Raw genomic sequence first — 576,716 nt, 5'->3', positions numbered from 1 at the left:
AAAATATTTGTAAAGTCCTTTAATTTTTTCTGTTTCTTTTTAGAGAAGATGGTCTGGTCTAAGCCCGCCCAAGGATGGTTTGATTTATGCTTTCAGACGTGGGACACCTTAGAAGGAGAATCAAGCCCGTGGAATCCCTTTGTTGTATTGATGCTGCTTTGAATCTCTGCTGTCACCATTGGCAGAGAGACACCCCCAGGAGGAACAGGTCCGTAAAGGCAGGCGGCACCTTGTCAGGTATTGTCATCACCATCATTGTCATTAGTAGAAACAGGGGGCAAGAGTTGGAAGTGACTCTCCCAGCCATTTGGCAGGATCCCTGTTGTTTGTAGACTCGTGGGAGCAACAGCCTGGGGAGCACAGACTAAGTGATGCTATTGGAAATGTAATATGTGCTGTTGGGGGGAAAGTGCATTTAAATAGAAATAACTATTACCTTACTGTCTTTTTAAAAGCTCGTCCCTCATCCCTTGGGAAAAATCCTTCTCAGGCCACACTGTCTGCACATTTGCAGTAGTTATGGCTCCACACCGGTCTGTGATGACAATGGTGTCACCTCTTTCTTACTTCTCTGGCAACTTCTGATGGGCCTGTCAGGTCTCTAAAGCAAATTCCTTCTGGAATGTCTTTGGACAGTGGCAGTAACAGACCCAGAGCGATGGAGGCTGTTGGGATTCTCCATGTAAGGAGAGTATATTGGGTACATTTTGAAGCAATAATAGACATTTTAAAAGTAGATTCCTCTCCAACTGGAAAGGTTTGGTTGTTTCTCTCTGCTTTTATGCTAGTACAATATACAGTCATTGGTGGAGAAACCAAGATGGCGGCATAGGTAAACACCGGAGATTGCCGCCTCGCACAACCACTTCAAAAATACAACTAAAAGATGGAACGGACATCATCCAGAACCACAAGAAGGCTGGCTGAGGGGAAATTCTACAGCTAGAAGGAAAGAGAAAAGCATACCGAGACTTAGAGGAGGCGCAGTGCAGAAAATACAAAGGTGCGGAGGTGCATGTGGAGCGGGCTGGCAGCGGAGGGCGCAGTTGTCTGTTTCAAGCCGGAGGGAGTCTCAGGCTCTGAGCTCCAGTTCCGGGCGAGTCTCTGGGGACCCAGACACAAACGGGAGAAGCAGGACTGTCTGGCATTGGTCAGAACTCGAGGGCAGCTTTCTCTCTGAGGTTTGCAGCAGTTGCTGGGACTATGAGAGGCAGAGCCTCTGGGGATGGGACTGAGAGCAGCCATAACTGCTTGCTCTGCCCACCCTGTTGATCCCCTGGGACCCACCCTGCCCAAGCCTTGCACAGAGGCATTTGCGGGATAGCCTTAGGCAAAGGCTAGATTAGCACCTCCCTAGAGGACAGAAGTTCTCCCACTGCAGACACAAACTGATTCTCACAGCCAGTTGTCCTGGAGGTCAAATCCCCCCCAGTGTTACCTACAACAATCAAGGCTTAACTACAACAAGACTGTGCACGAAGACCACAAGGGGGTGCACCAAGAAAGCATAAAAAATGCGGAGACAAAGAAACAGGACACAAATGACAGAAACGGAGGATATAGAGTTCAAAACCACACTTTTAAGGTCTCTCAAGAACTGTCTAGAAGCCTCCGATAAATTTAGTAAGGCCCTCGAAAAGACTGGTGAGACCACCGATAAATTTAGTAAGGTCCTCAAAAAGACTGGTGAGACTGCCGATAAATTTAGTAAGGCCCTCGAAAAGACTGGTGAGACTGCCAATAAATATAGTGAGATCCTCAAGAAATCTAATGAGACCCTCGATGTTGTGATAAAGAACCAACTAGAAATTAAGCATACACTGACTGAAATAAAGAATATTATACAGGCTCCCAACAGCAGACCAGAGGAGCGCAAGAATCAAGTCAAAGATTTGAAATGCAAAGAAGCAAAAAACACCCAACCAAAAAAGCAAAATGAAAAAAGAATCCGAAAATACGAAGATAGTGTAAGGAGCCTCTGGGACAGCTTCAAGCGTACCAACATCAGAATTATAGGGGTGCCAGAAGATGAGAGAGAGCAAGATATTGAAAACCTATTTGAAGAAACAATGACAGAAAACTTCCCCTATCTGGTGAAAGAAATAGACTTACAACACCAGGAAGTGCAGAGAACCCCAAACAAAAGGAATCCAAAGAGGACCACACCAAGACACATCATAATTAAAATGCCAAGAGCAAAAGACAAAGAGAGAATCTTAAAAGCAGCAAGAGAAAGAAACTCAGTTACCTACAAGGGAGTACCCATATGACTGCCAGCTGACTTCTCAACAGAAACTTTGCAGGCCAGAAGGGAATGGCAAGAAATATTCAAAGTGATGAATACCAAGAACCTACAACCAAGATTACTTTATCCAGCAAAGCTATCATTCAGAATTGAAGGTCAGATAAAGAGCTTCACAGATAAGGAAAAGCTAAAGGAGTTCACCACCACCAAACCAGTATTATATGAAATGCTGAAAGGTATCTTTTAAGAAGAGGAAGAAGAATAAAAAGGTAAAGATACAAATTATGAACAACAAATATGCATCTATCAACAAGTGAATCTAAGAATCAAGTGAATAAATAATCTGATGAACAGAATGAACTGTTGATTATAATAGAATCAGGGACATAGAAAGAGAATGGACTGACTATTCTTGGGGGGGGAGAAGGGGTGTGGGAGATGCGGGAAGAGACTGGACAAAAATCGTGCACCTATGGATGAGGACGGTGGGGAGTGAGGGCGGAGGGTGGGGTGGGAAATGGGAGGAGGGAGTTATGGGGGGAAAAGAGGAACAAATTTAATAATCTGAACAATAAAGATTTAACTAAAAAATAAAAATAAAAAAAAATAAAGTCATTGGTTAGTTCTTGGGGCCATGCAGTCTGTAGTAATGAGACATGAAAATTTTCACCTGCTTCTGAAATTCCTGGAGGGCTCAGATTGCTTAAATGTGTACCTTCTGTAGAATCAGTCATCCTGGGTCTTGTTCACATGGGCTGCTCAGACCTTTTGTTTTACTGGGGGAAAGGTTCCAACAAAGGGGAAGATGGGCACATCGCAGTGAAGTTGGGGATGATGTAGGGAAGGTGCTTGCCTATCAGTCTAGCCTGGGGAACAAAAATCATCAGCTGGGGGCAGGGGGAGGCAGGGCCACTGCCAGCACAAAAAATCCTGAAGGCTTAATTGGTTATGCTCCTAGACAAAGAATTCTCTCTCTCTCTCTCTCTCTCTCTCTCTCTCTCTCTCTCTCTCTCTCTCTCTCTCTCTCTCTCTCTCTCACACACACACACACACACACACACACACACACACACACTCACACACACACACACACACATACACACTCAATGGACTACAGCTGGGAACACTGAGTTAGGCAGATGCTGGACTGAATGTGCAAACATGGAGTGGAAACTCTGGGCAGTGGCTGTAATCCCAGCCCTGCTGAAGACAAATGGGACCTTTTTAATGGTGGATGGAGGGAGGTGGAACCTTGGAAGGGAAACTCCTTAATGTTGCCGCATCAATAAGCTTTCCATGATTCCTCATCCTCCCATGGGGGTCTCAGGAAATTCTTATTTCTGTGGCACCTCAAGAGGCCCTCTTCTACCAGCAACAGGTAGGGACTCAGAGGACTCCCCACTGATAACACTTTCAGCACCAAGTTTGTGGTCTTTGTTACAGCAGCCCCTGGAAACCAATACAACGTTTACCATTTCCTCGACAGCAACCCTGCTTCAGAGCCTCGTCGTCTCTTGCTTGGATTACAACTAGTCTCCCTGCTTCTGGCCTTGCCCCACTCCCTGAGGTCTTATCTCAACACTGCAGCCAGAGGGACCCTTTAAAAATATAAGCTGCCGAAACCGGTTTGGCTCAGTGGATAGAGCGTCGGCTTGTGGACTGAAGGGTCCCAGGTTCGATTCCGGTCAAGGGCATGTACCTGGGTTGCGGGCACATCCCCAGTGGTGGGTGTGCAGGAGGCAGCTGATGGATGTTGCTCTCTCATCGATGTTTCTAACTCTCTATCTCTCTCTCCCTTCCTCTCTGTAAAAAATCAATAAAATATAAAAAATAAAAAAATATAAGCCAAATCACATTACTTCTTTTCCAAAAATGTACAGGTGCTTCCCATCTCATATAGAGTAATACCCACCATTCTCAGACTCCAGAGCAGGGGTGGGCAAACTTTTTGACCCGAGGGCCACAATGGGTTCTTAAACTGGACCGGAGGGCCGGAACAAAAGCATAGATGGAGTGTTTGTGTGAACTAATATAAATTCAAAGTAAACATCATTACATAAAAGGGTACGGTCTTTTTTTTCAATAGTTTTATTCATTTCAAACGGGCCGGATCCGGCCCGCGGGCCGTAGTTTGCCCACGGCTGCTCTAGAGCCTACTTCATTTGGCACCTTTTTACTTGTCTGACTTTACCTCCAACATGCCACTGTAGTAACAGTAGCTTCCTTGATGTTCCTTGAGCATACTAGCTACGTCCTGTCTCAGGACCTTGCACTTCCTATTCCATCTCCTTGCATTGCTCTCCCCTCCCTCCCATAGCCACATGGCTTATTCCTTCACCTGATAGATAGCCACATGGCTTATTGCTTCACCTGAGAGATGAGACCTTCTTTGACACTTTTCAAAATACCAACCCTCCAACCTCAGTCACTCGTATGTCCTAGTTGTCTGTCGCCCAGGGCAGGCCTTTAGCTGTAATCTTACTTCCCAGTCCTAACTTAGGTAGGGCTGCAAAAGCCCCGAAGTAAGGAAACAAAGAATTTAGAAATATATATAAGGAGTAATCTCGCCCTATAAGTTGTTCAGGCTTTGGATCTTCGAATCCCCTGAGCCAGCAGCGCTGCTTTAAATAAAGGGTTTTTCCTGAATCTCCGGGTACTCGCTGTGTATTTTCCAGTTGCCTGGTAAATTCTGCACTGCTTCCTACTTCCTCCATGGTGCACATTAACTTCTGACATATATTTTCTTGCTTGGCTGTTCAATTGTCTATCCTCCCTGTTAGGACAGGAATAGCTGAGGTTTTTTTTCACTGTTGTGGTCTCCAGTGGTTAGAAAGGGCTATGGCACATAATGGATGCTGAAGAATATTTGCTGAAGAATAAATGAACCCAGCATCCCAAGTTAGTTTTATATGTACAAACACTTTACCCCATTAAAAGGTCATGCACTGAATTGTAATAAGCAATCGCTGAACTCATTCCTTGATTTCATTCATATTCTCTGGAGACAGGATGCTTCCCCTTTTCCAAATGTCACTCTGGTGAGCCACTGAACCAGATGTTGGCTTCAGTTGTGATGGAAGTAATGGGATTCTCGCACATTCCAGGAAGGGAGGCCTTCTCTCCATCTCCGGGTTTCCATGCCCCTACTTTAAAATGGAAGGAAGGGATCCAGTGGGAACTTGGTATTCCTTTAAAGGGCATTTCCTATCTAACAGTCTTTGACCCCAGCTGTGGGTTTAATAAGCTACATCCGTCTCATTCATCCCCCAGCTCTGTGGTCCCTCTCTTCTAATTCTTCCTCTCCCCAGTCACTTCCTGTCACAGCAACCACTTCAGAATTAAACTCCAATTCTAAAACAAATGAAGCAAGGCAGGAAGGCGGAAATGAATCACAGGCATATGGGAACAGTTTTGTTTGAAAGCATGATCAGCAGTCTTTGCAAACAAGCTGTGGCCATATGTAGGGGGAGGGTGCGGGGGAGTGTTTAAAATATAAGTGATAAACTGTGATAAATGTCTGAATTATAAAGAGAAAGCTCGCCCTGGCCGGTTTGGCTCACTGGATAGAGCGTCGGCCTGTGGACTCAGGGGTCCCGGGTTCGATTCCGGTCAAAGGCATGTACCTTGGTTGCGGGCACATTCCCAGTGGGGAGTGTGCAGGAGGCAGCTGATCGATGTTCCTCTCTCATCAGTGTTTCTAACTCTCTATCCCTCTCCCTTCCTCTCTGTAAAAAATCAATAAAATATATATATAAAAAAGAGAGAGAAAGCTCACTAATGATTGGCTTGGCTATAAGAAGTGATACCTTGAAGCTGTCACTAAAGAGAAAAGATATTGCTGTATCTTCTTTTTTTAAATCAAAAGATCCCTCAGGGGTACCCTGTGGTGAATTAAAATTCTTTTCATTTTTTTAAGAAACCTGGTTTAAGAGAGGAAGGGAGAGGGAGAGAGAGAGAAACATTAATGATGAGAGAATCATTGATCTCCTGCCTCCTGCATACCCCCTATTGAGGATTGAGCAGGCAACTTGGGCAAGTGCCCTGACCAGGAATTGAACCATGACTTCCTGGTTCATAGGTCAGTGTTCAACCACTGAGCCACACTGGTTGGGCTGAATTAAAATTCTTGCTATGTATCAGCAAAGAAACTACGGACAGTTGGTTGAGACTTGTTTCTTGGCTAAAACCTAGGTCACTTGAATTCAAATGTATTGGTATAACCAATAGAAATTTATTCTTAGAAACAGATCTATTGCCTCTAAGTTCCCATCCCTAAGGAAAAAAGGAAAGGCGCGTGCCCGTGTGTGTGTGTGTGTGTGTGTGTGTGTGTGTGTGTGTGTGTGTCTTTCATTGACTGACCCACTTAATTCTATTAATTTAGTTCTGACCAAGCACCAAGCACAGTGCTAAGCACTGGGTGTTCGATGGTGAGCAAAAATCCTGCATATTAGGTGGTAAGCAAAAATCATTACAGTTCCTCCCTCATGGACAGTACAGTCCAAGGGGAACATAGTAATTAAATAATCGTGCAAACAAATGAAAAATAACAGCTGTGGTTTGTGCTACCAAGGAGAGCAGCAGTCTGTGATTCTGTGATGGGTGGATGCCTGACCTAGTCTGGGGAATCAGGAAGGGCTTCCCTGAGGTGATGATTGACTTGCAGCTGGGAGAGTAGTCATTTAAGAGGGGACACGGGGGTGCACAGACAGTTCAGGGCTGAAGGGGTGATGTGTGCAAGGGCCCCAGGGCAGGCAGGGTTGCAATATATTCAATACAAAAGAAGAGAATGAAGGGCAGTGCCTCTGGAGCTTGGTGGTGAGAAGTCAAGAGACAGGAAAGAGAGGTAGTAAGGGGCATGACCACGCAGTGCCTTATCAATTATGCGAAGGGTTTTAGTTTTACTGTCAAGAAGAAGCGTTGGAAGGGGGGATGGACAGTTAATCAAGAGCATGTTCCCCCTAGGCTTTCTCCTCTACCCCTCCGTTCAGGGTCACAGAAAACGTGCTGGAGGGAGGTACACGTGGTAACAATTGGTTCAGGGGAATCGATCTCTCATTTGACCAATGAGTGATTATTACGTGGCCAGCACTGTTCTAGGTCCAAGGGAATAGAAGATGAACCAGAACGTTACTGATCTCCCCTCCTAAGGTTTACAGTCTAGGTAAGAGGCAACATGCATTGTAGTCACATGAATAAATAATTAATTGCCATTGACATAAAGCAACAAAAGAAAAGTATAGCAATAACCGTGGGTGGGAGTGGGTGGGGAAGCCTCAAGGAAGGTTTCCACTGAAGGCAAAGCTGACTAAATATTATTGGGAGGGTTATTGGAAGGCCACTGGGAGCTTCCATTAGGTTCCTGTTTTCTACCCCCACCCCTTACTTTATTCGGTGACCTTGACTCATGCTTTCTTCCTCTGTATATAAACAGCAGTGAGTGGTAGCAAGGTCCAGTGTTCTCTGGCAGAAACACAAAAGCCCCCTTGTTCGGAGTGGCATGGCTGTGAGGCATATGTGGTGATAAATGAAACAGTGAACTACCACATCACTGGGCAGCTCTGATGTTGTTCTGTGTCTTTCTAATCCCCCATGAGGGTAGCAGTATTGATATTTCTAAATTAACACCCTTTTCCTTACTAAACCAATTACTTCCAACATGTTACAGTTCATCACCCCAAACCAGTTTGTTTGTTTTTCCAATCAGTTGAAGACAGAAAACCCATAAGCCGTTTATCAGTGTGTGATGCTGTTGGCTTCTCAGTGCCGCCACCAATTTGGGTTCTCATCCTTCTTCGTACTCTTAGTCCAATCTCTTCATAAACTAATGTGTTTACATAAAAACAAACAGCAATTCTCATTTGTGTATGTCGTGTAGAAACCGGCCAGATCATAGTTCCCAGAAACCTTGGGTGTGGTTGGTGGTTCCTGAAGATAAAGCCTCATGTTGTTGTTTCTCTGAATTGACCTAGCCCTTTTCCGAAAACACTCCAACCAGGTGCCTACTGTATTTCCACAAAGGGCTATTGTGTGGCTTTGAGTTCTAGCTGAATCACTCAATAGTACATTTAATGTACTTGATCATTCTGATTGAATCCCACCTCAATCACTTAACATTATATATCTTGAACAAGTCACTTAAGTTCTCCAAGTTTCCCTCGTTTTCGTCAGTAAAGGATAATTATATCTGCTCTGCCCTTTTGGTCTGGTGTGAAAGCAAATGAGAAAATATTTGTGAGCATACTTTGTAAACTCTAAATCAGTATTAATGTGTAGGACGCCATTATTACTACCAGGTATTCAGGGTAGAATCGCATTATTGACTTGTTCCTCACCCCTCCCTGTAACTATGCCATTTGCCATGTGACTTTGCAAGTCTTCTTTGAAGGAGGGAGGGTATATTCTCCTGTCTCTTGATTCTAGTTTGCATTTATTACTTGCTCTGGCCAGTAGACTGCAAAGCGGCAGTGTGTAGTTCTGAGCCTAGGAGCCTGGTGTGGTTCTGGTCCCAGGAAGAGGATGAGGGCACGGGGAGCAGAACCACTGTAGTCTAGCTGCCCCAGCTGAGCCCAGCCTAGACCTGCCGACTCCCAGCTGACTTCCAGATACATGGGTAAGTCCAGCCCAGGCGAGCAGAACACCCAGCCAAACCATATGGACCAAATAAGCATGTATTGTTATATGGCACTGGGGTGTTGCTGTACTTTGTTATGAGCATTTGTATAGCAATAGTTGACTGCTACATCATCCACCTATCCAGCCATTGGTTCATTAAGAATATGGCATCTTCCAGGGACAAAGACAATAGATGCCAGTTTTGAATGGACTTTTCTTTCTCTCCCGAACTCCCCTATGCTCTTCCTTCCCTGGCCTAATTTTCAAAAGTAAATGGCTCAAGGTTTGCAAATATGAAATTCTCTGTCTAGCACCCCAAGTTATCTGAATAAAAGGCTTGCTGGAGTCTAACAAATAATATTTTAGTGAAGATGTTTAGTTTTAACTGATATGTAGGCAAGGAGGCTGTTATGATCACATGCTTTCTTCATGGTTGAATTTATAGACTAGACTGATCTATAAATGTATGCAAAAGGCAGAAACCAAGTAAGTATTTTCACTAAGAGCCTTAGTGTCACCCAGCTTTGGGAGTCTTTTAGGACAATTCTAAGATAACAATTTCATGTAACAAACACAGATTAAATATATACTACATGTAAGGCATAGGACAGTGATGGCGAACCTTTTGAGCTCAGCGTGTCAGCATTTGAAAAACCCTAACTTAACTTTGGTGCCGTGTCACATATAGAAATTTTTTGATATTTGCAACCATAGTAAAACAGAGACTTATATTTTTGATATTTATTTAATATATCTAAATGCCATTTAACAAAGAAAAATCAACCAGAAAAATGAGTTCACATTTCACCTCTGACACGCGTGTCATAGGTTCGCCATCACTGGCATAGGATAAGGTCCTGGGGAAATAGAAATGAGCAAGGCGTAGTAGCTCCCTCTTAATATTCTAACAAGGGAAATGAAATGCAAACTACTCAAAATACTATGTTCATCAAATTGTAACACACATTTTCTTTTTACTTTTTTACATGTTGAAATGAAGATGGTATGCCATAATTTATTTGGTAGTGTTTTTTCTTCCTCTGTGGTATATAGAATAATGAGGCAGATTATAATTAATAGCATTTTAGAGCCAAGAAAATACACAAGTAAGAACAGTTATACTCCATGCCATAGGATCAAAAAGCAAGGAGAGATTACTTCTCTCTGATAACATAGGGGAAGAAGCTTTTATATAAGTTGTCAAAAACATGAAGGATTTCAATATGAAAGAGTGAGCTAAAATAAAGACAGCAGTGGGTCAATTGGTTCCTAAGCTTTCTATCACCAAGGGGCACTTTTATGATCTATCCCCTCCCCCATCCCATGTTGTTTTCAAAAAGATTTGTATCATTATAAATAAATTTGCATTTACCAAGACTTACTTTCCTTCTCAATTTGATGGGAAAAGCTGTGCATTACTGGTATTCAGAACTAATAATCAAGCAAGATAATCAGTATTCTTATATTGAGTTAGCATTTTTGGCCCAAAACCAAGCAGCTTAAAGTTTTAGTTGGCCTAGGAAGTTTTTATTCCAGTTAACTGTTTAATTTCTATGAACAATTTTTTGAAACAGTGACAAGAACTAATCCTAGGTGGGAACATTATTCTGCATAGAAGGTCATTGTAAAAAAATGCATGGGACCCACAGGTTGTGATCTGAATATTGTCTGCCTAGTGCTTCAAGCAAATGAGGGGAGATGAGGGGAGATGAGACAGGAATTAGGAGAGGATCAGCTCATGGAGAGTCTTAAATGTCATACTTAGGAATGTAGACTTTCACTGTAACCATCACTGAAGAAATCATTAGATTGAATAGAGAAGGACTAATAGTATGAATTTTGTTACCAAAAAAGGGGGTGGGGGGAGAAAATAACTCATATATATCACAGGCAAAAGAAGGAAAACCTGGCTAAATTTCCACCAAAAGAACAGACAAGCCACAGCTTGTGTGCTCACCCAGGTGGTAGAATAGCCGCCAACAAGCCAAGTTTGGAAAGAACACGTAAGCTTCACCATCAATTCTACACTTCTTATATAAAGGTTCCAGGCAAGGTGCTGTGTAATAGCAAGAGCTTGACTTCTGGAGTCAAACCACCCAGGTACATGTTCTGGCTCTACTGCAAATTACTGAAGACTTGACCTTCAACTATTATATTTATAAATGGGGGAAATAATATTATCAATATTAGAAAGTATGACATAACTTTTGCAAGTTGTCTCGCTCATAGTTAGCAGTGCTTATTAGTTTCTTTTAGATTTGCTTGGAAATCCAAACATCAAGAGACTTTATGGTCGTGTACAAGAATAGATTCAGTTTTTCCTCTTCTCATCATCTTGTAAGATGCCAAACTGGCTGGTAATCAGACCTTAAAGAGAAAACACGTGCTCTGACACCAGCCTCATCTTGGCAATGGTCTGTGTTTGGCTTGACAGTAAGTAGGAGGTGACAGGTGAACCTGGTGGGGAGATTCCAGGAGGATGATTTTCCTGGAGGACTTTAACTGGAAGCTCACGTATGGCTAGTAATTATCATTGTTGTAAATCCATGAGAGTAGGGATAGAGGAAATGCCCTGCAATAGAAAGTCCTAGGATTCCTGCACAGGGCTGAAAGTGGGAAGTGGAAGCATGAGTTGTGGCTGCCTTCACCACCACTGTTCCACGTGTTTCTTTGGCAATTCCTTTTCATCAGCCATATCTGTCTGACATTGGCACTCCAGAAAATATTTTCGCCATGAATGTGCTTAAATATATGTTGAAGAGTAATGACAAAACCTCATCTTTGTTATGTATTTTTTCTTAATCTTTATTGTTGTCCCCTGTTTTCCTCCATTGACCCCTTCTAGCCCATTCCTGCCCCAGGCCTTCACCACCCTATTGTCTGTGTCCATGGGTTGTGCATATATGCATATAAGTTCTTTGGTTGATCTCTTCCCACCCACCCTCCCCTGCCTTCCCTCTGAGATGTATTTTTGAGGAGTTCAAAGTGCTTTCACATTTAAAATGTCATGTTTTCCACAATGACCTTCTGAAAAAAGTAGGCTATTGTTGTCCCCCTTTTCTGAATGAGAAACTTGAAATGCCAAATGGCTCAGGGAGCTTTCCTAATGCTCACAGTTGCTGAGTGGAGAGGACCCCTAGCTTTTTATTTTATTGTTGACAGTATTACAGAGTCTCCCACTTTCTCCCTTTTTGTCCCCCTCTACCTACCCCAGCCTCACCCCAGGCCTTCCCCCAAGCTATTGTCTGTGTCCATGGGTTATACATATATGCATATATGTTCTTTGGTTAATCTCTTCCTATACGTCCCCTCACTCCCCAACCCTCCTCCTCGACTAAGGTGTATTATTCTGTTCCATGTATCCATAGCTCTGGACCTATTTTGTTCATCAGTTTATTTTGTTCTTTAGATTCTACGTAGATCACATGGTATTTGTCTTTCTCTAGCTAGCTTATTTCTCTTAGCATAATAGTCTCCAGGAAGGACCCCTATCTTTTTACTTAAATTTAAGTCTACTCTGTCCTTGTCTCTGTATGAAGATTTGTAATTATTTTCCCAGTGGACATAGTCACCATCCCCATTTTGGAGAATTTTTTCCCCTCGAGTTATAGCCTCTTACTCCACAGTTTTATAACAGACCTTGATGCTTCTGGGGTCACAAAGGACTAACACTTGCTGTTTCCCATCCTGCATAAATTTTGGTGGTGGTTATGGAAAATTGGCAGCATATCTTTCTTCATCTGGAATGATGCAAAGCTTCCAGAAGATGGAAACTTGAACTTGTCGAGATGAGAGCTGAATTATTGAGCACCTGGTCAGGGTCAGATCTCATTTTTTTTCACACCTTTGTCTGTTCACCTTCTAATCTTTATGACCAGGATGCCAGCTGTAGCAATCAAGTCCCTTCCTTTTTCTTCCCAGGGGCTATCAAATATAATAAAACCCACGGTCCTTCGCAAGAAACAAAACTCCTCTCTGGTTCAGAGCATTTCACATTCCTTCCATGTTATTCAGCAACTCATGGTCATTTTGAGGCATAGAACACCTCCCCCTTTTTCCTTCTCATTTTAAACAGGAAATCACCTCTCAGAAACCCTTGGGTGAAGCAAAACAATGTAATGAAATCATGTGTAGAACATCTCATGAAAGTTACAATAGCTTTTTCCAAAATCCTCAATGTTTTCATCTCTTTACTAGTCATTTTATTTATATGTTAACAGCATTTTATTAGTAATTCATGTCAATGATTAGTTGAATCGCCTCTAATGTTTCAAAGGACTGTTCTCGTTACCTCAACCGTTAACAAACCATCTCAAAATTCAGTGGCTTAAAAAACATTTCATTTGGTTTTGATTTTGCAAGTTGGGCAGGCAGCAGGAAAGGTCATTTGGGTTGTCCCACTCATCTCTCCTGGAAGCTCCCAGGCAGCTGCCATGGTCTGGAGGCTTGACTAGGGTAAGAACGTGCAGATGGTTTCTGCACGGGGTTAAATATTATCTCCCAAACTCACATTTACCCAGAACCTCAGAATGTGGTGTTATTTGGAAAAGGGTCTTTGCAGATGTAATTAGTTAAGATGAGGTCATGCTAGAGTAGAGGGGGCCCTAATCCAAAATTACTGGTGTCCTTGGGAGAAAAGAAGGGGACAAGTAGACACACACAGGGGGATCCCGTGTGACAACAGACACAGACGGGCGTGATGTGGCTGTGAGCCAGGAGAACAGCGAGGTTTTCTGGAAACCACGAGAAGCTGGAAGAAGCAAGGAATAGATGCTCCCTCAGAAGCTCCAGAAGACTCCAGCCCTGCCAACACACTTGACTTTGGACTTGTAGCCTCCAGAGCTGGAATCTGACCAAGATTCATTCTCTCTCTCTCTCTCCCTCTTCCCATGTAGTCTCTCCATTTGAGTAGCTGGGCCTCTTTTTCTGGAGGCTCAAGGTTTCGAGACAGTAACAGCGGAAGCTACCAGACATCTATGGGTTAAGCCCAGAGCTATCACTAGTTGAATCCCACTGTATTCTGTAGGTTAAGGCAAATTACAGGGCCAGCTCAGATTCAGGGGGAGAAATGGACTCCACACACAGGTTGGGAGCATTTGTTGATGTCTAACTTTGGAGTCAGCCTACAACAAGGACTGTGGCTACCTGAGTTTCAATGCATATTTTATTGTATTATAGACTTATTCGTGCAAGTCACCGTCTAGACTTAGCAAGACTTCTTTCACTGATGATCCTCTGAATGTTCAAGTCATGTCTTTGAATGTCAGCCAGCCTAAGCATCCCGTTGGCCTCTCCTAGCTGGGTGAACTGAGGTCCAGGGGTTGCCCATGCTGAGGTCCTGGATCTAGGGTTCCAGCATGGGAGCAGGTACCATTGTCATGGAAAAGGAGTTGTGCATTCTTTGTGTCTGAAATGATTGTTTCTGTGAGATCGGTTCTGACCATTGTATATACCACTCTCCAAACTAGAGTTATAGGATGATGGTGCCTCTCTGTGGAACATTATAATTATTGACACAATCAAGGCAATGCATATGATAAAGTGAAATGAGGAAAGAAATGGCTATAACAATGAAAATCAACAGCTGAAATTTGAAAGTTTTAGAGGCCACAAGTATTGAACTTGAGTTGCTTTGATTCTAATCCCCATTCTTCCACTATAACCTACACAGGATTTCTTGTTTGTTTAGGGTTACTTTATTTATGGGAACATTAGAATTGATGTTATACTTCTACACAGGATTTCTCGGAGCACTAAAATGTGGTAGAATTTGAAAAATGGGTAAAAAAGGAATATATAACTTGGTGTTATTAAGAAATGGAATGATGTTGCAAGGTAATGCAGTAGATATCTCTCAGGCAACTTATACCTTTTTCTTTAAAAAAATGTATTAGTGCCCTGGCCAGTGTGATCAGTTGGTTGAGTGTTGTCCTGTGCACTGAAAGGTTGCCAGTTCAATTCCTTGTCAGGGCACATGCCTGGGTTGTGGGTTCAATCCCTGGTAAGGGGCATGCAGAAGGCAGCCAATCGATGTTTTGCTCTCACATTTATGTTTTTCTCTCTCTCCCTCTCCCTTCCTCTCTTTCTAAAAATCAATAAAATGTTTTTTTTAAGTACTAGTAATATCTGACACATACAAAAAATATTGTATATGTAAATAATGAAGCATAATAATAGAAACTCCTGTGAACCCACCACTTAAGAACTGAAACATTGACAACATCATTGCATCAACCTGCTTCTCCTTCTCTAACCAGATCTCTATCTGATCTTCGTTAACTAGTACAACTCTGAATGTTGTGTTCATCTTTCCCTTGCTTGTTGGGCAAATAATTCTTCAGATTTTAATCAAAAAAGGGAACTCTAGCTTAGCTCCTAGTTAACTTGAAAGCAAGCTTCTGATTAATTGTTAGCCTATTAATTCACCTGCTTTTTGTGGATCCTATGGAAGAATGGCAGTGACACATGTGACAAGCAGTGGTTCTCAACCTTCCTAATGCCGCGACCCTTTAATACAGTTCCTCATGTTGTGGTGACCCCCAACCATAAAATTATTTTCCTTGCTACTTCATAACTGTAATTTTGCTACTGTTATGAATGGTAATGTAAATATCTGATATGCAGGATGTATTTAGGCGACCCCTGTGAAAGGGTCATTCGACCCCCAAAGGGGTCGCAACCCACAGGTTAAGAACTGCTGCTCTAGAAGCATTCATGATTGCATGAGTGTCCCAGGTTTGTGTGAAGGTGCCTCCAACCTAACCAGAGACACTGCTTTCCTTCTTCTGGTCTCCCAGGCATTGTGGGTCCAAAGACTTCCGCTCTTAAGTTGCTCCTTTTTATCCCCTTCTTCGCGGGTGTCTGGTCAGTGGCACTGTCTCCAATCTGTGGCTTCTGGGAGACTGGAGAATCCAAGTATTTAAGGACAGAAACCGTGGCAATCATGGAGTTAGAAGTGTTAATTAATTTGCATAACCCATTTCCCAAGCAAAGAGCAGGAGCGTGGAAAGGCTTTTTTAGGGAAATGCAAAATCTCAAAGGTAAGAGTCCACTTGGGACATATTTACTGTTGAATTACTTCAGGGGCGTAAAATCATGCTAATTTCATTATGATCACTTTTGTGGCAGACAAATACATATTTTTTTCCACTTGGAGAGTTTTTAATTTCATTTCCCTTTTATCAAAGTACAATTAAATGCACATGTTCTCTTTTCCTTCTTGCACATGGGTTTTTTTGTTGTTGTGCGGAAGATTTAATAATAAAGTGTGCCATTACCTCCAGGCCAATTTCTTAGAGTAAGGCACTTCGAACAGTTCTCTTTCCTTCTTCTGGTAGCTACTTGAACACCTTTAAATACTATGCTACTTCTTGACTTATCAAAATCATTGTTTATTCATTTATCCCTTTTGAATTTTGATATTATTATTTCATGGCCACAACTGCATGCTCTCTGACCTCATATCCCATTACTCTCCTCTACTGAGGGACAGACCTGTTCCTCAAACGCACCTGGCTTATCCTGCCTCAGTTTCCTTGCCGTTCCCACTTCCTGGAATGCATTCCTCTGGGTCTGCACACATCACACTCCCTCCAGTCATGGCTTACCAGTCATCTCAATAAGATCCAGCTTCTGGGATTTAAATCCAGGCAGTCTAGCTACAAAGCACCCACTCTTAATGTATATTCAACCTCAAGTCAAGGTTGATAACATAACTTTTTTTCTGTAATTATATTAAAATCTTCCACAAGTGGATTTTTAAAGTTGAAAAACCAGTCATCTATTCTTATGCCATGTACTAGGATGATTGTCCCTTTGGGCTTGTTCAAGGTCATGACTTCTTTGAGGAGGCTCTTTCCTTAAAGTCCAAATTTGCCTGTTTCCCTTTCTGGTCCTGGAGCCTGGCGAGGCTATAGTCAGTCAGAGCTGGTCTTTCTCCACTGTGCTGCTGGTTGTCCTGCTCCTGCTCTCTTCGCTGTCACGGTGTTATTCCTTCACTGCCATTCCTTGGGATCTTAGGGGTAGTGGGTGGAAGGGGCAGAGCAAGGGAGGGAGAGCAAATACCTGTGCCCAGTGCTCCATCTTGAACTGGAAGCCCTAACAGTATTTTTTTTTTTGAATTTTTCTTTTAAAATGAGATTCTAGAAAAATAAAGAGAAAGGAAAAGAAGTAGTACTTTTTGAGCAGCTTGCCATGTGCCCGACACTGTACGAAGTACTTCTCACATATCAGCTAAATGATCTCTCTTGGTCCCCATCATGTGTGGGTACATTGATTTCCACTTTGCAGATGAGGAAACTGAAGGTTACCTAGGAGATTAAGAAACTTGCTCAAGATCACACCCTGAAAGGCTAAAGGGCTGATGATGGAATAAGGGGGATTTCAGATGCTTGAAATCTTTTCTTTATACCACCCTACCACATATAGGACATTTACTGCCCTCTCACGAGGGGGTTCAGGACAGAAGACATAGGATAAACACAGTTTGGGGACATTTAGACATAGGACTCCTTGAGGAGAGGTCTTGGGCTTTGCTTGGAGCCTCCTGGAGTCCCCATCAGCTGGTCCGGATGCGGGAGTCTGCACCATTTCACTGTGTACTATCTTGAAAGGCTATCTAGCTTTTATTTTTGAGGGGTAGAAAACAGTAAATGATAATAGGATATACTTTAAAAGTGATGAAAATCGGTGAGATACACTCATGTACTTTCAAACCCCAATGCTTTCTGAAATAATTTCATAAAATGATTAATTTCTAGGCCTCTATAAGAAGCCCAAGTTTAACTACCAATACACATATGGTTTAGAGTTCATTGGATTAGATTATTGTTCAAATTTACACAATATAGAGTAAAAACGCTTTAGGGAACAGAGCACCTAAAAATAAGGCCAGTCTCCGTTATTTTTAACGATATTCTGAAAGTGCCTGAATGCAGCTTTGAAGAAGCTTGGGTGATGGGGAAGCATTTCCCAAACGGCCTGGCTCGTTCTCTCCAGCAGGGCCAGTCAGGATGGACAAGGTCTCGCCTAAGATAGAACTGGAACTATAGTTGCAAACCTGGTAGATTTCATAAACCCTTCAGGCCACTACAGGATTATATTTTTTAGCAAACACATTAACTTCCAATCCATGTGTTATGGGGAAAATGAATTGCCTCTGTGCTGTCTTTGGAAATTCAAATTAAGTCCTTTTTCAAAGGAAGAAGAAGTTGCATAAATTCTAAGGTTGACTACTTCCTGATAAGCTGTTTCCAAGCAGATGAGTTCATTAAAATTACTACGGGAAGACTTCTGGAAGGCTGTCAGCTCTTCCTTGTTTTCGTCTAAATGAACTCCTAATATAAAAATATTCCTGGTTTAGACTTTAACAGTCCCCAGCTTACCAATAGATTGAGTTCCCCAAATTGGATTCTAATCCAGTTGTTTGAAAATAAGAATACATGTTTGCAGTGGGACAAGGTTGTAAATGATGGTTAGAGTCCCAGGCCAGCACACAAAACTCTACTTAATTCCCAGTGTTTTAAAAAGAATATTATAGCCTGGCCAGCATGGTTCAGTGGTTGGGAGTCAACCTATGAACCAGGAGGTCACAGTTCAATTCCTGGTCAGGGCACAGGCCTGAGTTGCAGGATCCATTTCCAGTGTAGGGTGTGCAGGAGGCAACCAATCAATGATTCTCTCTCATCACTAATGTTTCTATCTTTCTCTCCCTCTCACTTCCTCTCTGAAATCGATAAAAATATGTTTAAAGAAAAAAAACAATACTATAGACCTGTTTTTTTCAAGTTGAAAATTACAACCAATTAGTGGGCCATAGAAGCAACTTAGTGAGTGACCATCTTTTTATTTATTTATTTTTTAATGTTTTGGTATTGATTTCAGAGAGGAAGGCAGATGGAGAGAGGGAGAAACATCAATGATGAGAGAGAATCATTGATTGGCTTCCTCCTGCACACACCACACTGGGGATGGAACCTGCAACCCAGGCATGCACCCCTAACTTGGAAACCAACCGTGACCTCCTGGTTCATAGGTTGATGTTCAACCACTGAGCCATGCCAGCTAAGTGGTAACCAGCTTTTTAAAATAATGAAATGGAATTGAACGGAAGAGAAATATATCAAAATGCATTGCATGAGGGATGGGGAGGTACTGTTTAATAGAACTTCTGTTTCAGATATGCGTGCATGTGTGTACTGGGTAATGATGCAAATGTATTTCTTTTTTTAAGTTAAATTTATTGGGGTGACACTGGTTAATAAAATCATATAGGTTTCAAATGTACAATTCTATGATACATCACCTGTAGATTGCATTGTGTGTTTTTCACCCAAAGTCTAAATTTCCTTCTATTTTTCAGGCCCTTTACCATTTTTTTTATTTTCCTAAATTTCTCCAAAATGTTACTTATAAAAATACCTTTTAAAATCAATACATTGCGTTGGCTGGTGTGGCTCAGTTGGTTGGGCATCTTCCTGTGCACCAAAGGGTTGCCGATTCCATTCCCAGTCAGGGCACATGCCTGGGTTGCAGCTGAGTCCCTGGTAGGGGGCATGCAGGAGGCAGCCAATCAATGGTATGCTCTCACATAGGTGTTTCTCTCTTCCTCTCTCTTTACACATCAATAAAAAATAAAACCAATACAGCAAACAAAAGCCAAAACAAAGTCCTGCTATCATTTTTTTTTTTTTAGTGGAACAATTACAAGTCCCTTTCTCTGGCCCAGGATATGTACCTCTGAACTTCCTTCTCTTCCCACAAATGCTGGGCCAGAGACATAATGGCCATAATTAATATGCAAATACTGCTGGTCAGCCCTCCAATGGCAGCTGTCCCAGCTGAAAAGCCCTTTCTAGCCCCATTAAATTATTTAGCTCCTTTCCTTCTCACAATGTGTAGCTTACATTTGCTTTTCCAAAAATCCTCATGAAAACACTCTCAGTCCTAGATAACAAGAAGTCAACACAATCATTTTGGCAAGTTCTATAGGCCCACTTTTCAAATACTCCTGATGAAAAGAATGTCCTTCAGTTGAATAAATGTCACACATCATTACTTTAAGAACCCAGGTATCAAATCAAAGAGCAATCCATTCATTTTAAATCAGTCTTCTCAAATGTTAGCATGCATCAAATCTCCTGGAGAAATCGCTACAACAGCTTTGACTGGGCTCCATCCCCTAGTATTTCTGATTCAGTCAGTTTGGGGTGGGGACTGAGAATATACATTTTTAACAGGTTCCAGGTGACCCTGCTGCTGGTGTGGTAGGCATTGGAACTCACTTTGAAAATCACTGTTTCAAATCTTGCTGGCCTTCAGCCACTTTAGTGTGGTCTAGATATCTTTTTTAATGATCTCTTTTATTTTATCCTTGTAGAATTTAAAATGCTGATTTTAGGCTTAAGAACCAGTGGATTCTGCTGTTTGCTACTTATGCTCTGTCCCATGAAAACGTGTAACACTGTGCATATGGAATCCTTCTATCACTTGCCTCCTTCCCCCTGGGTGTTGAGAGAAGAGCTCATAAGATTTTAATGTCAGATTGTTGAGATACAGAGTACCAATGAAACTGTCAGATTGCTATTGTATCTTTTTAGTATCAAAAATTGCTATTGTATCATGTTTTCATTGTCAAAGATTGCTACTGTACCTTTTCTCAGTGTCAAAATTGCTACCGTATCTGTTTTCTGATCTGCAATAGAGAATTTGAGCTGCTTATTTGGACATGTGCCAGAGATCATTTTTAAATTATACAGAAATCACTCACACACAAAATGAAAAAGAACAACACTGCTCAGGGTTGGAATAGGGGTTCTAGGATGTTATATTGTAATTAACACCTGGAGTGTATATAAGGAAGGGTGGGGGGCATAGAATTTTTCAAAGGGGAGCACAAAGAGAGAAACAGCCCAAATTTCCACCAACAGATGAATGGGTAAACAGTGTGGTATATACAAACAATGGAATATTACTCAGCTATAAAAAGAAGTAAAATAGTGATACATGCTACTACATGGACAAAACTCAAAAATCATTATGATAAGTGAAAGAAGCCAGACAGAGAATGGAATCACTATTTTATGATTCCACTTACACAAAATATCCAGAATAGATAAAGCTGTAGATGCAGAACGAAGATTGGTGGTTGCCAGGGCCTAGAGAGTGACTGCTTACTGGGTATGGATTTACTCTAGAGCAGTGGTCGGCAAACCGCGGCTCGCGAGCCATATGCGGCTCTTTGGCCCCTTGAGTGTGGCTCTTGCACAAAATACCACGTGCGGGCACACACATACAGTGCAATTGAAACTTCGTGGCCCGTGCACAGAAGTCGGTTTTCGGTCTGGGAGAGTCTATTTTGAAGAAGTGGTTCAGAAGTGGGGGGTGTTGGCCGGTCGGGTGACGGGGGACTCAGGCAGGCAGGCTGCGGGATATGCAGCGCGGGGGGAGGCGCGTCCGATTCATGCACGAGTTGAGTGAGCCAGTCAGTCCGCAGTCTCATGTGCAGTGGTTAGTGCTAGTAGCGTCCGCAAATCGCACACGGGTGACAAAAGTACCTACTCGAAGCATAAAGTTACCTGTATTTTTCCAACCAGCTGCAAATCCTACAGGTATTTTTGTCATCAATTTAAGAATTGTAATTATTTTGTGTTGGTGGCTTTATTATTATAAAATGAAAGATTTTTTTAGGTGCCCTGTTTGACATGGCTACAAAGAAGAAGCAAAGAAAAACGAAAGATGAAAACTGGGAATTTAAAGTTGAATGGACCGAGACTTTCGCGTTTATTCAAAACTTAAATGGCCTTCCGATCTGTCTTATTTGTCAGGAAAAATTGGCGCATAACAAGAAATCAAATTTGGAGAGACACTTTACAACTAAACACGTGTCATTTAGTACTAAATATCCTGTCAGTGATGCAAGGAAGAAAGCAGTTGAGGAACTTCAGAAGAGTCAAGAAAAATCAAGTTCTGTATTTAATTACTGGATGCAATCTTCCAACAATGTTAATATTGCAAGTTTTGTGGTTAGTCAAGAGATTGCTAAGAGAGGAAAACCATATACAGACAGCGAGTACATAAAAAGTTGTTTTATAAACATGCATCCGAAGAGCTATTTCGGGATTTTAAGAACAAAGCAGATATTCTAAAAAAAATTAAAGAGTTACCATTGTCTGCTAAAACAGTGAAAGATAGAACAGCCAAAATGCCTTCGAATATAACCAACCAGCAAGTCGAAGATCTTAAATTGGTTACAGCTTTATCAATAGTAGTTGACGAGTCTTGTGACATAAATGATACAGCGCAAGTTTCACTTTTTGTACGATTTATTTCATCTACAGGTCCTAAAGAAGAACTTTTAGGATTATTGCCACTCAAGGTCAAACACGTGGAGAGGATATAGCAAATGCTGTAATGAGTGCATTGAAAAACATCCTATTCCACTCGATAAAATTGTCTCAATTTCAACAGACGGGTCGAAAAGCATGACCGGTGTAAGAAACGGGTTTGTTGCTATTTTGAAAGAAAAAATTAATCACGCGATACTTACCATTGCATCATTCATCAAGAAGCACTTTGTGCGCAGACATTTCCAGAAGAAATTTGCAAAGTTATGGAATTGGTGATTAAGATTATCAACTCCATTATAGCTAAAGCTCTTAATCGCCAATTTAAAGAATTTTTAGTTGAAATGGAGAGTGAGTACGCAGATCTTCTGCTGCATAACAAGGTACGTTGGTTATCAAGAGGAAACGTTTTGAAACGTTTCGCTTCCTTATTAACAGAAATTAAAGCATTTCTCCTTGAGAAGGGTGTTCACTATCCAGAACTAAGGAACGATCAGTGGATCCAAAAATTTTATTTCCTGGTAGACGTTACATCTCATCTAAATCAGCTTAATCGTAAACTCCAGGGGAAAGGAAATAGTTTTTTCGATGTTAGAAGTTATTTCATTCAAAAACAAATTATCTCTTTTTGCTCCAAGATTTTGAAAGAGAAACTTTGATTCACTTTCCAAGCCTGTTGAAACATCGCCAAGAAAATAATTCTGATATTGACATTTGCTATTTCAAAACAACACTTTTAAATATGAGGGAAGCTTTTCTCAACAGGTTTCAGGAATTCAGAAACAGCAAAGCAATGTTAGCCTTTGTTAAAAAACCTCCCAATGCTACTGTAACAGAATTAAATTTTTCTCCCTTTAGTATTGACATTGGCAACTTTGAAATGCAATTGCTGGATTTAAAAAACGAAGAACTGTGGAACTCGAAATTTGAACGTCTTTGTGCTGATTATAGAAATATTGGAGAAAAGCAAATGTGAACTTAGTTCATAGCACAAGTGGTCTGCTTTGAAAGACCTGGAGAAGGAAGATATGTTGATTTTTAACACCTGGAATAATATTCCTGACTCATATAATCAACTGAAAAAACTAGCGTTTGCTGTTCTTTCCTTGTTCAGGTCTACATATTTATGCGAACAATCATTTTCAAGCATGAACCTTATCAAGAGTAAACTGAGAAGTCATCTTATTGATGAGAACCTGGAATCGTGCCTAAAATTAAAAACAACAACATACAAACCTGACTTACCCAAACTTTCCAAGGAGATGCAAAGCCATTGTTCACATTAGTGTTTGTCAGTCATTGTCATGATTTAATTTTATGGATATTGTAAGGTAAATTGTAAGGAATTTAATTTTATCAATAAATAATATCATTATTAAGTATGGTATCAAGTTTTATTCAACGTACCTATAGTTTAAGACTTAAAACTTTAAGTAAAGTTTATTAAGTTAATTTTAGGGAATGTTGTGGAGTGAAAGAAGATGTAGTGTCGAGGATTGAGAAAGGTATGTGGAGATGGTTTGGACATATAGAGAGGATGAACGAAAGGAGATAGACGAAGCAAGTATACAAGACGAGTGTGGATGGGAGATTTGGAAGGGGTCGATCTCAGCGAACGTACCTCAATCAGATTGAGGACGTTTTTAGCAAAGGCCAGCTTAGGAGTACCCTAATTACCCTAATAACAATGTACCTACCTATATAGTTTAAGTTTTAAAAATTTGGCTCTCAAAAGAAATTTCAATCGTTGTACTGCTGATATTTGGCTCTGTTGACTAATGAGTTTGCCGACCACTGCTCTAGGCACACATTTTTGGGTTCCCATGGAGTGTTGCCATTTTCCCAGGGGCTAAGCCAGAGGTGGATTTGAGGGACAGCAAACAAGAACAATACACTAATAAGGGTAACAATCACAGTTACTTTATTATCTCCAATTAAAATTTCGTGTTCTATGAAAGCAATTCATTCTCACAGAAAAAATGTCAAAAATTTGTGTTTTTTTGTAAAAACAAAACTGAAATCTCCTATAATCTCTCAACTACTGTTAACATTTTGATATATTTTTTCTTTTTATTATTGTTTTTAAATATATTTTTATTGATTTCAGAGAGGAAGAGAGAGAGAGGGAGGGAGAGAGAGAGAGAGAGAGAGAGAGAGAGAGAGAGATTGAAACATTAATGATGAGAGAGAATCATTTGATCGGCTGCCTCCTGCACAACCCCTACTGGGGATCGAGCCTGAAACCTGGGCATGTGCCCTGACCAGGAACCGTGACCTCCTGGTTCATAGGTCGATGCTCAACCACTGAGCCACACCAGCTGGGTTTTATCTTCTTTCTTTCTTTTTTTAATCATATTACATGCATTTTTATATCCTGCTTTGTTCACATAACATTGTATGGTAAATAATTCCCCATTAATTTTATTCTTTACAACATAATTATAAGTCATTTCATAAACTTTCATTATACAGTTGCTCTATGATTTAGTGGGTATTGTTGGACATTCAAAATTTCCCCCATCTTTTGGGTATTATATTATTACAACTCTAAGCAAATACTTGCCTTACTGAGAGACACCTCTGGTCTCCTTTCTTACATTCCCCCATTTCCTCACCATGAACCTGCAGAGAAGGCATAATCAGGGTTTTAGAAATGAAGGAACTGGAATTCAAAGAGGATATCCACTTCTGAAAAATGGCCTTGGGGTTATATTGTTTTGGTTTTCTTTCTTTACTCTTTCTAGAAAAAAAGCATAGGTAGTGGCATAACCTATTTACCTCTCTCCTCAGCTATTTGCACCTGGCGGTAGTTCAATAGCTGGGCCTCTGACATCATGATTGCCATCTGGTGGCAGCTAACTGACTTAGCCAATTTCTAGGGGATTCACACTTTATAATCTCAGGGAGGTCTTGGGTTGAGGGAAGGCAGGTCGACCTGGAGTGACTGATGCTTTGAATACAGACTCTTATCCAAGTCAGCAAAGATAGAATGACATAGTCTGAGTTCTAGCTCTTAGGAAGCAGAAAATTGAGTACAAATGCCTTGTCCAAAGGGAGGGAAGACTCCAGCTGGAAGACATTGTCAAAGGTCAGGAGACAGGCTGAGTCTAAATAGAGCAGAAGTTGGAAGTAAAGAGGGCGGGGCTGTCCTAGCCGGTTTTGCTCAGTGGAGAGCATCAGCCTGCGGATCAAAGAGTCTCAAGTTTTATTCTGGTCAAGGGCACGTACCTCAGTTGCAGGCTCCTCCCCAGCCCAGGCCCTGGTCAGGGCTCATGCAGGAGGCAACCAATCAATGCATTTCTTTCACATCGATATTTCTCTCTCTAAAAATCAATGGAAAAATATCCTCAGGTGAGGATTAAAAAGAAAAAAAGAGAGAGAGAGCCAAGCTCTGGTGATTGTAAAGAATGTCCCCATAGGTTCTGAGCACAGGTGTGTCTGGTTAAAAGCACAGCATCTTCTTAAATGAATGCCTGGAGGGACAACTTAATTTTAGTGAAAAGAAAACTGCACGAATCACTTGGCAATAAGGAAACCAAGGCTTGGCGAAGTTACACTCTCATCCACCCATTACTCAGTGTTAATAATACTGTATTGCTCCGGCTAGGAGGGCTTGGGCTCCGGCTAGGGGGGCTCGGGCTCGGGGGGCTAGGGTTAGGGCGGCTAGGGCTAGGGTTTAGGGCTTAGGGCTTAGGGCTTAGGGCTTAGGGCTAGGGCTAGAAAAACACTTTCATCCTAACAGAATGTAAATGTGTTTTGCAGTAAGATGCATGAAACTTTCAAATATAGTATTATTAACTATAGTCACCATCTTATAGATGCTGTAGAAAATTATTATTTTTCTAAATATATTTTATTGATTTTTTACAGAGAGGAAGAGAGAGGGATAGAGAGTTAGAAACATCGATGAGCAAGAAACATCGATCAGCTGCCTCCTGCACACCCCCTACTGGGGATGTGCCTGCAACCAAGGTACATGCTCTTGACCAGAATCAAACCTGGGACCCTTCAGTCCACAGGCCGACACTCTATCCACTGAGCCAAACTGGTTAGGGCTAGAAAATTATTTTTAACAGAGGTGCCATGCTACCTTATTTTGTACCTTATCACAATTTACAAATCACTGATACCCCCACCATGTAAGTTGTTTCCCTAAATTATAAAATGTTTGGGAATTTAGATCTGATTTTTATAAATGTATGAAATGATAATAATTTAACCTTGCTGGAAACTTGAAAAGTGAAAATCTAAATAAAACTCATCTTTTAAAATTTATTGAAAAATGAATGATAAATCCATCAAAGCCCACATTTCCTAGAAAGAAGTGAAGTACCTGCCCTTTTACTCACGGAATAGGATTATAGATTAAGATAAGGGTCATTGACCAGCAATGATCCCAAAATTAATTCTTGGAAAAGGGTCATTGACCAACAATGATCCCAAAATTAATTCTGGGAAAACTATCTCAAATACTCCTCAACATGTTGCAAGTCATCTATATAAGCATATAGTGGAAGAAGTTTCATTTTTCAGCAATTCAAATAATTCTGTGGGCTGGCTGCCCATGGTCACAGTTGTAATCATGATCAGGACACAGACGTGAGATGCTGGCTCAGTCATCAGTAGGGTGCTTTTAAGCCCACCCATTATTTCCACTCTTCATTGATGTTTCTATCTCTTTCACCCTCTTCCTTCTCCTCTCCAAAACCAATAAAAAAGAAATTTATAAAAATAAAAATTAAATCAAAAAATATAGTATCTAAACCATCATAACTAAATTTTTCTAGGTACCATAGTAACTTCTCAGTTCTCTTTCCCCAAACCCAGTCTGCAATGGTGAGAAAAATCGCCTAGAATCTGGAGATTATATGTTAGTAGCAAAGATGAATGCATTCACAGAGAAATAAAATAATCATAACAGCTCAAATAAGGAAGAGGAATCTGCTGTGTACAACTGAAGAAGAAAACAAAGAGCTGATCACTGAACCTGAGATTCCTTTCTTATTTTATATTCTATGATGGCTTACTTCCCATATTTATTTTTGTAAATATGTTTTCTTATTAATTTCAGGGAGAGGAAGAAAGAGAGAGAAAAAAAATATAGACATATCAATGATGAGAGAGAATCATTGGCCAGCTGCTTCTTATAAGCCCTCTACTGGGAATCAAACCTTAATGCCAGGCATGTGCCCTGACCTGGAATCAAACCTTGACCTCTTGGTTCATGGGTCAACACTCAACCACTGAGTCACAGCAGCTGGGCTAGTTATTATCTTTATTGTTTAGGAAGGAATGAGATTGCAGGGTTATAGGATTTTAAAATTCTTTGTGACATAATCACAAATCCAGGAAACAGTAGTGTCAGTGATTGTTGGACTAGTCCCTGTAAGGGACAGCATCATGTAAAAGCACTACAGGGGACAGACTCTCACAGAATTATTTGAATTTTGCTGAAAAATGAAACTTCTTTATCCATATGATGACATGTAACATGTTGAGAAATGTTTGAGATAATTTTCCCAGAATTAATTTTGGGATCACTTGCTAGTCAATGGCCCTTACATTAATTTACAATCCTATACATTGAGTAAGTGGGCATGTACTTCACCTCTTTCTAGTGTATGTGGTTTTGATGGATTTATTATTTGCTTTTCAATAATTTTTAAAAAGAGATTTATTTTTCCTGGCCAGCATTGCTCAATGGTTGAACATTGACCTATGAAGCAAGAGATGAGAGTTCAATTACTGGTCAGGCAGATGCCAGGGGTTGCTAGCTGGATCCCCATTGTGGGCCTTGCAGGAGGCAGTTAATCAATGACTCTCTCATCATTGACGTTTCCTTCTCTCTCTCTCTCCCTCTCCATTCATCTCTGAAATAAATAAAAATATATTTAAAAAATTTTTCTATAGCATCTATAAGAGGCTGACTATAGTTAATACTGTATTGCATATTTGAAAGTTTCAAGTATCTTACTTCAAACACATTTACATTCTGTTAAGGTGTATGCCCTCAAACATTTTCCTTTCTTCCTTCCTTTCTTCCTTCCTTCCTTCCTTTCTTCCTTCCTTCCTTCCTTCCTTCCTTCCTTCCTTCCTTCCTTCCTTCCTTCCTTCCTTCCTTCCTTCCTTCCTTCCTCTCTTTCTGTCTTTCCTTCTTTCTTTCTTTCTTTCTTTCTTTCTTTCTTTCTTTCTTTCTTTCTTTCTTTCTTTCTTTCTTTCTTTCTTTCTTTCTTTCTTTCTTTCTTTCTTTCTTTCTTTCTCTCTTTCTCTAACATCAGTGATGGGAAAGAATCATTGATTGGCTACCTCTTGCATGGTCCCTGCTGGAGATCAAGCTGGAAACCCTGGCATGTGCCCTTGGCCAGAATGGAACCAGGAACCGTTCAATCCCCAGGCCAACACTCTATCCACTCAGCCAAACCAGCAAGGGTCCCAAATGTTGCTTTCTATACATTGTAAACCTACCCAGCCCTATGTAGAAATTAATTAGCCATGCCACTTCCTTTTATAATTTATTATTAATATTATTTTTTAAAATAATTCTTTACTGTTGAAAGTATTACATATGTCTCCTTTTCCCACCATTGACACCTTCTAGCTTGCCCCCACTACGCTCCCCAGGCCTTCAACATCCTATTGTCCATGTCCATGGGTTATGCAAATATGCATATAAATTCTTTAATCTCTTCCCACCTACCCTCCCTCCCCTGCCAATCCCAGCAAGTGGATGGGATCATATAAAAGCCACATCTCTCCAGAGGCCACTTCTCCAGGGTAGACTGACCACATTTGGAGCTGCCAGAACTTAGAGGTGAGATCACTCCTAGTAGACTCTGTGGCATATGGATTTAGAATAAATATTTTCATGCCCACAAATGCTTTCAATTTACCTATTGGAGTGCTTGGATCTTCTCTAAGTAGACCTGTAGATTTCCTTGTTAATTGAAATGACATCAATATTTAAATTATCTGTGATTAGAGCAATTGTAATATATTTCTTATAATAAGATATTTGATTTTTTTTTAATTTTAATACCACATTGCTACTAGACTTTTTAGGCCTAAAAAGAGATTCCACTATTTTTTGTTCAATTATAGGGGGCAGTCTCTCACAAAATTATTTGATTTTTTGCTGAAAATGAAACTTCTTCCTCTATTTGCTTACATTGATATCCACCTTTTTCCCTTCATTGACTCTTCCTAGCCTACCCCTCTACCCTCCTCAGGCCTTCAGCACCCTATATTCTGTGTCCATGGGTTATGCATATATGCGTACAAGTTCTTTAATATCTTCCCACCCACCCCGTGACTTCTGAAGATATGAAGCCTATCACATGCTTTGTTAAGTTGTGATAGGTTTCAACAAAATACAGGAAGCATGGCACCTCTGTTAAAAATGATTTCCTACAGCATCTATAAGATGGCAACTGTAATTAATGAAAAGGTATTGCATATTGGAAGGTTTCATGCATCTTACCACAAAACACATTTACATTCTGTTACGGGGTTCCCAGGTCTAGCAGTGACTCAGCCTGATCCATCACTGCATGTCCCCCCTTGTAGGCAGACCTCGGGGGAATGACCTCCTCGTGCCCCCTAAGAAGTTACAGCTTTAGGAGCAGGCTGCCAGGCAGGATAGATTTCCTTGCTTGAGAAAAGAGAGCAAAGCTATCTGGCTTGTGGACTCTTCTCTTTCAGGCACTGCATGTCTCATTGGTGATGACTCTGAGACTCAAGTCCCAAAGTCTCCGTCTGTATGTTCTGCTCCCTGTAAGATACCCAGGGGTTTGCATTCCCTGAGGTGGAGTAGATGGAGGAAATGATTCTCAATCGTTTTAGAAATGGAATAATATCTGAGGAGAATGGGAAAGTCAGCATTTTATATAATTTAAATTTAGAAAAAGAAGTAAGGCAACATTTTTTTTATATCCCTAGGAAGGTAGACTAAAATGTATGCCCCATTATGTCAGAATGGGAGTATGGTGGTGAAATATCTTGGATTGAAAGCTCCAATCTTTATAATGGTTGTGTGACTAACCTTTGGCCTCAAATACCACTGATGTCATTGTTCACAGGACTGAATTGACGCAGATGCAAAAGCCTCAGCCAGTGAATCCTGAGCTCACCTCGCGGTGCTTCACTGGACTCCTAGACATGCTGAACAGGTTCAGAGGTAAGAGCCTGCCCTTTGGCATCAGGCCTCAATTTCTTTGGTGGTTTTTAGGTTCTTCTTCTATTTTAATTTTCTTTTTTTCTGGCATGAATGCAGTCTGTGACTTCCCAAATTTAGTATCTTCTCCCCCTGTGTAGTCATATCACAATGATCAAGACTGAACTTTGCAACTTATTATTGAAAATACCAAGCAAGATACCTATTTTTAATCACATTTAGTATATATAGAGGAAGAGAAGAGCAATGAGGTTGACCATGTAGTCACAAGGAGATAGAATATTTAGTTCTCAGAGTAGCCATCAATATTGTATGTTTATTCAGTTACCCCACTCTTGAATGTTTAACTCTGACATTGATGGCTTTAAATCTGCTGTATATTGCAAGTGCATTTATCATGCATTGCACTAACAATATTTATTATTTATAAACTCAGGAAGTGCAACAAAGGACTGAAAATGTCATCAACAGAATAATTTTAATGCTGTTAGATCAATGTCAAAACCACTGACAAGAGAAGGATCTGTGACCATGTCAAAACCACTGACAAGAGAAGGATCTGTGACCATGGTCCAAACATATTAGGCTCATCCTAGGCATCAGAGCTAGGTCCTGAGGGCTGATATGGATGATTTTAGATTGAATGCAGGGTCTGATTAGATAATGTAGAGCCAAAGCATTAACTTCAGAAACTTCTAGTTTATGTGTAATGTGTATTCCCATCAAATATTTTGATTTCTAGAAATGTAACAGGTGCAGCTTATATTCCAATAAGTACCCACATAATAGCAAAGTGCTGTCTATTTATGAAATAGTACCAAGAATAATCAACACAAGATGAGACTTCTAAAGGCAAGGAGAGGTTTTAGGTGTGTCCTGAAACAAACTACCCAGAGGTTGACATTAAATCTTTGCTTCACAGTCACACTGTTCGTGATACATGTAGAGGTTTTGTTTTCGTTTTCTGTATAATTTGAAGGACTTTTGTGGGTATAGAGGTAATGATGACTTTTCTTTTTGTAGGGGGGCCAGTCTGCACTCTCTTTGCTGTCTTGATTTTGTGCTTCCTTGCAGGAGGGGTAAATGAAGAGACTCTGCTCCTCAGGCCATAGGAATTTCATTCATTGACCTCTCTCTGCAGTGGATAATGTTCTGAGTCAGGAAGCCATTATTGCCTGCATGAGCCTTTCTGAGGATGTGAGGAGTGTGCTGTTTAAAGCTGACCATCACAGCATGTCCAGGGAGCCCCAGAGAGTGCAGACTTTTGCAACTTGGAACCTCCACTGTTGCCCCTCCTTGGCAAAGGGGCAAAGGGCATAAAAGGGGCAAAGGGGCGGTTGCACAGCATTGTGAGTGTACTAAACATCACTGAATTGTTCACTTTTAAATGTATTGAGGTGAAAGTCATATAATATAAAATTTTCACCTCAATAAATTTTAAAAATTGAAGAGGGAAATTCATAAAAATTTCCAGCTTTGTTTCTCTTAGGTTTTTATATGCTTCCTGTCTGCCTTTCTCATTACTTGTATCCTAAGAAAGTTTACATTTAATTTAGATACTAAGCAAGGAGGGGTGCTGGATTGACCTCCCAATCTCGTGTTGTATCACCTTCATAAACTCGCCCTAATAACCGTGGGAGGAATAAAGTTACTCTATGAGTCAGTGATAAAACTGGGAGTGGATCCCAAGAGGCACTACCTTTTAGTCTCTTCTAAATTCCGTTGCTATCTCTACATGTCCCTGAAACTCCTGACATAATTGAAGATGACTTATCAATGATGTCCTCCAATCAACCAGGAGAGAGAGCCAGTAGAGTCTTGAACATAGCTTACAGAGTACCATGTCCTCTGGAGGCTGTGGCATTCAGAGTCAATTTGCCCTTGGCAAAGTAGTGAGGAAACATAAAATTGTTTGGGCTGCCCTTAACTCCTTTCTATATCCTATAATCTCTCTGGGGTTCTTCCCTTTAACCTGGGGACACCTAGAGAGAGCTTCTGCTCCTTCGTCCCCTTATTCTTTCATCTACACTCATTTTTAGTAGAGGGATTGATGTCCTTTCTTCCCTGAGAGTGAATTTTACCTAAGTATCTCTGACCAATACTGTGGGAAATATCTCCATTCTAATTCTAATATCTCCATTCTAACCCAGGGTTGCTGGCTGTTCTCAGGCTCTGCATGGATTGTAGATCACTGTCAAGTTTGTTTGACATCCAGGCGGCACAGAGAAGTAGTGAAATACTACTGTCAGGGCAGCCTAGCAAGTCAACTGACTCTCTACAGAATGAATTGCAGAAAATTATAAGTAAATAACAGTGATTAGGAGGCTAGCTTTAGCTTTGCCCAGAGGCCAATTGCTGGGTTTCTGTACCTAAAAAAATTTAAAAAGAACAGTAGACTCAATGGTCCCATTTGGGCTAGATCCTTTTTAACTAAAAATAGTTTCCCCTCAGGGAGTTTATGAGTCATTTCTATATTCTCCTCCTCACACCACATAGCATCCACCTATAATAATATGCTCCCACCTTACCCCTGCTCATTGAGGCCACAAAGATGGGGCATTAAACTATAATCAGAAAGACAGTATCTCTGTGTTTACAAATATTCTAGTTTTAGCCCCTCACTTTATGGGCTCAGCCTTTTTTGCAACTTCAAAGCTGTTAATTATTATCCATTTTCAAGGAAGCATACCCATTTCTAATTTGTTTGTTATTACCGTGTACCTCTTTCTAGGAACACAGGTGTGTCAGTGTCAGATGGTGCATTAGTGAGTGTTGTGGACTGCTGATCAACCAAGATGTCCCTGGAGCTTTGCCACCTGTCAGTGCCTCTTGGGGACTCCAGCTGGCTTTGAACACCGTCCATTCCTATCTGTTAGGTCACCACCATCCACCCAAGAACAAGAAGTTGGAGAAAAAATTATTTAGGTCTGCATCTCATTCCTAATTTTCATGTGTGTTAAAGGCAGACTAATAAAATCTACAGGAAATATTGGCAAAGTAGTTGTACAAAGAGGCCTTTTCAGGGTTCTCATTCTTTCAACAGAACTTATAAACACTTTTCTGTATCTTTTCCTAACATTCTTGTTTGCTGGGTTTTTACTGAATATTTGGCACTAATATTTAGAAATCCTCTTAGGGGGTGGGAACTACATTTTCCCCCCCTTATTTTTAATATTTATTTTTCCATCTGGAGTTCAATCATTTGAGGGAAGTCCCTTGGTCTTTGTTTGGGAAAATTACTTTTGGGGTGGATGCCAAAGCTCTGGGTAACTTTGAAGTCCAGACAACACCAACTAGGTCATAGGCCCTTGGCTGCTATTTGTCAAGTGTCAGTTACATTCAGCGCATGGGGCAGGCCCAGAAAGTCTTGGGAATTAGCTTGTTCCCAGTGAGTAAATTAACTCAACGATACTGCACAGATTGATTAACTCAACAATACTGCTTTTGATTATACTGGATGGGCATTTGTAAAGATGCTTTTCAAATTTCAAAATAGCATGGGCTAAGGAGGTGACGTCATTATGTTAAAAGCTTATTTTATTTTACTTATTTATTTATTTTAATTTAAACTCTTTATTGTTTAAAGTATTACATGAGTCTCCTTTTTCCCCCATTGACCTCTCCCCGGCCGCTCCCACCCCCCAGCACATGCCATCACCCCTTTACTGTCTGTGTCCATTGGTTTTGCTCATATGCATGCATACAAGTCCTTCAGTTGATCTCTTACCCCGTCACCCCCCACCTTCCCTCATAGGTTGGACAGTCTGTTCGATGCTTCTATGTCTCTGGTTCTATTTTTGTTCATCAGTTTATGTTGTTCATTATATTCCACAAATGAGTGAGATCATGTGATATTTATCTTTCTCTGACTGGCTTATTTCGCTTAGCATAATGCTCTCCAGTTTCATCCATGCTGTTGCAAATGGTAAGAATTCCTTTTTTACAGCAGCGTAATATTCCATTGTGTAGATGTACCACAGTTTTCTAATCCACCCATCTGCTGTTGGGCACTTAGGCTGTTTTCAAATCTTAGCTATTGTAAATGGTGCTGCTATGAACATAGGGGTGCATATATCCTTTCTGGTTGGTGTTTCTGATTTCTTGGGATATATTCCTAGAAGTGGGATCACTGGGTCAAATGGAAGTTCCATTTTTAATTTTTTGAGGAAACGCCATACTGTTTTCCACAGTGGCTACACCAGTCTGCATTCCCACCAGCAGTGCAAGAGGGTTCCTTTTTCTCTGCTTTATTGCCAGCACTTGTCGTTTGTTAATTTGTTGATGATAGCCAGTCTGACAGGTGTGAGATGGTACCACATTGTTTTGATTTGCATCTCTCAAATGATTAGTGACTTTGAGCATGTTTTCATATGTCTCTTGGCTTTCTGTATGTCCTCTTTCAAAAAGTGTCCATTTAGGTCCTTTGCCCATTTTTTTGATTGGATTGTTTATCTTCCTTTTGTTAAGTTGTATGAGTTCCCTGTAAATTTTGGAGATTAAACCATTATAGGAGATAACATTGGCAAATACGTATGTTCTCCCATGCAGTGGGCTTTCTTGTTGTTTTGTTGATGGTTTCTTTTGCTGTGCAGAAGCTTTTTATTTTGATGTAGTCCCATTTGTTTATTTTCTCCTTAGTTTCCATTGCCCTAGGAGCTGTATCAGTAAAGATATTGCTACAACTAATGTTTGCTATTTTACTGCCTATGGCTTCTTCTAAGATTTTTATGGTTTCCCATCTTACGTTTAAGTCCTTTATCCATTTTGAGTTTATTTTTGTGTATGGTGTAAGTTGGTGCTCTAGTTTCATTTTTTTGCATGTATCTGTCCAATTTTCCCAACACCATTTATTGAAGAGACTGTCTTGATTCCATTGTATGCTCTTCCCTCCTTTGTCAAATATTAATTGAGCATAATGGCTTGGGTTGATTTCTGGGTTCTTTGTTCTGTTCCATTGGTCTATATGTCTGTTCTTGTGTCAGTACAAGGCAGTTTTGAGAACAGTGGCTTTGCAATTTATTTTTCAGTTTCAATTGACATGTAATATTATTTTAGTTTCAGGTATACAACAGAGTGATTAGCATTTATATCTTACAAGGAGATCACCCTGATTGAGTCTAGCCTAGTCCCAACCTGACACCAACTAATGATGCTCTGTGTGTCCTGTTGAGGCCAACCCCGGAGAAGTTGACGGCAGTGCTGTTCTGGGGAAGAGCCGTAGAATGGTCAGTGTGGATGATAGATACGGAGAATTCACTAACCTGGTCACCCCTTCACTATCTAAGCAATACAGACGCTTTTCACCATGTTGTGCTGGTGTTTTCTCGTTCATTTGGACATGGGCCGAGGTAACCCCTCCCATAAAGAACTTGAAAGGACACAGACTTGCATCATTTTTAGCTGTTTGGAAAAGTGGCTCGAAAAATCTGAGCACTTGAAGATTTCAGACTGTTGGCAATAAGAGGATCTTCTGTTTCCAGGAACACTGGCAGGCTTCAGGTCGTTTTGTTCTACTGAGTTATAACAGATACCAGCAATATTTCTAAGAGTGTTTCCTAAAGTGGGGTCTGAGACTGTGTGTGTGTGTGTGTGTGTGTAAGAGAGAGAGAGAGAGAGAGAGAGAGAGAGAGAGAGAGAGAGAGAGAGAGAGAGAGATGACTGCCCAGGAAGAAAATCTTAGAGGCAATGGACATGACTTTCAGAGCATCGAAGACTGCAGTGAGAGACTTAGGTGGGCATTGGTTGAGAAGTCAGAAAAGCTTGTAGGCACAAAGAACAGCATGAACAAGGAGAAGTTAAGGAATATTGTCTAAGATACAGAGAAGGAAACAGTCTTACTAAAACCAATAGGGGCTTCAGACAACCTGCTGGGTGGAGAAGAGTTTCCTACAAAGAGAGGTTGAAGAATGTCACTTCCCAGAAGTAAGACCATTGGCTCAGCGTGGAAAGGTGCTTCTAAGCCTGTGGCCTTGTACCATGGTACCTTGCAGCCCCTCTCCTCCTGCCCCACCAATGTCAAGAGCACGTCCAAGAAGTCCGTGCAGCAAAAGGTGCAGCCTGCACTCAGCAAACACCGTGTAGCTTTCCTTTTGTCCAGCTGAATCAAAAGGAAGCCCTGAGAAACTTAGAGAGGCTGATTACGTTGGGCCACATTCATGATAGGCTTAAGGAATGAAAACATAAAGGCTAAACAAAGTGAAAAGATCCAGGGATGTGTTAGGGAAGCAAGAGAGGGAGAGGCTCAATACGAGATGATACTTGCCATCAAAATACTAGTAACAGGTGATGATGAAAATACTTGCCTCATCCCTGATTTAAAAAAAAAAGACTCTGGACAAGATGATATTGTCTTTGGTATTATATTGTGTAACGGCTGTATGAATATCATTGTGATCCTTCCATAGGGACTTAAGGACTATATAGAATTAACATCACATAAAGGTGTGTTTACGAATGCCTGATTTCAAAAGCAATCTTGCAACAGGCCTTGTTTCCTGTGGCCATCCTCACCACGGACAATGACCGTGAAGAATATGAGTGGTTATTTGGTACAGATTGGCATGGCTGTGGTAGTGGGGGACTAAATAATGGATAAACTTGGGAATTGTATAGATCCTATGATTTCAAGAGTACATGAAGTGAAGATTTTTGAGAGGAGAAATCATTTAGAGGAGATTATGTACCAGACGTGGTCTGCTCTAAATGGTGGCTCTTTTAGCCTAAAATCTCTTTCCCTGATGTGCCTTAAATGTACTGGTTCATTGATGAGGGATTGTTTGGGATTAGATGTGTCTTTTTTTGGGGGGGGGGGGAGAGAAAGATGGCACAAGCTATTAGTCATTCACATGTTAGTGTGAATTAGTCCATGAAGCTTGCTTTCCCCCCCCTATTATAGCCGGTATTGGTTGTACTGAGCAATAGACTGATGATCTGAAAGCAAGTGAAGAGGAATTGGGTGGCTGTGGAGCCTGGAGCACTTTGAAGGAATGAGACAAGCCTGGGTAGGATTCTGAAGTAGGAACCAGAGTGCAGCTTGAGACCCTGGAGACTAAGAATCTAGGGAGAATGCCAAAAAAGGAGGACAGGCCCAAGAAACTTCTCCAGGCCATAATGTAGTTGGAATATAGAAATAATAGCATAGGTCTGAGGATGGGCTTCCTAAGGTCTGTACCTTAGAACATGCTAGGATAAGAAAGTTCACTTCAGGTAAACTAGATTTAGTGGTTTCCTTGCTGCAGGACTTCTCTAAACCTCCAGTATGCTAATAAGCATTATGAATATCCAAAAATATATGGTGTCTGACAAGTTTACTTCAGCTAACATTTGAAGAGTGTCTCATGGGACTAGTGTTCAATAGGAAACACTTTAGCGGAATAAACTTATTGTTTATTCAAAACAACATCAATAATCTGGTTGTGTTTTCACCCCTGAACCTCAACTGAAAATAAAGGTGTTAAGTTGGGCCATGTGTATTTTTCTAATTCTAGAATCCACAGCCCATGATAAATGAGAGCAGATACCATCCGAATGAAGAGGATTGGGCAGTGGAAGGTTGTAGAAATAGCAACAAAGGCAAATTCAGTCATTATGAAATCTTTTCAAAGCCAATCTTACTCTAAAACAGGAAACATCCATTCTTCCTCTACTCTTCGCATGCTACTCGGGTCCCTCCCCTGACCCAGAGCTCAGAGTGCTCCATGCTCCAGTTACTAATTTCGCCCCCCACCCAAGATGCTCAGACCTGCCCAGCATGCTTCAGTTACATCCTGCCAATTTTATCTCCTAACTGGCCCTCAGATAGGTCCCTTCCCTCCACTCCACCAGATTCCCCAAGTCTTGAACCTATCTTCTGTCAGCCCTCTACTTGGCTTTCCTGTGCCTTCTTCATCCCCATTCTAGTCCATTCTCCACACTGCAGTCCGTTTGAAACCCAAATCTAATTACATCACCACTACCCAGCACCCCACTCCACTGCCCCCAATTTTATGTCCTCTCACTTTACTTACAGCATGGTCAAAACTCTTTATTGAGGGTTGAAAGGCCCTGTGTAGTCTGCTCCTCACCCACCTCTCCTGCCTCATCTCACCCTTGCTGTCCTTACTCTTGTTAACGTAAAACAACCATTGAAACCTGTAAAGAATTTTTGTGAGTTTATTTGAGCCAAACTGTCGACATATGCCGGGAAGCAGAACCTCAATGAATTGAGATAGTGCTCTGGAGAATGGCAGGGTTACAACCGTATTTATACATGAAATTCATTGGTGACAGATTTAAGGAGGTGGGATTAAGCGAAGCAGTGAAACCTCTGTGATAGGATAAAAAGTAAAATGATGGACACATACTTAGGTGGGTGCAGGATCAATCAACATGATAATGAAGGAATTTGTAGTATCTGCCCTGGCGCCCAGAACATTTGGTTATGCCCCAGGGGTTCCAGAAAAAGGGAAGTTACAAGTTACCCAGACACTTCAAAGTTATGTTATCTTAGAGGCAAAAAGGCAAATGTGCTCAGTAAGGATCAAAGTTGATCTTGTCAGTGAAGATACTGGCCTAGGACATAACTGCCCACCATAACTGCTTTTAGTCAAAGTTTAATTTCAGACCATCCTTTGTGGTTATTTTAGGTCTCTGAGTCTGCTAGGCTGCCATGCAGGCCTCCCCTGAGGTTGTCAGGTCAGCGTGTGGCCCCTTTCGTCCACACTCTGTTCTCCAACCACACTGGCTTCCTTCAGTCCCTCAGACTCTCTGCTGCCACCTGCCACAGGGCCTTGGCACATGCTGCCCTCTTTGACTTGGCCATCTTCAGCTCTCAGCTCCAGTCTCATTTTCTCAGGGGATGCTTTTCTGATCTCCCTGACTGGGTCACATCCTCTTGGCACCATGTACCTTTTTGCTTACTACAGTTGCATTTTATATTTATGTCTGTGACTGTGATTAATGTCTGTCTTCCACATTTGACTAACTAGTCATATGGTCCATTAAGACATGCAATCTTTGCCCATCCTTGCATCCCAAGTGCTTACCCTTGTGTCTGCATATGGATGCCCTGGAGCTGAGGAGCCAATCTGAGAAGGCTAAGCAGACTGATAGTCTGCAGCTTGATTCTGAAGGGGCGAGCAAGGACACCTCATACCTCTTCAGAACCTGGGAGGTGAAGAGACACTGCCTCCCAGGTGGGGAGGAGGCGAGAAGACTTCAGAGCGGCTCTCACCAGCCTCCCAGGGGCCCCACAAAGCATTGGGCCAACCCAGGTGAGCTGTGGATGGAATCTCACCTTGGGGCCCTCAGGGATATGTGCAAGGTCATTGTTTCTGTACAATATGTTGACAGTAGAGGGCAAATATTTCTAGGTGGTATGAGTGAAGATCATCTTGGCCAGTTAAGCCATTTGACCTGTAGGCAGGTTATTTCTAACCAAGACCTCTCTCCTGGTATCAATTGCCCAAAACCCTGCCTGCATTTAATTCCTCTAAGCACTTAGAGTCTCTAAAAGAATGTTTATTTGTCTTTCTGCCCCATAATGGTTCTCATGACATGGCTGTGGGCCAGCACTGTCTAATTGTAAGAATAACAATTGGGAATCCAGGGCTGGTAGTGATTTGGAGGTGGACAGTGGGGATGCAGTCTGCATTCCAACAACTGCTTTAAAATGAACTTTTCAAAGGTGGAGAATTGTTTAAGAGGCAGCCTCAGGGAAGTTGGATGGAGCCCAGCTTCTGCTGAGACTGGGGAGAATGTGCAGCCTCGAAGACTCTTGGGTCCAACAATGACAATCCTGCCTGTCCCCTGCCTCTGGCTGAGGAGTGGAGACTGGCTGAATCTCCTTGGAAGAGATGAGGAAAATTCCTGGGGGCTGGGAGAGTGCAAATTGAGTTCTCTTACAGGGAACTGACTTCTCCCAGGTGATAAGCATCCCACGCTCTGATTTTAACGAGCTTGAGGGCTGGTGCTTCTTAGTAATGAGCAGACTTTAAAGGAAATGAAACCGACTCATGAGTTTTAGTTCATTTGTTGTAAAGCAGAAAGCACCCCGATTAGCCACCGGAATAGCGGCAGGTAATGTCTTGGAACCAACTGACAAGTTAAAAAAAGGATCTGGGAATCAGACTAGCTCTCCAGCCTGCTTTTGAGATGATAGAATTTCTGTCTCTCTCTCCACACAACAGTGTGTGAGCCCTTCTTGGATAGAGAAAGAGGTGCCTGGCTGTTGGAGGCATTGCCCTCTCCAGGCGGAGTGGAGTCAGCTCCTCCTTCCTCAGAGGGGCGAGTTCCTGTTTAAAGCCACTGAAGATGTTGTCATTTTCCCACCCGGCAGCCTTTGTGGAACCCTGCCGTGAGAGGATGTTTGGGGGGAACTCAGCAGGCTCTCTCTAGTTGAAATACATATTCATGTGTGTCCAAGCAAACACCCCATGTCTATCATAATTAACCACAGACAGCAGGGACAGTCAGTGTCACGAGTCCTCATGCTTTCTTGGGTTAATGTAAGAAGAATTGGCTTGTGGCATTGAAGGAGAACTAATACACAGAGCCTTCGAGGGCCTGGCTGAATTTAATGGAACCTCCGTCTTTGGAATGTCAGAGATAGAACCGATCACTGTGGAACTAGTCAAGCTGAACCACTGCAGGCGGCTTCTCTCGGGGGAACGTTAACCAACATGCAGGAAGCCTGGACCTCTGGAAAGGCCACCATCCTTCTGGCATCCATGGATCCCTGGTGAGTGACATTCCAATGATGCTTCGGGGTGGCTGACAGGGAAATATTGGAGATGAAGTTATAGTATTTGATAAAACTTAAGAAATGATGACATGAATTGGAAATTCAAGCCCAAGGTTCTAAAATGTTTTTTCGGCCATGCATTTGCTAAGTGACCTTGCCTTCCGTTTTTGTCACCTACGAAATGGGAATATAATCCTGCTCTGACTTTCAAAGGTGCGATAAGGACTAACAAACTAAAATCTCAATCATGTTTGCAAATATAAAAGCCCGAGAGAAATAAAGATTCGTTTGCTTGACCCTGCATAGACTGTGACCAGAATTAACATGGGTAGAAAGCCATTGTACTTAAGTGGATAAAAATGAGTAGCATTTCCTTCCCGTTAGGATTTTAATTCAAACCTGGGGCTTTAGGAGAGAAAACCCCTGACCGAGCATAGACAAGGACAGTTTTTTGGAGAGGAAAAGATCATCTTGAGACTCATGCCCAGTGCCAGCACTCTGAAGGCACACCCCAGGTTTCGGAGACTATGGCCTGGTCTCGGGGAGTGCAGAGGCCGCATTATTTTGCTGCTGGTCTGTAATCCGGGGCGAAAACAAAACACACGATTATTTTCCTCAGAGGCGTTGCAGGGGATCTTGCCAATAGAAGGGAACTTATGGAAAAAATCTTTCTGCTCCCTCTTAGTGTATTTTTTAAAACATATTTTTTGAATTGATTTCAGAGAGGAAGGGGAAGGAGAGGTTGAAACATCAATGATGACAGAGATCATTGATCAGTTACCTCCTGTGGGGATCGAGCCCGCAACCCAGGCATGTGCCCTATCAGGAAATTGAACTGCCACCTCCTGGTTCATAGATCAACGCTCAACCTCTGAGCCACACTGGTGGGGCACTCTGCTCGCTTTTAAAAATGTCACTGCACCAGAGTGAAAATCATAATGGGGCTTCTCCTGCAATATAGCTTTGCTTCTAAGTTTGGCAAAGGACATCTTCAAATTTATCTCTTTTCTGCTTAAGCATCCCAATCCCAATGCCTAATGGGCTGATAGCATCCTCGTATGTTATTTATGCATAAATGGAAACTCAATCACTGAGAACACAAATCTAATCGGAGCCCATGAGTCACTGCCCTGGGGCGGCGGGATTGATGGGGGAAGCACCAGGGATGTGAGCTGAGGTCTGATTCCTCCTAAGAATCAGACTCAGCCCTAGGGTTTTGCATTCCTATTCTGCTTCAGGTCCCATCATGCTCCGTGACTCATGACTGGGGCACCAATTAGCACATGGATATTATGATTAATGACGGAAAATGCTTTGAATAAAACAGACAGCAATGTGGGTGGGCTACTCTCCAGGAGCCCTGCTGCAGAGTCAGAAACAGTGAGTGGCCTGCAGGTCAGACTGCGCCAGGCTGGGCATTTATTTCTAAACTAGAGGCCCGGTGCACAAAAATTTGTGCACTGGCGGGGGAGGGGGGTGTCCCTCAGCCCCACTTGTGCCCTCTCACAGCCTGGGATCCCTCGGGAGATAACAACCTGCTGGCTTAGGCCCACTCCTGGGTGGCAGAGGGCAAGCCCAATCCCTAGGAGCCTGCCCTGCAGCCCCTGGTCGGGCTCAGAGCAGGGCCGATTGGGGAGTTGGGGTGCCGCCCCCTGTCATGCACAGAGCAGGGCGGATAGGGAGGTTGCAATACCACCCTCTGTCACGCTCAGGGTAGGGCCGATTGGGGGGTTGGGGCGCCGCCCCCTGTCACACTCAAGGCAGGGTCAATGGGGAGGTTGCGGCGCCACCCCCTGTCACGCACAGAGCAGGGCCAATCGGGGTTGTGGTGCCACCCCTGTCACATACAGAGCCGGCCGATCAGGGGGTTGGAGCGCTGCCCCCTGTCACGCACAGAGCAGGGCCCATCAGGGGGGTTGGGGCTCTGCACCCTGTCACACACAGAGCAAGGCCAATCAGGGGTTTGGGGAGCTCTCCCCTGTCATGCACAGAGCAGGGCCGATCAGGGGGTTGTGATGCCACCCTCAGTCATACTCAGGGTAGGGCCAATTGGAGGGTTGGGGCACCGCCCCCTGTCACACTCAAGGCATGGTCGATGGGGAGGTTGGGGCGCCGCTCCGTCACCCACAGAGCAGGGCTGATCAGGGGGTTGGGGCACTCCCCCCTGTCACACTCAGGGCAGGGCCGATGGGGAGGTTGCGGCTCCACCCTGTCACACACAGAGCAGGGCCCATTGGGGGGTTGGGGGGCCGCACCCTGTTACACACAGAGCAGGGCCGATCAGGGGGTTGGGGAGCTCCCCCCTATCAGGCACAGAGCAGGGCCGATCAGGGGGTTGGGGCGCCTTCCCCTGTCACAAACAGAGCAGGGCACATAGAAAGGTTGTGGCCCCGCCCCCTGTCACACACAGAGCCGCAGGGCGATCAGGGGGTTTGGGCGCTGCCCCCTGTCACGCTGCTCCAGGGACCAGGAGGCCTCATGGCTCCGCTGATCCTGGTGCTGGGAGGCATATAGGATAGAGGCCTGGTGCACGGGTGGGGGCCGGCTGGTTTGCCCTGAAGAGTGTCCTGGATCAGGGTGGGGGTCCCGCTTGGATGCCTGGCCAGCCTGGATGAGGTGATGATGGCTGTTTGCATCTGGTCACACCCCCTTCAGGGTGGGGGTCCCCACTGGGGTGCCTGGCCAGTCTGGGTGAGGGGCTGAGGGCCGTTTTCAGGCTGGCGGGTGACTGAAGCTCCCAACCGTTCCTTTTTTCCTTTTATTTTTTTATTCTTGGATATATGGCTGTCACTGGAGCTGAGAGCCAGCTTTAGCTGTGAGACCTCGCTGCTGAAAGCAGGTTTCTGGCTTTGTTTACTTTCTGTATTTGAAACTTTGTTGCGACTCCAGCTCTGAGATCCCAGCTGACTGAAAACAGGTTTCTGGGGTTTTGTTTAGCTACTATATTTGTAACAATGTTTCTTAGCAGCTCAGAGCCCAGCAGTGGCAGGCGGGGAACGTTGGTTTCCTCCATCGCTGAAGCAAGCATGCCTTCTGTTCATGTCAGTAGCCTGGCTGCCAGCCGCCATCTTGGCTGGCAGTTAATTTGCCTATCGCCCTGATTAGCCAATGGGAAGGGTAGCGGACATACGGCTAATTACCATATTTCTCTTTTATTAGTTAGGATGGAAATGGTGAGAGGGACAGGGGTGCAAGGAGATGCCAAACAACACCCTTCAACTTGACGGCAACCACCCTGCAATGTATTAGTATTTGTCACAAGGAGAAAAAATACTGTTGGGCTAGGCGAGCATATGGAGAAGGTGCACCTTGGCTGTATCCCAGCATTTCTATACCGTAGAGGGCAAATATGGGCCATGTGAACAGTAGGACAGCCACCCTCCTGTGAGGGGCAATAAGTGACATTAGGCCATATTGGGCTGTTCAGTGAGGGGAGGGGCAGGAAATGGGGTCCCACGTTCATCCTTAGCAGTAGAGTGTGGTCTTCTTAGCCCCAACTTTAGAGCTCATGTGTGTAGCCAATGGGTTTTAAAAACTTTAAAAAGTTGAATCATACATTATATAGTGTCTCAAACCATTAAGGCTGCTATAACAAAATACTACAGACTGGGTAGCTTGTAAACAACAGAAATTTATGGCTAGCAATTCTGGAGGCTGGGAAGTTTAAGGTCAAGGCAGGAGCATGGTTGTTTTCTGGTACAGGCTCTCTGAGTTCATAGCCATCCCCTTCTCGATGTGTCCTCGCAGGGTAAAAGGGCAAGGGATCTCCGTGGAGTCTTTTTTATAAGCGCACTAATCCCCTTCAGGAGAGCCCCACCCGCAGGACCTACTCACCTCTCAAACGCCCCACCTCCTGATACCATCATTATCTGGGGTTAGGATTTCAACCTATGAATTTGGAGGGAGCACAACATTCAGACCATAGCATGCAGTAAAGTTACATACAGTAAAACTTGAATTTTTGCAAATACATATGCCCGTGTAAACAACCATGTCTTTTTAAAAAAACATATATTTATTGATTTCAGAGAGGGAGAGGGAAAGATAGAAACATCAATGATGAGAGCGAATCATTGATCAGCGCCTCCTACACGCCCCCCACTGAGGATTGAACCTGCGACCGGGGCAAGTGCCCTGACGGGGAATTGAACTGTAACCTCCTGGTTCATAGGTTGACGCTCAATTACTGAGCCACACCAGCTGGGCTAAACAACTATTTCTTTTACCCCAGGACTCCTGGTCAATGGTGCCTCTCAGAGGCAACCACTCCCTGATTTCTGTCACCATACATTCATTTTGTCTGTTCTTGAACTTCCTATGAATGGAATCTTAACCATATACATTGTGTGTCTGCCTTTTTCACTCAACATTACGTATTTTAGAGTCATCCTTGTTGGAGGCATTGCTTGGTAGCCATTTGAAAGACAAGCTTTCCCCTACCTTTGGTACTTATTTCACTTTTATTGAGGTTGCTGTTAAGTGTCAAGAGGACGCTTGTCATTATAAGTAAATTCTGTAAACTAGAAAAGAAGTTCTGTGTACAAATTTCTGACAGTGGGGTGCGGGGGACACAGCAGTCCCGTGACACGCCAGCAACGAAGCAAACGCTTCACATTGCCTGCTTTTTACTGGGTGTGCTGCTCTGCTTCCCGCTGCGCTGTAAACATTTCCTCCCGCCCTGCGGAGGTGGCCTTTTGTTCCCAAAGAGTCACAGAGCTGCTATTGGCTAAATCACAGGGTGGTTAAGGCTGTGATTGAAATTTAGGAGGCAGCGTTCAATGTCACCTTTGATGGGCTAAAATTGCACCCAGGTAGGCTGGCCTCCTCTGAGACAGACAGCACACAGAGGCTCATTTTGGGATTGTGTGCTCACAGGGTCTGGCCGCAGCTGACTGATGCTATTGAAGTTTAAGGACCCCTCTGAGAGGGATGTTTGGCTCCACAGAGCAGTGTTCTCTGGGAGACTGTGACCTGGTGACCTCATGCAATTGAATCTCTCATTTCATAGAGAATCTGAAGCTGCCCGCCATGGAGCTGACCAAGAATAGCAGCGCGGTTTTCCCTTTTCTGCTTTAGCACAGGTTTCCTGAGCAGAACTGGGACAAGATCTTATGGAATGCCATGGGATGAAGGCTGCACAGGGCGGAGTTTACAGATGCCGCTCAATGAGACACGTGGCGACCCTAAGCAAAGTGCACCAAGAGTCCCCTTGCATTTGGGAACACACTCACAGATCTGCTTTTGGATAGACCTTCGCTGCAAACCACCTACCTAATAGCAAATTAGCCCTCAACTGAGGTGACCCATGTGCTGTCTTTGCAGCCTTCCTTCAGCCTGTGGCTCTGGTGCCTCTGGGAGGGGAGGAGGCAGCAGCCGGGCAGCCCCTCCTCCTGATCACATGGCCATGCACCCTCATGAACAAATGCTCTGAACCACAGAGGAGCCTCAGCCATGGGAGTGCCTAGAGCGTGGCGATTTTCTTCGAGTTTTTGATAAACCAACAGCAAAAGCATTTAGAAAAAAGAAATGAGCCTGGCCTGTGGGACTCAGTGGTTGAGCATCAACCTATGAATCAGGAGATCATTGATTGTCACTCAGGGCATATGCCCGGGTTGTAGACTCAATCCTCAGTAGGGATCATGCAGGAGGCAGCTGATCAATGATTCTCTCTAATCATTGATGTGTCTATCTTCTCTTCTTTTCTCTCTAAAATCAATACAAATATCCCAACATAATGAAAAAAAAAAAAAAGATAGCATACAAGTCACCTCAGTTGAGGGCTAATTAGTTATTAGGTAGGTGATTTGTAGGGAAGGTCTATGCAAAGAGGTGAAGGGATTCAGACTCCAAAAGGACTGACCCTCCAAGCAAAGAACCAAATAAAGGAAGAAAACCACAGGATTACAAGTCAGTCAAATTCACATTCTTTTTGCTCATGGTGAAGACTCGTTTTTTCACATGCTCATCATAGCCACATTGGGACCATCATATCCATATTGTCATTTTGAAGGTCAGGCAGAAGATTATACAGGGGTGGGCAAAGGTAGGTTTACAGTTGTAAGTACCCAAAACGCCGAATTTATTCTTATATTATTATTTATTCTTGTATTACACATTTTCCATATGAATAACTCTAAACCTACTTTTGCCCACCCCTGTATTTGTTTAGGGAGTTCAGGTTTGTAGGAATTGCTCAAGCTTTTATTATTTTGTGGACCAGACACAGACAGAGTGACCCTGTTGTTTTTGGTTTATCTCAGGGTGCAAATTCTCTTTCTTTTTCTGACTGTGGTCTTTCATACCCTTAATCACGATGGAGGGAGAGCAAAGTAGCAGTTTTGCTTCTGGAGTCTCTCCTTTGTCCAAGTTCCTGCCCCTCAGGTGCAGATTCAGACACTCAAGGTGCTCAGTGATTTTCTGACTCAGTATCATTAAAATGATGTTTTATTTGATGAGTTTTATTTTCATAGCAGTAAGACATGGTTAATATGCATAGATGCTTTTGTAGATTCAAAGAAAAAAACCCAGAACAACATGATATTAAGGCTTAAGAGTTACTTCTATCTGGAGACCTTATAAAGCCCCTAGGGGTATAAATTTTATGTCTTCTTAGTATTTTATTTTCCTTGTCAGCTTGTCCATTGAGGTCATGAACTAAGAATGATCACATTCACTTCTACCAGGCTTTTCCCTCAGTACCTTTAACTTTTGGGTCTAAGTATTGTTCTGGGTTCTCCAAAGAAACAGAACCAATAGGAGCATCAACCAATAGGAGCTGGATACAAAGATAGATAGATAGATAGATAGATAGATAGATAGATAGATAAATAGATAGATATTAGATAGATAGATAGAGTATAAGTAAGTGATAGATTAGCTAGTTAGTTAGATGATAGATTAGATAGGTAGGTAATAGATGAAATTGATAATGGATAGATGATAGCTTAAATAGATAAGTAATAAATAGAAGACAGAGAGAGAGGGAGGGAGAGAGATGAAGGTGATAGATAGATGATAGATAATAAGGAATTAGATCACATGATTATGGAGGCTGGTAAGCTCCATGATCTGCAAGATGGAGATCAGAGAAAACTAATGATTTTGGAGTCTGAAGTTCTGAGAACCAGGAGCACTAATGCCTGAGGGCAGAAGGCTGACGTCCCAGCTCAGTCAGACAGGGAAAGGGAAAACCCAGGCCTTGGCGGATTGGAGGAGGCCCACCCACGTGGGGGAGAGCTGTCGGCTGTACTCAGTCCAGTCTCATCTGGAAACGCCCTCAGAGACACCAAGAAATAGTGTTTACCAAAGATCTGGGCACCCTAGGACTCAGACATAATACTGACCATCACAGTGTATCAGGGTCTCATCTTTCCCGGGGGCGGGGGGTGGGGGCGGGGGGGGGGGGTGGGGGGGCCTTGTTTGTCAATGTCCCAGGCCTCATGTGAGGCTGGAGTTCCACAGCCACAGAGCAGGTTGAGACCTGTTCGGGAGAAGACACTGAAGGCCTTGTTCCCCATGTGAAGGCGTAGTCCTTGGACTGTCTTACCTAATTAGATGAGATCTCTGGCGTGATCCTGGTATAGGTTTGATTAGACTTATCTAATTGTATTCTGGTTGGAGAAAGAACACATTTTTTTTTTTTTTTTTAAGAACACATTCGATGAACCTATGTAAATAATACCATGGTTACAGGGAGTGGAGGAGCTTAGAAAAGGCATTTTAAATAATATTTACCATTGTTGACATTGTTTTATTTTATAGAATCATTATTCTTAAGTTCTCCCTCATGGTTTATTAATTTACTATCTACCCGTAAGTTCTTTCACAGGAATTCCCCCACCCCCGAAGCTGAGGGTTCAGTTGGAACAATGTATCATTGAAAGTGCGTTTCATACCAGTGTAACAAGTGTGACCTGTTAAATTGAAGGTCAGAGCTGAATTAAGAAAAGTTTTCCTCACCTGTGCCCATAAAATAGAACACTAGCCACAATTAAATCAGTTCATTCCATTCATTTAGCTCTAGGGAATTCAGTTATGTTTTGTTGATCTCAAGCTAAACAGTTTATTTCCATGATGTTGTTTACTTTTGGAGAGGAAAGTCCTGGGAATCCTGATTCTCGGTCACTTGCGGGTCTCACAGAATGTGGTGAAGGTGTCATCTTACAGCAGGAAGGTGTGCTCCTGAGTCTAGTCCTCACGGTTTCACTGCTCTCTGCTTCAGTTCTTTGCTGAATTCTTTGTATTTTTTTTTTTCTAGAGGACTTAATTTCTCATCTATTCTTGTAGCAGGGACCTTTAGGTTGGTGTACAGAAAATGCTTGTGGACAAGATTCAAGGGCTTATTTATTTATTGTAATAACCAACGATACCAGAATGCAGACAACTAGAACCCTCTCTTGAGGGACAACAAGCAATCAATTTATAAGGATTTTGTCATTGCTTATCTTAAAGGTAAGATCAACAGTGAGGGCTTTGTCAGATCTCTAGGGTCTTTAATTTACCCCATAAAATGTTTTCTGATCATTATCAATTGGCAAGAGTATTTATATGGAGCCTGTCTGGTGTGGCTCAGTGGATTGAGCATCATCCTGTGCACCAACAGGTTACTAGTTCGATTCCTGATCAGGGCACATGCCCATGTTGTGGGATAGATCTCCATTAGGGGGCATGCAGTGAACATCTGGGATACCCAATGGATGTCTGGGAAATTCCACAGATAATGTAGGTATTGTAAATATCCCTATAGTTTTGGAATTTAGATTTTAGGCTTTGAATTTGAGAAAGGGAATATCAAAAAGAGTTATCAGAGGGGACATGATATGAGCATTAGCCATAGATGCCTGAAGATAAGAAGTGGTTTCAGGTAATATTTAAAGGAAACACAGCAATATATAAGAATTATTATTTGAAACTCTTTTTTTGTTGTTTAATCTGAAAATTTTATTTTTCAGTTGAAAAGAGAAAGGAAACACTGAATTGGAATAAATAAGGAAATACGGCCACCTGCTTTTTTAAAATATATGTTTTTATTGACTTTAGAGAGAGAGAGGAATGGAAAGGGAGAGAGAGAAATATTGATGAGAGAGAAAAACATCGACCAGTTACCTCCTGTACACCCCCTACTGGGGATCAAGTCTGCACCTGAAAATTGAACCAGTGACCTCTCGGTGCATGGGACGATGCTCAACAAAACTGAGCCACAACCAATAGCCAGGGCATTTTTTTATTCATACTTTTTTGGTGCACAACCTCCATATTTTAAAACTAAAGGCGTTTGTTAAAATTGATTAAAGGTGAAGAGAATAGCCGAAAAACATATATGCATAGCCCATGGACACAGACAACAATATGGAGAAGGGAGAACAGGGTCTGGGTGGAGGGGGACAAATGGGAGCAAAATGGAGGACATCTGTAGTAATGTCAACAATAAAAATAAAAAAATAAAAAATTATATATATATATATATATATATGTATATATATATATATATATATATATGAAAAGTGTGACTAAAACAACGAGTTACAGAGCATTTTAGTAAGAAAGGGAACCAATGATTTCTGGACAAGCAATACCTTTTGCCCAGCCAGTGTGACTCAATTGGTTGAGCATCATCCCATGCACTAGGAGGTCACCCATTGGATTCCTGATTAGGGCACAGGCCTGGATTGTGGGCTCAATCCCCAATAGGGTGTGTGCAGGAAGCTGATCAGTATTTCTCGTTCATCAATGTTTCTATCTCTCCCTCTCCCTCTCTCTCTCTGAAATCAATAAAAACATATATTTTTTAAAAATAATGCCTTTTAAGTCTTCCCTTTTTTTTCTTTTTTTGTTAAGAACATTCTATATATTCAAGGATCAGTTTATTACTTTAAAGAAAGAGACCCAATTTCTTACTTTACCCTTTTTTATTATAATCTATGTAGCAATTCGTAGTAAAGGGAGCACAAACTTCTTTTCACCTTATGAATAAATAAAAAATCAATTATCACTGAGCCAACCTTGCAGAAATGTTTAACATATTTCTTTGCTCATTTCAAGTTCACTATAAGCTCAGGCTCTTAACTTTACTTTTTCTTTCTATATTTGTATACCCTCAAATTGTCTTTTATCACCTTCTTTCATTTTCTGGCACAACCAGACACTTTTTATTGAAAACAAAACAAATAAAGTGCATCTGTCATCTTGCATACATAGCTCTCTACGATCAAATACACCTTTTAAATAATTTTTAAAGTAGTACATTTGTACATCTATTCTAACCTGCTAAATGATGGCAAGAATATATAGTAAAACTAATGTTTTCAGCTGTACAAGGTATATACTAATCAATTTACTATTAGTTTGAAGTCTTAAAGTTAATTGATGGGGATGTAAATTGGTACAAACACTATGGAAAACAATTTGATTATTCCTGAGAAAGTTAAATATAGAATTACTGTATGACCTGGGTCTATACTCAAAAAACTGAAAACAAGTACTCCAACAACTACTTGTACAAGAATGTTTATAGCAGCACCATTCACAGTGGCCAGGTGAAAACACCCAAATGTTCATCACAGATGAATGGACAAACAAAATGTGATCAATCTGTGTAATGGAATACTATTCAGCTGTAGAAATGAGTGGAAGACTGATATACTACAATGTATTAACCTCAGTAACCTTGCATAGTATATGATTCCATTTATATGAAATGTCCAGAACAGGTAAGTCCATAGATACAGAAAGCAGACTGTGGTTGCCTGGGCCTAGGGAAAGGGATGACTAGGGAGTGACTGCTTAATGGGTAGGTGCAAGGTCTTTTGGGTGATGAAAACTCCATCTAGTTCTGGAGCTAGGTAGAATTGATGGTTGCCAACATTGCAAATGTCCTAAATGCCACTGACTTATGCACTTCAAATTGACTAATTTAATGTTACATGAATTTCACTTTAATTTTTTAAAATGGGAACTTCCTATAGATATAGGATTTCACATGTATATATGATATGTAGAGTTATAAACAGTTAACAAGAGGAAACCCTTTTATTTATTTATTTATTTATTTTTGTTAATCCTCACCTGAGGATATTTTTCCACTGATTTTTTTTTTTTTTAAGGGAGGTTAGTGGAAGGGAGCAGAGAAACATTGATGTGAGAGAGACACATCGATTGATTGTCTCACACATACGCCCCAACCAGGACTGGGGATCGAGCCTGCAATGGAGGTATGTGCCCTTGACTTGATGGAATCGAACCCAGGACCCTTCAATCTACGGGCTGACACTCTATCCACTGAGCAAAACTAGCTAGGGCAAGAGTAAAACCTTTTAAAGGACATTAGTTATATATTTTTTACTTGAACAAATAGTTTTACATTCTTATAATAACAAAATCTTTTTTAATTTATTAAAAAACTTTCTTGATTCAAAAAGCTTTAACTTTGTAATGTAACTTTGTAATGTAATTTGTTCATTTTTTAAAATCTAACTAAACTAGTTATCCAAAGAGTGCACACAAAATGAAAGATATTTATAAGCAATTAATTTATGAAAGTTTTTTAGAAGGGAGGAAAAAATAAAAGGTGAGAGAAGATGGAGTAGCCATAGATACAGAATGTGACAAATAAACTACTTAATGATCTTCCTTTTGTAAGGATAGAAAAAGAAAAAACAATTCTCCCACAAAAAAGAACTAGCAGCTTCAGTTTTATAACCTCAGTTAGAGAGAAAAAATAAACAGAACACAGAAGCTCACAGGCCCAGCCACTGTAAGTCTCAAAAGACTGCTTGCCTTTCCTGTAGGCACAGGAAATTTTCCAGAGTGTTGGGATCTCATGGAAGGAGAGGTATTCTTGGCTGGTGACTCGTCCCAAGCCTCGTACCCACTCTGAGAGGCTCTTTGGGCCCCCGTTAATCTTCACCTGGGGACCAAGAACATTGGTTCATGTTAAGTCAGGTGCATCCTTGCCCAGGGCCCGATGGCACTGCTTTCTATAGCAAATCTTGTGGCCAGCTCGAACATTTCTAAAACACATCTCATTTTATAGGGTGTTTGTACTAACATTTCAACAACAGAAGAGCTCAGAATCCCCAGGTCAAACAAACAAACAAGGCAGGGAAGCCAGCTTCTCTATTACTTGGCATCTCACCGAGATCAGAAACCTAGATCCCCTTCTTTTCCATCATTCATGGGGAGTAAATTACTGCCTGTGCTCAAAACAGACTAGAACCAGACTTCATCCAGAAACGCACATAGAAACAGCCAGAAAACTCTAGTCGGGAAGAGAAAAAAAGGGCAGTGGTAGTAAAGCCCTATTGTTGCATGAGATTCATCTGGAAACCAAAACCCGGCATGTTTGGTTCACACAGCACCTGAGGTAGGTGTGTTCTCAGGTACAGTGGTTCCATCAGCCTGGCAGGTGAGGCATCTTCCTCAGATCAATCTCACTGCAGCCCCCAGAGCTGCAAAAAGGGTCAGCGACTGCCCTAGCTGGTTTGGTTCAGTGGATAGAGTGTAGGCCTACTGACTGAAGGGTCCCGGGTTCAATTCCAGTCAAGGCCACATGCCTGGGTTGTGGGCTCAGTCCCCAGTGGGGGGTGTGCAGGAGGCAGACAATCCATGACTCTCTCTCATCACTGATGTTCCTATCTCTCTCTTCCTCTCTGAAATCAATAAAAATATATCTTTAAAAAATAAAAGGCCCAGAGGCAAGAACACTGGGGAAAAACTACACACATCTTTTTTTTTTTTTCACTTTTAAAGTGCAAGGTTATCAGACTTCAAAAGGATTAACATGCCAAATAAAAACACAACAGGCATTGAGTGGAAAAATACTTAACAAGATTATTACATTTATAATATTGGTTTATGTTTATATTATACTTATAATTATTATGTGATTTATTTTAGTTTTTATTAGTCTATTCGTGATGAGAAAAATAGTTTTCACATGATCATCATATTCTCAAAGTTTATATTACACCTATAGACACCACTATTATAAAAACCAAAGATAAATCACCCCTCCTTTTTTTTTTTTTAAGAGAATTAAGGTTTATAGGACATGTTCAAGTTTTTGTTATCTTGGGGGCCATAACTAGGCAGGGTACCTTTGTAATTTTTGGTTTATCTCAAGGGGCTTTATCTCACTATGCTATGTCATGTGCAGGAAAAAGTGTCAGTGTTGTGGATATGATGAGACACGATGTTTCCTGGAGACTTGGGTTTCCTATCACCCCTGTTATTGACCAAATACTCATGTTGCAACTCTAACCCCCATTACTTCCGATATCACCATCTGTGGAGGAAGGGCTTGTAAAAGGGCAATTCACTTAAGATGAGGCCATTAGGTTGGGCCCTAATCCCATGTGACTAGTGGAAATTTGGACGCACAGAGAGATACCAGGGATGCTCACATGGAAGAATGATGTGAGGACACAGAGAGAAGACAGCTGCTGCAAGCCTAGGAGAGTGGTCTCAGCAGACACCAACCCCGCCAGAACCTTGACCTTGGACTTCCAGCCTCCACAACTGTGAGAAAATACGTTTGTCTGTGGTACTTTGTTCTGACAGACCAATCTGACTATTGCTAACTCCCTGAGAGCCCAAAATGAGGCAGGGTGGCAGCCAGCTGTGGGGACTTGCAGCTGGTTCTCAATCCTGTTAGGACAGTGCTTCTCAATCCTGGCTGTATCTTAAGGATTCCCAGGAAGTTTTTTTTTGTGTTTTTTTTTTAAGTGCAGTCATCAGGCTTCACTTCTAGAGAATCTGACTTAATTCTCCTGGGCGGGCTTGGACTTTGGGCGGGGTGGGGGGTGGTTATTTAAGCTCCCCACGTGATGCCGAGATGCAGGCAGGGTGAGAAACCATGTCCACAATCCCAAGTTTTGCAGAGGTGCTTTAACTTCCCTGAAGGTAGTCCACCCAAGCCTCTAGTTGTGGAGTGTGCTTTTTAAGCCGCATCAACATATTTCTGAGTCCTGCTGGAAAAACAGGAAACCCAGCTTGTGTTCCAATTTGTAAACCTAAAGTAGGGCACCCTAAGGGCAGTAGAGAGAGTCTGATCGTGGGAGCTGGGAAAAGTAGTTTGGCTACACATATCTGAACTAGGAAGAAGTCATTTAAAAAAAAAAATCTACCAATCATCATTTCTCGATCTTTGAAATGAATGTATACCCTTCTGTAGGACCTTAATATTTGGTCACTGAGATCAACGAACATACTTTGATTATGTGTGTGTGTGTTCCGTGCTGTTGAGTCAGCTCTGACTCCTGGTGACCCTGTGAATGAGCGATGGCCATGATGTCTAGTCCCCAGCAGCCTGCTCAGCTCCTATACCGTAGGCTGATGATGCTATGGCCTCTTTTATGGAGTCAGTCCATCTCAGATCTTCTTCCTCTTTTCCTGCTGCCTTCTACTTTCCAAACAGTATTATCTTTTCTCAAGAACCCAGCCTTCTCTGATATTCTCCTCTGTATCATGCTTCTATGAAGCCCGATGTCTTATTTCTGGAAGGGGGCATGGAGATGAAGGGGCCTTGGGAAAGCCTTAGAGCAGTATTTCTGAGTATGTCCAATGAGAAAACTGTTCATTGACAACAAGAAATCTGTATTTAGCTAACTCTGGGAACTACTGCATACCGTATCTTCTCCTCATGATTCATAACTCACATTAACATTTCAAGGGATCCATGAAATTCTCCATTAATTAAATCAGCAGTTTCCAGACTTCAGTGACCAGGAATTTCCCTCTCCTTTTTCTTTTTCCTCCAGATAACTGCCATCATCCTCCTTCAGAACTAGTGGTCCATGAGTACACTTTGGGTAACGCTAAATCATAGAATTTTATCTCCATTTTGGGGGTGGGGTTGAGGTAGAGATAAGCTTCTGGGGAAATAAATACCTCATGTTAAGGCATTTTTTGAAGTTCCCAAGCTTGATTTAGGGGGTATGGCCTGGGCTGAGGCCAAGGCGCCTCCCCTGGAACTTTGTGCAATGCCGGCATTGTGGTGTATGCACCATGGCCCTGTGATGTGTTTATGCCCATCTCTGCCCCTAGACTGTGAGGTATTGAAGGTTGTGACTGGCATGTGGTAGGTAATAAATGTTTGTTGAATGAATGAATAAATGAATCATGTTTCTGCTGTGATGAGGTTTTTGTAGCTGTGGCATACCCCCTCCACCATCCTTGTTTTGGCTATTTTTTTGTACTGAAAATTAATATATCTCACTTGCCCTAATGGATTATTATATAGCATGAAATCTGGTTGAGGAGGAGTTATTCTTGACTGGTGACGAGCCTTAAGCCTTGTCTCCCAGTGAATCTGAGGGGGAAGGGTAGGTAGGCCTTGCTCTTTCTTGGATCCCAATCTTCAGTTGGATCCTGAGAAAATTGGCTCATTGTAAATTAGTTAAATGCTTGCACAGGGCCTGGTGGCACTTCCTTCTATGTCCAATCTTGTTGCCAACTTAAAATATTTCCAAAACATGTCTCTCCTCATTTTATAGGATGTTTGTACTAACATATCAACAAGCAGGACATTTTCAATGTATTACTGAAATTACTTTTATCTTCCACATTGTTTCAGAGACAAATGGTTTGCAAGATTATAAATCTCATGAAACAGTAATGTCAAGACGACAGCAATCTTATGCAAAATTCATAAGTACTGTCTAGAAGAAGATAGCCAAGGACTCCGATGAGATTAGTAGTGTTGTCATCCCTGCAGGTGATTATTATTAAACCATCATCTCAAACCATTTGACATTTACCCAAATAATTAATTGCTGTGAGTTACTGTGCATTTATTGAGAGCTAAGCTCTGCATAGAGGATAAAATAATAGACACAATAATTCCTGCCTTGGAGAGTTTCCAATCTAGTTAACCAAACTAGTGAGATACAAGCAATAAACATATGCAAAAGCAACTTGCTACTAAGTGATTGAGGCTTAAAGATACATTTGTGCTTAAGGCGTGTGAACCAAAGAATGGGTCAGGAGTGGGGTTTAGTCTGGAAAGATGGAACAGATGCATTTCAAAGGATAAATGCAGGAACAGGAGCACTAACAGGTAAGAGAGGTAAACCTCTAAAAGGTATAGGGACTGAACTCATACAGAAATAATAGATTTATTAAGTGAATTATTTGGAATAGTACTTGTAACATCAAATAAAGAAAAATATGTCACTTTTCAAAGATTCACTCATGCTTTCATTTTGAAATGGGAATGTGACAGGTGCTGAGGGGCTTATGACTGTGACACCTGGTGCTGTCATAGTTGTCGTCAGGTGAGGAATGAAGACAGCCTAGCTGGAAGGATTAAAAATATTTAAGATCATAGCTCTGTCCGATGATGAAAGGAGAAGGAGAACACTGGCTCTTAAATAGTGATTGGAAGCCCAAACCTGCTTTTCTTTCTGAAATCCACACAGCAAATGTTTTTCTCCAGGCCCAGGATTTCATGCACCAGAACTAGGAAACAGTTGAAAGCCTATAACAAGGAAATTGAATCTGAGAACTCCCTAACCCTTTCAAGCCGTTGATAACTTCCTAAATTTAGTCTGTACACGGTGCAATTCTTGTAGGAGAGAGCAGCACTCCCTCTGCCCCGTGGTGGCTTGAGGGCATTTACAGTCCATGTGTGCAGGTGGAAATTTGATGTCTGAGTAAAGAAAACTAGCAGTAGCAAACACCTACTATTTAGGGGAGAGGGCAAGAAGAACTGAGGGTGGGGGTGGGGAGTTGTTTTCCTTGTTGTATATTCTGTTCCATGAAGGGACAATTCAGGGAGGGTTTGTGCACTCTGAATATTGGCTTTCCCAAACAGTTTAACATATCCTGTAATGCGAAAACAAATTCCAAGCATCCTCAGTAAAGAATGTTGGATTCAGAAAAAGAATTGCCTGTGCTGTTTGATGGTGGTTGTTGGGAGGACATTGGAGAGAACAGATTACTGGTATTTGTAGTGTTTTGTTTTTTTCCCCTTTGAGGATGATCTCTGGAGTCACAGATGACAGGACGAAGTGATGTGTAAAGACTCATATTAGTGTCCAGACTAGTCAATCCTTTGTCAAGGCCCTGGTTAATTGGGCCCACCGTAATCTCTCTTTGAACTTCCTCGGTGCTGGCAAATCTTCCTCCTTTGATGACTATTGTAAGGATTAATGGGGATCATATTCTAAAGCACTTTGTGCAATTCCAAGCCCTGAATATAAGTGGGAGACATTGTGGTTTTTTGTTTTGACAATTATTAATATTAGATGTGATTTTTGCAAGCAATCTAACGTAATTTAGAGAGAAGTCTAATGGATAAGGAAGGGGGTCAAACCAGCACCTGGCATTTGGAGTCCAAAATGCAGGCGAAAGTGGTGTGATTGTTTCATGTGGTGCATGCTCGGAGAGTGCAAGGGCGTATTTCACTGAAAGCTACTGGAAAAGAGAAAACTTCAAAAATATCTCGAAAGTAAGCTTCTGGTGTACTTTCTGCAGGGTGTATGAAGGGGAATTTTTTTAGAATTCAGGGAGGCTGTGCTGCTGGGGAGAGTTGGAGGCCAGGGGTGGGGTATAACCCAGAGAAACCAAGTAACAGGATGCCAGCAGGAGGCCTCAGGGCCGGGGCTGCTGTTGCCACAGGTACAAGGGTCCCACTTGCTCCTGGCTTGTGCCCTGGGGTCAGAGGAAGAACTGACCTTGTGGATGCGCAGATGGGGGACAGCCTCCAGGGGTAGCGTCTCTTGACTTTGAAGGACAGGGAGTTTGGGTGGTCAGACACACCTGGGGGTGGATTTTGGCTCTGCCATGTATTAGCAATTGGACACGTTATTTAGCCATTCTGAATTGACATATCTTTTCTAAAAAAGGGGGGTGAGCATTTAACATACTCTTTAAAGGAGTTTCTGATTTTTATTACAAAATTTTTCAAGTACTTAACAATTAAACAAAACAGTATACATAAAACCCCTGCGTTGTTCACAACCCTGCTTCAACACCTATTACTTTAAACCAATCTTATCTTTTTTCCTACTTTTACACATCACTCTCCACTCTAGATTATTGCAAATTAAATGACAGAATAAAAAGACATGCTCAAGCAATAGCCAGTTTGGCTCAGTGAATAGACCATCAGGCCAAGGACTGAAGAGTCCCAAGTTTTATCCTGGCCACTTGGTTGCAGGTTTGATCCTGGTCAGTGTGTGCTGGAAGCAACCAATCGGTGTCTCTCTCACATTGATGTTTCTCTCTCTGTCTCTCCCCCTTCCTTCTACTCTCTCTAAAAATCAATGGAAAAATATCCCCGGGTGAGGATTAACACACACACACAAAAGGCATGCTCATTACACAAGACTTTCAAAGGCCTATTACATCCCCAAGATGTCATTCTTTGCCTTCTGTATTTGCTATAAATTGATAATGAAATTTGGAGCCTTGATTGCATTCAAATTCTATTTTGTAACTTCTATCACAACATAATATCCAATTATCTCTCCTTTTGTTATGCTAGCAGCCACTGATGATCAATGGCTAGTCGCATTATTTAATTAGGGATTCTAATTCTACCATTCCTTCTTTATTTATTAGCTTGATAGTTTTTTCTATACAGAGAAATATCTCCTCATCAACTATTTGGAAACCCAGATTTAGATTGTATAGGAAAGGTAGAGTAAATCTTGATTCTTTCCCTTTATTTACCAGTTTTCAAAACTAATAAGTTGGTGATAGTGTGGATGAAAGGGGCCACACCCTAATCTGACAAGCTCAGGGGAGGCCTGCATGGCAGTCCTGCAAATTCAAAGACCTAAAGTAACCACAAAGGATGGTCTGAAATTAAAACTTTAACTAAAAGCAGTTACGGTGGGTAGTCATGCCCTAGACCAGTATCTTCCCTTACAAGGTCAATCTTCACCTTAACTGAGCCTATTGCCTTTTTGCATCTATGATAACATATCGTTGAAATGTCAGGGTAACTTGTAACTTCCCTTTTTCTGGACCCCTCAGGGCACAACCAAATGGTATCAGGGCCAGGACAGATCCCACAAATTACTTCATTGTTATTGTTTCATGTTAATTGTTGACTGTTAACTATTCTGTACCCATCTAAGTAAAAGAAGTATGTGTCTATCATTTTACTCATTATCCAATCCCAGAGATTCCCCCCCCCTCCCCGCCTTGCTTTCTCCCACCTCTCTATCACCAATGCATTTCATGTAACCCACCTATGTCTCCTCCTTTGACTGTAATGTATAAATATAGGTGAGAAACTGCCATTCTCTGGAGCATTATCCCAATCCATTGAGATTCTGCTTCCCTGCAATTGTCGACAGTTTGGCTCAAATAAACTCATAAAAATTCTTTAGAGAAAACAAGATGGCGGCATAGGTAAACACCAGAAATTGCTGCCTCCCACAACAAATTAAAAAATACAACTAATAGACAAAACAGACATCATCCAGAACTACAGGAAGGCTGGCTGAGTGGAAATTCTACAACTAGGAGGAAAGAGAAAAGCACACTGAGACTCAGAGGAGCTGTGGAGGTGGAGTGCAGAGGTATGGATGCGCACGCAGCAAGGGCTGGCGACTGATGACGCAGCTGTCTTTTTGAATTGGGAGGGAGTCACAAGCCCCGGACTGCTCTGAACTCCGGTTCCAGGAAGTCTCTGGGGACCCAGACTCGTGTGGGGAGAGACTGGACGGTCTGGCAGCAGGCAGAACTCGGACCTCGAGGGCGGCTTTCTCTCGGAGGTGCTTGCAGCAATTACTGGGACACTGAGATGCGGGGCCCCTTAGGGCAGGGCTGAGGATCAGCCATAGCTGCTTGCTCTGCCCTGTTGATCCCCTGAGACCCTGCCCACCCAAGCTGCGGCAGAGGCTTTTGCATATGAATGCCCTGGCCCTTTGTAATCTGAAAATTACCTAACAAACTGCAGCTGGGCCAGACAGACCCAGAACTTCCAAGAGAAGGCCCAAGGCCCCACAGCAGCTTGCATTGCTTCACAGCTGGGCCTCATTTGGGCACCTCCAAACCCCAAACAAGGAAGGGGAATCTGCAGATCTCTTCATAGCTCCTGCTGGGTAGCCTCAGGCAGAGGCTAAATTAGCACCTCCTTAGATCCAAGAGCCAGTGTACCCAGTGGTCAGAGTGGGACCATCCAGATTACAACTCCTCAGATCCATAAGGGACACTCTCAGGGGGCAGACTCAGTGAGCACAAAAGCCCCACTGAAGCAAGTCTGGCCCCATAAGGGTGTCTTCAGCACAGAAGTTCTCCCACTGTAGACACAGCTGATTCTCACAGCCAATTGGCCTGGAGGTCAATTCCTCCCAGTGATACCTACAACAATCAAGGCTTAACTACAACAAGACTGTGCACAAAGCTCACAAAGGGGTGCACCAAGAGTGTCCACCTCAGGTAATTGGGGAGGCTGAGCCACTGGGCCCTATAGGACACCTAGCACACAAAGCCACTCTACCAACACAGGGAAGCATAAAAAATGTGGAGACAAAGAAACAGGACACAAATGACAGAAATGGAGAAAAGCAAACTACTGGATATAGAGTTCAAAACCACACTTTTAAGGCTTTTCAAGAACTTTCTAGAAACCGCCAATAAATTTAGTAAGACCCTCAAAAAGTCTGGTGAGACTGCTGATAAATGTAGTGAGACCCTCAAGAAATCTAGTGAGACCCTCGAGGTTATGAAAAAGGACCAACTAGAAATTAAGCATACACTGACTGAAATAAAGGGTATTATGCAGAGTTCCAACAGCAGACTAGAGGGTCACAAGAATCAAGTCAAAGATTTGAAATAAGAAGAAGCAAAAGACACCCAATCAGAAAAGCAAAATGAAAAAAGAATCCAAAAATACAAAGATAGCGTAAGAGCCTCTGGGACAGCTTCAAGCGCACCAACATCTGAATTACAGGGGTGCCAGAAGAAGAGAGAGAGCAAGATATTGAAAACCTATTTGAAGAAATAATGACAGAAAACTTCCCCTACCTGGTGAAAGAAATAGACTTACAACTCCAGGAAGTGCAGAGAACCCCAAACAAAAGGAATCCAAAGAGGACCACACCAAGACACATCATAATTAAAATGCCAAGAGCAAAAGACAAAGAGAGAATCTTAAAAGCAGCAAGAGAAAGACAGTCAGTTACCTACAAGGGAGTACCCATACGACTGTCAGCTGATTTCTCAACAGAAACTTTGCAGGCCAGAAGGGAGTGGCAAGAAATATTCAAAGCGATGAATGCCAAGAACCTACAACCAACATTACTTTATCCAGCAAAGCTATCATTCAGAATAGAAGGTCAGATAAAGAACTTCACAGATAAGGAAAAGCTAAAGGAGTTCATCACCACCAAACCAGTATTATATGAAATACTGAAAGGTATCCTTTAAGAAGAGGAAGAAGAAGAAAAAGGTAAAGATACAAATTATGAACAACAAATACGCATCGATCAACAAGTGAATCTAAAAATCAAGTGAATAAATAATCTGATGAACAGAATAAACTGGTGATTATAATAGAATCAGGGGCATAGAAAGGGAGTAGACTGACTATTCTTGGAGGGGAAAGGGGTGTGGGGGATACGGGAAGAGACTGGACAATAATCGTGCACCTATGGATGCAGACAGTGGCGGGATGGGGGGTGGGGGTGAGGGCGGAGGCGGGGGTGGGAACTGGGTGGAGGGGAGCTATGGAGTGAAAAAAGAGGAACAAATTTAATAATCTGAACAATAAAGATTTAATTTTAAAAAAAATTCTTTATAGGTTTGAATGTTTTCATGCTAACAATAGCATCCTCTGAAAGTGACCAGTGAGTTTGTTTCATAGATTTAAACACATTTCATTGGTTTCAATTCATTGTTGTTATTTTTAAAATTTATTTTCATTGTTGACACTATTACAGATGTCCCCCTTTTCCCCTCTTTTTTTGCCCCCTCCTCCCAGCCCGTGCCCCGCCCCCCCCCCCCCCGCCACTCCCTCCTCTGGCCTTCACCACACTGTTGTCTGTGTCCATGGGCTATGCATATATGTTCATTGGCTAATCTCTTCAACTTCTTTTATTCAGTCCCTCCCACCCCCTCTTCTCTGACATCCCTCAGTCTGTTTCAATGTTCCATGCCTCTGGTTCTATTTTGTTGGTCAGTTTATTTTGCTCATTGGATTCTACATATAAGTGAGATCATATGGTATTTGTCTTTCTCTGACTGGCTTACTTCACTCAGTATACTAATCTCCAGGTCCATCCATGCTGTCACAAAGGGTAAGAGTAGTAATCTATTGTGTAAATGTCTCACAGCTTTTTCTTGCTGAAATTGCCCCATTTTGGCCACTGGGAACTTATTCAAGTTGGCCCTTGACTTATTTTGATAGAAAACCAGTGGTTGACGTGTCTTTTTGGACGGAAGAGTTCCAGGCTTATGTTATTTATACATTTCCTGCCCCAGACCTGGAATCAACCGGATCTCCAAGAATCCCTGTTCCTTTTAGAGACTATAATGTCATTGCTTTTCACTGCTCATTGCTTCTGAGTCTTATCAATGGAGAGAAGAAGGAAATACTCATATAAATAATTGGTTGACATGTTAATTCTTTTTTAAATATTGGTTTCCCTTCTCATTTTTTCTTCTTTACTTAGGTATACTCCCTTTCCATTGGATTATTGAGTTCATACTGATACTTCCAACTCAAATTCAGGTACTAAGGTTTTTTCTCTAACTTTTCCAATAATGCATCTGCATCACATTTTTCTATGCTGAAAATATGGTTCCCAACTCAAACCATCATATTTACTCATTTGCTTTACCTCAAAATACATAGATGACAGTCTCAGAATAACAGTTGCCACACTACCATCAACAATGTAACTGAAAACAGTTTCTTTTTTTAAAGAAAATATGTTTTTATTGCTTTTTAGGGAGAAGGATAGAAAAATAGAAACATCAATGAGAGAGAAACATTATCAATTGGCTGCCTCCTGCACGCCCCCCCCCCTGCACCCCCCCTCCCCCCCGTTGGGGATTGAGCCTGAAATCTGGGCATGTGCCCTGCCTGGAATTGAACTGTGACCTCTTGGTTCATGGGTTGACACTCAACCAATGAGCCACACCAGGTGGGCAAACAGTTTCATTTTTTAATAGTTCTTTTTGTCCTTAATTATATTTCACTAAAGGTTGCTCATTTAAATTCTATGCTTTAGAGCAGTGGTCAGCAAACCGCGGCTCACGAGCCATATGCGGCTCTTTGGCCCCTTGAGTGTGGCTCTTGCACAAAATACCACATGCGGGCGCACACATACAGTGCGATTGAAACTTTGTGGCCCATGCGCAGAAGTCGGTTTTTGGCCTGGGCGAGTCTATTTTGAAGAAGTGGCGTTAGAAGAATGGGGGGTGTCTGTTGGTCAGGCGACGGGAGACTCCGCGCAGGTGGCCTCAGGATACGCAGCGCAGGGGAGGCGCACGCGATTCATGCAGGAGTTGAGTGAGCCAGTCAGTCCGCAGTCTCATTGTGCAGTGGTTAGTGCTAGTCGCATCCGAAAATCGCGCGCGGGTGACAAAAGTACCTACTCGAAGCATAAAGTTACCTGTATTTTTCCAACCAGCTGCAAATCCTACAGGTATTTTTGTCATCAATTTAAGAATTGTAATTATTTTGTGTTGGTGGCTTTATTATTATGAAATGAAACATTTTTAGCAAAGGCCAGTTTAGGAGTACCCTAATTAAGTTAATAACAATGTACCTACCTATATAGTTTAAGTTTAAAAAATTTGGCTCAAAAGAAATTTCAATCACTGTACTGTTGATATTTGGCTCTGTTGACTAATGAGTTTGCTGACCACTGCTTTAGAGTCATTGGAATAATCCCTGTCGGTGTGGTTATGCTATATAGTTCAGTTCTCCACTAGCCCATTCACATGCGTCATTTTGGTTTAGCTCCTTAAGGATTTATAAAATTTAAATTTGCTTTATAGTCAAGGTATACCCCGAGAAAGCTAGCTTTTATCAGTCTTCTTCATCCTGTTCCCCTTGCTTTCATTGTTTCAGTTTTTGGCTTATCTTTTCTTCTTCTCTTTTTCCCTTTAAGTATAAGCAAATTTTAAAACTATAAGGAAATACTGTCCCCCGCCTCCCAAATATAAAGGTACATACTATCATATACATACTTTTATTCACCTTGCTTTTGTCACTTAATATGTATGCTGCAGATCACTAAATAGGAATATTTTAAATATTAAATAAAATACAAGTCCATAGACTCTTATCCACAATTCCCAAATTCTCAGAGTTCTGAAAACCCGTAATTTTATTATAAGCTTACAGCACACCTATTTGGGGGGAAAAATCAGATCTGAACACATATAAACTTATTTATTATCTTTATTTTTATATTTATGTACATTTATATTTGATACATTTTTGATGCTGGAATATTTAATATAGTTGAGTCTGGGTCCAGCCTGATAGAGGGGTTAAATAATAGATCTCCTGTACACTGAATTACCTTTCTGAAACCTGAAAATATGAACTCTGAAATGTATCTGGCTCCAAGGATTTCAAATAAGGCATTCTGAACCTATAATATAATAAATCACTTGTTAGTAACTTTTAGTCCTTTTCCTTCTCCCAACACCTGTTTTTGGATTTTTAAAAAATGATTCTGACTGGAATGCTGAGCCTCCCATTTTAGAACAACCAGGTAAACCATGCGGTTCTCTCAGTGTGAACTGAATGGGACCCAGAAACCCATGGGTTTTCTTTCCACAGGTCAAGACTGGGTGGGGTTCTACGACTTCATAGGTAAATCAGGAGCAAAAGATTTCTGGTGAGAGGCTTACAAGACTTAGGTTAGTATTTTGAAATTTTGAGTATAACTATGAAGCAGACATGTTTTTAAAATATATATTTTTTATTGATTTCAGAGAGGAAGGGAGAGGGAGAGAGGGAGATAGAAACATCAGTAATGAGAGAGAATCATTGATCAGCTGCCTCCTGCACGCCCCACACTGGGGATCAAGCCCACAACCCAGGCATATGCCCTGACCGGGAATCAGTCTGTGACCTCCCGGTTCATAGGTTGATGCTCAAGTGCTGAGCTACACTGGAGGCCACAGCCAGCCAGGGCAGGCGGGAAGCTTGGCTTCCTCCATCGCTGGGACAACCAAGCGTCCTGCTTGCTCCAGCTCCGTGGCTGCTGCCGGCTGCCTTCTTGGTTGGGTTAATTTGCATATAGTCACTCTGATTGGTTGGGCATGGCTTGTGGACATGGCTTGTGAGTGTAGCAGAGGTACGGTCAATTTGCATGTTTCCCTTTTATTAGATAAGATGAATATGCTGAATTTGGGGTTGAAAGTCCCTCTCTTCCTCTCTTATTTTTCTCTTCCTCCCTCCCCCTATTTTTCCTTCTTTTTATTAAAAGAAATACTCCTAGGGCCAAACTATCATGCTAGTACCTGAGCTCATACAAGAGTGTATATGACAGGGCCTCATAGCTCGGGCCGTGACATGTCTTGGGTAGACTACTGAGTTGTATACCCTCATGGAACTATAAGGCTCCAGTTTACTCTATCTGTGGGTCTTTGAAGAAATCAGTTAAGAGTGGGATATGACATAATCATAAAAAAGCTGGGAGAACTCATCCCTTCCAGGAATCCTGTTTAGTGTTCCCTATTATCAAGAGACCTTGAGTCATTGTGTCACATGCCAGGAACATCTTGCTTCTAACTGTTTATTGAAAATAGGAATTATCTCAGTTAAAAAAAAATACCATGTATAAATACCAGGATTCCATACACATATATTGAGTGCCTACAGTGTACAAGACTTTCTAGTACTCATTTCTCAAAAAAGCAATTTGGAATAACTTCAGGATTGGCACAAGATTCTGAATCATCTTGGACCTAACGCATAATCACAGAACAATGGAAGAGATTGGAATAAACCCTTGAAATGCACCAATTTTTTTTGCCATTATTATTTTTTAAAATTTAAATTCTTTACTGTTTAAAGTATTACATATGTCTCCTTTTTCCCCCATTGACCTCTCCCCAGCCGTTCCCACCCTCCCCGCCCCAGCACTTGCCCTCATCCCCCTACTGTCTGTGTCCATGGATTATGCTTATATTGAAATGCACCAATTTGACTTGGCCTACAGAATCTCCATTTCAGGTGTAAATTGGGATGGCAAGAAAGACGCTCAGATGAGCACCCAAATGGAAGAGGCTCAAACTGGGCACTGATATATTGGTTCCTGGACTCTTGGGCAGCTGAGTGTCCAGGATCTGAAGTGAAAAATCAACACCTGAGATGCTCATGAACTCCCTGACTCACCCTGAGAATTTTTATTACCAGGTAAAACATGTTTTCTTTTTTTTTGAAGGATGATTTCAACATAATAACTTTGATGAGCCACACTCTAATTGACTTGGAAGTTCCAAATCATGCCAACAATATTTTTTAAGAACATGAGCATATATATTTATACCCACAACCCGCATTCTGTTTCACTCTCTAGTTCTGACAGAACTGTAGGAAAAAATATCCTTGATTCTATCCTAGTGTCAGTATGAATTGCTTTCTTTATTCACTCATAATTTGACGACAGCAAGGTATCCTTTCCCTACCATCAGCCTTTCCTCACTCATAGATGTTTGAACGGATATAAGAATAATAAGTTCTGGCAAGCAATAACTTGCAACAGCAGCTGTTTGGTGAAAAAAGAAAACAAGGTGAATTCAATCCACCGCAAGGAGAAGCCTAGGGGCTGCTGTCAGAGACGTGGTATCAAGGACAAAAGGCCAGCTCTTTCCCCCACTAATTCACTGTTTTATTACCTCCCACAGCAGTCTGGAAGGCACAGGCCACCCTTGCCTTATGTGGAAATACTTCTAAGCTGAAACTCTAATTGGCCAGAGTCAATGGAGTTGGCTGGGCTGTTCCTTACTATTTTGTTCACAAGGCACCAAAGACAGGGAAGTATTTTTTTTTTTTTAATGGGCCAAAACCAAATATTGCTGTTATAAGATCACTAGAGGCCTGGTGCACAAAATTCATGCACAGGTAGGGTCCCTAGACCTGGCTGGTAATCAGGGCTGATCTGTGGGGTGACTAGTGGGGCGATTGGGGCCCCCACTTGCACCCGCCTTGGCCTTGTGCCACCTGCTCACCTGTTCCACCATCCCGTCGCGGTCCTACTCTCGTCAGGGCCAGCAGCACCTCCATTGCTGCCCACTGCCAGCGCTGCATCGCCAATGCCTGCCATGTTCTGTGCCGCCCCCTGGTGGTCAGTGCACGTCTAACTCCCGGTCGGTCAAACTCCCGCCTGTGGGGACATTTTGCATATTAGCCTTTTATTATATAAGATTTTGGAAAGGGTCTAGGAAGAGAAATATAAAAAAGATAATCAATGAAACAAACCAAAATAAGGACTCACCCTGCGGCCCCTGGCTCTGCCCCATTCTCGTTAAGTAATGTGCTCTGTAGCTCTTAAGGTGAGGTGGCCGGGCATCTATTGATGGGATTTAAGTCCTGGTAGTGCAACTATTGGCAGTTTTAGCTTTTACATGGCTGAGGTTGGGGAGCGGGCGGGGGTGAGATAGGTAAAAACTTGCAATTCAAGAAATGGTATTGGAAAGTTATTGATAAATGATTTACAATTTCATTAAGAACTAGAGGAAAATGACGATTTCATGACAATGAACCAAAAAAAGAATTCTGCCAGTTTCAGGCAAAAAGCTGATAATTTTTGATTATCTAACAAGACTAATTGGCCATGCATGCATTCTCTATGTATTAGTTATCTATTACTGTGCTGGGAGACAAATTACCCCCAAACATAGAAAACACAGATGTGTATGATCTCACCTGGTTTCTGAGGGTCAGGAATTCAGCAGTGGCTTTGCTGGTGCTCTGGCTCAGGGTCTCTCATGAGGTTGCCATCAAGAAGTTAACCAGTATCCTGGTTGGTGTGGCTCAGTTGGCTGGGCATTGTGTGTGTGTGTGTGTGTCTCTCTCTCTCCCTCCCCCTTCCTATTTCTCTAAAATCAATTAAAAACATATTTAAAAATATTTACTATTGGTCCGTTATTGAAAACATCTGCCACCCTCTAGTCCAGAGGTAATCTTTGGGCCGGACAAAATTAGTCTCTGAAACGTGGATATGTATAGGGGGGCAAACCTTTTTCTACATAAAACAAAGTTCATTTTATAATAGAAGAATATTTAAAATAAAAAAACCCTCACTTTTTTCTTGCTCTGAGAGTTGTGAAGCTTCTCTATATTTAGGTCAGGCTTCTCTATATTTAGTGATGGCTGCAGAAGAGGGGAGTGACCAGGTTTAAAATTAAGGCTGTAATGTTAATTGGCAGCAAGTATTAGCTTCAGTGGGAAAGCCTCTATTAGCCTCTTTATTTAAACAGCAGTTAAGAGAGAAAAGGCTCACTCTTATCCCCCAGGGCTGGGTCTGTCAAATGCAGGACTAGTTTATGGAGGAGGGCTTCTTCCTCCCAGACCACACTCCCAAGCTGCTCCTTTCTGAACTACATGTTCTGTGTGCCTTTGTGGTAAACATTAGACCTCAGCTGCACCCATTTACCCCCCAGCATCATCAGCCAGCCCTGCCACTGGGACTGTGTGTGTGCACGTCTGTGCATGTGTACCTGGGCGCGATGGACACACACACACACACACACACACACACACACACACACACACACACAGTGCTTTGGCCGTATGAACCTCACAGCCCTCTGCATACTCAAACTTTCATTCCTCCTTTCTCTGCTTTTGCTGATTCCTCACCTTGTGTGACTGTTGAAACCACTCATTTGCCCCTAAAATCTAGCCGTGAAGAACATGAAACCAAATTCAGTTTCTCTTGGCTGGCACACATTTGGGAAATGTGCTGGTCTGTTTCAGGTTCATGTTTTCGAGCTTTCGCTCCCTTGCCTTTGGGTGAGTGAAGAGAAATTCACAGGGTCCAATGAGTGGTCTGTTGCCTGGAGTCTCCTGAGCTACATTTTAAATACAAAGAGGAAAGTCCTAAATTCACTAAACAGCTGGAGTCTGCAAACCACAGGGAAGGTTTCTGACTTTTTCAGACAAGGACTGAAGCTTTTCAACTTCTACCACAACTTCCCAGTAAGCCCTGTCTGTGCAAAGCTAGTGTTTTGTCCCCTGAGTGGCCACGGAAGGCCTCAAGGCAGTGACTGTGTATGAAGTCATGTAGCATATGTTTATTCTAAGAAAGAATGAGTGAACCTGGACACATGGACATAGAGGGATGCTTGGTAGGAGGGTGAACTATTATAGTTGGAGTAGGGGCCCAGTGCATGAATTCATGCACCTTGAAAGGAACTGTGGGCCACAAGGCTGCAGTGGGCACAGAGGCGGATCTCAGTCCATCCTCTGCACCTCCACCCAGCCCCTCCCGCCGTGGCACCCAGTCCCATCTGCCAGCAGCCTGCTACCGCTGCTGCCGGAGTGATTGATGCCTGCGCCTTCAGCTGGTGCTAGCAGCGGCTGCTGCCCTGATTGCTCCTCAGGAGCAGGGGGAGGTGGAGAAGCCTTCAGGGGAGATCAGGGCCAGCAGCCACCACTCACAGGCACTGACGGCGCTGAGTGATCAGGACAGGCACCAGGCGCTGGCAGCGGGTGCAAGCAGGGCTGGCACTGGCAGTGGGTACACGTGGGGCTGTCGCTGACAGCAGGTGTGAGTGGCGGCTCTGGCGCCAGCAGCAGACGTGAGCGGGGCCGGCTCTGGCAGCAGGTGTGAGCATCCGGTGGGACCATGGCGGTGTGTGGGAGTAAAAGATTTTCAGTAACCACCAGAGGCTCACCCCGATAACAGCCACTGGTGCCCCACATTGGTCTGGTGCCCGCTCACCTGCTCCACCATCCCGCCGTGGCTGATGACCGCCATGTTCAGCGCTCTGCTGCCTGCTGCCAATGCCCGCCATGTTCCGCGCACACCCCCTAGTGATCAGTGCACGTCATAGCGACCGGTTGTCTGGTTGTTCTGCTGTTTGGTCTATTTGCATATTAGGGTTTTATATATATAGATTGCTATCTGACATTTTAGTGGCATATTAAATTTCTCTTAGCTTCTTTGTAGTGGTTGCGTCTCTATGATCCAGTGTGGGGCTGCTGTGTTGCTCAGCCTGTTTACTTTTAGTACACAGGCCAACCCGCCACACACCATGGTGGTGCAAAAGCATGGGTCTCGAGGTACGCACTCCCAGATTTGACTCCCAGCTTCAGCATTGACTAGTTTATTGACTGTAAGGAAGTTTCTCAAAGTTCTCCAAATCTCTTTCCTTATCTTTCAAATGGGGAGGATAATGCATCATTGTGTTGTTAGGATTCAATGATGTCCGGTGTGCCACTGAAAAGTGGCAACCCAGGTACATGCCCATGACCAGGCTAAAAATGGGCCCGGAGACTCACGAAAACCTAAAATAAAGGACAAAATTCTTTAGTCTAGCAAGTACTCCATAAAGGAGACTATTTGTTTCATACTTATGAAGCAATTGAACATATTTCATAGCCTAGAAGAACCCTTGGGGTCCCCCTAAGGCTTTCTTGTTAAATAACTTTTAAATCCCAATGGTACTGGAGTCTTAGAAGTTGTATTTTTTGTTATGAATGATGTCATTACTTAGGAAATAAATATCCAAACCACATCCTTTTTCAGGTTTATATTGAATACACTACAAAGGTTTATATTTTTCTGTGTATGCGGAAAATGTATGCCTTAATGTATACTTGCTAAAGTGATTATGTAAATTTTGGAAAATAAGCAAATATTTGCTGCATAAATATTTCTAATATCTATACTCTATATTACATGTACTAGGAACTATATTTTACCTTTCTATTAGATTTTGAAATTATGGCTTCAGAATAATAATGATAATTATAGTCAAAATAGCACTGTATAATTTTATTATTTAAAAAATATTTTTATTGATTTCAGATAGGAAGGGAAAGGGAGAAAGAGAGAGAAACATCAATGATGAGAGAGAATCATTGACTGGCTGCCTCCTGCACGCCCCCTACTGGGAATCGAGCCCATAACCGGGCATGTACCCTTGACTGGAATCAAACCCAGGACCCTTCAGTCTGCAGGCCGACGCTCTATCCACTGAGCCAAACTAGTCAGGGCAGCACTGTATAATTTTAATTGAGAATAATAAAATGCTCTGGAACTTGATAGTGAATATGAATCTCACACAACTGTACAATTAATTTCTTAATTTATTAGGAAAGGGTTGGCAAAGGTAAAATTCACCCTGGGACCTATTCATGTAACATTGGTTATGAATTAGTGGCATCTGAATTAACTGTGGGGAGCCAGCACGGCCATGGCATACTCATGCCAGCTCAGCCCGGTTCAGTGACCCTGAGTGGGGGCGATGAGGGACAGCGTCCCACCGAGACCCAGCTTTCATTCTCCTGTCTGTCTTTCTAAGCCTTTCATCGCCCCCACTCAGGGCCACTGAACCAGGCTGAGCTGGCATAAGTATGCCATGGCCATGCCGCCTCCCACAATTAACAAAGTTTTTTTTTTTTAATGAAACTTTACTTTTAAAAAAGATTTTTCCAATTAAATAGCATTTTTTGTGGGTGGTTGCATCCATGATGTCTTGAATACCTGAAAGTGCCCATTCATGAGAGCTAAAGATGTCACCCTGAAGGTTATTGTCTCAGAGGCAGCTCTTAAAAAAATCCTCACCTAAGGATATGCTTTTATTAATTTTAGAGAGAGAGGAAGCAAAAAGGAGAGAGAGAAAGAGAGAGAAAGAGAGAGAGAGAGAGAGAGAGAGAGACATCAATGTGAAAGAGAAACTGATCCATTACCTCCTGCATGCCCCAAATGGGGATCAAACCAAAAACTTGGGTATGTGCCCTGACTGGGAATTGAACCCTCAACCTTTTGGTGTATGGGATGACACTCCAACCAATGGGGCCACACCAGCCAGGGCTTAGAGGCATCAGTTTTGAAGACACGCCTGATTCATTATTTGTGATCAAGACAGGTTATTTTAATCCTGAGCTGTAGTTTGTTCCACAGCCATCCGCTCTCTCATGATGGCTGGGAGGCAGCATGGTACAGGGGAAAGAACTCCAGAGTCAGACATGAATTCAAATAACATTTCCACTGCTTACTAACACGTGACCTTAACTTATCTAAGCCTCAGGTTCCACATCTGTAAAATGGGTCCTACTTCATAGGATAGTTAGCGGGATTGTGCTGGGTAAAGCAGGGACCGTGCTCTTCAATGTGCCATGTAAATGTCAGCCAGTGGTATGAACTCACTCTAGGTCTTCCTCTCCTAAGCCCGGTAATGTCCAACATCCACAAGTGGCTTAGAGGAAATGTTTATGGGACAAAATTGAAATCACTGCTATCTGTATCTTGTGAAAAAGAATTGGGCCTCATTTGATTTTACTGTGGGACAGTTGGTTTGGATTAGAGGATCTCATAGAGCCCTTTTAGGTTGGTTGCTAGATGAGCCTACGTAGTATAATCAGAAATAGATATTTGGTCTTTGTCCCAAATCAGGGAGTTCAGGGATCTTCCAAGTTGGTGAACATATCCATGTGCCAGAAGGATGGTGCATCCAACTCCACAAGGACAAAGGCTCCTGCATTGGGGGCCCTTCTGGACTTGCCCCGTGTAGCTTTTCATCTGGCTGTTCACTCGTACCCTTTAAAATAAACTCTGATAAAACAAAACAAAACAAAACAAAAAACTCTGATAGTAAGTAAACAGTTTCCCGAGTGCTGTGAGTTGTTCTAGCAAATTATGGAACCTGAAAGGGGGTGGGGTGTGGGAACCCTGAAATCTCTAGTCAAGTGACAGAGAAGTGACAGCAGCCTGGGCATCCCATTTGCGACTGGCATTTGAAGTGAAAAATCTTGCAGGACTGAGCCCTTACAACCACTCAATCTGATGCTAACTCCCGGTAGTTATTGTAGAATCAAACTGAATTGTTGGACACCCAGTTGGTGCCAGAGAATCTGAGAGCTTACAATGACCATTTCTGCTGAGCTTTGTAACCACCCCATCCATGTCTCTTGTTTCTAAACCGGTCACTAGAAGGGTGGCAGGAAGGAAGTTTCTCAGAGCTGTGTGCATTTCTTCCCAGCATCTCCACAGGGTGTGCGCAGTGACACTGAGAGGGAGGGTCGCCTCTCTCTTCTCCATGCTGTTATCAGATGGGCATTTTAGAGTGAGAAACTGATGGCCTAAATGAGCAGCTATAGGGCCAATAGTCAAGAAAATAGGGAAGTTAGTCACCAGGGTCAAGGTCATCCTTGAACTGCAAAAGGGGAAGCTGTGTGTATGACCTGCCACAGGTACCATTCTTACTAGGACAGCCTTATAGATATGTTCAAAACATGCCTGGTCCAGACTGAAAATATCCCTCCTGCTCCCCAGGGTTTTCTCATTCACGGCGAACCCTTTCCGGAAGTGGGTAGAGTACAATAAATATAAATCACTGTGTCTCATCTTCTTCATCTTGCTATGTCACTAGGATGAATCTCATTAAGGAGCTTCCGTGCCCTCAGAAATCATGTCTATGACGGTGGCTCATATTTTCAATTTTGAAAAGCTTTTTCACAAACCATTTTCTTTCACTTCTGAGTCCATGAAGCAAAATTAATTTCCTTGCCTCCTTTCTGTGATGTCAGCTCAGCTCTGTTGAGTTGGAAGCTAGAGGACATGTGTTATAACGCTCCATGAGAACTAAAAATGTTTTCCAGGTTGTAAATTGCTTGTTGTTTATTTAATTTTGTCTTTCACGAATTATATATTCAGCATTTGCCTCCAGGGTCTTTTATACATTAACAATTCAAAAACCATTGACCTATAATCATATTAATACTCTCATTTTATCTCCAGTTTAACTACAGTAGAATCCTCTTACATGAGTTGGGCAGAAGCCTTGTGAATAGATAATCTCACCTCTAAAATGCAAGGGCTTTATGGAGTGAGTAGGGATTGTAAATTTAAATTGTGGGCCATTTTATTATTGTAGATTCTGTCATTACCAGTTATAAAGCATTGCAAATTTTATTAGTTAATCTCTCTAGCCATCTCCCGATCAGTTTTATTGTGTTTTTTATTTTGTCAGGATTACTGATCTGTCCAACAGGTGAAAATGAAAGCAGTTCCCAGTGAAAGAAGCTGTCTTCAGTTTCCTCCAGGTGGGCAGTGAGACCTGGGCATCTCAGTGATTCAAAATCGAGGCCATTTCTACAACAACCTGGGGGTGGGGGGTTAGATTATTCCACAAAGCATCTTGTCCTTACAAAAAGTAGTGTCAGCTTGGGACATTTTGGTGGCTTGGCTGAAATTAATTTCTCCAGCTAAATTTCATCCTGAATCATTGAGGTTAGTTCCTTGTCCTATTCCTGAGTAGAAAACCAAGTGTTTAAAATAACAATGATGCTAAATGTCTGCCAGGTTTTGATGATCCAGACAAGTCCTGATGTCCTGTTAATGATATCTTGATCTAAATTTCATTATTCTGTTTTATTGGGGGTTATATTATATCACAAAGGGAGACAAAGTCTAAAGCTGTAGCTAGCTATATTTGGCTATTCAGTTAAACTTCTGTGTGGCTGTTTATTTTATTTGATTTTTGCACAATTATTTGGAATGCCCTGTAGTTAAGCCAACTGGGTCATTACAACAGTGAACACAATCAACTATGTAGCATTTACTTTGGACATGTTAGGACAAATGAGGTGATGTTTTAGGACCGTGTAACCAGTTTAGTGAATGGGATGATCTCAATGGATACAAACAGGACATGGCGTGACTTATTTTTCCCTTTGCAGCTCTGTCAGATCTCTGTCCCCTGACCCGTGATGGCACCACGAGTATGTGACTCCCTTTCAAGAGTTAAAATGTCTCCTCTAGTCTAAATCAAAAGTTTTCCCATTCAAGCCAGAGCTTCTTTCTTCCCTACCCCTGCCTCACCCTAGGTAGGAGACAGCCCAAAAGGGCTAGTTCCTTCACTCTTCTTCCTGCTTTCCTTGCCCTTTCCCTCCCGTTCCCCAGCCATGATCCAGTCTTGGTGGTGTTTCCCAATTCTGCCCATGAGTGGAAGGAAGCTGTCATTCTGACACCTGATAAATTTATCTAATTACTCTTTCCTATTTCTAATCTTTCTTAAATAAGCTAGAGGTGGACTACAGGGATTCCCTTTGTGCCCCCAACCCCCCCCCCCTATTATTCTCAGCATTATGGCTGTACTCACAGCATGTGACAACAAGAAATGTCCCTTTGCCCAGCCAGCATGATTCAGTGGTTGAGTGTCAACCCATGACCCAGAAGGTCATAGTCCAATTCCTGGTCAGGGCACATGCCTGGGTTGTGGGCTTGATCCTCAGTAGGGGTCATGCAGTAGGCAGCCAAATCAATGATTCTCTCTCATGATTGATGTTTCTATCTCTCTCTCCTTCTCCCTTCCTCTCTCTGAAATCAATAAAAGCACTAAACACTTTTTTACATATATTACAGCACACAGGTAGATTCCTGGGTAGCAGTTTCACGTCACATGATCAGTGTTCATCAGAGATCAACACAATTCTTAGAGATTCTTTCATTTATTAGGAAAGAAGTGACTATAGAGAGTGAATGGAGAAAGAATAGCTAACGTTGACCTTTGAATGCTATTGTTATGGTCGGGGGAGAAGCCTTCATCCCCATCAGTGGCTGGTGGGAGTAGGCTTCTTGTGATATCCAGAGAAAAGGAATCTTCTAAAACTTGCATGGGAGCACAAGGTATTATAAAGTTTTATTTTCGTGGAATTATACCCCTGAATTTCCAAGCTCCCATTTCCCTTTGTTTCACAAGGACTAAGATCAGAGCCAGTGTCCAGAGTTTTTGTTCCATATTGGAGCAGTGTCCAGTCCAGCATCAGGCTAGCTTAGCTTGTCCCCTGCTGCAGTTCATCAATCCATTGTGTGTGGGGTCCACATGGCTACATGGCCATGGAAGGAACATAGGCAGGAGCAAAGCCAAAGGAACCAGAAAGCTAAGAGAGCCACGAGCCAAAAGAGTGAAATCTTTTGTTTGGGGGATTATGTGCCCCCAAATTTTCACAGGCTGTAGTGGCCCTGCCCATTCTTGCCAATGATCTCTATTCCCAGGTTTGACTGACAGGCACCTTCCCTAGTCACCTCAACTTCACTGCACATGCATGTACCTCCTCTTCCCCAAGTGACCTGCAGGGAATGGGCCAGTGGTTCTCTGGAGAGTGTGAAATTGTAGCTTCATGGTGAAGCTGCCCAAATGGCCATGCTTATGTCTGGCCTCCCTTTTGTTCCTTTCCTATCCTATCTAATAAAAGAGAAACATGGTAATTGGTGTATGACCGCTACCCTTCCCATTGGCTAATCAGGACAATATGCAAATTAACTGCCAGCCAAGATGGCAGCCGGCAGCCAGGCAGCTTGAAACTAACATGAGGCTTGCTTGCTTCAGTGACGGAGGACTCCAACGTTCCCCGCCTGCCACTGCAGGCCTCTGAGCTGCAACTCTAAGCAACTATGTAACAAATATAGAAGCTAAACAAAACCCCAGAAACCTGCTTTAGTCCACCGGGCTTCAGCCAGCAGGATCACAACATTGTAAACAAAGGCCAGAAACCTACTTTCAGCAGCAGAGGCCTAAGAGCTGGAGCCAAGCCTCAAAGCTAAAGCTGACCCAGAATAAAAAGAAAAAAAAAAAGAAAAAAAGGAGCGGTTGGGAGCTTCAGTCACCCCCAGCCTGAAAACAGCCCTCAGCCCCTCACCCAGACTGGCCAGGCACCCCAGTGGGGACCCCCACCCTGAAGGGTGTGTGACCAGCTGCAAACAGCCATCATCCCCTCACCCAGGCTGGCCAGGCACCCCAGTGGGGACCCCTACCCTGAAGGATGTGTGACCAGCTGCAAACAGCCATCATCCCCTCACCCAGGCTGGCCAAGCACCCCAGTGGGGACCCCCACCCTGATCCAGGACACTCTTCAGGGCAAACCAGCCGGCCCCCACCAGTGCACCAGGCCTCTACCCTATATAGTAAAAGGGTAATATGCCTCCCAGCACCGGGATCAGCGTGACAGGGGGCAGCGCCCAAACCCCCTGATTGGCCCTGCTCTGTGCGTCACAGGGTACGGAGCTCCAACCCACCTGATGGGCCCTGCTCTGTGAGTGACAGGGGGCAGTGCCCCAACCCCCTGATTGGCTCTGCTTTGTGTGTGACAGGGGGTGGCGCTGCAACCTCTCCATCGACCCTGCGTTGAGTGTGACAGGAGACGGTGCCCCAACCCCCCAATCGGCCCTACCCTGAGAGTGACTGAGGGTGGCATCACAACCTCCTGATCGCCCTGCTCTGTGCATGACAGGGGGCGGCGCCCCAACTCCCCAATCGGCCCTGCTCTGAGCCCCACCAGGGGCTGCACCGAGGGATTGGGCCTGCCCTCTGCCACCCAGGAGCAGACCTAAGCCAGCAGGTCATTATCTCCCAAGGGGTCCCAGACTGCGAGAGGGCACAGGCCGGGCTGAAGGACCCCCCTCTTCCCTGAGTGCACAAATTTTTGTGCACCGGGCCTCTAGTCTTACCTAATAATAGACAAACATGTAAATTGACTGTCCCTCTGCTATGCTCACCAGCCAATCAGGAGAGTATGCAAATTAACCCAACAAAGATGGTGGTTAATTTGCATACATAGGCGTGAAGTGGCGGAGTGAAAACAGAAGTCTCTGGGCTGGAGCGAAGGCCTGGGTCCCGGGTGCCGGAGGAAAACCAGTGCCGGTAGCCAGGGGAAGGGAAGGCCTATTGCACGAATCTCTTTGTGCAACAGGCCTCTAGTTATTAATAACTAGCTAATTATAATGGTATCACTAGTATTTTACACTTTAGGGCCTAGAAGATCTGAGTGTCTTCTTAGGTTATCTCCCTGTGCACATGATAAGGTGACATTGGTGTTCACATTGACAAGGGTTTTCTCATTGGTCAGAGACAGAATCAGGGCCATCTGTCTCCTCTTGGTACCACATTGGTACCCCCTCTTGGGTAGTGGGTGGTCTGAAGATGGAGAGGCGTTTTGAGCTTGATGTTCAGAACTCAATACTTCTCTACTTTAATTTGTTTATGTTTTCATTTAACTACATTGTTAGCATTAAATCAATGTGGATGATTTTTGAAGAATATAATCTAGAAAATTCAATTATTTAGTGCCTGGAGCATTTTTCAAAGATTAAAATGCTGCCTAAAAACGTGTAAGCCTTTATTATTAAAATTAAATAAATGTTTCCTTTATGCAATTAAATTGCATTGTCAACATGGTTTGTATAACTCTTCAAAACACATTTTGTGTTAATTTTATTTCCACTTTTCCTAATTCCCCCAGGCAGAGTTAGAAACCGCTTTCCTCTGTTGCTTCCATAGCTTTTTCTATACACCTCTGTTTTAAGTAGATTCAATTCAATTTGATTTGATTTAGTTTGAAATAACATTTATTAAGGATAAACTATGTACTAGTTACTGTGGTAGGATCCAAGGAACAAAAAGTTGAGTTATACCTTCCTTCCAATATCTAGAGTGCGTGCAAATGTGTGTGTGTGTGTGTGTGTGTGTGTGTGTGTGTGTGTGTGTGTGAACTTTAATGTGCTGAGGAAAGAACATCAGCCTAGAAAAAAGTCTTATGAAAGTTTATTAGAGCCAAAATGATGACAATGGTCAGAAAACAAAATCTCAATGGATTGAATAAAACGCTCCAGGGAATGGCAGTTTTGTAGCTTATTTTATACATTAGAATCAAAGCAAGGGATGAAATTTACCTTTGCCTGCAGACTCAGGATGTGACTACCCACCAGGACCTGCTTAAAGTTAGGAATTTTGATGTTCAAACCACCCTGTGTGATTACTTTGGTTTCTGAAAAGAAGGAGAGAAATACCTTCCTGTTTACTTCTTATCTATAAACATGTTTCACAGCCTATTCAAACTCAGAAGCAAAAATGCGTTTTAAACCATTTTTGTGAGGCAGCAAGTTTGATAGAATATGAAGTTAACTGAGTGTAAAGGACAAATAAAATAAATAAATGGTGAAGATAGGGGCAAAAGAAGGTGGAAGAGAAGCAATACAAAATTAATGGAGTAATTTCCATTTTTACATGCTCTGGAACAAATTAGGGAGGATGTGACATTTTATTCTTTGGGAATTTGAAAGACTATTAGTAAAATTATTACATTCTGGAGACATTTCTGGGGAAGTATTTTTTAAATTGTTTTTTTCAGCTTATTTTTATTATTTTAGATATAGTAAATTTTATATTTCTGTTCCAATTTTGGAAATTTACATTTTTCAGAAAATCACCAGAGTTTGAAATTTATTAGCATAGAGTTAAACATGGTATGATAATTGCATATTCAAGCCTATGCTAATCTATTTAAATTCCCCTCCATATTGAATTTTTCAGCCATGGCCTATTTTGCTTATTCTCTCTCAAATTTGCTGACCATAGTTTAGTCCTTGGACCTCTTTCTTTCTTTTTAAAAAAACATTTCATCGATTTTTTTTTCTTAGAGAGAAAAGGAGAGAGAGAGAGAGAGAGAGAGAGAGAGAGAGAGAGAAACATTAATGCCTCTTGCACTCTCCCTACTGCAATACAGACCAGTGCCTTGACAGGGAATCAAACCAGCGATTCTGGGTACATGGGACCATGCTCAACCAGAGCCTCTTTTCTTTCTTTTCTTTTTTTAAAATATATTTTATTGATTTTGTACAGAAAGGAAGGGAGAGGAATAGAGAGTTAGAAATATCAATGAGAGAGAAACATCGATCAGCTGCCTCCTGCATACCCCCTACTGGGGATGTGCCCGCAACAAAGATACATGCCCTTGACCGGAATCGAGCCTGGGACCTTTCAGTCTGCAGGCCAACGCTCTATCCACTGAGCCAAACCGGTTACGGCCTCTTTTCTTTCTTTATGGAGTTTCTTGGTGATCTCATTCACATTTAGGATTTTAACCAATGTCTACCTGGATTGCTTTAAAATCTAACCCAGACATAATGTCAGTGATCCAGGCTCACATCTGCAATTGCTTGCTGGTCTTTTCCACCTGGATATGTTACCAGCATCTCAGATACTTCTGGCTCCTATATTCACCTTCCCCTCCAGCATTCTCCTAACTGACTACCTCAAATCTCAAGGATGATACTGCTACCACTGTCATCATTGTAAACAAATTCCACAGGACTCTCCAGAGGAATTAAAGAGAGTTTTATTCTGATACGATTTGCAAATCAGAGAATATAGCCCTCAGCATGAACTGAAGATATGCTCAGAGATAGGAAGAATAAGGCAAGAGTCTTAAAAGTGAGAGTTAAAGGAAAGGGTTGCTAGGGAAACAGACCATGAACTTAGATCTTCATTTTCTGACTGAACTTTCAAGGGTCAGCTGACTCAGGTTGAGGTCAGCAAGGGGGGCTGTGAGATAAGAATGATGTGTAGTTTGGTGGACTCGTGGTCAGCAGGGATATGGTCAACAGTTGGAGTCAATCTATTGTAGGCAGCAGGAACGGCACCAGGTGTCTGACCAGTGGGTTCAGACCAAACCAAGTTTCAGCAACCTTGGTGCTTGGGTTCTGGCTAGGAAAGGATTCAAAATCCAGATCCAAACTGTAAGAGAACCTTTATTGGGTCAACTACAGAGGTAGAAAAAGTAATTCTTAGAAGAAATGGGCATGGGAAACAAGTTACAGAGGTAAAGGAAGAGCCCTTGGAGTTTGGGAGTGAGGAAGCTAACGATAATGTGCGGGGGGAGGAGAGAAGGAGTGGGGGAGAAGGCACTGGCATGCTCCCTGGAGGGAGAGCTTACTGGGCCATCTCTCCTAAGGGTTTTAAGGGTGGAGATTTAGGGGAGGTCCCAGGGGAAGATCTCAATAGACCAGTGGTCGGCAAACTGTGGCTCGCGAGCCATATGTGGCTCTTTGGCCCCTTGAGTGTGGCTCTTCCACAAAATACCACGTGTGGGCGTGCACGTACAGTGCTATTGAAACTTCGTGGCCCATGCGCAGAAATCGGTTTTCGGCCTGGGAGAGTCTATTTTGAAGAAGTACTGTTGGTATTTGGCTCTGTTGACTAATGAGTTTGCCGACCACTGCAATAGACTATTCAGCAGTTTTCCAGGTGTGTCCTTTCATGGTTGTGGCCTCCACGATTGATTTACCGGCACTAGGGCAGCTGGTCCTGATGTCAGCTGTGGCTGGTTTTGTTGCTGTGGGCCTGGAGCTGAAACACAACTGAGGCCTAGATGTTATCTCTAGGGAGGAAAGTTTAGGGGGCCAAACTGCATGACCTGCTGGGGAAAAGTCACCCTGGGGGTGAGGTCCCACCCTACAATTGATTGTCCACTGCTAGGCACCTGGGGCTTTCCACCTTGATGACCTTCTGTACCTGGCTCATGGTCCTTGCTCGTCTTTCTTACTGCCTACAGCAAATCAATGTGATCAGCAAGTGAGTGGAATGGTCACAGGTAGGGTCTAATGCTTCAGTTTCCCTTGGAACCTGCAAAATACATTAGTAAAACAGTTTTGTGGTGAAGCTGAAGCAGACATTGCAGAGTATGCAGTTCGTCAAGTAGACAGAATCAGAGTTTAAACGGCAAAATGGTCTTCCTTGTCACCCGAGCAGGGTCAGAGACGGAATTGCAGAAGGATCTAGCTATTTGGTCACAAAATGATGATATTAGAATCCTCACCATCCAGGTTGTTTTCCCATGGACCACTTCTCTGGGGATAGTTGTGGGAATCCAAAGGAAAACTCTCCTGAAATGTTTCCAAGGACAAATTTTATGGCACTGAAAGGAAGTCCAGGGGACAATCCAGAGGAAGCAGTGGCCATGTCTCTACTTTATAGTTAGCCCCTCCCCCCACATTTGTCATATATTCACTTGCTACCAATCAATGATGACTGTTACAGATCACAAGGTGCAATTTTCTTTTGGTTGTAACTCTGAGTGTAGCTGTTGCAGGTGTGAAGCATCCATTGGAGACTGGTGAGATGAGGTTGTTGAAGTTACCTCCTCAGGCTAAAAACTTTGTCATCACACTGGTATTTTTCTGCAATTACTTGTCAAGTCTCATCAATTATGTTTCCCATTATCTCCAGTTTTTAGCCAAATTCCCTCCAACCCCCAATTGGCCTGGTTGGTGATGTTTTCCAGAGGTTCTTCAAACTGGCTGCCAATTAGAGTCTCTGCAGAGCTTTTAAAAACTCCCTTGCAAAAAAAAAGAAAAAAGAAAAATGACAAAGCCCTTGCTGGTTTTGCTCAGTGGATAGAACATTGGCCTGTGGACTAAAGAATCCCAGGTTCGATTCTAGTTAAGGGCACATGTCCGGGTTGTGGGCTTGATCCCTAGTAGGGGCCACGCAGGAGGCAGCCAATCAATGATTCTCTCCCATCACTGATGTTTCTATCTCTGTCTCCCTCTCCCTTCCTTTCTGAAATCAATAAACAAACAAAAAAACTCCCTTGCTCGGGCCTCACTCAAGACCAATTAAATCAGAATCTCTGGGGTAGAGCCTACACATCTTATTGTTTAAAAGTTCATCCTGCAATTCTAATGTGTAACCATGGTGTCCATTGGGATCTGCTGCTGACCTGGTTTTTAATTGTTCTGACCTGGGAAATCATTCACATTTTGTGAGAATCAATTTCCAGTTCTCTAGAATGTGATAACACTTGCCAGCAGGATTATTGAAGGAGCAAAGGAAACAGCAGTGTGAAAAGGCTTGGTATCAGTACGGAACCAGGCACTATTGTTACGATGATCACACTCTCACCAGTCTACTCCACTTCCAGTCACCTTCTGGGCACATGGGTAATGGCTTTCCAGCTGCTCTCCTCACTTCTACCATCTCTACCCTTCAACTCACCCTCCAAGCCAGGACCAGAACAGCTTTTTAAATTCACACTTTTGCTTAAAAACCACCCTGCTTTTTCATTTCGAAACAAAGTTCACCACTCTAGACAACCTCAGACAGAAACTCAAACTACTTTTCTAACTTACTTTCTATTTCCCAAGTAGAGCCAGCCAACCAGTGAATGTTTGAGTTCCTGTCATATCCTAGCATAGGCCTAGTGCTATGGGGAGATGCATGGACATGTGACCTGTGGAGTCACACAGGGCCCCACCCTCTAAAGGGTCCAATGCTTCCATTAATGCTCTTGCCACCGTCTTAACATTTTTTTAATATATATTTTATTGATTTTTTTACAGAGAGGAAGAGAGAGGGATAGAGAGTTAGAAACATTGATGAGAGAGAAGCATCGATCAGCTGCCTCCTGCACATCCCCCACTGGGGGTGTGCCCGCAACCAAGGTACATGCCCTTGACCGGAATCGAACCTGGGACCCTTCAGTCCCCAGGCCTATGCTCTATCCAGTGAGCCAAACCAGCCAGGCCGTCTTAACATTTTTAATGACTTGTGAGCCATAGGGTCAGGCTTGGAAGCCACTTGCTGAACTTGAGCTCTCATAGAAGAGACTTCGGAGCAATTGAGATGGTTTTAAGTCAAATCAAGCAGAACTGCCTTGATTTTGTGGTGCATGGGAAGAATCTTGGTCTAGGATTTAGGGGAAATGCTTTGGGTTCAGCAGACCTGGGTCAAGTTCCTGTTCTCTGTTTGCTGGTTATGTCACGTTGGGCAAGGTGCTTACATTTTCTAGGCATCAGTTTCCTTAGTTTCCTTGTCTATGAAGTCTATGAAGAGGGGGTGATCATACTACTTCCAATTCTTGCCAGGATGAATGGAAATACAGTAGGTAATGGTCAGCTACCCTATCTGGTACATGGGCTCAATAACCATTCACTAACCAAAATTATTGTTATTTACTGATTTTAGACTTAATTTCTCTCCTCAAGTCCCTTGCCTTGTGGCAGAACAATTTGTATTATTTAAAATAATCTAAGATGTGAACATGCCAAACAGCTGTGGACACTCTGAAGGGGGAGATACGTGCTTTACTCCACTCCCCCTCCCAGCACACTCCACCCACTAGGAAGGGAGGGAAGTACTAGCAGAGGAAAGACATTGAAGCAAGAAGAGGAAGACAGGAACTGGAGAACAGTTTATTAGGCTCTGTTTGCCCTGTGCTGACCTCTTCAAGGGTCTGACCTCTGGGTGATGCCAGAGGATGCCATTTCTCCTCCTGACCACTAGAGGATGCCCTAACTTGATCCTCTGGATCCAGAAGGGACAGCAACAGAGGTTGGTTCCAATGATTGTGGCTGGTCCTGGCTGAGAGCAGAGACATTGGGGTGAGGGGGCTGGGTGAAGCCAGGTACAGGGATGCCAGTATTGAGATCCTGGAGGAACTGGAGCCAGGTTCTGGGACCCAGTGGGGCAAAACATTGGATTTAGACTTGGGTCTTGAAAAACAGTGGTGGAACTTCCTCCTGCTTTTATTCCTCAAATCTGCACCATTTCATTAATTGGCATTTGGTTTAGTGGCCAAGTAAGGGGAGGAGCTAAGTGGATGCCAGGCTCCTGACAGCTGATGGAAAGGAAAAATAGGGAGAACAGGAGGAATGACATGGATGAACAGAAGGTGAGGTGTACCTGGTGGGAAGGAGAATAGGACAGATGATAGAAGTGAGGGACCCAAGGGTAAGAGGAGCTATACCTTCCAATCCTTCCCTGGCTGATCAAATGGAGTCACTCCAGCCCTTTAGGCAGTGAGAACAGCATCTCACACTAATTGTGCAGGAATGGAGTTCAGTGTATTAGACTTCCCTCTGCTATCCTTAAAGCAAAGACACTAGCAACTTACTGGTGGGTGTACCCAAATGGTACAAATGTGATGAGAAAACACCAGATACCTGCTGTTAAGGAGGGTGTTAAGAGGCTGGTGGCATCATAGTCTAAGTTGACCTTCAGCCAGGACATATTTTGTTCATGGTCATCATCCAAACTGACTTGTGGATGTCTAGCCTACAGCCTGTTAAACATGTTGACTGTCACTCCTGAGTATGGTCACATAATTCCAACCAGCTGTTTTGGATGCCTGTTATAGAAATCAAAGGTGAGGTTAAAGTAAAAAAGAGATGTCTTTGTTCAGCCCATCACTACTGTAGAAAAGCAATCTGAATATAGCTCCTGCGAAATCCTTTGGGGTTTCCACAACACTTCAGTATTTTGTTCTGACGAGGCTTTGTTGTCCTTAGATAGTACCAATGTGTCATGTTTGGCACCCCTCTCATGCATCAGAGTAATTAGTCCATTGGAATTGGCTTAAGTAGGGCCCCAACATAAAAACCAGTTTTGAAATGTGTACTACGCTATACTTAGCAGTCATTATTAGTAAAATATCGTAGACTATTTGTGCTTGAAGACTTTCTTTTAGATTTTTAAAAAGACTATATATACTTTCAGGTGACAAATATACCATAAGAGAAAAATACATTTTCAAATTGAGTAAGAAAAATTCACTCTTCTTCCCATGTTTCTCTTCTTTACTTTCACACAAAACACTTCCCTTCTGAGACTTCTGGTCACCAAATGTGTGGATTTTTTTCTCCCACAAGTGATTCTCTGCAACACCAGTTGGGTGTCTGATAATTTAACTCGTTTACTTGGACATAGTGGCAGATCCCACAGGTTCAGGGCTCAGTCCTACAAGACTATTCCCCACCAGGAGTTGTCAAGCACAAGCCCAGGTTGTCACCTGGAGGTTTGTAAATTGGAGGTTCCCAGGGCATCCTCCTCAGGTTTGATTAATTTGCTCACAGAACTCAAGAACAGCGTTTACTAACTGCTTTCTGCATGGAGCTGCCATGTGCTCTCTGAATGCAACACTCTCTTCCCACCTCCATGTGTTCACTGAACCCCATAGTTTTGGGATTTTTATGGAGGCTTCATCCTGTAGGCATGCTCAATCATTATTTACTCCACTCTAGCCCTTCTTCCCTCTCTGGAGAATGGGGGTGGGGCTGAAAATCCCAAGCTGCTAACCAAGAGTCATCCCGTTAGAACCACAAAAAGACACTCCTATCACCCAGGAAATTCCAAGGGACTTAGGAGCTAAGTGGCAGAAACCAAAATATACTTTTCTAAAACAAACTTTTCTATTTCATGCAAATCAATTGGTTAAACATCTATTAGGAAGGTTGATAATGTATTTGGTTAAATATGCCCCTTTGTCTGATCATTGATGGCAACATGAAAATGGTCCAAAAATTAAATAGCAACAACAAAAGTGTCCTCAACATGGGTGCCTGCTTCAATGTTTTTAAACAACTTTGTTGAGGTATAATTTATGTATCATAAAACCCACTTGTTTTAAATGTGCAGCTATCACTATAATTCAGTTTCAAGATTCAATTTTAATCTGTAAACCTCAACCATATTAAACGGAAAACTCACTGTCATTATTGGGCTGGATTAAGATCTTTAGGGTAGAAAACACAGAGCAGGATTTGTTTCTCTGTCCTGATTCTTCACCCTCCCTTCTTCTTTCTCTCCTTTTCTTGGTTCTCTCCCTCCCACTTAGTGTGTTAGGTACAATTGAGAGGATAATTCCTGCCCCAATCAGGAAGACAGTTAGGAAAAGTGATGAAAGAGATCAACACATTTTTTTGTGGAAGGGTCATCATGGATTGAAGGGTTGTACTGAGTGTTATGGGTCACCTTTATCTCACCCTCACCCAGATCCTGGAAGATTTAAGGACTCGGCTCAATAAACATTTATCGCGTACTTGTGCTCCATGCTGCAATACAGAGATAAGAACTCAGCCCTGTCCTGATTTAAGCAGCTTTAATTCAACCTCGGGAGACTAAGCATCAATCAATGCTATTGGTCTGACTGACCTTGTGACCCATTTCCAGCATCTCAATCTTTGCCATTGGGGAACTACAGGCATACTCCATTTTATTGCATTTGGTTTTATTGTGCTTCACAGATGTTGCTTTTTTTTTTTACAAATTGAAGGCAAGATCCTCCACCAAACAGAGATGACCACTCACTTCATTGTGATGGTCTGGAACCGAACCCACAATACCTCCGAGGTCTGCCAGGAAGTCTTCCCTATTGACTGACAGGGCTTGTTCCCACTTCCTTCAGCTCTCTGTTCCAAAGGCACCTCCTTGACCATGGAGCTAAAATTTCAACCTGCATCCAGCTGGTATGACTCAGTGGTTGAGCATCAACCTGTGAACCAGGAGGTCACAGTTCGATTCCCAGTCAGGACAAATGTCCGGACTGGACTATGTGAACTTTAAGGGTCAGCCAGAAAGCATCTGTGGTGACACGGAACCAGGCAGTTTCTGTTAATGTTAACGTGATCTCCAGTGTGGGCGTGCAGGAGGTAGCCGATCAATGATTCTCTCTCATTGATGTTTCTATCTCTCTTTCCCTCTCCCTTCCTATCTATATAATAAAATTTCAACCCTCTTCCAATGGAAACATCATCACCCCCTTCTCTGCTTGATTTTTCTCCCCTCCCCCTTTTCACTCTCCAATACAATTTATTTTACTGATTTATTATGTTGTGTATATGTTGTGAATTCTCTGCTTCCTCCATTAGACTGTAAGTTCTGTGAGGGTAGGGATTTGAATCTATTTTCTTCTGTGTCCTAACCCTGGTTCCTGATACATAGTCCAAACTCCAGGAATATTTGTTAAGTGAATTACTGAACGTCTTCTCCTTATCTTGTTCCTCAGTGTGGGGACCCCACCCTGACAATGTACTTTATCAAGACCTGGGATGATGCCTTGATCCTATCTCACCCAGGCATAGACAGTGCCTCAGTCTGGAATGGGATTCTGAAGCTTTGAGCTTGCAGCTCTGAACACTGCTTGGCCCAGCCGCCTTGCTCTTGGAACTGTCTCACTTATGAATCTGTTTCCACAACATGTTGTTGCTTGTTCCTCCCCTGCCTCAAACTGTTGCTGCCTGGCCCAGCGCTGCCCCCCCCCCCCCCCCAACTAGTCTTAAGAACTGGCTTATCCCAGTCTGCCCCAGTTAATTAACCTTCTCTGTGTGACAGCTTACAAGACTGGACAGAAGGCAGAACACCCATGAAGCTATGTGAATTAAAACACCAGCCAGTGGGAATGAATGACCAAGGGAGGATGGAAGCATTTACCCCACACCATGCGGAATGCTTGAATTCTCCCAGAGAATTGCTTTGAAAGCAGCTGAAGAAAAAGTTTAAACATTTTGAAATCATTACTGATCCCTGAAATTAGTTGCTTAAAAGTAGTCTTTAAAGTCACTCTTGTATAATCATAATATGTCTGGGCTACATTTTCCTAGTAAAATCTTGAGTGGTTATAACTCACAGTCCTATTCCAAGCTTCTGGCCAACATCAGTTTTCAATACTCTCACTAGTTTCTCATTGAAATTTTTTTTTTCTGCCCTAAAGTTGAGGCCAAAAACACTCTTGAAGTCTTCTACTCCAAGATACACTAAGGCTTTTAAAACACACATATAACTTTCACTCCTTCCAAGTATATAGTAGAAGCTAACTTTAGGGAGCAAAAGCACAGGGATGAGCCTGTGAAGCTGTAACTGAGATCCTGGAGAGGACTGACAGTCCTTAGGCTTTATCTGTCTCTGGGTGACTGATTTCTCCATGTGCTTGGTGATACCATATTTGGAAGTACTACTAGCAGGTTTTATTTGTGGGACAAGACAAGGATGGTTGAGTTGAGTGCATTAGGACTTTTAGGAGCTCACATAGAGCCCCCTTTGGTTAACTGGGTTTCCTTTTCGACATCTTGGCAGAAGCACTTCCAGGAGCCATGGGGAGAGGTTAGGATGGTGGTTCTTTCGCGTGGACACGACGGGAGGATATAAAGCCGGCTCTGTTGGATGACTACGGGGCCACTCAGCTGAACCTGGTGCTGCTGGAAGGCTTAACTCTCCCCATCATAGAATAGAGTTCTGGGTTTTCATTCCGCAAAGAAACCCTTTAAAAGGCACCAGACTGCATGGACACTGTCCTCTACCGGCGAACTCCCTCCTCCATTCTCCTATTTTGCAGTTAACACCAGAAGCAAGAGACCATTGCTTTAGATTTTTTTGTTGTTGTTGGAGGTGGGGAGGGGAGGGGGGAGAACTAGACATTCTAAGCACGTCCCTGCGGTAGGAGTTCGGTTTTAAGGTGATTAGGGTGGGCCCAAGGCCCAGTGGTTAGCGCGGCCACAGGTTCCTCAAACTTGCGCCTCCTCGCTCCTCTTACCCCATCCAAGGGAGCCAGGTGGTGGGGATGCATCCAGGTCTTCTGTCCACGAAAGCAGGGCCCGCCCGGGCTGGACTATGTGAACTTTAAGGGTCAGCCAGGTGACAGGGAACCAGGCAGTTTCGGTTAACGTGAGGATCGCAACTCCTCCCTCGCTCGTCCCCGGTCCGGAGCTGCAGACTGCTTCCCGCCGGCCTGGCGGGCCACCAGCTCCCTCCCGCCCGCCCTTCCGTCGGCTGAGCTCGGCCTCCTTTCACACCTGCTTCCAACTTAGGTCCCACATTCACGCGTGGAAAAGACCACGTCGAGGTCCCCGCTGAGGCTGGGCCCATGGGGGCAAGGCCGAGGGAGGGCACGGGGGAGAGCGGGCAGCTCCTCACCCCGGAGGTGGTTTGCGATTCCAGACAGACAGACAGACTGACGGACGTCCCGGACGAGTAGGGGGGAGGGGTTGGCGGAGGCGGAGCCGCCGGGGAGGGCGGTACCGCGGGGAGCCGGCTCGGCCTCCCGCCCCCACCCGCTCGGTGCGTTTGTTGGGCGGTGACACGAAAGCGCCCGCTCGCAGCCCAGCGCCAGGCGGCGGAGTCCGGCCGCGAGCGCGGAGGGCGGCCGGGCAGGTGGGGCGCTTCCCCGCGGGCGGGGCGCGGAGCTGGGGCTGCAGACGCCGACGCCGCGCTCCCTGCGCTCGCCGGGCTCCCGCGCCGCGCGTCTGGCCGAGCGGGTGGCGGGCGCTCCGGGACCACCCGGCAATGCTGCCTCCGCCGCCGCCTCTGTAGGGAGCGCCAGAGCCCGCCGCCGAGAGAGGTCGGTGAGTTTCGGTTTGTTCCTCTGCTCTGTCTCTCCTGGGTCGGGGGCGGCGCGCGGGGCGCGCGGGGATGTCAGCGTCCCCAAGGCTGCCTCGCCCGGAGCGGGAAGCGGGAAAGGGGAGCCGCCGCCTGGTGCATGGAGGGGTACCTTCTGGCCTGTGGATGGAGGTGGCTGGGAGCGAAGGGCACGGTGGGGAGGCCCCGGGACGCGGGAGGGGGTCCCTGGAGTTGCGTTTGTTGGGAGCGCTGGCGGAGTTGGGCTGTGGACTGGGGTTGGGGAGGGGAATGGCGCTGTCGGCGGCTCCGCGGAGTCCTCGGATGCCCCCTGGAGCTCCGGTCCGAAGGAGCTGTCTCCCGCCCGCGCCGCGCGCGTCCCAGCTGCGCCCCCACCTCGCACACACTCGAGTAGGTCCCCTCGCGAGCCCCTTGGTGAGCGGCTTCCCCACCCGCAGAAGTTGCCCTTGCGCGCCCCCTGCGGCCCCACGGCCCCTCCCGGGAGGACGGGGCGCAGTGGCGGGCCAGATGTGGGGGGTCTTTTGTGCCGACCCACGCGCCCGGGGCGCTTGCTCCTGGAAGGGCAGCGACAGGACAAAGCAGGCTGGACTCGTGGGACTCCGCCAGAGAAGCGGCGCCCCCCGATCCCGCCTAGGGTGGGGGTGGGTGGGGGGAGCGTGGCATGGTTTTGGGAAGAGTAGAGAAATCGGCCACAGTGAGGGACTTGATGAGGTGGCAGACGGCGTGAAGGAAAGGAGGATGCTCGCGAATGCAGCGCTGGCGTGTCTGTCTGGGCGGGTGATTGGGCGCCCCGCATTCCCATGTAACCGGCGTTACCTAGTAGATTTTGCTAGTGTGTATTCGCCCCAAGATGTTATCCTCCGCTTTCTCGTATTTCGTTCTTGAGGGATTACAGTTGCTAGCAGAAGCCCTACCACCAGAGGAGAACTTGGGGGCGGGGGAGACTGCAGATGAATGGGGGGGGGGGGAGGGAGGTGGTTATTTATCCTGTAGAGACAATTAGAAGCGTTCCGCCCCCTCGCCGCCCGCCAGCCCTCCACACCTCCGCCGCCGCCCCCCACCGCCTCAGTGCACCCCTCCGCCGCTGGCCCGGAGGAAGCTTGGATTTCTTTCTCTGCTGCGCGTATCTAACCCCTACTGCATGTATTTCACCGCAGGCTGAACAAAGCTCAGACTCAATTGTGCTTCCTGCTTGTCAGCCTCTTGCCTCCCAAACGCGTACCATTTCCACTTGATGTCATCAGACAGAAGGGGGTGAAAGAGACTCGGTGACAGATTCAGGTAACCCCCCTCTCCCCCCAATAATCTGGGTAGCCGCCTGGGTGTCCCCGGGTCATTTGGGCCAACAGTGCTTTGCTCGGGGCCGTTGGGGTGGTTTCTGCATCACACCGTTCCATTCCTACCCGTGAGGAGGATGAGTGGGGGCTGCTGGAAAGAAATCGCCAATGACTTCAAACCTTCCTTTTGAAGAAGTCATTGAGGGCAGGCAGGGTGCGTTTGGGGTTGTGTAAATTACACCTGGTTTCTTTGGATGAGAATTTTGATATAATCAATACATAGTTGTATCTGAATGTGGGGTTTGGATATATGCTGGCTTTCTTATCTGTAGTAATATATTTTGGCTTCAGTGGGACATAGTGTTTGCTGAGAAGGTATCATCCTAAGGCTGATTACAGGTTGGACTGGTGCTCAGTTAGAGCACCAGTCAAATGTAGTGACTTTCTTATGAAATGACGTTTCTCCTCCATCCCTTCCTTGTAACAGTGTTTGCAACATCACCCTGCCAGCTGTAAGTTACTGGGCGGTGGAAGGGAAGGCTGTTGGGGGAGCAGAAAGAACAGAAAACAGAGCTTCAGTTAAGTTTCCATTTATAAAGCTGTGAACCATTAGGCTCTCAGTCTGCATTTTATCTTTAGGTTGTTGGTTCTTTTCCAAAAACTCTGGCCTGCTCTTTTCTTTCCAAGGATAGTCCTGTTTTGACGGCAACCTAACCAGATCTGGGGTTATCTTGAAAAAGCGCAATGAAAACGTAACCTTCAGACACAGGACACCTTGGCATTGGCGTTTTCTCCTAGAGGGCAGAGTCCCGGCAACCTGCACAAGTAGCAGGGGATAAGAACGGTTATGGACATGGACTCGGGGTTTGTCTTGTGGGAAGGAGGGGTTGCTGAGGACCAAAGGCTACTGGTTATTGGTGTTCTTGCTCTGCAGCAGTGGCAGCAGCACAGTATCTGTGGCAGATTCTCTCTTCACCATCCCCCCCCCACCCCCAAACCCTTAAAAAAATAAAATAGCTTGAAAGGTTTGTCCTTCACCTCCAGGGTAGTTTTGTCTTGAAAGGTGACTTTAAAAAATATAGTGACACTGGCATTTATCCTTCTACTGTAAGCATGCAGGAATCACTGGGAGAAGTAGGTGAGTTACCCAGTCCCAGCTGAAACAAAGGCCAAGGCGTTAGAAAGATCAGATGTGTAATGCTGTTAGGATAGAGGTATTTTGACAGTCTTTATGTCAGCAATAATGCAGGGTGTGTGCTGTGTTCCTGCAAGAAGAAAAACCACGTGATGGTGGTAATAGGGAATGTAACAATGCAATAGAAACAAAGGGTGTGGTGTTTTGTTTTTTTTTTAAATAGAAAAAATAAATACCTCACACACACAATTCCGTATGAGAAAACAGCTACCTGCACATGTAAATGCACATCCAGGAACAAAGATGAACATTGTACAGTGTTAGGTTTCACTGTGGCTTTAAATTGTGTGCAGTAATAAATCTTAATAAAGTGTCATATTGCTGTTCAATTTTTATTTTATTTTTACTTTTTTAGGTGGAGGCTCCCCGCCCCAGATGTCTGCAGTAGTGTGTTTAGCTTTAGGTAGGGGCAGCCCTAGAGGTTATTAGACCAACCTTTGCCTCCAGAGCTCTTTCTTCAGCATTCATTTAATTCACTCAGCAGATGTTTATCAAGCATCTAATAGATAAAGGGCCTTGTGATAAGGGCCAAGGAATGGGGGTGTGGTGTGGTGACATAAAAATGAGCCACCTTCAGGGAGCTTACAGGGTAATAGAGAAATGATGACCTGATTCTTGTTAAGTTCAATGGTAGCTAGTGAGAAAGAGTAAGAGGAGCGGGACTGCTGAGGAGGGGGCATTTGACCATTCAGCCTTTACTTGAATGCCTCTTTCATTGAGGTGCTCACTACTTTGTAAGTGACTGGGCCTGTTGTTAGAAGGTGACCTTTTCTTCATAGCCTTTAAACTCTTCAGCTGAATCTCACAAATGGTTAGATTTCACTGCTGTTGAAAAGTCATTCTGTTTTCATTCCTTACTCTTTCAGGGTTTGAATGTGTCCATCCTGTCGGCACCCTCCGCATTTCAAGGTTTTATTCAGTCCCTGCTGCACTTGAATTTTGAAACAAGGTCTGCTTTTCTGAATGATCTGATTAGAAAACAGAAAGGGGGGGCGGGGCGTTGCAGGTTCCTCTCTTTTTAAAATGGTAATGTATCAGCAAGATAGATTAGGTTATTCTGTAATAACAAATAACCTCCAAATCTCAGTGGCTGAGTACTGAGTCTGGTTTCTTTCGTATGGTGTGTATCCAGTGTGGTCAGCAGGTAGGTCCTGCTCATTGTAGTCACTCAGGGACCCAAATCAATGGAGGTGTGATCTCGGGTGTGCTTGCAAGATCCCCGCAGCACTGGAAAGGAAGCTAGAGGATCTTGTTTTCATGACATGATCTGACCCAGAAGTGACTTACATTGCCTCTGCCAGGACTAGTGCTGTGACCCCATTTAGCCACAATTCAATATTTCTTGTACTGAAAAGGGAGAACGGGATGTAGGGAGCAGCATGAATAGCTTCCACAAGTGATGTGGCCTAGACAAGTTTATAAAGTGTATCCCTACTGGGCCCAGCTTAGTGCTTTGTAGGTACTGGGCATTGCACAAGAATCGAATGAATGAATGAATGAATGAATGTATCTTAATCTAGTTCTGCCCCAATCTAATATGACTGTACACTGGTCATCAAGTGAAAAAATTATAATTTTCTCTCTTTCTGCATAGTTAGTTATTCTGAAGTGTGAAGCCAGGAGATATTTCCAAGGCTGGTTGATTCTAGGAGGTTTGGTGCTTGGCATTATGTAACCAAGAGGTGTTACCTACAGACTTTCCCTCCCTCACCATCTGCCACTTGTCTAAGGCTTCCTGAGTTTGTTTGGAACAGCTCAGGGTAGAAAAAGTGGCAAAGGGCCGAGCATCAACCACGGGGTGGCCTCATCCAGCAAAGACTAGGGCAACAGATGGGACCTAGAACAGGCAAGGGTGAGTGTAGGGTAGCCTTATCATACTCTTGTCACTTTGATGTTTAGAAAGAGCAATTTGGATGAGAGCTTTTTTGGTCACAGGACCAATAGGACACTCAAGAGTTCTGGTGTGTGGGTATTTCCATCAGCAACCAGGGTGACTATGATGGTAAGTTTTAAGGCCTTCCTTGCTGCACTCCCTACAAACAGTTGGGTGAAACAGGCATTGCACAGAGCTCTGGATCAAGCAGTTGGTGGCTTGTAGAGAGATTTGGCTGTGGGAAGTGCGGGTCACTCAAATATCTTGGTTCATGTTGTGATAAATACATGCATGGATTAGAATTTTTAGGATTTGATGAGTACTTTTAGCAAAAGCATGGAATTGAACAGAATAGTATTGCTTCTGACTCAATCAGCTCATTGAAGTCATCTCGTAAAGACAGTTCTCCACAGATGGGTGACAGTCTGAGCTGACCGTGAGCCCTCAAGTCACAGTGACTAGAGGACATGAGTGTTGGCCTGAGAACACAGAGGCTGCCCCCTGGCCCAGTGTCCCTTGAGTAACTAAAGGTTGCACCCAAAAAGCTTCTGAAGTGGGGGATGAGCAGCCAAGAAACCAAGTAGGGGAACCAGATATAGCCTTGACCTCCAAGAACCAGTGCGGGGTTGGGCTGAGAGCGAGGACAGACTGAGAGGGAAAATTAAGCCCTGAGGGACTAATCTTGGAATATATTTGGGAAGCTCCAAAACACATTTCTGTATTTTGTTTGGCCTCTGACTTCCCACCACTTTAATTTCCTAACAAAACGGGCCAGGTAGACACTTGTGGAGTGAATATGGTTCCTGGCGCTGCCCGGGGCAAGGTCACAGAGCCTGAAGGGAGGAAGGCCTCGGTTTTCCTGCTCCTTCCCTCATGGCTTCTGGAGCTGCACTGGGTATTTATTCCAGGGGTCGGCCTCAATGATAGAAGTCACAATTTGGATAAAATAAGCACTTGTTTTAAAGGATTTTCTACTTCTGCTTGACTTGGTCATTGTCAGATTTAAAGAGGAAGGCCTCAAGTTATGTGTATGCAACTTGCATTTTCTTTGAGTGCTTCTCAGCCTGGGATTTCCTGGCCTGACCCTGTATGGCTGCTTGAGGCTTGTGGATCTGGGGGGTGGGAATGGGGGTGGTGGAGGGGGCATGGGAGGAGGCTGCCTGTGCTGTGCTGGGAGTGGAGGGGATGAGTGGGAAAAGACTCCTTATTCACCAATTGATTTGTTAATTCCTGCATAGATTAAACTCATTGCAAGTGATAAAAGTTATTCCTGCATAGATTAAACTCGTTCCTGCATAGATTAAACTCATTCCTGCATGATAAAAGGGATGTCAGACCTTCATGCAAAAAAGGGATCAAAATGACTAGGCCAGATGTGGGGCAAATGCAGATGTGCCACCTTGGGACAAAGTCGGGCAAAGTCCTCAGAATAAAGTGGAATCACAGACGCCCTATTCTGTGCTCTTTTCTCTTTCTGCTCTTCACTACTTTCTGCTCCTCCCATCTTACTCCTACCTACCAGGAAATGTGACTTTTCTGGCTTAGTTCCCATTTATAAATTCAAATAATCACACTGGATGCACTCTTCACTGGACTTCTGTATGAATTGTGGGGATTTTGGTAAAAGCTTTGACAGACACTGTGGAAGTAGGGAGCATTGTTATTATATTGATATTCTGTTTATGAATGGGTTAACTGTCCCTCCCTAGTGACAGTCCCCACCTTTCCCTTAATTTCCACCCCCACTGCCCCATCCTGACTGAGAATCTTGTTTCTCTCTGGGCTATTACAGTGGGTACCCTCACCTCCTGGCTTCCCACTACCAATTCATATTACAAATACCCTTACAATGGTGTGCTGTTCTAATTGTTTGTTCCCTTGTGTAATAGCCTTCAGTGGCTTATGGTTTTTGTTGTTGTTTGTTGGTTGTGGGAAGGGGGAGAAGCTCATATTCTTTTCTTAAAAGCTATTTCAACCTTGACTTGCTCTGCCTGATTTTAAACCACCCCATTAGCTTGGATGGTTAACCCACTGTTTCTCAAAAACACATTGCATAGCCTCTTTCTTAATTTTGGAACATTTTGTGGCCTACGGAGTCCTTTGTCTATACCCCATCTTTAAAGGTCGATTCCGCTCTTAACTCCTGTGAAAAAGTTAACTCTATCACTTCAGAACGTACCAGTCCTTCACTCCAAAGTTCTTTGGCAAAGTTGCCTCCATCTTTCATTTCATTCAACATTCACTCATTCATTTTACAGAGGGCACTTATATATTGTCTTGTATCATCACCTAAGATTGATGTGTCTTTTTGTTTCTGTTTAATTGCAAAGAACAGAAACCCACTCAAGCTAAAGGGAGCGGTATTGAAAAAATGTCTCAGGATGTCTTTTCTCATCAGGCCACACATCACCAGAGCAAGGACTCTTCCAGTCATTGCTGAGTGGGAGAAGAGGTGAGGGCTACACATCCCTCTTTGATCTGGTAGATGTAGAGACCAGGTCCAGCAGGATCTCAGTTCCTTTGCAAAATCCTTAAAGATAAAGACTTGATGAGGTTTGACCCTACTTGTACCTCCCCCCATGTTCGTACAAAGTAAGGGCTCAGTAAGTAATCATTCACAATACAAAAATGATTTTGACCTACCGTGATAAAGGAATTATAGATACTTTTGGTCTGTAGATTTAAAGGAACTTTTAAGAGAGACTTATTTTTAAGAGCTTTGCCTACTTGTATTAATAATGATTAAAAATTGAATCGAATTAGAGCTGCCAGGCTACAGCCTGCATACCGATGGTTGGGAGGAGAATGGTTTCTATGAGGCTCATCGTGCTAACAAAATGAATTGTTATTGACAGTCAGTTTTTCAACTTCAATTAGCCGGCTTCTTCTAAAGCAACAACAGAACAAAAACACTCTCTTGGTGACATAAAGCAAGCAGTATTAGAACTTTGCACCCCACCTGGTCACCCCACAATCTCAAGGAGCAGACTGTGCTGTTAGGGTTTGACTCCAGTGGGTATCAGTTGCCTACAACTGGCTAACATATCTTCCTAATTAACTTGTGACCATAAGTGCCTTTGTGACAGACATCTGGTTTACCTCACTTCTTTGGAATATCACCCACCTGATAGAAGATCTTTTTTTTTTTTAAATATATTTTTATTGATTTCAGAGAGGAAGGGAGAGAGAGAGAGAAAAACAGCAATGATGAGAGAGAATCACTGATCCATTGCCTCCTGCATGCCCCCTACTGGGGTTCGAGATGGCAACCCGGGCTTGTGCCTTTGACTGGGAATCAAACCTGGGACCCTTCAGTCTGCAGGCCAGGTTGCTGTATCCACCGAGACAAACCTGCCAGTACTAGAAGATCTTCTTTAACACTTGGAATGCTTGATCATTATGGATAGTATTATTATGAAAGAGGGAATGTGCTCTATTGCTTGGAGAAAATGGCCAGGAATACATTAACATTAAAATGTTCTCAGCTTGACAAATAGTGAATGGAGCTAAGATAAATGTCCCCAAACAAAGTATTTAGTGTGACATTCTTTTGCAGTTGTATTGCTCTGGGGTAGGTTTGCAAATTGCTTCTTTTCAGGTTAATATGAGATTAAAAGTGGTTGGAGAGCACTGGATAGAGCTCTGTACTTTGTTGAGAGAATTTGCCCCTCTGTTGCCTGAGACATAAGGATTACTGTCATTTCATGTGGTACCAGCTAACTCAATCATGCAGGTAGAAAGCCATTTTTAACTGTGGTAAGTATCCGTCGATCCATTACTGCTCCACACGGATGCTTCAAAATACATCTATTCACCTGTGGGGGTGGATAAAATAGCATTGGAAACACTGAACATCAGTGACTTAGGTATACAATTGTTTTTATTAAATTTACTTAAATATTGAGTGCTTACTCTTTGCCAGGCATAATTCTGCACAATTCTAACTAAAATACCTGACTTGCTGTAACTTAACATGTGAACTTAACTCATAATTAATTTGATTTTCTGCTTTTTAGGCAATGGCAAAGGTAAAAGTGCAGAGAATAAAAGAAATGAATCTGATATTTTCCTCTCTCAATTCTTGATTCCCTTGCCATATATGCCCACATTACTTGATTCGAATTCAGTTGAGTACTTAAAAATATGCTGATTTTTACAGAAAGGAAGGGAGAGAGAGAGAGAGAGAGAGAGAGAGAGAGAGAGAGAGAGAGAGAGATATTTTTTGTCTTATTTATTTATGCATTCATTAGTTGATTCTTGTATGTGCCCTGACTGAGGATTGAACCTGCAGGGGATTAAACCTGAAACCTTGGTGTATGGGACGATGCTCTAACCCAGTGGTTCTCTACCTGTGGGTTGTGACCCCTTTGGCGGTCAAACGACCCTTTCACAGGGGTCGCCTAAAACCATCCTGCATATCAGATATTCACATTACGATTCATAACAGTAGCAACATTACAGTTATGAAGTAGCAACAAAAATAATGTTATGGTTGGGTCACAACGTGAGGAACTGTATTTAAAGGGCCAGAAGGTTGAGAACCACTGCAACCGAAGTGCCAGGCCAGGGTTTCTGAAAATATTTTCAAGTGAGAGGAGTTTGGGTTCAAATGTGAGCTCTGCCACAATGACCTTGAGTGAATATGTGCCGGGAGCCGGTCCATCCTTGCTGTTTCAAGGGACCTGGCGTATATGGCATACTGTTCTTAATATGTTTGCTCACCTTCTTGGCACTATGTGTTTTAACCAAGGTCACCTCTCTGAGAAAGGTTGTTTCCCCAGGTAGGGATTTTCCCCTGAAGTTAGGGAGGGAATAAAACCCCTTAACTAAGTGCCAGGCGGGTAATTAATCACTTTAACTATGAACAGTCATGCTTAAGCTACATAATCTTTACTCCCTGGAATGGAGATAAAACGCCCTAACCTTTGGAATAGAGATTGAGAGGATTGGAATCAACTGGTATAAATACAGATGTAACAAGACACCAGGACACAGAACCTAGACACAGAACCTACACAGAACCTAGAGACAGAAGGACTTCGCTGGAGAGAACATGGCAAAAGATCCTGGACAGAAACTGGAGACAGAACCTAGAGACAGAACCTAGCGAGAGAACATGGCAAAAGATCCTGGACAGAAACTGGCCACAGAACCTAGCGAGAGAACCTGGCTGAAGAACCTAGAGACAGAACCTGGCTACAGAACCTGGATAGAACATGGCAAGAGAACCTGACTAGAACATGGCTACAGAACCTGGCTGGAGAACCTAGCGAGGGGACATGGCTACAGAACCTGGCTGGAGAACCTGGAGAACCTGGAGAACCTGGCTGGAGAACCTAGCAAGAGAACATGGACACAGAACCTGGCTGGAGATCCTGACCAGAACTTCGCTGGAGATCCTGAACAGAACTTGGCTGGAGATCCTGGCTAGAGATCCTGGCTAGGCTGCTGATCAACTGAACGCTGCCTCTGTGTCATTCCTTCTTCGCCGACTCCGTCCACACCTTTGGGGACCCCTGGACCTGCTGGGGTTGGACCCCAGCAAATATGGTCTGACTGAACCTGTGTTTCTTCATCTGTAAAATGGGAGACAATCAACCTCGTTGAGTTATTTAAGAGTGAGGTCATTCATATAAAGCATTGCCTTATACATCACAAGTGCTACATAAATGGAAATGTGATTGAAGTCCATTTTATTCAGCGTCTACCATCCAGTCATTGTGCTGGAAATCTCAGGATGAACAGTCTTGGTCCGGAAGAAGCTCTTAAACTAGCCATGGAGATAAATAACCACATCCAAAAAACTACAGCCTTTGGCATTTATGAGGAATTTCTTTTGTGTCATTGTCATGAGAGCCTTTGTAAAGCTTTGTTTAAATGGCCCAGAGTTGAAAATGATAGGCCATCTCAGGAGGAAGCCAGAGAGAGCTGGTTCTGAGACAGCCCACAGCCAAAGGACACCACCTTTTTTCTCCTGTGGCTTCACTCCTCCCCAGCAAAACAAAGACCTCCTGCAAGGGACCTCCCTTTCCTAGGGTCTGGACTCAGTTTGTACAGGACTAAGAGGATATCTGGGTAGAGAGACTTTACATTTTATTTTATTTTATTTTATTTTATTTTATTTTATTTTATTTTATTTTATTTTATTTTATTTATTTTAAAGTACTTGGACATTTTAATGAACTCCCCTCCATGTAACTTCAAGCTACCAGGACACAGGCCCCACCAACACTCTTAATCTTCTCCTCAGCTCTTCTGCTGAAGAACTTGACCTTCACAATGACAGGCTGCTTTGGGAGCTTTCCCTTCCCCAGAACTTTGTAGGAGCCCGATCGCACCACATCAATGATGGGAGCAACTCCAGTCTTGCTTTTGGCAACATTCACCCGTGTCTGCTCACTGACCAGGGTCCACAGTTTATCAAGGTTGACAGTTGGGCAGAAGCTCTGGTTCCTCTTCAAGTGGTAATGCCTCATACCAACTTTCCCAAAGTAACCTGGGTGATACTTGTCGAAGTTGATCCTGTGATGATTCAGGCCGCCAGCATTACCTCGGCGCCCCCTCCCAGGTGCTTCCTGTGCTTGCGGATGCGGCCGTGGCCGTGGCTCACATGGCCCCAAAGTTTTCGGGTCTCCCTCAGTCTGGATGGCATGTCGGTGGCCGAGTTGCAAGAGCGAGACTTTACATTTTAAAACCAGAACAATCCCAGAAGACCCAGGGTAGTTTGCTCACTATACTTAGGGGTCTTGTCCTTGTCCTGTGGTTGCTCGGAATCCTGAGTCAGGCTTTGTGGATGTTATACATCGTTAGACATAACAGCCACCCTCTGAGAAGGGGCAGGAGAGAATGGGCAGGATAGACAGGTGGAGGCAGTGTGGCTTTGTCAGTTCCCTAATTTATGAATCTGCTTTTTGGAATGGGATTATTATTATTTTAAGGAAGATAGCTGTTTAATAAAGGTAAGAGAGCTAGACAATACAAGTTAAATGTAAAGTTAATGGGATCTTTAAGAAATTACACTTCAACAGTTGTGCTTGGTAGGGTTGTGTAGCACAGGACTTGGTACACTGCAGGCACTTGTTGAAGGAATGGTGTGATCAATTCTTCAGAAATAACTTGGAGAGCGGGGTTTTAGTTCCGCCTGGGTTGCTGCTTGTAGGATTTCAGTCTGGGCCCTTTGGTAGCTAATTTGAAAATGCATGAACCTAGATCTGCTCTGGGTTCCTCGGTGCACTGATGTCTGGAGTGTATTTATGTGTGAGCCTCTGCTCTTCTTGACTATTTTTTTTCTTCTTCTTGGTGGAACCACAGGATGCTAGCAGACAAGATGCCTTTTCCTTTTGCAGCTAGGATGCTTCTGGAATGTGCCTATGTTATGAACATGAGCATAGTTTGGACTGTGATGGGGGTGCTTGTGAGCACAGTGCCCAGAGCTTTCCTCCCAGAGAGACGGGAGAGACTTCTTAGTGAGTCTGTTCATGCCATGAGGGGCTGGGAAGGGAACCAGGCCTGTGCCGTATTACTGAGTGGAGATGTCTGAAGCCCTGACTCCAATTTGCTGGTATTCCTTCTCTCTGAATCTCTAACTCATGAAATTGATGGTGTGTGGGTTGTTTTGAACTAATGACAATTTTAGCTTCAGGCTCAAAAAGACTTCTGCCCTCCCCTTTTACTACCTAGAACACTTGAATTAGGACCTTGGCCATAGTAAGAGATTATTTTTTGACCCACCTGTGTGGCAGGCAACTTTTATTTACTAAACATCTGCTCTGATCATCCTGCTATGAGCTTTTGAAGCCCCCCCAAAGTGCATGACCTCATCCCTAGCTCAGGATGTCTCACAGACCTTTCTGCCTCTTTCTGCCTCTGAACTTCTCATGGGTCGGGGGTGGGGGAGTGTCTCTGACTTTCTGTTTTTGGTTATTTCCTCTTGCTAATCTTGTCTCATGTCTATTTGATTATTAGACCATCCAGAAGAACCTGGAGGGCAGGGAAAAGTTTATTCCACCCTCTCAATGGCAACAGATAAAACCCTTAGATAAGCCACCATTTTTCCAGTTTTAGCTGATGTCTCAAACAATAACCCTATGTGTTGTTTCTTCTTTGGAAGTGTAACTGGTTATCCGGAGGTGTTAGGTTGGTGTGGGCTGGACCTGCAGCCTATTGCCAGCAACAGTCATGAGCTGGCTGGTCGCCAGTTCTGTGAATCCCATCCGCAGAGCACCTGAAGGCAATCGCTAGACATCTACGTCACCCCTTCCGTCAGATTTCCCTGTAATCGTTATGTCTGCCAAGATATATTCATTTATGTTCCCAATAAGCCAGAGTTCTTCATGGTCTATTACTTCGTCTAAGAAAAAGGGGAATCTTTTAGGCAAACAGAATTTATTTAATAAATTACCTTTATTTCTGTACACAAAATGAAAAACATCAATTCAAAGAATTAGTGTTTCTTTGCAGTCAGTAGTTCACTTATTTTTTCCAACATTGGAATCAGGTGTATCAGAAATTAATCCTTCACACACCTTGAATTTATGACAAAATAACATAGAAAGCATTTGAGAATTGCATCCCTTGGTGGTCATACTTCCCAATAAGAAGCTCATTTACAGAAAAATGTCTTCACTAAGAAGTTAAAAAGAACATGTCGGGTTTTACCCCAGACTTATTTCCCCTTATTTGTGGAACCTGTAGATGCAGCAAACCCTCTCTTTAACATGCTCCTTAGAATAACTTTTAGAATTCCTTGTAAATTAGAAGGGCTGTAACAATCAGTTGTGAAGTCTAAGTAGGATTCAGCCTGGTTCTAGTTGCCTCAGCTTTCATCTAATTCCTTACCTCTGACTTATTGCAAAGGGCAGGACCATTAGATTCTGTTACTGCTTTTGGTACAGGTGAATGGGGTTTCACTTAGACTAAAATCTTAGAAATAAATGACTGGTGGACTGCAATCTGGAATTCTTGTCCCACCATAGGAGGAAGCGATTCTGAACATGCTGGCTCCCCTCTTGGTTCTGCAGTCCACTTCCCTCATTTTAACTTCTCCTTTGAGATTCTGACTTGTAAAGAAACAAATTTCTTCCTTTTATGAGGCTTTTTAGTAGTAGGTGACTGGTGTGTTCAATATAATCTATAGTACTTAACAGCTCAATACACTTTGTTTTCCCAAAGCTGATCACAGTTAAAATAAGACAAGTAGAGAGAGAGAGAGAGAGAGAGAGAGAGAGAGAGAGAGAGAGAGAGAGAACAGTTTGAGGGAGGAAGAGTAAGTAAGGAGACTAAGAAGGGTAAATATTTGTGTAGGAATATGGCAATTTTAAAATTCAATTTTAGCTTCAAAAATCAAGAAAAACTGTTATTTTACACTGTGTTGTTGGCTCTGGAATTAAACACATCTTGCCCAAAGCAAATTGCAATTGTTCTTAATGTTCTACAAAATGACATGGAAGTTGATCAGATATTTTCTTTCCCAAACTATGTTAGATTCCACAATTTATAATAATTTTGGGGTTGGGGGACCTAACTGTAGTACAAGGATAATAGTATTTAGATATTATATGCTTTAAGTATAGTGCTAAGTACTTTAAGCCTGTTATCTGGGAGGTAGCTGAGCCTAGAAACTTAGGTGAGTTTATGCCAGAGCCGGGATATGCCAGAGTCCAGACAGTCCATGCTCTTAACCTCATCTTGGGACCCACATTCACCACTGGGATTAAGAATTGGAAGAGGTGAAAACTTAAACAGGTTCAATGTAACATAATTTAAGAGGTTTGACTTCTAAACTGTCCTGTCTTTGGGAAGATGGATGGTTTTGGTGAACCACCAAATCGATTTGATGTGATTTTGAGGCCATGTTGTTTGAAAGAGTTGGTGATGGAATATTTTTGGGGGAATTTGCAGTGAGATTTCTGGTTATTACCTGAGGTTTGCCCTGTGCTAACAAGTGTCTGCAAAGTATGGTGGTGTGAAATGTTTCTGGAGGGACCACTCTACAGAATGTAGGTGTGAGAGATTCGATCAGCTGCTAGGAGCTGAAAACATTTGTGAATACAGCATTAAAACATGTTTCAACAAAAATCCCCTCCTATCCCAGTTACTATTTTCTCCCATATCAGAAAGTGGAATAAATCATATCCTTTCATATTGTCTTTGCTTTGTTCATGCAGTTCCCTTTCCCTGGGTCACACCCTCACAATACCCCCTCCACCCCAAACACACACACACACACACACACACACATACACACACACACACACACCCAAATCACAACCCCCACAACATCTTCATGGAAGTTGTAACTATATTCATCAAGATTTCCCTCTCATTTCACTTGCCCTATGGGTTCTCCCCCAACCCTCTCAGACAGAATTAACTTTCCTTCCATTTGTTCTTTTTAATCCCACTTACGCCTGTGTATGATAATTCTAAATATGGTTGCGCCCCTGCTCCATTGTGAATTCTTTGTCCTTAGGGACCTTGTTTTGTTTAGGAGTTTGGATGAATGAACAGAAGCAAATGAATAAACAAACTATTGATAATGTGGATTTGTTGGGATTAATTTGAGTGTATGTTAGTGGAAAATAGTGGTAGACCTGAGCATTGTTGTGCGATTGTGGCAACTGGCTAGATCAGGGGTGGGCAAACTTTTTGACTCAAGGGCCACAATGGGTTCTTAAACTGGACCGGAGGGCCGGAACAAAAGCATGGATGGAGTGTTTGTGTGAACTAATATAAATTCAAAGTAAACATCCTATCTAATAAAAGAGAAAAATGGTAATTGGCGTACGACGATACCCTTTTCATTGGCTAATCAGGGCTATATGCAAATTAACTGCCAACTAAGATTGGCAGTTAGCTGCCAACTAAGATTAGCAGTTAACTGCCAACAAGATGGTGGTTAATTTGCATATGTAGGCACAATGCAGGGAGGCGAAAGGGAAAGCAGGAAGAAGCCCCCTGCCAAGGACAATCAGGCGACTTTGCCACCCTGGCCAGTGATAGCAGGAAGTAGGGGTGGAGCCAGCGATGGGAGCTGGGCACGGTCGAAGCTGGCAGTCCTGGGGTGGAGCCTGCAACCATGGGGAGCTGGGGGTCCTCTGCCGGAGGCCTCAGGCCTGGTCAAGGGGCCGATCCGGTGATTGGTGATCGGAGGGTGATGAGGGTCAACTCCTCTGGCCGAGGCATCAGGCCTGGGCGGGGGGCTGAGCCGGGGATTGGGGGGATATGATGGTCCCCTTGCCCAGGCCTGAAGCCTGGGTCAGAGGCGTCAGGCTTGGGCGGGGGGTGGAGCAAGCCATCAGAGGGAGATGGGGGTCCCCTGCCCAGGCATGATTCCTGGGCCAGAGGCCTCAGGCCTGGGCGGGGGCCAGAGCCAGTGATAAGGGGGAGATGGGGGTCCCCTGTCCAAGCCTGACACCTCTGGCGGAGGCGTCAGGCCTGGGCAAGGGGCCGATCAGGCGATTGGAGGGTGATGGGGGTCTACGCCTCTGGCCGAGGCATCAGGCCTGGGCTGGGGGCAGAACCAGTGATGGGGGGAAATGAGGGTCCCCTGCGCAGGCCTGACGCCTCTGTCAGAGGCGTCAGGCCTGGGCAAGGGGCCAATCCTGCGATTGGAGGGTGATGGGGGTCAACGCCTGAGGGCTCCCAGTATGTGAGAGGGGGCAGGCTGGGCTGAGGGACACTCCCCCCCCCCCACACACCCAGTGCACGAATTTCGTGCACCGGGCCCCTAGTCATTATATAAAAGGGTACGGTCTTTTTTTTTTTTAGTTTTATTCATTTCAAACGGGCCGGATCCGGCCCGTGGGCCGTAGTTTGCCCACGGCTGGGCTAGATGCTTACCAAATTTCAACATTATTGACATCTGGGGCCAGATAATTTTTTTGTTGTAGGGAAACTGTCCTGCCCACTGTGGGATAGAGCATCCCTGGACTTACTCTACCCACCAGATGCAAGCAAAGATGTCTCTAGACATTGCCAAATGTCCCCAGGAGTCAAAATGACCCCTAGTTGACAACCACTGTACAGACTATTTTCTGCATCTAGATGGGCCACAGGACTGATTCTGACTGACAGGATAGGATGTATGTAAAGATGAGAGGCAGTTAGGAATGGGGTGCCTTTTGCACACTTGCTCTCTTTCTGGTCTGCTGGCCACTGCAGGGGTGAATGCTGAAGTCCTAGGGTATGATGGAGCCACAATGTGGAAGGAACCTGGGTCCTGAATGACAGTGTGGAGCAGAGCCTCCCTTACAAAGCTGCTCTGGAATGCAGTGTTAAGAAGAGATTAAGGCAAACCATTATTGCCTTACTCCAATAAGATTTTGGGGTGTTTATTTTGGCAGTCAGTCTATCTTGCCTAACCTCTCACACTTGGAATGAAGATACCTTGCTGAAGCAGCCATGTTTGTATTCCAACTAGTGATTCCAACCTTGGAAAAAGAGACAGATTATTTGTTTGCTCTTGTGTAGCATCAGTCTTATTACCGTAATTCTTATAATTTCTATTTTTATCAGAAAATGAGATGATGATACATGTGAATTTGTTATTCTTCCACTCTAATCATTATGACATATCAGTAATGAACTATAAGTAATTTTAGTAAAAACTAGTAAAGCATCTAGTGTCCTAGAAGTTTTCATTTTACTATGTATGAATATGTACCTGCAATGCAAGTTCAGGTTGAGATATTTGTGGCAATTTATGTCTGTGTTCTAAAAATTTTGAGGGAAAATGACAGATGTTGGTACCCTCTAGTTACAGCTGTTTCCCACACCGCTAATAAATCACTGTATGATGTGATGGCCTTTGAAACGGACTCATACATGCTTAGTGTTACTGAATGCTGTGGATTAGTGTCCTTTAAAAAGCTCAACTTACAACCTTGCTTATCAGACTCAATTCAGTGCATAGTTCTAGATTTCTTTTGCAGCAATTAATTGCATTTGTGGTGTGTCTAGGCAGAGCCACTGACCAAAATGGGTAAGTCAATGGGCTTCATTTGGCACCCATCTGGATGACAACAGTGGGGTTGTTTATGGCAAACAATGGCTGTTTGTGGGCCAGCCCGCAGTGGCTAAAAGCTTTGTGTTTGATTCAGTGGTCTTGCAGCCTGCTCTGTTTTCACAGCATTCAATCAATTGTACAAAGAGCCACCCCTAGTGAATCCCATCCTACCTGTCAGTCAAAGGATCCTTGTCAGGGAATAGAGCAAATCTGACTTGACGATTGTAAGATGGTGAAGTCTCTCTAGTAAAAATCTGGCTAGGCATCTGAGCTGTCAAATATCTGGTTCCTGTTTTTTTTTTTTTTCTCCCCATAGAAAACATTTTCACAATGATAATAAGACTAACGAACACGCATGGCACTAATTGTGTGCCAGGCTCTAAGTCAGCGGTTCCCATCCTGTGGGTCGCGACCCCTTTGGCGGTCAAACAACCCTTTCACAGGGGTCGCCTAAGACCATCCTGCATATCAGATATTTACATTACGATTCATAACAGTAGCAACATTACAGTATGAAGTAGCAATGAAAATAATTTTATGGTTGGGTCACAACATGAGGAACTGTATTTAAAGGGCCAGAAGGTTGAGAACCACTGCCTAAGTGTTTTGCATATAGTATGTACATAATTCTCACAGTCTTATTAATATCTCTACTTTAATTTATTTATAAGAAATTGAAGCACAGGGAGACTAACTGACTTACCCAAGGTCACAAAGAGAGTGTCAGAGCTGAGATTAGAACCCAGAGTTTGAATGGCTTCAGAGTTTATGCTAGAAGCCACGGTGGTATGCTACCTCAGATTTGTCCTTCTGTTAAGGAGACTCCCTTTCTCTGAGATGTCCTGTATTTTGATGACTTTAAGTAGCTAATATCTGTATATGATGATTAAACAAAGTTATTAATATTATTACATGGGCTTATTTCTTTTGCATGGGTCGAACATAATTTTCCAAAGTAGCTAGCTATCAGCTGATACTCCTATGTCTTCCATAACTCTTGGCATAATGCCTCCTCATAAGAAAGTGCTAACTGCCCTAACTGGTTTGGCTCAGTGGATAGAGCATTGGCCTGCGGACTGAAGGGTCTCAGGTTCGATTCTGGTCAAGGGCATGTACCTTGGTTGCGAGCACATCCCCAGTAGTGGGTGTGCAGGAGGCAGCTGATCGATGTTTCTCTCTCATCGATGTTTCTAACTCTCTATCCCTCTCCCTTCCTTTCTGTAAAAAAATCAATTAAAAAAAAAAAGACCATTCTTTAAAAAAAAAAGTGCTAACTTACTTAGAACATTGGTTTGGTTATTTTCATACAGAGATGCTCCTTTAGAAGGTTACCCCTGTAGGAGTAGGAATACAGGTACACAAGGAACTCAAATGCCAGGTGGATCTGGATGAAGTGCTATTGGAGTTTAGAGAGGGAAAGATTACTCCTTGCTCGAGGTTTCAGAATGGCTGGATAGAAGAGGTAGCATTTGATGATGTCCTTGAAGGAAAGGCAGTAATCTGGACATGTGGGCAAGTGGAGTGGCGTTCCTGCAGTACCAAGGTGGTAGGGGTGGTGGATCATGTCTTCTGGACAACAAATAATGCAGTATGACTGGGCCATAGAGCTGTGAGCCAGACTAATAAGAAAAAGATGAGAAATGTTGGTGGGAACAGGGGTTTTGGATTTGTTTGGCAGGAAGCCATTGGTGGTTTGGGGGATGGGAAGGATGTGGGTATGAAGCTGTATATTCTGAAACTTAATTTGGCAGCAGGCGATATGGAGCAGGAAAGGACAAAGGTGGGGAGACCAGCCCAGGTCCGGAGAAGATACGGTGAAGACCTGGACCCCAGGGGAGGGTGACAGGAATGGAAAGGATGTGTGAATAAAAGACACATTTTAGAGAAAAAATTAGCAGAATTTTAGAGACTGATTAAATGAGAGGTGGGAGGTAAACAGGTTTTCAAGTCTGAAGTACTGGATGGATAATGGTAACACATATAAAATTTCATCGAAAAGGCCAGATTTCAGAGAAATCAAAAGTTCAGTTTGGAAATGGCATTTAGTAGATGGATCAGAGCTGTACCTTTAAGAGTAATCCCATCCAGATGGTCATTATGAGTCTGAGGTTGAACCACATTGCCAAGTCGGGGAGAGAGCCTCTAGGGAGCTGGCTGTGGAAGGACATAGGCCTAAAGAAAAAAGTCTAATTTCTGGAGCAGAGGACACGCGTTTATTGAAAACTAGGAGTGATATGTGACTTCATGTTCTGGTGTGGCTTAGTGTATATTTATTATCCCCAACTTAGTTATGATTTTTCCTAGATTTAAAATATTTAAAATGTTTTGCAGACCATGCGTGAAGAATGTTCCATTCCGAACTTTGCCTGGGATATTGGGAATCTGGTTGGAAGACCCTCTGCTCATCTGGTCTGTCTGCTAACTCAGCCCCAGCTGTGCTGCAGGCAAGCCTGCCTTCCCCTTCTTGCCTCCTTTAGGATACTTGCCTTCTCCTTCTTCCTCTGTCCTTCTGTTCAAATCCTAACTGTTAATACCCTACTCACATTTTATCTGAATTGCAGCTGATAATGACCTAGGCTACTTCCTACATCTCACAGATCTTAGTGTATGTCCTGAGGATGGCCAGCTGCTGACCTGTGGTAGATGTGTGTCCTTTGATGGCTGTGCCTGCCTATACATCTTTTTTTTTAAAATATATTTTTATTGATTTCAGAGAGGAAGGGAGAGGGGGAGAGAGAGAAACATCAATGATGAGAGAGAATAATTGATCAGCTGCCTCCTGCACACCCCGTAACTTGGGCACATGCCCCTGGCTGGAATTGAACCTGGGACCTTTCAGTCTGCAGGCTGACACTCTATCCACTGAGCCAAACTAGCTAGGGCCTCTATGCATCTTTGCATTCCAGGTACCTGATTTATATATATATATTTTTTACCAGTAAATGTTATCATGAATTGTTATATCTCTAACTAGTTCTTTTTAAAAAAATATTATTGCATTTTATTCAGAATGTTGAGATATACCTTTTAAATTCTTTAAAAAAAAAATCTTTATCGTTGAAAGTATTACATAGGTCCTTAGTTTCCCTTCATTAATCTCTTCCAGCCCGTTCCCATCTTCCCCTGCACCCAGGCCCTCACCACCTCATTGTCCATGCTCACGGGTTGTGCACATATGCATACAAGTGCATTGGTTGATCTCTTCCCATTCACCCTCTCCTTTCTTCCTTCTGAGGTCCAGTCTGTTCATGCTTCTATGACTGTAACTAGTTCTTAATCTCTGTAGAGACTACAGTGATCTTCCACTTTTTTAATATTCCCCCACACTATTTGGGCTATGGTATCTTCATGCTACTGGTTGGTTAAGGACTATATCAGTGATGGCGAACCTATGACACGCGTGTCAGAGGTGACACGCGAACTCATTTTTTTGGTTGATTTTTCTTTGTTAAATGGCATTTAAATATATAAAATAAATATCAAAAATAGAAGTCTTTGTTTTACTATGGTTGCAAATATCAAAAAATTTCTATATGTGACACGGCACCAGAGTTAAGTTAGGGTTTTTCAAAATGCTGACACGCCGAGCTCAAAAGGTTCGCCATCACTGGTCTAGATCATCAGGAACTTTTCTTTTCTCTTGGGGAAGCCCAACATCTTGGCAGTGGATTCTTGTACCTTCAGTGAGTTAGAAGTATGATATATTGGTTACCACCATTGGCTTAGCTTATATTTGTCTACTATTCAAAAGACATATTGGCTTTCTTGATTGAGTCTTCTCTTCAGTCAGTTAATGCTCTGAGACAGTGGCAGCAAGGGGATTGGATTAGGGCAAATTACCCTGAGTTTTGCCTTTGGTTTTATGTAAGATGTTGGGGGTAGGTTTGCAGGAACCAAAATATACTCAGAGACCAAATGGGTAACACGGTGGTAGAAGCCAAAAATTAGTTTTAATATTCTAAAATTAATCAGACAAAATTCACGTAATACAGTACGTGGGATGGTTGTGAACCAACAGAATGAAACTGCTTATTAAGGTAGATTTGGAAAATACTTGGAAGTGCAATGGCTCTAATTTTCCTTTCATCAGATTTGTTTACTAATACGATCTCATTTCTGTCAGTCTCAAAAAGCCTCTAGTAATTAGTACCAATTAGTTAGAATCTGATACCAAGCAGGCTGGCCTGTTCCATTTTCTCAGAGAACAAATCCACTTTCTTTGGGTTTTGGAGAAAGAACTCTTATGCCTTCAGAGAATGTGTGGACTGATGTTCATAAATGACTTTTAAATATATATATATTAAAAGTCATTTATGAACATCAGTTCATAATATATATATATATTTCAGAGAGGAAGGGAGAGGGAAAGAGAGATAGAAATATAAATGATGAGAGGGAATCACTGATCGGCTGCCTTCTGCATTCCCCCTGCTGGGGATCGAGCCCACCCAAGGCATGTCCCCTTGACCAGAATAGAACCCTGAACCTTTCAGTCCGCAGGCTGACGTTCTATCCACTGTACCAAAGCGGCTAGGGCCATAAGTGACTTTTGAATAATCGAGTTTAATACATTGTCAGAAAAAGAAGCAAATGGTACTGAAAGCCCCACCGCTGTAAGGGAGAAGTAAAGAGAGAGAAACATCAATGATGAGAGAGAATCATTGATCGGTTGCCTTCTGCATGCCCCACCCTAGGGATCAAGCCCGCAACCCAGGCATGTGCCATGACCAGGAATTGAACCGTGACCTCCTGATTCATAGGTTAATGCTCAACCGCTGATCCACGCCTGAGTAAAATTTTAAATATTGAATATCTTTGAATTGAGTTTATAAGTTGAAGAGATAATTGCTGATATGGACTTGGCAGTAACTAAATCCAGAGCATTTGTGAAGCTCTAAGTTACCCGATTTAATTCTCAGAATAATTTAAGACTAAGTTCTGTTTTTGTCCCCAGTTTTTGGATGAGCAAACTGAGGCACAGATAAGTTTAGGAGCTTGCTCAGTTATGCTGCCAAGGGCAAACCCCATAGAAATCCCAATCTGATCAATGGTAGCACTGGTATGTCAGTCCATTACAGCGGATTTTCTTTTTCTCTTCTTTTTTTTTATCCTCACCCAAGGATGTATTTATTAATTTTTAGAGAGAGGAACGGGGGGTGGTGGTGGTGGTGGTAGGAGAAACATTGATGTGAGAGAGAAATATCAATCTGTTGCCTCCAATACACACTGTAACAGAAGATCGAGCCTACAACCTAGGTATGTACCCTGAATGGGAATCAAATCCTTGCACTGCAGACAGCTAAGCCACTCAGCTGAGCCCGCTGAGCTACAGTGGGTTTTCAGACTTTGCAGAAGTAGTTACTGTAGCAGGAGAAGAGGGAGAAAAGGGAAAAGAAGAGGAGGAGGAGGAGGAGGAGGAGGAGGAGGAAGAAGAGGAGGAGGGGGAGGAGGAGGAGGAGGGAGGGAGGAATCAGAAACAAAATATACTAACAATAAATGAGGGGGAGGAGGAGGAGGAGGAGCTATCAGAAACAAAATATACTAGCAATAAATGTCTCCAGTCATTAATTTCTGGATATAAAGATGAACATGATATTAAAAATGAAATAATAAAAATATTAGCATTTTAATTTCATTCTCTCTGTGCTATATTCATGGTAGAGTTGTGAGTAATCATCTTTTTGTGGCTGTGTTGTTTCCACACCAAAATTTCATCTGGAAATTGTAGTGCAACAAATAGCTGCTGAAATCATGATGGCAGTGATTATGTCCATGACATAATTGTGCAAGTGCAGAATGATGAGGTTATTCTGAGGGAAGTTGCTTTAGTAGAATGGCGAATGCTTTTCAAATGTAGGACAAGCCAGAAAGGAAGAAGGCCTAATTATGGGTTTGTAATATATAATGGAAATGGATGAGTTTTCAGGACTGTTTTAAAGATTAAAAATTAGACAGCTCAGAGTTCATTCAGAGTTTTTAACCAAACCATTAGTGATATTTTCAGCTCTGGTAGTAAGTGTTCTGTTTTTTGTTTTTTGTTTTTGTTTGTTTGTTTTTAAATATATTTTATTGATTTTTCACAGAGAGGAAGGGAGAGAGATAGAGAGTCAGAAACATCGATGAGAGAGAAACATCGATCAGCCGCCTCCTGCACATCTCCCGTGGGGATGTGCCCGCAACCCAGGTACATGCCCTTGACCGGAATCGAACCTGGGACCTTTCAGTCCGCAGGCCGACGCTCTATCCACTGAGCCAAATCGGTTTCGGCCTGTTTTTTGTTTTTAATTATGTTTTTATTGATTTTTAGAGAGGAAGGGAGAGGGATAGAGAGATAGAAACATTGATTAGAAAGGAACATCATTGATTGGCTGCCTGCTGCACGCCTCCCACCAGGGATGGATCCCACAACCTGGGCATGTGCTCTGACTAGGAATCGAACTGGTGACCTCTTGGTTTCTGGGTGGACACTGAACCGCTGAGCCACACTGGCCGGGGCAACTGGTAGTATAAGCTTTTAAAAAACATTGTTAATCTTTAGCCTGTTCTGTGAAGTCTCCATTTCCAGTGTTGGGAGTGACTCACATCACCAGGTTTGCTGCCTTCTCCACTTCAGGGTCCCTCTCTGGAGTCTTCTTCTCAAGAGGTTTTAGCTTTTGCCATGAACATATCTAGGTATTGGGGGCTTACCTTGTCCCAAGTAAATTGTTTCCATTTTAAAGTTGGGAAAACCTTGAGACTGAATCTGAGGTAGTATTCTACAGTTCACAGGTGGGTAGAACATGCCAGGCTGCTCACCCCGGTCATGCTCGGCAATCAGTCTATGCCCACCTGAGCTCTTCCTTCTGGCAGTACGTTAGCAGCACACCACAGGACACCAGTGTGACCTCACCCTGGGGGCCTGCAGTATCCATGGCTTCACCATTAGAGATTCATTCCTTGTGGGGTGAAAACAGCAGGAATTGTGGTCACTTGGTAGGCTGAGGGCTATGTCCTTACTCTGTGACTTTTATTTAATATCAGCCTTCTGATTGTGAGTAAATGACCTCATTTAAGATGAGACCAGCAATACCTATCTTGGGAGGTCACAGTGAAGGTTAATAATGGTCACGGTTGTGTGTGGAGCCCTTGCAAGGTGTCAGGTGCTTTTTAAAATATTATGTATATCTTAGTTCATTAAATTCTAGAAGGCTAGCGAATCATTTGAGTCCGGTATGTACCAGCCCCATTGGGGTGCAAGTGCAGAAAGAGCGGGAGTAAAAAAAGCAGAGCACAGGTTGTACCATTACTAGGCACTGCTGAGACTTGGGGAAGGATGGTGGCAGGGACTCCAGAGGTGGTAGGAGGAGTAAGGTCAGCATCAGAAACAGAGCAGGAGGTGTGGACACGGGAAGACACGGGCATTCACTGTCATCTGGACCGTTTGTCTGGGATGGGCCAGGCCCTCACCTGGCTTCATTTTTCCTATTTTGGATTGAAGAAGTGAGGTCTATAAACACAGTGGTAGGAAAATAGGACATCGATCCTTTTTCTTTCTTGGTTAACCTTAAAGATCTCTTTCTTCCGACATCCTTAAAAGGCAGAGAGAGAAAAGTGATATCCTGAAGCAAAACCTAAGTGGAGTGGGGCTTGGGTCGTATTCGGCCAAGACACAAACACGAGACTGGACCTTGGACCCATGGAGTCAGCAGGGATTTGAAGTCTTTTCTCAAGGGGAGCAAGCCAGCTGTGAAGGACCAAGGGGTCGGGGACAGACCTGGGCACCTGAAAGGAAGGTGTGGTCTCCACCCTTTCTTGCTTGGGTAAAAGGAAACCAGAGCAGACGAGAGCATTTGTTCAAAAAAAGCTATGTGGGAGGCAAGGAGATGATGTGTATGATATGAAGTCGTTTTCTTTTTTTAATTTTAAAAATTTATTTTACTTTATTTTTTAATCCTCACCCAAGGACATATTTATATTGATTTGAGAGAGAGAGAGAGAGAGAGAGAGAGAGAGAGAGAGAAACATTGATGTGAGAGAGAAACATTGATTGGTTGCCTCCCATAGGTTCCCCGATCAGGGATTGAACCCACAATCTAGGTATGTGCCCTAACTGGGAATCAAACCCACAACCCTTTGGTGCAGGGTATGATGCTTCAAACAACTGAGCCACCTGGTCAGAGCTATTTATTGATTTTTAGAGAGAAAGAGTAAGAGAGTGAGAGAGGGAGAGAAACATTGATTTGTTGTTCCACTTCTAAATGCATTCATGACCAGCGATTGAACCTGCACACAACTTGTGTGTTTAGGGACGATGCTCTAACCAACTGAGCTATCTGGCCAGGGCAACATGAAGAATTTTTTTTTAATGTTGTGCTTATGTATATTTGCAAGAATAAATCTCACCCTCTGAGCAGTAAAACCTATTTCTCTTTGGAGTGCCTGTCATGTCTGCAATGAAATTTGGCCCCGATGGCTTCCTCTGTGCTTTTTACTCCCCACCCCCACCCCTGTCTCTAGAATTCTGACAGCAGGGGATTAGTGTTGAATATGTGTCCAGTAAAATAATATTCTTATATTTTCAAATTATTTCTTTCTAAGAGAGGGTGAGCGAGGTTTGGGAGAAATGGATGGATATGATTGACAAGGTATATGGTGTTGCCTAGTCTGAGTCAACCCTTCCTGTGTTGAATTCGGAATGAACAAGCTCAGCGTATAAGTCTATATCAGAAATTACAAATGTGCACAGTGAATACTAATTTAACTGTTACTCTCATGGTTTCCTGCCGACATCTGCTTACACAAGCTTTCTAATTTTTTGCTTTTGTATTGTTGCTTGTATAGTTAGCAGTGGATAGAAATTTTCCATTTCCATGGATTTTACTAGTTAGAACTTTGTGATAATTGAAATGGTTAAGAGTGGGGTTTACTTTAGCTGGTCCCACTGACAAAGAAATGGAGAACCTAGGGTAGGCATTGGACAAACAATATTACCTGTAAGACCTTAGAATGTTCAAAAAAGCTTTCCAAAATCCTCAGGTGTTTATGACAAAGACCTTTGTTCGTAAAAATGATAAATACTTATCTTAAAGAGGGAACCCTAAGAACCTTAAGGATAAGCAATTTCTTATCAGTTCACTTTTAAGTCATGCGTGAAGAATCCTGGATGTTATTGACCTTTTTATGAGGTTGCCTTGGTAATGCCTACTCCTGACTTTCCTGCATACTTTTCTGCTCTGCATTTTTCCTCCACGTAACTACAAAGCAGAGTACTGATTTATGCTTTTTATTCCTTTGCAGTTGCTTCTAAAGCTGGGACTGTTCTCCTGACCTGACATGGCCTTTCAGGGTCCTGCGGGTCTGCTGAGGGTGACCGGCTGGACTTCCCTCCATCCTGGGGTCTCTCAGCTGACACTGAGCAGGTGTGGCTGTTTTTGAGACATTGAATAAACAGAGGAAAAAAATAAATATTGGAAAATATTTTTCAGTGCTTTTTTTCTGGGAGGAACACCCTTAAACATAACAGACATGTGTTGTAAGCCTTCAGCAACTCTTGAAGGCCAACCTCTCTTGTCAGCAGCTTGTTCTGAATGCCTGTGCTGGCTACAGGGGAAAGCATTGGGGACGGATAGGAAAACTCGCTCCATTCCTTACCATGAGCCTCCTTGGACCTTGTGTGAGAAGCAGGCGCCAGGGCATCCAGACGGCCCCCTGGGGCTCATTAAATTCTAAGAAGGTGAGCAAAATGCAGTTGATATGTTATTTTAGCTAGCATATTAGTTTCAGGTGAAATTTACATAACCGTGAAGTGGTTTTTTTTTGGTGCATTTTGTGTCTTTTTAGAGCACCGTGGGTTTCCCCAGAGAATTCAGATGCCCTGGGCATTTGTAACTGTTTTATGGGATGTAGAAGCATTATTTTACATTTTTAATGATTACTGCGAGTTACAGTTGTTCTCTTTGCTTTTTGTGCTGCATTGCTGTTGGTATCAGGATTTATTTGATGCCAGGTTCACAGTCAGGAATGGATTCCTGGATGGTTAAAAAAAAAAGTCTTCTTTCAGATATCTCTTTGCTCCCTCCTGCTGCCAGGAAACGCAGATAAAAAGCAGTGTGAGTCCTGGGTTCGGTTTGTCATCTCTTTGCCTTTGTAATGCATGGGTAATCTTGAGTTCACACGCTTGCTTCCTAAGCCCATTAGCTAGCCAACAGATATCTGGGTGTTCTCCCCATCAGTGGGTGTGACATTTGGATGCTTGGTGGGGAAAAAATTAGCCTGACAGGCAGAGCTTTTAAAAAGTGCACACAAACCCTTCCTATCCCTGACTCAGTTTGGGATGAGCCCTGCAGTCCGTTGTTGGTTTGGTTTTTGCTTGTTTAACTGCTGACTTGCCAGAGCACACTCATTAGTTCCGAAGGTGATGGCCATCTGACCATGGACCTTTAAGTCATGGGGACACAGAGGCAGCCAGAGCTGTTGACTTGCAGGCTTGAGGGGACACATGTCTGCATCCCAGTGTCAGTAGAACGTGGGGAACGGTACTTCAGGAGCATCTAGGTGGGAGAAGGGACACCAGGGGTTGGGCGGTGGGGGGAGAGGGCAGGGTGTTGGGGAACATCACAAAGCATCTCAAAGCCCTCCAGGAGGAAAAGAGGAAACGGCCAGATGGGGTGTGGATGGAGAAGAGGGTGTGGGTTAGATGAGGCTGGAAAGATAACCAAATCACCAAAAGACCCATAGACCCTGGTGGGCATGTGGGCCCTACCCCCTTAGCTTCCAATTGGCCTGGCATCCCCAGGTAGGTCAAGGTGTGGGCAACTGGGCAGGAAGTGTGAATGATAGTCTTAGCTCTGCCAGTTACTTTGTAATATGTGCAAGTATTTTGAACATCTTTGTTGCTAGTTCTTGATCTGCAATATGGGGACAATGGGGCCACCTTCCTTGAGTTGTCCCAAGGATAAAGGAGTCACCATATGTAAAGCCCTGGCATGGAGTAGTCCTCCTGAAGGCTGGCGGGGATCCAACTTGTCATTTAGGAGTTTCCAGGGTGGTAGGAGTGAAGGAGAGATTGGAGATGAGGGAACTGGTTTGCAGGGCTTTTGTGGTCTGGCCAGCAGTTACCAGCAAGGTATAACCTTTGGGACACTAGTCTGCTGAGCTCTGGGAGCACCCCTGCCTGCTTTCCCACTAGTCTAGGGTTGTTGTAGGAATAGATCTAAGAAAAATGTTAGGGGGCAGAATAGCCAGGGCTGGGTGCATTATATTAGCTTGTCTTGGATGACAGGGTTACTCCAGTTCCCACTTGTTCTAACAGAGAGATGGGGAGTTGGTTGGCTAGCCTGCCTTGTAATCCTATAGAATAAAAGGCTAATATGCAAATGGTCCTCTCTATTGGGAGTTCAACCAGGGGGCGGGGCCGGCCCATCAACCACCGACGGGCCCCTCCTGGCTGGCTCAGCCCGATTAGCCCTGATCAGGTCCAGCTGGCAGACCCCACCCATGCACGAATTCGTGAACTGGGCCTCTACTCTAAAATAAAATGGCCATTTTTAGACTTTCACACAGTTTTCTTTGGGGAGATGTGGACAGATATCATGGGATATTTGCCTTCAATTTAAAATGAGTTTCCTTCTAAATCTATTAGACTGTGAGTTTAAACACTAATGTTGAAAAAAGTCTTTTCTGAGGCACAAAAGCCTTTGCACTTTATGTTCCATTTTGAGGCAAGAGAGACTCTAAATTCCACAAGTACTCTTAAGTTCTAAATTCCTAGCAGGGGATTAGCGAGGCCTTGGGTTTAGTCAGTCTGCAAAACAATTCAGGAAAGTATAAAAAGGCAATGGGGGGAAATCATGTTGCCTTTCTGTGCTGCCAAGCAGGTTTGTCACATGGATTAGTCATTTAGATAGGGACAGCCATGAATCACTGCTCAGAGTTTCCCATTTAATTTTATCCCGGAAGCAATTTCCTTTCACATTTTCAAGCTGTAGTTATCATTAATGAATTTAACATTATGAAATCTAGAGAACTACTAATTCATTTTGAAGAAAGTAGGCATTTAAAACTGAAAAAGAAACCTTACATTTTTTTCAGTGGTGTTCAATATTTTCAAACTGACAAACGTGGAACATCTTTTTGAGAGTGTCATTGCCCAAGGTGGTTAGTGGTAGGTATCGGGGGTCAATGTGCCTGGTGTCTTGGTTGCAGGTTTGGGGGCAAGAAAAGTGAAGTCAAGATTTCTCAGTGACCAGGGACTGGATATTTTCCAGAAGGGAAATATGGAAATTTGTGTAACAGGCAGCTGATTAGAATCAGAGCTTCCCACCCAAATTTATTTTTTTCTTTTTCGTTAGTCCCCACCCAAGGATATTTTTCCATTGATTTTGAGAGAGAGAGAGAGAGAGAGAGAGAGAGAGAAAGAGAGAAAGAGAGAGAGAGAAACATTGATGTGAGATACACACATCAATTGGCTGTTTCCTGCACGCACCCCAACCAGGGCTGGGGATTGAACCTGCAACCCAGATATGTGCCCTTGACCAAGAATTGAACTCATGACCCTTCCATGTGTGGACTGATGCTCTAACTACTGAGAAACCCTAGCCAGGGTACAAACTACTTTTTAACCATACTTTATTTTTCTTAATTATTAGTGCACTAGAGGCCCAGTGCATGAAATTCGTGCACTGGAGGGGGGGGGTGTCCCTCAGCCTAGCCTGCACCCTCTCCAATCTGGGACATCCCTCTCACAATCCAGGACTGCTGGCTCTCAACTGCTTGCCTGCCTGCCTGCCTGCCTGATTGCCCCTAACTGCTTCTGCCTGCCAGCCTGATCATCCCCTAACCACTCCCCTGCCAGCTTGATCACCCCCAACTACCCTCCCCTGCCGGCCTGGTTGCCACAAATGCCCTCCCCTGCTGGCCCAGTCGCCCCTAACTGCCCTCCCCTGTAGGCTGGGTCACCCCTAACTGCCCTCCCCTGCTGGCCTGGTCACCCCCAACTGCCCTCCCTTGCTAGTCTGGTCGCCCCCAACTGCCCTCTCCTGCTGGCCTGATCGCCCACAACTGCCCTCCCTGCCGGCCATCTTGTGGTGGCCATCTTGTGACCACATGGGGCCGGCCATCTTGTGTGAGGATGTGATGGTCAATTTGCTTATTACCTCTTTATTATATAGGATAATAATTATCCTAAAACATAATGGCTTTACCCCACCCCCCTCCACTGCACCTTTTTAAAAAGCCTTTTGCTTTGTTAACTGAAGTTCTTTTCAGGATGGTCATCTCATCTGGGGGCAGCTTCTGATCTCCTCTGAGCCTCAGTTTCCCCTGTGTGTAGAGTGGGGATAATAATAACTGCCCTTCTCCCCGCCATCCAAATGGTTGTGATGATTGGGTGAGATCATGGGCATGAAGACACCTGGCTAGTCCCTTTCTACAAGCATGGGAGTCAGAGAGGAAGGGAGAGGGTCAGGCTGGATGGAGGAGGCAGGACTTTATATGTAGACAGGAAGAAAAATCAATCCCCCTGCATGTCCCCATTCCTTCCCCAACTTAAAACCTGAATTAAATAGTTTCTTAGGGAAAGAACGTTTCCTCTGAGGGACTCAGGGTCTTGTCTTTCTCCCTGCAGTCCAACCAGGCAGGTGGTCATGTGTGGAAGTCATTCCTGAGCACAGACCTGTATTTTCTCTTTCCTATTTGGTGCTTTTTCTAAATCAAGAGGTCATTATGGTTACCTGGTTGTTCATTTCCCCCTTGTATAAATTTCCTAGGGCTGCCTAACAAAGCACCACAAAGCATGTGGCTGCAAAGCACAGAAATGTGTGATAGTTCTGGGGGATAGATCCTGGTGTCAGCAGGGCCTCGATCCCACTGAAACCTGTAGGGAGCAGTCTTCCCTGTCTCTTCTAGCTTCTGGTGTCACCGAGACCCTTAGCTCATAGATGCAGCCCTCCGATCTCCGCCTCTCATCCCATGGCCTTCTCTCCTTCTGCATCTCTTCTCTTAAGCACATGAGTCATGTTGGATTAAGTACCCGCCCCCCCACCCCCCACCCCCAGTCCAGTATGACCTCATCTTAACTAATTACATGTGCAACAACCCTATTTCCCCACAAGGGGTATTGGAGTTAGGACTTAAAGTGCCTGTTTGGGAGACACCATTCAACCTAGAACAACTCCCTACCCCACGCCAGGTGTTTGGAATCCATCCACACCTCAGCTTCTAGTCCATCTTCAGAGGCAGCATATCTCACCCAAGATGGGATGCAGACCCCTGGCTGTTTCCAGAACCGGCAGCCGTGACATCATGCTTCTAATGACTGTGGAGCCCCTGGGAACACGGACTGAGAGAGTTACCTAGCATTTCGGAAGCGACTCAGAGTTTGAATTAGCACCGAAACAGCCCTCCTGCTCTGCTGCCGATTTCACTTCAGTCAACTAAGCTCGAAACCCAGCAGCTTAGATGGTGCCTCTGGGAAGCACAGAAGTCCTTCCAGTTTTATTGGAAACAATTGGTTTTATCAGAAGTACTGAGGTGGGAATTTGAGCAAATGCTACTGTCCCATTTTGTGAGGTCGTGCGAGTCTGCGGTGGCTTCTGAATGGTGCAGGCAGGTGACTGGGCTGCCAGGAGCCCCAGCACTCATCTGTAATACAGGGTGAGGCCAAGGGGCATTAGATGGGCCCACGTTGGGGAGAAAGTGCCTCCTCTGCCCTCAACACTCAGTGATTGGCATCACCTGAGGGTGCATAAGAAACCCAGACTTTTTCCAAATGGAGTTCACTCAGGAAGAAGGAAGCCAGGAGACACTGAGTTTAGCCCTGGTTTTGCACCAGTCTTACCGACTGCACAGAAGCACATTTCTTCTTCTTCTTTTTTTTTGTTTTGTTTGGGTTTTTTTGGTTAATCCTCATCTGATTTTTAGTGTAGAGAGAGTAGAAGGGAGGGGGAGAGACAGAAAGAGAGAAAAACACCAATGTGAGAGAGGCACATTGATGGGTTGCCTCCAGCACATGGTTGGGACCGAGCCTATAACCCAGGAAACTGCCCTTGACTAGAATTGAACCCAGGACCCCTCAGTCACAGGTGGACACTCAGTCCACTGAGCCAAACGGGCTAGGGCAGCACATTTCTTCTTAAAAGGGACCCCAGATTCCTCATCTTGGTGAAAGTGGTGAAATTTGCTGCATCATGATGTTTGCAGGGCAATGAATAGGTTGCTGTGTGCAAGCCGCTGGCAGACCTCAAGTAAACGGGGCGAGGGTGAGGACAGGCACTCGTCAGCTCTCTCCATGAAGGAATAGTAACATTTAACACACAGGCTTGGACAGAGACTTTGAGGTCAGAGCAAGGTCTGACATGCATATGCTTTGTTGAGGAGCTGCTGGTCTCAGGGCCTGGACCACCTGGGAGGAGCACCAGGTGGGAGCCCTGGGTGGACTTCACCTGCAGATAAAGTGGAGGAGCTGCAGGAGGGTGGAGGCCTGAATGACCCTTCCGACTGACAGGTTGCCATAGGATGTTGAAGGAGACAGAATTGGTGAATATTTCCAGAGGTGGCAGTGTCTCGGGGACAGGTTCCTGGTTCCAGGGTGCAGGGTTGTAGGGATGGCAGGTCCAGGTGGCTTGGGGGAGAATGAAAGGGGCAGCCAGGAGTCTGTTGAGCTTCAGACCTGGAAGGTTAAGGAGGACTTGGATGGGGTCCCAGAGGGTTGCACCCAAACTGCCTAGATGCCCCCGTTAAGGGTAGGGCCGGACCTAGAAACGGGAGTGAGGGTGGGGTGGGGAGGAATTCCAGTTGAAAAAAACGAGGCTGGGCGCCTGACTCCAGGTTGGGACACACCATGTCTGGGACAGAGCAATTGTCCTGCTTCATTTACTTCATACATGTAGTAGCAGAGAAGGTCCCAAAATAAAATATACCCACCACTTCAGCACCGACTGGAATTGTTTTTGCTGCTGCTGCTGCTGTTTGAGTTACCTGATTATTTATAATCCCTGGGCAAATGCATTATTTTGGAAAACACTGTTGAATGTAGGTGTTTATATATGCCCATGACAAACTTACTTTAAATGACTATTGATTTACAGGGCTGAGGCTGATATGTGTTCTGTGATAGGGTACCGTCCAAAATAGAATGAACAAAGGCCTACAGTTAGAGCCTTGATTGCTGGTCAGGGCCTGGAAGATACGGAGGCAGAGTGTGGGATTATTTGCTACTTTTGTGCCCCTGTAGGATTAGAAGGGGACCATGAACCACAAGGCGTGGTCATAGGAAAGAAGTGACAGTAGTTGAGGGAACTGCAGTAATAACAGACCGGGAGGGGCATTCTCTTGCCTGTTGCTGCTGCTCATAGAGAAACCTCCGTTTATGTGGCTGTTGAAAATTTCCTTAATTTTGCCAGGATTCAGATCTAGTCTTCTGAGTCCCTCAGCGTTCAAAGGCAAGGCTCAGCCAAAAGATATGACAGCTTTTGATATAAAAACCATTTGTTTCACCATGAAATTAACACCACGTGGACACTGTTTGAGGCACTGAAATGAGGAATTTGGTGATTTGGGTTTAAGTCTCCGTTTTCTCATCTGCAAACGAGAAAAATGTTTACACTTTCTCCCTCAGACAGTGTTGGGTAACATCCTAATTTCATTCCATGCTTGTGGTCGACTGCTGGTGAACCAGAAAAATGTTTACACTTTCTCCCTCAGACAGTGTTTGAAAACTGATGTATCATACAACTGATAAGTAGGAATTATCAGCACAGAGCTAAAAAGCCAGATTCTCTTTTACGCCTGTTCCTCTGCTTCTATTTTAATTATATACTTTCCTGAGTTTTGATTGAAAAATTCTGGGTTTTACTTATTTTACTACTTAATTAATTTAAAATGTTACCCGGAGTAATAGGACTATAATCTAGACGAGGGCTGTTTGAAGAGCAGGGATTGTGCAGAAGGATGTTTGTAAATAATGTTTAGGTGACACTATTGTGATAATTATGGCTTTTTGAAGATGAGTTTTATAGCAAGTCCTCAATTTTCCTGTCACTTTTTTCTGGGCTCCCACTTAAGCAAGCACATTTGTTTCACGGAACTAGCTGTTCAGGGATCTGAATCCCCAGAGAGCTCAGCAGCTCTGTGAATCCGATGTTCATTTTAGGTGGCTAATTTTGCAGACCCCAGGAGGACAGAGGCTGCTCTGTTGCCTCCCTTCCCCAGGCCTAATAAGGACAGGAGGAAGGTGTAGCGCGTCCCCTAGACACTGTTTCCGGCTCCGTCCCCGGGCCACAGTGACTTGAGTGCTGAACCCTCGGTGGCCAGAAGGGCCCTACCGGTGGTGCTCTGGGGAATCTGCACCCCAAGGATGACCCCACATCACCCATCCCTTCTGTGCTTGTACTTGAGGCTCCGAGTGCTGGAGGTGGCATGTGGCAGAGCAGTATAAGTACCTTCAGGTGTCATTGAAACAAACTTTTGGGACCCCCAGGCTTTGTGGCTTTCCCAGGAGAGGGACCCATTGTATATTTCACCATGTCCTTCTCCAGCTCGTGTGTGTTCTCCAGCTTTTAGTTGTTAAGAGTCTGAAACATCAGCTTCATTGTCTTCACTTGACTCACTATTGGAATCTAATTTCAGGTAGAAGTCAGCCAGTTTCATTTTGTTAGTGGATCTTTGGGAAATATCTAGATTTAGAACTGGAGGAGCCCTTGGAGGTCATTTGTCCATTCTGATGAGAACTCTTGAGACCCAGAGAACTTGAGGGACTGGTCCAGATTCTGCAATGAGTTAACAACAGAGCCAGGACAAGAACTCGGGGCCCTGGATGTAGGGAAATACCAAGGGGTCACATTGAAGTATGGAGTAAGGAATACTTAGCAGGTGTACTCTCTTGTAATTCAGCCAGGTTATTTCTGAGGCTATGGTATTACCACCATAATGAGTCACATGGAGTAGAACATCCTAATTTCATTCGATGCTTGTGGTCGACTGCTGGTCAACCAGAATTCCCTTACGATGCTATTCTTGTTGAAAACCTTTACCATATGCATTGGTTTGTTTTTCTGAATTAGTGACCAAAGCTGACTTTTAGATATCAGGGAATCTTGCTGCCCCTTAGAATCATTACAAATATTGGTTATAATCATATACAGTTATAGCTTCAGAGCATGAATTCGACATGGACATGAGCCACAGAATATATTACAGCACTGCCTCTTATCTTATTTCAAGTATTATGTTCTTGTTCAAATTCTTCCATTCTTTAAAAGCCATATTTGCTGTTAGTTTACAGTTCTGGGGACAGTCGATGAGTTGTTGGTATACCAGTTGCCTTCTGATGTGGCATTGATTTTTGTTATTGTTGTTCCTTCCCCATCATTTTCACATCAGATTGAACACAGACTCAGGCAAGGCAGCTTGGCAGTGAGATTTGTGTGGCTGTTTACTTTCCCTGTTGGTAAAGTGGCTGTGATTCAGCACCAGGATCTCCTCTCCCTGATGGACTAGTGCAGTGGTCGGCAAACTCATTAGTCAACAGAGCCAAATATCAACAGTACAATGATCGAAATTTCTTTTGAGAGCCAAATTTTTTAAACTTAAACTATATAGGTAGGTACATTGTTATTAACTTAATTAGGGTACTCCTAAGGCTTAGGAAGAGCCACACTCAAGGGACCAAAGAGCCGCATGTGGCTCGCGAGCCGCAGTTTGCCGACCACGGGCGCTAGTAGAGCAGGGAGATGTGAAACTCCAAGTCATCAATGGAAGTGTGACCCTCACATTAGAATATCCTTCATGTAGAAAGCCTTCCCCACTACTTCCCGATTATTCCAGCTAAAATATACCACTTTGGAGAAGAGCACTAGAGACTCCATTTACCACCGTCTAGAGTTCCCTCAGTGGAGAAGAGAGAAAGGAACCATGGAAAATCACCAAGAGATGGTTTCCTATGGAATCCTGAATAGGCTGTTTCCAATCTGGAGGGTATGGGCATCAGCTGTGATAAATTTTCCTGGATACAGTTACTGTGTGTGTGTCTTAGCAAGTTCAGTTGCTGTTGCTCTCTTAAAACTGAGAGCTTGCTTCCCCCCCCCCCCCCCGTGTACTTTCTTGTGTGATGAATCTCAGACACTTGTGGCATCATGGTCTGTGGCTTGCTGGTTCTTCAGAGCCGTAGGGAGGGATCTGTTTTGAAACAGATTTACCTGTGGTGCATGGAACTGGATGTTGACATTGGCATGTATTTGCTGAGGATCAGAGATAACAATTGGGGCTGAAAACACTTCTTTTTTTAACTGGTGAATTTTATTTTTCCATTGTGATTAAGTGACCTGCTCTAGGTCACACGATTATTAAATAACAGAACTATGACAGAAACCAAGAAACCCGGAGAAAGAGAATGTTGTGCATTCCACAACTTCCTTTCCCTTTCCAGCTTTCCCAAACTTGGATTGTCTTTGTGCTTTCTTCTTTGCTTGCAACTTATGCCCCAGCAGGGTCCATGCTAAACTGATCTGAGTTCCTTTGAGCCCTCATCACCCTGTGGGCAGATGGAAATCCAGAGCTCACCTGAGTGTGATTTGACTTTCATGAAAGAAATGAGCAGCAGGTGCAATTTGCTAGTTTAGAAACCCACTTCCAATGACATAAAAGAAGATAGTCTCTGTAAGAGCTGTCAGTTGGAAATTCAATTGTGTATTTTGGTGCAGTTGTCCAAGCCCAAGATGGAGAGATGAGAGACTTTGTTTATAGTTCCAGTGCCACCAACCAACCAACTGTGGGCTTTTGTTTTCATTCCACAGATGTATACTTTTTCTTTTTAAGATTTTAAATTGACTTTTAGAAAGAGGAGAGAGAGAAACAGATTCCTCTCTTCAGATTCCCCAGAAGGAACCAGCCATGCCCACACTTCGACTTTAGCCCAAGGAGACTAATTTTCAACATCTGGACTCTAGAACTATAAGAATAAATTCATGTGTTAAGCCACTGAGCTTGTGATAATTTGTTAAAGCAGCCAATAGGAAACTAATCCACTTACCTACCTCGTAGTTCTTGGAATGCTTAAATGTGACTGTGTTTAAGTATTTATATATGTTTTTATTTTTATGAATATCAAAGTGCTACCTAGATGTTAGTACTTCTAAAATGAATTTTTATATTCATCTGGATTTCCAGGTTAAAGTGGCCAAGATATGCTAGGAAGACCAGGAGAACAGTAAGCAGGACTTTTTAATTATGCAGGAAACAGATTGTATCTGGGAATTTATGAAATAATTATTAATTGTGCAATTGTGGATGATCATTACTACCTGTGATTTGCTTGTTAGTGAGCAGGCAGGTCTGTGCCTTACTTTCTGTACCTGTGGATCTCAACATTGGATGCTCATTAGAGTCACCAGGAGAGCTTTTAAAAGTCCAGTGTCCAGGCTGCACCCCAGGACAGGTATATCAGAATCTCTGCAGGTGGAATCCGAGCATTGATAATTTTTAAGCTCTCCAGGTGACTACAGTGTGTTGTGTCTGCTAATAAGATTTTAAATCCAGCCTCTTTGAAGTCTGATGGCCTAGAATTTCCTTTGAGTCTTTAGGGAAGTGCTCTGCCAAAGACTGTCATATCTTCCAGTGTTATGAACATATCAGTTTATGAGCTGTGGTGTGTTTCCGCCAAGAAACACAAAAGTATTAGCCAGTAATCCTGAGATGTTCAGCACACAGATTGGTGTGCCCTGGTGGCAAACACAGTTTCAATAAGCAAACACTTTTCCTCTTATATTGCCCAAAGGTTTCTAAAAGCAATTGTAAGGGGAGGAGAAAAGAAAGACGTTGAGGCTTTCTCTTCAAATGGCTGAGTGTCTTGAGATTTGATAAATATTGTTTTTACATATGGCATATGTCCTTATGTCTCTAGTCTGTAGGAGAAAGTAATCATTTTGACTTTGGAACCACTGTTGAAAATCTTCACTGTTGTTTTTGGGCGCTTTGAGCTACAATGGGCCGCTGAGGGTATCTAGGCCCCCAGCACCCTGGCCTTTGACATCACAAGGAAAATATTGTAGATAAAATTGTTTTTATACGTCACAAATTGAAGATGTTGCTGTTGTATTTTCAGTGGGAATTCTGGGTTGAAGTTAGAAAACTGATGAAAAGACTGTAGCATAAGCTTATTATATTTATGTATAAAAACAGATGGGGGGGGGGGTTCCTTATTTTCTAGGGTTCTTAGTGACCAAGTAGAGGCACTGACTCTAGTACCTCTAGATGGTATGTGCTTTCTTACTGGTCATTTAATCAATGCTTGGCTTTCTTAAGGTGCCCTAGGTGAATTTGGGTGTCCTGACAGTAGGGCAGTACATGAGTGTAAATATATCTCTGAAACTTACTCTCTGGGGGACACTTGGGAAACTGTTTACCCTCCTGTAAACTTAGCAGTTTCCACATCTGTAAAGTGGAGAACAACATACTTCCTCATAAGACTGTTGTACATATTAGCTAAGGCATCCTGATCTTCTGCTTCCTAACCCCTGACTGGGTAAATGTTTTTCCTCTTTCTCCTTCCTTCTTCCTTCCCTTTCTTCAATAAATATTAATAGAACACTTATTACTCATAGGAACTGCACTATGGCCATAGGTTTTATGCAAGTAGACACCCTTGTCAATAACTTGAATGGTTTAAACATTTGATTTAAAATATTGATACCATGTGGTGAAGGGGAGGGTTTGGGTGAGTAAAGCCTGTCTGTTTCTGATAGACCTGAAATGTAAAACCTCAGTTGGTTTATGGGCACCAACCAGAGTAAGCTCATGCTGTTTCTATAACTATGGATATCAGTAGCTGGTCTCAGGGACCAGGCAGAGGAAGGTGGTTGGCCTGTTGCTGATGCACTGAGAGGTCCCCTGTGAGTGGACATGGATCTCTGATCTGTGTGGCCATGCCAGTCATCTGTCAAAGCAAACACGGGGATTGGGCATATGCCTGGCGCTTTGCCAGCTGTTGGGGGTGCATGGTCTCCCAGACCTCCCAGTGGGAGGGTGGGGTACTTACAGTACGAATGCTGGGTAGGAGCTGCAGGAAGCTTTCAATAGATTCCTGAGCTCAAAGAAGCACTTTTGGTATTTTATGGTTCGTCAAGTTATTTATTTTTTAACCTATATTTTTGGGTACCATTCACAGACAGGTTTACTTTGCTTTCATGAATTTATGCCTTTTTCATAGAAAATGGACCAATATGAAAGGCCCATTTTCCAAGATTTCCTTTGGTATGAATTTCTTGTGTTCTAATCAAGTCTATGTAGCTTGGTCATGCTTTTCACTAACTTGGGTTTTATTAGTGATTAGAGCTATTAAGTTTGGTGGTGATTATAATTGCCATTTATGTTGTTTTCAACTCCACTTTTCAAGACTGAAAAAATATAATTACTTTAAGGAGCTAGGATGATTCTAGAGAATGCTCAAAGAAATTTTGTGCTTTTACCGTTCTACTTAGAACCACATAGGAAAAATAATGAGAATCATCATGGTGACAATGATTGCATTCTGTTTTCCAGTGTTAATTCTATGTGTGACAATATCCTGGGAGCTTTACACACATGTTCTCATTTTATCACCCAGCAAAAGGATGAGGGGCATGCTATCTTAGTTTTCACATTTTACAGATGAGGGGCATGAAGGCACAACAAGGTTGGATAACTTGTCCACGTTCAAAGGGCTCTGTGTGGAGCCAGCACGGCCATGGCATACTCAGCCTCAGGGCGCCTTATGTGCCATGCCAGCTCAGCCTGGTTCAGTGACCCTGAGTGGGGGGTGAAAGGATTGAGAAGAGACAGACAAGAGAATGAAAGCTGGGTCTCGGTGGGACGCTGCTCCCTGATGAGGAGACAGCACCAGCGCCCACAAGCTGTGTCTTTATTTTATAGCAGATGCCACGAGGCAAAGTAGGGGCGTGATCAAGTTGTTTACAGCATTCTCATGAGTTCCAACCTCATTTAACTACATGCACCTGAACTCTACCATAAGGTACATGGGGCTACGTTTTCGGACCATAGGTTCAAGCTTACAACCACAGCCGTTGGCTATGATTGTGCTGGGAGGGCCCTGCCCTTCCAGCTGGGAGTTTGCACGTGGCAATGAGAGGACCCTGTCCTTTCATTACTCTGAGGCTTGAGCCTGGCCAAAACACTATAGCCGCACCCCCCAGGGCTCATTAGTGGAAGGTCTACCATTTGATTCCAAATGTGTCTGACTCAGATGTGCTTTCCACACTGCTGTATTTCTGCCTTAGGAGAGAATAGCCTCTAAAAGAGGTGGGAAGATCTATTAGCTCATTCACTCCAGTATGTCCCTGACAGGTGTGGATGAGTATTTATCTAGGAGATACGGACACTGAGATGCAGAGAAATTGAAAAGTGTGTCAGGCCATAAAGTAAACTCAATCCAGAAGCTGGGTGCTCCTCAAACTCATTCCACAAAGACCCAACCTACATACTTGCACAATCTACATCAATTCAAATGAAGTGGTGAAGGAGAGATCCGTTTTGTTTTGGGTAATACATAACCAGAGGTTATGGATCAAATTCTGAACTTCTTTTTAAAATATACTTTAGAAAACTGCACAGGCTTCGGCAGTGGTCACTTTGGCAGGTTACTTCAACTCAGCAACGAATACTTACTTTGTTTGGCTGTTGGGGGGAGTATATGCTCATGACACCTGGAGCTTTGTAGGAATTTGCTATCAATTGCTCAGTGACTAGTCTCTTATTATACATTTTAAAATAACTTCAGAGGAGAGAGCAGAGTTCTCAAAACTGATCATGGGTCTAGGGAAATTCCTCAGGGTCAACTCCAAGATATCAGAAATGGAGATTATCTAAAAAGGAAACTCTGGCCATACCACATAGCAGTTGCAGCTTAGTTTTTGTGTGTTGAATACTGGAGACCAGTTGCTTAGGACAAAGGAGTTAATACTTAGATTATGAGCTGTTAACAACACTAATGACTTCCGGATACAGACTTGGCTTCTAAATCCTAGAGGGTCAACAGGTAACAGTGAGCAAATGGGGAAGTTCACTGGCTCCTATCCAAAATCCCTTCCCATGCTTTTCCCTGGATTGGTCAAGAGTTCAGGATCTCCGTTGGCTAACAAGAGTGTGCTGAACACTCTCCACTCGTCTTTCCAGATCATTCTCCCAACTTCCCAGACTTTTTTGGGGCTGCGTTATGCTGGCTCCCTTGCTCTCTGGCTTCAGGTTGGGTCTGGCCACTGGCAGAAGATGGAGAAACAAGATAAGAGGTAGGTTGGCGCACTCCTTCCCTTCCCTACAATCCTGCTCCCTCCCTGCTGGAGCCCCATTTCCTTTCCTGTCTATTAGCTCCTGCTGGGTGGCCATCTTCTGTGGTCCATGCTGATGAGTTTTTAATGATTCTGGTGACAGCTCCTTTCCCTTGTTCTTTAGCCCTGAAGTTGGGAGGAGTCTTGACAGGACACTGAACCCTGCACAGACCTGTATACACTCCCTTTCTTAGCCTATCTCAAACTCCCCTTAGGAAAATGTAGCTGTGTCCCACTTAGGCCATGCACAGACTTTATGAAAAAGTGAAGCATATGGGTGTTGCTTGCTCTTCTGTTAATAACTTCCAGATTTATCTGGGGGGAAATGATGGTAGGGGAGACTACTAGTATATATGACATATAATCTCTTTTAGTATATTGAATGGTTCATCCATGGTGTAATTATTAATGGTCAGAAAAATTGTGGAAGCACTATGTGCTGCATAAATATTGGGAAATAGAGAATTTTAACTGGAGTGGTGGGATATGATGGGGAGGGGGTGGAGGATAGGGCAGTAAGAGCTTGTTTTTCCTGCTGCTTCATAGGCTTTTGTTGGCTGGTGTGATGGAAGCCCAGAAGCAGTGTTGCAATTGAGTGGCTACCATGTGCCAGGCACAGTTCTAGATGCTGGGGATGCATCATCAATTCAGACACATCGGAGCTCTTGTTCTGGGGACTTAGGGGTGACTCGAAGCAAAATGAAATGGTTGACTTACATAAGGTATTAGCAGATGGTATGTGTCTTGATAACAATAATCAAAGAAAGGGGAGAGGGGATGCTGGGAGGCATTGCAATTTGTAGAAAGGCAGATGTTTGAGCACAGACTTGTAGGAGGTGAATAGGAAAGACACATCAATGTCTGAGAGAAGAGATGAGCAAGCCTGGAGCGGAGGGAGCAAGGGAGTGAGCAGGAAGAGGGAACCCTGGGGTACGGGGCCCTGTGGGCCACTGTGAGAACTTTGGTTACTTCCTGAGAAACCTGTGTCTACTGTAGGTTTAAGGATCCTATAGACTTCTGTTGTCACACATCACTCTGGCTGCAGTACCGAGAGCAGACTGTAGGGGGACAAGGGAGGGATTTGGAGCCACCAGGATATTGTCATTTCCCATGATAGGTGTAGTGGCCTGGACCAGGGTGTGGGGCAGTGCCAGACAAAAAAGTGGTCAGATTCCAGACATTTTTAAAAAGATGAAGCTAACGGGGTAGGTGGACTATGGTGTGACAGACTGAGGATTCATGGGTGATGCTGAGGGCTTTGGCCTCAGCTCCTGGGAGTTGCCAGTAACCGAGCTGGGAGGACTGTGGGAAGAACAGGCTGTGGGGTGGTTTGGAGGAAGACCAGGAATTCCATGTTAAGTTTGACATGTCCACCAGCCGTGAACTCAAATGTGTGACTATTGCCTATGTTTGTACAATAGTTTTAAGTTTCCAGTTTTAACACCTTGGTGGCTGGCTTTCTCTGAGTCGTGTTTTAAGAAAATGTTTACACCATGGCTGTGTGATTTTGAGAGCAAGCCTCAAGGCAGAATAGTCAATGCCTATATTTTCCATTGACGCAAAACCATCTTTGCATAGTTAACAGATTCACCGACACTGTGGGAATTTATTCAGGGCCAAGAGACTTTGGCACCATTTTACCAGCTCTGACTATAACGACACCAAATCTTTTGGAGGGCGAGCTGCCTTTTGGGGTATTGTGCAATGAGGGTTTCACGTCAACCACAACAGCGGACCTCATGCACATGGAAATAGCACATCTAGCAAAGCCCTGATTCACTGTGTGTTAAAGCATTGCTGTCCTATTAGGTAGCTTTTTGCTTTTCAATGTTATTCTGGTATGTTTTTCTTGTGCTTTCTCACCACTTTTTCTTTTCTTTCTGAAAGTTCTGTTTTCTTGTTGACAATGCCACAGTTGCTCCCAAAGTGAATTTAGACTGTTCGTAGGGAAAAGAGAATACCAGTGTTTTATTTGGCAGCGATTACATGTTGGTTATTGAGCTGGATACCTTACTAGCTACCCATTTAATTCTCAAAACAGTATTGTGACATAGGCGGGATTGTTCTTGCTTAACATATGAGGAAACTGAAACTCACTGAGGTTAAGTTCCAGCCTGGATTAGTGAATTTTCAAGGACTATGGTGTCCGCCCTTGCCTACGTGAAGTTATCTTTTCAGGCATTTTAGTGCTTCTAGGTGTTGATGCATTGCTTTGTCTGCCTTTTCTCCTGTTGAAGAAGAGGGGAGCATTGCTAATATGTGTCTGCTTAAAGATTCTTTCATAAATGTTTCGATGAGTTTACCAGAATGTGTGGTGCACACCTGCTGTGTGCTCAGTGCTGGTAGGTGGCAGGAAGTTCTGGAGCTTAAACTCCAGCAAACATCAAATAGGAATTACATGGGAAATGATGTGAGGATAAGGGAGGAGCAGGTGTTTTGCAAGCGTGCATCGGTCTGTTTGGGATCACCATTCACCCCATCTTAGTCTCTAAGCCAAAGACTTGTCCAGCCAAGGAGATGAGGAAGAAGCCCCTAGCAGCAGGAACAGCACAAAGAAGGGCCCGAGGTCAGGCTGAGGTTGGTTTAGAAGTGAGTACTCCGGTGCCGTAGGCAGCAGAAGGCTAAGTGGGCCGAGGGTGGATAAAGTCGTCTACTCTTTGGTACTAAATGACAATCATAGAAAGTGTTCCCCTCTATACATCCAGTACCCATCTGGCCCCATACATATTTATTGTAATATTATTGACTATATTCCCTACACTGAATTTTACATTCCCGTGACTATTTTGTAACTACCAATTTGTACTTATTAATCTTTCAAACCTGTTGTAATGGAAGAAACCTTTTTGACTATAAAGTTCAAACATCAGCACCTAAATAGAGGAAAGGTTGATGCTTTCTAGCACAAAAGCTCCCAGGTGGCCCAGTTGGCTTGAGCAGCGGCCTGAATGGTATGCATGGTGTGCCCAGCTGGCATGAGCCGGCGTGTGGGCTTGGCGAGAGGTCTGGCACTCTGAGCATCTTCATTGTTTAACCGGGTTTAATCTGCGATCCCTGGCATTTCCCTGCTTACGCAGCACAGCCAACACTGTCACCTCTACAGTGAATAAGAAAATCATCTTAACCCAGCCTTCTGCTAGGATACAAACCCTACAGTGTCACCAACATTTTCCTGCCCTCGGGTCCACTTATAGCCCCCAGGAGGGACAGAGGGAATAAAATGAATGAAATGAACTCTTTGTTACTTGCCCTACATAAATTGTACATCACTAGGGTGAGGAGGTGAATAAATGCCTTTTTGCAAGGTCATTGTAGATATCTAAATGTCATCAGAGCCTTTAAAAACTAGGGTGAAGTGCATTTTGCACATTCCCTTAGGAAATCAAGTTTCATTGCATCTTATTGCCCTCATTGAAGTTCCGGGTTTTAAGCACATATGATCTACAGCCCCGTGTTCTCATTACTTTTATTCTCTCATAACCTGCAGAGTTACTGGGTAGGTGAAAGATGAATCATTTGTCAGACTATTTGTGCTCATGATTTAGAGAAAGAGGCCTACCTTCTAGGTAAAAAATGCTGATGTGAATATCCTACAGTCCCGAACACGGCTCAGACACAAACAACAATGACAAATACATAAAAAACACAAGAGCCAGTGTATCTTGTTCCATCAGACACCAGATGGAGCGATGACTGTCCTTTGTCGTGGTGAAGGATGGCAGTAGGGAATTGTTTTTATGATTTCCAGCACCCTGTTACTCATGGCCCTTTTCCCACTAGTTGTATGAGATTTTATAGAAGGCGTGTGCTTCTGAATTTGACGTTGGCTTCCCTACAAAATACGCGTCATTTATGTTTTGTAGCGTTTTACACTTGTGCTTTTTAGACACCTAGGTACTACTGCAAGTTTTAAAACAACAGCCAACACTCCTGAAGAAAGTTAATATCTAATTGGGTGGGGGGGGGGGGGGCGCTTGTCTTACACCATTAAAAATGGCTGAAAACACACCATCAGCCTAAGTCGTTTCTATCTGGAGCTGGCTTTTCTGTTAGAATGTGCATGAGTTGGAAAGAAAATCGTTTCCGCAATCACTTGGAAACAGTTGTCAAGGTGCCTTGCTGGTGAGGGCCATTCTGAAATTCTTCCCACAGAGCAGGTGAACAGGCACCTGGCCAGGTCTGACCTTTAAAGTTCAGGACAGTTGGGAGGAAATCTGTGCAAACCACATCCATTCTGTGGAGTCAGATGATTGTGGTTGAAGCGAGTTGCCAGAATGGGTCAGGGAAACAGGAAGTGACTGTGTGAAGCTCACCCAGAAAGGTGCCTGATAGTCAAGCACTTGACCTCTTACATGAAGGAAAGGACAGGGCAAAGATGAGCCTGGTGCCCATTCTAATTCTTGAGAAAACAAGTCTCCAGGGAAACAAAGCCCTTCTGACTGTTGGCCTAAGGCTGCCAGCTGCCAGGCTTGTTGAAGAAATGACAGTGGCCTCCAGAAGCACAACAGCAGCTTGGAACATGAGAGTGTGTTCTGTGTTCATGTCTGGTGGGTGGTCAGCTGTCAATCAATAGCACTGTGCTGTGAGTTAGAAAACAGGCCACAGGGTCTTTCAGGAAATGTTCACAATGCGGAATTATTCTGACCCTCATTGTGTCCACTGGAAAATGGAACAATGGCTTTTTCATAACAAATTGTTCAGTAGGAAAAAATGTAGTAATGGGAATTTCTGGTTAAGTGTATAACGAAGTGAATATGATAAATGTGCAGTAAAAATAAATGTGAACCCTTAGAGAAAATCAGCATGGGGTTTAGTTTTGTGATTTGCTATTCGGTATCTTGTTCTGGCTTTGAAGTAATGTGTACTAGTATAGTCATGGGCTCAAGTCCAGGCCATGTTTTGTTTTTGTAAATAAAGTTTTATTGGAACACAGGCACATCCACTCATTTGTGCATTGGATATGGCTGAGTTGAATAGTTGTCACAGATACTATATGGCCCACAAAGCCTAAAATATTATGTTGTACAGAAAAAAATGTGTTGACCTCTGTTCTAGAACTTGGCCACTCAAGGCAGCATTGGTCAGTCGTTGGCACATTGCGGCGGAGAAGCAGTGGGCTGGGGTAAAGGTTCTTCTCCTGGGGCGTCAGTGATGGGACTTGATGAAGTTACAGGTACAATTCTCTATATTTTTCTGTGCCTCTTCCCTCTCAGAGATAGAGGGGTCTGTACCCTACCACTTTCTCAGAGTGGTTTGAAACCCCCCAAAGTTAAGAATCATTAGGCTAGAAAAGGGATGGTTAGAAAGACCTCACTACTCTACACCAAAAAATGTCAGACCCAGCTTATACTCATTTATTTATTTACCAGAGGCCCAGTGCACAAAATCATGCACGTGTAGGGTCCTTAGCAGCTGCCGGCTGGGGGTGCCTCCCTTCCCCTGGCCGCCTGGTCAAACCCCAGGTCGAGGGGACAATTTGCATATTAGGCTTTTCTTAAATAAAGAATACCAGATTTGTAGCACAGGACAGCTGTGGGATATGCCATTTCATAACTATTATTAATGGACAAGGAACTATTTCATGAATATTGGTTCCTTGAGCCCGAATAGCTAGTGTCATATAACAGTGTGGTATGCTTCCCCCACCTTGGAAAATGAAAGCTCTATGGTCCAAAATTATAGGTCTTTGTAATGACTTTTGATGGGGACCCACTAGAAATCACTGCTCATGAACCTGACAATGTTATTAAACATCCATCCTGTATGGAACCCTGTAGGACTTTCTGACAAGTAGAAGGTGGAATATAGTATGGTCTGAGGCTGACTTCTGTCTACCTTTCCCATGAATGGCTGTTCCACATACACTGTGGGACTTCCATATCCTGTACGAGGCTCCTATAGTAGGTAGTAGGAATTGGAAGATTGATATGTCATCTCTAGGTTACCCAGATGGACACATGCCCCTGAGGATGGAAGCTGGGCAGATCAGTAAAGAAGAGGGGAATAACCAAACTGTGGTGTCAGAGGTAGAGAAAGGAAAGAAGCTCAGAAAAGCAGGACTAGCTGAGGGGCACTGACCTTGGGACCAAAATGTCACCCCACAAACTTAAAAAGGCCCAGGTCACTGCTATAGGACCTAAAACATTTTGTCCCTTGGAAATTAATGGAGGGTAAGATGCCTCCATTATTAAGGGTGTAAATCCTTTTTGGTGCTCTTTTTCAGTGTTTATGTGAGGGAGGTGTTCTCCTTTGGGACAAAGAGGTTCCCAGGGTGGTGGGTTCTGGGAACTGGGGAGGAGCTATATGCAGGGCAGGGCTGACTCGGGGACTTGGAAAGTCTGCCTATGAAGCCAAGACATCAGAAGCAAACACACAGAGATATGTCCAGGAAAGAGACCAAGGATGACACATTGGATGGAACCAGGAGCTGCCAGACCAGAACATGAGACTTTGTAAGAGGAGCAGGAAGAGCTATGAGCAGCTGGACAGGACCCCTGCTTTGAGGGCACAGCTCCTTGGGGCTGTGGGTTATGAAGAAAAGACAGACCAGTCCAGGTTGCAGGATCCTAGGATCTTTTGCTGAAGCTAAGCCTTATCTGTGACACGGGAACAAGACTTTGTATGTCTCCAGTGAGCTCTGAAGTTTTATGTATTTCCTAGCTGTGTCCTCTGACAGGGCCCGAGAGTAGTGATCCCCCATGGCCACGAGCGTACTCACTTATAACCCAGATCTTCATTTCCAAATGCCATTCTGCACCAAACTTTTTTTTCTATAAAGGAAGTGCTAAAGGAATGATGTGCACGTTTCAAAAAGACACAAGAGCCAGCTCAAAGGAGCTCCCAGTAAGTAAATGTGGAGCATTTTCAGCATCAAAATAAAGATAGGATCATAACTCATTGAATAATATGAAATCAATGAGCCCATACTAATATGAATAAAATAAGGAAATGAGGATATTTTACCTCTCATAGACTGTCAAATAATAAATGTAGAAAAAAGGATAGAGTTAAAAATCATCATTTGGCAATCATCTTCTTATAATTAATTCAGGCAAGACATTTTAAAGCATGCTAAAAAGTGGATCAAAAAGTTTGATAAGGAACAAGATATTTACATATCTTCAGAGTATTCCTCCACAAAATACTTGTTAAATATAAAAGGGGGTGCCATTATAGTGGAGAAACTCAGGAGACACAAGTGATCAAATTAATATAACCACTTGCTAGGATGGAATGAGAAAATTATATTACATCCTATAATGTCTACTTTATCCCCATGGGGAAAAATGTCTACCCTGAATCTATTTATGAGAAAATATCAGAGAAACTCAAATTGAGAGACAGTCTACAAAATAACTTCCAGTAAGCTTCAAAACTGACAAGGTTATAAGGGAAGACCAAGGAATTATTCCAAGGTCAAGGGAAGACCAAGGAATTATTTCAGATTGAAGAAGAATAAAGAAACGTGACAAATGAATGCAACATGTGACCCTGGATTTTATCCCTTTGCATTGTTAGGACATTTGGTGAAATTTGAACTGTGGGGTCTATGGTAGTGTACCAGTGTTAATGTCCTGATTTGAATGATTCTATTGCAGTTATCTAGGGAATACTTAGAACAGACAGGAGTAATGAGATCTCAGGTCTGCAACTTAACTACCAAATGGTTCAGGGACCGGGGAGGGGTGGGGGCGGGGGGGGGAAGCTATTTATTTTTTGCAACATGGTGATATCCTATGAGTAATTCTTATTTTTATTGAAGCTGTAGAAGACCACAGCAAAGGTCAGCTCTGATTGCAGATGGGGGAGGAAGGTTGAGAATGAATTGGAAGTTTATGTTTATTGACTGATCCCGTCATGGGGAGGGCTTCACCATCATAACCTCATCTTAATGATCTCTTAACCCCATCTCCAGATACCATCACTTTGTGGGTTAGGGCTTCAACATACGGATTTGGGGGCACACATAACACCATCAGTCCATAGCACCATCATTCTTTTCTTTGATCAAATGTTACCAAATTTGGCCAGTGCAGTTCAAGCAACTTCAAGCTGACTCCTGGGCCATTTAACATGTCCCCATCATTCTCACTTGATGGTACTATAGAACGATTTGGGGACTCATTTGTGTTTTCCCTGCCCCAGACCTGGAATCAGCCATTTCCAAAGAGTACAGGTTCATATTAGTGAGAAATGGTGTCCAAGGTCTAGGAACTAAGTGTGCTCATTATTGCTGGACTGTCATTGTTCCTAGGCCTTTTTAGTGGGCAAAGCTTAGAAATATATGTCTCTTATTATAATCACTTTTATAATCTGATAGTTACAATTTAAATTCAACACAATAAGTCCCTTCTCACCTTCATTCCAGTATTTTTATTTTCCTTCTCCCACAGCAGGAAATCTTGTTTCCCAATAACATCAGTTTATTTGTTGTAGCATATCTATAATAACAAAAGCATAATATGCTAATTAGACCAGACATCTGAACAACCTTCCAGACAAAGCCAGGGGCTGAGGCAAGCCACTGCAGCTGTGAGGGCGAGCCCCTTGCACAAATTTCGTGCATCGGGCCTCTAGTAGTATATACAAAATAGTTTTAGAATTACTACTACATTAGCAACAGTATCAACAACAAACCAAGTAAGTTAAAGTTCAAGATTGCTTGGAAGCTTTTGATACTATTGCTGTTAAAGAATGTAATAAATGTAGTGTTTATGTTCAAACGTTACATGAATGTGGTTATGTTGTCAGCTTGAATTCGGTTCACTTGTTTCTGTATATATTTGATTTAAGGGTTTGATTTTGTTCATCTTTTTTTGATTTAGTTGCTTTCTTTGGATATGTAAATTGTTTGCATGACTCAAAAGCCATAAAGTCTACAAGGTCTACTGAGAGAGGTCTGACTCCCATGCCCTTCCTCACTCTTCCCACCCACCCTCTTATTGGTGACCATTTACATTAATTGGTTTGTCCTCTGTATTTATTTTTGTAAAAATAAGTAAGTATATATTCTTACTTTCCTCCTTTCCTTCACTTGGCTTTTTTCTTCACTTGACCATAACAACCTGTTGTCATTCCAAAGCAGTTCATAGACATCTTCATTCTTTTGTGCCACCTCTTCCTAACTACTCCATCGTGTGGATAGAGCAGTAAGAGAAGACCTCTTGGAGTGGGATTGTACATTTGGGCTGAAATTTTCCAGGTCAAAAAAGGGAAGGACAGAATTTTAAGCTAAGGGAATGATGTGTGTGCAAAGGCTTAGAGGTGAGAAAGGCATGTTGTGTTGCTTTTAGAGATGTTCAAAGAACTCAGAGTGGCCGGAGTGTGGGATTTAAGCCAGGAGATGACAATAAAAAGGTTGGACAAGTAACCAGAGGCTACATCATTTGCAGTGCCTGGTGCATAGTAGGTGCTCAGTAAATCATTGAATGATAGTGGATGGTTGATTGTGGAACAGAGCAGTTTTGCAGTAGTGGTTTGTTAACCACACCCACAATAAAAGGAGTTCATGTTCCAAGTGTATTTGATATTTTATCTCATAATAAAACTGATTTTTTTAATGCAAATGGCAGTCAGATTATGAAAGTAGCCATAATCGAGAAGGGTCACCTGATGATGTATTGCTCCATTCTGGATTGATGGACAGGAAGGAAAAGTTCTTCAAATTGTTGTCATGATGCTCCTGTCTTTTTGTCTGCTTATTATAATCCAGCTCTGGGATAGAGCCCAGGAGTGTTTCCCTTCAGCTAAAGAAAAACAAACAGATGAGAAGACAGACACCCCATGTTCAGTGATGTCAGCTCTACAATCACTTCCTCAGGAAATTGTGTTTGTGTTTATCTGTGGTTCTGTGGTCTCATTGATATTCCATTAGAGGGAAACACAGCAATTAAAGCTTGAAGAACAGGCATAGCATAGTGGAGCACTGGGAATCATTGTACACTTAAATTTCTTTGAGGCTTTGCTACCTCTTCTCTCCTTTTAAAGTAGGTTAAATTTGACCTTGCTTTAAGTTACTCAGTAATAAGAGTATTAGAGAATTATTTTCTGAAATGGACTGGCTATCTCAATAAACCAATTTAATCTTCTTTGACCTACATCAGTTAGTGCTTTGTGAAAAATCTATTTTCATTTAAATCTGTATTTGTTCTTTTTTACTCCTATTCTTGCTATGTCTCTATGAAAAGTGCTAGAATATGCACAGAGCAAGGGAATGGCTATTTTCTCTGCTGGTAAACATTAGTGAATTTTATTTTTTAAAAATTTTATTTATTTGAGAGCGAGGGAGACACCAATTTATTGTTTCACCTATTTTGAATTTATTGGTTGATTCTTGTCTGTGTCTTGACCCAAGATTGAACCTGCAACCTTGGCATATCAAGGCAACACTCTAACCAACTGAGCTACCCGGCCAGAGACAACATCAGTGAATTTTATAGAAATATAGAATCAGGAGTGGATGGCACAGTGACCTGAGATGCTTCACCATTTCTTCTGGTTTGATAAAATTTTTGAATTAGTATAGATTTGCTTTGTTGTTATAGGTACTCACAAAATGAGAACAGACCCACAAAAGCTCAGCAATGTCAGCAATAGCAAATTTCTGTTTGGTAGCTGAAAACACATTCTTCCTATCAGGCAAGACCTAGCACAGGCGGGTTCAATCTTGGGCATGGTTTCTAAAATCCTAGCAATTTTATTTGCTAGCTTAAAAGACTCTGTTTTAATTTATTTTCTACTTACAAAATACATGCTTGCTAAGTCAGACTGTTTTAAATTCAAAGGCAGCCCGGATAGTATGGCTTTGTGGTTGAGCATCGACCTATGAACCAGAAGGTCACAGTTTGATTTCTGGTTAGGGAGCATGCAGGAGGCAGTCGATCAATGGTTTTCTCTCATCATTGATGTTTCTATCTCTCTCTCCCTCTCCCTTCCTCTCTATAATCAATAAAAATGTATTAAATAACAAAGAAAAAAATCAAAGGCAGCATTTGGGTAATTTATTCTCTTTAGAAATTTTGTGACTATTCTAAGAAAGATAAATTAATGAGATTTTTCCCCAAGGGTGAAATGAAAGCTGGAATGTAATAAGTTACTGGTAGATAAAACAGGCTTTCTTTAATATGGTTAGTGCATGGCTATTTGGGAAATATTTTTGCCTTACTGAATTGGGATACTAGTTTCTATCTCTACCAAGTAAGAATTATCAATTACTTTATTTAGCTAAAACTACTAGCTTAGGACAAATAAACATTCTGTACTATAATGGTAGATATTTGTATGTTTTAAGTAATGTGTGTATACATGTGTACTTAGCACAAAATTAAATAGCTATACAAAAATTAAATATTCATATATTGTAAATAGCAATACAGAATTTTCTTCTTATTCAGATAAAAAATACCTTAGAATGACTTTACCACAACCAAAAGAATAACCTTTATCATGGGTGGAAATTACCCTTAAGTGTTGATTATTATTGATTAATTCTGATGTTTAAGTGACTCTCAATTGTTTAAAAATATGACTTAAATATTTTACTTCCCCTATAATTAAATATATTTAATATTATGAAGAATAATTACAATAACTCCATAACAAAGCCAGGTTAAGTCTTAGGAATTGTCTGTTTCTTTTAGTTAAAAAAATGGATTGGATGTTATGTGGCCTACATATATAAATATGCTTATAGGTCATGGCACATATATCCCCACAGTGCTATATTTAGAATATGTGTTTATATTCTAAAAGGTTACATAACTAAATAAAATGTTTTGGGAGTAAATTGTTTTTTATTTGATGATGAGACCTTTAAGCTTCAACATGCAACAAGAAAACTTATTTTTTATAGAAGACATTTACATATAAAGTTCTTTAATAAAATGAATCATTGCTCTCTATCAGACATAAAGATTGTATTTTTATAGTGTTTTTTGCTCCAAGGGAACTTGGTGGGAATAGGGGTAAGCATTGTGTTCCTAAATTGCTCACTTTTTTTCTCTTACAGCTTAATATTTGTGTATAGTCTTGGATATAAAAATTTTGATCAGCCCTGGCCAGTGTTGCTCAGTTGGTTGGAGCATCATCCTATACACCAAAAGGTGGCGGGTTCAATTCCTGGTCAGGGCACATACCCAGGTTTTGGATTTGATCCTGGTTGGGGCGTGTTCTGGGAGGCAATTGATCAATGTTTGATATCTCTCTCTTCTCTCTCTCTCTCTCTCTCTCTCTCTCTCTCTCTCTCTCTCTCTCTCTCTCTCTCTCTCAACATCAATAAAGCCCAGCTGTCCTGGCTCAGTGGTTGAGAGTCGAACTATGAGCCAGGAGTCACAGTTCTATTCCTGGTCAGGGGACATGCCCAGGTTGTGGGCTCAATCCCTAGTGGGGGCGTGCAGGAGGCAGCCAATCCATGATTCTCTCTCATCATTGATGTTTCTATCTCTCTCTCCCTCTCCCTTCCTCTCTGAAATCAATAAAAATATATTAAAAAAACAAACATATCCTAGGGTGAGGATTAATAAAATATTTGGATCATTCATAACCTCACCTTTCAGTTTTGGGCTCCTTGGACTGAACATTCTTGTTCTTGAGGTGATAAGAGAGTGAGTGGCAGGCTTGCACTTTTATCCAGGTGTCATTGAATGAAAGTGCCCACTATGTGCTGCTATCTACCCTGCACACAGCTTCAGTAATCTGTAAAGACATGTCAGTTTTTAGAGGAGGAAGGAACTCACAGTGAATTAGGAACAAAGGGAAAGAGGGTGAATCTAGCATTTCCCCACATTGATTCTGTGACGTCAGCCAGTGTCTAGAGAGGGATTTACAAGGTAAGAAATGGCTGTGGGCCTGGAGATAGTGTCATTTGACAATAGGATGATCTAATAAATGGCTCTAGCACGGCTCCACAGAACCTCTTACAAGTCTCACTGTAACTTCATAGATGTGAAGAATTTGAACACTTAAAATTCTGTAAACATTTGTGCCTCAGTCTCTTCCCCTCCCCTGTTTTTTCTAGAAGGCCTATTGATTAAAGTATCTACTTCTTTGTTGTGTAATAACTGATTGGTGAAATATAACTTCATGTAAATAAAATTATGTGGTAAAGCTAGTTTCCCAATAGTTATTTAAATTTCACATGTAAGTCAGGACTTCCGGAGATAGTGTCAAGGTTGGGAGTGTTTGGCCAGCTGTGATCTTCAGACCCCTCGCGGAGTTGCATCAGAGCAGCGCTCCTCACACATGCTACCTCTGTCCAGCTGCCTGAACTAGAAATCCAGAGATCTAGTCCTCATTCCTCCTTTGCCTTCACCTCCCTTCCATCCCCAATGCTTCATTCCAGCCTTGCCCATCCCCCCTTTCAGTCAAACCCCTTGCCAGTTGTTCTCTGTTTTGCTGCCAGAAGAGCTTTTAAAAATAATGCACAATGGGTCCTGGCTGGTGGCTCAGTTGGTTGGAGCATTGTCCTGTACACCAGAAGGACTCCGGTTCTATCTCTGGTCAGGGCACATATCTAGGTTGTGGGTTTGATCCCCAGTTGGGGCCTGTAAAGGGGGGGGGGGGCAACCGATTGATGTTTCTCTCTCAGATCAATGTTTCTCTTTCTCTTTTTTTTTAAATTAAATCTTTATTGTTCAGATTATTACAGTTGTTCCTCTTTTTTCCCCCCATAGCTCCCCTCCACCTGGTTCCCCCCTACCCTCCGCCCTCACCCCCCCCCACTGTCCTCATCCATAGGTATGTGATTATTTTCCAGTCTCTTCCCTCACCCCCACACCCCTTTTTCCCCGAGAATTGTCAGTCCACTCCCTTTCTATGCCCCTGATTCTATTATATTCACCAGTTTATTCTGTTCATCAGATTATTTATTCACTTGATTTTTAGATTCACTTGTTCATAGATATGTATGTGTTGTTCATAATTTTTATCTTTACCTTTTTCTTCTTCCTCCTCTTAAAGGATACCTTTCAGCATTTCATATAATACTGGTTTGGTGGTGATGAACTCCTTTAGCTTTTTCTTATCTGTGAAACTATCTGACCTTCAATTCTGAATGATAGCTTTGCTGGGTAAAGTAATCTTGGTTGTAGGTTCTTGGTATTCATCACTTTGAATATTTCTTGCCACTCCCTTCTGGCCTGCATAGTTTCTATTGAGAAATCAGCTGACAATCTTATGGGTACTCCCTTGTAGGTAACTTTTTCTCTTGCTGCTTTTAAGATTCTCTCTTTGTCTTTTGCTCTTGGCATTTTAATTATGATGTGTCTTGGTGTGGTCCTCTTTGGATTCCTTTTATTTGGGGTTCTCTGCACTTCCTGGACTTGTAAGTCTATTTCTTTTACCAGGTAGGGGAAGTTTTCTGTCATTATTTCTTCAACTAGGTTTTCAATATCTTGCTCTTTCTCTTCTTCTGGCACCCTCATAATTCGGATGTTGGTACGCTTGAAGTTGTCCCAGAGGCTCCTTACGCTATCTTCATATTTTTGGATTCTTTTTTCTTTTTGCTTTTCTGGTTGGGTGTTTTTTGCTTCTTCATATTTCAAATGTTTGACTTGATTCTTGCGATCCTCTAGTCTGCTGTTGGATCTCTGTATAATATTCTTTATTTCTGTCAGTGTATGCTTAATTTCTAGTTGGTTCTTTTTCATATCGTCAAGGGTCTCACTAGATTTATTGAGGGTCTCACTAAATTTATCGGCGGTTTCTAGAAAATTCTTGAAAAACCTTATAACCACAGTTTTGAACTCTATATCCAGTAGTTTGGTTTTCTCCATTTCTGTCATCTGTGACCTGTTTCTTTGTCTCCACATTTTTTATGCTTCCCTGTGTTGGTAGAGTGGCTTTGTGTGCTAGGTGTCCTATAGGGCCCAGTGGCTCAGCCTCCCCAATTACCTGAGGTGGACACTCTTGATGCACCCCTTTGTGGGCTTTGTGCACAGTCTTGTTGTAGTTAAGCCTTGATTGTTGTAGGTATCACTGGGAGGAATTGACCTCCAGGCCAATTGGCTGTGAGAATCATCTGTGTCTACGGTGGGAGAATTTCTGTGCTGGAGACACCCTTCTGGGGCAAGACTTGCTTCAGTGAGGCTTTGGTGCTCACTGAGTCTGCCCCCTGAGTGTGTCCCTTATGGATCTGAGGAGTTGTAATCTGGATGGTCCCACTCTGACCACTGGGTACACTGGCTCTTGGATCTCTAAGGAGGTGCTAATCTAGCCTCTGCCTGAGGCTACCCAGCAGGAGCTATAGAGAGATCGGCAGATTCCTCTTCTTTGTTTGGGGTTTGGAGGTGCCCAAATGAGGCCCAGCTGTGAAGCAGTGCAAGCTGCTGTGGGCCCTTGGGTCTTCTTTTGGAAGTTCTGGGTCTCTCTGACCCAGCTGCAGTTTGTTAGGTAATTTTAGATTGCAAAGGGCCAGGCCATTCATATGCAAAAGCCTCTGCACACAGCTTGGGTGGTGTGGGGTCTCAGAGAATCAACAGGGCAGAGCAAGCAGCTATGGCTGATCCTCAGCCCTGCCCTAAGAGGCCCCGGGTCTCAGTGTTCTGAGGTAATTACTGCAAGCATCTCTGAGAGAAAGCCGCCCTTGAGTTCTGCCTGCTGCCAGACAGTCCAGTTTCTCCCTGTATGAGTCTGGGTCCCCAGAGACTCGCCCAGAAATGGAGTTCAGAGCAGTCAGGAGCTTGTGACTCCCTCCCAATTGAAAAAGACAACGTGTCCTCAGTTGCCAGCCCTTTCCGCATGCGCCTCCATACCTCTGCACTTTACTTCCGCACCTCCTCTGAGTTTCAGTATACTTTTCTCTTTCCTTCCAGTTGTAGAATTTCCACTCAGCCAGCCTTCCTGTGGTTCTGGATGATGTCTGTTTTGTCTTTTAGTTGTATTTTTGAAGTGGTTGTGGGAGGCAGCAATTTCAGGTGTTTACCTATGCCGTCATCTTGGTTTTGGTCAATGTTTCTCTTTCTCCTTTCCTCTCTAAAATCAATAAAAACATATTCTTGGGTCTGGCTTAAAAAAATTATGCACAATGAGAATATTACTCAGATATAAAAAAGGATGACATTCTGATCCATTCTTCAACATGGATGAATCCTGAAAACATATTTAGCGACTGGGCCAGACATGAAAGAACAATTATTACCTGATCCCACTGATAGGAGGTACCCAGACTAGGCAAGTTCATAGAAACAGAAAGCAGGATGTAGGCTTGGGGGAGGAGGGAAGTGGGGACTTAAGTGTTTAATGGGCCCAGAGTTTCTGTTGGGAAGATGAAAAAGTTCTGGAAATAGTGATGATGTTTACAACAGGATGAATGTACTTACTGCCACTGAAATGTACATTTTCATATGGTTAAAATTATGTTTAAAATGATATTGACAATGCAGGTATGATTGACAGGTCCTACTCCTTACAGTGTTCAGTCTAAAACATGCCCAGTGGGGCTCTGGCCGGTTTGGCTCAGTGGATAGAGCGTGGGCCTGCGGACTGAAGGGTCCCAGGTTCAATTCCGGTCAAGGGCGTGTGCCTTGGTTGCGGGCACATCCCCTATGGGGATGTGCAGGAGGCAGCTGATCGATGTTTCTCTCCCATCCATGTTTCTGACTCTCTGTCCCTCTCCCTTCCTCTTTGTGAAAGATCAATAAAATATATTAAAAATAAAATAAAATAAAATAAAATAAAACATTCCCAGTGGGAAGGAGAGGGGCCCCTCTTCTATTCCTTGGTTTCCCACCAGATAAGAAGTAGTGCTTCTGCCCTCTCCTGGGGCCTCATTGCTCAGTACCCTCGCTGAGGATGGAAGGGGGAGGGAAAGGACCCTGTTTTGCATCCTTCCTCCTCCCCAAACCCCCTCCTGTCCTTTCCCTCTCCCTCCCAGGCCTCTCTGTCCTCTTGGGGTCAGGTTTTGCTCTCTGCCCCTGTGGCCACCTAGTGACCTGGCCTGTCAGGGACAGCTGCTCTGTTCATTAGGACCAGAAGGTGGAGGAAGTGCCATTTCAGATTTGGGGCCCTGCTGTTCCCTCCAGTATTGCTTTGGAACAAGGCCCGAGGCCATGTTTTACCCTCCACCTGTTTCTTCACCTGCTTCTTCCCTGGACTCGGATTGTGGAAGGAAGGAGGACTGTCTGCTTCATTGGTTGATGAGTCAGAACGGCTCCAACCCCACCGCCTTGCGAGGCATGCAGACTGGCCTTCTCTTTCCTACCTCACCCATCGTACCAGGAACAGCGAGGTACTGTTCCGGGTGCTGCACATATGTTAATGCACTTTACTCTGAACAGCCTATGAGGCAGGTGCTTTTGCTATCACTCGAATGATATTTGAGTCACTTGCTGGAGATTCCAGGCTCTGGTCCCCACTCCTACTCACACTCACTCACTCTGCCTCGTCTAGGCCTCTGTTCTTTTGCACATGCGTGTCTTCAGTTTTTGGCAGGACTGTCTTTGCAGGGGAAGGGCCCCATCATTTTCTGAGATTCCCCCAAACCTAGAATAGTGTCTTGTACTCAATACGTATTTGAATGAATGCATTCGTAGTGGGATTTGTTATACTAGTGTTTTCTCTGGGAAATATGAAGGTGAAGTTGAATACCTTATTTCTGAAATCACAGTCCTAGGCCATGGGACAGTATGCTCTGAATATTACCATTTCCCCCTAAACCAAAACCCATAGGTAGTGTTTTAAATACACAAACAAATTTAAAGATGGAAAGTAGATGGGCGGAGGGATCAATTGGGGTCGGCAAAATGGACCAATGAGGCACTAGGGGACCTTTTGTGGTGATGGAAATGGCTTGATCCGTATAGTGGTTGCACAGCTATGTACATTTGTCAAAACTCATTGAACTGTGCGTTTACAATACATGCATTATATTGTTGATGAATTTTATCTCAAAGTTGACTTAAACAGAAGCAAGAGGGGAAATCTTTGGGATTTATTATTTGTTTAGAAAGACGGATTAATGACTGGTGGCATTTGGTTGCAGCACTGTTCAATATTTTTGTCCTCTTTTTCTTTACCTCTTACCTTGCCTAAATGGAAAATCAACCCTCATTGAGTTACTGCAGCTGGGAGGGAGAAAAAACTGAAGTAATGAGCAGACTGACAGCTGACTCCCCACAGCGTGTAATTTCAGTACCAATGCCTGTAGGAAATCTTTGTAACTTCAGTTGGAGGCTCAGCTCCTGCGATGAATCATGGATATTGAGGGGAGGGAGGGAGATTGCAGCAATAAACACTCTGCTCAAAGAGAACGATCTTATGAATGGCTTTTGAATAGACTTATTTAAGGAAATATCTATAAAACCTACCAGGTTTTTAATGTACCATTCTTTTCAAGTGTTTAATATAGAATGTTCTCTGGGTAATTTGAAGAAGTCATAAGAAAAAAAAAATGTTCAGAGGCACTTTGAAGGGATGCTCCCTGTGTGGGGGGGAATTTACCCAGTGTCCCTTCTGGATGAAGGTGAGCCACCAGAAGGTGCTGGCTGCCTTGTAGAGTGGAGATGAACCTGCCAAATCTAAATTTGTTCAGCTGCTTTGTGGCCTGCCATAACTATGCACATGGACGCAGGAGTGGTATCCAAAGTTCAGAGGATCATCAGGTTTCTGAAGTTCCATCCAACAGAGGGTTGCCTTTAATCTGGGGCTGTCATAATGAATTCTAGAGTCAGTGCTCATTGAAGAAATAGATCTATATTTCTTTTCCTTTATTTTCTTTTTGTTAATCCTCATTCAAAGATATTTTTTCATTGATTTTTAGAGAGAGTGGAAGGGAGAGGGAGAGACAGAGAGAGGAAAACATCAATGTGAGAACTATACATCGATTGATTGCCTCCCGCATGTGCCCCAACCAGGGCCAGGGATGGAACCTGCAACCAAGGTATGTGCCTTTAACCAGAAATGAACCTGGGACCCTTCAGTCTGCAGGCCAACACTCTATCCACTGAGCCAAACCAGCTAGGGCTAGATTTGTATTTCTAAGTGTGAAGGAAAGTTTGCAACTCTGTCTATATTTCTTACTAATGGTCTTAGTACTTGCTGTTGGTGGGACCGGCAAATGATGGCATGTTAATGTGCTTCGTCAGCTCTTTTTGCTCCAGTTATCTGGAAGTGGTCACCGGAAAAGACATTGCATCTGTAAAGCTGATATTTCCTATCGTTTCCTCTAAATAACTATGAAAATGTTTTGCTTCTGTAGCTTGACAGGAAATTCAGGTGAGATGATTCATGTTAGAGCAACTCGTTAATTGGAGGATTTGTGTCTCCAGAGTAATATACTGAATTTAGGGGATTAAAGGCAGGGCTGATGAGAAATTACATAGTTCTGGGATCAGCAAATGATGGCCTGTTGGCCAAATCCAGCTGCGGCCTGTTTTTGTAAACAGTTTTATTGGAATGTAGCCCTGCCTGATCTTTGACATGTTGTCTGTTATCTAGGACTGCTTGCACAGTTTGATGGCAAAGAGTATCTGCGAAGCCTACGAGCCTAAAATTCTTATTGCTTGCCCCTTTACAGAAAAGTTGTGGATCCCTGACATAGGTAAAATGTAACAGGAAAACATTTAAAAGCAAATTGCCTTAAGGTTTCAGTTTGCGCTAGAATCTGTGGTGGGGACTGCACATGTGTGGTTTGTATTATGAAAATTCAATATTTACATTGGAAGTTTGGGCCTTCGGAGAGCAGGGCAGGGCCGGGGAGAATAGCAGCAGAGAGAGTCCTGCTCCCCAAGGAGCTGGCCTACTGGGAGAGTCTCATAACTTCAGGCTCCCAAACCCTTCCAGCCAACAATGACTTCATGTGTAGCCCCCCCGTTGGGCTGTCTTAAGACTGCCTTGAGCTACCATCTTGAGGCTTAGGGCTCCATTGCTGCCCAAGTTGGTGCCGATATAGGTCAGATGTGATGCTTAATCAAATAAAGAAAATGTGGGTGTCCTTTCTTGCTCTCCAGTGTCTCTGCAGTGGAAGCAACAATGAGTTTCTTGGGTTCCAATACCCTTTCTGGCTCTAACAGGTAATGACTGTGCTTTGCTTAGTGGTTCTATGCCCTCTGGCTCTAACAGGTAATGACTATGCTTTGCTTAGTGGTTCTAAGCCCTTTGCAGGGTCAATTGAAAATATTTGATCACTTGACGAAGAGTCTCCCTCAGTGCTCTGTCTGCCTTTCCTCCTTCCCGATGGTTCTCTTTGCATGATCTTCCTTCAGGTTGCACATCCAGGCTCCTTGTGGTCAGATATTTGTTTGCCATCATGTCCCTGGTGCCTTGAGCAATGCTCTGCACATGGTGGGGTCCCAGTAGATATTGGTTTTCCTCCCACATCGTATTTTGCCCTAGTAGATGCCCAACCATTGGGAAGACGTAGCATTTTTATTTATTTTCTATTTTATTTTTTTTTTTTGGCTTTACTTCTGTGCCTGACTCGTCAGTTCCTTCAGCTCTGCTCAGAATTCGAAGAGTTGGGGCAATTGATCATTTTCCCTTTGTTCTGCCTGTTGGTCTGTCTGATGGTATCTTTTATCATCCCTTCTCTTCAGGGAGCCAGGGGATCCCCTGACAGTCTTTTATATCTCTTCCCTGCTTTCATGACTGTCCACAACTTTTTATTCGCTGTCACTGGGTGACCGGAGCAAGTGAAGGTGAAGCAGTGTGTCTGATTAATGCCCGTGTTAACCTTGGCCTCCGTAGAAGCTGGGCAGCCACACAGGCTTCTTTTCAAGGGAGAGTTGGGACCACCTTCACCTAGTAGCAAGTTTAGGTAATAGACATATCTTACTTGATCTGAGAAGGTTGTTGATTAGACATAAAATAGTTATTCTTTTGATTGTTGCTACCATCAAAGTTGTGGCTGTTTTTGTTAGGGTGTTAGTGCTAATTAGACTCATTCATTAAACCAAAAGCATAAGGAAGAAGCTTCTAGCGTAAGTTGCCTCCCATTTATTTAGATGCTCAATAGCTCATGTCAATATGCATTTTGAGATCATTAACAGAGATTACTTATAAATTATCTGTCAGGCATAATTAGTATAGAACAATCAGCCTGACAGCTCTTGTCTTGCTGTCAGAAACCCAGGAGTGTGTTTAGCAGTTACTTAGGTCATAGATTATTTTTACTAGATGATACTCTCGGGATCACCTAGTCCAGTGCCCTCACAGATGAGGACACGGTGGTGCACAGAGAGGTGATTTGTTTAAGGTAACCTATACACCTAAAGGTGGAAATAGAGCTAAAATCCTCACCTCCTGTTCCCTAATAGTAATAATTACCTGATAGATATTAAAACAAACCAACAAAAAACCAGTGGTTATCTTCACTCATAACAATACTGAAAGTTATCTTTAATTCCTTAAAATGTCTTCATTCCAATATTCTTTGATTTGTAAATACACATCACTATACTGTGGATGACTCATTCATTCATCCTTTTTCCTGACTCGACTCAATGAAATACTCCTGAGTAAATACATTTCTGGAGACTGTGGTTTTGTTTAAGCTGCCTGGTTAGCTGTATTTTTGCAGCAGCAGAATCAGCACATGCAGATAGGCAGGTATGGCACCTACGCTGTGGTCAGGCCCATCAGGCCAGTGGATGTCCCACTTGGCCAATCCTTTAGTAGCAAGTCCCCCTGACTTTGGCATCCTGACCCATCTGCTGCTCTCTGTCTGTTTCACCATTGATCTCTCTGTCCCACTTGGGCCAGTCTGCCTCCAGCACTGTCACCATCCCCTATGGTCATTCAAGACTTTTAGGACAATTTTCACTTTCTGGATTCTCTGCACCATCAAATACAGCCAGCCAGGATGCTCATAGGAGAAAACAGTGCAAATATTAGAGACTGGCCAAAGGAATTCTCATTTGAGATGTGTCAGAATTTGCTGCCTTCCCCATTAACACAAAGTAGTTACACCAATTGTGCTCTAAATGGATTAGGCAGTTGTGCCCTGAACGGATTGCTCTGTGCTACCAGAGGACCAAAAGTCAGTGACATCTATCCTACCAAGCCATGCCCTTTCTTGCCACTAACCCAAGTGTGTACTAATGTCTAATATAACTAAGTGGTCTCGCCAGCTGAAATACCAAGTTAAATGGAATTGTAATTATTTTGTCTAATCCCATTTCAAATATTTACATTTTCTCGAAGAATGAAGGAAATGGCTGCATCAGAAAGACATGCTGTTTCAACAGTATAAGAAAAATAGTAGAGTGTCTAGTTTCATATCTGACTGATATTTTTCTCAACACAACCATTGAATTTAAGGTCCTCATTTAGATCATCAAATGGAACAATTCAAGGTCAGACAGACATAATCAATATCAGTTCTTGCAACAGTTCTGAGGCTCCATAATTAATGCCATGTTGCAAACCTAAATCAGGATGTATGAAGAGTCTTTGAAAGAGTATAATAGTGAAAGATTATAAGAGTAGAACTCTCTGGATTATTTATTTCATTGGCTCCCACCCCCCCCCTCCCCTCATGCCTGGACTTCTAAAAGCAATAGAGTTTATAAAAATTCAGTGTTGGAGACCTTTGTGATTTTACCAGTCACTCAAGTCATATTCACACCTTTTATAAAGATGCTTAAAATAACAGAGTTTGTTGTTGTTGTTGTTGTTGTTTTTTAAAGAAGAAATTTTAGCCCTGGCTGATGTGGCTCAGTTAGTTGGGTGTCATCCTGTGCACCAAAAGGTTGCTGGCTTATTCCTGGTCGGGGCACATACCCAGGTTAGGGACTCAGTTCCTGATAGGGGGCATCCAGGATGCAGCTGATCTGTGTTTCATTCTCACATTCATGTTTCTATCTAAAAATCAATTAAAAATATTTAAAAGAATTTTTATTTTGTGAAAATATGTAATGTTATAAAGTGCCAGATATCTATTGCCCCAAACAGTAGCAGCAATACAGACATTTTGATGGTTTCCCCCCCAAATCACTCCTCCCCCATGTAAATACATCTCCATTCGTTTTTTAAAGTATTTTAAAACCAAGGCATGTATTAATATTGAGTTCAACGATTAGTCAAAGCCTGTTATCTGCATATGGTACAATTGATAATTATATATGAAACTAAGTACTGTTTTATGAAGCTATAAGTTCTATCCTGTAAGCCATAATTATTTTGAGAATGCCCTCCCTTTTGGTGGTCTGTTTTTCTCTTTGCTCTTTACTTTAGGATCTTTCAAAATAAATTGTGGTGACATTTAAAAATTGTTCCAATATATTTCAGTGTATATTTGTTCTTATACATTCTAGCAAAGTATTCTTTCCTTTTAAATTTAATGAGTATTTGGGCATCCCATCTTGCCAAACACAGGCTTCTAAAGCGGTCACTGGTGTGTGCTTGTGTCTTTGACTATGAACTTGGAGTTTTCTTTTCTAGCTAATGTGGCCCTTGTTTCCATTCTCTTTCTTCTATATTGACTCACATCTTTTGAGTTTATGATGAAAGGGAGGAAGAATGAGTCATCATTAGCTTCGGTCTATAGTCTCATAAATGTTCTTCTCTTTACCTAACTAATCATCATCATTACTGGTTATGCTCCAGAAAGTAAACTGGAATGCAGTACCAGCTGGCTTAATAGAGATCAAATCCGTGAATAATCAGAGAGGCTGCTGTCAAAGTGGCTTGAGTGGTTGAGCACGGAGCTGTGTCACCGTTCTGCTTTTGTGTTCAGCCTGTATGGTAAGGGTTAGAGCTTACTTGGATGGAGTTGGAAATTTGAGGAGTATAATCTAATTTGAAGGAAGCTTAACAGCAATTAAGTGAACATTACTCGAAACATAAATTCATGAGTAAAATTGCATGTTGGTTTTGTTGGGGGTGGAAAAAGGTGTGGCAGGTCTTGGGGCAGGGCCAAGGGGAACGCTCATTCCTCCCAATCTGTTTGAAAGGGCAGTTCTTTGAGAGCCCGAAGTGCCTCTCTCTGGGCAGGTCACACACAGCGTAGCAGGGACAGTCGGGACTGGCGCTGAGTCCTTCACTGCCTGGCAGTATGTGGACTCTGAACTCACTTGACCTTCAGCCACAACTCCATCCTCCCTGCCTGGCCAGTGAGGAAGCGGCCCCATCAAAGTACATGCCCTTGACATATGCCTGGCTATGCTCATCTCTTCCCTCCCTGTAGGACCTGCTGTCCCTGCCTGCGCCTGTGGGAGGGTGCTTGCAGGTTTTGTGAGAACTTTGTTTCTTTAACAGGTATCTGTATCACAAACCTCAATATAAGAGCTAAAACTAGAAAACCCTTAGAGATGGGATCTTTCAGTTACTCTTGTTAGGAAAAAAAATCCCCTAGTCAGTGTCACGCCTGCTATATAAAATAATCCTGTGGTTGCTCACCTCCTTTCCTTTGCTTGGGCTGATTCTGACCTGAAAAGGACCTGTCCTCTGATTTTACATGTCCAAATCCTCTCCATAATCCACACTAGTCCCTGAGCCGTCCTGATTCCCCCAGGTCCTGTAGGTCACACATCACTTTGTGTTTATAACTGCCGAGTCCTTTCAGGCTGGGAGCTTCTTATGGGCAGTGACAAGGTCTTAGCTATAAGGAACAAAAACAGATACCATCATGCTTGAAACATGGTAGATATTCAATGAAAATTTGAATGAATAAATGAAAGGAAGAGAAAAATATATACAGTCATTCTTACCTAACTTTAAATTGCTTAAGTGTTGGATTTGGGGCTGATTCTTCTTCATATCCTACAGTAGCTGGATTTGTGCTGATAGATACTCTTTTTTTAAATTTTTTTTTCAGTTTTTTTGTGACAAATTGATTGACAAATACAACTCTAAGATATTTAAAGTGTACAGTGTGGTGATTTGGTAAATGTATACATTGTGAAAGGATTCCCCCCATCTAGCTGATTAACATATATGTCACCTAACATGTTTATATTCTTTGTTTTTCCTTTTGGTGAGAACATTAAAGTTCTACTTTTAGTGGATTTTAATTATTCAATAAATATTTCTTGAATCAGTGGATGGATAAATAGTTTATTATGATATGAACTTTCTGAATGCTATATTGCTATATTTTACTTTTAATAATGTAATGTAGGGGCTCTTACTACAGCTAAAATATTTTTAAAATATGTTGCTCTCTTGATTGTCACTGGTAATTTTTTTTTTAATCCTCACCTGAGGAAACATTTCTACTGATTTTGAGAGAGAGAGAGAGAGAGAGAGATTGCCTCCCATACATGCCCCGACCAGGGATCGAACCCACCACAGTTTGGTGTACAGGATGATGCTCTAACCAACTGAGCCACCCAGCCAGGGCATCATTGTTAATTTTTATCAGTGATTATTTTTTACTTTAAACTTCTTCTTAATTTTGACTTTAACACGTGGCATCTTGTGCATTCTTAATTTCACAGAGGAAGTTAGAAAAAGAAGGTTCACCCTAGCTGGGTTGGCTCAGTGGATAGAGCGTCGGCCTGCGGACTGAAAGGTCCCAGGTTCGATTCCGGTCAAGGGCACATGCCTGGGTTGCAGGCTCGATCCCCAGTAGGGGATGTGCCGGAGGCGGCTGATCACTGATTCTCTTTCATCATTGATATTTCTATCTCTCTCTTCCTCTCCCTTCTTCTCTAAAATCAATAAAAATATATTTAAAAAAAAAAAAGAAAAGAAAAAGAAAGTTCGCTTTTTAAGAAAAACATGGAAGAGCTTTTCTATGTCGTTAGCTCCTGCCTCTGTGTGCGGGTGGGCTTCCAGGACTAGCAATTATTTCTACAGTAGTGGTTGAGTAGTTCGTTTCAGAATCATGGCTCCATCCAGAGACACATTGGAATGCTTTCATTAGGAAATGGAATTGGGCAGCCTTTATCGCCTCCACTGGAGCACTAAGGGGTTCCTCCAGCCCCAGTTAAGTGGTACCCAGTTACTCTGCTTCTGGTGCACACCAGGAGGCTAACACTGTGCTCCTGTTTTTATGGCGAAAGCTGCCTGCCAGTCTTCTGACAACCTTTCACTATATAACATTTGATTAGGATCAGTTCATTAATAGTCTTTGCTTGTGGTCATCTTACTTGGTCAAGCCTACGTAGGCGCGAAATGAATAGAACTGCCTGAAAAATCCTCATGGTCCTATGTGCCTTTGTGACCCCGCTGCCTGAAGCTTCATTGCTGCTGGTGGTTTCGGTTGTGGTGTCTTCTACTTTGTGTCTTGTTTTGTTTTTGTCTCTTTTGAAACCAATTGACAAGAATTACCTTGGTTCAAAGGACTTGGTGGAAATGATAACAGATGCCTGTGTGTGTGTGTTCTTGGCATCATTCCAATGACCTATGAGAGAGGAACAGGCCTAACCCATATAAAGGGGCAAGTTAGTTACACAAAGTACTTAGGTTGTAAAGTTGCCTGCATTTGGCAATGAGTACCTACAAGAGGAGGAGAGTCAGTGAAAGAAGGTCAGAAGATTGAAGGAAAGAAATTTACTTTCAGAAAATTCTGCAAACTAATTGGAAGCAAGAGAGTTTCTCTGATGTATTAGAAGAATAATCCAGTTCCACTGAAATATACAAAACAAACAGTCGCCCCCTTTTATGAAATATGGGGGCACTGTGTACCCATCTATCCCAGAGGCATCTGTGCCTTTAGAAATGAGCAAAGTGTGTGCCATGACAAGCCGTCTGTGATAAGCCATTCACCGGCCACTGGACATTACAGGAATCCTACGGTCTCACAGGTGGGGCAGTTTTAAGCGTTTGACCTAGTGTCAAGACTTTTGAGCAGTGGTGTAAATCCATCAGATATGCTGCCGTCTCAGCTTGTTTGAAGTAACTAACTTTGTCTGCATTTTTTTGTCTCCTTCAGAAATGAATACACCTGAGCATGCTTGATGCCTGTGAGCTCCCCCATCACCTCACGACGTTGGGAAGCCTCCGAGAAGGCAGGTGCTGGAGCAGTGGCCTCTGAGGGCAAGCTTCTTCCCTGTGGCCTTGACCTTCCTGTACCCAGTGCACGATGGAGACGCTCTCCCAAGATTCCTTGCTGGAATGTCAGATCTGTTTCAATTATTACAGTCCCCGGCGAAGGCCCAAGTTGCTGGATTGCAAACACACCTGCTGCTCGGTGTGCCTTCAGCAGATGAGGACGAGCCAGAAGGACGTGAGGTGCCCGTGGTGCCGAGGCATCACCAAGCTGCCTCCGGGCTTCTCCGTGTCACAGCTCCCCGACGACCCCGAGGTCCTCGCCGTTATCGCCATCCCGCACGCCTCCGAGCACACCCCGGTCTTCATCAAACTTCCCAGCAACGGGTGCTACATGCTGCCCCTTCCCATCTCCAAGGAGCGCGCGCTGCTGCCCGGAAACATGGGCTGCCGCCTGCTGCCCGGGAGCCAGCAGAAGCCAGTCACTGTGGTGACCATCCCTGCGGAGCAGCAGCCTCTGCAAGGCGGGGCTCCCCCGGAGGCAGCGGAGGAGGAGCCAGACCGGCGGGGCGTGGTGAAAAGCTCCACTTGGTCGGGGGTGTGCACTGTGATCTTGGTGGCCTGCGTCCTGGTCTTCCTGCTGGGCATCGTGCTTCACAACATGTCTTGCATTTCCAAGCGCTTCACTGTGATATCCTGTGGCTGAAGCGGGCTGCGGGGTCGTGACTGGTGGGTGCCAACTCGGGGTGGAGCAGGCGTTGATGATGGGACTTGGGTGAGAAGATGGGGGCGACGCTGATCATTTGGTGCCAAGCGCTGGCCTCCGGGCTGCCAGTTGATTAACCCAAGACAGACACGGAGGGGCAGAATGTGAGGTCTCAACAAAGATGCCAGACGGGTCGCTCTGAGCATTGATGGCGCAGCTTCGAAGACGATTGCATGCATCCTCATAGTCATTTATAAAATGGACTGTAACCTACGATTTTCCAAAGTCACGTGATGAGATAGACATATTCTACTTAGATGTTGCCCTGTGCAAGTGCATACGATGTGATCTTCTCTACATGTGGTAGATTAAAACCAAGATGCTATGTGTACAAGTAGAACCCAACCTGAGAATGAATCCATGACCAATTCAGTGACGACACGCAGTGCTGTTTTCTTTTCTTTTACAACCGAAACCCAGTCTTCACTTAGTTGCTAAGGCTTTTTATACTTTTTGAATGGCGCCCGAATTAAACTAAGTTAAGCGGACCGTCGTTTTTTTGAAGAAACTATTTGAACAAGTGTTTCCAATGTATTGTGTTTTGTTTGTCGTGTTCCTTCATTTTTCTTCCCTTGTAATTAGAGCTCGATATGTGTTTATTAAATGGAAAGCTCAACAGGGGAGCAATAAACTGAGTAATGATGAGAAATGCCTAATCCCACAGGAAAACTATATGCCAATTTTTCTCAAGCCATCTCACAAAATAAGAATTTTAAATGTAAATATTGTGTATTTATATGAGTGTGTGTAATTCGGTTTACCTCGGGTTTTGAATCTTTACAGAAGAATCTTGGTAGTAAGACTCAATAGGCATGAATGAGTGCAGGGTCTGAAACGGTGCCACCTACCTCCTGGGCACTGGGACCCACTCAGTGAGGAGTCACACACTCGTCACCTCCAACACCTGCTCTTCTTTTGTGCAGTCGAGTTGTGAGGCACAAATGGAGAGTAACAGAACCTTCTGTCTTTTCTCCCAGTCTGGGAATATTGTAATAGTGTTCTTAACCGATGATAAACCTGGACTGGCATTTTAATAGACAGTCCACAGTTATTTTTTGAAAGAGATTATTGTTCCACGAGAGTTGAACCATTCCGAATTCCAGTTTCCTTTTGTTGTATAAGTAAGAATATCCCTTATATCTGGAAATGTGTTTTTATTGAGAAAAGTGGTGAGGTAAACCTAGAACTCACATTCTCAATTTAAATGGAGCAGTTCATCCTAAATTCTTAAGTGGGTAATGGTCTGTAGATGCTCACAAAGAAAGATTTGCTAGATGAAATGACGAATTCCTATGCTGGGTGTGTGTGTGTGTGTGTGTGTGTGTGTGTGTGTGTGTGTGTGTAAATAGCTGTGAGCTTTACAGCCCTAATTTCCTTTATGACATTCCTGAAGAAAGTGGTATGTGACAAGGACTCCTCTCATAAATATCTGTGTTTATGTTCCATTGAATCCATGAAAATAGGGGAGAGGAAGATAAGCAGTGACTGGCTCCAAAAAGCAAGCTGGAAATAACCCTCTAAGATGGAGACAATTTAATTTACTTCTATGCTAGCTATGACCTTTGAGCAGCACAAAATATGCACATTAAAGTGATGGGAATTAGGAGAGATAAAATGACAATATAATGACTAGAATCCAGAGCCAACACTGTTCATTGGTGTGAGGATTCAATAAAAAAAAATATGAACTCAGGCTTTTCAAATCTTTCAAATCTTTCATAAGACCTTTAGGAAATGTATTTGAAAGCTCAAATTAGATATTAGGTTAAAATGCCATTTTATTGTGTAAGCTATTGGGCATTATACAAAAATCTAGGATTTATTTGGTATTAATAATTTAGGTATCATATTAGCTGAATGCTATCCTCTGTTATGTAACATAATATACTGTTGGGTTAATGTCAATTTCTCCAACTGAACCAGGCTGCTGTAATGCACATCTGACCCAATTTCTGTTCCTTTTGGGGGAAAAAAATAACACCAAAAACACAGAAATGTTGCATTGAGAACACTACGTTTCAAATGGACTTTACCCTTGCAATTTTAAGCCATGCCATATTCCAAATAATTTTGTAAATGATATCTACATATGTTTATGTACAGTAAGAAATGACCGGCCGTGTAGTGTAGTATTTGATAGACTTCTATGTGTTAAGTAGGTTATATACAGACACTAAAGTATGTGATAGTACAGCGCCCTGTGTTTCTTAGTGTAAAAATATTGAGTCAAGTTACCATTCACGTAACTTTTATTTAAAAACAATCCGATGCTAGAGCTGCAATTAAGCAGTGCGAAGTTAATCAGCTCCGTGATAGAACCTTGACTTTACAACCTAGGATAACAATAACAACCAAAAAGCAGAATTTTCTATGTGAGTCTTACTGACATAAAAAACACTGTTTGAATGAATTCTGCCTACAGTTACTTGTGCACCTGTTTGTTGGGTGTACGTGTGTGTGTGTGTGTGTGTGTGTGTGTGTGTGTGTGTGTGTGTGATGTCTTAGCCTGCCAGATAGAATTTTTATGGACTTGATGTTTTAATGGTATTTGGCATCCCATTGCTCTGGCCTCTTCTGGCATTAACCCATGACACTAACAACTCGTCGACCCCATGTGACCAAAGTCCAGTGGCACAATCGGCCAGCATTGACAGTTGCATATCAATGAAAAAGTCACAACTGAAAGCACAGAAAGTTAGAGTTGAAAGCAACCTCCAGTGGCTTCATTTGTAGCTGAGTCCATTGAGGCCCACAGACTGATAGAGCTGCTTGAAATTCTGCAGCAAAAGGGAGACAAGAACTTCGTACTTCTTCCTAGGCCTGTCATGGGCTCTGCATGATCTTCAGGGTGGATGAGTACCCTTTACTAACTCAACTCTTGCTTTAAAGTGTGTGTGTGTGTGGTGTGTGTGTGTGTGTGTGTGTAGCTTTCTATACTGGTATTCATTTTAGTTAGCATCTACCTCTCTGGGAAATGAAAGGAAGGTTGATTTAGAGGATGAGTTACAGAAGTTTAAAAGAAACCATGTCATTTGAATTTTTAAAATTGCAAGCCATTGGTTTCCCTCCATCCTTCCCTTCTGTGTAAAGGACAAGTGTTGTGTAAATAGTAAACTATAAGAAGCATGAATTTTCACCTTTATTAATGATCTTGACCTAAGCAAGAGAATGCTTAATATGTTAAGTAGAGCCAAGTAGGCTATCAAAAAGCATTGTCTTTGGAACATTTTTTTGTACAATAACCTGGGGCATAAGTTGTGATGGAAAGGCAAATCATTTCTTAGTTCCAGTCATACTTTATGATCAGAAAGCTTTAAGGTATTTTCTTTAAACATATAATTAAGTTTAATCTTGCTCACGACTGAATAGTGGATCCCTTGAAGGTTAAACCATTGAGGATGCAGCCCTTGGGATCTTCTAGGTTGGCACTGCTCAGTAGAACTTTCTGTGATGATGGAAATATTATGTAGCCTATGCAGTCCAATACAGTAGTTGCTAGCCACATTAGCTATAGGCAGTTGAAATGGGGTTAGTTTCCTGAGTTACTGGATTTTGTGTTTTAGTATTTAATTTTAAGTTATTTAAGTTTAGTAGCTCATGTGGTTAGTGGCTAACACATTGGATAGCACAATTCTGGATGGTTGTACAATGATATCTAGCATCAAAGTGTTAGGAGTAACAGAGTAAGGCTAAGACAGTTCGTGGTTTAGTAGTAACATGCAGTTGACTAAAAACAAACCTTTCTGGATTTAAAAAGTATATGATCGCAAGTATGATAGTAAAAATTCATTGATTGCCCTTTGGGGTTATTAGATACTTTGGGTCAGAGCATGATCAGTGAAGCTGAGAGTGCTTTATGAAGCCCCTTTTCTGGGATCATTTGCTGCATGTGAATTTATTGTCCAAAAATAGTAGTTGCACAGTAGCTGTGAAACATTCGACTTTCGACTTGCAAGTTTTGCATGACCTGTAACTGTGAAAATGTGTTTAGGGTCTTATGGCCAAAAAGTAAATGTTACTGTGGGGGAAAAAAAAGCCTAATGAAATCTCTCTTCACTTCCAGCATCTTACACAGACTTCACTGCTGCATTAGTAAGGTGTGAGGTGTAAGAGCAAGCATGTTTCACAGTGTTCATAAAGAGTGTTTTTGTTTGCCCTTGAAGTCTTCCAGTTTGTTATTGTATGTGGTGTGGGCATATGTGGGCATCATTTTTCATTTGCCAGACTAAAACATAGGTACTATTTTTAGAGTCAGATTTGACATTGTTTTAGTCTTGCATTTTATTTTCATTATCATGGAAAGAATAGAAGATTTGCAGCCTGGCACAAAGACACTTTTTTTTTTTTTTAACATTCAAAACATTACCCATGGAAGTTACTAAAATTGCTTTTTAAGTGAGTAAGTGGAAGCAGAAAATTCAGTTTGATGATATATATATATATATATATATATATATATATATATATATATATATATCCATAGAAAGATCAGATGCTTCCTGATAGTACAGTATTCCACTCTAGATTTTTATTTTAAAAGTTCCCATTGCTTTATTTGAAAACCCATGCTGTGTCAAAATTGGTTAGTCTGTTTTTAATTGTTTTTAGAATATAATGTAAACCAAATGCATTTGCTTCTAATTAGCAGAATTGAATCGGGACCCCCTTGACTGCCCCTCCTCCCCCCGAAAGAACTCATCAATGGGCATTGACCATTCTTTTTTAGCTTGTTTATGAAAATTACTAAAAATTATTTTTTGCCAAAATGATAGCTTTTTGTTAGACTTACAAGGAAGTTAGAGGTGCAGAAGTTGTTGGAGGAGTGATATGCAAAAGATCTGAATTTCTTCTCTGAGAAAAATGCTGCTGCTAATCCATCAGCATTTTGTTTCCACACAAGACGAGTCATCAGTCAATTGCTCTGTCATCCTTGACCTAGAAGAAAGGAGGAGTTCCTTCCCATTTCCATCATTCTCAGTAAAATATCACCCACAGAATAATCCTTACCAAAACAGACTCCAAAGAAGAGTGAGATAGTCAAGATAATTTGGTAACTGTTTTGAAAATAGTAGTTTACTTCAAAAGTGATGATGATTAGTTGCTGAATTTTGTTCAACATGAAACACTTCTTAAAAATAAGTGGATATTTAAGCCATTGATTTTTCTGACAATTGATTCACATATAAATATAGATATATATGTAGATACACAATTTAACAGTAATACGAGTTAAAAATCAAGTAAAAATGTTGTTTGTCATGTTTCCAATTTGTGGGTTATACAATGTTGAATTTAGATGTCAATATCTTAATAAATTGTATTGACTGCATACGTTATGTCAAACTATCCACTATTGTGAATGTCTATATAATCAAAATCTTGAGACTTTTCAAATCTAGGAAGGGGTGGTTTCTGCATACATTTTATTGGAAATTTGAAGACCATAAGCAGGTGGGGAATTTAATTTCTGTCTTCCAAAAATACTTCTTGTTTGGTTTTGCTCAAGTGGTCTTGGGTAGAGCACCGTTTTTCCTGAACTCTTAGAATGTGGCTCTGATTTTTCTGCACAGGTTTCCTTGCCCAGTTGAGCCAATGACCTTTATTTATTTTTTTATTTTTTCAGGATTCACTGCCTGGGATATCCCACTATGTATATCTCACTTATGGTGTAGTGGTGCTTGAAAACACTCATCTCATTAGCTAGACTTTATTATTCTAGTCTAAGGTTTTTGATACTATTCATATTATGATCTTTTTAGGGACAATCAGTAATATTTGTGGTAAAGTACTGAGGGGTCTCTTGAAGTTTGCAACAGCATGTATTATATTTGTTTTCTGGGAGTGTTTTCTATAGCTGTTCCTGTTCTACAGCACCACTCTGAACTCATCACTGTGGGATGTAGGGCTAGCAGCCCACATGAAAGTCTCTATGACCTCCCTGGGGTGTGAGCTATTGAGCTGTTCTAACAAGAGTTTCCCAAAGATATGCTCAATTTTTAATTTGCTTTTTGAGAATCCAGAAGTGGAAGGTTTGATATGATGGTGGTGAGGGAGCCTAAACTGTAAGAGGAAGGAAATAGATGAGATAAATGCCCCTTAGAGGGGAAGGAGTTAACATGTCATCTCTGTTTAAATAGTGGGAGGGTGCATTAGCTGGTATTTTACACTTGCTTCAGATAATTCCTATTCAGGTTTTCCTAGCTGAGGGATAACCCAACTATGAAGTAGTTCCTGTGTGGGAGAGATGGAGATGTGGCCTTGGGTCTAGAGCAAAAGGTGGACAGATCTGTCTAGCACAGTGGTCGGCAAACTGCAGCCCCTTGAGTGTGGCTCTTCCACAAAATACCACGTGCGGGCGCGCACGTACAGTGTGATTGAAACTTTGTGGCCACACTCAAGGGGCCAAAGAGCCTCATGTGGCTCACGAGCCGCAGTTTGCCGACCACTGGTCTAGCATAAAAGGGAAGGAAATCTGTAGTGGGATTATAGCTCCAAAACAAATTGTATAGGAGCTGGAGGTTAGTCGCAGTGGATTTCAGCTGGAAGAAACTCACCAATTGGAAATAGTGGCCAAGCACAATTGGTCATTCCAGTGTGATCTCCCAAATTCAATTCAGGATGTTTAAATTGAATACAGGGATTGTCAGCATACTGGGCAACTTCAGAGCCTGCTCTAGAGTTGGTTGCTGAGTCATAGACAAACACTAATCACATCTTAGCCATGGAATGCAATGACTGTACCTATGGATGTATCCTGACTTGAATAGGTTAATACTATTGGAAAGACTCTTGAGAATATTTGGTTTCTATCTGGTTGTTGTCATTTATTATATTTTTTCTTCCACCACTTGTTCCTGTTTGCCCCACTTGACAGTTGCAGGTGGGAGGCTGGTGTCAGCAATGGGTGGTTGTGAGCTCCCAACATAAGCCATGCAGCTGCTCCACGGGGTTCCTGCCATTACGGCTCCACTGGTGGGTTCCCAGGATAACTAATACTCCAGTCAAATGGCTAGATTAATGCTTCGTAGGGGCTGTTCACTCAAGTCCTTGACATGTTTCATTTAAAATTATGTGGATTATTTTAGGAGCTTTTCTTTTAAAGGGCTGAATCGCCCTACAGATAAATGAGCTGCTGGGCTGTGTAGAAAATATTGTCCAAATGTTGCCAAATATTGACTTCATAAGGGGGCTATCAAGCTGCTGTTTATAAATCTGAATGTCTTGGAAGCATTCTTGCTTGCTCTCTCTGTTGTAGATGGTGTCTTAGCAAGTCCTGCGTTTTTCCAATGAACCCAATTTTAATATATGGTATTTTTGTATGCCAAACTGGTGTCTTGTCCTTTGTATATGTGGTAATGTTGATTTTATGACTACTGTTAAAACACATTTGCTATGATTAAAATTCATAAAATGATTTCAAATTGACTCATGTGTTGGTTTTTCTCCCCTGCCCCTCACAGAGATTTAAAAATATGGCTGGAATTTTCATCATCAGCTATTCTTAGATTTTAATAGATTATGGTGATAAAGCAACAAGGAGCTCTCCAGCCAAGGATTTTAAGTGGAGGTGACCTTCAAGTAGCTTCTCTGAGAAGCCAAAGAATGCATTTATAACGAGTATGCCCAGGCATGTTTTTGCGTGTGTGTGTGTGTGTGTGTGTGTGTGTGTGTGTGTGTGACTTCTGGTGGCCCTTACCTTTATCTTCCATTTTTAGGAATGATACTATGTGTGTATGGCCCCAAGTGGACCATCTCATACTGAGTGGAGAACAATTTTATGCATGTGAGGTGAGAGGCAGTGTGCCCTGCCTGGGCTCTGAATCTGGAAAGGTATTCTTTTTTTTTTTTTTAATATATTTTATTGGTTTTTTACAGAGAGGAAGGGAGAGAGATAGAGAGTTCGAAACATCGATGAGAAACATCGATCAGCTGCCTCCTGCACATCTCCTACTGGGGATATGCCCGCAACCCAGATACATGCCCTTGACCGGAATCGAACCTGGGACCTTTCAGTCCGCAGGCCGACGCTCTATCCACTGAGCCAAACCAGTTTCAGCTGGAAAGGTATTCTTCAATAAATGTTTTCATCACTGGGACAGTGTGTTTTAGAAAGCCGTTTTTGCTGAAAGCATCCTGTCTTTCAATGACTCTGGATCATGTCAAAGAATTTCAATTTAGCAGGTGGCCTACTCCTAGTTAAGGAGTTATCAATGAGCAAATATGCACAGATGCTAGGGTAAGCATGCTTTGGCTCTGGCAAGTTAAAAAATAGTCCCCACAATTTAAAAAGTGAGAGGCCTTAACTAGTTTGGCTCAGTGGATAGAGTATTGGCGGAATGAAAGGTCCCAGGTTCGATTCCAGTCAAGGCCATGTACCTTGGTTGCGAGCACATCCCGGTAGGATGTGTGCAGGAAGCAGCTGATCGATGTTTCTCTCTCATCGATGTTTCTAACTCTCTATCCCTCTCTCTTCCTCTCTGTAAAAATCAATAAAATATATTTTTTCAAAAAGTGAGAGGTTACTGTGATTCAATACCCATTTCTTATACCAAAAATGAAGCTTTGGATAGGGAGCCCAGATTTTTTTGAAAGTATGAAAATTTGTTTAGCATATTTTAGAAGTTCTGGCATAGATTTCCCTGGTCCCAAGTACAGGAGCCAGGTGGGGGGTGGGATAGGAACCGGGGAGGGATACTTTTTAAAAATATATATTTTATTGATTTTTTTACAGAGAGGAGGGGAGAGGGATAGAGAGTTAGAAACATTGATCAGCTGCCTCCTACACACTCCCTACTGGGGATGTGCCTGCAACCAAGGTACATGCCCTTAACCAGAATCGAACCTGGGACCCTTCAGTCCGCAGGCTGATGCTCTATCCACTGAGCCAAACCAGTAGGGTGGGGAGGGCTACTCTTATTAGAGAGCTGCTTGCTCATGCTTGAGGTTTCCTATCAGCTAGTGATGCATTAGCTTCTCCATGTCTTGGGTCTTCCATGCCAGGACTGGATTGGAGGAGACTTCTCTGTAGACTTGAGAGGGAGTCACGAAAGAACCCTGCATGTACATCTTGTCTGGTGGTAATCCACCTTGGCAACTTCAGATGACACTATTTGGATGGCACAGGCTTTCTGCCCCTGGGGGTAAGGCTGGAAGGAGAGGGTGAGCCTGTGTCAGCTCCAAGATCTTTGCTATTCTGGCCCCTCCCTGCAAAGTGAGTAGCTGAGGGTCCAGAAGGGATGTTGAAAGGTGCACAGAGAGAAAGTGGAGTCAGGTGTCCACTGGATGTCATTCTCACCTTCAATCCTTACATACACACCCCCTCCAAATACTTGGCCAAATGTTCTGAAATGAAAGCCTGTCTATCTGCCAATGCATTATTTTTCTTACTGCTTTTGTTTCCGGTGATCATTCATGTAAGAGAAACCCATTTTCAGTGTACACTCTGAAGTGTAGCACCAGGGCTGGGTAAATGGCACCTGGGGAACCAGAGGAGAAACCGATGCTAGAATTAGACTGAGCCTCTGCTTTTCTTTTTATAGGTTTGAAAACTTTTGCACGATTTTACTTGAACCCCCAAAATGGTAACAGCTGTAATTGGAATCGGTCTCTCCTATTCCACGTACTTACTGCCCCTGTGTTCCCCATCTCTTCACACTATTAGGCTAGGTAAATAATTTTTTATTATTATTTGCAAGAGTGAATGAATATACACAAGCATACACACACACACACACACACACACATACATGAACATTTCATGGACTCTTGGCACAGATTTTTTTTTTTATAGGTTGAAAGAGTGAAGATCATTAGAGAGAGATCAGCGTAGAGAAAAGTACTCGGATTTCCCTACAAAGAAAGGATAATTGATATACACTAATGAGGAAAATTAGGGAGAAGGAAGTTCCCTTCAATCATTTGGAGTTCCCACTGATCGCCAGGCACTCGGGCTGCTGAGACAAACAGGAAGCTGGAAGTGTCCCCTGTTCCTGTGGGCCTCACAGTCTTGTAGGGGAGACAGGCATTACGAAATAAATGATGTGCGCATCCAGTGCAGAGAGAGGCACACGGTGTGTGAATGCATTTAACAGGGAAAAGGGCTGCCCGGCGGGGTCGGGTGGGGGTGCAGTCAGAAAAGGCTTTCTGGAGGAAGTGGCTTCTAGGATAAGACCCGAAGCGTAAACTGGGACCAGTGAGGGCCCTTTGAAGAAACACATTTCAGAAGGGACAATAAGAGACAAAGGAGGCCTCGGCCTTTTAGGAGACAGAGCCGGCCTTTCTTGGGCTTCAACCACTCGTGCATTGCCTTGTGCCCTGTTACGTGGCGGTGGATGACATTTCAGTATGACTCTCCAGTCCCCAGGAATGTTCACAGAGGAGCATTGTACAAAAGCACAGTGTGGGGTCCGTTACACCGGAACATATTTTCATCAGGCATCACTACGTGTGAACCGGCTCCACCATGGGCATTATGCAAGCTCATTGTGCTTGCATAACACGGGGTTGTTTTCCTCTGCCTATGCCCTGTGCAGAGAAAAAGGCACGTGGAATCTTTTGTTCCAATATTTATTAGTTTCTGAATCAGGTGGACTTAGAATCTGATGTGCGGACAAAGGATACACCTCAGCCTCTGTCTAAGGTAAAGTCTTGAGAAAAGCATTTCCCAAGCTATATTTTGAGATATTAGTAGGGGTTGTATGAACAATGTTTTGTGGTTAAATAAACTGGGAAAATACTCAGTTCACGTAGTGTTTTAAATTGCAGAACTTTTCAGAGCTTTAACACAAGTATTCGTTCTAGAGAAACAGAACCAATAGGATGTGTGTGTGTGTAATCTCTTCCCCCATATATGTATGCATAAGATCTAATATAGAGTGTATTTCTATATATTTTTATCATATATACAAATATAACATAGTATATATCTATAGCTATGTATGTATGTATGTGTATGTGTATATATATATGTATATATATATGTGTGTCTCTATATATCTATCTAGCTGTCTGTCTACCATTTACATGGAGATTTAAATTAAGGAATTGGCTCACATAATTGTAGAGGCTGGTAAACAAAATCTTCAAAGTAGGCCACTAGGCTGCAGACCCAGAGAAGAGTCGATGTTGCAGTTTGATTCCAAGACAGCCTGCAGGCAGAATTCCCTCTTCCTCAGGAGGTCAGTCTTCAGGATCTTCAGCTGCTTGAATAGGCCCATGCACATTATGGAGAACACTCTACTTAATTCAAAGTCTACTGATTTAAATGTTAATCTCATGTAAAACATACCTTCACAGCAACATCCAGACTAGTGTTTGATCAAATATCTAGGTATTGTGGTTTATCCCAGTTGACACATACAATTAACTATTACAATATGCTAAAGGTCCTTGCAAACCTCTAAAAGGGAAACACAATATATATTGCTTTCTTCTGACTTATCTGAGTGAAAACTCCATTATTTGTAGAACACCTATTAACATCTGGTAGAACACAGTTTGGGGAATATTGACCTTGAGTAATGATTCACATTTTTAACTTATCCCAGATAATCAAAATCTGGGGGGAAATGCATTAAGTGCTTATAGTCTCTCTCTCTCTCTCTCTCTCTCTCTCTCTCTCTCTCTCTCTCTCTCCATACACACACACACACACACACACACACACACACACACACACACACACACACACATATATGTATATATATAAAGCCAAAGTGACCATTTGACCTTCCAACCTATAGCTATGATGCACAATGACCACTAGGGGGCAGACGCTCAATGCAGGAGCTGCTAAACTGCGGTGACTTGGTAGCTGCGGTTCTCGGGTGATGCACCTGGAACCAGAGAGGAGGGAGCCCTATTCTGGGGTGTGTCACCTGAGAATCACCCACTCACAATCCGGGACCCCTCAGGGGATGTCAGAGAGCTGGTTTCAGCCTGATCCCCACAGGGCAGGCTGAGGGACCCTACCGGTGCACGGATCCGTGCACTGGGCCTCTAGTGTGTATAATAAGATTAAATCATTAGTTCATATGTTTGCTTTTTTATTTTAAAACAATATCATGCAAATGTAAAATAACAATACTTGTGTTAGATTTACCTTGATGGTAGATTGTAAGTAATTTGCATGCTAAAATTCCATGCACTGCACACATTGCTAGTAAAATGTTCTCACATTAGCAAAATTATAGGGGGATATATGTATACATCTGCTTTAGTAATAAGGGTGTGGATGATTCATACTTGAGCACAGTACATACATACTAGAGTAGTTTTGGAAAATTATAGCCTAAAAATTCTTAACTATTCATTAGTACGTACTGTGGGGTTAAAAACAACCCAGAAGAAACTAAATTGATAATAATGAGGAAAACTAACAATAATTTGCTATTAAGAAGCAAGAAGAGCAGCAATTAAAAACCCTGATCATTGCAAGCAATGCTCTGTGGCAGATGATCAAAACTGTCTGACATAATTTGAGCTTGCTATAGCAACAAAGTCTAACCTATTCCAGTGTTCTCTCCTCTACCAGACTATCCATTATATAGACTTAGTGTAAAAAAAAATATTATTCAAGGCTTCAAAGCAGTACTAATAATGAATCTGTGTCCCTCCCCTAAATTATAGGAGCTCAACTATTTGCATACACATATGTGCAATAAGAGTTATGTGTAAAATACTGAATTAGTAAAATATGGAATTGGAGACATGCCTGAACTCTGTAAACTCCAAGAAAGCATTCATGCTTTTATTGAAATTTTAAAAATATATTTTTATTGATTTTAGAGAGGAAGGGAGAGGGAGAGAGAGATAGAAACATCAATGATGAGAGAGAATCATTGATTGGCTGTCCCCTGCACACCCCCTACTGGGGATTGAGCTTGCAACCTGGCATGTGCCCTGACCAGGACTCGAACCGTGACCTCCTGGTTCATAGGTAAATGCTCAACCACCAAGCCACGCCTGCCAGGCCATGATTTTAAGCTCTAAAATTTTTCAAGTATACTCAACTATCTGTGCTTCTATGAATCTCCATCAGTTTTGTGTATTTTTAAACATGAGTTCCCACTACACAGTTAAGTTCCCCATTAAATTACATTTCACTATCCCCACCATTTAGGACAATGCACATCTCTTTCCTAGCTTCATGTGGGGCAACCAAGAAATGGTCTCAATTTCATCCTCATCCTCCAATCACCAGGAAGGGTAACATTCATTCCAAAGTAAAATGTTTGTACCTCCTGAAGCTTCAACCCAGCTCTCCTAGCTTTTTCCCAGAAAGATATTTTGAGGTTTTTGTTTTATAGAGACCTCTATTAATTTCAGAATGACTTCAGTTTATATAATTCTGGCAAATGGGGTTTTGCTTTAAAAAAAAAGATAAACTGCATATGTAAATTTTGAAGATACAGAATTAGTGAATGTGGGATTAAATGGGGAAAGACTTCCTATAAGAGATTTCAAACTAGGGACCCCTGATGGGGGAAATCCTGTTGATCCTGCCTGGGATCTGTTCCGGTGAGGCTGGGACCTATCTGTGCTTTGCACTCACCAATGCACCCCCAGCACCCAGTGGAATGATTGACGCTCCGTAAAGATTTGCTGAGTGAATGAGTGCCTTGTCTGCTGAGGTAACTCAGTAGCATCAGGCTTTGGAGGCACTGACAGTTTTGGAATACCTGGGAGGTTGGGGCTCTCTTCTTTGCAGATCTCATCACTGTCTGCCCTTAGATTCTTGCTATTGCTGTGGGGAATCGTTTGCGCTCTCCTTCCTGTCCATCAAACCCAGTTTAATGAGCTCTTCCTGTTCAGCTGTCTTCCTGCAAGAAGTCATTTCCTCTTCCTCAAAATGTTCATGCTCCAGGCTCGCTGGCTTGGCAACTTCACTTGTGAATCAGAATTCACTGATGAGTCTACACCGACCCTCTCACTTTGACCACCTACAGATGTTGTGTACTCTCCATAGTCTGTTCATTTAAAAACATGACCACGCTCTATGTTGTTGTATTTTATTGTGGTATGTGGTGTATGTTTAGGAGAGCGGTGACAGGGCCTGGATTAGGGTGAGGCAAGTGAGGCACCTAGGAGGTGCTCACTCTCTGAGAGGCTCACTCACCTCGCCCCAGTCCCAGTTCTGGGAATAGGAAGGGCTGGTAAGTGTGAGTGGGAGCGTGTGAGTGTGTGTGTGTGTGTGTGTGTGTGTGTGTGTGTGTGTGTGTGTGTGTTAGTCTTGACCATGACTGGACTGAAGGAAAGATCCAGACATACACTATTGGTTTTCCCAACAGTTGCTAAGGAAGTCTTCCACACACAGTGGGTGCTCAGGAATCACTGGCTCTCCCCAAGTAGAAAATTATCCAAATTATGAGGTCACGCTTCATCTTCCCAGTTGTAAGATCTAGAAAAGAGTAATGTGCATTAGGCCAGCTTGAATACATAAACTTATACAGGGGTAGATGGCAAACGTCTGCTTTAAATATACTCTACCTTAATTGTGCAATGCATTTTAAATATTAGGTAATATTTTTCTCTTCTCCCTTTAAAAAACAATTTTATCAGGTGGCCCTTAGAAGAACCTAAAATTAGCAGTTTCTTCATATTATAATGGGGATGATAATAATAGTACATGGTTTATAGGGTTGTTGTGAGGATTAAAGCAGTTAATGCAAAGAAAGGGCTTAGAACAATGCCTGGTATATTGTGGGGTCTCAACCAAGGGTAACTACATGTATACCTGTGTGTGTGTGTGTGTGTGTGTGTGTGTGTGTATTTGTGCTCATGTGTCTAACCAAAGTAGAACCTTGTTATTCAAAATATATGAACTTCATATTAGGAAAGACAGTAAAGATGTGAAAATCTGGGCTACTTCCCTCTTTCTGTCTTTCTGAGGGTAATTGTGTGAGGTGCAACCTTAACTTTTCTTGGGGTATACACAGTAATTGTCTAGTAACCATCACTGACTCTACTTTTGAAAAGACATGAATTCAAATGTCAGTGGACGGTTCTGGAAATATAAGGTGAATTGAGGCTACAGAAAAAGGCAGTTGAAAGACAATGCCTCAAAAATAGCAATGACCATGAAAATATGATTCCCTTTATTTCTTGAAAATTTTTATGCTTTTTGAATGATTTTTCTTCTTTCTTTTTGCTTTTTTTTTTTTTTAAAAAAAACACACCAAAGAGCCCATTTCTTATTTCATTAGTCTCCACTTTGCTCTTCAAGACTGAGTGACTTTAGGTACGTCTAATTCAACTGGATTTATTTGAGAACTTCAAGCACTAATTTATTTATTCCATTTATTTTTACAGCATGCCCATTACCCAGGGATTCTGGGCACATATAAATGACCTGCTAGGCAAACGAGGACTGGTGATGGATGGATAGTGAGCAATCAGTCTAAAAACATTCGTCAAAAAGAACTCTTGCCTTCCAGAAATGCTTCTTTAAGCAGCTGATCTTCCAGTTTTCTTGGATCCTGACATTTTGGGTTCACTCTGCTTGCCTTTTTATTTGATATTTACAACAAGAGAAGTCCCTGGCGAGGGTGGAGCAGATAGAGAGGAGCCCCATGCAGGGCAGGGGGGACCCAGAAGTGAGGGGTACCCCCCAACCATCTGCAAAGGACTGGGTTTTGTCCCCTGGAGGTCTAGTTTATGATTCACGAAAGAGAAGGCTTTGTGGTAGATTATTCTGCGTGTCCTTGAAAGGTCTCTAATAGTTTCAACCTCCATTCAAGGGAAAGGAAACATGCTAATCTCCACTAACAGGAGGGAGCTAACCAGAGAGGAACAAACCTGAGGAACCAAACTGACTATGTTCTGAAGGTCTCCACTCAGGAGAAAAGCCCTAACAACGAAACGATGGAAGAGGAACCAGAATGTCATCCCTGTTCCTCCTTTGAAGTCCTACCTCTGCTGAGGAAACCTGTTAGGACACCACACTGTCCCTGTCATTTGCTTTGACCTGGTCACCTCGCCTCTTCGGATGTCCGTTTTCTTACCTGACAAAGTGAGGAAGTTGGCCTGCAGGAGAACTTTCAAAGAATGTTCCCTGGGAGCCCAGGGGCCACCAGTGGAGGAAGGGGGGATGCTGAGGGAGGCTGTGGCCACCTCAATTAGTTGGCATATATTTGTCTGGTCAAAGGAGTTCTACCGGGAGAAGTCAACTTGAAAGTCACTCTTCATGGTGATTTCTAAGGGTCTCTCCAGTTCTCTACTTTTCTCCAGCCAGCCTTTTCCGGCTAATATGCTGACTCCCATTTGGGTCTAAACTGGAGGTTTTGGCAACCTCCCCCACAGGGGGTCAGGACAATTGCCAACACAACCTTCCTCAAGGCCATTCTCCTACCAGGTCATTGAGGGGGTGTACCTGGAGCCACTGATCACTTTCACAAAGTTCGATGGGATAAAGTAGGGGTTTTTAGAAAAGCAGCATCTAAACAATGTGGCTTTGCCTGGGCCACTCAGCCCAAAGTGCTCTCTAAGTGGGAATTATTATTACAGCAGGATTCATCTCTTTGTGCAGCAATTAGCACGCAAACCCGGCCACTAACTACAGTGGCCGAATCAGCTCGATTGAGCACTGAAGGGAGCATAGGAAATGTTGTAGGTCTGGGAGGCACAAGTAAATGACAGCTGAGCAAGAGGTGGGAGATAGGACTTTGCCTTTTTGAAGGCCCTCGTGTTTGGGACATAGGCGAATGGAGACGCCAGACAAAATTAGTGTGAATGAATGGGCAGAACAGAGCTCACCTCCTGGTACCCACAGATGGCAGGGGAGCCTAAAAGCAATTAAGCCTAACTGGGTCACCAACTGCTTTTTGGTTTTCCTCTGTGGTCAGGACAGGTACTTATGCCTCTTGGCCTTTCCATGTAACGCAAAGTTTTTACAGATCCTACCCCGGAAACTGGAGGAAGGCGTCCTGTCAGCCATTCCATGAATCCTCGTTATTCACTGTGCCCGAGCTGGGTGCGGGGATAAGTGGGTTCGCTGCTTACTTAGAAAACAAACCAGAAATAGTCCTGCATTCCTTCCCGTTTGCTGGGCCATTTGTGTCTAGATCAATGACTAAGAATTCTATAGTTTGCTAAACGTTTTGGCTTTCTTTGAAATTTTCCATTTCCCTGATGGATAGCCCATTACCAAGCAGATTTCATTTCCTGGGGATGCATAAGTAGAGAAATTGTTTTTAGCTATGATGTCATGGGGTGAGGGTGGAGAGTACATCTGGACCAGAGTAAGATTTGGATCTAAGCTCAGGCTTTTCAGCTTGTTATCTGTGTAACCTTGGGGAAGACGAGTTCAGCTCTCTGAACCTCACTTTCTTCATCTGTGAAATGGGGATGATAGAACTTATTCCTCTGATCTTGCATAGTTACTCTGGGGATCAAGCAAGATAATAAAGCTTTTGAAAATGCTTCAGAAAACTTAAAATATGCATTAATGAAATGCTCCCATTAACAGTGGATGCTCATTAAACACCTGCTAAATGAAGGACTATAAAGACTGTAAGAGATAATTAAAGAAAAACTGCACTTGTTTCTTTTTTTTTCTACATGATTTTGGCCACTGACCTGGTTTAGATGCTCAGCAGGAGAATCCAATGGACTGTTGGTTCATGTCCCTGCCCTTTGCTCTCTCTCTTCTCCCTGCTTTTCACCCTCTTTATTTATGTGAGTGTGTTTTTTCAGAAACTACGGACCAGAAAGGTTCAATAACATTCCTAGAGCCATACAAGAAGTTAATGGTGGTGCCAGGGTTCAAGTGCAGACTGTTGGAAAACCGTAGATCGGAATAAATCAGGTTCTTTTCCCTTTAAGAGAATCAAAGCTCTGAATGATGTATAATAAGTGGTTTTTATGCTAAAAGCATTACTCTCTTTGTATGTTTTAACCACTAAAGTAGGGAAAGGGGTGAAGGAACACAGGGAAAGGAATAAAATAAAAATGGAATATTCGCTACTACATGGACCTTGAAAACACTATGCTTAAAACATAGGCAGACACAGGAAGACAGATACTGTATGATTCCACATGCATGAGGGATCTAGAAGAGGCGAGTTCAAAGAGACAGGGGTCCGTGGGGACTGGGAAGAGGGAAGAATGGGGAGTTGCTGTTTAATGGGTACGTGGTTCCTATTGGGGATGATGAAAAGATTTGGGAATGGATAGTGGTGACGCAATGCACAGCATTGTGAATGTACCAAAGGCCGTAAGAGGGTTAAAATGCTAAATGTTATGTATATTTTACCACAGGAAAAAAAAATAGATAAAAAGTGAGTGGGGAGGAATGCAATAGCGGTTTTATAATCATGGACAACAGCTTCCTCCTGAGGCTGCCCGAGAGGCTTGAAGCGTGATTGAGGGCTCTGCCATTTGCTCTCAGCAAATAGTTTAATTAATCACAGCCAATCCCCCATCAGCAGCTCTCACCAGCACGGAGCAGCTCAGGACAATTACTGTTGACACAGCGAAATTATGTGCAAGGGGGCGGGGAGGAGGGAGGATAGCTGAGATTTCTTCTTCAAAATCAAGGAATTATGCAGTCAATGCACTATATCTAATATCAATTTAGCCAAGGTTAAATATATTCTGCATACAGTCCAACTCCCAGAGTCATTGGAAATGCAAAGGCTCCATGAGAGAGAAGAGAGAACGTTTCTCAAGTTGCCCACCTCATTGACCTGCATCAGCGTTGCAAAGCCCCGGTTCAGTTCAGCCAGAAACTGACCCACAACGGTGTTTATGTGAGTTGCCAATATTTAAAAAATCTGGCTCTTTCTTACAAATATCTGGAGTTGTAACTTTTCTTGAAAATCAGAAGGTCCAGTAGCACAGGTCCCACCCTCCTACGCAGCAGAGGAGTCATGGCTGCCATGAAGACTGGGCACGTGGAATGAATGCTTCCATCCTGCACAAGGCTCACGCACTCATGCTCTCTGCGTGGCCCTGTGCACATTTGTGCTCTCATCTCTGGTATAAGTCCTCCCCTCCCTTTATCTCACCTCCTCAGTAGCACTTAGCCCAGTCCCCAGTCCCCTCCCACAGCAGCTCTCCATTCCTGTAGCACACAGTGTGTGTACTGCACTCATGGCCCTTATTATGTATTATCTTTCATAAGGTAACATAGACATGACAAAATGTTCCAGATTACAAAAACAGTAAGCATAGACTGTAACTTTAGATGATGGTTAGTGTTGAGTCATATAAGGCCCAGTGAAGCGATACAGCATGACTGGGGTTTAGATAAGGTGCTCAGGAAAGTCCATGCTGAACGTGACTTTGAATTATACAATTCTTTTTTCAAGTAGAAATACAGGCAGGACTGTGAGTAGTGGTACTGGGTGGGATTCCTACAGATTCTACCCTCTGAGGATTTTACAGTGGAGAAAGGAGATGGAAGCGATTTGGACTACAATAAAGTTGAAATGTGATTTTTTAAGAAATAGGAGTTAATATTTCCTGTCAGCTACATGCCAGGCTCTGTGCTCAGTAAGCACTTTCCTTGATTTAACTTATCCAGCCACTGGTTACCTCATTTTTCAAAAAGACAAATAAACATGAGCCATGACTCAGAGAAGATAAGTAATTTGTCCAAGGTAACACAGCTAGGAAGCAGCAGGGCTGGGACTCAAAGCCAGTTCTCTGTCTCCAAAGTTGTGCTCTTGAACCTTGTGTCCTGTTGACCTCTCTAAATGTGATAGTTATTCCCACAGTGGTGTAACTGAAAGGCGAGAATCTACTTGGTGGGGGGGTTGGGTGGGGGAGAGGGTGGACCAAAAAAGGCTTCTTGAAGGAAGTGGCATTTGACCTGAGCCTAGACAAATTACTGGAATTCAAGGGGATGGAATTTGAGGAGGTTCTAATATAAAAACGTGTGGCGTTAAAAGGACACAGGGCATGTAAAGAGAGGACAAAAAAATTGGGTTTGGCAAGAATTGGTGGATAGAAAGAATGGGAATGAGTTTACTAAGAAAATTTGAGGTCAGATCACAGAAGATCTTAAATACCAGGCAAAGGAGTTCGAACTTTGTTGAATAAAGCAATTGTAGCTATTGAAACTTTAGAGCAGAAAAGTAGAATGAGGAAAGGCTCTGTCTTAAAAATGAATAAACAGACCAACTGTGTGAAAAGATTGGGGATTGCCTGGTCAGGGAGGTCAATTAAAACCTTGAAAAGGACAGTGTAAGTGGGATGAAAAAGCATGAAGTGAGCAGTCATGTTAGGAGTAGAATGAGTAGCACTTTAATGAATAGGAGGGTCAGGGCATACAGAAGTGAGAATAAAAGATAACCCAACCTGGTGAACAGTCTAGGTAATTCTTTATTTTCTATTAATTTACACTTTGTTTCTGCTTCCAAGACTTATCTTTGATCCCAGACAAGAGTCAAAAAGGGAATTTTACTGCAAACACTTTTTTTTCTTTTGTGATATTCAGTGAATGCAAATGGGACAAAGCTACTTAAATTATGAGCTGTAAAGCTTCAAGTCTCTTCTCCCAATGAAAATCTCGTTAGCCTGCCATTTGAACAGTAGCACATTCAAATCTAGCTTTGTTTGGCCTCTATAGTTTGATCCCTTCAAAGTGATAGTTTTTCAGGAGTGTGGCAGGAAGCCTGAAATTTCAATTAGATAAGCCAGAGGTTTACCTGTTGGAGGAGAGAAGGTATTATCGTCCTGTTGCTAGGTGATGGATCTCTACAGCAATAGTTCAGTCTTAAAGGATCAGAGCTCTTTTTAAATTCTTTTTCTTTTGAAAGCAAACAACAATTTAAAACTAACCCCACCGCCCCACTCTGGTTTTATAAAGAGTAAAGCAACCTACCGGCCATAAATCCACCGAACCTTCTGCTCTCCAAACCAGAGAACCCCGATCTATATGGGTGACCAGCCTTTACCGTATTGTAGGGCATGTAAGAATAATGATCCCCAAGATTAATGCTAGGAGCCTTTCTCTCTACTCTGTATGCTTCATTGAATCACTATTTTATGACATATATACTATTTTTCTTCCCTTTAATGGATGGCATGATAGTTAATTTTGTGGGTCAATTTGACTTGGCTATGGTGCCCAGTTGTTTGGTCAAACACTAGTCTAGATGTTACTGTGAAAGTATTTTTTAGATGTAATTAACATCTACATCAGTAACTGAGTAAAGCAGCTTGCTCTCCATAATTTGGGTGGGCCTCATCCAATCAGTTAAGAGCAAAGACTGAGGTCCCCTCCCAAAGAAGAAGAAATTACCCTCAAGAGCACAATGTAAAAATCCTGCCTGGCCTTGCAGTCCTGTGGGGCTCAGACTCAACAGGGCAACAACAATTTTTATCAGAATTTCCACCTGCTGGCCTGTCCTACAGATGTCATACTCGCCAGCTGCCACCACTGACTGGATTATTTTCTTCAAATCAATCTCTTTCACTCTCTCATATATCTATCAAGTAGGTTTACAGTTGTGAGTATGCAAAACACAGCGTTTATTCTTATATCACTATTTATTAATTATTGTATTATAACTATAAACCTAACTTTGCCCACCCTGTGTGTGTGTGCGCACACACGCGTGCCCATATCCATATCTATATCTATATTTATACCTATTGGTTCTGTTTCTCATTGTAGGTTACACAGGTAATAGGTAATAAGTGGTGGAAGAGGACCTGAGAGAAAGCTGTTCTCCTAACCACTAGACCAGTGATGGCGAACCTTTTGAGCTCGGCGTGTCAGCATTTTGAAAAACCCTAACTTAACTCTGGTGCCGTGTCACATATAGAAATTTTTTGATATTTGCAACCATAGTAAAACAAAGACTTATATTTTTGATATTTATTTTATATATTTAAATGCCATTTAACAAAGAAAAATCAACAAAAAAAATGAGTTCGCGTGTCACCTCTGACACGCGTGTCATAAGTTCGCCATCACTGCACTAGACGTTATTACCTCCTGCATAAGGATAGTGAATTACTTATGGTAATTATATTCAAACTCAATATACAAAGACAAGACAAAACAAAATTTTAAAAATAAATTTTACCAAATTCTAAATAAGGAGATGTGGATGATAGAAGGGACCTTCTGGCTTTTTCCTACTAATTACACTTCCTCTCATCTCCAAGGGGATAGCTCCATTCTGAGTCTGCTCAGGAGACAATATAGTCTCTCTTTCCTGAGCCATTTTTTGACCCAGTCCATGAATTTCAAGTCTTCAATCTCCTACCAATGGTTCTGACAATAATTCAATCATGGTTTTTGGACTAAAAAAGAGGAACATAGTTTGGATTTGAGTGCTGGGAAATAGTATTTACAGCAGTATGCAATAGAGATCTTCTACATAGACCTTCCCTAGACATAAACTTTTTGGTTAGGTACCCATCTCTCTTTCAGAACTCTCATCCTCCAAAATTAGGCAGATCCATTTCTGTCTCATCACTTTTGTGATACCTGCCAGCATGAGTAGTAGAAAGACAAGCTTCTTTCTCTGCTCTTAAAGATGTGGGGGTTTGGTCCTATGGAGACAAGGGTATATATGAAATGTATGAGGCCATTTAAGATAAGAAAGCATGGCCCCCCAGCAGTGGAGGTTAGTGCAGTCCAGGGATGGGTGAAGTGTGCACCCTGAGTCCCCAGAACTGCATGAAGGGTGGTGATGCAACAAGGAGCCATCATCCCTGGGCTGCATTCACTGGGAACAATTAGAGCTGAGGTGTAGTATGTGGGGCCTAGGACCAAAGGGGGAATTTCTTGTATAAAATAGCACTTTATAAGAGATTCATCACCTAAAAACCTATACCCAGAAATGGCAAGTAGGGATAAATTGTTTACACAAATGGCCCCAATAATTTCCTTCTCTGCCTTTCACCAGTACCCTCCCACACTGACTCGGCATAGCCACGTGAGATGCTGTGAGTGGTGCACAATCTCAGACTAGTTGAGATTTGGGACTTGCTCTCTCTTTCTGATATCTGAAACCCTGACACCCACACAAAGAAGTTCAGGCTAGCCTACTATCCAGGCCATCCCAGGCTAGCCTAGGATGAGAGGCCACAAGGAGAAGAGATGAGCCATCCCAGCTGGAGGACTCCAGACCAACCAGTCTGCCAGCCACCAGACTTGGGAGTGAGGCCTTCTCATCAGTTGACCATGGCACATGAGACTGCCCGACAGAGATCAGCTGAGCCATTCCACAAGGAACTCCCAGCTGACCACAGAATTGTGAGCTTAATAAAATGGTGGCTGTTTTAAGCTACTTCATTTTAGGGAAGTTTATTATGCAGCGTAAACTAACTTATACATATCAGTGCCCTTCAATAAATAATTCTAACAAGATTCTAAATATGCCTATCAACTTAAATAGGCCCATAAGCTATTAACCTTATGAATGAACTTAAACTCATTGCTTTTCTATACTTTATATGATTAATGACTTATACTTCAACAATCCAATTGTTACAATACACCAATATCAAAGCATATTAACTTCCTCTAAAGTCAAACTAAGAATGTTCCATAGTGAATTTCAGTGTTTTTTTGTTGTATCTTGATGTCAGTGTAATGGAAGGACAAACTGATGTCAATAGCAATAATGTATAGACTTTACATAATATTTCACATTTCAAAAGATGTCCAACTGTTTTTAATTGGACAATTTCAATAGTATTTGGATAAATGGAAAGTATACATACAAATATGTACTGACCTCAAAAGAAAGGAATTTCAAAGTGATAGGCAAACAAGCACTTATTGAGATTAATAAGAAGAGCTATTAGGGGATTATTAATTCAGGTAGAAGCCCAAAGAATGTTCCAAATAGGAGACACAGGCCATGGGCATTTATGAGAAGGGGAAGGGGAACAATTACACCCATAGAAGGAAGGCATTTCTGTTGGTGCAGATAACATAACATAATAATGTCAACTCTAAACAATGTTTTTACTAATCAGTCCAGTAGTCATAATAACTGCCTTCTTATCATCTTTACAAACAGTTCTTTGGGAAACAAGGTCACGTAGGCCCAGTCAAAGGTTATTTTGCCCTGTGCTTGACAGTCCAAGATGTGAGGTATAAGACATGTAAGGCAGTTCCTCTGACATGCAGCTCCCACTCCGTTTCGAAGCAGCTCTGCTCATGTTATTGTTTACATGTGCCACCGGAACATGAACTCTGTAAGAGCTGCTCTACTGCCTGTTGGATAAATTGTTTAGGCACAGCATCTAGAACCTGAAATCTATGTAGTAAGTGCTCAATAAATATTTGTTGTAAATGAATGAATGAACGACTATGGACTCAAAAGACTTGGTTAAGTGTGTAGCTCCCCTTTGGGTATTGTAAAACATTTCTTTGTATTCTCTATTCTCTATAAGTGGATTGCTGCCTTCACTCTTCTTAATTATCGTTCCAGCATGACTACTAATGTTAAAAATATTCAAATAACTCCTTTTTAGAACTAATATGTTAAATGTCCTTAAGATCTGCAAGTCACCTACCATTTCAAAGAGTTCTAGATTGCCCGGGTTTCTATTATCTCTATTTATACTCCTTTTAATCCAACAAGGAAGAGAACCCTCCAAGACCTGTAATAACTGATAAGGCCATTTGTTACACAATCTGAAGGCACCAACCACGATAGTGATTAGTCATCTTTGTTTGAATGAATGCCAGTCACATTCTCAACTTTGGGCTGTTACGTTAGGGAAAAATACTGAGAAAACCTGGAAGAGTTTGGGGCTGTGGTTTGATCAGAAATTAATTTTTTAAAGGCTGTTGAATTCCAGCTGTAATGATTGCTGCCTACACATTTGAATCACTCAAGCCATTAAAAAAAATATATATATATATGTATATATATATATATATATATTTAAAAAATATATATATATTTAAAAATATATATATATTCTATATGGCATATGGGCCTGGGTATAGGGGGACTCTATGGACTCTGCTCAGTTTTTCTGTAAACCTAAAACTACTCTAAAACATGAAGTCTATTAATTAAAAGCAAGCAAGGAAGATGGACATACAGAAGGTACACACACACACACACACACACACACACACATGCAGATGCACAAATATTGTTGTTCTGATGCCTGGTCCCCAGACAAAATGCATCAGAAATTCCTGAGGCTGAGGCTGAGGCTGAGGCCTGGGCATCTGGATTTTTTAAAGCTCCCCAGAGGCTTCTAATGTGCAACCAGTTAGTGAAGGATTGCTTTGGTGCTGCCATTTTTCTGGCCAGTGGAAGTAGCTTCGTGATGGCAAATGGGTAAAGAAGCTTGGTTTTGCTTTAAAATGTCTATTAGATGCTGAGTGGAAATGATGTATAGAGGTGTTACGGGTCCAGAATTGAGCTCATGCCTGGAAACAGGGAAGCACTATTAAGCAATGTATTTATCACTGTTGTGCTCATACACCAATTGCCTAAGAAAGCACTGTTGAAATCAGCAATCTTATTTTATTCGAGCCTCGGCTGCCTGTCTGTGCAAGATAATGGTTTGAATTTAGCAACAATGAGCACAATGGATTCAAGGAGACAGCCTCCACCCCCCATATGTTTATAGTGAGATAGTCTGGGGGTTGTCTCAGGGTCCTAATTACAGGAATAACCGAGCATCTTTCACAACAAGCTGCAGGCAGAATCCTAATTAATGAGCTCAGTTCTTCTGGAGCAAGGAGTCCGCCTACTGCGCAAGAGGGACGCGTATCCATCAAGCCCGAGTGAGACGGGTTCTATTAATGCCATTTGATGCCTTTGACCAGAGGCTTACCAAGCCCTTTATAAACACTAACTCTCACTGCACGCTTGGGAAAGTTACTGATAACATGCTGACTGTCGAGTGTAAGCAAGCGAGCCTTTGCCTTGGTTCACCCTGGGAGATCTGCCTCATCAGCAGCTGGCTGAGGCCCTGGGATCCCTCAGGCTCTCCTCACAGCCCAGACTGCAGGAGGCCCGGGGAAGGAACAAGCAGTGGTTGGTAGACAAGAGAAGAGAAAACGTGGAAAGTGGTATTTCTGGTCCAAGTTCTGACTCACACTGGGACCTGAGGCAAATCGCAGATTTCAGCACCTCCATTGAGAAATAAGGGTGATGCCTCTTCCCAGTTTAAAAAATGTTCAAGATGCATGCTCCCTCTCTTTTAGGGCCTTCTTCAAGCCCTGGACTGTGGTCCCCCACCTCACCCCTGCAATACAGTATCCCAGTAAAGAGTAAATGAATTAGCCAGGCCTGAGTTCAAGTTCTAGCTGTGTGACCTTACACTAATTACTCAACGTCCCTGGGCTGCAGTCTCCCCATGCTCCAAATGCACCCAAGTAGTTAGGACTGTTGTGAAAATTAAAGGGGTATTAGGATCCTCATTAGGATTTTGCTTGTACTTTTACACACTTCGTGAACTGCCTCAGACAGTGTCAGGGATACAGTTTCCACGATATGTGACTATTTTTACTGTTAGGGTTGCCCCTGTCCCTTAGTGTAAGACTGGAGTTAGGAGACCATTGTGCAATCCAGCCAAGATGGCATGGGGCCTCGTTGGGAGACGAGGGTGACTCAGAGCCATTTAAGATACAGCCTGTTGGTTAGGCTGCCACTTAACTCTGCGGTGGAGGTTTTGGAGGCCGCCCTTTTGGCTCCTGTTTTGGTCCCACGCAGGGGTACCCCATTGTTTTCATTTCCTAAGGCTGCTGTAACAAAGGGCCACGAAGTGGGTGGCTTCAAACAGCAGAAATGCATTTGCTCACAGTGCTGGAGGCCAGAAGCCTGAACTGAAGGCTTCCTCTGAGGTTTTCAGGAGGAATGTTCCACGTTTCCCTCCCAGCTTCTGACAGCTGTGGCCATCCTTGGTGTTCCCTGACCTGCAGACACATTGTTCCATTCTCTGCCTTCCCCCGACATTCTTCCCTGTGTCTGTGTGTCCAAATGTCTTTTCATTAGGACACCCATCATCAGATCAGGACCCACTCTCCTCCAGTATGACATCATCTTAACTTGATTACATCTGCAAAGGCCTATTTTGAAATAAGGTCCCTTTAATAGGTACCAGGGGCTAGGACTCCAACATATCTCTGTGGGGACACAATTCAACCTACAATGCCCTTTATGAGGTTTCAGTCACAGCAAAGACAATTCAGTAGCCAACTGTATTGTTTCATTTTCATGAATTTTATTGCCATCACCCTGCTATATGACATCTTTGCTCCGAGTAGTCTGGGAAGGAGGGTCTTGGAGGGTCAGATGATGCAACTTCCTACTTTTAGTGAGTGAGCCAAGTGTTTGATCTTCAAAGGGGCTCTGAAAATCTGGGTGAGCTTCCAATAGGCTTTGGAGGAGGAGACAGGGGGCTCCCTCAATCAGGCCTTCCCAGCAACTCCAGCTGACTGCCTGCTTGCTACTTATCAGGGCTCTAGGGCATTAAAACTGATACCTTATCATCTGGCAACAGATGTTGTCTCCTAGGCTTCTGAAAGCAACTTATCACATTGGCCAATATTAATATTAAATACACATTTTTACAAAAAATACAATTCAAATGTTTCAAAAGCAGACTTTGAAGAGTATACTCAATGGCAGGTTACTATATCATCCTAAAATAGTTATTACCAACGAATGTCAGTCATCTGAATACTCAAATCCTTTTTCCTAATACACAGATCACACCACCATTAAACCATTTCCTTTAGCTCTAGCTCAGCTGGTTACAGCATCATCCTGAAATGCCAAGGTTGTGGGTTCAATCCCTCTCAGGGCACATACAAAAATCAATCAAAGAATGCTTAAATAAGTGGAACAACAAATCTATCTATCTACCTATCTATCTCAAATAAATAAAAACATTTAAAAAATAAAAAATAAATAAAAACATGTCCTTTGACACACTGTTAATCTTATCAGTGGCCTCTCAGGTGAACAGAGCATCATAAAGTTTCTCCGCAGAGACACTGGCCTACCTGAGGATTTTCCGGTTTCCCTGGATAGGTAAATCGACCTGATTATAACTGATGGGAAATGGGCATGAGAGAGAAGGAGAAAAGACAATGTGAACTTTCCAGTTGGGGTATTTAATGGTAATCCTGCCACTTTAACAAAGGGCATATTGGAGGAGGAGCCGGTATAAGTGTGTAGGGCAGTGGTTCTCAATCTTGGCTGCACATTAGAATCACCTGGGAATCTTTTTAAAATCCTGATTTCTGGGCCTCATCCTCTGGAAATTCTGTTTCTTTGTTACTAATGTGGCCCCACCCCATAACAAAGAAACAGAATTTCCGGAGGATGAGGCCCAGAAATCAGGATTTTAAAAAGATTCCCAGGTGATTCTAATGTGCAGCCAAGGTTGAGAACCACTGGTGTAGGGGAAGGGCCAAACGAGTTCACATGTGAACAGTTGTAGGTAGTTTCACAGTAAACGTTTTTTCCACAAGCAAATTTGCCTCAGGCCTTTTCACTGCATAACTGACTGGCTGTAAAAGATAAAAGAACAGAAAATAAAAGAGGGATATTGTAAATTTTTGGTTTTGAAGTATGTGAGGGATGACTGTGCTCACCGAAGAGATTTGCAAATTTCTACGTGATCATTTTCTAGCATAGTGTGCAATCTGGCTTCACACCAGTCTACTCCTTACTGTATAGGCCACTACGAGGACTAAGATTTGCATAACATAAAAAGGGAAGTAATGCAAGAACTTTGTCCACAGAGAAATGAAACCACACTGACAAACTACATTAAGTCTGTCAAATGTAAACCGAATTGGCATCCATCTTTTACGGCAAAATGACCTGACGGCCAATTAGTGATACAGCCCAGGTGTTTGCGGCAAAGGTGTTTCCGTTAAACCTGCAGACGTTAGTTTGAGCGAGTTGGGTTTGAAGTGTTTGTGGGACACCCAAGTGGAGATGTCCACAAGGCCAGTGACTGCGGGTGGAGGGTTCCCTGGTGAGATCTCTACCGTGGACATTGACTTCGGCATCGTGTATGTGTGCTGGTGACTGCGGCCAGAATCAAAGCCTTATGGATACAATCACTCAGAAAGTGTGCAGAGTGAGAGTAATAGAGAAGCTAGGATGGAACTACCTCCCCCCTGCCCCTTCCCTGGCACTAATCCATATGGGAGGAGTGGCCATGAAGAAACCTGAAGGGGAGAGTGAGGGGCCTGAGACCAGCTGTAGCAGACAAGCCGGGAGTCCCAGAGTCCAATGTGACAAACGAGAGATAGAAACAATTTAAAGGAGGAGGAGGATGTCAACGGGATAAACTGCTGCTCCGTGGTCCATCCAGGTAAGGACTAAAAAGTATGCCTTGAATTTTAGGGAAGGGAGCCTCAGACTATTTATACTTCGCATTGTACAGGTTAATTCTTACTTCCCTGTGGGGAAGAACCCTCTGATCTATGGGTTGATTATAAAGTCTGTGAAAGCAGGTCATATATCTCTTAATACTGTCCTTGCATTTTCTGCTATACCTAGGAGAGCAGAGAGGGTGAGGTTGATGTGGACAAATGTCTCCTTGAGAAATGTGAAAAAGGTTGGCTCAGTCTAAACAGGAAAGTAATAGGCAAAAAGTTGAGGCTGGAAAGGATTATCAGGTCCCAACTCAGCCCAGAACAGCGAAGAAACTTGCTTAAGAGCATACAATTATTTAATGGCAGAGCTTGGGACTTGAAATTAGAACTCCCAACTTTTGGACCAGTGCTTTTCCCTAATACCATATGGATGAATGTTTTACTGGCGATATCAGCAATTTCAGGCTGAACTTGTTTCCCCTTGAAGTGGAAATTCACAGCTCTGATTGCTCTTTGTGTCCTGTTACTCTCCAGTCAGGAGAGCAACTTCAATTTTGGCTTATTGTCATGTACACCTTCTTTCAGAGATTGAGAAGCAGGGTTTTGAAAGTGATCCTAGAAGTCCTCCAGGTCCTTCTTGAATACTTCCATCACTGAGCAGCTCATGGTCTCAACAAAGTAGATAAAACTTCTTGGCTACCTTATTGATAATGTTAACTTAGCTCTCAATTAGGCTTAAATGAGAAAGTCTGATAAGACTTATTGTAGGAATGTGGTGAGCAACAATAATCAGATTAAGTGGTAACTAGATGGTCAGAATGGATTTTATTCATGTTGTGATGATGACCAGTGGCCAATATTATTGGATTAAGGTTATCACTCTCAGAGGCCAGGTTGCTTCTCAAGGAGCATATAGATCTTCCATAACCACCTACTCATGGAGATGCTGCTTGTTAAGAGCTTGAACGCTGACTAAGAAAACATGGGTAACCATAACAAGTAACTATGGTTGTTCAGTGATTTGTTAACATTAAATGGTGACAGAAATCTTTGCTGGGATTATGGCTAAATCAAAGATGCAAAAGACTTTTGGAGGTATTGAATGCTAAGTCAATGTTTGACTTAATTCTTTTGAGCAAATGATGATTCTCCTTATTTTCATATCTTAGTAGCCTCCTTTTCCATGATAACTCATGTTTTACATTTTCTAACATGCTGAATCTCGACTGTATCTTCTCTACGTTAACATAGATCCACACCTGAGTCATTATTATTCCTTTTCTAAAGTTGCTTTGTAAGTTGTATAATTAACCAAAAATGTTTCCCCCCATGAAAAAAAATTGCCAATGTTGCTATTCCCTAGGAGACAGACAGCCTGCTATAAAATAACGAATTCAGCATTTTTTTTGTTAGTGGGATGAGATAATTTTATATCACTGTTAATAATGTATAATCTTTCTTTAAAGGCTTCACTTCCAATTCCCTCTTCTCTACCAAATTATCATAAAATCTTAGTTTTCCCATGGAAAATTATAAAAATTCTGCTGTTGTTTACACTGTCTCTCAAATTATAGCACACAGGCCACATGTTCTAATTCCCTTACCCATAAAGTAATCGCTACATTTATAGGTAGATCATAATTCATTTCTAGAAATTGTCATAAAGTGACTGTCATAAAGCAAGCTATATTTTCCCAGGAGAGCCATATTATAATTGGGGGGTTAACTTCTGATAAAAAATGCAGTATAAAATAAATAATGGGTATGCGAAATATGTGCCATAAAGTCAAATATCCAAACTATTAACCTTTTCAATTAATTCAAATAGTAGCGTCTATAAATTGATCATAAATGCACTGTGCATATTATATAACAAGCTTCCAATGGGCCATAAAGTACAAAAATAGCACATAAAAATTATAAGTGGCCAAATCAAAGACGTGACCAAAATTAGAAGCAGAAATTCATTTTAAATCATAAATGAACAATATTTCGGTGTGTTTTATTAGATGGTGGAAAGAAGTTTCTCTGGGGGAATGATTGTACTACAAAACCCCTAAGATCATTTCAGAGAGTGAGTCCCGGGTCGTGTGAATAGTGCTATTAGCTTTTTTCAAAGCCTTATGGAGACAGTAACATTTGATAAAAGCCAGGACCCAGCCATAGAGTGTCTAATTAGAGGTCCCATGCATAAGGCTGAGACTGAGCGTGCTATGTCCCAAGGGTAATGATGAATTGGAGATAAACCCACACTCGGGGTTAAAGGGCGGGGTTGGGGAACTATAAAGAAACTATAAGGAAAAGTGAATCAATCAAAACAAATCTTTCTTGAGAATTCAAAATTATAAGCTTATCTTTATAAATATTCGTTGTCAAAATTACAATACATGGTGATTCCTCAAACCTTAAGGCAGGAGGATATGAAAGGGGCTTCAGGATGAATTGGTGCTGCAGGAATATGGCAAAAGAAATAGAAATCCTCTCTGGAAGAAACCATCTTCAACACAGGCCTCAAAGAATTCTCAAAGATAAAGTTTTATATAATATGAAAATCAGTCAAGATTTACAAACCAGTCAAAAATTACAAAATAACAAGTAAATAGAGCACAATAAATGCAAGCTAGCAGGAATAACAGGTAGTACAATTAGCCCGGCTAGTGTGGCTCAGTGGTTGAGTGTTGACCTCTGAACTAGGAGGTCAGGGTTTGATTCTTGATCAGGGAATATGCTAAAGTTGCTTAGTAAGTTACATAATTAATCAAAATTTTTCTTTTTTTAAAATATATTTTTATTGATTTTAGAGAGGAAGGAAGAAGGAGAGGAAGAGAGAGAGAGAGAGAGAGAGAGAGAGAGAGAGAGAGAGAGAGAGAGAAACATCAATGATAGAGAATCATTGATCGGATTGATAGGCTGTCTCCTGCACACCCCAACTGGGGATTGAGCCCACAACCCAGGCATGTGCACTGACCAGGAATTGAACTGTGATCTCCTTGTTCATAGCCTTAGGTCAATGCTCAACCACTGAGCCACTGCGGCTCAGGCCCCAAATTTTTCAATCTCGATTCTCAGTAGGGGGCATGCAGGAGGAAGCTGATCAATGATTCTCATCATTGATGTTTCTATCTCTCTCCCTCTCCCTTCTTCTCTCTTTAAAAATCAATAAAATATATTTTTTAAAAAACAAAACAAAACAGATAGTATAAGCAGATATAAAAGTATATAAGATGTTAGAATGGTCAGATACAGAAAATAAATATGCTGAATGTTTAAAGAAATAACAGAATAGACTGAAAATATGCACAAAGAATAAGAACCTTAAAATAAAAAAGAACCAATAGAACTTTTTAAAAAATATATATATTTTATTGATTTTTTACAGAGAGGAAGGGAGAGAGATAGAGAGTTAGAAACATCGATGAGAGAGAAACATCAATCAGCTGCCTCCTGCACATCCCCTACTGGGGATGTGCCCACAACCCAGGTACATGCCCTTGACCAGAATCGAACCTGGGACCTTTCAGTCCGCAGGCCAACGCTCTATCCACTGAGCCAAACCGGTTTCGGCCAATAGAACTTTAGAAATTAAAGTCCTCAAAATTAAAAACATAAAGTTTCATAGCAGCGTAAACACAACTGAAGAGGGAATTATGAACTGGAAGACAGATTAGAAGAAATGATCTAGAATGCAGCAGAGAGAAATAAAGAGACTGAAAATATTTTAAAAGAAGTTAAGATGCGTGGAAGCTAAAGTAAGAAGTTCTAACATATATCTCATCCGAGTTCCAGAAAGGGGTGTGTGTGTGAAAAAAAAAAAAAAAAGGGTGGACAGAGGAAATACATAAAAAGATAATACCTGAAAATCTTCCATGGCAGCTTGCTTTTCAGAGAGGGGGAAAGAGGGGCAGCCCAAGGTGGAAGCCACAGTCTTTTTGTAACCTAGTTGCAAAAGTGACAACCTTTCAGTTTTGCAGTAGTCTACCATTAGAAGCAAGTCATCAAGTTCAGTCCATTACATGAAGGTGTGACTATGAGGAGGTGGGGAACAGTGAAGGCCATCTTAGAGGCTGCCTTCATTACTCATCAATGGTATGCAAATTAACACCATTCTACATCTGTTAGAATAGCTAAAATAAGAAGACAATACCAATGTTGACAAAAATGTGGGGCAACTGGAATTACTGGTGGGAATATAAGATGGTATTAACATTTATTAACATAAAGCAAAGCAAAGAAACAAGCACAAACAACAAAAATAAAATAAAGTAACTGGCAAGGCCAGCAATATACAGAAAGGCCTTGACTGATAAGAGCTCCAGCTACCATTTATGTATTCATCTGTTGGCATTTAACACATCATTTTATTAAATTCTTTCAGTTATCCTTTGGGATATATCTTATTATCCTACTAGAGGCCCAGTGCATGAGATTCATGCAATCAGGGCAGGGTGGGGTTCCTCAGCCTGGGTTGTGCCCTCTCGCAGTCCAGGAACCCTGAGGGGGATGTCCAACTGATGGCTTAGGCCCGTACCCCGCAGGCAGTCGGACATCCTTAGAGCTGCCGCAGAGGTGGAAGAGGCTCCCACCACCACCTCTGTGCTTGCCAGCCGTGAGCCGGGCTTCTGGGCTTCTGGCTGAGTCCCACACTGATCACCAGGGGGCAGTTCCTGCATTGAGCATTTGCCCCCTGGTGGTCAGTGCGCATCATAGCGGCCAGTAGTTCTGCTGTTTGGTCAATTTGCATATTACCCTTTCTTTTATATAGGATTTTATAGAAAATGAATATTGACTCTTAGAGAGGTTAAGTAACATGGTCGAGATAAGTTGTAAGCAGTGCAATGGGAATTCATCATTTCTTGTTTCACACTTGTGTTCCAAAATGGTATTAACAGCTGGATCAGGTGGTGAAATTGAGATAAGGCTCTGCTGTAGGCTGGGCCTCTTTTCAACCAACAGGAAGCCAGTCATAGACAGTCCCTGGAGCCACCAAAGAGGGCACATTCCCAAGGGAGAGAGAAAACAGGGTTAAGGAAAATAGAGGCCATTTTCAGTCCAAAAAGATTTGTGCAGCCCCAACAAGAGGAGAACCCGAATAGAATAGAGCAGGAGGCGTGAGGAAGGGGACATGCAAAAAGGGGTCCTGTGAGACTTCCAAGCTGAGTAATATTGGTGAGTAATGCTGTTAACATGGCGGAGGAGGCGGAACCAGTCCCCAGCAAAACCCCGCTGACGCTGCAAAGGACGGGAGCCTGCCTGCTGTCCTGAGAGGCTGCTCTCTGCAGATAAGGCTGTTAGTCAGTGTGGTCTCCCCCCACCCCCCCGCCCCCCTTTCCGGTGAGGGCAGTTAACATTACTCATTTAGAAGAAAGCCTCTCCTCAGAATTTCATCTTTCAGTAGGAGCTGGGATAAAAGCAGTTTAGCAGAGGGGACTTGGGGCATAAGAACTCAGCAAGAAGCAGAGATTTCTGATGAGGCGTGTTTGCTAGAAACTTTGCAGATGTTTTTTGGGGGGGCAAGCCTTATTCTGTATGGTGGGCAGAAGTCTGCGTTTTCCACTTCTCTGCCCTTCTGTAGCCCATTTTGCTCCCAATAACCACCTCTTCTAAATTGGCTTTGCCCTGAGGAGTTGGAGGTGCAACATTTCACAAAATCATGGCCTTAACACACTTAGGTTTTAAAATGAGACTTGTGAAATATTCAGTGTCAGTGACGTCTCCCAAGCTGCCAGTCAGCTACATTATCCAGGTGGTAAAACCTCAGCTTTCATGGTTAGCCAAATTCCCGGGACCTCATATCCACTGTCTCCTGAAATGTCCTTAAAAATGAAACAGCCACTCAACCCCCCAAAGCCGAGTTGGCAGCTCGGTGGCATGCTCAGTTTTTCCAACTCTAAGTCTCACTCTCCAAGTTCTGCTTACTTGTGAAAACCCACTGAAAACTCAGTTCCCCTGCAATTGGTTCCCCAGCAGAGAACATTGCTTCACTTGACTTCTTCACACCATGTAATCGAACTTTCTGGATGAGAAGTCGCACCTCAGACATTTAGCCCTGGTGTTCACAGTCAATAAATGGATAAATTAAAGAGCTCCCTGACAGCTGTGGTTTCTGAGAATAAGAATCAAGTTGCCTCAGTCATCTAACTTTCCATCCTCTCCCTTTTAAGGTTGAGGTGAATTTGGTGAGTGGATCATTTTTATTTTTTTTTCTATTAGAATTTATAAATTTGTAACTAAAAAGTTAATAACCCAGAATGATTCCATCATAGTAGCAATTTCCATACTTAGAGAAATTAGAATCCAACTGAAATAGGGTGGTTTCTCATGCTCAGATCTTCTTTGTTGTTATTTATTTATTTATTTTGGGGTAAAATATAAGGTAACAAAATTTACCATTTCAGTTTTTTTAAAGTGTATAATTTTGGGGCATCATATATTTACAGTGGTTTGCAACCATCACCAGTATCTATTTCCAGAACGTTTTTATCATTCCAAACAGAAACTCTATAGCCATTAAGCAATAACTCCCCCCTTCCCCCTCCTTTCAGTCCCTGGTAACCAGTATTCTACTTTCTGTCTCTATGAATTTGACTGTTCTACATACCACATATAGGTGGAATAATATTTACCCTTTTGTGTCTGGCTTATTTCACTGACCATAATATCTTTAAGGTTCATTTATGTTGTAGCATGTGTCAGGATTTCATTTCTTTTTATGATGAATAATATTCCAGTGTACATATATATTACATTTTGTTTATCCATTCATCTATTGATGGACATTTGGTGTTTTTTCTACTCTCTGCTTTGTGCTCTTGTGAATAATGCTGCTGTGAACATTGGTATTCACAGGTCATCTATTTGAGTTTAAGCTGTCAAGTCTTTTTAGGTGTGAAAGTGCTGGATCATATGGTGATTCTATGTTTAATCTTTTGAGGAACCAGCCCCAAATTTTAAAAGGATTTTAAAGGATTGGGAAGGACCCATTAGGTTTTTTTTTTAAAAGATCATACTCATTAAGAAGGTTTGGTTACCATATATTTTGTTTTACATGTACTTCTTCCTACCTCAAAATGCATCTTAAGACCTTCTAGAGAGCAGAAAGTTTACTTAATTCATTTTCGGATTCCAACTGACTAGCAGTGCCTGATAGATGATCGACATTAAAAAAATATACTAGATGTTTATACATCAAATTTGAAAATGAGACTATTTCAGAGTCAAAGCAAAAGAATAGATGGCAAGTAACTTCATGTTCTGAAGTGAGATGCTGGATTGCCTTTGTAGGACTTGCAAATGAGGTTTCTATGGGCCTGTGTAAAAAGGGATTGGGGATGAAGATGGTAGGATAAATCCTTTGTTAAGGTGTTAATGTGCTATGGCATTTCCCTTCACTGAGGTGGCACTATAGGGAGAATGCTGGGCTTCTGCTGATAACAATGCAGAGGTACCCTTTAGACTAAATATAGGCCACTCTGAGGGCAGCTCACCCAAGATGGCATCTACCAGGAAGGAGCTGGAGGTGCTCTTATGAATGCAAAAGCTGATTGGAATGTCCTAGGAAGATAGTTGGAGGGGAGCCTTTGCCTTTTCAGTCAAGAGACATGCAGGTGGGTATTTTGTAAGAGGTGCCCATGAGAGGAAGTGAGCAAGAGACTCACCCATATACACAGAACACTTGAGCAGACCTTGACAGTGGCAGCCAAGTAAGCTTTTCCAGGGCTCCTCTTTCTCCCTAATCCCTTGGCTCCAAGTCCCACCTTCAAGCTACAGCCCTGAAGGATTCAGACATGTAGGCTGCCCAGGTAGGGTAGAGGAAGGGAAAGGCAGGGGAACTGGTAAGAGTCAATGGGGCCAGCCCTCCTCCCTGTTGGTTCCCAGCCAGGAGCAAAGCTAATTTGTGCAGGCAGGAATTTTCAATGAAGTTCATAGTTTTATTATTACACATGAGAGGAATTTTAGCTACTGAATGGAGGCTGTCCTTGGTTCTAAAAGTGACCAGAGAGTTTTTTCTAATCAGTGGATGCCTGACACAGATATGGGAGCTAGCCAGGAATTTATTCAAGAGGGTGCAGGGCAGAAATAGCTCAAACACTGAAGGGAAGCAATAGAGTTGTGTTCTGCTTACATCCTATTGAGTTACTCTTTTTCAAGGCTTAATTTAAAGTGCAATAAAATAAGTTTTTGTTTTAAGGAAATTATCTATCATAAGTTTACTTGGGCTAACAAAAATGTTAACTTTATTTGCTTCCAATTATTACTTAGTTGACTGAGTGTGAAAACACTGCATATTTTATTAAAGTAAGAATACTTTCGGCTATCTATCATTCAGTACCTATTTTAGTAATAGTATTCGCTTTCCTTGTGGGAAATTATTTCTCCCCCATTTAATATAGCTTTGTGAGACTGTTACTCAAGATGGTTGGTGAGATTGTTACTCAAGGTGTCCTGTCTTGCCTTAGCTCAGGGATGGCATCATGGCCCAAGTTATCCTGGAATTTAAATTTTGAGCAGAATGAGAAAAAGACTGAGAATACTTTGTGGCTATAGTTTCCAGAGGCAGCACCCCAATAAGATTGTAAGTAGTTATCTAAGCTCTAAGACCTCCTTCTCTCCCCCAGATCTAAGTTCCTAGACTTAGCTCTCCCGTATCTGATCTACTAGGTACCTTGCCAACACATTGCCCTAATCACAGTTTCCATTTCTTATAACCAAAGGAACCTGATTTGTTCTGATGGGAGGTTGGTATATATTTATTTATGTCATTGGTTAATACAAACAACAAAATAAATTTTTGTTTATATACGCAATTTGGTTGGGAGATACTTTCAAAATGGAAATTGATGGGTATAGCTGCTATAAATGGTAAGTGGGATTGTGGCAGGCACTGGAGAAATAAGACTGATGTGTCCCTGGTCCCATGAGGCTTATAGTGTAATGGGGCATGCACAGTCATAATTAGCACTTATTTTGTTGAATATTAATTGACTATGGTTAGAAAACAAACAGGTGCTATGGGAACACATAGAAAGGTAGGGAGGGCTTTCTGGATAAGAAGTAGAAGTCACTGGGCAGGGTGGAGAGGGGCTGATAATAGTGGTTATGATGGGCAAGAAGTAATTTTCTGGTAGAGAGAAAGGTAGCCAAACTGTGGTAGACCAAAAAGTGCCCACTGCCTTCAAAGACTTGAAGGAAGACCTCTGTTGCTTGGCTTTGGAAACTCGTAAGCCAAGAGACTGACTGTTGACATTGGGTAAGAGGATGGCAGATGGATAATGCCTTACCTCGGAGAATGAATCTCTCTGTGGAACTAAGCACATGTATCATCTCTTCAGACCTGGTGCAGGGGATTTTAGAAGCCTGGGCAAGCTAGTGAGAACCTGTCTCTCTATATAAAACTCTAATATGCAAATAGACTGAACGGTGGAACAACCGAATAACCCATCGCTATGACATGGGCTGACCACCAGGGGGAGACGCTCATGGAGCATGGTGGGCATTGGCCATGGCAGGATGGTAGAGCAGGTGAGTGGGGGTGCCAGACCAAGGTGGGGCACCGGTCTCTGTCATCCCGGTGAGCCTCTGGTTGTTACTGAAAATTCTTTGCTCCCATGTGCCATGGTCCCACTGAGCACTTGCACCTGCTGCCAGTGCCAGAGCTGCTGCTCGCACCTGCTGCTGGCACTGATCCCGATCATTCGGTGCAGTCAGTGGGTGTGAGGGGCAGCTGCCGTCCTTGATTGCCCCTGAGGGCTTCTCCACCTCCCCCTGCTCCTCAGGGACAATCAGGGCAGCAGCTGCTACTCACACCCACTGACAGTGATGTTTCACTCTTACCTGCTGCTGGCGCCAGCCCCAATCACTCCACACCATCAGTAGGTGCAAGCAGGGCCAGTACCATCAGCATGTGGGAGCGGGACTGCTGGCAGAGAGAAGACTAGGGGCTGTGGTGGGAGGGGCCGGGCGGGGCATGGAGGATGGGCTGAGACCCACCCGGGTGCCCACCATAGCCTCATGGCCCACAGTTCCTTTCAAGGTGCATGAATTCTTGCACTGGGCCCCTAGTAAGAACATATTCCTTTGTGAGCTGGGCTGGAGGGAATACTTCAAAGACCTGTATTCACTGACTTTTTAACCTACACTTAAAAGTGGTTTTGCCAGATTGAATATAATCAGAAGCAGAAACCAGTACAATTATCCCCGGAGTAATAGATTCAGCCCTTTTGTTTCAATTCAGTAAGTTTGAAGAAGAGCAGAATAATAATCAGTTTGAGGAGATGATGCATGTGCATAGTTGCACAGATAAAAAATGGCAGATCTGGGACCCTAGGTCACTATCTGGTTATTCTACTCACTGTCCTGCCCAGTGAGGGAAGAACACATAAAAGGAAGGAACAAATGACATCATGCTTCCCAAACTTCTCGCCTCTACAGATTCCCTTGGAAAATCCAAGAGTTGAAAAACTCAAAGTGGGGAACACTGAACAAGGTGTGTCTTACAAATATTGAGGCTCTACAGTTTATCTTAGGGATGCCGCGTAGAACTAATAAAATGGAAGATCTGAATGTTTTGAGGCAAACTGACCAGTTTCCACAAACACTTGTTGAGTGCTGCCGTGTGACCAGCACTGTAGTTCCTTTAATTCTCTTAGACAAATTACTTACTGTATGATGATATGAATTGTCCTTAAGTAAAAGACATATATTATTGTCAGCCTGCATTATCATGCATGTCATAAGCTAATGATTAATAACATGGCATAAACCTCTATTGTACCATTAGAAGAACTCAAGAGGAGGAAAAATAAATTTTTATTGGACAGGGGTTCGATGGGCCTCATTTTATTTAATTTTCTCTACAACCTTGAAAAGTATACATTAATGGCCCATTCTACAGAGATAGAAACTGATAAACCGAGGCAAGGTTAGAACTCACCTACAGTTGTATAACCAATAAAAGCAGGGCTGGATTAGGAGCCCGTGTCTCTGGTCTCCAGTGCCCATTATTTCCCGCTGTACCACGCTGTGGCTTAGTGCTTCCCACAGAAGCATTCTCCCACCATCTCATCAGACCCTTACTGTGCTTCCCCAGTGCTTCTAAACAGACCGGTGATGTCATTTAAACAAGAGATGAGCATATAGATTAGAGAGGCCTCTTTTGTATATTTCTTTTATTTGTCTGTCCTAGATGAAACTGGCCAGATTTTGGTCTGAATTATCACAGGAGAGACAGGCTTTTTGTGTGCCCATGAGTCTTTTGCTCCGTTGAATCACACTCTGTGACCCTAAAAAGTCAGAGTTGACAATAATCATTTGCTGTAATTGAAGAAGAAAGACTAATACTTGCTGAGTGATAACTATGGTGCTGTATGGGTATTTAGGTGATATATCCTCCACTGCAATGATCCCTATTTTTTAACACTTCTGGGCCACCCTTCTTCCTACTCATCTCAAGTGTGTTACAGATTCTGACAGCTGTCAGCCCCATAGCAGTAGGATGTTGCTAGAATATAGCACATATCCAATAGTTGTTTTTTCTTTTTAATTGAGTGCCTGAGTGCCACAAACTATGATAGTGACTTCCTTGGACACTTAAGCTTCACTGAATTCCCAGGCAGTTATTATTATCCTTATTTTCAGGTGAGAGAATGAAGTTCAAGAAGATGAAAAAACTTCTTTACTTTCCCACAGTTAGCAAATGGCGCATTTGAGTTTCCCAGGCACTCCCCAGATTCCACTCACTGCTCTTCCTAAGAAGGGGTGAAAGAATGCATCCAGATCTAGAAAGTCCAAAGGAATTGGTTATCAATGGGCGATTCCTGAAAAGATGGTTGCTATCGACTGAATGTGTCTCCCCAAAATGTATATATTGAAATCCTCGTATTTGGAGGTTGGGCCTTTGGGGGTGATTAGGTCGGGAGGGTAGAGCTTTCATGAATGGGATTAATGCCCTTATATAGGAGACCCCAGACAGCTCTTTCACTCTTTTGTTCATGTGAGGACACAGTGAGAAGATGTACATCTGCAGACCAGGAAGCAGGCTCTCACCAGACACTCAATGTGCTTGCTGGTTCCTTGGTCTTGGATTTCAGCCACTCAGTCTATGGTGTTTTTGTTATAGCAGCTAAAATGAACTAAGACGTGATAAATATTAGTTGAACATAAACATAATTTTCTGTTATTTTTGGCCCAGCCCCAAGCAGACCTCTGAGTCCCATTTCCAAAGGGACTGGTCACCTTTTTATGTCCCTGGACTGCTGCCTAGCCTCCACCCCTCCCAGAGTCCTCTCCTCCCATATGTTAGATGACCCTTTGTATTCTCAGAAGAGGTGCTCCTGTGGAGACTTTGGGGTTGTCATCCTTGGTGTTTTAGTAAGAAGACGCAGAAGGAATAATGCCACATATAAATAGGCTTGAGTTTTGTTCATAGCTTTGCCTAAGATTTAAGTGTAATGCCCAGAGCTTTAAGCAACATGAAAACCATCTTTGGATTCCTGGGCATTTTCACTGATAGCATTCGAGAAATCCACCTGGCTTGTAATGGGTTTGTGAGTGGCAGTGAAACAGAACTGGGGAGTGTGGTGGAGGAGTCAGCAACAAGCACAGCTTTTTATTTTCCCCTGCAAGTGCTAAGCTGCGGGGTCTTGTTTTCTTAAGAAACACAGAGTTCAGGCCATGGATCTTAATAAGAGAATTAAGTAGTTTTGGTCACATAATCTTCATGCTCTATTTTATCTAAACCTTGAGCATATTTTACAGAAAAGCCAGAACCCGCAACTGTATTTACTGAGCAGATTCCATGGCCAGACGTTCATACCAGGAGTCAGTGGAGAACACCAATTTCTTTTCTCCTGTCGGGAAGAGGAAAGAAAGACTTAGAAAATGGCCTGCCAGCAGAAACGCACTTTGGTTACTTATAACCAAAAGATAGGTTTTTGCCATTCTTTATGCCTGAGTTCTGGAAGCAGCCAATCTCTGCGTACCAGAGGTCCCATAGCCCAGGGTAGCTGATCAGGTAAGTTGCCTCAGTGTCTTCAGTTGTCACTGTCATACAGCTGCTGTTTCTGGCATGCTTTTTTCTTGCACTCATTCTTATCAGAAGGATTCATGACATAATTCGTGGAAAGTTCTTAAAGCTTCTCCAGAGAAATATCCCATTTAAATGAATTAGAATATAGTCTAAGACTTAAAATGGTCCAGATCTTTTCAATTTCTAGGTTGCTTCTCCCTGAAATGGGGTTCCTTTAAGAGCTATATAAATTCTTTCATAGTGCAGAGATGCTGTCAGGATACTTAATAAAACAGGAAATGCATCCATTTACTCAGTCAGTCACTTAGTCAACAAACATTTCTTGAACACTCATTATATGCCAGAAATTATTTTAGCCATGGGTGCTATAAAGAGTTCTAAGGTGATTCCTGAGATCAAAAATTGTCCCGTGGTAGAGTGTTTTGGTGTGAAGTGTTGCATTCTTCTCAAACATCATGGGGAAGTTGATTTCATCATTAGCTCCATTTTACTGATAAAGAAACTGAAGCTCAGGGAAGTCAAATGCTGTGCCTGAGGACTTATATGTAAAACCTACCCTCCAAATTTCATTCTATTTCCAATAGATTATGCTGTATTCTCACTTTATATGAACTGTAGTTACTGTGTTTTACTCAAAATAGACCAACCAAAGTCAATACACAGACCAGACCCTTGGCATTTGAAGATTTAACTTTCTTGGCATTGACTATTTGCTTGACTATTCTTGGGTACCATTAATGAATGACCTGGAAGAGCCATGACTTAGGGAATTAAATTGCTGAGACATGATCTGAATCTCTTATCTTAGAGACTGGGGTGTGGGGACGGCCTCTCACATTCAGAGTAGCTTACCAAGCATCTGCATCTCAATGTGACTCTGTTTCTTTATGTATTTTACATGGAAATGCTACAGTGGCCTGCCAGTTATCAAAGTACTCATGGAGATTGGAACTTCAAGAGAAAGTCTCAGGAATTGTCCATCATAAATGTCAATATATTAAAAATTGCTAATATGGGAATGAACAGCTTCAGTTTGAGGCTTTGGAGATGGAATGAGGCAGAGGGCTTTGGTTGGGTCTTTTTTGGTGGGAACTTGAGCAGTCATGCCCCATCGTTCAAAACCTTTAAAGAGATTCCTCAGGGCCCTGCAGGCTTCCACATTTCCCAGTAGGTATTTCTTCCTTACTCAGAAAAGGTTAGCTGGAGTATACCTCGTGTCTGAGTTCATTCAGGCTACTTTAACAAAATATCATGGACTGGGTGGCTTATAAACAATAGAAATTTATTTTTCACAATTCTGAAAGCTGGAAGTCCAAGATCAAGGTGCCAATGCGATTATGTTCTGGTGATTTCTTTCTGAGAGCCTTCTACCTAATTCATAGCTGGCACCTTGTCGCTATGTCCTCACATTGTGGAAGGGTCCAGAGATCTCTCTCTGGAGCCTTTTTTTTATAAGGGCACTAATCTTATTCATGAGGGCACCATCCTTGCTTCATAACCTAGGTACCTCCAAAAGCTCCTACCACTTAACCACCACCATTTTTGGGTTGGGATTTCAACATATGAATTTTTGGGGGGAGGCGGGGGATCACAAATATTGAAACAGCATGTGGGTATTGCAGGGAATAGTTGTATGTAGCCTTGGAGATTGTACTGTTCTATCTACCATGAGATTAGTAGAATGAGTAGGCGTTTTTCAGAACTGCTGCATATACATACACTTTGTGCTCCTTATCTCCGATGGGAGCCTAACCCAGAGCAGTCCTTGACCCAAAAGCTTCATTAAACATTCCATGTTCATAAAATGCCCATTTGGAAGAATTTTTATGTGAATGAAGCACTCCAATTAATGGATTTCAAAATATATTTAAAATTTGAAATATGTATTAGTAAAATAAAACTCTATTTGTTAAAGGCTATTTTAAAAGAGTAGAAAAAAGGATGAATGGGGTTTGCAGCATCAGAATCACAAAGCAGAATTTAAGATAGTGGATTTAGAGCAGAGCCACAATCTATAATAATAAAAGTGTAATATGCTAATTAGACTAGACAGCCGAACGACCTTCCGGACATTCTTCTCGATGACCTTCCAGACAAAGCCTGGGCTGCGAGGGCCAAGGCAAGCCGCCGCCACAGTGGGGGCTGAGCCCCTTGCATGAATTTCATACATTGGGCCTCTAGTAGCTTAATAACCAACACAATTATTTCCAAAGCCGATTCCAATGAGTGGAACTCATGGCCCTACAATATGACAGCACCATATGTTCTGCTACAGGACTAGTTTTTTGGGGGAAAAAATTTCATTTTTTACCATTAATCACTTGAAACATCAAGTTAAGATTCTGTGAAAATATCCTTATTGACCACATGCTAATTTTCTTGTAATTATGGAGTTTTATTTAACCAAATATTTACATTTGATCTTTCTTGGTTGCAAATAAAGATAGTTTATTTATCTCAAAACTGCTTGCTTTGCCATTTATTCCTATTATGTAAGCATTTGAGAATGTTTTTTCAGAGGTCAAGAGCAAATCTGTTATATCCTGGAATGAATTGGAGGCTGAATAACTTCTGTTCAGCTCTTTCTTTGTCCAAGAGAAGAAAAACCAGAGTTGACCTAGACAAGATGAAATTAAGAAGAAATAAAACAAAACACACCTTAGTTTTGTATGGAACTGGCCTCATCCTCAACACATCATAGAGCTTCAAAGCTAGGCCTCAGTGTTATCAAACATTCTTTAAGAGCAAAGAAAAATGCTGCATCTGAAAATGTAAACATCTAAATACTAATCAAAGCTTTACTGCAATCCTGCAGAAATGCATAATGAGATTTATGCTATCAGTCACTGTAATTTAGACCACTATAATGTGATTCTGGCTTAATGTGTACTTCTCAATAACTTGGGGCCTGGAGCAGGTATTATCCTCTTCAAAAAACAACTTGAATGTTGGAGAGGATGTGGAGAAAAGGGAACCCGTATACATTGTTGGTAGGATTGTAAATTGGTGAAGCCACTATGGAAAAGAGTATGGAGGTTTCTCCAAATACTAAGAATAGAGCATCCATATGATCCAGTTACTCCACTTCTGGATATTTATCCAAAGAATATGAAAACACTAGTTTGAAAAGATATAGGCAACTCTATGTTCATTGCAGCATTATTTACAACTAGAGGTTTGGTGCACGAAATTCATGCACTTGAGGGTTGGAGGGTCCCTCAGCCTTGCATGTGCTCTCTCGCAGTCTGGGACCTCTTGGGGGATGTCTGACTGATGGCTTAGGCCCGCTCCCTGCAGGCCTAAGCCATCAGTTGGACATTCTTAGCACTGCTGCTGAGGCAGGAGAGGCTCCTGCCACTGCCACTGCACTCACCAGCTGTGAGCCCAGCTTCTGGCTGAGTGGCATTCCCCCTATGAGAGCACAGTGACCACCATTAAGCGTCTGCCCCCTGGTGGTCAGTGCGTGTCATAGCGACTGGTCGTTCTGCCATTCAGTATATTAGCCTTTTATTATATAGGATAGCCAGAATATGGAAACAACTTATGTGTCCATTGACCAATGAATGGATGAAGAAGACGCAGTGTATATAGAATGGAATACTACTCAGCCATAAAAATGATGACAGTATGCCATTTGCTGTAACATGAATGGAACTTGAGCACATTATGCTAAGTGAAATAAATCAGAAGGAAAAAAGACAAAAATTATATGATTTCACTTGTATATGGAATATAAAACAAAGAAACAAACAAAACAAAAACAAACTATTAAATATGGACTGGTGGTTACCAGAGGGGAAGGGTGGAGGGAAGGCAAAATGGGTAAGGGTGTCAAATACATGATGACAGATGGAAACTACACTTTTGGTGGTGAGTATGCTAGTATACAGATGTTGAATTATTAAGTTGTATACCTGAAACTTACATGATGTTATAAACCAATGTTATCCCCTTCCTCCCCCCCCCCCAAAGAAAACAATAACAAAAGACAATCAAGTTTTCCCATGCAGCCCTCGTTGGGCTAGCATGAGTAGGGCTGCATTGGAATTGAGGCAGATAAGGGGCTGAGTTCCTTTCTTCTCTAACCCCACCCATTGTTCAAAGGAATGATATTTCCAACTGCAGGTGGTCTTAAAGAGTGGCAATTTAGTACAAAATCATCTAATCTGGGAAGGCAAATTGTTTGAACTTGAGAGTTTTACTCTGATTCCAGTAGAAAGATCTCTGGTAACAGAAAATTAGTTAAGTGTCAGTTCTCGGTAACAGAATGTATTTACTGCCATTTCTTTCGAGATAATAAAATACCACTTAAATTACCCTCTCTTCCTGGAAAATCTGAGCAGAAAGCAAACTCTGAGATTCCTATCATTCTGCAGAGCCTGAAACCATATCTAGTAATCACTTCAAGTCTCAGTGGGGAGGAACCGCAGGTAGGGAGCTATTTGGGATTTATAGTGCCACTTACTTCTACAAGCAAAACCAGAGTCATAAAATGCAAGAGGAAAGAGTTCTTGAGCCCCCCCCTCCCCCAGGGTAAGTAAGGGAATACACTTTGAATTCTGATTTTTGTTATCCTAGACAAAACAGTACACTTTAGCCCATTCATTGCTGGAAGACCGAGCTTCCGCCTTTCTCTGAGGCTGTTTTTCAACTCTCTGCCTCTTTGTCGCCACTGAGCTCAGACAGGTCCGGTGTTTGCTCTCCCTGACTCAGTTTCCTCACCTCTGAAGTGGACCTAATCATATCTGCCAGGTTCTTCTAGCATCCATGTAGGAGGCAGTAATAAGAGGTGTCATCTCCGGGCTCTGAAGTTCTGTAACAACGGCCAAGAATCACTGATGACAGAGAAATCAAAAGCGAAATGTAACATTTTCTCCACTTTTTCATGCTAAAATCTGTCCAGGTTATACCCTGTTTCTGTTTCTATGTTATTAGTCTCCCTCTCTTCTTCAGGACATTTCACCTGGGGGAGCAAAGGCGGGTGGTGACAGGGAGACAGCATGGACATTGAGCCAGTAATATCTGAGCTTTTCTAGGTGAACTTGGCCGTGACTCAGCAAGGCAGCCAGAGAAACCTCACTGGCTTACACCTATCAGAGAAGCGGCCAGTCTGAGGCAGTGGGAAGTTTCCAATGCGAGGCTCTTTGCAAACGATTCTAAATGGAAAAAGATCTCTGTTCCCTTGCCTCTCTCCCATCCTTTCCCCCCTTAACTGGCAAAGAAGAGCCCTCCTCCTGGTCCTGGAGTCCTTCCTCTTTCTCTTCCTTTTGCTCCTTTTCTTCCTACCAAACACACTCTCTTCCTAACATAAAAATAATCATTCAATGAAACTTGTTACCCCTTCAAGATGACTGTCCTGCTGTCCTTCCCCTCACACCACACAAAGGCAAGGCACGTCGGGAAAAGCACAGGCTGGAGTTGGGTTCAAATCTTCACTTTCTCTTTAGCTGTGTGTGTCTGCGGAAGTGGTTCACCCTCCCTGCCCTCAGCTAAAACAGAAACAAAAAAATAATGATGATGCCCTAGCTGGTTTGGCTCAGTGGTTGGAGTGTTGGCCTGCGGACTGAAGGGTCTAGGTTTGATTCCAGTCAAGGACATGTACCTGGGTTGCAAGCTCGATCCCTGGCCCTGGCCGGCCCTCCTGTGGGAGGCAACTAATCAATGTGTCTCTTTCACATTGATGTTTCTCACTAATCAACACTAATAAAAGAGAAAAATGGTAATTGGCATACGAGCTACCCTTTTCATTGGCTAATCAGGGCTATATGCAAATTAACTGCCAACTAAGATTGGCAATTAACTGCCAACAAGATGGCGGTTAATTTGCATATGTAGGCACAATGCAGGGAGGCGAAAGGGAAAGCAGGAAGAAGCCCCCTGCCACTGACAGTGATCGGAAACCCAGGGGGGAGCTAAGAGCTGGGGGGCAGGGCAAAGGCGGCCCTGGGGCCGCCTTTGCCCTGCCCCCCAGCCATGATTGAAGAATCAGGCGCCTTTGCCGCCCTGGCCAGTGAGAGCAGGAAGTAGGGGTGGAGCCAGCGATGGGAGCTGGGCACGGTCGAAGCTGGCAGTCCCAGGAGCTAGGGGTCCCTTGCCTGGGCCTAAAGCGAAGCCCACGATCGTGGGGCCGCTGCAGCTGCGGGTCCCCGCTGCCCGGGCCGGACGCCTCAGCCAGAGGCATCAGGCCTGGGCAAGGGGCCGATCCTGCGATTGGAGGGTGATGGGGGTCAACGCCTGAGGGCTCCCAGTATGTGAGAGGGAGCAGGCTGGGCTGAGGGACACCCCCCCCCCCCCACACCCAGTGCACGAATTTCGTGCACCGGGCCCCTAGTAAATAAATAAATGGAACAATATATCCTCAGGTGAGGATTAACGAAACAAACAAATAGTGATGATAATGCCTGTAGAAGTTATGAGGCTGAAATGACAGCATGAATTTAAGGGCCCAGCGTAAGACCAAGGTTTCCTCCTTCCATGAATACATTAGCTGGAAAAGTGGTTGGAACCTGCCACCTCCCCTCCCCGACTCTCACCTTGCTTGTCAGGCTCTGGAGGGACTTTCATTTTTGCTGACCTTGTGCCATGTAAGAAGGGTAAACAGCACCTCTGCCTAGAAATCCCGCCTGTGCCTGTTTCCATGACACAGTGCTGTCTGGGGGCAGTGTACATAGCAGCTCACAGAATTCCCTCTCATGTTGAAGTTGAGCATCAAAATGTGTGACCTGTGCTCTGCTTCCCATGCAGGAAACTGCTTCCTCAGAGCCCCTGCAGCCTAGGGTTTGATCCCTAGAATTCGGGAAAACCTTAGTTGGGGTGGGGACCTCACTAAGTAGCTTTTATTTCAATGCACTCAATTTCAGAAGTAAGCCTGGGCCTCATCCTTGCAGCCCCAGGAGCCACAGATTTGGGGAAGTTGTGCCTGCTATTTGGAGTGGGTTAACACAAGGTCAGCAAAGTGTATCTAACATCCCCTGCTCCCCCTCGTTCGCTTGTTTGGAGCCTGTTACTCCCATCGAGTCCCACTTCTGAGGCGCGAGGATGGGGGCAGTCACAGCAGCAGGCAGCAGCACAGCCTGGTAAGAGCTGGTCCTCCTGTCTCAGCCAGGAGCCCACTCCACTACCCCTTCGGCCTGCCGACCATTTGTCTGTAGACAAGATGCCAAACTCTGTGTGTTTTATGTAAACAGAGGTGTTTGTGGGGAGACAGGTGAGACAAGAGAATGCGAGCCAGAAATAAATCAAAGGAGCTGGAGACAGGCTGGCTGGGGCAGGAACCTGATGGATGGAAGGCATGAGTGGAGTTAACTGCTCAGTAGCCGCCAGGCCAGGAGGGAACTGAGGAGTTTGTGTGCACACGGAGACCGAGGGTGGGAGCTGGAGTACCAGACAGAATCCTTGCAGCCAGAAGACTCACAAGCTGACCAGAGGAAGGGAGGGCAGTCTGGGGCACCAGCTCCTCGTCTGGAATTGGAGGAGAGAGCAGAGGGAACATTGCAGGAAAAAACAGAGTCACAACCTTGAGGCCTGGCAGAGACTAAGTGAACTCCTTCCTTTCTAAGCAAGAAAGCTGCCGTCCAGGGAGGGGAAATAACATGGCAACAGGCCATGAGTCAGTGGACAGGAGTCACTGCATGCCTGCAGCCCTCGCTTAGTTACCCAGACATGTGGGTTAAGTGTCCCCTAAGAAGATGTGTCCAAGTCCTAACCTTTGGTACCTTTGAATGTGACCTTGTTTGAAACCAGGGTCTCTGTGGATGTTATCAAGTTAAAATGAGGTTATACCGGCGTAGGGTGGGCCTTTAACCCCATATGACTGGTGTCATTGTAAGAAGAGGACACAAGGCCAGACATAGAGACAGGGGAGCCAGGATCTGAAGATGGAGGCAGAGATGAGAGTGAGGCATTTACAAGGCAAGGACGCCACAGATTGCCAGCCGCCACCAGAAGCTGGCAGAGAAGCAAGGAACAGACCCTCCCTCCCTCAGGGCCTTCCAGAAGGAATCAACCTTGCTGCCACCTTGATTGGAAACATCTGGCCTGCAGAACTGTGAGACAGTGATTGCTGTTATTTTAAGCCACCCAGCGTGTGGCGCTCTGTTATGGCAGCCCTAGAAAGTGACACCAGGCTACGGAAACCGTGCACTTGGGGAGTGTAGAGCTTCCTTATAAATGTAGCAGAGCACACCCGGCCACCTTTGATGGCTTTCCGTAGAATCTGGATGCACCTTCTACAGGTTCTAAGTTAACTGTGAGGCCCCAGCCATTGTGGAGAAGTGGCAGGGGACCTGGGAAGCAGGACAGAGAGCCAGGGCCAGGCCGAGTGCTGTATTCATCTCCCTTCATGTGTCCTGTCCCTGGGTTAACAGGCTTCTTGCCCAATGCTGCTCCTGGTCTGTCTTGGTTCTTATAAGGGCTTCTGCCCTATGACCTTGGTAGACTGCAGGGTATCATGTCAGTTTCCCAAGGATCTCCTTCCCCTTCCTCCCACCCTCTCTGAGAGCCCTGTCACTCTCAGATCCCACTCAGCCTAGTTCCTCACTACCATCCACACACCCTCAATCTACCCCTTTGGACCCATCTGGAAGGGGTTCAGCAAGGATTTGTCATAAATGTGTGATCCTGTCACTCACCAATGGGACCTCTAGTTCCCTGAGCCTCCACACCGTGCTTGCTACCACAGGGCCCCTCCTAGAGGAGGTAGAATGGGGGGGAGGGCAGGAAGGGTAGAGGGGACACTCCTTGATGTCATCATAAGAAAATACAAAATAACCAAATAACTGGTGTGAGGAGGAACAGGCTGAGGCTTCAGGAAGACGCCCCTAAGCCCCTTAGGGACCAGCAGCTCTCTGTGGAGAAGGGTTGGGGGTTACCAGAACCTCGAACCTAGGTGATCCTTTTCTTTTTCGGGCCTTCCCAATCTCGGGCCCCCTCAGTTCCCACCTCTGTTAATGGGTTACTCTATTCCTGTTACTCAGGCCCCATTTGATCAAGGCCTTTAAGCAGTGCGTCTCCACGTCTGTGGGCCCTTCACTCAGGTTTCAGAGGCTCGCTCCAGCGGTTCCACTTCAGGAGGCCTGGGATGTGGCGGGGATGTTTGTGTTTTAACCAGCATCCCAGCTGTTTTTGCTGTGCGTGGTCTGCAGATGTTAGACAACGTTGTCCTGCAGATGCTCTAAAAGCTTCCAGTGTCTGGGATACTGGGGACAGTGGCAGTGGTGGAAGGGGCTATTTTGACAGCTATAGTTCTCTGCTTCCTTTCAATGGGGACTTCATCCCACAGAGCTGGGTATTGCCCCAGAGCCTGTGGGCCCTGGAAACTTCCCAGAGGTATCTGGACAGAGACACTCCTGGCCATGATTGTAAAACTCTGCAACTGGAAGAGGGAGGGCTCTGAAACTGGGGGAGAGGCGCTATAACTGGGGAGGGGTGCTATTACTGGGGAAGGGTGCCATAACTGGGGCAGGGTGCTATAACTGGGGAGGGGTGCTATAAATGGGGGATGCTGTAACTGGGGGAGGGTGCTATAACTGGGGAGGGGTGCTATAAATGCGGGAAGGGTGCTATAACTGGGGGAGGGTGCTATAACTGGGGGAGGGGTGCTGTAACGGGGGAAGGTGCTGTAAATGGGGGATGGTGCTGTAACTGAGGAGAAGCGCTGTAACTGGGGGAGAGGTGCTGTAACTGGGGGAGGGTGCTGTAACCAGACAGGTGTGGCCTGGCAGGAAGTTCTCTGCAGGGAGACGGGGAAAGAGGGAGGAAGAGAGAGTTAACGAAGGACAGAGGGTCAGGGGGCTCCGTAGGCTGCACCCCTGCTGGCCAGCCAACCACAGCTCGCTGGCCACTGCTCTGAGCAGCTGCCTTTGCATCTGTGGGAGGACACACCCATCAGCTTTCTATGTAGAAAGCTTGCACCTACCGTAGAGAGGGAGAAAAAGGACAAGTGTTGTAGTCCATCTGGGCTACTATAACAAAAATACATGCCATAGACAGTGGTTTGAGCAACAGACATTTATTTCTCACAGTGTGGAGGCTGGACGGTCCATGATCAAAGCGCTGGTAGATTTGTTGTCTGTGAGAGCCCACTTCCTGGTTCATAGACAGCAGTCTTCTCACTGTGTCCTCACGTGGTGGAAGGTGAGGGGGCTCTCTGGATGTCTTATAAGGGCACGAATTCCATTTATGAGGGCTCCACCTTCATGACCTCATTACCTCCCAAAGGCCCCACCTCCTAATACCATCACACTGGGGATTAGATTTCAATATTTGAATTTTGGCAGGGACACAAACATTCATTGTCTAGCACCAAAGGAATGAAAACCTCCACTGTCCCATAAACCTCCTCTGAGTAGAGCCTGCCCAGGATCTGTCACTGGTCCTACAAACCCACTTCCCTGCTCCAGGAGGAAAGAGGGGGAAGATCACTCCATATCATGAGGGTGTTGGAGTGAGGGTGCATTAGAAGTGCCTTGGGCACATTTTGCGAGTCCCTGTGGGTGTCTGGCTGCCTGTCACCTCTTTACACACCCAGACACCCAGTTATGGTGGTGGCTGGAGAGCGAGACTCCATTTCCAAAACAGTTCTTGATGAGATGCACAGGATGATGCTGGGGGCTTGGCATATGGCTCAGGATGCCCCAGGCTTATTTGGGCATCGTCCCCTTAACGAGGGAGGGTGCAAAACCATCATCAAGATTTTTTCAAATATTTGACCTCAGGCGTGTCGCCTGTATTCCTTTAAAGAAGGAAAGCCAAGGAAACGTCGTGTGGGACACTGGACCCATTCAGGTTACTTTTAACAGTTACTTTGCATCTGGTCATTTCCAACTAAAATATGAACCTTTGCCTAGTTATATTTAGAACAGTTAAAAGGTAAACTCCAGCATACTGAGCATTTAAAAATTTATTTGAATCAGGCAGTACCACATTGGGAGTTGTTAGGAGATGTTCACCCACAGGAGCCAAGGGAGAGACAGAGAGAGAAGATGCAGAAACAAAAAGGAACTTACTTGATTGGCTGTGGCTTAAAGCCTCATCTCCTGTGATTGGTTGTCCTTAGGTTTCGATTTCTTAACCTTGAAGCATTTACAGGCTTAGAGTTTGGTTTACTTATGTAGGCATACAGCATTGGGGCCATCTCAGTCCAGTGGCCTCCTTGTTTAATTAATTTACTAGAATCCTGCAAAGAGAATTGTGTGCTGGGTTTAAACTCTATTTTGTTTCAATTAGGCTAGGTCTCACACGTCACCTGATGCTGACAGCGGTCACTCTAGGCTTTCTTGGCCATGACCTGGGAAGATGAATAAGACAGAAGCTGCCTTTTCTGGGTTGGTTAGGCCTGTTGAGAGCTTTGTATTTCTTTGTGGCATAATTATTTAGGCAGTGATGTAGAGGAGCAAAATAGTGTAATTATTAAGAGTATGGGCCCTGCAGCCAGACTGGGTTTGAATCCTATCTATGCCACTCACTGGCCTTATGACCTTTGGAATAAATGCTCTGTAGAAGGTGGCTAATCCTCTCTGGGCCTCAGTTTCCTCATCTATAAAATAGGACTATTAGTGATACTTCACTCATAAGGTTTGTGAAGGTTACATGGGTTAGTAATGTGAAGAACTTAGAGTGGTGCAGAGCACATCGTGAGCACTTAGGGTGACGGGTTTATTTCATTTTACCGTTTACAATTTGCCATCGCTTCCTGCTTTTAAAGCTGCTATCAGCAAGTGACAGAAATCATCATTGTCAGAATAGCAAACTGGTTTGATTGGCAGCCCCCAATTCCTACATATGCAAAACACTGCTTAAGGAAATTCTTTCCGTGAATGTCTGCAAAATATTTGTTCTTCCTGCCAAGTACTTCTTACTTCATTATAACCTTTCTGAGAATGGAGGGACTGTTAGCTGCTTTTACAGTAAATTTGGGAAAGGTGCATTGTTTTTATTTACCCAAAAAGGAAACTAGAATTTTGTATCCTCCATCTTCATTCCTGGGTGTCCTTGAGCGTGTGCCTGGGTTTGGGTGTGTGCGCGCTGAGGACTAAATGATGTCATGCTCATAAAGGGCCAGCCTGGCACAGTCTGGATGCTCCATAGGGACACGGTGCCATTCTCTGCTCTTTCGACCTGTTTACCAGCCTGAACAATCACTATCGTTATGGCCAGTCTCCCACGGGGATGATGACTCCATAAGGACAATTGTTTTACATGGGCCGTCAATGAGCAGAGAGGAAGGAAATGTACACGATAAGATTTCACAAGTAAAATTAGCCACTAGATCATCAAAGCTAAGAAGCATTGAATTAGTAGGTGTGTGGTTCAGAACTATGTCCTCAGATAGTGAATTTTCTCTTTGCCAATTTCTCTTTGATTGAGGAAGTCGTTGCACCAGGTGGTGGGATGACATCTCATAAAAGTGCTTGATTCTAGGGCTTGAATCAAGAGGGTCCTTTGGTACCCCAGGGTTATAGCAGGTGGGGGCACTTGCTTTTACTTTTTGCTTGTAGCCACATCATGAGTCCACTCCAGGATCAACCTTGGCTGCATGGGCAGAGCACACAGATAGACAAATAGCATCAAAGAACATAAAAAACAAGTCCACGCTATTTTCTGAGAACTCCAAGGACTACTGGAAGGAGATGCGTCATCTCTTCCATGCTGGGACTCTGGCTATGAAGAAATACGGTGGATTCACAGGGTTCAAGGAAAATAGAGCTGGCACCTAAAAACTCTGCCGCTCATGTGTGCTGTGCAGTGCCATCCTCTGTAGCAGTTTTTTTTTTTGTAGTGGTTAATTACCACGGTACTATACCAATTATTTGTAGACACCTGCCCTGAGGATCTAGCTTCTTCAAAGCATTTATCCCCAAAGCTGTCCTTTTTCATCGAAATTTATCCTCTTCTTCTTCTCCTGGGAAAACAGTTGCCCCTTTAAATTTAGCTCATAGAACTTCCAAGTGAGCCAAAAACCATCCGTTAAGAGAGCACATGATAGAGTAATCTTTAGATAAACACTGCAATTCCCCACCATAAAACAATTACCAGACTTCCTACATCCCAACCTTCCACATATCCTGGTGCTGCGGTTGTACAGCTGTGGTTGGTTAGTCAAAGGGAGGGTTTTGCATGCTCACTCATTTCCTCCCATTACAACTCCAACATATTACCTGCCTGCTATTGTTCTCTTGAGCTGCGGAATGCCTGTGCATGAGCCCTCCTAAAAGAGAGTAACAATGGCCCCAGGAATTCAAGCCAAGAAGCATAGAGGGACAGATGGTTCTTGCTTTCTCTGGTGCCAAGACCATGGAGATTCTCTGAATATAATACAGAAGCTAGAAAATTATTGCTCAGGCCAAGAAATTTGTCTTCTATTCAGGAAAAAATAGAGACTGGTTATTGTTGGGGTTTTGCAAAAAGTCTGTGCCTTTGCACTGGTTGTTAAGTGGCCCTAGAAACAGACTATGAGATAATCGGCCCAGAAGGCCAAGGAAGCTCTCTGACTTCTAAATAGTACCCAGCATATTCTTGAGCAAGGAGACATATTGGTGGACACGCTTTCTCGAGTAGGAACTAGAAGAGCATGAACTCTGAGCATTTTCTGCAGCTGTTCTAAGCTTCCTAGACGTTTTGTTATTCTGTTTTGAAATTCTGTTAAGCTCTGCTGTAGATGAAGAGGCATGAACTGTCTGAAAGGCACTGTATGTGTCTATTTGGAAACCTTGGTTATGTGTGTATGTATGTGTATTCACATTTGTAGGTTACATTTTTTTATACTGGAAGAGATACTGCTTTTGAGAAAATTGTTTCTGACTTCAGGCTCTATGTTAAAGGTAGTTGCCAAAGGAATGGCGGTATTCAATTTCAGCTTGTACAAGAACAGGGAAATTGAAAGATCTGCATCCCAACTTTGTGTATAGGCAGGGCAACTTCTGATTGATGAAGGTGTAGGTCAGTGTACCCCACCACTTACTAGAGACATTCTGAGGTCAATAACGATGTCCATTGTGGCTAGAGGACAACCAAGCAGCTGCTGTAAAGGGTGGAAGTGAAATAGAAAAATACAGAGCCATAGGACCATACAAACCCCCAGAGTATTAGATTTATCCTACTAGGGAAATCGTAGTGTAGGAAGAAAAAGAGCATAGACCAGAGATAAGCAAACTTTTCTGTAAGGGAACACCAGATGAAACTAAATAATTTAAACTTGGTGGGTCACAGGGTCCCTGTCTCTATGACTCAGTTCTATTATAGTAGCAGAAAAGCAACCACAAACAATACGTCAATGAATGGGTGTGACTATGTCCCCATAAAACTTCATTGATAGGCAGTGAAGTTGGAGTTTCATATAATTTTCATGTATCACAAATAATATTCTCTAACCCCCCCCCCCCAACCATTTAAGAATGTAAAAACCATGCTTAGCTTACAGGTCGTACAAAAACAGGCATTGGGCTGGAATGGGTGAGAGTTTTCCAACCTCTGGTGTGACAGTAAACTGGTGTGAAGCAGCAGAGGCCACCACACCATGAGACTGGAGATGGGATTCTTTTTTAGAAACAATGCGTGCACAATTTAAGGAAGAACATATCAACATTTGCCAGTTATATCCACATTCCCTGACACACATTGTGATTTAAAAACATGGATAGTCCACTGCATAGGTTCTCAAAGTGTGGTCCATGGATCAGCATCACCTGAAAACTCATTAGAAATGCATATTCTCGGGCTCCACCCTTGAGCTACTGACTCAGAGATCCCATGAAAATGGGGTCCAGCATCCTCATGTTGAGTTTCGGAGGAAGGTGATTCCAGGAGGGCTGTATTCTAACAAGTCCTCCAGGTGATTTTCAGGAGCACGCAGGTTTGGGAATCACTGGTGCAGGTGACCAGAGTGAGGCAGGCCTAGATTTCAACTGCAGATCTGCCCTATGTTCCTGCGGGTCAGCCTCTATTTTCTCATTGTAAAGTGGAGGTATAGGCTGAATAGAGAGGAAAACGTATAGTAATCAGCTGAAAATTGCCTATAGCCACTTCTGCTTTTTAAAGCAGAGATTATCATTCATATCAAAGACAAAAATATGCTCTAGACCTCTCCATGTCATTGACCATGGCTGGAGAAAAGAAGGGAAAGACTGAAATTTCGAAGGGTAAGCCAGTTCAGAGATATGGAGTGGTGCCATCACTGCCAGAGATACTCACAGATAGACAAGATGAGCCCAAAGTTGGGCTAAGAGCGGTGTTGAGTTTGGGAGGAAGGTGATTCCAGGAGATGATGAGGCAGAGAGGAATAAGAGGGTCCTGAGAGGGAAGAGGCTCTGGAGAAATGTGGCTGGTGGGAAACCCTGATATTTGATGGGGTGGCTCATGCTTGATTTTATGGATCCTATTAATTTTGACTTTGTGCTGCTTCAAGACCAGGTCTCTCCATTGTCTCAAACCTTCAGTGCAGTCAACTTCAACACAAAGCCACTGGATGAATATATTTGGAAGGAAATCACAGGAAAAGGCCATGTTCCAGGTCTTGGGCCACAGCTGATGGGGAAAAGAGTAGAGCTGGGTGAGGACATAGTGGGAAGGTGGAACCAGAAGTGCAATTTGCCAGAACTTGACAGAATCATTGCCTTCCCACAGAATTTAAGATAGAGGCATTCAGCCGATTTTATTTCAGTCTCAATGACACAGCGACCTTAGCCCACTCCTAGATTGCATTGTGTCCATGGTGCATGTGGCAGCTGTAGGGACCAATGCAGAAAACACATGTGGCCCCTTGTAGCAATTGGTAACCATGATTCCTGTGCTGGTTGTTCTTAGATACCATTATTTTTTAAATTGCCAAGCTTATCTATTTTGATAAGGAATTCTATTTTCATAAAGAAGAGTTGGGCCTCGCCGGTATTGCTCAATGGTTGAGGTTGACCTATGAACCAGGAGGTCACAGTTTGATTCTGGTCAAGGACCATGCCCAGGTTGTGGGCTCTATCTCCCCCAGGGTGGGGTATGCAGAGGCAGCTGATCAATGATTCTCTCTCATCATTGATGCTTCTCTCTCTCTCTCTCTCTCTCCCTTCCTCTTTGAAATCAATTAAAATATGTATATGTATATGTGTATGTGTATGTATATATATGAAAAGTTGGGTGGAAAGTCCCCCTGCATCTTGGTTAAGTGTTTCTCTTAGTTAATTACAATCATAGATGTTTGCTTGTTGGATGATGGCATTGTCATAACCCAGGCAGGCCACCACCTGGGAGCGGCTTGTTTGAATGTCAGTAAACCCCCTGAGCAGATTATCCTTGTGCTGCACTTGAGAAAGGCCGATGTACTATCACAAAAGTGCCTGCTAACTACAGGTCAAATCTGGCCTGTGGCTCTGCTCAGAATGGTTTATATGTTTTTAAAGGATTAAAAAAAGTTCCTCAAACACCAAAGAATATGTGACATTGTATGAGGCCAACAAAGCCTAAAATATCGACTGTCTGACTCTTTACAGCAAGTTTTTCATCAGAACCCACGGTCTGGAAGAAGGGTGGGAGATGGGATGCAGCGGGAAGGGTCATGAATGCCCTTGCAGCTTTGAGTGCAGAGAGGCTCCAGGGGGACGCTGTGCTCCAAACTCGGCAATGTGTCCGGCCCAAGCAAAGTCTCAGGATCAAGTCATCCTCACCATGGCCGCACAGAGCAGGGCCCAGGGAGGATAAGAAGCCCTGATCTCGGGGCTGAGGCTGAGGCTCTGCCTGTGGGTGAGAGGGCATGAGGCACGTGGGGACAAGGTCACCATCTGTAAGGGTGGGGAGAGGTGGGACACAGGTCTACAGGGGAGCCCCATGTTGGGGCTGAGCCACAGCCAGCTCAGCCAATTAATCCACAGGGTGGGCCTGGGGGACAGGCCACTTCCTACAGAAACCTGAGCGCTGGGTCAGTGCGATCGATCCTATGACAGGCCACACAGGGCCCCACTCAAGCGGCCTTTGTCCTGCCTTCTGTCTGAGCTCTTGGTTCATGATTCTCTCCTTTCCTGGCCCATCACGCTGCTGGGAAGAAAGATTACTCCCAGCCTCCAGATTCCTTGCTTCCCAGACTCAGCCCCCGGGGATGTTTCCAGCCTCCACACTCAGCAAGTTTGTATTTCAGAGCAAGAAGGAAAGTGAGACCTGACAACCAGGCTCCTCATCAAAATGCTCTGTTTTGAATCCTTTCCTCCTGTCCCTTTCTGGCATCCCAGGCATTCCTGCAGAGTGGACTTCAAATAGTGGTGCTTTCTCCTTAGGGGAAAAATCCTACTGCCTCACCCAAGGCTGAGCTCTTGGGCCAAAGCATTCAGGGCTCTGGGTGGCAGTGTCAAGTCAGCAGGTGCTGTCCAGCTGGGCCACTTTGTCTAGGATGTCCCCTGGACAGGGTCTTGGTGGCCCAGATAAGGGCCCCTTGGGGTTGGGGATCTAGCAGTGATGCCAGGGATTGAGCGACTGGTGATGGTCAGGTGGGCCTGCATCTGGAGATGCCCCCTGTCAGAGCCGCTGTGGCTGTTGGTTGGAATTTCCCTGGCATTTTTCAGGAACCAGCGAGGTTAAATTAGGAGACAGTTGTTTTAAGCTGTCTAACAGAAGGGACCTTGTCTGTCTGATTCCCGGCTGCATCCCTACTGCTTATTTTAGTGCAAAAGACACTCAAATCTCTGTTGATTTTGGGCATGTTGGAAGCCCTATTTTTTTTTTTTTTAACAGCTCATTTTGTAAAGAAGGAATGACTCACTACCCAGTGGTTGGTGCAGCAATCTATTCTGGAAATTCTTTCTCTCTAAATTCAGTCACTTCATTCTGTTGAGCCCCTACTGTGTGTTTAACCCTGTGGGAGAAAGAGAGGAGTGTAACTGACTTGGTAACACTCTCGAGGAGAAAATGAACCATGAACCTATGTCCTGGCTGACTTACCCCTGCAACTTGATGGCACCATTCCGTCATGAACTTGAGTTTGAGGTGCACTCAGTTGCTTATATGTAGTTCCTGAATAGAGTCTGTGTAATGCCTTATGAGTCAGAAAGCCCTCAGTTCAAATTCCAGCTCTGCCACTTTCTGATCTGGGGCAAGGGGTCTAAATGCTCTAAGTATAGTTTTTCATCTGTACCATGGAGATAATAGTGTCTAACTTTAAGTGTTATTATGAGGAGTAAACGAAATTATGATGGTGATGTACCTAGAAAACTGTCTGGAGTTTAACAGAGTAGGAGTTTCATAGCTTTTAGCTATTATTATTAGATTTTCTTTTTTTGTCTTCTTGGCTTAGAATGCACAGACTAACCCTCCACTCTTTCTCTAAGGCCCAGTCCAGTCCTCAGACACTTTCCCTCTTGTGAGCATCTCCTTTGTGCTTCCATTGTGACCCATCTCTGTTCTTGGATTTGCCACCTTGTGTTATCATAGTCAGTTTCAGTGTCTGCCTCTCCATCAGACTGAGAGCTCCTGGAAGTCAGGGCACTGTTTGACTTAGTCCCTTCCCTTTGGGCTTGCATAACTTTTTATTGTGTTAGGGGTTCAAGTGTTTGCTGAATAAATGAATAGGAAGATAATATTGCATCATTTAAGAGATAAAGTGTTGTTACAGTTCATCGAGCCTGTAGTCCGAGGAAAGAGAAGCAATTTACTAATGCTCATGGGATGTGTAAATAAAACTATATGCATGGCATTGTTGTATTATCTATAATTTTTAATTGATTTTTTTTTTTTAGAGAGAGAGAGAAAGGGAGATAAACTGATTTATGCATGCAGTGGTTGCTTCTTGCATGTGTCCTGACCAGGGATCGAACCCACAAATTTGGCATAGTGGAACAATGCTCTAACCCACTGAACTACCCCGCCAAGGCTATTTGTAATTTTTTTAAAAAGAACTCTGTTTAGCCCTGACCAGTTTGGCTCAGTGGATAGAGCATCAGCCTGCGGACTGAAGGGTTCCAGGTTTGATTCCAGTCAAGGGCATGTACCTTGGTTGCAGGCACATTCCCAGTAGGGGGTGTGCAGGAGGCAGCTGATCAATGTTTCTCTCTCATCGATGTTTCTAACGCTCTATCCTTCTCCCTTTCTCTCTGTAAAAAAATCAATAAGATATATTTTAAAAAATAAAATAAAAAGAACTCTGTTTAAACAAGTGATGATGTGTATTTGAGTTTGTTTAATTGCTACCCTAGGCATAGTTATTTAACATTTGAAGTTTTCTAATACTCTTCAAAGTATCGGGTTATATAGAGGTTATTTAGGAATATATTATGTCCCAGAGGCTAACACTAACACTTCAGTGAAATTATTTCCAGGGAATATCTGAAGATGTATTAATTAGCATACTGCGTGTTATATTTTATTTTTTCATCTGTGGAATCAGTGTTGTTTGTTGGACTGGTTAGACAAGTTGTGCAGGCATTCTTGTATTTGCATGAGCAGGCTATAAGCAGCTCATATCCTTTTAAATGGCCTCCAGGTCTTAGAATTCCACTAGACCCCATGTCCATCTGCTTAAGGAGAATTCTATCATCTGACCAATTAACTGAATCTTGCTGCTAGCTTCTTGTGACATCTGTTCCGAGTAAAAGGATGGAGAGCTGGGACTTTGCTGAGCATACAAACCAGGTGGTCTGATGTTTGTTCCTGCTGGCTGATAAGTATCTCTGTGTGTCAGAATTTGGTATGAGACTTGCTTTTATTGTAACAGGCCACCTGGCCAAGAGGTGGTGGGAGAGGAGACTTATGGTTGTCAATCCCTCTATCCACTGAAGGCTGTCAGAAGACTCAAAAGCCAGTATTGTAACAGTGAGCAACCATGGGTTCAGGTCAACTTGGATGAGTAATTTTAAGCAGATAGTGATAGCAATAAAAGTGGAAAAGCAAAAAATGTATGGTAGAGACCCAGTGAAGATCAGAGTCAGCAAGATTTGGTGACTGATGAAATATGGTGGTTAGTGAGAAGGTATGTAAAAAACAGGACCATATATACATAGAGATATACAAAGTACATCTCATATAGCTCATTTGATTTTCCCAGTAGCCCAGAGGGTGGATTGGGCAGTTGTTAGAAACTGAAGCACAGAATATCAAAGTATTGGTGACTTGCCCCAAGTTATGGTGCTGGGATTCAGACTCAGGTTTTCAGACCCCAAATCAATTTCTTTTTTCATTCTACCTCATCAAAGGTTTTGAGGCCGGAGGAATGGGAAGAATGGGAGGTTGAGAGAGAAAGCAAACAGAGTTGAGGTAAAGGGAAAGAGGAGCAGAGGGAGGAAGCAAACTGTGAAAGACAGTAGCAGTGCTGTAGCTGCTCTCAGATGGAGGACAGATTGGGTGCTGCTATGGCCTGAATTTTATGATACCCCCATTCGTATGTTGAATCCTAACTCCCAAAGGTGTTGATATTAGGAGTTGGGGCCTTTGGGAAGTGATTAGCTCATAAGGATGGAGCCCTCATGAATGGGATTAGTGTCTTTATAAGAGTCTGGAGAGTAATCATGACCCTTTCACCAGGTGAGGCTATGAGAAGTCTGCAACCTGGAAGAAGGCTCTCACCTGACCATGCTGGCCCCCCTGATCTCAGACTTCCAGCCTCTAGAACTGTGAGAAATAGATTCTGTTGTTTATAAGCCGCCCAGTGTGTGGTGGTCTGTTACAGCAGTCTGAGCAGGCTGAGACAGGTGCTGCCATGGACTTCGCCCATGAGAGAGGCAGGCACAGCTTCTCTGTCCACCCAGAGTCAGCCTCTTCCCTAAACTGAGGGTAATTCTGTACAGAATCCCAAGGAGTCCCTAAAGCTCACTCTGCAAGGTGCAGACATCCTTGGATCCTCCCTTCTGTTTGGGGCCTTCTGTCTTAGGCCCCAAACTCTCCCCCCACCCCTGTCAGAAACAAAAGAAGCTTTCTGCCCTATAACTTAGCTTGGTAAAAGGGTTTTCTATGCATCAAGGGAAATAAAAGGGAAACCAAAGCCATAGAACATATTTTTGTTGGACTTACTTGTCACTTCTGACAGTTGGTGACTCTTTGAGTGTGAAACAACAGGTCCTTTGTGGTCATTTAGAGCTGCCTTGTTGAGCACAGACTCCTATCTCAGCATCTTCTTGCTGTTTCAAAAAAATAAGTAAATAAATAAACTAAATATCACATTCTTTATTGTTGATGTTCACAACACCATAGAACAAAAGCTAACACTAAGTACCCTACTTTGTTTTTTTATTTGTCATCATTTCAATTTAGACCATTGACTCTCCAGGGGAGCTTTGGAAAAATACAGATTCTTGGGCCTGGCCCCTGCTGGTTGTGGTTTAGCAGATATAAAGGAGAGACTGTCTTTCCCTCCAGAGAGTCAGCTGTGTTTATGTTTAAGGAACCTTTGCTCCTTTGTTCTAGGACGGGCTACAGGCTTGAGCGAAGATAGAACGTCCCTTGTGCTCTTTGCCAATGTCCATGTGGTCTCGTTTGGTTGGAGCCACTCATTACATTAGTAACAAATTGCCTTCAGGCCTGGGCTAGCTCTGTTCTCCACGAATGCTCCCAAACTTTTCCATTCGGCCTGAGCCTGTGTTTCTAAATTGGCCTTGACAAATATAGGAGGTGCCTTGGAGACATTTCTGTGCCCAATGAACAACTTAACTTGGCTTGGGGTTGTGGCCAAAAGGGCACGTGGGTTAGAGTATGGTCTGGGCTTCTGCTTCTGGATGAAATGTAAATATCCCTAAGTGGGCTGTATACATCTTCTTAGACCCTTATGCCTCAGTGGGAATGAGTGTATTAGATCCTTTCCTGAAATCAGGAGAGAAAAGAGAATGATAATTGGCTAAGAAGAGCAGAAGGGACAGGGGCTGGGAGCCAAGAAGACAAACTCTGGCTCTTTAGCAATATCTGCCGGATATGAGGAAGGTGCAGAGCACAGAGACAGTGCAGAGCACACACAACAGGCTGAGAACATGGGAACCTGGGCTGACATTTCTTTGGGAAATGTTTCACATGAATGGCTTGAGCTCGAATGAATACAGGCACATGTCAAATACCTTAAAGTCTTGATCTTTCTGGTGTTCCTCAGCAATGTTTCTTTAAAATGTGGAGAAACCTTAGTAGTAGCCTGTATGTTTCTATGAATTATATAGGAAATTATATTGTCATCACTGACTAGTATTTTTTTTTATTATGGTTAAATATGCATAACATGAAACTTACCATTTTAACCATTTTTTAAGTGCACAATTTGTGGCATTAAATACATTCACATAGTTGTGCAACCATCATCACTGTCCACCTCCAGAACTTTTTCATCATCCCACACAGGAACTTTGTACCCATTAAATACTAACTCGCCCTGCCCCCCTCTCTCCAGTCCTGGAAACTACTGTTCTACTTTCTGTCTCTATGAATGACCAGAATTTTATAATATGGATCCTCCAAGTCACAAATTACTTGCTTATACTCTGAATCTCTCTCTCTTGGATAAAATCAATTCTTGTGTGTGTTTTCCTGTTTTAGCCATTTATGTCTCCAAAGGCCTTTTGCTGCATAGTCTTCTTCTCCCTCCCTTTTCCCAGCCAGAAAGTCAAACTGCTTATGTATCTAGAGAAATACATGGGTTTATAAGCAAGGAGTGGAAGAAACTGGAAGGCCCAGGAATCTAGGAAATCCTGAATGAGTGCCTGAGAGGTGTCCTTGCTCACTGGGATAATTGTGAGCTGGTAACCCCCGATTTTCCTTCCATTCCACCTCTCCCTTGGAGAATCCCAGGACCAACCAACAACAGTCACAGATGAAACCGCGGTGATGTCTTTGCCCTAAACCCTCCCCGCTAACAGGGCTTTCCCTCCAAGTGCTTGGAAGAAAAGTTCTTTCTGTTCTGTGTCCTTTGCCTGATATGTCCCACCTTCATCTGGTGGGTGCTAAAGAGAAGGGCTCAGGCCCACCACTTCTTTGTAGGAAAGTTCTGTCTGGTTTGTCTGATTAGGAGCTGGTAAGTAGCTGGTGGGTATGCTAATCTAATAGGCCAAGAGATCTCTCTGGGCAGCTCTGGTCATTCAGCCACACAGAGGACCCTCATGACCTATCTGGTGTATAAACCACAATAGATAGCAAGGCGGATCATTCCAGCTCGCTTGTAAATTGGCTCTCTCACCAGCCCTCTGGCTCTTAGGGAGGCAGGTTTAAGGTAGCTAATAAGTAACTTGGTTGTAATATTTTTATTTAACTATGTGAACTTAGGCAGCTTAATTGCAGTTGCATAAATGAACCATGTGATCACAAATTTGGCCCTTTACTTCTGTCACCCGCCACTGAGAGAAATGCTCTGAGTGGGGATCCTTATTTTTAATTGGGTTAATACTGAATCGGAGGAGTTTTAAAGTGAGAGGGGAGAAAAGAGCAAGGCATCATGTTGTCGTTGTTTTTAAACTCAGAAACCTTAAGTTCCCATCTTGCTTGAGCCAATCAGCAATTCTGTTCTCTTCTGGATCCCTCTGTTAGCCTGTCAGTGGGTATCTAAATCCCAGCTCCTGAGTATTGATCGGCACCTCCTTGTTTAATTACCTAGCAGAGTGTATTATCAACCAATCAATTTCGTTCCTGAAATGCCAGAGTCCTGCTTCTGAGGGAGGAGGGGATCAATTAATCCTTGTTTGCCTTTTAATTCCTGTTCTGAACATAGTACATTCACACACAGGTTAATTTTTAAGTCCACTCTCCCCTTACTTCACTGCTTTCTTTAATTCGCCCTGGAAACCTCAGTGACCCTAAAACCCCATCAACCTCTTCTTATTGCTTATGCAGCCTCATTAAACAGCTTAGCAAATACCTGACCTGGTCATTTCCCAGACTTCTACGGGCACAAGTGTCCAAAGTCCCTTGATTTTTCTGTTCCTGTCCGAAGTCCCTCGGAGCAGAGGTTTTCAGGAACTGCTGATACCTCTCTATCTAACCCTGGCGTAGAGAGAGAAGGGGAGGTGCTTTCTGGGGCCATCTCAGGACCAGTTCCCAGGTCCACTTTCTCAGCAGAGCCAGCAAATTTGTGGGCCCAGATCCCATTGAATGTTCAGGGATTACGAGGCGAGAATATATAGGACATATCAGGAGGCTATAGACACAGAGATGAGCCAGAGGGTCAGGGCACGGCATCTTCTTTGGTAATGACCTTTCCAGGCATGTAAACAGAACCTCACCCTTTCCATTGAATGCTGATTTTTTTTTTTTTAAATTTGGCTTGGAATGTTTAGCTAATATCAGGAACGGCAGTATGACAGTCAGCAGAGGGGAACTCAGCCATTTCTACTCCTCACTTTCCATCCCTGTGCCTCTGACCTGACTCGGGATCCCAGGAGTCCATTTAGGGATTTAGACCCTCGGAGCCCAAGCCCCGTGACTCATGTCTCAGCCTAAGGAAGGGATTTGTTGAAGATCTGAACTGGTTGGATTATAGTGAGCTGTCAGCCCGTGTGCACACATCAGCTTCCAGTGCAGATTGCTTGGCTATAACCTTGAAGTCAAAGATCAGTCAGAAAAGCTTTAAGGACCCCTACTGGGAATCTGTTATAGCATTTGAGCAGTCTGCCTGTATTTGGCTAATGTGAGTTTCCTTTTGCCTGATAGAGTGCAAAATGCCTTCAAACCCAGGAAAGGCTCCCCCAGGGACAGGCGTCCTCTATGCTTTCACGGGATATTAAAGCCTTGGGACTTGGTAGCTTTAAGTTTCTAAGCAATTCTGAAACCCCAACTAGGAAATAGGCTTTTGACCTGTGGGGTTCTTGATCTTGTATTTCTCTGCTGGGATGTCTAATATGATATTTAAAAATGAACAGGGTTCAGGGTGTGGCTCAGTTGGTTGGGCGTCATCCTGCGCACCGAAAGGTTGCAGGTTCCATTCCCAGTCAGGGCACATGCCTGTGTTGCAGACTTAATCCTTTGCAGGGGACGTGCAGGAGGCAGCCGATCGATGTTTCACTCTCACATTGATGTTTTTGTCTTTCTCCCTCTTACTTCCTCTTTCTCTAAAAATAAATAATCAATAAAAAATCTTAATAAAATAAAAAGTAAATAGGCGAATGGATACTTTTTCATAAGGCCATTCATAAATATCACCAGACTCCTAGGAACAAAAGACTCCCAGTCCTTTCTAGTATCATAGAGTCAGGCGAAGTGGAGACTCAAATCTAAACTTCCAGTGACCCTGGTGATCAGGGATAGCTGCTCCCTGGGTCCCACAGACGTGACTAATGCCAACCTGACCTATACAGATTGTCCCAGAAGGTGCTGATGGTATGTTAGAGATACGGCGGGAAAGGTTGCCTTACATATGCAAACACACATTAAGCTGGAGCATAGACTGATGCCATGAAGCAGAGGCTCCAGAGAGGCAGCAGCTCTCCAGAGGAAGGCTTTTTGCTTTCAGGTTTATGGGGCTTGGGGGGTTTCTCACAGCAGCAATTCATGTTATTTCCGGGCATCCGTGTCATTACCTTTATATCCTTCCAATCTTATCCTAAAAGCCACCAGGAGAGAACAAGAGAGGAGGACCATCTGTAAACCTTAGACAGCTGACTTAGAGAAAAAAAGAAAATGCTAACCCCCAAGGAAGAGGTCAGAGTTATTCCATTGTATGTAAATCATCTTAGTAACATCCATAGTAGAAACGATTTTAAATATTATACACATAAATGTTTGCATTGTAGGCTTTACAACCTTTAGAATCCAGGGTGGTACCATAGCAGTAATTTTGACATATGCAAAATCTGAGTGTGCAGAACTGTCTGGAAGGGAACAATTGCATAAGGTGGGATGTAATAGGGTTCAATACCAGGTGGTTGACTGGGACTGAGGATAGAAACATTGTTTTCTTATTTGTTTAGCATCCTTTGTCTTAGTTCGATTTCCCCAAAAGAAGAGCCTAAGAGAGTCTTATCTGTTAGTAATTTATTTGGGAGTGCAATGATCCCAGGGAGCAGGGGTGAGGACCCGAGCAAGGCACCAGAGCAGGCAAAGCCAAAGCAAAAATGCATTACTGGTCACTGCTGGAACCTTCTGAGAAATTGCATGAGATGCTCTTGAGACTGGTTGCCCAAGGAGCCAAAGTCAGGTGTATTTGTCCAATAGTCTTGCCAAATTGATCCCCAGCCCACTCTGGGTGGCTCATCTGAGTGTAGAGCAGCCCCTTGTTCAGGGAAGCTCCAGGGCTGAAAGCAGGAATTAAGGGAGAAGGCCCAGGACAAGGCATTCTTGGACTGTGGGAATTCTTTTATTTTTTAGACTATGGAGGCTTTTTTCTTTATTGTCTAAAGTTTTACATATGTCTTCTTTTTCCCCAATTGACACCCCACCCCCCAGAACTGTGGGAATTCTATGGGAAGCTGGGAAAAGCCTCATGCATCTGGTCTCCATGGCAATAGCTGGAGTAGGGGGTGAGGCTAAAAGGAATCTGAACTGATGCCTCATAATTGTGCCTAATATTTCCCTTTTAATAGGGAGTGTGGGCGAAATAATAGAGTGGGCCAGGCTGTAAAGTGGAGTGGAATGGGATTATCATGAACAGGAGGCCGTATCCAAACCCCAACACATGCACTGACAAGTAGAAATGCATTTAAAGAAACAAAACAGAAGATTTATTTGGTTACTGGCATCTGAACTATGGAGAAAATATGTTGAAAATTGTGACCTCTTGAAAATTTGAGAATTGTCTTCAGCATAAAAAGTGGTAGTCCTTCAGTTGCTGATTTTAATCAGTCATGGAAGAACTGGGGCTGAATAAGGGGCTCGGTTCCAGAGGAGCCATCAGAATGACATGGGGCATCTGCAGAAGCCATTCAAGCGTGAGTTTCCTGTCACGGAGATATCTGACATGGAAACCCTTCTTCTGAAAGGCTATGAAACGATGCTTCGGCACTGAAGAATCTTCCTGCTCAAGTGGTTCTGAGGTGTGTTATGCCTTATCTCCTTTTTATTTTTTAACAAAGAATAATTTTTATTGTGGTAACAACATTTAACATGAGGCCTGTCCTCCTAACAGATTTTAAGTGGACAATCCATTATTGTTGATTGTGGGTTCAGTGTTGTACCTGGATCTCTGGGGCTGCTTCACCTTCCCTAAGTGGAACTGGATGCCCGAAAATTAAGTGCTTCTTTGCCTACGTAGGCACCCAGCTTCTCAGCCATAGCGGGCTACCAGAAAACCATCCACGTTTTCTCGCTTCTAGATATTTGAGAAGAGATAGATGTGATGAAAGCTGAAATGCGCCAACCTGTGGTCTCTCCATGATGCTCAGCTCCACGTGACACGGGACCTTCCTTGTGTTTGCAACAGAAATTCTTTACTGTAGAGTTAGGGTTTTGGTAAGCAGTGGATAATATAGTGCTTCCTTTAGAGGGAAACTTTCTCCTTATCTCCCCCAAAGACTGAAGAAGTCAGAGGCTGGTCCCTAGACGGAGTTAGAGATAATGAGGTGACATCCAGAGGTTGAGTTGGGACCAATCAGGAACAATTTCCATGTGAGCAGTTCCATTGCTTTTGAGACTATACTTTGGGTTCACTATGAAGTACAAAAGCTAAGATGTTCATTTGTATCAGGAAAGAAAGAGACAGACACTTCAATAGCTACAGGAAGCAGTAACATAGGAAAGAAAATAATTGGAATAAATAAAACACAAGGAAATCAAGAGATGGAGGTGAAAACAGAGAGCAGCTTCTTTTGAGGCCAAATTTTTAGAACTTCCTGTTGTTCCTTTCCCTCCCCTTCGAAGGCTGGCCTCCTCTGCAGACTGTCAACAGACCTGGCGTGCAGGTTTTCAGCTCCAGGGATTCTGAATTAGAAGATTCTCATTTGTCAAAATGTACTGGCTTTCTCAGGCCACAGACTGGAAGAAGATATTTGCAAAACATAAGTCTCATAAAGGACTTGTATGCAGAATATATAAAGCACGTTTAAAACTCAATAATATGAAGAAAAACAGTCTGATTAAAATATGGGCAGAAAATTTCAATAGAAACTTCACCCTAGAAGATGTACAGATGGCAAATAAATACATGAAAAGATGCCCAACATTATTGATCATTAAGGAAATGCAAGTTAAAAATACAATGAAATAAAACTATACACTCATTAGAAAAGCTGGAATTAAAAAGATTGACAATGCCAGGTATTGGTGAGGGTTTGGAGCTACTAGAACTCACATGCACAGTTGAAGGGAATGTAAAATGATGGAGCCACCTTGGAAAAGTTTGGAATTCTTTCAGACAGACACTTACATACTATATGACCCAGTAATCTTACTCATTATTATTCATAATAATCCCAAACTGGAAATAATCCAAATCTCCATCAACTGATGAATGGATAAATGCATGGTGGTCAGTCCATACAATGGAATATCACTCAGCAAAAAAAAATGAATGAAGTACAAATATCTAAAACAACATGGATGAGTCTCAAAAGTGAAAGAAGCCAAAAGACTAAATGTTGTAGGATCTTATTTATATGAAGTTCTAGAAAAGGCAAACCTAATGGTTGAAGAAAACAGATCAGCGACTGCTGGGGACTGCAGTAGGGGAATGGGACTGACTGCAAAGAGGAACTTTTCGGAGACAGAAATGTTATATATTTAATTGTGGAGATGGTAGGCAACTATACACATTTATCAAAACTCATCAAACAGCACACTTAAAATGATGAATTTTATTGTATATGAATTGTACTTTAGTACTTTAATAAATCTGATTAAAATGTTATGCCAATTGACACCTCAGCTTTTGGATAGAATGCCAAAGGGAAATCATTTGTCAACCTGTGGGTGTGGCATGGAGACCCTCAAGCTTGGGGAGGGTGAACATTATCTGCTCCTGAATCAAGAGCCATAACGTAAAGCTGTACTCTGCAGAGCCCGGGTCAGAGCTGGGTCAAGGAGGAAAGGGCCATTCCAGAGGCAGGGCCTCCCTGGTGAAATCGTCATCATAAAATAAATTCAAAGCATATAAAAAGGATATATCCTCAAAAGGATATAAATATAAGTGCATGCTAAAGGTTTTATTTTACTCATAATGAGAAAACCAGGCAGATGTTATAATCAGTAAGGAATAAGATAAAGAGTAAAATAAAAAGAGAAGAGGAATGTTGAAATGAATGCAAATGGAGGTGAAATTGGTTTTCCACAGTGGGGAGGGCTGTCTTCCCACCTGAAAGAATTCATTTGCATGTCGATAGACAAGAATTATCTTGCACTGCCCTCGGTTACACGTTACACATGGTGAAATTGTTTCCATACCACCAGAATCAGATCACGGCGAGGGGTGTGCTATAAACAAATCTGGTTTTCCATTGAAACACAATGTTTTCCCTACCTGAGGAATCTGGAAAGGCTTCCTGGAACCACGCTGAAAAGCAGCTGCTTCTTGTCATGGCTTTTGTGGCTGCGTTTTATGTCTCTCTCAGGCTCTGTCCCTGCTCTCAAAGTGAACCTTGCTGTAAAGCCGCATTCCCCCTGCAGAACTCATTTGTTAAAGAGAACTTCAGTGGGATACACACTTATTTTGCTGAACACCTTCAATACCTTCGCCACCCCAAGTAGTAAGTGGCCTAATGTACCAATCATATTCATGCTCCTTCTGAATGCCATCACCCTTGTGAGAATGAAGAGGCAGAGCTAACTCCAAGCACAGCACTAGCTCAAGGTAGAGTTTTTAACTCTCAAAGCAATTCCATCCCCACATTCTCCAGGCTCCCAAGACCAGATGAGGGTGGTAAATCACACTAATAGCCACACTTTCACGGCTTTGGAACATAAATGCTCACTTTCAAAAGTTCTATATTTTCTTGGACTAGTTTTTATTATAAATCCTCATCCCCATGCTAATGCTACTCTCTATAAAAAGAGAATTGAAATAAACTTCCTATATACCTTTTAGAATTATATGGAAGCTCCAACCACATAAGTGAATAGAAGGCAAGAGATTTTCAAGTAATTTTTTGTTGGTAGAGTGTAGTGATTAAGAACAAGAAAGGTAAACAGACAAAGATGGTTCTGTTTGATTTGTCTTGAAATAAATAGCTAATTTTTGGTATATCCATATAGCAAGGTTAAAAAAGTTATCTATAGGACAAGCAACAGATTTCTTTCTAGAGGCAAATGTAATAAGTAAAAATGTAAACAATGAGTATTAATTTAATCAGAAATTGGGATAGAACTATTGGGAGGATGAGAAAAGGAGATGTGGATTTGGTGTGTGTGTTTGTGGAGTACATGGTGGTGGTGAGAAGATCATTAAATGTTTATATTCAGTTGAAGGAAATGAATAGATCATATGTAAAATTAAGCAAGAAGTATTAGTATAAGCCTATTATTTAGAACTCTGGCTGTAAATATACAACATATCTGAGAAATGATGGAAATTAAAGGGAAAGGGGAGTGTTGCTTTGGTGTGTGTGTGTGTGTGTTTTATCACAAGCTTATTGGCACTATTTGACATTTTAAACTATGTGAATATACCATTCCATATATGACTTCTGGTAAGTGATTTCTTAAATATTTAAATAAGATATTTTTTAAGATAAATATTTTCATAGGATCTGTTATGTCACCAGAAGCCTCTAAAACATACAACAATAGGCCTTTAGTTCTCAGAGATATGTGTGAAACTACAAATTCTCCCCTCAGAGATGTGCTTGCCTCCATTTTCAACCTGCCTTCATGCCCTATGCTTCCAACTTTCCATCATGCTTCACTGTTGTAGAACAGAAAAAATGGCAATAAAGTGCTGAAAGCGTGTGGCTGGGACTTGTGGCTGCCTTGGAAAGATGACTAGGTGAGCTAAAGAGGGGCTTAGAGAACCAGTGTCAGGTACTCTCTTGACTCTCCTGTGTAAGTGGCCTCTCAGGGAATTATTAATAAACTAGTGTCCCAGTGCATGAAATTCATGCACATTAAAAGGGAATTAATTAGAGGAAATATTTTAATATTGCTACTTGTCCTTTCTCTATACTAGAAGTGTCAGATATGAAAGAAAATTAGTAAAATGTACACGAAAATCTTCCTCCTGTCAGAGTCTGGGACGCGCCTTGAAATCGCGCGAGAACCAGACCCACCAGCTTGTCCTGCCAGCTTCATCAGCCTCTTCATTTCTACTCGGTGCCTCTAAACCACCCCACAACTCTCCTGTTTTTAAAAGCATTGCCGAAAGCTTTCATTTGATCCTGTTTTCTCCTTTGGTTTCTGACTAATTTCTTCAACCTTATTTTATTGGTACTCTTGACTTTTAGCTCTTTTCTCTCTATTGCCTCCTTGACCCGTGGCAATGGATTTCTTCCTGGCACTGCAAATCAACTCCCTCCCATCACCCCGAAGCTTGGCAGGTGCCTCCCTTCAATGTCACAATATGACCTTTCCTGCAGGCTTTTTGTTCTTTTCCTGTTTGTTTGTTTTTTTAACTCCTCTCCTTTTTTATTTTGAAAAGTTTCCAATCCATAGGAAAGTTGAAAGAACAATGCAAAGAATACCCATATATTCTTTACCTTATTTCACCAAATTACTAATATTTTACCACATTTGATCCCTTCTGTGTGTGTGTGTGTGTGTGTGTGTGTGTGTGTGTGTTTGCATGAGCGTGTGTTTTAGCAGAGAAATTTGGAAAAAAAGGTTGTATTCATCATATTTCACCTAAATGTTTCACTCTAAACATTCCAGTTTACATGGTTAAGCATGTATTTCCTAAAAAAAAATCATTCGAGGAATTTAACATTGATTCAATGAGATCATTATTTAATAAACAGCCCATATTGAAACCCTAAATTGTTGCCCAAAATAGCTTTTGAAGTTTTGCTGTTGTTTGTAAATCCAGGATCCAAATACATTTTGTGCATCATTTTGCATTGTTTTGTTTCTCTGCTCTCCGTTAATCTAGATTCTAGAATGTCCATCCTTCTTCTGTGGAATTGCATGATAGCTGGCAGTTTTGAAGTGTTCAAGGCCAGTTGTCTTATAGACTGTCCCTCATTCTGGAATGCTCTGATTGTCTTCTCATGTTTAGATTCAGGTTAAATATTGTTTTGTCTTCTGTTTTGGCAAGAATTCTACATAAGTGATGTGTATTTCCACTTGCATCACATCTGGAGGTACATGTCAATTTTGTCCCATTATTCATTTGGTAACCATGCTGTCTGCCAAATTTCTCCTTTGTAAACATATCTTATTTCCATTCGTAATTAAGTATTATTTTGAGACCATGTGAATGAACAGCCTGTGTCCAACAACTCTTCACTTGGTGGTTTTAGCATGCATCGATTACCCTTACCTCGACCAATTATTGTACTGATGGATGCAAAGTAGCAATTTTCTCATTCCTTCTATGTTTATTGGCTGGTGTTTTTGTGTAAAAACAGCTTCTCCTGCTTAGTTTTTGTTCAACACAAGTGTGGGCTCAGGATTTCTTTTCTTTTCTTCTGCTTTATAACCCGTAGCCATCATTATTCTTTTTGATGCTCAAATCAGTACAAACGTGGCCAGTGGGAGCCCCATTTAGCCAACTTTGGTGTGCTTTTGATGTAGGCATATTTAGATTTTCAGCATTTTCTTACTTTCGGGCCCAAGATGTTTCATGCAGGTTTGTGCTTTCCCAGCCCCAGACCTGGGGTTGCTGTATCTCCAAGAAGTCTGTGTTCAGTTTATTTCTTTTAGACTTCTTGCTGTCCCTGGAACACTAGGTTCTGTTACCCCACAGCCTCCTTCTTGAAGCTCTGGTTTCATAGAAACTACATTACCTTCAATCTCTTGCTACCTTAATAACTGCTGTTTGTGATTCTTGTGTTAGAGTCATTAATATTTTTGACAGCCAGTGAAATATCTGTGACGTGTTGGGCACCATGTGCTCAAGGCACAGAGGCAAAGAGACCACCAGCCCTACCCTCAAGAAGCTCACGCTCTCGGGCTTCTAGCTAGGCGACTCGGTGATTTATCACCCAAAGAGGACACTCTGAAAGTGAAAAGGGCGCTATAAATAATTACACCGGAACAAGAGACATAAATCTGTACTGTCCAAGGCAAACCAGGAGGTTCATCATCTACTGTTGGCTGATGCCCTGCGCCTAGCTTTCCTCTGTCAAATCTGCTTGCTTAAACATAGCTTCCAGCATGTAATCCCCAGGCCCCCAAAACTGCAGCTTTGTGTTTTAGGAACACAGGTCAGACCCCTTATTATCCTCCCAAGGTGATTTTTATTATTTATTTATTTTCTTTTAAAAATATATTTTATTAATTTCAGAGAGGAAAGGAGAGGGAGAGAGAGATAGCAACATCAATGATGAGAGTGAATCATTGATGGCCTGCCTCCTGCATGCCCCACACTGGGGATTGAGACCACAACCCAGGCATGTGCCCTGACCAGGAATCGAACTGTGACATCCTGGTTCATAGGTCAATGCTCAACCACTGAACCCAAGATGCTTTTAGATATGACCCTGCATTATCAAACCCCACTTCCCACTCTGCCCGAGGTGCTTGCCCTAAACTAGTTGTGAGGCTTACAAGAATGTGAATGCATATGTTGTGTGCATCACTGTCTCCAGCATCCTGCACAGCCCCCCAGCACCTAGTGGGTGCCCAAATATTAGAATGTTCAAGAAGGGCTCTTAGCTTTCTTCTTCACATGACATGCATGCTCCTCTCTGTGCCCAGCTTTGCTTTCCCGGGATGGCTTCCCATCTTTCCTACTTGATCCCACCTTCTCCCAGTCAGTTGTCAGAGTGAGCACGTACACAGTTTCCCACCTTCTCCTCCAACAGTATAAGGTGAAATCCTGCTTTAACTTTTTAAAATTACACAACCCCACTCAAAAACAAGGAAAACCTCTGTGAACCTGAATAGAGTAAACTCATGGTGATGAGAGGGGACTTTGAAGTCATCAGAGCTCATGACCAGATACGGTGGTGGGCAAGGGACATCAGGGGCTGCTTGGGAAAGTCTGCAGGGCCTGTCCTGCCCTTGGTGGGGCACTGGGATTCCTGCATAGAGCAGATAATTGGTCATTAAATAACTCTACTGGAGAACCGAGAGGAAGTGAGCAGCTTGGGGTGCACATAGAAACAACCACGCAAAATGGAAGTTAGGCTGAGTGGCACAAAGAATTTTACCAAGGTGGGAGTCTGTGATGGTCATGGTTATGTGTCAACTTACTTAGGCCCTGCGGCCCAGAGAGTAGTGAAATGTTATTCTATATGTTTCTGTGGAGGTATATTTTAGATGAGATTAACACTTAAGTCAGTAGATTTTTGAGTAAAACAAATTACCCTCCATAATGTGGGTGGGCCTCATCCAATCAGTTAAAGACCTTCATAGAAAAAGACTGAGGTCCCTAAAGAGGAGGGAATTCTGCTTTCACTGCACCTTTGGACTTGGATGCTAACTCTTCCCTGGGTCTCCAGGCTGCTGACCTATCCTGCAGATTTTGGACTTAATTATGCCTCCACAATTGCATGATCCAATTCCTTGAAATCAATCTCTCTCTCTCTCTCTCTCTCTCTCTCTCTCTCTCTCTCTCTCTCTCTCTCTCCATATATATATATATATATATATATATATATATATATATATATATATATATATATATACACACACATACAGGTATATATATCCTATTGGTTCTGTTCCTTTGGAGAATCCTGACTAAACCATTTAACATAGGAAATAGCCAATGTTTCCAGAATGAGGATGTTAAGGTTGAAAGAGCTTCAATACCAAGTGCTGAGCAGGATAAATTTAACAACCACCAACCCCACATCTAGGTATAATCAATAATTTATCAGCAGCTACTTATTAAGGAATTTACTGTCAGACACTGTTCTAGGGGTATTCAGTGGGGGAGCACATATGCAACATAATACATGCACACATTATATATGTATATAAATTCATGTGTATATAACTGCTTTGAAGGGCAAGTAAATCAGAGTAAAATACTTTCAGAGGAACTGTTTTAGAGAAGGGTTGAAGAAAGTCTTTCTGAAGAGGTGGCAGAGACCTGAATGAAGTGAGGAACAAGCCAAGTGAAGATATAATAGTTATAATAAAACTGCCGAACATAGAGAACAAAGAGAAAAATCTTTCAGGCAGGCAGCAAGAAAAGACCCACTCCCCACAAAAGAGTAGCCATGAGATCTACGGCAGCCTATTCAGGTCTAAGAATAAATGAATAAATGCTAGGAGTCCTTCCCCAGGTAAAGCATCACGCAGGGGTGAGGGGAAAATAGACCCTGGCAGACACACAGGGCTGGGAGTGTTAACTCTCAGAGACCCTGCCTGAAAGAATCCCTGAATGTTATGTGCCTCAGGAAGAAGCAATGCTGACTCCATTGTTAAAACACATTGGATTGACTGTCGAAATAATAAGGTAATTTTTCCTGTATTTTAAAACATGTACATACTGTAAAAGCCAAACATATGGATGTGAGAAGTGGGGGGAGTTTGGGTAGAAGCTAAAGTGCTGAAGGTCCTTGTCTTGATGAGGAGGAGGTTAGAGATTCTGATTTAAATGTAGACTTGCTTAGAAAAATACATGGCTGCTCGTCATTCTTCATGGCCCGGCTTGCGTTGAGGCTTCTCCCCGAGTCTTCTCTAATTACCCCAGCACTCTTTCATTTATCTTCTGAAGTCCTCCAGCACTACAGCCTGTCCATGCAATTTAGCACTTAACGACACAGTGTCACTTGTGTGCAGAGAGCTGAGTGCTCAGGCTCTCAAATCCCCATTGATTAATAGGCAAGGGCGGCATCGAGGAAGGCTTTCCTGGCTGAGACTGCCACTAACTAGCTTTGTGAGCTTGGGCGTGTTACCAACCTCTGTAGGTTTCAGTTTTCTCATAGTCTGTCAACTGCGATGATGTGCTGAGATGACCTCCAGATCCATTCCAGCACTCGGAATCTATGATTGGTTCTTCCACTCCTATCCTATGTTTTCTGGGGAAGAACTGCCCATAAAGATCATCATGTGAATCACATGCGATACAGCAGAGCCAGTGGGCAAAATATTAATAGCCCTCTTTCTTTCTGTCCCATCACCTCTTCTCCAGTAAGGGGCTCTCATTCCTCTTTCCCATCAGACTCTCAGCCAGCCTTACTTGAGGACCATTCCCTGATATGGCCTGAAGTGCATTCCATGGACTAAGGCGAGGCCAAGGGGAGCTTGTAGTCATCAAGGCCTTTGCTTCTGCTGGTGTATGGGGCTTATTATTCAGTGATTCTGATCAGTTTGTTCCTTTGTTGCATACTCTGTCTTCCTGTCCCCAGCCAATGACTTTCTCCCTAGATGCTGAACCAGTGACTTCATTCATCCAGCCTGCCTGACCCATTAACCCCACACTTCCACCCTGATGTTCTTCTTTCAGATGCTTGCTTCTACCCCAGCCAACACCTTTCTGGGTCTGGGTTACTTATTCCTAAGCTTCTCCCTTATCCGGGGTTGTCAGTTTTTTCTTACATCTTAGATCCCAAATGCTCACTGATTGTACATAATATTGCAAGACAGCAACAATCATATAATTCTTAAAAGTAAATCTTTTAGAAACTATTTAAGATGTTGCAAGTTGTTTCAAAAGGACATGAAGTATATCTCTTTACTGACCTGCTCTCTTCCAGTAGTTTTCTCAAGTAGTGTCAGCAGAATTCAGTTCCTGGAGGGTTGTTGGACTGAGGGCCTCTATTCCTTGCTGGTAGTTGGCCAGAGCTATTCTCAGTTCCAAATGTGATACAATCCTGGAAGCAACATTCTGTCACCTTTGCCATGTTCTAGCGGTTAAATCAAGTCATAGGACCAGTCCACATTCATGGGGAACGGGTTACACAAGGACATGAACACCAGAAGGCAAGGACTATGGGGGCCCATCTTAGAATCTGTCCACCACAGGCAGTAAAATATAAACTTGCATGTTGGAACTCTCTGCCTGCTTTCAGATTTCAGCTCTATCCTTTAGTATCTGTGCTTTTCTGTATCTCAGTTTCTTCATTTGTATAACAAGGATAATAATAGTACCTACCTTACATTAGTTATTATATTTAAAGTGCTCAAAACAGCCTGGCATATGGTAGTATGATGTACCTGTTAGCTATTATTACTCTTTCTGTTTGCTGATGTGATTTCTAGAGAGGTGGGGGCAGCACAGGGCAACGTCTACCTTCTCTCTGAGGTGACATTACAGCCTTAAGCCATGGTGTTTCTCAGTCATTTCCACACGCATAGCATATGGACACTGGTTTCAAGATAATTACAAATAAGCTGCATGGTGTACGTTTGACAAATTGCTTCTTATTGATTGATGTTGGGGTCCTCAAGGGAAGGTGGGATGCCACAAATGATAAGTAAAGTGACTAGAGCCAACAATTCTAACAGAAGAGTCCTCAGGGACCATTTGATACCGTACAAAGTGGTTTTATCTTTAGGAAAAGTTAAGATTGGACCATCAAATATTTATGGGCCCTTAGCAGGAGCTGTTGTCCTTCAACTAAGTTGTGGAGTGCATTATAAGACTTCCGAATGAAAACTCTTGCCTATGGAAAGAGTTCCGTGTAGAAGGTAGTCTTTAAATATACCCAAGCTTTGTAATTGAAAGAGGAGATGGAATTGGCCCCTATGCCTGTCTCCAGGGGAAACTGTAAAAGCTTTCTTTATAAAAGTGATGTGGAGTATTAAGAAGAAAAGGAGGTTTAAAATAAACCCAGAAAAATCACAAACTCTATCTCAGCAAGTTAAGAAATGGTAACAATGGAGGTTTTAGAATTTAAGAGCAAACTAAGTTGGAATAATCATTGCGATTCACTATTTTCAGGAAGTTTGCCAAAAGACAGCCTTTTTTTTTTGGTCTAATATCACAGCAGTAGTAACATCACAAGCACCAGTCAGTAGAATAAATGGCAGAAGAACAGAGCTGAGCTAGCATAATTGACTGCTCAGAGTCAAGTGTACCTATTAGGATTGCATTTAGCTGCAAGTAACCGAACACCTAACTGACAGGACTTACTCAAGTAAGGGGTTTATTTGCCACATGCCACTAAATGTCTTTATCCATTAGGATTGCACTTAGCTGCAAGTAACTGACAGGATTACTTAAGTAAGGGGTTTATCTGCTACATGCAACAAAATCTCAGGGAGTAGATGATGAGGGACAAGTAAAAGCAATTCCAAATGTCATCAAGGGCCCAGTCCGTTTATCTTCCTCCTCTCTATCCTTAGCAAGTGGCTTTCATTTTTGTGGTCTCCAGAGGGCTGCTGAACCCCGAGTATCATACCTGTTTTAGGAAAGGGAAGGGGTGAGGAAGAAGGCTGGAGGACAATGGGATAAGGAGCTGTACTAGCTGAATCTGTCCCTTTAAAAGCCTTCGCTGAAAACTCTGCCCAGTTTCTCTTTTATTTATTGGCTACTACTGTGTTGCATAACCACTTTTAGCCACAATTGAGCCTAGGAAATAAAATATTGTGTCTTTCTAGTCTCTACAGTAGAGGAAAGTGGGGGATTGGGTTGGGAGTGGTTTGGGAATTCCAGTCCATAAAACCTGCCATAGTAGTACCCAGAACTCCATGCATTTCTTGTCATTCCTGTTTGCATATCCCTGACTGGGTTTTCAAACTATTTCCTTTCTCTATGAGCAGGATGCTAGTTGGAAATGTTTTTGTAGGGTGTCAGAGAATTGGCTAATTTGATGCTAATAATTAGCTAAAAATGTCTAATAAAGAAAGACTTCATCATACTTACCTGGCCAGGGAGAAGCCATGATTATGAAGATGGTTTTCCTAGAGCGAGGCTTATCCATTGCCCTTGGATGTGCTGACCCCTGCGACTCCCCAAATGTGGGAAACTTGACTGCATAATCTGTGGTTGTGGGGGATACATTTGTGCTCTCCTCTGAGGGAAGGGGGTGGAAGGGAGAAAAGAAAGACCATATCAATGGCTGCAAGGAGTTCCTGCCTGTCATCCTGGGTTCAGTCACTTGACCAATAAAACTTTTAGTAATTTGTGCCTTACTGTCTAGTGGTCAAGAGGAATGAACATAAATATTGTCTTGTACACAAAAGCCTGTCCTTGTAGAGGCCGTGACTTGGTTTTATTCTAGAAAATCTGGCAGCATCTAGCTGGCACCTGGCAGTGCTTAACCAATACCTGATTGAGCAAGTGCGTATAGTCCTCTCCTCTCTGACTTGCTTCTCACCCAAGGTCACAGGCCAAGGCTAATGAAGCATCCCACTTGCATGGCATATAACATTAAGATTCTGCACACTCTAATGCTACTGGTTGGTATCCATTCAAAGGTGAGATGTGCTCATCAATAAACCCAGTGTAAGTACCTCACCTTGTGTCCTGGGCAAGTGCCTGCTCAGTTTTCTGTATCCTGGTATTACCTGTATCACATGGGGAGCATTTGCTAATTCACTTTGACCTTGGCTGTTTTTTTTACCTTGGCCCTAATCAAGGTAAATTGCATGGATCTCTTCTTGATGCTAAGATGGGAGGACAGAGAAAAGAGGCAGGGATCCACTTCTCCTTTGGGAGGGGCATGTGACAAAGGGCATGGAGCACCCAAGCATGTCAGAGTCACTTGGTTGGTGGCAGTGCGAGGGAAGAGGGCTTGGATGGGAGGGAGAACTAAGTCTATAAAGATTAAATAAATATCCTGGCCCGATTCCCACTTAGGAAGATGCCAAGTCTTTGAGGAAAATACTTAGCTGATCATTAAGCAAGCTGGCAGAGTGTGTGTAATGAGACTGAAACCGAGTATTCACTCAACAATGAAGTGTCAGATCACTTTGACACTCCATTGACAAGAAAAATAAAATGCTTAACTGAACCTGTCCTATATAGAGAAGGAGATATTTTTGAAAAAATTTTTTTCAAAAAAACTATTTTGATAAAATAGTATTACCTCCCTTGTCCCACCCAACCTCTGGGAACTCTAATCCTTTGAAGGCTATTGATTTCCTTTTGTTTGATGTGGCCAGGCACGCTTTTTCACAACTCAATGAGAACACATTTTTCCAGTGGGCAGCGATCTTGATCACATTAAAATTCATGAGATGAGTCTGTGTCCCACTTGTTTTTTAATAAAAGAAATAGGATCTGGGGATATTATTCAGTTGTAGAGCCCCATCACCCTGGGACAACATTACAATCGTAGTTCATTAAAAGCACTAGCAATTGGAAGGGATGTAGCAATAATAAAAAAAAATTATTGCTTTTAGGCAAAAACTAGAAAATGCTTGTTGTGAATATACTCTTTTGGCTGTTTAATCAAGAGCAGTGGCAGACATGCTCCAGGCTGCTGGAGATGCTGCAGTGTCCACAAGGAACGGCCGTGATGACTAGGCTGAAATCTCACTCAGAAGGCGGGAGGTGCCATGTGGCTCTCCTATACTATCTTCCAGAGTTCCTGCTCCACCCCCAGGAAGGCCCACCTCCCAGTAACACATTACCACTACCTGTCCTCTTCCTTCTGGGATGTCAAATGAGCATTTCATCAAGCATAGTGTGCAGTTATCTTCTACATATTATATCCTTAAATTTTCATTACGCATTGCCCAAGGTTATATTGCTAGTAAATGGGAAATGGGCCTCCAAATCAGGTCCTTGTAAGTCACAGAGGGATAGGGAGACACTGTTGTAGACAGTTGTAATGGCAGCGCTGAAAAAGAACAAAGGTGGTTAGAACCCCCTGCAAGGGCAGTCAGGGAACGCATGAGGGATTCTCGTGAGCGATGGCACCATGACATGATGGCCAATTGGCTGGGAACTCCTGTGGAAACAGAAGAATAGTGATCAAGGTCATGAAATAAATGGAGGCTTGCACTCCTCTTCCTGAAGGCTTAAATAAAGGTAACTCTTTAGCCAGAATGGTGTACAAGAGAAAATATAATGATTCATTGGTCCTGCTTTCCCAAATTACCTCCTTGGCCAGTGATGGCGAACCTTTTGAGCTCAGCGTGTCAGCATTTTGAAAAACCCTAACTTAACTCTGGTGCCGTGTCACATATAGAAATTTTTGATATTTGCAACCATAGTAAAACAAAGATTTATATTTTTGATATTTATTTTATATATTTAAATGTCATTTAACAAAGAAAAATCAACCAAAAAAATGAGTTTGCGTGTCACCTCTGACACGCGTGTCATAGGTTCACCATCACTGTCCTTGGCTATATATCCACAGGTGCCCCTGTATCATGGCCACTTGTCAGTAATAAGTCATTGTCTTAGTTGGTTCAGGTTTGCCCTAACAAATACCATAGACTGGATCTGTTTTCTCTCATTTCTGGAGCCCAGAAAGCGCAAGAAACGGTAGGGTTCTGTTTCTTCCTGAATTGCAGAAGCTGCCTTCTCACTGTCTCCTCACGTGGCAGAGAGAGGGAAGCTCTATGGTGTCTCCTCTTATAAAATCACTAATCCCATCAGGAGGTTCCCACCCAAATTACCTCCGAAAGGCCCCATCTCCAAATACCATCACATCAGAGATTAGGTTTCAACTTATGAATTTGAGGGGAACATAAGCATTCAGTCCATAAGAGTCAGCAACATTCTCTTTCTTAGGCCTGATGGTTAGAGCACAACAAAATCACTCCTCAGGTCCCTCAGTCCATTTAATTTCTTTCTTTTTTTAAAAAAAATATTTTATTGATTTTTTTACAGAGAGGAAGGGAAAGGGATAAAGAGTCAGAAACATCGATGGGAGAGAAACATCAATCAGTTGCCACCTGCACACCTCCTACTTGGGATGTGCCCGAAACCAAGGTACATGCCCTTGACTGGAATTGAACCCAGGACCCTTCAGTCCGCAGGCCAGTGCTCTATCCACCGAGCTAAACCAGTTAGTCATTTAATTTCTTATTGTCTTTCTTTCAGCCTCCTGACAGATGTTTCTAACCATCATAAATGCATTTATACATCTAGAATGCACATGAAGACATCTTATATAAAGTAGAAACACTGAAGGTGGGGAGCATAAAAAATGCAGGGATTTTTGTCCATTCTGCGAATGGGTTTTATTTAGAAGAAGGCTTTTTCTTTTTTCTTAGCCAAAGAACACTTAGTTACTGCATAATGAATAATTTAAAAGCCTCTCCTCATGATCAGAGTCAGGAGTTTTTCTATGTTCACGTTAATCCAGCTCCTCTGGCAAGGGAAACTCCTAATAAAGGATAATACTAATATAGTATTTCTAGTTAATATGGAATCTCAATTTCTTTTATTGAGTGGTTCAGAAATGACTATCCTTTCTTTTAACTGGGAACTGAAAAATGTAGAGGGAGCTATAGTCATGAACTTGGGGCCTTCTTGAAGCTAAAAGGCATCACAGTGGCCACCCGTATCTGTAGCCCTTTTGGGGTAATCTGATACTGTTTCTCAATGATGAGAATAAGAATAAGGACAAATGGACACTTAGCCTGGAACATAGTGCTTTTGCTTAATGAAAATTACTGCTTTTTTTACTTCTTTGAGAGTTCAAAGACCTAGAGTGATTTCCCTAAATGTCTCAGCTAACCTAATGCAGAAGAGAAGATGAGAATGAATGGCGCCCTCACTGGAAAGTTTAAGGTCCAATTAGCTCTCAGGCCAGCTGAGTTTTGTTAATTCATTGATGAGATTCTGGGAAGGCAGGCAGGCCAAGCAGGCATCTAGAGCTAAGTTAGAATGAAGAGCTCAGAGAAAAGCAACCAACCAGGGTGATTTGTTCCACATTTTGACCCACCTGGCACATAGGCCATTACCAATCTGCTACTTTGTAAACAAGCTCCATGCAAACTTTGGAATAGTGGTCCACTTATACTTCTGATTAATTTTCTGTAATTTTGGATGCTAAAAATAAATGGATTACAGAGCCCTATGATCTTCAAAAAGAAGTTTATGGGACACAATAGATTATCATGGGTAATGAATTAGGAGAAGTGGGATATTAAAAATGAACTCTCCTTCCTGACCATATATAGATGGTGCTGATGGGTTAAATGGGGACTAAGTTAACCTGGTCATGCACTTGAATGAACAGTAGAAATAAGCAGAGAGAACGCTGTCTTCCCGAGGGTTCTCACTCCTGGGAGAAAAATCGAGTCTTGTTGGTGAGGCTTTGAGATGTAACCTCCATTATCTCAAGATAAAATCTTGGGAAAGTAGCTTCACAAGTCTACGTTCCGAGCTGAGAAAGCACCGAGACAAATGACCATGGTTTACCAGAGGTTTACCTCTGCCCAGTGAGTCTCCGTGACAAAGTATGAACCCAGGGAGAAGAGCTCCATATAGGAGATTGCCTGGTCTGTTCACCCATCTCCACTTCAGTCTCATCTTTTCTGAGACCCCACCTATTTTGCTTCTCCAGTTGGGAGAAACAGAAACAGTTGGTGATGATGAAATGTTATAGAACAAGGACATTTTGGGGGGATGGAGGAGCGCGCGCGCGCGCGTGTGTGTGTGTGTGTGTGTGACATACAGGGGTAGGCAAAAGTAGGTTTATAGTTGTGAGTATGCAAAACACAATTTATTCTTATATTATTACCATAACCTGCATGTCTTTTCCCATATTAAAACACATATATGGATAGATACATTTCTATACACATACATATGTACATAAAGTACAAATGCCTGTGGGTGGATAAGCTTACATTCTGTAATAAATTTGTATGTTTTAAATCACAAATTACATACTTTTTGGTAATTTGTATAGTGCATTAGGAAACTGATGCTCAACAACTACTGGAATGGATCTCAAGGGTATTATGCTGAGTGAGAAAAAGTCAGTCTCAAAAGATCACATAGTATATGATTCCATTTATATAACATTCTTGAAATAACAAAATTATAGAGATTGAGAGCAAATGAAAGGGTACTAGGGGTTAGGAATGATGGGAAAGAGGAAATGGATGTGACTATAAAGGGAAAGCATGAGGTCTTTTCCTGATGGAATTGTTCCATACCTTGATAATAGTAGTGGTTATATAAATATACACATGTGATAATAATGGTAATGGTTATACACATATACACATGTGATAAAATCTCATACAACTATGTGCACACATTATGCCAATGTCAATTTCCTGGTTTTGATACTGTAGTTATGTAAGATGCAAACCAAAGGGGAAACTGAGTAAAGGGTACATAGAACCCCTCTGTAGTGTCTTTGCAATCACTTGTGAATCTATACATATTTCAAAATAAAATGTGTTCAAAGCAAAAATAACAATAACTAAAAACTATGCCCACCTGGCCAGTGAGGTACAGTTGGTTGAGCCTCATCCCATGCACCAGGAGGTCACTGGTTTAATTCCCAGTCAGGGCACATACAGAATTTTAAAGCATTGCTGTGAAATATCACCAACCTGGGAGAACCTTTAGTTCCCTGGCCACGTGGTTCCATGGAGAGGGTCTTCAGCCTCTCCCCTTGTCTGTAGAAGAGTTGCCTGATGGGAGACTTCAAACAACACTGAGTGTGCCTGGTTCAGCCCTTCTTGAAGTTTTCTCCTTCAGATCTCTTGCACTACTGAGAGGCCCATCTATATCTGGATCTGCACAGGGTGTTAATGTGTAAGTGTTGACTCTCCAGAGGCTGGCAAGAGCTCCTGAACCACTGGTCATTTCTGTCTTGAAAACTCCAACTATAACTGTGGATTTGTGTGTTTCTCTCGGCAGTTCTACCATCTACTTCAGGTACAGGGTGGGTCAAAAGTGGGTTTACAGTTGCGAGTACACAAAACACAGAGTTTATTTTTGTATTTTTATTAACTATTGTATTATTTTTCCATGCAAACAACTATAAACCTGCTTTTGTCCCACCCTGTAATTTGAAACTCTGCTATTAAGTGCATAAATATTTAGGATTGCTATATCCTTTTGATGAACTTAGCCCTTGATTGTTGTGAAAAGACCTTCCTTATCCCTGGTAATATGTTTTGCTCTGAAATCTACTTGTCTGATAAAAATACAGCCAAATTCAGCTTTCTTCTGATACCTTTTTCCATCCTTTTAATGTACATTTGAAGTGTGTTTCTTATAGGTGGCATATAGTGGAGTCTTGCTTTTTAAAAATTCAATTTGATAATATCCACCTTTTAATTTGAATATTTAGACCCTTTAGATTTAATGGAATTATTTATATGATTAGGTTTAACTCTTCTTTTTTTTTTAGATTTTATTGATTTTTTTCTAGAGAGGGGAAGGGGGAGAGAGTGAGAAGGGAGAAATATTGATCAGTTGCCTCCCGTACACTCCCTGACTGGAAATCCAACCTGCGCCTCTTTGGTGCATGGATGACACTCCAACCAACTGAGCCACAAGGGTCAGGACTAGGTTTAACTCTTCTTCTTATTTGTTTTCTAACTGTGCTTTGTTTTTTGGTCATTTCCCCCTTCTTTTTCTGCCCTCTTTTAGATTAATTGAACTTTTTAAAAATAATTTTCTTTGTGAGCTTATTAACTTTTATTTTTATTTTAGTGGTTGCTTTAGGGTTTATAGTATACATCTTTAATTTATCACAGTCTATCTTTAAGTGATATTATACCACTTAGTATTATAAGAAACTAATACTACTACACTTACATTTATCCCTCCTAATCATTGTGCTATTGTTGTCATACACTTTCCTTTTACATATATTATCATTATTGTTATTTTTACAAAAAATATACTTCAAAGAGATTTAAATAAGAAAAATATCGTATATATTCACCCACATAGTTATCATTCCAGTGTTCTTCATTCCTTTGTGTAATTTCGTGTGATATCCTTTTCCTTCTGCTTGAAAGGATCTTTTAACCTTTCTTTTTGTGTAGGGCTACCAGTCAGGAATTCCTGCAGCTTTCATGTTTTAATTTTCTGCTCCATGGTTCCCAGTGTTGGTGCCCTTTTGTAAAACAGAATGAGAGGCCTTAGGTTGTGCTGGGCTTTAGGCAGTGAGAGAATGGATGCTTTCTCTTTGCCAGAGGAAGGATATGTTAGGATCACACGTCTTGGCCTCCCTCAGTGTGATCCATGCAGCCAGTTCTGACCCTTAAGCTATAAGCAGAAGTGACCTGTATCACTTCTAGCCTGGAGCATTTGACTGCTGATGTGAGACACCCTGAAGCTCCCTTTCCTTCTATCTGCTCAAGTTCAAAGTGGTGGCTCCTCCACCAGACAGGGTCCTGAGTAAGGAGATATAGTCCTTAGCTGACTTGTGGTGGACATGTAATGTAAGCCAGGAATAAGCTGCAGTAGCTTGCCCCTGTCTTTTCTGCACTGATATGGACACACACACACACACACACACACACACACACTCCAGAGGACATGCAGGCCAGACATCAGAAGGATTGCTTATTTTCTCCTTTGTAAAGTCTTAATTCGTGTGCTTCTAATTGACTTCTTAGTAGCAATAGAGTGGGTGTTTTTCTTTTTTTTCTTTTTTAACACTCCAATTTTTTGGTAAGAGGGTATGTGTTCCTTTTATTAAACACTAAACAAAATTGATTAGGTAGCATTTTGATTTTTCTTTTAAGAAAAAAAAATATCTCTACCTCCTTTGAAACCTGTTATTAGTTACATTTTTTCCATTCAAGGAAAACAAACTGAGTCTGTTTGCTCATAACAGAGGAAGCCTTTTATGTTAAGAGGGGCAGGGGAACTCTAGATTCCTAATTGAAAAGCCAGCTTTCAAAGGGCCCTTCAAGGGAGGGACAAGGTTACCAAGGTTCTCTCAACAGTTTCCACTTCTTGCAGACAACCCCTTGCTCCCCTGATCAGACTGTGCTTTTAATTTAATTTAAGGAAACAAAAGTTAGATGCTCACACTGATCAGTCGCAAAGGCCATAACAATTTAAGCCAATGTGCTGCCCTAGAATAAAGGAGAATTAGAGGGAAAGATGGCTTTTGGTTGTTTTTTTTGTTTGTTTGTTTTGTTTTTGGATGATGACAATGCTCATTTTGAAATGTTTGAGTACAAACATGAAGTTTTAAAAAATGGTGCTAAAAACTTATAAGAAAGTGTATCAGGCCCGGCTGCTGTGGCTCAGTGGTGGAGAGTCGCCCTATGAACCAGGAGGTCACGGTTCGATTCCCGGTCAGGGCACATGCCCAGGTTGCGGGCTTGATCCCCAGTGTGGGCCATGCAGTAGGCAGCCGATCAGTGGTTCTCTCTCATCATTGATGTTTCTCTCTCTCTCTCTCCTCCTCCCCTCTTGTCTGAAATCAATAAAAATATATTAGAAAAAAAAAAAAAGAAAATGTATCAGGACATTGCTTCACTCTTGCCACTCCCCAAAAATTAACCTTTCTCCTGAGGCAACCAGTTCCAATTTATATGAATAAATAATATGCTTCTTGATAGATAGCATGCTGTAATCTACTTATTGAGATCAACTTTATGTAATACCTACATTTTATTAATTAAGGATATTGTTTCTTACATATTTCTACTTGTTATCCCTCTTCTTTTGAATATAATTTTATACAAAAATTAGATAAAATCAATAGAAAGAATGCACACTATTATCAAACTAAATAGATATTTTTACTACTAGAAGTTATACACATATGAGTATATTTTCCTTTCTCATATAACTTTTTGTCCTTCCTGAAGTTATTCTTTGTTGTTCTTTTTTTCTTTTCTTTTCTGAGTTTTACTGCCATGTTTTTTCCAAATACTCCAACAGATATCATACATCTATTGAAAAATTTTCCAAATATTCAAGTGCAATTTTAAATACTATGAAACCCATGTCTACTCACTCTTCCCACATCTCCTCAATCTCCGTTTTGAGCTTTTCCATCTCCCTATTCCACTCTGGACTGATTGATCTGTAGGCTGTGCCTGTTAGCTTTCCTGGCACTGCTTTTTACCATTCTCTCCTGGGTCCTCTCTTCCTCTTTCTTGATTTATTCCCTTATCCTGATGGAGCACATCTTGAAGTAAGCGTGTATGAATAGTAGGTGTCTTTATTTTACCCTTGCACATAATTGGTAATTAACTAGCAGGGCCAGCTTCCTAGATGTACATGTGGGGTCTCCTGCTTAGAGGATCCCACACTTGGTGTAATATTCTGTTGCTGCCGTCTTCATATTTGTAATTTTTGAACAGGGACCCCTTTTTTTTTTTGTCCTTTGAGGAATTTTATTTGCACATATGTATTACATCTCTAGAAAAAGGATCCCAGGATTTTCCCTCCTGTGTGTTTTCATCTTGTTTCTTCATGGTCCATGACGCCCGCTGAGGTTGTCAGTACAATGAAACCAAACTGACTGGACAGAAGCAAGTTGTTCTGCCATTTTTCTAGATCTTTGAGCTGCACATCAGATCTGGGGCTGATTTCTCCACACTTGTTCAACCTGCCTGTGAGGTTCACAACAATTTTCCCAGCTCTGTGTCATCAATAATTTCAAATTTGCCAATGTAACCATGTTTCATCATCACAGTCAGAAACCGGACGATGACTTTGGAGCACGGCCTGATAAGAACTGGTGTTTGCCTCTCTTTTCCGCATTGTTGATACTCTTCAGAGCATCAGCCAGGACATTCATGCGCACCATTATGGCGGCACAGACCAATGGCGGAAAGAGGGACCCCATATTTTTATTTTTCACTGAGCCTCACAAATTATGTTGCTGGTCCTGTTGGCTAGATATATAAACGTAGATTGAAATAATTGTCCCTCATACTTTTGATGTCATTGCTCCACTCTCTTCTAGTATCCAGTGTTACTACTGAGAAGTCAGATCCATCCCAGGTCCTTTTTAAATTTTTTTTAAAAATTGATTTCAGAGAGGAAGTGAGTGGGAGGGCGGGGAGAGAGAGAGAGAGAGAGAGAGAGAGAGAGAGAGAGAGAGAGAGAGAAGCATCAATGATGAGAGAGAATTATTGATTGTCTGTCTCCGGCATGCCCCACACTGAGGGCCGAGACCACAACCTGGACATGTGCCCTGATCAGAATTGAACCATGACCTCCAGGTTCATAGGTTGTTGCTCAACCACTGAGCGAGCATGCTGGCCTAGTTCCTTCTGTACTGTTTGTCTCAATCTTTTTCTTTGGGGAAGCACTTAGTAGCCTCTTTTTATCTTAATGAACTTAAATTTATGATTGGACTGGATTTTTTTTTTCTTGCCTTGTACACCCGGTGGGCTCTTTCAATCCGCAGCCTTCTATCTTTAGTATAAAGAAAATTTCCTATATTATTATTTTTAATAATTTTCTTCTTTCTATTTTCTATGGTTTCTCCTTATGGAATGCTTATTATTTAGATACTAGACTTTCTTGATTGATACTTTCATTTTATTATCTTTTTTTTTCTTATTGTCTATTTATTTGTTTTGTGCTACTTTCTGGGATTTTTTTTCTTTATTTTTCCATTGTCTGTATGAAATCTATTATTTCAGGTATCATATTTTATATGACCAATAGTCCTTCTTAATTTCTGATTATTTTCTTGTAGCTTCTTCTTTTGTTATGAAAGTACTCTTTTTTTTTTTAACCTTTCTGACTGTATTAATGATAGATTTAGGGGGAAGCATTCTCTGCTCCCTCTAATTTATGTTTACTCCATGCTCTTCTTCATTTGTTCTTTGCCTTTCCTGTCATGGACTTGCTTCGGTTATCTCCTGATCCTTGGCTCTCCGTTTATGTGGAGGAGGAGTAATAAAAAGCTGATTGGAGTGGGTGTGTGTGGTATATTTTCATTTTTCTTGTTGACAGATGGGCTGTACCATAAAATGATTTGACAGGGACTTGGACTTTTTTGGGGGGGGAAATCCTAAATGTCAGCATCCAAAAATCTTTTCTCTCTGGTACCTTAATTTCTCCAGAGAGAAAATCTTAAAATATCCCTAGCCACAGGCATGTGACAGAGAAAGAGAGGAATGGTATTTCACCACTTGTTGTGTGGACATTCACAGAATGCCCCTATTTCCAGAAGCATGCCTCATACTTTCTTTCCATTGTGCTTGGTATTCCCCACTTCAGAAGACACTGTGATTCATGTTGTTGAGACAATAAATCTGTAGTCACCTGTGGTGAGGGAAAGCGATGGGCTGGGGTAATGTAATCTTGTAACTTACCATCGGGTCTTTAGCCCCGAGCCAGTCCTTAGGTACCCATGATGCCCTCTGCATTCCAGCCCTGAGTCTTCCTTGAGTTTTGCAGAGCACACTGACTTGTTTCTCATCAGCAAACTGCCTCTGCCTCCTATCAGGGCAGGTGGACCTATGCTTTCTCTGTTTGGCTAAGTGAGTTTCATAGCTCTATCCATTTTTAATCTTCTTAAACTTGGTGACAACTATTATCAGCTTTCATCCCTGCTCCTGCCTTTTTTCTCTTTCTGATTGAATACATTTTTCATTCCTTTATTTATATATTGATGGTATTTTAGGAGGATACAGAGACACTTTTTCTTTGTTTGTTTAGCACTTTGAAATAGAATTCTTAACTAACCTTCTAGAGTCTTTCTCATACTCTAATTCTATGTCAAAATTGATCTTGGCAATGAAGCAGTGTGAGGAGTATCCAAAAGTGGGGAAAACTAATAAAGAGAGAAAAAGAATGCTATTGTTTGACAAGGAATGTTCTTAGATATATAAATAGATTTTTAATACCAAGGGCAGATGGCGGACTTTTTTTCTTTTGAAAGTTATCCAGCTTTCTAGTTTTGGAAAAATCTAAGTGTTCAAGTGTCAATGTGAAGGAAAACAAATCTAGCTCATTTGGATGAGAGAAAAAGGGGAGAAAATATGCTCAGAATTGGGGAGTCTGGATTGGTTTGAGCAAAACTTTCTACCCCTGGAATTCTGTGTAAATTCATTTTAAAAAGTATTCATAGAGGAAAAATCTCTTCAATAAAAACTGACAAAAACTTGACTAAAGAAGGGTTAAAAATTTTGAATTAATGAGCTAATAACATCTTCAATTTACTTTGAAATATATTTAAAAATAAGAAGAATGTATAGAGGAATGGATAGATATGTGATAAAGCAACTAGAGTAAAATAGTGTGGTATAATCTAGGTGGTGAGTATATGTGTGTTCACTACAATTATTTCAATTTTACTGTGTGTTTGAAAATTTTCATAGTATAATATGTGTGTGTGTGTGGAGGGGGGGATGAGGATTATGGTACTAGAGAGATAGAGGTGAGGGAATCAGTAATTCTAGACATGAGTTGACCATCAAAGTGAGCCCAGAGACAACACTGTCACTCAGATTTTCTATGTGTGTACTTTGAGAATTTTACCTTCAAAGACTGGAGTATGGTCTTGCCCCTTTGTGACACTTGCCCTTCTTTAAACCTAATTAAGACGGGTTAAATTCCGCTTAAAACTAGACTTTCCCAAATAATGGCCAGGGCATTCAACAAGGAAGTGATATTGATTCTAATTGCCATAGTAGAAGGTCAAATTCCCAATGTGCTGATCAAGGAAAATGTATTTTGAATCGTCCACTTTATCATCACATAATATCTAACTTTGTAGTTTCAGTTGGCAAGTTCTGAGGACTAGAGTGTAGTGTTAATGAAGTCCAAGGAGAGTTGGCCAAATGGCCTTTAGCCCGAAGTAGTGTAATTCTGACTTGATATCAGAACTATGGGTCCAATCATTACAAAGATCAGTTGTTTCATATAAAACCAATATCCAATGGCCCCAAGCAACCCTGATCCTAAAGTTATCCACTAGCAACTGTACCCTTTGTGAAAAAGGGGAAGTGAGGGCAAGTTTATCTCAAACGTACTTATCACCACTTTTGGAAAAAACAATCAATTTATGGCCGTAGATATTTGATAGGATTAACCTTCCAAGTGTATATTAGCTCATCTGGATGGTAAACAATTTTCCTTTTAGAAGGAGAATCCTATCTAATAAAAGAGAAACATGGTAATTGGTGTACGACCGCTACCCTTCCCATTGGCTAATCAGCGAGATATTCGAATTAACTGCCAGCCAATATGGCGGCCGGCAGCCAGGCAGCTTGAAACTAACATGAGGCTTGCTTGCTTCAGTGACGGAGGACTCCAACGTTCCTCACCTGCCTTGCCGGCCTCTGAGCCTGCAGTTTAAGAAACATTGTAACGAATATAGAAGCTAAACAAAACCCCAGAAACCTGCTTTCAGTGAGCCTGGGATCTCAGAGCTGGAGTTGATACAGAGTTTTGATTATAGAACCGAAACAAACCAGATACCTGCTTTCAGTAGCGGAGGCCTAAGAGCTGGAGCCTCAGAGCTAAAGCTGCCCCAGAATATAAGAAGAAAAAAGAAAAAAGAAAAAAAGGAGCAGTTGGGAGCTTCCACCAGCCTGAAAACAGCCCTCAGCCCCTCACCCAGACTGGCCAGGCACCCCAGTGGGGACCCCCACCCTGAAGGGTGTGTGACCAGCTGCAAACAGCCCTCAGCCCCTCACCAGGCTGGCCAGGCATCCCAGTGGGGACCCCCACCCTGATCCAGGACACCCTTCAGGGCAAACCAGCCGGCCCCCACATGTGCACCAGGCCTCTATCCTATATAGTAAAAGGGTAATATGCCTCCCGGCACCGGGATCAGCGTGACAGGGGGCAGCGCCCAAACCCCCTGATCGCCCTGCGGCTCTGTGTGTGACAGGGGGCGGGGCCACAACCTCCCTCTCCACCCTGCTCTGTTCGTGACAGGGGAAGGCGCCCCAACCCCCTGATCAGCCCTGCTCTGTGCCTGATAGGGGGGAGCTCCCCAACCCCCTGATCACCCTGCGGCTCTGTGTGTGACAGGGGTTGGGGCCACAACCTCCCTATCGGCCCTGCTCTGTTCGTGACAGGGGAAGGCGCCCCAACCTCCTGATCAGCCCTGCTCTGTGGGTGATAGAGAGCGGTGCCCCAACACCACCCCCACATGGGCCCTACTCTGTGTGTGACGGGGTAGAGCCATAACCTCCCCATCGGCCCTGCCCTGAGTGTGACAGTGGCAGCGCCCCAACTCCCTGATCGGCCCTGCTCTGTGTGTGATAGGGGGTGGTACCCCAACTCCCCTATCGCCCCTACTCTGTGAGTGACAGGGGGGAGTTCCCCAACCCCCTGATGGGCCCTGCTCTGTGCGTGACAGGGGGGAGCTCCCCAACCCCCTGTTCGACCCTGCTCTGTGCGTGACAGGGTACGGAGCCCCAACCCCCCTGATGGGCCCTGCTCTGTGCGTGACAGGGGGCAGCGCCCCAACCCCCTGATCGGCCCTGCTCTGTGGGTGACAGGGGGTGGCGCCACAACCTCCTGATAGACCCTGCCTTGAGTGTGACAGGGGGTGGTGCCCCAACCCCCCAATCGGCCCTACCCTGAGCATGACTGAGGGTGGCATCGCAACCTCCCAATCCGCCCTGCTCTGTGCATGACAGGGGAAGGCGCCCCAACTCCCCAATCGGCCCTGCTCTGAGCCCGACCAGGGGCTGCACCTAGGGATTGGGCCTGCCCTCTGCCACCCGGGAGCAGGCCTAAGCCAGCAGGTCGTTATCTCCCGAGGGGTCCCAGACTGCGAGAGGGCACAGGCTGGGCTGAGGGACCCCCCCTCCCCCCCCCAAGTGCACAAATTTTTGTGCACCGGGCCTCTAGTATTTCAATAAAATGCTTCGAAAGTTGATAGTATTATTGAAAGAATTCAGAAATATTACCACAGGGAAGAGATTCCATACAAATAAAAATATTAAATGAACATGTTCCTGCATTGTATGTATTCATCTATTATTCTCATGTTGAAAGATGCTGCTGCTGTTATTGGAGGATTGTGTGTAAAGGGACTTGGCAATGAGCATTATTGTGTGCTGTAATCACAGGGCTTCAAGAGATGCTGTGACTGCTGGGCCGATGTTTACACTGATATGAGGCTATTCATTAGAGAATAACCTCCTGAGAACTGTCTGAACATGTTGATATCTGCCACCCATCACAGAAAACTCTTTTACCTTCCTTGAATTTGATTTTTTTCTCAGACTTCAGGAGCCCCAGTGAATTAAAAAAAAAAAAAAAGTTGTTTGAGCATTCAAATACAGTTTAGGATTCACTGAAGGATCTTTGTGGCTATTATAACTGCTTATCAGAAGGAACTACTTACATGTTGGAAGTTGAAGGAAGCTGGTTGCTTTAGTGCAATCCCCTGATTTTATAAATGAAGTAATGGAGCTCCAAGGATGTGTGTGACTTGTTTGGGATTGTGGAAGAAGTCGAGAGTACCAGCATAGGTGCCATATACCATCTCTCTGGTCACTGATTGGCAGTTTTTCTCTTCATCGTGCTGTTCAAGACAGAATTTCTGTCTTGGATTAGAAAATGTCTCTGCTGAGTTGTTTGTTAATCATTTATTTGACCAAGCTTTCTAAGCCCCAAATTAAAAAATAGTTTTGCTCATACTTGTTAGAAAAACAAAAAGCTTTCAAAAAGTGATAGCTACAATAACAAGAAGACCTTTGAGACAGCATGGATGGACCTGGAGAGCATTATGCTAAGCAAAATAAGCCAGTCAGAGAAAGACAAGAATCACATGATCTCACTTATATGTGGAATCTAATGAACAAAATAAACTGATGAACAAAAAAGATCCAGAGACATTGAAGCATGCAATAGACTAACATATTTTAGAGACAAGTGTGTGTGTGTGTTGGGGGGGGGTGCGAGGGGCAGGGGAAGAGATTAACAAATGAATTTATATGCATATATGCATAGCCCATGGACAGAAAAATAGTGTGGGGAAGGCCTGGAGAGAGGATGAGTGCAGTGGAGGGAGAAGATATTCATAACCATTAGTCATCAGGGGAATGCAAATAAAAACCACAGTGAGATACCACTACATGCCCACTGAAACAGCTTAAATCAAAAAAGACTGACATTACAAACACCAGGTTTAGGTGAGGATGTGGAACAAGTAGAATTCTCTTACCTGCTCCTGGGAAGGTAAACTAATGCAATCACTTGGGAAACTTCTTGGCAGCTCTATATCAAATTAGATAACACTTGTGTAAAGTGCATTTACTCAAGAGGAATGAAAGCTCATGTACAGGTAAAGGTTTGCACACAAATGATCATAGCAGTTTTATTAGTAACTAGAGGCCCAGTGCACGAAATCACGCTTAAGTAGTTCGCCACTCCACCTGCTGCCACAAGCCACTCGTCATCCCACCGGCAGTGAGCCAGGGTGGGGAGGAGGAACCAAGAGGTGAACAATGCACCTCATGGCAACTGGTCGAGTGGTCATTCTGGTCATTATGCTTATGGTCCCTGGCCTTTTATTATATAGGATAGTCAAAACCTGAAAAGGATTCAAATGTCCATCTGCAGATGAATAGATAATTAGATTATATCCATGCCAGGCTATGTCTAGGTCCCAACCCCTGATACTTACGAACAGGCCTTGAGATAATGGAAAAAACACATATTGGTGTCCTCCCCTGATTCCTCGCATAGAGGAATCCTAACCATTGTAATTTCCTAAGTGATAAGAGCACTAGGGGCATCCTGTGTTGTAATATTTGGTCTCTGCCCCTGGTTCCTGACACTTAGCTCATAATCCCTGGAATTTCCTGGATGATAGAAGCATCTTATTTTTTAAAAATATATTTTTATTGATTTCAGAGAGGAAGGGAAAGGAAAAGAGAGATGGAAATAATTGAGAGAGAATCATTGATTGGCTGCTTTCTGCATGCCCCTACTGGGGATCCAACCTGAAACCTGGGCATGTGTCCTGACCTGAAATCCAACTGTGACTTCCTGGTTCATAGGTCGATGCTCAATCATTGAGCCACACCGGCCAGGCAGGAGCAATTTTTTATGATTCTAACAAGATGACTCTTGGTGGGCTTCGGGATGGGAGTGGGTCACCAGAGAGACCAAGACATGATTAGCAGCTTGAGATTTTCAGCCCCACCCCCATTCTCCGGAACAGAGAGAAGGGCCAGAATGGAGTTAATGATCAATCATGCCTACAGGATGAAGCCTCCATAAAAATCCAAAGATTTTTGAGAGAGCTTCTGGGTTGGTGAACATGTGGAGGTGGGGAAAGTGTGGTGCTTTCTGAGAGCACATGGCAGCTCCATGCCCTTCCCACATACCTGGCTCTGCACAGCTCTTCTATCTGATGCTCATCTGTATCCTTTATCATATTCTTTTTTTTTAAGAGTGTTTTTATTGATTTTTGAGAGAGATGAAGGGAGGAAGGGAGGAAGAGAGAGAGAAACATTGATGTGAGAGAGTAACATAGATCCACTGCCTCCTCTATCCCCCCTCCCCCTCCCCCCATCCCACCCAGGGATTGATCCTGAAACCCAGATATGTGCCCTGACCCAGAATCAAAGCAGATGGGAAGATGCTCAACCAATGGAGGCACACCCTCCAGGGCTTATCATATCCTTTCATAATGAACTGGTAAGCAGTAAGCAAACTATGTTCTTGAGTTCTGTGAACTGCTTTTCTATTCTCAGAAATTGGGCCAAGTTGTTAGGGTCTCATAGGCAGTGTGAACCCCACCTCCCTGCAATTCCCTTTTTCAAAGCTCTGATTAAGGACTCAATTATACTATGGTGTTGAGGGGTGGAGCAGTAAGGGAAGGAACAGAAGCTTAAAGCTCTTTATGAAATGTCATCTTTTGAAAAATATATATATTATATTTTCTTATTATTCTATCATCTGTACCTCTATCTCTACCTCTACTTCTACCTCTACCCCTACTCCTACCCCTACTTCTTTCTTTTTCTTAATTCTGTGCCGGACCCGAGACTTCTTCAACTCAGGAGGAGCCCTCTGCCTTAAAATTCCTCAAACATGTATCCAGGGAAAGGAGGCATGTGGGATTAATGCTGCTTAAATCTTCACCTGACCTAAGCAGAAGGGCCTTCTTGCTCATGCACAGTCCCAACTAACTCATCATATCAGAGCCAGCTGATTATCTATGGCCAAAACCTTGGCCAATAACAGTGTGTGGATTGTTTGCATGTCACCTTGGCGCATGTCCTTCAAGAACTCATGTCTACAACTGTGCAGGATTCAAAGACCCTGAACCATCTTCCCTTTGTTCTCCACTAAGAGCTGTAGCCAATCTGAACATGGAATCCTCATCCTTTTCAAAAGAACTCAGCCTCCCCAAGTTGTGTTTAGTCTCTTACTAACCATGCAATTCAAAGTACTTCTCTGGGAAGGGGAGCCAGTCCTGGTTCTATAGTTCAGGTTCTCACTTCAGAGGTCAGCAGTAGAATGAATAAAGAGGTGGGAGGGGAATACATAAAGCTGTGAGTGTGAGTCTAAGTCCACATAAAATTCAGGTTTTACTCAGTCTCATTATGTAGCTGAATGCAGGCTGGGTGAAGCTCTTAATTGGCTGCGCTTGCTAATTGTTGACCTGGTTTTGCATGATCCACAGTTCTGTTTCCAAAATCTGACCCATCTGAACTTGGAGGTTGAATTAGCAGGTACACAAGGAAAGTAGTAGAAGAGAGGACTTCTGCCTCAGGATTTTCTGAGTGTTAATATTCTAAGATGTTCTTTCTGTAGCCACACTTTCTTGGCTCAGCAGCTGCCTGGTTTACTTGGATCCCTGGGCTGCTAGGAGCTGGCTGGTCCTGGAGAGATGAATAATAACTATGCTGACTCCAGGGAGCCAGCTGGAACCACAGACTCACCAAGGAGAGCGAGGGGAAAATAGTCTATCATTAATTAAAATGAATCTTTCTCTTGTTTACAGAGAACTTTTCAAGATGCGGACACATAAAGGTATCTTGTGAGCCTCACACTAGCCCCATGAGTTAAGTAGGAAAGTAATAGTCCCATTTTATAGATGAGAAAACTGAGGCTTGAGGACTGGCCTAAACTCATGTAGCTTCTCAGAAGCAGAACTGGGAGTATAGTCCAAGTCTCCTGGTTCCTAGTATCTACCTATTGGAGCTCTGGCAAATGGCCTAGAACTGCTGGTGGATCCCTTCCTAATTTTTCTCTTGGCTATGGAGGGTTATTCATGAGTAGCAACAGTGTATGATGCTATAAATTTTCTTCCGGAAAGGCGCAGGGAATAAAACCCCTTTTGTCTTCACCACAGAGGCACAACGACTTGATAGCATCGGGAACCAAGCTAGTTGGCCTGTTCTGCTCTGGGCCTAGCCCCCTTACTTTCCTAGGAGTAGTCTGAGGGCAATGGAGTGTCTGACACAAAGTCCAGGCTGGGCTAATGTGGAAGGCAGACAGCCCTTTGAAACCCTCTCCAATCTATTGCGGGGGTGGGGAACCTTTTTTCTGCCAAGGGCCATTTGGATATTTATAACATGTAAATTTTTAACATACAAAATTATCAAATTAAAAATTAGCCTGCTATATTTGGTCAAACATTTAATTAACTCACCCCAAATGCCTTAGCAGGGCCAGACCAAATGATTTCCTAGGCCTTATACTACCCACAGGCCAGACATTCCCCACCCCCGCATTAATGCCTGTTGCTAAGGAGGTCACCCCCTTTTTAGATATTATCATTCCTGGCATCATTTCTACAGTTCACCTTTTCCAAGATGTTGGCTAATTTTTAATTTTTAGAATTTTGTTCTTGGCTCAACCCTAGCAATGGATTTTGTATAAATGAAAAATTGGACTCAGATTCAGATTTCTTTTCTGACCTAAGTCAGATGGTGAATCCACAAAATGCAGTGCTTCTGAATGTCATGAATCCCTTCAGAAGGACCATGACCATCAAGGGGAAAGAAACAAACAAACTGTTGCTGACATCAACTAGGTTGTCATACCAGGCCTGCCAGGCAGCTGATTTCCATCTCACACTGAAAGGCACAAGAGCTGCGTGTGAACTCCCACAGGGCTGAGATCCTGTTTTAATCCAGGTTGAATCTCCCCAGCTAGGGTCACCCACCTTGCCTAAACTGCCCACTGGTGAGCAGTGTGTCTGTTGAGTGGGCTTCACCCAACAGAGAGAGGGGAAGAGTCCATAGGACAAGGAACACAGGGAGCCACAATGAAGGCAGTGTTAGCATTTAATTGAGCCCATTCTCAAAGCAGAAAAAATAATTATAGGTCAAATTTAGAGGTTTGGGTGGAGGAGTAGGGTGGGGCAGACTTCAGCTGGCAGCTAGGGATGATTTCAGGTCATGTGGGGAGCTTTTAGCTGAATTATAGATGATACTTCAGTCCAATCAGCAGTAAAAACTTGGCCTGTGAGCCATATTGGTCGGAAGTTGGGACTTAATTAATATAGCTTGCTTATAGTTACTCAGAGGTAATGCAATGACAATCTTTCCTTTTATCTACACTCAGCCCAAGATTTATAAAGATGATGAGTAACAACTCACAGCTGTAAAACATAGGGTTTCTTGATTTTTCCCTTTCCTTTCCTGTAAAATAGAACCATCCCCAGAAGCTCTAATAGTCTTCATTTCTGTTATACCCCAAAGGATGAAATATGCTACTATCTCATTCCAAGATATGACCTATAGTTTTATATTTCAACAGGCAGTTTCTGAAATGGATTGCATTAAAATTGTCAACCTTATAGGGCCAAAAACAGCTTTTAAAAAATTCTCCTATATATTTCTTTCTTGACTTATATTTGAAAAAGAAATGCTAGGGCAGAGGTGGCACTTAAAAAAAAAAAAGCTCAGGAAAATTCACTGAATTTTTCCCCTTTGCCCCATGCTTATTTTCATGTCTTAGTGTGTTTCAATGTACAACCACGTTGTTAATGTTTTCTGTTTCGTAAACAGAACATCTGTACCCTACCCTCTACTCCTGATGTTCTCAGTCAGCATGACTATTAGCTAACAGGGAACTAGTTTGAACTGCAGAACTCAAGGTCACTTTCATGGCTCTTTCATTTGCATTTTCCATATAATTCACAGTGTTGATACTCTCTCTGAAAACACCCTGCTTTAAATATATCAAGGCTTTCTCTCTGGGGCCCAAGACAAATAATACATCCCACACCACGCAGAGTCATACGCTGGATTAGCACAATGATTCATATTTGGTGAGCTGTGTTCTGGGGCTCAGAGTGACATTCATTTATACCTTCAAAAATAATCCTCCAAGCCCTGATAAATTAGTCACCAGGCACTACTGGCTGCTGAATGGACTACTTTGGCATCTTGCCTTCAGAGCTATAGGAGTCTTCATGTAACCTGGACTTCCTCTGAGCTTTAGTAGGCCTGGGCTACACAGATGTGTTGGTTCTGAATTCTACCTGAAAGGAACATCTCCAGAGGTTAGAGAGAGGTGTGTGGGGTCCCCTCCTCTCAGAGGGACTCTTGCTGCTCCCAGAGAGGATATGTGACAGTTATCTCTGTTTAGTTAATAGCACTTGATGAATGATGTGCAAGAGGTCATGACTTCTGTAGCCTTCACCTCTCCCCTTTCTATAGTTGGCACTTCCTGTCCCCAAACTACCCCTATCTGCATCTTCACTTGGAAGTAGTTGTCACTATTCTATTCACTATATATATTTTTTTTTCTGAAGTGGTTTTGTTAGATAATTTATTTTTATGTTTTCCTGCTATATTAGCCTGTTTTCTTTAAAAAAAATATTTTTATTAATTTCAGAGAGGAAGGGAGATGGAAAGAGAGATGAAAACATCAATGATGAGAATCACTTATCAGCTGCCTCCTGCACGCTCCCTACTGGGAATTGAGCCCACAACCTGGGGATGTGCTCTGACTGGGACTTGAACTGTGGCCTCCTGGTTCATAGGTTGACCCTCAACCACTGACCCACACCAGCCAGGGCTACATTAGCCCGTTTTCAGTTTTAATCTGTTGGTTTAAAACTTCAAAACATTAGTAATAACAGTTGAATCCCTTTTCTAAGTCTTCCGTGGTATGGTTTTTCCAGTCTTCAGGTTTCCACACTGGTCTGCGGAGAGCAAATTATACACATCAATGCTCTCACTTCCTTTCCTTACATGTAGGCAGGCACATTGTTGATATTTTTCCCTAAATAGAAAAATACTGTAAAAAAATAATTAAAAATCTACAAGAAAGAAGAAATATGTTGGCGATGTCAACTGTTCCTTTGGATAAGTACATGTAAATGGACCTGACATAGGCTGTAAAAGAATATAAACAAAACAAAATTCCCAGCTCACCAGCTGCTGTAGATGGAAAGATTTAGGGGAAGGGAGTCATGTGACAATGCAAGAAGTAAATAGAGGCCAAAAGTCTTGGACTGAACAGAAGAGAAGCATTGATGTGGCCTAGAACCTAAATTAATTCTTCCTAATCTTGGTTGCTTACTTATTGCCAATGAGTTTATGCAAAATTGCAAATAGCTAGTGAGAGTTTTGGGGGACTTTGATCCTTGATATGCAATCTAAAGATTGAAAGATTATATTTTCTCTCTAATTAAATCTCTTCTAACCTTGTATGGAGTGCCTGCGAGGTGAGCAGGCAAGATTCAACCTGCTGTGAGGAGTAGATTCCCAGGGAAGCTGGGAGAGACCTGTGTGATCGTGACTTGCAGCAAGAGTTACTGAAACAAGGGCTACATATTTGTACAGAAAGCAGAAACAGAGAGTGAGATACACCACGTGCATTTTTTCCTGAGTTGCTGATGGTTGATGTGAATACCCCTAAGGACAATTGCAGTCTACCAAGTTAACAGTAGCGTCTGCATATAAATGGACAGTCCATTGCCAGAACCCATATACCACAGCAGTAATGCAAAGTAGACAGTCACAGGCGCAAAATCATACTGTGACTAAGGCCTAGGTAACATGTGGGTTCTAAGCCTTTACATGAGCTAATTTCTCTTGGGGAGGATGTATGCAGTGTTCCAAGAGTTCTTTATATTCTCCTCTTTTTCTTCCCTTTGGTCTTAAGGCTAAGTAAGGCTATTTGCTAACTAATTCTATTATGTTTTGTTTAACTAGTTCACTTTGAGGAAGAGGAAGCCCCAAAGGGTTAAATTGCTCCTCGAGGTCACACAACTAATTAGTAGCAGAGAAACATGCCTGCTACTGTTCTGCCCAGTAGAGTGCTTTATGCACTGGATGACTTTCTGCTGCTTTCCTTGCTTTTTGCTGTAGTCCATATGCTGCAAAGTGGAGATGAGGAAGAACTCTTCTTTTACATGAAACATTCCTTCCCTGTGCAGGAGCCTGGAGGGGTAAAGCAGTCCCTCCCACCAGTGCGGTGACTTGAGGGGCACCAAAACTCACCATTTGCATTAGCTTCCTAGAGCTGCCCTAACAAGTTGTGTAACAAGTTATGGCCAACTGGGTGGCTTAAAACAACAGATTCATTCTCTCACAGTTCAGAAGGCTAGAAGTGTGAAAGCAAAATGTCTGAAGGCCTCAGGGAAGAATTCTTTCTGGCCTCTTCCAGCTTCTAGTGGTGGCTTTGATCCTTGGTATTCCTTAGTTTGTAGCTGCTTTACTCTAGTCCAGGGGTGGGCAAACTTTTTGACTCGAGGGCCACAATGGGTTCTTAAACTGGACCGGAGGGCCGGAACAAAAGCATGGATGGAGTGTTTGTGTGAACTAATATAAATTCAAAGTAAACATCATTACATAAAAGGGCACGGTCTTTTTTTTTTTTTTAGTTTTATTCATTTCAAATGGGCCGGATCCGGCCCCGCAAGCCGTAGTTTGCCCACGTCTGCTCTAGTCTCTGCCTCCGTTGTCACATGGCATTCCCCCTGTGTGTCTCTGTGTGTACATTTCTGTCTCTTATAAGGATCCTCTCATTGGATTTAAAACCAACCCAAATCCAGGATGATATAATTTCAATCCTTACCTTTATTACATCTGCAAAGACCCTATTCCAAGTGAGGTCACTTTCTGAGGTTTTGGGTGGACATGAATTTTGGAGGAACACTATTCAACCCACAACATCATTGAATTCAGAAAAAAAAACAGCTAATAAGTGGATACTAAATCTAAAGCATTGTATAAAAACGAGGAAATAATGTTTTTCTATTTATGAAACCATGTGATGGTCTATTTCAAACTTGAACTTCAAAGTTAAAACTCTCCATCAAAAGGCTAGAGGGTAATACTAAGCACTCAATAAACTTTTAGGAGAATAATATATTTTTAGTGTGCTTTTCTGTGCCAGGCATTGCATTCAGTGGTTTACTTGGACTATTTCATTAAATTCTTTAAAAATCCCCATGAGGCCTGTACCATCAATGGTCCTCACTTTACAAGTGAGGAAACTGAGGTTCAGAGGACTGAGCATGCTGGCCAACCTTACACTGCCAGGTGCTTAGTCTCTTTGTTGCCTGTAGGACTCTACATCTCTGTGTATCTCCCCCTAGCCTGTAATGAAGAGCTATGACCACTGGATGTTAGAAATATCAGTAGTGGGGGATTCTAGATTTGATGGGGCTGATGACTTGAGATGGAGATATAGAGGTAAGAGCTGGTCTTTGGAGGTAGACTTCTTGAGTTCAAACTCCCCCAATCAACCATTATTTAATAGCTGTGTATATTAGTTTCTTCTTGCTACTATTATAAATTATCAAAAACTTACTGGCTTAAAACAACACAAATTATTACCTTACGTTCTGGAGTTCTAGAGCTGAGGTGTTAGCAGGGCTGCATTTCTTCTGGAGGCTCTAGAAGAGAATCTGTTCCTTCCTTTTCCAGTTTCTAGAGTCCACCTGCATTCCCTGGCTTGTGGCCCCTTCCTCCAATCACTCCAACCTCGGTTTCCGTTGACATACTAACCCTCCTGTCCCCCTCTTATAAGATTCCTTCGGATTACATCAGATCCTCCTGAAAAATCCAGGTTAACCTCCCCATTGCAAGATCCTTAGCTTAATCACACTTGGCAAAGTTTCTTTGCCATGAAGGGACCCATTCACAGGTTCTGGGGATTAGAGCATGAACATCTTTGGAGGACCACACTATGTTTTTAGGGGTAAATTACTTAACCTCCTTAAGGTTCACTTTTCTGCTCTAAAAAAAAGGTGGGGGCGCAAATAATAATACCTAATATATTGAGTCATAATGAGGGTCAAATGAGATTATGATGAACACGTTGCCTGGAAAAGTAAAGGTAGCTGTATTCTTATCACTATTAGTTAAGCCATACAGCAAGAGCTGTTGTCACAGACTAAGGTGACAGTGTGTCACCTTAAAGCAGGTGTGGGGGACCATTTTTCTGTCAAGGACCATTTGGATATTTACAACATCATTCATGGATCATACAAAATTATCAACTTAAAAATTAGCCTGTTATATTTGGTCAAACATTTAATTAACTCACCCCAAATGACTTGGCAAGGCCAGACCAAATGATTTCCCAGGCCTTATATGGCCCAGAGGCCAGATGTTCCCCACTCCTGCCTTAAATGAAGAAACATACAGGACAGACACCAGGAGGGTTCCCAAATGCAAAGCTTTTGTTTTCTCTTCCCATGGAGTCACATCAGTGTCCTGGCATCATCAACAGGTGACAACACACATGGCATATTGCCTCCAAACTTTGGGGTTCAGAGTTTTTATTGGGGCTCCATTACATAGGCATAATTGATTGCCTATGTAATGATTGCCTATGTTATGTAAAGGCATAAATAAAAGATATCAGGCTCCAGTCTCCAGCTCCTTTGTGTGTCACCTAAAAACCCAACCCTAAATCACATCATTGGTCTTTCTGGCATGGCCAGTCCCCACTCTAAACAAAATCACCCCTATAGGGATCACCTCCTAGAAGCCCAGGGCAAAGTCCAACCTCTTTCTGGGCAGGGTTAAATTCCTTACTACAGTGTCCTACGGAGCTGAGTGACTCAACCAAGGTCACATGGCTCAGACCAAGTATTTAAATTATTAAAACTCAGTAATTCTTCAAAGTCTTTAATGATCGGTACAGAATATAGCATAATGGTTAAGAGTTTGGATTCTGGAATCAGACTTCAGAGTCAAACTACTGCTCTTTCATTTACTGCTCTGGACCTTGGGAAAATTCCCAACTTCTTTGTGCCTCAATTTCCTCATTTATAAAATGGGGACAATAAAAAACCCAACTCAAAGAGTCAATATTTATAAAACACTTAAAATTGTATCTAGCACATATTATGTCCTCAATAATCTTATCTTTTAATATCATTAAGCAGAAAAAATATATAAATAAACCAGAAAGCAATTTATTTGTAATCTTCCTAACTAATTGATAGCTAATGTTTCCAAACCTTTTCTATTTGTAAACAACAATAAGCAAATGATATCCCATATAGCCTATCATTTCATTTTCACCTAAGATTTTCATCAACAGTTTTTTTTATTTTGAAATGTATAAGAACCTTTGAAATTATGTAAATATTGAATGAATGTGAAATAGCTAAGCAACCAAATGACCACATTTTGGGATTGCACAAGCCTGAATTATGTGAGCAGTTGAAAGCCACCTGGGTTAGAGAGGCTGGAAAAGACCTTTTGATTTGTGTAAAGTCATAATAACAAATGTTTGTCCCCCACACAGTCCTGCTCCAGCTCTCCAATTCTTTCATCACATGGGAGAATAGTATTTTGTCAGGAAACATGGCTTTCCTGATGTCGAGGAAGATAAACAACCCTGTGGAAATTTCTGCTCACCTCAGTGCAAATTTGCAGTTTTCAGTGAAGCAGTGAAACATTGGCTTTAGCTGTCATTCCTAGAACTGGAAAGAGTTGTATGTAAAAAAACAAACAATGATGTTCAATTAAGGGAAAAGATGACCAAGTTCCTACTACAGGTGAGGCACTGGGCTGGTCACTTGGAAGGAAACAAAGTCAGGAAGACATCATCTTGCGTCTCTAGGTTCCCCCAGCCTCGCAGGACCCACGCATGCACAGGCATGACAAATGTCATGCTGAACAGATGTTCAGCCTCAGGATGTTGAGCTGCATCTGAAGAAGCATTCAATTCTGCCGGGGGGGGGGGGGGGGGGGCGGGGGCGGGGCATGAATGTGAGGACACTTGAGCTCTGTCCTTAATGACTTCTGGGGGCAGCTGATGGGGGAGGGCACCTACTCCATGTAGGATGAAAACCTGGCACCACCTGGGTATCAAAGATTGGTTATAGAAATAAAGAATCACTGAGTCAAGGCTGGCAAGACATGTGGTCACCAGCCACGGAGAGTGGCCCAGTCGCAGGAGTTTTCCTTCTCATTCAGGTGAGACATATGAGCGTATGTTTGGGGCAGGGGATAGGAGGCCGGTGGAAGTGTCCTGAAACATTATGCTCTGACAGAAATGACTGCTTCCTCTCCCTTCATTTCGGGTAGAGAGCTAATTTAGTAAACTGATAATATCCAGCATTACAGTACTTCTTAACCTTTCAGGAGAGTTTTATGATCGTGAGCATGATCTGTACTCTGAGCAACCTCCTGGGAGCGTTAGGGAGGGTGACATTAAACCCAATGAGGCTGGCAGGGCCCAGGGTCATGGCATGAGCTGATGTCAGAATCATGATCTTCCTAATTTCTTATACTTTATCTCAGAGTTCTATATTTCTTTCTCTTTTTCTTTTCTTCTTCTTTTTTTAATGGGCAAGAGTCTTTAAATTGCATGGCATGCTGGCACCATTTACACTTTAAGAGGCTTAAATTTTTAATTTTCTTTTCCATCTCATTGGACCATTTTAGCAAGTTGCACTGCTTTTATTACAGCACATTCTGCACCTATCCTACCCCTTTGATCCTAATCCCCGCAGAGCCTGGACTTTCTGGAACTCAGTAAAGATAATGAGAGGTCCAGTGAGTAGAGAACGTTCTATCACAGAAGAAGTGGGCCAGAACCCTCACCTTCTGGGACCCATCACAGGAAGGAGATGGCAGACGATGGATTTGGGTTACGGGATTCCGAACAGCGCAAGTACTCCCGGTTTACCTAACCTGCCCTCTGCAGCTGAAGGCATTTCCTAGCTTCTGTCCCCCCAAGTATTACCAAAGAGCAGTGCCCCTCTCCTGGCCTCAGACTGCTGAATTGCATTAGGCTGTATGTCAGTGCATTCCATGGCTGACGCTGATGGAAACTACCTACCAATTTCCATCGGAGTGTCGATCTCATTAGCATTCAGGAGGAACAGATAGTGGTTCCATTAAAATGGCCTAACTTATTTTGGTTTCACCCTTAAGAAACTGTTTTATTGGCTTGTTTCCCTTGAGACCAGACATTTTCCTGTAGTAGGAGCAGAGAAAATTCATAACTTCTGGAATATGGAACAACTGGGCAGAGAATTTGGAAGGAGTTCTCCCTTTTCTCAGATTCTTCTTGGAAGAGAATCTCTCTCACCTCGGTGGGCCTGATTCCTGTATCCTAAACATTGCCTGAACTTACTGACTTCCGGGTCTATCTGTTAAAGGGGTGGTCAGCAACCGAACTGGACATTAAAAGACCTGAGTACTTAGTGAATTTCACATCAGGTGACCTTTCTCCGATGACTGTTCAGCTTGTCTCGGCTCAGTCAGAAATAAGCTGAGCTAGTTTTTTCCACTCTGTTCTAGGACCTTGACTGGGAGAGGCAAGTCAACTCCACAGGAGGTTTCTCTGGCAGAATAAATACCTGGACGAGTTTTTTAACTCCAGATCTTATACAAACAATGAAATAATTTGGAAGTGTCTAAAGCCACACTGTAATAGTGATTACTTTCAGGTTTTATATTATATATGATGAATGATTATAAATATAAAATGAGTTCTCTTAAAAAATATCAATTCGTCTTTACTAAGGAATTGCCTTAATTAGTGTCAACAAAGAAAGAGTCTGGCCTAGAATTTGTGTCTCCTTTGGGTCTGGGGATATATTTGTCTGCTTGATCGGTTGCCCCATATTGGCTTGTCCCAGGATACCTGGGGAGGAATGTTCATTTCTTGGTTTTAGGCTTTGTAGGAGTGACTCCTTGCTCTTTGCTTCTGCAAATGTGTCAAGTGCATTTCAAATAATAGATCTTTGTCAATTGACTCCAATAGGAGGCTTTGTTTCTTTTCAAAATTCTCTTAATACTTCATTGTATGTTTTATTAGTCAATAATCATAATTAATAACAAAAGCTATTGCTACTACATGTTGAATGCCAAAAAGCTATATTTATTGCATTTTAGAAATAATCTCATAAGGTGACTGTCATTGTCCTTGATCCAGTCATATGGTCAGTGAGCAGTGGAGATGGAATCTGAACTCAAGAGGAGCTTTTGGCCATTGCCTCGGGTGGCTGAGGGAGGCTCCCGGCAACCTGACTCCTCTGGGCTGGGGTTCTCTGTGGTGGCCTCTCTGTGGTGTGATCTATGATCATCTTGTGCTTTGCCAAGGGGAGGGACATTTTAAACCACCTGAGGAGGAAAAAACGACTTCATCCTGGACACTCCAAATGAATTGGATCACTCCCACATCTAATATCCTGTGGGTTACTACATACCCTCCTTGATTTTCTTTTTCTTTTCAGTTGTCCTCAGTTGCCTTAAAAAAAGGAATCTGGTTCTCCAAGAAAAATTGAATCATCATGACTGATGAAAGTAAGGGTCAGTGATATAGTTTTATATAAAAAGTCTGTTCTAGACGTGGCTCTGTCATATGATAATTGTTTTTTAATTTGTAATCATGAATATTGTTGTAGATGAACCATTAACTGCTTCTTTATGTCAATGCACGGTGGTTGGTACAAAGTAGATATATACTCTGTTATATAATCTGTTCTCTCAGCATTCGTTCACTCACCAAACATGTGTTGAGGGCCTCTCCATGCCTGGCACTGTGCCATGGACTGGCATGCAACAATGATGCTGAGAGCACAACATTCCAAGTCAGCTGGCTTGCATTCAGATCTCTCTCTGCACCACACTAATTGTGAAGCTTGGAAATTTTCTCATCCAACAATGTGGGCCAATCAGAGGGCCTATTTCATAAGACTGAGAGTTTATATAAGGCCCTTAGCATAGTGCCTGGCCCACTGTAAGTGCTCAGTAAAGGAAGACCAGGGGAGATAAACTGTACCCCAATAGAATTTATTTCAATAAGCATACATGTACACACACACATGTTTGTACATGGTCGATAGTGATGTTTACTATTGGGGAGAAGAAGGATGAATATTTGATCTAAAAATTATTTTTATAGAGTTAAACAATACATCTATAGCACACAGTCTAGGGAAGTAAAAGAGCAAGGTTTTGGGGTGTGCAGAAGAGAGCAGGAGTCTTCAGAGTAGGGGTAGGAGAGGAGAGCAGGCAATATAAGAATTTCGGGAGCCCTGGCTGGTGTTGTTATGTGGTTAGAGCACTGGCCCTCAGACCTAAGTGTTTCAGGTTCGATTTCTCCCCTCACACACATCCCTGCATTGTAGGTTCACTCCTGTCACAGTTGGGGCATGTGCAGGAGGCAACCAATCTATGTGTCTCTCTCTCAAAGATGTTTCTCTCTCTCTCACTCTCCCCCTTCTTCCCTTCCTTCCAGTCTCTCTAAAAATCAATGGAAAAAATATCCTTGGATGAGGATTAACAAAAAAAGGAAAGAAAAGAAAAGAATTTCTGAAGACTAAACTTTCAGTTTGTCAAAAGGGATGACTGGGTAATGAATAAGCAAATTTGAATCAGAAGCCCTCAGTATCCTTTCATGTTTCTGTAGAATATGAGCCTACGAAGAAAGGCCGACCCAGCTTTTATGTAAATTTAGACAGGGCAGCAACCAGGCCATTAACTGGATTTTTAGAGTGAAGACAGACATGGTCCAGTGATGTGTGGACAGATACAGGCTATGCTGCTTGCTGGCAGCCCAGCAGCTGGTGTTGGGCTGAGGTCTGGTGAGGAGTCCAGGGCTGTCTGGAGGATACAATGAGTATGGGCCAGAGTCCTGGCGGCACTCAGCATGGGGTGAGTGGGGGGGGCCTGCCTCCAGAGGTCAGGACCGTCCAGCAGGCAGGCAGAGCATGACCTAAGAGAATGCGGAGGAGGTGGTACTCAAAGTCCAGCAAGATTGGCATCAGCAGGGAGCAGGGTTCTGATCTCTGGGCTTGGCTCAGAGAAAGACTGGCTCGAGCCAGGCGGGTCTTGTTTATAGACCTTGAACTCAGTTCCTCTGAAAATCTGGTCTAAGTAGCAGGATTTGGCTATCACAAACCTACCTAGAAGCACCCCAGCACCTTTATTTAACAACTTCCAAGATTGGAGGTGGGACTGGGCTGTCAGTAAGGGTCTGATATCTCTTGCTTTGAGGAATGGGGAGGAGAAGAGGCGGAGAAACCAAGAATTCCTTTCAGAATCTGCACAAGCAATTGCTACTCTCTCCTCCTCTTCCTCTGTTCTACTTATATGTAATTGCTGCTAGGACACCATGTTGCTTATTTAGTAAAATAAAAAAATCCAATATATGCCATTAAAACTACATATTGCATCTACTAACCATACGATCTGAAATGTTCAAGCTGCAATTAACTTTATTGTTTTTAATACATGAAAGTCCTAAAACCAAATTAATTTTTAAAAGATTTTTATATGTTCCTCCCTCTAAATGGACACATTAAAGACAATCATTTTTACTTCACATTTTCCACTTTTTGGTCTGGAATGCAGTCCCTTTATTGGGGAGTCTTAAAAAAGAGCATGGTTATTGGTTTAGGAAAGTGGCCACCTGGGGAATTTTTTTTTATATATATAATGAAAAATGCATTTCACCCTTGAAACAGCCACACAAAAATTCCTTCCAGGCAAGATCTGTTTGGAAAACACCATAGTGCTGTATACAGAACATTCTGTAAAATGGGGCTCAGTCGATGTTAAATGTGGCTGAGAGTAGGGGATGCCCTTAAAGCAATGCCTCCCCAAACATGGAAGCCACAGAGTCCCAGGGACTTTATCCTTGAATTTAAAATAGGACCAGCCCTGCCCAAGGCGGGCCAGCTAGCCTTAGACATTTGGCCTTCCATGCCTATCCAGTTTTAGTCCCTCCCTTTTTTTGAACAGCATCCCACTTTGAGAGGAAAAGTTCCCCTTAATATCTTCAAACATTGTCCTATTTACATGTCCATCAGGTGGAGATGTCAGCTACTGACATGTGACCAGGTCGATTCATCGCCTTCTCTTCTCTCTCAGCCCCTCAGAGCCTCCTCTCTTCCCATATTCTCTATATAGGGGATGCCCCAACCGTTCCCCAGTGTCCAAGTCCGATATCACAGAGTCATGCTGCTGCAAGGAAAAATGTGTGCTTCAGTGGAAAACTGCATCGCTTACACGATTCTGAGTCCAGGGGGGTTATTGTATAACTCTGTAAATTGTAGTAACTGATAGAATGCAAAATGATTCCTAGCTATAGATGTGCAAATTCTACTTGATCTTTCAGAGGTTCCGCTGAATTCTCTCCCCCACTGCGGAAGAAGCTAGTTGTACCTCCGTTTGCACATTCATTTCAATATGCCTCATCTATAAATGTCTTTTCTTCCATTTCTCCCCTCAAGCAGTTATCACATCTGCCTGCTTCCTTTTTTATGAGTAAAATAAAATCTTTAACGTGTTCATTTTATACCCTTGTGAGTCATGCTTTTACCTCCCCCCAACCAAAATTATCTTTGAACACTGCCTTTTTTTTACTCGTTGCTTCTTGTCCTTTATAGTGCTCATCGGTTCTCTCTCTTTAAATGTCTCTCTAATTTGTCTCTTTCCCTGCAGCCCCACTGCTGTTCTCCCAGTTCAGGTCACTGTCACTTTTCACACAGATAACTGCAACAGCCTTCTAACTGCTACCACGCCTCCAGCCTGGCATCCCCGCCCTCCCCTTCCCCCCGCCCCCCTCCATGTTCTGTTTACACACCTTAGCTCCTTAAACTGCAAAGCCATGCTCTGCCTTTCCTGCTAGAACTCCTCAAAGGCTTTGCATCACCTTAGACCACTGGCCAAGTTAAGACATCAGGTGTTTAAGGCACATTGTGTGCTGGGCTTTCTCATAACTCAATCTCTCACTCCCTTTCTTTTTCAATCTGAAGGCCAACCACAGTTTTATTTTTAATACCTTTCAATACTTCTCTGGCTTCTGGGCCTTTCTCGTCCTCCTTCACTGGGCTAGCTCCTAGGAACCTAGCTTAGGTGTCTCAGCTTAGATGTGTAGGGGTGAAAGTCCTTTTCCCTCTACCCTCTGTTAGAAATAAGGCGAGCCCCCAAATTCAGGGGTCCTGGTAGAACACAAAACATACTGGACATCCACGGGAGCCAGGCAGCAAGGCAAATATCTTTACTTCTATGTAGAAGGGTGTGCACACATGGTCTGGAAGCACATGCACACCAAGAAGGTGGTCTGCTCAGGATTTATAATCCCTGACACACATGACCAGTCCCTTGCTCTTGATTGGAGCTCAGGTGCACAGTCTTTCGTGATTGGCTAATTCAAAGGGAGGGGTTGGCCTTTGCTATTTCAAGATGGTGGCCCCCAGGGGAGCTGCAAGCCATGCGGCCAACATGGCGGCTGCCAAGTCACGCAGTCCAAAATGGCAGCTGTCTAAATTGTTCTTTGACAGAAAAGATGATTTGTTTATTCTCACACCTCCTAGGTTCAATGTCCAGGGCATGCAAATCAAGTAGAAAAAAAAAGACAAATTAACAAGAGAAAAACAATTTTAATAATATACTTTGCATGGGAGTTTTACGAAGAAAATGGGGCTTAAGGGATGGTCAGATGATTGAGGTTTATATAACATCTTAAGTTTAACAAAGGAAAAGGGGTTCAGGGCTTCTGGCTGGGGAGGCCAGTTAGGGGGAGAGGGAGGAAGGAAATGTATGGCAAATATGAAAAATATGAATTGTCCTGTTATGCACATAAGAGTCTTTCGGATGATAACTTGTCTCCATAGTAGCTCTCTCCTGGTACAAAGACATCTTTACAAATGGAAATTTCCTTTGTGCATGTAAATTTCTTTACAAAAGAGGAGTTTTATAGTACTTTATTTTTAGGTAGTTAGGGGGAGTTAAAGAGCTTTACCTGCATCTGCTGATTCTCAGTTTCCTTTAGCTCAAAATAACCCATATGTCAAAGAGACTTATGTTGGTGTGGAATATTTTGGTCCCCCTCAGAAGTCACTTTCTATGGGAAGTTTTGTCCATTGTCTGCCCTGCTTTTTCTCTATAGTGAAGTGTATAACACTGTGGGGCTACATTCTTTATTCTCCAGAAGACAGATTGTCTTAGTAGCTCTTGTAGCCACTATTGTTTCATTCACTACGCCCCCCAAAATTTCCTGGCTATGTATGACTTGGGTCCTGGGCATTGAATGTGGCCCAGGAGTGTTGTGGTGACTTTTTCTTCTAGATTTTTGCAGTAGTTAATAAACTGTAGAGCTGGATAGCATCCAGATATCATCCTCCAATTTCATCTCTTTGTTTGTTTGTCTTTTTTGTTAATCTTCAACCTAGGATATTTTTCCATTGATTTTTTTAGAGAGAGTGGAGGGAGGAGGAGAGACAGAGAGAGAGAAACATTGATGTCAGAAAGACACATCGATTGGTTGCCTCCCACACACGCCCCTACCAGGGCCAGAGATTGAGCCTGCAACTGAGGTATGTGCCCTTGACTGGAATCAAACCTGAGACCCTTCAGTCAATGGGCCATGCTCTATCACTGAGCCAAACCGGCTAGGGTTCCAATCTCATATTTTTAATGGAGGGCTTAATTAAAGTCCTGGGGGCACACAGTGGGCATTGCAGTTTAGCTCCAAAAGTATAACTAAAATGGCCTGAGTTCTAGAGCCTTGCTACTCAAAATGTGGTCGGTGGGACCAGCAGCAATGATTTCCCCGGTAGCTTGTTAGCAATGCACAATCTCAGGCCCTACTCTGGACTTCCTGAGTCAAAAATCTGCATTTTAATAGATGCCCAGGTGATTCCAGTGCATATGAAAGTTTGAGAAATGCTGTTTAAGGGTTCCACATGTACTAGCTGAGTGGTCTTGGACAAATTACTTAACCACACAGACACTTCTACAAGCATACAATGAGGCTCCTACTTCATACACCTCTTAGGACTATTGTGGAGATTAAAAGAGTTAATATGCATAAACCTTAGAATAATGGCATTTAGTAAGACCTGGACAAATATTAGCTCTTAGTAATATGACACTAGACTTAAGAGTAAGATAGGTGGTTGGGTGTCAGACCCATCTCAAGGGTCAACCTCCTGATAGATACATTCTTGTAAACCAAAGCTGGAAAAATCCCATTCAGAGATTTATCTCAAGGAGTTCACTTTCCTAATGTGTGACACTCATTCCGGAAAGATTTACCTATTTGTGGTCATATTCAAACAGGGATTTATGACTAACGCAGGAGCAGTTGAAAGACAAGGCCAGGTTCTCTGGCCTTTTTGTGAATTGTTTTATATGTAAATTTATAATCCTGTGCATTTCTTCCTCATGGTTTCTTTCACTTGACTCACTTTGTCTTCTCTCTGTTTCTTCCCTCTGGCTTCTCTGACCCCAGTATCGGCCCCTCCCTGGTCCTCACCCATCTCACCAGGTAGTTATTTAGCCTCCTGGGGCTTTCATTTCTGGGCTTTTCCTTGTGAACTGAGTTGAGAGCTTTGAGACTGGTACAGGCTGGTGGTCACTGTGACAGCAGCAGTGAGGAGAAGCCAGACCAGACTTGTGTGGGAAGATCTGGGAATATATAGAGGAATGTCTCAGATCATGACTTTGAAGAGCTTGCTCCATTATCTATAGGGTGATGTGATGATGTGAGAGGCCTAGAACAGGTAATTTTAAGGAAAGTTCTATATCAGTAAGTAATATGGAAAAACTGGCAATCCCACCACTTAATATCTTGGTATGTATCATTCCATTTTGCTAAACACATGATAGCTCTATCACCTATTTATCTATTTGCCACTGTTTGGGAAGAAAAATTTTCTTCTCTACCATCCTAGGTTTTTGTTTTTTTTGGCTGGTCTAATAATTAAATTAACATAACAGATTAATGGAAGAAAACATTTTATTATATATATTCAGAGACCCCACAAAGACATTGACATCCAAGGACAAGTTGGACAGTTGAGGCTTATATGTTATTCTGAGCTAAGGAATAGCAAAGGGAAGGAAGGTAATTGACAGGATACTGGTACTTTCTGAGACATGCGCCATGAGGTGAATTTATCATTGGGCAAACATCATAGAGTACACTAGGTAGCCTACTGCATACCAAGGCTAAATGGTATAGCCTGTTGCTTCTATAATTGCCTACTGAATACTGTAGTCAATTATAACACAATGGTAAGTATTTGTGTATCTAAACATGGAAAAGGTACAGTAGAAATCTGATGGGTCTTGATTGCCTTCAGGTCAAATCATCTGCATGCACAAGTGGCATATTTTAGAGAGGCTCATTCTGAACCCCTTCACCTATCTATATTTGTACAGTTTTACATAAGTGAAATTATTATATAAGTTCATTTTATTCTGCAATTTGATTCTTTCATTTACCAATACATCATAGGCATTTTTGAAGTCAGTATCCAGCTATCCACACTCCATTCTTCTTAAGAGGTACCTGGTATTTGTTGAATTGGATATATCATAATTCATTTGATTATCCCCATTTGTATACATATTGGTATGTGCATGTATAAGCATTATCCTAGAATAAGTTTCCAAATGTGGTCTAGTAGGTCACTAGGTAGGCATATGTCAAAGTTTAAAAGGCATTGAAAAAATGCCTTCCAATAAACTTCTTTACCAGTTATATGCCTACTAATAATACATAAAAGGTACAGTTTTCCCCACACTCTTCAACTATTTACATAATATTAGCAGAAACATGTTATATTTTAGATTTTTATTTCTTTAGTAGGTTGAATATTTTCCCACATATCCTTTTGCCCTTTGTATTTCCTCTATGATTCCTGTACCTACCTCACCTTTTTTTCCTCTGTTGTTTTTTTTCACTGTCTGTTCTTAGGTTTATACAAGGTCTTTGAATAGTAGGACCAGTATCTTGTACATCTTTTTTCCAGTCTATATCTTGTCTTTTAATTTGGATTGTCTTGTGTTTGTTGTTACCAGAGAGAAACTTTTGAAAAATTATTAATATATAATCTGCACATTTTCCTTTATGCCTGCTGAATTTAATGTCTTGTTTGTGAAGCTCCTTTCCCCACCCCAAGATTACAAAATATAACAAAGAATCTTAAATTTTATATATAGGGATTCAGTTTGTCTCAGTAGTGAGATTTTATTTAAAAAATACAGCCACAAAGTGTCTGGAATTGATAGCAGTACATACTTGTTACACTGTTGATTGACATCCTTCAAAAGGTTTCTTTCCCAAAACATTTATAATAGATTGAGTTCTCCAGACTTGCAATAGCTCTGTAAATGTTCTCAGTCATGCCATTCAATCTTTTCAAGAGGGAGGGCTTTAAAAATTTTTCTTTTTAAATCTTAATTTGCAAAGGATATATTGATGGAGTCTTCTTCCTTTTCTTGGTGTGATGTAGAAGTAAATTTTTTAAAAAATATTTTTTTATTGATTATTTATTTATTTATTTATTTGAGAGAGAAGAAGGAAAAGGAATAGAGAGATAGAAACATCAATGAGAGAGAAACATCAATTGGATGCCTCCTGCACATCCCCTACTGGGGATCGAGCCCACAACCCAGGCATGTGCCCTGACCAGGAACGGCAATGGGGATCTCTTGGTTCATGGCCAACGCTCAAACACTAGACCACACTGGCTGGGCAGAAGTAACTTTTTGCATGCACATGAACTTGTCACCTCCCCACAGCACATCTAGGATAGGATTTGCCTAGTGAGTATTCCCAAATGTGTGGCCTACATGGAGACCCAGGTGCTGTGTTTGGGGACCCATGGAGGCCTCTGAGGGGAGATACCACCAGAAAGCAAAGAGATGACAGTGTCCAGGGAAGTAAAAAGTAATAATGGATGAAAAGGCTCATTTTAGAAACCACATCCTGAACAGGAGGCAAATTGCCAGCTTCCTTGAAGGTGGGCATTGGGTAGACCGAATCACCTGTAAACCTCGCCCCCAAATTGTTTGGAGATCTAGCTGAGACTTACTTTCTTAGCCACAGGGGGCATCAGAGGCTTTGGGGATGAAGAGTTTAAGACAATTAGAGAGTCACAGAGAATTCTCATTGTCTCCAGGCTGATCCCCTTCCAGATCAGAACTGCCTTCCCACTTCTGTCTGGGGGCAGCACAAAGCCCCCCCACCTAAAAATACCTCTGCTCCCCTTTCCCCTCTCACCTCTAGCTGCCTAGGTTGCTCTTCCCTTCTACATAAAATTTTGCTCTCAAAGCAGCCCGAGGGCGGGCAGGCAGGGTGATGGAGAGAGGGAGAAGATAAAAATGAAGGTGAATCTGGAGCAGACCAGGAACTTCTGCACATTCAATAGGAGAATGCAGAAGCCCCCAAGAAATGGGCAATTAACAGAGTGTGTTCACTTCCTAGTGCTGCCACCACCAAGTACCACAAATCAGTGGTATAGAATAGCAGAAATGTGTTGTCTGATAGTTCAGGAAGCCAGAAGTCTGAAAATAAGGTGTTGGCAGGGCCAGTCTCTCTCTGACACCAGTAGCAGAAGTATCCTTCCTGGCTTCTTCCAGCTTCAGATAACTCCAACATTTTCATATGGAATAAATGTGAGAGTAAAATATAGAAATTCTATGTTTACCTTTTTTGGGAACCACCAAACTGTTTTCCAGTGTGGCTGCACCATTTCTCCACCAACAAAGGAGGATGTTTCCAATTTCTTCACACCCTTACCAACACTTGTTATTTTCTGTGGGGGGTTTTTTGTTTGTTTGTTTTTAATAATAGCCATTCTAGTAGGTGTGAAGTGGTATTTCATTGTGGTTTTGATTTGCATTTCTTTAATGAGTAATGATTTTGAATATCTTTTCATGTGTTTTTCTTACTATTTTTAAACAACTTCTTGTGTCCATAATTGTTTCAAAATAAAAAGCTCACATGTATGTGTATATGTATATATGTATATGTGTACACATTTCATTTATATATGTAAATTTAATATCTATTTCTCTACCCATTCATACCACACAGTAATACCATTTTGCTAAAACACATACAATTAAAAAGATACACATTAAACAGATTGGAATGGTTACCTATGAGGGGAAATGAATGGGATTTGAAGGTAAAGAGAATAAATAAAAAAAGCACAGAGGTCCATTGAGAGGACAAAGATGATGATAATGTACCATGAACTGAGGAGCATGATTAATTGAAACTTTTGCACATAAGTAACAAAAAGTTAAAATAAAAGGGAAGGCAGGGAAAACACATTTTTAAGTCATCAGAAGTTTCTGGTCCTGCCCTGTCCTCCCCTACAGTGCTTGCTGCCATTTGGAAGACAGGCTAGTCTTCCTAGCCTTCAGGCCTCCTTTTCCCTGTCCCTCCCTTCCTTGTCCCCAGCAAAGAAATCCAAGCTGGGGACCCAGTGTGGAGGTGGGTAAATCTAGTGGCCAAAAGAAGAGTTGGAAGGAATAAGCAGTCACTTTGCTTCCCGCCCACGCCCCCCGCGCCCCCCCCCCCCATACACACAATCTGCCAGCTCTATGGCCTTGGACCTCAGCTTCCCCTCCAGTAAAATTCGGGAATTCATCTTCTCCAGGGAATTCATCTTCTCCCCTATAGCTGTCACATTCTCTGACATTTAAATTCAACCTTAACTTGGCCAATGCCCCCTAAGCAGCAGAGCAATCAGGTCCCGGAGCCCAGCTGCCACCGTCAGTAATGTGAGCTGCTGGTCGGAACCACCAGCATTTGCAGGTGGAAAGAGTGGACTGGCTGTTCTTTAAAAGGTGACCTCCGTTGGTCTAAAGCCCGGGGAGGAAACCAAGGGAGGTTCATTTTTCTCAGGAAACTGCCACTTAGACAGCTTCAACATTCCCGTTGGCATTTCGGCATTTCCAATGCCAGCTGAGACCAGTTGGTACAGAAAGAGGGAATTTATTAAAGGCTGTTGTCACTTTCTAAAAAGCCAAACAAAACCCAGAGAAGGTTGAGCCGAAGGTTTAGGTTGGGAACGGCAGAGTGAGAGACCTGTTTGTTTAAACTCCATTTAAATTCCTGGCTTCTTTTGAATAAATACACTAATGGCACTTGCCAGAAATCCACTTTAATAGCATGGATGTGTGAGACGCGGCCCAGAGGGCTGTCTTGGAAAGGCGGACAACTCTTCTAAGAGTGATTTCCCTGGCCAGGACGTGCGAGAGAAGACTACTCTCCATTATTTACAGTACGCAGGGGCACTTGCTGTTCTGTTTCGCTTAGGAAATAAGGAGCTGGCAGTCTTTTAATTAAACAACTTAATGGGCTTGGGTGACTACTGCACCCCGGAACCAGCGCTGAGGAGAGGGGGTGGGCGGTGGGCTCAGCTGCGTGGCGGGCAGAGCTTACCCTGTGAACCTGCAAACCCACTTGGCTCCGGAGCCACTTCAGTGAAAGCCCATTTTCTCTGGAGGAAAGGAATTCAGAGCTTAGAGGCGCAGCTTCTCTGAAATTTACAGGTGACAAAAGCCCTGCAGGAAGGCACCCCTTTCTCTTTCTTGCATCAACACGCAGATTCAAAATAACAAACAAGTCACATTAACTTAAGGGGAAAATAAATAAATTAAGGAATTCAAATTCCATTTCCCAATTGACTTCAGAGAGCCAGCTTTTAATATATAAATCAGTCCTTGTTGTTTTTTGCCATTTAGAAAAATTGCAAGAACAAAATGTAGGGAAAAAAGTGAAAAAGATATATCAGTTGGGGAAGAAAACCTATTATATATGTGTTGCTTCTAATTATTGTCAATTCAACAGTCTTCAGTGCTACTAGAAAACAAAATGTTCATATATAATAGAACATATTTCAGCAAGAATATAACAACATTAGCATTTGTTTACAGTGACTGGACATGAATCCTGTATGTTGGCTCAGGAGAGGATGACCCAAGAACTGTATTGGCTGGAATCTGCACCAATTGAACCCCACAATTTTCAGGAAGTATAAGAGGTCATGCAGATGCAGCAGCCTTTATAGAGAGACTTTAAGCAACCCTCCCTAAGCCAGCATAGATGGCATATGCACTTGTGTTGTGGTGCAAAGGACTGAGTAGGGCACACTGCCCATGAGTGCATGTGCCCGCATGTGTACACGCGCGCACACACACACACACACACACACACACTCCATAGAGAAATAGTAGGGGAGAAAAGTTTTCCCTCTCCCCTTCTAGGTTCTTTGGTTGGTCTAATAATCAAATTAACATAACACAGATTAATAGGAAAAAACACACATTTAATTACATACATATGGGACCCCTGCAAAGACAATGAGATTCCAGGACAAGCCAGGCAGTTGAGGCCTATATACCATTCTGAGCTCGGGAATGGGATATGAGTCTGGGCTTTAAAAGGGAATAGGATAATTCACAGGACAGTAAGAAGAGCAGATGTTTAGTAATTAGTAATGCCATGCAGATAGGTAATTCAGGGGGAAAGTGATCTTTTGTAACAGCTCTTTTTCTAGCTTAGGTTCCCTACCTAAATTCTTTTAGATAATCAAGGGAGAGGTAAGTTTTTCTTGAGTCCACTGTGCCTTGATTGCCTTCAGCTCAAATAATCCATATGCCAAAGAGGCACATTTGGGAAGACTCATTCTGAACCCCTTCGATCATGCCAGGTATCACTAGGAGAGGGCCCAAAGCCCTCTTAGGTAGGATCAAATGAAGGCTCTAGAGTCACATGCTCTTGTGGACACAGGTTCTGGAGCATATTATAGTGACTCCCTAAAAAAAAGAGAGGAAAGTTAGTGAGGTTACATCTTTATATCCCTCTAGGAAATGCATGGTGTTTGCTAGCAAGTACAATGTTGGAATCCTGGAGCAAAAACAAACAAACAAACAAACAAAAATGGTTTAACTTTGAGATGCTTTCTATGATAGTCTTCCAGGAAATACCAGCTTTCAAAATACCCTTGGGAGTCAGACATGAGAGGGTTTCCTGGGTTTGAAAAAGTAACACTCTCTTTAAAATGGCCAGGTAAAGTTGGTTAGAGCCTCATCCTGATATGCCAAGGTTTCAGGTTCAATACCCAGTTAGAGTACATACAAGAATCAACTAATGAATGCGTACATACGTGGAATAATAAATTTCTCTCTCTCTCTCTCCCTCTCTCTCCTCCTCCTCCTCCTCCTCCTTCTTATTCTTCTTTCTTCTTCCTCTTCTTCTTCCTTTTCTTCTTCTTCTCTTCTTCTTCTCCTCCTCCTTCTTCTTCCTCTTTAAAAAAAAAATCAATAAAAAATGTTTAAAAACTGGCCAGGTGAGCACCCATAAACAACCTGCCCTACTTCTCCTTCCCATCTAGCTGAGTCCTAGGAGACAGGGTCACCTACACAGTGATTCCCTAGTGATGGTCTTGCATAACGGACATTGTCTACTTAAGACCATAAGCACCCAGAGCTAGAACTCCATTTTTGTTCAGCCCTGACTAGGCAGTCTGCCCACAAGTTGGGAAGCAAGTCTGAAGGCAAGGAGGGGGCATATTTGAGCTTCTTGCAGGGTAACCAGCTTTTCCCTGTTTGTTCAGCACTGAAGGTCTCCTGTCTCAGGGTGTCCCTCCTTCCTGGGCAAACATGGATATTTGGTCACGTTAAATCTCTCAGAAAAAGCAAGGCATTCAATTCAATCTAGTTTTGAAAAGAAAATAACCAGAGGTTTGCTACAGGGACTGTAAAAGATTGCTTTTATCTTTCTAATTCCCTCTCTGCTTATTTTTGTTACCTGTTATCTGTTTCCTGGTAGTAAATCTCTTATAAAGAAAATGGACTGTGGTTTGCTCGGGGCTGGGCAGGGAGTGGTAACTGGAACATGGGCCCATACTCTGCAGCTGGCTCAGAACAGAGGAAACCTCTAAAGCTGCAATGGCTGATGGCAGCTTCAGGTAAAAAAAAAAAAAAAAAAGGAATGTAGGTTACCTTCTGGGGCCAATAGAAAGGAAGAACAGGGTGCTGAAGCAGCTGGTCTGGGTTCTAAATGGCCTGATCGTGGGGAAGCCTTCCTAAGGAGTGCTCCAGCATCAGTGGCCTTGCACTCTTCCCTCCACATCAGACCTTCCTCCTCATGTGCACTTCAGGGATTAATCCCATGATTCACTGAGGTTAAGAAGGGAGCAAGGACCTGACCCTTTAAAATTTGAGCTCTTCTTACACTGCGTGTTTATTTATTTATTTGTTTGTTTGTTTGTTTATTTTTGCCTCCTTTCTCCTTCCTCCCTTCTTCTCTCCTCTTTCCTCCCTTTCTCCTTCCCCTTCCATCACTTTTATCTTTCTTTCTTTTTAGGGATCAATTTTGAGCCCCATCACATTAAAGCCCAAGTGCCACCACTGCCCCCTTGTGTTTCATGGATGGAAGAACTGAGTCCCAGACTAACCACACCCTTGGGAAGATCCAAAGACCTTGGGATACACAAAGGGCTGTGGATAGAGCTGAAAGGTCATTGATTAAACATGTTGGCAAAGGACACACATGCCAACTAGGGCAACATTTCAAATGGGGTGGCCTCTGAGGAGCTATGCCACTCTGGCTAACTGAGGAATTCCCTATGAGAGAATACCTTGATCTTGCTAGGCACGATGAGCTTGTGCAGGTCTTTGTCTTCAGCCTGGCTACACACACAGAGCAGGACTTGAATATTCAAAACTATTCCAGGATTCCTTCATATTCTCAATGACTAAACGCTTATAGCAGATAGTGTGTACATAAATGGCAAAGTGAAAGGTTTTGCAAAGTATTAATGTGCATTTCTCTTTTTTCTTTTTGAGTGATAGGATTTGGCCTAGTTGGCCCCAAGCATTCATTTTTCTTGGGTCAAGGGTGGAGGAGCATATAGGACTGGGAGATTCGGCATATTCTAGTGTGACTGCAGGGAGAAATGAGATAGTGTTGGGCCTCTGACTCAAAAAAGAATTAAGAGATTATTCCAATTCACTTCACTTCCCATTCACTTCTCCCCTTTAACATAGGTCAATCCTGGACAACTCAGCCCATACAGTTCTGCTGAGGAGGGTAGACGTGATATGAGAGCCAGATTTATTGTTGGAAAACTTGATTTTTCCAGCCCCTGGGCATTGTGAAGAGGCCTGGAGAGGGCAGTAGGAGCTCAAGAGTCATTGTGTATACGTAGATTCTTGCCTCCTTTGGCTTTGAGTCAAGTAAGGAAAGAGAAAAGCCAAGGGCCAAAGAATGACAAACCAAGATCTCATTAGGACCCTGAAAATCTCTCTGCATGAATTCGCAGACCTGTCCATCTGAACCTGGGGGGCAACTATGCCAATTATACCAGAGAGGAAGGACCCAGAAAGGTTGCCTGGGATCCCACATGGCAGGATGCTAAGAGCCATGGATCTTCCCCAGGCCTGCCTTGGTAGGGTAAAGGGACATAAGAGCTGAAGCTGGAATTGGTGGAGGTCTGTAAGTACAGAGGACAGACCAGATAATAATTTACACTGTTTGCAGAATTCAGCCAAGAATACTGGCAGAGCTACCAGTCCTGCAGTCCAAAGGTCCAGGCATTGTCTACAGGGGAGAAGAAGCTGGGGGAAGCTGAAGCTATCCAAGAGTTTGAACACCTTTACTCAAGACATACCAGAGACTTCCAAAAGCATTGTCTACATTACCAGATTGGATTTAGTTTTAAACAAGTTTGGGTATTCAGTTAAAAATTTTAAAAACATAAAAATCATGGGAGGGAGGCCAAATTACTTACAAACAAAATAAAAACTGAGCCTGGCTGGTGTGGCTCAGTGGTTGAGTGTCAACCTAGGAACCAAGAAGTCATGGTTCAATTCCTGGTCAGGGCACATTGTGGACTCGATCCCCAGTAGGGGGTGTGTGGGAGGCAACCGATCAATGATGTTTCTTTCTCATCAATGTTTCTATCTCTCTATCCCTCTCCTTCCTCTCCCTCTAAAAATCAATTAAAAAAATTTAAAAAATTAAAAATGATATTTTCCCTATATGTGTGTTAAAGTTTGCAATCTTGATACAATATATACACCCAGGCAAAAACATCAAGGACCATGCCTATATGAATTTTTTTGATTTAGCTCTTAGTTGTTTCTTTATTATCTCAATTATTTGCTTTGCTAGTGTGCACTACTTCCTGAGGCAGTAGCTATCTGTAGGAAAGAGAAGTGTGGAACGGAGTCATGGGACTAACAGAAGAATAAGTTAACTAATGCCAATACCTGTTGGCATAAAGATTATTTTGAGTTGAAAACAATTGAGAACCAGCAGAAAAAACTCTTTACTACCCCCTCCAAACTGCCTAAAATTAAGTATGAATTTCTCCTTTTGTAAATGAAACATATTTGTAAAGGTGCTTCCAAACCAGGAAGGCAGCAACTCTTACAAACAACTATCATCTGAGAGACTTTTATCAGCATAACAAGACATCCCTTATTTACCATATAGTTCCTTCCCTCCCTTCTCTTCCATAACTTGCCTCCCCTTCCCAGAAGTCCAAACCCCTTTTTCTTGTTTAGCTTAAGATGATATACAGGCCTCAATCATCTGGCTGACTCCTTGAATATAATTTTTTGTGTGAAACTCCTGTGCATACATATGTAATTAATTTTTTATTTTATTTTGTTAATCCAGCTTTTTTCAATATAATTTGTGGGCCCAGCCCATATAGAACACTTTTCCTCCCCTACACTCCATCTCTCAGCCCCAGTGACCACTATTCTACTTTCTGGCTCTGTAGATTGGCCTATTCTGGTCTTTTCATCTAAATGGAATTATATGACACATGGCCTTTTGTGTCTGGCTTCATTCACTGACCATAATGTTTTTAAGATTCATCCATGTTGCAGCCTATATCAGTGCTTCACCCATTTATATGGCTGAGTAATATTCCATTGTATGGATAGATCACATTTTATTTATTAATCAATCAATGGACATTGGGCAGTTTTTACCATGGAGCTATTATGAATAATGCTGCTGTAAACATTTGTGTACAGCTTTTGTGTGGACATATGTTTTTAATTATCTTGGGAACCACCAAACTGCTTTCCAAGAGGCTATTCCATTTTTCATCCCCACATCCTTGTCAGTTCTTGTTATTGTCCTACTTTTTGATGAGAGCCATCCTAGCAGATGTGAGCAGTATCTCCTTGTGTCAAATATCTTTTTTTAATCTTTATTTTTCAGATTATTACAGATGTCCCTATTTTTCCCCACATAGCTCCCCTCTACCCAGTTCCCACCCCACCCCAGGCTCTCGCCACCCCATTGCCCGCATCCATAGGTACTGCATACGTGCATATAAGATCTTTGTCCACTCTCTTCCTGCACCCCCCCCACACCTCCTTCCCCTTGAGAATTGTTAGTCCACTACATTTCTATGCCCCTGATTCTATTACATTCACCAGTTTATTCTATTCATCATATTTTTTATTCATTTGATTTTTAGATTCACTTGTTGATAGATGTGTATTTGTTGTCACTTTGTTATTTATAATTTTTTATCTTCACCTTTTTCTCCTTCTTCTTCTTCTTCTTCTTCTTCTTCTTCTTCTTCTTCTTCTTCTTCTTCTTCTTCTTCTTCTTCTTTTCTTCTTCTTCTTCTTGAATACCCTTCAGCATTTCATGTAATACTGGTTTGGTGGTGATGAACTCCTTTAGCTTTTTCTTGTCTGTGAAGCTCTTTATCTGACCTTCAATTCTAAATGATAGCTTTGCCAGGTAGAGTAATCTTGGTTGTAGGTTCTTGCTATTCATCACTTTGAATATTTCTTGCCACTCCCTTCTGGCCTGCATAGTTTCTGTTGAGAAATCAGCTGACAGTCATATGGGTACTCCCTCGTAGGTAACTAACTGTTTTTCTCTTGCTGCTTTCAAGGTTCTCTTTTGGTCTTTTGCCCTTGGCATTTTAATTATGATGTGTCTTGGTGTGGTCCTCTTTGGATTCCTCTTGTTTGGGGTTCTCTGTGCTTCCTGGACTTGTAAGTCTATTTCTTTCACCAGGTAGGGGAAGTTTTCTGTCATTATTTCTTCAAATAGGTTTTCAATATCTTTCTCTCTCTCTTCTTCTGGCTCCCCCATAATTTGGATGTTGGTATGCTTGAAGTTGTCCCAGAAGCTCTTTACACTATCTTCATATTTTTGGATTCTTTTTTCTTTTTGCTCTTCTGGTTGGGTGTTTTTTGCTTCCTTGTATTTCAAATCTTTGACTTGATTCTTGGAATCCTTTAGTCTGCTGTTGAATCTCTGTATATTATTCTTTATTTTAGTCAGTGTATGCTTAATTTCTGACTGGTCCTTTTCCATTTTTTTGGCATTCTCACTAAGATCCTTGAAGGTCTCACTAAGTTCCTTGGAGGTTTCTAGAAGATTCTTGAGTAACCTTATAATGGTGGTTTTGAAGTCTATATCCAGTAGTTTGCTTTCTTTCATTTCTTTCATTTGTAACATGTTTCTTTGTCTCCACATTTTGGCTCCTTCCCTGTGTTTGTTTCTATGTATTGAGTAGAGCTGCTGTGTCTCCTTGAGTTGGTAGAGTGGCCTTGTGTAGTAGGTGTTCTATAGGGCCCAGTGGCTCAGCCTCCCCAGTCACCTGAGTTGAGAGCTCTGGGTGCACCCCTTTGTGGGCTGTGGGAACAGTCTTGTTGTAGTTGAACCTTGATTGCTGTTGTTATCAATGAGAGGAATTGACCTCCAGGCCAATTGGCTGTGAGGACCAGCTGTGTCTACAATGGAAGAGCTGCTATGCAGTAGACACCCTTTGGGGGCAGGACTTGCTTCAGTGGGGCTTTGATACTCACTGAGTTTGCCCCTTGAGTGTGTCACTTATGGATGTGAAGAGTTGTAATCTGGTATGGTCTCACACTGACCACTGGATACACTGACTCTTGGATCTCTAAGGAGTTGCAAAGTCAGCCACTGCCTGGGGCCACCCAGCAGGAGCTACAGAGAGATCTGCAGATTCCTCCTCTTTGTATCAGGTTTGGAAGTGCCCAGACGAGGCCCAGCTGTGAAGGAAGGTAGGCTGCTGCTGGTGCTGGCCTTGGGCCTTCTTTTGATAGCTTGGGACTCCCTGACCCAACTGCAGCTTGTTTGACCAGTTTTAGACTGAGAAAGGACAGGACATTGATATGCAAAAGCCATTGCGCACAGCTTGGGTGGGGTTGTAAATTGGGTAGGGCAGGGTCTCAAGGAATCTCCAGGGTGGAGCAAATAGCAATGGCTGCCAGTCAGCCCTGTACTGGGGAGGTCCCAGCACAGGAACAATGACCGTTGAGAGCACCTCTATCTGGAAGAAAGCCACCCCCGCGGTCCTGCCTTGATGTCAGACAGTCCAGTTTCTCCCCGTATATGTCTGGGTCCCCCAGCATGAGCTCAGAGCAAGCGGGAGCTGTATCTCTCTCCTGATTAAAAAAGGGCACACCCAGGTGCCAGCCCATTCCATGCCTCTGCACCTCCTACCAGTCTCAGTGTGCTTTCTTCTTTACCTCTCTGGTTGTAGTACTTCCACTCAGCCAGCTTTCCCGTAGTTCTGGATGATAGTTGTTCTGTATTTTAGTTGTAATTTTGATGTGGTTGTGGGAGGCAGCAAGTGCAGGTATTTACCTATGCCACCATCTTGATTCTCTCCCAAATATCCTTTTGAAGGTTTTGAATAACAAACTAACCTTTCAGGTGGTTTGCAGACATTTCTACAAGGCTCTTACAGTCCTAGCATTTCTTCATCATCCTTTTTTTTTTTTTTTTTAGTTTAGTAATGTAGTGCTAATGCACTTTTCATGACTCTAAAATAAACACTTCTGTTTAGACTTTTTAAGCTAGTGACTAATCATATGACTGTATATATGGAGTAATTTTAATTGCTTAATATATGGAGCTATTTATCTTTGAAACTCCCAAAATAAAATCACCACAAGCCCCAAGTGATACTCTAGTGGCATGGGATAATTTTTGTGTCCTGTCATACTCTGTATGACAGATGTATATCCAAACCTTACTCTGTTACTAACTTTACTTTTTAATTGAACTTTTACCCTTCATGCGCCAAGGGGCAGGTTAGATTGCTGGTTCTGAGTTAATTACAACTGCCATTATTTTTTATTTGCAGTGCCTGAGCAAGCAGTAAAACAGCAAGTTAAGTTGCATTTGAAGTGGGACCATGACTCAATTAGTGTTTTTGAATAATAGGCCATAATAATTAAGGTCATGGTAATCACAGCAGCAGCATTTTGTGGTAGCCTGGCTCCAGCAAAGGCTGTTTCACAACACACCCAGGCAGGGGGTAAAGGGAGACAGAGTAAAACAGGTGGAGGCTTCTTTCATGTCTCTTGCAAACTGGGCATGGAAATTCTTGAGAACATCTTAAGTAATTTTTCACCATCTGTTTTTCAACTTCCATTTCAGAAATTCAAAATTCAACACAGAACTCATAGGGTCCAACGAAGTAATCTTTCAGTTCAGTTAACAACAGTTATGGAAAGCTGGGCTTCTGAGACTAAAAGCTATATGCAAGCATTAACATGTATCTGGATACCAGGGTATGCAGGGGGAGATTTAATAGCCCTTTCAACTTGGCTTTGCAAACCCAAGCCTATAAAATTTCTCCCAGTTCAAGAGTGAATGTGCCCTTCTTAAGGATAAGATTGAGGGACAGCTTGGTCATGCGACTTGGGCGTGATTCCTCCGAGAGGAGTCCTGTTGAGCCATCTAGTTCTCATTTTAGATTTTAGCTGAACATGTCACCATCTTTCCAGAGCTGTAGGTGCTTAGACTGTATGGGCCCTTTCCTCTAGCATGATGATTCTACTGGTGATAGAAAATCTCTGTCGGGTATAGAGAAAAATCTTATCCAAAGGACAAAATGTTATGAATGTTAGGCTTAAGAAGGATGATAAAAAAGGAGGCCCAGCCTGGCTGGTGTAGCTCAGTGGTTGAGCATTGACCTATGAACCAAGAGGTCATGGTTCAATTCCCAGTCAGGGCACATGCCTGGGTTGTGGGCTCAATCCCCAATAGGGGGTGTGCAGGAGGCAGCCAATCAATGATTCTCTCTCATCATTGATGGTTTTATCTCTGTCTCCCTTACTCTCTGAAAACAATAAAAAAAATTTTTAAAGAAAGAAGGCCCAGATTAATGTTCTGAGTATTGTTAACATGGACGTCAAACTATCCTTGAAAGTAAGGTTACTGGAGGAGAGAGGCTAAGTTTGAAGATGGACTGACTATGTCTGAGGGTTATGCCCTTTCTCCTATACCCCTTCTTTCTCACAGTTCTTGTCACCCAGAAGCCTTCTGGGCCTCAGGGCAATATAGTTGTTGGTCTAAGCACGCTTGTCTGGGCCATTTGTGGATTCTTCTTCTTTAGTTGCAATGATTCTATTTGGAATCACGAGGACAATGAAAAGCCTCTGTGTCTCCTCAGAATTTATATGCTGAAATCCTAACCCCCAAAGATAATGGCACTAGGAAGTGGGGGCTTTGGGGAGGTGTTTAACTCATGAGGGTGGAGCCTTCATGAACGGGATGAGTGCCGTACGAAAGACGATTCATAGAGATTGCTAGTCTCTTTCACCAAGTGAGGACACAGGGAGGAGGGCCTTCACAGAACATGACCAGGACTATGTCTGAGGATCATGCCAAGATGGCTTTTTATAGCATCTCCAACTATCTTGCCTCCATATACATACTTCAAATCCCACTTCATTACACCTTCTGTGACTTCCCTCTAATCCCAATAGCATACCTGTGTATTAAGTATTGGGCTGTCTTAGTCCATGTAGGCTGCTGTAGGAAATGGGCCTCTATGATCCATCTCCAGCATGGTTGGCTTTTGATGGAAATGGTTGCTGAATTTCCCCAGGGCAAACAGAATGTAAGAAGAGGATGTAAGAGCAAGGAACTGTGGGCCAGCATCATAGTGGAAACCCCTGAGGTGCCTGCCTCAGCTAGACAGAGGGAGGTGGAGGCAACTAGAAAGGGCCTCAGCCCAATTTTTTTGAATGTTCCAATGGAAGACAGCAAGACCTAGGTGACCTATGAGGAAACAGGTGACCCCATAGTACTCAGCCAACAAGGAAAGGAAGGAGGGACTGAATAAATGGGCTGTGTTCACTGACCCAGGTATGCTTATATAACCCGACAGACACCCGCTCTCGAGAACTATTAAAAGTCTTGTTTTCACCATACTCTGTCTCCGAGTTGTTATTTGAATTCGGACAGGTGAGCATTTCTCACAGCTGCTATAACAAAATACTACAGAGACTGATGACTAAAACAACAGAAATTTTTGTCTCACAGTTCTGGAGGCTGGACGGCTAAGATCAAGGTGTCTTCAGGGTAGTTTCTGGTGAGATCACTCATCCTGGCTTGCAAATAGCCACCTTCTCATTATCTGTTCATATGGCTTTTCCTCTGTGCTTGCATGTTCGAAGGAGGAAGGGGAGAAGAGAGATCTCTGGTTTTTCTTCTTATAGGGGGACACCAGTCCTAAGGATTAGGGACCCACCTTTCTTACCTCATTTGACCCTAATTACTTCTCTAAAGTTCCTATTTCCAAAGATAGCCACACTGGGGACTGGAGCTTCAATCTATGAATTTTGGGGGTAACAATTCAGTTCATAACAACAAATAACTCAATTTAAAGGTCAACCAGCACTTATCATCTCAGAACCAGCCTTTATTTGTTCAAATTTTTCTAATTCTTTCTCATTGGTTTTACCCATTATTTTATAGCCCCTAATTCATTGAAGAAGGGAAGAGGTGGGTCTTACTTTGGTGATCCTTTGTGTTTTATAGTAACACAAAATGGTGAGATAATTTCTCTACCATCCCTGCTTTTATTGAACACAAAGGCTTAAGGTTTAATTAAGGAAAAGGCCTCTAAATTATTTTGATTGGCCATCCTTATCATATATTTTTTGTGCATATACCCCTGACATTTGTTTATTCATTTATTTATAAACTAGAGGCCCAGTGCACAAAAATTTGTGCACTCTGTGCACTCGGGGGGGCCCTCAGCCCAGCCTGTGCCCATTTGCAGTCCAGGACCCCTTGGGGGATGTCCACCTGTCGACTTAGGCCCACTCCCCAGGGGGATCAAGCCTAAGCTTGCAGTCAGACATCCTTCTGGCAGCCAGGGAGCCCTCAGGGGATGTCCAACTAAAGGCTTAGGCCTCCAAGGGAGCTGTGACGAGGAAGCTGGGGTGACAGAGGAGCCACGCAGTCCCGCCCCACCGCCCTGGGTCGGATTGCACATGGGACGCCCGGGCAGGCCAGCTGATCGCTGCTGCCCCACCCGGCCACCCCAGGTCCGGCCGCACACGGGACGCCTGCCACCATGGGTCGCAGATAGCAGGCCCAGATGGCAGCAGGGCAGGCGGGATGGTGCTGACCCGCCCTGCCTGCAGATGCAAATTAGCTGCCATCTTTGTTGGTGGTTAATTTGCATATCACACTGATTAACCAATGGGAGGCATAGTGAAGGTAGGGTCAATTACTGTGTTTGTCTATTATTAGATAGAATTACATATATACATATATATGCTATATATATGCTATATAATATTGTAAGATATACATAAAATATTTAAAAATAAATAAAATAAAAATTTTCAACTTAAAAATAAAGAATTTGAAGCAAATTTATATAATGGCTTCCTACACTTTATTCTAGAGATCACTGCTTGAGGGTCAGGTTGTAATAGGAATACAAGCAATGAATTTGGAACCACTAATTTTAGATCCTGGCCTTCCACTTTATCTATCCATTGTATTATCTCCTCTGAGTTGCTGAGTTTTAGCAAAATAAAAGACCTAGGAATCCCAAGGTAGCTGGAACAGGCTAAGATTCCTGGCAGATGAATATACAAAGAATAGTGTGTCTTCCAATGGAGGGAGGTAGGAAGGGGAAAGAAAGAGGGCCAGGGTTTTGATTTTTATCTTTAAAGGGCCTTACTTAGCAATCAAGGCCAAAGCTTGCCCTTTAGTTATGAAAATTTCATAGTATTTCCTTGTTGTTACTGGCATTAAGGACTGTTAGAAGAAGAACGTTACATTTTATTTACTTGCAAATGAATCCAGGCTCCAGTGGATTGAGGATGCAAACCTAGCCTGTGGTCTAGTCACTTAGATGTGAATTAAAACACCTTCCCTGGGGTACAAGGATTTCACCTCTGAGGAGCCCTGGGGGGAAGAAAGGAAAAAAGCTGGGCCTCCAGAGAGAAGCATCTATTATTATGCTAATGTTACTGAGCAGGCATGGGCATTTTGTTCTCTATGGCTTCTCTTTTGTCATATTTTGGAAGCTTGTGACTGGATCACAAGAAAGACCCAGGTAGGTTCTTAATCTGAACTTTTTAAGAATAATTTCTCAAAAAAGGGTAAAATCAAAAATCTCATACAGGTATAAAAATGAACACATGCTAAAGATTTTATTTTACTCATACTGATGTTATAATTAGGTCAATGGAAATGTAAAACAACAACAACAAAAAAGCACCAATCTATGGGATACAGGAATGTTGAAATGAATGTGTAAGAGCACCCCAACAGAGTGTTTGCATTAAGAGAGGGAAGTCAATGGAACCTCTAGGGATAGGACAAAATGCACATGTCTATAGCTAAAAATTATTTTACATTGCTATCAGTTACATACAACTCATAGGGTTGTAAAATAGCTTTCATGCAATCATAGAACTGAGGAGTCTTCTAAAGTCTAGACAAAGCAGAGTTGTCCATGGAAGCACCAATTTATCCCCATTGCTTAATTCCAGGGGTCAGTGTGACTGGGGTTTTAGGAACTTCGGGGCTCATTTCATACTCCCAGTGACTGTTTTTCCCTCCTGTCCTATCCTTGGTGTCAGTTGAAGCTCCCAAGCAAAGCACCCACACAAAGAGATGCCTCTGACATTCTTCACATCAACCCAATCCAAAGAGTCTGGAAGCTTTGGCCAGAAATAAATGATGAAGATTTAGCCCTGGCCAGGTAGCTCATTTGGTTAGGCAGCGGTCCACTGGTGGTCCCTGAAGTCCGAAAGGTTGGTGACTGATAGATCCTCCCTTCCCCCAACTGGTGAGCGGAGTATGACGTAACCTGCAGCCTGGAAATACCTGAGTGATTAACTATGTACCTTATATGGACTATACATTGGGCCACCAATCCACACCTGCCAAATACCCTAAGCCCTTGTTCCTATATGGACAATACAGTAAGCCACCAATCAGTGTGCGCCGAGTACACTAAGCCCCTACCCCTTCCCATTCCGCCCCTTAAAAGGCATGCCCACCCCTGCAGGTGCTGCTGTTCACCCCTTGTGAGACAGCCCGGCAGGTCCTTCTCCTCTAATAAAGCCTGTAGTCCTGGTTTTCGGCCTCTGTCTGATCTTTCAGTGACTGCTGGGTTATAGCATCGTCCTGATAGGCCAAGGTTGTGGGTTCAATTCACCCTCCCCAATCAGGGCACACACGAGACTCAACCAATGAATACATAAATAAGTGGAACAACAAATCTCTCTCTCTCTCTCTCTCTCTCTCTCTCTCTCTCTCTCTCTCTCTCTCCCTCTCTCCCCCCCCCCCCCTTCTCTCTTTCTCTCTCTCAAAAAAAATCAGAGAACATAACTTTGGGTGAGGATTTTTTTAAAAATGCTGTAGCCTGGCAGGTGTGGCTCGATGGCAAAGTGTCAACCTCTGAACCAGGAGGTCATGGTTTGATTCCCAATCAGGGCACATGCCCCAGTTGCAGGCTCAACCCACAGTAGGGGACGTGCTGGAGGCAGCTGATCTCTTTCATTATTGATGTTTCTATCTCTTTCTCCCTCTCCCTTCCTCTCTGAAATAAATTAAAATGATAAATATATATATGTATGTATATGTATTGATATATGTATTGCTCTAAATAAAGAGATTCCAATCAACAAACTGTTTTTCTAGGAAAAATTGATAACTTTTTCCTCCTTCTTTATTTCAGCATTGATGTTTTCACTCTGGGTTCAATCCATGCCACAAGAGGCAGGATATGCTTTGATTCTGTCAAATGCAAGTCTTGTTGGGAACAGAAAATAAAATTGGGTACTAAAAAGGTGTCAATACCTTAATGGATGAGAAATGAGTAAGTTCCTCTAGTGTAGGTACCATGTCTTAGTCATCTTAATGCCCATTGGTATGACAAGCCCAGTCACTTGGACATGGTAGATGACTGATAAAGGTTTACTGAGCTGAATTATTGAAGACAAGTGAGTCTTGGTATTAGATATGGGGTCTTGATCATTTCAGACACTTGTCAAGGACATCCAGAAGTCTTTCTTGGGATTGTGTATTCATTCACATTTTTAACTGTATTCCTAAAAGTTTGTACATGCTTATTTATTCAACACTAGAGGCCCGATGCATGAAATTCGTGCAAGGGGCTGGGCCCTTGTAGCCCCTGGGGCTTGCCTATGCCTCGCAGCCCTGGCTTTGTCGGGAAGGTCATCCAGAAGGTCATTTGGCTGTCCAGTCTAATTAGCATATTATGCTTTTATTATTATAGATGACATAAAATCCAAGGATATACCTCATTTATCTTCTGCTATCCAAATTAGACTTAAGGGAAGCTTACTCAGCTAACTCCTTTTTTTTTTTTTATCCTCACTCAAGGATATTTTTCCCATTGATTTTCAAAGAGAGTAGAAGGAAGGGGGTGGGGGGAGAGAGAGAGAAACATCAAGGTGAGAGAGACACATCGATTATTGCCTCCAGATCATGCCCCAACCATGCCAGGGATTGAACCTACAACCAAGGTACATGTCCTTGACTGGGAATCGAGCCTGAGGTCCTTTGGGTCCGAGGGCTGGTGTTCTAACCACTGAGCAACCAGCCAGGGCAGCTTACTTTATTACTAATAAATAACTTACATATTCAGAAAAGAGACTTAGATACTGGGGTGGAAGAGGACTAGTTCAAACCAGGTAGACTTCTAACATCTTAGTGTGTAATGAGTATTGTAGACAGTTTGCATTAGCAAGTTCTGGAGTAAATTTTATAGCCCAATCTTGAAGTAGTGGAATGGCCAGATAAGTGATTGGTTGTTTCTGTGTTTCCTCATCCCCCCTCCCCATTAAACTTATGGCCAGTAAATAACTGTGCTTCCTACAAACCTGAAAACAGCGTTGTGATCGTCATGAATGAGTGAAGTACAGAGCAACATAAAGTGGTTGATGCAGACTGAAAGCTAGTGGTTACTTCTCCACTCAGGATTGATTTTCATTGTTTTTAAGGGAGAAAATAGATGTAAAGATTTCTCAGACAAATATGGTTTCCTGGAAATACAAGTAATTGCTCCCATTGGTGTGCTCTGGAAATGCAGCTATAGTTGCTGGGATACATCATGAGCTGACATTACATTTCCAGGCTGGAGTACCGGCCTTTATCGGAGCCTCTTAGGATAAGTCAGCTGAGATTGAACAAGGCTGCAAAACAGCTGACTGCTGAGACACTCACCTTTGCATAGAAATTCTAGTCCCTTTAATAACATGAAATGGCTTATGTACATTAAAATTCCACACTAGGCATTTGCTGGCTGTAAGTATGGAGGAGTGAAAAACACAATTTATTTCTTTATAGTTTATAAGTTAATTTGAACCCCAGAAGATGATACTGTTTACTTTGAAAACCATCCTTTGTGACTCTATTCCCTGCCTTGAATTTATATACATAATACACATAAATGTATGTACAGTTATCAAAAATGAATCCCAAGTGTGTAGCTCTCTGTTTTCCTTGTTAAAAGGCTTCTATTCAGAGAAAAATGGGCAAGGCACAGAGAACCCTATTGTGGAGGTAGAGGTGGGAAAGTCAGGGCTTCTGTGGAAGGGAGTGTGCAGAGAGAGGGAAGATCCTGAAATATTGAGGACCAGCAGAAGGTGGGGTGGGCTGCAAAGGGATGAGCCAGCATGATCAGATGTGAGGTCAAACCCAAGGTGTGAGGCCAGGCTACTTGGGATTTCATCCCTGAAAGATTAAAGTCAGTGATGCACAGGCAGTTTAAATAGCCATCTCAGAGGGTGAATAAAGAGAAATTGAATTTCTTTAAGGAAAAGGGGTTGTGGGGTGGGGCTATCCAAAGGGAAGGGCTACATAGCACTGAGCCTAAGGGTACTGGCTCCATGATGGCAGCAAAAATATACTTAGGACAATGAAATAAGGAAGGGCATAGGAAAAGCAGCAGGAGAGCCTATGTTTTGCTGCTTTGGCTGGGTTTTAAAGACAGGTTCAGGGGTTAGCCCGGGATGAGCTGCCACTGCCCATTGCTCCCCTGGTTAGAAGTCTCATGGAGTCCCTTAGAGGGGAGAGGGGGAAAGGGAATGGTGCTGGCATTCTCCCCTGGGAGAGAGTGCACACTGAGTCCTTTGTCCTGAGCATATCTATCTTTCTTGCAGGTGGAAATCTCAGGGGAGGTTTTAGGGAAGGGTCTTAAAAGAATATTCATCAGCTTTCTAGGCGTGCTCTTTCAGGATTGTGGTCTCCACTGATTGGTCAGTGCCAGGGCAGGGAGTCCTTAGTCAATGTAGCTGGTCCTGAGGCAGCCACAATGTCACTTGTCTGCTTTTCCTGCTTTTCTGGGCCTGAAGCTGGAATACAACTGAGGCCTAGATGTTTCCTTTAGGGAGGAAAAGGTGGGGGGGTCTAAACCACCTGACCAGTGAGATGCTAGGGGAGGATAGGTTAGCCTGGGGGCAAGGTTCTTATTTTCCCAGTTTTGCCCCTTGCCAGGCACTCAGGGCATTGAATTATTAGACATTGCTCTGCTTATGTCTAACAACCCCAATGATTCCTTTAAAACATTATTTTATTGATTTTAGAGAGGAAGGGAGAGGGAGAGAGAGATAGAAACATCAATGTTGAGAAAGAATCATTGATTGGCTGCCTCCTGCATGCCCCACACTGGGAATCAAGCCTGAAACCCGGGCACATGCCCTTACTGGGAATCGAACCAGGACCTCCTGGTTCATAGATCGACACTCAACCACTGAGCCAAGCTGGCTGGGCTGATTCTTGTTCTTTTTTTTAATCTTTATTGTTGAAAGTATTATATGGGTCCCCCCTTTTCTCGCATTAACCTCTTCCAGGCTGCTCCCATCCCCATTGCTCCCACACCTCAGGCAGCTGGGCTGATTCTTGATCCTGAATTCAGCAGGGGGAGGGGATTGGCGTAAAATTTTCAAAATCGCCATCATATTTATCTCTGCACTTGGAATCTATTCTTTAGATTTGCCTGTAGAAAGGTAGGTAATTTGGAAGAGTCTGGAATAATCCATGGCCAAGGTCAGTTTAAGTATTTCTGATAGGGCAACTGATTTATTTCATGTATTCTCAGGTAGATGAGAGAATAAGGAAAGAAAATCCCATTTAATGCAGGAAGCACACTTAAAAGTTGTACTTGAAGCAGGAGGCAATTCCCAAGAGAAGCAAAGCCCCTGTGCATCTCCTGATTTCCTAACATTCCTGAAGGCCCTTTTAGAAAGGAGAAGGCAATTACTGATCTAATTTAGAATCATTAGAGAAAATGTAATAATAATAATAACAACAACAACTAACATTTAACCTGTGCTAATCTGGGCCAGGCATTGATCTAAGATCTTAACCTTTGACTCCTCTACACAAATTTATAAATCCAGAAGGTGTGACTAGAAACAAAAATGTCAGGTAGCTGAGCAGTTGTTTTTTTCAATTTGTTTTATCTGGAAATGTAGGCGAATCCTTTCCCAAAAATCCAAAAACTTACAGCTTTCTTAGAAGAGGTCCTGGCCAGGTCCAAATGGCACTCCTCTTTATGGACATTATAGAACACGGCACTTAGTATATTAACTGATGCAGTGAACCTGCCAAAGTCTCAGTAAAGTGCCAGAACATTTACCAGCAAGCCTTAATGACTAATCACACCCTCTCTGGGTTCATATCACCCTGCAGGCAACTGGCTCTGCCTCTTTCTTGTCCTTATCTGGCTACCCTCATTCTCTACCAAGTTGGACACAGATTTTTTTTTCCTCTTACATATAAAAGGATGAAGGGTCAGAGTTGGGGGGGGGGGGGTGCAGAAAGGGACAAGAAGGACAAGGGGGCCTGGCTGGTGTGGCTCAGTGGTTGAGCATTGACCTATGAACCAGGGGGTTATGGTTCGATTCCTGGTCAGGCACATGCCCAGGTTGCGGGCTCGATCTCTAGTAGTGGGTGTGCAGGAGGCAGCCGATCATGATGTTCCTTTCTCATTGATATTTCTATCTCTCTATCCTTCTCCCTTCCTCTCTCTCTCTAAAAATCAATAAAAACATTAAAAAAAAATAAAAAAGGAGAAGACTCCACCTGGGCAAGAGTGAGAACACCAGAAATTTGGGGCATTTATCGGAAATCAGCATGGCTGAGTGATCGCATGGAAGGAGAGCCTGAGCTGCATGCAGGCGGCCTTTGGGGGCCTCCGAGTACAAGGTTGATTTGTGTATTTTTTTATTGCTACTGGGAAAAGTTACTGCAAAATAGTGGCTTAAAACAACACACATTTAATGGAAAAAATAATAAAGGGAAAAAATAAATGAGACTTGGTGGGAATGTGGCATGCTAAGCATTCAGAGCTCAAGGAATTATCTAAGTGAATTCTAGATTAAGTTAGCGCTAGCAGAGGCAAGGCAATGAGGTGCAGGCTTTGAGCAGATGGTAACAGGTCTGCATGGCTCTTCATTGTCTTTATTTGTTTAACTGTAGGGACTACTGATGGAACATTGTGTCAGCATGTTTTAAAATGCCATTTTCCTAAAAATTGCATTTAGCACTTACAGATGGATCCATTTTCTGAACAAGCAGAGTGGAATGACAGAATATCAACGATAGGAGTCTGCAGGCTGCTGTGAATTTGAAAACTTAACACCCATTGAGGTCAGTTGCCGTGATCATTATGACATGGAGGTTGGGGACTTTTAGAAGGATATTTTATTTCATTATCAAACATTCTCATTCTTGAATTTTAATTTTTAAAATGAAAATGAATGGAGAAAAGAAAAGTGGTTCTGATTCAAAACATAAGAGAAGAACAATATTGTGAATATCTAATAGTTTCTCCATGTGTATAACAATCATGGAAGATAGTGCCATGAAAAACAGAACAAAACACACATTTATTCCTTTACACTTCTTGAGGGCAGGAGTCTGAGCTGAATGGTATGGAACTAAAAGCAATGTGTTGGCAGGGCTGCTTCCTAGAGGCTCCAGGAGAGTCCTCGCTCCTTGCCTCTAGATGCTGCAGTCACGCCACTCCAGTCTCTGCTGTCATCTTAATCTCACCTTCTTCCTCATCTGTGGTCAAATCTCCCTCTGCCTCCTGCTTTTAAGGACACATTATATTCAGTGCCCATGTGGATAATCTAGATAATCTCCCCATCTCAAGATCCTAAACTTACTGGTAATCACATCTGTGAAGACTTTTGCCATAAAGGCCACATTTACAGGGTCTAGGGATTAGGACCTGAACACGTTTGGGGGAGTCATGATTCAGCCTGGCATTGTTTGGTGAACTCAGACATCTGATGAATCGTCAAGTATAGTTGCTTTAAGATTGGAGGGTGGCCTTGGAGAATAGTGTAGTAATATGCCCTTTCCCTTGAGGGGAAATATGATCAATGCTAGGATCGGCTCCTGAGCTTTTTCCTAGATTGATTGAACTCTATCTCTGGGGTTACCTGGGCCCACGGCAACCTTCTTTGATTATGGTCTGAAATGCAAATATGTTTCCAAAGCACTGTTGTGGAGGAAAAACTTTTCCTCTGCCTTCTTAGGTTTAGTGCTCAAGGGCTCGTAAATTAATCTGACAAAAGTGGCCGGGGGGGGGGGGGGGTAGGGGGGAGGGGGGGTTAATTACACATGTATGCATGGGAGTTCACAGAGTAATGTGACTCAAAGAAACTGTTAGAATTTGGAACTTATATACCATCTTAGTAGGGAATGGGGAAAGGCAGGGGGCACTTTGGGGAGAACAAATGACTTCTTGGGTTGGGGCAGGGGAATAAAGAGCACGCATGGAAAAACAAATGACTTATTGCAAAGATAAATGAGCCCCTCAGAGAACATATAGGAGATTGGATAGGTTTGGGACAATGTCTTTTTGGGTGTGGTGCCAACTTCTTCCTGAGAAGATTAGAATTGCTCTGGGGAGAGAATTTATAACAATTGTTTTCTTTTGGGAGACTCTGCTTTTAGGCAGGTAAGGACTTCAGGATCTCAAATGCCTTCAGCTCAAAATAATTTTTATGCCACAATGGCTCCTTTTTGAGCCCTTCAGTACCTAGAGATGTACAGGGTTTTTTCCAGCTCACAACTCTTCACTTTTGAGTCTTCTGCATATACCATATATGTGTTCCTTGTTAAAGGACACATTTATGTTGCATGGAGAGAATAAACACATACTTTGGGGCCAATGTATCAGTAGGGCTGTTCTTTTAGAATAAGAAAGATGTATAACAAATTAGGTCACAGAGGAGGCAAACCAGGACAGAGGACAGACTTTCCAGGCACTGAATCTATAATCCACCTTCTGTACCATGCCCATGGGCACTGACCCTGGCTTCCTTCCCTGGATTTGGTTGCTGTCTAAATACTCAGGCTTGAGTGAGTATGCAAGTGTGTCTTGCTTTACTTCTCTCTGGTCTGGGGCCTGGGTCACCTCCTAAGCCTCCCTGCTTGTCCATACACATCTGATCAGCTCTTCCTGTATACTCTATAGGAATTTGGGGCTTAAATTGCTCTACTGTTTTAAAAAGTACATACCCTTAGTTGCATAGTTCTCATGTGTAAACCTTAATGATGTAATTTAATACTCTTAGGAAAACCATCTAAACTTCATTGGGAACACCAGAGCGATGAGTCACCAGAAAGCCTTTCAGGAAAAGGGAGGTGGCTGGGTCCCTGGGCTCATCATTCACTGGCATATCCGTTATCTCTCCTCTGCAGATGAGCCATTGTCCTTCAGACAGGAAATAGGATGTTGGTGGGTGGCCCCCAAGAGTACACAGATTTTGAAGCAGGAAAATGACAAAGCAATGTGGGAGGGATCCAGGTAAGGGATCCTGTGGTCAGGGCCACAGTGGCATCATCCCGCCAGCCTATCCCACACCTTCACCAGCCACATTCTGAATGGCAGGCTATTCTTACTGCCTTTTACTTTCTGCTCACCTCTTTTTTTAAAAAGATATATTTTTATTGTTTTCAGAGAGGAAAGGAGAGGGAGAGAGATAGAAATATTGATGATGAGAGAGAATCACTGATCGGCTGCCTCCTGCATGCCCCACACTGGGGATCGAGCTGGGGATGAAGCCCGCAACCCGTGCACATGCCCTGACCGGGAATTGAACAGTGACCTCCTAGTTCATAGGTCAATGCTCAACCACTGAGCCATGCTGGCCAGGCTCTGTTCACCTCTTGAAAGCTGACTTTCATCACCATTTACATTTATTAAAATTTTCACTCATTAGCTCTTAAAAACCACCCTCTTTCAGTCACAGCTTCCTCAAAAACATATAATAACAATCACTTTCTCCTCCTTGGAGACTGCTAATTGTTATGGGTTGAACTGTGTCCTCCCAAAAGATAAGTGAGGTACTAACCCCCAATATCTGTGAATCTGACCTTATTTAGAAATCATGTCATTGTAGAAGTAATCAAATTAAGATGATACATTAATTTGGTTCTTAATCTAATATGACTGGTGTCCTTGTAAGAAAAGAGAGAGAAAAGGGGAATGGGGGCGGGGGATGTAGAAGAAGGTAAACTGAGAATAAATGGTGATGGGAAGAGACTTGACTTGGGGTGGTGAACACACAATGTAATATACAGATGATATAGAATTGTACACCTGAAACCTATAAATTTTATTACCCAATATAACTCTACTAAATTTGATAAATTAAAAAAAGAGAGAGACACACACACACACACACACACACACACACACAAAGGGAGAAGATGGCCATGTGACAATGGGGGCAGAGTTGGTGTGATGTAGCTACAAGTCACATAGCTGGCAACCACCAGACAAGGAAGGGTTCTCTCTTAAGGCCTCAGAGGAAGCATGGCCCTGCCAACACCTTGAGTTTGGACTTATAGTCCCTTGAATTTTGAAACAGTAAGTCTCTGTTGTTTCAGGTTATTTAATTTATGGCATTTTGTCATGGCAGCCCTAGGAAATTAATATACTAATCTTAAACATATTGTAATCTTGCAGGGCCTGGTTCTCTATCCTCCTCTCTAACAAGTTCTCTCTGACTCCTTTTCTGACTCCTCTTCCTCCTCCTGGTCTCTCGTGCTAAGCATTGACCAGGGTTTTGTACTTCAGTTTCAGGTCTCTATTTATAGAGTTGGTCCTCTTACTCATTTCAACACAAATGGAATGAATTTTAAATAACTTCTCCTGAGCATGTCTAACATTGTTATTTATTTATTTATTTATTTTTCTTTCTTTCTTATTATTTTTTAACATTTTTATTTTCTGTAGAATATATTCAACCTAGATGTCCTACCAGTGTCTTGAATTAACTTTGTCTAAAACTAAACTAATCTGTGATGACCTCTTCCCTAGCCCCCTTCTCATTCACCTGACTTCCTCATCTGCCCACAGCTGTGACCCTGCTGGTCTAGTCATCCATATAGGAAATCTTGTGTAGTCTCGTTTTTATTTTTTATTTTTCTTTCTTTCTCCTCATCCTTAACTGGTTGCCAGGTTCTATTGGTTCTACTTCTTGTCTCACATCCCTTCTAATTTCTGTCACCATCCTGAACACTCATGTGCCCACAGCTCATATTTTCTGTCCTGTCTTGTCACTCACTACTCTTTCTTGTGCTGGGCTGCAGCAAATGCTGTAACCTTGTCTTAAGAGCACCTACAGGACAGGGGAATTTCCAGTCTCTTGGTCAGGGAGCCACCTCCAGTGACCAGGGACAAGATAGAGGCTTCAGCCTGCAAAGCTGCATGAGGTCTCAAGGGGTGAAAATAAAAGCCAAGGATGGAAGGGTACAGCTGGCTCTGGTTACTGTTTCCAACTAGGTCTGAGCCCTTGGATTTGGTCTGATCCATGGACTCTGACCCCATTTCATCCTTTGCTCCCATGGTATCCCTACCATCCCCTATGTGTTTTTTCTTTTTAAAAAAATTGTGTTTGAGAGAGAGAGAGAGAGAGAGAGAGAGAGAGAGAGAGAGAGAGAGAGAGAGACATTGGTTGATTCTTGTATGAGCCCTGACAGGGGATCGAACCCACAACTTTGGTGTAATGGGACGATGCTCTAACTAGGTATCCGGCCAGGGCTCCACCTTCTATCTTGACCTGCAACTCCTATCCAGAGCATTGGGAACATTTCTAAAACTCAGTGAATAAAAAGACCCCTTTATACCAATATAGAGGATACAGACAGAACACGATTTATTTTTGAGTATGGGTATCAGATTGCATGCAGGCAGGCAATCTGTGAGAGATGACTAAATATGCACAGAATTTCACACAAATTTATATAGTAAAGTAGGAGAAGAAACATCTAAAACTTCTTCTATCTCCTCCAGAGACAAATAAATGGACCTTGTCTTAGTCTCTTATCCTCCTCCAGAGAGACTCCTCAGGTCATTTCAGAGGTATGTGTTTGCAGTTCCAAGAGTCAGAAGGCTTGTGACCTTGCACTGTAAAATCAAAAGGTCAGGCCTATTATTGGAACTATTATGTCTTCAAGGAGACACCTCAAGGAGAGGGCTGGGGAGCAACTGCCTAATCCATTTTACTAACCAAAGAAAATTTCATTTACCCTTGCAGCATGAATTCCTGTCTCTTCAGTACACGCTATGCAACAGAGCTGCAACATTTAACAGCAGACTTACTGCTTGACTCAGCCCATGTAAGGGAGAATGCTTAAAGCTCAGTGAGGGCGCCCTATCCTGTCCTAGGGTGATCCTGATGCCAGAATTGCCCTAGAGCTGGCTGTGTATTAGACCATCTTGGGAGTTAAAAAAAAAAAAAAGACTGGGCCCCTCTCCCAGATACTCACGTTAGTTTGTCTTGGTTGGGTTGAACACATTTTTTTTTTTAAGTTCCCCAGAGGATCCTAATTTGCTGTCAGGTTGAGATCTGGGCTCTACCCAAAGGATTGGCACCACCAGAACCTGAAAAGTGCTTCCTGGTCTCCCTGTTGAGTAAATTTCTTTCTTTGGTTCAAATAAAAATGCTTCCTCTAGTTAAGTCCACCAGAGGACTCTGTTAAATTCAGACCTGTGGCCAATTTGAGGGTCACTCCATGGAATCCAAGCTGTTAGTCTCTGGCCAATTCTTAAAGCCTTTTCAGGGCTGTTAACAGGCAGTTACAATCATGAACTAAGAGTGTTTGATGCCCTGAATCCATTTCAAGGGGAATTTCCCCCCTAAAGACAGTAGGAAGTCTGGGGCTGCAGAATCAAGGCTCAGAAATTTATTTTATTTGCTTTGGTTCCATAGAGGAAGGAAAATTTTTATTTTCCTTTTATCTGTTGAAATAAATTTCTAGACCTAAGATGAAGCCACGCCTGCTTGGAGTGCCACATCAGCAAAGTAAAACTTAGATAAATTCTCTGCTGGAACAGAAATGCAGTGTATTTACTCAGCCTGTTTAACTGGACTTCCTGTTCGCCTGACTCAGCTATCCTGACCCAAATAAGAAGACCACTAAGCAACCAATCAGCTGAAAAAAAAAACACGCACACAAATAACTTCCACGTTTACTCCATAAAAACCCTTAGTCTGCTAGCAACTTGGAGCTCATTGCTCCTGTAACCCTGTAAATTAAACATATTTAATTTAATTTAATTTCACCCCTTGAGACTTCATGCAGCTTTGCAGGCTGATGGGGTTGACCCCCTAGCCACTGATCTTCGATCCCCAGGAAACCTTGAGTTTCCTGGCTTGCAAGTTGAAAATCTTGCAATAAACTCATCTTTCTATTTTGTTTTACTCAGTGTGCAGAGTTATTTTTCTTTTTTAAAAAATTTAAATTTGAATTCATTGGGGTAACATTGGTTAATAAAATCATATAAGTTTCAAGTGTACAATTCTATAATAGATCATTGTATATTGTATGGTATGTTCACCACCCAAGGTCAAGTTTCCTTCAGTCACCATTCAACTTCCCTTTGCCTTCTCCTACCTGCCCCCAACCCCTTTCCCTCTGGTAGTCATCATACTGTTGTCTGTGTCTATTAGTTTGTGTGTATGTGTGTGTGTGTGTGTTTTAATCTTTTCACCTTTTACCCAATCCCCCAATTTCCCTTCCTCAGATAGCTGAGTTTAGGTTTTGACATACCCTTGTAGGTTCTCAACTGGGGCTTTGTAACAAAAGAGAAGATTAACAAGAGAAAAACAAGCAGAAATTTATCAACATGAACATTATACAAGTAACACATGGGACTCCACAGATGAGTGACTCTAAGAGTGGTTAGAACTTGTGTTTGTCAACGCAAGAATGTCCAAACTTGTAGAAAATTTTTATGAGTTTATTTGAACCAAACAATGGATACACCTGGAAACAAAGATCTCAACAGACTGAGAAAACTGCCTTTCAGAATGACAGTTTGCTTTTATGCATTTGGAAATAAGGATGGAACATAAGGAAGATTAAATAAAAGTTGGAGAAAGCAAGGTGGGGATTGGATTACCAGATAGTTAATAATGTTATGTGCTCTTTTGAGGGTGGTTACACCTCAGAGGGGTCTGAAAAAGAGGATTACTCTGACGTTTCAAAGATGTGTTAACATAGATGCACAAGAACAGTGGACATGGCTTGCTTAAGGCAAAGATAAACCTCTTATTAAAAAGTTATATGCCATGACTAACCACCATGACCTGCCCAGTTAGGAATTTATGATCAAATCACTTTTGACATTGTTTTCCCTCACTTGACTTGTCAGTTTTATTACAGAACGCCCCCCCCCCCTTTTTTTTTTGTCCAAAGGTTAAAGAAAGTACCAGGAAAAGAAAAAGTGTTTGGAGGCTTCCAGGAGGAGAAGACAAGTTATGGAAAATGGCCAGGAAAGGGTGGTAAGTTTTGTTATACAGGTTTAAAGTAGTGCCTTATCCATTGATGAGTCTTTTGTGATTTAAGAGTCATCCTTCTCTTCCTGACAAAAAGACAGAGACACAGTCTTACAAATGAATATTTTTTAATTGAGTTTTTAAAAAATAAATGTAAATTTCTTTTGCAAAATGGAAACTTATGTTCAGTCTTTAGAACTTCTCTTGTGACTACTAAGTTTTAAATAATTGACTCAAAAGAATTCTTCATCCAGAGAGGCATATTTTGGAACGCAATGTCCTATAGTTAGTTCTTTTGTGCATGGGAACTGATTGACTGGTTCCACCAGACTGCCATGTTCTCTCCAGCGAAGTTCTTCTGTCTGTAGGTTCTGTGTAGGTTCTGTCTTCTTGGCTCTCTTCTAAATTCTCTCTCTCTCTGTCTTGTTACATCTGTATTTATACCAGTTGATTCAATCCTATCAATCTCTATTACAAAGGTTAGGGCGTTTCTTATCTCCATTCCAGGGAGTAAAGATTATGTAGCTTAAGCATGATTGTTCATAGTTAAAGTGATTAATTACCCGCCTGGCACTTAGTTGAGGGGTTTTATTCCCTCCCTAACTTCAGGGGAAAATCCCTACCTGGGGATTCAACCTTTCTTGGAGAGGTGACCTTGGTTAAAACACAGCGCCAAGAAGGTGAGCAAACATATTAAGAACCGTATGCCATATATGCCAGGTCCCTTGAAACAGCAAGGATGGACCGGCTCCCGGCACCAGACATCACCATGTTCTTGGTATTCAGATTAGAAGGACATAGACAGGCCTTTAAACCAAAGGGAACTGAATCTTTGAAGTGAGCTTGAGTAACATTTGGGGGGAAATTTGCTACAATTTTCTCGTTTCCCTCTCTTTTGTGTAGGCTTAGGAGTGTCTGCTCATAATGTTTGGGGACTTGTCCATCCTTAATCCACCAGGGTACCTCAACCACTTCTTTTTTTTTTAGCTTTTATAATTGAGAAATGTGGGGGAGGAAGAAACTTTTCTCCCTCAAGTTCTGACAGCTGGTCTAATAATCAAATATACAGATTAACAAGAGAGCAATCACCAAATTGAATGACATACATACATATGGGAACTCCACATACATGAGATATTCAGAGACCCCACATATATGAGAGGTTCAAAGACAGAAAAGGAAAATGAGGTATATATGACATTCTGAGCTAAGGATGAGGTAAGATGCCTTGGGAGCTTCAAAGGGTCCTTATAGGATGATAAGAAGAGCAGATGTTTAGTAATTTAGATGTTTGTCCTGCCCTATATATAGGTCAAAATAGATTATCTGTGATAATCTCTTATTATGAGCAAAGCTCCTAATTCAAATTCTTCTTGGTAGTTAAGGGAGGGTCAGAAGTTTCTCTTGAGCCTTCGGCTAAAGTTGCGTTTAGCTCAAAACTACATATTATAGAGACACATACTACAGCACATACTACAGAGACACATACTACAGAGACAAATCTTGATAACTTGTTCTGAACCCTTACTGATACATACTTCTTTATTTTTTGGAAACTAATTGCTAACTGTCCAGTCCTTCAGGCTTTAAAACATTTTTTTTCTTCCTCGAATATTTGTTTTCAGGCAAAACAAATTAACAGATACCAGAATATGCCATTCCAAAATATCTCTTTGGCAAATACACTATTTTGAATTAAATGCCATTAAGAACCAGTAGTTGCAGGGAAAGCTCTAAAAACAGGGCATACATTATCCTTTTGTAAAGGCAATTTACATTTATGAAGACATTTCATTTGTAAAAATGTCTCCCCTTCTGGTACAGGAGGATTCTGAACAACTCTCAGAGAAGGAACCCATTTAAATCTGCATAACAAACTTGACTAAAAAGCCCTTGTTTCCCACATTTTTACTTGTCACCTTCTCATAACTTACCTTCCCCACCTAGGAGCCTCCAACCCCCCTTTCCTTTGTTTAGCCCAAGATGGCATATAAAGTACAATCATCTGGATGCCTTCTTAAGTCTCCTTTCTTTGTGAAACTCCTATGGATACACATCTAATTAAATTTTTTTTTTCCTCTCTTGTTAAGCTATCTTTTATCATTTGATTCTGTTATCGTTGTAATTAACTAGTTATTAATATTAATAATAGAAAGAGAGCAAAGAGGAGGCCAGACATTATAATCATGGTTATCTGGGCAGCTTCGCACTCTAGGGAACCACCAGTCTACTCCCTGCAGATCACTGGGGGAAGGGCTCAAACAAACGGGGAGATAGGCTTAATAAGGATTTTTGGACTTGAACACGCGGTTTTCCTCTGGGCAGGATGGCTTCCCTGGATTCTTTGTCCATCAGAGTTGAAGAATAAAACCATGGACGGAAGATGATATAGCAAAGGTGGAAATTTATTGAAGAACAAGTACAGACTCCCATGTGGGGAGAGGGAAAGAGTCCCACCAAGTTCCTTTTTCCCTGGTTTATAAAGGCTGCAGTTTTTGTGCGATATCCCTTTGATTTGGTCACTATAGCAACTCCTGAGCTCAAAGGTCAAACCTCACATGGGACATGTGAGGCCCTCCTTTATTTTGTAAATATAGACCTTTGGCTACTCCCAGTTCCCTTATCTTATGGAAATGTAACTTTTGTAGCTCCGTAGAGCTGTGTTTCTTCCATGGACCACTTTAATTTAAAAAATTCCCTAAACCTGCCTATTTCACCCCTAAAAGTTCCCATTTCAGTCTCAGGGGCAGTGAAGTTGGGGTAATGTAGGGAAGGTGCTAGCCTGTCAGTCTAGACTGGGAAAAAGATCAGTGGCTAGGGGGTCAACCCCATCAGAAGCACTCTAAATCTTGAAGAGTTCATTGGTTAAAGAAACTCCTGGTTAAAATCCCTAGACAAAGCATTCCCTCTTGTGTGCTTGTTCGCACTTCGTCTCTTGCTTGCTCTGTGACCTCCGCTTGCCCATGAGTTCGCCTGTTCTCTCTCCATAGCCACGTGGCCTTAAGCAGCCACATGGGCCATGGACTGCAGCTGGGAACACAAGCTAAACTAGCCAGGTGCTGGACTGGACTGTACTTTAATCTGAAGCAGAACTGTGGGCAGTGGCCTTTATTCTGGCCCTGCTAAAGACAAGATTGGACTTCTTCCATGGTGAGATGAACAAAGATGGGAACTTGGAGGGGAACCCCCTTAATTTTACATCATCAATAAAGATTTCCATGAAGCTCCATCTTCTCATGGGGATCTCTGCTGGGGTTCTTGTCCCAGCATCAAGAAGTGTTCAGGAATCTGGAGAAGGCTGTGCGTAGATTTTAAATAAGAGTCCAGAGACGAAATATAATTTTGAAAGGCATTTGGGGGTCAGAGGAGCTTAGCTAAAGGAGCTGAGTTCTAAGATCCCAGGTCTTAGGTTCTCCTCGTCCCCAGGACCCCATGCTTTTTATTAACACAATTTGTCCTGAGGCAAGGCAGAGATATACACTTCAAAGGGTCAGGGTTTTGTACAGAGTCCATTGTCAGAATGGGGGAATTAGCCTACGGCTGTTCAGGTGTTTGGCCAGTAGGAGGCAAAAACATGTAGATTAAGGTGCCTTTTAGCTGTCTGGCAGCCAAGCAATCATCCCTTTTCAGGTTTGGGGAAATGCCTTCAGCCATTCCCAACAGGTGACTGTTGAGTCCCCAAGTCTCATCAACATTTTGATGAAACTCCAGAAATTATGACATGCTGGAATCGGTCTCTTGGCAGGTCTTAGGAAATTTTTTTCCTCGTGGCACCCCAAGAACTCCACTTCCACTGATAATTCAAGAGCCCCAGCCAATTATGAAGCTAAGATAGGTGGTGGTGCGGGGGGAGGGGGGGGGGGATCACTTTTTTGTCTCCCGGCATAGCCTCCAAAAGCCTCTTGGTTCCCCAATCTCTCCATCTCTCCCCTCTGTTTTGCACACCAGACTGCCAGCAAATGAACTGGAAGGTGAAGAGCAGCTGTGATTTTCCAGTTAAAAAGTTGCTCAGCGTGAGAAGGGGATATGAGAAGGCAGGGAGGAAATCGCTCCCGTCAGGAGGCACGGAGCTCTCTCACCCGGACTTCCTGGGAAATGAAGGAGAAATAACAGGCAGCTTACATTTGCAGCCCACCGGCCTAGGTGGTATTCCTTGAAGGGAAGCGCTCATAACCCCTCCTGGGGCCGGAGCAGGTCTGACAAGCTGGAGGAACTGGGTGGCCTGCCTGCTCTTTGGGGGCAACCTGGGGAAGCTGAAGAAAACAAATCAAGGCCTCAGGCGCTTTGCAGAGTTGCTTGTTCATGACTTTGGGAGTATACACTCAGTTGCTGATTTAAAAATCTGATTATATGTGACATTAAAAATCCACTAACCTGTTTGGCTCAGTGGATAGAGCGTCAGCCTGCCAACTGAAAGATCCCAGGTTCAATTCCGGTCAAGGGCATGTACCTTGGTTGCGGGCACATCCCCAGTAGGGGGTGTGCAGGAGGCAGCTGATCGATATTTCTCTCTCATCGATGTTTCTAACTCTCTATCCCGCTCCCTTCCTCTCTGTAAAAAAAATCAATAAAATATATATATTTTTAAAAAATGTCACAATTATCTTCCTTTCATAGTGACTTCACTTGGGGTGACTCATATCAGCCTGTGACAGAGTTGACAGGAAGGCTCATTACCCTTGTTGTTGAAATAAAAATGGGTATAATCTAAGTGAACCACCTGCTCATTTCTTAGGGCAGTCTAATGGATTATTATTTTTTTAATGTAAAATGGATATGTTGGTAATAAGAACCACCCACTTAGCTATGTTCTTTGCTAAGGTAATTAAATGCCATATTGCCATTGCTTTCTTTGTTTTTGTCGGAATGTTTCAGATTTGGAGTTCTCACCTGAGGGGAAGAGGGATGTGTGCACAGGTACATTTGGCAAAATTGTTTCGCAAATTTAGATGGAGTGTCTCTGCACACAGGAAGGTTTGCTATGTTTTAATTTTGCTATGGACTAGGATGACTATGTTTTCTAGCCTGGGAATAACCCCCACTTTCCAGCAAAACCACAAATAGGCAAACAAATACTTTTATTAAAAAGGTTAAAAATAGCCCTAACCGGTTTGGCGCAGTGGATAGAGCTTCGGTCTGCAGACTGAAGGGTCCCAGGTTCGATTCTGGTCAAGGGCATGTACCTTGGTTGCGGGCACATCCCCAGTGGGGGGCATGCAGGAGGGAGCTGATCGATATTTCTCTCTCATTGATGTTTCTAACTCTCTATCCCTCTCCCTTCCTCTCTGTAAAAAAATCAATAAAATAGTTTTTTTTTAAAAAAAGGTTAAAAATAGTAGGAAGGCCAGAAGCAATCTAATTTCAGTAATATTTTAAATAAATTAATGACCTGTGTTTGTGGCAGCAGACGCTTGGAAAAGATAGAACTAACAGATGGCCACAAATAAAGCAACAGGAAAACTGGGAAGGATGATAAATATTACCTGCAGGCCGTTTTTATGCCCCTTGTTAATTAGTCACCCTGCTCTTCATACAGCAGATAGGCTTATTTTTCCTTTTTACTCTGAAGTTCTTTCATGTCATAGTGTTTTCTTCCAGACTTTCTCATAGACCCCCCTGTGTTTTTCCTATCCCAAATCAGCTTCGATTTTCCATCCCACGTTCTCTCCTGCTTTTCCTGCAGTGACGCTTTTGTAGGGGAGAAAGCAAGGACATTTCCTTTACCTCTTGTCAGCTTCCTAACAATTTTCTTGCTATTAATGACTAACAACCTTCTAGCCCCAGGGAATACAAATTCCTTTCCTTTCCTATAAATGGTTGTGTCTGCTCCCGCTGCCCATCACTAAAAATATAACACGGCATTATTGATCGTCCCCTGCCCCCTTCTTTTTTCTCCCCCTTAGAAGAGTTTTTACAAATGAATTGGTTGTGTCCTGTATCTTTTAATGATTTATATTTTCTGATGTCCAGTTTGGCAGCCTGGCAGGGTCATTTAGTTGAAAGAACATGGGTTTTGGAAATAGCCAGTCCTTGGTTCATATTCTAGTTTTGTCTTTTATAAACTAAATGACCTTGGGTAAATTTTTTAATCCTCTGAGCCAGTGCCAATCAATCCAAGAATGATTCCTGCCATCCTAGTTTGCTAATGGATCTCAGGGAAATGTGGTACATACATCATCCGCACCTCCTTTCACCTCTGATAGCAGAATGCCAGAAGGATATGGCCAGGTAAGGTGGCTTTGGGTCAATCATGACTTTTCCTTCTGCAGAGTTTACTACCTTCTTTTTCTGCCACAGAGAAAGCATAGTTGCTGAATCAAATGAAACCTTCCTGTTTTCAACAAGCTTAAACTGGGGCCCACAAAAAAGCTCTTGTCTGGCCAGTGGAGACTGGGTTTGTGATCACATGGTTCATCAGGCATACAGTATACCTCCCCTAGTATTCTTTTTTTACTTAAAATTTTTTTCTATTTATTGATTTTAGAGAGAGGAAAGGAGAGAAATATTGAGAGAGAGAGAGAGAGAGAGAGAGAGAGAGAGAGAGAGAGAGAGAGAGAGAGAGATACAGAGATATTTATTGTTTCACTTATTTATGCAATCATTGGTTGATTCTTATATGTGCCCTGAGCAGGGATCAAACCTGTAACCTTGATGTATTGGGATGACACTCTAACCAACTGAGTGATCCAGCCAGGGCTTCCCTGGTATTCTCTCTCTCTCCTTTTACTTACAGTTCTCAGGGCAGCGGGGGGGGGGGGGGGGGGGGGGGGATTGAAAAAGGCAAGAAGCAAAACAGGGGATGATGCTGAAATTCCTTTTTTTGTGTGTGTGCAGCAGCCCAGGAGTGGTGGAAGGTCAAAGAGCTATAATGAAACTTACTGAGTATTTGTCTAATTTTACTAATTCCAATCCCAGCCCTTTATCAGAGAAATCTTCCCCAACCATATGATCAAAAGTAATTCCTCCAGTCACTCCCTAATCACTGAAGGGGGAATGAGCCTCCTCAAAATGTGCCGCTTGTGCATGAAGACTATTCTGACTTGAAGGCAACTAAAACCTGGCAGACTCATCAATCAGTACACCAACCAACCAAACAAACAAAAACACACCCAAAACTTTTACCCCTCCTTGAATTACCTACAGAAGTTAGATAGGTGGCCTGACCCAGAAAGAGAGAGAATTTTTTTACTTGAATGACTATCTGTATAGAAGGACAAATATCTAACCACTAGACATCTGCTCTTCTTCTAGTTCTATGAATCACCCTCCTCCCCCTTTGGAGACCCAGGCCCTTATCCTATTCCTTGGCTCAGAATAGCATGGAAGCCTCAACTTGCCCTTGGATCTCTCTGTCTTTATGGAATCTCTACACATAAATAATTAAGTCGGGTTTTCTCCTGTTCATTTGTCTTATGTTAACCTAATTATTAGACCAGTCAGAAGAACCTAGAAGAGTGCAGGAAAATTTTTTGCTCCCCAACATCATCCTTCTGCTATATCATCACAATACTATCTGAAACTTGCTAATTTATGATGACTCATTTATGTTTTCTGTTATGTTTCTACCACTGAACTAGCAACTCTATGACAGCTGGAAACTTGTTTTATTTTCTGTTATAGCTTCATTGCTTAGAGCAGTGTAAAACAAAACTAGGTCCTCAATAAATGCTTGCTACATAAATAATTAGGCTTCAGACCTTGCTAATGTTGGAAGTTACCCTGGCATCTATCAGTGAGTGAATGCAACGAAGTACCTAGCTTAGGCTGGGCTCAGATAACCTTAACTGGTTCATTAATGTGTCTGCAGGTAAAGTGGGCATGGCAGGTCAGGTTTCTTTTTTAGATTCCAGCTGTGTCCCAGTTTAGCACAGTAATGTAACCAACAGTGACATGACTCCTCAAGAAGGACCAGGCAGCAGCTACAAACAGTTTTAGTTAGTTGATGGAGCAGTAATTGACACAACTGTTTGCTCCTGACTTTTAAAACACTTTTTAACCTGTCTTCTAGAATATTATTCGCTCTTAACTCTTCACCTACCTTTCCAGCACTCCATTTCAGTATTCACCATTCCAATTTCTTTCTACCTTCATTTTCTAGGTGATTCATCTAGTCGCATAGCCTCAAAAACTTTCCTATTGTGACAAACCTCAAGGTTATATCTTCAGCCTAGACCTCTGAATTTCATACATGCCTTTCCAATGGCCCATGTGATATTTCCACTTGGACTTTTACATTTTGTCTCCCTGGAGAGGCAAAGTCCATTCGTCCTGCCACCACTGCTGAATCTGAGCTTAGCCATCTCACCTGCTTACCAATAGGATGAGGCAGAATTCATAGTGTGCAAGTTCCAAGCCTACTTCTCAAGGATGTCTGTTTGTTTCCACTTACTGTCTCATGGTTTTGTCACTTCTTGAGAAGTACAAGGCCAGGCTAGCCCTCTGGTCTCAGGAGGAGGATAAGAGACTTAGACCAGTTTTTCTGGTAAGGGGCCTCATGAAAGCCAGACTAGAGCAGATTATCTGTAAACTAGACCAGTTTACCTGTAGACATGTGATGAGTTGAGTGCAGCCTACAGCAGCTGATCCTCATTAACCCCCAGCACTATAATAAATAATTATGGCTTTAAGCCATTGAGATTTTTTAAAAAATCTATTTTTATTGATTTCAGAGAGGAAGGAAGAGGGAGAGAGAAACAGAAACATCAATGATGAGAGAGAATCATTGATCGGCTGCCTTCTGCACGCCCCCCACTGGGGATCGAGCCCGCAACCCAGGCATGTGCCCTTGGTCAGAATTGAACCTGAGACCCTTCAGTCCGCAGGCCAACACTCCATTCACTGAGCCAAACTGGCTAGGGCAGCCATTGAGATTTTATTTAAAATTTTTAATAGTTAATTTGTGTAGTATATGTTTCATATTTAAAGAGTATAATTTAACTGTGTATACACTGGAGATCTAAAAATACTTGGCAATGTCAATCTTGTTAATTTTAGCTATTCTGAGAGGTAGGTGGGGGTATCTCATTGTGCTTTTAATTTCATTTCCCTGATGACTACTGATGTTGGATATCTTTTCATGTGCTTTTTGGCCATTTGTGTATCTTCTTTTGTGACTATTAAGTTATTTGCCCTGTTCAAAATTGTGTAATTTGTCTTCATATCTTTGAGTTGTAAGAGTTCCTTGTATATTCTAGGTATGTTATTTGTTAGATACATGTATTGTAAATATTTTTCTCCTATGACACATTTTGGTTTCTAAACAGCAAAAGTTTTTAATTTTCATAAAGTTCAATTTATCAGGTTTTAAAAAAATGGGTTGTGCTTTTTGTGTCCTACAAGCTATTGAATTTTGAGGTGCGTTGTGTGACTCGGCACTACCCACTACAATTGAAGCCTAAGAGGTATCTCAAAACAAATGTGTGTCCAAAACTGGACTCCTGATCCTTACCCCCTCACCTCCTCTCAAACCTGCTCCTCAAACAATTGTCTTCATCTCGACAAATGCAACCCTTTATTCCAGTTTTCAGACATACACATAAAATTTTTTACTCTCCTCTTACTGTCCCACTCTATGTACTACCATCAGCAAATCCTATTGGAATTCCCTTCAACATATATTCAGAATATAACCATCTTTTGCCATCTCTACCTTTACCACACTGGTCCAAGCTGCCATGATTTGTGCCCTGGATTTTTTGTGATATCTTTTAATTGGCATCTCTGCTCCTGCCTTGTTTCATTATGATCTATTCTCAACACAGAAGCCAGAGGGATATTTTTAAAAATTTAAGTCCTAATTTTGTCTGTCATCTGCTCAAAATCTTTACAAGGCTTCCCTAACATTCAGAGTAAATCTCAAAATCATTATTACTCAAAACATCCTATACAATCTTATCCCCCACCTCTACATTCTCTCCGATATTATCCATTACACTCTCTCTAGCTGTAATATTGCTCCTGCAATTTCTGGCCTTCCTGTTATTCTTTCAATATTTTATGCAACCACCTGCCTCAGGACCTTTGCATCTGCTGTTCTCTATATCTCTAATACTTTCCTTCAGTATATTTTTGCCCACAAACTCTTTCATTTTCCTCAGGTCTCTACTCAAATGTCTTTTTGGCACCTGGCATTATGTGCCTTACTATTATTTTTTGCATAGCACTTCTCACCACTTGATTTTTATACATTTGTTTCATATTTATTTCTCTTCATTTTTTTCCCCCTCTACTCTGCCAAACCTTTAAAATGTATGTTTCATAAAGGCAGGGATGTCATTTTGTTACTGTTGGACCTTTAGGGTCTGAAAATTGTAGGCAATTCAAGAGTATAGTGATACTATTCACCCAAACTAATATAATATTGTATGTCAACTGTAATTGCAAACAATTAAAAATATAAAAGAGTATAGTGATAAAATATTAACCAACTACTTAATTTTATAGCAAACTACTTAATTTTAAAATTAATATTTTTTATAAATAAAATCATTTTAAATGTTGTCTATACTTGGAGAATAATATCTTTTTAATATATTTTATTGATTTTTTACAGAAAGGAAGGGAGAGGGATAGAGAGTTAGAAACATTGATGGGAGAGAAACATTGATCAGCTGCCTCCTGCACACTCCCTACTGGGGAGGTGCCTGCAACCAAGGCACATGCACTTGACCGGAATCCAACCTGGGACCCTTCAGTCTGCAGGCCAACGCTCTATCCACTGAGCCAAACCAGTTGGGGTGAGAATATCTTTTTAAAAATATGTTTTTATTGATTTTAGAGAGAGAGGAAAGGAGAGGGAGAGAAAGATAGAATCATCAATGAGAGAGAAAAACTGATTGGCTACCTCCTGCAGCCCCCCACTGGGGATTGAGCATGCAACCCCAGCATGTGTCCTGACTGAGAATTGAACCAGGGATCTCTTGGTGCATGGGGCAACACTCAACCAACTGAGCCACATGGGCTGGGCGAGAATAATGTCTTTATATGTTGATTTTCTGGAACAGCCTAAATGTTCAGCATTAGAGGACAACAGCTAACACTGATTTAGAAAGTAGCCATTCTAACTGCTTTTTACAATGATATGGTATAATGATATGAAAATGCTCCAGGATAAGTGTTTTTAAAGTAGAATAAAAAATGATATATGTCATATTAATAATGAAAAAATAAAGGCACAGGTAAGAGAAGGAGGAAAAAAGTACATCATAATTTTAGAAAGCTGATTTCTTAGTAATGGAAAAATGAATTATTTGCCTTTTTCTTCATGCTCTTTAGAATTTTTAACACATCCTATACATTTATTTTAAAATCAGCTAGTACCTTTCCAGTTCTAGTGCAAACTCCATCTTTGTTCTTCCATTTAAGAAAGAATTTAATCTTTATTTCCCCAAACTACAGGGGTCTCCTAATACCTACCTAGATAGGTATTCGTCCCACTATTGAGAATGGCTGTCATTAGTTCATTTGAATTTACAACCACCCAAGGAGAGGAGCCTGGTGGAGGTTAGCAGCATCTCTCACAGATACTAAAGCTTGGGCTCAGAGGGAGGGACAAAACCCCCTCAGTTGGACAGTAGTGACCAAGGCAGGACTAGAACACAGACCAGTTTCTCTACCCTAAATCCATGCCCTTCTCAGAAGTGTGGGAGGACAAAGGTGTTGGGGTGAACGTGGATTTTTTAAAAAATTTTTATTGTTGAAAGTATTACATATGTCCCCTTTTTTTCTCCCATTGACCCTTATAGCCCACCCTTTCCTACCCAGGCCTTCACCACCCTATTATCTGTGTCCATGGGGTGAACTTGTATATGCTTACAAGTTCTTTGGTTGATCTCTTCCCACCCACCTTCCCTTCCACCCCTTCCCTCTCAGATTCAGCAGTCTGTGAATGTGGATTTTGAGTCATTTTTATTTTCTGGAGAATGTGAGCCCTGCAATTCCTCCCTGATAGACATGATATGAGAGAAAATCTCCTTCCTAGATGATAGTGGGTCTCTTCCATCTTCTGAATTTGTCTGTCCATTGGCCACCATAGCTTTAGTCTGTAAACATAAAAATGTCAATATAAAAATACCAACAAAATCTATCTATCTATCTATCTATCTATCTATCTATCTATCTATCTATCTATCTATCTATCAGCCTAAGCAACCATTATAACCAGTCAACCAAATGACTATTCAACTGGTCGCTATGACGTGCACTGAGCACCAGGGGGGCAGACATTCAATGCAGGAGCTGTCCCCTGGTGGTCAGTGCACTCCCACAGCCAACCTCCTGCTGCTGGCCAACCTCCTGCTGCTGGCCAATCTCCTGTGGTCCCTCCCCCCATCCGGCCAGTTTCTCCCCTATCTGGACTGGGAGAGAAGGCCCCGATCAGCCCTGATTGCCGGCCAGGCTGAGGGACCCCCCACCCATGCAAGAATTCGTGCACTGGGCTTCTAGTTCAAAGATAAAAATGTTAATCACACCAAAATGTAATCCCACCAAAATTTTTAACAGATTGTAAAAAATCACATAATTTCAAAATGGCTGGGCAGAATGAGTATTGCAAACCTTGTTTATACTTTTATACTATGACCTGTCATTAAGCTGGGAAAAGAAATACCACCTGGCTTTGCGTGATCCTCTAAACCATACTATTGTTTATGTGCAGGAAACTCTTAAAAATACATCTTTAAAAAACGGTTATACTATTATTTTAGCATTCACTGTTATTATGTAAAATATTTTTACAACCCAATAACAATGTTATTTGAGTACAGTAGTCCTTCCTTATCCATGGTTTCACTTTTTTGTCACATGGTTGCAGTTTCAGTTATCCACAGTCAACCAAGGCCTGAAAATATTAAATGGAAAATTCCAAAATTAACAACTTATAAGTTTTATTTTTAAAATATTTTTATTGATTTTTAGAGAGTGAGGAAAGGAAAGGGAGAGAGAAAGAGAAACATTGATGTGAGAGTGGGACATCCATCAGTTGCCCCCTGCACGTCCCTACCTGGGATCGGGCCTGCAACCCAGGCACGTGTCCTGATTGAGAATGGAACAAACAGCCTTTTGGTGCACAGGACAATGCCCAACCAACTTATGAGTTTCAAATTGTGTGCCATTCTGTGTAACATGATGAAATCTCACACTGTCCTGCTCTATCCTGCCCAGGGCATAAACCAACCCTATGTCCAGCATCTCCATGTGGTTGAGGCTCCTGCCTATAAGTCACTTAGTAGCCATCTGGGTTATCAGATTGACTGTCAGGGATCGCAACGCTTGTATTCAAGTCACCCTTATTTTACTTAATAATGGCAAGAGTAGTCATGCTGGAAATTTGGAAATGACAAAGAGAAGCCTTAAAATGTATGAGTTGTAAAGAAAATGTTTGGTACTACCTGTGATTGCAGGCAACAACTGGGGTCTTAGAACATAAAGCCCCACAGACAGGGAGGGGACTACTGTATTCATAAAATAGCAGTGCTTATCCTGACCAAATGTGCCCCCAAGTCAATAGCTTTTGACAGGAAGTTATATGTGATAAGATGCCAAGAAGGGCACACAACTGTGATGAGACACGGAGCTGTTAACATGGGAGTCGACACTTTGTGAAATATTAGATGTAATGCCAGGGACAGGAAAAGTGCCTTTAAAGCAAAAATGTATTAAAATTTATAAGTGTGCTCTAAGAATACACCTGTCTTATTTTATATTTATTCCCTGGAGATAATCATTCTTGATATATGCAAGTTCTACTTACACAAGGTCTTGTGAGATACTTGTGAGATACAGCCTTTTTATGAAATAAGATCTCCCCACATTTTTATCACCAAAAATAATCCAACTTTTAAAAAAAGAAGTCAGTGCTGCTTGGCACTTAACTAAACAAGTTCCAGGTTGTCTTGTTAATAGGAAAACTGCATTTTTAGATTATAACCCATCAGTTTGAATTGCTTGGAAAGTGCTTAGCAAAGCCCTGTGTGCAAATAGGTGTAAAGAAAATGTTTTTTTGTGTGTGGTTTTTTTTGTGTGATAAGAATCCAGTAATCAATGTTTCTGAAGCAGTTTGCTCAGACATGTGAAGAGCTAAATTAATTTCCGTGAGATGTGTAGGAGAATGCACAGTTATTAATCTAATTCAGCTTCTTATTAGTGAAAAACTCACTGGAATGTTACAGTGGAATGGTCAGCTGTCGAGATGATTTATACCATTTATTATTTTTAAAAGGAGGGATGTTTTGCATTTTTTTTATTTCCATGTGATAACCTCAGCAGAATGAAATCCCATTTCTAGTGCAATAAAAACAGGTTTGGCTTTTCAAGTTCAGCCGTGTGATTTGTGTGTGTAGTTTCAATTTGTGATGTGTCAAGCAATGAACAGCTGATTTAATAACAGTTAAGAACCTCTGCTACACAGCAATGACTGAGGTGATATTTCTGCAGATCAACAGTATTGCCTGCTTTTACCAAGGCTATAAATTATTTTGTCACATGGTTGCCAAAATGTGAGGGGGTTTTGGATCAATGACACAAACCTATATTGTCTTTGGAGAGAATGACTATTTGATCTTAGTCCATCAATCAAATCAGTCTTCATTAAATCTAATTTAATGGACTACTGCCTAATAAAAAGAACACTTAAAAGAAAGTCACAGTGCCCTGGCCAGTGTGGCTCAGTTGGTTGAGCGTTGTCCTGTGCACCTAAAGGTTTCGGGTTTGATTCCTGGTCAGAGCACATGCCCGGGTTGCAGGCTCAATCCCCAAAAGGGGCGTGCAAAAGGCAGCCGATTGATGTTTCCCTCTCACATCCATGTTTCTCTCTCTCTCTCCTTCTCCCTTCCTCTCGCTCTTAAATCAATAAAAATATTTTTTTAAGGGGAAAGTCATAGTTGAAGTACATAGAGCCCTTTTTCCACCAATGGCTGACCCACTGAAAAGGAGACATCTTGGTGGAGCTCCCTGTAGCTGGATTTTTGAGCGTAGCTTCCTTTCTGATCTTCAAGCTCAGTTCTTCCCTTTTTAATGTAAAAAAAAAAAAAAAAGAAAAAAAAAAAAACAAAGAAAGCTGCAGGCTATAGTCAGGAACCCAATTGATGTTTAATTAGATTTTCCATGTTTAAAAATAGAGATCATTAAGAAACTTCTTTCCTATACCCTTTCACACAACTACATATATATTTTTAAAATGTGGTAAAATATATCAAGAACGTATAAAACTTGCCATTGTAGACATTTTAAAGTATACAATATAATGGCATTAATTGCATTCAGAGTTCATGCAACCATGAACACTAGCTATTTTCAAAACTTTTCATCATCCCAAACAGAAACTCTGTGCCCATTAAATAATAACTCCTTATTCTCTCTTCCCTCAGGCCCTGGTAACCTCGAATTCACTTTCTGTCTCTATGAATTTGCCTATTCTAGATATTTCATGTTAGTGAAATCATGGATTACAGGGGTGGACAAAAGGAGGCTTATAGTTGTAATACAAATCAATAATATAATAATAAATAATAACACAAAATAAACCCTGTTTTGTGTACTCACAACTGTAAACCTACTTTTGCCTTCCCCTTTTGCCAGCCCCTGTATCTGTCCTCTGTGTCTGGCTAATTTCACTCAGCATAATCTTTTCAGGGTTCATCCCTTTAGTAGCATAAGTCACGATTTCCTTCCTTTTTTGGCTCAATAATATTCCATCATATGTATAGACCACTCTTTGTTTATCCATTCATCTGCTGATGGACACTTGGGCTCTTTGCAGCTTTTGGCTGTTCACACAGTCATATCTGACAGTTATTTCCCCTTGGTCTGGAATGCACATCCTTCCCCTGTCATCTGTGCATCCTTGGCTTTAATGCTGCCACTTACAGGCAAAGGTAGGCCCTGCCTTTCTATGTCTTTGCAGGCCCTTTTTACTCCTCCATTTCGGCGTGTGTTACACTGCCTTATAATTGTGTTTAAAAGTTCATCTTCCCCATTGGAGGGAGAGCTCATCAAAACACTGGGTGTCCTTTCCGTTGTGGTCTCACTACCAGCCCTACAGAGTGGATGTTAATCAGGGTGTGTGAGTCAAGCTCATCTGGAGCTCTGTGTCCCTTCTGAGGGAACCTCTCTCCCTGCCCCAATGACTGACTGATAGAGACCAGTGGCCTTTTCTGCTCCTTATCCTCATCATCTCCAGGGCTGGCCTTTAGGGGACTCACTGTGACAGATTCCTGGGGTTTTCAGAATTCAGAAGTATAATTTATAAGTGTAATTTGCAGAAAGGGAAGAAGGGAAGACATTGACAACATCCTCAAATATGGTGGTGAGAGGGTGAATCCTTAAGATTCAAAGATCCTAGAAGGACTAGTGTCAGAACAGGACATGCCCACGGGCTGAGCAAGGTTGGGTAGGTGGAGTGGGGAAGTTGGGGGAATAGAACAGGCTAAAGCTGCTGGTGACAGTCTGGTCAGGTATAAAAGGAATGTGGCAGAGGCAGCCAGCTGTCCAGCAAAGAGTGCTGTTCCTCCATAGAGTTGAATTGGTGGGAGTTGGCAGCCCAGCCAGAGTCTGTGTTGCCCAGCTGTCCTTGTTTCCAGGTGGGACCATAAGGCTAGTTCTCACAAATGGAATATGAGTGGAAGTGATGTGTTTCTTCGCCACTCACTCTCTTTCCCTGTTTACTTGCTCAAAATAAGAACTTTAAGGTCTAGAGCTGCGGTTTTCAACCTTCTGGCCCTTTACATACAGTTCCTCATGTTGTGACCCAACCATAAAATTATTTTCGTTGCTACTTCATAACTGTAATGTTGCTACTGTTATGAATCGTAGTGTAAATATCTGATATGCAGGATGGTCTTAGGCGATCCCTGTGAAAGGGTCGTTCGACCGCCAAAGGGGTCGCGACCCACAGGTTGAGAACCGCTGGGCTAGAGGATGGCACGTCCATAAAATAGAAGAGCCTGTGTTTCTGAGTGATTATATGTGGAAGATTTGGGAAGCATGGGGTCAAAGGGCTCAGTCCACTTTTGGAATCCGGAAAGATGAAGGGCTTGGTCAAGTTCAAGTGTGGGTGCAGGGGGAGAGTGGTGAGAAGACTGGAGGGCCAGTTCAGACTGGAAAGGTCCTTTACCTGGTCCTAATGATGAGTATCTATTTATTCAAGTTTCCCTAAGACTATTAGTTAGCTAGGGTTGCTGTAAAAAAAGTAACATAGATGAGGTGGCTTAAACAATAAAATTTATATTTTTATAATTCTGGAGGCAAGAAGTCTAAGATCAAGGTGTGGGCAGTATTAGTTTCTTCTGAGGCCTCTCTCCTTGGTTTGTAGATGGGCGTCTTCTCCCTGTGTTTTCACATGGTCTTTCCTCTCTGGGTGTCTGTGTCCTCATTTCTTCTTATAAGGACACCAGTCATATTGGATTAAGGACCATCCAAATAAGCGTATTTTTATTTAATTTCCATTTTAAAGATTATCTCCAAACATAGTCACTTAGGTACTGGGAGTTAGTTCTTTAATATATGAATTGTGGGGTACATAATTCAGCCCACAACACCAGGAGGTAGACCTTTAGATTGTTGCAATCATGAGAATGCAAAGCATGCTTTTCTTTGATAAATTTGATATATACTAGTATTTCAGGACAATTTATATGCTCAACTGACAATATATTATCAACTCACGCCTAAGGTTGAGCAGAGCATCAAACTGATAGAGAGCTGTCAGGAGGTTAGCATTAGGGGGCAGCATAATGGGTAAGTGATGCTGGGAAAAGGCCAATTATGAAACCCTCCATTTCCACCAGCTTTGGTGTCAGCTGTTAACCCAGGTGAGTAGTGAGCATCAGGTCTGTTCCCCACCCATCTTCTCTTTCCGAACACACTCAGTATAGCCTTCCCCTATATTCGTCAGTAGAAATGCCCATCACAGCCCCCAAACATTGATAGAACATGTTTCTTTTAGAAAATGCAAACTTTGGAAAACATCCAAAGAAGTGTGTAATTTTGTAAAGTTACAGGTTCACGGGAAACCCAGCCCACAAACCTACACATTTTATTATGACAATAAAAACAAGTTTTATACAAAAATATAACAAATGGCCAGGCCTCTGTTTTTGCTCTGACTGTGTCTCTGGAAATTAGGCTATAATGCAGATTATTGCAGAAGGCAGGACCAATCTTAAGTGATTTGCAGGTGACAATCTTGTTTCAGAGGAATCATGGACAGGACTAAGAATATGTAATTCATATGAAATCACTATATCTACAAACCTTTATAATCGTATAAATGGTAAAATTATGTTCAAGGTCATAAAGTACACTTGATTTTAGCCAAAAGGTCAAGAAGCGATAAGGTCATAAAATTGACATAAATGTACTGTGCGTGTTGACTATAAAATAGGCACTAATGTATAACTGAATATGACTATATTACATTAAAATATAGCGTTACCATGTCATAAATTTGACTAATTTCTAATATGCTAGCTGTACTAAACGTGTACTTAGCATTACAGTTGTTTGACTTATAATTCTGAGGTGCCTTTCTGGTGTGCTTTGGATAACCCACTTCTCAAAATCTCTCAATAACACTGTAAAGGCCCGGCGGAACTGACATTTTTGGGTTTTCCATGGAGGTATCTCATGTAGTTAGCCAAGGAGATATTATTCCTCATGATTTCTCTGAAAGTTAGAGTCATTGTTTTCATCACAGCATCTGTACATATTTAAAGACAGATGCTGTATGAATTGTGTGGATGTTGAGATGAGCTGTCTGTTGAGTTTGTTCCTCTTTGTTTTCTGTCTGTCTCACTTCCAACATCAACTGTAATGCAACTGTCATTTTTGCCTGCCCCAACCACACTCCCTATTTCCAGAGCCTCCTCCCCACACTGCACCTTGTGGATGCTGGGGCTGAGAGGCAGGTCCTCCTCCCGCCACAAACTTGACGGCCAGCCTGCGGGACAGGACTCAGCCTCTGCCAGACTGACCCTCCAAGCCTGGGACTGAGTCTCCAGGGGGTTATGCAAAGATGCAGGGTCAGCTGATAAGCAATGTCCCTGGTGTTCACCTTCTGCATCCCCTTGGCCTGGAGTGTCTGTGCCAGCAGCCCTGTACTGGAGCCATTCTTCCTGCAGCCCATCCTTCCTGGGTTTCAGCCATGGTCCAAGCCCAGTTGCTCAGACATTCTATGGAGCTTGTGTGCCGCCTGGCTTCCTTTTGCTTAGGTTAGCCGAGCCGGTTTCCGTGGCTCGCAGCTCTCTGTTGTGCAGAGAGCATTAGATGGTGAAGCCTGGTATGGTAGCAACATACATTTGCATGGGGACTGGAGCAGTTGAATGATGCTGAGATGCTGACACGATTCTCAAGTGTTTCCTTTTCACACAGGGCTGCCATTCTTCCAGCGGTAACTTTGGGCATTTTTTTTTTTTTAAATGGGAGCATCCTCATGTTCAGCTTTGTCAGGGGACCTGAGATCCAAGGTTCTGAGTGATGAGCTCTTTCAGGCCAATCTCTCTCTCCTCTCTCCGCCCCTGTCTCCCTCCCTCTCCCGCCGCTGCCACTCACTCCTCATTACTGTGATGCTGTATCTGCTGGTTCAATATGTGTATTGGCACCATCAGACATGTGGACCCTGCCTTTGCGTTGGAACTATTAGGCCTGGATGTTTGGATCCAGGCTACGTCTCTAGAATGGTCTCCTTCCCTTCATTTGTTGAACTTCTCATCCTGAACCCCCTTTTCCTGCCCTCGGGCATCTGGCCTCAGCTGAGAACCCTGAATACAAAACACCAGTTGGAACCTTAACCAGAAGGGGTGGAGGTCTCCATTCTTTCCTCCCAAGAGCCCTGTGCTCCTTGGGCAAACCTTCCACCCCCCGCCTAACTAAAGTGACTTAACTTACATTTAAGTCACTAAAGGGCCACTGTAGGGACTGCTTTAGAGTAAAGAGGTCAGCCCCTAAGCTCCAGAAGCCAAGCCCCACCAATGACGCCAAGTAGCAGTTTCTTTGAGGCAAGGAAAGGAACCTAACTGCGGACCTTGAACATGAGCATTAACTCAGTCTTGGGGCTTTGGTCTCACCGGCTTCACTGTGCGTTGTGGGTGGCCTCCTGTGGAAAATGGCAGGTCCTATTCATCCTTAGAAGTCCTAACCCTAGCACAGAGCATCTGCTTACCCACATCTTTGGGGGCAATGAAAGGATTTTCTTTCCATGGTCTATTACCAGGAAATGAATTCCCCTAGTTATCAAATCTAGAAAGGCGTAGAATATTGAGGTGTAACCAGGGGGTTCACAGATATGAATTCCAGCAACATGTCCATCTGTTCATGGGGTTATTTCAGATTTGGGTCTTGGTTCTGTCACACTTGCAAAATTCATCAGAGTTGGAATTCTATAAAACAGAATATATGTATTAATGTATAATGTGTCATTACTTGGTGCGCTGTCTGCAATCTTTCTGGGCATTTCCCAGGTAGCAAAATGCAGCCGAGAACACACTGGGCCAATATGTAATTAGACTCCAAAGACAGCTGTATGTCCCTAAGGGGCATTTCTAACAAGCTCTGGAAGCTTAACAGAAATTCCTTCCTTCTTTCCTTCCTTCCTTCCTTCCTTCCTTCCTTCCTTCCTTCCTTCCTTCCTTCCTTCCTTCCTTCCTTCCTTCCTTCCTGCATTAGAAGACAGCCAGAAAAGGCACTTTAGGGTTGGAATGCATGGAGAAGCCGAATGCCTATCAAACCCCTCTTTTAAATGTTATAGGTAAATTTAATTTCCTCTCTTTAATTCAAGATGCTTTTTTTCTACTGCCCTTATTTAGACAGAAAGGGAAATGAGAACAAATGTACCAAATCATTGTTTTATATCAGATCATTAATTATAATTTATCCCAAACATAAGGACTTTAATTTAGTTTCAAAATTACAGTCATTGTAGCAAATCAGGAAATGTATTTATAATAATTACTCCCCCCCCAAGTTTATTAATTTTTAAATAACTGCTATAGAGTCATATGTTAAATTTAAAATATATATATATATCCAGTGAAAAGTAAACTTCTCCAGCCTTGTGTTCTAGTTCCTGTTTCAATCCCTAGAAATAAGCACAGTATAACCAGGTTTCATGTGTAGTCTCCTAATTCATTTCCATGTAAATGTATATTTAATGATTCTTTTTAAAAATTATAAATGGTAGCACATAATACTCATTATTCTTCATCTTGCTCTCAGTTCAGTCTTAAGATGAGAACACTGTTCCATTTATGCTGATTCAGATTAATCCATAGTGTTAGGCTGTGGGGAGGGGACTAGAGGTTTTCTTTCATATCTGCAGTCCATGGCCCAGCAAGTGTGCCAAACAATAGAACCCAGATGCAGCAAATAAAAGGAAAAATTAGGCTTAGAAATTTTTAATGATGGGCTTTATCTGAGCCAGCATCTGGCTGATAAACTGATGATGATGATGATGATGAAGATGATAATGATAATGCACTCATTTGACAGAGCCTATGAATATATACAGTACATTGTGGGTGTGAAGCTGGACAAATACTATAGAGCAAGTTATGGGATCTTAGCTCAAGAATCTCTCAGATAATTTAAGATCTATTTTGGGTGTTAATGTGTAATTATTAGACTGTTCAAAAAATTTTTCTCATCATCTGAGATTCCTTTTCCTTTATGAGAAGGGGATAATTTTAGCTTGCTGTAATTTTGGTTTCTACATGCTGTGATAGTTCTTGTTCATCTCAAAGTTTAAGGAGGCTCTTTTTACCCAAAAAGATGCTTCAATCCAGGGGGTAACCCCAAACCATGGACTTAATTATTCTTAGGAGGCAAAAACAAACAGGCAAACAAACAAATGAAATAGTCTTCCATTAATTCTGAGGGGGACTTTTGAGGGCAAGTGTCCTGATTGGCTGTCAGAGTTTCATCCCGCCTTATCATAAAACCTTCTTTCTAATTCATTGGGGGCAAATGATACAAGGTGATGGTGGATGGATATGCTCACACAAGGGTGTGGAGAGAACAAAGGGACTTTGGGGAAACAGCCCAGTTAATACAATTTAGGAATTCTTGTCTGGTGCAGAGCCATCCGGAAGAGTTTATTTCTTTCAGGTATTTTAACAATTAATTGTTAAAACAAAAATAGATTAAAGGCGACTGCTTTTCTTTTCTGTCGTGTCTCAGATCTGGAAGTCCTTTTCTTCTCCCTTTTTGGGCTCCCTTAGCACCACACTGCTGTCCCTGAGAAGGGGCAGTGTCCTGCTATGTCAATTGGTTACCACCCTACTTTAAACCTGGGACCCGGGAGACCTCCCAGCCAGGGCCAGAGAACCGATTTCCACCTCCTAATGAATCTGAGCTGCTTTTTCTCTGATAGCCACTCTTCCAATAGTTCCCTGGGAATTTTGTATGCGTTATTGTCCTTGCGGCGTACCTGTTGATGGGAGAGTAATTGTTTTGGAACATCTACCCTGGCTCGTTTAACAAAGATAAAACGTGAGGAGTTGGGCGTGCCTGTGATCACGTCTTGCAGGTGTTCCAGCTGCCAAGGCATTGCTTCTAGGATGCAAGTGTTGGAGGCACACCGCCCCGCAGCCAGATGCAGCTGGAGGCGGGGCGGCACTGGCTGCAGCGGAGGAGGACAAGCGCCCTCCTGCGGCAGAAAGTACGATTGCCGCAGAGAGAAACGCGCTGGGGTGCGCGGAGGAGCTGTTTTTGCCGCAAATATCCTTGCTCACAGAGGTAAACAAAGCCAACCCAACCTCCAGCCCTCTGCTGCTCTATCACCTTGACTTCACTTTGCTCAGAGGGGAGAATGGTGGACTCTGGGAAGGGAAGGAAGAGCGGAGGATTTTCCTGTTTCAGCTTTTATCCACTGTCCCCCGGTGCCCATTTGCCTCCCCTCCCTCCCACTCCCCCTCCCCCTAGCCCACTGGCTAACCCAAACCTCCTCTGTATGCTCCTCCCCCAACCCCTTTTCTATTATTAGTCTGATTTCACTATGCCTCTCAGTGAAATACATGGTTCATTTGTCTACCTTATCCACCAGGCTGTATTTCCTAGAGGACACGGGTCACATCCTAGTTATGTCTGCATCCTGCGTGCGTAGCATATTCCATACAGTGTATGCTGAAAATAGGCTCATAGCACACTGAATAGCAGAAAGGAACTTCATGGGCATCTGGGAAGAGTCCTGTATAATTGGTTGTAGTTTAGGATTGTTGTGTGAGCCAAGAGCAGCAGGCTGATTTTTAAAGTAGGTTTTACCATCTCTCTCCGTTGACTTAGACTTTATGAAATGTGCGAGTTCACCTGGTTTCATTGGAAACATTCCTTTTGTCTTTGAACCAGCTGAGTGAAATAGTTGGGGTAGATACCATTCCTTTTTTAAAAAATGTCAAAACACGTACATATTAATGACAGGTGCTTTGGAGATTGAGCTCAGACTCATTCATTCATTCAGCACACTTCTGTTTTCTGGGTATTCCTCAGCAGTTCTGGAGGCTGGAAGTCCAAGATCAAGGTCCCAGCAGATTCAGTGTCTGTGAGGACACTCTTCCAGGTTTATAAACGGCATCTCCTTGCTATGACCTCACATGGTGGGAAGGTAGATATTATTATTCTTATTTTTTTAAATCAGGAATGTGTGCAGAAATTACAAGTGACTTGCCTAAGGTGCCTGGACAGAGAGTCACTGTTCTCAGTCTGTTCTTCTTGCCTCTTTGCTCAGAGCTCTGACATCCTCCCATGAAGTCACCTTTCAGGGCTCATGCCATCTGGGTAAGTAAATGACCTCCACATACTTGCCCAGGGTCTCCTGTGAGTGAGATAGCTATTTTCACCCATCAATTTTGGTCCCATCCCCAGCTGGCTGGTGACTCACTGAGCAAATGACATTGAGCAAGTCATTAACCTGTACCTCCACCTCAGTTCCTTCATCCTGAAAATGAAGATGACAATAGATGCTGGCTGCCTCGAAAGGTGTTGTGAAGATTAATGAGATGGTGTAAGGAATTGCCCTGAGCTCCTGCGATGAAAGACTTAGCAGAAGCACAAAGTCTAATTATAATTTCTTAACAGTTTCAAAGAAGCCTCTGGGAAGGCTGGCTCCTGCTTCTAAATTTAGAGAGGATGCCTGTGTGGGATGGAGGCTTTTCTCTCTACAGGCAGTCCCAGCTGTCTCCTGTTTATGCTGGTCTTGATGGCTCTGCTCTGACCCAGCAGCGCTTGGTCTACTCTCAGATCTCATCAACAATACAAGTAGAACCCTCCACAGGCACAGCCCCATCTTCCACCCTCATAGGAAGGAGCAGGGGTAACCCATTTTGGACAGGCATCAGCTGGGGATCTATTATTTTAGGGAATGTGGGCATAGTCCCTAGTTTAAGGGCAGGAATGTGCTATAGATCAGCAGGAATGTAAGAAGTCTGCCGGGACTTTCCAGGGAAGGTTTTTCCTCCCAGGTAAGAGGGAGGTCCAGCAGAGAACCCATTCTAGCCACGTCCCCCGGCTTCCTGCCTTTGAGCGCAGTGCGAGAGCTGCTCCCTGGAGGCGAAGTTGCCATCTCATAACCTGAGAATTGCAACAACATTGGCCTTGACACCATCGAGTCACTTGAGGCAACACAGTAGAGCTCTTGTTTGTGAGAAAAATAAATCTTTGCATAGGCCACTGGAGGTACACTTTTGTATAACCCAGACAGATACTCCTAACTGATATGTGGACACGTCCACCACAGTGTGGGTCAGGTGCAGGCGGCAGTCAGGATCTCTGGCCTGGAAGTATACTACTATAGAGGTTTTGGAACACTGGACTTTATGCAGAAAATCTGTGGCTTTGCTCACTTTCTGCCCTGCTTTTGAATTCCTTCTTGTCACTTCCCCAATTACTCGCCAATCACTCTTTCCAGCAATAAAATCAGCGCCAGCACCGACTCCCAACAGTGAGGTGAGCCTGGTCTCTCTGTTTCTCATTTCGCAGGTTCCTCAATGTCCCTCCATGTCCCTGACTCTCTCCCCTGCCTCTCACCCCCCTCCATGCCTCCTGGGCCAGGCATGCTTCCCTCATGCAAACCCCTCCCTTTCATGTCCTACTTCTTCAGAACCCTAATAGGTGGTGGCTTCATGTGGTGTCTTCACAGGTGGCTCTGGCATTTCCAGTTAGTGGAGACAATGCTAAGCATGACTATGAAGGAGCTGGCTACATTACTGGCATCCTCCCACTGACATTTCTTTTCTCTTCTGTCCTCTACTCATACACATTTTCAGCCTTCTGGCTGTTTAACAAGATATCATTCTTGATTCTGAGGGACTCAGCTGTCTTCTTTCTCAAAGCCTTTTTCATCCTGGCTCTACAAAAATTTCCCCAATCAATGCTGCAATGGATAAAAATGTCTCAATGAAGATAATTTATCTCCTTTTGGCTATTTGCATTTTCAGAGTTGATCTGCGGGGGAAATGCTGAGAAATATAAGACCCTTTCTGGGACCCAAGGGGGACAGTTGGTTACTCTGCCTTTGTGACCAGTCCATTCCTGAAATGAGCACAGAAACATTCATGGTCTAGCTTTTAGCTGACTTTCTTTTGTTTCAGGTTTACTATGAGTATGGAATTCAGCATTACCAGGGCCTTCAAATTTAACAGTTAGTGGTAGAAAGGGCATAAGAAGATGAACTGCTTGTCTCAGAAAGCCACAGAACTTTGAAGCATACGTAGATTTCCTAGCCACTCCTGGGAAGGGTGCCTTCTTCCTGACACCTATAGAAAGCCAGCAAATACTTTGAGATAATTAAAGGCATGATCAAGCAGCTGAGCTAATTAAAACATGCAAATATTAATGGTGAAAGCGATGTTTCAATGACCATTTGTTTGCCTTTAAGGGATATGATTTCAAATGATAAAGTGGACTGCAGAACCTTATAGGCATTAAAAAGTTTGGGAGAAGGCCTTAAATTGGCTTTTTCTGCATGTGAGACTGAAAACTGTGTGTTGGATGCATTTCAATTCAGAGAATTAATCCTCACAAGATTGAAATGTGCTGGTTCTCAGGTCATTAGGACTCCTTCCCAGCCACAATGAGAAATTGGCTTTGCCTTATGCTTGGAAAGAAAGTCAAGTGTATATGGAAGCCAATAGATATCATATCTGTGAGACAGCTCATTAAGACAAATAACAAATGAATAAACTTAAGTTCTGTTGAAGCAATGGGTACATGTACACAATCATGGATGACATGGCTATTTGCACACTGTGTCTCACTTTTTCAGGTTAACTTTTAAGATTTAAGCCTCTTAAGTCTTAGGTTTCTTGGTATGCCCTCAATGATTGATGATGTTCTGTTAGTTCAAACACTCCAAGCCTGGCTCTGGTGAATGGCTGTTCCTTTGCTTGCCCTGATGTAATCATGGATGGAAATGGCATTAATAGACCATGAAATAGCTGGCACCCATCTATGGGATGGACTGATTTAGATTGGCTGCCAGAGGAACCCAGTTTATCATTTGGTAATTGGCCATGAAAGGAGCCAACACCAACAGACTTACTAATTCTGTTGTCCTAAATCACTGTTTAGTATGAGATGAGAGGTACAGAAAGAAAAAGAGTAATAGCCACTGTTTGTTCTATAGTTTTCTTAGCAAATATTTTAGAGGCCTCCCTGTGAGCCAGGCGTTGTGCTAGTTCTGAGAAGGAGGGAGTAAAAGACAAACAAGACATTGCTTTTGATCTTGATGGGGTTTATTTGGTGAAAGAAGAGGTTAGGCCCATACCTTAGTTTACTAAACTCAGAAAGAGGCCTGGAAATCTTTAAGGTTTAAAGTGCAGGGATGTGCAGGACCAACAGGTCAAGACTTACCATGTAAAGACTCATTGTAAAAATGCCAAGCAGGCAGAGGAGTGGGAGAAAATGGAGTTAAAAGTCACTGTATTCATTTCCTAGTGCTGCTATAACGAAGTGCCCAAAACTGAGTGGGAACAAATTCAAGAATTTATTTTTATAGAGTTCTGGAGGCCAGAAGTCCAAAATCAAAGTGTCAGTAGGAATCAAAGTGGTTCCACATTGGGGGTTCGGAGGGAGTATCTGTTCATGCTTCTCTCCCAGCTTCTGGTGGTTGCCAGTTTCCTTGGTGCTCCTTGACTTGCAGCTGCATGACTCCAAAATTGTCACATGGCCATATTTTCTGTGTGCCTGTCTATCTCTGGGTAAAGTGTCACTTTATGTCTCTAATCTTGGAATTGCATGCTGTTAATTTTGAGGAGAAATGGAAGAAAGTGAATTGAAATGGCCAATGAAATCCATTCTTGCTCATGGAAAAACAACTGGGGAACATATGTTTTTGATGAGGCATCAGTAGTCATCATTTCATTCATACCAGTTGGTTAGTTTCTTTTCTTCAGAGAAGTTAATTTTTGTTGTTGAATTAATCAGGCTAAATTACACTGCAGTAATAAGTAACTAAAATCTCATTGTGTATATACATATACATATACATACATATATACATATATATATGTATATATATAATTTTATTGATTTTTACAGAGAGGAAGGGAGAGGGAGAGTTAGAAACATCGATCAGCTGCCTCCTGCACACCCCACTGGGCATGTGCCTGCAACCAAGGTACATGCCCTTGACCGGAATTGAACCTGGGACCTTTTAGTTTGCAGGCCGATGCTCTATCCACTGAGCCAAACCGGCTAGGGCTAAAATCTCATTGGCTTTAATGCTACCAAGGTTGGTGTCTCTATTGTATGTTAGTTCTCCTCTCTATCTCAGGCTGCAAACCTGCAAGAAGAGCCTACGTAATAGTTACTCTGAGACCTAACAGGACAGGGGCTCCATCCTGGCACCGACATTAAAGATCACAGCAACAGGGGGCAGGGGATGTGGCAAATTCTGCATTGGCTGTAAAGGCCCCTGCTCATGTTTTATTGGCTCCAGGCAGTCACATGGCCAAGTCTCACTATAGCAGGGTGGAGAAGAGCAGTCCTACTGTGTACCTGTCCTACTATGCACCTGGGAGGGGGAGAACTGGCACATTGGTGAACAGCCCTAATGTTTACCACATGGATGTGGATTTTTTCAGCTCCAGAGTTGCCGGGGTTCTTGTCCCAGCATCAAGAAGGGTTCAGGAAATCTGGAGAAGGCTGTGTGTAGATTAAAGAGTCCAGGGACTAATAAAGAGTCTGGAGACGAAATATAATTTTGAAAGGCATTGGGGTCAGAGGAGCTTAGCTAAAGGAGCTAAGATCTAAGGTCTTAAGTCTAAGGTCTTAGGTTCTCTCGTCATTGTCCCCAGGACCCCATGCTTTTTATTAACACAACTTGTCCTGAGGCGAGGCAGAGATACACACTTCAATGGTACAGAGGCCATTGTCAGAATGGGGGAATTAGCCTACGGCTGTTCAGGTGTTTGGCCAGTAGGAGGCAATAACATGTAGATTAAGATGCCCTTTAACTGTCTGGCAGCCACAATCAATTTAATGTATCCTATCAGGTTTGGGGAAATGCCTTTAGCCATTCCCAGATGCAGGTGGCTACATGTGTGACTCAACCCTGTTGAGTCCCCAAGTCTCATCAACCTGTCGATGAAACTCTTGAAATTATGACATGCTGGAATTGGTCTCCGGCACAGAGTGACTGCACATGGACCTCACCATTCTTTTCAGTTTGGAGAGAGAGTTCTGTCCTGCAGAATGGAACTTTGGCCAAACAGCTGAATACTGTACTATGCTGAGCCAACTCTTAGAACACGGGCATGTGTAATCATGCCATTTACAAGCAAAGACTTAGAAAGAAAAAGGATATGTGGTCATCCCTTGAACAGTCTTATGAGTAGTATTCAATAATTTAGGCTCCCAAGTGTGCTAGTCGATATATAGAATATAAAAATAATCTATCTACTTTAGCTTGCTTTTTATCTAGTTTATTAATTTGGGCCTTATTGGAAAACTGTGCCAAGGATGGTTAAGCAACACAGCTGACGTGACCCTCATTTAGATGGTCGCATTTCCCCTGTATTGGCATTTTTAAGTTTAATGTATCTTTGGTTAGAAGGAGCCTATAGAGCAGTGGTTCTCAACCTTCCTAATACCGCAACCCTTTAATACAGTTCCTCATGTTGTGATGACCCCCAATTTCATTGTTACAAATTGAACATAATTAAAGCATAGTGATTAATCACACAAACAATATGTAATTATATATGTGTTTTAGGCGCATGGTCTTAGGCGACCCCTGTGAAAGGGTCATTCGACCCCCAAAGGGGTCGTGACCCACAGTCTGAGAACCGCTGCTACAGAGACTTCTGTGCTGTGAGTTCCTATTTCTGCACCCTCAAGTGTCTTTTTTTTTCTCTTTGAGATAAAATGGGAGGGTCCCATAATTTCCTTTCCTTCATAGTAGAGTATTTAGTCAGGAGGGAAACAAACCAACCATGGTTGATCACAACCAATTTATATTGTAATGGAACCTTAATATTTATCAGTGAACTTCACAATGTGGAAATCATTGAGAGGAAAAGGGAGAGATTAGCCTTCCATTTCAAGAACCCAAAAGAGCACCCCCTGCCAAACAAAACAAAACAACCTCATCATTTTTCTTTAAAAGAAAGGGATTGCAGGACAGCGATTTCTGCTTGTGCTATAATTATACATCTGTAACAACAGAACAACTTTGAGTAATGAACAGTCAACCTTCACAGTAGGAAACTATACCACGGAGAGGCCCTCAATAATGGTGTACTTAAAAATTAGAAATATGAGCAGGAATTGACCTTCCAAGTCGGATATACGATTATTCACTTTACTGCTCACTGTCACAGTGGGTGCTGTCACACAGACTGTGACTAAACACCCTGACGAAGACTTCTCTGCCAAGTCCCATAAATAATCAGGTTGCCCAGTGTGCCTGCGGTGTACATGGCATATGCTTAGATCCATGTGGGAGTCCGGATGTGGTAAGTGGCCTTGAGTTTACAGAGAATTTGTACCGGGTTTGGGGGAAGGGACACACTGTAAATCTGACAGCATGCCATTGTCCTCCGGAAATAGCCTCTTGATCCTCTGAGAGGAGATGAACCTAGGCCCCTGATAATGAAGTCCTATCCAATACACCCATTTTTACAAAAATCCTTACATATATAGTGAAATTAGGATTTCTAGAAAGAATGTTAGACTGGAACTTTGAAAGCATGATCACTTACTCTTTCTCAGATGACTCATGTCAGCTGTCCTCACCTGGTTACACTGTCCTCTGTGAAGGCCACCTTCACTCCTCCAGGACGTACATGTAGAAGGGATATTAATAATCGGTGGTTCAGAATGAGTTCAGAGCTCATTATATGTTCTAATATCCAGGGGAGCCAAGGGCATCAACATCACACATGGCTTCACATCCTTTTCTGGTTTTAGGTCTCTGCTTTGCTTGTTTCAATGTGTGTAAAATAATTTGAGTGAAAGTGCCTAGCACCGTGTCTGCGTACAGTAGGTGCTCAATAGTCAGCAGTTTCCTTCTCCCCTCCCTGCTCTGTAGCTCAGCAGTAGTGATGTCAGCCTGGAGCATGCTGATGAAACCCTGTGTCCCCTCTTGGGGGTAATTAATATTCATCCTCAGGTAATGCCCCTCATTTGAGAATCTCATCTTGCACCATCATATAATCCAACAGTCGAAGTCCCAAGAAGCCACTGGCAAATATAAAAATGTGAGGTTGATAAAGCTAATCCTCGAGGTAAATGCCAGGTCAGACAGTTAGTGCCCCTCGGTCGGCCAGGGAAGAATAGTAATTAGGATGAGTGAATTTCACAGCATATGGGCCTGGGAGGGAAACACAGAGAATTGCATGGGTTCCTGGGGCAGCTGGGGAATGTTAAGTACAAGAGATAGAGGAAGTCATGCAGCCCGCTCTTTGAAGGTTAATGCTTCCATTTTGCAGTGCAGCATTGCACCCACAGAAAGAGGGAACTCACTGACAAGGCACTTGCATTGTACGCTGTCCTTTCGTTGTGGTGCCTGCGGACCAATGGCACTCAGTGCTGTTTTCCGCAGGCACAAACCTTTCTCCATTCTCTGCATTCTCTCTGCACTGCCCACATCAATGGGGTCCTGGGAATGGATGGGTCTCTGCTCAGCCATCTGGTCACCTGTTCCTCCCTACCCCCTGCCTGGAGCCTGAGAGCTGCTCACAGGCTGCCAAATCAGCTGGAGAGGACTGTTGTTGCCTGCGACCTGTTAGACAACAGGGCATCTTCTGAGGCCTCCACACACTCAAAACGTGAAATAGCTGAGTTGAAATAAAAAAACCCACAATCACACAAAATGAACACCCAAATTAGTTAATTAATTAATACACATGAGTGTATGTTATAGATCCAGCCAAATTGATGGGCATACAGGATTCATACTTATTTTTTTAATGTAAAATATATCTTTGTAAATGTAATATACAAGGATTGTTCCCAAGGGCTGCCATAGCAAATCACCACCAACTGGGAGGTTTAAAACATCAGAAATGTAGTCTCTCACAGTTCAGGACATCTGAAATCCAGGTGTGGCCAGGGTTCCTTCTGAAGGCTCCGAGGGAGAATTCATTCCATGCCTCTTTCCCAGCTTCTGGCAGTTGCCGGCCACCCTGGTTCTCCTTGGATGATAGATCCATTACTCCAATCTCTGGCTCATTTTCACATAACATTCTCCTCTCTGTGTCTCTGTTTTTGTGTTCAAATTTCCCTTTTCTTATAAAGGCACCAGGCATTGTATTAAGGCCCATCCTAACCAGTATGACCTCATCTCAACTTCAGTACATCTACAAAGACCTTATAGACAAATAAGGTCATATTCACAGGTATTGGGGGTTAGGACTTGAAAATATATTTTTGTCAGACATGGTTTAACTCACAACAAGGCTCAAAGGTGATGTAGTAAAAAAAAAAAAAAAAAAAGCCTTTTTCAACAAATGGCACAAGAATAATAAATCCATATGCCAATAAAAGAAAAAGAAAAGAAAAAGAATGTCAATTCATACCTAACAATGTACAAAAATAAACCCAAAATGGATTATAGATCTAAATGTAAAACCTAAGATTATAAAAGGTTTAGAAGAAAACATGGAAGAAAGTCTCTGTGACCTTGAGTTGGCAAAGGTTTCTTAGAAATGACGCAATCTATGAGAGAACAAATTGATGAATTGGACTTGATAAAAAATTTTTAAAAAAGCCTCCCGCCCTTCAAAAGACATTGTTAAGAAAAAGAAAAGATAAGCCACAGTCTGGGAAAAACATCTTTGCAAAGCATATACCTAATAAAGGACTTGTATCTAGAAATAAAAATAAAACTCAAACAACTCAATTAAAACTGGGCAAATACATTTGGATCCACCACCAAATAAGATATATGGGTAGCAAATAAGTACATGAAAAGATGCTTCAACATGATTAGTCATTAAGATATTACAAACTAAAACCACAGTGAAATATTATAACACTCCTGTGGTAATGACTAAAATGAAAAAAACTGAGAATACCAAGGGTCAGTGAGGAAATAGAATTCTCACACACTGCTAGTGGGAACATACAATGGTAAAAAGACTTCAGAAAACAGTTTAGTCATTTAAAAAACAAACGAACATACAAAAAAAACCAAATACATATACCGACCATATGATTCCAGCTATCCCATTCCTAAGTATTTACCCAAGAGGAAAGAAAATATATGTCTATATAAGACCATACACAAATGTTACTAGCAGCTTAACTTGTAATAGCCAAAAGCTGCAAAAAACCCAAATGTCCATCAACATATTAATTGCTATGGACTGAATTGTGTGTCCTCCAAATTCATATGTTGAAGCCCTAATCTTTAATATCTAGAGTAAGAAAATAATTAAAGTTAAATGGGGTCATAGGGGTGGGGGCCCTAATCTGATAGGATTAGTGCCTTTAGAAGAAGAGATAGCAGAGAACTCACTTGTACTCTCCACCATGTGAGGACCCAATGGGAAAAAGCCATTTGTAAACCGGGAAGAGAGTCCTCAGCAGAATCTGACCCTGCTGGCACCTGATCATGAACTTACAGCTTCCAGAACTGTGAGAAAATAAATTTCTGTTGTTCAAGACACTCAGTCTATGGCATTTTGTTATGGCAGCCTGAGCAGACCAATAGGTGAATGAATAAACAAATAGCATTATATCAATACTAGAGGGCCAACACACAACTTTGTGCACCAGTGGGGTCCCTCGGCCTGGCCTGTGGGATCAGGCCAAAACTGGCTCTCTGAGATCCCTCAAGGGGTCCTGGATTGCAAGAGGGCACAGGCCAGGCCAAGGGACCCCACTGGTGCATGATTGGGGGGCCGGAGAGGGACGTGCGTGGTTGGCCAACTGGCAAGGGACCATGGGAGGGCTCCAGGGCATGTCTGGCCCATTTTGCTCAGTCCCGATCAGCTGGATTCCAGCAACAAGCTAACCTACTGGTTGGAGCATCTATCCCCTGGTGGTCAGTGCATGTCATAGCAACTGGTTGACCGGTCAACTGTCTGCCCCCCAGTGGTCAGTGCATGTCATAGCAAGCAGTTGAGCAGCCTTAGCATATCATTAGCATATTATACTTTGATTGGTTGAATGGTCAACCAGTCAACCGGACACTTAGCATATTAGGCTTTTATTATGTAGGACTAGGGGCCCGGTGCACGAAATTCGTGCACTGGGTGTGTATGTGGGGGTGTGTCCCTCAGCCCAGCCTGCCCCCTCTCACATACTGGGAGCCCTCAGGCGTTGACCCCCATCACCCTCCAATCGCAGGATCGGCCCCTTGCCCAGGCCTAATGCCTCTGACAGAGGTGTCAGGCCTGGGCAGGGGACCCTCATTTCCCCCCATCACTGGTTCTGCCCCCAGCCCAGGCCTGATGCCTCTGGCCCAGGCATCAGGCCTGGGCAGGGGACCCCCAGACCCCTCCGATTGCTGGCTCTGCCCCTTGCCCAGGCCTGATGCCTCGGCCAGAGGCATAGACCCCCATCACCCTCCGATCGCCTGATCGGCCCCTTGCCCAGGCCTGACGCCTCCGCCAGAGGTGTCAGGCTTGGACAGGGGACCCCCATCTCCCCCCGATCACTGGCTCTGGCCCCCGCCCAGGCCTGAGGCCTCTGACCCAGGAATCATGCCTGGGCAGGGGACCCCCATCTCCCTCTGATTGCTTGCTCCACCCCCCGCCCAAGCCTGACGCCTCTGACCCAGGCTTCAGGCCTGGGCAAGGGGACCATCATATCTCCCCAGTCCCCAGCTCCGCCCCCCACCCAGGCCTGATGCCTCTGGCCCAGGCATCAGGCCTGGGCAGGGGATCCCCAGCTCCCTGCGGTTGCAGGCTCCGCCCCTGCCCAGGCCTAATGCCTCTGGCCTAGGCGTCCGGCCCGTGCAGCGGGGATCTGCAGTGGCAGCGGGGGGCGCCGTGATCACGCGGGCTCCACCCCTGCCCCTGCAGGACGCCTCTGGCTGAGGCGTCTGGCCTGGGCAGCGGGGACCCACAGCTGCAGCAGCCCCGCAATCGTGGGCTCCGCTTTAGGCCCAGGCAAGGGACCCCTAGCTCCTGGGACTGCCAGCTTCGACCGTGCCCAGCTCCCATCGCTGGCTCCACCCCTACTTCCTGCTATCACTGGCCAGGGCGGAAAAGGCACCTGATTCTCTGATCATGGCTGGGGGGCAGGGCAAAGAGCTGCCCCCAAGCTCTTAGCTCCCCCCTGGGTTTCTGATCACTGTCAGTGGCAGGGGGCTTCTTTATGCTTTCCCTTTCGCCTCCCTGCATTGTGCCTACATATGCAAATTAACCGCCATCTTGTTGGCAGTTAACTGCCAATCTTAGTTGGCAGTTAACTGCCAATCTTAGTTGGCAGTTAATTTGCATATAGCCCTGATTAGCCAATGAAAAGGGTAGCGTCGTACGCCAATTACCATTTTTCTCTTTTATTAGTGTAGATAATAGAATGCTACTGCTCAATAAAAAGCAATGAACTATTGATGTATGCAATGACATGAGTGAATCTCAAAATAATGCTGAGTGAAAGAAGCCAGATCTTCTCCACCTTCACAAAAAGTACACACTGTTTGACTCCATATATATAAAACTTTAGAAAATGCAAACCAATTTGTAGAAACCACATCAATAGTTGTTTGGAGTTGGGAATGGATAGGCAGGGATGGGAGGGAAGTATTAAAAAGGGGTACAAGAAAACTTTTGGGGTGAACATATAGTCACTATCTTGATTGTGGTGATGGTTTCATGAGTGTATACATATGTCAAAACATTAAATTGTATACTTTAATGTATACAGTTTATTGCATGTTGATTGTACCTCAATAAAAATATTACATGCCTGTTATATGTCAGATATTTTGCTAGTTGTTTTAATGAAATAGTAACTTACTTCTGAAAGTACTGTGTGGTAGGGATAAAACTGAATTTCAGAGAAGAGTAATATATCTATAAAATAAGAACATGTTTTATAAAGGGGAGGAGGAGTGGAAGAGAGAAAGGAAATGGGAAATGGTGAGTAGAACCAAAAGTGATTCCTGGAACAGAGGGAGGAGGCAGGGTAGAAGAAAGCCTTTTATTATATAGGACAATAGATTATGTTGCTGATTATATTTTCCAACATTATTTCTTCTTAACAATATAGCTCTGACATTTTTCCCATCAAGAGGTAGAGTCTGTTTTTCTTCATCTTCATTATAGGAAAGCTTGTGATCACTGTGGAAGTAGTGCTATGTGATGTCTGAAGTCATTAAAGGTGATTCAGCTTCTGCCTGGTTTTCTTCTGATGTTTACTCTTGGAACTCAGCCCCCATGATGTGAGGAAGCTCAAGCAGCCATGAAGAGGTTTTGTTGACAGCTCCATCTGACCTCTTACTTGTAACCAGTATTGACCAGCCTTTGGGTAAGTCACCTCTAGCCTTTGAGTCACCCCAGCTAAGGTCCTGACTTTATGAAACAGAGAGGAGGTCATTGATGTATCCTTCATGAATTCCTGACCCACAGAATCTGTGAGCACAAACAGTTGTCCTTTTACAGCACTAAGTTTGAAATGTCTTTTTATGCAGCAATAGTAACAAAACAGGTGATAGGGAGGAAGGAGGAGAAATGGAAATAATAAAAGAAAAGGTAGGATCCAGTCCTTCTGAAAAATTAGAAAAGATTTATGAGTAGTTTTAGTGGATTTTGAGAGTTAATACTCCCAGAGAAGTGGCCTAAGGCTTTCTGGGATGGGCAGTAGCTCTTGTCATCATGGGTACTAGGAAGGTGACCACAGTAGCTAAAGTATTAAAGTGGAAGAAACTCCCTCATCATCAGCCATCTGGCAGTCCTTACAAAACCAAGAGTATAGCCAACACATGGGGCAGGATTTGCCAGTTTCCTGACTCAGGAAAAAATGTTTAAGAAAAATTGCTTTGGGTTGTTATAGTTAACTAGAGGCCTGGTGCACTAAATTCATGAGCTTGGGGGGCTCCCTCAGTCAGGCCTGTGCCGTCTTGCAGTCTGGGACCCTTCAGGGGATGTCTGACTGATGTCTTAGGCCCGCTCCCTGCAGGGAGCGGATCTAAGCTGGCAGTTGGACATCCTTAGCACTGCCGCAAAGGTGAGAGAGGCTCCCGCCACCGCCACTGTGCTTGCCAGCCATGAGCCTAGCTTCTGGCTCAGCTGCGGCTCCCCCCCCCCCCCCATGAAAGTGCACTGACTACCAGGGGGCAACTCCTGTATTGAGTGTCTGCCCCCTGGTGGTCAGTGTGCATCATAGCGACTGGTCGTTTTGCAGTTCAGTCCATTTGCATATCAGCCTTTTATTATATAGGACTACATATACTATAAATTAAGTGCTCATGGTTTTGGCACAACATAAATCTCCAGAGACAGAAGAAAAAGGATTTCTTCTAATTTTGTCCACTCCATATGGCAGAACCTTGATCTTTAGACTCAAGCAGAAGCCTCCCAAATTCAGATATTTATACATAAAAATATTTTGAAAGTTCTTTAACTCTATTATGGAGATGGCAAATAAATTTGAGAATGAGTCCATCTGAAAAAAGAACTACTTCTAAAGTGTATATGTTCATGTAGTTCCAGAACTATAAAGGACATACTGTGAATTCTGATATCAGGGTCTGGTTCTGGGTCACTAGTGAAGTAGTAACAACCCTTAAGCAATGTGCTTTCACTGATTTGGGTTTGTTTGAATTTTGTTTTCAGGATTTATAGATTTGTTCTTGTGTGAGCCACTCTAATTTGCCTTTGCTAGATGCCATGTTGAGATAGTCTACTTTTTTGATTCAGAAAGTTCATTGCTAATTTTTATCTTTGCTTGTGTTCTTGTTCAGAATACAGTTTTAGGTAGAGTCTTAATTGATTTCTACAGATTCTGCTGTTTCCCTCAAATAGGTATATTATAGGCTAGCTGCTTTGCCTGTTAACAGAGGAATGGCTGAGTAATTTCACAGCTCTCTTGCCTAACTTGAACCTGATCACACACTCTGCATTCTGTCTGGTGGGGATGGTGCTTGCTTTTCAGAGGGACCAGTGTTTGTGGTAAACCATGGCAGTGGAAAGGGAATGTAAAAACTCATTTGGAGGGAAGAGTCTTTTTCAGCTGAATGTGAGCTGAAATGGACCTCCTATTCTGTGTTTCTCTCACACTTCCTATATGACACCATTAAACATCCTCCAGGGGACTGGAAGCTCCAGGAAGTTCTGTTTAATCACTTCATGCCCAGTATCATGGGTACCACACTTGCAAGATGTGGGGCATGATACCCCCTGTGGTTAGGATAACAGCTGTTCCCAGTTTTTAACACATGTAATGCTGGGGCTGGCCAGCAGACCTAAGCAATGGATGAATGGATTACTCCGACACAATGTTTGCTGGGAAAGGGAGGCCCGGCCTTAGCAACCAGGCAGCCTGGATAGCCTGCCTCGTTAGCCTTTTATGGTAACAGCAGTTTGAGATAAAGTTTATCGTTAGATACCATCAGCAGGGTGAATAATCTTGGGAGGACACAGGTGTTTACTAGTACATTGTCCTCTAGGAAAGGGCGTCCAGGGATTAAGCATAAGGATTCCAGTAAACACCCAGGGGTCTGCACAATCACAGACTAGTTTGGAAAGGTCAAGGAATAACTAGGGGTGCCACCTTGGACACTCCCCTAAATCTCCCCTAAGTCGGAATTCGGATAAACAGGGCAGGCGGCCTTCCACACACTTCCCTTTTATCAGAATGTCCTCCTTACAAACTTTCCAACCAAGTCTCATGTGCTCCCCAACGATCCAACACAAAGTGAAATAGTCACAACATTAGCCTCAGGGCTAGTGACAGAAAGGGAGAATGTTATAGGGGTTAATTTGCCCACATTCAAATAACTTATTTTTTAGAGCCTAGTTTGGACTCCAGTTCATAGTTTTGCTTTTCTAAGTTTATTTTTACATCACATCTTACCTTTGAAGAGGATGTAAGAGAACTCCCTTTCATGGGAGGGAAGGGTTAGTATGTTAAAGTTGAAGGTAAGAATTGGCCTGGCTGTTAGTGAACCACGTAAAAAGCATAAAGCATATCCTTCTGGTTCCCAGACCCACATCAGCCTTCTCACACATTTCGGCCAAACTGTCTTTTGTACTTGTAAAGAGATTCACAACACCACTGGATGGGTGGGGTGGGCCCCAGTGCAAATGGGCTGATAATCTAGTTTTGGGGTGTGTGTGTGTGTGTGTGTGTGTGTGTGTGTGTGTGTGTGAGAGAGAGAGAGAGAGAGAGAGAGAGAGAGAGAGAGATAGAGAGGGGCTATACACCAGAGTTGTCAAAGTGGGGTAAGGCCCAACAAGATATTGTTTAAGAAGTGTTCCTAGTGATTCTAACACACATGAAAACTTGAGAACCACTACTATAACCACGACATGCAGAAAACTATTTTATGCACGATTTGTCCTCAATTGCAAGGAAAATTGTGTAAGATATCTTTTAGTAATAGGATGTCAAAGAAAGAAACACCCTATTATCATGTACCCATAATGCACTTGTTAAGCATTTACTGTATGCAAAGGACCATGTTAGCTATTGTGGGGAAAGGGAAGATGAGTAATATATGGTCCCAGCCTTCTTTGAGCTCATCCAGTGTTGATGAGCTGTGAATATTTGGTATACATTTGTACATATTTGTTTGTGCATATTTGATTTGCCAATAGAACAGAAATATAAGCAGAGTGGCTTGTCTCATTGGTGGTTATGTATAAAACCTACTCACAAAATGAAAAATATGGAACCTGGGGACACAGACAATGGGGTAGTGAGGGCCTGGGGGGAGGTGGGAGCTGACTGGAAGAGGTCAATGGGGGAACTTATGTAATACTTTCAGCAATAAGATAAAAAAGAAGAAAAGAAAATTATGGGCAAAATTCACCACTGTATTGTGGATGTTCTCAAACCAGCTTTTGCTCATCTCAGGGATGGGGGAATAGTGTTCATGAAAGGCTTAATAGTTTGAATCATAGCTGTTCATCTGTTCAGTGACTGAGCTAGAATGCACAGCCTCATACTTCTTCCCTGTTGCTTTGCCTTATGAATCAGCCCCAGCCCCAAAAACCTGAGGCCAGGACAGGATCACCAAGGCATCTTCTATCTGCGTAGCAATTAAACAAATTAGCGATAGACTCTCCCTTCTATTTAACTTTTATTAAAAGAAGTGCTAAGGTACCGAGATGCAGTACATCATATTTATTACCAAAATTATTAACAAATATACAAAACTTATACATGTAATTTTCTTACATCCATTTATTCTCTATAATACTGATTTTTGTTCAAGTAGGTTATCTACAGTATGTAAACATCCCTTGGATTGACCTCACACAGATTAGGAAAGCCCTCTAACCCATGCTTTTATCAGATACTTCTTTTTATTTGGCTTTCATTTGTAGCATCTAATCTTCACATTTGGCACATGGAAGAGACATCTACAGTGCAAAAGAGGCAGGTTTTCCGGTTTCATTCTGAACAATTTTACAGGTGCACAGTGAAAGTGCTGAGAGAACAAGAGCACTCCAGCTTGATGGAGTTCGACTGGTTGTAATGCCAACAACTCCTGGTTCAGCCATTAAACTGACGTGCAAGGTCAATGCCTCTTCCTTCTCACGCCCCCCGCCCCCACCCCCCATGCAAGGCTGATCTGCCTTCCCCTTGTCTCAAAAGGGTTAAAAGAAATTCCATCCATCTCAGGACAAGTAGGTTAATTCCACCGGGTAACATTATTTTTTTCAGTGTTCTTTTGTGTGGGTTGTTTTGTGCGGTTTGATGAGTCAGCAAAACTCTTAATTGGAAAATACAATAAAATAAAAAAGAACGTGAGAGTAGAGCTTTCTGTCTGCTTTCAACTGCCACCCTAAGATCAGAGCTTCTTTGTGGGGGAAAAGTGACAAAGGCCTTCGTGAAAGGCAAAGAAAAGCCAAGCTTGCCCCACTTAACCTTGGACTCCAAGCCTTTGAGGACAGTGTCCCAAAAGTTAAAAAAGAAAAAAAAAGATAATTGGAGATTCTGCCCCCTTCTTCTTGTGTTTCCTTGTGTTTCTTTAATCTAACCAAATAGTAAAGCTGATCCAGAAAGGATTCCGTTCCCCTGCTCACCCCCTTCTCATCCTCCAGCACAGTATTGCTAGCGTGGGTTGGTTGCACCTAGTCCGCGAAGCCTGCGCCTCGAACGCCAGGGTTTTGTCGGGCACGGGCTTCCGTCACCACAGGGAGGCTGGCCCCTCCGACGCTCCGTAGAGCTCGGCCAACTTCCGGAAGCGGGGCCCCCAGTCTGTGAGAAAGTCGAAGTTCTGCTCCGAGTCTGATGTGGCTGACTGCAGGGAGCTCAGCGACCCCGCCACCGAGCCGTCCCCCTCGAACATGTAGGTCTGGAGGGAGTCAAAGGGAGGGGCCCACAGGTCCATGTCGGCCTCGTAGAGCTTGGCCAGCACATAGCTGTGGACAGTGCTGCTCACGGAGCACGTCTGAGGCACGTGGCGGGAGAGGCTCTCAATCTCGGGCAGCATGTCCTGCCGCGACTTGGGGGCGCCGCCCACCTGCGCCTCCCGCGGGTTCCACAGGGCCGCGATGTCAAAAGCCTCGGTGTCCTCCTCGCCGCCGCCCTCGTCGTCGTAGCGGACGATGTTCTCGTGGATGTTCTCGTCGTCGTCGATGATGTAGGGCTGTTTCCGGTGCCTCCTCATGGACAGGATCAGCAGCACCAGCACTGCCGGGGAAAGAGACAGGAAGTTAACCCGAGACGTCCGGATTCGCCGCAGGAGGTCCAGCTGCTCAGCGGGGAGCCCGGAGACAGCATTGGTAGGTTTTAAACCATGGGGTCCACCTCGCCCTCACCCATTCTGCGTGTTGGATTGAGAGTGCAGGCAAATGAAACCCCGTTTTCCCCAAGGGGTTCAACTAGAAGCTGCATGTAAAGCCTCTCTGCATCAGCTTGCCGCCTTGATGCTGTGTGTGGGTGCGCATCCCCAGCTATCGCGTATAAAATCCCGTCAACAAAGCACAGCACTGTGGCCTGCCATGGAGTGCACGCTAAAGATCAGATCCTGTCTTCCACCCTGTAAGGATGGCTGTAAATTGTCTTATTTATTATGTAGAAACCTTATTATGTAAGTGGCACCCTGCTTTCTTACATTAGCAGCTCAATGGGATTCATTATGTAAATATCACATGTGAATGCATTTGCATATAGGCTTATATGCTAAGTGTCAGCTAAAACCTTCACCTTTTTATACTTCCTCCAGAAAAGAGAGCACCTGACCACTGTTTTCCAATAAACTCAGTTCCTCAGAAAAGCCTTTCGCTAGTTGGAGAGTTGGTTTTGCCTTTCTGGAGCCAATGATATTGGTGGAAGGGAGGGAATGAACATGGCATTTTATATAATTCATCGTGTTATCAAAGAAGCACCACAGTTACATGTGTGGTTGAAGGTTTGGATAAAATTTTATCCCAACAAATATATATATTTTTCCAGGATCTGTTCACTGAGGTTTAAAGGAGAGAGAGATAATCCCATTGAACTGTTTATCTCTGAAAATGTTTTCCAGGAAGTGTGTTGTTTTAGCTGTAGAACTACTATTGATTATTTTTCTGGTGTGCATTGTTACAGCTAGTGAACAGGGACAGCTTGACAACACTGCAAACCCCTGTTTATCCAAAGGGGGAAAAGAAGAGTATATGCCCAGTGAGATAATGGATGGACTTAAAAAACTAATAATAATGCTTTTTAAAATTTTTAGAATGTGCTTTTTATAAATTGCAATTAATGATGTTAATACTTAATGTTTTCCCAAAGAGCTTGCGTGACAAAAGTACACACAGGAAACAATTAGATACTCTTGTATATGTGCAAAATATAGCTCATGACTATAAGTGTGGGATTTCAGAGCGATGGACTAACACAGTGGTTCTCACCCTTCTGGCCCTTTAAATACAGTTCCTCATGTTGTGACCCAACCATAAAATTATTTTCGTTGCTACTTCATAACTGTAATGTTACTACTGTTATGAATCGTAATGTAAATATCTGATATGCAGGATGGTCTTAGGCGACCCTTGTGAAAGGGTCGTTGGACCACCAAAGGGGTTGCGACCCACAGTTTGAGAACCGCTGGACTAACAGGACTCCAAGGAAGTGGAGGCTTGAACTGGGCATTGGAGGCTGGGGTGTGACTTGGATGGATGCAGACGGAAGAAATGGGATTCCAAGTGAACATGCTGTTTGTGGGATTCAGTAAATAGTTGCTAAACTTAAATATTTGTTAAGCACTGTGCAACGTAGAATATGATTACTGCTCTTATAAACGTGACTCTAAGGCAGGGGTGGGCAAACTTTTGGACCCGAGGGCTACAATGGGTGCTTAAACTGGACCGGAGGGCCGGAACAAAAGCATGGATGGAGTGTTTGTGTGAACTAATATAAATTCAAAGTAAACATCATTACATAAAAGGGTACGGTCTTTTTTTTTTTTTTTTTAAGTTTTATTCATTTCAAACAGGCCGGATCCGGCCTGTGGGCCATAGTTTGCCCACGGCTGCTAAGGAGATATAGACACTGATGACTAAGGCAGGTCTATCATAGGGTTTTAAGTGTTGGGAAGAGAATGCAGAGGCAGGGCTAGTTAATTCTTCCTAGGGCCTCAGAAAAACCTTCACACAGGTGACACTGGGATAGTATTTTAGAAAACACAGCTCAAGTGCCCATTAGTAGATGAGTGAATAAAAAAGCTGTGGTACATTTACACCATGGAACACTATGGAACAGTAAAAAAGAAGGCTCTCTTACCCTTTGAGACAGCATGGAGGGACCTGGAGAGTAGTACACTAAGCAAAATAAGCCAGTCAAAGAAAGACAAATATCACATGATCGCACTCATATGGAATCTAATGAATAAAATCAACTGATGAACAAAATAGATCCAGAGACAGAGAAGCATGGAACAGACTGTCGAATCTCAGAGGGAAGGTAGGGGTGGACGGGTGGGTGGGAAGAGATCAACCAAAGAACTTGTATGCATATATGCATAACGCATGGTCCCAGACAAATAGTGTGCTGAAGGCTTGGGACAGGGGGCCGGGTGGGCTAGAAGGGGTCAATGGGGGGAAAAAAGGGATATTTGTAATACTTTCAACAATAAAGATTAAAAAATAATAATAAAATAAATAAGAGAAAGTGATAATAATAATAAAAAAGAAATCACTAGGAAGGAAAATTAGAAAAGTCTTTGAGTATCTGCTGGAAAGAATTCTGATGGTGATGAAGAATTAGGTAGTTCATGGAACTGGTCCATATCTTGAAAATTAAAGATTCCTACATACTTATTTTTTAAGTAATCTGGTTTAAACAACAAGTATTGCAAAATCACATTTTGGTGAAAATGGTTCTATTTAGATGAAAGGCTTCCCTAACAGAAGATAATCAGTTCTAGGGATGTTTATTCTTTTGGTTCTATATAGGCAAAGCACATAGGGCCTATGAGAGTTTTCTAGGAACTAGATACATACTTGAGATGTGAAATAAAAAATCTTGCAAAATCAAAATTATTCTGTTTAATTGTCCACAAAAGGCAGTATTTGTTTTGACAAATCAACTGTAATTTAATCTTACTCATTTTTATGAATTATTAGTGTCCCAGTGCACAGATTCGTGCACATTGAAAGGAAATTAATTAGAAGGAATATTTTAATATTGCTATTCTCCCTTTCTCTATAATAGAAGTGTCAACCAAATTCATAATCGACAATGACAGATAGAAACACATGTGTGTGATTGGTGCCAGTGAGAGCTTTATATATATAGATAAACATGCTTAATTTCTGATTTAGCTAAACTTTTTCCAGCCCAGTGAAGCACCCCAACTTCTCTTTCAGGTAATTTTCAGCAACAAGCAGCAAATATCAACACAAAGCAGATTATTATTATAGATCATGCAGGGAGAACAAAGGGTAAAATATTTAACTGCAGCAGTGTTTGACTGTATTCTGCGCAGTGAGAAAACCTGAAGTCATTTTCAAGGTCCACCATTTCTTCTTTTCAGTCGGGTCAAGTTTCTAAACTTTCTAAACCTCCATTTACCGGCTCATGAAAAGAAAATAGGATTCTACCAAGTCTCCTATCTACCTACTCCAGGACTTCTGTGAGGATCAAATGAGGTGAGGCACGTGAAAACGCTTCACAAACATTTGGTTAAAGTGTAAAATGTTTGCACCTGGCTATAAAGCAAGTCATGTTCCTGGGCTGAAGAAACTCTAAGGAGGCTAGTTGCTGGGGAGAGGAAGCTGGGTATTGACATCATTGCCCTGTGCCCACAGCAACCGTTTCTGGGCTGGGCTGAACTGTGGGCCACATTTTGTGCCATGGGGTTTTGGCCAGCATTGGCTGTGATTTGGTGGGGTATTGCTCGGGGGTGGTGGTGGGGCCTGTGTCCCACTTGGAGGAAGCTGAGTGTTGCTTTGTCGGTGCCAAGTCCATGGTGCTGTTTCTTTGTAAATGAAACAGTAGGACAGACACTTAGCTATATATATATATTTTAATGTAGATATTTAATGAGAGATGTGCATTCATAGCAATAAGAGTGCCTAAAACTATGAGGATTTTATGACAGCTCTGCTCAGTTTAGCACCGGACAGTGTATTTATTCTGTATAATTCAAAGACAAGACATAATGGATTTGGGAGGCACAATAAATTGTGCCTCGCACACCACTTTTAATTTGAGAGCCTCTCCACATCAGCCTCTTCAAATCAGTCTGTCTTGAATTATGGCACCTCTATCTTTGTGGGCCAGTGTGAACTTAAAATCTAGACATTTTCCAAAGATAGAACTAAGGACAGCCTGGAAATTTCTCCTGAGCCAGTTTCATGAAAGGCCTCTTGTAGGTTATGTTGTTATGCACTCAAGGACTCCCAATGCCACCTTATGGACACTTGGGGAATTGAAGGAAAGTTTTATTTGTCAATACCAACAAGTACCAGAAACATGACAATTCTCAGGGCTCCAAGGACTTAAAAAGGTTACTTATTTATAGACTTCTCACTTCATGTAGTACTGAACTGAAACAAAATTAAACCGCATGTTGTATTTTAAAATGCTTTTTTTTTTTGAGAAGCATATTCCACAGACCTACCTAAAATTCAATCAAGTGTTAATATTTTGCTGTTAGGCCCTTCTTTCTTTGGTCTGACTGAGTCTCTTGGTGTCAAGGTAAACCTGGGTTCAAGGGGGTATGTGGGTATCTGCATATCTAGTCTAATTTAAATCCCCAGGGCTTTATTGAAGTTTCTCTCACAGAATGCTAGGAATTCTTTCATAGTGGGTAATATTACTATCTAATAAGTCTGCTTTTCTTTAAGCAAAATATGTATGCTATGAACTCAATCAGAAGAGTTGGGGTATATGTGTAGATATTTTCTTGGTTTCAATAATTGGTTTGGGTGTTTCATTTCTTGTGTTTGAGTGTGGAGTTAAAAAACAATTAATGAATGGCCTTATGTACAGGGAAGCTGGCTATCTGCCTTGCAGTATGCCTTGAGATGAGTAAGAAAGGATCCCGTACCCCAACAGTGCTCACCCACTGGCCTGTCAACACATCTTTTTATTTCACCAGCAGTCACTGCTCCTTATTAGATGAACTCAGTGCCTAGGAAGCTTATTTTCCCAGATATCCATGTGGTTTCACTCTTATTTTTTTTTCAGATCTCTGTTCAAAGGTCTCCTTAATGGTAGGCCTTCCCTCATCATCCCGTCTCCTATTCCCTCAGGACACCCTGTCCCTCTACCCTTCTCTGTAACACTTACCATCTCCAGAATCTGAGATGAACATCTAGGAGAAGATGCACAGTGTACGTCCTGCCTGAGTTTCAATCCTGGCTCTGTGATAGTTGGCCTTGGGCCTATCACTACCAATTTATGATTTAGCTAGTACTTATACAAAATGAAAGGGTTAGAAGAGGTGATCATCATATCCTGCCCAAAATAGTCATTTTGGTTCTGTGATGTCAGAATGAACTGCTTTGTTCTGAAGTAAACTCTGTGAAGGCTGGGCCATATCTGTCTTATTAATTCCAGCACTTAGAATAGTGCCCTGGCCTATAGTAGACGCTTAGTAAATAAGTCCCTGGCCCCTAGGAAAGGGCTGTCTTCAATTTCTTTACTTTTTCTCAGCCTTACTCTGTCACCTTTTCAGTAAGCATGGTCCGGAAAACCAGTTCTGAATAGCTGTGCTAGGACAATAACTGAGTGATATCTAAGTGAGCATTTGCAGGACCCACAGAATGGAAGGGAGCCACTTACTCACCTAAGAGGATAAAGATGCAGCCCAGAATGGCGATGAGGGCACCCCGGCTCAGAGTGACTGGGAGCAGGTAGGCCTCGGGGCTGCAGGACAGGACATGGCCATTGTCATCACAGCTGCACACCTGGATAGTCAGTGTGCCCGTGCTGCTGAGCATAGGCTGCCCGTTGTCCGATATCAGGATCGGCAGGTAAAAGATGCTCTGTTCCTGCTGCCGGAAGCCAGATCTCCTGGTTAGGATTCGGGCAGTGTTATCTGAGGAAGACAGGGATTCCAGGATTAGAAGAGAGGGAAACGAGTGAAGAAAAAAGGGGAAGAGCCAAGAAGTGGATTAGTCTCTTGGATTGAGGAAAGTGAAGGGAAGGAACAGGTGTGGGAAGGAAAGGTTGGTCAGACATTCCCTGCAGGCTGTCTGCTATAGCTTTATCTGGATCAGCATTGGAATGCAGAAACCAAGATTTTTGCTTGTTTCTAGGCAAAAACCCAAGACCTAGGAGAGAAAAAACCCTTTTTGAGATTATGTCTTACCCTTTGTGACATAAAATGCCCAGGGTGAACTGTCAGGCTTCAGATCTAACTGAAATGTCCTTGGGAAAGCTTGACAGAAATGAACAATCACTAGTTACTCCTGCTCCTCACCACCTCTCCAAGGCCTGGTGCTGCTTTGAGCCGCCAGGAAAAGAATGCTGAGGAGCCTACATGGCTGGGGGCAGATTGCTTATTTTTGCTACTTTGGCTGGAATTTATGTATTTTGCTGTTTTCTTTTATGCCTCTGAAATGCAGTCACCAACTTTTCCTGTGCTTTCTGAAGAACCTATTCATTTAGAAAAGCTTTTTTTGAGATCCCCTAATCATATGACACACACTGTTATTTCCCTCTACTTGGTGGTCTACGTTTAAATAGTTAATGTGATCATTCCTGATCAAGCAATACTAGGTTTTCTCTCCCTCCAGTTTGAAAAGGGATTAGCAGAATTACTTGTGTTTCCACAAAGCTGGTGTGTGTGTGTGTGTTTATTATATTTGCCTAATGGGATGTGTATTGGGTTGTGATCTTTTGTTTTTTTAAATCTGTGTTTTCAAGTTTCCCCAGTGGGTTTGAATTGTAAATCAGATATATTTTTGCAAAGCTCAGATAATTTTCAGTAGAGGAAATGATTGAGTGATGGGTATGACATAACAAGCAATGATTCTCAAAGCTAATATCAACATGGTAGGTCCTCTAGATGTGTTTCATACTTACAGGGAAGAGTCAAGAACTTCACAAAAAATTCTGAGAGTCTACCCAAAGTAAACATTATTAATATCAATACCAATATTTTTGGTTCTTCTTCCCTTCTTGGACATAATAAAAGGTTATAGTTTTCTATCCTTTTGAATTTGAGCATATTTAGGTGATGAAAAAAATGAGTAAAAAGTCATTCATGTCCCTTCCAGGCAGAAACGTGTAACAGCTGGTATGTGTTTCTCTGTGCTTTGCCTTGCTGTGGCCTTATGAAATAATGTTTGAGATGGAGATCCAGGCAGCCTGGGACACTGAGCTGCACATGGACAGCCATTCTTGGTCATTGAGACCCTTAGTCATCTCCATGTGAGCAAGAAATTAACTCTAGTTATGTTAAGTCATAGAAATTTTGGTGTCATTTGTTCCTACAGCATAACCTAGCCTATACTGACTAATATGTTCCCTCTTGATAGACTTTTCCACTTTCTCTTCCCCTTGCTTTTTCAAGTAGCAGCTATTGTTCATGGAGTGCTTATGTGTCAGGTAGTTTGACTTTACATGAAGCATCTCATTTAATCTTCACAACAAGTTGGTGATAATTTCACCCTTTTACAGTGAAAGAGTTAATGCTTAGAGATAATTTGATCAATGTCACTAACTTAGTAGCAGAGGTGAAATTTGAACTCTGTTCTCTCTTACTCCAAATTTACACCCCTTCAATTGTGCCGTGTAAAAGCTTATTTAATTCAGTGACATTAGCTGAAAATCCTTCAGTTAATTGAAATCTCTTCCTGTGTTGGTACAGGCCTTTCCTCTTATTTCCAGGTAAAGCTAGCAACTGATTGCCAATCTGAGGATTATATCCTTATTTCCACATATCACATAACCCATCCCCTTTTCTGTTTTTCTGATTTAATTGTTAAATACTGTTAAATCCTGTTTCACAGCTTTAATTTTTTTTTTTCAGAAACCAAGTTTTTCTAAAGCAAAAGTCTTCTTTATTTTTCAGTTTAATTGAGTCTGGGTCATAAGAAAGCCTGACCAGAGCTGAATTTTTTTAAAGTGTTATAGCATACTTACTAGACATCATGTGTTTATTGATCTCAGAACAAGTTAAGATTAAAAAAAAAAATCAGATCATCACATTGTTGAGTCTAGTCCTGGAAGGGGTCTGGGATATAACAGCCACTTGTAGAATTTTTGTTGAATATGATAACTAGGGCTTTAGTAACCCATTTGGGAAAAGTATTTGTTTCCAAGATGACACAAATCTTTGTGTGTATGTGTGGCTAAAACAGGTCCCAGCTTCCAGTCCCAATCTTAATATTTTGGGACATTTGGTTTCTTCCCTTATATACCAAATGAGATAGTGAGAATCACGATTAGGAACTTCCTTCAAACCTTGCAGGATTATTATGAATATCAAATAAAGCAGAGTATGGGAAATGCATTTGAGATGGCAAAGTGCTATATACACACAATACTTTCCATAATGCTTTGGGAATTAAAAAAAGTAAGGCTTTATTTGAGATAGTGTTCTATCTCAAAAAAGGCATATCATGTTTTGGGCAGGGGTGTTGGGGGCTTACCAATAGCTCTACCATGTCAGATGTTGGCCAGTTTTTTAATGAGCCTCAGTAAAGGATACTCGGGTAAATTGTCATGAGGATATTAAAAGTTTATTCTTTCTATTGAAGATGTGCTTTCACTTTGGAAAACCTTTCAAGAGATGAGTAATTTCTTTTTATAGTCATCGTGTTCTGGTGGGCTATCTTTTTAAGGTATTGGCTCCATTAATTGGTACCCAAAGTAATATTTAAAAAATATGCAGCATTTTGCTGCACATTGTGTCTATATTGATTCTGACAAATACCAGAGTGAAAGAACAGAGTAACACAGTGGAAAATTTGAAGAAACAGTATAATGTGTTATTCCCCCCCTAGAGTTTCCTCTGTGAAACCAATCCTGAAGGAGCTGAACCACTTTCCGCAGGAAGGGTTTCCCTATAAATCACATAAATGAATAGTTCAAAATTTGACCCAGTGAAAATATCAGGATATTTAATTGTACTAGCTCTGTTGTTACAATTTATATGATATTTCCTTGTAGAATTAGCATAGTGATTTTATGATAACATGTAGAAGGTTAAAGGGATGACTTGGAAGGATGCTTTCCGTTAGAAGAATACAGGTTTGATGTTCTCAACTTTAATAACAGAATATCACATGGGGTGGAATTAATACTTTAAGTCTCAAATAATTGATGTTTGAGAATAAGACCAGGCATGCCTAATCATTTGTTACCTTTGTTTAGATTGTTATAAAGTGCCAATTTATGTTTTAGGATTGGAATGAAAATGAGGTGACTGCAGACCTCCCTCCTCAAGGTCAGACAACTAGTTGGTAGCAGAGTTAGTAACAGAAGGGGTTCACTTGGCAGATTTAAATTATGTTTTCATTTTCTCTGCCTTTCTTTGAAAATTATCTGGCTAAAGAACAGAAGTCCCTCATTTTCTCATCTGTGCCCAGTGCAGAGTGTGCTGGGACTCTAAACCCCTTAGCTCATCTGATGCTTATTGTAGAAGAATGTCTGGAATTCTATTCCCACAAAGCTGTAGTGGGGAGTGTTTTCTGGAAAAGGGAAGCCTTGGCTGTGTCTCCCTAAAGTAATAAAGTTGTTTTTAATGCCAGAACTACTCTGTGACCTCATGTTTGCCCTTTGTTATCTCTGTTACTTAGCCTTTGCCTCCCTTTTATACTGGGAGCTTTTTACTGTTTCTCCCTTTGATCCTTGCTTAGAAATGTTCCCTCAGGTTTTTCTCTTTATCTTATTCAGTTTCTATCATCTTTTTCAGATTCTCCCCATAGTCATAGGACATATAAACACAGCTGTTATATGTGGGGATGAAGGAAGGCTGTGTGTCTTGCACAGTGTCTGGGGCTGAGCCAGCACTCAAGTGTTTGTAAACTGACTGAATGAAAGTTTCAGATTCTTTGTCTTTTATGTTCTGAAAACAAAACAAAAAAACCTTGAAAGACACTACACTTTAGCATTACTATCTTCCCTGATATTAAAGAGCAGGGAGATTTGACACTATTTTTATGGTAACCCAAGTGTCCAGCCCAAGCTGTAGAAAGCATTGGTAGCCATCTATCCACCTAATTACCTTGGTTGTCCCTTACGGTGAAGTTGGGGTTGTTAGCAGCCTCAGGAGCCAAGCTGTAGTAGAAGTGCTGACCAGTGTGTGGGTCATCATGGTCCACTGCACTCACTGTCTGGATCAGCTGGGAGAGGGACATGAACTCAGGTGAGTTGGAGCCAAAGAAAAAGCTTCAGTGCCCAGTGATATCTCAAACCCTGAAATCCAACAGCAGATTATTTTACCTAATGAGAAGGATATTCTAAAACTTACCTGGAAAATCTTCAAAACTCAGGATTTATTGTTGGGCCTGAGTACATTACCATCTCAGGGTGAATGTTACCTCAGTACCTCAGATGTTAGACATCGACATAACATATTTTCATACCAGGGCCAGCCATTTTTAGGTAGTCTAAATAGAAGATGTTGAGTAAATGATCTCTGGAATGCTACAAGGTTCTGCTTGTCTCCCAGTTTTTCATCCTCTCACCCCACTGAGTTAACCCCATTTTGGGGTTAATATTTCAGGGTCAAGTTGTTATCTTTGAGAGATTCTTATTTAAAATTGACCAATACCTAGAAGGGAAGTAAACATAAACATAAACATTGGCTATGTCAGATTAATGTGTCATAGGGCAGTCACTCTTTGGTGGTAGGAAGGGGAGCTGACAAGGTTTAGACCTCCAGTGTGGGATATACATATAGAATAGATTAGACTCAGAAGCAAATCTTGGGGCTGAGAAGAGGAAGAGGTGGAGTGGCTTCCTCTGGAGTTCTTTGGTCAAAACTTTGTCTTTTCACAATGCTTTTCAAAGTAGTAAGTTGCCTTATGAAGACCATGATGGAAAAGCTACTAAGAAAGCAGTGTGAAATGCAGTTGAACCATTGGCGGGCTGACTTGGGGGGATACAGGATGGGTGTTGAATGGGTGGTCTCCTTCCTATGTGTTTGCTTCTCTATCAACCCATAGTAAAGACTCCTCCCACGCTACACGGGCCTGATCCTGTAGACATGATGTTCCTGCTGTTAAAAGCCAGCAGTGTTTCTGCCAGGGTAGAAACCAGAACACAAAGGGCAGCCAGGGCCAGGCGGGCTTGCTTAGTCTTCATTTCTTCAGCTCTAAGTTAAGGGAGCAAATGCTACCCTCATAGTAGGCTGAAGTTTAAATAACAGGGAAGCTCCAGCAAGGGGACTTTTTGTGGACAGTGTGCTGCTCAGATTTCCTTTCAGTGAAGGACTTGGTGCCCCAGCCTTCACCTGTCTGTCTCTTTGGGGACTGTCTCAGTTCCTGAGAGCCACCTATCCCTGATCACCACAATCTTCTAGGGCAGTAGTCGGCAAAACGCGGCTCGCGAGCCACACGTGGCTCTTTGGCCCCTTGAGTGTGGCTCTTCCACAAAATACCGGCTCTTCCACAAAATACCGACTTCTGCGCATGGGCCACGAAGTTTCAATCGCACTGTACGTGCGCGCCCCCACGTGATATTTTGTGGAAGAGCCACACTGAAGGGGCCAAAGAGCCGCATGTAGCTCGCGAGCTACGGTTTGCCGACCATGGTTAGGGGAATCCACATCCAGTGACTGATGCAATAGTAGAAAGGCCTGACCAACCCATCTCAACTCGGGAAAACTCTAGAGCTAAAGCAACATGAAGTCATTCAAGGCTGTCAGTGGGTCTGCATTGCAACTGGACCTCTCCTTTTGCCAAGTCCTGCCAAAGACCTTCCCTTCCACAGGCTTTGGCTCAGGGGCATTCCTTAAAAGCATTTTATTCTAAAACACAATCTCAGTATATGCCTCCTGGTGAATCCAACTGGTAACTGGCCTCCGTTGAATCTAAAAATTGGGGGAATGTTGCTGCAATAAAGGAGAGGGGTCAGGAGAGTACTAAAGATAAACTTGCCCCACAGTCTAGCCTGGTATCAGTGCTGCTCACATACACAGGTCACCCTATTGCCCCATCCCTGCCCAGACAAATCCTGTACATTCCATCTTGTCTATAGTGCCAAACATATAAAGACATATAACATACTTGTCGATGCATGTTATAAATAGATGATTATGTATAACTTTGTAAATGTAGTTGGAAAGTCATTTCAGAACATCTGATCTGTGAAGTCGTGAATATATACATATATTGATGAGATGGGGGCCTGAGGCATAGGACTGGTTGATTACAGGGCTTTAAAGAGTAAGTGAGCAAAGACACTGCCTCACTGAGTGTGAGGAGCATCATGGCCTGCTCTCCTGCCCTCCACTCTCCATGCAGTATTCTGCTCAGCAGGTTTCATTCTGCCCTCAGCCCTCACCAAGTATGTCATCTGATTTCTTCATGGGCTTCCTTCATGGCTGCTCACTAAGAGGAAAGCACATATCCCAACTTGGCAGATGCAGACCTGATAACAGTGTCCAAGCCTAACTCAAGGAGGCTGATTCTTTATAAACCAGACATACCTCCTGGCCTGTGTGCTTTCAAAATTCTTCAAAATATGTCCCAGAGCCAAAATCAAAGGGTAGGATTTTCATTATTTTGGGCTAAAGATGACAGATACGACAGATTTGTGGCTCATCACCTGAATTTTAAGTCACAGATAAACTGTGCTTCAAAGGACTTTATAATAGACCATTAAAAGCTACATTTAGAGTTGTAGAAAGGGATATGTGTTTGTGTGCTAAAATGAGAGAGGTGGTTAAAGTGCTATTAACCTGTCAGAATGCAACTTCTATTCTGAAGCCCTTTAAGAAAGGAATGTTTCATTTTTGGAAGGAGAGGGGTTTCATTTACTATGCTACTTATCATTGTCTTTTATTATAGGCTAGAGGCCTGGTGCACAAAAATTTGTGCACTCGGCGGGGGTGGGGGGGGGTGGGCGGGTGTCCCTCAGCCCGGCCTGTGCCCTCTTGCAGTCTGGGACCTCTCGAGGGATGTCCACCTGCTGGCTTAGATGCGCTCCCCGGGGGATCAGGCCTAAGCGGGCAGTCAGACATCCCTCTGGCAGCCCGGGAGCCCTTGGGGGATGTCCACTTGCTAGCGGGGAGCAGGCCTAAGCTGCATTCGGACATCCTTAGTGCTGCTGAGGAGGCAAGAGAGGCTCCCGCCATCACCGCTGTGCTGGCAGCCATCAGCCTGGCTTGTGGCTGAGCAGAGCTCCCCCTGTGGGAGCGCACTGATCACCAGGGGGCAGCTCCTGCATTGAGCATCTGCCCCCTGGTGGTCAGTGTGTGTCATAGTGACCAGTCATTCCCAGTAGTTCTGCTGTTAGGGTCAATTTGCATGTTACCCTATTATTATATAGGATTAAGAATTAGTCTCTTGAGCCCTAGCTGATTTGGCTCAGTGGATAGAGCATCGGCCTGTGGACTAAAAGGTCCCAGGTTCGATTCTGGCCAAGGGCACATGCACAGGTTGCGGGCTCAATCCCCAGTTGGGGGTGTGCAGGAGGCAGCCCATCAATGATTCTCTCTCATCATTGATGTTTCTATCTGTCTCTCCCTCTCTCGTCCTCTCTGAAATCAATAAATTAAAAAAAAAGAATTAGCCTCTTGTCATATTGTAACTTAAAGTATTATACATTTGTCATATTATAGTATAATCTTACCATATAAGATTTTGTACATTATGTTTTTATAATAAATTTTAAAACAAAACTTATTAACATAAAGACCCAGACCCCCCCACTCAAAACCCATCTGCACATAGTAACTATTGTTATTTTTGTATCTTGTCTCTCAATCTTTATTCATAACAGACATAATTTTACATAACTTCAAGGACGTATATGTAGTCTTTATACCTCCTTTCTTATAATAATAATGATCATTTGTTATGCTATAAAGTCTTCATTGTAACTTTTATTAGTCCCATAATATTTCTGGTCTTTTTTAGACCAGAAATTCAATAGGTGTTTAAGTAGAATTATCCTAGACTTGTTGAAAAAATTTCAGAAGTGCTATAGACCATGGACACAGAATCAATAGATGAAATAATTTAGATCAAATTAACTATAGGATACATTTTCCCCCCTGGGGTATGGAAATCACTTTTTGCTCTTAGTAGAATGGTAGAGATGTGAGTCAGTCTTTGGTGAAGTTAGGAAGCTAATATAAACTTGGGTTGTACAGATATAGCATCTCTCTGCCACAGGATGCTGGAGGTGATGATGCAGGAAAATGAGAGAAGTGAAAACAAAAACTGCATTACAGTTGAAAGTCCTGAATTGCCAAAGTATGAATTCATCTTATAGACACGCATGTCACAAACTTTCATTCTGAAACTGTCCTGACCCATTTGCACCCCACCATCAGAATCCATAGGGCCACAGAATGTCCACAGGAAATAGGACTGTTAGGGAATCTGTCGGGTCATAGGTAGAGGAGGAAAGCATGTTACAAAGCAGGAACAGAAGGGGGAGATGGCCTATGATCTGAGGTATGGAGGGATGGGTTCAGGTGGGCGACTCCCCTACACATAAATTAATACATGACCACTCTAAGCAGAGTTTCAGATGTTTCTCAGCTACACCACTTGGAGTTTGATCAACAAAATATTAATGTAGGTTTAAAAAGCAGGTTTAAAAGTACACAATTTTCCCCTAAAGTTATTTCAAATAAGTAGAAATTTGCCCATTCGGATTAATTTTATCTCAAAATTTACCTGACATGAACATTGCTAACAAAATGAGTGTTTTAATTGAGGGAGGAGAGGGAATAGATAATTCTAGGTCACAAAGCATTCTGAAAATCTGGCAGGCAACTCAAAAACAAAGGTACCTGTTGCTAGAAGTTAAATGGGGTGGGAGGATATAAAAAATACGATTTTCCTACTATAAACATTTTTAGGGATTAGTGCTAACCAGAGGAAAAGAGAAGACTCTTCTTTCTTCTGATCTTCATCTTCTCTCACTTCCAGGACCCAGAGCTCATGTTATTACAGTTGGTCTATACACTTCAGCTACAGCGTGGGTAGATAGCTTAACACAGGCTAGCCCATGAATCAAACCATCATCAAAGCAGTCTTTAGATCATAAAATGTAATGGAGACTCCAAATACAGTTGTCTTAACAAATCAAGTGTTGCAGCATGATATATAGAAGTTGGGGGATCTGGAGTCTAAACTTGACGGCCGGTTTGGTTATCTGTAAGTCATTTCTACATTGAGGAGTGAACCAAGGTGCCTCAGAGGCTGCCTTACCTGCCCCGATTTGGCATTCTCACAGACAAAGGCTTCGTAGAATCTGGGGAACTCTGGAGCATTGTCGTTCACATCTAAGACTTTGATTGTGACGGAAACACTTCCAACCTGGGAGGGATTGTCTAAAGAGAACACAAAGAAAACCAAAGGTAAATGTTAGTAGTGCAAGAAAGCGCTTGTTGCCAGTTAGGTATTTCCCTTCAGCCTGGTTTTTAAAGGAATGGATAAAGTACGTAGAAATGGTAGCACAAGCAGAGATTGCATGTGTTACCCAGTAATAGTGTGGCTAGAACACAAGCATGGACAGAGAGAGTGTATGTTTGAGAGAGTGTGTGGTATCAGGATGAGGGGAAGGGCCAGACTCGAGGGGAAGCAGGTACCACAAAATGAGTCTTTAAAAGGTTTTGAACCTTTTACTTGGCTCAGATATCAGGTTATGGAATTAAAGGAGGTCTGTTCTGTGTCTTGTCTTGGAAGTAGCCCATTTCTAATTGGAGGTATACTACGTGGCTTGGCTTTATTCCCGTGAAATTATCTATTTTTTGAATTATATTTCAGAAGATTTCAAGTTATTCACAGGAATACAGATAACACTACATGTTTATTTCTGCTTAGAGTCTAGGGGGATATTACAGAATCAAATACACCCCAAATCCATATCTTTGGCTGGGGCAGAAGAAGTTACTCATTGTCATTCATGGGAAATGTCTTTTTGGTCTGTCTTTTGCTTGGCATTGCCACACAACGACAATTTCATGGCCCCAGTAGTTCCCCTCCTGTCTTTTTTTGTTTTGTTCACCACGCCAAGAAGACAAAATAGAAATTATAAGACACATAAATTATTCTTAGTAAATAACTTTATTAAATCTCAGAATGCCTTATTTTTCTGGTTCATTTTTTCTTTCTTAAAAATACTTATGCTTTACTGTGTTTCCCCCCTAAATATTTCTATTGCTTGACCAAAACTGTGGACATATTTAACATTTTTAAATTAAACTGTAGAACTTTTTTTATAATGAAAATTACAGAGAAACACAGGATAAATATGATCAACAGTCCTTATCAGACATATTCATTATTATGATACATGTAAACTTGCATATGTGTCCAAAAATGTGGACACAACACACACACATACATACATACAGTAGTCAAATGATATAAAAAAGTTGGTTTCAGAACTTTAGTATTTTAGGTTAAGATTATCTTGTGTCATTGAAATATGCTTTGAGCCCAGGTATTATATCTACATGGTAGTTTTATTTACTTTTATTTTTCTGAGGATATGTTTTCATTGACTTTAGAGAGGAAGGGGGAAAGAGAGCAAAACAGAAAGAGAAACATTGATTGTCTCCTGTACTTGCCCTAACCAAGGATTGAACCCACAGCTGGATATGTGCCCTGACCTGGGATTGAACCCGAAACCTTTGGTATACAGGACGGTGCTCCAAATGACTTAGTGACTGAGCCACCTGGCCAGGGATAATTTCATTTTACTGTATGGTTGTACCATAATTTATTTAGTCAAACTATTATTAGATATTAAGATAATCCTAATTTTAAATAATAATGTAGTAGACATTTCAGTGTATAAATCTTTGTTGATATATATGATTATTCTCTTAAGATAATTATTAGAAGTAGAATTCTTGAGAAAAAGAGTACCAATTGCCTACCGGCGTAGCTCAGTGGTTGAGCTTCGACCTATGAACCAGGAGGTCAGGGTTTGATTCCCAGTCAGGGAACATGCCCAGGTTGCAGGCTCGATCTCCAGTAAGGGGGCATGCAGGAGGCAGCCGATCAATGATTCTCTCTCATTATTGATGTCTCTACCTCTCTCTCCCTTTTCCTTCCTCTCTAAAATCAATAAAAATATGCTAAAAAAAAAAGTTCAAATATTTTAGAGAATCTTAATTCAAAAGATGAATTGCCAGACTTCCTTCCTGAATGGCTGTACGTGCTTCTGCCAATGCATTAGGGCAGCTGTGGGCAAACTATGGCCCGCGGGCTGGATCTGGCCCGTTTAAAATGAATAAAACTAAAAAAAAAAAGACCATACCCTTTTATGTAATGATGTTTACTTTGAATTTATATTAGTTCACACAAACACTCCATCCATGCTTTTGTTCCGGCCCTCCGGTTCAGTTTAAGAACCCATTGTGGCCCTCCAGTCAAAAAGTTTGCCCACCCCTGCATTAGGGTCTGCCATTTCCAAACCATCACTAGGTGCTATGAAAAAAAGTAAATGTAGTAGTAAATAATCTAGTTTTTGCTAAGTTTATAATAAACATGCTAATCTCAATTTTGTTTCTTTTCCATTCCATTTTTAAGTTTATGTTAATAAATCTGCATTTTATTTTTAACGCTAGTGGCCCAGTGCATGAAAGGGATTTAATTAGAGGAAATATTTTAATATTGCTATTTGCCCTTTCTCTATAATAGAAGTGTCAGAGATGAAAGAAAATTAGTAAAACGTATATGAAAATCTTCCTCCTGTCAGAGTCTGGGGTGCACCACGGGACCCAGAGTCAAATCCCCGCCCACCTGCGCGCACCTTGAAATTGTGCGAGACCCAGACCCGGCCGGCCCCACCCTCATCAAGCCCTGCCAGGCGGGGGGTGCACCCTCAGGTCCCCCAGCCCGGCCCCGGGGTGGGAGACATGGCTTGAGGTCTCCTGTCAAGCCCCGCCATGCCGGGGGTGGAGGTCCCCTGCCCTGGCCCGGTGCCACACAGCCTCAGGTCCCTGCTGATGGCTCGTTATGGCTCATTATGGGAACCCTGCCTCCACTGTGGGTGCAGCCATCTTGTGTTATGGCAGTGGTTCTCAACCTTGGCTGCACATTAGAATCACCTGGGAATCTTTTTAAAATCCTGATTTCTGGGCCTCATCCTCCGGAAATTCTGTTTCTTTGTTATGGGGTGGGGCCACAACATTAGTAACAGAAACAGGATTTCTGGAGGATGAGACCCAGAAATCAGGATTTTAAAAAGATTCCCAAGTGATTCTAATGTGCAGCTAAGGTTGAGAACCACTGTGTTATGGGACCCCCACCTCCGCTGTGGGTGCAGTCATCTTGTGACAGTGTGATGGTTAATTTGCATATTATCTCTTTATTATATAGGATGTCTGAAATTCTTGTATGCATGTATGTGTATAATAAGGTTCATATGTTATAAAGGCTTCCTTTCATTCAGTAATAATATTTTCTATTTTTTGTGCATTACCAATCTTGTCAAAGACTGAAAGACTCTTAGATTTTTCAGGAACTGTCCCTTTTCCTCATATGAATCTTGCTTCTCAGTTTAAGGATGCTGGTTTGTTTGTTTTTTTACTGCTTTTACATGCTTTAAAAAAAATGTATTTTTATTGATTTCAGAGAGGAAGGGAGAGGGAGAGAGAGAGAAAGAAACATCAGTGATGAGAGAGAATTATTGACCAGCTGACTCCTACATGCCCCTACTGGGGATCAAGCATGCAACCCTGGCATGTGCCCTGATTGGGAATCGACCCATGACTTCCTGTCTCATAGGTCAGTGTACAACCACTGAGCAACACCAGTTGAGCTATGCCTTTTTTTTTTTTTTTTTTTTTAAATAATCTCTAGCCAGGACTAGCAATACAGAAGATGCTGAATAAGTATTTGAACTAATTACATTCACTCACTTGTATGAACTATGATGATTTTTGTTTCTTCCTATAAATACTAGGTGTACTGGTTAATAATGGCAGATTTTGTAATCAAAGAAAACACGATAATTTCAAGAGAAACATCAGAAGTGCTTTATTCAAAGTATTGTCCATCGCTAGCTACCTATTTTCCCCATCTTTCAGGTAATTTGTGGATACCTTCCCAATTGAACTTTTCTTGTTTTGAGGCAAACCATTCAGACCCAATTTTCCAATTCTTTGTACGTTTTGAAGTGCTGCTCAGAAAGTGTGTGTGCCATCGATCAGAGCAAGTGGTAATCTGAAGGAGCAAGGTCTGGTGAATGTGGCAGGTGGGTTAATACTTCCCAGGCAAGATCTTTTAACGTGTCTTTAACTGGTTTTGAAGTGTGTGATGGTGCGTTATCGTGAAGCAAAATTACTTTGTCGTGTCTTCTGGCACATTCTGGTCATTTCACGATCAAAGCGTGATTCAAATTGATTATTTGTTGTTGGTAGTGATCAGTATTAATGGTTTTACCTGGTTTTAGAAGCTCATACTACACCACAACTTCCTGATCCCACCAAACGCAGAGCATTGTCTTCTTTCCTTGCAGTCGATGTTGATGGTTGACCTGGATCAACCATGATTTTGTGCAATTGGGATTCTCAAAATAAATCCACTTTTCATCGCCAGTCACAATTCGATGCAAAAAAGACTTTTTTTCGTGCCGTTGAAGCAACATTTTACTGATGACTTTTCGGTTTTCCATTTGTCTTTTGTTCAGTTGATGTGGCACCTATTTTCCTTCCTTTAAAATCTTTCCCATTGCTTGTAAACGATCGGAAATTGTTTACTGAGCAATGTTTAATCTTTCTGCAAGTTGTTTTTGAGTTTGACACGCATCTTCACCCAATAATGCTTGTAATTGTTGGTCTTCAAACTTTTTCGGTTGACCTGGACATTCTTTGTCTTTCACATAGAAATCATCACTTTTAAAGTGTTTAAACCAGCATTCACAAGTATCTTGAGATGGAGCATGTTAACCATAAGCTTCCTGAAGTATAAAATAACTTTCAGCAGTATTTTTCTTCAAAATAAAGTAATGAATTAAAACTTCCCGCAAATGCTCTTTTTTTTTTTGGCATGAAATTCGACATTTTTAAGTGTAAAAATACCTATGATGTTAACCCCTTCAGCAAATTTGACATACGAAGTTTTGAAGCTTGCTTTCAATACAACAAAATAGCATACATATCAAATCGCATATATATCAACATATGTGTAACTCCATCTATTGAAAAAAATCTGCATTATTAACTGTACAATACAGTTCTTATTCCAACAGCTCTAGAAGCTTCCACATTCTATATTACTTATATTTGTCACTATATAGAGGCCGATTTATTGTGTTACTTACTCATTTCCATAGCAAGGATAGTGATATTATGCCAAGAAAACTCTTCCCGGTCAAGGGGTCTTGCGGTCATTAGGGCACCTGTTGTAATGTCGACATAGAAGAATCTTCCAGGGTCACTGTTTCTGTCAATGGAATATCTGCAAAAAAAACCCCAAAGATTAAACACATCATTGCATTTGGATAGATATACTGCAGCATATTACATGAGAGAACTGAGTACCATGTGAAACATGAAGCCACTAGTTCTGAAGTGGAAGACACTTGCAAGACTGAATTTACTGTTTTATTATGTACTGCCCTCCCCAACCCCTCCTATCCCCCCAGTAAAAAAAACCACAACAAACTATTACTGCTTTAATTTCCTGATTCACAAAGTGAAATAGAACAGGGTGCTAAACCTTAGGGCAGCTGTAAGCTATTTAAAGATCAATTCAGCTATTTAAAGCTGAGAACTGCCCAAGGCTTTTTGGGACACTCTGAATAACAGCCCCTGTGTATATTTGTTCAAAATGAATTTTATTGAAATAAGTTCTGAAATGCTAAATTGGAGCTGGAAAACATATAGTTCAATGATTCGATTCCCTGTAATTAATATCAACTATTGAAAAGGAGATTTTCATCAGGTCCTTTATAAACGTGCTAATGACTGACCTGTTGGCAAACACAATAATGTATTTACTCACTGAAGAGTCTTTATCTGTGGAATGTTTTTAACAGGAAAGATCAGGTCTGTTTAGGTTGCTTATTGTAAGTAAGCCTGGAATTTATGAATTTATGGGGCACAGCTTGCTGGAAAATATCATGTGAGTTATGTAATTAATGGGATCTAAAAAACAGATGTTTCTTATCCAAGATGGCTCCTTCTGTTCAGGCAGTGCACTGAATAGCAACATCCATTGCTTATACCTTTCGTGTTCAGTGTGGACCAACATGTATCCTTACACTGGAAAAGAAGGATATTTATAGGCACTTGTGTCTGATGGTTTCAGACCTTCCCAAAGAAAGAATGCTTGGCTTGCATTTTGCTGTTGTCTGTATCCTTTGAATAATTATTTACCTTGCTACTGGGTAAGTTCTATAATTCCTGTTGAAAATTATTTGGCAGTCCAACTCCTTTTGTTATCTCACCTGCATCATCTTACTTGGTTCCCATCTTGGGAGATTCAATAAGTGTGAAGGGAGTTTCAGGCATCTGTATGTTTAAAATCCTCATAAGAGATTGTGATATGTAGCCATGATTGAGATCCATCCTTGAGAACCTAATGTAGTCCTTGCTAATAGCTGCCATTATAATAGCTGCCATTATTGAAGACCAGGCATTTTATAGCTTCTTTTAAAATTCTTACATCTCTAGGAGGTAGGTATTATTTCACTTATTAGAGAAAACTAAGACTTTGAAAAGTTAAGTAATTTTTAGACAGTTACACAGTTGGTAATTTGTAGAAGTAAGACTTGAACACACACACACACACACACACACACACACACTAATGTATTGGGTTCAAAATTCTATTTAAAGTTGCCAGCAATAGAGTAACTGGGAAACTGAATTTTGATGGGAATAAGCAGTTTCTTTAGTGCATTGTTTTTCAGACTGCAGATTAGTTAAGTTAATATGGTGGATTATGACTCATGTTGAAAGAAAATGAAATAATATGTATGCATCCCATACTCTTACATGTAGTAAGAGTAAATGTTGATGGTCAGACTTTTGTCCCAAATATATGTAAATAAATATATGGAATATGCATGTGTATGTATTATTTGGTAAAATATTGTGGTTCAAATATGTATTTTTTCCTGCAGGATGGCTGTTCAGAGAATTATGAATTAAAGGGAAAGGTGTACACTAAGAGCTAGAGGAGTTGGAATCATTTCAGTTATAGCTGTCCAAGAATTGGGAGATTTAAGGAAGCAAATTAACATCTTTTTCTGCTTGTGACCCTATTTAATGAATGCTATTGTAGTAAGGTATTCACTCTATACACTTTACTTATATTGATTCATTTAATCCTTACAGTAACCCTATGAGGTAGGTACTATTATCATCCCCATTTTACAGATGAGAAGACTGAGACATGGAGAGGTTAAGTCCCTTGTCCTATGTCTTGCAGCTGGGAATCAAGAGTAGGCAGTTGAGTTTCAGGTTCCTGCTCCTAACTACCAGGTCATGCTGCCTTGCTGCACATGGAACTAATGATACTGTTTGAGGAAACAAAACCTGATCTCTTCTTGAGGATAGATTAAGCCATGATAGGAAACAGTTGACTTTTTAATAAAGAACAAACACATGCCTACAACGTTCATTTAAAATTAACTGGAGCATTTTTTTCTAGGTATAATTAGTGATTTAGTTTTCAAGTTCACCAGTTTGCCAGGCTGGTGTTGTTCAGTGGTTGAGTGTCAACCAAGGGACCAAGAGGTCGTTGGTTCGATTCCTGGTCAGGGCACATGCCCAGGTTGCAGGCTCAATCCCCAGCGGAGGCTGTGTAAGAGGCAGCCAATTGATGACTTCCTCTCTCATTGATGTTTCTATCTCTCTATCCCTTTCCCTTCCTGTCTCTCTGAAATTCAATAAATATATATTTAAAAAAATAAGGTTTACCAGCTATTTTAAGAGTTGAATTTGTCCTATGAAAAAAATATTGGTTGGCTCATGACCGTCTTTCACTCCCCACACATGAGTAAAGCAGCCATTTGGCTCACAGAGCCACAACCCTGATGGCAGCTCTCCAGGCTGTAGGCATGATGCCTAGGGAGAGCAGCCTCTGATGACCAGCTTTCTGCACTCAGACTTATGAAGCCCTGGCAAATGTCACAGATGGTGTGGGAGATGGAGTGGCAGAAATAACTGAAAGAGCCCATGGCAGTCCTGCTTCATGACACTCTGAGTGGAAGCTACCTCATCAAGGTAGTCCCTTCCCGACTTCCCCAACCCTGCCTGAATTGAGGCAGTGATGGCATGATGGCATCCATAACTCTGAACATGACACTGGGCTAAATTTCAGGAGACAGGAGAACAAACAAAAGGTGTAGATACAGATGGAAAATGAGGAAGTTGGGACACACTAGTGAATTATGCAGGTGGTTTTCCTTTCTCCAATCATAATATTCTCACCTATTATGGGAAGAATGAGCACCGTATACATATACACAACTCTCTTGAGCAAACAATGACTGGTGTTCTTTGGGCTCCCTGCTTTCTTGCTTGGCTCAGGACATTCACTGGATTTGGAAGCAGTTTGGAGGGAGGGAATCATGGGCAGGCTCACTAATCCACACACACTCCAGGATGGCACCGGAGGGCTGGCTGTTCTCACACAGCAGAAGCCTATTTCAGTTGCAAATGGTTCAATTTCCTGCTTGCCAGAAATTCCTTGAGCAATTACTGAAATCTCAGGAAATCCAAATATTATATTTTTAATGTACATTTAACTAAATGTGGAGTCTAGTTTGGGGGTTTATTAGTAAATAATGACCAGTTTATATGCCTGAACACACCACAAGCTTCTTCAAAAGGAGATTATAAAAGCCCTAATAATCTTTTTAAAAAGTTAAATAGCTATTTGTTCATAATATTTAAACCTTAGGTAATATGTTGGTTTTTGGGTAATTTAATATATATTTTCTTTTTAGGACTATACATATAATCTATCCTATATAATAAAAGCCTAATATGCTAAGTGTCCAGTCGTCCGTTCAACCAATCAAAGCATAATATGCTAATGATATGCTAAGGCTGCTCAACTGCTCGCTATGACATGCACTCACCACCAGGGGGCAGACGCTCCGACCAGTAGGTTATCTTGCTGCTGGGGTCCAGCTGATCGGGACTGAGCGAGACAGGCCAGACACGCCCAGAGCCCTCCTGTGGTCCCTCCCCGGCAGGCCAACATCCCACATCCCTCCCCGGCCCTGATTGTGCACCAGTGGGGTCCCTCAGCCTGGCCTGTACCCTCTAGCAATCCGACACCCCTCGGGGGATGTCGGAGGGCTGGTTTCGGCTCAATTCCGCAGGCCAGGCCGAGGGACCCCACTGGTGCACGAATTTGTGCACCAGGCCTCTAGTTTGTAATAAAAATGCAGAAGATGAATTAGATAGCCAAGCAGCAGATAACATATGCAAGTTATTTCAAAACAAGGTAACTTTTATAAGAAAAATAAGAATAAATGAACAATTTGGGGAAAGATAACATAGGAAAGTGATTCCAAAATGGTTTAATTAAGTGATAGCCAGACATTAGACTTTTAGGTGCTTTTCCCTATGAGAGTCCAGGACCCTTGATTTTCTGCTTGGATCCATGACCATTCTTTCTTCCTGGGAGATAGTACAGAGAGTCAGGGACCCTCTATCTAGCAATATGAACTCTGCCCCTTCTTTGCAACTGGTTCTGATAAGTGGAATCTGCTTTGCTGCTGTGCCTGAAGCCTGGTCTATTAACCTCAAGCCTATGGCTGTTGCCTTGTTCTTGCCAGTTTCTCTCTCAAGACCTAGAGTCCCACCACAGAAGAAGCTCAGTGGACTCTGCTCTGTACTTCTAGCCTGGTGACTCTTGTATTTCTTCTGGTTGGGATCTGTCAGAATAGACAGGCATTTCATTATGGACTTCCATGATATTAACTGTGTGTGTGTCATGCTGGCCAACGGGTGGCTCTCAGTGGTCCATCATGTGAAGCAGCACTCTGTTAGCCAGATAGGATTCCTTCATTTTGTACCTCATTTGCTCCATGCCAGTTAGTGGATCTAGGCCTGCTGTTTCTCTTTCCTTCCTAGATGTCTTGAGATAACAACTTTAGTCCTGAAAAATGCACATTCACTCTAGGATTTGTACATGTGTGTATTTCCTGACAGCATTTAGTCTCTTGTCATTTAGGAATGTGACTCCTAACAAAACCATATTTCCAGTGCTTGCCATGTAGGAGTCCAGAGTCAATCTGGAAAGAACATGTGGAAATATCCACTGAGTAGTCTAGTTGACTCTTAGTAATGAGATCTGATTTTTTTCAAGCTTGTGTTTATTCCAATCCCCTCCCCCAATAAAGTTTTATTCTCTAAAGTTTTCCCTATAGTATCTTCTTTGATATGAATAGATTAATTTATCAGAAGGCATATATATGTGTGTAAATATATATGTATTTGGCTTGTGAAAATATGCATTTATAATAGAATCAGTTTCATTTATATTATGATTGTTTTGGGGATGACATGGTTTCACTAACTTCTTTCCTGTTATCCTGTTGTACATTTTAAAAGCTTTAGGTAGAAATATCACTCATATGAAGTTGTTATAACTCATAAATATTAGTTTACTTCAAAAAATCAAATACCATAATTCAAAAAAATTGTTTTAGCCATTTTAATGCCTAAAAATATAAATTGTTTACTAATTGGTTAGAGGAAGCAAATTTCCCCCAGTATAGTTATTCTCAGGGGAGAAACATCTTTGTTAAGCTGCAAAAGCACATTTTCTTTTCATACAAAATAGTACCAGGTGAGGGGAGTAGCTGACAGAAAAGGCATTCAATACATTAGGGAGTGTTTAAAATGTGTTATCTGCACTATAAAGCCTCAGATCCATTTGTGTGACTTCCAACATTTAACATGACAGGTGGCCTCAAATGGCTTTGGAATCCTGACCTTTTGTGTCACGCTTCAGAGGCTTGCCAGTTGCTCTGGAAGGTTGAGGTGTCAACCTCTCCACCAGCTGTTTGCACTTTGGCTACAGAGTTGTTGGGAAATGGCCGTGACTGTAAGAGCAGCTCTCCTGTCCTGCCCCTTCTTGAGGGGGAAGCATCTTGGTTGGAATTTTTAAGTTCAAACCACATTTAGGAGAGACAGATACGTGGGCTTGCAGTAGAAAGCCCTATCTGACCAGTCTACATGGCACTGAAACCAATGACAACACTAATAGTTTCTATGTGTGTTTTTTTCTATTGTATATGGAAATATATATCGTATACGTTATTTTTTTCTCATTTTTTAAAGTAAAAAAGTCAAAGGTTCATCAAAGTCAAAAGAATGTGCAATGATTACTACCTTTATATTCACCACTAAGATTCAACAGTTTTTAATGTTTTGACACCTATGTATCTGTATGTGCTTTACCTGAATTAGCAATTCTCAACTTGGGGAAATTTTGTACCCCACTCTCCTCAGGGACATTTGGCAATATCTGGGGACATTTTAAGTTGTTACAACTCAGGGTGCTACTGGCATTTGGTGGTGAGAGGCCAGAGATGCTGCTAAACATAGTACAATGCACAGGGCAGCCCCATGACAAAGAATTATCCATCCCAAAATGTCAATAGGGCTAGGATTGAGAACTAAGGGGTGTGTTGCTGATCCACTTGACACTAAGTTGTAGATATGATACTTCACTTCTAAATAACATGAAAAGACTATGTTATTTAAATAGAACGAATTTAAAGAATCAGGAGAGTCTCCAGAGATAGAAAAAGCAAAGGGGAAAAGTGTTAGAAAATTTGATGCTGGGGAAGGGAAGATTCCATGAAAGGTATAATCTGTGGCAAAACCTTATTGAGTTGTTGGTCACATCTGGGTCCTTGGCAGAAATGATCTGTATGGTTGTTCCAATAGTCACATCTTCAGGTACCTCCACAGAATAAAAGCCAGGTTCAAATACGGGGGGCTCATCCACATCTTCCACACTGATGTGCACTGTGGTTGTGTCCTGAAAGGGGCCCAGGTTCAGAAACCGCATCTCTAGGTGAGGATTGGCTCCCTCCACTTTTAAGGTGTAGCTTTTCTTGCTTTCAAAACTCAGGGGCTGAAAAGTAATGGCAGGAAAATTGGTTAGCCAGCAGCATATATATCAAGATTCCAAAAGATGACTGACATTGATGGCTGGTGAGTAGATTCCTCAATTCATAAAATGGTAGAAAAGAGTTAAGGGGAAGAATAAGGGGGATTTTTCTTTTGTTCTGTAGTTCTTGGCCTTCATGTCAGTTCTAACAACTTGGGTAAAGAAGGTAAGAAGATGCTAGGTGCTTCAGAGATAGTGAAGGAAGTCAGTGTGCTGATTAAGAAAGCCACTATACTTTGAGCAAGGCTGACTCTAAATATGTCCACTGTTTATCAGCATGGTCCCCTTGTCTTTAGGGATGTTTGTTCATTTGAAAAGATGTCATGATAATTAAGAGAGGGTTCATCTTCTCTTTCATACTATACATACAACTGAAGTCTAAGTTTTTTGTTTTCTTCCTTAAAAAGAAAATTCCCAAGTACAAAGGCAATAGTGATTTTTCCAAGAAACTATTATAAACAACCTTCAACAAGAGTTCTCAGGGCACTGTGTCAGATCAGTATTTGTGTATTTAGTTTATATCATAGACGATCTTTTTTTTTTTTTTTTTAGTCCCCACTTGATATTTTTCCACTGATTTTTTTTAGAGAGAATGGAAGAGAGAGGGAAAGACAGAGAGAAATATTGATGTGAGATATTTCTCACACTTGGTTGCCTCCTGCACACACTCTGACCAGGGCCTGCAACCCAGGTACATGCCCTTGACCGGAATTGAACCCGGGACCCTTTGGTCCGCAGGCCAGTGTTCTATCCACTAAGTAAAACCGGCTAAGGCACAGATGATCTTTTAAAAAATCTCTTTTAAAAATTGAATCCAATGCCGCATTTTCCAGTTGAAGAAACAGACTAAGAGAATTCAAAGACTGAACTAAGCTAACATGGTCACATAGTGTCAGAGTAAAATGCTGCTCTAGATTTTTAAATGCCTCATCCAGGGATCACCCACAAAATAAACTCCTAATAAAATCTAATTTTTTTGGTGGTTCCTTTTTTTGATCTAGCCCTACCTACCTTCAGAATGGCAGAATGTGAACTTGAATGCTTTATCTTAAGAATAATCTTTCCTTCCTTCCTTCCTTCCTTCCTTCCTTCCTTCCTTCCTTCCTTCCTTCCTTCCTTCCTTCCTTCCTTCCTCACTGACAATATTTAAATGTTTTAAGCAACAATTACCTCAAAATATTAATAAAATATCATGGAAAGTTAGTCCTATAAAATAATTACAGAGGGTAGCAATGCAGTTAGTAAAGCTTAAAAGTCACATGTGCATTTGGTGATGATTTAAAATTTTGTAGCTAAATATTCATTCATGCTTTTTTTCATAAAATATTCTGAATTAAGCACATTTTTTGTTAGAAAGAGGCTTGTGTTCATTTAAGCAACTGCTTTGCTTTTGATAAATAGTAGTAGTTGCTTTAACTAAATTTATTTTCAAATTCTAACAAAATGTTTTTGTTTGTTTTGCTGATGTTATTAGGTTTCTATTTATTCTGTATTTTCTTAGCACCATACATTGTATATCCATAATGAAAACCTTACCTTTTGACAAAGAACTAGGAAGGCAGGTTGTTTGGTTCAAATAGGAATGTGAAGCAAATATGTCTGTGTCTGCAAGAGTTTTTTAAAAAACCATAAGCTAATGAATAAGAAAGCATTGCATCATTTAAATTGGCAAGAGTTTTTTTAAGTGATATATAAACAATAATGGGATTTACATTTTATGGAGATTTTAGGTTTGGTGAAATATAGGAGTTTTTCTCTTTGTGGCCTGCCTAAGGATAATGGACACAAAACTATTGCTTATTGTGTGCTGGAAGATGGAAGGCATGCTGAAGATGAGAGAGTGACATAACAGTATGCTCATAGAATAAAGAACATTCTGAAAAATATATATTTCAAGTTATCTTTTAAGCTTTTAAGAGACTGAAAATCAATTGATTGACTACTTAAAAGCCAAAAGAGCCAAGATCCTGGGTAGTAATGAGAATGGTTTTATGGGATCCAATTCATTCAATTTAGCTTAATTTCTCTTTTTTATAAGTATGTGCTTTTTAGATGAAAGATAGGCCTTAGGGAAATGAATCAAAAGCAGAAATTTTGTTTCCATTTTATAAGACACTAGAGGTCTGGTGCATGAAATTTCATATGCAGGTAGGGTCCCTAGGCCTGGCGATCAGGGCCAATTAGGTTCCCAGTCTCCGGGCCTCCCCTCCTCCTCCTTCCCTTGCTCCCTCAGCACCCTGCTGCTGCCCCTGGTCACCCGCCATGTTCCATGCTGCCCCCTGGTGTTCAGTGCACATCATAGCGAGCAATCGAACTCCTGGTCTCCCTGTTGAACTCTGGAGGGGACAATTTGCATATTAGCCTTTTATTATATAGTATTAGTAATAACCAAGTAGGAAGATGGGTGTGGATTAGGCATCTGAGTGAATTGTTCTAAACAAGGGGTCCTCAAACTTTTTAAACAGGGGGCCAGTTCACTGTCCCTCAGACCGTTGGAGGGCCGGACTATAGTTTAAAAAAAAACTATGAACAAATTCCTATGCACACTGCACATATCTTATTTTGAAGTAAAAAAACAAAACGGGAACAAATACAATATTTGTATTTGCATGTGGCCCGCGGGCCGTAGTTTGAGGACCTCTGTTTTAAACGAATGGCTTGAGCAGTCAGTAGTCATTAAAATATCTACACTAATAAAAGACAAAAATGCTAATTGACTGTCCCTTCACTATGCCCAAGCCACGCCCACCGGCTAATCAGAGCGATTATATGCAAATTAACCCAACAAAGATGGTGGCCAGCAGCCACGGAGCTGGAGCAAGCAGGAGGCTTGGTTGCCCCAGCAGTGGAGGAAGCCAGGCTTCCCGCCTGCCCTGGCCAGCTGTGGCCTCTGCAAAAGGCAACAAAGTTTCAATTATAGAAGCTAAATAAATCCCATATACCTGCTTCCAGCCAGCCTCCACTGGGAGCTTGGGTGGCTGGGGGCTGTGGCCAGCCTGCAAACAGCCATCAACCCCTCACCTAGGCTGGCCAGGCACCCCAGCGGGGACCGGTCACTATGACGTGTGCTGACCACCAGGAGGCACATGTGGAGCATGGCGGGTGTCAGCCATGGCTGGATGGTGGAGCAGGTCAGCGGGGGTGCCAGACCAAGGTGGGGTGCCGGTTGCTATCATCGGGGCGAGCCTCTGGTGGTTACTGAAAATTCTTTGCTCCTGTGCGCCGAGGTCCCACCAGGTGCTCGCACCTGCTGCTGGCACCAGCCCCGCTTACACCCACTGCTGGTGCCAGCCTCGATTGCTTGGCACCATCTGTGGGTGTAAGCAGTGACTGCCAGCCCCAATCACTTCTCCACCTCCCCCTGCTCCTGAGGGGTGATTGGGGAAGCAGCTGCCACTAACACTTGCTGACAGCACTGGCCCCACTTGCACCACTGCTGGCACTCGCCCCAGTTGCTTTGCGTTGTCAGCGGGTGCGAGCAGGGCTGACAGTGAAAGCGCATGGGAGTGGTGGTGGTGGGAGCGGGGCTGTTGGCAGACAGGGCACCAGGGGTCGTGGTGGGAGGGGCTGGGCGGGGGGATGGGCTGACACCTACCCCTGTGCCCACGGCAGCCTTGTGACCCACAGTTCCTTTTAAGGTGCACAAATTCATGCACTGGGCCGCTAGTATTATAATAAATTGATATAAATTAATATTGGTACATTGTTATTTAGAATTACCTTTTATATTATTTTAAAATATAAAATTTGAAATATATTGAGAATTCCAAAAGCTCTTTTTCTGATTGCTTAGTTTTTAAAGGGAATTTTTGCATTAAAGGATCCACAGTTATTAAAAAATTTGAGCATTTATCTTGTTTACAGTTACCAGTCATGATAAGTGATGTATTATTAACTGTTAACTTGAGCCATATCATGTATTAGGGAATATTCTGAATCCTATGTCATGCACTAAGTTGGTATTCTATTCATCTTTTATAATTCTAGCATACACTATGAATTCTCAAAGAATGAGAATAAAATAAACTATAAAATTTAAATTACATCCAGATTTATTTGATGATTCCAGATTTATTTAATCTCAGCATTTTGCACTGTTTTGAGGTCATTGTGTGCTGGTTATAAAGATTTCTGGTTAGTGGAATGCTGGATGTATTTGTTCTTTTGCTTTATTTTATTGCATCTTAAATAAAACAGGACAAACATAAACTCTTCCCTTCTAAAGCAGCATTAATTCAACTCTATGGAACAACATAGAATAAAGTTACTAAACACATTAACTTGTGCTACATTGCAAGTTATAACTTTGCTACTTTTGTCAAGGTCCTCCATGTTCCTAATGTCTGTGGTCAATTTTAGTGTTTTTATATGACCTGCAGAAGCATTTGTCACAGGTGATTATTCCCTTCCTTTGGAAACAGTTCTTGGTGCCTTCCAGGACACCACCCTCCCTTGATTTTCATCCTTCCTCTCTGGTCTCTCCTTCTCAGTCTCCCTGTTTGTTCTTGCTCTTCTCCTTGACCTCATCATGCTGTGGTGCTGCAGGGCTTATTTCACTGTCTTCTCCATCTGTGCTCAGTCTCTTGGAATATCATCCTATATTATTTTCTTTAAAACCATCTATATGCTTATAACTTTCACATTTAATATTTCCAGCCCAAGACTATTCTCCAAAATCCAGACTCCCGTAACCAACAGCTATTACACATCTCCACTTGGTGTCTAACAAGCATTGCAAATGTATCATGTCCAGAACTTAATCCAACATTTGCCGCCCCCTGCCGCCTTCTCTACTTATAGACTTCCCATCTCAGTTAATGGCAACTTTATTCTTGTTGCTCAATTGACTCTTCTCTTTCTTTCATATCCAAATTCAATCTGTTAGGAAATCCTGTTGGCTCTACCTTCAAAATATATCCAGATTCTGATTGCTTCTTACCACCTCCATTCCTACTACCCGAGGCTAAGCCACTATCTTCTCCTATGTGTATTATTGCAATAGCCTTTTAGCTGGTCTCTCTGTTCCCATCCTTGCCCCTATGTTCTTTTCTCAACAGAACCTACAGAATAATTTTTTTGTAATGAAAGGTCAGTCGTGTCACACATTTGTTGAAGTCCCCTAGTTGTTTCCACTTTTCTCAGAGTAAGACTCAATGAAATGTCCTTACATCACTTATAAAGTCTTACACAATCTGGCCCTCTTGTTACTTGTCTGAATTTTTTCATTTTCCACTAGTCTTCTCCTCCACTCAGTCTTATCAAACTTCCTGTTCTTGAAACAAACCAAGCAAAATCCTGCCTCAGGGCCTTTGCATTTGTTGTCCCCTTTCCTCAATATCTTCATTCTCATTTCCTTATCTTCAGGCTGCCATGTGCAGTTCTTACCGAAAGTCATTTATAGGGCATCTCCCAGGGTTGTGTATTGTCAACCTGCCCAACTTGATGCTGTAACTCTTCCCCCGTAAGTAAGTCTTTGCATAAACATCACTTCTCTGGGGGGGCCAATCCCAACCACCTGATTTAAATTTAAAGTCATCTTGGCTCTTCTGATACCACTTTTGTTCTATTCTACCCCTCCCCTTGGCACTTAACACTTTCTGATATATTAATTTATTAACTTACTTGCTCTTTTGAGTATTTTCTTCCTCTTCCATGAGCGCAGAGATTTTTGGCTATTTTATTTACTCTCTACATTAAATGCCTGGCACATAGGTAGATACTCAACAAATATGTGTTGAATGGATAATTTAAGATATCTTGTTTTTTTTATGTATTTAAAATAGAAGAGAAGGAAGGTTAAATCAGTGAGTTTTTGCATTAATGTATTTCCTTAGATATATATTTACTAAGATGTTAAAACTTTAATTTAAAAAAGTTTTATTTTTCATCTAAAGATATTTACTCATATGTGCTTTATACCACACACACACAAAATTGATAGCTTATACTCAGAAAACTTGGTAACTTAACATGAAGCAAAGAAGTTTTAAGGGATAATCTCACTTAGCAGCTATGTTTGATAAAGCTTTCCCAGGTCTAATTAGTGTCTGTGGATCTTTAAATAGCAATTAAAAATCCCTACATGTTACTTCTTGATTCATAAATGCTTTATTGTTATTTATGGCATACGGTGGTAAAAAATAAGTTATTCAAATACAAATATTAAGTCATTAACATTATTAGGGAATTAAGCTATAACAGTTTTTTAAGTGGCTAAGTAGTGAGCTAGGAGAAATGACATATTTATAATTTATTTTGATCACGACCTTATACCCTCTCTGTAAAATGATGACACAGCTAGTGTTTACATGTAAGCAAAAGGAATAAGGGTTTTTTTGTTTTTTTTTAATGGTAGAAAAGAGTGCTTATCATAGGATTTGAAGTAATACATATTAATAGTACAATGGCCCTTGCTAACATCTCATATATAGTTCAAAGACTCCATTAAAATGATTTGGATTACCTTCTTCACAGTTATGATGCCAACTTGGAAATTGGGATCTGTGTTAATGTCAAAGGCATCAGCACCATCTCCATCCACAATAGTGTACTTCATCTCTGCATTGATTCCTTCGTCCAAGTCCTTGGCAAACACTCTCCCCACAGTGGAGCTAACAGGAGCTGATTCCAACACACTCATCTGATAATGTTCTGTGAAGAAAGGTTAGAACCTGCAGTCTTGTAATCTGCCACTATAAAAAATGCCCCATCAGTATCCCATCATATAAGGCATACTGTACTAAACATATTTCTCCTGGTTCAGCAACTAAAACTTGAGTTTTACAGATGAAAACTGAGATCCAAAGAGGCTAAGCAAATGGAATTAGGTCAGACTGTACTAGACATTTGGAAAGGAGGGGCCAAAGTAGCTTGACTGTAATCCTAAGAGTAGGCTAGGACAAAACCAAAATTATTTCTTCTTTTTTTTAAAAAAATATTTTTATTGATTTCAGAGAAGAAGGGAGAGGGAGATAGAGATAGAAATATCACTGATTAGAGAGAATCATGGATCAGCTGCCTCCTGTACACCCATACCGGGGATCGAGCCCACAACCCAGGAAATGTGCCCTGACAGAGAATCAAACCATGACCTCCTGGTTCATAAGTCGAAGCTCAACCACTGCGCCATGCTGGCCAGGCCCAAAATTATTTCTTATCTCAGTGAATCTTCCTTTCAGAGTGGTAAGAAGTATCTTGCTTTTCAGTCTTTCAATTCTTCCTAATGAACCATTTCCCCAAATGCTAATTCCTTCTGAGAAAGATAGAAAAAACATTGGTGGTGGCCCACTTGGCTAGCCAAGAAATCAAGAAGCAGAAATCCATGTTTTCTTACTTGTCTCAGTTCTCTCCTTTGCCTTTTCGTTAAGTCCTTACTGCTTCACATCTGGATCGCTCTCAAAGCCTTCTAATGGACTCTCCTGCTTCTAGCTTCCAGCCCTGCCAAGCTATGCATGTCTCTGTAACTAGGCTTTCTTTTGTCTCTATCCTTGCTCAAAAACTTGTCAGTGACTTCCATTGGACATAGAACACATTTGAAACACAAAAGACAGGTCTTCATTTCATTAAACATAAAATTATACTTGCAACTTTATTTCCAAGTCTTTATATACATTTCTATCCTTATAATCAGATTTCTATTTGAATGAGCTCTAGGAGAGCAGAGATTTCATTTCTTTTATGTATTGTTCAATATCCCATACGAAGAAGAGTGCCTAAACCAAATAATTTTTGAATGAATGGCTTCTCCCTTTTGGAATGTTCTGCTTTCTGCCTGTTTACATGCTTTATATTCTTCAGCCCCCTGTTGAGGTCTCATCCTTTTATGAAGTCTTTATTCATCTTAGTTAATTGTGAAGGCTTCATTCTGCCCTAACCAAGTGGTACAGCAAATGCTGCTTCTTGGTTAACTTTTGATGAGTGTAGAAACCCAGGCCTGGGTTTCAAGTATCTTGTGCCCCTCATGCCCAATGCTCTTACACAGCAGGTACTTCATACCTGCTTGTGAATTGATTGGTTAGGTGGTGAGGTGGGTCACTACTTTGGTTTAGTTTCCTGTGTGCATTCTAAGCCGGGAGTATCAACCCCTAGGGGACAGAAATTGGTTCTTGTTGAGGGAGAGTTGAAAAAACCTTAGATAATACAATGGCTCACAATTACCCAATAAAACGTAATTCCTTCATATTTAATTTTATGAAGGGGCAGGGCATGACAATTTGGAAAAAAAAAGTATAAAAGAGCTCCTAGGGAGGCATAGTGAAAAAAGTAAGAAACACTGGTTAGTGCTATGGGACAGAGAAGGGAAATGGTTATGTGAGAATTGCATGATAAGTGTAGGGCAGGAACCATGAATACTTAAACTTAAAGAGGAACCCAGGTCTTTCTCTTTCATCTCTGTAACAAGTGACCCCTCTGGCCTGAGAACCTGTACTCTCATTGGTTAGATACTCACTCTGGGGAAAGCGGGGTGGGTTGTCATTGACATCTGAGAGGGTGATGTTGACCGTTGTGGTCCCAGATAATCCTCCAAGCTGCCCTCCCATGTCCTTAGCTTGAATAATCACTTCATAGTACTCTTTGGCTTCTCGGTCCATGTTCGTGAGTGCTGTCCTAATTACACCTGTAGGATAGAAATTTTCTGATTTTGTTTGGTTTTTAATTTTTTTTTTTTGTTAATCCTCACCTGAGGATATTTTTTTTGCTTTTCAGAGAGAATGGAAAGGAGGGAAGAAGGGAGGAAGGGAGGGAGGGAGAGAGAGAGAGGGAGAGGGAGAGAGAGAGACAGACAGATATCGATGTGAGAGACACATCGACTGGTTGCTTCCCACACGTGCCTGGACTAGGGATGGTGAGGGAATCCACAACCATCTATGGGCCTTTGAATGGGAATCAAACCTGGGACCCTTTCGGGGATGCAGGCTGATGCTGTAACCACTGAGAAACACCAGCTAGGGTGAAATGACTGTTTTTAAAAACAAAACCTCAAGTCCAGTTCTTAAGATTGGGTTCTAGGTTTCTCCCTTGTGCATTGTTAATATCTAGAGTCGAGATGCAAGTCACCTGTATTTTATTGAACTTGATGTCAGAATCCCAGCTTCAAGAAAGTGCTGTTCTTGCACAAATGATGAATAAATGCAGTTCCAATGGGAAGAGCAGAGGGCTGATTTCCTCTGTTTGCATTACTGAGATATAACAGGAGGTGGCAGCAACGGTTCTCTGACAGATTTGAGCTAGCAGTCATGGCACTGTCAGGAAGCTCCATCTCCCTAAAGCAGCGGTTCTCAACCTGTGGGCTCGACCCCTTTGGCGGTCGAATGACCCTTTCACAGGGGTCGCCTAAGACCATCCTGCATATCAGATATTTACATTACGATTCATAACAGTAGCAACATTACAATTATGAAGTAGCAACGAAAATAATTTTATGGTTGGGTCACAACATGAGGAACTGTATTTAAAGGGCCAGAAGGTTGAGAATTACTGCCCTAAAGGAAACAGGGCTTAGGGCCCAGAAAACAGAGCTATATGTGTCTGCAAATCTATGATTTTATTTAATTTATTTAAAAAAATCTTTATTGTTGCAAGTATTACATAGGTCCTCCTTTTCCCCCTGTTAACCTCTCATTAACCTCTTCCAGCCCTCTCCCAACCACCCCTCCAATCCCCCCCCCCTCCCATCCTCATCACCCCATTGTCTGTGTCCAGGGGTTATGCATATATGCATACAAGTTCATTGGTTGATCTCTTCCACAAATCTGTGATTTTAGGTCAATTCTTCTTCAGCCCCGAGAGCCCTTGTAGAATGAAGGACTATTCTTTAGGGAACTCACTCCTAGTCTGCTTTTTCCTGCCTCTCCAATACCTGTAAGCAGGGTTGGAATTCTAATTTGATTTTCCTTTTGTTGTATATTCATTCTGTTTTGTTATATACTGCTAGCATCTGTGCTTCATTGAATTCCAGCTAGGACATGAAAGTTGCTCTGTGAGTTGTTTATATTGAACACGCATAAGAAATGAACTTCCCCAGACAGTAAGAAGCAGCATTGCACAGTGCTAATACTTTCATTAAGGGGGTCTGAATCAAACTCCATTGAAATGTGTTTTGATCCTGCCAAGGATGTGTGGTCATGTTTTATCTACCTTTTTTTAAGCCCTAGGCAAAGATCCAGGAATTGTTTATTGCAAGTTTACAACATGACCCTTGGCTAAATAGACCTTTACATGCTAAGGGAAGGGATTGGGACCATAAACCAGTCCGAAGTTTAACTCTTATAATATATATATTGCATTTTAGTAACAACATTCTAAAGTGAAATATGCAGCTTTATCTTTTTTTAAAATGCCCTATGGGCACAGCAATAACTATCTTTTCATGTATTTTTGACCTTAACACTAAAAATTCCCCCTGGGAGCTGTCAAAATAATGTAAGGCTCCTCTTAAGATACAAAGGACACATTACCCTCTTCCTGTCTATACTTTCCCTCCCTATGGCACCCTTATACTCTTCCCCATGTTTAGAATTGTTAAAGTTACTGCTTTATAGAAGTCCTTAACTACAATCTTTTTTTCTTTCCTCCTACTAATTTACAGTCTTTCACTTTTTACTTTTATGATATGATTTTCTGAATGCCTGGTTCCCCTTAGGACTTCTGGGGAGAAAAAAAAAAGTATCAGGTTGCTAGTAGAAATGCATTTTTTCTCTTTCTAATAAAGAGATGACTTTGAGCATGCACCATTGACTTTACCTTTGCGGCTATAAGTTTCTTTACTCAAGTTCCTTGTTATTTAGGGCCTCAATTTTCTCGTATGTAAAATGGGAATAACAATACTTCCATATGTTTCACATGTTCACAGGAATATCTGGAGACTCAGATATGGAAGTATTTTAAAAGGGAGAAAATCTGGCACAAGTTCAAGATAATAAGGATATACTCATTATTCTGCCCAATTCAGAAGTATTAAAGGGGCTTCTTCACAGATAAAACAAATTCTGCATTGAAAACTCTCAGTTAAGCTGAAAACAAAACAAAACGAAACCAAGCTGCCATTGATTTGTCCTTTTTTGCCACATTGCTCCTTGCCCACCCAGTTCTCTGTGCTGTTCTTCCTATTAGAGAAGCGGTTCTCAACCTATGGGTCGTGACCCCTTTGGGGGTCGAACGACCCTTTCACAGGGGTCGCCTAAGACCATTGGAAAACACATATATAATTACATATTGTTTTTGTGATTAATCACTCTGCTTTGATTATGTTCAATTTGTAACAATGAAATTGGGGGTCACCACAACATGAGGAGCTGTATTAAAGGGTCGCGGCATTAGGAAGGTTGAGAACCACTGTATTAGAGCTTCCTCTCAGCACATGGCTTTTTTTGGAGGGGAGGGGGAAGAAGGGGGTAACATCCTATGCTCTGCACCCTTTTCCCTTATTAAACCAGTGTCCATTCATTCTGGCCTTTTTCTCTGCTTAGTACAGGGTGGCTCAGTTGAAAGAAATAAGACTACATGTCAGGGGACATGCCTACAACTAGAAGCACATTTTTAGGTCTTATTTTCCAATTTTCTTATCTAGTAAGTGAATGGTGATAGATTGGATGAATTCTCTACGGGTTCTTTCTAGTTTCAAAATCAATGATTCTGGTTCTATATTGAGCCAGGTTAATGTGTCAATCCTCTCAGTTCTTAGCGTTATAAAAGACCTTAATCCCTGGGAATAAATACAACCATAGGCTTTTTTGAAGGGTAATGAGAAGGTAATTATGTGTAGGCAGGCAGGCCTTTTGGTCTCTCCAATCATGCTCTGTACACTGTCTATACATAGCACCTCACTGCTCTTCCCTCTTTTTTTTGTTGCTGTCTTAATCCCAAAGCTTATAACAATCTTCTCTGGTTATTACACTTACTGGAGAGTCCTTGAAAGGAGAGTTGGGTCTGTCATAGTAGCAGTTATAAATTATTAGGGAATAAAACAAACACCCCTGCCCTAGCCGGTTTGGCTCAGTGGATAGAGCATCGGCCTGCAGACTGAAGGGTCCCGGGTTCGATTCTGGTCAAGGGCATATACCTGGGTTGCGGGCTCATCCCTAGTAGGGGGTGTGCAGGAGGCAGCTGATCGATGTTTCTCTCTCATCGATGTTTCTAACTCTCTATCCCTCTCCCTTCCTCTCTGTAAAAAATCAATAAAATATATTTAAAAACAAACAAACAAAAAAAACACAAACACCCCTGACTTGACTGTTGCATCAAATACCTGTTTTGGAGTCCACAGAAAAGTATGGTTGGCCCTGGAGAATGCTGTACACTACCCGGGCACTGTTGCCGTAGGTTGGGTCATCAGCATCGGTGGCTGTCACTTGGATAACAGAGGTCCCTGAGGAAGAGAGAGAGTGGAAACCTGTTCAAATTGAATTGCTAAAGGCTGGACACATTCCCGAATGGGCAATCTTAAAGCATTTGCTAATGTTATGTTTGCTTCCTTGGATGGGTCCTTTTCTAGGTCAAGCTTCCGTAACTCCTATCTTGTACCTCTTTGGAAATTAGGGATGGCAATTATGTTTTAAATTCTTAATAACCAGTAAGGACAACACAGGTTTTTGGTTCTTCATTACTCTTTTAATTATACCAAAATGCTTCGCTTTTATGAACCAAACATTATCTATCCATCCATCCATTCATCCATCCATCTTTGATTTTGAAGAACTAGAACTGGATAACAACACTAGCTTTGTTATTTTATATTTTACTATGGCTGTTTTCAGTGTTTAGGTAGTGTCCTGCCTAAGGACTTGATTGTCACTTTTGGTTCAGTTTCATAGTTTGTGGGCTATTCTGCACAATCTTCTTTTCTGTATTTAGATAGAAGGACCTTCTATAGAGGAATCACACTATGAGAATCAGTGAATTGCATCTTACCCACTGGTGACATTTCTGGTACATTGGCAATATAAGGTCCGTCCAGAAACTTGGGCTCATTGTCATTGATGTCTTGGATTTTGATGATGAACTCTGACTCCGGCTCCATTGGCCTGCCTGTCCGCCTGTCTAGGGCTTGAGCCCTTAAAGTATACTGAGCCCTTTCCTCTCGGTCAAGCCTCTGAATGGCATGAATGTCCCCAGTGGTGTCGTCGATGGTAAACACGATGCCTGCACCTTCTCCGGAGAGGATGTATTTGATGGATCCATCACCCCTGTCCATGTCTGAATGAAGCTAGGAGGGAAAAGCACCAAAATCTCATTATGGATAATGAACAGGTGTCAGAAATAAATTTTCAATTTAGTCCTAACATATCTCAAATAGAAAGAATTTTTTTCATTCAAATGTTTACAGTGTCTGCCTACAAAGAACTAATATTCACTGAACATGATTGTATCAAAGAGCAAATATAGGTTGATGAATAAGTAACGTTTTTCTACTTCGCATTTAGTATCCTAAACTTACTGCTGTTTTTAAAAGTTCCTTGCCCTGAGAAATATAGAAAATAGGAATGAACTCTGTAAAGTGTAGGTCCCCAACATGAGAATAGGAACAAGTTGAGTAAAGAGGAACCCAGACTTTCCACTAAAATTTTTTAAAGCCCAGCTGGTGTTGCTCAGTTGTTGAGCATCAACCCATGAACCAAGAGGTTACCAGTTCAGTTCCCAGTCAGGGTACATCTCCTGGTTTTGTGCTTGATTTTGCTGCCTGGAGGAATTCAGCTGTGTCTTATCTAGGGAAGGGAAATAAGAGAACAAAATTGACTGGAAAAAATAGCTGGGGAGTGCAGGAAGAAGCCAATTGATGTCTCTCTTTCATCGGTGTTTCTCTCCATCTCTCTCCCTTCCTCTTTCAAATCCATGAAAACATATTTTAAAAAAATGGAGATGCCTAAGCATTTTAAAATAAGAAAGTGTTGATATAAATTAAGTTTTGGAGTTTCAGCAACTTTATGACAATTTTAAGTTTGCTGAAAAGTTGATGTAATGATTGATAAGTTGGCCATGCATGGTTACTGCACTGGAAATGCTATAGGACTTTGGGGGCTCTTGTAACACTTTGGTTGTGGTCCCCGTTCTGTAGTTTCACTCATGGGACTGTGCTCACTTACATTTCAGGTGTTAGAATGGACTTTAACTGTTGGTTATTTTTCTTGCATCAGTGCACCTCTCTTTTTGGTGGGATTAGTTCCTAGCCTCATAACTGGATCACTCAAATCTGTAAGTAGATGGTTGCATTTGGGACATGCTTTTATCTGCTCATCCAACTGTATTTCCTCCCAAATTACTTTGTGATAACTCTTGAAAGGAGTGCAGGGACACTATTTTCATATTAAGCCTAGAAATAAATTTCTGTATCTCTAATTTTAGACATTGTATACAGGTGGCAAGAACCCTGGAATTTTGTGCTATGTATAATTAACAGTCTCTCTCTAAGGGAGAGAGGGCAACAAAAATGAGTTACATTTAGTCAGCCACCACTCATTTTGTTGTTGTTGGGATCATTAGCACTTTGAATAGTTCAGTGATGAAGTTCATGAGATTTAGTTTATCAGACAACCAGTGTTAGGCTTAGGCCAGAGAGGCAGACATATCTGACCTGAACACAATGTCAGTTATAAACTGAGTACCCTTGACAAATTATTGTTTATAACTCTCAAATTTCTTGTATAAATGTAGAGAACAATATAAATACATACTTGAAAAGGTTGTTAGGGCTCATTAGAAATTAATGTATGTAAAGCACCTAGCACAGCGTTTCCCGTAATAATGCTATAAACGGCGCTGATTAGGATGATATACACACATAAAGAAAAGGGTGTTAGTATGTCCAGCTCTTCTCTGCTCCCTTCAAACCTTCAGGCATGTAGCAGAGATGGCAGAAACCTGTTGGCTTTTTAAAATGCGTAGTCCAGTGGTAAAGCTGCAGAAGGCTGCCTGAAGCACTGCTGGGACAGTGTTACTCTGAGGATTAAATGGCATAGACGCCAAGAAGACACCTGAAAATGTATGCACAACATCCTCAGACAAGGATGAGTTTGGAGGTTGTGGCTGGTTTTGAGCTGATCTCAGGTTGACTCGCGGCCAAACCAGGCAGGCAGTGATTTTGCTGCCTAGAGGAATTCAGCTGTGTCTTATCTAGGGGAGGGAAATAAGAGAACAAAATTGACTGAAAAAATAGCTGGGGATTTTTTCAACTGAAAGAATTCTATTTAGAATATGAAGTGCTCACATTCCCTCATTCCATATACAGTATTATTATTTTTCGCAATCCAAATCTTCTATTCATTCAGTTTAAAAAGCAGAGGTGCCCAGTTCTTATTGTGTAGACTGGAAAGCCATTTATTCAAACCTGGCCACAAAGAAATGAAAATCCATTCCATGTGGAACTCTGTTCTTAGGCAGCGGAATGGAATTGGGAGGAGGACAAGGATCTCAGGATTTTTTTTAAATTAAAAAATATATATGTATGCATGTGATTACATATGTATGTAAATATACATATAAATATACATGTAGATATATATATCATTTCAAGGTATGTGGCATAGGACTTTCACTTAGAATGAAGCAGGTTAATTCAAGGTTTGGCAGATTATTTAGGGGAAAAGAAAAAATAGAAGCTGATTGTTTTGAGATGTATTTTTCATCTAAATGGTTGTGTTCAATAACCGTAACAAAGCTAAGCAAAGTTGTGATCATCATTGGCCAAGCTTAAGTTCTCTGCCCATGGAGAGAGCTTAATAAGTAACTGAAGGCTAAACATCCTTGCTGCTGTGGAGGATGTTCTGGCTCCTCAGAGCCATCTGGCTGGCTGATGCCAGTAGTCTGGGCTGAACCTCAGATCTGTTATCTTTGTTTTAATCTAATATGGATGAGCTGGAAGAATTTAAAGAACTCTCTAGACTGTGAGGTCCTTGAAGTCAGGAACCATGTGGCTTTCATCTTAGCGTGGGTTCTCACATGTAGTAAATGCTCAGTAAAATTTTGTTGAAAAAATGGTGTGAGATGTACAATTACAGTTAAAGCTATTTGTGAAACCACTTCACCTGTGTTTGAAAGAGCTATCAAGCATCTTTCAAGTAGTTTCTGAGTGTGTGTTTGCTGTTGCATCTGTAAGAGCAAGGGAAGGAAGAGTGGAGGGAGGGATTGGAGCAAATCAGGGGGTAGCTCTTATGAATAGGAAGAGTACCAGCTATGAAAGGGGCCAGGATCTGCTTACAGAGAATTGGTTTCTGCGGAATATAATTGTTTCAGTTCAGGATCCAATTTGGAAACAAACATACACTAGTTATTTTAGCAAAGAATTTAACATGAAAGGCAAAAAGGGAACCCTGAGGTTTGGGAGGGATAGTAACACCAGGACACAGCTGGGGGAGCATAGGGCAGGATGTTGGGAGGAGGCTGGGCCTCAGACCTCTGAGATGGAGTGCTGTCCACTGGGGCTGAGGATTCTGGAGCTTAGAGGGGGTGTGCCCAGCAGCCACCTTCTGCAGAACTGAGCTTTCTGAGAAGCGGATGTCGCCCACTGGTGCTGATATTTGTGAGGGGTAGTGATGAGGCTGGTGCTGTGAGTGTGGAAAGAACTCAGAAACTGGAATCAGTTGCTGGCTGGGTAAAAGTACAAAGTCCCTTCTCCCTGCTCCTGCCTCGGTGATTCTCCATTCAGAGCATTCTACTCTCAGAACCCACCAGGGAACTGGTTGGAAAAGGAGAAATGGTGGCTTGCAGAGTTCCAGCACCAGTGTCACAAAGTGGAGTATGGAAAGGTGCATATAGAGCAGAGAGACACCAGCCTAATGACCAGCATAGAAATGTGCATTCAGCATTAGGGTTTGCCAGCCATGGATACATATTTGGTTGGGAAAATTGCAAAGAGGCATTAACAGCTTTTCTAAGTCACTCAGCAAATTGGCACGTTAACAAAATGTTGTATATACATATACATATTAAATTCAGCCAACACCGACTTATCACCACCTCTTTAGAGGAAGGTAGGAACTTCTAGAGTGGAGATGGCAGCACACAGTTATGTATCTCTTGGGAAAACATTTTTCTTCCCCAAATTTCCTAACCCGTGGTCGGCAGACCGCGGCTCGCGAGCCACATGCAGCTCTTTGGCCCCTTGAGTGTGACTCTTCCACAAAATACCACGTGGAGGCGCACACGTACAGTGCGATTGAAACTTCGTGGCCCATGTGCAGAAGTCGGTATTTTGTGGAAGAGCCGGTATTTTGTGGAAGAGCCACACTCAAGGGGCCAAAGAGCCGCATGTGGCTCGCGAGCTACGGTTTGCCGAGCCGCAGTTTGCCGACCACTGTCCTAGACAGAACGAGATGGGTAGATAGTCTACTTAACCTAATAATTCTTTAGTCTGTAAGATCTTCAGCCAAAGGAGTAGTGAATGATGGGAACACACTGATTATGAACAATCTTACTTGATTTAGGATCTTAAAAACAAGGGTGAGTTTCAGTCCTTTTGCCATCTTTCATAGTGCCTCACATAGTCCAGGAGTGCAGTAAGTGCTTTTAGTTTGTGGTTAGACAGCTTCCGTGTAGTTGTTAACCTCAGTACGATTTGGAACCATAGATTTTTGCACAAACACGAGCTCTCTGCATCTCTCTCTTTGCATATGCCAGTATAACCTAGCTTTTCCACGACACTGCCTGTCCCTGGAAAGCCCAGTGTGGATTTTGTGAGGCCACACCAATTACAGCTGATAAGTGTTGCAATACTCCTTTCTGAAATAAGCAAATACTCAGGCAGCCTCTCTAAATAGACATCTTCCAGAGCACAAAGTGACAAACTCATGCCCCTGGGAGTGTAAAGGGATGAGAGGTAGATAAATTCTCTTTGAAAAGAAAGTAAGGGGGTAAAGTGCCTGGGTAAGTGAATAGATAATTGTCTTCTTCATGTGGGGGTAGTACACACAGAACAGCATGAAAACACTCCCACTGGTTGGCTGGCCAATGACTTTAGGGTTTCATGGGGTGTCCTGTGTCCTGGGTTGGGGTAATTAGAAAAGGGTAAGCACTAATCATGAGTATTAGATAGTGCTACACAGCCAAGTATTTCCAGCATCAGGAGACAGTCAGGCTTGGTTGGATTTCTGGCCCTACCCTAATACCATTGACTCTTCAGTGTATCTTTCAGGGCTGAGTCTAAAGTCAGAGCCATATGTATGCAGGGCAATATAAAGGAAAGCCAATTGCTTCAGTGTCAGATTTTGGTGTATATTTTATCTGGGCTTTTACTGTTACCTTTTGTGTAACTCTGAGCAATGAAATGACCTCTGTAAGCCAAGTTTTCTGGGCTAATTATCTAAAAGTGGTGAACTGTACTTACCTCAAAGCATTGTTATGGTAATTAGATGATCTCTGTGTGAATGTGACTGACTGACACATAGTACTGTAGTAGCCCAGTAAAATGTTAGGTACCCTTGTCTTTCTGCAATGCTCTGCTGGGTTTTCAGTGTTGGGGAGGTGTAGGGAAGGCTTGGAGTGACATTTCAGTTTCTCCCCTTGGGAGAAGAGAAGAGGGCTCTAAATTGTCCATTCAGACAAAGCAGTTACTGAATAGAAATGTTTTTTTCTTAAAGTAATTTTACCAGTAGCCATGTATATCTAGTTGGAAGAAACATTTTACAGATATTGAGTAATTGGAAGTCTTTGGAATTCTGAGTAGATAGAAGGTGTGTTCATGCTGGAAATGGCTTTTAAACTGGGACTAAGGAATTTGAGTGTAATTGAACAGAGAGTAGGTGACTGCATGTCTTGTGCAGGGCAGTAGCATGGGCATACTTCTGGGTTAGGGACAAATGTGGTATGTGTCAGGGCCAGTAAGGAGACCCAGCTCAGTTGGGATCAGGGCTAGATTTGAGAAATTGTAGGGAGAGCTGGTTAAGGGAGGAGTCATTTTCTGAAAGTCCTTAAACTATATGCTAAGAGTTCTCCAGTGCTTTCTTAATCAGAGGAGCAATGTGATGGAAAGGGTGCTTTAAGGAGATAAATGTTCTGAGTCCTGGGGCGAGGGATGGATGAGTCTCTCCACAGGGAGGCAGGCAGTGCCTACTTAGTGAATCTAATCATGAAGAACAGAAAGACCGCAGTAATGACAGAACTTGGAGAGGATGAGATGAATCTGAGAAAAACTGGCAAGGAATGTGGACAGGATGTGGTGACGGGCTGTGCATGAAGAAAGAACACAAGGAAAGGGAGAAGTCAAGGAAAACTACTACCACTATTAGCACTATAACTGTTACTACCACCACCTGTTAACGACTGCAGGGTAACAATTAAGATTTTCCTCTGAACTAGGTACTGTGCTAACGGTTTCCCATGTGTCAGCTTATTAAATTCTTAGCTACATATATTTTTTTTAGCATCTTCTATGTAATAGGTGCTACTTGGGATTTGAGGATAAAATGGGCTCAATATCCTTATCCTCACTGATTATATAGTCTAGTCTGGGACTTCAGACAATGTACATGTAAGTAAACACATAAGTTGTAGGTTGTGATTAGAACTGTGAAAAAAAATAAATAAGGGTAGTGAGAGAGTCTAACAAAAGGGCCTACTTTAGAGAATGGTATAGAAAGACCCAGCACTACCCTAATCCCCAAACCAGATAAAGACAGTAAAAAGAAAGAGAATTACAGGCCAATGTTCCTCATGAAAAAGATGCTGAAATCCTCAACAAAATTTAGCAAATCGGATCCAGCATTACATTAGAAAGATCATACACCGTGACTAAGTGGGATTTATTTTGGGGATGCAAACCTGGTATAATATCTGCAAATCAATAAATGTGATATATCACATAACAAATTGAGAGACAAAATCACATGATCAAAAATCAATTGATGCAGAAAAAGCATTTGACAAAATCCAACACCCTTTCCTGATAAAAACTCTCAGCAAAATGGGACTAGAGGGATCATACCTCAACATAATAAAAGCCTTATATGACAATGGGCAACAACTAAAGCCATTTCCCCTAAGAACAGGAACAAGACAGAAATGCCCACTTTCACCACTCTTGTTCGACATAGTACTAGAAGTGCTAGCCATAGCAGTTAGACAAGAAGAAGAGATAAAAGGCATCCAAATTAGAAAAGAAGAAGTAAAACTGTCATATTCAAAGATGACATGATAATGATAATGTACATAGAAAACCCTAAAGCCTCCATCAAAAAACTACTAGACTTAATGATTTTAGCAATGTAATAGGATACAAAATTAATACCCAGAAATCTGTGGCTTTTTTATACACCAACTAGAGGCCCGGTGCACGAAATCCATGCACAGGTAGGGTCCCTAGGCCTGGCCAGTGATCAGTGCCAATCGGGGCCATCTGGCTTCCAGCTGGGGCCTTCCTTTGTTCCTGGTGGTTAGCGCACGTCATAGCGAGTGATTGAACTCCCAGTCTCCTGGCCGAACTCCTGAGGGGACACTTTGCATATTAGTCTTTTATATATATAGATTAATTACTGTATTACTTTCCATATAAACAATTGTAAGCCTGCTTTTGCCCCACCCTTTATTTGTCTGGAGGCTTATACTGTGTTTGCATGTTCTGTCTTCATTGCTGAGACAGACATAAAAGCCAACCCAAGAGGTTAAATGAGCACTTTGCTAATAGGCAGCATGCTCAGTCCCTAGTATTTGGGCTCTGGAATCTACTCAGCTTGTTTAGGTGAAACATTAAAAAAATTTGTGTTCCTCCAGTAACTGAATTTACAAAACAGAGCGGACAATTACCACCTTAATTTGTAGAAATAAACAAGGTATAAAAAGGAAGTGGGGAAAGTTTCGACCAAAAATTCTACCTCAAAGATCACGGTGGCATTACTTCTTGACCAACAACCTTAACTTACTCAGTTTTCATATACTAAAAACTTGGGGGGTAAAGGTTTAGGGGTTTGGAAAAGGACCAAGGAGGCCTTTAAAATCAAAGCAATTTTAGGATAAAAGACAACAATTACTAAGATTCAGCCTCTGAGTTTTCAAAGGTTTGCCATTGGGCCAAATTACAATGGTAAGTTCTTTGGGTAAGATGCACATTTACCAAGTTGAACATTTATAACCACTGCCATTTGAAGTTTTGAACCTCCATTCATTTGAAACTTGCCTAATACTATATGACCTCTTGTATTTGTCTTGTACTGTTTTTAACTCTTGAAATACTGAACTTTTTAATACTGTATGTCTTATTCCCTCCAACTAAGACTATAAGCCCTTGGAGAGAAATGCCTGTATTATGCCCCTCACCCCCGTTCCTTACCAAGAGAGTCAACCTTGAACTGAACCTTGAACTCTCTCATTTTTTTGGAACGCCCTTGGGATATGCATTCTGAAAATGGACACAACATGTTTTTAGTGAAAATCTAATGTCAACACATTCTTTCTATGTCTTCACTTTAATGACAGAAGATTGTTTAGATTTAGAGAAGAAAAAAGTGGATTTATTTTACAGTGTGTTAAAGTATTGGAAACAAAGCCACTGAGAGTTCTTTGGATTTTATGTGGTATCATGGTGCAAAGCCCAGGACTCCCTGTTATCCTCAAAGCTGAAAACAGATTCCAGGTAATAGAGCTCCCCCTATGCCCACCCTCACCGCATAGGCACTTGAAGCTGACAGTTGTTTTGCATCAGGGTCCACATCACCAGGCTATAAACCAAATGCAAACTCAGGGCTTTTCAGCGGACAGGCCCACAATGAGAGGAGTGGAGCCTCATGCAGAGGAGCAACCCCAGAAAGCAGTCAGATGCCGCCTTTCCAGCATTCTGCCTCTGAAGATAACATGAAGTAACAGAAGCGCATTTGTGCAAAGACAGAACTGTAAGCCCGAGAGACAGATGGGCACATATGGACTGGGGACATTCAGAGCAAGAGAGCGAGGACACAAACCATGCAGGGTGATGAGAGTCCACCTGCGGCCAGGGCATTGTGTGCTAGTGAGTATGTGGGCATGTGAAATCTGCTTCAGAACCAGTGGCCGCACAGTCGGGCCTGGCGTGGCTTCCAGGTTGAAAGAAACAGGTGGCTTTGTTCCTGGAATGTGAATGAGGGAACAGAGCCCGAACTTAGAGAAGACAATGTTCCTTGGTGGGAACTTGTAATCTACGCCAAGGCTTGGAAAGAGCATGAAACTCACTATCCAGCTTCCTGGCCCAAGCTTCGGACCGAGCCAGAAGCCCGCAGTGGGGACAGCCTCGATGGCCAGCAAACAGCGCCCTCAGGAAGCCGTGGTTTGGGCCCTGCTGCGTCTCCCAGCTAGAGCAGCGGCTTCTGCGCAGCCAGCACTACATTCCCTTTAAAAATAACACCCATGTACAGTACACTGGTAAACAACTTCAGGCGGCTTCGCCTGAGCTGGCTACAGCCGCAGGTGCCTGGGATTGCAGGCGGCTTCGCCCGGCCAGGCCTTGTCAGAAAGGACGTCTGGAAGGTCGTCAGGAAGACTTCTGGTGAAGTCTGATTAGCATATTACCCTTTAATTAGTATAGATAATGAACTCACAGGAAGAGAAACAAAAATAATCCCATTTACCATTACACCAAAAAAATTAAGATACCTAGGAATATACTTAACTAAGGAGGTAAAAGACCTATACTTGGAAAACTACAGGACATTAAAAAAAAGAGATAGAGGAAGACATAAACAAATGGAAGAATATACCGTGTTCATGGATTGGTGGAATCAACATAATTAAATGTCCATACTATCCAAAACGATCTATTGATTCAATGCAACCCCCATTAAGATACCAATGGCATATTTCACAGACTTAGACAAACTCTCCAAAAATTCATCCTATCTAATAAAGAGGGAATATGCTAATTGACTCTCACATCGTCACAAAGATGGTGGCACTCACAGCCACAAGATGGCGGCTCCCAGTCCCCTCAGCCCTTATGTGTTGGCAGGCACATGGCAAAGCTGGGCCCACCTGCCTCCGGAGTCCCTCAGTCCCTTCAAGCCCCCCAGCCGCCCAAGGCTGGCCCGAGGCTCAGGAAACCACGGCTGGATGAGGCTTGCACTGCCAGCAGTGGCAGCAGCAGAGATGTGATGGGGGCATCACCTTCCCCTGATGGCTGGGTAACCTCCCACCCCTGAGGGTTCCTGGAATGTGAGAGGGGGCAGGCTGGGCTGAGGGACCCTCCCCCTGTCCAGTGCATGAATTTTCATGCACCGGGCCTCTAGTATTGAATAAAAAAGGACCCCGAATAGCCACAGCAATCTTGAGAAAGAAGAACGAAGTTGGAGAAATTATAATACCAGATATCAAACTATATTACAAAACCACTATTCTCAAAACTGCCTGGTACTGGCACAAGAACAGACATATAGACAGATGGGACAGAACAGAGAACCCAGAAATCGACCCAAGCCATTATGCTCAATTAATATTTGACAAAGGAGGCAAGAGCATATAATGGAGTCAAATAGTCTCTTCAGTAAATGGTGTTGGGAAAATTGGACAGATACATGCAAAATAATGAAACTAGACCACCAGCTTACACCATACACAAAAATAAACTCAAAATGAATAAAGGACTTAAATGTATGATGGGAAACTATAAAAATCTTAGGAGACTCCATAGGCAGCAAAATATCAGACATATGTCTTAGCAATATCTTTACCAATATAGCTCCTAGGATAATGGAAACTAAGGAGAAAACAAACAAATGGGACTACATCAAAATAAAAAGCTACTGCACAGCAAAAGATACCATCAACAACACAAGAGAGCTCACTGCATGGGAGAACACATTTGCCAGTGTTTTATCCGATAAGAGTTTAATCTCCAAAATTTGTAGGGAACTCATACAATTTAACAAAAGGAAGATAATCCAATCAAAAAATGGGCAATGGACCTAAATAGACACTTTTTGAAAGAGAATATACAGTAGGCCAAGAGACATATGAAAACATGCTCAAAGTCACTAATCATCCAAGAGATATAAGTCAAAATGATAATGAGGTACCATCTCACACCGGTCAGATGGCTGTCATCAACAAATCAACAAACAACAAGTGCTGGCAAGGATGTGAGGAAAAAGGAACCCTCTTGCACTGCTGGTGGGAATACAGACTGGTGCAGCCACTGTGGAAGACAGTATGGAGTTTCCTCAAAAAATTAAAAATGGAACTCCTATTTGACCCAGTAATACCACTTCTAGGGATATAACCCAAGAAATCAGAAACACCAATCAGAAAGGATATATGTACCCCTATATTCCTAGCAGCACAATTTACAATAGCTAAGATTTTGGAAACAGCCTAAGTGCCCATCAGCAGATGAGTGGATTAGAAAATGGTGGTACACCTACACAACAGAATACTATGCTACTTTACAAAAGAAAGAATTCTTTCAATTTGTAACGGCATGGATGGGCCTGGAGACCATTATGCTAAGTGAAATAAGCCAGTTGGAGAAAAATAAATATCACGTGATCTCACTCATTTGTGGAATATAAAGAACAACATAAACTGATGAACAAAAATAGATCCAGAGACAGAGAAGCATTGAGTTGACCATCAAACCTCAGAGGGAAGGCAGAGAGGGGTAAGAGATCAACCAAAGAACTTATATGCATTTATAAAAGCATAACCAATAGACACAGACAATAGGGGGTGAGGTCATGTACTAGAGGTGGAAGTGGCCGGGGAGAGGCCAATGTGGGAAAAAGGAGACATACTTAGTATTTTAAACAATATAGAATTTTAAAAAAAATCACAAGGTGATGAATCCTCCCAGGGAAGAGTTTGGGTAGCAAAGAGGCCCAGGGCAGAGCTTATAAGACCTCCAGTAATTGGGGTCAGGGAGAGGACCAGCAAAGAGGCTGAGAGGATTGTGAAGGTTGTGAAGCCAAAAAGGATCATGAGTCAAGGAGGAGGAGCTGGCCAGCAGTGTCATTCAATAAAATGAAACCATTGGCTTTGGTAGTGGGGAGGTCCTTAGGAGCATGGGAAACAGCTTTAGTGCAGTGGTGGGGTTAGAAGTCAGGTAATTGGTTTAAGAAGTGAGTGGGAGAGCCCAGCCAGTGTTGCTCAGTGGTTGAGCATCAACCCATGAACCTGGTGGTCATGGTTTGATTCCAGGTCAGGGCATATGCCCAGGTTGTGGGCTCAATTCCCAGTGGGAGCGGGGCATGCAGGAGGGAGCTAATTAATGATTCCTCTCATCATTGATGTTTCTCCCCCTTTCCCTTCCTCTCTGAAATCAATAAAAAAATATATTTTTTAAAAAGTGGGTGGGAGGAAAGCGTTTATATAGACAGCTCTTGAAAAGTTGTAGTTCTCTTATTAGCCCCATTAGACATTTGAAGAAACAAAGGCTAATGGGGCTTAGTGAACCTGTCCAGAGTCACTCTGGAAGCCCTTGTCAGAGCAGGTCTGGAACCCACATGTGTCCTGAAACCCATATTCTTAGCATTTGTGCTAAACGAGTGTTTAAGTTATTATTTAAATGAATTATTTATTTTTTAATTAGTTCCTTGTTTCCCATTTTCTCTAAACTTGGTTGCTTTCATAACACGGTCTCTGATTAACAACCAAATAATGTAAACATAGGAGAAAGCTTGGATTAAAAATAAAATGATAGATATATCAAGGGAATTTGAGTATAAAGTTTGTGAATATATTCATTGATTGTCTCCAGCTATCCTTTAGGATAGAGCACATGCTAAGATTTTCTGAAATGAATGTTGTATTCTCTTCCCTCCCCCTTAGATTTGGGCCTTAGGCTATACCTGTGGAAATGCTTTGAAGAAAAAAGCAAAGCAAAGCAAAACAAACCAAAAAAAAAAATGCTTCCCCCTTTGCATTCCCTAGTTTCTTTCTTCCCTGTCCTGTCATTCCCAAGACTGTTGCTTCTTCTTTTGGGACTTGAATGGCTCTTGCAGGGGCCCAGGCTTTCCCTCCAAATCCGACTCACACCCCCCCTCTCCACTCAGAACAGTTGCATGAACAAGGAGACAAGGAGAGAAATCCTATCCTTTCTGACTGGTTATCTGACAAAGTAAAAATTAAATTCAGCTAACTGTCAAGTAACATCCACTCATTAAAATTGTTCCTAGGCTTCAGACACAGGCTAGGTGAGCTTTCATATTCAGTTCATACTCAATTTCAGTATTCAATATCCTGATCATTTATCTTTCTCTTTGGCAGTTCTTACCTTCCCGACATACAAAGGGTCAGTTCCAGTGTACTCTTCCAGAACAAAAAACTGGTTCCAAACCCAGCTCCTCTTTGTCCTTGAGTGTAACTGTGGCTTGTCTGACAGGAGCGCTTTTAATTTGCCTGGTGGTGGTGGTGTGCTCGAGAGAACGGTGGTCGTAAGGTCCATCAATCCCCAGAAGTACAAGGACAAGCCAAGTCCAAGCCAGCTCTTTGCATTGCTCATTCTACCAGAAGTCCACGTGGGAATGCCAAGTTTTCAGAAAGTAAAGTACAGGATGGTAAGCCACTGGAACTTGAGTATTTTGCAAGTAAAAAAAAATAAATAACACAGTTTATTGGATACTTACGCTTCCTAAATGAGATCCCAGTTCAAGTCAATCTGCTTGAAGTTGACTTCCTGTCAAGTTAAGGAAAACACGTTGTAATGATGTCAATTCTTTCCTGTGGGATTGTAGCAAGTTTTCAAGAAATGTCACTACTCAGTTTTCTACTCAACAAATTAGAGTCATAACATGTTATTGCTTGGGAAATGTTTGACTAATAAATAATACTTTGATAAAAGAACAATTTTTCTTGCTATAATCAATCCCAAATCTTTGGATATGAATTTCAGTGGGAATAAAAGTAATGCATAAATTTCTCCTCATTGGTAGTGTTGCTGGAGGGTTATGCTGTATTATTGATTGGCTTGAATTAATAGTGTGCACTTTGAAATATTTATGATCAGCCAGCCTTCTAAACTCTTAAAAATCATATCCATTTCCAAAATTTATAGCTAATAACTAATATTTTCATTAATTCAACTGCTTTTCTTGGCTCATTAAAAAAACTAAAAGCAAAATTTAACTTTTTTTTTTTTTTTTTGCCAACTACAATTATCTTGTGCAGCTCCATGTTACTGATAATATTAGGAATCTTGGATTTCGTTTCTCAGCAGCCATGGATCACTTCTGACTTTAATCATTCTCTTAGCTCATAGTGGAGTTCGAGTTTCACACTCTACTGCTTCATCTCTGATGCACTGATAGGAACTGCTAATGTGATCTTTCTAGGATTTGAATGGTCAGCTAGTCATTGCATCATTCACATGAGACTTTAAAATGCTGTTAGTCCCATGTTACTGTGGGCATGCTAAGAGTCTAGCCTTCACTTTTTCCCCCACTGAAAGGATGTGGATGGCAAAAGGATATTGACTTCTACTCTGGGGACATGTTTTCATTGGTTACATTTCTTTTGTTCTGTGAAGTCAGATTAGCTTGTGAGTTCACTCCTCTGCTGTGACCTCATCAATCTTTTCTTGAGCTGGGCTTACTGAGATGGTATAGCATTCATTCAAGCCACTCATGCCAAAAACAACCAAGATGTCACTGTTAATGTGGAGAGCTGCAGTTATATTCTCAGAACAAATGTGTGTATTTAGGGATTTCAGACCTTTGCAATGAAATAATGCTCCATTTCTCCAGGTGGTTTAAAATGAATACATTGATGCTAGCTCAGTTACCACTTTCCACCTATCATCATCAGAACTCATTTTAGCTTTCCTCCCAAATATGAGCTTATTAACACGAACAATGGAATTAAAAAAGATCTTATAATTATTTCATACAATAGGCCATTTCATTTCTGTACAGGAAATCACTTCAGTGAGGACTGAGAAAGAGGGAAAAGCCGAGGAAGACTATAGAGTTTTTGAAACAGAATGGGAGGCTGTGCCTCATAAGTTCTAGCTCTAAAGGTGGATTGATTGTTCAGTAAAAGCAAGCCAAGTGTGCCTTATTTAGGGTGATGTGTTTGTTAATAAAGAACAATGGCATGCCAAAAGGTGAGTTACCAAGTATTAGTGGTCCCCTCTCTTTGGACCAATAGATAGAAACCCAGCTCATGTTTCTCTGATTCCTAAGGGGAAATGTTCTGGAAGAAGGAACCTTAACCCAGGATATGAATTAATGACAAAGATTGGTGAGAAATAGCTAATAGAAGATAGACTAAAGGATATTGCCAAAATAAAAAGGAAATGTTGCCAGAATACTATGATTGGTAACCATAAAGGGAATATTCCATTTGTTGTGAGATTGAAACTTAAGAGTCAGTCACTTTTAGCTCTTCCGTTCTATCTTCATTACCTCTGACTTGTTTACTTCGATGCATTTTTGTTCCTCATCTGTTAAGCAGGGACAATACTGCTTCTTCCACCTGCCTCAAGGACTACCACGGGGATCTGTTGGGATAATGCAGGTGAAAGCACTCTTAAAATGACTAAGGGGCCCACTGGCATTTGAGCAGTCACATAGGAGAAATGACCTAGGTCATGTATGAAACTGATCAAGCTAAACCTGAAACTTATTTCCTGGATATTTTTTTGGACCAAAATTCTGAAAGGGCATAATGTATATATACATTATTTCATGGACTTCTATATCCGTGGTAAGTTCTACTGTTTAGTGAGTTCTAAACCAGTCTAATTCTGTAATAACCAAATATTGCTTTTCTATATGAGGAAAATTAATGAACTGGCTATTGGAAAACTCTCTAGAATAGAGAAAATTATTATTTTTGGATGGCATTCAATAATGATAGAACTCAGGTTATATACTCTAATATATTTCCTTTAATGTCTGTGTTTCATAAGTGTACATTTTGCCTAAGAATTATTTTCACTTGTTTATTTTTTTCTGGCTAGTTTTAGCACATTGCTTCGGATTCGAAGTGCACAGGTGCACATATATGGGTGGAGTGTGCAGATGTCCCCTTTCTTGCTTCCACTGGCTAAATTTATGAACAGAATGAGATTTGAGGAAATTTTGAGGGATTTTAAGTACTTTTCCTTATATTCTCCTGTCTCTTACAAAATGGACATGCATGCTTGCCAATTAAAACTCCTTTCTTTACCTAGAGGTGTCATCTGCAGACATCAAGGGAGAAAACAGCGATCTTTGGAATCTTTGTGTTGAGTGTTTTGTAGGTCGATCAGTCCCCTCAGCTTTCATCTGTCTCCTGTCCACTTTGGCCTCCTACCCTCCAGTTCAAAGTCCTCATGTTCTTCTCACTGAGCATTGTCAGCTTTGGCCTCCTATACTACAGTGCAAAGCTTTGGAGTGTTCTTCCCTCTCACTGAGCATGTGCAAAAGTGGCCTCTGACTGTTTAGGGCTGGAGCTCTTGGCCATCCTGTGAAAGCTCTGATGGCCTGTGTGCCCCTCTCATGTCTCCTTTTACAAACTTGAACCATCAAAGCCCACAGTTTCCATAAACATTTTCTATGTTCAATAACTTGATAGCTACAGTTGATGCAGAACACTTTATTCCTCTTCATTCCTTCTTTTTCATGGTGGAGTGCAATGAAAAATACTTCCTGCCTAACTTTTATTTTTAATTATCTTCTTTTTATCATTATTGTTGAGGTTATTACGGATGTCTCTCTTTTTTCCCCCCATAGCTCCCCTCCACCCGGTTCCCACCCCACCTCAGGTCATCGCCACCCTATTGTCTGTCCATAGGTACTGCATACATGCATGTAAGATCTTTGTCCAATCTCTTCCTGCACCACCCCACCCCCTCTTCCCTCTGAGATTCGTCGGTCTTTCCATTTCCATGCCCCTGATTCTATTCCATTTACCAGTTTACTCTGTTCATCAGATTTTTTATTCATTTTATTTTTAGATTCACTTGTTGATGGATATGTATTTGTCATTTTGTTGTACATAATTTTTTCTTTACCTTTATCTTCTTCTTCCTCTTCTTAAAGAATACCTTTCAGCATTTCATATAATACTGGTGGCAATGAACTCCTTTAGCTTTTTCTTGTCTGTGAAGCTCTTTATCTGACCTTCAAATCTAAATGATAGCTTTGCTGGGTAGAGTAATCTTGGTTGTAGGTCCTTAGTATTCATCACTTTGAATTTTTCTTGCCACTCCCTTCTGGCTTACATAGTTTCTGTTGAGATATCAGCTGACAGTCCTATGGCACTCCTTTGTAGGTAAATAACTGTTTTTCTTTTGCTGCTTTTAATATTCTTTCTTTGTCTTTTGCCTTTAGCATTTTAATTATGATGTGTCTTGCTGTGGTTCTCTTTGGATTCCTCTTGTTTGGGGTTCTTTGCGCTTCCTGGACTTGTAAGTCTATTTATTTCACCAGGTAGGGGAAGTTTTCTGTCATTATTTCTTCAAATAGGTTTTTAATATCTTTCTCTCTCTCTTCTTCTGGCGCCCCCATAATTCGGATGTTGGTCCACTTGAAGTTGTCCCAGAGGCTCCTTACACTATCTTCATATTTTTGGATTCTTTTTTCTTTTTGCTCTTCTGGTTGGGTGTTTTTTGCTTCTTCATATTTCATATCACTTACTTGATTCTCAGGATACTCTAGTCTACTGTTGAATCCCTGTATATTATTCTTTATTTCAGTCAGTGTATGCTTAATTTCTGACTGGTTCTTTTCCATTTTTTTGGCATTCTCACTAAGATCCTTGAAGGTCTCATTAAGTTCCTTGGAGGTTTCTAGAAGATTCTTGAGTAACCTTATAATGGTGGTTTTGAATTCTATATCCAGTAGTTTGCTTTCTTCCATTTCTTTCATTTGTGACATGTTTCCTTGTCTCCACATTTTGGCTGCTTCCCTGTGTTTGTTTCAGTGCATTGGGTAGAGCTGCTAAGTCTCCTTGAGTTGATAGAGTGGCCCTGTGTACTAGGTGTCCAATATGGCCCAATGGCTCAGCGTCCCCAGTCACCTGAGGTAGACACTCTTAGTGCACCCCTTTGTGGGCTATGAGCACAGTCTTGTTGTAGTTGAGCTTTGATTGCTGTTGGTGTCACTGGAGGAATTGACCTCCAGGCCAATTGGCTATGGGGACCAGTTACAACTACAGTGGAAGAGCTGCTGTGCAGGAGACACCCTTATGGAGCAGGACTTGCTTCAGTGGGGCTTAGGTGCTCACTGAGTATGCCCCTTGAGTGTGTCACTTATGGATGTGAAGAGTTGTAATCTGGTATGGTCTCACACTGACCACTGGATACACTGGCTCTTGGGTCTCCAGGGAGGTGCAAAGTCAGCCACTGCCTGAGGCCACCTAGCAGGAGCTACAGAGAAATCTGCAGATTCCTCCTTTTTGTCTCGGGTTTGGAAGTGTCCATGCAAGGCCCAGCTGTGAAGCAAGGTAGGCCGGTGCTGGTGCTGGTGCCAGCCTTGGGCCTTTTATTGATAAGTTTGGGGCTCCCTAACCCAGCTGCAGCTTGTCTGACAGGTTTTAGGCCGAGAAAGGACAGGCCATTCATATGCAAAAGCTTCTGCACACAGCTTGGGTGGGATAGGGTCTCAGATAATCACCAGGGTGGAACAAACAGAAATGGCTGTCAGTTAGCCCTGCACTAGGGAGGTCCCAGCATGGGAACAATGACTACTGTGAGCGCCTCCATCTGGAAGAAAGCTGCTCCCAAGTTCCTGCCCTGATGCCAGACAGTCCAGTTTCTCCCTATATGTGTCTGGGTCCCCCAAAGTCTCGCCTAGCACTGGAGCTCAGAGGAAGTGGGAGTTTGTAAATTCAGTTCGTGGTGCCAGCCTTTTAAAAGGAGCAGCTGGGTCTCCAGCAGCCTGTGTGTCACTCAGCCCCAATTCACATTGGTTTTTATAGTCTGTAGTTCTTATGACCCATAGGGAATTCTTTCCCCAGCTCTGGAACTCTGGGCTGGGGGGTCTGGTGTGGGGCTTGGACCCCTCGCTCCTCCAGGCAGCCTCCACAGAGGCGATCTCCTTCCTGGCACACCCATTCTGCACCTCCACACCTCCTACCAGTCTCTATGTGCTTTCTTCTTTCCCTCTCTAGTTGTAGTACTTCCACTCAGTCAGCGTTCCCGTGGTTTTGGATGATAGTTGTTCTGTATTTTAGTTGTAATTTTTATGTGGTTGTGGCAGGCAGCAAGAGCAGGCATTTACCTATGCTGCCATCTTGGTTCCTTCCCTGCCTAACTTTTTAGAAAGTAAAATCTGGGTTATACAATAGCTATATTATTCTTTCACACTTAGAGCTGTTTTTATACAAGTGAAGGGGAAATCATTCCTATCAGAAATACCAGTTTGCAATTATTATAAATAATATGGTTCTCATATTCATGTTTTTCCCTGCAGGATAAGAATAGTGATTATGTTTGAAGGTGAGCTAATTTCTGCTGTTCTTATAAAAAAGAGGCTAATGTATGTATATTTGTGTATAAAGATCTGCTTTAGAGGACCACATATTCCACACGAAGACTACATTAGTGGAAATTGACTTCTGTGTTAAATGAGTCTTTTAAAAGTTTCCCCCCATACTGCCTGAAGAAAGCAAATAGCTTAGTAATGAACACAGTAGGAAGAAATTAAAGTTGTACATAAAGCGTGCTCTTGGTGAATTGTTTATTTTGTTGCTTGAATTTGTTGTGATATTTAAAGTTGGGGGAAGGGATGGTTACTGCTTTCTTATTGAAATGCACTGGGATTTTATGGTTTCCCTCTGATTTCTTTCTTCATTATTCCAGTTTTCCTGAGCTTTTCATGGTTAATGGAAGTACTACTCAGTAAACTCAAATGACATTTCCAGAGTAGCAGAAAATCAGTTACTTCTGCTAGTGACTCCCTATGAAGGGAGTGGGTGTTAATTTACTGATATGGCCTTATGCCTTTTTTACAAGTAAATACAGACAGTGTATCATGGTTTTAGTCAGCTAGACTTCTTAAGCTACCACTTTTACTTATAGTAAGAGCCTCAAAAATGCGCTTAAAAAGAAAAGAAATTTGTGAAGATTCTAGATATGCAGGAGAGCATGAGGTGCATCATCATTAAATCAGAGCACAACTCAGTGCCACGTTACCCTGATTCTCCATCAAGGTTCTCTCTTGAGAAATACAAACTAACATATTTACTTAGAAGCCAAAATACTTCAGTATAGAATATAGAACCCACAGAGAACAAAACAGGTGGTATGGGTATGAAGTGGAATGAAAAATTCATATGGTGATGATATCTTTGAACATGTACAATTCATAGGCAACAAGATTTTCTTATGCAATTCCATAAAGAAAATATTTTCAGTGCTTTTGAAAACAAACATCCAACACCCCTGAATCTGGATGTGTATGTCTGTACTACTGACCAAAGCCTACCACTGAGGGTCTGCTTTGGAAAGAGTGTATATAGTATGGTTTTGTAGGCTGAGAAATGAGACAGTTCTCTGACTTACAATCTGTTTCATTTACTGCAGACTTTCCATGTCATGAGTAGATGCTTCATCCTTCTTTTGTGGCCATCAACTCACCAGCCTACTCAAAGCTAACTACAACCAACTCTCAACAGAGCCAGAAGAGGTTGTCCAGGTACTTGATTTCCTGCATTTGGGTTATATTCTCACTTCTACACTCTTCCTCCACATCTCATTTGCCTCATGACTTTGCCTCCCGTTCCCAAAGTTAACATTTCTGAAATGGAATATACCTTAAAATCAGTGTTCACATTTAATGTGGTTATATTTTCTTCCCCAACTCATTAAAGAAGCTGTAAACAAATTGATGGTGTGACTGGATTTGACGAATTATGTATGGTATTACCTTCTTTTATAATTGAACAGAAAAACAAAGCATACTGAATATCAATGGAAATTTCTTAGATAAGGTGGCCATCACTCTTACTTATTCTAATTTTGATTACTTGTATTTCCATGAATTCTAAGTTTCTCAAAAACTATGGAAATCCTGAGCCTAAAGGTTCAGCTCTTGCAGTGTTCACTGAAGCTATTCTCAGTCTCTGAACTCTTCCCTTTCTCACCACTCCTTCTTTTGTCTCCTGTTCCTCCCACAACCAAACTAGTTTATGAGAGGGAGTGCTTTTTTGAAATCCAAAAATGGAACTGTGGGGTTGATGTGGTTGAGAGGGATGTATAAGAATGGTTTAGTTGAAGAGTTCAGGAACAGTATCTGGTTTTATATAAGCGTAGATGTATGTGTGTGTCCATGTGTGGGTGAGAGGAGTAGAACAAAAAAATGGAAAAAAGCTTGAATTATGTAATTAAAAGCTGGCTTTAAAACACCTATTCAGTCCCTTATAAAACCTGCTTTGTATGTCCCTAGCTCAGGTCACAAATCAAGGAATTTCCACTTTAGAAATCCTTTCTCTTGAGTTCATGGCTAATTCGTCTTTGCTTTTCATTCTCATTATAATCAATTTTTCCCATTGAGGGATGCCCTATCTTTCTTTCCATATCATCCAAGGATGGGAAATAGGTTCTTACTGATCCTTTCACAAACATTTAGTATCTAGGAAATGTTTCAACCCCAAAGGAATCAGGAAGTTTTTGACCTACTTTACCCTTTCTGTTTCACTTTTAATCAAAGCTAATGAAATTGCAGTTCAGTCCATGGGCAATTTCTATGACTACAGTTAGACAGGAATGATCAATTTTTAATTTTCAGAGTTGTCTCACATGTTCACTAATTTTTAGTCTTACATGACATTTATATGACATTTATAATTGCATTAAATTTGTACTTGTTCATTTCAAAAAAGCATGTATTTTAAATGTAAATCATTGGCTAAAGTTTTTTGATAAGAACTTCCAAATAATTACTCAGTGTTTTCTCTTAGAACTTTGCCTTTGTATAGAACTTTAGGAAGGCAGGACATTTCTGTAGCCTTCCCTGGGCCATAAAGATTAATCCATAGGAAGAAGAATTTTGGGTAAATGTTTGCTATCTACATGTTCCCTTTCCCTCCCTCAAGGTATTTACAGTTTAGAGGGGCTGATACTATCATTCATACTAGTAGCAGAAATAGAAGTAGTCGTAGGCATAGGCATAGGCATAATACCATTACTTGCAGTGATGATAGTTTGTAGCAGCAACTAGAGTAGCAGAACTATAGCATGGAGTGTTTATTCTATGCCACGCTGTGTTAAGAAATTTACATTTACTTTATCATTTAATTTTTGTAAGAATTTCATGAAAAGGTATTTATTTCCCATTTTACAAAGAAACAAACTAAGAGTAGTATGCAGCATTGCTCCTCCTAGCTTATTGAGAACTGATTTGCACATTCTTCCCAATTCCTTGAAATCATCAGTGGTGTGAGTATTTACACCACAGCTATGGCAAATGCTACATAACAATGAAGTGGATGAACTGGGATTCTTCTTCACTGCTTCTGCAGCATGTACTTCACATATGACTGACTGTAACATGGATCTGTTTGTTAATGGCCACAAGACCCCTAGGTCAGGTCCGAAGAGGGAGAAATGATGTCTATTAGGGAGGAAAAGGTTCAAGGTATATAAACTAGACCTTGAAGAACAGAGAGGAATGCATTTCAAGTGAAAGAAATGCAAGTGCAAAGGTGCAGATATAGGATGTAAAGGGCCTGTCTGGGATAAAGGGGTCCATTCAGGAGAGTAATGAGAGATGCAGGCCAAAACCATTAGGAGCTTTGAATATTGCTGGACTGAAGTGTTTTAATATATTTAGTTGTGCATAGTGAGCAATTAAAAGCTTTTGAGAATGCAAACATAACTGATTGAATCTCTTTTTAGTTGTGTTGCTGGAGAGGAGAGAGGTGGTAGGAGAATCGGTTGAGAGTCCAGGGAGAACTGTTATGGAGAACTTCAAACAGGGATCCCAGGTTTGGAGAAGATTGGTGAGCTGTCTGAACTCGAGGCAGAGTCTCCAACATTTGCATATAATAGATTTGAAAGTAGGTGTGTGTGTGTGTGTGTGTGTGTGTGTTGAAACAATGGTTTTAGACTTAGGGGTAAAAAATTCTTCTTTGGCTAATTATTAAAAGAGGTGAGACAAGAACTTTCATTCTCATTTTAGTCCAAAACTTCAAAGCATATTTGGGCATAAAGAATGGGAGCTCCTTCCTCTCTCTTAGAGCTGTTCTCCTTGCTCCTGAGTATACACACTGAGCAGGCTCACTGATGCTGGCTGACCTGGGACCTACTGGGTAAAATTGATCTAGAACGTCACTCAGCTAGAAACTGTTTGACCTCACATATTGTTCCTTTTACTTATTGTTCCTTTAACTGCAATCTCACATTGGGGTTGTGGGCATTTTATTAACTTTTAAAAAATATTCTGTAAAATTGTTAATATTACAGATAGAAAACTGAAAAGAGACAGAACATTACATGCCCAAGGTCATGACATAGCTCTTCCTTGTGCCCTGTCAAGATGTGAGAGCCCATCTTTTTTTTTTTTTTTTTTTTTTTTTTACTCATTTTCATATCCTTCAATTGGAGAAATAGAATTTAGTCACTTCACAGTTATCGGAAAGTGGAAAATCTACTCTAACACTATGCCAGAATGAACTAATAGAGTGAGCTGTGTTATGTTAGAATTAGCTTATGCTAGAACTGTGGTCGGCAAACTGCAGCTCTCGAGCCACATGCGGCTCTTGGGCCCCTTGAGTGTGGCTCTTCCACAAAATACCAACTTCTGCGCATGGGCCATGAAGTTTCAATCGCACTGTGCATGTGCGCCCACACGTGGTATTTTGTGGAAGAGCCACACTCAAGGGGCCAAAGAGCTGCATGTGGCTTGTGAGCCGCAGTTTGCCGGCCAAGGTCCTAGACTGATATTATGTATCTACAGATCCCATTACCTTTGTAGGAGGTAATTGTAGAAGACATTGTCTATAAGTCCAAGATTCAATATTCTCTTCTTGATACACCATCTCTTGATCTACCCAACAGAGCATGCCCAGCTGTACGCATGTGACAAGAGTGGGATTTTTTATCTATAGAGTATAGCAGTAACCTATTTCCAATCCTATATAATAAAGAGCTAATATGCTAATTAGTTCAAACAGCAGAATGACCATCTGGATGACCTTCCAGACAAAGCCGGGGCTGCGAGGGGCTGAGGGCCAGCTGAGACTGCGAAGGCAGAGTCCCTTGCACAAATTTCATGCATCAGGCCTCTAGTATAATCTAATAAAAGAGAAACATGCAAATTGACCGCACCTCTGCCACACCCAAGCCATGCCCACCAGCCAGAGTGACTATATGCAAATTAACCTAACCAAGATGGCGGCCACCAGCCACGGAGCTGGAGCAAGCAGGAGGCTTGGTTGCCCCAGCGATGGAGGAAGCTAAGCTTCCGCCTGCCCTGGCCAGGTGTGGCCTCCGCTCAAAGCAACAAAGTTTCAATTATAGAAGAAAAATAAATCCCAGATACCTGCTTCCAGCCAGCCTCCACTAGGAGCTTGGGTGGCTGGGGGCCATGGCCAGCCTGCAAACAGCCATCAGCCCCTCACCCAGGCTGGCCAGGCACCCCAGGGGTATCCTCACCCTGAAGGAGCTGTGGCCAGCCTGCAAACAGCCATCAGCCCCTCACCCAGACTGGCCAGGCACCCCAGCGGGGACCCCCTCCCTGAAGGGGCTGTGGCCAGCCTGAAAACAGCCCTCAGCCCCTCACCCAGGCTGGCCAGGCACCCCAGCACGGACCCCCACCCTGAAGGGGCTGTGGCCAACCTGCAAACAGCCCTCAGCCCCTCACCCAGGCTGGCCAGGCACCCCAGCGGGGACCCCCACCCTGAAGGGGCTGTGGCCAGCCAGCAAACAGCCATCAGCCCCAAACCCGGGCTGGCCAGGCACCCCAGCGCAGACCCCCACCCTGAATGGGGTGTGGCCAGCCTGAAAACGGCCTTCAACCCCTCACCCAAGCTGGCCAGGCACCCCAGGGGGGACCCCCACCTTGAAGGGGGTGTGGTCAGTCTGAAAATGGCCCTCAGCCCCTCACCCAGGCTGGCCAGGCACCCCAGCGGGACTCCCACCTTGATGCGGGACACCCTTTGGGGCAAACCAGCCAGCCCCCACCCATGCACCAGGCCTCTATCCTATATAATAAAAGGGTAATATGCAAATTAACCCTAACAGCAGAACAACTGGGAATGACTGGCCACTATGACACACACTGACCACCAGGGGGCAGATGCTCAATGCAGGACCTTCCCCCTGGTGGTTAGTGCGCTCTCACAGGGGGAGCTCTGCTCAGCCACAAGCCAGGCTGATGGCTGCCAGTATAGCGGTGGTGGTGGGAGCCTCTCCTGCCTGCTCAGCAGCGCTAAGGATGTCTGACTGCAGCTTAGGCCTGCTCCCCACTGGCAAGTGGACATCCCCCAAGGGCTCCCAGGCTGCCAGAGGAATGTCTGACTGTCAGCTTAGGCCCAATTCCCCGGGGAGCATGTCTAAGCCAGCAGGTGGTCATCCCCCGAGGGGTCCCAGACTGCAAGAGGGTACAGGCGGGGCTGAGGGACCCCCCTGAGTGCACAAATTTTTGTGCACCGGGCCTCTAGTTATATATAATAGTAATACAATCATGGGACAGAGATTGGTTAAATGTCCTCGTCTTTCTGGACTATTTTTATTCCCTGATGTTTCTTCAATAGTGTTCTCTAGCTCAGTAACTGGAGTCACCTTTCAAGCAAAAGTGTGAGGTGGTCTTAATTTGGACCCTGAACAGAGCCCTCCTGCTCCTCCCCTTAAAGTTTAGTTCAATTAGCTTCTGATAGAATCATTGGAGGATCATAGTGGACATCACTACCAGTTTGATTCCTGATTTCTTTCTTTGTTGGGTCTCTTTGTTTGCTTCCTCTAGCCCAGAAATGAATGGCACTTCTAGTCATCAAAGTAGAGATTCAGACATCAGTGTACCATGACTCCTTCCATCCCCCAACCCCACCCATATCTGGTTACTTAAACCTCAGAGTCTACCAATTACACCTTCTAAGTCTTCCTCAAATCCATCTTTCCTCTTCATTCCTTCTGCCATTGCTGTAGTTCCAGTTTTGTAAATGTCCTACATTCACCACTGCAACAGCTTTTAGCTGCTGTCCTTGTTCTACCCTGTTTTCCTCTTATCAGCCACTCACCTGCTAAAAGGTCTTTAATGGCTCCTTATTTCATAACTGATAAAATCTAAACTCCTTGACAAGGCACTTAAGGCCCTAAAGTGTCTGTATCCTACTTACCATTCTAGCCTCATCTGTCCCTGTTTCCCTCACATTTTTTTTGTTTTGTTTTGTTGGTTTTTGGGGTTTTTTTGTCCATTAATATAAACAACAGATGCTATGTTTTAATACATTCATGCTTTTGCTCAAACTTGAATGCATTTCTCAGGCTCTACTTTGTTTAGCCATCTCTTTTCCAGGAAGTACTTGTTGGTTACCAGGCCTGACTTCTGTGCCCCCTGCCACCCTGTCCTTTAGGCCAGCATAGCCCCTGTGGTCTGCTTCCCCCACTATCCTGTGAATTATCTAAGGGCAGTGACTGTCGTCTCTGTATCTTCAGAATTAGCACAGTGTTGGCACCAAGCAGGAATTTAGTAATGATGGGAATAGAATCAAATTAGTAAAAGTATACAATGATTTAGCAATATAATTTTCTAATTTCCAGAGAATATGGCACTTGTATAGCAGTATTAACAGATAGGAACCTGAAGAACCACCATGTGTGACTAGGATCCTCACTAGAACTTGGTTAGTTTCTGGGGATGAGGATGGAAGTTTGGAGCAGGTACAGAGGAGGTCACAGCACCCTAAAGATGAAACCCACAGTGGCCAAGGAAAGGAATCTTTAAGGCTACTGGGAAAAAAGTCAAGGTGCAGTTTAATTAACATCCAAATTTTTAAAATTCCTCTTCCCTGCAGATAGGCATCTCCTAGGAGTCAGGAACAGGGAACATGGCCTTAATCAGCAGCAGGAGAGATTTAAACAGGGGCGGATGTTCTGACAGTGAAGTTTATAAACTGGGACAGGTTGCTTATGGAGATTAAGAAGTCTCCTGCCCTGATTTGGGCAAGGGATGAAGCTAGAGCAGGAGACTAACTGCGGGGGAGGAACTTCCCCGCTGACTTCAGTGTAGGTCTGTCAAAGGTGGGCATGGAACCAGAAGGCTTCAGGTCTTTAAAAAATCCTGTAAATCAATAACATTTTCAGATGCTGACTTTTACATCATAATATGCATTTACAGCATTGTGCTCATTTTTGCCTAGGAAAAACGTTGAATTTACAGGCATACAGTGAAAAGACTTAGCAGTCTCACTCTAAAGTGCAGTCAATTGATGATGATGCTTGGTTCAAGCTATTTCTACTTTTACTTGCTGCAAAATATCAGTAAAAAAGGAAAAATTTAAATGATGCATTGATTGATCTCAGGTAACACTTGTGGCAAGATAGGATTGTTAGCTCTGCTGTGTGGAAAAATTGTGTACCTCTCTTGCTTTCTTGCTGGCACCTCCCCCCGCCCCCCTTCCTGGTATTTAAATGCCATATAGCAGTGCCACGAAGACGTTCAAATGTTATTAGTGGAAATGCATTTGCAGTTAAAATTCCTCTGGATTTCTTTTCTATGTCAGTAAAGGAATTGGGTTTCTTTGGAATAGAAAATTTATCTTTTGCAAAATTTAATTTATTATTTCTTTCTCTTATAATCCCTTTCCTCTTTCTTATACACTAAAGTTGCATTAAAAGAAACTCATATACCAGTAAACTCTGTAACTTTTTGTTCTTGTACTGTAAAGTTATGAAGAGTTTAACAGGAATCAGTCTACATACTTTAATCTATATTAAGGAAAAAGATTTTGCAAATGTTTGTCTTCAAAGCACTAAAAGTAAATGAAGGTTAAAGAAGGAGGCTAAAAAGAAAACCTTATTAATGGGAAATACATTCTGATAAATCAAACTGATTCTGATCTTAACAGTCAATTTAAATAACGGAATTGGTTAATAGCACTAAATTAGAATTAAAGAAAGGGATAAAATCTATTTCCACAAGTTGTTTCAAAACAAGACATTCACTGGCTGATGCCATATTATATCAATCTGATTATACTGCACATAATAAAGCATGCCCCACCATAAAGTCCTGCTGGGAGATGTGTTTAATCAGATGCCTTTGATTTGAGCGAAAACTACTTTGGATTCAAAAGAATCAAAGAGAAAAATCTTTAGCTCCTGCAATCAATCTTAATCCACTGTGGATGCTAGTGCTCTTCACACACACCATCCTAATCTACTTCCAAATACAAGCACAAGCTGACTGTTGGGATTTCAGATTTGTCTTTTCAAAAGCCATGAACAGAAATTTGTTTTGTTTAATAACCATGTTCCACACTGACTGTTCATTTCTAAGCTTACCATAAATCAAGGCAAGATAAAGATTTTCTGTTGGCAGGAATTTTAATGGACACTGGTGACTACAATTAACAATCACCCAATAATAATTTAAAATTACTATCTTAGCTAGCTTTGTTTGGCTCCCACAGGAACTAAGTCGGCACAACCATTTCCCAAGACAATCTTTTCTATGTCACTGACCAATTTTAAACTAAATTATGTGAATATATGTCATAGAAATAACAGATGGCATGAAAAGTTTTATAACTTACTTTTCTCCTTCTTCCAGGGAGTGCACTATGTTTGCATCTTCCTGCGCTCATCACTTTAGTTGTGGAGTTCACTTCATGCTGCCCGCTCCCACTGTATGTCAGAACAATCTAAGTGGCCCTGCCTTTGCCAGTTTGAAACTGGGCTTTGAATGACAGTCGGCTCTAAAGGAGGCCGTTGGATGTTGGGAATTTAACTTTGAGGGGGAGAAGTCTGCACTCATCTAAGTCTTTTCTTCACTCTGCCCATGCCATAGGGTCAGAATGGGTTGGGGCGGGGAAGGAAATGGAAGGGGGATAAGACCCAGCCAGCCACCAAATTGCTGACAACCCAAAGCTTCTTGGGAAGGGAGTGAGAACAAAAAGCATCACTTATGTTAGGTGATTAGTGGTAAATGATGTATGGGGGTGGGAGGGAGCCTGTTGTATACAACGAAGGGGGGCTGGCAGTTGCCCTTGTCTAGAGGGGGAAAGGACAAAGAATGCTGTCCCTGAACATTTGAGGCCCTAGGGGGATTTCTTAACAGAATCAAACAGCAAGGGACTATTAGCATCATTGTATAGTAAGAGCTAAACTTCTTTGGACATGTTGTCCTTACAGACAGCTGAAAATATCTAGTGGCAAATACATACCATCTACTTATGTATTTCAGAAACAAAATAAACATGGGAAGGCTAACAAATTGCATGTCTTTTTCACTTACCATTGCTTAGTGTTTCCAGTAAGTATGCTGTAACTCAGCTGAGCTGCCCTTTCACGTTATTGTTAATTAAATAATACTCCCTAATAAATCTGTCATTAATGCAGCCAGGAGTGGGTTTGTTGAGTTTGCCTGAGATTGTTAATGCTCCTACAAATGGGCTCTTAATTGCCATAAGAGGTAATTTCATTGGGGATTGTAGTCAATTTTCCCAACAATTTTATACTATATGTTTCAAACTTCCGTTTGTTTCTATGTCTGGAGTTTGATAAGGCTAGAGAGATCATTCTCTGATGATTGTCTATTGAATTAACCATTCTCTGTAATGGAAAAAATGCATGTTGTTATTGAATTTGCAATTCCCCCCCCCCATTTCCATTATGACTAAAAAGAAGCAACTAATAACAGAATTTAAAATTAACTTAATTTTCCCCTATTTATTTCATTACTTATCTTGTGAAATAAGTGACTTTTGCTGGGAGAAACGTTTCTGGCATGTCTTGGACATGACTCTGACATTACTTCATAGTCAACTGTTTTCTGAGTAGACAGAAATGTTGGACAGGTAGACCAATTATCATTAGATAGAGTTGAAAGAGAAGAAGATGAGGGCATTCAGCCTCAGAGAGGAACAAGTGCCATGGTCTAGAATTTAAAGTGACCTTTTCTTCAAACATTTCCTTCTGTTCATGAACAGAGAATAAGGACAAATATTAAGAAAAAGTCACCTTTTCTTTCAGTGCTATAATAGCCTTCATATGCCATTTCAAAAAGAAGTGTTATTTCAGCCTTTTCTTAAATGACCTCTTTTTCATCATAATGTAATATTTTTTCACCTTTTGACTAGTACTTTGATTTTTAATAAAGTTACATACTTATTTTAGAGGAATTACACTTTAGAATGCATCTTGGTGGTATTTCATCCTAACAGTTTCATTTGGTTGAATTAATATGCAGCTCTACCGTAGTGAAGAGTGGGATTGAGAGAGAGAGAGAGAGAGAGAGAGAGAGAGAGAGAGAGAGAGAGGAGATAGAAGAGAGAAGGAAGACTCATATAATCCTATCTTCTAGCATAACTTTCTTCACTTGCACATTTCAGTGTCATAGTAACCTTTATCTGTAATAAAAGCATAATTTAGCTGAATGCTACTAAAACATATATTCACATTATGTCAGTGATTTACTGTTCTGTGGTCAAAATAGTTTCCTTTCTTCTTCTTTACCAAGTTCAGGTGTTGTTACTGCTGTCAGTTGAGAATCTTTCATTCTCCTCTTTTCTTCCTCCCGCCCCAGGTTCTTGTCTCTCTTTTTTCCATTAAGAAGTGAATGGGCAGGCATCTCAGCCAATATGTCTATACATGGCTGAATACACTTGAAGAAAAGCGGGTCTCCTTTTGTCTAGACCCTGGATGGCTGCCTGTCATTCTGCACCAGTGAGCAGGATCTCCCTCACAGTAGGAACTTTGCAATAATTGCCAGAACAAATTGAGCTCAGGCTTATTGGTTCCTTTCTTTTTTCAGTTGGAAAAGGAGGGAATGGGAGAACAAGGCCATATTTGACCAATGACAATATGGCATAGAAATAGATTGGATACAGCCAGTGCCCACTCATGTTTCAGACAAGTCATGGGGTATTGTGTACAGGCATGATAAGATGTGATCCCACAATCACCAGGCTAACCAAACCTTGTTCTCCCCATACCTCCTGGGCATTCCAGTATTAATGATTGATAAGCATACACAACAGTCAGCAGAGGTGAGCACAGATGGATGAGACTGGTTGGTGCTTGTTTGTGTGTAAGTGTGGTGAAGACCAGCAGAAGCAACACTGAAATTGTTTTCACCAGGGAGCAACGAGAAAAATGGTCTTTAACAAGAAAGCTGAATACTGGGGAAAGAAACTCATTTAAAAATTAATCACATGTTTTAATTACATAATTTTTTTGTATCAGAATCTCTCTGAATCATTGATATACTTTATATAGGATATCTGCAGTGTATCTAGATCTCTTTCTGTGATTGGTGTATGTGTGTGTGTGTGTGTGTGTGCATGTTTTTATTCATTAATTCCACATATATGTAGATAGCTGAAAACTATAATATACATATGTAAATGTAAAAGCAGAGGTAATTTTCATATATACACACACACATACATACATACACACACACACACACACACACAGGTTGATTTTAAATCTACAAAATACCACAGGTTACTTCCAGAGATCCTTCCACCTTAATGAGGGCTGTGTTGGGCTCGACGGTTACATGTACAACCAAGGCTGTATACGGTGTTCTCACTACAGGAAAGTTGGGAGGCAGGGCCCTCAACAAACTGAGCAGCCAGCCTGGTCTATCACACCACCTGTCCCTGTGAGAGCCAAACCTATATTTTTTTAATAATGCTATTTAAATAAACATTTGTGTGTGTGTGTGTGTGTGTGTGTGTGTGTGTGTGTGTGAGAATTTTCACTTAACAGGGGTTCAGCTTTGCTCAGTTGCTTCCAACGTGACTGGAGGTAGACAGACAAGGCTCTACAGCCAACTGAATGGCTTTGCATCTGCCCTCTGTTTTGCCTGGAAATAACCAGCCAGTCCAACGGTTTTTGCTTTTTGTTTGGCTTCTTTTTTTTTTTTTTTTCATCTGAAGCAAAGGCAGACATGAAACAAACATGGCATTTCCTATTGCAAATTGGATTCTGAAATTGGCTTCATCTTTCTAGAAGCAGTTCTATTGCAGTTCCTTCCCAGTTTTGTGAATATAATAAACAGTTTGCATACAAAGCTCCAAATCTGTAGGCAGTTACCACATTAGGTTTTTGCGATTGGGGGCGGGGATGTTTGTTTTTTGCTGGTCATGAAGGGATATGTTGTAGTGGGATGAATGGAAATGGTTTTCGTTGAACAGAGAGGGATGAAGAAAATGGGGGAACAAATTAATAATAAAGAACACATTTGCCAGTGTTTTATTAGCTATTTTAAAAGAGACACAGCAAAATGTGAAGTCATGCGAAATGTGGCTTCTTGAACTTCATTGGCATCACCCACAAGCTATCTATAAAAATAAAAGTGTAATATAATATGCTAATTAGACTGGACAGCCAAATGACCTTCCAGATGAAGCTGCTGCAACAGGGACCGAGGCAGAGGCACTTAGGGGCAATCAGGCTGGCAGGCAAGCAGTTAGGGGTAATCAGGAAGGCAGGCAAGAGGTTAGGGGTGATCAGGCAGACTGGTTAGGGACAATGAGGCAGGCAGGCAGAGTGGTTAGGATTGTTGAGGCAGGCAGGCAGAGTTGTTAGGGACAATCAGGCAGGCAGGTGAGTGGTTAGGGGCAATGAGGCAGGCAGGTAGAGTGGTTAGGGATGGTCAGGCAGGCAGGCCAGTGGTTAGGAGCCAGTGGTCCCAGATTGCGAGAGGGATGCCCGACTGCCGGTTTAGGCCTGATTGGCGGGATTGGGACTAAACTGGCAGTCATACATCCCCTGAGGGGTCCTGGATTCCAAGAGGGTGCAAGTCAAGCTGAGGGGAGCTCCCCTGTGCACACATTTTGTGCACTGGGCCTCTAGTAGTTTACAATAAATGGCCACTGGGGCCCCCCATAGGTCACAGCCATGGCCAACTCACTGCAACTGAAGTGATGCTTACTCTAAGGTAAGTCCAGCCTTCCCTGGACACATTGTATAAGATATGGGTTATAGTGCATTAAGCCAGTGGCACTGTAGTGATTGGAAGACTTTTAATGTAGCAACCAGCGAGAAAAAAATGTACTGGAGGAATATAGTGTAGCACAGTGGTTCTCAACCTTCCTAATGCTGCCACCCTTTAATACAGTTCCTCATGTTGTGGTAACCCCCAACCATAAAATTATTTTCATTGCTACTTCATAACTGTAATTTTGCTACTGTTATGAATCATAATGTAAATATCTGATATGCAGGATGTATTTTCTTTTTTTTTTAATATATTTTATTGATTTTTCACAGAGAGGAAGGCAGAGAGATAGAAAGTTAGAAACATCGATGAGAGAGAAACATCGATCAGCTGCCTCCTGCACATCTCCCACTGGGGATGTGCCCGCAACCCAGTACAGCCCTTGACTGGAATCGAACCTGGGACCTTTCAGTCTGCAGGCCGACGCTCTATCCACTGAGCCAAACCGGTTTCGGCAGGATGTATTTTCATTGTTACAAATTGAACATAATTAAAACATAGTGATTAATCACAAAAACAATATGTAATTATATATGTGTTTTCCGATGGTCTTAGGGGACCCCTGTGAAAGGGTTGTTTGACCCCCAAATGGGGTCACGACCCACAGGTTGAGAACCGCTCGTGTAGCAGATACAGACAAAATTTGCTTGTTCTTAAAATGAGAGGTAAGGAAAAGAACATTCTCAGAAGAGTTATCAGTGTTCTTGAGTACTGTGCCCCCCTGCTTCGAAAACACACACACACACACACACACACACACACACACACACACCTGCACATAGAAATGAAAAGAGATTTCCCTCATTCATAACATCCTTAGCCTATCTGCATCTCTTGAACCCTTAGAAAATGTAAGGAAAAAGAGCTCTTTTAGGGTGAAATAAGGACTTGTGAATCCTGGCTACCAAGACTGTCATTTTTCTTCTGTACACATGCAGTGAAAAGGCGAGTTGTACAATTTTAATTCAGTTTCTCTTTGAACTTGTGACAGAGTTGACTCAATAGTGAGAGCTATCATGACGAAGGGCTGTGCACCACCCACAGAATCAAGTTCTCCAGTGGAGGCAACCTTATGTGCCATGCAGCTGTATTGCCTGGGTCCTAATCTCTGCTCCACCATCTACAGGCTGTGTGAACTTGGGAAAGAATTTAAGCTCATTATGCTTTCCTTTTCACATCTGTAGAAGGAGCTGGTAGCAGCTAGTTCATAAATCTATTGCCTACGTCAGTATATGTGAAGCACTAATAACTGGGCCTTGGTGCATGGCCAGTATCCTGTAAATACTAGCTATTGGTGCTAGTGAAAGAAACACGTGGTCTGTGGGATGAAGTAGAATCAGGTTTAGATTCTACTTCTAGGTTTTTTGTTTTTGGCAAATTATTTAAAATTTTTTTTAAACCCTCACCTGAGGACACGTTTTTATTGATTTTAGAGAGAGAGAAATAGTGATGTGAGAAAGAAACAATGATTAGTTGACCCCCATACATGCCCTGACTGGGGATCGAACCTGCAACCTAAGTATGTGCCCAGAGCAGAAATCTAACCCACAATCTTTTGGTGTATGGGATGATGCTCCTCCCCCAGGCCAAACTTGGCCAGGGCAGATTATTTAATCTTTTTGAGGTTCAGAGAGTTTTTCCAATTCTCAGAGTTGCAGAGTTACTCTAAGGATTAACTCATCTCATGTATGCAACATGCAAAGCATAGTGTGTGGAACATAATAGATGCTAAAAAAAAATGTTTAGCTCTTTAAAAAAGTAGAGAGACAACTGTCCTATGGTGCAAACTATAATGTTCACCTTTTCTCATTATTGTTTGGATCTTTTCCTTCATTTTTGTGGGGGTAATAGTTCTTTTCAACCTGGGATTTCACATAAGTTATTGGTCAGCTGTGGTAATTTCCCTAAAGCTATTGAAGTTACAAGCCCATATTTGCTGGATAGTAGGAAATAGAAACTTATTAGTAATGGGAAGTAAAATTCTACCTGGACACTATTTTTGACATACTTTAGGGGAAAAACAGACTGAAACTTGCTTGCTAATTTTGAGTTTGTGGGAACTGTCAGATTCTCAAGAGGAGGGGAAGGAAAATCATGCCACATAGGTCTGTCTCTCTAAATATAGAAGGAATATGAAGTGTTTTTCCTAATAAAATAATTTGCACATAATTCTGATGATAGAATCTAACAGGACTTCTTAGCAGTATGCCTCCCTGATGGCAGACTCACCATTATGTATGATCCTCCTACTAGAAACTGTCCCACATACCTTTTGGGGTGCCTGTGCAGCTTATTCTGCCCATATAAGAATTGCTGCTCCCCCTCCAAAGAATGGGTCTCTCCAGGTTTGTTTGTAACAAAGGACTCTGCTCCGCCCCAAGGCCAAACTGTTTGGAACAGGGATGGACATTTGAGTTAAGCTGTGTGGGCCAAGCAGGTTTTATCTCCTGGGAATGTGCCTCTGCCTCCTGCAGAGGCAGCCCAGAGAAAGTCTGACAAAGAAGAGAGAGAGACACAGGAGGGCAGGGGAAGAGAGAAGGCTATTCTTCCCAGTTCCATCCTTTGGGAAGCTGAGCTGAACCTTCACTCTGGGACTCTGTGTGCTGCGTCTGTAACTGTGTCCCCATCTCCCCTTTGTCCTTAAAACAAGCCCGAGGGAAGTTTCGTTCCCTGAGACCAAAAATTTACTGGCAGGAGTTCTATCTCATGGAAAACTGGTCTCAAGCTGTAGATCCAGAGAAAAAGTTTCAAGGTTTTTATTGAGTTATCTTGTCTCCTGACCTCTGCATTGTTTCAAACACCTTTATTAAGCAGGTGAACTGCAGAAGGTGGAGTCATAATAAGAATGGCCCTGGAAAAAATGGCAGTGACATCATGAGCTATAATTATGCATGACTTGAACATCATGCCATGGAAAGATTTATGAACATTGATTCTTAAGAAGATGCACTGTGATACAGCATTTAAGTGAAGTAGTAACTTTCTGTTGTAAATGTTAGAAAATAAGTTTGAACACTTGTGAAATAACCAAAGTAGTATTCTTTCTTTTTTTGTAAAAAAGTGGGTAGAGAATCACTCTCAAAATTATTATCTAATAGAGGCCCATTGCCCAAAATTTGTGCACTTGGGTTGGGGGGGGGGCGGTCCCTCAGCCTGACCTGCGCCCTCTCTCAGTCTGGGAGTCCTTAGGGGATATCCGACTGACAGTTTAGGCCCGCTCCCCCTGTGGGAGTGCACTGACCACCACGAGGGCAGCTCCTGCGTTGAGTGTCTGCCCCCTGCTGGTCAGTGTGCGACATAGCAACTGGTAGTTCCACTGTTTGGACAATTTGCATATTAGCCTTTTATTATATAGGATTGTAAATCTTATATTTGTATTTGTTTTAAAAAAATAATGGGTTGTTTCAAAGAATGAAAAAAACTTGTTTGCTCCTAAGGGCTATGTCTTCATTCAGCTCGATATTGTTTAGTTATGAGTATACTTGCTTCCCAGGGCAGATCCCCATATCTGGGTGGGTTAGGATTAGGGTTAGTGTTAGGGGTTAGGTAGAATAAGGATAGTTTTTATTGACTGCACTCACAAATATCCTCTCCCTTCTATTTTTTGGATGTTTTGATACACTATTCTGTTCAACCTTCATGTTTCATTTCAATGTTAATATTTAAAATGAGCTATTAAAACTCACCCAGTTTGATAACAAAATTCTAGACCAGGGGTCCTCAAACTTTTTAAACGGGGCCAGTTCACTGTCCCTCAGACCGTTGGAGGGCCGGACTATAGTTTAAAAAAATAACTATGAACAAATTCCTATGCACACTGCACATATCTTATTTTGAAGTAAAAAAACAAAATGGGAACAAATACAATATTTGTATTTGCATGTGGCCTGCGGGCCGTAGTTTGAGGACCCCTGTTCTAGACCATTACTCTTTTCTGAAAATTAAGAATATTTTTATTTCAAAAATATGAAATTTTGAAACTATTTGAAGAACAAATATCAATTCATTCTTGCAAACCTGGTAACTCTAACCAACTCCTGGATTCTTACTGCCATTTCAGCTTTATTTTCTTTATTGTGATGGGAAATATGTATGTTACTAGCAAAAGGTTCTTACAGTTAGAATATGGGAATGGTGTCATACTTTGTAAGAAATGGGAGTTGTAATAATAAGATGCAAAGCTATGGTTGAGAGAGGCCAGCGAGGCTGGAGGATGATTAGAGTTAATAGATTTTGTGTTGTTATTTGCTTTTTATACCTTGCCTTTTAGTAGTTGTAGGAATACGCATGCATGCCAGTGCCTGTTTTTGCTTTCAATTAAAAAAATACCAAGAGAGGCTGGCCGTGGCTCAGTGGTTGAGCATGGACTCATGAACCAAGAGGTCAGAGTTTGGTTCCCAGTCAGGGCGCATGCCTGAGTTGCAAGCTCGATCCCCAGTGTGGGGCATACAGGAGGCAGCCAATCAATGATTCTGTCTTATCATTGATGTTTCTATCCCTCTCTCCCTTCCTCTCTCTGAAATCAACAAAAACATATATTTTTAAAAAATCTACTTAAAAAATATATCAAGGGATGTTCTTGGGCAACCAGGCCAAGTTGTTTATTTCTAGTAAGGTCTTTAATGAGCATGTTTAAAATACTCTGTAGGATTTATTTGGGGGTTGAAGTTGTTTGCTATCGCAAGGCATTTTGAAATCATTGATACCATTTGTTAATGCTGTCATTTCCTACAGATAGATACTGTTGAGAATTTTTAAAAATATGATGAATTGCTTCATAGATTACTTTGGTAAGAATAATTCATATGTAGACCATGATGGAGGGTTCTAACTCAACCTCAACTTTGAGCTCTGTGCTTGGTTCATTAATGTCTGCTTTCAAGTTTGAGAGATCTGGCTATTTTTCTTTCTGATGCTCATGGTTCTTCCTAGTCTCCAATACTGATAAATTGGTGTGGTTGCCTTCAGCTTTCTTGTGGCATCAAGTCATAGCCCACATTCACTCCCAACTAGTGTTTAGGGATTCTGTAGTGAGGAGAAGTCTCGACAGGCAGCTGCCAGCTCCCATAGAATGCTCTACCTTGGCTGTAGTTCCCAGACTGTTAGGGTTGAACAGCATATTAATTGAAGCTTCCAGAAGCACATGGAAGGGGATATTCCTAAAGATTCCCTGCTTTTCCAGCAGTGTCAGAGGACAGTGGGAAGGTGTGTTGTGTGGATGGTGAAAGGAGGCAGGTGGGGGGAACACCAGAGTTGAGGGGTGCAACTCGGTTAGGACAGGAGGAACAGTGAGGAAAGTGAGATTCCACAGCTGCAGGAATAGGTTGAGCTTTTTTTATTTTTTATTTTTTTTTTACCTTGTTAACCCACTAAAATGTTCTTCCCTTAGATGTTCCCTTGCATTTTTTCTAAAAGTTAGGAACAGATGACCAGGCTACATAAGCAGAAAAGCTCGGAGCTTACATAAAGTGTATAATGCTGTTATCAATAAAATTTTAAAAGCAAAATTACCATAGTGGTACATATTTAATTACGCACGCACTTCTTACTGTGCTCTATGGTAATAATAGCAAGCAAATCACATAAACAGCGTAGCTGGCGTTACTTTTAATAGGGAAGGGAACTAATATTTATTGAATCCCTAATATCTGCTGGGCTCCATGCTGGGTCCTTAACATATGTGATCTCATTTAATGTTTAGCTAAACAAGGCGTTTCTAGGGCCAGGGTGGGTGAAGGAGTGAGAAGTTACAGCTCTAGGCTCATCAGAAGACATAGGATTCCTTTTTCTTTGGCAGGAGCACCCATTTTTGCCGTAGTGTGGGGGCCCTTGCCCTCTCCCTGGTTTGGGAGTTTGGATGTCCTGGGCCCCGGAACCTTAGCCACAGATGGACACAATGAGGACACAGCTTTCCCCTCCATATCTGATTTTACCTTCAGGTTTCTTAAGGGCTGGGAGTTGAGCTTGCAGCCTGCACTCCACCCTTCAGATGGGAATTCTGTTTGAATACAAGGAAGCAGAACCCTAAGCAGCTTCTCCTTGGAGTTTGAGGGAATGTGAGTAGGAGACCAGTAGCAGCCCCCAGCTCTGCTGTCTCCCCCTCCCGAGGAGCAGCCTCCCACAGGGAAAGGAGGAAGCCAAGTGCTGAGCTTCAGGAGGAGGCTCCTGCACCCCTACTCCTCACCCTTTTCTCCGTGGTTACTGACATTTTGCTATTCAGAGTATGACTTTTTATCTTTTGGGATTAGGGAATTCTTTGAAAGTTTGATAACAATCTTGACTCCACCCTCCAGAAAAATGTACCAATATTTACACTTCAAGTGAAGGTTACTTGATTTAGAGATTCACACAAACTGCCATTCAAAACCTCTGGGAGAAAGGGGAGGGTAGGTAAGGAGAGTGTATGAGTCACTTATTCTTTAGTAGGATCATTTTATTCATTTGCTCACCTGAGATGTGCTTAAGGCAGCAGGAGCTCAGGAGAGGAGGCTGGTAGAGGTGGTAAGAGATCATTTTGCAGTATGAGATCTTTTGGGGAAAGGCAGGCCCAACTAGGGAAATAGTTGGGCAGTCAGGTTGTATAGTCTTTCCACCCAGAGTGGCCCATGGACAGTGGCATGGGTATCAATCAGGAGCTTGTTGGAAATGCAGGATGGCAGACCACCCTCTTGCCCCCCAAGACATGGTGAATCAGAATCTGCACTTTGACAAAGTCCTATGTTCAGGTTTGAGAGGCATGGATGTGTATTGAGGACACTGAGATAGGAGCGGGGACCTGGGGTTGAGATGAGAGGAAGCCAGCAACTGGGAGAGTGTGACTGAGAGGTGCCTGTGAGGGTGTCCACGAGCCTCCAAAGAAGAGAGAGGGAGCCCAGACAGGAGGATGGCAAAGAGGTGGTGGAGAGGGGCTTGAAGTGGTACTCAAGGGGAAGTTGGGAACATTGTAAGTCTGGGAAGAAAGTGACATTTAAAATCAGGCAACAACAAAAAGAAGTTGTTTACTACAATATGTTAAATCATGAATGATATATAACTTACTAGTGTGAATTATGTTTCAACTGGTATCAAAGAATTATCATGTGAAATTATTTATGATAAGGAGTAAATGACTTTAGACCAGCCGTGGGCAAACTACGGCCCGTGGGCCGGATCCAGCCCATTTGAAATGAATAAAACTAAAAAAAAAAAAGACCTTACCCTTTTATGTAATGACTAGAGGCCCAGTGCACAAAAATTTGTGCACTTGGGGGGAAGGGGGGGTCCCTCAGCCCGGCCTGTGCCCTCTCGCAGTCTGGGACCCCTCGGGAGATAACAACCTGCTGGCTTAGGCCTGCTCCTGGGTGGCAGAGGGCAGGCCCAATCCCTAGGTGCAGCCCCTGGTCGGGCTCAGAGCAGGGCCAATTGGGGAGTTGGGGCGCCGCCCCCTGTCATGCACAGAGCAGGGCGGATCGGGAGGTTGCGATGCCACCCCCAGTCACGCTCAGGGTAGGGCCGATTGGGGGGTTGGGGCACCGCCCCCTGTCACACTCAAGGCAGGGTCGATGGGGAGGTTGTGGCGCCACCCCCTGTCACCCACAGAGCAGGGCCCATCAGGGGGTTGAGGAGCTCACCCCTGTCACTCAGAGAGTAGGACCGATAGGGGAGTTGGGCACCACCCCCTGTCACACACAGAGCAGGGCGGATCAGGGGGTTGGGGCGCCGCCCTCTATCACCCACAGAGCAGGGCCGATCAGGGAGTTGGGACGCCACCACTCTCACACTCAGGGCAGGGCCGATGGGGAGGTTATGGCTCTACCCCATCACACACAGAGCAGGGCCCATGGGAGGGGTGGGGGTTGTGGCGCCGCCCTCTATCACCCACAGAGCAGGGCCAATCAGGGGGTTGGGGCGCCGCCACTCTCACACTCAGGGCAGGGCCAATGGGGAGGTTATGGCTCTACCCTGTCACACACAGAACAGGGCCCGTGAGGGGCGGGGGGGTAAGGGTGCCGCACCCTGTCACACACAGAGCAGGGCCGATCAGGGGGTTGGGGCGCCGCACCCTGTCACACACAGAGCCGCAGGGCAATCAGGGGGTTGGGGAGCTCCCCCCTATCAGGCACAGATCAGGGCTGATCAGGAGGTTGGGGCGCCTTCCCCTGTCACGAACAGCAGGGCGGATAGGGAGGTTGTGGCCTCGCCCCCTGTCACACACAGAGCCGCAGGGCGATCAGGGGATTGGGCGCTGCCCCATGTCACGCTGATCCCGGTGCTGGGAGGCCTCTTGGCTCCGCTGATCCCAGTGCTGGGTGGCATATTACCTTTTTACTATATAGGGTAGAGGCCTGGTGCATGGGTGGGGCTGGCTGGTTTGCCCTGAAGGGTGTTCTGGATCAGGGTGGGGGTCCCCACTGGGGTGCCTGGCCAGTCTGGGTGAGGGGCTGAGGGCTGTGTTCAGGCTGGTGGGTGACGGAAGCTCCCAACCGCTCCTTGTTTTCTTTTTCTTTTTTTAATTCTGGGCCAGCTTTAGCTCTGAGGCTCCAGCTCTGAGGCCTCCGCTGCTGAAAGTAGGTAATCGAAACAATGTATAACTCCAGCTCTGACTCCAGCTCTGAGATCTCAGCTCGCTGAAAGCTGGTTTCTGGGTGTTTTTTTTTAGCTTCTATATGTTACAATGTTTCTTAAACTGCAGGCTCAGAGGCCTGCAAGGCAGGCAGGGAACAGTTGGTTTCCTCCGTCACTGAAGCAAGCAAGCCTCATGTTAGTTTCAAGCTGCCTGGCTGCCGGAGCCATCTTGGCTGACAGTTAATTTGCATATCTCGCTGATTAGCCAATGGGAAGGGTAGCGGTCGTACGCCAATTACCATGTTTCTCTTTTATTAGATTAGATGTTTACTTTGAATTTATATTAGTTTACACAAACACTCCATCCATGCTTTTGTTCCGGCCCTCCGGTCCAGTTTAAGAACCCATTGTGGCCCTCCAGTCAAAAAGTTTGCCCACCCCTGCTTTAGACAGACTTCTGTCTCTGCCCTTGATGAATCTTTTGAACATATAACTTTGTTTTTTTAAACCCTGTGCCTTACTTGAAAATCTAAAGGATCTTACGTTATTAGCTCCTGTTATTTGTGCATACGTCACTGACTCGCCCTAGATAAACTTTATCAAATACTTGTTTGATACATTATGTTAGCAATGTTGCTTGATTTCTAGCAATTTGTTTGTTTTGGGAAGGAAAATGAAAATAAATGATAATTTTTGGAGCAGAGAGAAAAATTAATTCTCCTATTTTGGTGAAGTTATAGGCTATACTGTGTCACTGATAAAATTCTAGGCCTGTGTTACAGGTTGTGTCTTCCCACCAAAAGATATGCTGAATCCTAACTCCTGGTATATATGAATGTGGCCTTACTTGGAAAGAATCTTTGCAGATATTATAAAGCTAATATCATGCCACAAGCGTGGGCCCTTAATTCAATAAAACCAATGTCCTTATAAGAAGAGAAGACAGAGACACAGAGGGATGGTGGTCATGAGAAGATGGAAGTTGGAGTGATGCTGACTATCAGAAGCTTGAAGAGGCAAGGAAGGATCCTCCCCTAGTGGCTTGGAGGGAGCAAGGCCCTGTAAAAGCCTTGATTTTGAACTTCTAGCTTCCAGAACAGTGAGGCAATAAATTTTTGTTGTTTTAAGCAACCCAATTTATGGTACTGTGTTATGACAGCTCAGGAAATGAATATAGCATGCTTAACTATTTTTCTGTAGTTAGTAATCATTTTGGTCCAATTTTTAATGAATTCATTAGTTTTGTATACTCCTGTTTGAGATGGGATTATAGTCAATATAGTCATAAAAGAAACTAAAACATTTTCCCAAAACTAAATAGGCCACTTGCATAATTTTTATGTAATCTATATATGCTGTGGTTCAAATTTACCTTTCTATGAAATGCCAAAGTTTCTATTTTTCTTTTAAAATTAAAGCACTCATTTGTATTATCTTAGTGAAAAAATATAACAATGTCAAACAGTTGTTTAGAACTATCACCTGAGATATTATAAATAAGATTCTGACTAAAAAATATTGAAAGATGTATTTATTCCTGAGTCAATAAATTATTTGAAAAGCAAATGAAAAAAGTAGTTAAATATTCTCTGATATTAGCAGTTGTAACTGTGTCTAGGATAATTACTTATTGGGGAAAAAAGGCAAAACCTTGTGGAAAATACATATGGCTAAGGAAACTGCAAACTAGCTTATGCAATAAATACACCATATGGCCAAGCATGTCAAAAATCTCAAATTTATTTTGAGACCAGAGTCAGTCTGACCCTGCAAATTACCTTCAGGAAAGGATGATGGAGCTGCCCACATCACACCCATGGGTGTCTGTCATGAGTGGGAGGTGTAGGACTGTGTTAAAGTGCCAAGAGGGCAGCTGGTTCTGAGACTCCATTAGCTGGGTAAGCACAGCCTTTGCAGTGGTGATTGCCCATTTAAGTTATGGCCTCCTTGTATTGCATGCCATTTCTGTGACTGGCTTATCCACTTAAATTAGATGTGTTTTGGATCCTACTACACCTCCCACTTTTTGTCATTTGCTTGAGTGAAATCTAGCAGATTTTGCACGGCAAAGGAAATGATCAACGAAGTGAAAAGACAACCCACTGAATGGGAGAACATATTTGCCAATGATACATCTGATAAGGGGGTCATATACAAAATTTATAAAGAACTCAAACAATTAATAATATTGTAATAATTATGTATGGTACCAGTTGGGTAATGGAAATAACAGGGAAAAAACTTTGTAAATAAAGTATATGATTGTCTAACCACTATGCTGCACACCTGAAACTAATACAAAATAATATTGAACATAAACCTTAACTGAAAAATTAAAAATTGAAATTTAGCATAAAGTATAGTGTTTTGAACACAATGCCAGGGAGACTAGTTACAGAGGAACCCAGAGGAGCTTATTCTCATATGGCTCTGAGATATGAATATCATTGCCGAGTAACATCAAGGTCACTTGTATTTATTTTCTTCTAAACAGTTTTTGACTTTAAAATGCCTTTGTACTTTCCAGCTCAAAATTCTAATCACTTTCAGTGAGCTCAGTCTCTATGCAAAACTTGCTTTCCACCTGCCAAATTGAAAATGTCTGGATGGAATACTGAATTTAGGTCAGTTTTTAAAAATGTGTCCTTCTCTAGAAGAAAAGAAATCAAATCCAGTAACATCATACAGAGAGAAAGGTAAAATCATTCCAACAAGAGCTTTTTGTTGCAACAGTTGGTCAGAATTAAGAGTGTGACTCTTTTCCTCTTCCCTGTCTCTATGACTGAATTGAATTTTTAAAGAGTTACAGCTTTCTTTCTTTTCATTATGTCTATAGCACCATCTCTGCCAAGAGGAACAACTAGTATTCCTGGTTAGTTCCTGAGGTTAATCAAGGTGGACTTTCTCATCTTCCCAGTGGAGGCTCTGGGCCAGGAATAGACAGGGCTTCTCAGACTGGGAAGTGCGTGAACCCCTCTGAGGGTCTTGTTAATGTGCACATTTTATCAGGTTTGCCTGGGATGGGGCCTGAGCTTTTGCATTTCTAAAAATCTCGTTGATGGTATAAACAGCTGCTATTTGGTGAACCATGTCTAGAGTACAGTTGGCCCACTTTGGGTGTATCTAGCTTCAGACTCATTTTCTTGGGCCAGTCTCTCCTAACACCTGACCATTTCTGGGCTAGTGTTGAGTGTATTTTGGATTTAGCTTTGAGCTCCCTTATCTCCCACACATGGTATAGTTCCACAGTTAACCCCTTCTCCTTCATTCTCATTCTCTCCCACTAAGTGCACTAACTGAAAGTTCAGAAACTCAGTGCACACAGATACTTGCCTTATAGAGGAAACATTTTTAACTGTGTAGAGTGAGGGAACATAAAGAAAGATGTAACTCTACATTGAACTCATATTCATTGAAGAATTCAGAATATAATTTTACCAGAGGTAATAAATAGTTTCACTAGTATTTGCTTAGTACTAAGGTAAGCAGTAGTTGGAATGATAGTTGACTGAGGCATATTTGAATTTTAGCTTTCCAAGTGCTCTAAATAAAATAAATTATAAAAATATGACTCAAGCTATTATATCCATAGCATCACTTAAGAGTAATAGATATAATGTTCCACTTAGGAGCTATCATAGTACATTTAACTACATGGTATTTAAAAAGTTTCTTAAAACACTTAAAGTTGTAAAGCTATTCAGAAATAGATCTATGTTTCTTAAGTAAACAAATACAAGGACTGGAGTTATTTTAGTGGATAATAACGGAAATCAACAAGCCCAATTCTAGCTCCCTGTGGATGAGATTTAAAGCAACAAATCTATGCTACATTATGCAGTTAACATAAAATATACTTAAATTTAGAAGATTTACTCTGCCATCACCTTGCCATATGACAAACACAAATCCTGGACTAACATGCTTTTATCAATTCACAAACTGTTGTAGGGCGACTTTTGTTCCCAAATGCTTATGCACAGTCTCCTCTCAAATTAGGTTACTGCATGAGGGCCCTTTAGCTTCTGTTCAGATCCTGATGGGATCATAGGTTCCACACCTCATGAGCCTGTCAGCCTGATTCCCCAACCCAGCAGGCTGCTCTGTTGATGGATATAGAATCAAAGAGGTTTGTGGAGAACAATTTCTTGCCTGTGTCTTGCAGAGCACAGATCCAGCTGCTTTGCTTTGGAAAGGAGGGGACTATGGTGGGCCTCATGTGGGAAGAGATATTTTCCAAGTTGTCTCTTTGATAGGCTACTTTCCAGACTTCCTTTTCCCTGAATATTGCAGGAATGAGACTAATAAATTATGAGTAAGGGCTAAATAAATCATTTACAACTTCAGGTGTTTTGGAGTTCTTTTTGGAAATGGGTATTTAGAATACTCCACTAGTTCTTAACTAGGCAAAAACCTATTTTGAGAGAGTAAATAATAGGTGATCTATTGGTTCAATATTATAATCACAGTAAGCTAAGAGAGAATGGAGGGGCAAATGGAGGAGATCATAGAGAATAAGAAGGCAACCAGATTTGAGGGTCTTTTACCAACAGCAAGGCAGACAGACAGGAGGACAGAGAAATAGACATGGAAAGGAGATGCAGAGAGGCAGAGGAAATAACGGAACAGAAAGACGTGCTGTCGTGTTCATTTAAATACTTGTGTTGTGCTCTGTGTGTTTTATTTAAAAGTGTTTGAAGAAAGTCTGGTTTCTTTGCTCATAAAAAGAGTCAACTGACCCAGATAGTTCACTGGAAAATCTGCATTTTAAAAATAGATACAAAATACAAAGGAGGTTGCAGCAGCAGTGAGGTCAGCCAGCAGTGGCAGTGGAGGCCCCAGGCCCGACTGGATGGAAAAGGGGGAGGGGCCAAGAGGCTGGAGAATCCTTAGTCTCCTGTTTTCAGTGTTGGTTTGACTCTGGAAAGCACTCATTTCTCACCCAAATAGCTAAGATGTTGCTACATATATTATCTATTCTATATTCTGTATTTTTATAACAGCTCCAAAGAAGAAAAAAAACCCCAAACATATTCCTCTCCCATCATATTTGATCTTCCAACAATTCTGTGAAGTAGACAGGACAGGCATTAATACTGATGTCATCTAGTGCCATGGCAGATGAGGAAACTAATGGGATTGAATTACTTGGGGAAAATTACCCAGCTTGGAAGGGTAAGTATAATTACTATTCATAGGGCTGAACATGGAGTGCTCTGCCACTATGATATTTTGGGCAAATATTTTAACCTTTCTGTGCCTCAATTTCCTTATTTGTAAAATGGAAAGATTATAAGAGTACCTGACTTTCAAAGCATTAAATGAGATAGTACAACAGACACTGAGAACAGTGTCTGGCAAAACTCTTAAGTGCTGAATAAAGGCTGGCTATTCATTATTATTTTTTAACCCTCATCTGAGGGTATGATTTTTTTTTATTGATTTTAGAGACAGAGAAACATTGATGTAAGAAACATTGATCCCTTGCTTCTGTAATATCCCACTGGGGATCGAACTCGCAACCTTTTTTTGGTGTATGGGAGGGACAGTGCTCCAGCCAGCTGAGCCACCTGACCAGGTAAGGCTAGTTTTATTGTGATTATTAATGAAGACTCAGCCATTCAGATCTCTCGTGTTCTGGATTCATAGCCTCAGGTCATATCAGTAAACTGTGGTTAGGCAACCACTGCAGCATCAGTAATTAACCAGAGGTCTCAGATTCTGGGGATGCGTCAAAGGCAAGACTGCTGCTCTACAGTGGGAGAAAGAACAATTTCAGGCAAAACAAGGGTCAGTTTAGAATTTCTGATTGGAAGATCTACTGGAAATGACTTTATTGATCAAGGAGTTTTTGTTTTGTTTTGTTTTGTTTTTAGATAATCTGTTTCTGGAAGAGTACAGAAAAAAGCTAGAGTGGATTTCATTGAAAGGGGGGAAAAAAAAGACTAAATGGAATGAGCATTCTCTGGAGCTCAGAGAGGTCTCCATTATTCAGTGTGATCCTTTCTTTTCTGTGTTCCTCCTTCATGTTGACCCCAAACCAACACGCTGATGGAGTGGGGTGTTCTGAAAGAGGAAAAGAATTGGGTGGCATATGGTGTGACACTCTGGAGAATTATGAAACAGGTTCTGCATCTTACTGAGTTTCTCCACTAATCCATAATCACTGGCTGAGAAGTCATGGGGATGCCTTTCCCTCTTGAGAGAAAAGAACAAAGTAATTAGCCATTAGAAGATAATAGGTTTTATAAGATTCTCAAGGAACTCAGTCACAGAGGTCAAGTGAAGAATGTTTATCAGTGTTCTCTTTCCCAAACTCACTCCAAAACCCGTGCTACTTTCCTTTACCAACCAACACAATAAAGATAAAATACACTTCGAAATTGTAAAATAAATAAATTATCTGTGTCCATTGAAAAACGTCTCCCTTGCCCTAATCAGTTTGGCTCAGTGGAGAGAGCGTCGGTCTGTGGACTGAAGGGTCCCGGGTTTGATTCCGGTCAAGGGCATGTACCTTGGTTGTGTGCGAGAGGCAGCTGATCGATGTTTCTCTCTCAGTGATGTTTCTAACTCCCTATCCCTCTCCCTTCCTCTCTGTAAAAAATCAGTAAAATATATTTTTTAAAAAAAGGAAAAATGTCTCCCATGCAAATCTAGGTTCATGTGGCTGAAATGCTAAATGGCATATGCATAATGACCCTTTAATTTTATCTCAAATTAATACTTACTACATAAATTGCAAAGTTAACATCTCTCAAGACCTCTCCTTCCAAACTTTGTTTTTTAAATAGTTATGTAATTATATAGGTCTTTTAAACCATGAATAGCTTTTATTTTTTTCATCATAAAAGCAGCTTTATTACAGTAGATTAGAAATTTTTGAGCGTTGGAAAAGATTTGGTCCGAGTATTCACTACCAAACCTGAGGAGTATGCCATCTAGTGGTATTACCCATGAACAACAAATAGCCAAGTACAGGTCTGGCAGAACTTCAGAGAGGTATGTACCAAATTCTGTGCAGAGCACAGAACACCAGGTCACGTTGTGTATTTGATAACTTGAAAGGAGGAAAGAAAAAAAAATGAACCGAATACTAGCAAATGTACTAAAATTTATTATCTGATAGCCAGTTGGATTCTACACCTACTTGGAGCAAATCAGAGGAATGGGGCCACCCAGATTATGGAATAGAGGATTGAGTTTAGCAATTTACTGTTGAATAAATAATTTAAGATATCTTGAGTTTTTAAATGTATTTAAAAATGAAGAGGTTAAATCAATGAGTTTTTGCATTAATGCTTTTCCTCAGATATCTATTTACTCAGATGTTAAAATTTTAAAAAAGTTTTATTTTTCATCTAAAGATATTCATTTGTATGTGCTTTATACCACACACACAAAACACTGATACTTTATATGTACAAAATTTGGTAACTTAATATGAAGCAAAGGACTTTCAAGGGATAATCTCACTTTGCAGCTATGTTTTGATAAAGCTTTTCCAGGTCTAATTAGTATCTATGGATCTTTAAGTAGCAATTTAAAAATCTCTACATATTATTTATTGATTTATAAAAACTATTATAGCCATTTCACTTTCATTCATTAAACAAATTTATTGAGAACCTATTCTGTGCCAGGAACTTCTAAGAATTGATTTTACAAGCGTATAAAGTTGTATAAGGTGGGAGATCTGCCACAGTATTTTTATGGAAACAACAAATTGAAAAAACAAATATTCATCAACAAGGAATTAGTTAAGTAAATGATGGTTCATTGATATAATGGAATACAATGTGAATATCAAGAATGAAGCTATAGATCAATATTTACTGCAATGGAAACATATCCATGGTACATTTAAAGAACAAAATCAGCAGGTTTTAAAGGTGTATATAATAGTATGTTTACGTTTTGTAAAAAACAATGTATCATGTGCCCACCCATCTATGGAGAAAGTCTGGAAGGATATGCACAATAGAAGCAAACCTTTCTATTGTGAATGAATGGTTGTATAACAAACGTGCATTACCTCTAAAATTAGAAATAACAAAGTTCTTTCAATTAAAAATTGCTGGAGTAATTTTTTTATTTCATAAGTGAAACATGTTCTAGAAAAGGGGCTTTAGACTGGGAACTGAAAGTCTTGTTTTGAGTTCATACCATTCTCTCTACTTGGGTACCTATTTTGAACATTTCTATAATAAAATGTAAACATTAAAAAGGGGGGGGGGTTGCATTTTATCCCCATTTCTCTCTCTGTGACCTAGACTGAGATAATTTTCCACTCTGAGCCTTATTTTCCTTATCTGAGAGGCAGGATATACTTTCCACTTACTGGTGACTTTGAACCAACTATGTAAATGTTCTGTTGTTCAGTTTACCTATGTCAGGAATGATGGTAATAATGGCATTGATAGTGATAGTAGTAACTACCTGATAGAGTTGTAGTAAATGAATTAAATACATCACTGGTATTTAACAAGTTTTGATTATAATTCTTGTCTGCATAATGGGATGCTGGTGATGATGATAATGCTGATGATGAGGATGACGATGATGAGAAGGAGGAGGATGCTAAAATAAGTCTTGAAGGTTTGTTGTGGGGATTAAATTAAATACTTGACACCTAGTAAGTATTTACCAAATGATAGTTGATCACTGGGAGTAATACAACAAAAAACACAGTTGGAGGAAGTTATCTTTGAGAGAATAGCCAACATTTATCTTAGGTCACATCTTGAAAATGGGTAACAGTAGATTGAATGCAAGACTTTTGATTTTGATTCAGCCCTAACCGGTTTGGCTCAGTGGATAGAGCGTCGGCCTGCGGACTGAAAGGTCCCAGGTTCGATTCCAGCCAGCCAAGGGCATGTACCTTGGTTGCAGGCACATCCCCAGTTGGGGGTGTGCAGGAGACAGCTGATAGATGTTTCTCTCTCATCAATGTTTCTGTCTATCCCTCTCCCTTCCTCTCTGTGAAAAATCAATAAAATATATATTTAAAAAAATCAATCAATAAATAAAAATTAAAAAAAAGACTTTTGATTTTGATTCATTGAGTAAAACACCCCTTCTCTGTTAAATTATCCAATATATATGTCCCTATTTTAAAACCTGGGCTTGCATATTAAACAGCAGAAATATTTCTATATTTTATTTCCAGAAATCTCTATTGGTTCATTTTAATTCTTTATGATTCCATTACCTCAAAACAGTTTGCACTACCTTGCTTGAGATTCTCTTTAAAGGGAGACTGTACAATTATGTTATTTTAAATAATTTAGAGTGCCGTGTTTCTTACCACCTATTCATTTGTATAGTGTATTCTGTGTGCATGGCTATTGGATGCCAACACACTGCCTGGTCTTTTCATACAGAGCCATTGAAAATGTGAGGATCAGAAATGATGTCTATGTTAATGATATATATTAATTTAACACATCAGCAAGGGAAGGTTGAGTGATAGATCATGTTTAGTTACAAATAAGGGAAGAACTCACTGCTTAGGACTGTTCAAGTCACAGGTGAGTAGCAAAAGGTTTTTATTCCTTCCCTGACAGAATAAATTTATCTCCTTAAAAGTCACCTTTATGATTTCTACTTGTCATTAGGAAGGCTGCATTCTGTATTTCAATTTTATGTGGACAAGACATTAATTTTAAGAGAAAGACATTGTTCTGCACTGGAATTAAATGAGGTTATTATTGGTTTGAGTGGTATAGGTTGGGGGAAGGGGTGGTTCAGCTCATGTTTGGTTTTAATGAGAAAAGTGCTAAGTGAATATGGTCCTCTTGACTTTTTTGGCATTGAAAGCAAAATATAAATGGGGCAGTGGACTTGAAAGCCATCAGTAGCCTCTCTAAGTACTAGGAATCAGGGTGTACAGCTGATATAATCAGCAAGGGCATGTGGTATAAGATTATATAGTCCTTTCTCAGTGGAGAGATTGATATGACCACTTGGAATTGATTTTGGATAGAGGAACCCAAAGAGCATTAACTTCTGCTGTTGTGAAGGAGACCTCAGAGGTCACCTAGTTTAAAGCAAGTTTAATCCTTTCAGCAATATTGTCTATCTGTTTCTTAAATATCTCCAGAAAGAGAGATTTAGCCACTCCTCCTGATACATAAATGTCATCAAATTGGCAGGAAGGAGAGAAAGCTGGTCATTAGAACAGGATGAATATTTAAAACAACCTTACCTCTTTTCAAATTTGAGAGAAAATAAATGAGGTTTTGCTCAAATAAGACCCAAAAGACCAATTTTGCTCTATTCAGGGAAAGTTCATGGGATTGTAGAGGAGCACCAGTTAATTATAATTAAACTAGTGGCCTGGTGCACGAAATCTCATGCACGGAGTGGGGAGTTCCCTCAGCCCAGCCTGCACCCTCTCCAATCAGGGACCCCTTGAGGGATGTCCAACTGCCGGTTTAAACTGGGACCGCAGGCTCCCAACCACTCACCTGCCTGCCTGCCTGATCACCCCTAACTGCCCTCCCCTGCCGGCCTGATCTCATCCCCAACTGCTTTCCCTTGCCAGCCTGATTGCCCCTAACTGCCTCTGCCTGCCTGATCACCCCTAACTGCCCTCCCCTTCCGGTCTGATCTTGCCCCCAATTGCTCTCCCCTGTTGATCTGATCTTGCCCCCAACTGCCCTCCCCTGCCGGCCAATTTGGTTCTGAATGGTCGGTTTCTATGCCAGTCAAAGTCAAAAGCTCCACCTCCTAGGCAGCCAATGGCTCCTCACAGTTCACCCAGACTTGGTTCTGATTGGTCAGTATTTATGCCAGTCAGCATCAAAAGCTCCATCTCCTAGGCAGCCATTGGCTCCTCACAGTTCATCCAGATTTGGTTCTGATTGGTCGGTTTCTATGCCAGTCAGCATCTCTGGGCCTATCTCCAGGCCTGATCAGAGAGGCAGGGCTGATCAGCAGCCCCTGTGGAGGCTGGGAGAGAAACAGAGGTTGGCTGCTGGCGAAGCCCGGAGAGAAAGAGAGGCAACCACTGATCAACAGCTGCCACAGAGGCTGCAGATCAGACCCTGCCTCTCTCTCTGGGCCTTTCTCCAGGCCTGACCCACAGCCCTCTCAGCAGTCAGTGCTGGGTCACTGCACCTGCAGCAGCGTCAGTCAGTGCTGGGTCACCTCGGCAACCCAGCACTGACTACAGGACTGACTTCCAGTGTTCGGTTGAGCCTTTGGTCGGTCATTACGGACCCTGGGTTTTTATATATTAGGATAGCGCCTCCTTCTCATTGTTGTAGTAGCCACACTTCCTGAAAGGAAAGTTCATACAGTTTTCACTTTCTCACTTCCTATTCACTCTGCTACCTGGTGATTACTGGCTTTGCCTTCCCTAATCAATTGAAATGGCTTTTGAAGCTTACCCAAGGTGTTCTTGCCCAATCCACGGACACTTTTCAGGCTTATATTATTTGACCTCCCTGTTGTATTTGAGAGAGGAGGATGTTTCTTATAAGTACACTGAAATACATGGTCTCCTATGATTTCCTTAAATGGTAGGGTGAGGGCTGGGCTTTCTTTAGCTTCCCCTCTAAATCAAGGGAGGTTGAATTGTCCTAAACACATCTCTAGTTTTGTTTTATGTTTTTCCTTTTTTTTTGTTTGAAATTTAATGAACAGTAGGCCAAAAATTGTCTGTGGCTTACATATATTATCTGATTTAATGCCCCACAATATCAATAGGAGGGAGGTAGGTTCACCTTCATTTTACAGATGAGAAAACTGAAATACATAGTGGTTAGTACTTGCGCAGGGTTATGTAGCTAGTAAGTAGTACAGCCTAGATTTAAACCAGCATTGAGCCCTTGTCAAGTATAGAATAACAGGATTGCTAAGTACTCAACCTGGGCGGGAACTGACTGCTCAGGACACATGTTATGGTGGCAGGAATAAAGTATAAGTTGGGGTGGTAGAGTGTTATTGGGACACACAGAATGGGAGTGAAAGAGCAGGCTTATGTACTTGTGAGATTTATAAAATGGCTTCAGAGGCCAAGTAGGCAACAGTTACTAAAGTCATGATGCGAACTTAAAATGAAACTTCCCTTTACAAAGAGAATTGTTGGTTTAGCTTATTATATTAATAATGACTAATTAAATGTCTGCTTATCCCGTAGGTCATGGACTTTGCTCACCTTTTTCTTTGCTGTATCCTTAACCTGTAATACAAAGGCAATTAGTGAATATTTATTGAATGTTACAAACCCCTTTCCTCCCAGAATTCTCTGACATGAAACTCCACTCTCCACTCTTTCCTCCTGGCTACTCCTCACCAATCTCTTTGTGTGTTCTACTTTCTGTTTGATCTCCAGATATTTCCCAAGAGTCTACCATCAACATACATGTCAATCTACCATACTTACATTTTAGGGTTATAAACTCCACCAGTTGCATTAGCTATCCTACATCTGTTTGCTTTAAATTTGAATTTAGTTCAGTTTGAAACTAAATTAGTTCAGTTTGAATTTCTCTGCTGAGCATCCTAACTCTGTGTCCAACTATTTCCTAGTAGAGTCCACTTTGGAGTCCATAGGTACCTCAAATTCAATAAATCTAAGGGGGAGCATACTAAGCCCCATTTTCAAATATGTGCGTCTCTCTGTCAGTATATATTTTTATTCCAAAGGGAAGTTCTAGAGCTTCCATTAGATACTTCAAAAGTACTATGGCCCAAGGAAAGTTTAGATCTATTTACTGTGCACTCCCATGGGTCATGATCCCAGTGGTTGGGGCAGATACTTCTGTGCAGACTTACAAATACTATATTGACCTTTGCAAAATTTCTCATCTCAACCTCATGCCCCTTGTGGCAATAACATAATTACTCGATTTACACATATGGTAACTTGCTTTGTTGTGCTATCATTCATGGTATGCTTGCACTCAGGCCTGCTTTTAGGACTGGCTTTCCTGTCTATTTGGGGCACTTCCATTAAACTGAAATGAACTGAAACAAGGACAAACATTTCCCAGGATACAAAAAGGGAGAAGCTTAAAGAAGGAATAGGCAACCATATCAAGTGATGCAGAAACGAGGAAAATGAGAAAAGGGAAAAGATAGTTTGGGAGATTTAGGGATAAATGGTAACTTCTTAGTAAAAAATTTGAGAGGAATTGTGGGAGAGTAAGACAGACTATAAGATGATAAAAATGGAGTAGATAATGAAGATGGTATGAGGAAAGGCAACTAAGAAGGGCCCAGACATAAAAACAAGGTATATTTAATAGTTCCTTGTCAAGCTGTGCTCAAATTGCAGATGTATGAGGTTGTTAGAAAGAGCAGCAGTAAAATTCCTGACCATGGTGGAGCCAAAACTGAGAGATGAAGGACTTGATGAGTGATTATGGAGAAAGGGGTTAGAGTTCTTGATAGAGAACATCAGGTTCAGGAGCAGTAAGGTAGAGAGAAAGATGAGAGCAGGAAACAGTTAAAGAAGGTGAGCCTCTAAGTAAAAAATCTAGTGTTTGACACTTTTTTAAAAAAATATTTTTATTAAAAAATGATATTTTTATTCACTTCAGTGAAGAAATGAGAGAGCAAGAGATGGTTGAAGTTTGTTATTTTTGTGAGTAGTATAGCAGGATGGAGGTGAAATGGGTGAGAGATTGTGGGACAGTATGTGTTGTAATTTTAAAACATATTGACAAATTTTTTGATACTAGAGGCCTGGTGCACAAATTCATGCATGGGTGTGGTCTGGCCGGCCCGCCCCAATGGGGGCCCACCGAGGACGAGGTCAGCTGGGGGAGGGGCCACCGGAGGGCTCCAGGGCATGTCCAGCCCTTCTTGCTCAGTCTTTTTTTGTTTTGTTTTTTGTTTTTATTTTGTTAGATTAGCTCTTTTTTTTTTGATTAATTAAATCTTTTATTGTTCAGATTATTACATTTGTTCCTCTTTTCTCCCCCCATAACTCCCCTCCACCCCATTCCCACCCCACCCTCCTCCCTCACTCCCCACCCACTGTCCTCATCCAAAGGTGCACGATTTTTGTCCAGTGTCTTCTTGCATCCCCCTAACCCCTTTCCCCCCCAAGAATAGTCAGTCCACTCCCTTTCTATGCCCCTGATTCTATTATAATCACCAGTTCATTCTGTTCATCAGATTATTCACTTGATTTTCAGATTCACTTGTTGATAGATGTGTATTTGTTGTTCATAATTTGTATCTTTACCTTTTTCTTCTTCCTCTTCTTAAAGGATACCTTTCAGCATTTCATATAATACTGGTTTGGTGGTGATTAACTCCTTTAGCTTTTTCTTATCTGTGAAGCTCTTTATCTGACCTTCAATTCTGAATGATAGCTTTGCTGGATAAAGTTATCTTGGTTGTAGGTTCTTGGCATTCATCACTTTGAATATTTCTTGCCACTCCCTTCTGGCCTGCAAAGTTTCTGTTGAGAAATCAGCTGACAGTCGTATGGGTATTCCCTTGTAGGTAACTGACTTTCTTTCTCTTGCTGCTTTTAAGATTCTCTCTTTGTCTTTTGCTCTTGGCATTTTAATTATGATGTGTCTTGGTGTGGTCCTCTTTGGATTCTTTTTGTTTGGGGTTCTCTGCGCTTCCTGGACTTGTAAGTCTATTTCTTTCAGCAGGTAGGGGAAGTTTTTTGTCTTTATTTCTTCAAATAGGTTTTCAATATCTTGCTCTCTCTCTTCTTCTGGCACCCCTATAATTCGGATGTTGGTACACTTGAAGCTGTCCCAGAGGCTCCTTACACTACCTTCGTATTTTTGGATTCTTTTTTCATTTTGTTTTTCCGGTTGGGTGTTTTTTGCTTCTTTGTATTTCAAATCATTGACCTGATTCTTGCAGTCCTCTAGTCTGCTTTTGGGAGTTTGTATAATATTCTTTATTTCAGTCAGTGTATGCTTAATTTCTAGTTGGTCCTTTATCACAACCTCGAGGGTCTCATTAGATTTCTTGTAGGTCTCATTGAGTTTATCGGCAGTTTCTAGAAAATTCTTGAAAAACCTTAAAAGTGTGGTTTTGAACTCTATATCCAGTACTTTGCTTTCCTCCATGTCTGTCATTTGTGTCCTTTTTCTTTGTCTCCGCATTTTTTATGCTTCCCTGTGTTGATAAAGTGGTTTTCTGTGCTGTGTCCTCTAGGGCCCAGTGGTTCAGCCTCCCCAATTACCTGAGGAAGACACTCTTGGTGCACCCCCTTGTGGTCTTTGTGGACAGTCTTGTTGCAGTTAAGCCTTGATTGTTGTAGGTATCACTGGGAGGAATTGACCTCCAGGCCAATTGGCTGTGAGAATCAGCTGTGTCTGCAGTAGGAGAACTTCTGTGCTGGAGACACCCCTCCAGGGCAAGACTTGCTTCAATGGGGCTTTGGTGCTCACTGAGTCTGTCCCCTGAGTGTGTCCTTTATGGTTCCACGGAGCTGCAAAATGAATGGTCCCACTCTGACCTCTGGGTATATTGGCTCCTGGATCTCTAGGGAGGTGTTAATCTAGCCTCTGCCTTAGGCTATCCAGCAAAATCCTCCCTGCAGGGCTTGGGCGGGTCCCATGGGATCAACAGGACGGGGCTAGCAGTTATGGCTGCTCTCAGCGGCTCTGCTTCTCAGTGTCTCGGTAATTGCTGCAAGCCCCTCCGAGAGAAAGCTGCCCTCGAGTTCCGACCGATGCCAGACAGTCCCGCTTCTCCCGTATGAGTCTGGGTCCCCAGAGACTCGCCTGGAACTGGTGCTCAGAGCCTGAGACTCCCTCCCAATTGAAAACGACAACCGCGCCCTCAGCTGCCAGCCCGCTCCGTGTGTGCCTCTTTAACTTAGTATTTTATTTCCGCACTGTGCCTCCTCTGAGTCTCGGTAAGCTTTTCTCTTTCCTTCTAGTTGTAGAATTTCCACTCAGCCAGCCTTCCTGTGGTTCTGGATGATGTCTGTTCTGTCTTTTAGTTGTATTTTTGAAGTGGTTGTTCGAGGCAGCAAACTCCGGTGTTTCCCTATGCCGCCATCTTGGTTTCTCCTTGCTCAGTCTTGATCAGCCTGAGCCCAGCAGCAAGCTAACCTACCAGTTGGAGCATCTGCCCCCTGGTGGTCAGTGCATGTCATAGTGAGCGTTTGAGTGGCCTTAGTATATCATTAGCATATTACGCTTTGATTGGTTGAACGGACGACCAGACGACTGGACACTTAGCATATTAGGCTTTTATTATATAGGATTTTCCCCATAAGAGGTTTAGTCTCATACGCTTCCCCTCAAGTAAAGGTTGGCCTTAATGATTGGCTTCTAACAAATAAAATGCAGTGTATGGGATGCTTTGTGGCTTTTGAGACTAGGCCATAAGAGGCGATACAACTTCCATCTGGCTCTCCCATAGGATGCTTGTCATTGGAACCCAGCCCGTGTGTTTCGAGGAATAACAGGCCAAGTGGAGAGACCCACTTGGAGAGGCACTGAGGTCTGTGACCTTCAGCCCAGGCTGAGCTCCCAGCCATATCCAGCACCAACTTGTTAGTCCTGGCTGTGAACCACCTGGAAAGCAGATCCTTAAGCCTTTGGTTGGACTACCCCAGCTGATGCCATATGAACAGGGAGGAGCCTTCCTGCCAAGCCCTGCTCAAATTGTTGATTAGTGAGGGAAATATATGATTACTATTATTTTAAGTCAAGTTTGTATGCAGCAACTGAAAATGAATGGAGTTTCAGCAAGGTAATATGAACAGAGATATTTCTCTACATCACTATGGTCCCTTCAAAAAGCAAAAATGTTGGACTTCGAATGATCTGTGTTCAAATTTTTGACCACTTGAGTGACTTGGAACAGGTTACTTAACATTCTGAGCTTCATTGTTTTTCTTGTCTTTAAAGGGGAAATGATAAGGACCTCAAGAATTATTGTGTGATTTAGAAATAATTGGTATAAAGCCAGTGGCTGTTATTTTAGTAGTCATTCAAAAAATGCTATCTATTATTTTTATTGGTAGGGAAGCTTGGATTTTGGCATCAAATTTTATTCTAACTAACTGTAGCTTTGGGCAAGTTCTGAAACTTTTCTGAATCACGCATTCTTCTGTGTAAGGAGGGTGAAACCAACTTTGCAGAGCTGTAACAGGTTAGAAACAGCATAGTCACTGGCACATGGTAGGCACTCATTAAATAGTAGATATATTATAATTAGTATGGTGGTCCTGAATGTATTATGGCCATTGACATGAGTAGGACGGACTAGACAATTTTGATACAAGCACTTTGAGGCAGTTGGAAGAAAGTTCTAGTAGAAGATGGCAATGAAGTTTTGGGAAGGAGGATGTTAATAATTAATATAAGTTTCAAAAGAAGAAACTTTTGAATGATGAGTAAAATAAAGACTTAGAAGAAGGATTTTTGAGCAACCCTTTTCTTCTATTAGTACTGAAAATAGGAGGAAATTGTTTAAGGAGATTAGAAAAATAATGAGTTTCTAAATATTAGAAAAGACCACCAAAACTCATAATGGATGTGAAATTATGAGAGAACAAGGAAGGTAAAGAGACTGAAGGAAGTAATATGATTGGTGAGCATGACCAGCTTTAGGAATTTTAGTAAAGAAGAGGGAGAACCTCTCCATTATTCCACAGACAACTCATGGTCATGGTTCTCCACTCTAACATTAGCTACACACTTAGGCTTGAGTAGGACTGGAGGTCATCCACCTTTGGGCTGAATCTCTCTTGAACTTCCCCTGACAGGAAATCAAATTATTTCCTTAAAAGACTATCAATCAGTAATTTACTAGCTCAATGTCTGGGAACCCTCATCCCGAATTCTTCCCATATCTATCAACTTCAGTCTCTTTTACAAGCATCTTGGCTTTTAAGCATTTCCCATACTGTACTTAATAGTCAATGAACATCTCTTTTGTCTTGGATATAAAAACAAAGTATATTCAACAGTTCCCAAGAAAGGTATATGTCAGCCTCTGAAACATTTTAAAAAATGTTTTATTTAGCATGATGTGTGTGCCCGTCATATACACCTTTGCTATAATATTCATTCACCTCATATTTACAGAGTATCTGATATGTACTACATACTGGTATAGACCCCCTTATCCTCTAAAAATTTATAAAATATATATGGGAGCTGGGAGGGGGTGGTAGTGATGAGGAGGGAGGCAATAAACTAATAAACAAGTTTTACTAGAAAGAACATCCATGACATGCAATATATCTTGACAAAGTATAAGCCCCAAACTCTTAGGTGCCTGAGAGAGTGCAGGTAGTTGTTGGGCATGTTAAGAAAGAGGAAAGAGTACTTGGCCTGGGTGGCTGACCGTCTGCCTATCTGCCCACATTGTGCACTCAGATCCACTGGAGTTCAGGCAGGTCCTAATTCCCTGACTTTGTCTTGGACTATCCATAAGCAACTTCCCAGATCCTACTGGAGTTCTATTGTCTCCTTTCTTCTTTCCATTCCTGATGCGGTACTGGGCTTTGAGGACCCAAGGTAGTGGTCCATTCAAGCAACATGAAGAAGGTCCCTGAAAGTTTCTCTCAAGACTAGTGCTACCCAAAATGCCATCTGCAGTGAGGTGAGGAGCTTGTGCCTTGCATCTGCTATAAATAAAAGCTCACTATGGAAAAGATGTCAGTTGTTCTCAGTGTTGCACTGATCTACATTCTAGTATTGGCTCTCTATCTTGTTGCGGACTTGGAACAAGTTGTTTTTGCATAGGTGCCAATCTGCGGGCTGCACTTTGAGTAGCAGTGCTCTACAGGGTAGGTTGCAAATTGGGGCTCCGTGTTGCTGCATCCAGCCTGCAGATATATTTTCTTTGGCCCTGCACACTGTGGTCAACATTTTTAAATGGAAAGATTTTGCATAAAATTACACATTTCCAACAACTCCTCACCATGCCTTTGTTTTGTGTCCCTTCAATATCTGGTGTCTGTGATTCCACATTCCTACATGGCAACAGTAAGATGGAACTGAAAAGTGACTCTCCTTTTTATGTGGGGCATGTGCCTTCAAGGAACCCAAGGGATCCTTTTGGCCCAGTTTGTTTATTTATGTTGCCTGATGGCCCCTAGAGGCATTTGATTTCACGACCTCTAAGCATCATGTGGGTCACTGAAGGCAAGCTGTATCTCAGCCCTAGTAGGAAAAAGAACTGGGCTGGGTTATGATTAAGAATGTGCCTCCTCTTCCTTTATTTTTCCATCCACTCATGGAGTCTTCTCTTATATCGTCTCCATCATAAAAGCCTACAAAACTCATTGCACTGAACCTGCTCTGTGATGAAGTTGGGAGAGGCGGGTGGAGGAAAGGTGAATAAGCATACGCTCTTTCATGCACAGCAAAGTCACAGTTCCCATCTGTCAAGCACCGTTTTCCCAGGAAGCTGGGGAGCTATTAGATCTATAGACATGAGGGCAAATTGGTTTGGGGTAAGAGGGGGTCTGAGAGGGCCAGCCTTGCCTACCACTGCTAACTGCTTAGAGATGAATTACTATTAACTTTCCCCAGAGAGGAGGTTATATATCAAAGTACTGCTTTAGAAAGTGCCTTTTGGTTTTCTAATGGTTCAGCAATCTTCTTGTTACAAAGATTTTCATTTCAATGCTCCCACTAAATCTTACAAATTTCACAAAGTGGTGTTTGTTCTGACTTCTCTGAAAGCACACAATAGTCTCTGGTTTTAGTCCGATTTTTTGATGCCATTTTTTTCATCATTTAAAGCCTTGACTATGTTTTCTTGTGCTCTGTGTAGTATACTAATTGAAATAGAAAATTATGAGTGAGTATTTGTGATGCATAATACCTTAGTTTGGGAAACCCTCATTTAGCCAGACTTCAGAAAAGTTCTGGAAAACCACTGTGATATTTTAAGACAGATGTGCTGCCTGGCAAACCCTCATGATTAGAATTTTCCTTGCAGTATTCTGAGTTTTGTTTGCATTTCCTTTGTTTTTATTTATTTACTTGCTGTAAAAAATGATGAGATTTTATGGTTCCTGACTGAGAGGAATGGGAGAAGAACTGGGTGTTGGGATCATTTTTCCCTCGATCTAAAGGCAACTGAATTTAGAGTTTTAAGCAAGGCACGTTGGGTGGGAGAATGCAAAAACAGTGCAGATTATAATCCCCACACAAACAGTAACCCTAACTGGAGGTGTCTTGGCAGAAGATGTGGAATTGTGTGCATGAAAGACTTAAAAATCACATATAATCAATCTAGGTCCTACAGTTTGGGGAATATAATTGCATAAATGGAAAAGAAATCATTTTTACTAAATGTAAAATATTCTACAGTATAAACAGAATGAAGGAATGTTGAAGAGGCACAGTTTAGATAAAGGAGTATTCCAAGTTGAATACTATTAAATACAGTGGGGCCTTGACTTACGAGTTTAATTCGTTCCGTGACGGAGCTCGTAACTCACATTACTCATATATCAAATCATTTAAGTGAATGAGTGAGACACGTGATGCTGAGCTGATGTTGTGGCGTTCACTGTGACGTTTGCTGCGCCAACTAGCCGTGGGGTATCTGAAGCTGGCTCATAACCCGAGTTTTAGCTCGCATCTGAAAGCAAAAAATCGGCCGAGAGACGGCTTGTATCTCGAAAAACTCGTTAGTCGGGACACTCATAAGTCAAGGCCCCACTGTGCTTAAAAGCAAGGAGGCTTTGAAAACAGTATTAGGTCCCATTGCTATTAGCATGACTGGATTTTATGGGCACAAAAACTATTCAGTGTTTCCCTGCCTCACCATTGTCAGTGTAATTTATTCTACACCTTCTGTGTGCAAAGTTTATATTTATTGCTGATTTGGTTCACCTAAGAAAAAGAACAGACAGTGCCTAGATGAGCTCTAGCCATAATTGTTCTTTCCTAAGTTCTGCTTTTCCCTGCATCCACACTCTCCACAATGTGACTGAGGCTCCACCCATGGAGAGGTGGAGGCTGCTGCTTCCACCTTAAATCTCAGCTGGCCTTGTGACCTGATTTGGTCAGTAGAATGCAGCAGAAGTGTGCCCAGAGCAGAACTTTAAAGCCTAGACCTCAGGACACCTTGCATGCTCTAGACCTTGAATGGCACTGCTGAGTAAAGCCCATATGCCCCAACCAGGCTCCCAAGTAAGTTGAAGAGTCAATCCAAGATTAGATGTTCCTAGTTGGCTTAAAGCTGACTACAGATGCTTGAATAAGTTTCATTGAACCTAGCTGAGGCCAGAACTGTCCAGCTGATTTTAGTTGTTGTTTTAACCCATAAGTTTGTGTTGTTTGTTACACAGCATGATTGTGGAACTAGATAACTGATACAGAGGCAGTGTATTAGTCAGATTTTTTTGCAATAAAGCTGTATAACAAATAACTCCCAACTTTCAGTGGTTTATAATATTTACTTTTTTATTTTCTTCATAGATTTGAGGTTGGCTCTTTCATGTTGAGGGTAAGGTTCAGGACTGTTTCATGTGTCTCTTATTCTGGGATCCTGGGCTACCCAGGACATGATTTTGTAATGACAGAAGGCAGAAACAACATAAGAGTCAAGCTAAGTTATGTAAGCAAATTTAGTCTTTGTTCACGTCATGCCCAATAACATTCTATTAGATAAAGGAAGTCACATGGCCAAGCCTAAAGTTAGTGTAGCAATGCACAGTTTATGGACAGTACCAGAGGCCCTGCAGAATGACATGATAAAGGGAATGATGTTTTCCTGTTACAGGAAAGAAATGAGAAATTGGGAGCAACAACTGACCACAGGGAAAACTATTCAGAAGGCAAAATGGGGGAAATTGTTTTCTGAAATACTTGATGAAACTCATTAATGCGATAAAGAATTTGCCCCAGAAAAAAACAAAACAAACTATTAAAGCAATTAATATGATAGATGAGTGTAAAATATTTTTCTCCTGAGCCATGTTACTTGGAATAGGAATATGCTAAAAATGTTTTCACTTTTTTCCTCTTTATATTCACTACATTTGGGTATTATGCGATATTTCTCCTTCTCTTGGTTTTACCATCCTCTTTCTTCTCTTGATTTTATTACTTTACCCCCTTTTAATGAAGTTTCCTTGGTTTAGAGTATTGCTATAACAGGAAACTATCTTTCTTCTACTTAGAAATGGTGGAGTAAACAAAAAGTCACATATGCAAGTGTAGGCTAATGTGAACTCTAATTATAAAATGTTTTTAAATGTGAACTATAAAATGAGTTGAAAAATTAAACAATGGAATAAATTTATTTTATTATAGAAATGCAGGACTCTACCTTTCACATAACAGGCTACATAACAGAAAAATTCTCTAAACACCTTATTATAGATGGTAGGTTGCACTCTTCTCTGAGAGTCTTAGAATCTAGACAGAGAGTTTTGTGATTGACTGTTAATATTGTTTCTTTCATTGATTGAACATTGCCACTTTATTATTTGGGAAGTATGACAGTCCAAAGTTATTCTTCTTTGTTAAAAATGAATAAGCTACATACAAATAAAAAGCTTCTGCACAGCAAAAGAAACCATCAACAAAACAAGAACGCCCACTGCTTGGGAGAACATATTTGCCAATGTTATCTCTGATAAGGGTTTAATCTCTAACATTTACAGGGAACTCATACAACTTAACAAAATGAAGATAACCCAATAAAAAATGGGCAAATGACCTAAATAGAGACTTTTCAAAGAGGACATTCAGAAAGCCAAGAGAGATATGAAAACATGCTCAAAGTCACTAATCATCTGAGAGATGCAAATCAAAACAACAATGAGGTACCCCCTCACACCTGTCAGAATGGCTATCATCAACAAACAATAAGTGATGGTGAGGATGTGGAGAAAAAGGAACCTTCCTTCACTGCTGGTGAGAATGCAGACTGGTACAGCCACTGTGGAAAACAGTATGGCATTTCCTCAAAAAATTAAAAATGGAACTTCCATTTGATCCAGTAATCCCACTTCTAGGAATATATCCTAAGAAACCAGAAACACCAATCAGAAAGGATATATGCACCCCTATGTTCATAGCAGCACAATTTACAATAGCTAAGATTTGGAAACAGCCTAAACATGCCCATCAGCAGATGAGTGGATTAGAAAACTGTGGTACATCTACACAATGGAATACTATGCTGCTATAAAAAGAAGGAACTCTTAACCATTTGCAACAACATGGATGGAACTGGAGAGAATTATGCTAAGTGAAATAAGCCAGTCAATGAAAGAAAAATATCACATGATCTCATTTATGGATAATAAAAAACATTATAAACTGATGAACAAAATAGATACAGAGGCAGAGAATCATCAAACAGACTGTCAAACTACAGCAGGAAGTCTGGGGAGGGTTAGGCGGGAGGTAAGAGATCAACCGAAGGACTTGTATGCATGCATATAAGCATAATCATGGATGCAAGACACTGAGAGGGGGGTAAGGGCATGTGCTGGGGGGTAGGGGAGGCCGGGGGAAGATCAATTGGCAAAAAAAGGAGACATATGTACTACTATTTGTAATACTTTAAACAATAAAAAAATAATTATTATGTAAAAATATATATCCTATCTAATAATAGACAAACATGGTAATTGACCGTACCTTTGCTATGCCTCCCATTGGCTAATCAGCGAGATATGCAAATTAACCGCCAAAAAAGATGGCGGTTAATTTGCATACGTAGGTGTGAAGTGACGGAGCGAAGACTGAAGGTGGCTCCGGCTGGGGCAGCGAAGGCTTGATGGCGGCTCCGTCCGGGGCAGCGAAGGCTTGAAGGCAGCTCCGGCCGGAGTGAAGGCCTGGGTCCCCGGTGCCGGAGGAAAACCGGTGCTGGCAGCCAGGGGAAGGAAAGGCCTATTTCACGAATCTTTTCATGCAACAGGCCTCTAGTATATATATATATATCTGTATCTTAATATCTACAACTATTTATCAGAAAAATTGATTTGAAATAACATATTGAAAAAAATGAAGCACTATACATATTTTTGGTCAGTTTGCCCTATGGACTTGCCCTTTAAAGGTGACCTCTGTCTACCTGTCTGTCTGCGTGGAATGTGTCGGTCCATGTGTGGAAGAGAGTCAGACTCTCTCCAGAGTTACTTTCCACCTCCTTTATCTTCTTGGAATCAACCCCTCTCTTGTTCCTGACACCAGCCGCACACTGAGCATATATGATGCCAGGGAATAAATTTGTTAGGCCCTTTGGAAGTAATCGATTTCAGAGGAGTGGAGGGGAAAGAAAGCAAGACATACAGGCAAAAACACAATAAAGGATAGGGAGCTAGTGTGAGGGCCGTCCGTCCACAAGGAAGAGGTGGAAACAGACATAAGCAGGTTTGAATGTAGAAGAGGTAGAGAGACCTGCCAGCGGAGCTGAAATACACCTGTTGAGATACTGTTGATTTCTTTCTGGCTTTAAAATATTTATTTTTGCTCATCTACACACTTCACTCTCCTGCCTAAGTCCTCTGTGCTTGGTTGGCACATCTCTGCCAAGTAAAAGCAATTTGGGCAATTCTACCATGAGATTCTCTGTTTCAGCCAACCCAACCTGAAAACACAGTGTGGATAAAATGAGTATAGATTCACCAAGGGGGAAAAAGACTAGTAGAAATAAATTCTGCAGTGGATATTTTTGTGGAATCAAATAATGCCAGAGCTGAAAAGGAACCTAGACACTATACTGTCCAACGCCTCATTTTATAGATGAACCTAATGTCCGGAGAAGGAAAGTGACTTGCTCAAGGTCAAGTGAATGCCAGAATCAATATTTAAAACAAGTTCCTGACCCCTGGGCTAGTGCTCTTGATCCAGAATTTCCTTTCTAAATGCCCCTTTGAACCATTTAACAATGATTTTTTATTGCTTTTTCTGTGGCATCTGGGGGTTAAGGAATTATTTTAGCATGCGGTCCTTTCAGTGTGCCTGTTCATCAACCCTTCATTTAACAATATTTAATGATGTCTATTCTAAGGTCTGAATATTATATAGTAAGCACATAGGGCCAATAACACTTTATGCATTCTCATCAAGAGTGAAGTTATAAGGGCCATAAGTAGCCTGATGGAAGAGGATGATGAACGTGACGGCTCACAAATCATGGCTACTCAACTGAAAGAACTGAGAGATGGTGCACATGAATTCTTCCTGTCTGACAGGCCCCCAGGGAGCCACCTGCCAACTGGGCTGAACATATAAAGACATCTACCATGTATGTTTTGTTCTGGCCAAAGGATGATGATAGCAATGAACTGTTTGCCCTTGCTGTTTGTTAATCTTTACTGCTTGCTTCCATAAATTGAATATTAATAGTAACTGTTGAACATTTACTAAGTACAGGACATTGTGCTAAGTACTTTTTACTTGTGTGTTCATTCATTTATTCATTCTTTCAGTCATTTAAACTTTATTTATTTATTTATTTTTGTTGTTAATCCTCACCCAAGGATATTTTCCTATTGATTTTTAGGGAGAGTGGAAGAGAGAGGGACAGACAGAGAGAAACATCGATGTGAGAGAAACACATCAATTGGTTGTCTCCTGCACGAGCCCTGACTAGGGCCTGGGCCGGGGAGGAGTCTGCAACCAAGGTATATGCCCTTGACTGCAATCGAACCCGGGACCCTTTGGTCCATAGGCCGATGCTCTATTCACTGAGACAAATTGGCCTGGGCTAACCGTTATTTATTGAGTGCCTACTATACACCAAGCCCTGTTCAATTTTTTTTTTTTAATTCACAATATCTTTAGGATTTAGGTACACATGTTTTTCCTTCACTTACAGTAAAGGAAATGGACTTAGAGTTTAAGTAAAATCTCTCTAAGTCATGCAGTTTTGCAATGTGTAAGTCAGGATTTAAACCTACAGGCTGAGTTTTTAACTCTTAGGCAAATAGCCTCCCCTGCCATTAGAAAGTCTAATGCCACAAACCAGGAAAAGCCTGATTACAATGTGCTTAGTCAAGGCTAGCCTTGGGTGGGAATAGAGTTAGTAGTTATCCATATGGTACAATTTGTAATTCTTGAGAGAATCCCATGTCCCAAATAGTGTCCACTTAATGCCATACTGTCCACATCCCACAAATAGAAAGGCTTTCTTTTAGAGTATGACAATGTGATTTCCAAGTGTGAATACAGCATCTGTCCCCAGTTCAGACTTTCTACAAAACTTAAAGTTACATTTCCAGAACCTTTCTAGCTGTTTCCCAGGCATCTCAAAGGAACAGTATCTAAAACTGAACTTAGTTGTCATTGGGGAATGCAAATCAAAACTACAGTGAGACAAATAGCATTTTGTACTCACTAGGATGGCTAGAATAAAAAGGATAGATAGTGTTGGTGAGGATATGGAGAAATTGGACCCCTTTTATATTACTGGTAAGAATGGAAAATGGTACAGCTGCATTGGAAACGAGTGGCATTTTCTCAAAGATTACATATAGAGTTATATAATTCAATAGTTTCACATGTAAGTATAATTTCAAGAGAATTTAAAGCATATTTCCATACAAATACTTGTACATGAATGTTCACAACAGTATTATTCACAATAGCCAAAAGGTCTAAACAACCCAAATGTTGATTGGAAAAATAAAATGTGGTATATCCATACAATGGAATGTATTCAGCAGTAAGAAGGAATGAAGTACTAATATGTGCTACAACATGGATGAACCTTGTAAACATTATGCTAAGTGAGAGAAGTCAGTTAAAAAATACATGTTGTATGATTCCATTAATATAACATGTTCAGAATAGACACATCTGTAGCTACAGAAGGTAAATTGATTAATGGTCGCTTAGGACTGATATACAAGGTGTGTGGAAATGGGTAGTATAGGCTCATGTCTACAGGATTTTTTGGGGGGCGTGTTTAAAATTCCCTATCATGATGGTTGCAGAGCTCTGTGAATATACTAAAAATACTGAACTGTACACTTGAAATGGGTGAATGATATTGTATAGGAATTATGTCTCAATGAAGCTGTTACATATTTTTTTAAAAAACGAGCTTGTTCCACCCATGTCCTAGTTCTGTGAGAATGGCATCTGTACTGTGTTCTTTGCAAGAGTCAATTTTCTATTCATATTTGTCCACCTACATTCATCATCATGCCTGGCCCATATTTGGTCCTCTTTACAATGTAACTTGTCCTGTGGGAAGGCAGTAGCAATTCCCTCTGTGCCAAGGAGAACACAGACTGGATGAAACCTGTGGGAACCTGGGAGAAATGGGCACATTGAAAGGAGAGAAGAGAGGGCATGGGATAATGGGAAGTACTGAGCGCATCCTGCCTACATCAGTGGTTCTGTCTGTGGTTGGCCTGTGTGTAATATACAGTGGCACCACGAGAGGCAGGATAACATAACAGGCAGAGGGTGAGCTTTGCTGTAGGTCACAGAGGCAGTAAATGAAGGCAGGCTGTGAATCCAGCTAGGTGATTTGAATAATTACCTTTCCTTTGTGAGTCTCTCGATTTCCTGGTTTGTGAAAAAAGGATCATAGTACTTCTGGGAATTGTGAAGATAGAATGAGAGTGTATATGAAATTATCTGTAATATGGTGAAAATGCTTTGTTGTTTTTATGTTATTATTTTAACTCTTAATCCTGTCTCCAGACACCATCACAGTAAAGGGGTTAAACATGGAAACTCTACTGCAAGCATGTCGAACTCAAAGGCTAACACGGGCCAAATAAGGTTTAAGTTGATGTGGGCCGCAAAAAAACAAAAGCTTCACTTTTCATAGAAACGTAAGTTTATTTTAATAGAGACATGCTGAATACAGAGGGCTGAAATAAATGAGTCATCATTAACATAAAATAATAGAACATTTTAATAAAAATTAATATTTTTCCTTGACCATTAACTTACCAGACATTGAACAACTGCACAAATTAATAAGTGTAATGAAAATGAACCTAATTTTCTTGTTCTCCGAAAGCGAAATATTTCCTGTTGCGCACACCAAACAAGTCAGTACAAGACTAATGACGTGGCAATCAGCTGCTAAAATATTTGCTGCTAGTATTAGTGGAGAGAAATGGTGTGCCTGCGTGTAAGGGAAATGAATGCAACACTATCATAGTAATCAGTTATTAGCAAACATTTTAGTTTGTTATTAATAATTATGTATAATAGGATATTGTAAAAATTAAGTTATGAAATCTTTATTAAAATGTTTCTTACATACAGTTATATTGGCTGGGCCGCAAAAATATTAATTGTGGGCCACATACGGCCTGCGGGCCAAGAGTTTGACATGCCTGCTCTACTGTGTTTTCTCTCTCAGCCCTTACCTTGGACATCTGAGAGAAAGTATTCTGAAAGAACTGTGAAATTGTATAAAGATTCAAATACATTCAATTACTATTCACTTTATGGGTCAAAATGACTGCATATATCCTGATTCTAATTTGTTATATTAATACTTTTCATCAGTCTTAGCTCAATAATTAGTGAACTGCGGGAGAGCAATTTTGTGACAAATAAAGACTTAGAAAGGAGGATCTGATTCTGGTACCTGGGCTGGGTCCCCGTGACTCTGCTCACAGAGGCTCCAGGACAGGTACTGCAGTAGGGAGAAGGGAGGAGTGGGGCTTTCATGCCAGACTCACTCTGTAGCTGTTAGTTTTGTGGTCTCTTGCTAGTTGATGTAACCTCTCTACTCCATTTCCCAGTCTGTAAGAGTTAGGTCATGATAATAGCTCCCTCATAGGTGTCTGAGGTCAGCATGTACAACACTTATCACAGTGTCGCGTCTTAATAAAGGTCCTTAATAAATGTCCTTTATGCTGAAGGATACTTTGAAGACACTCTCCACATAACCTGTAAACCAAATACAGAGTTCCATACCACATCTTATAGCAATTTACCTTCAAATTAGTTCACCAGGCATTTATTATTGCCTATAACGCCAGGAACTGTGCTAGCCGTCCCTACTGGGGACTTTTTCTAATAGATGAAATGGACCAGTTAACTGACAAGAAGATTTATGTCATCAGTGCTCCTTTAATTGATTTATACACGTCATGTTTTTTTACACAGAATGTTATATGAAAATATATTTAGAAAAATACAGGTTATTTATGAAATATATACTATGTCATAGTGGAAAGGGCTATTACTCCTGTCATATTAAGGCTCTAGAAGAGTTCATATGCATATGTGTGTCCCCAAATAATAAGCCCTCCCAGACATTTGTCCAGGGAAAATCTAGTCCAATACTGAGGAACTCAGTACCTTCTCTTTGTGTTGTATTGATCCTAACTCTGAATTTGTTTCCAAGGTTCCGTTTTCTAAGAATAAACAGAAATTACACTTCGTATACTGTTTTCTGGCTTCTTATTTCTCAATTATGAAAGCCAGTACAGCCAGACTCCTACTCTTGAACAACACAAACAACAACAGCAATGACAGCAAACAAAGAAGAGTCCCCAAATAACTGCAAAACCCCAAGAGGCAATTGCTCAAATAAAATTATGAAAACACCACCTTTAATTCATACTTTGGTGATCAATACTCTATTTAGCTGAGGTTGTTCCCTGGAGCTCATTAGGCCTCTCGCTCAGCCCCAGTCCTCGATGGCACATCTGGTTTGAGGAGCTGCTGTTCATGATAACAAGGGGCTGCCAAAGACATCATTGGCCCAGCCTTTTTTATACTTTGAGTGGCCCTGTTTTCATGTGTAAGACAAATAAAAGAGTAGTGATGATTCATAAGGAAATAAATGATAATCCCCATGAGTTTCTAAAGTAGTAGTAATATATGATACTCATAATTATCTTTAACTTATTATTTTCTTCCTATTATATTTCAAAATAAAAATGCAGTACAATGAGATAAATACCAAAAATGATAATGCAGATCTGTATTTAATTACAAGGAGTTCTGTATTTTGTTGAGCAAAATATCAGGTACCAAATTGGGAATGTTGGTATGATCTCAGTTTTGACAAAAGATGTATCCTATATTATAAAACCTGATATGCTAAGTGTCTGTTCATCTGGTTGGCCATTCAACCAATCAAAGCATAATATGCTAATGATATGCTAAGGCCACTCAACTACTCGCTATGACGTGCTCCGACCAGTAGGTTAGCTTGAAGCTGGGGTCCGGCTGATTGGGACTGAGCGAGATGGGCTGGACATGCCCTGGAGTCCTCCCGCGGTCCCTCCCCAGCTGGCCAACCTCCCGCATCCCTCCCCTGGCCTGATCATGCACCAGTGGGGTCCCTCGGCCTGGCCTGCGCCCTCTCGCAATCCTGGACCCCTCGGGGGATGTCAGAGAGTCAGTTTCGGCCCGATTCCGCAGACCAGGCCGAAGGACCCCACTTGTGCATGAATTCATGTTGGAGCCTCTAGTTATTAATAATACTATTTGTTGAGCACCTATTCAGTTTTAGCACTGTGCCACAACATATCATAATAAAGTAATATATTACAATAATAAATACTGTATAATATCCCCCTATTTTACGGATGTGAAACTGAGTGTTATAGAGGTTAAGTAACTTCTTCAAGGTCACATAGCCAGCATGTGTGAGAGCCAGGAAGCTCTTGACTCCAGCACTGCTCCGCACATTCAGAAACTGCCCCTAACAGATAGAGGGGAAGGTACATACACATGTTAACAATGTTATTCTTGGATGGTGGAAGTCTTTTTCTTTTAGTTTCTATTTTCTATTTTTCTTCAATGAAATTATTTGCATAATAAGTAAAGGGGGAAAATAAATTGAATGATTAACAACTTCTCCTTACTAAAGCAGAAAAGGAGGTGTAGTGAGAAAGGAAAGAAGAATGAAAGTAAGATAGGAAAAGGAAGAAAAGGGGAAGGGAAAGAAGGAAAGGAGGGAGGGAGGAAGAAAGAGAGGAAGAAGGGGGAGAGAGCAGGCTGTCTTCCTGTGGGGGCTGTAAGTAGTGTCTCTATACATCTCTGTACCATTATGTCTCCTCTTGTTGGTGGCATTGAATGCAGTACAGCTCAGAGGACAGGAGAAGAGGAAAATGTCCTTCAAACACAAAGGTTTGGGAAAGGCACTGCCACACTCTCAGAACACTGTGTTCTTTCCAACTAAGGCAACTTGAGTATTGGCAGTACTGAACTGAGTTGTAATTTATATTGAAGACCATATCTTCTACAAAGAATAGTCACTTGGCAAAATGTTTTGAAGTTTTTGGCAGAAGACAATTAGGTATGAAAAAGCTTACTCTGTTTAATTGCCAGGGCATGTTTTGGGTACTAGTGTGGTAAAGGGATAAAGTAATGATTAGCAGCTGGAGTGGTAGTGCAGTTATGTGGGAGAAACACAAAAACATGAGGGCAGCAATGGACATAGGCTGACTGCATAATTTATCTCCTTAAAAGACAGCAGGCATAAATTAGCATTGTTCTTGATAAACTGGGAAGTTTGATTACCCTGGAGAAGCCAGATAAATCAGAAGAATAAAGAAGCTACATAGACCACACGGACATATAAAATATAAAATATAAAGACAAACTTTTAAAAAAGTCCAGCCTGATTAGTAATCAAATAAATTTAAATTAAAACAACAAAAATGTTTAGATAAAATATTTCAAGAGCTGTAAAAGTATTAGCTAGACTGGTCAAACATGCAGTCTCCAATCGAGAGGGTCAAGGGCATGGAAAGTTAGGAGCAGAGTTCTCAGGTGCTTGTATTGTGCAGGAATGGTTTCAAGAACATGAGGGAGATTTTACCTTGCTTAGGTGGCCCCCACAATCGCCAGATCTCAATCCAATTGAGCATTTGTGGGATGAAGTTAAAAGAGCCATCAAATCTCACAGAACTGGACAGTGCTATTCATCAGGCATGGTGTCAGATTCCTCACATCACCTTTCAACATCTCATGGAGTCAATGCCAAGAAGAATCACTGTAGTATTGAAGGCAAAAGGTGGCCCAACAAAATACTGATGGGTGGTCATAATAATCTGGCAGGTCATAAAAATCTGGCCACTCAGTGTATATAAAAGGCTAATATATAAAGTGTCGCTTTGGGAGTTTGATCACTCGCTATGATATGCGCTGACCACCAGGGGGTGGCGTGGAATGAAGGAAGGCCCCGACCGGCAGCCAGAAGGCCCTGACCTGCTCTGATTGCTGGCCAGGCCTAGGGACCCTACCTGTGCATGAATTTTGTGCACCAGGCCTCTAGTTCATAATCTTAGCACAGTATTGGTTTATGAAGCACTGGAAAGGAAAGAAACAAAAACGTGTGTCTTTTTGTCTATCTCAACAAAAGTTGGAGGCACAGATGAGGTGCAGTTCTCTGCCTTCTCAGATAGGAAGTATCGCATAATGACTGAGCCCTTGGGTCCTGGAGCAAGGCTGCCCAAATAGGAGTCCTCTGCTTTGTAGGTGGGTGACTTTGTGCAAGTTACCTAATCTCTGTTCCTCAGTTTTTTCTTTTTTACAGTGGGTTATGATGAAGACTACAGTTTTAGAACCTACCTCAGCAGGTTGTTGTAAGGATGGACTGATTTGACACATTTAAAGCAGTTAGAACCGGGCCTGCTACATAGTAAATGTTATACAATTATTGACCATTATTATTTTTGCATATGAAAAATAGACTCAGAGAAGTGAGAAGCATTGCTTGAGGTTACATAGCTCCCAAAGGGGAATCTGGATCCCCACACCTCAGCAGATTCTTCTTTCTATTTCCTGTCTGTCTACCTAATCACCCTTTACCAAAGATAATAATATTCTCTTGGTTCTTGCATACTCTTTTCTCACAAGGCTCTGACTGCTAATTTGCTCTGTCCCCCCTTCACACTGTTTATTCTAAAACATGTTTTGGTCTTTCAGGTCCCTGCCTACCTGACCACAGAGTGAACCATTACCTTCCAAGTTCAGGGGCTTTAATTTCCCTGCTGGAGTCAGCACAGAGATGACCAGGGCTAGATGGTGTCCTGACAGAGCACACAGACTGCTGCTTAACAGGGCAATGAGGGCATGTCATAGGAGCACTTCCACAGAGATGAGCAGAGACTGCAGATGTTTATGAGAATGATGACTGACTGTCCTGTACAGCAAATGAATCACACAACGTGCTGCCGACGCAGGCCATTAAGTCAGGCCTTGTGGGGCAGGCGATATTGATTCATCATGGAAAGAATAGGGAGACAACGGACAAGATGTTATACTCCTTCTCGGATTCTGCAGTGAGAAGGAGCTGATTTACCTGTAAGACTGGAGTTAGAGTCTTTCTTCTGTTTGGTCAAAAAAATGCAAATAAACGAAAACACAAAATTGCTCCCTTCCCCGTTTGGTAGGCCTAATAAAAAGTTCTGTATTTTGAGAAGATAAAGAACACTGTTTTTCTCATACAACTCTTCTCCTACCCCAAAACTTTGAGAAGTCATTTTCAAACCCTTTGTAAATATTATGTCCTAGGACATCTTGTAGACCGTATTATATTTCTCAGAAAATGATTTAATGAGGGCTTATTGTGTGCTGGGCCTTTTTCTGAGAGCTTATGTACACCAGCTCATTTCATCCTCACCATCACCATGGGCAGTAGGTTCTCTTTATTCCCATTTTACCTTGAGCATAGAATGATAGAGTGAACATGTTCCAGGCAGGTGTCAGCTGGGGTCACCTGCTTACCACCACCTCAGGGGCAGCAACAGAGGGCCAAGTTGCCATTCAGCCTCTGACACTAGGCTGTCCCCCATACCCCTCTTTCTTGTTCTCTATGTTCTTTAGAGCTTCTTATTTGAGAGTATAGACTATAATTTCTATTCCATGGGGCAATAACAGGGACGGCAATGGGAGTTCTCACCACTTTCTGTCCACTGTTCTCTCTGCTTGAGAACAAATGTGAATAATAAAGTTGGGGGAGTTGTAAATACAGACCCTACAGTCTGACATAAGCATCTCTAGGACTTTGGCTTTCCCCTCAGAAATACAGTTGTCACTTTGTCTTGCATTTTCAGTAAGATCTTTTCAAGTGGGAGGGAGAGAGAGGAGGAGAGAAAGAAAGGGACTGTTGAGTAATAGGAGATATTTTAGATGTTTTGGAATAAAACTATTAACCCTACCATTGATTAACTTTTTCATTGCTTGTTAAAATATTGGGGTGAGGATATTGAGGAATTCCCCAAAATGATTTGCAGTCAATGGCCAGATTCTTGTATCACTTCTTTTACTGTTGGGAAGTGAAAATATTGAAGGAAGAATAACAAATGTAAGCCTAACCTCATTTTGATGGGTGTTGCTTTATTATGCTTCACAGATGTTGCTTTTGTGTGTGTGTGTGTGTGTGTGTGTGTGTGTGTGTGTGTGTGTGTTATAAATTGAAGGCAAGATCTTCCACCAGCAAAAAGATTATGACTCACTTTATTGCAATATTCACTTTATTGTGGTGGTTTGGATTTGAACCTGCAGTATCTCTGAGGTATGCCTATATGGGATTTAAAATTATATAAGCAGAGGGTAGCTTCAAATATAAAGTTGGATTCCAGTATATTTCCAGAAGGCTATTTCAAAGCAAATGTCAAAAAATATGCATCCTGGCCCAGCTTGCATGGCTCAGTGGTTGAGTGCAGACCTAGGAACCAAGAGGTCATGGTTTAATTCCCAGTCAGGGCACATGCCTGGGTCTCAGGCTCAATGATCCCCGGTTTAGGAGGGGAGGAGGGAAGGGAAATGCAGGAGGCAGCCGATCAATGATTTTCTCTCATCATTGATGTTTCTCTCTCTTTCTCCCTTCCTCTCTGAAATCAACAAAAAAGTATTTTAAAAAATATGCATTTTGGGGTTACATAGCTCCCAAAGGGGAATCTGGATCGCCACACATCTCAGCAGATTCTTCTTTCTATTTCCTGTCTGTCTACCTAATCACCCTTTATAATAATACTAGAGGCTAGGTGCACGAAATTCGCGCATGGGTAGGGTCCCTAGCTTGGCAGGCTATCAGGGCTGATTGGGGCCTTCCTTCCCTGGCTGCTGGCCGGGGCCTGCCTTCATTCTGCGTCGCCCCCTGGTGGTTAGCACATGTCATAGCGAGCATTGAACTCCTGAGGGGACACTTTGCATATTAGCCTTTTATATATATAGACTAGAGGCCCAGTGCACAAAAATTTGTGCACTCGGGGCGGGGGGGCGGGCGGGGAAGGGGGGTTCCCTCAGCCCAGCCTGTGCCCTCTCGCAGTCTGGGACTCCTCGGGAGATAACGACCTTCTGGCTTAGGCCTGCTCCCGGGTGGCAGAAGGCAGGCCCAATCCCTAGGTGCAGCCCCTGGTCGGGCTCAGAGCAGGGCCGATTGGGGAGTTGGGGCGCCACCCCGTCATGCACAGAGCAGGGCAGATTGGGAGGTTGCGATGCCACCCTCAGTCACGCTCAGGGTAGGGCCAATTGGGGGGTTGGGGCACCTCTCCCTGTCACACTCAAGGCGGGGTCAATGGGGAGGTTGCGGCACCACCCCCTGTCACGCACAGAGCAGGGCCCATCAGGGGGTTGGGGAGCTCCCCCCTGTCACGCACAGAGCAGGGCCCATCAGGGGGTTGGGGCGCCGCCACTCTCACACTCAGGGCAGTGCCGATGTGGAGGTTATGGCTCTACCCCATCATACAAAGAGCAGGGCCCGTGGTGGGGGGTTGGGGAGCTCCCCCCTGTCAGGCACAGAGCAGGGCTGCTCAGGGGGTTGGGTCCCCGCCCCCTGTCACATACAGAGCCACAGGGTGATCAGGGGGTTTGGGCGCTGTCCCCTGTCACGCTGATCCCGGTGCCGGGAGGCATATTACCCTTTTACTATATAGGGTAGAGGCCTGGTGCATGGGTGGGGCTGGCTGGTTTGCCCTGAAGGGTGTCCTGGATCAGGGTGGGGGTCCCCACTGGGGTGCCTGGCCAGTCTGGGTGAGGGGCTGAGGGCTGTTTTTAGGCTGGGAGTGACTGAAGTTCCCAACCGCTCCTTTTTTTCTTTTTTTTTATTCTGGGCCAGCTTTACATTGAGGCTTGGCTCCAGCTTTTAGGCCTCCACAGCTGGAAGTAGGTTTCTGGCCTTTGATTACAATGTTGCGAATCTGCTGGCTGAAGTCCGGCGGTATTTGTTACAATGTTTCTTAAACTGCCCGCTCAGAGGCCTGCAGCCGCAGGCGGGGAACGTTGGTTTCCTCCGTCACTGAGGCAAGCAAGCCTCATGTTAGTTTCAAGCTGCCTGGCTGCCGGCCGCCATCTTGGCTGACAGTTAATTTGCATATCTCGCTGATTAGCCAATGAAAAGGGTAGCGGTCGTACGCCAATTACCATGTTTCTCTTTTATTAGTGTAGATTCTCTTAATTCTTGCGTACTCTTTTCTCACAGGGCTTTGACTGCTAATTTGCTCTGTCCCCCCTTCACACTGATTATTCCACAGACTACATTAACTAATCTTAAATCAATACTATTTGACATTAAGTAAAATTAGTATATGCAAAAGTATAGGTGAATTAGGTCTCAGAAGAGTAAGGGTAATCACTGTTTATTTCATAAGCTTCTATAGTGTGACAGATATTGTATTGATTGGGAAGGGCATCTTCTTTAGAGCATATTCAATCTAATTTAGACACAAATAATAATCGATTGTAATACTGCCATGTTGTTCAATGCCCAGAGAGATAAGATTTTTAAAATTTCAGTTGGCTTCCCATTTAGAAAATGCTGTAGAAGACAGTGGCCGAGTCTCCAGTGTCTTTCATACTGCTTGTGACCTTGCATTTACTTGAGTTTGCATTGGAAGCAGTGCTGGAGTTGTCTTGCCCATGGATTTCTGGCATAGGAGAGTATAGTAAGACTAGGCTAAAAAGGGTATGCCAGGGAATAGGAGAAAGAGAAAATGGGAAAAAATTACAAACTTTTAAGTGATTAAAATCTTTGAGAATGAGATCTTTGCCTCTGTACATACATTATATCCTTTAATTTTGATGCTTTAGGAAACAAAAAGGTACTTCAGATGGAAAGAATTTAATCTAGCATTTGAAGTGAAACATAGACAACCCATTTTCTGGCATTTGGAAATGAAATGTAAACAACTTATATTAAGAAAAAGAATTTGCAGAACTTTAGATTTATAGAATTAGATCACAAAGCCTTGAATTTAGGGATTTTTATGGAGAGACAAATAGGGAGGAGCAGGGATGGGAGAGTCTTAAATACACCATGATTAAACTGGCTCTTACTGGGTAGATCAGTGGTTCTCAACCTTCTGGCCCTTTAAATACAGTTCCTCATGTTGTGACCCAATCATAAAATTATTTTCGTTGCTACTTCATAACTGTAATGTTGCTACTGTTATGAATCGTAATGTAAATATCTGATATGCAGGATGGTCTTAGGCGACCCCTGTGAAAGGGTCATTCGACCGCCAAAGGGGTCGCGAGCCACAGGTTGAGAACCGCTGGGCTAGATATTGTAATCAAGCATAGACCTATTAAGTTAAAAAGAAAGAGAAGGCCCTAACTGGTTTGGCTCAGTGGCTAGAGCGTCGGCCTGCGGACTGAAGGATCCCAGGTTCGATTCTGGTCAAGGGCATGTACCTTGGTTGTGGGCACATCCCCAGTAGGGGGTGTGCAGGAGGCAGCTGATCTATGTTTCTCTCTTGTCGATGTTTCTCTCTTGTCGATGTTTCTGACTCTCTGTCCCTCTCCCTTCTTCTCTGTAAGAAAATCAATAAAATATATTTTTTAAAAAAAGAAAAAGAAAAAAAAGAAAGAGAAGTTTCTGGAGAGAATCAGTGTGGGCTTAGGACATCCTCAAACTTGTGATGCATCATATTCAGGGGAGACAGGGTAGAGGGAAGAGAGGGCCTTGGCCCTAGTGGATGAAGCAGAAATCACTGACATATTGATTAATGGGGTTATACTGTCAGAGTGTAAGTCACAAAGTTGTGGATTCTCCACACCTAGGGATGAGTTCTCAGTCACATTCAGAGGTGCCCAATATGAAAGGAAAGACTGGCTGTGTTACAGCCTCACTGATGGAGTCTGCCCTGGCAGAGCTGACACGAGGGACCCCCAGCGGGCAGGGACCCCCGTCCAAAACCTATCTTCCCTGGGCTTTGAATATCTCTGACCTCTGCTTCTTTGATGCTGACTTGAGCCTGTTGACCACACCTTTCGGGGGCCAACCTTCATGTGATTCCTCACCTCCTTAGGGTTTGTTCTTGTCCCTATTTCTCCCAGTGAATGAAACCATTGATATCCTCCATGCTTGATGTTTTAGTTTTAACAGCTGCCTGGCTTACCAAGCTTTGGCTTACTCACATGTTTTCCAAAGTGAAAACATGATTGCCAATTTCATAATTTTGCTTAAGATGGACCCTTATGCTGATCCTTGTGTGTAGTAGCTAATGCTAACTATCATGTTGGAAAAAAGGGAAGAACAGGAAGCAGTGAAACTAGAGGAGAATTAGAATGTTATCCTGAGTTACAAAATTAACAATTTTATTTTTCCCTGTTACTTCAGGGAAGGTTAATTTGTCTAGAACAGCAGTTCTCAGCCTGTGGGCCGCAACCCCTTTGGCAGTCGAATGACCCTTTCACAGGGGTCGCCTAAGACCATCCTGCATATCAGATATTTACATTACGATTCATAACAGTAGCAACATTACAGTTATGAAGTAGCAACGAAAATAATTTTATGGTTGGGTCACAACATGAGGAACTGTATTTAAAGGGCCAGAAGGTTGAGAACCACTGGTCTAGAAGAAGGGAAAGGAGAATTGCAAATGTTTTAAATATTTCCTCCTTTGCTAATTGGTAATGTTTAAAGACTGAGAACAATAAATACGCAAAAGTAATAGAAAAACACTTTGCTCTCTGTGCAAAAGAAAATTCCCATCTGAACAAAGTCAAAAGCAAAATATTATAATTATTGGAATATAGTTCCTCTGCTGTTTCATAGAGTAAGCTTATGTTAAATAGATGCGTGATGAGCAGTTTTATTTATAATTACAGGCTAGTTCTTTTTATGAAATATGGTATGGCCATTAATATAAATATATCTTTATAATATATTCATATATTTGATATATGCAAAAATATATTTGTGTATTTATATATTTATTATATTTATGTAAATAGAAGATTTAACAAATATGTATTTTTCTTCTTTATGATGTGTGCTATGAATAATTTCTATTAAATCTATGTAATCAAAAGCTCACAGTGTGATGCTCAGAAACACAGAGCAAGAGTCAATAGAAAGGCCTGGCTAACTAGAAAGCAATTAAAGAAATTCTCATTAATTTGGATATTTTTTAACTTGTAGAAATACTATTTTTCCAGTAAAACACTAATTTCTAATTGAAGAAATATCAAAACAGAGGAGGATGTGATGGAGAGAGAGAGTTTGAAAAGTCACAGAGTAGCTTATAAAGAACCAGTAGTTTTCATTTGACTGTTAGCTATCACTTGCTTTTCCCACAGTTGTATCAGATGTGCTCAAAAGAATATTATTGAAAGTGAAATGAAATATATGTTTAATTTTGTCTGTAAGCTTATGTAGGAAATCACTTTGCTGTCCCATGGAACAAAAGAACTACTCATGTTAATTTAGCATTGCACTTCACAAATTTTTTATATTACCATCCTGATTAAGGACATGAATACATGGGTTTAAAACCATATTAATCCCAAATTAATATGCTTCTTTTGTGATTTTAGATATTAAGTGCAGTAAATGTCATTGTGTGTAGGTTTTTGAAAAGTGACTGGAGAATGAGTCACATTATAATATGGACTCTACTGAAATTGGAATTTGTAACTATTCAAATGAAAACTATTTTTTTTCCTCATTGACACTAACCAGACTAAACTTAGTTTTCCCAGTGGAATTATTAATTGTATGTTACCTCTTTGAAGAAGCAATACTTATGATACTTTGCATTTGTGAGAGACCTGCAAATCCAGGAATAGAGGGTAGTTGTGGATGGCATGATGAACTGGTGAAACATTTAAGATCAACTGCCAGAGACTCAGAGATTTAGTACCTGGATTTCCCTATTGAGATGTGCATGTAGGATTTCAGCCTCTGGTGATAACAGTGCATTTGCAAATACTATTAGAGAGAACATTATGAATTTCATTAAGTGAATATTATCTTTATGTTCAATGGATTAGATTACAGTACTTTCAGTGTTCTGAGTTTTTGCAGTGTTCTTACTGTCCTGTATTTTCTTGCTTGGCTTTATCCTATCTAATAAAAGAGAAACATGGTAATTGGCGTACGACCGCTACCCTTCCCATTGGCTAATCAGCGAGATATGCAAATTAACTGCCAGCCAAGATGGCGGCCGGCAGCCAGGCAGCTTGAAACTAACATGGGGCTTGCTTGCTTCAGTGACGGAGGACTCCAACGTTCCCCACCTGCCTTGCTGGCCTCTGAGCTTGCAGTTTAAGAAACATTGTAACAAATATAGAAGCTAAACAAAACCCCAGAAACCTGCTTTCAGCTAGCCCGGGATCTCAGAGCTGGAGTTGATACAGAGTTTCGATTATAGAACTGAAACAAACCAGATACCTTCTTTCAGCAGCAGAGGCCTCAGAGCTGGAGCCAGAGCTAACGCTGGCCCAGAATAAAAAAGAAAAAAAGAAAAAAAGGAGCAGTTGGGAGCTTCAGTCAGCCTGAAAACAGCCCTCAGCCCCTCACCCAGACTGGCCAGGCACCCCAGTGGGGACCCCCACCCTGATCCAGGACACCCTTCAGGGCAAACCAGCCAGCCCCACCCATGCACCAGGCCTCTATCCTATATAGTAAAAGGGTAATATGCCTCCCAGCACCGGGATCAGCAGAGCCACAAGGCCTCCCAGCACCGGGATCAGCGTGACAGGGGGCAGTGCCCAAACCCCCTGATCGCCCTAACCCCCTGATCGCCCTGCGGCTTTGTGTGTGACAGGGGGCGGGACCACAACCTCCCTATCCACCCTGCTCTGTTCGTGACACGGAAAGGCGCCCCAACCCCCTGATCAGCCCTGCTCTGTGCCTGATGGGGGGAGCTCCCCAACCCCCTGATCGCCCTGTGGCTCTGTGTATGACAGGGTGCTACGCCCCAAGCCCCTGATCGGCCCTGCTCTGTGTGTGACAAGGTGCGGAGCCCCAACCCCCCCTTCCCCTCCATGGGCCCTGCTCTGTGTGTGACAGGGTAGAGCCATAACCTCCCCATTGGCCCTGCCCTGAGTGTGAGAGTGGCGGCGCCCCAACCACCTAATCTGCCCTGCTCTGTGGGTGATAGAGGGCGGTGCCCCAACCCCCTGATCCGCCCTGACCTGAGTGTGACAGGGGCGGTGCCCCTACTCCCCAATCGGCCCTACTCTCTGAGTGACAGGGGGGCGCTCCTCAACCCCCTGATCGGCCCTGCTCTGTGCATGACAGGGGGTAGCTCCCCAACCCCCTGATTGACCCTGCTCTGTGCGTGACAGGGTACGGAGCCCCAACCCCCCCTGACGGTCCCTGCTCTGTGCGTGACAGGGGGCAGCGCCCCAACCCCTTGATTGGTCCTGCTCTGTGCATGACAGGGTACGGAGCCACAACCCCCCTGATGGGCCCTGCTCTGTGCGTGACGGGGTGGCGCCGCATCCTCCCCATCAACCCTGCCTTGAGTGTGACGGGGCGGTGCCCCAACCCCCCAATCGGCCCTACCCTGAGCGTGACTGAGGGTGGCATCACAACCTCTCAATCTGCCCTGCTCTGTGCATGACGGGGGGTGGCGCCCAAACTCCTCAATCGGCCCTGCTCTGAGCCCGACCAGGGGCTGCACCTAGGGATTGGGCCTGCCCTCTGCCACCCGGGAGTGGGCCTAAGCCAGCAGGTCGTTATCTCCCGAGGGGTCCCAGACTGCGAGAGGGCACAGGCCGGGCTGAGGGGCCCCCTTCCCCCCGAGTGCACAAATTTTTGTGCACAGGACCTCTAGTTTATTTATAAAAAAAGATGATTGAATGTTTTCTTAGACACCATTTTGATAATTTTACTACTTGTACTTTTGATCAAACAATGCCAAACTTAATCACTAATTAGCTATTTAAGTTTGGAAAAATAAGTAATATCCCAAACTTTAGTTTAGTGGGCACAGTTTTAGCATGGATTATTCGGTAGAAGTTTTTGAACACTCAGCATGGGCTGAGCGGATGACTTGGAGCCAGCATGAGCATTGCTATCTGTCACCAGACTGCATGCTATGAAGTGAGGTGTCATTCTGTGATGTGCATCTGTGGTCCCAGCACTAGGACAGCATCTCTCACCTGGAGTGTGCTCACTAATCTTTTGAAAGAACAGACAAATCAGGTCAATGAAAACTAATATCAGTTCCTATTTTGATGTTTAGGTTACTCATTGGTAGGCTGTGGGATACTCTGCATCAAGCATCTCTGGATTTCAGTAAGATATCGATCGATTGGTGCATGACATCTTTCTGGGGAGAACAGTGTGTGTTAGGTCACAGCTTGTTACTTTAGAGACTGTCCACAGTGGGCACTCAAAAATACATGTTGAAAGAAAAATAAAAGCTTCTGAAAAGAAGCTGTATGGCATGTTATTACCCTCCTACTTAATACTTTTCCCTTGAGATGCATGAAGATATTTATAAATTAGGGGGCAGCACACTTACAGTTCACAGAGAGCTCAATGGGCTGATGGAATAGATAGGAAGTGAAAACATGCAATATTAAGAGAATAATGCAATTCCTCAGCACCTTGGTTCAAAAAAGCATAAAATATATAGGCTGACAAAGATGTGATTTTGCAGTAGTTAAAAATATGTGAATCAGACTAGAGATATAGTTCATTGCAAACTCGATGTGAGCCAACAATAATGTGATGTGGCTACTAAGATGTAACTGATTTGGTGCTGCATCAATAACTGATTAACCTCAGGTCTATGGTTCATAGAACCTCTGACATTGTATGCATTGCATGTATGTGTACTTTTTATTTGGGAAAGCATTTGTAACTTTTATTAGATTCTTAATGAGAACAGTGAATCACAAAATATAAAGACCTACCAGTTCAGAAGAAGATAGGTAATAGTCCTATTTTGTACACAGGCCAGGTCAAAGTTCAGTTGTACCATTATAATTAGTTCTTGGAAATACATTTGAAGAGTGACAGTGACAAATGGAAGTATCTCCAGGAGGCAAGCTGGGATAGTGACAGGTTTGAAAACCATGACCTGTAAAGGTAGGATTGAAGAAACTGCAGGGCTAGGCTTGGAATAAAACATTTTAGAGATATTGCATGTAACTTCAAAAAAGTAAATGTTTCAGATTGGGAAAAGATACAAATACTGATAGTGTCTAGTACTGGTAAGAATGTTAGGAAATCGAAATTCTCATAATTTGTTACTGGGTATGAAATGGTAAGGTTATATTGCATAGCAATTTGGAATGATTGATTTTTATAAATACTCATTTGCTTGGTAATTTAGAAAAATTTTGTACATATGTGCATACACACAAAGGTACATATACAAAGAAATTTATAAGGGTATTTACATTGGCAATTTTATTAGTTGCCCCAAATTGGGTTTAATCATATGTTGTATCTTTGCTACAATTATGAAATACCGTGCAGCAGTTAAAATGAAAGAAGCAGATCTACAGATTTGACATGCAAACTTTATCTATATTATAAAAGCCTAAGCGACTGGAATGCCAGAATGACTAGAATGAGCGGAATGACTGGTTGCTGTGACACTCACTGACCACCAGGGTGCAGGCGCTCAATGCAGGAGCTGCCACCGGTGGTCAGTGCGCTCCCACAGCCAACCTTCTGTGGCTGACCAGCCTCCTTTGGTCCCTCCCCACACCCAACCTTAAGTGGTCCCTCCTCCCATCGGGCAGGCCCTGGCTGGCAGCCAGCAGCCAGCAGGAAGGTGGGGCTGGCTGGGGGGAGGGGCCTTGGGAGGGAAGGCCCTGGCCAGCATCTGGCAGCTGGCAGGAAGGCCCCAGTTGGCAGCCAGAAGGCCCCGATTGGCCCTGATCACTGGCCAGGCCTAGGGACCCCACCCATGCATGAATTTCGTGGACCAGGCCTCTAGTTAAGTGATAAAAAGAAATGTTGAATATAGTATACAGTGGGGACTTGACTTACGAGTTTAATTCGTTCTGAGACCGAGCTCATTAACTGAAATTACTCTGTCAACTCAATGCAAAAAATTGGCTGAGAGACAGCTGGTATCTCAAAAAACTCATTAGTCGGGACACTCGTAAGTCAAGGCCCCACTGTATATGTATTATAATTTATGGAAAACCCCCACAAAATAATATAGGTCATTCCCTATGTGCATAAAGAAATAACGATTTGGAATAATTCATAACAATCTGATAATAATGGTTCCCTCTGTGGGATTTAGGAAAAGTCAAGGGGCTCTTTATTTGTATAAACTGTAAGTTTTACATAAAAATGTATTCAAGTAGTTTTTGAAATAAGAATGAATAAGTGGGAGTTAATAATTAATAAAAGCGAATAAAATTTTGAAGATTTATACATTGGAAATTTGTTAAATTCCTTTTTCTATGTAGTTCCAGAGAGGAAAAAGGGTAAGTTGTATTAGAATGCTTATTTTAGTTCTATTTGATGAAGAATTTCCAAGAATTAAAAGTGTTTTAAAAAGGAATTGGTTGCCAGTTATTGGCTCCATCCTCATTTGAAGGGTTGATTGAAACAGAGCTTACTTAGATAGTAGCTTCCAAAGATGTTTTAAAAAAATATTTTTATTGATTTCAGAGGGGAAGGGAAAGGGAGAGAAAGATAGAAACATCAACGATGATAGAGATTCATTGATCAGCTGCCTCCTGCATGAGCCCGCAACCCAGACAAATGCTCTGACTAGGAATCAGACTGTGACCTCCTGGTTCATAGGTTGATGCTCAACCACTGAGCCATGCCACTGGGCAGCTTCCAAAGATGTTTTAAAAAGAATCATCATGTTCAATGGGAAATATTATTTGTAAAATATTTTTCAATATTGTGAGTTAATGTCGCTTTGGTTAGCTAATGTCTAAGTATTCCTTTAAGGTATAAATTCTGTAATTCTAAGAATTCCATTGGCCTAGCAGGCAGTCTTTTTCTTTCCCTATCCTCAGTTTACCTGTATAATCTTAATCTCCTTTCATGATCCTTCACTTTAGCCCAACCTTTCCCAAATAACAAAGACATTTCTTTAGTAAAGAAGAAGGGAATAATGGATATTTGATAGGAAACCAATACCTTATGCCACAACTACCCAAAATAAGTAGGGAGCACAACACATACAAGAAAACTTTGGGAAAGGTTTATAAATAATTTACAGAAGAATAAAGACATCATGAAAATGTAAAAATTAAAAATAATTCTTACATCCTCTTCTCTAATAGTCATGTATATTAATCAAATTAAAACTCAAATTGCCTTCAAGATAATGATTTCATTAATGACTGGTCTCATTCTTACTCATGCCTTTATTTTGGATGCTCTACATGTTTTTGAACAGAATTGCCATTAAATATAGTACTATACGAATATGCTCATATAAGAATAGATATATACAGCATATAGATGCAACATGTAGAACCCTAAATCACTCATTTTGACACTTGTATACAGTGGAGCCCATATCAATTTGAGAGTGAATGAATGTTTTAAATTAGTCTCTTTATCCATGTATAAATAACATTAAGTGATCAAATGATTAAGTTCTCTAATTCCCATAATTCTTTTGAAGTTACTGTTTTGTACAATGTGCGGGCCATAGATGGCCACTATATATAGGGCTGAGATGAATTGATTTTGGCGAGTAGCTTCCTTTGTGCCTCTCCAGTTTCTGAGTCAAGCTGCATGTAACAAGATTCTGAGCTCTTCTTACACTTGAATAGTCAGGATCCAAGACCCACTGGAGTCCGAGCTTTGCATCTGTTCCTTACTTATCTGGTTTCCCACTGGTTTAATTTCATTCCACATTATCTATATTACCATCCACACCTACGTCTAATAATATTCTAGTTTCTGGAATTTGATGGAGGAGCCATGAAGTCCACAAATAACAAGTTTATAAGAATTCAAATAAAGGTGATTTTGAATAAGACCAGGAGGCAGGAAAACACAGAGCAGAATGAGAGATAAAACCATGTCCCCATCAAAATTAAGTTCCTCTAGATCTGTTGAGGTTTATTATGAGCCAGTTTCCTAATAAGCTAATTTTCTTAGTATACTGCATTATACTAAGGTGTATGGAGTCTGCATAATGAACTGTGACACAGGAAAAGTGTTTTATATGATCTCTTTGAAATTTCTTGCTATTTGTATGCTTAATGTTACTGTCACATTCTTAAGGTGACTCTGTTTTTTCCTAGGAAGTCGAAATGCTTTTGTATTCTATTTATTGCACAGATTTTCCTGAAATTAAAAAAAAAAAGCATTTCCACCAAAGGGGGCCTTTCAGAACACCTACCGAGGATATGAAATTTTATTGTAGTGCATTGTATTGATGTCAACAGAACTGTGTTTTCACCCTGGTGTGATATCAGAACAATGCAGAGCATCTTTCACTGTGCCAAGTCCCTGGAATAAAAGACCCATTCACAGAGAAACCTGTGGATGATCACAGTTTTTAGGAGTTTAATGCATGGCCACACAAGCTTATAACTTTAAATTTTTCTTAAAATGCATTATATTCTCTTCCCATTGCAGCTGAGCTTTCATATTGAAAACTATTTTTATATACAGTAGCTGAAACATATATTCATTCTTTAGTTTAAAAATAAAAATGTTTTGCAGAATGATTGTATCCGTAGGTCAGGATTAGCACATTTCATTCATGCCACTTTATGAAACTCCTGGTGTTATGATTGACAGCAGAACATAGACTTCATAGATCCTGCCATACAAATTCCAACAGCTCCCTCCCCCCCAAAAATAAAAATAAAAATAAAAATAAAGTAAGGGATTAACAGAGTGTGTATGGTATTATGGATGCTTTGGAGGCTAAATTAAAACATTTTGTACTTAGATGTATAAAATAAATATAAAGTATTTCATTTTAGGTGCTTAGGGTTTGGGAAGAAAGAAAATAAAGCACTCTGCCTTAGTTCAGGAATTCTTCTCCCAGCACTCCATTTCATTTTTCTTGTTAAATTTTTATTTCCCTAGCTGTAGAAATTGGTTGTGATTATTGAAGAAATTGGACAATACACATAAAAAGAATAAATTAAGTTACCTTGGAACACCTTATTCCACCCAGAGATATCCATTGTTAATATGTTGATGTGAGTCCTATGATAAAATAACCTCATTCTGTTCAGTATACCATGAACCTTTTCATCTTTAGGTGAATATTCTAAAGTATCACTTTCAATGACTGTAAAATATTTCATTATTGATGAAGTCTAGTTTTAAAGCAATAGCTTGATTATGACATTTTTTTTAAATTTATTTCTATTTTAATTTTTAAAAATTTACGCCCCCTTTCAGATGAATCACTTTGTCTCTGCCCACCCATATTCCCCAGTTGATGGATTGTTAGGCCATTCATATTTGTTTTTGTTCTCTTTTAAACAAAATTGCCTAAGACATACAACTGTGTGCACATGGTAGTATTTATGGAATGTAGATTCCAGGAAGAGAAATATCCAAGTAATAGAATGTGAGGCTTTAATAATTTTAATAGATATTGCGAATTTGTTGTTCAAAAAGTTGTAACAATTTATCCCCGCAACAACGTGAATTCTCATTTGCCACTTTGTGAAACCCCTGGTGTTATGATTGACATGCCCTCTTGAATATTATAAATAACAAAATTTTACTAACTTTGTAGGTGAAAGTTAACAAATGACTCAATTTCATTTCCTTAGTGATTAAAAAAATTAAGCATCGTTTCTTTTTATTCATTTTTACTTGAAATTTTTATTGATATAGTTATAAATCATCTTTTCAATTTTTATTGTGTATTGTACATATTTTGATTTTAGTGAATCATTTTCTGTTTGAACCATCTGTGTATTTTCTACTCAATTATATCTTTTTTATTGATTTATAGAAACTTTTAACCCTTTGTCTTTTATATACCTGGCAAGTATGTTTTTTTAATCCATCATTTATCTTTTAGTTTTATTTATGTTTTTTTGCCATATACATATTTTTATTTGTAATCCAAATTTTAGTCATTTTCTTTATGAGTTCTAGGCTTTATGACTTGATTAAGAAAGGCCTTCTCCTCTCAAAGATTATAATTTTCTATGTTTCCTGCCAGGGCTTTTCTGTTTAAATGTTTAATCTATTTGAAATTAGTTTTTGCTTAATGGTATGAGGAAGGTATCTAACTTCATTCGCTTTTTAAATTTAAAATAAAATTTTATTGATTTTTAGAGAAAGGGAATGGAGGAGGGAGAGAGAGAGAGAGAGAGAGAGAGAGAGAGAGAGAGAGAGAGAGAGAGACATCAATGTGAGAGTGAAACATTGCTTGGTTGCCTCCTACATGCTCCCAACTAGGGATCAAACTGGCAACCCAGGCATGTGTCCTCACTGAGAAGTAAACTGGCAACCTTTTAGTGCTTGGGATGATGCCCAACTAACTGAGCCACACCAGCCAGAGCTAACTTTATTCTTTTCCCAAAGAATCTCCAATTGTCTCCAATCATTTCTTTCAATACCATCTTTTTTGGCCACTCATTTCAGATATCAAGTTAATATACCAAGTAGTCATATCTATTTCAGTCTCTTTCTATATTCTATTCCTTGTTCAAATAACATACTGCCTTAATTATTATAGCCTTACTAGAGGCCTGGTGCACAAAATTCGTGCACTAAGGGGGGCTTGTCCCTCAGCCCAGCCTGCACCCTCTCCAATCTGGGACCCCTCAAGGGATGTCCAACTGCCGGTGTAGGCCTAAACCGGCAGTGGGACATCTCTCTCACAATCCAGGACTGCTGGCTCCCAACCACTCGCCTGCTTGCCTGCCTGAGTGCCCCGAACCACTTCTGCCTGCCAGCCTGATCACCCCCTAACCACTCCCCTGCCAGCCTGATGGATGCCTAACTGCTTCCCTAATGGCCCGATTGCCCCCAACTGCCCTCCCCTGCCAGCCCGATCACCCCTAACTGCCCCTCCCTGCCGGCCCAGTTGCCCCCAACTGCCCTTCCTTGCAGGCCTGGTTGCCCCCAACTGCCCCTCCTCCCACCCCCCACCGCCAGCCCGGTCACCCCTAACTGTCCTCCCCTGCAGGCCTGGCTGCCCCACGCAGCCTGCTGCTCAGTCGTTTGGTTGCCCCTCACTAATCCCCTGCTGGCCGGGTTGCCCCATGCAGCCTGCTGCTTGGTTGTTTGGTCGTCCCTCATTAACCCCACTGCCAGCCTAGTCACCCCTAACTTCCCTCCCCTGAAGGCCTGGGCCCCCCCCAACTGCCCTCCCCTGCTGGCCCGGTCACCCCCAACTGCCCTCCCCTGCTGGCCTTGTCTCCCATAACTACCCTCCCCTGCAAGCCCGGTCACCCCTAACTGCTCTCCACTGAAGGCCCAGTTGTCCCCAACTGCCCTCCCCTGCTGGCCCGGTCACCCTTAACTTCCCTCCCTGGTTGGCCTGATTGCCCACAGCTGCCCTCCCTTTCTGGCCATCTTGTGGCTGTGGGAGCCACCACCTTTGAGGGCATGGCAGTCAATTAGCTTATTCCCTCCTTATTGGCTGTGGGTGCCACCATCTTTGAGTGTGTGGCAGTCAATTAGCATATTCCCTCCTTATTGGCTGTGGTCACTGCCATCTTTGAGGGCGGAGCAGTCAGTTAGCATATCCCCTCCTTATTGGCTGTGGGCACCACCATCATTGAGGGCGGGGCAGTCAATTAGAATATTCCCTCCTTATTGGCTCTGGGCATTGCCATCTTTGTGACAGTGTGAGGGTCAGTTAGCATATTCCCTCTTTATTAGATAGGACTAGAGGCCTGGTGCATGAAATTCATGCACAGGTAGGGTCCCTAGGCCTGGCCGGTGATCAGGGATGATCAGGGCCTTCCAGCTGCCAGCTGAGGCCTTCCTTCCCTGTGCCTTCCTCTGGTGGTCAGCGCATATCATAGTGAGTGCTCAAACTCCCAATCTTCCAGTCGAACTCCCGAGAGGACACTTTGCATATTAGCCATTTATATATAGACTAGAGGCCCGGTGCACAAAAATTTGTGCACCCCGGGCGGGGGGGAGCTCCCTCAGCCCTGCCTGTGCCCTCTCGCAGTCTGGGACCCCTTGGGAGGTGTCCACCTGCTGGCTTAAGCCCACTCCCCAGGGAGATTGGGCCTAAGCTGGCAGTCAGACATCCCTCTGGCAGCGTGGGAGCCCTTGGGGGATGTCACTTGCCAGCAGGGAGCAGGCCTAAGATGGAGTCAGACATCCTTAGCACTGGTGAGGAGGTGGGAGAGGCTCCTGCCACCACCACTGGGCTGGCAGCCTGGCTTGTGGTTGAGCAGAGCTCCCCCTGTGGGAGCACACTGACCACCAGGGGTAGCTCCTGCATTGAACGTCTGCCCCCTGGTGGTCAGTATGTGTCATAGTGACCAGTCATTGTCAGTTGTTCTGCTGTTAGGGTCAATTTGCATATTACCCTATTATTATATAGGATAGAGCCCTGATGCACAGGTGGGGGCTGGCTGGTTTGCCCTGAAGAGTGTCCCGGGTCAGGGTGGGGGTCCCCACTGGGGTGCCTGGCCAGCCTGGGTGAGGGGTTGAGGGTCGTTTTCAGGCTGGCACATGCCCCACGACCCAAGCTCCCAGCCTCTCCTTTTTTTCTTTTCTTTTTTTTCCTGAGATTTATTTATCTCCTCTAATTGAAACTTTGTAGCCTTGAGCAGAGCTGAAGGCCGGCCAGGGCAGATGGGAAGCTTGGCTTCCTCCATCGCCAGGGGCAACCCAAGCCTCCTGCTCGCTCCAGATCAGTGGCTGCCACCATCTTAGTTGGGTTAATTTGCATACTCGCTCCTGGTTGTCTGGTGGGCATGGCTTGTGGGCATGGCTTGAGTGTAGCGGAGGGATGGTTAATTTCCATGTTTCTCTTTTATTATATAGGACTAGAGGCCCAGTGCTCAAATTCGTGCACAGGTGGGGTCCAGCTGACCAGCACCCATCAGGGCTGATAGGGCTGGGCGGGTCAGGGGGAGGGGCCCTGGGCAGTTGGTGGGCTGGCCCCACCCCCTGGTCAAACTCTGGTAGAACTCCCAGCCGAGGGGACAATTTGCATATTACCCTTTTATTATATAGGATTCTAGAGTCCCAGTGCATGAATTCATGAATATTTTAAGTAAATTAATTAGAAGGAATATTTTAATATCGCTATTCTCCCTTTCTGTATAATAGAAGTGTCAACCAAATTTATGATTGACAATGACAGATCGAAACACATGAGTGTGATTGGCGCCAGCGAGAGTTTTATATGTATCGCGCATGTGCTAGTCAACTTAGCCTTTTATATATATAGAATAAATTTGCTTAATTAGACCTGCTTTCTGATTTAGATAAACTTTTTCCAGCTTAGTGAAGTACCCCAACTCCTCTTCCAGGTAATTGTCAGCAACACAGCAGTAAATAGCAACACAAAGCAGATTATTATTGTGGATCATGCAGGGAGAACAAAGGGTAAAATATTTAACTGCAGCAGTGTTTGATATATTCTGTGCAGTGAGAAAACCTGAAGTCATTCTTAAGGTCCACCATTTCTTCTTTTCAGTCGGGTCAAGTTTCTAAACTTTCTAAATCTCCATTTTCTGGCTAATGAAAAGAAAACAGGATCCTACTGAGTCTCCTATCTATTCCAGAACTTCTGTGAGGATCAAATGAGATGAGGCACGTGAAAATGCTTCACAAACATTTAAAGTATAGAACGTTTGCACCTGGCTATAAGGCAAATCGTGTTCCTGGGCTGAAGAAACTTCAAGGAGGCTAGTTGCTAGGGAGATGAAGCCAGGCATTGCTACATGATGTCATTATCCAGTACCACCGTTTCAGGGCTGGTCTAGGCTGGGCTGAGGGCCGCATTTTGCACCATGGGGTCTTGGCAGTGTTGCGATTTGGTGGGGTATTGCTCCAGGGTGGTGGCGGGGAAAGCTGAGTGCACGTCATGGCAGTTCCTGCATTGAGCGTCTGCCCCCTGGTGGTCAGTGTGCATCATAGCGACCAGTCATACAGTCAGACACTTAGCATATTAGCCTTTTATATATCTACTAGAGGCCTGCTGCATGAAATTCGTGCACAGGGGTGGGGTGTCCCTCAGCCTGGCCTACACCCTCTCACAGTCTGGGACCCCTTGCTCCTTATTGCCCACCTGCTCGCTGCTCCTTACCACTCGGCTTGCTGCTCCTTAGCACTGCTGTAGAGGCGGGAGAGGCTCCTGCCACCTCCACTGCACTTGCTAGCCATGAGCCCGGCTTCTGGCTGAGCAGTGCTCCCCCTGTGGGAGCGCACTGACCACCAGGGGACAGCTCCTGTGTTGAGTGTATGCCCCCTGGTAGTCAGTGCGCATCATAGTGACTGGTCATTCTGGTCGTTCCACTCTAACAGTCGCTTAGGCTTTTATTATATAGATATATATATAAAACCCTAATATGCAAACAGACTGAATGGCGGAACAACCAAACAACCAAACAGCTGGTCACTATGATGTGCGCTGACCACCAAGGGCCACATAGGGAACATGGCAGGTGTTGGCAGCAGGTGGCAGAGTGCGGAACATGGTGGGCATCAGCTGCGGCGGGATGGTGGAGCAGGTGAGTGGGGTCGCCAGACCAAGGCAGGGTGTCAGTTGCTGTCATCAGGGCAAGCCTCTGGTGGTTACTGAAAATACTTTGTTCCCATGCGCTGCAGTCCCACCTGGTGCTTGCACCTTCTGCCAGCACCCGGCATTGGCCCCAATCACATGGTACCATCAGCTGGTGCGAGCAGCGGCAGCTGGCCCCGATCGCCCTTCAGGGCTTCTCCACCTCCCCCTGTCCCTGAGGGGCCATCAGGGCAGCAGCCACTGCTCACACCCACTGGTGACACTGGCCCCAATCGCTCCGTGCCATCAGCAGATGCAAGTGGGGCTGGCACCATCAGCACGTGGGAGTGGTGGCAGCGGGAGCAGGGTTGCTGGTAGACAGGGGATCGGGGTCGCAGTGGGAGGGGCCAGGTGGGGTGTGGAGGATGGGCCAAGACCTGCCCCTGTGCCCACTGCAGCCTCATGGTCCACAGTTCCCTTCAAGGTGCATGAATTCATGCACTGGGCCCCTAGTATAGATATAAAAGCCTAAGCAACCATTTGACCGTTCGACTGGTAGCTATGATGCACACTGACCACCAGGAGGCAGACACTCAACGCACAGGTATGGATACATGGAACAGACTAATGAATCTCAGGGGAAAGAGGGGAGGGCATCTGTGCACCGGTGGGGTCCTTTGGCCTGGCCTGCAGGGACTGGGCCAGAACTTGCAGTCCAACATCCCCCAAGAGCTCCCGGATTATAAGAGGGCACAGGCCAGGCTGAGGGACCCCACCAGTGCACGCACTAGGCCTCTAGTAATACATAAATAGGATTTTGTAAATGATATACTAATGATACTCTTCACAGGCCATATTACCTGGAATTCTATTTTCTGTTAATAGATCACTGGAATAGTGTCAAACAAGTTACTCATATGGTCAGGGAGCAGTTTAGGCCATGAGAAAATCTGGCTCATAAAAAGTATGACATTAAGGAATGAAGGGATGTAGTTCATGAGTATTTTTGTCAGTCAATTTCCATTTTTTTTCTTGAGCATATATCATTTTTAATAACAGGAAATTAGTTATCTCTGTGTCTGACAGGTAAACCTATATCTTCCTGCATTCAGAAGTACTTCAGCAAATCTTACCAGAGCATTTGTTGAGGCCCAAGTTATAGCTTGGGGGAAGTGTGGCCCCTCCTCCAGAATGGGGATCATACTCAATTCCCAAAAGCATGGGGATCCATCCCATTAGAGTCGACTTGTAAAAGTTCCTTCAATGTCAGAAATTTCATACTTCCATAGAACTTGGCTGTCAGATCCAGCAAGACATTTTGATATAACTGTTTCAGCTCTTGGAAGCTAAGGTAAGGGAGAATGTTCCTTTTCAAAGGATATCAAGGGAGAGTATGAGAGAGGCCATGTCTAGACCTCATGTTCTATTGATTACCCCATAGACAAACTAACCTTTGGTTAATATTCTCTCAATTACATTGGATAAGCCAAGCTATTCTCCTTAATTAAAATATTGGCCAGCGGTCTTCATGTGAATTTATGCCAAGGATTTGTTAGAATCTTCTTGTTTTATAATTTCCCATTTTGAATAAGGAAGGAACAATTTTATAAGCCCTTCTGAAGGAGAGACTCCATAAATGACAATTTTATCTCCTTCATAATCTTTTTGGATCTCTGCAGATTTGTGCAGAACAAAAAAATACATTGCCCATACATGCTATTTTAATTTATTAATCAAAAAAATATAGTCATGTAAGGATTTTGTAAGAAATTGATTTGAAATAGATGTTACTGTGGCATAAGCATTAGTTTGTAACATTAGGAAAAATGAACATAGAAAAATCAACATTATTTATAGACTTACTAGCTCCTTATTACTGTAGAATCTGAGTCAGAAATATTATAAAGTATGTAGACCCATGTTTCTGTATTTACATTTTAACCCTTGGTTGTCGAGTGTCTCAGTGACATTACTTTGTTTTCCTGTGATCCTAAACATCTACACTAATAAAAGAGAAACATGCAAATTAACCATCACTCCGCCACTCTGCTACATCCACAAGCCACACCCACCAGCCAATCAGGAGTGAGTATGCAAATTAAACCAACTAAGATGGTGGCGGCCAAGGAGCTGCAGCGAGCAGGAGGCTTAGGTTGCCCCCAGCAATGGAGGAAGCCAAGCTTCCCACCTGCCTTGGTTGGGCCTGGGCTCCACTCAAGGCTACAAGGTTTCAATTATAGAAGATAAATAAATCCCAGATACCTGATTCCAGTCCTCCCTGGCCTCCACTCAAGGAGGCACTGAAAAAAAAAGAAAAAAAGAAAAGAAAAAAAAGGAGAGGCTGGGAGCTTGGGTCTCTGGGGGGCATGGCCAGCCTGAAAACGGCCATCAGCCCCTCACCCAGGCTGGCCAGGCACCCCAGTGGGACCCCCCCCCGACCCTGAAGGGGGTGTGGCCAGATTGAAAACAGCCCTCAGCCCCTCACCCAGGCTGGCTAGGCACCCCAGCAGGGACCTCCACCCTGAAGGGGGTGTGGCCAGCCTGAAAACAGCCCTCAGCCCCTCACCCAGGCTGCCCACACCCCATGGAGTGAGGGTCTCTGCTGGGGGGCTTGGCCAGCCTACAAACAGCCATCAGCCCCTCATCCAGGCTGGCCAGGACCCCAGTGGAGACCCCCACCCTGAAGGGGGTGTGGCCAGCCTGAAAATGGTCCTCAGTCCCTCACCCAGGCTGGCCAGGCACCCGCAGGACCCCCACTCTGATCTGGGACAAAGCCGGCCCCCACCCGTGCACCAGAGCAAACCAGCTGGCCCCCACCCGTGAACCAGGCCTCTATCCTATATAATAAAAGGGTAATATGAAAATTGACCCTAACAGCAGAACCACTGGGAGTGACTGGTCACTATGACACACTGACCATCAGGGGGCAGACGCTCAATGCGGGAGCTGTCCCCTGGTGGTCAGTGTATTCCCACAGGGGGAACTCTGCTCAGCCATAAGCCAGGCTGATGGCTGCCAGCACAGAGGTGGTGGCGGGAGCCTCTCCTGCCTCCTTAGCAGCGCTAAGGATGCCCAACTGCAGCTTAGGTCTGCTCACCACTGGCAAGTGAACATCCCCCGTGGGCTCCTGGGCTGCCAGAGGGATGGCTGACTGCCAGCTTAGGCCTGATCCCCCGGGGAGCAGGCCTAAGCCACCAGGTGGACATCCCCTGAAGGGTCCCAGACTGCGAGAGGGCACAGGCCAGGCTGAGGGACCCCCCTGAGTGCACAAATTTTTGTGCACCGGGCCTCTAGTCTAATCTAATAATAGAGGAATATGCAAATTTGTCTGTTACAGCATCACCTCATGACCACATCAGCAGGCTGCGTCCCCACCCTCTGCTCAGGCAATTGCAAGGCCCAGGGTAGGATAGGATATGATAGGAGGGGATAAGAAAGGAGAGGGAGAGGAAGGCAGGCCTGCATGCAGACAGGCTGAGGGGAGTAACAGAAATACAGAAAGGGAACAAGAAAAAGATGTAGGAATGGAAAAGGGAAGGAAACCACATGTGGAAGGGGGTGGCGACCACAGTGGGGGGGTGTCGATCAGGTGTGCCCAGCGAGGGGTGGGGCACAGGCAGCACAGAGTGGGGAGCCCCGCCCAGACTCAGGAGGAGGACCGAGGTGGCCATTGGTGGTGAGGAGCCCCTGGGTCCGGGACGTAGTAGAGGATGGTCTGAGGCCTTCTGGGCGGAGGTGCTCCTGCTTTGCAGCAGCAGTGCCCGGGCTGCACAGGCCTCGGCCACCCTCGCTGGGCCGGGCATCCCGGGCAGGGAGTGGGAGCAGGACAATGGTGGGGAGGCCAGGGAAGGGGGACAGTGAACACCTGGGCGGGGCTGAGCTCTGGGCTGGGGGTTAACACCCCCCCCCCACTGAAGCTTTAAGAAGGGAAGGAGGGAGGAAAGAACTTTATAAAGGAATCAGTAGAGAGAGTTAAAGAAGGAAAGAGGATGTGTGAGTGAACTGTAGGAGCTATAATGAACATCAAGTATAGTTGTGTACTGGGGACAGATTTTAAAAGTAGGAGTCAAAAAAGAAAAAAGATGAATGATAGTGAATAATTAGGCAGGTAGATAGATATTAAAACAGTGGAAGTAAGTAGAGAAGGATGTGGATGAGAGAGAAAGAGGGAAGGAAGAAAAGTTTTAAAGGGGAGCTGGTAGAGCTTAAAAGGAGAATGGGAAGAAGGAAGAAATGGGGGAGGGAGCAAAGCAGGTCCGAAGGAGGAAGTGAAGAAAAAAATTAAGGTGGGAAGGAAGGAAAAGGGGAGGGAGGGCAGAGGTAAAGATAAAGGGAAGAAGGAATGTGGGAAGGGAGGGAGGGCAGGAGAAAGATGGGAAGAAGGATGATGGAACAGAAATAGGAAATAAGGAAGAAAGAAAAGTTTATAAATGATGAGTCAGTAGGAAAAAGTGTTACATAAAGGAGAGAGAAAAATTGTGTGACAGGGAGAAGCCAATAAGGAAGTCAAATACAATATGTGTGAAGGGGATAAGATTAAAAAAAAAGTTAATAGGGGTGACCAGGCTGGCAGGGGAGGGAAGTTAGGGGTAATTAGGCCGGCAGGGGAGGGCAGTTAGGGGGATCAGGCAGGGAGAGTGGTTAGGAGCCAGAGGTCCCAGATTGCTAGAGAGATGTACAACTGCCAGTTTAGGCCCAATCCCACAGGTATTCAGCTCCCAAATTGGAGAGGGTGCAGGTCAGGCTGAGGGACATCCCCCCCCGCCCCCGTGTATGAATTTCATGCACTGGCTCTCTAGTAAACTGATAATAATAATAAAAGAAAAATATAATTGCTGATGTTGAAACTCAAAAACAAAAACAGAACTGGTCACTGTTGTAAAAAAACCAAACAGTGCTTATAACATAAAAGGAACTCAATAAATGTGAGTTTCCTCAGCCCACCCTACACCCCCCTTCTCATTTCTTGGGCATTTTCTCTTCTCCTCTCTCCTCTGTCAAGGGGTTGATTGGGAATAAAAAAGGAGATGGAACTGGAATAAGCTTATTAGAATGCCTGGCAGCACAACATACAAGAAAATACAATATTGGCAGATGAGTTTCAACATGGGTAAACTGAGTACAAGAATAAGTGCCTCTTCTGATTCCAAGACAGCTTTCTCTATTAGCATGGACACTGGCGATGCAGCTGCCTGGGAGACAGAGTCCGATCTACCAGGGCTATGGAGCACTCCAGGAAGAGCCAGCTTCTCAGGGGAGATCAGATGTTCTCAGCCCAAGGCCTGTCTTTCAACTCTTATGATATGTTCAAATGGCAGCCACTCCCCCTTCCCATGACTCAGAGCCTGGTACTCTGGGCTTCCAAACTGTGATAATTGTTTAGTCTTCATTTATGAAGTTCGTATTGAATGTCATTGGGACATCAAAGACTGAGCCTTGCCCTAGCTGATTTTGCTCAATGGATAGAGTGTTGGCCTGCAGACTGAAGTGTCCCAGGTTCGATTCCAGTCAAGGACATATGCCCGAGTTGTGGGCTTGATCCCCTGTAGGGGGCATGTAGGAGGCAGCCAGTCAGTGATTCTCTCTCATCATTGATGTTTCTTTCTCTCCCTCTCCCTCTCTCTTCCTCTCTGAAATCAATAAAAAAAAATATTTTAAAAAAAGAAAAAGACTGAGCCTGGGTCATCCCTTGATTCTTAATTCCCAGATTTCTTCACCATGTAGGTTTCTGTTGGACACTGTCCTAGCTGAAAACACAAATTTTTGCTTTTATCATATGCTGCAAAGTAAATAACTTGCTGTTTATCCACTATCATTTGATACCCCTAGACAAGACATCTTAGAAATAAAATGGTGTTGGTATTAGAGTAATGTGTGTACTTGAATCCAGCAAAAGCACTTTCACAATAGCCTTATGAGAAGAGAGAAGAGTAGAGGTTGTGTTCCCTTTGCTTGTTTTGAACTGAAGGAATTACGTTGTAGTAGCAAGATTCCCTTCAAATATAGGCTTCCACACTTAATCTGTTTCCCTTTATTCACTTTCATTTGCACATAATCTGAGTTATGTGGCACATATCAGAGAAAGAATCTGGCTTTTGCCTTTAAATCTTTCACAAGTTGACTGAAGAAAAAGAGGAATTTTTAGAATTTGGTTAATATCTCACTAACCAAACCCCCTCACCCCCATGCTAAATAGTACGTACTTCACTTCGTACTGTCTAGACTTGACAGTCTCCCGTGGTCAGCAAACTGCGGCTCATGAGCCACATGCGGCTTTTTGGCCCCTTGAGTGTGGCTCTTCCACAAAATACCACGTGCGGGCGCATGTACAGTGCGATTGAAACTTCGTGGCCCATGCGCAGAAGTCTGTTTTCGGCCTGGGAGAGTCTATTTTGAAGAAGTACTGTTGATATTTGGCTCTGTTGACTACAGTGGGGCCTTGACTTACGAGTGTCCCAACTAACGAGTTTTTCAAGATACGAGCTGTCTCTCGGCCGATTTTTTGCTTTGAGTTGCGAGCTAAAATTCAGGTTACAAGCCAGCTTCAGATACCCCATCGCTAGTTGGCGCAGTGAACGTCACAGTGAACGCCACAACATCAGCCCAGCATCATGTGTCTCACTCATTCACTTTTTGATTTGACATACGAGTAATTTGAGTTACGAGCTCCATCACGGAACGAATTAAACTCATAAGTCGAAGCCCCACTGTAGTGAGTTTGCTGACCACTGGGACTCTAGACAACGTTCAAGCTCATTAGCAGCCTGGAGAGGTCCCTGGATCTTCATTGTGATATCACGCTTTCCCCCTTCTGATAGAATTTGGAAAGAGGCTGAGACCACAGACTGGGGAGAGGGAAGTGCAACAGGAAGCAGCCCTGTTATCCCTTCACTTGGCAACAACCTCACATTACAGCAACACATTCAGCTCCCAGGATAAAAGCAGGTGTTTTGCTTTAATTAAGACCAACAAAGACTATTCTGTTCTCCATAGGCTTATATTTTTAGACAGTAAGGTAAGGAGGAAGGAAACATCCCATTCTGTGCATAAAAATAAAGATTCAGCATGAACTGCATAATTAAGAACTGAAAAGGGGAAAATGCAATTCAATTAAAACTGACAGAATAATACACGGAATCAATGACTTTATTTGGTGTTTAATGATGATACTGTTTTCATTTCATTATACATGAGTCATAACCAGCTTTGCCTTAGTTTAATTGTATTCCTTACAGAGTAAACCGAAGTATGCAATTTGCAGTAGACTCAATTTAAACAAGGCTTATTTAAGATTATCATAAATTGATCTTTGAGACTGAACCAAATTTTTTCCATTCCAATATATCAGTTTATTGGACTGAAGAACAATTTTAGGCAGGGATGGAGAGAGACATTGGTGGGGGAGATGAGGAGCGGTGTGCAAGGGATAAAGCCTGATTTCCATCAAAATAAATAATGACAGTAAGTATGTTTTCCAGTGGAGAAAATGACATGGCAATATATTTTTGATACAGTGAGCTGAACAATGCATGATGAAATTTTAGGCTGGAGAGAAAAGTGCTAGATTGAGCTGCCTATATAAAATGAATCATAGTATTGGCACAAAATCAAGTGTAACAGGGAGATAGCATTTCTATATGTGGCCCTATAGTGATAGAGATTTTTAAATTGGATCAAGGACCCAAGGAAAGCAGGAAAGAAACCAGTGCTAGAAGTTAGGCTACTTGAGTATGTCATGGAATTTAGTGGGCAATATAGAACATTTTGCTCTTAGGCACATAAAGCACAGAAGACTTCTCAGCTATGGTACTCAATAGGTTACATCTCTTTGCCAGTGAATCCAGCTGAGGACCTAACATGAATTAACAGTGAATATTGAATGATTATAGGGTCAGGATCTGACAGGTTGGTCATAGCAAAATGCCTCTATCATATGTCTTTATTTCATTAGTTATGTGGATAAAAGTTTCATATTCCCCATGCTTGACTAAATTTCAAATGTACTATATAAACACACAAATTAATGGATTTCACTCACCCTTGACAGCCCTGCTCTTAAGAGCTGATAATGGATAGGGTCTGGGGAAATAGTACTTTCCCCCCTCATCAGGGTGTCAAGGGGACCATACTGTCTTCCTTGATGAGCACAGGCCACCCAGAACATACTTATGTACACTGGATCTTCCCATACTAAGCACAGCCTTCTAATTCATTGACATTTTTTTAATATCAGAATAATCTTTTTTTCTGACTGGGTAGTGCTAGACCATCTCCCTATGCCAGTGATTTCTTTATAGTGGCCTAGAGTGGATAGAGAGAAAGCAAAGCCAGGAGGAAAGTACATAAGCAGGAGCTTTAAAGCCCACAAAGCAAGGGATACAAGAATGCTTGCACTTTGTAGATACGGTAGATAAACTTAAATTCATAGTAGTGACTCATCTTTAAGGATCATTAACAAATACATTTTTTATTGATTTCAGAGAGGAAGGGAGGGGGAGAGAGAGAGAGAGAGAGAGAGAGAGAGAGAGAGAGAGAGAGAGGAGAGAGAGAGAGAAAGAGAAACATCAATCATGAGAGGGAATCATTGATCAGCTGCCCCCTGCACACCCACACTGGGCATTGAGCCCACAACCTAGGCATGTACCCTGACCGGGAATTGAACTATGACTTCCTGGTTCATAGATAGATGCTCAACCAGTGAGCCACGCTGGCCAGGATTTAAGGATCATTTTTGTATCTTCTTACTTTCTTCTAATTTTCCTTTCTTTTCTTTTTTTTTTTTTTTTTTGGTTTTGTTTGTGAACATTGAAAATATATCACACAGATTAGCCAAAAGGTTTGCAGATACTTTCACGGACTACCCTTTGAGTCAAATACTTGACTCAAAGTTTTTTTATCTGCATAGCCAGGTGTATATGTAAACTGTATCTATAGATATGTTAATTTTATACATGTGTAAATAATTTTATGGAGATCAGAATTAAATTTCTATTACTCTTTTCAAGTTCTAGGTTTATTGGCAAAATTGCACAGTTTTCATAGGATGAATAAAAACCAGAGCTGTCATTTGCAAAGCAGGTGAAACTAAGAAACTACAGTAAATGAGACATGTCCTAAGTATCATTTGTACACTGTGGCAGACATTGACCCATTTAGACTTTCTCATTCCTAACAGCTAAAAACAGCACTATTCCATTGCTAGACAGCTACACAGGCTTAGAGATTTAGTTAGTTGCTGTGGAACGATAAACTGTATTGCCCTTTGTAGGATTCAAGCAAATGACCTTGAGTCTCATTGCACTGTGGTTCAGCTGGCACATCAAGTAAGTCACAGATGTAAGACTTATATATATGTTTGAACTTATAGTAAGTATGTATGTATTCACTCATTCTTTTATTAAGTTCCACGTTCATTAAATATGTTTTGAGCATCTCATATGATTTAGGCATTTTAACAAGTGCTGGTACTTTGTCTAATAAACACTCAATAACACTATATGCCAGGCATTCACTTACTTGATTATCATAACAACTCTATGAGGTATGATTCCTGCATTTTATAGATGAGGAAACTGAGTCACAGAGAGATTGATTAACTTGCCCAAGGTCACACTGCTAATAAATTGACAGAGCTGAGATTAGAATCCAGTCAGGCTAACTCCCAAATCCATGCTTTATCCTCAAGACAGGTGTAATCTCTGCTCTCCTGGAATTTAACCTCCACAGGCAATATAGACAACCAACAGGCAAACAGGAGAAATAAGAAATGAGCTGTAATAGGGCTCTCAAGGAAAATGGGAGATGGAAGGGAATGTGTGGCTCTTTAGAGTGATCAGGGGAGGCTTTGTTGATCAAAAGCCTTTGTTGAGTTGACATTTAGACTGAGGCAGGAAGGGTGAGAAGGAGCCAGCTAATTGGAGGGTTGAGAGAGTAGGCCAATGGAAGGGCAAGTGCTCAACAGGGTCCAGGGATGCTATAGCAGGAAGTTGTGTGCTTGCTGCTTCAGGAGGGGAGTGAGTTAGACCAGGACACCAGACAAAATATCTAGAATACACTTTATGAGACAGAGAAAACTATTCTTCCAGCAGATAAAAATGTTTCTTGGGTCAAGGGGAGTTTGGATGACGATGAGCAAGCATATGGAAGGGAAGTAGGAGGGCAGAGATGTAGGTGGGTCCCAGAGATAGTCTTAGGGAGTGACTTAGAAATTCAAAGAAATACCAAGAAACTCAAAGATGCTGAGATCAGGGGCAATCTATTCCCTATGTCCTGAGCATATGGCCATAGAAGCAATGACCCCCTCACTTACCAGAAGAACTAGCAGTATGTTAGAGCTAGGCAGATGGGGCCATGGATAGCCTCACCGAGACTCTGGGGCGCCAGCATGGCACCAAAGCCAACATAGTTCCTGGATCCTCAGAAACACAAATGGTGGGGAGAACATCCAGGCTTGAAGGGATCATGCAGACAGCCATAGGTTTGTCTTGGGGAGACTTTGTACGTGGACAAAGGGTGAATACCTTCAGCAGTGTCTTGCTACTGTGAAAGCTTCCCCTCTCTCCAGAAAGATAGGCCAACCCTAGGAAAGGTGGAGTTACTGTTATATATTATTACTCCCATTTTATGGGAGTAATGATATATAAAGATTGATAAACTTGCTGCAGCGGTATTGCCAGTGAGTGTCAGAGCTGGTTCTCAGACCCAGTCAGTCAGACCACAGCACCTCTGCAGTAAACCACTTTGCTCTGCTGTATCAGTGAATGGTGCAGTGACAGCAGGGACCAGGAAGTCAGTGGGTATAGTGTGACCCTTAAAGAAGCAGGAGGGTTTGCAAGGGGAAGAGGAAGACATAGTTTTAGACAATTCAAATTCTTGGCCTTAAGGCATGAGGGGTATGAATCACAAAATTGCTTCCACTTAGATCAGCGGTTCTCAACCAGTGGGTCGCGACCCCTTTGGGGGTCGAATGACCCTTTCACAGGGGTCGCCTAAGACCATCGGAAAACACATATATAATTACATATTGTTTTTGTGATTAATCACTATGCTTTAATTATGTTCAATTCAAGATCTGGAAACAGCCTAAGTGCCCATCAGTAGATGAATGGATTAGAAAACTGTGGTACATCTACACGATGGAATACTATGCTGCTGTAAAAAAGAAGGAACTCTTACCATTTGCAAGGGCATGGATGGGACTGGAGAGCATTATGCTAAGTGAAATAAGCCAGTCAATGAAGGAAAAATACCACATGATCTCACTCATTCATGGATAATAGAGACCATTATAAACTTTTGAACAATAATAGATACAGAGGCAGAGCTGCCTCAAACAGATTGTCAAACTGCAGCGGGAAGGCCGGGGAGGGTTGGGGGGCAGGAGGTAGGGGGGATAAGAGATCAACCAAAGGACTTGTATGCATGCATATAAGCATAACCAATGGACATAAGACACTGGGGGATAGGGGAGGCTAGGGGACTGTCAAGGGCGGGGGGGAAAAAAGGACACATATGTAATAACCTTTGTAATACTTTAAGCAATAAAAAAAACAAAAAACAATGAAAACACATCCTGCATATCAGATATTTACATTATGATTCATAACAGTAGCAAAATTACAGTTATGAAGTAATTAAATAATTTTAATTAAATAATGTAATGAAAATAATTTTATGGTTGGGGGTCACCACAACATGTGGAACTGTATTAAAGGGTCGCGGCATTAGGAAGGTTGAGAACCACTGACTTAGATGGTTGCAGGTTCCAGACAGTGGTTTTCTCTTGGGAGAGCACAGATTTCCATTAAGTCAAGGAGGTGGAAGGAGCATTCTGAGGAAAAGTAAAGTGTATTGGAACCTCCAGGCCCAGTGGGAGGGTGGGCGGACAAGCAGGGTGAAAGTGTGGTCAGAAGTACAGACAGTATGGAGATGAGGATATTGGTGATAATGGCCAGGTGCTATTGGGCTTCTGGCAGCAGCTGATGTAAAGACCTATGGAGTCCCTGAGGGGTTTGTTTCTCTAACAGCCAGTGAGGGTCCTGGTTTGCTAGGGCAGCCCTAACAAAGAACCATAAACTGGATGGCTTTACCAACAGAAATTTATTTTCTCAGTTCTGGAGCCTAGAAATTCAGGATCAAGATATTGGCAAAGTTGGTTTCTTCTGGGGGCTGCGGGGGGAATCTGTTCCAGGGCTCTCCCCAAGCTTCTGGTGTTTTGGTGGCAATCTTTGCTGTTTCTTGAGTGTAGAAGCATCACCTAATATTTGTCTTCATCTTCACATAGAGTTCTGGTCTGTATGTGTCTGTACAAATTTACCCCTTTTTATAAGTATACCAGCCATATTGGATTAGAGCCCAACCTATTGCAATGTGACCTCATCAACCCTATTTCAAAATAAGTTCATGTTCTGAAGTACTTGGATTTAAAATGTCAACATATGAATTTGGGGGCACAGGATGCAACCCATAGCAGTAGGTGTCAGGAGCACTGCTCACTCCTGACCAGTCCCATTCAATTTAATATCTGCTGAGCACCTGAGCATTCAAGACACTTGACTGCATATAGCAGGGAATATACTGGTGCAGATGATGAAACAAAATCCCTGGCTTCCAGGACCTAGAGTTGGAGGAGTAGGCAGAGTGTGAAAACTCAGATAACTAAAACACAAGTAGGATCTGATACATGCTGTGAGATACAAGCAGACTGTTATATAAATTTAAAGATTATTTGAAAAGGGGTGTGAGACCTTGGAGCTAATTTGGCTTTTTAAAAATTATACAGGTAAAGAACCTCATTTCCAGTGATGTCAAATGATCTGTTGAGGAAGATCTGCCAACTGTAAGTCTACTCTTTCAATTACATTGTGTATGTAAACACACTTGCAGAGCTATTTTCTATCATGTCACATGCGTGTGAACTGTATTATTTAAAAAATTACTCTCTATATAACTGATCAGGAAAAAGATTACATGAGTGGAAAATAATGTTTAAAAGAAGTCATAGATGTTTATATCTAGAACAAAGTGACTGAACTATTGACTAAATATTGATTTTAAATCTTCAACCACCCACTATCCACAGGTGCCAATCTGCCTATATTTGTCACTATTTAAATTTGATGCCAAAATGCACAGTATTTATTGAATTCTCTACTATACGCCATCTTGAATCACTAGTCTCCTTCTCCCTTAATATATTTCATCTTCCTGCGTGACATCGGGAGAACCTAACTGGAGAAACGGGCTGTGCTCAAATACTGGCCTGAATTCTTTACTGTATTGATAGAGTAACATGGATATGCAGTTTCACATGTTAAAAATCCAGTGTTGAGCTGGGATTCATGAAACAAAACTTAATCATGGGGAGCAAAATGTCTGTCTTGAGTTTCATAGGTTGTGAGGGGTGGATTTGGTGGGCACTGCAGTGTATGGTGGGGAAGCTTGGGAAAAGAGAGAGAAGATGAAGAGGAAATGAGTCTCACCCTTTTGGGTTTATAGTGAAATTTTCCCAAGAAAGTGAAACTGTCTTAGGGCCATAGAAAGAGTGGGAAGTAGAATTTGTGAATCATCCATCTAAACATAGACTATTTGATTCACTGTATGCAAATGGAAAATAGAATTTGCTTTGTTATTGACAACATTTACAGAATCAGGGCTCTGGCTTAGAGATGGGTCTGATTCTTGGCATCAGAATGTGACCCTTCCCTGCAAATGAATCTGCCATCTTGTTTGTGGCAGTGAGGAATAATAACCAGACAATGTACCATCGATCCTCTGACTTGAAAGGACAAATAGTAGAAAAATACCATACTACCTGCTTTTAAGAGACTATTTTTTAAAGCAGTTTTAAGTTCACAGCAATATTGATCAGAAAGTTTAGTGATTGCCCATATACTCCCTGCCCATACCCATGCATAGCCTCCTTCACTGCCGCTCACCAGAGTGGTATATTTGTTATAATTGATGAACCTACATCGACACCTAATTAGCACCCAAAGTCTATAGTTGAAGTTAGCATTCATTCTTGGCTTTGTACATTATATGGACAAATGTGTAATGACATGTACCCATTATTGTAGTATCATGCAGAGTAGATTTATTGCTCTAAAATTCCTTTGTGCTCTACCTATTTATATCCCCCTTCCTCCATAATTCTTGATAACCACTGGTCTTTTTACTGTTTTCATAGTTTTGTCATTTTCAGAATGTCATGTAGGTTGTTAGAATCATATAGTATGTAGCCTTTTCAGATTGGCTTCTTTCACTTAGTAACATGTATTTAAGTTTCATTAATTTCTTTTTATGGCTTGACAGCACATTTCTTTTTAATGCTGAATAATATCACATGATCGGGATGTACCAGTTTATTTCTCCATTCACATACTAAAGGACATTGTGGTTGCTTTCAATTTTTAACAGTTCTGAATAAAGCTATTAGAAACATCTGTGTGCAGGATTCTGTGTGGACCAAAGTTTTCAACTCCTTTGGTAAATACCAAGGAGGGCAAGTGATAGACTATATGTTAGGAGTGTATTCAGTATGTAAGAAACCACCAAACTGTCTTCCAAAGTGGCTGCACCATTTTGCTTCTTACAAGCAATAAACGAGAGTTCCTGTTGCTCCAAACCCTTGTCAGCATTTGTCAATGTTTTGGATTTTGGCCATTCTAACAGGTGAATAGTGATATCTCTTTGTTGTTTTAATTTGTTTTTCCCTAATGACATATGATATGGAACATCTTTTCATATTTTTATTTGCCTTCTGTATATCATTTTTGGTGAGGTGTCTGTTTACTACTTTATGGTTGAAAATTTATGATGGATGTATACATATTTTATTATAATAATCAGAGACTATTTTACCTCTTGGTCTTTAAAAAATATATTTTTATTGATTTCTGGGAAGGGAGAGGGAGAGATAGAAACATTAATGATGAGAGAGAATTATGGATTGGCTGTCTCCTGTACACCCCCATCTGGGGATCAAGCCTGTAACCTGGGCATGTGCCCTGACCAAGAATCAAACCATGACCTCCTGGTTCATAGGTCAACACTCAACCAGTTAGCCACACTGGCCAGGTCTTTTTATTAATTTTTCAAGTAGCAGAGCACTGAGTTCTTATTTCCCTTCTTTTCTTTCACCCTCCCTTCCTTCACTTATAAGGTAGTTCAGTGCCTGACAGGTTAGTCTCTAAATTGCATTTAATATGTATGTGATACATACTAGTAATGATGAAGAAAATTGACATGGTCCTTGTCCTCAGCCTATGGCGGGAGATGAATCGTAATGATATAATCCACAAATATATAATTGCAAGTTATGATAAGGTGATCAAGGAAAAAAGAGAGCATGGGAGTTTGTAAAGGGGGTGCAGACTTAAGGAGTGTAGTTAGGAAAGACTTTCCTGAGGAAATGGCGTCTGTGCCGAGTGCTGAAAGTTGCAGAGGCAGTGATAGACAAAGTGTGGAGATGGAGGTGCAGGGTGGGCAAGAAGGTTCCAGATAGAGTAAAAGTGTAAGGGACCAAGGTTGGAATGGTCAGGGGAACAGAAGAACTGAAAGAAGGCCCCTGTGATTGGGGTGCCTACAGCAAGCAGGAGAATGCTGAAGGAGTAAGCAGGAGCCCCATCAGGTAGTAAACTTTCAGTGAGGAGTAAGATAATCAGACCTTAGCATTCTAACACTATTGTGCAGGTGAAAATTCTACACGGGGAAAGAGCCAAGAGGAAGCCAGGGGCCAAGGAAGAGAGGATGTTACTTGTGCCAGAGTAATGATGAAGATGAAAGATAGGATTGATTTAAGAAATATTTAGGAGGTAGAATAGTTTTGTAATCTGCTTTTATCACTTGACATATAGTTGAGATCCTTCTATATTTAAAAAATGTAGGTTTATATATTTAGATCTCCATAGTTCCTTGTAGAGATCGATTATGACATATTCAATAATCTCCTATTGATGGACTTTTTTTTCAATTATATATGACACTACTAAGAACACCATCTATATATTGTTTCACTATTCCCTTAATGGATATTTTTCATTCGATGCCAAACTGACTCCCAGGAACCTTGTATCAGTTTACTCCCTCATAATAGTGCATAAGAATTCTGTTCCCCATTCCCTTGCCAATTCAGTGCATTGCCAATACTTTTAATTTATCTGGCTAAGATAATAAGTAAAAGAAATTTAATATTTTAATTTGTATTATTTTGATCACTAATGAGACTATCTTTTCACATGTTTATTGATCATTTATTTCTATTTTCCTGTGAATTATCTAATTCCTTTGCCCATTTATCTATTGGGATGTTCTTTTCTCTGTTGATTTAGCATCACTCTTTTGTAATCCTTTATCATATGTATGATACAAAAATAATTGCTAGTTTTTTTGTTTGCATTTTAATCTCATTGACAGGGTTTTCTAATTTATTTTGTTTTTACCATGCATATTTTTCACTTTTAGGTAGTTGAGTCTTTCGTTAGCCATTGTTTTTGTTTATGATTTTGGCTTTGTTGATATAATTAAAAAGTTTTTCTCACTCCTGAGGCTATAAAGTTTTTCCTAATACTTTATTGTCTATTATGAATTTATTTGGAATTTGACGTGAGGAGTGAGGGTTATTTATTTACCAAGTATCTACTCAGTTGTCTAAGACCTTTGATTGAATAACCATTCTGTCCTTCCCTGATTGAAATTCTATCTTTTTTATTTACAAAATCCTCAAATATATTCGAGTTCATTCTGGACTCTGTATTCTGTTTCTGGCCTCTTATCCTATGCCACATTCATGCTTTTTACTGTTATTTTGCAACACAGTTTTTATATCTGGTAGTGCAATTTTGCCTACATTCTACTTCTTTGTCAAATTTTCCTAGTTATATTGAAACTAGAGGCCCGGTGCATGAAATTCATGCACTGGAGGGGGGGGGTTCCTCAGCCCAACCTGCACCTTCTCACAGTCTGGGACCCCTTGGGGATGTCCAGGACCCCTCACTCCTTACTGTCTTTACCTCCCGCCTGCTTGCTGTTCCTTAGCACTGCCACGGAGGTAGGAGAGGCTCCCGACACTGCCGCTGCGCTCACCAGCTGTGAACCTGGCTTCTGGCTGAGCAGCACTCCCCCTGTGGGAGCACACTGACCACCAGGGGTCAGCTCCTGCATTGAGCATCTGCCACCTGGTGGTTAGTGCGCATCATAGCAATCAGTTGTTCTTGTTCTGCCTTAACAGTTGCTTAGGCTTTTACTATTCTCCAAAATAGATTTTAGAATTATTTTGCTGAGTTACACAAAAATATCCTATTGAGATTTTGGTAGGGATTAAATTACATTGGTAGATTAACTTCACTCTAGCACTATGAAGGTCATTATATATTTTTTTTTCCAAAAAGTGGTTTAAATAATTTGATTTGGGATTAAATAAAATTTAGCATATATTGTGACTTGTCCTTCAGAAATATATGAGGAATTTGCAAGCTATGTCTTATTCACTAAATCATCATATGGTTCTGGATGATTCATACAACAAATGTTAACTGAATTAGACACATGGTAGGCACTGTTCCAGGTGCTGGAGTACAGCAGTGAACAGACAGGATCCCCTTCCTCACATTCTAGAGGGGAGAGACAGCGGAGCTTGCCTTCTACCATAGTGAGGGTGGGAAGGAAGGCCACAGTAGCTGTAGACAACTCTTTCCAAAAATATATGCTTTGAAATGAAGAAAGGAGAATGGATGGCAGTTGGGGCAAAGAAGGTTTCTGCTTTGTTTTCAATATGGGAGACACTAGAGCATATTTATATGCTGCAAAATGACTGCCAGAAAGGAAGAAAGTAAATATACAGAAGAGGAAGGAGGTGCCTGCAAGTTCCAGTTCCTTGAAGATGAGAGTAGGTGGAACGTATCTCACAAGTGGAGCAGTAACTTTTTGTAGAAGGAACAAATTAACAAGAGGAAATTCAGTGAGGGTGGGCCAGATATATGTATATTTGTGTTTATTTCACTACTGAAATTAAAGAGGTGGTTTTGGATGGGCAGTCATTAAATTTATAGTACCTTGTCTATTATTCATCGATTCCGGTGAAAAATGTAATGTTTCATTCCATTGTTAAGCTTGGATGTCATAACTTTTAGAACAATGTCTGGGCACATATCTGACACTTCATAGTTATTGAATAAATACAGAAATTAGTGAATGAACTACAGTTGTATATTGATGAGCAGAATTTTCACACTGTGCAGGTGATGTCATGTCTCTTGTATAAACTTGTACTGATTCTTAGCACTTCAGTACATAATATTTAACTCTTCCTTGTGGTATAGCAAAAAGGGCATCGGGCTTAGAAACAGAGGGCTTGCATTTAACTCTCTGCCTGCCCACTTTATAACTACTTCAAGCTAGGGAAGTTATTTAACTTCTCTGGGTTTTACTTTTTTATTGTAAAATGAGGCAGGTGGAACAAACCAGTGGTTTTCAATTCTTTTAAATCATTAGGCATTTTCTTCAAATGGACGCTCCCTGGAGCCCAGTGTGTAAAGCAGATAATTTGGGACTCCTCAGGGGAAAATGGGGATGGGAGTGAAGGCACCCTGCTCACTCGGCAGCAGTATCCCTCATCCTGTTCCAGTCCTTCCTCATATTGTTGTCAGGGGCCCCTGAGTGGGGCTCCTCGAAGCAAAGTTTAGAAACCTAATAAGATTAGTTCTAAGGTCTTTAACAATTGCTTAACTAATGACTTGCACAGTCTGATTTGATTTTAATAATCCTGTAAAGCAAGGATCATGCACTGCCATTGTGTCTGTTTCACGGCTGGGGAAACTGAGGTTCAGAGTTCTTCTCTTGCTATAATCTCACGGCTAGTAAATGGAAGAACTGGGATGAAAGCTCAGTCTTCTGTGCCTTTTCCAGGAAGGCCTTTAGTCACTACCAAATGATTTCCCCAACTGGCTTTATGTTGACTCAGTGGAGTCTGTGATTAAACTATCTGAAATGATTTCTGCTAGAAAGTATTACTGTATACTTACTATAGTGCACATTTTCACATATGTCATAAACCACTTAAATATATTTCCTGAATATTGTTCCACATCTGAATTAGCTAAATTACAGAATCATTAATCAAATTACTAAGAAATAATGAGCTGTGAGGGGCCATTATAATTTCTCAACAGAAATCTCTAAAATGCAAATCAAATGAATTGACTGAACACTTAAATCTGTTTAATTTTGAAATCAGCTTAATTTTTAAATAATCTCCACATTGAGACATATAGTGTAATTTAATGTGGAACATATTAAAATAAGACCAAATGCATATTGAGGAATTAAAAGTTAATCAAGATTAAATATTGAGTTGGAAGAGGGTGACAATTGGAAAGGCTGTTCAATAAAAATTAAACACGCACACACACACACACACGCACACACACGCATGCACACACACACACATATACACACGGGCTGCTACCTCAGATTAACTGCCCTTCCCCTAGCATGTTCGGAGTGTTCTCATGATGACCTCTCTTTTGGAATGCTCTTCTTGATCAGATAAAAGCACTGCTCATTTTTCCTGGCCCCTTACATACACTGCTTCTCTGTGATGCTCACTTAACCTCATGGCTCCTCTTCCTTCCTGGAGAAAATTGACCTTCTCCCTCCCCTGGTGGCTCCTTGAAAACTTTTCACTGTGGTTGTAACACTCTTCATATGGTTATATAGCTAATTGTCAACTCTCTCCTCCTTGCCAGGTTTTTATTTCTGCAAGGGCAGAGAATATTATACATTTTAAAGCTTTGGGTTTCTTTTTCTATTATAAAAGTAATATATAGTCAATAAATGAAAATTAGGAACAATAAGGAAAAGTTAAAATAGAAAAGGATCATTTTACCGATCCACTAGAGACCCAGTGCACTCACTTGGGGGTGGGAGTGGGGGGGCCCTCAGCCTGGCCTGTGCCCTCTCATGGTCCCAGAGCCCTGCGATCCTGATCGATTGCCTTGCAGAGAGAGGCCCTGGCCAGAGCTCCACAATGGATCACCCCAAAGAGGGAGGCCCCGCCCATCCACCGCAGCCCACTGGGTCTGCCTGGGCCTCCCTCTGAGGGTGATTATGGGGCGATAGCGGGCCCCTGACCAATCACATTGCACCTGCCTTGGCTGGCCTGGCACCAGTGAGTGTCTTAGCGTGGTTGTCCTGACTGTTGTTCTGCTATTAGGCCGTTCAGTTGATTTTCATATTATGCTTTTATTATTATAGATTACCTTAAAAACAGTCAAAGTTTAGAATCTGAAATAATTCATTCTAATGTTTTCTAGTGGATGAAAATGTTGAGTTTAGTTGGGAAGACATTATTGATGGTAGACAGTATGTGACGGTTTTTTATCTTTCCACTGGAAAATGTGTTTCTTACACCTTGGCAACTATTTACCTCGGTTTCTCAGTTCTCATTCTCTGCTTCTTTTGGCAGGACTGACAGTCTGTGCCACACTGAGAAAAAGCCAGACTCCAGAACAGTGGGAGAGGCGTGCCTGCAGGGGCCCACACTGGTGGTCACTGGCACTCTTTATTCCAGTGAACATTGACAATGTGACGGGAGCAGTTTCTTTTGGGGAAGTTGAATAGACGTATGGATGTAAACAGATCACTAATACTGGAGCTTCTTGCTAACAAAAATTGAGATAGTCTCAAAATTTTCACCTACAAGATATCATTAGTTGAGCCCCGTTGTTTTTCTAACATTTTTTAAGAGTATAAAAACTATGCAGGTTCCCTGTCGAGACTTTGGAAAATACAGGAATATAATGAAGGTGTATATCAAAATCAACATACACCTACCACACATAAGTGACTACTTGTGTTTTCACTATAAATTTTTAATGTCATTTATGTGGGGTTTTACTGCTCTTCAGCATTGATTTTTTGTTTGCCGGTAATATGATATTGCCTGTTAGCTTATGGTAAATGTAATTTATCAGATTAGGACTATTGCATTATATTCTTTTTTTTTTATACCAGTAGTGTAAGTAGTATATTGGATTAATTAAAGTTGAGTTTTAGAAATAAGGTCTCTAAGCCTTAATTTTTAACTGGAGTTGTCTCATGCCATCTTCTGGATAGGGTTGATGAAATGGTTACAGGAGATAATGCACATAGTAGGTGTTCAAAGTTAGCTATTATTTTTACTATTCTTAGGAAAAAGTAGGAATTTTAAGAAATATCTTCTTGCCCTAGCTGGTTTGGCCCAGTGGATAGAGCATCAGCCTTCGGACCAAAGGGTCCCAGGTTCAATTCCGGTCAAGGGCATGTACCTTGGTTGTAGGCTCCTCCCCCTCTGGGCCCTGGTCAGGGCTTATGCAATCAATATGTTTCTCTCACATCGATATTTCTTTCTGTCTTTCCCTCTCTTTTCCCCTCTCTCTAAAAATCAATGGAAAAATATCTTTGGGTGAGGATTTATAAAAAAAGAAATATATTTTTAGTATCTGCTGAGCAAATCATGTCCAGTTTGTTGTTTGTTATACTGATGGGATAAAGTACTTGGCTGTAGTGGAATGTTCTCGTGTGTGCTCTCAACTTCGATTTGCTGCTAGTTATTTTTTAAAGGGTAAATATTAATGTGGATCTTTTAATAATCCTCCAGCTAGAATTTACCAACTTAAACAATTGATTATATAGAATTAATCCATAAATGCTGGAAGAATACTGAAGATTGTGGAAGAAAATAAAATCAGTATCTCAGTATGCTTTATCTATCACAAATTTATTTAGTGCTCGTAACTGCAGTTGAAGGACATTGTCAGGCAATCTTCTAAACCCTTTTGTTTAGATTTTCTGAGAGTTATTGGGAGTGAGTCAATGAGAAAAGATGGTACTTGTGAGAGGGCACGGTAATTCTTACTTTAGCTTTCTCAGCATAGTGCTGGCATTTCTTTCACCTTTGGAAGATTTATTCCAAAGATTGAAATATTAAAATTGTATTAACTTATTGTCAGAATTAGACTGAATAATTAGGACTGTTAAATCAGGGCAACTCTTATTTTATTTTTCCTGTTGAGATACGACGTTATGAATGATGATGATAAATTATTTTAACCTGCCTTTGGACTGAAAATTGAGTGAAGATCCCCACTAGCTTGAGACAATATACTGTTAAAAATGTAATAGGCAGTTTTCACCCATTCTTGATAAAAATGCAAGAACCACTGCCCCTGTTTCTCTCAATTAAGGGAGCAGGAATAAGAGATTCATTTTGTGGTTTCTTTCCAGCATAGAGAAGAGATGCCTCAGTGACAGATTTGTGTGCGAGGTAAGGAAGCCTGCTTCCGAGATCTGGCAGTCCACAAACCACATGGCTGGAATCTTTCTATCACTCAGACACATGTGGATCATGCCCAGGTCTTTCCTACTGGGGAGTTTCACTTAGGCTGAGCTCTTCCTTGGCTCATGGTTCTGCTCAGGAACTCCTTTCATAAGAGCTGCCTTTCCCCCATCTCTCTGTTCAATCCTGAAGGTATGGGGGTAAAAGACTTAGGACTAAAACTGCTGCAGACAGTATTGCTACTCTGAGGGCAGGGTACCTAAGGACAACACAAGAGCAGGGCAAGTTGTGTGAATCATAGTGAAAAATAGCAGAAGCCTTGATTATCTGGGGGATTTCTGGGTCAAACTATACCTGAGCTGGTAAACATCACAGTATCCAGTTAAAAGAAAAGCCATTCTCTATTTTGCTTAATCCACGTTAGGTTGGATTTTTTTGTTGCATGTGATATAAAGAATTTTTATAGTAAGAGGGGTTAGGAATTTGGGCAACAAGGCCTTCCTACTCTTTTCTGTCTTAACGAGGAGTCCTATCCTTAGTTTCAGTTAAATAGCAAATATGCTTTTCATTTTTGTAGCAAGGTAATTTTATTCACTCCAGACAACTAGAGTGATAGATGCCTCTCTATTTGAAGAAAGCAATGAGGACATCAATATTGCTCTAGCAACACATAATTTTGAAGTTCTATAAGAAATTTAAGTAAGTAGACCCCCTCCAAAATCCTCTATATTTATAAATAGAGCAACATTGTTCTTCATTTTCTTCTCTGCCAAAACGATTCTTCCAGACAGTATTTAAGGTAAGATGCCCTGTCAGAGATTAAATGAGGCATTCATAACACCTACTTTTAAATCCTAGGCCTGCTCTTGTTAGGCCTAAATATAATGCCTTACTTATGAACACACGTGTCAGTGTGTCTCTTAACCTCTTATTTCAGCTCCAGGTAACATTGAATGACTGGTAGCTTGGTGATATTTTCTTTTCTTCTTCCTTTAAAGAGTAATTTAGTTTACAATTAACAAATAGGTAAGCAAAACGTGCTTTAAGCCTGCTTCAAAATGAGCAATGCCCCTGTCCCCAGGGGCTGTCAGATTTATATCCTTAGATGAACAATAATTACATTAATAACTTTAAGGGCTAATTAGCATTTTATAGTAAACACATTGTTCATCACACTAAGGGGAGGCACGGCTGTATCCTTTCTGCAGAATAATTGCTTTTTAAAATCAGAACCCATTTATCTTACTTCAGCAATACGTGCTACCAACTGACCAAGAAACACTTCCATGCTGATCTTTCCTGAGCCCGAGTCTTGTTCACTCTTACAACAAAAAGTGGAGAAAATATGAAATAACTTTAGTTTCTACTTGTGTGAACCAAGATAACACAACCAATACCTTGTCTGTTCCTCAGATATTCATTTTTTTCTGTGCTTTTCCTACCTAATTTTGCTAAGGCATTTATATTATACTTCCAGGTTGAGACACATTCCCCACTTTCCTGTCCTCAGTCCCAAGGCAGTGCAGGAAATTGCCATGGTTACTTCTTTATTGACTCAAATACTGGAAATACACGTTGATTTCACTTTAGATTTTGCAAGTTCAAAGCTAACTGTGGATAAATCCAAGAAGACTTTTTATCAGGATATTGACCCTTCTCCCCAGAAGCCCCCTTTAGGGGGTTTTCTCTGCCTGCAGCTACGTTCGGTACTTCCCTTAACCAGCAAGTCCAAATCGACAGTCTTGTCAGAACAAATGATCTAAAATAAACATCCACTTGTCTGCCTGCATTACTAATCCTGACAAGGATGCTTAGCCTGTATGAACTATGAGCTGACGGTCCTTAGAAGCACTTTGCTCATTGCCTCAGTCCAGCAGCAGATAAGGCTTATAGAATCTTACTGAGAATGGTTTATGACACTAAAATCCGACGGAAATCATTGAAGGCTTACCTACCTGCTTTCTTCCCCTGGGCAGCCTACTCACTGAGAATAGTTACCTCATTTAAGCAAAAACCTGTTTTGTCTGCAGATCACATCAGAATACTTCCAATAATCACCAGTTCATGTACAAAGACACTAGAACAGAGGTTCTCAACCTGTGGGTCGCGACCCCTTTGGGGGTCGAACGACCCTTTCACAGGGGTCACCTAAGACCATCGGAAAACACGTAAATAATTACATATTGTTTTTGTGATTAATCACTATGCTTTAATTATGATCAATTTGTAACAATGAAAATGCATCCTGCATATCAGATATTTACATTATGATTCATAACAGTAGCAAAATTACAGTTATGAAGTAGCAACGAAAATAATTTTATGGTTGGGGTCACCACAACATGAGGAACTGTATTAAAGGGTCGCAGCATTAGGAAGGTTGAGAACCACTGCACTAGAAGAGAGAGACAAATCTCAAGTCCAGTTTTGTAGGCTATGTTCTCCCTCTGATGTTTTCTTAGCTACTTAATGCACACTAAAATTTTGCTATCTTTGGGACTAATACTGGGAACTATCTTACAATTGATAGTGAAACTATCAATTGATAACAGACATTCTATCTTTTTGGTCCTAAAGAATATTTTGTAGGTCTTTCCTTATTCTTATTAAGCTTTACTGTGAGCCAGAATAATATAAAGAGAAAGTGGCTAAGTTTGTATATTTTGTATCTTAAAACTGGGAAACCAATGCAGTACTAAGAAGGGGTTTTCCTATTAATGTTTTAAGGCTTGGTGTCCTTCATGAAGCCAATAAAATTTCGACATTACAGTTTCCCGAAGAGCCTTAACAAAAATTTTAAGGGAGCATAATGATGCTTCAAGTCTGCTAAAATTATATATGCCCAGCACAAATTAAGTAGAAATTGCTTGTAGGCTTTATCAGATTAGTTAAGAGCCAGTTGGAATAAAAGAAATCCACTTTTGTGCTGTAATTATCTGAATTGATTGTGTGTTACACTGTTGAGTCATTATCATTTTTATACATCATTTCAAGAGACACAGATAGCCTAAAAGCCTGCAAATTATTTTATAAAGGAAAAAAACAATTGTGGATGTTATTCTTAAATTTTTATTTTATGTCATATTTATACAGCTATCTCAGAAAGTCTTTAATACTATGGGAAAACTATTGAGAGGAGGAAAAAAGGCCACCATCCAAATTTATCACAAGATATTATTAAATTGCTACATATTTTCTCTCTATTTGCAGTATATATTCTATTCCTGATAAGTAGCTCTGAGTGTCTCATTAATTCTGCTTGGAGTGTGGTTGTTTCCTTAAAATATATCCCACATTACACCTAAGGTGAAGTGCCATTGCCAGTTCTTTAGACATTTAAAAAAAAAGCACAACTGTTTTCCCATTGTCTACCTGATATTTTTGCCATGCTTGATCTAATTCAGAACTTTTACTAAAGAGAATGATAGTCAACAGCCATGATGGTTAATTGTACATGTTAAATTGACTGGATTACAAAGTGCCTGATATTTGGTTAGGATAAACATTATTCTGGGTGTATCTATGAGATTAACATTTGAATCAGTAAACTGAGTAAAGCTAAGGGCCTTTCCCAATGGGGGTTGGCATCCAGCCCACTGAATGCTGAATAGAAGAAAAAGACAGAGTTAGGGGAGTTCACTCTCTCTGTCAGACCATCTTTGAGTTGCAATGTTGGTCTTATGCCTTCAGACTGGAACTCAGACTAGAACTTACACGATTGGTTCTTCTCAGTCTCCAGTTTGCCAACTAAAGATTTTAGGAATTCTGTCTCCATGACCATGTTAGGCAATTTCTTTCTCTCTCTCTCCTACTGGTTCTCTTTCTCTGGAGAAACATGACTAATACTTCAGTTAGCCAAAGTCAACATCATTTTGAAAATGAAGCTATTTCATACTACTAATGTATAAGATTTAATTTTAAATACTTGTAAAAGTATTTAATCTGAGCCAATGGTGAATAATCTAGTATTTAGCATTAATCTTTTCTGATGTCAACAGAGTTCTATTGCCCTTAGGGCTCTGCAAGGAAGGTAAGGGCATCAAAGTATTAGATGCCTAGATCCCGGCATAGACATTGTAAAAGGTACAAATTTTTCCTGTTTGGGCAGACCCTTTCTTTTTATGATTTTTATTTATTTATTTCTTAAAATTCTTTATTGCTTAAAGTATTACATATAGTATTACATATGTCTCCTTTTTCCCCATTGACCTCTCCCGGCCACCCCCAGCCCCCACGGGCAGACCCTTTCTTAAAGTAAGACCTTACCTTTCCAAAATATGCAGTAAGTAACCTGTTATTTGTTGGGACTTGGACTCAATCTAATTAAAACATGCAAAGTGGCCTAATATGTGCAGATCTCTGGGGTGCAGAGGAACATAGATCCAATATACTAGTATAATTTCTTCCCTCAAGATTTAGACCCACAACATAAAAACAGATAAATGGAGTACTGGGGATCCCATAATAAAGTGCTCAAATAAGCACCTATTAGTTATCTCTCAGTGTTGTTCTTCTCTTGGTCCACTGAAAAAGACTTTATCTGGGTATATGATTGCCCTTAGACTGCATTTCCCGTACTCCTTTGCAGCTAGATGTGGCAATGAGACACAGTTCTCTCCAGTGAAATGTAATGGTGTACTAAGTACCACTTCTACAAATAATTGTCTGGATGGAAATTACTTGCTCCAAAAAAATAAAGTGACACCTCCAAGGAGATATTTGAGATATTTATATATGCCAAACTTACTTTACTCATAGAAAAACTATCTACAAAATAACTGTTCTTACCAGTAAAGTTAAAGGATAAGGTTTTCAGCATGTTTATTTTCTCTTATTCTCATTCTCTCTCTCTTTATTTGTCTCTTTGTCTCTCTCTGTATGTGTTTCTTTAAAAAATATTTTTATTGATTTCAGAGAGGAAGAGAGAGGGAGTGAGAGAAATATCAATGACGAGAAAGAATCATCCACTGGCTATCTCCTGCACGCCTCACACTGAGGATTGAGCTCACAACCTAGGCATGTGCCTTGACCGGGAATCAAATTGTGACTTCCTAGTTCATAGGTCAATGCTCAACCATTGAGCTACACTGGCCAGGCTGTATGTGTTTTATTAATAGTGAATGAGAACAGGTAATCACAAATCCAATGAGAGGCACATTTTTTTGTTTGCTTTTTTTTGTTTTTAGTTTTTAAAGGAAAGATTTGTTTGGAAAACTTCTGTTTTCAAGAGCATCAACACCTAAACAGCTTTCCAGTTGTGTTTCATAATTAGTACTAGAAATCCAGCAATACTAATGTTAGCTTGAGGAAAAGTGACTTTCTGATGGAAAAATAATAGATAGATGTAGATATTTTATATCCAAATGTAAACCCAAACTAAGAAAAACACATATGTAAAAATTCCTCATAGTTAGATAGTCACAATTCTTTTTCTTCAGAATGGAATTGTTTAGTTTATAAAAATGCTATCTTAAGAGAGCTGAGTTGTATTGCCTTGAATCTTTTAAACATTTCATAGGAAAATCAGGATAAAGAACAAATTGCTATCTATAGAGCTATGCATCCCTTTGATGTGTGAACAGGATCTACTGGAATAGTCTTGGAGGTGAGCTGATTTCACACCTCATGTGAGAATCTTGGTGGCCTCACTCTATTTTAAGGATGGAGGGCACATGTCATTGTATTGCTATGAAGTTTTTTAAAAAAATATTTTCAAGCTAGAATTGCACTACAGAACTTCATTAAATTAAAAAAACATATTCTATCAATTTTGGCGTTCAGATCAAAACCTAAAATATGTTTATGTGCATTTTATGGCTTCCTATACAATCAAGTGAGTCATATTTTCAGTAGGTACTTTTCTTAAGTCAACATGTAATTCCTTCCTACTTACTTTGGGTCTGATTTGAGGCCAAGATTGCTATTCCATTGAACAAAGAGAATTTACAGAGTTAAAGGAAGTATTTATTAGTTTGACCAATTTATTTATTACTTGACCTATATGTATTTATAAATATTTTTTAATAAATTTAACCTATTTTATGGGTTTAATTATTCTTATCTAATGTTATTGCTGTCTTTACAAAGTCCACAACCTCTTTAGTTATTGCTAAAGGCACACAAATTGAGTGGAAAAACTGATAAATAATATAATAATATTTGCCCAGAGTGGCTAGACCAGGAAATTATGCCCTCTGCAAAATGCATAGACTCATATCTTTCAGTTGTGCTTGCTCTATGTAGACAGGTTCCTGGAGACTTCAGCCAGAAACTGGAAGGACATAATTAAACCTTTAATAGATAACTAGAAGACCAAGTATTCAAGTCCACAAGAATCTAAAAACCATGAAAGTAATTAAAAATGGTTTAAACAGCAAATTTTTTGTGGGTTTAAAAAAGGGTGGGTAGATGAATTTGTATAAAATGCTGATTGAGTTCTTCTTAGTATTTTAAAAAACAAACACAGTCAGAATATAAAAAATACTCCTCTTCAGGAAGGAGTTCGCTAATGTGCTTCTATATAACTTTTTGTAAATAGTAATAATTTTAGTTACAGTTTCTGTTCAAAGAACCAAACCTAAAGTCTTATGGTTTGTTTTTTTTTTTAGATTGAAAAATTACCTTTTAAATAGTCACAAGAATTTCCCCACATTTGGAACAGACCTTTTTATTCTTGGAGGATCCACTCTGTTGGATATTATTAGTTATGCAGATGTAAGGCAGATACCTAACCTTTACTCTCAGGATATATTGACAATGAGATAATTCAATAAAATTGTGTTAAAAAATGGAGATTGGCTATATGAATCATGAAAAATTTACCCCTCTGTACACACAAACTAAATTTAAATGCAGATGCTCTATGCGTGAGAATTATGATTTGATCTAGGTATGATTATAAGTTAAGACAGGACTCAGAAAGAAAAGCACACCTGATTTTCTTGTCTCTTCATGTTAGAGAAAAGATTGTGGCTGAGAGTAGAAGACAATTGAGATGCTGGGCTAACTGTACTGACAGACTTGGGTTTCTATAGTCTAGGCCCGTGGTTGGCAAACCGTGGCTCGCAAGCCATATGCGGGTCTTTGGCCCCTTGAGTGTGGCTCTTCCACAAAATACCACATACAGTGTGATTAAAACTTCGTGGCCCATGCGCAGAAGTCGGTTTTTGGAAAGGAGATAGACAAAACAAGTATACAAGACAAGTGTGGATGGGAGAGTTGGAAGGGGTCGACCTCAGCGAACGTACCTCAGTCAGATTGACGACATTTTTAGCAAAGGCCAGCTTAGGAGTACCCTAATTACCCTAATAACAATGTACCTACCTATATAAGTTTAAAAAATTTGGCTCTCAAAAGAAATTTCAATCGTTGTACTGTTGATATTTGGCTCTGTTGACTAATGAGTTTGCCGACCACTGGTCTAGGCCATGGTACCACATCAGTCCCTAGCCTTTGAGGACATTGTTTCCATTTAGGAGATTGAATGTCTGGAGAGAAGGTTAATCTCCCCACACATGGACTAAAACATGAAGTGGGCCTTGAGTTGAGAAGGACAACTTTCTCAACCTCTGATGGGGGCTCAGTTGGTCCCAGATACCAAGGCAAGGAGGTGGGTGATGATTTCCTAGAAATTAGTCATTCTGGTCCCAGTGGTTTTGGAGCTATGGGCTTTAAAGGTAGCCAGCCATTAGGTAACTGCCAATTGATTAGCAGTTATCAATTATATTTTGTGTTGTCCATTTTCCCATCGTATCTTTAAGCCTTTATTAAGGCTTGGTCTCAGACTCTTAGAATCAGAGTCTGCCCTATGCTTTGAAAGAGCAGCCAGGAGAAAAGAAGTCAACAACTTAAAGTCAGGTGATAGCAGTCGCCATGGAAGGCACACCTGGTCTGAAGAGTGGCATACCCTGTGGCGGGACAGAAGTCCCCACAAAACTTACCAGAGAGCTCTAGAGGGCCGTGACCTGAGGAATCATAGGAAAATCTGATGGGAACTAATTTCAGGAATCTCATGAAATAGTACTTAGATATAAAATAAATATAATCTTTTTCTTGAGTCAGGAATATATAGATTTTATGCACAATAAAAGTCATTTCTGTTGGAGAGAATTAAAACATAAAACAACAAAAGCAAACCAAAAATATTGAAACCCCAAAGCAGAGTTAAACTGAATTGGGGCAAGATAAAAAAGAAAGGACAAATTAAAATCAATCCTGTCTTAGAATGACATATCAGTGAAGAAGCATTGAAATGTGGATTTGGTTGTGGGATTAAGACAGCTGAGAACGTATAACTTGATGTACTGGGGGATATTGCAGTTTTAGATAAGGGATTGGCAAACTTTCACTGTAAAGGGTCAGATAATAAGACTTTAGGCTTTGTGGGCCCATCGCTCTGTCATAACAACTCACTCTGTGGTTGTAGCACAAGAGCAGTCAGAGACCAGCCATAAACCAATGACTGTAGGCAAATTCCAGTCAAACTTTATTTATGAACACTGAAATTTCAATTTCATGTAATCTTAATGTCACAGAATATTCTTCTTCTTTTATTCCTACCCCAACCATTTAAAAATGCATTCTTAAGCCCGTGGGCTGGATGAAGACAAGCAATGGGTCCTATATTAGAGGTTCTTCTTGGGATAGATGTTGTCCATTAGGGAGCATTTGAGAAATCTTGGGAGATACTTTGGTTTCCAGTGAAGTCTTTCTTGAGCATTTATGTATTAAAATGCGTGCTATTTTATTATAAAATATTTTCCTTTTACTAATAAGTCATTATCAAATGAGAAATGAGTTGAACATTTGAATGGATCAGCAGACACAGAAAACGTTTTAGTGTGGGTATTCTGTGCAACAAAGCGAAACAAAGTCTAGGACATTGATATTAGGGGGAAAAGAGATCCTGAGAAATTTCTAGAGTGCTAGAGAAGACAAATGGAAATTAATAGTTTGATACCGATTATTTCAAATTTTAAAATGAGCAAGACATCTTTGTTGTTATCTTTATTCAGTGTGTAGCTCTTATACATACACAGTACATTCACAGGTATTTAGTGAGTGAAAAGTGTAAGGGCTTTTATAGATTCTTTCTTGACTGTGACCTCCAGCCTCATTTTTCTTCAGTGATATTTTCTCAACTTGTAATTTTACTCCCACAGGGATTTTTAAGAACATGACCTTCATGTTTGAGGAGGGAATGACTGTGATTGAAATATTGTTCTTGAAATCAGTACATTTCTGACTAACCAAGCTATTTACAGGTAGCATTCTTCTACTGGAACCATCTATAAGACATGCTGACTTGCAGTGGTGTGTATTCCTGTTTCCTAATGAAAGAAGGGAGACCATTTGGAAAATGTAAGGCCAATCATCCTATTTGTCACAAAGTTAGCTGTAGGATATAAAAAGTCATTGCTTTCTAGCTCTTAATGAGCTATTTGCTTTTGGCCATTTATTAGCCTTTCCTGAGACTAAGCCCTCTGGGCAGCTGTCAATCATTACTAAGTATTGACAGATAGGGCATGGGTATTTTTAGAAATAAAATACCTCACTTTTCTCTTTAGTTCCATTAAAAAGAAGTTTTTCCCTTATGTCCAAGGAAAGGTGTATTTTATATCCATACATATAAATGGATTACAAAATATGTGTGACCTTATTTCACTGAGTCTAGCTTCCTCAACTTAGTAAATGCAGTGTTCCAATACTATGGGTAGCAAGCCCAAAGAGGTTATAGTGATCACTATACAACACCTATAACAAGACAGACATTTCATTATCACCAGTTAATATTTATTCAGTAGGAAACAAAAACCAAAAACAAGCCAAGCAGCACTAATGAAGAAATACTGCCTTGATGCTCAGTCTCATTGCTTATGATGGAAAGCACTTTGATGAATGAGAAGTCCACAAACAGTGGTTAATTGTAGGTTGCTAATTCCCATTTTTTTCAAACCTAGAAAACATAAATCCAAGAAAAGACCATCTCCCTTTTTTTAAAAAAAAAAATATATTTTATTGATTTCTTACAGAGAGGAAGGGAGAGGGATAGAGAGAAACATCGATGAGAGAGAAACATTGATCAGCTGCCTCCTGCACACTCCCTATTGGGTATGTGCCTGCAACCAAGGTACATGCCCTTGACCGGAATCGAACCTGGGACCCTTGAGTCCCCAGGCCGATGCTCTATCCATTGAGCTAAACCAGTTAGGGCAAGACCATCTCCCTTTTTAATGAATTTTTCTTGTTTTAAAATTCATTCTTAATCTATAATATCTGAGATCATAGCCCTGTCAGGGGATGGGGGAAGGTAGACGAGGGTAAAGTGGGGGTAAACATGGTGATGGAAGGAGATTTGACTTTGGGTGGTGAACACACAATACAATATACAGAGGGTGTATCATAGAATAGTACACTTGAAACATACTTAATCTTATTAACCAATGTCACACCAATAAATTCAATAAAAACTTAAAAAGTTGTGTTAAAAGGGTGCTTTTGTCACTTAACAGATTTTATTGGCTGGCTAGTGTGGCTTAGTGGTTGAATGTCGAACTATGAACCAGGATGTCATGGTCAGGCCACATGCCCTGGTTGCGGGCTCCATTCTGTTTTGGGCATGCAGAAGGAAGCTGATATTATCCATCAATAATTACTGCTGGAGCTACCTGCTTTGCCTAATTGTTTTCTAGTTGTAGAAATTCTACTGTTATTTTAAAAGACTGTCCTGATTATGGCTTTCAAGTTAAAAATTGATCTGTCATTGAATGATCATACTTTTTAAAAAATAGACACTTTTGACGTTGATTTATTATTGGAGTAGCCAATATTGCAAAGAAAAATTTAATACTGGAAGAGTAATATGGTGATCATATAACATCAATTATGAAAATTATCCAACTTTCAGTAGGGATTAAATTTAACTGGACCTAAAGCATAGCTATACCTACTTTTAAACAATCTGAATCAATAACTAAATCAGTAACATCTGAAATCCATTTTGGAAAAGGACATGCCAGACAGGAAACAGCCTATGAACTTCAAAGCATCTTGTAAATAAGATACACTGTGCTCAAGATGAGAGACTTTGGTGTTTTATTCCTTAGCACAAAGGACTTACTAAGAAAGTCAAGTGGACAAAACAGATTATGCACCCTATAGAGTTATAACTGTCTTGCTGAGAGCAAAAATCCTATGTACTAAAAATACTATATAATAAAGAGGTTATATGCAAATTGACCATCATGCCATCACACAAATGGCTGCCCCCATGTGGTCAAAGATGGCCCCCACAAGATGGCCTGCAGGGGAGGGCAGTTGTGGGCAACCAGGCTGGCCGGGGAGGGCAGATGGGGGGGGGACCAGGCCTGCAGGGGAGGGCAGTTGGGGACAATTGGGCCAGCAGGGGAGCAGTTAGGCGTCAATCAGGCTGGCAGGGGTGTGGTTAGGGGGTGATCAGGCTGGCAGGCAGAAGCGGTTAGGGGCAATCAGGCAGGCAGGCAAGTGAGCAGTTGGGAGCCAGCAGTTCCAGATTGTGAGAGAGATGTTTGACTAAACCAGCAGTCGGACATCCCCCAAGGGGTCCCAGATTGGAGAGGGTGCAGGCTGGGCTGAGGGACACCCCCCCCCACCACCACCAGTGCATGAATTTTGTGCACCGGGTCTCTAGTTCACAAATAAGAGATAACTCTTGGAAATGAAAATTTAAACATGGGCTACAAAGCCCTTTTAAAATATATCACCTAAAACTACTAGGCTTAGCATATAATCATTAACATATAAGCTGGATATTTTAAAGATAATTCTTAAATTGAATGTGTATTATACATAGAGTTACATACTCCCATTAATATATATATCCTATAAATGAAGAGATTGGAAATCTATATATTATATTATCTTCTGATTTAGGGAAGCAGCATGGAGTAAAACATGAGCTTTGCAGTCAGAGAAACCTGAGTTCAAATTCCAGTGCTGCCCTTATATGTTGTTTGAGCTTGGGTAAATCATGTAACTTCTCTGAGCCTCAGTTTCCACAATTTAAAATACTACCAACTTACGTTGTAGTATTGTCACTTGAAATACCTGTATCTATCCCATGCATAGTAGGCCCACATAACAAGTGGTGCTACTTTGCTTTTTTCTCCTGATATTTTGTTTGAATCCTAATCCCAAATTATAGTTTATATTGGACATTTCCTATAAATGATTTCTATTTTATGCCTTATTTTAAGTAAAATTATTATTTATTAGAAATTACGTTTTAAATTATTAATTGTGAGGCATAGCTATTCTATGAGACAAATAGAATGAGGAAAATTCCTTATTTAAAGAGCTCCCAACTAATTTGGAATTATTTTTTTCTGAAACAGAACTAGTTCCTATTTTATTTTTTTCAAGGATGGCTTTATGTAAATTTCACATCTTGGTTATAAATTTCACCTCCTTTTTGCCACATGAGAAAAATGTTTTTCTTCTACAGAAGGATGATTTGGAAGTAATATTTATTAAATAGTGTACTTATATATTAAATGCAGTTGGCTACTAATTTGTTATAAAGAGATATGATATGTGTAATTAATGTAATAATTTTTTAAATATATAGTATAAACATAAAATAGTCTTCTAGGACTTTGGCAATGTCTGCACATTTAAAATTAACACTTCCAAGCTCATTCTATGAAGCCAGCATCACCCTAATACCAAAACCAGATAAGGACAATACAATGAAAGAGAATGACAGGCCACTATCCCTCATGAACATAGATGCCAAAATCCTCAACAAAATGCTAGCAAATCAGATCCAGCAGTACATCAGAAAGATCATACACCATGACCAAGTAGGATTTATCCCAGGGATGCAAGGATGGTACAATATCTGCAAATCAATAAACATGACACATCATATAAACAAATTAAGAGATAAAGATCACATAGTCATTTCAATTGATGCAGAAAAAGCATTTGACAAAATCCAACACCCTTTCTTGATAAAAACTTTCAGCAAGGTGGGAATAGAAGGATTATACCCCAACATAATAAAAGCCATATATGACACACCCACAGCCAACATCATACTCAATGGGCAAAAACCAAAACCATTTCCCCTAAGAACAGGAACAAGACAGGAATGCCCACTCTCACCACTCCTGTTCGACATAGTACTGGAAGTACTAGCCATTGTGATCAGACAAGAAGAAGAAATAAAAGGCATCCAAATTGGAAAAGAAGAAGTAAAACTGTCCTTATTTGCAGATGACATGATACTATACATAGAAAACCCTAAAGACTCCATCAAAAAATTATTAGACTTAATAAATGAATTTGGCAATGTAGCAGGATACAAAATTAATGCCAAGAAATCTATGGCATTTCTAGACACCAGTAGTGAACTTACAGAGAGAGACTAAAAAAGCAATCCCATTTACCATCTCACCAAAAAAATTAAGATACCTAGGAATAAACTTGACTAAGTAGGTAAAAGACCTATACACGGAAAACTACAGGACACTGAAAAAGGAGGTAGAGGAAGACATAAACAGATGGAAGAACATAGCGTGTTCATGGATTGGTAGAATCAACATCATCAAGATGTCCATACTACCCAAAGCAATCTATAGATTCAGTGAACTCCCCATTAAAATACCAAGGGCATATTTCACAGACCTAGAACAAACTTTTCAAAAATTCATCTGGAATAAAAAAAGACACCGAATAGCTGCAGCAATCCTGAGAAAGAAGAACAAAGTAGGTGAGATCTCAATACCAGATATCAAGCTGTATTACAAAGCCACTGTTCTCAAAACAGCCTGGTACTGGCACAAGAACAGACATATAGATCAATGGAATAGAATAGAGAACCCAGAAATCGACCCAAACCACTATGCTCAATTAATATTTGACAAAGGAGGCATGAACATACAGTGGAGTCAAGACAGCCTCATCAATAAATGGTGTTGGGAAAATTGGACAGATACATGAAAAAAAAAATGAAACTAGACCACCAACTTACACACCGTACACAAAAATAAACTCAAAATGGATAAAGGACTTAAACATAAGACGGGGAACCATAAAAATACTAGAGGAATCCAGAGGCAGTAAACTTTTAATTGTTTTTAAAAATATTACGTGTGACATCTATCTTTATAATTGTTAGAATAATCTATTTCACCTTAAAATATATTTTGCCCCTATTTACATTTACCAGTTGCTTCACCCTACATTGAAACAGCAGTTCTTTCTGTCACCATTTATCAATTATTTAAAATATCTGAGGCATCAACACATAGAAGGTATACCAGATTTCCTAATAAACATTTGCTATTAAATAAAAAAAGAAAGTGAGTATGATCTGTAGAATAATGATCCCCCCAAAGACATCCACGTCCTTTTCCCCAGAACTTGTTATAATGCAAAGGTATAATTCAGGAAGCAGATGGAGTTAGGGTTGTTAATCAGACCTGAAGGAGAGTATCCTGAATTATTCAAGTAGCCCCAACATGATCACAGGGTCCTGTAATGGGTTGAATTGTGCCCCACCCCCATTCATATGTTGAAGTTCTAACCTCCATTACCTCAATATGCGACCTTATTTGGAAATAGGGCCTTTGCATAGGTAGTTAAGTTAAAATAAGGTTATTAAAGTGGGCTCTACTCAAACTTGATGAGTATCTTTATAACAAGAGGAGATTGGACATAGACAGGTATAGAGGGAAAATGAAGTGAACATACAGGAAGGAGGCTGTCAGCTATAAGTGAGGAGAGAGGCCTGGACCAGATGTTCCTCTCACCACTCTCAGAAGCAACAGACTCTACCAACACCCTGATCTGGACTTGTAGCCTCCACAACTGTGAGACAACACATTTCTGTTGTTTAGGCCACAGGCTGTGGCACTTCGTTACATCAGTTTGTTACTAGCAAACTTACACAGGCCCTTTAAATGTGGCCCAGGGAGGCAGAGTCACTGAGTGATTCAATGCAAGAAAGATTAGACATGCCATTGCTGACTTTGAAGATGGAAGGGGCCATAAGCCAATAACGCAAACAATTTCTAGAAGCTGGAAAAGGCAGGGAAACAGATTCTCCCCTGGAGCTTCCTGAAAGGAATGAATGCAACTCTGCTGACACCTTGATTTGGGGCCAGTGAGACCCATTTTGGACTTCTGTAAGCTGGTAAATGTGTGTTGTTTTAAGCCACTAAGTGTAAAACTACTTAGACATAAAAACCCTAGACAGTGAGTGAGTTTAATTTCTCGCAGGTATGAAATCTGATTTCCTTGGGGTCCTGCTTGGATTCCTTTTGTTCTGGTTTTATCTGTTGAGGGTTCAAAGCTTTGGGGCTAATTTTTCCCTGTCTGCTACTTCAGAGAACATGTAAAACATTTTTAAAGGACCTCGTCATGCTTCTTCTCTTCTCACTTTCTTAAGAATTGCAAACTCTTTTAGGATTTTCTCTTGCTCTACATCACAGAAAATGTTTTAGAAATGTGTACCTTTTCTAAAAAGCCTAGAGAAGCCTTTCATACTAAGGCATACAATAGACCCATTTTCTTTTTCCTCTTTTCTTCTCTGAAATTGCAATCCTGCATGTAACTCTTAAGTCACACACGGATGGCCACTAGTAGACTAAGAATTAGGAATTGATTTTGTCTGTTTGACCCCTAATATACTCATTCTTAATGCCTGCAAGACTCCTCTGTAATTACACAGTTTTAATAGTAATTTAGCATTGTATAAAGTAATAATTAATAGATAATTTTTAGACAAAATACAACCATGCAAGAAGAGGTTTTGTTATACCTTTCTGCTTTCTTTCACTGTTGGAAATGAAATTAGAAAAAGGAATTATGAAAAGTTGTGTGTGTACAACAACATTACAAATATCCAAGTAGCATTCAATTTTTTCTAGAATAAGCTGTGTAACAAATGTTTTAAAATTATAATTAAGGTATGCTTAACTAAGAAGCTGTCTACTTATTATAGATTCATTTCATGTTTAAAATTAGTAAATACAAATCCCATTATTTTTGTAACTTATACAAACTACTATTTTTTAAAAATATCAAAACCTGTTATAAAAACACAAGAATTTATGGGCATGCCCAATTCTTTAATGCACATCTTAAAGAAATAATGCCACATTCATATTATAAACATTACATTTTCTTCACAATATAACTTTAATAATGACTAAGGAAACTAAAAATGGTCAAAAGGAGGCCATTGGGAAGCAGAAGCCCTTTTATTCTAACTTGAATACCAAATGTTGACTGCACTAATGATGTTGGTTCAGGCTTCTTGCTTCAAATGGCAGAATGTGAGTTTATTTTTCTCTGGCCTCTGACATTTACACAAGAAATGAATAATATCTAGGATAAGAGAATTCAGGAGGCCAGTTTTATTTTATTTATTTATTTTTAAATTATATTTTATTTTTTCCAGTAGCCATTTATCCCCCCTGTATGTCCTTTTCCACCTTTACCGACCCCTTCCCTGGCCATCGCCACAGTGTTGCATGTCCATGAGTTCCCTCTCTCTTTTCTTCTTTTCTTGCTCAATCTCTCTACCCCAACCCTCCCATTTTCCCCACCCCCGAGGTGTCTGCCTGCTCTCTATGAGTCTGTCTTTATTTTGCTTGGTGGTTCAGTTTGTGCATTAAATTCCATACATGAGTGAAATCATATGGAGGAGGCCAGTTTTAGAACTAAGTGGAATTTGAGAATTTAGTATTACAGATGAATTGATAAGGATCTCACAATAGCCTATATTTATGAGTGATCACCATGATTATCAAATTAGATAATGCGTATGAAATCCATAAGTCACTTAAAATGTGCAATGTTACAAGTAATATTGCTTTTTTAAAAAGTTATAGTGCGTATAACAACAAAACTCCAATATTGTTACCAAAAAGTTTTCCTATAATGAGTTTTAAATACTTTAAAATTTTAGATACACAAATTCTCAAAGATTACTTCTATTTTGTAAAAGTGTTGAAGACTTGCGATACTTGCCTAATGTTAGGCCAAACATTTTGTCACTGAAATGTGAGTTTTACTGGTTCAGGAGCTTACAAATTTATAGAATCCATGAGTTCCAAGAAAACATTTACCTGCCAAGGGACTTGATTTCCAGGAATCTGTAAACTCAATATAACTACAAGAGTTTTTAGGTTTGGAAAATATACCTTCTCAACTATTCAATCAACAGCCTCACCTCTCTGATTCATATTTGAGAACAAAAACCAAACAACAACAAAAAAATTATAAAGGGGTAAGGGGAACCACTTCTTGGCCTTTTGGTTAAGATCAAGTGTAAAAAGGGGTGAAGGAGTTGTGGTTCTGAGCTGCCAGGAGAGAGTTCCCAAAATTCTTTCATTAAAGCTCATAGTTTTACTCACTGGACCCTTTTTACTCCTGAGAATATCACTGGGAATCCATTACTATACTACGGTATCTGAAGAAATCAAGTGTGGAGGTCTGGTTTCCCATGAGATTAGAAATTGTTAAAACTCTGAATAGGAGTTGAAAACCCATGGCACCTGGGACCAGTTAACGTTGAGGCAAACGGTCCTGCAATCCTGAGGAGGACTCGGGGAATCTCTGCTGCAGTCCAGCTCAGTAATGGATGTTCACAGTGATGCCTGACTCTTCACTGACAGGATCCTTTTGAAGACACTGCAGTAGTCATGGTTCGGGCACTGCTGATTCATTCCACAAAGGCTATTGATCACCTACTACATGCGAAGCAGATGTGAATGAAACACGTTTTCTGCTCCTGAGGACTGTGTGTGTGATCTATTAGGGCAGCAGACAGATGTGAAAAGAAGTAATTTCTAGATAGAAAGTTATATGCCCTGAAAGTGGAGACAGAATACTCTGGAAGCACAGGCTTTTCCTAGTTAAGAAAATGTGATTTATGTCCAAAATAAAATAGTAAAAATAATTTTAATGCTTACAGTTAAAGATATAAAATCTCATCTCTAGCTTAGGTATGTAGAATGACTTATTCCTGTAGCCATAGCTTTAGCATGATTAGTTTTTAGTTTGTTTTGTTTTGCCTAATAGTTAACGTGTTACAAAGAAGTTTTAATTCATTTAAATTAATTATAGAAATGGGTCACTGCTTAGCTGGACTAAAGTTTCAGTTCTAAGCCATACTAACCCACTTTCACTTTTGGCATTGCACAATATCACCTCAATAGCACTGCACTGTATGAAGATGAGCTTTACTAGTACCTTGTTTTCCTTCATTCTCTCTCTCTATATATACATATACACATACACACACACACACACATATATATATGTATATATATATATTTTTTAAAAACAATATAAAGATCCACTCAAGGGAGGACCATCCATCTCATTTCATTTAGGTCATGCAGTTACACACCATCAAAGGCCGAATTCTCTTCTGTAAGCTGTCATCAACTTTGATGTCATAAAAAGCTGTTACTACCATCCTGTGGGATGAATTTCCTGACTCTTGTTTTAAGTAAAATAAAATAAAAATTTATAGACCTTCTTCATAAACCCACAATAAGTCATTCTCTCTGTGACATGCAGCACAAGCCCAGAAAATAAGCAGTACTGTAAGCCACATGAATGCAAAATGTACACTCTTTCATCCAAAGAACAATAATAGTTAAAATATGCTGAAGCATGCCTTTCATTTCTTCATTAAAATCATACCAGACACTTTAAAGGAATGCTATGTTTCTATTTTTCTGAACTTTTATTAGTCTTAGTTCTTATTCTTGAGAAATTCTCTCCTGCCTCCACCCCATAAATTAGCTACAATGGAAAGAATGACATTATTGCATGTTTGTTACATTATTATTTGATAGAGGAGACTTTTGGGGTCCCATAAGAAGTACACTGCCCAAATAAAGAGATTCACACCCAGCCTTCTCAACGTGCCCCAAAACCCTGCAGCATCCTGTAGTCATTACTGTTTACCTTCATCCCAAATGCCTTTGGGATGTTTGAAGTATGTTCTTTTTTTAATCACCCAAGCTAGACTGTAAACTCTTTAAAGGCAGGGCCAAATATCTCTATCCTTTCTCCACAATTCAAGCACAGATCCGGGCATGTTAGGAGAGCAGGTGAACACTTGTTAATTAATCATAAAAGGTGTACCTGCTGTTATTCATTTCTGCCCTTGGATCATGAAGATGGCAAGAACAGGACAGAACTTCCCCAGGGCATTTAAATCTTCAAAGTCTCTTATCCCAAAAGCTTTGCCTTCTGTGAAGGTTACTGAACTGTGATTTTGCTCCTAAAGCACTTCCTTCATTGGCCAAAAATGATAACTTTTTTTTGAGAAACTGAATAAATTATAAGCATGTATAATATAAATAAGTATACTGAAGCAAAGATGCTCTGTGATGTGTACCATTATTACTCTACTTAAAACGTCTGCTTCCCTGGCTCTCATGCTCCTCGTCTTCTCTGTTTATCAGCATAGTGCTTGTTTAATTTACTTAATTTTATATTTATTGTCTGTTTGTCTGTCCCACTAGAAGGTAACTTGTAAGACACTGGGATTTTTTGTTCATGTCATTAACACCTAGGTTAGCCCTTTGTGGCCAGTGGGCACTCAGTAAATATGTGTTGAATAAATTAGAAAAGAGGTGGTGTTTATAAGTGGGAAGGACATTGGGCCCTGAGATGTAACACCTATTTATCCTTGGCCTTTCGATAAATAGCACTTATATTTTTAGGTCTCTGTTTTTCCCTTCTGTATAATAGAAAGAGAGATGGTATATATTATGGATCCTTAATATCTCTGCTAATTAAAATGATCCATAAATAGAAAAGAATTTTTAAACACTAGATTGAACCATGCCCTAGAAAAAGTTTAAAACATTTCTTCCTAATATTGGTAGGTTTTCTGAAATTTTAATTTTAAGTGATGGTTTCGAGTTATGGTGGGAGAGAAGAAACCTTTTGTGGGGTAATGGGGCTCTGGGTCCTGGTCCTAGGTCTGCCTCAGACTTTCTGTGTGACCTTTGCTAATTCACTAATCTCTCTGGAGATGAAGTTCTTCATCTGTAAAGTGGAGATGAATAATTAGCAAGGTTGCTATCAAGAGAATGCTGCTGAGGGAATGTTTGAAAAACATAAAGCTCTGTGCAAGTATAAATTAATATTGTAATTATTATAATTCTGAGGATTATCTTAGATCAAGACATCAAACCATCTGTGTTGATTGGCTGGCTTTATTTTATAATCTATTGTGTTCTGATGCTTGCATAAAATACAGAAGACAAAATGGAAACAAATTAAAATATGAGCCACATTTAAATTTTAGTTTTAGATTTAATAGACAAAATGTTTCTCTGTCAACTTGCATGCTCTAAATGTTTATAAACTGAGAATTTCTGTACCTGGCTGGTCATGGAATGGCACTAGCTGGCACTTAGACCTCTGAAGATTCTTCTCATTTGATTACTGAAACCAGTGAGTGACTGATCAGAGAGGTATATTTGTAAAATTATTATTTTCCATTCTTAGCTCAGCAATTATTAGATTTTTTCCTATGTATGCATTTCAAAAAGCTAATTGACTTAGATCAGCAATTTTCAACTTTTTTCATCTTATGGCATGCATAAACTAATTACTAAAATTCCGTGGCACACCAAAATAGGCATAATTTTGATTCAGTCATACTGGATGGCTATTGCTGTGTTGGCTGTTGTCATTTTCTTATTTTGACAATCTAAGGGAAAAGAGGTCAGTGCCCCTGACTAAAAAGTCAGGTATCGCATGTTTTAAAAATTCATGCAGCACACCAGTGACTCTTATAGCATACTGGTCGAAAATTGCTGACTTAGATGATAAAATTCATAAACAAAAATCAGGTAAAGTGAACTTATAGAAAAATTAGAAAAAACCACTGATAGAAAAAGGCACTGTAAAATCTTTGAGAAAGACAATTTTCTCCCTTATTTTAAAATTTTATTCAAGTGTATAGCACTACCAATGCTGGAATCTGTTAAACGTGGTATGGACGGTGTCCTTGAGTTCAGGTATTCACCGTTCTCCCAGGTCCTTCTCTAAACTTCTCTAAGCTCCTTCTAGCTCCTTCTCCTAGTTCAGGGGTGGGCAACCCCTGGCACCCGTGCCAAACATGGCACACCAGTAACTTTTGTTGGCACGTGAAACCCTCTCTTATAATCTTCCATTTACAATTTTTTTCTTAATATCGACTTTTTTATTTTTCAGATAAATTCAGTGTAGGTGCATCTTAGATAAAGAAACAATTTTACATAACATGTATACATTAAAAAATAAATGTATTTTTCATCATCATATACTGTGTTTTTGTCGCTCGAATGAATTTTATTATTTCTTCAAGATTCTTCACATACGTACACCTTAAGAGATATCAAGTAGGCGTAACATGTTCTCAAAAAACTAGGGTTGGCACGCAGAAGAATTTTGAGTCAGAGATTTTGCTGGTTTTGGCATGCACTCAAAAAGGTTGCCCACCCCTGTCCTAGTTCCTCTTAGCTATTCTCCTAGCTCCTCCTCCTGGCTTCTCCTCCTACCTCCTCTCCTGGCTCCTTCTTCTACCTTCTTCTCCAAGCTTTTGTTACTACCATGCTTCTAGCAGAGGGGAAAGGTAACCACAAAGCAAGCAAAAAGTGAGTGGAATTTTCTTTTGCAAACTAATTGAAGTACTTATAGTCACTGTACAGAGCTTGTTAGTGACTTTCAGATAGTCTGTCTGAATGATAATCATATTAATTGTCCACCTTATGATATAGTGCCAAGGACCCAGGCTGAGATTTATTTGCTTGAAAATTCTGAGGCAGAAATGATGGTAGTTTCTGCATTGCTAACCTGAGTGTGTCAAATATAGTATGCTTTCTGCAAACTGCAACTGATACGTAAGAGAAAATTTTGAGTGCAGGAAAAAATTCACGGTTTTGATGGCAACTCAAAGAAATGGTCGCCCACGGTCTCTTTCCCTGCACCCAGCCCTGGATCAGGCAGAATTGGAAAAGTGTTGGATCCTTTGTCCTGGCTGTGCTTTGGCACTCTCTGCTCCTTCTCCCTGCGATGTTCCCACCTTCGTCACCAGGTACATTCTTATTGATTCTTCAGGTGTCATCTCCCATCTGAGGCCTGACTCAGTGCCTCCAGGCAGAGCATGTAGGGTGCCTATGTCCACAGACTTGGTACAGCCTAGCTGCTCAGCCCAACCCTCCACATGCCCCCTGCCCTGCATGCACTACTCCATTATACACTCACCACTGGGGGTTGTGGCAGCTTGTGTATCATTCGCAAGACTGAGCACTACTAGACAGGCTTTGTTTCTTTCAGCTTGCATTCCCTCTGTTTATATTAGCGAATAAAACATGCATTTAATTTATTCCTTTATACATGTATGCTTACTTTTTCTTTTTTTCCATTCCTCAATCTAATATCTATTATCAATTTTGGGGAACGGCTTGTCAAGGCATAAGCCACGCCCCTCCCTCTTGCTCATTTAAATAGTTTGGGGCACTTTTTCTCAAAGTGTAGCCCACAGATCATCTATATCAAAATCACTTGAGGAGCTTGCTAAATGAAGCTTCCTAGGTTCCACATCCCACCTAGAGACTATACAGTCTTAGTTTAGCACTATCTGTACCTCCGCTTCACCCAGGTAATCTATGCTGCCACCCCTATTCAGGGAAAGTAGAGTGCAAAGAAAAAAATTATTGCATTTTCTACAAGCTCTCCAGTGATTCTTGGACACCCTAAAAGTTGACAGCCACTCTTTCTTTAGGATGTTGCTAACGATTATTTCATAACAGATTAGAAGAGTTTCCCTTGCTCAAGGGACAGTTACCTGTGTTTGTTGCTTCTCTGAGCACAGGGATGGAACCAGGGCTCGATGCTAAACCCAGGACATTGACTGAGCAGCCCAGCACCTACTCTGGAGTCTTGACTATCAGAAAAATAGCTATAATGATGGATGATTATCAGTGACTGGAACTCAAGGCCAGAAAGATCAATTTTGGTTCACCTATGAGCAGCAGCTTTTGTTTTCACACATGTTTAACACTCCTCAGTGTATCCAAATGTTTTTGTCTCTGTAGAAAGAGCCCCCAGGAATGGGACAGTTTGATCATTCTTTTTAATGTATCATCCCTCAGGCTTTACAAGAAAGACATATCCTGGTGTAGCACTATTTTTACCACACTTTACCCAGATAATGCACGCTCTCCACCTTATTCAGTGAAGGTAGAGAGGAAAGAAAATGAATTCTTAGAAGATTGGCCATGAAAAGGTACTCATTTATGCCCATGAGGGAACGGGAAAAAGATTTCTAAGCTTGGTGCATTCTTTGTTCTTCTTTCTTTTTATTTATTTATTTTCCTGATCTCCTAGCTTTTTGTCCCTGCAGCAGGACAAATGAATATAAAGGAAAAATCTGTGCCAAAAAAAAAAATCTGAGCATAATGAATGCTAAATCTTTGGGATAAGAAAAATATAGTCCCTCTATTCTGCTCTGCAGAATGTATCATGGGGGATGCAAGAGAAAGGTGGAATAGGGAAGTCACATTGAGGTCATTTATTATATCTACCAAGTTTGAATCAGAAACAAAAATCAGACAGTCACAAACGTGTATTCAAAGACTTAGAGATCTAACAGTAGAATGTGAACATTTAATGTCTCAATTGTTTGCTTCAAAAGGGATCTAGAGATGTTTGTGAGGAATTATTTAATGTATGTTCTTAGACTTTAAGAAAGAAAAGGTGCAAGACAAATTTTGAATAACAATCTCTAGAATACAGAAAGTGTGAAAAAAATGTTCATGGCACAGGTATTTACAGTAATTAAAAGCAGAGGCTTATAAATGATGGGGGAGTCAAAAGTCCCATGCATATACCAAACAATTGGAAATCTTTTCCTCAAATACATTTGATGGCCAAGAAAACCATACTCCCTCCTCCTCCCCCACCTCCTCTCCCTCCCCCTCCTCCTCTCCCTCCCCCTCCTCCTCTCCCTCCCCCTCCTCCTCTCCCTCCCCCTCCTCCTCTCCCTCCTCTTGACCAGAATTGAACCCGGGACCCTTCAGTCTGCAGGCCAATGCTCTATCCACTGAGCCAAACCAGTCAGGGCTCTTTAGAAGGAAGATAAAACAACCTCAAAAAGAATGATGTATATAACGGGTTAATTTCCAGAGCATTCACAGATGCCATTGATGTTGCAAGTCTTCCTTCCGGAATTGTTTTCAATTTTCAATTAAGGGGCTCTTTTAAAGCAAAGAGATGAACCTGGTGAAAGGGAGAAAGAGAGTGAGGAGGGAGTGTGGGGAAGAGAGGCTTTGTAATGACTTCCATGTGAGGACAGCCTGGGACCCCTTTATCCAACCTCATCTCCTTCCATCCTTTCTTTTTCTTTATGGTTAGAACACATCATAATTTCCCAACTTGTACATTATTTCAAGCCTCTGGGGTCTTACTTGGACTGCTCTGTGTCCAAATAGAGTTCTTTTTCCCTCCTTTTGGTACGGATTCAAAACCCTCTGCCTTTCTCCTTTCCTTCTTGCAGTGGTTCTCAACCTGTGGGTCGTGACCCTTTCACAGGGGTCGCCTAAGACCATCAGAAAACACATATATAATTATATATTGTTTTTGTGATTAATCACTATGCTTTAATTATGTTCAATTTGTAACAATGAAATTGGGGGTCACCAAAACATGAGGAACTGTATTAAAGTGTCGCGGCATTAGGAAGATTGAGAAACACTAGGGAAAAAGTAGAGAGGAGAAGAGCCCTGACTTGTTTGGCTTAGTGGACAGAGTGTTGGCCTGCAGACTGAAGGGTCCCAGGTTCAATTATGGTAAAGGGCATAGACTCTAGGAGAGTCTTTCTAATTACCTTTTCCTGTCTGTGTGAGGTACCCTCCCCTGGGGCCCAGGGCTATCCTGTGCTTATCTCTGTCATGGTTCTAGTCATATTGGATGGAAATAATCACTCTGATCCTCTTTTCTAATTAGATTGTGGACTCTTCAAGGACAGGAAGGTCTCTTACTCATTTTTTTAAAATATATTTTTTATTGATTTCAGAGAGGAAGGGAGTGGGAGAGAGAAACATTAGTGATGAGAATCATTGATTGGCCGCCTCCTGCATGCCCTCTACTGGGGATCGAGCCTGCAACCCAGACATGTGCCCTTGACTGGAATTGAACCCAGGACCCTTTATTCTGCAAGCCAATGCTCTATCCACTTAGCCAAACCATATAGGGTGATGACTCAGCACTACTAACATGTGGGGACAGATAAGATGTTGGTCTTATTTCACTCCTTCTTCCATTCCCACGTGGAATCTTGGGTTGTCAGCCATGTCTCTTGCTTTCTTCTCTATTCATCGAACACCAGGTTCATCTGTTTCAGTGGTTCACAACCTTGGCTGCCTCCAGAATGAGGCTGGCCCAGAAATCAGGATTTTAAAAAGATTCCCAGGTGATTCTAATGTGCAGCCAAGGTTGAGAACCACTGCTTTAGAGGGTTTTAAGCAAAAGGGTGATATAATCTAGTTTATTCTTGGACAATATTCTGTCTGCTGTATGTAAATTAGCAGAGAGGCAAGATGGAAGCAGAGGGAACAGTTAAAGGCTGTTGCAAGAGATGATGTTCTTTCCATTCATTTTACAACAAGTATTTTGGTGTAGTCCTGCCTTCACAAATTAGATGTGGCATTAGTATTAATAGCTGGGCTGTTTGACAAATTCCTGTGTGTCTGGAATATAGAATTAGGCTCTACTCTTTCTGGAAAGTACTTCAAGGACTTGTCTGCAGTGTGAGGATACTTAGGTATCTCTTTTTAGCTTGCAGATGTTTAAATGACGTGAGTTAATCAGTGGTTATGTACTTTGTCTCCTTGCCTCACTTATTCTCACCCTTGTAAATCTCTCTTCACCTTGTTTTTTTCTCTTTTCTGTTTCCCTTGCTAGGGATCATTAAAACATTAGCCAGAGCTGTTGCCAAAGTAATTGAAGGCCACCTGTCTTAAGAATCATCCTAATGAAAAACAAGGGACTTAGAAAATTGATCAAATTGAGTTTCTTAACTGCCTGTGAATTGCTATTAGCTTGGGAATTAAAATAAGGACCAAAATAAAATAACACATATTTAACTCACAAATTCTAGATTAGAAAATTGTTTTTCCCTGTTTACCCAGGCTATAGAAGAAAATAAGGATTTTCTTAAAAGACAACAATCTTCATTTTAGTGTTATTAATACAGCTCAACAGAAGTAATATTTTCTTGAAGAAATGATATTTCACTTATAAATACCTAATTATAAATATATGATTTCAAGTTTAAGGAAAAATGATCTATATGAGTAAAACATGACTAAATAAGAAGACAAATGGAATAATACTATATAGTGTCCTAAAAATGTCTTGAAAATAGAAAAGATGCATTGTATATAATTGCTACACATTTTTGAGATCCAAATAATAAATGACAAATCCAGCGTTTATTTTAATTATAAATGAGAATTACATTTTCAATGGATAAAAGAAGCCTTAAATATTTCCTTCTAAACATATATGTAGAGAACTCTTGGGTTCAAGTCTGTCCATGTAGATTTTGAAGGGTGGTTTTAAAATTGCCATTATTTAACTCCTGCCCAGGTCATTTTGGGCCAAGACTTATTTCTTGAAGGAATGAAGAAACAAGGGCAGGGATTAAGAAGGACTTGACTAGGGCTAGTTGTGAGTGGAGCCCAAACTTGGTCTCTTCCCTTGGTTTAAGTTTAATATTATTATTTTATCCCTTTCCTTCAGTTTTATGCTATGATCTTTATTTGACTTTTAGCAACATTAAATTATAGGACTTTTGCCCAATTCTTACCCCAAATTATTCATATCCTATATAATAAAAGAGTAATATGCAAATTGACCATCACTCCAACACACAAGATGGCCGCCCCCATGTGGTCAAAGATGGCCACTCCCATGTGGACACAAGATGGCTGGCAGGGGAGGGCAATTGTGGGTGATCAGGCCAGCAGGGGAGGGCAGTTGGGAGGGACCAGGGCTGAAAGGGAGGGCAGTTGGGGGGGACCAGCCCTACAGGGGAGGGCAGTTGGGAGCGACCAGGCCAGCAGGGTAGAGTAGTTAGGGGTGACCAGGCCGGCAGGGGAGGGCAGTTAGGGGTGACCAGGCTGGCAGGGGAGGGCAGTTAGGGGCAACCAGGCTGGCAAGGGAAGGCAGTTAGGGGTGACCAAGCTGGCAGGAGAGGGCAGTTAGGGGCAATTGGGCTGGCAGGGGAGCAGTTAGGCGTCGATCAGGCTGGCAGGGGAGTGGTTAGAGGGTGATCAGGCTGGCAGGCAGAAGCAGTTAGGGGCAATCAGGCAGGCAGGCAGGCGAGTGGTTGGGAGCCAGCAGTTCTGGATTGTGAGAGGGGTGTCCGACTGCCCGAGATCAGGCCTAAACGGGCAGTCAGACATCCTTTGAGGAGTCCCAGATTGGAGACGGTGCAGGTTGGGCTGAGGGACACACCCCTCCCGTACATGAATTTCGTGCACCAGGTCTCTAGTATCCTATATAATAATCCTATATAATGAAAGGGTAATATGCAAATTGATCCTAATGGCTGAACCACTGGGAATGACCAGTTGCTATGATGCACACTGACCACCAGGGGGAGACGTTCAATGCAGGAACTGCCCCCTGGGGGTCAGTGCACTCCCACAGGGGGATCTCTGCTCAGCCACAATCCAGGCTGACGGCTGCGAGCGCAGCAGCGATGGCAGGATCCTTTCCTGCCTCCTCAGCAGCATTAAGGATGTCCGACTGCGGTTTAGGCCCGCTCCCCGAGGGCTCTTGGGCTGCCAGAGGTTTGTCTGACTGCATCTTAGGCCCAATCCCCCGGGGAGTGGGCCTAAGCTGGCAAGTGGACATCCTCCAAGGGCTCCTGAGCTGCCAGAGGGATGTCTGACTGCTAGCTTAGGCCCGATCCCCTGGGGAGTGGGCCTAAGCAGGCAGGTTTATATCCCCTGAGGGATTCCAGACTGCAAGAGGGTGCAGGCTGGGCTGAGGGACCCCCACCCCAAGTACACAAATTTTCGTGTTCCAGGCCTCTAGTCTCTATATAAAATCCATGAAAACAGGCCTTCACATAAATCAATATTTTATTGTTATGTGGGGTTGGCAGTGCTACATCACCTTTTTCATTTTTAAAGCATCCACACTTGTTTTTGTCTCTACTTTTTTTTGAAAAACATGGCACACATTCTATGGATTAGGATTTTACCAAGATTTTGTCCAGTTGGCATAGATGTAAGGCCAGGGATAGTTAAGATTACTGTAAACTGTAGATTTCCTCCAAATTGACACTTTCACAAATAAAATAGTATATGTTGAATAAATTCCCAAACAAAATTGATATATATATTCTTTCCTTTTGCTCAAATCTTAAAATGGAGCCTCAAGTCATTGTTAATCTATCATGTACAAGGGACTGTTCTTTGTGAACCTCTGAAGTCCTTATATAGCAATAAGAAAGATATGAAAATTTTGTAAAATTTTTATTCCACTCATTTATTTAATGTATAAATTTTATTTCCATTTGTACTATATATTTTCTTCTCTTATGAAAAAAATTCTGTGTTGGTTTAATTATTAAATGCTGAAAATAGTGAGATGATTTAAACTTAAGATATTTATGTCTCATGAGAACCCCATGAATTAATTGGAGTAATATGGCCCCAGATTAGGTAAACTTCACTCAACCTATTAACAGACTTTTGACTAGCTTAGTCATAATTCTTCATTGATGGGCAGTAGTTCTGAAGGTGTTCTTTTGTGAAAAAAAATTCCATCCATCCTGGTTAGCCTCATAGTCCCAGTTAGTGCCTGTGTCTCAGCATATATTTCCACAGCACTCCATTTCACTCTGAAAAGTGCCCCTGCTTGGATGACAAGTTATATAGTCACCCTGCTTATAGACAACATTTTTAATACCAACTAATGTGAAGTCAGAAGTAATGTATAGGTGTCACAAACCTAGGATAGGATAGCTTAAAATGTGCCAGAATTAAACATTAAAGATCTTGATAAGCTGGATATATGGGATAAAATAGAAAAGAGTAGCCCTAGCTGGTTTGGCTCAGTGGATAGAGCATCGGCTTGCGGACTCAAGGGTCCCTGGTTCGGTTCCGGTCAAAGGCATGTGCCTTGGTTGCGGGCACGTCCCCAGTGGGGAGTGTGCAGGAGGCAGCTGATCAATGTTTCTCTCTCATTGATGTTTCTAGCTCTCTATCCCTTTCCCTTCCTCTCTGTAAAAAATTAATAAAATGCATTTAAAAAAAAAAGAAAGAAAAGAGTAACTGTATTAGGGTTAAATGGGGTAAGCAGAGGGAAATTACCTTTAGACCCCCCACAGTAATTATTTAAGCGTGGTATCAGGAAAGTTTAGCTTAAAAGCTGTTCATTCAAAAAAGACCTGGGGATTTTAATTAGCCAAAGGCTTGCATGCTGTTTGACAACAGTGTGATGTGGCTAATCACACAGCAAGGAAGGTAGTGCTTCTATCCTTGGAATAGTGTCTAGACTAGACCTTTGCTCTCCAACAACCATCTGCAGTGGTGGAAACATTCTGTATCTTGCTGTCTGTCCACTTATTAGTCACATGTGGTTAATGAGAACTGGAAATGTGGCCAGTGAGATTGAAGAACTGAAGGTTGAATTTTGTTTAACTTTCATTAATGTGAGCTTAAAATTAAATAGCCACATGTCCCTAGTGGCAACTACATTGACAATGTAGGTGGAGATCAAGACAGATCTCAGTGAGGGTTGGGTTGGCAAACTTGGGAAATTGTGGTCAAAAGGCACTTGATAAGTTGTGTGCATTTAATTCAATTGAAAAAATGTTAATGAACATTAAACGATATGCATACCACTATGGTATATACTATATGGTTATTCAAGAGCAAGTAAGGCTGCCTGTTCAAGTACAGATTTCATAATGTCCTATTGAAACCAATGGGAACACAAGTAAATAAATTATTAGTGATGCTATTACAAAAGAAAGTCCGCCCTAACCAGTTTGGCTCGGTGGATAGAGCATTGGCCTGCAGACTGAAGGGTCCCAGGTTCGATTCCAGTCAAGGGCATGTACCTTGGTTGTGGGCACATCCCCAGTAGCGGGTGTGCGGGAGGCAGCTGATCAATGTTTCTCTCATGGATGTTTCTAACTCTCTATCCCTCTCCCTTCCTCTGTAAAAAAATCAACAAAATACGTTTTTTAAAAAAAGAAAGTCCATTTTATGGGAAGCTAGGGGATGGAGAAGCTGTGGATTTGAGGTTTGGTGAAAGAGGTGGGCTTTGAAGAGTAGTCAGACTTAGCTAGAGGTCAGTATTTACATGAGAAAAAGCCCAATGTCAGAAAAGTATAATGGAAAGAAGGATGTGATTTGGTGTATGTTGTCCAAGCATGTTTGGAAGCAGAAGGTGGAGAAGCTAATGCAGTCTAAAAACTTGGGGCTTTGTTCCCTAAATAATTAAATTAATTTTTCGAGAGAACCAAGATGGCGGCATAGGTTAACGCCGGAGTTTGCTGCCTTGAACAACTACTTCAAAAGTGAAACTAAAAAACGGAACGGACATCACCCAGAACCACAGGAACGCTGGCTGAGTGGAAGTCCTACAACTAGGAGGAAAGAGAAATGCATAGGGACACTCAGAGGAGGCACAGTGCTGAAGTAAAATTCTGAGGTGCGGAGTGCGCGGAGCAGGCTGGCGGCGGAGGGCGCGGTTGGCGTTTTCAATCGGGAGAGAGTTGCAGACTCTGAGCTCCAGATACAGGCGAGTCTTTAGGGACCCAGACTCAAACGGGAGAAGCGGGACTGTCTGGCTTCGGTCAGAGTGAGTGCAGCTTTCTCTCCGAGGTTTGCAGCGGGTGCTGGGACTCAGAGAGGCAGAGCCCTTGGAGACAGGACTGAGAGCCGCCATAACTGCTCTCGCCGGCCCACCCTGTTGATCCTGTGCGACCCGCCCCGCCCAAGCCCTGCACAGAGGCATTTGCTGGATAGCCTCAGGCAAACGCCAGATTAGCACCTCCATAGAGGACAGAAATTCTTTCACTGCAGACACAGCTGATTCTCATAGCCACTTGGCCTGGAGGTCAAACCCTCCCTGGTATTAGCTACAACAATCAAGGTTTAACTATAAGACTGCGCACAAAGACCACTAGGGGGTACACCAAGGAAGCATAACAAAATGCGGAGACAAAGAAACAGGACAAAATTGTCAGTGGAAGATATAGAGTTCAGAACCACACTTTTAAGGTCTCTCAAGAACTGTTTAGAAGCTGCCGATAAACTTAATGAGATCTACAACAAAACTAATGAGACCCTCGATGTTATATTGGGGAACCAACTAGAAATTGAGCATACACGGACTGAAATAACGAATATTATACAGACTCCCGACAGCAGACCAGAGGAGCGCAAGAATCAAGTCAATGATTTGAAATGCGAGGAAGCAAAAAACACCCAACCGGAAAAGCAAAATGAAAAAAGAATCCAAAAATGCGAGGATAGTATAAGGAGCCTCTGGGACAGCTTCAAGCGTACCAACATCAGAATTATAGGGGTGCCAGAAGATGAGAGAGAGCAAGATATTGAAAACCTATTTGAAGAAATAATGACAGAAAACTTCCCCCACCTGGTGAAAGAAATGGACTTACAGGTCCAAGAAGCGTGGAGAACCCCAAACAAAAGGAATCCAAAGAGGACCACACCAAGACACATCATAATTAAAATGCCAAGAGCAAAAGATAAAGAGAGAATCTTAAAAACAGCAAGAGAAAGAAACTCAGTTACCTACAAGGGAATACCCATACGACTGTCAGCTGATTTCTCAACAGAAACTTTGCAGGCCAGAAGGGAGTGGCAAGAAATATTCAAAGTGATGAATAGCAAGAACCTACAACCAAGATTACTTTATCCAGCAAAGCTATCATTCAGAATTGAAGGTCAGATAAAGAGCTTCACAGATAAGGAAAAGCTAAAGGAGTTCATCACCACCAAACCAGGATTATATGAAATGCTGAAAGGTATCCTTTAAGAAGAGGAAGAGGAAGAAAAAGGTAAAGATACAAATTATGAACAACAAATATGCATCTATCAACAAGTGAATCTAAGAATCAAGTGAATAAATAATCTGATGAACAGAATAAACTGGTGATTATAATAGAATCAGGGACATAGAAAGGGAATGGACTGACTATTCTTGGGGGGGAAAGGGGTGTGGGAGATGCGGGAAGAGACTGGACAAAAATCATGCACCTATGGATGAGGACAGTGGGTGGGGAGTGAGGGCGGAGGGTGGGGCGGGAACTGGGAGGAGGGGAGTTGGGGGGGGGGAAGAGGAACAAATGTAATAATCTGAACAATAAAGATTTAATTTTAAAAAATTAATTAATTAACTAATTAATTAATTTTTCTAAGTTGGAAGTTGATTTCAGACCCTTATTTTGTAGGTAGGGGCACACATCATGGAGGGATTGGAAGTGAGGGAGCAACTGTTAGAGGGTAACCATGGGGTAGAAACTGTGGGCAGCAGATGCCCATGATGACTGAGTGGAGGCTACCTGGGAAGCCATGCTGCCTTTCTTGACATATTTGAAGAGCTGTTATGACAAAAGAAATGAGAATTATTTCATGCAGTACTAGAGGACAAAACTAGGATTTCAAATATATGAAGGTAGATTTTGGATCAATAAAATGAGTAGATTTTAATAATGAGAGCTTCCCATAAAGGGAAGCGATAGTTTGTGAATTGGTGAGTAAGCCGTGACCACCTTAGGATTCTGTGATGGGATGTTTGTTACAGGAAAGATTCTGACTGGTTTCCAGATTTTGAGATTTCAAGGACTGGTCAAAACAGAGAAAGCGGTCATTAAGTGTTGCTAACTTTTAATTTTACCAAGTAAGAACATTGAATATCTCCAATCTAATCATCTAGTATTATCACATTTAAGATTTTAAAAAAGATCATTGTAATACTACCTGCCTTCCAAACAGGGAGAACATAATCCTATATAATAAAAGGGTAATATGCAAATTGACCCTAACAGAGGAATGACAGGGAACTACTGGTCGCTATGGTGCACATTGACCACCAAGGGCAGACGCTCAATGCAGGAGCTGATCCCTGGTGGTCAGTGCACTCCCACAGGGGGAGCTCTACTCAGCCACAAACTGGGCTGACAGCTGCGAGAACAGAGGTGATGGTGGGAGCCTTCCCCGATTCCTTGGCAGCACTAAGGTTGTCTGACTGCCAGTTTAGGCCCAATCACCCGGGGAGCAGGCCTAAGCTGGAAGGTGGACATCCCCCAAGGACTCCCAGGCTGCCAGAGGGATGTCTGACTGCCAGCTTAGTTCCAAACTCCTAAGGAGCGGCCTAAGCTGGCAGGTGGATATCCCCCAAGGGGTCCTGGACTGTCAGAGAGCACAGGCCGGGCTGAGGGACCCCCCTGAGTGCATGAATTTTCATGCACCAGGCCTCTAGTTTTAAAATAAAGAGTGGTCTATTCTGAAGAAAAGATAGTGATCACCTGAATTCACCCTCCCCCCCTATTCCCCTCAAGGTGTGTGCTGTGTGTCTCTGAGAACTTCAACTCCTCTTTTCTCTGTAGCCTGGCCAATACTAATAAGCAATAATTAGTGTTTGTTTAACTCTGGGAGGCAGCTAAGTGGTCCTGCAGCTCAGGTAATTATTATTTCTCTAATTTAGCCTGGGAAAATCATCATTGTTGAAACAGTTATGATTTGCCTCCAGGAATTTGACAGAAGAGTTACAGAAATGAGATGATGGTCTAGGTACAGAATGGTATAATAATTAGGATAAGTGTCCTTTGTAAAGCCTCCAGAAATAGTAAAAAAATAAATACCAGGCAGAAATACTTATCACAAAGGGCAAAACTTTTCATTTCTTTTTTATCATAAATCATGGCACTTCATTGATGCCTATTTTATCCATATTTTATCACAGCACTCTTGCCATATGTGATCCGAAGTTTCTGAGTGTATCCCCGGGGACCACAGTTACTGCTATAGATAATCAAGAATTCCTTTTATGCTCCTCTCAACACTGCCACAGCTTAGATTAAAATTAGCATCTTTTACAATGAAATACCAGTTACTGTCACAAACAGACATGACAGCTGGACAGAGAGGCCTGTTTATCCAGCTATTCTTCACATCCTCAGTTCATTATGGTTTAGTAAGATATGTACTGTAAGTTCCTGCATGAAGAGATGTGAGTTTTTGCCATGATTATTATTCGAATAGAGGCATCCAGAAGCTGTTGTCAAATGGGGGTGGGGCAGTGATGAAGGTCACAGATCAGTTATCACCCTAATAAGCATCTGCTTGAAACTAGAATCATTTATTTTCTTAAAACATGTCTTACTAAGATGGCGTTTTCTCACTTTTATGTGGAAACATTTTGCGAGGAACTGCTACTCAACAGGTATTGAGTACCTGCTATGTTACAGGAACTGTGCTGGGCATTTCTACGTTATCTCATGATATAGGTAGTCATGACATCAATCTTGTGACATAGGAAATAGGAATAAATTTTAAAGAAGGACATCAAGTTACTTGGCCAAAGTCACACAGTTCATACCTAGCTTTACGCATCCCAAACCTGCTATTTTTAAACTACTGAATACTACCTAAAAATTGTTATTTTAAAATTTGATTTTACAGTTATTTTTGTTGGGTAGAGGTAGTACGGAGGCACACAATGAATGCATAGTTCCTATATCCTGATAATAATTGTGGTTAGCATTTACTGTGTGTTTCCTACATGTTAGGGAAGGTGTAAAATGCTTTCTATAGATTATCAAGTGTAAGTCCTTTGAGATTGGTTTTATTACCCCCACTTTTCAAATGAGCGAACTCGCTCAGAGAGAACTAACTTGTTCAGGAATTTAAGTAACTTGCTCAGGGAGAGTCAGGAACAGTAATTGAAAGCCAAGCAGACTCCATTGAATTATGGATCTACCCCCGACCAATGCTACAGGAGCTAATCATCAGATGGGGAGAGTGGCACCCACAGCCACAGAAATGGGTGGGCTATGGGCAATGCGTGACCAGCAGCACCAGCGGTATCAGACTGATTCCTGAGAAAATGCACTTAACCATCATACAGTACTCTGTGTTACATCTCCTGGGATTTGTTAAGGAGTTTGCATTTCATGTCATAGCTAAAGTGGCATTACTGAGCATTATTTGTTCTCCTACCTGTATTCCCCCATCGCCAGTGCCACCAAACTAGATGAGTTTACCTAAGCACCAAAATGTTTCTTCCTGGTGAAGAAAAGGTTATGAGCTGTGTCAGAGACTGGCCAGATGGTAATGAGACCCATTTCCTCTTCTTGGGCACCCAGGAAGAGGACATTTCCCAGCCTCCCTTGCTGTTAGCTTGGTCATATGGCAGGGCTCTGGTCATTGAAAAGCAGTTGAAAGTGGAAGACACCATTTTTGTTAGTAACTGTAAAACATTCTGAAAGATCTTCCACATTTTCCATCTTTGCTACTCTGCTGACCTCGAGCAAAGATTTGTATCCTGATGGGAGGGAGAGTCACAGGATGTCTGAGCTTGAATTTTTGAGACACTGCTTGGAGGAGAAATGCTCAGAAGAACTACCTGACATGAAACAGAACTTTGATTTGAGCAAGAAATAGACTACCATTGTGTCAAACCACAGTTGGTGTTTTCATTGTAGCAGTTAGCAGATATTACCCTAACTTCTGTTTACAGTAATGGCCTCGAGCCCTCTCTTTCCAGTGCATAACGAGCTCCATGCATCCACTTATGGTTCCCTTGATTGAAGAAGGAATCTTGCAGATTCACCTCCATCTGCTTAACTACCTTGACACATCAAAGATCCCTGGGATTCTCAGTCCTAGAACCAAGTGGATTATTAAAGGGAGTACCGTCTTGTTAGAAAGTTAAGTGTCCTGCTAGAAGATGAGAATGGAGGCTTGGAGACCAGCAATAATTTTATGCCAGAAATTAAACAACACTAACAAAAAAATAGGGTATTGTGAGGGAGCACCATATTCTGCCAGCAAGAACAATGGCACGGGGTCCTGAAATCCAGTCTTAGATTAGTCAGATACTGTGTGACCACTGAGAAAGGCACTTAAATGTAGTGGATTCAAATAACAATGAAAGATTCCTTAGTGCTTATGTCAATCTAAATGCAAAACAAACAAACAAACAAAAATACCTTAATAAGCTTTATTGGTTGAAATGTCATGGTTAAGGACTGAATGTATGTGCCCCCCCCCCCTAAAGTATTATGTTTAAGAAGTGCTAACCCCCATTGTGACTGTATTTGGAATAAGGAAGTAATTAAGGTTAAATGAGGTCATAAAGGGCTCTGATCAGACAGAATTTGTACCCTTATAAGTAAGATACTAGATCTCTCCTTCCCCCTTCCCTCTCTTCCCTCTCCTCCTGTCCCCCTCCTCTCTCCTTTTTCCTTTCTCCCTCTCCCCCTAACGCCCTTTTCCCATGTACACAAAGAAGAAATCATGTGAGAGCACATTGGGAAGGAGGCCATATAAACCCAAACGAGAGAGCCTCATTAGACACCGATGCTTTTGGCACCTTGATCTTGGACTTTCTGTCTTCAGAACTGTGAGAAAATAAATTTGTTTTAGCATCCAATCTGTGCTATTTGTTATGTCAGCCCTAGCAGACTAATACACCACCTTTGCCCTTATTCTCTTTAGTCATTCATTTAATCTTCAGCTTATGTTAGCTTGTGGAGACATAAAGTAAATTACATTGTAGTGAGCTACAATGTGAGATTGACCAAAATATCCAATTTTGATCTTGCTTACTCTTCTTTTATCACATGCATGTGGTAGTTTAGGAGTTTATATAGTGCTTTGGTTTAATTTGGGATGTTGTTGCATTTGGTTTTTAGTGTTGGTTTGGAGATGATACTGTTTGAGTATGTTCTGATTCTCAGTACAGAACCGCTACATGCTGAATCTGTATATATCCATGGAAAAATAATCATCACTGTACTGTGAGGAATGAATGTCTAAAAAGTGCATGTTAATGACAGTGAAGAGGGCATACTTCTTTACATGGCAAAAACAGTGAAGTCATTATGGAATCTGTAGGAAACTTTCATTAAAGACTCAAATTCCTTCTAAGTTAGCCTGTTTCTAGCATGTCTCATATTCATACATACCCTGGGAAGGCATATTCAGAGAATGTGCTTTAGGTTCAACCTGTAAATGAATAACTCAAACTGCTAACCATTAACAAATTTCTCTAGTTTTTTTCCCAGGAAAAAGACAAACTCCAGGACCTAAATCCACCAATTCACTTTGGATTTGGGTTGGATTTGTTAGGAGGAGGCTGACGAGATGAAGGTCACACAGAAGATCTTTTAGCTGGTAGGGCACAGAGAACAGATTTACCGAAACGCCGCCTGGTGCCTGGGCCTCAGAGATGGAGAGGATGGTTAGTTGTCCTGGTAATTTCAGTGTTCCTCCCAGCTACTCACAAAGAGTATACATTTCAGCCCCTGCAGTCTTCCACTGTTAAAGCACAGCCCATGTGCCATTTAAAAATACATTTACTTTACCTAACACATCACAAAGCTACACTTAGTTTCCAAGAAGTAAACCGTAAATGTAGTTATTCATATTTTTAAAAAACTGACAACTTTTCCACATAGTTCTGCCTACTGCTCCCTCCGAACCCCCTTCCTAGCTTTCTATTTTCCTTTCTTAGCTCTGGCTGTGCTCTCAGGCCCTTCACTCACCACCTTTGCAGCCCCTGCTTTCCCAAAATGGCAGGGACCATCTGGCGTTCTCATCTTTCTGGGGCTGTGTCGGTCAGATAACACACTGCTGGAGATGTGGACTTGGAACATTCCAGCATTGAGCTGGCACAGTGGAATGTTTCAGGGGTGTTGTAAAGCACCAGGCTATTGATGTCGATGAACCCCCACCATCCAGAGAGGGGAGCTCTGTGCCATTGGGAAGAGGCACATCCTGTCTCTGCTTTGAAGAAGTTGTGACTCAGTTAGGAGATGGTGGAAAAAAAATATCCACCTGGACAACCACTGACACTGGTGAAAACACCATGCACCATGGTGCACAAATGTGTTTGAGTCCAGGGGAGAACAACAGAGTCTTGGGGGTGGGCAAAGAAATCTATGGCCAATTGAGGTCTCACTCAGGAAGAGAAGTTTTGAGCCATCTCTGGGAGAAAAAAAAAATGGAGATAGTTAGAAAGGTAGTTTCCTCCAGAAGGTGGGGGTAACATGAGCAAGGCTGTGGCAGGAACAGTTCCTAAGACTGAGAGTAAGAAAGTGACTATTTTTGGCACGGAAAGTCATACTCTTATTTTAAAACATTTGTTCAGACTTAAAATGTTCCAGTGGACCAAAGAAATAATGTGAAATCAGTTGTAGCCAGAAGAAGGGTTATTGGCATTTGGCACTGAAGACATAAAATAGCACATTTAAAACTTTACAAAGGCAAGCCTCCAAACACCTAGGGTCATTTTTATTGTATACTCAGCAACTAATGAATCTGTATTGGGTTCTGAAATGCATAGAACACTGGAGGGAGGGCAATTGTAATAATTGGCCAAAAATATATCACGACTGTTAAGAAAACATTAGCAACCTGGAAAGGAAGAAGAGTGCTTTTTCTATTAATTTTTCAAAGTCTCTGAAGAGCTACATAGGGAGTTTCCCCTTCAAAATTATATTGAGAAAACTCTAGATTATCCTGGAGGAAGGCCATGTGAGGGAGAGGGGTAGAGAAAAGATAAGCCATAATGTAGCTGCTCCAAGGAAAATCATTATTTCAAGTTTATTGACAGCATCTCATCTCCTTAATTATGGCTTTTTGACAGCTATTCACTTTGCATGCATAGAATCCCTTTGAAATAATTCATAATCCAATCAGTCTTGGGACCAGACAAATGTTTAAGAGAGATGGTATTTTTGTTTTTGAGCTGTTGATAGTGGTGAACAGTCTAGGAATTGTTAGACCTGGGGCTGTGTTTCTTGGATTAACTTTCTCAGCACCTCCTCCCATCCCCCATGCCCCATACCCATTCATTTTATAATAAAATCACATGAGCTCTGAGGGAACAGAAGGCAAGAGGACAACTGATAAACTATCAGGTCATCTGGCATACCCAGTAGAAAGTAACCAGCTTTGGTCTGGTGAGAATGGCCCACCAGCACCTCAGGACAACTAGAGAGAAGCTAAGCTAAGAGAGAAGGGGAACAAGACAAGTTTTGGGCATCTGACTTCACTTATGAGACTTTCTTTTTTTTTAAATATATATTTTATTGATTTTTTTACAGAGAGAAAGGGAGAGGGATAGAGAGTTAGAAACATCGATGAGAGAGATTGATCAGCTGCCTCCTGCACGCCCCCACTGGGGATGTGCCCGCAACCAAGGTACATGCCCTTGACCAGAATCAAACCTGGGACCCTTCAGTCTGCAGACCGATGCTCTATCCACTGAGCCAAACCAGTTCCGCGAGACTTTCTTATATTTTTAAAATTTGAAATGCTACATCCTTAGGCTTACCTGTATTCAAGTTAAAGGCCAGAAACACTTCCCTATTCAGCTTTCAATGACTTTGGGTCATTTATAATTTTACATAATCCTGACCTCTTCTCTCAATTAGTACAATGATCATAGAATTAAATTTTGCAGTTAACCTCATATCTAGATAGATTTTTTTTGGCCAAGCCTCAAAAAGAAATGTATGTGCCAAACTTGCATTTTATTTTGTATTTTTGTGTTCCTTAAAAAATTCTACTTATATTCACGAATAAACAATACTTGTCAGAAGCTATGCTTTTCAATTTTAAAAAAAAACAACACATTTTTCCTGGGCTCCTTCCATAAATTGTTTATTGTTTAATATGGTTGTGACTTTTCAATGCAGTTACTTATTTTTGATGCCTTCAATTTGGCTTAAATATTCTTTTACCCAGCACCAAAGGTATGAAAGGTTCCCTTTTATCTCAAAGATGCAAGACGTATCTTTCATAGGACATAAATAATGGTGGTTTGGAGTGGGGAAGGGAAGGTAACAGATCTCTTTGCTTAAAGACTGCATATCATAATGAAATGAGCTTTTAATAATGACATATTTCCTCTCTACCCTTACACTAAATAAGGCCATGCCCTAGTGGTCATTCATTTTCTCCTCTATACTTTATTTACTCCTCCCCCAGTTATTCATATCCCTTACCCAGTGACTTCTAAGGTGGCATTACAAGGCCAGCTACACTTTTCAGAACCATGATTGAGCATAGAAATTGATGTCACATGGCTTTTGACGCCCACACTGACTCAAGGAAATTCAAGGTCAGGTACTACAGCAGCACATGCTTGCGTGGTCCACTCCTCAATACTCATAGGATCTTTCTTTCTCAGGTCAATTCCTAATTTATTCTGTCCGAATCCTCCCAATAACCTATGAGATCCTACATTCTTGGTAGCTCACACATGATTAAAGGTGTGCTTTCCTGGTTTCACACTCTATGCTTGGAGTTGTAGAGATGTTTGCTGTGACATGTTCATTTAGGAGATGTCTTGGTTCTTGATTTGGAATGTTTCCCACCATAAAGTATACTGAGAATTCTCTTTTTAAAAATGTTTCCCCTATGGAATAATGTAAAAACGGGAAATCTGTGAATAAAACATCAGTGCGCTGATCTCCATTCCACTTCATAAAGTCAGATAAACGTCTTCAAGCCACAATTTTGCATGGTGGAATGGCACCCTGATGAGCAAATGTTATGGTAAGATGCTCAGCAAGGAAGTTATATTAGACATGTGCCTGGGTGGGTGGGGAAATGGCACAAGACTATTTCATTAGCAGTAGATGGTCCCTGTCATCGACAGATAAAGAACAGGCTTTTTGGCCAAGTCTTTGCCTTTTGGCAAAACAGTTGTCTGCAGAGAGCTGCATAGGATGCCATTTTAAATCCTCTGACAAGTGTTTGGGCCTCTCCTACAATGCCCTTGATGCTTTGCATGAATGATAAACATAGAATCATGGCCTTCAGTAAGTGTTGAAGTGCATGTAATACCAGGGCAACATTAAATTTAGAAAGCAAATGCTGAATTGGGTTTTAAGTCCTGTGGACTATTGTCTGGAATGGTGGGAAGGAGGCAGCATTACTGAAAAATAGGAAGTTGCCAGATTAAATTGGTGAAGTTGACATTATTTTCAACTAAATCAGAGTTACCAATGGCTGAATCCAGGGCTCTCTGGCGGAATGGTTTAGAGCTTTTCAGTGTCTTTTTGGCACTGAAATAATAGAGGCAGAGAAAATAATTTTAAAAATCAGTTTGGTTTTATGAAATATCCATCAAGATAATCATAAAAGAGAAGATAATCCAATAAGAGAATCCTGATAAGAAGAGAGCACATGTCTAATGATATAACTGTCTAAAAAATGTGACCATTAGGATTTACTGAATTTTTGGAAATGAAAATGATCAATCTTGTTTTCACTCTGGCACTTCCAGCCTGGAGTCCTGGGTTCTAGTTCCTTCATTTACAGAATAGTGTCTGAAATGTCATTACTAATCTTTCTTCTGTAGACTTACAAAACCACACAAACCTCTAAAACCCCTGTTTGGCTCATTTACTTAAAGTTAAATCATAGGAATTTGCACTGTTTGAAGGGAGTGGAAATAGAAAAGCACAAATAATTTTTTAAATGATGCATTTTAAAACATCACTTGGAAGATGTTTGGGGTATTTGCAATTAAATAGCTGTAGGTGTCAAATTCTAGAAATCGCCAACATTCTGAACAGAAGCATGTACCACTGCTGAAGGTTAAGGCGGTATGCTGTAGTAGTTATGACATAGACTTGGCACCTTGATACTGACCCAGGTCTAAGCAACAAGGCTGGAATTACTAGCTGTGTGATCTTACACAAGGTACTTAACTTCTCTGTGACTGAGTTTCCTCACTTACAAAATGGTGATGACACCAATTCCTATTTCATGTTTTTTTCCTCAGGAATATATGGAATAAGGCTGGTGAAGTGCTTTACACAGTACTTGGCACAGAGAAAGTGGTTCTTATTCTGTATGGCACATGATAAGAACTCCTCTCCTGTTTATTCAGTTTACCCCTATGACTCTGAATATGTGGGTTAGAAAAACATAAATCCTGCTTTTATGAATAGAACTACACAGAGTAGTTACTAGGTCAATGTTAGCCTATAAGGAAGCATTCACATACACGAGGACTAGAAAGCATCCGAAGAACCTCTGGTACTTCCCCCCCACTTGTTTGGGCTCTGCCTCTCATAGGCCAGTCATCTGCATGTTCCCCTCTGATGCCCAAGAGCTCACTACTGAGGGGAGCCTGCTCCAATGTAGGACAATTCATCATATGGAAAAAAGCTCATTATTATTCTGGCGTAAATTTTGCTCTGTTTTAGCTTCCATTCAGGGGCCCTGGTTCAGTTGTCCATGGCAATGCATACTTAATTTAATGTCTATTTCACATAGAGATATTCCAGATACTTGAAGGTGACTGTTATGGTCTCTCTAAGTCTTTGCCATGTCAGGTTTGCCGTTTTGAAAACCTTCTACCATTTCTCTCATATGACATATTTTTGAGCCCCTCTGAGGCCAGCAGGGGCTATATTTTTCAGACACAACTTTGGTAGAGCACAGTGAGTGGACAGAATGAGACACCTCAGATGTGCCTCGACCAAGACAGAGCAAGGCCAGGACTGACTCCTCCCTGGAAAGAGTGGCGATCAAGAGGCCTGGGTCTCAGTGCCAGCTCTGCCTTTCCTTGGCCAAGGGCCTTGGCATGCCACTCAACCTCCACATGATTTGTTGTTCTCTCTGGCATTTGTTCATGTTAAATTTCAACTTGTTACATCTACCCCATCCTAGCAGCTTTTTTCATCCTATTTCCTCACCTAATGTATTATCTATTCCTTCTGGTTTCATTATATTTATAAATACTAGAGGCCCGGTGCACAAAAATTTGTGCACTCGGGGGGGGGGGGGAGTCCCTCAGCCTGGCCTGTGCCCTCTAGCATTCTGGGACCCCTCGGGAGATAACGACCTGCTGGCTTAGGCCTGCTCCCGGGTGGCAGAGGGCAGGCCCAATCCCTAGGTGCAGCCCCTGGTCGGGCTCAGAGCAGGGCCGATTAGGGAGTTGGGGCGCCGCCCCCTGTCATACACAGAGCAGGGCAGATTGGGGAGTTGGGGCGCCGTCCCCTGTCACGCACAGAGCAGGGCCCATCAGGGGGTTGGGGTGCTGCCCTCTATCACCCACAGAGCAGGGTGGATCAGAGGGTTGGGGTGCCGCCACTCTCACACTCAGGGCAGGGCTGATGGGGAGGTTATGGCTCTACCCCGTCACACACAGAGCAGGGCCTGTGGGGGTGGGGGGAGCTCCCCCCTATCAGGCACAGAGCAGGGTGGATAGGGAGGTTGTGGCCCCGCCCCCTGTCACACACAGAGCCGCAGGGCGATCAGGGGGTTTGGGCGCTTTCCCCTGTCACGCTGATCTCGGTGCCGGGAGGCCTCGCGGCTCCGCTGTTCCCGGTGCTGGGAGGCATATTACCCTTTTACTATATAGAATAGAGGCCTGGTGCACGGGTGGGGCCGGCTGGTTTGCCCTGAAGGGTGTCCTGGATCAGGGTGGGGGTCCCCACTGGGGTGCCTGGCCAGCCTGGGTGAGGGGCTGAGGGCTGTTTTCAGGCTGGGGGTGACTGAACTCCCAAACGCTCCTTTTTTCCTTTTTTTTTTTTTTTTTAATTCTGGGCCAGCTTTAGCTTGAGGCTTGGCTCCAGCTCTTAGGCCTCCGGCTGAAAGTAGGTTTCTGGCCTTTGCTTACAATGTTGCCAATCTGCTGGCTGAAGTTGGGCGTATTTGTTACAATGTTTCTTAAACTGCAGGCTCAGAGGCAGCGGAAGGCGGGGAGCGTTGGTTTCCTCCGTCACTGAGGCAACCAAGCCTCATGTTAGTTTCAAGCTGCCTGACTGCCGGCTGCCATCTTGGCTGACAGTTAATTTGCATATCGCCCTGATTAGCCAATGGGAAGGGTATCGGTCGTACGCCAATTACCATGTTTCTCTTTTATTAGATAGGATGATTGGCGAACCATCATGTGCACATCCATACCACTAATGAAAGCAAAATGTAATAATGTCAAGTCCAAACAGAGGCCTGCAACAGAGCATTCAACATCTGTTCTGGGTTAACAATGATTTCATTCACTTATAAAGAAGTGTTTATTGATCACTGACAATGTGCTAGACATGATCTTTGGTTCAAGGGATGTAAAAACGAATGAGAATTCCCATCTCTTCTCCCGGGACCTGGAGTCCAGTAGACAGTCTATTACTTGGCATTTGGGGCACTGTGATTAAAAAACTTTTTAGCCATTGTATCAGTCTTTGTTGGTATAAATAAATAATCACAGAACTCAATCACCCAGTTTGGGCTCCAAAGGAAATGAGTTTAACAGGAAAAGACCTGATATTAATGAAGGCATGTTCACATAATTTTTCTCTCCCAAAATCTTGTCTAATCTTTTTTTTTTTAATCATCTGTAATGTGGCTAACATAACTATGAGAATTGTCTGTTTTATACTTTGAAAAATGGATGACTTATCCTTAAATTGAAAATAAAATGTGTGCTTTAATAAGCAATATGTGGGGGTTAAACTTGGCTCTATGGCAGTGGTTCTTGATCAGGAGTAATTTTGCTCCCCAGGAGACATATGAAAATGTCTGGAGACTTTTTTGGTGATCAAAGCTGAGAGGATGCTACTGGCATCTTGTGGGTAGAGACCAGGTATCCTACAATATGCAGGACAGTTCCTTTCTCACCCTTCCAATGAAGTATTAAGAATTGTCTAGGCCCAAATGTCAGTAGTGCTGAGATTAAGAAGCTGTGCTCTGGGGGAGGCAGTGTGACTCCCTGGTTAGGAGTACAGATGTGTGACCAGGACAGGTCTGGGTTTGAAATCTGTCCATGCAACTGCTTCACCTGTGCTTAAGCTTCTGCATCTGCGAAATGAAGATGGTAACAATGCTGACTTCACAGAGAGGATCAATGAGGTCGTGCCTGTGATGCATGCAGCACAATATCTGGCACAGGGAGGGTTAAATAAAAGGGCAGTTATTTTTATTGCTCTGTTTGCTTTCTCTATAAATGCTACACATTTTAATTGACACAAGCAAGCTATATACTAGTAGATGTATCCAAAGAAATGGACAGCACTTCTCTATCATGGAGAAATCTGTTGTTTTCCTGTGTTTAAAGAGCACCCCATCAGCAATTTGATATCCAAATGCTCACCAGCCCCTGTGCTTAGCTGCCTGAGTATTCCACTGAGATGCTGAATTGCCAAGTGGATTAATTTTTTTTAATGACTACTTGAGGATTTTGTTTCCAAATGCAAGTATGCCTCACATTTTTAGACTGAAATAAAAGTTTCCAATATTATGGAGGTGAGAATATAGACTAAGGGTAAAGCTAGATATAACTATCACATTTCAAAACTATAACATTAATGAGGATGTCCTTTGATTTCTAGATACTATTTTATTTCAATATAATTTGTAGTGATAATAATGCAAGCATACTAAGTGATACATGATAGTTATTTATAAGACTAGAAGCCCGGTGCATGAAAGGGTCCCTAGGCCTGGCCGGGGCCTGCCTTCCAGCTGTTGGCCAGGGCCTTCCTTCATTCTGCGCCACCCCCTGATGGTCAGCACATGTTATAGAGAGCGATCAGTCTCCCAGTCGAACTCCGGCAGGGACAATTTGCATATTAGGTTTTTATATACATAGATGAGCATCATTGGGAGTTCTTGCCAATTTGTGCAAAGTATGGGCACAGATTTAGATTCTTATTTAATATAAAAAAAGCTTACAAGACACATGCTCCCAAGTGTGGCTTCTTTCAGTGATGTGATGATGGTACTGTTTCAAATTCATACTCCAGATGAGCTCTGGGTGCAGGGAATCAAGAGATTTGAAAAAGTGCTATTGGGGCTTGTATTGTTTCCAGAAAGTGAAGAGGTAAGGGAAGTCCGTGGGCTTGTGTTATAGGTGGGCCCAGAGATGACTGTAATATCTACTTGGTTTTCCCCCCTGACCTTAAAAGATGGTAGGTAGGTGATACTGCCCACTCTCCATGTCTAGTCAAAAAAGATCTTAAATGCAAAGATTTGAACATCTGTTTTGATACTCTTATTAGATTCCTAATAATCTTTCAAATTTAAAAACATGTATTTGGTTGCTTTTAGAAATTACTGCTAAATGAAATGTCTTTAGCCAATTTCTAATTAAATTACTGAATGAAATTACTTCGGTAGGTTTAAAAGGTTGGTTTAAAAACAAATTATAAGTTCTTGATTATTCATAATATCTACAAATTAACCCAAATTAGGACTTGGTAAGGATGCAATGATATTGACTTTATAAAGTGAAACAAAGTAAAATCCATCCTATATAATAAAAGCCTGATATGCAAATTGACCAAACTGCAGAACGACCAGCAGAACGACTGGTCGCTATGATGCACACTGGCCACCATGGGGCAGACGCTTAACGCAGGAGTTGCCCCCTGGTGGTCAGTGTGCTCCCACAGGGGGAGCACTGCTCAGCCAGAAGCTGAGCTCACAGAAGGTGAGCCTCTCCCGCCTCCATGGCAGCATTAAAGAGCAGCAAGCCAAGCGTAAGTAGCAGCGAGCAGGTAGGCGGACATCCCCTGAAGGATCCTGGACTGCAAGAGGGCACAGGCCAGGCTAAGGGACTCCCCAGCCAGTGTACGAATTTCATGCACCAGGCCTCTAGTATGATATAAAATGTACATTATTCTTTCAATAAAACATCATATACAATAACTTTAGCTACAGATTTTTATAAGTGCATCTAAGTATTTAAACTCAGGTACACACTTAAAATGTATATCCATTTATTTGCATAAGCTACTATTTAATAAACTGTACTTTAATTTATTGCTGGAAAGTGGAAACCAAAGTTTGGTTCCATCCAAAATTATCAGCCAGAGAACAAGAGTCCTGTACTGCCCATTCTGCCATGCTATTTGACCACAACTCAACTTGAATCCTAGTAAACCACTCTCTCTGGGTACAAGGGGTAACTGAATCTTCATGCTAATTCTATCCTGGTTTTCTCTTAACTGCTAGCCCCCAACTATGCCAATAAATTACACTATGTACTGTTCACTAGGAAAACACTAAGACTACCTTGTTCATTCAAATAAGGTCAGACCTAAAAGAAAGAAAAAAGTCAGGCTGATGATTTATCTAGAGGCATTTTAGTTCCTTATGCACCCTTGGTTTTTTTTTTGTTGTTTGTTTGTTTGTTTTTTTGGTGAAAGGTTCACATAGCTTATTTTAGTTATAAATCAGGAGCAGGGGTAGATAGGTGTAAGTGTACTGGGTATAGGTAATTTCATATTAGGGTTAGGTTTCTGTTTTCCTGGCAGATATTGAACACAGTGTTTCAGATTGTGGTTGGGCTTGACCAGTTGCCATATGTCAAATAACTTCTTTGACAACCAAATGTGGCCATTGCCATGATATGAAATTATTATTTTATTAATTATGTTTACTCATGTTTGGTTATGATATTAATGAGAATAAAGTCCAAATTTTTTTATTAGTTTGTGAAACATTCTTATATATAGCAACAATATCCCCATTTCAGGCAGTGCTGGTCATGTCTTTGATATTTTTACTTTTCATGGTATTTTACATGACCAGCTCTTACTGCTTTGGGAGAAAAAAATGAGTGGTACCATTATAACTTAGCATTTTCTTTAAAAAGATCCACAGTTTATAGCTTTCCTTACTCCTTTATTGTAGTTATTCACTGATGTATTTCCATACCAAATGTGCTCTCTTTTATGATTCCTTAAGCTTAAAAAATATTGCATATACCTTGAGGGGAATTGGATCATTTCTATTTCTCATTGCACTTGAGTAATGCTTTGAGTTGAATACTCTGAGGGTTCTAAAATTAAGTTAATCCATATGTAATTAGGAATGTTCGTAACTAGACAGTCTTGGTTAGCAGGAGATTGGCAGGTTATTCTGAAAGCCTAGCAAACCATAAATAGCAATTAAATGAGAAAAGGCTAAATTTCTCTTGAAAATGTGTTGTTGTCATAACTTAATATGGCAACATGATTTTCTATTTTTAATTGTTGTAGACTATTTGTAAAATAGAATTTTGCCTTCTGAAAGCTTGATAGTTCTATAATTTTGTACCACTTATGCTTTTTAGCACTTGAGTAAGTATTTTGCTTTTGCCAGCCCCTTTGATTTACGATGAATAAAATAAACTAAAGGTTAGTAAAGATAGTTTTGTACTTATTAAATACATTGAGACAAAATGAATATCCTGGAGAAACTAAGTATTTCTCTTTTGAGACTTTGTGTAATTTATTATGCCTTTAAAAAATAACATAGTACTTTTATTCCCAGTACAGTTATACTTAACTTTGACAGTAAAAGGTGTTCCTTTTTTAATTCAAAGAATGAAAACTTTGCTCCATACTCCATGTCAATATTGGGATTCAGGGAGGATTTGAACGTGCTAAATTCATGATTCTGTCCCCTCCTGAGATGCTATGTATTTAATGCGCTCTGTAGTCTCTTACTTGTTTCTTCATTTGCACAAGTCATTTCAGAAGGAATTTATGACAGTGACATCTTTTAGTAAATAAGAGTAAGTCATAGTCTACTGTGTATAATAACTGAAGATGCTCAGCTGCTTAAAATTACCTTTATCACTTAAAATACATTTTCTTTTATCTCCTAATTAGCATGAAAATACAGAGGAGGTTATTTCTTCAATTATATGTGCAAGATTAATCACTAGGCAATTTGTTTCACATTATAAAATAATTAAATGTAAAAAATGGAGTATTTACTTATTTACCCCTACATGCCTGTGAAAAGTGTTGGGAAAGTGCAAAAATATAGTGCTATTTGCATATATTTTTATTGAGCCAACACTACGGCTTGCACCTAACTGGAATCTATTAATTAATACCAGAACTACCTAAGCCATTCATTCTTACTGTAGTTTCCCATGCTATTTTAGAAAATGAGAAATTTTTCCATATTCAGAGTAGAGCCTGGGGGTGGGGCAGGGGTGGCAGCAATGGGTCTAGCTCTTCAGTGTTCTGGGAACAGAGATAAGTTGGGGTTTTTTTTTGTTTTGTTTTTTAACTAACAGGATTTTCAAAAGTACCATCAAAGTGAAGCAAGTGAAGAGAGAGGTGGTGTGTTGCTTTCCTGCTTTGCCCTTGCTTTTATTTTCGCTGCTCTGCACTCCTGATTGCAACACCACCAGATCAGAATGAACAATTAACTGTCTAATTATTCCAGTCACACCAGCCCACAATGAAATCTTTATTCCGTGTTTACAGCAATCTTTGGCAGAGGCTGTCTTGCTGTTTCTAAACGAAGAAGAACTGCCCTTTGGCTCCTCTCAGCATCAGCTGCCTTGGTTTCAGCCTTGGATGCCAATAATCAGACTGCTTTTTCTTCTAAAGTAGACATTTTTTTTTAGGGTGAAAAGACCTATTCTCATCACCCCCCATATATTCTGGCTGATTTATGTTCTAGCCACTGCAGCTCTTCCTTCCGTATCTCTTTACATTTTTCCTCTGTCCATAGAACACCACCAGGCAAACCCCCATTCTAAGTCTAAAACTGGAAAAAATGCTTACCCAAACAGTGCTTACTACTATGAAGGAAAGAAAAATACAACTACTGGTTTATGGGGAGAGGGAAGTCAAGGAAATCCCTCTTGCTTTTCTAAACTGCTAATTTTCTAGCTCAAATGGCATTCAATGACTTCTCCACCAGGGGAAAACGTATTCACTTTTCAGTGGCTCTCTTGATTACTTCCAACTATTTACTTAAATTCGCCAATAGCTGCATGTCTTTGGGAAGCTTCAGAGTTTGAGGAATATTTGCAGATATATAAGGGGCTGAAAGAGTAACCCTGAATCTCTTTGAAATGGCAAGGGCGAGCTATTGCAGTGTACAGGCAGGGCCGGAGAAGTTAACACCAACCCAAAGATAAGATGCAGGCAATGCCTTTACCAAAAGGAAGAGGGAAAAACACCTGGGTTGGCCCTTTTTGAACCATCTGATGGAGTCCCCTCCCTGGACCTGAGAGCAGATCGTGGCCAATGCTGGGTCTCATCGCTCAACTGTCCTTCCCAGAAGAACATTTTCCTGTTTTGCAGGGATGATGGCATCTTTGTTCCCATACTGGTCTCCAAACCCTCTGTGACGGTTCCCCTAACAACCGCTGCTCAGCTCTCAGCTCCCAGCACTTACCACATTCGCACTGCTGATCCTGTGAGAAGTGGGTCATAAAATTTTACAGGGGAGAAAGGTAGAAGGGGGCGGTTCAGTAGTATAAATACTGATTAAATTCCTGGGCAACTCGCCCCAAATGAAAGATAATTTTTTCTACAAGTATGCACAAGCATGTCAAGAATGCTAAGTCATTTTTATGTGTGTACTTCTCCGTTTTAATTTTACACTGCCACATGGCACACATGCTAAAAATGTATCAATCTCCTTAACCTGCAGTGTAGCAAACTTTTCACAAAACTTTAAAAATGCTTATTTTATGGACTGTCCTTTCCCAGGATGCTCAAAGCATTTTGGGGATACAAAATGACAACTATCCTATTAGGAAGGCATGGCTATGGGTACACTAGCAAACAGGGAAAATCCGCACTGGGAAGGAAAGGTTATACCAAAGTCAGTGGCAACAGCCTACCCAGACTCTGAGATCTTGGTTCCAATTCATACTACTTTCTGCTTGCTCTTCATTTGTCTCTCTGACAGGAAGGGATGTGGCCAGCAAGGAGGTTTGACCTCATCTCCCAAACTGGTTTAACTCGGACACTATTCTCCCACACTCCTGCCCTATTTTCTGAGTCATCAGCTGGCCAAGCCTGTTCCATGGAGGAGCTCTAACCAGGGGCCATGCCAAGAGGAGGCAGCCGCAGGTGCCCTTGTGGCTGCCTCCAGTGTTGGGAACTGAAGCCTGCCCCTGCCAAGTAACATGCCCAGTGAGACTGTGAGGGTCACACTAAGAGAAAAATTAATTTCCAGGCAGTATAATACACAAGAGGAAAAAGCTGGGTCAAGCATGGGGTTCCAGACTGGCAGTGCCTTCAGGGTTCCACTGCCAGATGATGCAGAGAAAGGTAATCAGATAGACATTAATATTCATTTGTGGCCTTGGTGCAAGCACATTACACAGTTGTGACTTTTTCTTGTTTTCACTGTTCTTAGGTAGATCCAGCTCCTTAGCTGGATCCCTGACACTGCCACATCTCTGGGGTAATTTTCTTTGGTGGGGAAGATACATCAGGAACCAGAGGGTGTCAGGGGACATTTTATCTGGGGAGGGGCAGGCTCAGTTTCCAGGCGAACTATAACAGTCAGAAGACAGAATCCTTCCTGGCATTCGTGCCAATAAAACATCAATAGCGTTAATACTGGTGATAATAATGGCAACAATAATGAAACAGCAAGCTGTGAATCTTTCAGGCGACCAAGCAATCCCCCATTGATCTGCTTCCAGTGCTCTTACTCCCTGCCTGGTCTCCGCAGGAAAAGAAAGGCTCTGGCGCTGCCTCGGGGCTGCCCTCCAGGTTTCAGCCCCCAGCCCGCCCCGAGGTGGATAGCCAGGCAGAGGTCCGGCTTCAGCCTAAGTCCAGCCCACAGTCTCTCCTGTTGCTAAGGGCCAGTTGGGTTTCCGCTGTAGCATTTCCTTTACAAATCTGCAACTTTCACCTCTCACTGCCCCCTCACCTCAGTACTTCCGCCCTACCCAGTGCAACTACAACGTGCAAAGCCCAAACAACCCACACGCAATCCAGCAATTCAGAGCTTTCCCTGGGAGTGTCAAGGCCCGGGGACAGGAAATCCGGGGAGTTAGCGATGTCCGGCAGGTGGTCGGGACACAAGTCATTACCACATTCTTCTCTCTCAGCTGAGCTCGGGTGGGGGTGCTGCTCTAAGCACGACTGCAACCGGACTCACAGGCGCCCGGCGCCTCCCCGGAGCCTGGATCTCTAGTCCCCCTTCCAGGGCGCGCATCCCTAAGCGAGGGACGAGGGACGCAGCTGGCCCTCTTCCATGGGCAGCTGGAGGGAGGCGCCGCCCTTGGGGCAAGCGAGAGCGAAGCCCAGCCTAGCGCCCCAGCGAGTCTCCCTACCCCCGCGTGCCCAGCTCCGGCTGCCAGTGCGCGCATCCTCCTTTACCCCGCTGCGCCCCAGCTTCCTTCTCCCAGAGAGCAGTTCCTCAGTCCAGACATCCCTTCACGTCCCCTTCCTCCCAAAGTCCGAGGAAGTCCGATTCCCACCTGCCCGCAGACTCGCTGCGGAGGCGAGTATTTGCAGGGAGAGCGCGTCAGGGGAGCAGGACCCCGCGCAGAGCCTGGGATCGACTTCCCCCGAGAGACTGGGTTCCAGCGCCCGGAGCCTGGGGACAGACGCAGGGGCCTGACCCGAGCTCTCCGCTTTACCTGGCACGGCCGGCGACTCTCCGAGGACGTTCGGTCCAGGCTCCTCCAGGGCGGGCGTCCAGCTCACATTGCTGCCAACCCCACAGAGCGACCGGTGTCCTGCTGGGTCCCTTTGCCCCCCGCTCACGGCTCTGCCCCCGTCCCCCCACCCCCACCCCCCTGTCCCCTCCGTCAGAAGTGTCACAGCTTTTCTGCCTCCGGATCTTTTGCAAAGTCTCCGCGTGGTCACCAGGAGTTGGGCGGCAATGCCGGGAGCGCTTACTCCGCGGATGCCCTGCCCCTGCCTTCCCTCGGCCCCCTGCACTGGACCCCGCCAGGGAGACCTCTTATTTGTGGTCACCGTCCCCTGAGCGTGGTGCGCAATCCGCTTCCACTCCCTCGCGCCTTCACTAGCCGGAGTGGCTGCCGCCTGCCTGTGCCGCGGGTCCTCATTTCCCTTCTCATGAATATTCTGACAGAGGCTAATGCCGGTGAAAATTGAATTAGCCAATTGGTGCCAGGAATGTGCGCTCCGCTCCTTCCTTCTGAGGAGCTGTCAGAACACCACCAGAGGAAAGCAATTAGCCTCCGATTGGCACCCTGTGGTTTAGACCAGTGAGGGGCAAAATGGGTTAATTCTTTAAATGCAGTTTAGATGCGTATTTAAACTCTTCTATTGGCTGAGAGAGTGAGGAAATGTTAAGAGGAAGAGGAAAGCAGGTAGGCCGATTGGGGGGGGGTGGGGGCGGGGATGGCATATCTATATCCAAACCCCATTGAAATGGAAGTTGAAGTGACTTATTCTGCATAGATTCTAGATTCTGGAAGAGGCAGTCAACAGAAAAAGATAGGCAAACAGGATCAGAAAAGAGGTGAATAGCATCCTAGGTTTAACCTTGACCTTGAGGGTGCAGAGGATGCTAATTTTCAAGAGGAGGAGTGAGGAGAGATCACGGAGAAAAGAACCTCAATCATTGATCTACCAGTGAGGAGGGGGTCAATGGGGGAACATCTGTCATACTTTCAACAATAAAGATAAATTTTAAAAAAGGATTTATCCACATGCTCATATTTCCTTCCATTATCATCATAACAAAACCATAGAGTTTTAAGCCTTTGGATGAAGTAGGATTGGAGCAGAGGTACTTGAAAGGGCAGAAGTTTCAGAGGAGGAAGCTGAGACTGCCTTGGTGAAGAGCACTTCCCAGTTTACACAATAACTATGACAGAGCCATTCTAGGAGGTGATTCCAACTATAGACCAATCTTCAATATTCTAGGGTCAAATAGGCAAGATAAACAGGAGGGACAATCTCTCTCTTGTCTCCTGCCCTACAATGTCAACTTCTTCAGTTACTGATTACATCTTGGCTTTAGCCAGTTGGTAGAGAGGAACTCTGCCCAGTTCTGCATCCACATCTCTCTTTATAATCTTTACATGTGGTGCTTTTAGGATTTCCTCTCCTATCACTGATTTTCTAAATACAGAAAGTTATTTTGATTGAATTGCTTAATTACTAAACGATCTACTTGTGCTTGTGGTCAAATGATCTATGTAGATAAACAACTGATAAAATGATGTGTATAAATAATTGATACAATCCCCAAGTGTGTGCCAATAGAAATAAACATCCTGGTTAAGGCAATTCTGCCATATTTTAATATGTATCAGAAAGATCTAGAATTGGAACTCATAGTTATAACAGTAATCTATATATATAAAACCCTAATATGCAAATAGACCGAACAGTGGAACAACTGAACAACCGGTCACTATGATGTGCATTGACCACCAGGGGGTGCACGCAGAACATGGCGAGCATTGGCAGCAGGTGGCAGAGCGTGGAACATGGTGGGTGTCAGCTGTAGCGGGATAGTAGAGTAGGTGAGCAGGGGCTTCAGACCAAGGTGGGGCGCCAGTTGCTATCATCGGGGTGGGCCTCTGGTGGTTACTGAAAACTTTTTGCTCCTGCCTGGCGCTCACCCCTGCTGCTGGTGCCAGAGCCTCAGCTCACATCCGTTGCTAGTGCCTGGCACTGGTCCCAGTTGCTTGGTGCCATCAGCAGGTGTGAGCGGCAGCTGCTGGCCCCAATCACCCCTGGGGGCCTCTCCACCTCCCCTGCTTCTGAGGGGGCAATCAGGGCAGTAGCTGCTACTCACACCTGCTGATGGCGCCGGCCCCGCTCACAGTAGATGTTGGTGCCAGCCCCAATTGCTCCATGCCATCAGCACATAGGAGCAGCGGTAGGGGCAGCGAGGCTGCCAGCAGACCTAGGACCAGGGGCTGCAGTGGGAGGAGCAGGATGGGGGCACAGAAGATGGGCCAAGACCCACCCCTGTGCCCATCGCAGCCTTGCGGTCCACAGTTCCTTTCAAGGTGCATGAATTCGTGCACTGGGCCCCTAGTTATTCATATTAGAGCAGTTTATTGAGAACTTTTATGTGACAGACATGTATTTCATGAGTCATCTCATTCAATCTTTCCAACTACTACTATATTTAAATATATTATTTCCCCATGTTAATAGATGAGGAAGGCGAGACTCAGAAATGTAAGTAGTGTGTCCAGGTCACCTAGCTCATAAGCAGTGGAAATGAACTTTGACCTAAACTAGCCTAATCAATATGCCACAGCCTTCAGGTACCAGCAGCTTAACTGCCTCCTTATCTAAAAAGAGAACCTGATCCTTGGTGTTTTGTTGAAGTGATTTGTCCTTGATGATTAATTTATTGCAATTTAGAGGGGAAAAAAGTTGTGTTTTTGAGGAATGGTGTGATTAATTTTATGTGTCAACTTGACTGAGTCACAGGGTGCCTGCATGTTTGGTCAAACATTACTCTGGGTGTTTCTGTGAAGGTGTTTTTTAATGAGGTTAACATTTAAATTGGTAGACTAAGTAAAGCAGGTTGCCTTCTCAATGTGGTGGGCCTCATCCAATCAGTTGAAAACCTGAATATAACAAAAAGCCAACCCTTCCCTTAGTAAGAGAGATTTCTCCTTCCCGGTGTCTTGAAACTGGGACTTGTCACCTTCAATAACTGCACAAGCCAGTTCCTTATTATCTATCTCCTATTCTGTTTCTCTGGAGAACCGTAATGCAGATGGATACATTAAGTAAATCCTACTATTTGTGAATTTCCCATGAGGGTATGAATATTTTCATCTTCCAACATACTGTCTGGTATTAAATATATAGTAAATATACATTTTTACTTAACATTTTCAGACTTTTAATCCTACTATTAATAAGGGAAGATATATATATATATATATATATATATATATATATATATATATATATATATAAATTATGTAGAGGAGACAATCAAATTTAATGAAATTTTGAAGAGCTAAAAAGTGGACTATAATAGACTGGCTTAAAGCAAAACTTATAGATGTTATATGAGTGGAGAAATTTTAGTATTACAATTTCAGGGGTAGAAGTGATCAGGTTAAATTTGGCAGTAGTTGAGTACCTACTAAATGCAAGACACATTTCTATCAGATATATTCTATTAAAGTTCACAATTCAATCACTTAAAACAGTTGAGGATCTGCAGCATTTTACTCTCTGAAACTTTGGGTAGTTTAAAACCCTTTGTAAAAAAGAAAAGGATATACTGTTTTATCCTTGCATTAAATATTTAAGATGTTCCCTATACGATTCCTCTCTTACAATGCTCTGTTGGATACTTCTTTTAAGGAGAGTATCCTCTTAGGATTTAGAAGCAACATTTCACAGAAAAGTCTTCAGACGTTGGAATGTTCCTATGTGTGAATATGTTAACATGATTTTAGGACCCATAAAATGTTGTCAGGACAAGTGCTTTCTGCAAGTCTGCAGTGTTATAGTGGGCAGTGTGGGGGGAGGACCATGGCACTGGGGAGGGGTGTGGGGCAATCTTGGACAAGCTAGTTACCTGTGGAGCGAACCAGATTATCGCCCCTGTAAAGTACAAATAAAAATACCATATTTCTTGGGTGCTTTTCTACTTACATATTGCTCTACTGCATGCTGTCTCATTCCATCCTCCTGGTAACCCTGTGGGTTCAGCATTGTTATCCATATTTAATTGATGAGGAAAGTCGGGCTCACAGAGATTTAGAAACACACACACAGCTTCTCCTAGGAACAGGCAGAACAGGAACTATAATTCAATGAAAAAGTCACCTTCTCATGAAAGACATCTTTGATATCTCCCTCTATCTGCACCTCCCCACATACATTTCTTTTCCCAGTAGAAATACAATACCCTCCTTTGTGTCCCCCTGGGATTTCTAAAATGCATAAATAATAATTGGAATACAATGTGTTGTCTCTACTACTAAACAAAAGCAGCCTAAAGTTAGGAACCTTGTCTTAATAATTTTGTATCCCCAAATTTAGGTTAGCGGAGGTGCTCAGAAAACCCACTAACACCAATTCTGCACAGTTCCAAAAATATGTCTTATTGACTTTATTGGGCTATTAGGATTAAATGAAATAGTTGGCAGGCACTTTGGAAACTTAAAAACACCATGTAATGATATAATTATTTTTACTGTTCAAAAGTAGATTTAGAAGTAAATATAATAATTTTAGCTTTGACTTCTGACTGATAAGTTCTGTTGATAAGAAAGCAGTTTGATACTTTTTGTCAGCTACTGTTATTTAGGGCATGTATGGATAACACTTGCTCAGATAATAATTATCTGATTAATAGTAATACTAAACTGGCCTATTAAGCAAGAAGGTATTAGTCTGAGAAAGGTGAATGAGTGTTTGTGAGTGCGCGCGTGTGCACGCATGCACATGCAGTTTAAGATTGTTTCATCTTTCTGCAGTTTAAGATTGTTTTTTGTGAATGAGCAGCGGCAGTTGCTAGTATAGCTGTGTTTCTCTAAGAAAGGTATCTGCTTTTCTCCTATGGAATGATCTTTATTAAGAGCTCCCGAGGTCACAGAGTGAACGGCCAAGCTGGGGCTCCTGACCCTTGTTCAAAGCTATTTTTGTTACCTCACACTGACCGTGATTGGCAGCCACTGCCCATACGGTGTGGTTTATGGTTTTACAATTGAGAGGAGCAATAAGCAGCTCAATACCTCCTTATAATTAGTCTCCTGAGTCAGCTAATACCCTTGTAATGCAATTTCGTGATCTAGATTATTTAGTATTATCCATTCAAGATATTTTTGGATTTGTAATGATCATTATTTAGCAGAACTGATGACAAAGACACACTAAAAATATTTTGTAGCTTCATAACATGTCTTTACCATGAATATTCATCATGGAACAGTTGTTTTGGTTAAAAATATACACACACACACACACATTCACAAAATTGGGAATTCCTGTTATCAGTAGGTTCTTTATTTTCTATAGCATTGATATACAAGTCAGAGGAGGCCTCTACACTGATTTTACTAAAGCCATTTCAGTTCTGTTACTTTACTTTTGTTTTGGTGTAACATATGCATTCATTATATCCCTTGACTGTGGGTTAATCAGTGACTTTCAGACATTTTCAGAAGAAATTGGTTCCCGCATTGTTGATGCCTGTCTGTTTTACTGGGTTTGTGAATATAGTACAGACAGATGCCACCATCCTCTCCAAGGAGAAGTAGCCGCAGAAGCATTCAGGGCTTGAGATAACATTCAGGAAGTTGACACTACTGATCTAGTCAGTGGAATCTGACAAACTTAAACACAGTGTCCTTGCTATGGGCAAGATGCTATGCTGGTTACTGTAGAGGTTTCAAAGAGAAAACTAGTAACTGCTCTCAAGAAGTTTATAATCTGGGAGACAAGCCTTCATATTGAGCAAAATAAAGGATCTAAGGCAAAAATGGACAGTTTCTATTAAAGGATCAAAACTGGAGTGTTGTGGGAGCCCTGAGGAGAGAGATTGTTTTCTGTGGACAAGGGACAGGAGACTACTCCGTGGAAGGAGTGATGTTGGGTCTTGGTTCTGAAGAATGGGTAATATTTGGATACACAGGAAAGGGTAGGGCTACCATCCATGGTCAAAGGTAGAGACCTGGTAACGCACATCATGATTTTGAGCGACTCCTGTGATTGCCATCAGCCCATGTGCACTTGGCATTAAATGGGGATAAAACTAGAAAGGGAGCTGAGCCCAGAGGGCCTTGGATACTAGTGGTGGAATGTAGATGGTATTCTGTAGGCAATGAAGAAGGGGTTGCTTTAGAGCCTGGGAGTGACACATTGCAGCTGTGTTGGAGTGTGGAATGTTTCAGAGGTGGGAGACTGACGGGGTGGGGACCAGCTGGGAGAACTGCAGGACCTGAAACAAGATGTGATAACGGCCTGACCCAGCAATGAGGCAGCAGAACCTGAAAGAGAATAGAGACAGAAATGTATCAGTATGGGTGTCAGTATTACATTGAATTAATGTTTTTTGCTACTTGTCTTGCATGCTCCTGTCTCAACATCTCTCTAGCTTTCTCTGTCTGTCTGTCTGTCTGTCTGTCTGTCTGTGTCTCTCTTTCTTCCAACACACATACACAAATACGCATGAACGAATGCACACATGAAGGTACACACAAGCACATATAATACCCACACACACACAAGCACACAAATATGTACACATGCACATGTACATGCACACTTGCATGTACACACACACCTAGCACAGTGCAAGGCATTTTGTTGGCACTAGGTAATTGTTTGCTGTGTGGAATAAAAAAAACAGTTGATGTGGGGCAACAGAGAAAATGAGGAATTGCAAAATATTGATCCTGGCAAGTGTTGGATTTTGTTAGGCAAAGTCCAAAAATTCTCCTCTGTCCCTTACTAATTGGCTTTGGGGGAAAAGGATCATGTCTGGGGTCAAAGATGACTTCTGATTATAGAAATGTCTGGGAAGATGAAAATATTTGTTGAATCTGATGGTGGGTGCAGCTGGAAAACCTGAAGGCTAGCATCTATTTTCTCTCTGAGGTCTGAAAAAAACTTCTCGTGTAAACTTCAGGACATTTCATCAAGGTTTCCTTTTAGTCATTTAGAAGGTGTGGAGGCAGAATGATGTTTCCTCAAAGATGTCCACCTCAATCTCCAGAACCTGTGTCTATATGAGGTTATAAGCAAAGGGGAATTCAGCGTACTGATAAGCTGACATTCTAATTGGGCGATTGCCTTGGATTATTGGGGTATACCTAATATAGTCACAAGGCTCCTTAAAAGAGGAAAAGGGAGACAGAAGAGGAAGAGTTGGAGTGATGAGATGTGCGAGTTCTATTGCCATTGCTGACTTTGAAGATGGAGGAGGGGGCCACAAGCCAAGGAATGAGAGTAGCCTTTAGAAGTGGGAAACAGCAAAGAGACATTCTCCCTGAAAGCCTCCAGAGGGGAACACAGCCCTGCTCATACCTTGACTTTATCCTGTGAGACTTATGTCAGACCTCTGACCTCCAGAATTATAAGATAATTTTAAGTCACTAAATTTGGGGCAGTTTTATAGAGAATGAATACAGCAATAGAGAATGAATACAGAAGGACAACCAGCATGCTTACTATTTTGCATGTATTATTATATACTAGGGGCCCAGTGCATGAATTCGTGCACCTTGAAAGGAACTGTGGGCCGCAAGGCTGCGGTGGGCACAGGGGCAGGTCTTAGCCCATCCTCCACACCCCTTCCTGGCCCCTCCTCCATCTGCTGGCAGCCCCGCTCCGGTCTCTGCTGCTCCCACGCGCTGACAGCGCTGGGCCTGCTTGCACCTGCTGATGGTGTTGGCCTCGCTTGCACCCACTGACGGGCATGGAGTGATTGGGGCCGGCACCAGCTGTGGGTGTGAGTGGGGCTGGTGCTGTCAGCGGGTGTGAGCAGCGGCTGCTGCCTGATCATCCCTCAGGAGCAGGGGGAGGTGGAGAAGCCTTCAGGGGCAATCAGGCTGGCAGCTGCCGCTTGCACCTGCTGACGGCGCCAGGCTTCGGCAGCGGGTGTGAGCGGCAGCTGTAGCGCTGGCTGCAGGTGCAAGCAGGGTCAGCGTTGGCAGCGGGTGTGAGTGGGGCCATTGCCAGTAGCAGGTGCGAGAGGCGGCTATCGGCTCCAGTTGCCCCTCAGGAGCAGGGGGGGTGGAAAAGCCCTGAGGGGCCAGCAGCCACTGACAGCACTAAGCAATCGGGCCTGTGCCGGGCACCAGCAGCAGGTGCGAGTGCTGGGCAGGACCACAGCGTACGGGAGCAAAGAATTTTCAGTAACCACCAGAGGCTCGCTCTGATGACAGCAACTGGCACCCCACCTTGGTCTGGTGTCCCTGCTCACCTGCTCCATCATCCAGCCGTGGCTGATGCCCGCCATGTTCCACACGTGTCTCGTGGTGGTCAGTGCACGTTATAGCAACTGGTTGTTCGGTTGTTCAGTTGTTCTGCCATTTGGTCTATTTGAATATTAGCCTTTTATTATATAGGATTAGGGTACAGAATGCCCCAAACTAAACTAGCTATGGTTGTGTGATGTCCTAGATTCAATTATAGAAGTATGTTTTGTTATAAAATTCCCCATCTTGGTCTGAATATAGTATACACAACAGCTTTAGTGGTGTGAAGGTGGAGTGTTTGTTCTTTGATTATGTCATACTGGGTGCAGTGAGGAGGCTGATGATTTTAAATTAAGCTCCCTATGTGATCCCTCAGACAGTACTCTTAGATTGGACACTAGCATCTCAAGAGTTGTGAAACACAGTACGGATACACAAAATTCACAATGTGTGTTTATAACCTTGTTTGAGTCACCCAGTTTGTGCTTTACTGAAACAAAACAATCATTTTTCAATTTTAATTTTTATAGTTCTCTTTCAAGTGGAATATCTTTGGAAGAATATGTTTAAATCATTTCTTTCATTGTTATTTGTATCACAGGTGTCATGTGAGATAATTTAATAATTCAAATAAGATAGTAATAATAATATTAAATGTAGCTTTATATAAAAACGTAAGTTGTCAGTAACTGAGTAGGAATTTCTGTGTTTTAGCAACATACAGCTTTGGCTTGTTATTTCACTTTGATGCTTTATCAAAGAATACAGTAAATGGCAGGAAAGATGTTTGAAGTCTATTCACTGGTAAACTCCCATGTAGGCTCAGTATGACACATATGCATAATGATCACTCCTTATTCCTAACAGAGTTTTTATAAGGTGGGCAACATACGTGTTATTTAAAAATACACTAATTCCTAAAATTAGCATGAGCTATAAATTAATTTTTTAAACATGAGCCTCTAGTAAGTTCTCACATACAGATAGAATTTCTGTGACGTTTGATATTCAGCTACACCAAATGTTAAGAGAACATAGAGCAGCCTAAAAATAAAGTATAAAATAGGATGACTAATTGCATGTGGAGAGATTTTGCAAATGAAGGAAACTCAATTTGCAAGTCCCTTTGTAAGTAAACACTATTTGTTATTCTTGGCATTGTTCTGAAATATTATGGCAACAAATAATTGCAAAAAAGAACAGTTCTAAATATGCTTATTGATAACCTATTAAAAGCAGACTTGTAAGTGATTTAAATGATAAAATTCATGCTGTATAACCCTGGAAAATTAATAGCCACTAATTACATATTTTTTCTCTCATTGGAACGCATAAGAAAATGCAGGCAGTAGAGACTAGTGACTAAGCAGGCTGCTCCTGGAGTCTCACTGAGTTTGAATCTTGGCTCAGCTACTTGCCAGTGATGTTGAGCAAGTAATTTAACCTTGTTGTGCCTGCATTTTCTGATTTGTAAAGTGGATACAAATAGTAGGGTTCTTATGAGGATTAAATTAGATAATACATGACAACTGTTTACCACCATCTGACACATAGTAAGTCTATATTAAAGATTAGCCACTATTATTAATATAAGGGCTATGAATACCCCTGTGTTTCTATGCTTTTTAATATCATCTTTATCAATAAAGGAGAAGGAAATATTTTTATCAGTATCATTTGTACCATTGTTAAAATAACAAATCACAGAATTTTTGAATAGAAGGGATCTTAAAGATGGTTAAATCCAGCCCTCTCATTTTAATATTGAGAAAACTGAGGTATAGAGTCAAAGGAATTTGCCCAAAGTCACACCAGTTTTCTTCTCCATGTGTATATAGGGTGTTTCCCTTATTCATGTGGTTTCGTGTACCTAATTACATTTATAGAACTAATAAGTCTGATTCTTGCCCTTGCAAGGGATGGCAAGCTTTGTCAGTGTGAGATACAGGGGCAGAAGAATGGAAACGGAAATGTTTTCCAGGGGAGGGTGGTGGGCACTGAGTCATCCCGTTGAGAATATGTGAAAAGGGCCTCGTTTTTGTTCTAGAAAAAGTGGTGGGGTTGTGAATTTATCTGTGTTTCTAATCATCTAAAGTAATTTAGGCAAGTTCTTCATTTCTTTTGCTTTTGTTTTCTCACCTTAATCTGCCATCTGATCAGACCACCTCCCAGGGTGGCCAGGAGCTCAAAACAGATTTAGCTGTGAGAGATGGACCAGCAAGAGGTTGCATATGTTACTTCTGTTACAACAGTGGCCTAAGAAGTAGGCAGAGGCAGTCAGAGCTAAGGGTGGGTCAGATTCTTCAAACCTCTTGGGGTTAATAATCTCCATGAACACTCGGTTGTGAAACAGAGGACATCACATATGACTTTTTAGCCTGGTTAGAGTCCATTGGAGTGGGACTTTGGAAGAGGTTTGAGGAAGGGAATGGTTGCAATTCTAACTGCTGCTTTGTCTCTCTTGCCTTTCATGTAGTTTACAGGCAGGAAGGAATGGAATATGTACTAGTAGAAAGGTAAAGGGCATCTAGAGAGTTTGTGAAAGAGGACAGAGCACCATAAATATGCTATCAAAAGCACAATTGTTACGAGGATTCTTTTTTTTTTTTTAAATTTTGTTTTATTGCTTAAAGTATTACAAAGAGTAGTACATATGGCCCCCCTTTTTTCCCCCCTTGACATTCCCCCGGCCTCCCCTACCCCCCAGTGTCTTGTGTCCATTGGTTATGCTTATATGCATGCGTACAAGTCCTTCGGTTGATCTCTTACCCTCCCCCGTCCAACCCTCTCCGGCCTTCCCGCTGTAGTTTGACAGTCTGTTCGATGCTGCTCTGCCTGTATATCTATTTTTGTTCATCAGTTTATAATGGTCTTTATTAGCTATAAGTGAGTGAAATCATGTAGTATTTTTCTTTCTCTGACTGGCTTATTTCACTTAGCATAATGCTCTCCAGTTCCATCCATGTTGTGGCAAATGGTAAGAATTCTTTCTTTTTTATAGCAGCATAGTGTTCCATCGTGTAGATGTACCACAGTTTTCTAATCCATTCATCTGCTGATGGGCACTTAGGCTTCTTTTTATAAGAGTCAGGGACAGTTGTCCAACAGGAGATTATACACTTGGCACCCTGACTATCAGTTCACTAGGATTTACCCAAGAGAAATATTTTTTACTAAAACAGAGTCTTCCTAGTAGAAAGTTTGATGTGAGCTTTAGATCAATAGAGAAAATTGATTTATTTTGGTGATTTATAGGAATAAAAGGTACAGGAGTCCTAGAAGAAATTTGTTGAGATTTTACTTAGCGTGTTTAAGACTAAAATTCTCACCATTGCTTCCCAAAATAAAACAGTGGGATTGAACACAATTGGGGCTTCTTTTAGGATGGTGATATTTTGGAAAAGAAAAAGACATATTTGGGGATGGAGACGGAGTAAAACCACATTTCAGGAATTTTTCCCCTACGGAACAAAGAACTGCAGTTTATATATGATAGAGCTGATGATATTGATGATGACAAAAACCATAATAACTAGCATTTATTGCTTGTTTACTATGAGGCAGGGACTGTACCTAGCATTCACATACATTATATCATTTAAATTGCATCACCACAATTTAAGGTGGCTACTATTATTACCTCACAGATAAGGACAGCAAGGCTTAGTGAGGGTAGCTAATTTTAGCAGAGCCCAAAGACAAACGGCTTTTAGGTGCAGTTTAAGAAATTATTCCAGTAAATAGGCTGTTAGTGGAAGTCTTTCAGGTGTGGAGAGCAAGGGCACAGCAATGATGTCTTTATGTAGATAGCGTGGTGTCTTTTGAGGGAGAAGGGCATACTGTGCAGTGTCTGGAGGGAGCAGTAGAGGACAGAGCTGGTGCCATCTGCCCTTACCACTGCACGGGTGCCATCTAGAGGCAGAAAGTGAGATAATATGAGGGGCCACAGAAAATATGAGAAGGGAAAATATAGGGTTGATGGGGAGAGAAGAGAGTAGTGAAAGGCAGCAAACACCTTAGAGACAAGACAGAAGAGCTGTCAATAGCAGTGCATGAAGCAGCTCCCGCTGAACAAAAGAGATGAGAATTGATTGTCCCAGAAAGGACAGGTCCACAGTGGGAGGAAGGGGAGGAGGGCCCGCCAGCTGGAATAAAGGACAAGAGCTATAGGAGAAGAGGGAAGAAGACTTGGGAATCTAAGAAAAGTCTGTAAGGCAAGTAATTGTGGAAGGTAGGAAGTGAGTGAGGTCGGGTCCTGGAGGCAGCTTCAGCAGGGAACACCAGGCAAAGGTGTGGAAGAAGGGCAGAGTTCCATATGGGCATTCTTGAACAGCAAGAAATTAGATTGCGGTTTTGTAACACTTGTCAATAGGGCTACATTTATGATTCAGATGGGCTGGTTAGATTGGGGGTTAGGGTTAGGTGAGTGATTGTTCTAAAGGCACATGATGTGAAATCTGGGGTGGAATTCACATGATAATGAACTTGACTTAAGGAGGAAAAAGGTTAGGTTTGTACATGTATTAAATTAGGAACTGTATCTCAGGGGAAAAAGTGATAGAATTGAAAATACAGAGTGACCAATGGTGGTGAAGGGTTAGTCAATATGGTCAAAAAGATTGAAGAAAGTATCTCTCTCTTTCTTTCTTTTTCTCTCAGCACATACATCCTCCAACCCCTAATAATGGTAGTTGATATGGACTGAGTGTCTGCAGTGCTCTAGGAACTGTCGAAAGAGAGGCACTTGCACTGACGCATGAATTCTTCCCAGCCACCCTACAGGGCTCCTGTTAGCATCCTTCCTAAGAAGGGCACCGAAGCTGCACAGGGAGTAAGAGGTAAGCAGGCGTTTGGACCCAAGTATCTGGTGTCTGAGCCTGTGCTCTTTCCCACCACATTGCCCTGCTTCTCAGCACACCACTGTGCACTATTTACAGGCCAGAATATATTACCAAAATGATGAATGGGTTCTCAAAATTGACAGATGAATGTATAACACAAAATATAAAGTGTGGGTTCCTTTTGGTCCTAGCTATCTTATTCTTGGCTGCATTTGCAGGTGATTGTATTAGTTATCAATAGCTACACAACAAATCATTCCACATTTAGTGGCCTAAACCAGCAAATATTTATTATTTCAGCTTTTGTGTATCAGGAAGCCAGAAATGGCTCAGCCGGGAGGTTTTGCTGAGGTGACAGTTAAACTGTTGGGAGCGCTGCTGTCATCCCAAGGCTCCACTCGGGGGTTGGGGAGGTGTTTATTTCCAAGCTCACTCCACTGGCTGCTGGCAGGTCTCCCTCTGTTACCACAGCGGCTTCTTCCACAGCTGCCTGCATTCTCTTTCTCCAAGACTGCCTCATGACATGGCAGCTGGCTTCTACCAGAGCGAGTATTTCAAGAGACGCCAAGAGAGAGTGCGGCAGGTGGAAGTGGCAATCTTTTTATAACCCAACTTCCCTCACTTCTATATTCTACTCATTAGAAGTAAGCTGCCAAATTGAGTCCACACTCCAGGGACAGAATTACACAGGGTGTGAATATCAGCACATGGGGTCATTGGGAAACATCTTGGCTACCACCATGCTCATGCCTTCTTTCTTCGTAATTACTCCTCTTTCTGTTTCTTAAACTTCACGTTGCTCTTTTTCTGCCTACATTGATGGTGGCCTTTTAGGCTCTTTTATTAACATCCCCCTTTTCTCTGTCCTTCTATGTTGTTCTTTTCTTTACATTTTGTATTCTCCCTGGTCAATATCCTACATGCCCATGGCTTCAAACATATACTGACTCCTAAGTTATATATCTCTGACTCTAACCTCAGTTTTGAGCCCCCACCTGATTCACTGCCTGCTGGACACTTTAGCCTGTTCCATAGCCCATCTGGCTAAAGAGACCAAATTCATCATCCACATCCCCTAGCCCCACCCCCACTTTTCTCTATTTGAGTTGTCCACCATGTTGTGCAAGTCAGAATTCCAAAAGACTCCTGAAATGTTTTCCTCTCAGTCACTATGGTCTGTTCATTCTAATTCCTAATCGTTTCTTGAAGCTATACCCTCTCTTTACAACTACCTGTCAAATTAAGATCCTCACCATCTCTTTGCTAGGCTATTAAAACATTAAAGGAGTTCCTACCTACAGTTCATCTCTCCTCAAACCAGTTTTCTCCAAAAGGCAAATCTGATTGAGTTCCTCTTCCATATGAAACTGTGTCCTTGCTTTCTAACACATATGGAATGAGATCTGGAAGAGATCTTGCTATAGCAGGAGAAGTATGAGTTATGTAATCAGAATTAGTTCGGTTCAGTCCTAACTCCACCATTTATTAATTGATTGGATAAACTTAAAAAATAATCTTTGAGCCTCAGTTTCTTTATCCATAAAATGGAAATAATGCCCTCGTCACAAAATTCTTAGAATGAAATGAGGTGACAGAAACTGCTGAATTTTCCACAAATGTAGGCTGTTGTTGTTAATAGACTGGCTACATAATTGGCTTTATCTTTGTAAAGGCAATTAACACATGTACTTTTCTAAATACATAATTTTTTCTACTCTTCTCTGACTTTGAACATGATTTTTTTTTCCTGCTTGGAACACCCTCTCCTGTCCACTTTCCCACTTGCTACCTGGCTTGCTGATTGGCACACTTCTCCTCCTTCAACACTTTGCTTCCTCTTCTGTTGGGACCTCTGATCACTTCCTACCAATGGAGACCTCTCACATACCTCATTGGCTGCAGTTGTTTCTCTACACACTTAACTCCACAGTAAATGCTGAAACTGTGAGCGTGGACAGTGGGTCTTTTCATCATTGTATATCCCAATTGCCTGGTACAGTACCTATTAGACAGAGATAGTAAATAAATTAAAAAAACAAAAAAACATTTCCTAGCATCTGAATGAATACTGCTTTTTCCTTTTAATTTTTAGTTAATAGCCAAATTAATTTGTAGAATCTGGAAAATTTAGTTAAGATCTATGATGGAGAAATAAATTCACTTTAGAATGTGTTGAAATAAAAAGATATAAACCAAAAATTCAATTTTAAAATAACATGGAAAGGTGCAACAAGTCTTACTAAAGCAAGAGAGAGAAACCTATCTCTCCCTATCTTCCTCAGAAAACCAAGTATGGCATCTTCTATGAGGACTTGTTTTCTAATCATAACAGTTATGTCAAATCTTTTCAGAAGTTTCTCAATAATTCCATGAAACACCAGTGCATGAAGGAATTCTTGGACAACAAGCTGCCAGGCACAATAGCAAGGGTTGGAGACAAAAAATCAGAAATTAAGATTCTAAGCATTGGCAGAGGTGTAGGTGAAATTGATCTTCAAATTTTCTATAAGGTGCAGCCTTAATACCAAGGAATTCATATCAAAAATGAAGTTGTTGAACCAAGTGTTGAGCAAATTGCAAGTACAAAGAGTTTGTAGCTAAGTCATCAAACCTCGAGAACATAAAGTTTGCTTGGCATGAGGAGACATCATCTGAATCTCAAAATAGAATAATGGAGAAAAAAGAACTTCAGAAGTGAGACTTTATTTATATGATTCAGATGCTGTATTATGTAAAAGGCATCCCAGCTACTCTGAAATTTTTCCATAGTCTCTTAGCTACCAATGCAAAATTTCTTATTATTCTTGTGTCCGGAACCAGTGCCTGGGACAAGCTATGGAAAAAGTACAGATTCCACTTACCCTGGGATGACCTCTGACAGTATGTCACATCGACTGATCTCACTCAGATAGTGGACAAGTTGGTGATTAAGTATGAGTGTTATGACCTTCTGTCCACCATGGACACATCTGATTGTTTTATTGATGGCAATGAAAATGGAGACCTACTTTGGAATTTTTTGACAGAAACCTGCAACATTAATACAACAGCACTACCTAATCTCAAAGCAGAAGTTATGAACAATCTGCAAGAGCTTGAATTCAGTGTAAGGAAGGAAGGAAAGCTCCTTTTATTTTATTTCTATTTTTTAAAAATATATCTTTATTGATGTCAGAGAGGAAGAAAGAGGGAGAGAGAGTTAGGAACATTAATGATGAGAATCATTGATCGGCTGCCTCCTGCATGATTGGGGATCGAGCCCACAACCTGGGCTTGTGCCCTGTCTGGGAATCAAACCATGACCTCCTTAGGTCAACACTCAACCACTGAACCACTGCAGTTGGGCAAGAAAGGTCCTTTTAATAATAGTCTTAGTTGAGGCACAAGCATCAATCATGAGAATGTATTCAAAAATTATATTTTAAACAATGTTGATTATTTCTGTATTAAAATTACAAATATATAAAATAAATAGAGCATTGTCTCTTATATGTAAAATCTAGGAAATTCCAAGACATTCTTGGACTGCCATGTACAATCCTATATGATATGGCTAGTCTTATCCCATCCCTTTTCCAGGTAAAGAGACCACATGCTGGCTAAATACCACCTAAGCTAGAAAATGAGGCAACTAAGTTTCACTGGCTTACTGACAATAAAGTCCTTTCCATTTGTTGATTGCACTGGAATTTCCTAGAACACCAATGAAGTACATACTATGGATTCTTTAAATACTAGTAACGACCATGCTTATTGATACTTTGGTGGGGGAGAGTAAGAGAGAGAGTGCTTACAAGACAGGAGATGAGACTCAAGGCTTTCAAAGAAGAAATTTATCTGTATAGGAAAATAATAAAGGAATTAGAGCATGAATAAAATATCAAAAATATAGGAAGAATATATATATATATACATATATATATATACATATATATATATATATATATATATATATATATATATATATATATATATATATATATATATATGATAAGTTGATGGAGAAGGAAAAGAAGTCAAGTAATGGCAAATCCATCTGATTTCAAGAAGAAAAGGAGTGCTTGATAGGTGAGGAAACCAAATTAGATTGAATGGTGCTTAAAGAAATAATGTGAATAATTAAGTGCTTTTAAGAACTGTTTCCAGAGCAGGAAGAGCTACACTCTGAGATTAAAGGATGTGAAGAAAGACAGGAGGAAGACCAAAGAAGTAAACCAGTTAACGGCAAAGAAACCTTCAACCTCTGATGTTCCATGAGGCAAGAGTCAGCTGGGCCTTTTCATCCCGACTCAGGCTTTTTATGATTCTCCTGGTCATCCCACTGTTTTCACTGGTTAAGCCCAGCTCACTTCCTGAAGTCAAGCCCGGATAGTCCTGGCAGACAGATATAATCATTAAGAGATAATAACCTAAAAGGGTCTGAGTGTGTAAAGGTGTGAGTGAGTGCGTGTGTGTGTGTGTGTGTGTGTGTGTGTGTGTGTGTGTGTGTGTTAAAGAAGCCAGTTAGTTTCCTGCCTTTTAAAGAACATCATTGATAGTATCTTTTGAAATATTATTTACTTGCAGCTCAAAGTTAGCAGTATG

At 42.0% G+C, this 576,716-nt stretch overlaps 2 protein-coding genes, 2 non-coding genes and 3 pseudogenes across 16 annotated transcripts; 4 read left to right on the top strand and 3 right to left on the bottom strand.

Annotated features, from left to right (window-relative positions):
* The first annotated feature begins 90,850 nt into the window (after nt 1–90,850).
* RNF152 (ring finger protein 152) lies at nt 90,851–524,640 on the top strand. 13 transcript variants are annotated; one of them, XM_059706254.1, is made up of 6 exons: nt 90,851–91,132; nt 92,303–92,426; nt 94,484–94,566; nt 110,828–110,905; nt 117,773–118,208; nt 159,599–167,841. In XM_059706254.1, exon 6 carries the CDS (start codon nt 159,749–159,751, stop codon nt 160,358–160,360), a length of 612 nt encoding a protein of 203 aa, XP_059562237.1. In that variant the 5' UTR covers nt 90,851–91,132; nt 92,303–92,426; nt 94,484–94,566; nt 110,828–110,905; nt 117,773–118,208; nt 159,599–159,748; the 3' UTR covers nt 160,361–167,841. The 13 variants fall into 13 exon arrangements, 12 of the variants coding, with proteins under 12 accessions (XP_059562237.1, XP_059562234.1, XP_059562242.1 ...); XM_059706251.1 differs by lacking the exon at nt 94,484–94,566; XR_009454104.1 differs by lacking the exons at nt 94,484–94,566; nt 110,828–110,905; nt 117,773–118,208 and adding an exon at nt 524,630–524,640 and having other exon boundaries at nt 159,599–161,743.
* On the bottom strand, nt 101,624–102,149 carry LOC132240295 (large ribosomal subunit protein uL15-like; annotated as a pseudogene).
* LOC132240368 (small nucleolar RNA SNORA28) lies at nt 172,854–172,979 on the top strand. Its single transcript, XR_009454289.1, has one exon. It is a non-coding gene; the product is annotated as a small nucleolar RNA SNORA28 (small nucleolar RNA).
* Nucleotides 241,416–241,576, top strand: LOC132240346 (U1 spliceosomal RNA). The gene has a single exon (XR_009454269.1). It is a non-coding gene; the product is annotated as a U1 spliceosomal RNA (small nuclear RNA).
* LOC132240294 (small ribosomal subunit protein uS8-like) lies at nt 250,801–251,222 on the bottom strand (annotated as a pseudogene).
* CDH20 (cadherin 20) lies at nt 348,347–559,173 on the bottom strand. The gene is made up of 13 exons (XM_059706248.1): nt 559,045–559,173; nt 403,424–403,473; nt 403,072–403,300; nt 389,826–390,120; nt 389,164–389,283; nt 385,366–385,533; nt 383,380–383,567; nt 376,627–376,880; nt 370,093–370,229; nt 365,025–365,146; nt 359,861–359,978; nt 355,472–355,723; nt 348,347–349,884 (listed from the first exon to the last, which is right to left on the bottom strand). The coding sequence occupies exons 3-13, from the start codon at nt 403,297–403,299 to the stop codon at nt 349,379–349,381; spliced, it is 2,388 nt and encodes a 795-aa protein (XP_059562231.1). The 5' UTR covers nt 403,300; nt 403,424–403,473; nt 559,045–559,173; the 3' UTR covers nt 348,347–349,378.
* Nucleotides 559,174–574,424: 15,251 nt separating this feature from the next.
* On the top strand, nt 574,425–575,262 carry LOC132240292 (histamine N-methyltransferase-like; annotated as a pseudogene).
* The last annotated feature ends 1,454 nt before the right edge of the window (nt 575,263–576,716 follow it).

This window comes from Myotis daubentonii, chromosome 8 (genome assembly GCF_963259705.1).
Source record: "Myotis daubentonii chromosome 8, mMyoDau2.1, whole genome shotgun sequence".
NCBI lineage: Eukaryota > Metazoa > Chordata > Mammalia > Chiroptera > Vespertilionidae > Myotis > Myotis daubentonii.
The sequence above is the reverse complement of the archived record's forward strand: the minus strand, read 5'-3'. Positions and strand labels throughout refer to the sequence as shown.

Coding starts and splice junctions, on each gene's coding strand:
- CDH20 (XM_059706248.1), bottom strand. CDS start 403,299: ATGAGCAATGCAAAGAGCTGGCTTGGACTTGGCTTGTCCTTGTACTTC. Junction 390,121..403,071: donor ACCCTTTGTATGTCGGGAAG/GTAAGAACTGCC, acceptor TTTCCCTCCTAG/CTTCATTCAGACATGGACAG. Junction 355,724..359,860: donor CACCGTAAGGGACAACCAAG/GTAATTAGGTGG, acceptor TGTCTTCCTCAG/ATAACACTGCCCGAATCCTA.
- RNF152 (XM_059706255.1), top strand. CDS start 159,749: ATGGAGACGCTCTCCCAAGATTCCTTGCTGGAATGTCAGATCTGTTTC.